At 43.8% G+C, this 487587-nt stretch overlaps 1 protein-coding gene across 1 annotated transcript; it reads left to right on the top strand.

Annotated features, from left to right (window-relative positions):
- Nucleotides 1–174550: 174550 nt before the first annotated feature.
- LOC146796415 (melanin-concentrating hormone receptor 1-like) lies at nucleotides 174551–463627 on the top strand. Its single transcript, XM_085630205.1, has 2 exons — nucleotides 174551–174684; nucleotides 460294–463627. Exons 1-2 carry the CDS (start codon nucleotides 174576–174578, stop codon nucleotides 461331–461333), a joined length of 1149 nt encoding a protein of 382 aa, XP_085486331.1. The 5' UTR covers nucleotides 174551–174575; the 3' UTR covers nucleotides 461334–463627.
- The last annotated feature ends 23960 nt before the right edge of the window (nucleotides 463628–487587 follow it).

Consider the following 487587-nt stretch of genomic DNA (forward strand, 5'->3'; position numbering starts at 1 on the left):
AATAGGGCTGCCTCTGCCAGCACAATGCCGGCTCCACCCCCTGCTGGCCAGGCTGAGGACTCTGCCTCTGCCAGCACAAAGAAGGCTCCACCTCCTGCTGAGCGTCCAACAACCCTGCCCCTCACTCTGAAAGGAACCAGGTGCTCCAGAGCAGAGCACACCCAGGAACCGGTTTGAGCAGGGGAATCCCCCCACTGAAACAAAGAGAGACAAAGACTTGGAGGGGTAGAAGAAGAGGACCCCAGACACCTAAACTTTAGATCACTGTGGAACTAAGAAGGAACCTCTGCCAAGGAGAAAGCTGGAAGGAACTGAAGAGGAGAAGACTGCCTGCTTGCTGTTTTGCTTTGCTGCCAAGGAGAGGGGAAGAACTCTGCGGTGTTCCCTTCTTTAGATTCTGATCTCCAAGGGCCTGAGGAGAGCTGGCTCCCTGTTAAGAAGTCCCAGGAACAAAAGGACTTCACCACCAGCTCCCCTGGAACTCTGCTGAGGGAGTTCTGACCTGCCTTAGAGTGCTTGCCTAGTCTTGGGGCCTCAGGAGATCGTTTTGCTGTGTTTGGGAGCTGGAAAGCAGAAAGCGTGAACAAGAGTAACTGGTACCCATCGCATCATCCGGTTGCGAGTCGCAAGATCGAGAATGCGAGAAGAATTTCATTGTGGCGTCATCGCAGCACCCGGAGTCCCCGCATCGCTGAGTGCGTCAAGCATCGTCCCGATGCGTGAAGACTTTTGACACTGCGAAGGTCGTCACAGAACCAATTTGCGGGCCGCACCACTGCCGGTGCGTGAAAGTATCCAGTCGCTGCGTGCGTCGATGCAAAGTCCCGTCCCGTGGCGCATCAAGGATTGCGGCGCCAGATGTCAACGCTGCGCCGCGTATCGCGCCACATCGAAGAGCGTCGCACCGTACCTGTGCGTGAAGCTTCCCCCTAAGAAACCTACACAACGAAAGCCAAAGTTATCGCATCCTCCCCCTACAGATCGGAGCCAGAGCATCCACCTCCACTGCGTGAAGCAGGGATGCTGCAAAGCCTCCCCAAGGTCTCAGGAGTATCGCATCGCCTTTGCCATCTTCATTGTTATAGCTTTTGGGAACCTTAGCGCAACTACAGGTACTGTTGGGCACGAGAGTGTCGCATTTTTGTGCATTGAGAGTCGCATTGTGCAGGACACTGATTTTTACATCCTGGAGTACTTTCTACAAACTCTTGAACTATCTTTAAAGTAACCTTTTTAATTGTATGTTGGTTTTTCTGTAGTATTTGGTCTTGTGAAGTTTTTAGTAAAGATACCTTATTTTTCTAAAACTGGTGTAGAGTAAATCTGTGGTGTTTTCACTGTATTACTGTGAGTGTTGGTACAAATACTTTACACATTGCCTTTGATAGCCTAGACTGCTCAGGCCAAGCTACCTAGAGGGTGAGCAGGGGTTATCTTAACAGTGTATCCCCTTTCCCTGACTAGAAGCAAGGGTCCCTACTTGGACAGTGGTACCTACCCTGCCAACTAGAGACCCCCAGATCTAACATACTGCCATAGCTGCTTTCGGGGTCTTGCGCAAACTTAATATACAGATGGGCATGGTTATGCTCGACGCGGAAAAGGCGTTCAATAGAGTGGCCTCGGAGGCCTAATGGCTTACCATGACGTCATACGGCTTTGGCTCCAGGTTCATCTCTGCTGTACAGAAGTTGTATAAGAAGCCGGTTGCTACAATCAAATTGAATGACTTGACATCTGCTATCCTTGACGTCCAACGGGGGACACGGCATGGATGCACATTGTCACCTCTGCTATCTGCACTCTACATCTAGCCATATATAAGGCATCTGTTGCTCAATGGAGGGATCTCCCCCGTATGCCTCAATGGTATGGAACTCAAGGTCATGGGGTACGTTGACGATATCTCAGTCTTCTCTGTCAATCCTGGTGAAGCCATTACACATATTATGCAAGACACTGAGTTATTCGGTTCCTTTTCAGGCTATAAGTTGAACTTAGCCAAAACTCAGACAATTGTCAACTTTCAATCGGGACAGACTCTTATTCACTATAAAACCCAACAGGACGATTTCAAACAAGGCACAACCATTCTTGCAACAAGGTTCATTGGGGCCCATTATTCTGAAGATGGTCCTCAGGAGTGATTGAGTGAAGAGTATCTAGTTGGGGGCCACTGGGCAGACCATGACCCCTAGAGATCTCTGCGGCAGGATTCTCCGGCGAGCCCGCAGTGCTACAAACCACACTGTGCACTCCTAGACTGCAACCTATACTAACAGAGTTATATCTAATCCTAGAGAAAATGACTGTTCTAATAATTCGCACAAGGCGTTACAACACCCAGGTGGCCCACCGCTATTTCAAACTCAGCCTAGAATAAATCTCCCTCCTACTGCCTTCTGCCATGTGGTAATCCTCACTAGGGTCCCCCCTTCCCCCTTGCACAGAGGTCAGGGGGAGACCAACGTGGGCTTGTGTAACAAAGTATTGGACTGGCTTACATGCAGTAAGTGGTTTCCCTACTGCCTTGCTAATGATATACTACTGACCGGTATAATTGGATGGATTGGGCCGGGTCAAGCTGCCTCAGGGGAGAAGTGTTTGACAGTCAACTCCAGATGACCTTTCTTGATGCAAGCCTCCCCTTTGGACCCATGAGTCGTGCTGTGGTGGTGGAAAATATAGCTCTGGTCCGCTAGGGCACTTTTATATCTCACCCCAGCAAACAGGTCATCTCCATTCTATGACTCAGCCGGTAGAGGAAGGCCGGAGTATTCCGGTTAGCACCCATAATGCTACTTAAGACAAGGAGTCAGGTGGACCGTGCCTTGGCACCACTCTCAGCATAGCGGATTAGTCTCCTGTACTGCTTTCAAATCAATTCGATGTTCTCTCTACTGTGAATTGACTCCTGAATGGCACACAATTGTTTTCCCAAGCACCCTCCTACCCTGGCATCGTTCTGGATGATGGGGTCGAAAGAAAGCCTACATGAATACTAGTACTTGCCAGTCTTTTACACTCTTGAGTTGGAACATTGCCGTCCTGAGAAATGAGATCACAAATCCGGGCTATCCTGCTTTTATTGCAAATTATGATTTTATTGCCTTGCAGGAAATCTGGGACCCTGCTTTGCTTTCTTGTGCTGGTTTAGCCTGTTATTCTTTCCCAGCTACCACTTCCATACATGGTAGAGCTAAGGGTGGCTTTTCGATATGGATTATCTTGAACTTGACGGTGAAGGTTTAAGTCCTGGATACAGGAAGTTTTGCCTCTTTAGCCTTGTTAATTACGGATGAATTAAGGGCTTTTTATTTCTACTTGATCAATTTTTATAATAATGATTTTTTTAAACCCAGTTTGCGCACATCTCACGCATTTATTTGCATTTTTAACAAATTTAAAGCCTCTAGGTGGCGGGCCAATGTCTCAGCCTAACTACCGCTTATGCAGAGATTTTAATACTAAATTTGTGGTTAGTGACAAGATTCAGGATATGGTCCGCTCAATATGATTTAGATTGAAACCTGATAGCAAAGGAGAGGAGTCAGGGACATTTCATGCAGTACCAGCCGCAGCCGTTGCAGGTAAGAGTGGTGGCCGGCTGTGGGAGGATTTCAAGAGATGATCGTCTGTCAAAATCCCCCCTCCCCAGCCGCACCACCCGCACCCCGCCTCACCGCTCTTACTTGCAGAGACCATAGCTGTGCATTACCTGACTTTGTCTGGCCTTGTTTAGAGTAAGCCTGGGCAAAGCACTACACTATGCTCGCGTAGTTTGCAAAGTTCGCGCTACTTCACACTACGCGAATTGCACGTAGCACAGTGCAAACACGTGTAGCGTAGTGTTGCGTAGTGCTGCGGTCATTTTTTGCTTGCTCGCGGTTCTCAACGTCAAGTTGGCGACCGCGAGCAAGCAAAATGACATCCCGGCGAGACTTTTTCCTTGTTCGCGATCAGCAACATCAAGTTGGTGATCGCGAGCATGGAAAATAAACCTCCTGGCAAGATTCCCAACGCGAGGAGGTCAGGTTTCTCATTGCGAGTGGTCGCGTATGCTCGTGACCGCTCGCGATGAGAAAGCTGCCGCTCGAGTAAAAATCTACTCGAGCAGCAGAAAACTACAGCTCGCACTGTGCAAGATGCCATTTTCAATGATTGCACAGTGCCGGTTGCTTGTCCGCACTGTGCAATCATTGAAAACAACATCTGGCACAGTGCGAGCAAGGTACTACGCAGTTCGCGAAGTGCTACGCGTAGCTCACGTAGTGCGAAGTGCACTTTGCGTAACTTCGCGAAGTGCTACTTCGCGAACTACGCCCAGGGTTAGTTTAGAGGTCATGGATGGGCCTCTATCACTGATTATATTTTCGTGACAAGGAACTTGTCATCATGATTCTCGCATTGGGCGGTGGTAGCGACAATATGGCGGGATCACAAACAATGCTCTTTATGTATTAGGTAATGTTTGACGATTCACAGTACGAGTCACTCAGATTAACTAATTCCTATTACCCAACATTCTAGTCATGGTCTCAGGCTTGTATGACATCTGAAAGAGCCTGGGGAGAACCCTTGCCACCTTGTCGCTGGAGTTAGGGGTTTAGGTAGCCCTCGTGAATTTCTAGTACAATTTACATGAGAAACTAGTTGCGAAGGGTCGCTTTGGCCAGGCAGGTGAAATGTCTGACATGTCCCCATTAGCTCCGAGGAGTGGGCCACGGATGTATCCTGACTCCATTGCTTTTCATCATTTACATTAATAAAGTATGTCACTCTCTGACTAAGGTCGCCAGAGATAGTTCTGCAATCGCTCAAGCTCTAATACCAGCGTTACTCTATGCAGATGATGCAGTACTCATGGTGGAATCCTTTGTGAGCTTTATGAGTGGGTTGGATTTGATAAATAACAATGGGAATTCATATATGATGGCATGTGAGCCCGGTAAGCACAATGTATCTACACTATGTGTGAAAGGGCAATCATTTAACAGTGTGAGCAATTTTAATTATTTAGGGGTTAGATTCCTCAGGTTCCTGGTACAGATCAGTTGTTTGTGATTAAAGCTCAGTAGATCAGCTGGAGCAATATTCAATAGGCCTCAGGCTGCAGGAAGAGGGACAGTTTCCCCTTTTCTGAACCTCTATATTCTCTGGGTGTCTCTGCTGCTTTACATGGTGCGGACCTCTTGGGTCATCATCACAATGTTAATTCCCTACAAACCACAGATAATCGTATTTGCAGGAGGCTCCTCCTATTGCCTCCCAAGAGCTCTCACTCTATCATTCATTCAGAGTTAAATCTCCAGTATATATTCGACAAAGCCAAGCTGGCCGCTCTCTCGCTCTGGGTCAGCGCCTGGTCTAACACTGAGGCGCGTCTACACAGGAAAAGCATCTTAGACAGCTTTGAACTGGATAAGGACTCCTCAATCCCTTGGCTGGCCAGCATCCAAAATATGTTAAAGGTACTGAGCTTGCATGATATTTTTAGGGTATCCTTTACCCTAAAAAAGGCTCACATGTTGAAGGTAAAGTCCCGTTTCCAGAGTACCTTCATTAACAGAGACTGCATAATGAGCTATGTAAAAACTCTATTAAAGATTATCTCATGATCTCTGCACCAGCTGATCTGGCACTGTATTTAATTCTAGCTATGACACGTTGGGAAAGATCTTTACTCATACGATTTAGGGCAGGTATGGTGTGGCTTTTGTATTTTTTCCACACTTGGGGCACTATGGGTAGTTTGGTGTCAATCAACCCTTATGAAGAGCAGACAGAGCGAACCATGATACAATATATGTTCTCTTGCAAATTTACACCTTCTTTTTAATACTTTTTTTTAAACCGCTTTTAAAGTTCATGGGGTTTAGGAAGCGCAGGGATGCCCTGTTTTATCCTCAGCTTCTAAACAGTCCCGAACTTTGTTTTGGTGTTTGCTCTGCTTTTTAGAGCAGCTGTGAGATGTAGAATATAGATGGAAGATTAGGTGTAACATTCAACATTCCTGATTTCCCTGAAGGAGTGGTAATTGATTTATGCTTCTGGATGGGGGATGTAGCCTGTGGTGATTGGGACTCATATGATATTGTGGTTTTAGCAGGTTATTTAATCTTTTATGGCGCAATGTGGACAGTCTTTGTCTGCAGTACTTTTTTGTAATGCATTGTTTACACAGCTTTTTTGTATGATGTATTTATTTCCTTATTTCAATTTTTTGTTAACTATATGTTATGTATCTTTTATGGCAAGATCTATGCTGAATAAAGTTTTCTGAACTGATCTGAACTGGTTCACAGTTTTCAAAGTTCAACCATGTACCCTTGTGCAAAAATGGCTAAGAAGCATGCTGCTCAGGTAACACTTTGCTGAGGACTCCCATCGTTTTCTATGAGGCCAGGTTTTAATAAATAGGTCTTTAAAAATAATAATAGAGTCAACATTTAAAAAAAAAAGTCATAACATTTATGCCTCACTATTTTGAAGCAGTCAAAAGCATAATTTGTTGATTGGTCTGATGCCTAAGCATAACAGGCTGTTACTATAAACCACAATTAATGTTTATTTACTTACTTGATAACAACTGAATTGTAAGCTACATTTACTGGGGCTTTAAAAGCATGTCCTGCAGAGTCCCAGTGTAAGGCCCTGGAACATGCTATTCAGCCCTCTCTGCTAAGAAACATTGATTGCCAGATGTGACAACACTGTCTGCCAGAATGTACTCTAGAACATTTTCTTTAAGGTATGAGCTTTACTTTTTAAGTCTTACATGAGAACGGTAACACAAACTCAGCAAACACATTTTTGTTAACTTGAGGCACAAACCTTTTACCTTTATTTTAATTGTACTTCCCTATCATTCCACCTTTTGCATGGATCGTTTTCAACCTTCTCTGGTGGGTGAGGTCACTGGGCTTAATTTATGAAAATGCAAGAGAAGGTGTACGAACATTATATAAGGGTGCTGTTACTCACTTCCAGGATGAATGTAGCCCACGGTTTTAATGGACACCCGAAACTTGAAGTGTCGGATTCACTTGCCTGTTATTTGTGTAACGTGCTGCACATTTTCAGGCTGGAGTCTAGTCATGTGATATTTTTTCCCCACAAAAATAAACACATAAAAAGGCATGGAAAAATAGAATTGGGTAAATAGGCACCCACTTGACAAGAACTCAACTATTGTTTGCCACAAAACAATTACATTTCGATCTGGAGAATTTTACTTAGCCCTGTTTTTTATAATCCAATAGCCAATAGTTCCAAAACTTTGTCTACTCACGAGTGACACTACAAAAAACTTTAATCAATATCATCAGTTCAATATTAATTAAATAAATATGTCTACTTTGGTGCGCTGGATTATTTTGACAAAAAAACACTGGCCATTTAACAGGGATTATCTGCCTGGAAGGAGTGCAGAACAGCTGTCAGAACCAAAGACAGCCTTAACACAGCTATTGAATTGATGATATGAAATGGGGCTAGCAGGATCTACATCCATTAATTTCCAGGCTGTCAGGGTTCACAGGAGGTTTCCTCCTGGCATCCCTATTGTAGCCTGCATTTCAACTTCGAGTCGTTGTAGGCAGAGACCTAAGGCTCCCTATGTACCCAGCTGGAATACTAGTTGGCGGTGCTGGAAATTCAAGAGGGCCGCCAACTCGCTCACAGATTTGCATTCTAGTTTCTGATGAAATTCTCTTGTTTGGTGAAGCGCGTGCTAACGTTCTACTGCGCACTCCACCGGAGAATTTCCAGAGTAAGGAGCTTACCTGCCACCTTCCTTCGCGTCTAGATTAGAAAGAGTAGAAGCAGCGGGCGTCGTTTAGCTTCGCCGGTTTCCAGCTACTCTGACTCCTTTCGTTATTCAGGTTAGTGACGTTGCGCATGCTCGAATATCCCCACAGTTATTGTTCGGCACATGCTCGGCTTGGAATAGTGGTCCCAGCTTCGAGGCAAAGAAATTGCGGACGTGAAGCTTCCTCACGTCGTGTTTTCTTGACTCTGCAGTTTTAGAGTTTACCTCGAGTCCAGGGATAAATGTTTTCCTGTTATCCCTCTGGAGTAGAGACCTCAGAATAATTAGTCAGGAAACAATGAAACCAAAGTAATTAAATAGGTTTAAATTGCAGTTGTACTAATACGAACTAGCGCTCCTAAAGGTTAAAATATTAATTAAGGTTAGTCTTCCAGGAACCTCCAAAAGTGAAATACCTCATTCACTATAATATATAAAAAAAGGTTGATTTTAGCCCTTACCTAAGTTCTCCTGGGTGAAGAGTTTCTTGCTGAGGGGCATCTGCTTCGTGCTCTTCCTGCAAGAAATAAGAATTTGTTTAATTAGCACACAACTCCTATCAATGCAAGGCTTAACAGAATTATAGTTATTCATCAAGAGAAGACCATAGAAGAGAGGCAAAGTTTTTGAGATCAGCCCGAACCCTCACACCTCACCAACTTCGATGGTTGCTGTACTTCATAGATTATGATTTTGTTATCACCTATAGGCCTGGGTCTAAGAATGGTAAGGTGGATGCGCTATCAAGGCTGGATACGGAAAACCCAAAGAAAAACATTGAAAACCAACAGATAATTCCAAGTGACAAGATTGTAGGAATAATCTCCCAAGAACACTGGAAGAGCAACTTCTACATACATTAAATAAAGAGGAAATGAGAGAATGGGCTGCAGAAAACCCAAAGAGAGAAATTCAAGATCAGCTACCATATCAAGATAAAGCGTTATATTTGCCCACCTAGGAACTTCAAAATCAAGTGATGTATGAGTGTCACGACTGCCCGATGGCTGGTCACAAAAGAGTGCAAAAGACCAAAGACCCGATTAAACGAAAATTTTGATGGCCACAAATGAGTCAAGACATACGCAAATACGTTTTGGGGTGTGAGATATGTGCACGGAGAAAGTCGGAAAGGCAGGCTCCTAAAGGATTGTTACAACCACTACCCACACCTCCATACCCATGGCACACAGTTTCCTTAGACCTAATTGTAGATTTGCCCTCATCCCTTGGTTTCAGTACAATCCTAGTTTGTGTAGACACCTTTAGTAAAATGACACACTGTGTGGCCTTTAAGGGTATACCCACAACAAAACAATTGTCTCAACTCTTTAACCAAAATGTAATTCGGGTTCATGGCATTCCTAAGGTATGAATTGCCGATAGAGATTCCCAGTTTATATCAAGGTTTTGGAAGGCTTACCCCAAATGGTTGCATATAGAACACCGGTACTCCACCAGTTTCCATCCAGAAACTGATGGACAAACAGAAAGAACCAACCAGGAATTGGAGCAGTATCTTAGACTTTACTTACTAGATGAGGAAGGAGATTGGCCTGATTTCTTGTGGATGGCCGAGTTTGCTCATGACAATGCCCAAAATGTGTCCACAGGTTATTCCCCCTTTTTCATGAATTACGGCAGGCATCCTAATTCCTTGATAGAATTTGGAAGTGTAGAGGCACCAGCAGCACAGGAAATAGCTCAACACGTAGCTAAAATTCACCAGTCAGCAACACACAATTTGACACTAGCTAAGAGTCACTATAAACACTTTACTGATCGGAAGAGAAGAAAAGAACCCAATCTTCAAATAGGAACTAAGTCTGGCTCAATACTAAAAATCTAAGACTAAAAGGTGACCGCAAACTTCAACCATGCTTTGTAGGGCCATATCCTATAGAAAAGATTATCAACCCAGTAACTTACCGATTAACACTCCCAGAGGCTACCAGAGTCCATCCTGTTTTTCATATATCTTTACTAAAGAAGGTTCAAACAGTTTTGAGATAAAAGACCCCTCCAATACCTCTAGTCATTGAAGGTGTGGTTGAATATGAAGTTAAAAGAATCTTAGATTCAAAAAAGGTTAAAAATTACCTCTATTACTTAATTGACTGGAAGGGTGATGGACCTGATGAAAGATCATGGGAGAAAAGTACTGATGTCCATGCCCCATGCTTGGGCAGAGCCTATCATAAAAAAATTCCCACTAAACCACGACTGGAGGAAACCTCGTTGAGCGGGGGTACTGTCAGGGTTCACAGGAGGTTTCCTCCTAGCAAGCCCATTGTAGCCTGCATTTCAACTTCGAGATGTTGTAGGCAGAGTCCTGAGGCTCCCTATGTACCCAGCTGGAATACAAGTTTGCGGAGCTGGAATTCCTAGAGGACCGCCAACTCGCTCACTGATTAGCATTCTAGTTTCCAATTTAATTCTCCCGTTTGGCGAAGCACACATTAACCTTCTACTGCGCACTTCACTAGAGAATTTCCAGAGTAAGGAGCTTACCTGCCACCTTCCGTCGCGTCTAGATTAGAAAGGGTAGAAGCAGCGGGCGTCATTTAGTTTCGCCGGTTTCCAGCTACTCTGACTCCTTTCGTTATTCAGGAGAGTGACGTTGCGCATGCTTGAACATCTCCACAGTTATTGTTCTGCGCATGCTTGGCTTGGAATAGTGTTCCCAGCTTCGAGCAAGGCGTTCACAGAGGCGACGAAATTGCGGACGTGAAGCTTCCTTACATCGTGTTTTCTTGACTCTGCAGTTTTTAAGAGATTACCTTGAGTACAGGGATAAATGTTTTCCTGTTATACCTCTGGAGTAGACACCTGAGAATATTTAGTCAGGAAACAATTAAACCAAAGAAGTTAAATAGGTTTAAATTGTAGTTGTACTAATACAAACTAGCGTTCTTATAGGTTAAAATATTGATTAGTCTTCCAGGAACCTCCAAAAGTGAAATACCTCATTCACTATAATATATAAAATGAAGGTTGATTTTGGCACTTACCTGAGCTTTCCTGAGTGAAGAGTTTCTTGCTGAGGGGCATCTGCTTCGTGCTCTTCCTGCAAGAAATGATAATTCATTTACTTAGCACACAACTCCTCTTGTTGCAAGGCTTCACGGAATTATAGTTATTCATCCAGAGAAGACCACAGAAGAGAGGCAAAGGCCAAAGGCAATTCTGGTAAGACCAAGTTAATTTGAATGTTAAATGTTTTAAGAACTTAACCTGAGAATGTATTTGAGAGAATTGTAATCTGTTGCAGCTACCCAAAGAAGAAAGAATAAACCAAAACAAGAAAAGGCAGAATGTTGAGAATTGGCAGTCTCTTGTTAGCCCCATCCCCGGCCCTTTCCCCTCTTGGTACTTACCTGTGAAGGAAAACTAAAAGCCTAGCAGGAACGTTCCAAAAGGGGCATTGGGAATTAGGCGTCTTTCTGCTCCTGTGCTGGTTGGGAACTAAAGAGATCATAGTCCTGACACAGGCCCACCAAACCCTTTGGTTCTAACCCAAGGAGAAATGAGAGCAGGTTCGGACCACTCCAGAATTTAAAAGAGTTCACTGAAATAGAAGTGTGGTAAGGACCTGCCTTTAATTCATCCAAGAGGGTTCTAACATGTTGAAGTCAAGGCTTCTTGAAACTTTAAAAAAAGAAGAAGTAGAAGTGCCTTAAAAAGAGATGAGAAAAGGGTGAGAAGGTAGCCATGATTGGGTAGGGAAAATCCTACAGTCACTGGCTGGTGCACAAAGAAGGCTGTTAGCTCACTGCCACCTCTTCAGATCGTTCTTAAACCTGGGAAGGAGAAGGATACTCCTGACTCGTGGTGCAATAAGAGGACACAAGGGGCAGAACTCCTAGCTCACAATACTATGCTTCTCAGTATGATTTAATTGATTCTTGAGAACAATGTGTTTATGTACAAAGGATGGTGGTATCACCAACTATGTGGGACTGCCATGGGCTCCAGGTTTGCACTCTTGTATGCAAACTTTTTAATGGGTTGGTTCGAGTAGAGGCATCTTTGAGGTCCTATTGGAGCCTAATAGATGGAATATATATATAATACTGGGGAAGATTGATAGATGATGTTTTAATTATCTGCACTGGATCTGTGAATGGACATACTGAATTTGTTGCAATTTCTTTTTGTTAATATAACATGAGCTTCACTTCGGATTACAGCTATGAGAACATTAACCTTCTAACATAAGCTAGTGGAGAGGATGTGCCCTGACGGCTAGACTGCTGACTTTGGAGATGCAAAACTGCGGTTCAAGCCTTGGGTCTACTTCACATCCTGTGATTCTGGGCAAATTACTTAATCTCCCCATGCCTACCAAAAAAATGAATGTGCCCTTGTGTAACGTAACCGGTTCTCATGTAAAGCGCTCAAATGCCTTTGGGTCAAGTTTGCACTATATAAATCTGAAGAAAAAAAGCTTTCTAGACTGTTAAACATTATAGAAAGTGACAAAACAGAGTCTTGACACTTCTTTTTATTTTTTTATGAATTGACTTTAGATAACATTGACAATACACATCCAGAATCTCATTCTATTTTTTAGGCAAATTTGGTCAGCTTTGACGTATTGATGTATTGCTTGATGATATACTCAACCTATGGTTCTTCCTTGGGATCTAAGTTAAGTTGTTTTTGTTTTTTTTATTCACTCACAGATGACTATTTTCAATGCCATTTAATTATGGGGGCATTATTGAATGTAGAATTTGTACAGGTTCTTATCAGATTTGGTGCAATGTGTATGTGTTTGGGTAACCATAACTAGTCTGCCCTCGTTAAAGCCTGAACATGATGGCTCGTATTGACAGATGAAGATTACTATGGTTGGTGGTTTACTTTTAGATCTACTCCCGTGATAGAGCTTCTTTCTGGATTTGGGTGAGACAGTTTTGTGATGTGAATGTGTGAATTGTTTCTTTCTTTGTTTCTCTACAGAGGGGCCAATTCCGATCTCGCTCAACCAGCCCTCTGAGAACTGTCCGTAGCCTTACCTTGCAACCGACTCATTTCGGGAGCGAGTCCGTCCGGGCGCTGAAGTACGATGCGCAAATGTATAAAAATCCCGACCAGCACGTAGGCTCCAATTTCAGCAACATTTCCCATACGAGCCAGATCCGTAAACGCCGATTCGAGTCGCTCGGAAGGAGTTTCACGGCAGTTTCCGGCCGTACAAGTACGATGCGTACTTCATACACGCTGAACGGGTCGCCATTTCAAGCACGTCATAGCATCCGGGAGAACTGTATTGCATGTCCGATTCGTGCCACAACACAATCCACGGCTCTGAGACGAACCAACTCTCAAGATGTACGAGACGGAGCAAAAATCAGCAAGTACGAGACGAACCAATGATGAATCCCATTGCGCAGGTCATCCCAGTACTGTATATCTATGACCGGATCAGGAACAGACGAGTACATCGCAGACGGTAAGTCAGACACCCACCACACAAACAAACGTCATGAACCAGTGAAATGCTACACACACATAGGGGGTGGATATCCCTTCCACCAGCAACAGCCAAACCATTGGGGTTGTATGGTCATCACTACCAGCAGTCCCCACACATGGAGGGGTGCTCATCACTACCAGCAGTCCCTACTCATAGGGGGCTGAAGGCCCATCACTACTACCATCCCCACTCATAGGGGACTGGATGCCCATCACTACCAGTACCCCCTACTCATAGGGGGCTGGATGCCCATCACTACCAGTACCCCCTACTCATAGGGGGCTGGATGCCCATTACTACTACCATCCCAACTCATAGGGGGCTCGATGCCCAGCACTACCAGTACCAGCATGTATGATTCCTGGCCCCAACACCACAAGCAAACATAGATTTGGTGATGCAAAGATTGCTGTGTATCACAAGTACACCCTCTGCCATGTGCAGACAAGCATCGGCCATGATCCCTGACAATGCCTCCAGTGTTCAATTAGACTATGTTAAAAGTGAGCATCATGATGCATACACGCATATCTTTACAAACAGACACACAAAGTAAGGAATCCTGTGCAGACTGCAGATGTTAGGTGACCAAGTCCCATACTATGGCAGCAATAGGACATACCAAACATGATGACTGTGTAGGCTGATGAGCTAGGAGACACAGGGACACTAGGGAAAAACCTCCAAACAACATACAGCCAATGGAACGCAAAAGCTATACCAATGCAGTGGTGCAGATGCACAAACACAGACAGGCAGCCCCACACTGCATATCATACACAACATGTGTGTGTGTCTCAGGGTTCCCAGGCTAGTACACAATACATGACGGTGGGCTGAACTCCAATGACACCCCTTTGTGGGCAAGCAGGCATTGTCAGATGAGTGGGATCCCAACAGATTAATGTGACACAAGCTGGGCGGAACAGCAACCAACACAGCAAGAGACAGACCCACTACAGCACTACCCTCAGTAGCCTGTATGATAATCCCACTGTGATGCCAAAGGTAGATGTTGCCCATACTGTGGAGCACAGTCACCTGTGCGCACTGGGTCATGTGTCCTGACCAACAAACATCCATCACACATACACAAACACAAATCACTGGCCATGGCTTGTAATCAATGGGCAAAATGTAGGCAGTGGTCTAGCCATGAGACAACTCACATTTGGCCACTCTCAAAACGACACACTGTGATCTGCACCAATGTGCATCAGCTAAGCACACATGGACTGGTGACATTGCTCATGCACCCATGACAATCCCATGGTGGTGGAGGGATCTAAGGTACCCAAAATCCTCACACATGGCCAGTCAACAACCCTTGTGAATGTCTGCCACACTGCACAGTATGCGGTACATGGGCATGACGTGAAATCTACCAGAATCATTGGGATCCCTGCCACACTCCCACACCAATGAGGAACCAAAGGAGAGCCACAAAGAACACATGCCGGCACCTTCCAACATTACAGCTCTGACCCTGATGAGTGGGAGTAGTCACACACACATACAAGTGACCCACTCACTGACAGATACCACATAGGGAAAACAACATGATGTTGGTAACACAGAAGTGTCAAGGGGAATCCTGAATGTGTCCCACGTGTGTTTGACAACAACCCCGGACCTTACAACTAAAATACCTAGGGATGACACCCTAATGACCAGTAGTTTGCCATGCACCTACATCCCAGAAAACCCAGGGCAAAGATGTTGGATGAACACAGCACAACTCAGCAAGCGCCCCAAACAGGAACATCTGTAGGGAACACAGGCTGTGTAGAAAAGGGAAGGGAACACACACAGACATGCTCACACAACACACACCATGGGCTCAGGCAATGTCACTGAATGACACACTGCCATGAGGGGACTCCACGCCTGGGGAAGGTCAGCTGTGCAAAACGTTGTCTGTGTAGGGCTCTGTCATGTCAGCATAACACTTGCTCAGTGAGCAAACAATTACAACACAATGAAAGCTCTGGTCACTTCAGCCTGTGTACGGGAGTGTCCCTTAAGTCATCTGCACATACGCAATACACATGTATAGCAAGTTGCATTGATGACACAGAGGCTTGTGTACCATTGATGCACAAACCTGCCTGTCCAGTGGAGATGGGCCCAGCCAGGGAATCTCACAATGTGCACAAATGTAAGCCCAACATATGTGCAACAGTGTATGCCAAAGATGTGAAGTAGCAAACAAAAGGTGAAAATCCTGGTCCCAAAATGTTGCTATCATAACACCCTAAAATTGCAGCAAAGGATGTCATGGATACATACCAGATTAGCACACATATCCCAGGGACCACATGGAGTCCATCACATCAACAAATCAGTTTCTTATTCCTTTAAAACACCATTACAACAGCAAGTTCATGATACTCATCATCCACATCATGTACATTAGATGCAATACCACTGGATAACAACAATTGGCTTTATTCAGCACATAAATCCGTGTAACTGTTAAGTCCACAATGTCAAAAGGCCAATGGCCAGTCCATTTCAAGAGTCCTACCAGGGTGACATGTAACAAGTTGTCACCCATTGCTTGCCTGCACTTCTACGGCCAGGGGACATCTCCCCTTCGAGGGGCATATCTTTGGGCAGGCCAGGCACTTCAGGGACAGGATCAGGGGACAGCAGAATGGGGCAGGGGAGGGGTGGTGGGTGCAGGAGTGTCACTGGCAACTGCAGTGGAGGTGTCTGACACAGTGGGCGCCGTCACCACTGCAGGGCTCAAGTCAGATGCGGTGGGTGCTGTCACCACTGTAGGGCTCAAGTCAGATGGGGTGGTTGCCAGCACCACTGCAGTGAGCGGGTCAGATGGTGTGGACGGGGTCTCCACTGCAGTGCCCAAGTCAGACGCGGTGGATGTGCTCTCTACTGCAGTGCCAATCTCCAAAGGAGTGTAATGGGGTTCAGATGAGATGGGCAGGACAGAGGGGGGACACGGTCTCCACACCAGTGGCAGGAACAGGCTGAGCATGAGAGGTGGGGGTGGAAGTGCATGTGGTAGGGGGAGGGCCTAAGCATTTTGGAGATGCGGTATTGGTGTGTGGGGGAACATGGGGCAGGGTGTGGTGGGGGACCTGTGGAGTGGTGGCCTGGGGGCTGCAGGACGGAGACTGTGTGGTGGAAGTGCAGGATTGTGGTGGGGTCTTGCCCTTCCTGGTCCGGGGGTGGTTTGTGGATGTGATCCTCAGTGTTCCTGCGCCTGAGGGAGGGTGTCCGTGTGGCAGGGGAACTCCCCTCTGTGCGTGGTGACTTCCTCTTCCCCTTGTAAGTTGGAGCAGATGGATCGGTGGAGAAGAGGCCAAGGTCACAAAGGAGGAGCTGCTGGGAAGGGGGGTTGCAGATGAGTCAAGGGAAGGGGTTTTGGAGGGAGAGGGATCTGAGGACTGTGAAGTACTTGTGGATGCCTGTTTGTGTGTCTGTGACCCATCCCCTGTGTGTGTGCCATCAGTCCCCAGAGTGTGCGTGCTTGTGGGTCTGGATTTTGTCTTGCGTGGCTGTGTGCTGCTTGTGTCTGTTGTGGTGCATGCCTGTGCCGGTTTGTGTGTGCATTGGACAGGTGGGGTAGTGGGGATTGTGGATGTGGCAGAGGTAGGAGGGGTGAGGGACTGTTGGAGGAGGGATACTGCTGCCGTCTGTGTGGAGGCTATGGCCTGAATGGTCCACTGTAGGGCAGACATGTTTGATGAGATGCCCTCCATGAAGGACACCAGTTGTGTCAACAGACTGGTTTGAGAATGGAGGACACTCAGCATCGCTGTCTGCCCTACATGGATCTCCTTAAGTAAGTCCACAGACTCCACACTCAGGGCAGCGGGGGAGACAGGGCAGGGGGTGCGGTGCCTGGCACGAAGGAGACATGCTCCCTTACATGGGAGCCTCCACGGACATCTGGGATGGGAGCAGATGGGAGGGTGGAGATGGAGGTGTTGGCAGGTACAAACTTGCTTGGTGTTGTCTGGGGTCTCCTGACACCCACCTCCACAAGGGAGTCACCACTCGAGCTGATGTGTACCTCAGCCGAGGTGGTTGTAGCTGAGGTCTCCTCAGTGTGGCTGCCCTCACCCTTTGTGCCACTGGATCCCTCCGACTCCTCTGCAGCGGACCCAGTCTGGCTCTGCGTCTCCTCTTGGTCCGTGGAGCTATCACCTCCAGTAGCCGTAGGTGTATCTGCAAACAATCAGGATAAACAGATCCACATCAGTCACCTGTATTGACCTGACACATCACAGTCAGTACAGCACATTACAGAGCACGCCTTTGCATCATTTGCAAAATATTGCAAAAAGTGCTGACACATATTTGAACAAGACACTTGTCAGTCTGCTAGTCAACCATGACCCTCATATTCTTCCCGTCCATGGACCCATCTGTCTGGTGCATGTAGTATGCCACTACTCATATGTGCACACATGCGCCACATAGACAGGTGTGGGAACTGCAGGATTTGTGATTGAAATGTGTCAGTACACATATCCCATCTACCGCCAATGACTCAGTACATGTGTGAGGATAAGGGATGGCCAAAGTCATTGTCAGTAATATGTATATGCTTCCTTCACCAGACACCATGATGTGCTCATGTATTGATTGTCGATGCCACAATTGAGTGCATGCAGGACAACTGGCATTACTGCAGGATACACATTTGCAAGTGGTATACCATGCTACAGGCCAGTCTGGCTAATCAGTCATTACTGGCTTCAGTCACAGGGGCAGTGCATCCAAAAGCAAACAGTCTGCACTGTGTCACAATCATGTTTTTGTGGGGAATGTAAGCCCTGCAGCTGTCAAGTGCACATGTTCCCCCACTGCTACTCACATCTTAAGGCATCTGATGATCCCACATTATACAAATGCTACAGTTGAGTGACTGCAAGCACAAATCTGTAAACATGATCACATCACAGTCTGATGAGAACAAAATAAAGATGCCTCCACTTTAATGTAGAATACACCATTAGGCACAGTCATGTGATTACACACCTATGTTTTACCCCATTGTGCTGATCCAACAGCCACATCTCAGCCGGCTGCCCACCCCAAACTGTTTAACACCCCAGGAGTCTAAAAAGCTAGGCCACTCCACAATGACACAGAGGCAGACACCTAATTGCACATTTCACAATGCACCAAATGTAGGCTGACACACAGATGTAGGAGAACAGAGTGTATTTCATGTCCGGAGTAGGCATACCTGTCCTTGTCCATGTGCAACATGGGATTGCCCTGAACACTAGGCATGTGTCTATGCATGTGTGACACACATGATGTACATTCTTCTGAGGCCCCAACATTGTCTCACCTGCTGTATGGGTGTGTGGTAAATACCCCAGACACATATGGTGAGCCAGAGCAGCAATTAGAACACATATTAATGGCCCACACAGAGTACATGTCAGATTTCTGGCAATTTGCAGACACATGTCAATCAATTGCCTCTCTCATGAAGCCCAAAACAAAGCACCAGTAGCAGATGCTGTTTCCAACCTTAACCTTGGACAACAGCAAGGACACACAACCCAAGTGACACAAGTCACAGACTGAAAGGGCACACCTGTGTATCAGATGAGGATGGGCCATAACCTAATTTAGGCACATGACTCTTGTTCAAGCAGACAGGCGAACTGTGGGAGTGTAACCAGGCTGAAGGAGTGCAAAGAGCATGTGTGACATAGTTCACAGAAAAGGCATGCACTTACCCCCTCCTTGCTGCTGTCTGGCCTTAACTGCCCATCCAAGTCAGGGAAGACCACCGTCAGAATCCGGAGCATGTGGGGGTCAGGGTCCCTCGTCTGCCCCTTCTGCGAGGAGGTGACAGCTTCAGCTGGACTCTTGCAGTCCTCCGGGTCCAGCCACGAAGGTCCTGTCACCTCTTCTGGCAGTTGGGGATGCGGGGCCTGTGGATTCCCACTGATCGAAATGCTGGGACAATGGTCAGCCAGATCTCCTGTTTCTGATGGGCATCAACCTGTGAGGATGACAAAGTTAAAAGACCATTACCACACATGCAACATGTTTGTGCATCACACAGTTGGATATACATGTCGTTATCACAAGGGCATATGATGTACACAGGTAGTGCAACTATGGTGATGGACAGTTGTCCTGCATTAACAACATAGAAACATTGCCTGGGTATTATAACTGTGTAAAAATGCACTTTTCCAGCACAGTACCTGCTCACTACAGGGACCTACACACTTTGGGGGTTACAACTATTCAGTGAGCATGCTAGCCACTGGTGTACACAATGCCGTTAGTGCTAGTCAGACAACATGCACAATGAGAAAGGATGTGGACTGCACACTTCACTGCTCCTCTGGTTTCCCATACAGCTTGCTGTACTGTGGAAGGAGGCTGTCCAGCAGGGCCTGGTTCTCCTCCTCTGTGAAGGCTGGGGCCCTCTCCACAGTACGTGCCATTCTTGGAGCCAGAGGATGCAGAGACAGCAGCAGTGGTAGCAGAGATGTCAATCTGGAGCATGTAGTGCAGGCAAGTGAGCTCTCAGGGGAACAGCCTTATATCTGTGCTGCAGAGGCAGATTCTGTCCCATGCGTCCAAAGCGATAGGTCTGACATGTTTGCATCTTATGAATCTGGCCAATCCATCGCATTGCACGCCTCGTACACGCTTTCCGTATCGTTCAAACATTTGAACTTCATGACACCAATGAGTTTGATACTTAGTTGTAGGGAGCCAACGGATTTTTTCAGCACACGAATCATACAAGTATCAAATCCGCGTCCGTCTCCATGATAGTCAATAGCCAATGCATGCACACGGATCGGTCCCTAGGTGTACGACGCGTCTTTTGAAAACTGACACACACCCATCTCCATGATAGTCAATAGCCAATGCATGCGCACGGATCGGTCCCTAGGTGTACGACGCATCTTTTGAAAAAGTCACCCGCGTCTGTCACCATTGCAGTCAATGGGCAAGGCGTGTGCACGGATCGCTCCCTAGGTGTACGATGTGTCTTTTGAAAACTCACACACACCTGTCTCCATGATAGTCAATAGCCAATGAGTGCACACGGATCGGTCCCTAGGTGTACGACGCGTCTTTTGAAAACTCACACACATCTGTCTCCATGATAGTCAATAGCCAATGCATGCGCACGGATCGGTCCCTAGGTGTACGACGCGTCTTTGAAAAAGTCACCCGTGTCTGTCACCATTGCAGTCAATGGGCAAAAGGATGCCACCCACCATAGCTTGCCAGGGACCCATGTGCACACCAACAACAATACAGCCTGTGACACAGTATATCAAAAGGCATGTCAGGCTGCATTACCTGTGTGTGTATGTGGGTCAACATGTGATTTAGTATGTGGCACTTAGTGGCACCCACTCCCAGGCTGTGCAAGGTGTCATGGGGACAGATACCTTTGTGTGTTGTGCACATAACCACTGTGATTGACAACTGTACAGTTCAGAGCACGAGGCATGAACACAGTTACAGGGGTACATTGTGCATGACATGTGACATACACCCTGACTCTTAGGTGGAATGGTATGTGCGTCACAGGGTATCCCAGTGCCACAAATGTGATGTTCATCCACAGTATGTGTGCATTTTGCAACGCAGATGGCTCTGATTTCATGTGCTCAATGTCAAACGGTCACCACATCCATGTGTTTTGTCAATGTGAGTTGATGTTGCACCTGTGTGTCACAGACATCCATGTATGACCTACAAACAAATCAGATGGCACTTCATGTGGGTGTCATGTGTGCGTTGTGATGTGTACATGAGACGCTACATCATGATAGTGTCCTTGTGGCAATACAAGGTCTCTGTGTGTGTGTCTGTTAAAAACCTGTGATGTGGGAAGACATCTGTCCTCACTAGTCACTGTGGTGTGTGTTTGGTATGTAACACTCGTAATCATGTACTGTGACAGAGCCCATAGATTTGTCACAGCACAACATGGACCTTGTTGTGTAGACATGTAGAGCTGAGATGTCAGATGATGGGCATGTATCTGACATACGTGCCCATACCCAACTGCACACACATCAGGTACTTGTGTCCTGTTATGATGTTTCATGTGCTATTTAGCATGGACACTGGCACAGAGATAGGGGAACTGACAACCTTTCTTTGCTCATCTATGTACTGCAGGAGACCAGCTGTCCACAGACCGTTCCCTGACCTTGCAGCTATGGTTGAACATGACTGCATCCAACGGTACCGCTTCACTAGGCCACTGATTAATGATTTGGCAGAGCAGTTGGCCCCACACTTGCAACCTGGCCGGCTATACCCTACAGTGCTGACCCCCAAGGTGATGGTGATGGCAACCCTACACTTCTTTGCCACCGGTACCTTACAATACACTGTGGCTTCTGCTGGTGGGATGTCACAGAGCATATTCAGCCGTGTGCTTCGAAATGTGTTGGAGGGGATGTTGCATGTTCTCAACCACTACATTTATCTCCCAACCCCACAACAACTCACTGACATCAAGAGTGACTTCTATGCACTGGGAAGGATGCCACATGTCATTGGCTCCATTGATGGGACACATGTGGCTTTGGTACCACCACAGGCACATGGGCAGACATACCGAAACAGGAAAAATTTCCACCCAATCAATGCTCTGGTGGTACGTCTGGCGGACATGATCATTTCACGTGTGTGTGCACGTTTCCCAGGTTCAGCGCACGACGCTTACATCATGAGGAGTAGTTGCATCCCGGCGATGATGTCACAGATGCAGTACCAGCGTGCCTGGCTTGTCGGTGTGTACTGATTGTTTACCATTGTGTGTGTTTGATAAAGTTGTTTTCCACCGTCTTTTCAGACTCATCTAATGTGCAATTGTCTGTATGTAGGTGACTCCGGATACCCCAACATGCCGTGGTTACTGACACCCCTCAGGAACCCTGTGACACCGGCGGCAATGCGCTACAATGAGGCGCATGGTCGGACCAGGAGAGTGATCGAGCGGACATTTGGTCTCCTGTAAAAGCAGATTCCGCTGCCTGGACAAGACAGGAGGGGCGCTCCCGTATGCACCTGCTAAGGTGTGAAAATTCTTCATAGTGTGTTGCATGCTACACATCCTGGCAGTGAGGAAGAAGTTGCCTCTCATCCAAGATGACGATAACCAACATCCGCCAGCCGTGGAGGATCCTGACCTGGGGCATGATGCCAGTGATGGTGAGGGTGAGAGTGATGTTCGGACCCAGCTGATCCACAACTTCTTCACATGAATGTCAGTGTACAGTGATTTGTTGTCAAAGTATTGTGTTTGCCTGATATATGTTGGCGGTGCACTGGTGCTGTTTGAGTGTGGCTGTGTGCTACCTCACAGGATGTTTGCAGTGATGTGTCCTTTCAGGTAGTCTGTACTCCTAAAGTGTTTACCTGATTACTAGGTTGTGTTTATGTAGCTTGGGATTTGTTTTGGGCATGTATATTGTAGTTGTATGCTGTAAATCTGTGTTTTTGATTGTGTTTTCTGTCTGTCCTTCACAGGGTACTTTGGCTGCTGTATGGTGAGGTTTGAACCCTGACGATGTTCCAGAGTGCAAGTAGTCGTTGTCCCAACCAATGATGTGCCACACACCCCTGGACTTACATTTTTTGCCACTTGGTTACTTTTTGATCACTGTCATGTGAGGTTACCTTGCCTCAGTTGTGGAACTCTCAGGTTGTGAATCATTAGTAAACTTGTGCTTCACTTTGGGATGTGCTTCATCTGTATCCACACTTCCGACAGTCATTTGCATTCTGTACCTGTGGGCTGATTGCCACTGACTCAGGATGGGTGTGGTAGTTGTGCATTCCACTGTATTTACTGTCAACATCAGTGTAGGCAATGAGTTGGATGGCCATGGTGAGTATGTGTTGTGTTGCCCTAGTGGTGTGTCTCCCTCATATGTGTCACATTACTATGACTCACATAACGGTGTTCACATTGCTGTAGTAGTTTGTATGCACAGTGTTCTTTAGCAAATCATCATCTCCATGACAAAAACCAAGTTTAACCCCTTCGACGCTCATGACGGAGCGGTTCCGCCATGAGCGTCGGTTGCGCTGTGCTCATGACGGAACCGCTCCGTCATGGCCCCGCCCGCGCTCAGAACCTTCAGCACCGCGCGGAAATCCGCGCAGCGCTGAAGGGGTTAAATCACAACAGAGGCAAGTATTGTGTGATTGTGATTTTATTTACAAACATGTGTGAGGATAGTGAACATAATTGGAAGTGCTGTACAGTGTGATGGTAATCCAAAGGTCACAGGTGAGTTGGTAGTGTTGGAAGAAGAAATGTCCAGAGTGAAGTCCACAGTAATTTGATGCATTGTCCAGACTTAGACCCTCCATGTCAAGTGGGTGAGTTGGGTGTCAGTCAACAAGGTTAAATGGTCGTTCGTGGTCGTCGTCCGAAGAGGACAGAGACTCATCCACACTGGGGTGCTCAGGGTCCGCCAGAGTCTGGGACTGGGACTCTTCTTCAGTTCCTGCTGTGTCCCCAACATCCCCTGTGGTTGGAAGAGACACACAATGAATGTTATGGTTCTACCTACATCAATGTTTCACACACATGACAGTGCCACTGGAGATCGTTATGAGAGTCTGTACATTGAATTGTCCTAAGTTGTGATAGACAGAGGTTGATATTGTTGAAGCACTTTGTCATGGCAATCTGAAGCATTTCAATGTGCACGTCTAGCTGTGTGCATGACCAGCTCATGTATTGATCAATTGTCTGTACATGGCCATTGCTTCTCAAATGCCATCACATGCCTGACACAGCTGTATCATCCCTGTCCACATTTGTGCTTTAAGGATGACATACGTATAATTCCACTTAGGGTATGTTGCAAGCTTGGGGCATGTGTGGTGGCAGTTTTTGCTTGTCTTTGTGTGTCAAATTGGTGTGTCTGAACAAAATGGTCACAGTCCAGTATGCCTGAGATCTAATGGGAGATACTATTTGGTTGTCTGTGTTCCTAGTTCACATCTCATTTCATACAAGTCATGGTGTTACCGTAGCTAATGATGTTGGTGCTGAGTTGTGTCCATGCTAACGTCATTTATCTTGTTGATTTCCTCCATGGTGAGGGGGATTGAGCACAGAAGCTCTCTTGCTTTTCCATGCTCATGACAGTGATGGCCAGAGGTGTGTGTGTTGAAGTTCTGATGCTGTCAGTTGCATGCATCCTTCAATGCAGTCCAGGTTAGTCATTGTGTTTGGAGTGTCTATGACAGTGAGTGATGTGTTGTGTGAATGATGCATACAATGCAGAACGATGTGGGATTGAAATGCAGCTCACAACTGCACCTTTTGGGAATAACACCATGCTACAGTGTCAGCTATATGGGTATGTCCATTCTAGTCACTGTCAGATTTCCCCTGTCAATAATGTATAGGTCACATTGTGTGTGCTTGGTGCTATGTACTATGTCTGCATCTCCCCAATTGTCATCTATGAGGTACATCTTCACAGCCAGGACAGGGGACACCCCAGGGACACTGCATCCAAAGACAGTGAAGGGATACCTAGAGTTCCAATGGCTGTGAGTGTAAATGTGTTTGAGTTGGCCAGTGCGTAGGTGTGACTTGCAGCCAATTCATACATGAGGATCATGTGTCAGCCATCTTGGCAAGGCATTTACTTTCGGAGTGACTGGTCCCAAGGGTGCTATTTGTTCTGGCTGAAAAGGTGCGTTTTGAGCCGGCCTTGATATCATTTGGAGTCATTGCAGGACCTCCTTCACCCAAAGAGGCCAGGTAATCCCCCATGTGGCATGCTTTCATTGCAGGGAGTGCAAGTTACCTTTCAGGCTGTCAGGCATTGGTGTCTTGTTGTTTGTTTTAGCACAGGTCCCAGCAGGGCCTTGTGCCCCCCACAGCAGGGCCTAGTGTCAGCCATCTTGTCAGTACTTCTGCACTCTCTGTGAGGTGGGCATGGTTCAGTGTGAGCTTACTGTGACATGTGGGTGAGGGACTGTTGGGTGTTTTCGTAGCATACCCAAACTACTTTCTTTTTGACTCTGCTTCCCTGTGAGAGAGTGAGACAGCAACGGCAAGATGACTGACAGTGGTATCCTCTTCTTTGTTTGAGCACAATTCCCAGCAGGGCCTTATGCTCCCCACAGCAGAGCCCAATGTCAGAGATATTGGAAGTGGCTTTTCACTCACTCTCTTGTGGAGCATGATCCCAGGTGTGTATTTTGGTCTTGGTGGGAGGGGTATGTGTCTGACAGGGGTTGCTGGTAGATGTAGTCAGAGCTGGCGGTCCTCCTTCCCCCCAGGCCAGATATCCCACCATGCAGCATGCTTCCATTCCAGGGAGTGGAAGTTACCACTCAGGATGTAAGGCTGTGGTGTCCTGTTTTTTGTTTGGGCACAAGTCTCACCAGGGCCTTGTGCTCCTCCCTGTGAGATGGGCATTGTTTGGGGTGGAGCTTGTCAGACCATGTGTGAGGGGGGGGCTGTTGGCTGTGACTGCAACTGCCATCGTGCTTCCTGCTACAAGCACATTCCCAGCAGACCCAACAGTCCTTCCTTTTGACTCAGCTTCCCTGTGAGGTAGTGTGACAGTGGTGGTAAACTGGATGACAGTGTATGTTGGTGATGTATGCCAATGCCTTAGAGTATTTGTTGTTAGGTTTGTACATGTTATGACATAGTTCCATATTACTATGAGATGGCAGGTATTGTGTCTGTGTAACTGGCATAGTAGACTTTCTGTTGCTACGGCTTTTCTAACAATACTTGGTTTCACTGTCCCCTTGATAGTGATATATGTGTATTGCCGCACAATATTGAGTATATTGGTTGTGTACTCACCAGGCTCTGGTATTCCTGTTAATCCATGGATGCTCTCCAGTGGTAGGATGGCCTGCACCTTCTCCTCCCTGGACCTGAAGTGTGTTGGTTCGGCAGGAGGGCCACCGCCAGTCTGCTTGCTCAAGACGTGCTCCCTGTCGATGAGCTTCTTGACCCTCCTGCGCACATCATAGTACCTGTTCTGAATATCGTCCTTTGTGCTCAAACAAGGTGCTTGTGCATTGACCTTGTCGACAATTCTCTCCCACATCTTTGTTTTCTGTGACATGAGGGTCTGTTGGACCAATGTGCCAAACATCTGTTGCTCTACCCTGAGGATTTCATCAATCATGACTTCCAACTCACTATCTGTGAATTTTGGATTCTTCTTGGGGGGCATGGTGCTGGCTGGCTGTGGGGATTAATGTGTGTGTGAGGGTGTAAGTGACTGTGGTGGGTGTGAGTTTATCTGTGAATGTGTGATTGATTTTTTGAAAGGTGCAACTGTTGTAGATGTTGTGTGGTGTGTGAGTTGTGGTGTTTCTCTGCAGTGTGGTGTTTTTTTCTGCTGTCCTATGTCTGTAGTTTGCAATGGATCATGGTAGGGATTTATCGCCCTTATGTAGGTGGAGTTGTGGGTATGTCTTTGTTCCGTTTCTTTTTTTTTAATTTATTGGCTTTGTCATTGTTTGTTTGGTCCTTTTTTTGTCTTTTTTCCTTTTGCTTTGTTGGGCATGATGGAGACGTTCATTTGACAGGGACGGACGCTGCCAGTGGCTCTTGCGGGGTAACCCGAGTCTGTCACACTGACATTCTGCTGTGTTTCTACATTGGCGTACGCGTCAGTCGCAAATGAGTCAATTGTTTGCTAGTCACTGTTTTCTGTATGTCTCATCTTCCGGATTGTTCTCTGTGCGAGTCGGTCTTGTTTCTCACGCATTGCATCGTACTACGCGGGTCATACAGTGCAGGTAACTGTCGGTCAGGTCCATTCCTGATGCGTGTCGGTCGGTACGATTCCCGGTCCGTATACGGGCGAATCACTGATTTCCGTACGGTTCGGTCGTGCGGCTTGTGCTCCGTGCACATTGGTCATAATTCACACACATTGCATCTTACTACGCGGGTCGTAAGGCGCCGGTAAGTGTTGGTCAGTCTCCATTCTCAGTCCGTGTCGGTCGGTACGTTTTACAACCGGAATCGGAATCGGCCTCTTAATATGCTATCATACTTGTAAGATGGCTAACAACCTACTTCTGTTCAAACATCTTCTTAATCCTCTTTCAATCTTAGGTATAAAAGTTACTCCACATTGGCGACCATCTATAATGCAGTAAATGGACATGTGGTACAGGGAAACGCAGAGTACTCCCTCGTTGGTGAGTTTTCTTTCAAGATTTCCATTCTAATTTTGTAGTACGTTCTCTTATTTGGCTATAGGTATCTCTACTAAGATTGCCTCTGCACACAAACTATCACATGTCCTTTAGGATGACTTCTAGCATTATACATAATGTGGTTTTGAGCTACTGTTGGCATTATTACACTAAGCCTTACTTGCAATCCCTCTGATGTTATTTTGTCAAGTAATGTACATTTGTTCATTTGAGGAACATTACATAAATACAGTTTATGTACATAGCTTTCAATTCATCCTACTTTGGTGAGTGTTTTGAAAATTGTAACACTGGACGATTTTAGAGTTTGGCACTTTAGCTTTGTTTGGAATATTGGTGTGCAGGATAATTACCTAGACTTTAAGAATTGTTGCTAACTTACTTAGTCAGTGTATTGTCTTTAAGCGTAAGAGGATATTGGTCATATTTATTTTCCAAAACTGGAATTATTTAGAGAAGTGGAGGAATATGGAGCGTCCTGTCTTTTAGCTTGGTTTCCTTCTATCACATTCTACAATTTTTTATAACATTTTATGGATGTTGCTAACTCCATTGTGTCACATAATCTCTGAATTATATCTAAAAATTAGAATATGTTTGATACCAAAATGCACAAAGTCATTTTTCACAAGTGAAATATGTTTTAGTTCCTCATAAAACATGCTTGTACCTTTAGTTTACAGAACTTTGGGTGATGGTTTATGGATTTGATTCTAGTTTGGTATTCTAAATGTGTTGTTCTCTCCTCTAGCCCTGTGGAAGTCAGTTGAAAAAGATGTGCATAGCAATGAAACACGTGTTGGCTAGTGTTTTCATAAAGAACTTGTACATCAAGGATTAGATATTTGATCTTTTGTGAATAACAATAATATTAAGAAGAACTACAAGTTCAAGATGCTTGGCAACTTGTGAACAGAATACTTATAAGGCTTCCCTTCTAACTTTGGAAATAGTTCTTGTTCAGTGCTTGGGGATCAATTTATATTGCTTGTACATTGTCCTCCTTGAGGAACGCTTGGTGCCATTTCCTCCCACCGGAGCACCCAACCATTGTTCCAATTCTTTGCAGTTGATTGTATTAATTGGGATGGTCAATTCTTTTAGAAAATATATTGAGACACTTGGGTGTACCGACAATATCTAGCCACCGATCCTTGTTTACACATAGGTATTTACATTAATACCGGACTCATCAACATGGTGAATGATAACCTAAAGCCATTTCTTGAAAAAATAACAGACTATTAAAAGTAATGCAATTCTCCGTTTATTTATGAGTTCAAGATGCTACCACTATCCGTGTCACACGGACTGCTCATCACATCAGACACTTCTATCAGTTCCTTTGTATGGGAGGGCAGAAACCACAACAAGTGGGCAAAATTGTATGCTCTTAATAAAAATGGGTGAATAAAATTGCCTCATATGGAAACATACTGGCCTGCGCAACAACTGGCACCTGCTGTATATTTCCTCCCCCAACACAGAGAAACACTCACTTGGGTCAATATAGAGAGACAGTTAATAAACATGCACCATCCACTTGGCATGTAATATATGGCACAGGGATGTCGCAGTAGTGACAGGAACCCTATACTTTCTGTGTGTCACTGTACATAGAAGAGATCTCATTCCCTGCTCAAATGCTCTAATATTATACATAAGACATTGCCTATTTGGCACAACTTAGTCCTACAGATAGGCAAAGTGGTACTCTTGGTCTATATAGTTTGACAAGAGGCTTCTTGCTTTGGACTCCCTTATAGATGCGGACTCGCTTAAACCATTCCACACATTACAACAGGAATATGCCCTACCGATTTCCCAGTACTGGTGTTACCTGCAACTGGTTCATTGTCTCTGTCAGATTCTCAGAAGAATATACCTACCCTTCAGAAATGTCCAATAGGGCACTATTTACAGACCCGGAAATAATATAAAGGTACATTATCAGGGTTATTCTCCACTGTCGTTGAAGGTCTTTTCTCGACCATGGCTTCTTTGGTGCTTAAACAGTAGTGGGGGGTGAGGCTTGTGACCAAATTTGCAGATAAGATTGGGCAGAGTTACAGAGAGGCCACGACAAACTGGTGAGACAGGCTTTAATAACATTTTCCTTTTATAAAATCTTCCACAGATGGCTTTGGTCACTGCACAAAAATTACACAAATTGAACATGAGTGCTAGTGAGATGTGCTGGAGTAGTGAAGAAGGTGAGAGGGGATATTGTTCACATATATGAGACTGTTCTAGGATACAATACGATTGTGACGAGATCTGGCTGGAGGTGAAGACTGTTGTTGATGTAGGGATGCTCCAAGATAACGAGTTTACATATTATGATAGTTTTTCCGCCTATGCCGATTTATACCTGCCCATGGGGAGCAATGGCCCTCTCAGTGGCTAAAATGGATATTCCAGGGCTCTAATAGCCGCCCCACATTTAGTGCCTGGCTGGAACAAATGCATAAATTAGAACATTTCATATATATTTACTGAAGGACAAAATGCCACAGTTTAAAGAGGTGTGGGGTAAATTCCTGAAACCACCAGGTGCTGGCCAGCCATCTTAGAGGAGATTTGGGGTGCATCATTAATTGTTTTTCTGATTTCTTTGGATGTTAAGGAAGTACAGTACCTTGATGCTCCACATGGGGGTAAGAGGACTGGAAACTCTACTGTTTGGGCTGTAAACTAGAGGGGTGACATTGAGACAGCAGAGGTTTTGTGCTTGTCTGGAATCGAGATGAGGGGGCAGTGTGACTTCCACTGATGTGCTTACTGCTATGGGAAATTTTAGATACTTTGGGGCAGATTTACAAGCCCCTGCACCACCAGTACTTCAGTTTCTGTGACGTACTGGTGGCGCATTTCTTTGCCCCTTATCTACCCTGGTTGGCTTTTGCTGTCCTTGTAAATATGGCCCCTTTACACACATCACTTTGCGTGAAAGGGGCGTTCCATGGGTGTTGCTGTGGGTGTTCCCACGCAACACCCATGGAACAAGACACATTTCCAGATGTACGAGGAATCATAAATCTGGAAATGTGTCTGAATGCTACGCCACCCTAGGTGTGGCGTAGCGAGGCGCAACGAGTAGAAGGTACCCAGAAACAATCTCCCCCTGACGCAGGAATCCTTGCACCATGGTGCAAGGGTGCCTGCGCCGGCGCATGAGAGTTGTTTGTGTGCCAGCGCAGGAGAGAGCACAAGAATGTGACATATTATTGTAAATATGTCGCATTCCTGTGCTTTGGAAGTGTTGCAGCACGGCGCAGCCAAAGGGCTTGCGTTGCCGCGCTGGATCACTTCCTCATAAATCTGCCCCTTTGTGTTTTCTTTGTTGCAGATTCAATTTCGAATCAAGACTTTGTACTTGTTGTGACTGGTTTCTTTGCCAATGGAAGTAAAATGTGTATTTGTAATTAGTTTAAAAGAGGACATAAGGATTTAAGGATTTATGGCTCCAGATAACACCCAAGTACAAAATAGCTTTCCAGGAGTCAAGTGATAGACTTTCTTTTCACCTGCTCCAGGGATGCAAAAACAGAAGGACTCCTGACACCAAGAGGATCCAGCTAACCTCAGAGGTCTGGGCCTTTGAAGAGACATGGCTGGAGAGTGACCCGCAATCTAGTAGCCTGCCCTGAGGAGCAAGTGATTGTAGGAGTGACCAGAAATAACTTTTCCAGCAGCTTGAGGGCTGGTAAAAGGTGCTGAGGTGTGCCCAGGAAGGTCACACATAGAGTGGGTAAGAAAATAATGTTTATCCCACTTTGCACTGCAAATGGAATCAGCGGGCCTCACTTCATAGATGTACAACCTTGAGGGTTTGCGAACCAAGCAAGTGAGTACGTCTGAAGGTAAAATCCTGGACCACAGCAAGGCAGCACATCAATTAGATGGCCTCTGCAGCTACAAAATCCAGTTTTATTTCACTTAGAGTTTTTGGTGTCAAAGCCAATGATCTCAGCTGGAACTCAATAATGACTTGTCCGATTCTGAGGGGCCCTCATCAGCCACTTGAACTTTGCCCGTCAAAGGATTTTGACTTTCATTTCGGAAACCAAAGCAGAAGATAAAACCTTTGACTGGGATTAAGTGCTTTGTGCATTCAACCTCCATTCCATAGTGAACAGCTGGAGATTTTTCCTACTTCTGTGGCAAACTGGAACTGTTGTTTTTTTTTCATTGTGCTACACTGTTTCTAGCAGCTTTTTTTCCATAGAAATGGAAAAATGCATATCTCTAGTTTCCCTAAATTTAATGACCTTGGCATCTTTCTGCTCATTAATGTTTTCTCTATTTTCTAAAATCAGTCTGGTGTTTTTGTGTTGCGTTCATCACTTTTAAAATCTATGCCACTGATTGAACTTTACATGAATTTCTCTGGGATTGTCTGCTGCTTGTATCATAGCTACCAATGGTTGAGTATATAGATAGATTCTCTAAGAATTGTGCTTTAGCGTAATAATGTTGTGTTTTTAGGTTAGTAGCTGCCACCACCATCCTAATTAATAACCCAGTTTCTGATATTTATTAATTTGGTGGTTTTGTAAAATGCTTCTAATTATCTTATATCCTCAGAGAGCTAATGGGTTGGGTACATGTGGGAGTGTGTGAGAGGTTGCAGTAAAATACATTAAAAGAGCAGGTGATGGAGGGCCAACCGAAAATTTGGCATGGGTGAAGAGGGTTTGTTGAAACCCGCCTTCAGGTTTGACACCAACAGGATGAAAAAACCTTGAAGAGGAGCAAGAGAATTGAGAGCCCGGAGGAGAAGGCAAAACCGGTCTCAGACACCATATGATATGATGGAAAGTAGAGTCATGTAACTAAATTATATCTCACCTAAATTAGTATGACCTATGTTAGTCTTCACATGCATTTGTGAAATTGAGCATTTTAATAGTCCACACCCCCTGATCAGACACACAAGCCCTTCATGACATTCCTTCTCCCATGGGCTTGAGACTTCTATACGGGGGACACCATCGAGGAATTGAGGATGACACTTGTCTGCTGGAGCTCATTTGGGGGCTCTGTATTAAGCAGGACATTGGCACGTTTATTCAAAACCGGCACTACATTTCCCATAATGCCTCGCTTGGTGCACATGTTACAACCGATCAGAAGGTGTGCCGCGTTGAGTATTTAAGTGAGGGGAGTGACTGGAGGTGCTTTTTCCACCACCAGCCCTGGAAGAAGAGGATTGTCTCGAAACGCGTCAGCGGTATGGTGGGAACTGTGAAAGGAGCAGGCCGATGTTATCCTTACCGTCAAATAAAGTGTTAACGCTTGGAACACTGCGGTGATGTTCGAGTGCTTTTCATATGAACGATCCCAAGCTTGAGTCCGATGTATTGGCGGCGGTCGTGCCGTCGAAGAGCACCACCCTGAGAACCTGGGGGCCCCAGGGGTCGACATTGGCCGGCCTCTAAATGGGGGACACCATAGAGGAATTGAGGATGACACTTGTCTGCTGGAGATCATTTGGGGGCTCTGTATTAAGCAGGACATTGGCACGTGTATTCAAAACCGGCACTACATTTCCCATAAAGCCTTGCTTGGTGCACATGTGACAACCGATCAGAACGTGTGCCGCGTTGAGTATTTAAGTGAGGGGAGTGACCGGAGGTGCTTTTTCCACCACCAGCCCCGGAAGAAGAGGATTGTCTCAAAACGTGTCACCGGTATAGTGGGAACTGTGAAAGGAGCAGGCCGATGTTATCCTTACAGTCAAATAAAGTGTTAACGCTTGGAACACTGCGGTGATGTTCGAGTGCTTTTCAAATAAACGATCCCAAGCTTGAGCCCGATGTATTGGTGGCGGTTGTGGGGTCGAAGAGCACTACCCCAAGAACCTGGGGGCCCCATGGGTCGACATTGGCCGGCCTCTATACGGGGGATACCATTGAGGAATTGAGGATGACAGTTGTCTGCCGGAGCTCATTTGGGGGATCTGTATTAAGCAGGACATTGGCACGTTTATTCAAAACTGGCACTACATTTCCCATAATGCCTCGCTTGGTGCACAAGTGACAACCGATCAGAAGGTGTGCCGTGTTGAGTATTTAAGTGAGGGGAGTGACCGGAGGTGTTTTTTCCACCACCAGCCCTGGAAGAAGAGGATTGTCTCGAAACGCGTCGGCGTTATAGTGGGAACTGTGAAAGGAGCAGGCTGATGTTATCCTTACCGTCAAATAAAGTGTTAACGCTTGGAACACTGCGGTGATCTTCGAGTGCTTTTCATATGAACGAGCCCAAGCTTGAGCACGATGTATTGGCGGCGGTCGTGCCGTTGAAGAGCCCCCCCCCCGAGAACCTGGGGGCCCCAGGGGTCGACATTGAATGGCCTCTATACGGGGGACACCATCGAGGAATTGAGGATGACACTTGTCTGCCGGAGCTCATTTGGGGGCTCTGTATTAAGTAGGACATTGGCACGTTTATTCAAAACCGGCACTACATTTCCCATAATGCCTTGCTTGGTGCACATGTGACAACTGATCAGAAGGTGTGCCGCGTTGAGTATTTAAGTGAGAGGAGTGACCGGATGTGCTTTTTCCACCACCAGCCCTGGAAGAAGAGGATTTTCTCGAAACGCGTCGGCGGTATGGTGGGAACTGTGAAAGGAGCAGGCCGATGTTATCCTTACCATCAAATAAAGTGTTAATGCTTGGAACACTGAGGTGATGTTTGAGTGCTTTTCAAATGAACGATCCCAAGCTTGAGCCCGATGTATATATATATAGATATCTTAAATCTCGATCAATAAAGCGAAACATGTTACTGAATAAACCATGTTTTGGTGCAAGTAGACACTCCCAATGATCGCTTTATTGATTGAGATTTAAGAAATTTTGTCCGGTGCACTCCGCCGGCTGCAGCGATCCTCTGCCGTGAGGCGAGGGGAGACGAAAGGAGCAACGTTGGTTATCATATATATATATATGTGTACCAATAACATAAAATTTAATAAAATAATTCTATTATAAATTAAAACATTAAACTATTGAAAAATCTTCAAACTTAAATTTCCCACTTCAGTGACTGCAACAGTAGGGAAAGTTTTGGATAGCAGAGGGGTAAAAATTACTATTCCCACTCCACTGAGTCCACCAGTAGGGAAAGTGTTGGACAGTGGCGGGATAAAATGTACTATTCCCACTCCAATAATTGTAAAAGTAGGGAAAGTGTTGGATAGCAGCGGGGGAAAGATTACTATTCTCACTCCAGTGAGTGCAACAGTAGGGAAAGTGTTGGATAGCAGAGGGGAAACATTACTATTTCCACTCCATTGAGTGCAACAGTAGGGAAAGTGTTGGATTTCAGAGGAGTAACAATTAGTATTCTCGCTCCAGTCAGTTCCAGATTAAAAACAAACTAAGGGGCTCATTACGATGGCGGGCGGACTTGGTCCGCCCACCACCATAGCAGTGATTGGGTCCGACCACCATGCGTGCGGCAGTCCTGCATATACAATTATGATGGGCACCGGTCGGATTCCGCACCTTTAACATTGCGGCGGTGGCTGCTGACAGCAGCACTGCCGCAATGTTAAAAAGAGCATTTTGTGCATTTCAATGCACTAGGTGGCAGGCACTACACTGTACCTCCCACTTGGTGCAGTGAAATGTAGGGGGGTACCATGGGTACCCCCACAGTGCACCCACACCTCCCCCAACACAAGGAGGACACGCAACAGGCCCCTAAAGACATTCTCTGCTAGCCTTTCAATGGTGGTTCAACCGCCACGAAAAGGCTGGCTTCCGCCTGCATCATAAATGTGCCAGCGGAGACTGCTAGGCTCCGCCACCATTGTGAGCATGCTGACCTCTCCGCCAGGCAATTGTGACGATTGCTACCGGCGGAAAAGCGGAGGACGGACTTTCCGTCCGCCGTGATACCCACCGCCATCATAATGTGGCATGGGTAAATCTCATGACGATGGTGGAACAATCACCACTGCCGGCACGACGGTGACTATTTTCCACCATCGTAATGAGCCCCTAAATTTTAACTACAATATTTTTTGTAAAAACAAAATAAATTAAAAACATAAATAAATATGTAATAAATTCAAATACAAATATATTTAATATTAAAAAATATATATATAATGTTACATACATATAACAAATACCTACAAATATTATATTAAATAAAATAATTTCCAACAAATAAATATTTTTAATACAAAATTATTTAGAAACAAAAACATAAATTATTACACTTAAACTTAACTTTTTTTATTTCCTACCCTATAACACCACACAATTCACAACGCACATCTAAATTTATTTTTTTTACTTCCTCAACTAACATAATTAATTACTAATTAAAGAAATATTTCAAAAAAGAACACTCATAAAAATTATTTAACTTCCCACAATCTCCCCCCTGTAATCTCCACAACCAACAGTTAAAATTTAACAATAAAAAAAGTATTACTCAATTAAAACTTATTTTCAATTAAAAAACTAATAGTATTTAACAAATAATTATAAAGAAAGTAAAATTAATTTACGCCCCATACTATACCCCTATAACAATAAAACCCATATACAAACAAATAAACAATGGCCTAAATAAATATAAATTAATTAATGATTATTAATGATCAACTAATTTTTAATTAATTAAACAAAAATTACTTCCCACCCTTTACCTCGATAAACCCACAACCCACACCTAAAAGTAATTGCACAAAATCCAAATTTAAGTTTCAATTAATTAATTAACATTAATTAACAACTAATTATTAATTACTTAAACATAAATTACTTCCCATCCTTTACCCCATAAACCCCACAACCCACACCTAAAATAATCACACAATTTCCATAATTAATTATCCATTATTTAGTTAATTTAAATTAACAACTAATTATTAATTATTGAAACATAAATTACTTCCCACCCTTTACCCCATAAAACTCCACAACCCGTACCTAAAATGAATAACACAATTTCCATAATTAATTTTCAATCAATTAAATAATATGAATTAACAACTAATTATAAATTAATCAAAAATAAATTACTTACCACTCTTTACCCCTATAAACCCCACAACCCGCACTTCACACAATTAAAGCTATAAAATTTAAATGAAATAAATAAAAAAGAATCATTTATTTATTATAATTAAATTACTTCCCAAACTATTCCGCTATAAACCCACAACCCACTACGGAAGTAAAAAATGCTACATTTTATTTAAAAAAAATTCATAACTACTAAAAAGTTAACACATATGTTAAAAACATAACAAATACTTATGCAAAAAACATACATCACATACATTTAAATATAAATTAAAATACATAACACGAATTAAAAAATCGATACTTTAGACATCTATATTTTTGCAAACAATATTATGACTGCTATAATTTTTTTAACAATATTTCTTACCTTAAATTTGATATTCTTCACCACGATATTCTTGCTGTCGATATTTCTGAATCACGATATTTCCAACTCGATATTTGTGTAAGTTGACATTTCCAACTCCAAAGCGATGGAGTACAGGTTTTGAATCGAAAAGCCAAATTTGATTGCAATGCCAACAGGTCTGAGAGGTTACTAGTGAACTATCTTCACATTAAAAAGAACAGAAGTCATATTCATGCTAATCATGGGAATGCTAGTAAAATTGCCTTATCCACTACAGAAATTGTTAATGAATTTCTTGAATTTTATTCCTTGTCATACAGCAAACCAGATCCAATTGATAACCAAACAATAGATTCCTTTTTGAGGTTTAGTAGTCTTTTGCTACGTTCCCAACTGGATAGGTTTAAATTAGATTTACCAATATTCAATGAAGACATTATAACAGCCATTGATTCATTGAAGCCACAAATATTGCGGGAACCAGTTAGCATCCCAGCAGAATTGTATAAAACAATTTTGTGTAACCTTACACCCCACTTATTCCAATTAGTCACTGTCTTAAGTAATACTGGAATGTTATCAGAACCTTTTACTAAACCATTGTTCATAGCGCTGCCTAAACCAGACAGAGATTGTACTAAAGTCTCAAACTATCATCCTAGCTCTCTAATAAATCAAGATTGTAAATTTTTCGCAAAGAAACTAGCCACTCGATTGTCCAAAATCCTATCAGCACTAAAGGATGTGGCTCAAATACATTTTATGAATGCAAGACTTTCGTTTCAAGTGATAGAAGCTATTCCCACCTCTAGATGCTGAAAAAGCTTTTGACAGAGTTTATTGGAAAATATATTTTTATACCTTATACAGTTTTCAATTTTGGAGATGTATTTATTAAAATGACAATTGCATTATACTGCTCTCCTTCAGCACAACGTTTATAAATGGCCACTTCCCCACTCAAATTTCTCAATTTTAAGGAACATGATGAGTTTGTCTATTATCACCCTTACTTTTTTTATTGGCCATCGAGCTTTACTTTCTAGCATCAGCCATTCTAATGAAATTTTACAGGACTTAAAATTACAAACATTGGGGCACATGCATCAAGCTAATTACCTGTCACAAACGGGCAGATACGCAGAATTTGCCCCTTTCGACCAGTAATTAGCCTTTTGGGATGCATCAAGCCCATAGCCATTCCCAAATAGGTAATCGCAAAATTTGCGATTACCTATTCTGCTAATGCAGTTAGGGAATCGCAATTTGCTATTCCCTAAATGCAATGCAAGAAGCATTCTCAGATGCAACTTTGCATTAAGGAATAGCAAATCACCATCAACTTCAAGTTGATGGTAATTTGCAATTCCTTAGAACAATTCACAAAATTGCATTTTTCTGAGTGCCATGTGGCGCTCACAAATGCCCTTGGGGCATGTGTGTGCGCCACATGTGCACACATGCCAATTTTGGGGGTGCATCAGGGTGGCCTTTTGGCCCCCTAGCACCCTTGAAATTTCATGCGCAATTTGCAATTACCTTTTCCTGTTCCCCATTCATTCCTATAGGCCTCTGGGCCCATATGAATGAATGGGAAGGCATTCCCTATTAGTTAATCGCAATTTGCGATTCTCCAATAGGGAATGTGAAGGAATTGCAATTTATTTAGTGATTCCTACATGCATAAGGAATTGCGATTCCTAAATAGCGATTCCTTAATAATCTCTATTAAGGAAGCGCAATTCATTATGTTGATGCATGTTCCTCATTATCCTTAAAACATCTTCTAATGCAGATGCCATTTTTTTATTCAGCTGTAATCCAGACATTTCTGCCCTTAAAGTTCTCACCCTCATATACAAGTACTCTTCTGTAGCAGTTTATACCTTAAACTCTATAAAACTGATTTTTTTCCACTTTAACATCCATTGTACTCCTGATATGTTAGTATATACTGATATAATTTGGCAAAACGAGAAACTAAAATATTTGGGAATTCAATTTTCACATTCCATTAAGCACTTGGTTAGATTATGTAGTGATTATTTAATTTTAAAGGCTACCAATATAATTCATAATTGGTCACAATGACATCCTTTATGGTAGGGGAAAATCGAGATTATTGAAATGGTCATTGCTCCTCATATTTTTTATATTCTATCTATGCTTCTAATTAAATGACCCCTCAGATTTTTTTTAAAACTCGAAAACAATATCTCTAAATGTCTATGGAACCATAAATTCCCATCTGCTAAAATGAATTTTACCAGGTTTTTTTATAAATACCATAAAGCATTTATTTTACAACAAGGCTCTTTATGGTTCACACAGGTAGACCCTACCAACTCATCCACTTGGCTTCAAGTGGATTAGAAAGTAGTTTCACCCTTTCCTTTACCAGCATCGTTATCGATGTCAAACTAATGGAGTTATAAAATCATCTGCAATTATTATGTCTACTAAATTAATCTTGCATGACTTTGACCTTTTATTTTAAGTTTTCTATTTCAACAGTCATCAAATTATCTTATTGGCATAATCCAATGATAAAATGCAATCATACCATCAAATTTTAAACATCATGTAAAGATGCTGGTACACCTTATAGCAGTCCGTAATTATTTTTCCTCTTTAGAGAACCTTGAAGGGGTGGATTGACTCATTCTAATTTCTGATCATGCTCCTCTGATGGAAGATCAAATACACTGTTGAGAGGCCCAGCCCATTTGTAATTCCTCTTCTAGTGACATGCTAATTTGCTGTTCAGATACTCTGGTAGGTGCAGAACCTTTAGGCCATAGAATGTATGGTTTTCTCCTCTGGAACATGGCAGGTCTCTGTGCAAGCGTTGTGAACTCAGAATATAACACTTTTGTATTTTATTTCTATATCTTGCGTGTACATTAGACCTGGGTTGTTGATCCTTTTCATGTAACTGGATATAGAACCTTCAATCAATCTGCAGTGGCATCTAGAGCTGGAAGAGCAAAAGGCGGCTTGTGTATTTTTATTTCCAATTACCTGACGCACTCCAACATAACCATCTGGCCCACCACCAGTTTTAATCAACAAATTGTGTTGGATTTCCCCTGTAGTTACAACTTTCCTCTGATTAATTTCTATAACAATGTCCCTACTATGGAATTCTTGATTGTATTAGGGCAGTTGGATAACGATAATATGTATTTGTGCTTTAGTAGGAAAAAAAGAGTACATAAAGATTTGGGGTGGTGATTTTAACATCCATTTGTGCCTCTTGCCCTCAAAAAAGGTTTGTGGTATTACAGAAATACAAGATCATGATCAAACACTTTAGCCACTCTGAATATGGTGATAAATTAAATGAGATGGTGTATAAGCATGACCTCGCTTTTGTTAATAAACTAAGATCCCCAGTGGTAGGGGCACTACTGTAATAATTGACTATATCTTATCATCCTTTAGGGCACAAGGTTTTCTTACTGAATTTTCCATGAACTTGATTGCCCATAGTGATCATTATCCTCAGAGTGTGTGCCTAAAGTTTTAGCACTCTGCCAAACCAGAGGATTACGGACAATGTTTGTGTAGGTAATATTGAGGGAGCGTCTCGTAACAGTCTTTCCTTACGTTGGTCAAAGTTTATTTCGAACAAACTTTTGAGTAAATTGATTGTAAAACATAGGCAGGAGGTAATTAACCCAAAGGCTGGTCTGAGTGTCTTTATTAACATCTATTGGGGAATTAAATAACTTTTGTTGGTGCATTATACTCTCCCCCTTTCTGAAAGACAAGGGGGCCCCATTCCTGGAGATTGTGGACCAAAGCGGAGTGGGTGGCACACTTTTCCATAGTTTATTCCAACTCCTGCTCACCATCATCTGAGCACGTGGCTTCGCCACCAATGTCTTCAGTGGTATATGTAACTAATCTTAGGTTTTCATTCGAAGAGGTAAATAGGGCTCTCATGCTCAGCAAGGGTGGCAAGGTTCCTGGTCTGGACAGAATTCCAATCGACCTCTATAAAGAGAACATTTTATTATGGGGCCCTATTTTAACTGTGCTGCTAGGAGCATTTCGTAATGAAGGACTCTTGTGTACTTAGTCGGAGTCCTTAATTGTTCCGATTTACAAAAAAGGGGATTGCGAGAATCCACCTTGTTACCACCTGACCTCCTTGCTTGACTCCCTGGTGAAGGTTATGGGTTGGATTATATTGGAAAAATTGGAGGACGGGGCAGAAAGTAAAGAGATACTTTCGGACATTCAATATGGTTTCTTCAAAGGCCGAGGGACAATTGAGCAGTGTTTAAATTTTAATCTATAAATCAGCAAATATACACTGGGCAGGAATGGTCATTTGTTTCTTGCCTTTGCATACCTATCAAATTCATTTGATTGCATTACTCACGCAAATTGTGGTCCATTTTAGAAGATTCAGGAGTAGGTTGCTCTGTTATTTTGTTTTTACAGGACCTGTACTTGGGAAACAGAGCCAGAGTGCGCTATGGCCTTAAGGGTGAATGTACGATATTGTTTGCTTTGGAGAGGGAGTGAGGCAGGGATGTGTCCTTGCCCCCTTCTTGTTCACCCTATACATTATTAACATAGGATCTGTGTTGGTTAAAGAGTGCAAGAACTTCCCTCAAATTGGACATCGTCTGGTGCCGGACTTTCTCTACGCAGACGATGCCGTACGCATGGCCCACACCCGATTGGTTTATAACTTTTATTTATCGCCTTCTCAGAGTTTATGCAGGATTTGAGGCTAACAACCAACTCGACCAAGACCTTCATAATGATGTGCAAGAAGGGTACGTTGAGGTGCCAAGGTTTATTTGTTATCAACACTAAGCTAAGTTTTACTCCCTCATTTTCATATTTGGGGGTTATGCTCTCACATAGCGGGTCTTGGAAGGTGGTAGTTAATACTAGGAAGTTAAACTTTGTAAAATCTGTGAAGAAACATGGATGACAGAAATTATGTCTACTGCGCTTTTGCCCAGCCAGCCCTGCCTTCAAAGCCGGGAAGAGCAAAAGGTGGCATTGCTACTATCTTCTTAGTCCAACTTACTGCATTCCCAGTTTCAGAACTTTGGTCTTCTCCTTATTTTTTGATAACTCTTATCTTTCCCTGCTGATCCCTTTACTATGTTGATTAATTTCTATTATAATATCTGTAGATGTATTAAATGATTTTGATGGGTTTTTGAAGACTTTTACCCCAAAACAAATAGCATTGTCTACATAATATGGGTTAGGGACTTTAATATTACTTTATGTCAACATACTGAAAAGTATGTGCAGTTTTATGATTTCAAAGAATGATAATGTTACTTATTTTAAGCATACAGTTCATGGCAGGGCACTAAATAGTCTTATTTTGAAGCACATTTTTTTTCCAGGGACATGTTTTGTGAGAACAATGTCTGTATGACAACCTTCTTTGGTAACTACTCAGGGAGCAGTATTATTTACATTGTGATATCAGCTGAGCTTTCTTCCCTACTCCTAGACAGTAGTTAGTAAATGTGCAAGCAACCATAATCATTTTATTATCACCCGGCATTACTACACCAAACGTAAAGGCCCTAAACACAAGGACAGGATAGCTTATTTAAAGAATAAAGGATTAAGGATAAAAGCGGATATAGTTTAACCAAGATATTTTGGTTGAGAACATGGACTCTATTTTAACCTGTCTAACACAGGAGAAAGGGCCTGATATTATACAAGTTGGGATTAATAACATTTGTAGGTCTATATTGGATTTAACCTCCATTAGGCCTCCCCAGAGACCCCTCACCGATGGTTTAACATGGCCTTTTTAACAGCCCTTAAACGGCTGATGGTTGCCCTTAAATCCACCCCTCGCTCGATTGGGTTCACCCCTTTCTAACTTTAGATGAAGACCTGGGGAACCCAGGAGGTGGGTCTTGTTAGAACTTGAATTTCTGATTGCTTGCCTCTTGATAAGGTACACCAGACTCCTTGGTTCTCATATTTGAGAAAAACTTTACAGACCCTAGGCATCCTTGAACTATAAACAAATCCACATTAGATTACCCTTAAACATTAAGAAGTAGTCAAACAGCGCTATCTAGATCACTGTATGAACTTGAATCTGGAGAGCGCCCAGTGTAAGGAGTCAATTGTAAGACACTCACCAGTACTAACAATAAGGAGTTTGGAACCTTACTTAGACTGGATTGTGAATCCTACCCATTGTTTTTATCTTACCCTTTTCAGATTGTGCACAGTGCACTTTAAATTTGCTTCCCCCTTGCATCGCCCTTGGTAACACGATTTACCTCTCTGTTGCTGTGATAACAAATCTAAGCAAAGCACAAGTCCCTTTACACTGTTTTGCACGTTTTATTCAGCCCCTTTAGTCCTCCTTTCTGGTGCCTATTTTACGCAACACAAATCTGTGACAGCATGAGGAGGGGCTTGTGTTTTTGCAATGTCTTGGTTCAATGAATATTTGTTATGCAATTTTAGATTTTATAAAGAGTGGATTTTATTACCAGGAAAGTCTAATAGTTTTTATGTTTGTGTATTGATTATGAAGATTTTATCCTCCCTCACTTGTTTTTATTCTGTTAATATTTTGCCCTTTATGTGTCTTTCCATGTACTGTATATTTATGTTTTACTTATATGACTTTTGTCAAATAAGGATTATATTGACTTGACATAAACTGTCTAACTGAAAATCCCACAGAGATAGATAGCACATCGGCTGAGAACCTGTAAATGGTAGCAGATCAGCCACCAACATTCATGGCTATGTTTACTCTGCTATGTAAAAAAAATGAGTAGAAATGCAAGGTAACCCCATCCAGCATGTTAGAAGACCAAACATGTAGGTACTTACTAGGCCTGGGCCGAGTTCGCAGAGTTCTGCTATGTGGAACTCTGTGGAATCACAAAAAATCTCTGCTGTGCTACGTGGAGTTCCTCTAGCGGGTGGAGTTTGCCAGCACACCCGTTCGCTTTGCGATGGGAATGCAGAGTGCGTCCTCGCACTCCAACTCACCCACGAACAGCATGGGTGAAGCCATCTTGTTTTTTTGCTCTCTGGTATAGTGCTGGGCCTAAATCTTAATCTCTCTTTAATCTCTGGAATCCTCCTCCTTTAAAACTTATCTACCCCTCATTTTTATTTTATAAATCAGTGTGTGTTTTTGTGTTTGTGTATTTTGCGTTTCTTGGAAATGTTCATGTTTTTTGTAGATTGTTTATTTTCCCTTACTTCTTTATTTCTTCTTTCCCTTCCGTTTCCTTCTTTTCTACCCCACTCAGTGCCATGGCAGAGGGACGGCTTCCTTGTGGGCGGTGCTGCCACCCAGGTAGGCTGCCCAGGGAGATCTTTGGAGAGGAGGAGGTGGCAGCACTCGTTTATTTTGTACTGCGCCTTCTTCCCTCCATGCTGTCAGCAGGCGGCATGCCCGGTAGTGGATACCCCCTGCAGGAGCATCAACAGCGCTGGGGGATGGTGCGCGCACTGCACCAGCTGGGATCGGTGCACCGACCAGCAGCTGACGCACCGCTGGGCGAACATCCTGAACCGGGAACAGGATCTGCTTGATCTGCTAGGCGTCAATATTCCGAGGCTCAGTGAGTACTAATTATTTGTTGTACTTGTGTTCTACAATGCTAACATTTTGTTTCCGACTAGCATGCTTCTCACACACAGAGGCTAGTTACATTTAGTTTGCACTAGTATATTATTGTGTGTATCAGTTGCTAGTTTCAGCTAGGCAGGTGCTCAGCACTACCTAATCGTACTCATCATTGGGCTCAATATGGCAGATTAATTAAGAAGCAATTGCAGACTGTTCTCCTATCACTATACTGAATCAGTGAGCAGCATGTTCTCTCTGTGACTTTGTGTATGTAGCTCGTACAGTTCCAAGTTATTTATTCCACAGAGATGTGCAGTATGCATCTATGCATTGCAAACAAGGGAGGCTGAGTTGTTCCATCAAGGGGGTTGAGAAATGGGAATAGAATCAAAGATCATTCACTGCAATGCATTTGTTCCAGATGTAGTTTTTTGTTAAGGAAATTTGGAATAGGGATTTCAGGATTACTATGGGCAACTCACCGATAGTCGATAGATTCAAGTTGAACTAGTGGTACTATAGGCGATCTGCTTTAGAGAAGCACAATGTGACTGCGTTTGCTTGTCATAAAAAGGCTTGTGGAGATTAATAACTGAATCACTAATCTATTTTTTTTATCTTCTTATTTTCTTACATCAGCACCCAAGGGCAAGAAGAGGAATGTTCTCAAAGGTCCAGAAGAATATGGTCAGCAGGCGCTGATCACCAGCTCTGCTGCCGAGGGCTTTCCTGACCCAAATAAGTCCTATTATTTATTATTACTGTTTCACTAACGTAAGGTTGTGGAGAATGTCTTAGGGTAGAATCTTGATGTTTTGGAATGTTGGTGTTGTCTATCATGAAGATTTGCAGGCCCTAGTAAGCTAGTTATATAAAGAAAATTCACCATGTATGTTTGTTGAGAAGGCTTTCTTTTTCCTGGTTTTGCTCTAACACAGTTGAGTTCACAAGAGAGTGGCCATGGTCATCATGGACCTCCCCCCAATGTAGTGTGCTGCTGTCTCGTTAATTTATAGTTACAATCTACCAGTGACAGTGCAGCATGGCTGGAAAAAAATATGAGGTCCCACTCCCATTGCATTTGCCAACGAACAACGCAGGTCTTTCATTGATCATTATTCCACCCCTGTTTTGTCTAACCTGGTGAACTAATCAAATGCCAGAGTGATATTTAGAAAATACTGCAGTGTTAACTGAACTGCACTGCTGTGTTGCAGTGGTATTTGGGGTGGTGTATCTGCTGTCTAAAATATGTATAATGTTTTATTCTAGCCACACAGAACACCAGTGATGCCGGCTCCCGTGCCGCTACAGGAGGAGACAGGTCAGTTGGAGGGTGAGAAGCAGTAGCAGGGACGGACACTGGTAAGTCACATATTTTCTTGCAATTACTATACTCACTAACTAGTACCAGCGTGTCGTCATCACCATATGACCGTGAAGTAAAAAATCCCGCCTACCCTTATCAGCTGCAGCCGTGGTTGAAGTATAATGGCCTCTTCTATCTGCAACTCACCAAAAGCTCACATAATGAGAGTTGATGGCTTCAGGAAAACATGAAAGAGCGGAAGGTTAAAAGAAAGGAAATTGTATGTGAGTGAAAGGGTGTGTGGATGGGTAAAGAGATGGATGGGTGAAAGGATAGTTGGAAGAAAAGGTTACTATTGAATGGATGAATAATGGATTGGAAATGTTGGTGAAAGACTGAATGAGATCAAGTAAAGCTTAATCATGGTGGCTATCAGTGAATTAGAATGAAAGGATAAATGAATATTTGGATTGTTTGGATGAATAAGCAAGGCAGCTCTTCTCATGAAGAGCGTGCTTCTCACCTACCTTGCTTACTTGGTTTATGTAGGGTTATCATTCAACACCATGGTTCTAAGTGGGGATATTTTTTTCTTTGTTCTACTTCCTTGACTTGCTGTAGTTGTTAATTGAGCCAGATGTATTCTACCCATCATTCATCATCCCCAACTCCCTGCCCATGGCATTTTTGCCACCTATGACCGAAGTGGAGTATCGGTCAATTTGTGACTGCAGTATTGGCTGTTCTAAGTGCATATGCTTCAGTTAATGCAGCACTTACAATGTTTTTAACCCCTTGCGTGCAGGTTTATTTCTCCCGCTGTGCGGGAGAAATAAACGGCGTTCGGGAACACGACGTCTCCCGGCAGTCGTGCACGCACGCCCACCGTAATGCACGACGGCCGGGAGACGTCGTGCGTACTCAAGGGGTTAAAGCATTGCATACAAGGTGTGTTGTTTCCCTTCACCCACCCAGTCACCTCTTAGTACTTCACTACTTTATTTTTTCCTAAGTTCTTCTGTCCCAGCCTACCATATTGGAAAATCCATTGTTGGCATGTGCTATATTTCATTTTATAACCATGTAGAGTGAAGTGATTCCAGAATATATGTCATGGTTTACCATAACAGATTAATTTTACACCTGCTCAGATTTTTCCCTTTTGAATTGTACAGCGAATAAACTTGTTTGAAATAATATGTGGTGGTGGGTGAGGCCACTAAGTAAAGTGGGAGTAAGTGCATGATTTGATGTCAAGATTGGCGTATGAGATACACAGTGACGAATGTGCCAAATACAATCTATATAGCCCATTCCTTTCTCTGTAGTACAGACCATAAGGTTCATTTTCCCCGGAGTCTACTTACGGCACACTGGATAATCTTAATATCCTCATTTCATTCGTGAGGTGTGTGACGTAGTATCTTATTTATTATTCATCTGACTCTCTGGAGTCAGGGTAGAAAGAGAAATGTATTTGGAGAAGAGCTGGGTCATTGGAATTAAAAATAGATATTTGTCAACTACAGCTGCCCTAGTGGCAAACTACCTCACAAACTGGCTAACAATGAGCATGGCTTAATTATTTTAGCACAACACACAACTTGTACACTATATTGTGCATAATGTTGTGCTCATTAATGATAGGTAATTTCTTTTTCAATTCAAAGTGTCTGTTTATATTTACTTGAAATGCCTTTAGAAGAAACAAATATTTAAATCACAGTTTTTTAATCTGGTGTTATTCTGCCTTTTAATAATTTTCTGCCACACAGACAGTGTTTCATGGTTATGGGCTGCGGCTCTAGGGGCACCAACACTGGCTCCTTTGAACATGGCGTTGGTACTGCGTCTCACGCATGTGTTCCTTATCTAAAGTGTACAAAAACACGACCTATCTGTGGCAAGATGCATGACCCCATCCACACAGCACGTTACTGGTGGCATTGGAATCATCTCTCTCGCACCATTCCTTTGTTTGCCTCCCCCTGTGTACTGTGATGCGCATTTATTGGATATTTTGCATTGCTGCACAAACTAACTGTCCCTTACATTGATGAAGATAGCAGCACATAGCCCCGCCTACTAAAACGCAACCAAACATAGAAGCCATCTTGGGTGGGGCTCTTCTATAAAAGAGAGCCACACCCATTCCTAACTGCTCGTTATTCTCTCCTCCCTGAGTGAATCTCTTGCGGAGGCCTGGCGTCGAGGAGCCCAGCTGATCCCATCTGGCGAAATGTCCTGTAAGCGGAGCCCAGCTGTCCCCGTTCTATCGATGAGCGGAGCAGAAGTCCTGAAGCTGACACGAGAGCCCATAGCAGGTCAGGAGTTGAGATGCTCGTTTTGAAGATTGGGTAAGAGTCTTTCTTTTTCAAGTCCCGCTGACTCTCGTAGTTGATGGCAGGCCCAAGAATCTGAGAGTCTGTGGCAAAGGTTCAATGCTAATCTCTATTGTATAATTGGCGCAAAGAGACTTTGATAAACATTTATGGGATTCTCTTGCGACCTTCGCTGAAAGGACCTTAATTCGAAAAAGGACTATATTACATTGCTGTATATTATCGCTTTTGAAAACTATGCACATCTTGTACATAATTGCGAGGCAGGTCCCGCTCCAGTTGGAAGCAGTTTTGCATTAAGGATTACATAATAAGAATACTTTTCCTATCTCTCATTACGCAGCAGGTCATGGAGCTGTGCATCCACTGAAGAGACAAAGAAAGAGCAATGGTAGGTCTTTTCAGTGATCTCTTGATTCAAGTAAAATGTGGAAAGATTTGAGGATGTAAAATCATGGCGTAAGCAGTCAGCGCTAATAAGGAATTTCCCTGTATTGTGTCTTTTAGCTTTTTCCATTCCCGTAATCACAAGTGTCAGTAAGGAAGCTTACAGGTAAAAACAGAACTCATAATTGAGCCACATAATAACACATTTAGGGAGTAAGTAGTCTAACAAACACATCAGTTTTCTATCGTTACAGATCTCCTTCCCTGCTGTTCCCTTCCCACACCCTTCCCTCACCTGGCCACTCTAATAGTCTGAACCATTACGGTACGCAGACTTGGAGCTGCCTGGAGGTGGAATTTTCTAGCATCGAACCAGCTCTGAGGAAAGGAACTTTCCTGACAGAATAACGAGCCCACGAATAATACATCCTCCTGGCTTGTTTGATCCTAGAAATGGCCACCTTAGACGATATCCTCAAGGCCTTGGGACAGGTGCAACAAGAGTTGGTAGACTCTAAAGCACGTACCTTGGCCCTGGCAGAAAGTGTTTCAATGTTACAACAACAGGTGGACAAAAGAGAGAAGGCAGAAAGAAACCCTTTTGATGTTCCGTTAGGAAAATATCCTAGTGTAGTACACTCCACAGGTCAAGGAGCAATGGGGGGTAGCACTACGCCCACTTCCATTTCTGTCACAGTACCACCTCTAGCAGCACCAGAACGATTATCTGGGGATCCCTCTAAAATCCGGATTTTCCTCACGCAGATTGAACTACACTTTACTTGTAGACCTACCTCTTTCCCAGACGCCCAATCTGGGTAGCGTTCTTAATCTCCTACTAGGGTGCCGATTCGGATCCTGGAAAAAATTTCCCCATACGAATCGTATCCGAGATTTTTACCGTACGAATCGTACAAGTAGCGTACAAACTGCCAAGTACGATTCGTATGGGAAAAAGTCCATACGAATCGCATTGGGAAAATATCCCCACACGTCCTCAGGTCGGAAAATGTGTCCGACACATCCTCGGACGATTTACCCTACGAATCGGAAAAATGAAGTCCGACCGCGCAAGTACGATCCGTCCCGTCCTTCCAATTTTACAACCGTATGGAAAATACACCATATGGACCGAACTGCAATAGCAACCATGGAGACATGTGCCCGCATATGCGCCGAACCCCCCCCCAGACCCCGCAGATGTACGTGCCGTACCCCCACCCGTGTATGTACACCCATGTATGTTCGAGTCAAACCCCCACCCGTGTATGTACGAGTCGAACCCCCACCTGTGTATATACACCCGTGTATGTATGAGTCGAACCCCCACCCATGTATGTACACCCGTGTATGTACGAGTCGAACCCCCACCTGTGTATGTACACCCGTGTATGTACGAGTCGAACCCCCACCCGTGTATGTACGAGTCGAACCCCCACCTGTGTATGTACACCCGTGTATGTACGAGTTGAACCCCCACCCGTGTATGTACACCCGTGTATGTACGAGTCGTACCCCCACCCGTGTATGTACGGTGCGTACCCACTCGTACATACACGGGTGTACATACACGGGTGGGGGTTCGACTCGTACATACACGGGTGTACATACACAGGTGGGGGTTCGACTCGTACATACATGGGTGTACATACACGGGTGGGGGTTCGACTCGTACATACACGGGTGGGGGTTCGACTCGTACATACACGGGTGTACATACACGGATGGGGGTTCGACTCGTACATACACGGGTGTACATACACGGGTGGATGTACGGCACGTACATCCGCGGGGTCTGGGGGGGGTTCGGCGCATACCGGGCCCCCAATTCCGCTCGCATCGCGCCGTTCTTCGCTTTTCCGGCACTTGTTGGGTGCCGTAAAAATATTGCCGTCCGGACTGGTGTCGGTTCGAATCGTACTTCCTTGTTCGTGAAATGGAGCCTGACTGCGTCCCGACGTCACGTCGGCGCTTTCCCGGATCACATTTGTATGTATATTTTCGTCGGTCGGTGTTTTTTACGATTCGTATGGAAATGGTGTTTCCGTGCGAATCGTACTTCCATGTTTGTAATGTTTTTTTACCGGGTACGAGTCGGATGGAGAAAACCCTCCGACCGACGGTTCGTACCCGGGTTTTCCAGGATCGGAATCGGCACCTTAATAAGGGATGCAGCTGCATGGGCTGTACCATTGGTTCGTGGAGACAATCCTATCCTGTACAATTGGAAGGCCTTTGTCCTGGAATTTGAAAAAATATTTAAGCAGGAGAGCAGCTACTCTTTCAGCGTATCGAGAACTCCTAGAGTTACGGCAAGGCAATCGTGATCTCATTACTTACAACCGGCTCGTTTCCGAAACGAGTTGGCCAGAAGAAAAAAGAGCAGCCATTTATTACCAAGGTCTGCACGATGACATGAAAGACATCTTAGCACAAATTGATCCTCAACCACAAGGATGTACAGAACTTGTGAATTTGACATTACGTTTAGATCATCGGTTATCCGAACGAAAAGGGGATCATCGTCGTACAGATCATTCTGGATATAGATTTGAACGGACTAAAACCACAATGAATACACAGACACAAGAGACTCACAGCAAACCCATGGAGATCGGGTCTGTTCGACCAGCCCTTACTAAAGAATAAAAAGACCTACGCCGCCGCGGTGGATTATGTTTATACTGCGGAAAAAAGGGGCATTTCGTTAAGGAATGCCCAATCAAACCAAAAGGTAAACCAGGTAGTACACCTACAAAAACCATTAACACCAAAAGTACTATGGTGGAAAACTAGGAAACTCAAAAGAAGAAAAGGGGGATCTTTTAAGTGCTTGGCAAATCCCCTCTGTAAGTACCACCATTGAAGATCGCGTGGCTCATCTTACTTTAGAAATGACATTAGTGATTCCACCAAAAACCAGACAAACTATTTCTGTTCTCCTTGATTCCGGAGCAACTGGTAACTTTGTTGATGTCACCTTAGCACAAAATTGGTCTTTACCCTGTATACAGAAAAACAGAAAAGAAATAGTGCAAACTGTAGATGGGCGAGTTTTGACTTCAGGCCCTATCACACAACAAACAGTGAGCATGCAACTCGAAGTCACTATTGCAGATATGAAACATGTTGAAAAGATTGCCTTCAACCTCATCAGCGCTCCTCAGTACGGATTCATTTTAGGGATGCCATGGCTCCACTTTCATAATCCGCACATAGATTGGACAAAAAAGGAAATCATTGCCCTCTCAGAGTTTTGCAAACAACATTGTGTTACTCCATCTGTAAAAGACCCAACTCATGAGCATGTATTGGCTACTGCAGAGGAAAAACCAACCCAATTACCTTCTCAATACGAACCATTCCAAGAAGTCTTCAATGAGCAACAAGCCAATACATTACTACCACATCGGGTATACGATTGTCAAATCGATTTACTTCCTGGCGCAGTTATTCCTAATTGCCGCATCTATGCTTTAGCGGAAAAAGAAAATGAACATCTCAGAGAATACCTTGATAAGTATTTGGCCAATGGTTTCATCTGCCCGTCCAAATCCCCAGCAGCCTCCCCCTTATTTTTTGTGCCTAAAGCTAACGGCGATCTGCGCTTGTATTGATTATAGGGTGTTAAACAAAATCACAGTGAAGAACAAATATCCACTTCCGTTCATCCCTGTTTTATTAGACCAGGTAAAATCAGCAGTGGTTTATACTAAATTAGACTTGAAAGGTGCATACCACTTAGTGCGTATGCGAGCAGGAGATGAGTGGAAAACTGCATTCAAACCAGATACGGCCTCTTTGAATACACAGTGATGCCTTTTGGGCTGTGCGACGCCCCAGCGGCATTTCAATTTTTTTTTAATGACATCTTACAAGACTATCTAGACAAATTTGTAATCGTTCCCGCAGTCTCCATGAACAACACGTGATAACCATTTTGGAAACCTTACTACACAACGGTCTCTACTTTAAGTTAAGCAAGTGTAACTTTCATGTCACTCAGGTAGAATTCCTTGGAGTCATATTAACCCCCGGAGGATTCCAAATGGCAGAAAGGAAAATACAAGCCATAGTAAATTGGCCAACCCCTAAAACGGTAAGAGATGTCCAAAGTTTTCTAGGTTTTGCTAATTTTTACAGACGTTTCATTGCTGATTTTTCACAGACAATTGCCCCCATTACTCATCTTCTTCGCAAAAATGTTCCTTACCAATGGGGGCCAGAAGCTCAGTCAGCTTTTAATCATTTAAAAAAAAAAAACTTTACCTCAGCCCCTATTTTGGTTCACCCAAATCCAGAACAACCTTATATTGTAGAGGCGGATGCATCTGAAATCGCACTAGGAGCAATTTTATCACAAAGAAGTACAACCACAGGACAATTACATCCAATAGCCTTTAGGTCCAAGAAACTCTCCACAGCTGAAAAGAACTACACCATAGCTGAAAAAGAGCTGTTGGCCATAAAAGAGGCTTTCAAAGAATGGAGACACTGTCTGTTTGGGGCAAAGCATACAATAACTGTGTTCACTGATCACCGAAACTTACAGTTTATGAAGACAGCTCGCATACTTACATCACGTCAATTGCGTTAGATGTTATTCTTCTCCGAATACGATTTTAAGATCACATTCCGCCTAGGTATTGAGAATAGGAAAGCTGACGCCTTAACAAGACAAGGAATCACCTTAATCCCTCAGTCTGACAAACCTCTCTCAATCATCAATCCTGAAAAAGTTATTGGCATAATTACAACAGAAGAATTTCTAGATTCAGTTTCAGACCATTTTCCTAGTCTTTTATGGAAAACCTGGCTAGAACAATCTGCCAACCGACAAATCATACAAGATTTACCATTTCATGAAACAACGTTGTTTTTACCTACTGAAACTTTACGCAAGACAGTTTTTGAGTGGCATCATTCTCACCCATGTTCTGGCCACCCAGGACAACTAAAGACAACAAAAGCAATTCAAAGAAACTTTTGGTGGCCTCAGTTGATCCCTGATATCAAAAAATGGGTTTCTGAATGTGAGACTTAGGCCCGTAAAAAAAGTGATCATGGTAAGCCAAAAGGCTTGCTGATGCCGTTACCCACTCCACAGAGGCCTTGGGAACATTGTTCAATAGACTTCATCACCGATTTGCCATCTGACTAAGGTTATACTTGTATCTTGGTGATAATAGATAGTTTTTCTAAATTGGGTCATTTTGTTGCTTGCAAAAAATTACCAACATCTAGAGAAGTAACTAACCTACTCCTCATTCATGTTGTGCGTCTACACGGAATTCCAAAAAAGATCATTTCTGACCATGGAACTCAATTTACTGCTACTTTTTGGTCACAATGGTGCAAAGCTTTGCGTATCTCACCAGCCCTGTCCACCAGTCATCATCCTCAAACCGATGGGCAGACCGACCGCTTAAACCACTTTGAAACAATATCTGCGCTGTTATGTTACCTCTTCTAACACCTCATGGGTGCAGTTGCTCTGGTTGGCAGGAATCGCATATAACGCAGCTCACCATGCATCTTTACAAACATCCCCGTTCTATGCCACATATGGTTTTCATCCTGGCTATCTTCCAGTTCCCCTTCCTAATAACCAAGTTTTGGTACCATCTATTGCAGCAAACCTGAAACACATCCATAAAGTACATTCTCGTATCAGTCAACAGCTAACCAAAGCAAAGGCTCAATACAAAACTGTAGCAGACAAACGGAGATGCCCAGGACCTCAATACAACATAGGAGATAAAGTCTGGCTCTCCACGAAAAACATCACCTTTCGTCATAAGAAGGCTTTTCATCCCAAGTTTATCGGCCCATATGAGGTTCTCAAGCAAGTGAATCCTGTAACTTACAAATTAAACCTGCCTCCTCAGTTGAGAATCCACCCAGTGTTTCATACCTCATTGCTCAAACCTGTCACACAGACTTGCACAAATCCTCCTGAACCTTTACAGGTTGATGGACATACGGAATTTGAGGTTCGTCGGATCCTGGATTCCCGCTGGCGGGGTTCCCGCTTATGGTATTTGGTGTCTTGGAAGGGCTATGGTCCGGACCATGATTCTTGGGAACCCACCATCAATGTCCATGCACCCCGTTTGGTGCGTCAATTCCATGATTCCCACCCTTTAAAACCTGCCCCTAGAGACCGCTTGGGAGGGGGGAGTACTGTCATGGTTATGGGCTGCGGCTCTAGGGGCACCAACACTGGCTCCTTTGGACATGGCGTTGGTACTGCGTCTCACGCATGTGTTCCTCATTTAAAGTGTACAAAAACACAACCTATCTATGGCAAGATGCATGGCCCCATCCACACGTTACTGGTGGCATTGTAATCATCTCTCTCGCACCATTCCTTTGTTTGCCTCCCCCTGTGTACAGTGATGCGCATTTATTGGATATTTTGTATGCTGCACGAACTAACTGTCCCTTACATTGATACAGATAGCAGCACTTAGCCCAGCCTACTAAAACGCCACCGAACGTAGAAGCCATCTTGGGTGGGGCTCTTCTATAAAAGAGAGCCACACCCAATCCTAACTGCTCGTTATTATCTCCTCCCCGAGTGAATCTCTTGCGGAGGCCTGGCGTCAAGGAGCCCAGCTGATCCCGTCTGGTGAAACGTCCCTTAAGCAGAGCCCAGCTGTCCCCGTTCTATCGACGAGCGGAGCAGAAGTCCTGAAGCTGACACGAGAGCCCATAGCAGGTCAGGAGTTGAGATGCTCATTTTGAAGATCAGGTAAGCGTCTTTCTTTTTCAAGTCCTGCTGACTCTGTAAACCCTCGTAGTTGATGGCAGGCCCAAGAATCTGAGAGTCTGTGGCAAAGGTTCAACGCTAATCTCTATTGTATAATTGGCACAAAGAGACTTTGATAAACATTTATGGGATTCTCTTGCGACCTTTGCTGAAAGGACCTTAATTCGAAAAAGGACTATATTACATTGGTGTATATTATCGCTTTTGAAAACTATGAACATCTTGTACATAATTGCGAGGCAGGTCCCGCTCCAGTTGGAAGCAGTTTTGCATTAAGGATTACATAATACGGATACTTTTCCTATCTCTCATTACGCAGCAGGTCACGGAGCTGTGTATCCACTGAAAAGACAAAGAAAGAGCAATGGTAGGTCTTTTCAGTGATCTCTCGATTCAAGTAAAATGTGGAAAGATTTGAGGATGTAAAATCATGGCATAAGCAGTCAGCGCTAAAAAGGAATTTCCCTGTATTGTGTCTTTTAGCTTTTTCCATTCCCGCAATCACAAGTGTCAGTAAGGAAGCTTACAGGTAAAAACAGAAGTCATAATTGAGCCACATAATAACACATTTAGGGAGTAAGTAGTCTAACAAACACATCTGTTTTCTATCGTTACAGATCCCTGCTGTTCCCTTCCCACACCCTTCCCTCACCTGGCCACTCTTATATTCTGAACCATTACGGTACGCAGACTTGGAGCTGCCTGGAGGTGGAATTTTCTAGCATCGAACAAGCTCTGAGGAAAGGAACGTTACTGACACAGTGCTTTTTTATGCAAGGAATGTGTGGGTAAAAAATAAAATTGGTCTTGTGACCCTCCTAATCATAATCACTTTAAATTGAAATGGCCCTAGGGGACCAGCAATGTACTGCTACTGTGCCAGCTCGTAATTTAAAACAATTGTTTGAACAGAGCATTATTTACAATTTGATTTTTTTTGATTTTCTCAATATAGCTGCTCTTGCTGGTCTAGCCGTACCACTCAACAGGAAGGACACAGCAGACCGTTTGGGACGGCAGAGGCTGGAGTGTATTCCAGCAAGAGAACTTGCAGCTGGTAGTCCTGGAAAAGGACGAGGAGGAAACAATTGCACCTCAGCCAGGCTCCAGTGCAGCCAGTCGCCCTCAGTCTCCAGCCTCCCGGCCATCCCATCGCCAGTGCGGCTGCCAGCCAACTGCTGCCAACCCCTCCCACACTGATAACAGGCCATGGCTGGCTCACCACGATGGATTAGAGCCTGGACCAGACCGACATCCATAATGCCCTCTTATAGCTTTGTTTTTTTAAAACAAATTGTTTTGGTGGGAGGGACTTATTTGTTGGGGCTGGGTGGAGAAGGTGTGAAGGGAGTTGGGACTGGAGTGACTGTTTCCTTGGACATTTAGAGTTTTGTGACTTTGGGGCTTGGTTCAGTTTTGTTTGAGGAGAGGGGTGGGCATGTTTGGGTGGAAAGGGTTGGTTTCTTTGAAAAAATAAAAAAAGGGGAAACTATTTTATTTAATCTCAATTTATGCCTGAAGTAGTTTGATTTACTTTTACTTTGCACTGCTACCTTCAGCTAGTTTTACGCAGCCTGTTTATGTTTACAGAAATGATTTGATCCGCACACATTGATCACAAGTAATCAGTTCCACCAAGTAAATTGGTTCGCAAATTTCGTTATTCTTTATGCTTTTATTCTTTTTTCTTCACAGGTAGCCAGAAATTTGCGAACCAATTTACTTGGTGGAACTGATTACTTGCGATAAATGTGTGCGGATCAAAACATTTCTGTAAATTATTGATGTGAAGAGTATTTCACATATTAAGAAACTGTGAGGTCTTGTTTCTTTTGATACTTTCACCATATGTTAATAATTTCCCAAGGTATAAATAAGTGCGTTTTTAAATCCAAGACCTCTTTTGTAAATCATTCTGCTGTATTTGGATAACCCAGCAGTATTTTTGGGACTAATGCTAAGACACTCCATTGTGGACTTTGAAGATAACCGAGAGGCCATGCTTGGTGACCTGTTCAGTAAGAACCCCGTGGCAGCCAGTAATACAGAATCACGGGCCCCTAAAAATGAGGGGCTTAAAGAAAAGTTTATTAAACTGGAGCGTCTAAGGAAACAGGAGCTAAGCAAATGGTCGGATGGGAACACCATGCGCAAATATTTAGAGAATAGGAGAATCCCTAGAGGACTTTGTATAATGATATTTCCAAATTTCGAAGATCTTGATACAGATTTGCTTAAAGATTTGGAGGAAGGGTTGTATGATGCATCATACAGGATGATGGAACTTTTAGTCGAAAATGCAGAGAGGAAAGTTGCCAAATTAAGAGAAGAGATTGACAAATTAGAAAGGGAGATCAGAGAAATGAAGTTGGATGATGCAACAAAAAAGAATTATGACATCCTAAAAGATGAAATAGCAAGTTACCAGATATACTTAGGAGATAAGAAACAAAAGAAGATTTTGACGGACAAAGGAGATTACAATAAGGGAAGAATCTTTACCTTCGCAAAAAAGTATGACGTCATACTGACCAGACAAGTGACAAATGGTATGAATAGAACCAGGGGCATAAGTGTCTCGTCGAGTAGTGTTTCCCTCTCTTCAGTTGAGAGTGAGCAAGGGGAGGCGTGAGGCTCAGGTATCTCAGACCAACCAGCTTCCCTTTTTTTAAAGGAAGTTCAGAGATATCGCCTGGGCAGCAAAAAGAAACAAATGGGAAGAGGAGGAGAACAATGAGGGGTGAACGCAAACATAAAATAAGGCATCCAAACCAGACAGCAGACCAAGTTCAATCAGAACAGGAAATAGATCTCCCTACACAACTGGGTATTTCAAATTCAGCAAATGATGCTGACAGCATGAGCCTCAAAATTGTTAACTTGTCAAAATGCACTTTATCAGCCACTGAAGAAAATGTATTAAGTAAAGGTCTGAATTTTTGCTTATCAGAAAAATGTGATTTCACAAATGCACATATTGATTTATTTAAATTTGTGTGGAAAATAAGATTAAAACAATTTTTCATGGAACATCAGACCACTTGTGTTGATATACCAAATGTCTCACAATCTTCATTGTCTATAAAAGATGTAAATGCGATGCATACACTCACTACAATAGAAGATGAAGACACATATGGTGATATAAGAGAGTTAGTGAATGAACTTAATATTGAAGAAGATCTGACATTGGATAGTGGTTTAAGACCTTTGTCTAAATTCTTTCCACCCTTACATAATGATTCGACTATTGAGAGGTTTTATAGAAAAGTAACGGCTGAGTTACATCAATTAGAGGATAAACATCTATATAATAAACTCTATACTCGCTGTCCTAACCTCACTAAAAAAGACAGGGATGCTCTTACCGACTTGAAAAATGACAATAACATCATCATACGTGAGGCAAACAAAAGAGGCAATGTTGTTATTTTAAATACAGAGGACTAGTTGGGAGAGCTCAATAGACAACTAAACAATGAATTATGCTATGAGAAACTGAGAGGAAACCCCATTCCTGAAATTGAGTGTAACATTAATGCACATTTGAAGGAGTGGCATGAAACTTGCCTCTTATCGGATATGGAGTATAAGTCTCTTAAAGCTGAAAACTCTAGATTTCCATGCATCTATTCGCTCCCAACAATTCACAAGACCGTAATGAATCCTCCTGGTAGGCCTATAATATTGGGAACTGGGGGGGCCTACTGAATGCCTAGCAGAATATATAGACAGATATCTACAACCTTATGTGAAAAATCTTCTGTCCTATCTTAAGGACAGCCGGGATGTCCTAGACAAACTGGAAGATTTTAGCTGGGACAGTGAAGACTTGCTTTTCGTAACTTTGGACGTTGGAAGTCTATATACGGGTATACAAATAAAAAATGAACTGGAAGCATTTAGATTCTTCCTGTATAAAAGAAGCTTGAGTCATCTTGACCATACCCAAATGCTGATAGAAATGGCAGAAATGGCTTTGACCAATAATGTCTTCATGCATAATGGGACATGGTTCCTTCAAAGACAGGGAACAGCGATGGGTTCAAGGTTTGCTCAATCTTATGCAAACCTTTTCATGGGTTTGTATGAGGTGGAGCAGACCTATGGAAGAGGAGCCCATAAATGGATTGACAAAATAATCTTTCACAGTCGTTATATTGACCACATTTTGATGATTTGCAATGGCAGTGTTGAGACTCTAATGGAATATCATACCTATCTTAACACAAACAGATTCAATGTCAAGTTAACGATGACCTTTCAACAAAAGGGAAACTGAGTTTCTTGACCTTAGACTGTATGTGAAAACATGGGAGAATTGAGAGTGAGATATTCAAGAAATCAACTGCGTGTAATAGCGTGCTACATGCTTTGAGCTCCCATCCCCAGAGCACCATCAATGCCATACCTTATGGCAAGATGATACGGGCTTGAAGAAATTGCAGTGAGGATGAACAGTTTTTATGGACTATCAACGACATTAAAAATAACTTTAAAGATCGCGGTTATGACAATATCTGTCCTGAAAGAGCCAAAATAAGAGCTAAAGCATTGGACAGAAAACAGTCTCTGAACAATAACATAGGCAAATTCAAGAAAAGCAAGAGAGGCACTGCATCTAAGAATAATGTGCTGTTTATCACACAGTACAACCAACATAGTAATCACATCTTCAACGTATTGAGAAAAAACTGGTCCATTTTGAGTACAGACACTACCCTGTCGGACATTATCCCATGTAAACTGAAGGTGGTGTATCGTAAAGGTAATAAAATCAAGCAAAAGCTCTGCCCAAGCTATGTAAAAAAAAAAAACACACATCTCAGACAGGCAGAACATGGTTACCGACTAAACCTCCATGTCTGTGGTAACTGTTCTGTATGCCGCCTGGGAAAGAATAAAACCACAGAGTTTATTTATAACACTATCAAAATCCACCAAATCATGGCTTTTATTAACTGTAATACCACCTACACAGTCTATGTAATTGGTTGTGCATGTAGAAAAATCTACATAGGAATTAGCATACGGTGTCTCAACGTAAGGATACAGGATCATGTACGTGCGATAAAAAATGTTGAAGAAAATAATCAGGTTGCAATACACATAAAGGAGGAGCATCCAGACAAAAGAGATATTTGGTTTCATGCCATTGAACATCTTGCCAGAGGTGAGAGGGAGGGCAATAGAGAACTCTCTTTACTCCAGAGAGAGGCAAAATGTATATGTAAGTTGCGATCAATGCAACAGGGATTGAACAGCAATTCAGAGATGCACTATTTTCTATAAAGTGTTTCTATGCAACATATATTCAGAGATGCATTAATCTTTACAGAATGTGCTTATGTAGCATCTTACGCAAGAGAGAGGCAAAATGGATATGTACGTTGCGATCAATGGAACAGGGATTGAACAGCAATTTAGAGATGCACTATTTTCCATAAAATGTTTCTATGCAACATATATTCAGAGATACATTAATCTTAACAGAATGTGCTTATGTAACACACTATTAGAATACATGCATCATATGCATAGAAACACTGACTATGTTAACAGTTAAATGTCATTTATAATGTTGATTTCATTGGACTTTATGTTCCACTTTGATTGTATGCTTTAAAGATGATAATAATCAATAATGGAACTTTACTCGTAGGGAGTTATTATGAAAACAGCACGGCAGTGCTTGACACATTACAACTTTACCCCTAAGGTGTAATTGCAACTTTACTCCACACTGTAATTGCATTGTTATTTGTCATTTGTTATTTAAAAAAATTGGATTTTAGTGCTTGTGGCACCGCAATCTTATAATCTTAATGTTAGATTGGATAAAAGACTATGTAGCTCTGCCCAACTGTTTTGTGAATTTACATAGGTTAACAGATAGTGGCAATATAGGGATGTCCAATTTCGGCTCCTGTGTAGTTACTGAGCCCTTATGCTATAATGAGACAACTTAGAGTTCACCAATAACTGGAAGATTATGATCGGATTCCAATTGATTTTAATGTAGATCGCCTCTGTTAAGGTTCGATCTTTTGAGACTAATGATGCATGCATGCAATTGCGCATGCGCACCCATACTGAATGAAATGAATATGTATCTCAAATGTGTCTATTGGCCTTAGTTTTATTTTGTAATGGGCCCTAGATAAATTCGATTTGAATCTTTTTTATATGTTACTTGCCACTATTGGAAAATGCAAATAGTAAGAACGAAAAAAAAGTCCTTTGAAATACTATAGAAGAAGTATCTCTCTAAGATGGCTGCCGTCCTAACTCATGAAAAGAGTCGACTGCTTATGTGCCACAAGAGAGGGAAGATTTAAAAGCCGGGTCTCTGGTGAGGCTTGTCTCACGGTGCAAGATTTGGAAAGAGGGATATATGCCCAGAACATGTTCTGAAAGGTGAGCGTAGCATCAGTGATAATGCGATGTTAGAAAAGTGGGCTTTGGCGTGTTTGTGTGATGTGATTGCTTTTTATATTCTAGCATCGGTCGGGGGATACGGATTGTTTTCACGTTAACATACAGCACTAGGGAAGTATGTTCTGGACGAGTACTGTAATTTCAGGATACTCGTTCAATCTGGTTTGTTTATACCTTAACGCGCAGCAGTGGTGAAGTATGCTTTTGATGAGCACTGTCATTCTAAGGCTAGTCTTTAAGATGGGATGCCAATGCATGCTTCAAGTTACCACAATTTCAGGTTGTATGAGTCCGCATATGAGATGAATTTTGCCTAACATTAAAGTGGTTTAACATGTGGTATGCGCTTGAAAGCAGTTTTTGCCATAATACTTAAGACTTCCGTAGACTGTGCAACAGTATGCTTGCACGCAACTGAATTTCTTATGGAAACAGCATGTTATTCATCACAGGTTTCACTGCGATAACATTTAATGAAGCGGTCGCCTTCGCATAAAGCACTGTGATCAACATGCAGAACGCATTTAATTAGAGTGTTGCCTGCAAGGATTGTGACTCTAAAATAAGCTTAACTTCAACATCTATACTGTGCATGTAACAACTAATATTAGAAAACAGATGTTAATAGTTATGTCTGGTCGCGCGCTGTATGGTTAACACTATCATGCATCAGCTCAAGATGAATAAAATATGTTGCAAATATAGCAACATTATAAATGTGTCTCCTAAGAGAGTCTAATGTCTGTGTGCACGTAATAACGAAAAGTAGGATGTAAAGGTCAGGTAGTAAAAGTAGTGCCTGGGTGTAATATGTTTTTGTTTAAACAATATACTTTAAGAGTTGATCATCCTGCCCGTGATTACTATAAATACATAAGTGCAGCAACCAACGGATTCTCCTATTCTATTTTGTAGCTACGGGTCGACACTGACCTTATACCGTCTAAGAGAACATACCATATAATATCAGCCCTACGCAGGATTCTAATATAAAAGACGCACAGGTATGACTGTTCTGATAAAAACTTTCAAATGTAAACGTGATATATTGCAAAACCGACATTGTTGTAAAACATATACAAATAAGATAAATAAATATTGTGTAATTATAGGAAATGAACTGTCAAAACACTGACGTGCATGATTATATTTAAAGTGCAGCATTTGGGTGCCCATGTAAGCGTAGTAATGATAGGTTGTAAGCAATGACCTGCCATAATCAATGACAAGTTTTGCAGCAAAACGGTCATTCCACTATATACAATGTCAGTATATTCGCTTGTTAAAATAATAACATAGCTAGAGGGCCAACTATCTTGTTCAATATTACTATGAACAAGTATATATAGTAATGAGTAGATTTACGTGCTCTACTCTGTAACTACGGAGATCACCATTTTACTAAAGCAATCTATAAGGGAACTGATCTACAAGTACTATGCAAAAGCCTACTTTATGTACAAATAGATAGGCACATACGGATAGTAAAATACCTGATGTGAAGTTCAATTATTTTTGCATATCTCCTAGAAGGAATACTACAAGGTCTGCCCATTTTGAGAAGAGAACATTCATGAAATGAAACGGTTTATTGATGAGGTAACCATATAATGTTACAGATTTATGTTTACTGTCTTAAATGTCAGGAGTTGGACTTTGCCATGCACCTACTAAAGTTTGCTGATCTCCCAATGATATTGCATAAAACGTTACAACTTTGGTCTACTTGGACCTCTTTACTCAAGCTTTCCCTTCCATTTCATATGAATGTATACAAAGAAACTGTGTAACATGGTTTTAAATAGTAAGACAGTACTTGAATATACGTTTCCCATACTGTCTTACTGACAAGGTTAAAAAAGAATAAGGTTTCATATTTGAAAAATGATTAGACAATCTATCATTTTTAGTAAAAAATAATGATTTGTGGAGTAAAGCTCATAAAGGGTTCATGGCCTCGTATAATGCACGATTAGGTGCACTATATAATAGAACAAGTTGACTGCTCCTAAACATATCAGTGTAACTATGTAAATAGAGTATTAATGTGTGCATATATATATATGTGTCACATAAACACTCTTAATTGTGTATATATGTGTGTACATAGGGGTTTTAAAACTTTGAATGTTGTCTATGTTTTGTAGCCCTGAAGAAGTCCTTAAATAGGACAAAACGTGTTGGCTACCTGTGAAGAAAAATGAAAAAAAGCATAAAGAATAAAGAAATTTGCGAACCAATTTACTTGGTGGAACTTATTACTTGCGATCAATGTGTGCAGATAAAATCATTTCTGTAAATTATTGATGTGAAGAGTATTTCACATATTAAGAAACTATGAGGTCTTGTTTCTTTTGATCCTTGCACCATATGTTAATAATTTCCCAAGGTACAAATAAGTGCGGTTTTAATGTCAAGAACTCTTTTGTAAATCATTCTGCAGCCTGTTTATGTACCTTTAAGAGAGTGTGTTGCACTTAGTTATAGATTTATACTTCTCTAACTATCTTGACTTTTAGGGGGAATGCTTCCATGATGACCTATATTCTTTACAGCAACCTAGATAAACAATAGTAGCAGTTGGGGGGCGTGGCCTAGCTGCCGACCGTGATGGCTGCGTAGGCTGGTAGCTCCGCTGTAGCCCTTCTTTCCAGCTCCATCTGTGGCGGCGCTGATGCTGATATCGCCGCGAAAATGACCCCTGGATGCAAGTGAGGTCGGTGGGATGCGGCGGCTGCAGTTCCGGACCGCTCGTTGCTTGTGGAGCGGAACGGCACCGTGAGTGGAGAGATGCTGCGTGGTTGGACCTAGGACTGAACCTGAAGCCGGGGCCTTGCGTGCTGCGGTGGACCGGTGCCGCATCGGAGGAATTGCTTTGACGCTGGCGGAGAAGGCAGTAGGCGGCGGGGGGGGGGGCAGCAGGCCTTAAAAACTGAGGCTGTGGGTGGGCTTTAGTGGAGGCACCGCAGTGTCAGGGGCCGCGTGTGTGTTGGCTGGAGCCCTGCCTGGGACCCCCCCGCCCCTGAGTTTCATCTATGGCCCATGACTGCGGATGCCACATGAACCCATCCTGTGCGGCCCCCGCTGGGGCCCCCGTTGAGGCCCTCCTCCACTGCTGCCTCTAGTGAAGTTTACTGGTGCCTCGCCCTGTGTTTGGCTTGTGTGGATGCCCTGCACCTTCTCTTCTGGGACTGCGTCATTGCTCGCCTGTGGAGCCTGTGTTTGCTCGGATGTACTGCCTATTGGTGCCACACGGCTCGGCCTCTGTCCTTCCCTGCCGTTGGTTGCTTTGGGTGCTGCAGGGGTGACTGACAGCATGATAGCTGCCCAGGGGACTGCGACCCTGCCTCGTCTTTGTCTTCTACGTATCGGAGACCACAGTGGCCAGTGGCTGACTTGTGGTACTGCTTCTAGCCACCCCTCCTCACGCTGTGCGGCCAGTACAGGGGGTATGGGGTGTAAGGAACCCCAACAGAGTACACTCCCTTTCAAAGCTTAGGGACACAGCGGCGCAACAGTCTATCATGGCGGAGGGCGGCGAGGTTCCCGCGATGGCGACGGCGGGCACGGAGGGTCTCCTGGCTGAGCTGCGGGCAGGGTTCAAGGCCCTTGACTCCAGATTTGATGCCCTCGACCGGCGTCTGAATGCGATGGGGGCCCGGTTGGACAAACATGAGGGGCGTCTGACAGTGGCAGAAAGTAGAATTTCAGACCTGGAGGATGGTGCTGCCCAAACTGCCAAAAAGTATGAGAGGATGGAGAGGCTCCTTAAAACGGTGGTGATGAAGAATGAGGATTTGGAGGCCCGGGGGCGCAGGAATAATATCCGCATTACGGGAGTGGCTGAGTCGACAAGCACTGGCAGGTTGGATCTGTTTGTTGAAAAACTTCTCACAGAACTCTTTGGCAGGGACTCACCGATACTTTTGTTGTAGAAAGTGCACACCGCATCCAGGGGCCTCGACCGAATCCGGGGTGTCCTCCACGCCCGATTCTAGCATGCCTTTTAAATTTTAGGGACAGGGATGCTGCTCTGCGGTTGGCCAGAGAAAAGGGGCAACTGAACTGGCAGGGCTCTACCATCTCCCTCCTCCACGATTTCACAGCGATGGTGCAGGAGGCGCGCCGGAAATATACGGGGGTTAAGGCTGCACTGCGGAAGCTTAGCCTGCGCTACAGAATGCTGCACCCTGCGCGTCTAATGGTGGATGTGGATGGACGGTCTCAGGTTTTTGACACCGCCGATGAGGCTCAGGAGTTTTGCCACCAATATGCTAACGCTGCGAAGAACTCTGGTGCATCTCCATCACACTCTCAGGGCATTCCGAATTCAGGAGCAAGTGCGGACCTGTTTGGTACCGGTTAGCTCCATCTGTTGTGCTCCTCTATTGTAGCTGTAGACATTGCTCACCACGTGACAATCTTTGTTGAAGCTCCTCCTAGTAACGCTTGATGGCGCCACAGGTTGTGCCGCCACAGATGTGTGACTATGTTGTTCTGTTATGATATGGTATGGGGTTATGGCGGGGTGTTGCCACCTCCCACGTGCGGATGCACATTTATTTGTTGTCTTGGGGGTTCATTGCTGGGGTTTTTGGTGTGCAGTTATATTTCGATGTTGTGATGTGGGATGGGGTCCTTCTCCCCACATATGGTGGGGCCGATGGGTGGGGGGCGGGTGGGGTTTGGGACAGTCGGTCAAATTTGTGTGCTATATGTGGTATTATGTAAACATTGCGGCTTAGCACACCTATTGTGCGAATAGGGAGGTTATTTACTCTCTTTGCAGTGGACTATGGCTAGTAATGTTTTGGCAGCGGCTGATGTGTCTCTGATATCTTGGAATGTCTAAGGTCTTAATAACACCCGCAAATGTAAGCTAGTGACAAATTATTTACAGCACCACCAGGTAGATGTCGCCTTCCTGCAGGAGACCCATCTGACTAAAAATTTCACCCCATTAGTTGCTGCTGCCTGGGGATCCCATAGATATTTTGCTGGTTATAGCGCCTATGCCCGAGGAGTGGCTGTGCTCATCCACAAGAGACTGCCCTTTCATGAGGAGGAGGTATACAGGGATGAGGACGGGAGATATGTGTTGGTTAAGGGCTGCATGCTGGAGCACTCTGTACTTTTTGTCAACATTTATGCCCCGAACGTAGAGGACCCTGAGTTTTTTAACAACGTTTATTCACATATTCTTTGCATGGGGGATGATTATATATATTTGGGAGGTGATTTTAATTTGACCCTTAACCCGGAGCTGGATAGTACTTCACGCACCACAGCCAATAAATCATGCGCGCGGCGCGCCCTGTGGGGTGTCCTCGAACAATTGGATCTGGTAGATGCCTGGCGCCACCACTCTGGCAGCGACTTAGGATACACGCACTACTCTGCACCCCATAACACGTGGACGTGCCTTGACTATTGGTGCCTTTCGGCGGGCGCGCTACTTTGGCTCAAGGATGTTAAACATTTGCCGCATACATTGTCCGACCATTCCCCGGTACTGGTACACTTACGGATTCCAAGGGCTGGGGGGGTGGAGCGCACTTGGCGATTTCCAGACATGGCCCTACGAGACTCTGTTTTTGCCACTGAACTAGGAGAAGCTATCGTGGAATACTTCCAATTGAACGTGGGTACCGTTGACTCCGAGGCCACCCTATGAGAGGCGTTTAAGGCATACGCTAGGGGTATCTGCATTTCTAAACATGCTGGTGTGCTCCGGTCGCTTCGCCTCACACTTGCGCAGGTAGAGACCAAACTTCGGGACCTTGACAGTAGCTCATGTGCACTGGACTCTCCTGATACGCTTAGGCGCTAGCTGAGTTCAATGAAGCAGCGGACAGGGAAGCCAATTTTCTGGGTAAATACGCCATAGCTCGTAGGTACGGAGAGGGAGAACGGCCCGGTAGGACACTGGCACGTTTGATGCAATGCACTCGTAAACCCACATACATAGCTGCATTGACTGGGGACTCCGGGGAGTGGATAACAGGGACTCTGGGGGTCTTGCGTGAGGTGCTGAAATATTATATGGAACTATACACCTCTAGGACTGACTCGACCCTGGAAGACTGCCAGGAGTACATTGACGAGGTTTCCCTCTCTTGGTTGGGCAAGGCACATCAGGAGTTCCTGGCTGAACCCTTCACGGAGGGGAGATTTCGGATGCCATTGACGCGCTTGGTGGCACTAAAGCACCTGGGTTGAACGGTTTTACGGGCTGTTTTTATAAAAAGTATAAAGATCTGTTAGTCCCCCATCTTATTGACGTCTTATTGACGTTTTCCAGGAGGCAGTGGATAAGGGGATACTTCCGCCCACTCTAAGGGAAGCGGTCATAGTTTTAATACCTAAACCCGGTAAAGGCCATTTGAACTGCTCCGCATACAGGCCCTTGTCACTATTAAACTTTGACAATAAAATCCTTGCTAAAGTAATTGCCATCAGGCTTGCATTGATTATTGAGCAACACATCTCCCCGGCGCAAATGGGGTTTATTCCGCACAAATCCACGGCCCTGAACACACGCACACTGTTTACCACTCTTAATAGGATTGAACCGACTTTACCAGCTGTAGCGGTGCTGTTGGACGCCGAAAAGGCGTTCGATTCACTGGAATGGCCATTCCTTTATGTCACCATTCGTGCCCTGGGGATCCCTGAACATTTTTTGGCAGTGATCAGACTGTTGTACACCCACCCGACGGCCTGCATCCGCCTCAATGGCACACGGACTAGGGCATTCCCTCTTACCTGTGGGACGCGGCAGGAATGCCCCTGTCCCCTCTCCTTTTTATACTGGTGCTAGACCCGTTGGTGCGCCATTTACAGAGTAAGCACAGCCACTGTGGTTTACAATTTAAGATGAGACCGTTGTTGCTCATACTCTATGCCGACGACATAATATTATATGTGCGGCGCCCTGATGGAAACTTACCACCGCTGCTTGGCGAGGTTACTAGATATGGCACCATGTCAGGTTTACACATCAATTGGGGTAAATCGGAGGTGCTCCCGCTGACAGATGCGGTCTGTGCCAGAACAGGGGACTACCCATTAACTTGGAGTGTTGACTCGGTCAAGTATCTAGGTGTCCATATCCATAGGGACCGGGATCGTGTCTTGCAGTTGAACTATGGCCCGGCGGTCGAGAGGCTCGAAAGCAACGTGGAACGATGGTTGCGACTCCCCCTGTCCATGGTAGGCCGAATAGCCCTAATAAAAATGGTGGTGTTGCCGCAGTTTCTGTATCTTTTTACGAACATCCCAATCCCTCTGTATAACAGTTTTTTATCAGACTGCGCACTTTGCTTGGGAGGTTGGTGTGGGGTGGGAGACAGCCTCGAGTTGGATGGGATACCTTGGTGCTACCATATGAGAGAGGCGGTTTCGGCGTACCGAATTTGCACATTTACTATTTGGTTGCCCAGGCCAGTTTTGCTCGGCACTGGTATAACACGGATATCCGGATCCCATACTATCGGCCTGAGGTGGACTTGGCCCTTCTGGATCCGCTTCACACATTGCTGCCACGCGGCTTCCCTCGGGATCCGCGTGATATTGAAACGCTGTCTACCATGAGTTAGGCTTGGTGCAAGCTGGCGAAGGTGACTGGCATGAGTGCCCTGTACCCTCACGCACTAACCTTGGCCGGCAACGGTTGGATACCTATCCTGCAGGAGGCGCTAGTCAAACGCACACTATCTAAATTTCGGTTACGCACCTTTGGGGACTTGTTCCCTGGGGGGCATATATTCTCGCACACGGAGGACCCTCGACTCCGGGAGGCCACGACTTTAGACCATTTTGTGCTAATGCGTGTAAAGAAGGCGCTCCGTGCCTGCATTGAGAGCTACCCATTGGCGGCCACTGAATTTCCTCTTCTGACTGGGATTATTAGCGGAGATAGGAATCACTTGGTTGCTAGACTGTACAAGGGGGCGATAGCACGACTACCAAGTAAAGACACGGCGGTGAGGCCTGCCTGGGAGGGCGATCTTGAACATCCCTTAACTGACCTTCAATGGCGGCGTTGCTGTGAGCAAACACGAAAAGTCTCGCTGAACCATCGTCATAAATTGCTACATTTTAAGTTTTTGTGGCGTGCATATCTCACCCCCAGTAAGCTACACCGCATTGATCCAGCAGGGTCTGATGCCTGCCCGAAATGTAATGCCCCGCAGGCGGACTTTGCCCATATGACGTGGACGTGTCCCAAGTTGGAGGTTTACTGGACATCGATTTTCAGTGAGATGTCTCAGATGGTTGAAATGGACATAGCACCATCGCCTCTCCTTGCCCTATTAGGGTATGTCCATGACCTCTCCAAGTCTCGGCGTCGCTTTGTAGCGATAGCGCTTCTGCTAGCCAAACGCGAGGTGGCCCTTAGGTGGGCGGGTAAAACTAGCCCCACACTCCACACATGGTTGCACAGCATGACATATTGCAACATTACTAGCGATACACATGCTCAATTGCAGCCGCCGGCCTCTAGACCGGTGGACATTTGGCAACCCCTGTTAACATACCTACAGCGTTCACAGGAGCCTGACACTACGCCTTCACAGACATCATAGGTACTGTAGGGCCAAGGGACATGATTAGCGCTGCCTCCTGATCCTAGCTATGTTGTACAGTACCACTGCACATGATGGTAATCACTGCATGTTTATGACACTTGCCGTAAGGTCGAAAACGGCAACGTAGATGTGGTTGCATACCATGGGTTATTCATTAGACCTGTACTAGCCACTGGAGATATTCCTATTGATCAATATGTGTTCTTTGTACTACCACAGACTATGTAAGTTATGATCATGACTGGCTGTCTCTTTTTTTTTCTGTTTTTTGTATGTCACTCTTTGGAAAATGCCAATAAAAAAAAAAAGGGGGGGACAATAGTAGCAGTTAGTTACTTACCTACTAACTTAACTAGTTCAGTTTCATCCATACTAGTGGTCTTTATAGATAGATGAAGCAATAACAGGTAAGGCATCACAACTTTACAAGCGAGGTCCCACTTCCAGTTCCACCCAGGTGAGCTCCAACTGTAGGATTAATCTGAATGATTGATTATCTACTTTAAGCAACTAAATGGAAATAAAAAGACATTGTTAGTGGGATATATTTTTCAAAGCTTTACAAAGAATTTACTCCGTAGTACTATATGACAACACTTCGAGGATGCCTGATAGTGTTCAAGTACCAATAATGCCAATACTAGTAAGTTTAGGCTAATAGAGAGCTAGTAATATTATTTGTGAAATCCTCGAGTTATAAAAAATTGACTCAAAGTCTGGAGTTGACAAGCTTTCGATGGCGTTTACAGTTACGCAACACAAGGCCTGAATAATGGTGCGGACGACTAATGTTCTTCATTCTTTATCTAAAATATGGATCACTTTTCATGCGGGGTGGGTAATTGGGGCCAGTGTGGGCTATTGCTTGGAAGATCCTGCAGTGAGTTGGTGTAGATTAAGCCACACCTAAATAAATCACACAGCTCAGGGGAAGAGGGTTAGAGGTTTGATGAATGGATGGGAAAGGGGATTTGGGGAAAGGCTGGACAAAGACAAACACCACACAAGGATAAAAATCATCTGGACAATGAGCAGCAGCACATCATTCGCATCAATCAGTTGGGGAAGGAAACAAAGAATGAGTATGACAGAGTACAGATAAATGCATTTTAAACAGCCTTTCTGCCCCGAGACCAAAGCTATCAGATATCTAATGTTCTGTCTTCTAAGTTGGGGAGTGAACCAACCCACTGAGTTCTCCAAATATTATTTCCTCTGGAATGTCCACTCTTTGGTACCTGTCTGGACTGATCCAGTAGGTAAGCCGGAGTGTTGTTGAGCTCAGCTTTTGGCTTTGGTTTGTGTAGAAGACTAGAAAAAGGCTTGTAGATTGTAAAAGAGAAACTGTTTGTTAGAGTCAAGGAGAAGGACAGAAGGAAGGTAAGCTTCATGAGGAATATATCATGAAGACTCAGATGCAGAGCAAAAAAACACGAGGGAAACTCATAGTTTCACATTTGCCACTAGTCCAACACACACACACACACACACAGACACACATAGCAGCATTCCACAAATGCACCTCTCTCTATTTCACATAGCTGAGTACTAGACCTCAGACTCTTGGTTCACCTTTGAACTGATGTTGATAACGTCTTGCTTATAGCTGTTGATGAGGTAGTCCTACAGCTCCCGCTCTGAGTTCTTCCATCCGCCTCCTGAGTCCTGAGTGACCCTGAGTAACTCCGTCCTAAACCAGTCATCATCATGACCCGAGCAAGATAGACGTGTAGTGCACTACTGTGTAACAACAAGTAGAGAAACAGAATTTCAGTATTTTGCATATGTTTTTGTTTGTTAGCTAAAGTGACTGTTCTGGTCTATGAAGAACTAGAAAAAAGTAGTGGACCCCTGCAATTAAATCTGGCTAAGTGAAATATGATCACCCATCACTGAGGCACCAAACTTTGCAAATCAATAATCATCTCAAGAAATTTCTGGTATTACAGTTCAACACACCCTCCCTCACTGTCAGCCTACACATCAATCATCATTCACAGTCACTCAATATTCTAATCACTTATTGGTGCAATGGTTACCTATTCCAATCCATGCACAGTGGTAGGTACATTATTTTCCCTTTAATACAAGCAACAGATTGAAATTTAGCAGTCTTGTAAATCAAATGATTTCCTAAGGCAGCCATCCTAGATGATGATAAAAACAGAAGGATCATAGGAGTGGAGCATACAGGTTCAGTAATTTTTACTAAGTAAGTTTGTGATGGCCTATCACCCCCAGGGAAAAAATGGTTGCCCATCAATTAGACCCCAAACATTGCAAATCAATCATCTCAGGCAAGTTCCCTCATTACAGCTCAACACCCTCCCTCACTGTCTGCCGCCACATGAATCATCAGTCATCATCATCACTCACACAATCAGTCACTCACCATTGCAATAGTTAAAGTTAACTCTCTCAATCCAAGCACTGGTAGTTTAGGTATTAGGTATTCATCTTTGATGAAGGCAACACATTGGAATTTGGTATTGGTATGCAGTTTTGTATATAATAAATGACCTCCTGGGGCAGACCTTCCAGTGCTAAGTGATGCAAAAAGGCATAGGCAGTAGGCATGTGATGGTGGCAGGCATTATCCCCAATGTCATGAAGGAATTGTGAAGGCTTCTTCAATGCACATATGTGACTAAAAAAAGGTGGGGCAGCGTAAAGCTGACACAAAAATAATGATGTTCCACTAGCTATTTTCTTTTTTATGCAAAGATAGAACTAAGTTCAACGAGAAATAATTAAAAAGTTCAATAAGGGCATTGGCATACTTAATCTGGGAAGTAAAGTGTGTCCTCGAATTCTGGTGGTTCACCCAGAAGTTGGTCAGCTAACACCTTTGAATGAATTTCGGAAAAATCACCCTCCTCCTCCACCTCCTGCGCTGCTGTTCCAGAAATGATATAATTGTGTGGTATAAAATGTTGGGTCATTTTGATCATAGTCAATCTCTCCATGTTTTGAGGTGGGAGACTGGTCCTTCTCACTGCAACAACTGCACCAGCTGCACTGAACACATGTTCAGCAAACACACTGGCACCATGATAAGCCAGATACTTTATTGCCAGCCTGCTGAGCTCTGGCCATTAGCACATCTTCTCATACCAATGCATCAATAGATTTTGATCCACATAGACATCTTTTTTATCATGCAGATACTGCTGGAACATCCAGTGTATGGTCATTGGTGCTGCCACTTGCTCAACCTGTTTTACCATTGCCTCTGCACTGGATTTGAGCCCTGTTAATTGAAACCAATTCAATGCAGGGGTTGGGTCCGGTCCTTCTGTTGCTGTTGTTGCCAGTGTTCTGGTTGATGGTGTTGTTGGCTGATGTGAGACAAGACTGCCCTCTCTGTAAGTTGAAGGCAGCACCTCAGAACTGACATGTGGGACTCGAAGTTCCAGCTGTTTTTCTTCCAATTCTCTGGCTTGCTCTACAATCAGGAGTGGTCTGTGCAGGCAAGAGCAGTGGGGTGGGGTGAGGGGGACTCGACAGATGATGGCAAGTGAAAATTAAATAAATAATACATTTCCCTTATTGTTTGTCAAGTCCCCACCACCCGATCCCACGCCCCATCGCTCTTACCTGCACGTGCCGCTCTAGTCTACAATCCACCTCTTGTATTTTAAAACATCCCCTTAAGAAAAAGAAATTAAAGTGGGCAGAATTGTTTTGTACCGTGGATCAAGTAGTGTGGCACAGATGTGCTCTATGGATGCGATAATGTCATGTTGCAGCCTTGTATTACAAGCCAAGCAAAGGATTAATGTCTCAGCCAAAGCATGCACTTCTGTGTTTTCATTCACACCTGCAGGGGCGAACCTTTCAGACAGCTTCTTTACCAGGTACTGTAGGACATGCAACAACAGGATAGCTTGGACCATCACACCGACCTCCTTGCTAACTTCCCATGTGAAAACCTAGCATCTGTGTCAGGCCTTTGACTAGGCCTCATTTGCAGGCATTCACGGTCATAGCTCTCCCAACTCCCCTGTACTGCTCAAACAGACGTTGCAACAAGTAAAAGGTTGAGTTCCAACATGTTGGCACCTCCTGTATCAGGGCTTTAAATGGTGTTCTCTTATCACGGCGAATAATCCACAACTGCTTCCGGGCTTTAGAAGAATGGCTGAAATGAATGCAGATTCTTCTGCAGGTGGTCAGTATGATGCTGACTTGGTCTTCTTTTTGAGGAAGTCTTGCACCACCAGATTGATGCAATAGGACAAAAACAGGACCATGAAATTGACTATGTATAGGCCCTGGTCCTCTGGCGCGTGAACTATAGTAACTCCTTGTACCTTGGTGCACCCAAATCCACCACAAGGAAACTCCAAGTTGTTCGGAATTGCGCTGCTAGGTTGCTACTTGGTACCCCTAGAACTCAATCAGCCAAGCCATGCCTGAGGACCTTACATTGGCTACCCACTCTGGAGAGGATTAAATTAAAATCCCTCTTTATAGCCCATAAGACTCTTATGGGCAAAGGCCCTTTAATTTATAAGTCCCTTATCACCTTTTACCGCCCTAGGAAACTCCTCCGCTCTGTGAGTCATTGCTTGGCTGTTATCCCAGAGGATGCAAAGTGGGGGTGGCTCCTTTTCCTACAGCATAGCCAAGCTTTGGAATACCCTTCCCATGTATTTGCGCTCTGAGACCCAACATCTCACCTTCCAAAAGCATCTGAAAATATGGTTGTTCCAGAAAACTGTTCTGTAAGCCTCTTCCACTTTCTGTTCTGCCGCTAGCGCTGGGATGTCTTAGGGTAGCTATGCACTCACGAAATGTTAAATAATAATGTTACTGCCATTGGACATGGCAAAAATCAGATTCTAAGACCTCTGGGTCGCAGCCATTCATGCACCTTGCTGTAAATTCCTCCAAGATGTTTACAGCTGTATGTGATTTCTCCAGGGCGAACATGCCCACTGTTGCATGCCACTGAACTCTCTAAAACTTACTTCAGGACCAAGACCTGCAGCTATCTTTTGCTTTACCCTGGCAAAAGAGATCTAATGTGCAGTGATGCACATGTAATCAGTCAACTGACAAGTGGTCCAGATGACTGTTGTCAGGTTGATGATGGGAACACTTTGCTGCAAAGCTTGTCCAACCAACCGCAGCATATCATGATGCAACACTGGAACAGCAACTCTGTCAAAATAGGTCCATTTCGGCCAGATGGCTGCCACAAATTCTAAGAGTCCCACTCCTTCCAGAGAAGAAAAAAAGGGAGGAGGTCCCGCGCAAATGTTTTGCCAGCGTCCAATTGTACAAACATGCAGTTGCGTGGTTCTACTCGTAAGGCCCCTCTTGCCTAAACATGCCCATAATAGTAGCCTGGATTTTCTTCTTTTCTGGGACCACTGACACAGGCGTCTTTCGAAAAGTAGATGGTGGTGGTAGACTCAATGTGCAAAGTGAAGTGGCAGTCACTGGATGCCGTGGTGTCTCCATCTCACTCTGAATCTTGTGCCATTGTGAATCGCAGAAGTGGGTAAATCTTCTGACACACTGCTGGAGAGTGGGCTGCTTTTCATGAAGATGTCACGCCCTTCTTCCTCATCATTATCTTCCACTGGAATTGGACATGTAGCTGATGCTCCCCGGATCTCCTCACCACCACGTTCAGCACTTTTTTAAAGGTTTATCCTCCCACTTGGTTGTGTGGTATTTTTACATATGGGTTGTTTGGCCTCCAGTATAATAATGTGTAGCAGTCTTACCTTGACAAACACTCATGCTGCAAATGTAGCATACTGCAATGTGCTCCCCTGCTTTGCTAATCGTAAAAAATTCCCAAACTGGGGAGGAGTACTTTTTTACTGTGCCAATTCCTGAAGAAGAACTGGAGGTAGGTGGGCATGTCATCGATGGCCTCTCTGCTTCTCATGAGGTAGGAGCTAGTGCAGGTCTCAGCTGGGGCTTTGCAAATATGGGAGTTGGTGGTGTTGCTACCTGTGCCACATCCCTCGTAGCAGGTTGAATAGCAATGTCAGACTCCTCAGCGTCATCTGCCTTGTTGTTGTCATCCCCCACATCATCCCCTTCCATAAGCCTAAGTCATTCAGGAAGTTTTCTTTTCCCTTGCCTCTCCTGTTATCTCCTGGACTCTGTTGGGGTACACTCCATATCCCTATCATCAACGTCAGAAGTGGTGCTTGGAGAAGATGGTGGAGTAGTACCCTTCCTTTTCCTTGCTGGAGATCTGGGAGCCAATGATTCTGGAGGTTCAACTTTCTGCTCGGAAAGAAGCTCCACCTCCTGTTCTGCTCCAACATCAGGCAAATGTACTATTGCTGGCTGCGGCTGCTGTCTACTTTGCTCTGTTTCCTGAAATGATTGTGTACTACTTTGCGGAAGGGACAAATCTAATTCAACGTCACTACTCCTCAGCGTCGATATGGATGCAGTGGCTGCCTCACTGACAGACATCGTCCTGGACTTAGGTTGGGGGGTGCTGTTGATGCAGGAGTGCTGCTCTCTGCTTGCTCGTCAGAGGCTGGTGTGGCAGGCACAAGTTTGCCAAAAAAGGTTGTGGTCGGCACGCCAGTGGTGGAAATCTGCTTCTTCTCCTCCCAACTGACCACTTTCTTCGTAGCACCTTTCTTTGGGGCCATCTTGAAGCTGTCAGTTGGCAGTGGCTCTTAGCTTCACAAGCGGAAGATGCCCATGTTGCGTAGTCAGTCACACATAAGGCCTCTTGCATGACACGTCATGTCGTGCACATGCCTTCTGTCTGGTAGTAATGTGGGTGAGGTCTCTTCACTTGTGCCCCTAAAAGAAAACAAGCAAGAAGAACATCAGTGAAACTTGGCATTGTTGCAGTTCAATTAGTAGTTCAAACATACAATACCATTTAGTGTGGTTACTATACAGTGTAACTGTCTATCTGTAAAACCAAAACAACATAAACTTTCATGGTGTACACTCAGAAAAGATAAGAAAGAACAAAAACCACAAACAGATTTAAATGTTTGCTTTATGTGCATCACATTGGGATATGGCACTCAAGGAGGTGCAGGTGACAAATGAACTAATCCTTAGACAGTGAATGCTGTTATGCACCTATAGCAGACATGGGGTTGATGCCTGATGTTAGGAAAATAGGAAAATGTAAGCAAATTGAAGACTTTTTTTAAAATAATAAAAAAAAAAAAAAAGATCTTTTAGAAAATTAAATTGAAAACATTCTTTAAAGAAAACTTAAAATTAAACAAACTAAAATTAAAAAAAATCAAAATAAAAAAATTATAGATGAGTGAAATTATCCTCAAGCATATCATTTATTAAACTGCTATCTCAACCATCCATGTAAGCCCATGGCAAAGGGCCACACTGGCTGGATGCACAAAATGGCTGCCAGCCAGTGCCACATGGTCATCAACAACAACACTGAGCAAGGAGGCATGGCCACAACAAAGAAGACATGCAGGCCTATGGCAAAAGTACAATGGCTGCCTAAATAAAATGGCCACTGAGCACATGGTGAAACAGCAAGCAAGGAGGCATGGCCACAGCAAAGAACAAATGCAGGCCCATGACATAAGCACATGGCTGCCTACACAAATTGTCTGCAAGCCACATGGTCACAACAACAAGCAAGAAGGCACGGGGAACAAAGTGAAGACATGAAGGTCCATGGAAAAATCACACTGGCTCCCTACACGAAATGGTCACCAGCCACACGGTCACAACAAGCAAGAGGCCTGGAAAACAAAAAACACATGGAGGCCAATGGACACTGACAATACAAAATGGCCCCAGCCACCTGGCATGGGGAACAAAGACAAATGGTGGCCTATGGCAAACACACTCACACACTGGCCAGACAAAGGAGGCATGGATTGGTAACACACAAAAAAGAGAATTAATTCAGCAATGGCAAAAATGAAAATTAACGGGACCATGACATTTTACAACAACACAAATCCTCCAAAGGCATCAAATATAATACCCACACCTATACACCATTTGCAGAAAAAAAACTTCAAATACCCCCCAAAAATACATTTTGCTATTTAATACAATGCCATCAATGGCCAAAATGAGGTTTCAATTCAACAGACACCACAGAAACAGTTGCTTCATGCACCGATGACTAGTACTGGGCCTACCGGCTGGAAGGCCCATTGGCAGTCTAGGTCACATTGTGAATTAAATCAATATTGCAAATTTATTAAAAAAAACATGGAGAAAATGTAGTGAACTGTGCAACATTTTTCCTTTATAAAAGAAGAAAAATTACATGCAAAAAAATAACTAGGCTTCTACTGGAACTTCAAGCCACCCACCACAATAAAGTTTAACAATTGAAAAAAGTACAAATAAATCCATGTGCATGCCTCCAATCAAACAAACAATAATAATAATAATAATACAGAATTTTATTGAGCGCGAACAGCTACCTCACACGGAGGTGTCCCGGCGCTAGACACAGGCAGAGAATACATAACCGAAATTCAAGTCATTAGCAAGGTTGAGTAAAGAGCCAAGTCTTCAACAATTCTTTAAAACGGGGTTCAGAAGGAGCCTGCTGAAGCTCAGGGGGTAGTGAATTCCATAGCATCGTTACATTTGCCGAGAACGTTCTGCCTCCCAGACGGGCCTTTTTTATTCGAGGCACTGCTAGCTGGGTCCGGCAGTTGGAACGAAGAGAACGGGACTGTGTGTATCTTGGCAACCGATCTCTCAAATATATTGGACACGAGCCATATAAGGATCTAAAGGCTAACGTAAGAGCCTTAAATTTGATCCTGTTGGCTACTGGTAACCAATGAAGTGATCGAAGATGCGGAGAGACAGAATGCTTGAATGGAATATGCATTAACAGCCTCGCAGCCGCATTTTGGACCTGTTGCAAGCGTTGAATTAGGTATTTAGGCAGACCCAGGAACAAACCATTCGCGTAATCCAATCTAGATGTCACTGTCGCATGGATTACCGTTTTCCTGCAGTTCACCGGGAGAAGTCGCAGGAGGTATTGAGGAGACACCTCAATAGCTTTGTCAGCAAACGTTAAAGGCTGCAGATTTCCCACTACCAGCCTAAACCCACCACAATGAGGCCCCACGCACTTTGAAGAAAAGTATTGCTGTTTGTGAGGGGGTGTTTAAGTACATTTTCAAAGCATACCCTGATAGAAAATGAACCTTTTGAAAACAGGGATTGTGTTTCTGAAAGCAAATCAAAAATATAATAATTTGCGTTTCAGAGAGCTCTCTGAGGAGACAAGCTATATGTTTGAGTCTGCTTCCCCTCAGGAGCTCTCTGATAAGTGATCTTCTGGGTTCTGAACTGGATGCTGTCATGATTGAAAAAGCCAACAGATTAGGAACATTAAGGCAGATGCTGGCAGGCAACGCATATTTATTCTCCAATTCATTTAGTATTCCAAAAGAGATACAATCTTGCAGGATACAATAAAACAGGAACAGTACTAATGAAATACAAGAAGCATTTTCATTTTTCAAGATAGTTTAAAAAGGCAGGGATTGATCAAAGCCAGGAGCATTTTGAATTAGTTTGAAACTCATATCACATTTTTGTGTACTTTGGTGGAGACAGTTACTTTTCTGTGATTCCAAAAGCGAAAAAGTAGTCATTGCTAATTCAAATTACATTATCAGATTTTGATTCATGTGGCACAGTAGTCATGCTAGGATGTTATAGTAGATTGAGTTATATAATGGTAGATGTTTCAATTATATACACCACTTAGTTAATAATTTAAATGAGGTTCCTGAATCATTTCTCCCTAATGGGGGGAAAGTCCTAATAAAGAAATGGATCTTTATAGATGGGGCAGATGCTAGCGTACTAAAAGGTGTTTTGATGATGATGATTTGGTTGAGGACATGTTTGGTTGCTTGATATCTACTGCTTTGACTGATTCTAAGTAGGTCAGAATAAGGGTGTACTTTCTCCACTCTGTAAATTCCCCTTTCATGGAGTGAGGTATTTACTGGGTGCGGTAAATATCTTCTGTTATGAGTTCTGAAGGTAAACTGGTGCATAACACTCATGTTTTTTTCTTATCGTTCAGAAAGGGTGTGCTTTTTCTTTTTGACTGCGCATTTTCCCATTAAATTCCTGCTGGTTTGACATGCTGGTATCTTTATGGGCAATGAAAGAGGGATGCAATAATCATTGCAAAACTCAGAATTGCGATCTTTCCTATTTGCACATGGATCCTTACTTATTTCCACATTTATAATTTGAACCTAAGCGTTATTCAGTTTTTTCATGCATGATGGCACTGCTGTGGAGAGCTCTGTTATTAATCTTATGAGGATGTTTCACAATTTGGTCTGTCGGATCAATGGTTGTGCAGCTCATGACCAGCATGCTAAATGTTCTGACAAGTGTGACCTACCAATGAACACAGGGGAACAGGGAAAATACTTGGGTAGTTCATGGATATTGCTGCAAGCCTGTCAGAATTTCAAACAAGTGATGTCCCAGTGGTGTCAAGCAAGAGATACAAACATCTGCTCAAATATGGGTGAAGTGGATGTAGGAAACTGAATGGTGTAGGTGGCTGGTAAAGGGTGCTATGTATGCTCCTGGAAGAGGGGTGGTGAAGAATGGAGCTCTAATGACTTCTCAAAACTGGTGATGTCCCAGATGGGAACAACGATAGAGATGGGCATTCAGCCTCAGGGTTTAAGATAGGTTTTAGACTTAGAAGATAGAAAATTGCATTATGGTTTTTACCAACAAAGATCTCCAGGCACACAGGAATCAGGATTGAGGTTGTGGTTTAAATAGTCCCTTTAAATTTAATTTGGCTACAAGCGCCCTTTTGCCAACACGTTTCATCTCTGGCTGTTCTTGTTTACAGCAGACTTCATCAGGGCTTGACATCTACAACACAGTCATAGTCTAGCTTTAGGAGGGGTAAAAAATTAGACGGTGATCCAGCACCTGGGTCAGATGACCAGCAGATAAGCCATGTGTCATAAGGAAAAAGCGTAGTGCGTGATAAGATTGGTGTGCAAGTAAGGAAAGGTTTACTGTGAATCACCACATGTAAAGTAAAGGAATTGTCATACATAGTGTATAATCTATCGTGATTGTTCCTTAAGTGTCCAGAGTCATGATCTTCAGGTAAAGACACTATGGGGCCGATTCACAGAACTAATCTGAGATAAAATCCTAAACTTATGACTTTTGGTATTCACATAAGGCATTTAGTAGTAGTAAAGTTAGGACTCCTAACTTTACTACTACTAAACTGAGACAAAATCCTAACTTTACGACTTTCAGTACTCACAAAAGGCATTTAGTGTTAGGAATCCTAACTTTTCTACTACTAAATGCCTTCTGTGAATACCAAAGGTAGCAAATTTAGGATTTTATCTCAGATTAGTTCTGTGAATTGGCCCCAATATGTATTTGAAATGATGTTGAATTACTCACTTAGAGTCAAACGTGTACCTTTGATCTTTGGCATAGGACCTGTTAGTACATGTCTGTGTTATATCAAACCCCGCTTGAACATCATGATGTGAAACCAATAATGCGTTTCTGCTCTGATTACTTGAGATAAACTTTGGAGTGCCCTGTTTGGATTAATTTTGAATCATTCGACACAGTCTGCTTCTACCGCATTAATGTCAATACATGTCATGTAACATGAGGTATCTCTTCCGTTTAACATACGATTATCACTTAATCTATTTTAATTTATTATCGGCACGCTAGCTGTAGTTTTCCTGACCCTCACTTAAGTGCCCTCCTTTTAATCATCCTTTTATGGTTGATTACTTCTTTTACTTGTCACAATTTATGTGGTAATGCAGTTTATCTTTCTTTTGTGCAACTACAAGGTGAAAAGACTTAGCTATAATTTTAGTTACTTGTTATAATTACTCTAACTGCACGTCCAATTGGAATGATTTGCTTTAAGATCTAAAATGTTAGGCCTGAATAAGCTTAACAGTCTTGTACATATTTCACTTATAGATCTAATATCTAACATTGACGATTAAAAGCCCCATATACTGTATTGGGACAGCAAGAGGTAAGACAGCACCTTTTTCCTTGACACCATTTATGGCTTCTGACTCTTACTCATAGTAAGGTAGGGTGATACTTGAGCTTGCGTGTCTTTCAGAATACACACCAATTTGACGGGTCACACCACGCCTACATCTCTTATGAACAATGTTTGACTCTAAGTGAGTAATTCAATGTAATTTCTTATGAATATAGTGTCTTTACCTGACAATCGTAACTCTGGGCGCTTCAGGAACAATCACGATAGATGATGCACAATACATGGCAATTCCTTTACTTTACACGTGGTGACTCACAGTAAACTTCTCCTTACTCACGCACCAATCTTATCCCGTGCTACCCTTTTTTCTTACGACACATGGCTTATCTGTGGGTCATCTGACCCAGGTGTTGGATCACATGTCTAATTTTATACTCTGACTAAAACTAGACTATGACTTTGTTGTAGATGTTAAGCCCTGATGAAGTCAGCTGTAAACAAGAACAGCTAGAGACGAAACACATTTTGGAAAAAGGACGCTAGTAACCCATGAAATTATAGGGATTATTGAAACCACGACTTCAATCCTGATTTCTGTGTGCCTGGAGATCTTTGTTGCTAATCTTTGGACCTTCCCAATCGAGGACGAATGGATGGCTTTTCCTCTTCCTGACCACCAGAGTGACACATTTTTGGACGCTGATAAGAAGAAGACTTTGATATTTGATGTTTGAATTTGTGGTAGAGTGCACCAACTGACCCAGCCATCACACCTATAGTGTTCTATAAAGTAACAGAGTACAGTGTCATTGGTCAAACTGTCAGGTGAAGTAGTCCATTCAGGTGGGTAATTTTAGGTGCTTTTCACATAGATTTCAGTTATCTGCTGCATCATGAGTCAATCTCAAAGGAATTTGATCTTATAAACAGCATGCATTTAGTGACTCAAAAACTCTAGTAGTGTCTGGGACTTTATAGCCACTTGTTCCTCTTGCAGCATGTTATAATTTATTGACCTTTGCAGAAAGAGTACCATTTTCGGGATGTTCACATCTTTTTATGTCATAAGGTAAGTGCCATTCTCTGGGCAACTTGTGAATTAATATATAATGTAGAGATTTGATGAGTGTACATTCAGCTGTACAGCGTGAAATAATTATGGCTACTTGATTAGTGTGACTCTTTATTTGTAGTAAGCTAATTTTTTAATGGTTGATCTAAGGTCATGTAAGATCCTCAGAAATAAATAGATAGATAGAAGGCAGTTTGAGTTAACTCTGAAAGATTCAAGACTGCTATTTATTAGCTGGGCAAAGTGTTTGGCATAGTGTGCTCTAGGTTCAGTTTTAGGTGTGTTTAGGGGGGCAATTAAGGGTTCTGTATGTACTTACCTAGTCACAGAAAAAGACAAACCTTTGGGAACATGCTGAGTCAGGTTAGCAGTATAGAAGCAACCGAGATAGGAGCCTATATTTGGATTGGTGGCATAAGATGACTTTAGTTAAGTCTATATTCTGATAGAATTATTTCTATAAACAGGCAGACTTTACTAATACTTGCTACTATTTATCTAGGTGCTGATAGAGCTGGATTTAATCAAGATTAAGCATCGCTCTGTTTTGTGTTTCAGACAGACTGCATTTAAAATGGCCAGTGCTTAATTTGTAAAATATGAAGTGCAGGTGCTGAAATGCTTGTCGGAGGCCACACCTACTTTTCGCTGTCTCCACCCACTTCCTCCACTGGTTCCACCCACTTACTATATTAACTCCACCCAAATCTTCAACTGGCACTGCTAAAAGTCAAAAACGACTTAGTCCTAAGTGTATTAACATCATGCATTTTCATTGAGCACCACCAGAATTCCTAAAGAAACAACAATGCTCTTCCTATGGAAATTCTGACCGACCTACCTATATATCTACAGTTCTACACAGTATTTACAAATATACATACAGATAAACAGTGCATTATAATAATGTGGAAATTCTGACCGACCTACCTATATATCTACAGTTCTACACAGTATTTACAAATATACATACAGATAAACAGTGCATTGTAATAATGTGAACAGAGATATGGGCCTTGTTTAGCAGAGCATCTCAATATTATGAAGAAAGATCATGTGCCTCCTTAGCGGAGCTCGTTAATAATGTGGGGGGAGCTGCACCCAAAATTCAGCCGGGCACCTAATAAGTCCCAAACTTAAGACATCTTAGTGACACAGGCATGCTTTCTTCAGCACTACCATGGCAGTACTGTAACATGGTGCACAGCACAGAGTGGAGAATCTCTTGCCGCTCCATCAATGGCAATGACGAGGCCATGCCCAATGCACACACAGTAAAATCAGCCTGCCCTTACGTAGAATCAACAGCATTCCATGGGTGCCATGCGCTGTGTATAACGTACGCTACTGCCGTAGTGCTATAGATAGCATGGGATGGGAGTCTTGCAGTCCTTTCAGGATGGACCTGAACCACCTATGACCCTCATATCTTGTACCAACCTTCGCACTTTGCAGGCTATATAGACCCGAGCTATCAGTAACATCAGCAGTCTCTGCGTATTGCAAGCTGGGGTTCCAGCACGTTTTCAGTAAAAAGAAAACCCTGTGTACAATGTGCCTGTGTGTGGCCGGCGGCGGTGTCCGCCGCTCAGTGCATCTCATCATACATGCTACTACTACCACACAGTGACGTGACCTGCTGCGACCGTCACTCCACCACCACACTGCACATTATGCCTTCGTAAAGGGTAATCAAAACACACAATGTTCTCTCTTCAGTTACGAGTTTGAAGTTACTTCTTGTAACCTGTTTCGGCGCGCTACACCGGCCGTGCCGTTCAATGGTTCAAGATTAGAACAGTTGGTTCTAAGTGAAAGTCTGAGTGCCAGCTAGCGCGACCAGGACGATGTTGCGGATGCATTGGAGTAGATGCTGCCAGTGAGTACTGGCATGCAACAGCCGACAGCACCAGGTGAGACAGTGCCTGGCAGGCCTAATCAGTTAATAAAGCTGCGCAGCAGCCTAAGGCAGTGCAGTGCACTGCAGCAGTCAGTGTGTGTCCCGGGCCTGCAGTTGTGAGCATGTTGAGTGAGAGAAAATTTAGTTGTTGTAGGACAGTGATGTGCTGGGTGAAGAGCACTCCAAAGTTGTGATAATATTGGATGCCCGAAAATGCTTTTGCTGTAAAAGCTCTCCTGGTGAGAGAGCATTGGGTGTGAGAACAAAGCAACATGTACTGCTCTACCACCCAAATTGTTTTCACCACCACTGCGAGAGCATGCTGGCTGTGAGATTGCAGGCTTGAATGAATACTAGTGAGTGTGCTGGGAGGTTCGACAGCTTGCCCCGTCCCCCAACACACAGTCACACAATTACAACCAGCCTGCTTAGGCAGGGGGATGAAATTCAGTATTCACTGCGAAGAGCGCCTAAGTTTTCCAGCCAAAATTTGGGTATGTCCAAAAATTGATGTGCGCAGAGGACACTAGGGTCCGAGGGGAACTTTAGCATCGCCAGCGGCTGTGCCTGCTACTACAATCACCTGGGAGCAGGGGTTGGAAAGCATCCTAGGACAGGCAGAAAGCAAACAAAGTCCTGGAAGGTCGCAGACAGAGGGTATATCAAACCAGAGAGAGAAAGAGGGGATGAGAAGATGGGGAGGAGGAAGAGAGTGCGCGACGGATGATTGTGACAAAAGAGAGAATTACATAATATATATATAAATATATTGTCCTCCTAGTTTGGTGTGCTGCCTCTGAGCAGGGGACCCTGAATAAGTCATGCATCCTTTCGAAATATTTGTCCCAAGTTGGGGATCTATATCGAGACAGACTCCTCTACAAGCCTCTGTGCACTGAATGTGTCTAGTTTTCAGAAATGTGCAATAAAATCAAAAAGCTCCGGTTTCTTGTTGCCAGTTCTTTTGAAACCACGCCACTCCAGCCCTGTTTAATTTAATCACGGCCGCTGAAGCACGATGACTCGGTGGTGGGGTGCGGGTGTATGCTAGGGCGTGGCAATCATCATGCAGCAAATGCGCGTGCAATCTCAAAAAATCTGCCCATGCTACCACGCACAGCCCCATCCCCCACAGATTCATAGAACCAAATCCAGGCCGGCAGCAACACAAAAGGGCCACGGATGCCACGCCTTTAACATAAATGCATCCACTTCCGATGACCAGACCACCCAGACCCTCGGTCGCGCCACTCCCAAAAAAAAAGCTTTAGTTTAGCATGGTGATGATGTCATGGCATATTATTGGCATAATCGATCATGACTACTACTTAGTTATACTGTCAGTGTCCGTACTTAATTAATTTATTTTACCTGTACTCTTGAACTGCACTGCCACTGACTGACTGGTTCCGTTAGGCGGGTCCCTGGAGGTGCTGCTGCCTGCTTGTAACTGTCTGTTGAACGGAAGACTGACTCGCGGTGGAGTGGGGTGCGCACATGCGGGTATGCTGGGACGTGACAATTTGAAAAAAAATCTGCGCACGCTGCCTGCTGCCCCTGTGGCCTCCCCATGCAGAACCAAAATCCCGATTCAGAATCCAGCACAAATAAATGAATTAGTGTGTGTCCCATGGCGCCGGCCCGCCCACGCCCACAACACAGAACTAAGGGCGGCAGCCGCCATTAATACATTTAATCCAGTGATTTCATTTCATGAATCTTTTATTGGCATCGTCGAACATGACCACTGGCTACTACTTAAAGTTATACTGTCCGTGCATAATTAATTTACCTGTACTTGGTAGCTTGGCCGCCGGACACAAACTGAAACTGCACTGTGACTGGTTCGTGGTTCCGTTAGGCGGGCCCCTGGAGGTGCTGCTGCCTGCTAGTAACTGTCTGTTGAACGGATGACTGACTCGAGCAAATGAGGGTATGCTGGGGCGTGGCAATTGGAAAGAAATCTGCCCAACAACCAAAATCCAGATTCCAGCGCCCAATTATGAATTAGTGTGTCCCACGGCTCCGGCCCGCCCACCACCTGCAACACCGAACTAAGGGCCCGGGCCGCGGACGCCATCAATAAACATTTAAGTGTGATTCGATTTCAGGTATCTAAGTAACTGGCTCAACCGGCTCTGTCTAACAGCCGCAAGGCCCGGCCGCAACACCACTACTAGTCCGGGACACGGACTCTCGCTCGGGACTGGAGAAATGGAGTGTGACCACCATGTGTAGCATATGGGTGTGTAGAATGTAGACCCGGCCCTGATAAGAAAGTGCCGGTGCTAAGCACCGGCAAGCTCCGGCACAAATTAAGCCCTGAAAATGGCACGCAGATTTTGGTGCAAGTGAAAACACAAGGTACATGAAACATGATATGAGGCCTAGTCAAATGCCTATTAAAAGTGGCACTTTTGGTGCATGCAAAGTAAAAGACATAAAATGAGGCCTGGTCACAATGCTTTCAGTCTGAAAGGCTTTCATTTAAAACCATGCTCAATTAATTAATCATGGATGTTAATGTGTTGAGTTTAGATTTAACCTCACAATAAAATGTACATTTAATTTAGAGAAGGATTTTTTAAAAACTTTTAATGTAGCACATAATTGTGCTGAATTAACGTGTGTTTTTGTAGTGTAGAAACCATTTCAGTTTCCTCTTTAGCTATGAAGATAAGATCTGCACTCCCTATTCCCTTCTCAAGAGAGTACATAACACATCTTTTTATAATGTATTAACCCCTTCAGTGCCCGCCCCTTTCCCCGCCCAGTGCCGGCCGTTGCATTAGCGGGCGGGGTCTATGACGAGCTGGACTCGTCATGGGCACAGCGCCACCGCGGCCCATGACGAGTCCAGCTCGTCATGGGCACTGAAGGGGTTAATTATTCAACCATGCACCAACACTACAAGTGGGGCAAATGCATTTTGCATAAAAAAGCTAGCTAAAACATTAGAGCATGTTGCTATGAGTATGTATTAATTGTTTGCGCATTGAAAATTTGCAATGGTGCAAGTTTATGCTATGTTGTACATTGCACATTTTTGCATGTTGTGCACAAATATTTGAAAAGCTGTTTTAAACTAATAGCTTTTGCTAGGTAATAACTAATACAGGGTACTTGTATGGGGGAGATAAACATAATGGGTTTTATTTAATGAATTAATACTCTTTTGTGTTTGTTTTGTTTTCGGGCCCACCATAAAATGGCTGCCTGGGAATCCAGCTTGGCTGAGAATTGTTAAGCAGTGTGCTGAATGAGAGGCGCATGCGCAGAAGAGTATGACTGCTGCATGAACTGCCAAGTGCCTCAAGTGAAGACACATGGGTCAAGGCCACAGTGAACTGTACATTCTTGTCATCGTGCCTATGTACCAGTGTTTGTGGGAAAGTGTCATTCCTGCGTGCGATGTGAAAGCAAGGAAGAAATGGACTGATATATTTTTTCCTATTAAATGTTGCCATATTTGTATAATTATTCATGGTTAAACATATGACTGCATTAAGCATTAACGCTTCCTTTGTTAAAACCTGTATGGGTTGGATTTGCAATGAGAACAGGAGGGTGAGGCCCTCATATCACCTATGCTAACCAATCACAGTGCGAGTTTCTACTGAAACTGCAACATTATTATTGTAGTCAGCCAAGAATTAGAGTATAAATAATGACCCCTTAGGGGGCGTGTCAGTTTTCCTGGACTAGAAGAGATAGGAGGAGAGAGGAGAGGGAGCAGATGAGACCAGACATCATATGGGTAAGGTACATGAACGTCGCGGGTGCAGCCTGGGAGGAGATTGCGTCCGAGGAAAGACAGAGGGAGGAGGGGGCAGAAAGGCCTAGGCTAGCCTTGCACGTCATATTTTTGGCAAGGCAGATCACATTCCTCTGAGGTCTTGTGAAGGAGGGGCATTTTCAAGGAGCAACCTCTCTGTCAGACAATGGAGAGGGAGAGAGACAGATTGAACAGACCAGGGCAGAGAAAGCAGCTGATGGAACAGGTTTAGATTTAGATGCTAAAACTCTAAGTTTATGCTTTGACTAATTAACTAGTTTTGAAAAGATTTATTTGTCTTATGCATTTATTTCTCTTTATGGGAGATTTTTGCCAATTATTAATTATTGATTAGCCTTGCAAAACTCACTCTTGAATTATATTTTTCCTGAACTCTTAAAAGAATTCTGACTGACATTTGATGCCTCATTCCCTTCCTTTATGGAATGCCTTGTGTTCAGTCTGTAATATGTTCTGTATTAATTCTATTTTTCCTATTTTCAATTCTGTAACCTGATTGATATCTGACTAATGTCAGAGAACCTTACCTTTTAACTAGAAAATAAAACCCTTTAAAAATACTCACAACTCTCTTTATTGGCTTAAATATTAATTGCATTTTGATTTTTCATGTTTATGTAAAGTCTCCTGGAGGTGATAACACGGTGGCAAAGGTCCATCACCTTTACAGCGGTAAACTAGAGGTAAATGAGGTATTGCATTGAGAAATGACCGTGAAATGATCGCTGGATCAGTGCCAAGAGGATAAATTTGCAGAAATGACCTGGAACATAAATGGTCGTAAAAGGAGGGGACAGAAGTTGACTTTTTTTTCAAACAGTGTGCAAAATAAATATTCTCGTGCGATAATTGCTTTTCAACATCACTTAGAAGACAATTCTAGCCTGTGAACATCTGAATAGCAAAGTTGTTAGAAAAGAAGTGGGTATCAAATGTTGATGGCTTATTATGAAACTCTTAAATTTGACAAATCACTATTAATGGTAAGTTCAGGTCTTCTGAATCACTGGGTCTTGTCACACTTTGGCCCAAGAGTTTGTGTTAAATGACTGGGGAGAAAATTGTCATAAAAGGGGATTTTAACCTCATTCCTGAACATCAACTAAACTTGCTCAACTAGAACCAATGATCAAAGCACACTTAGAGACTTGCTCACCCTACACTTAGGTGCCGATTCCGATCCGTTAAAAATATTCCCCGTACGAATTGTATCCGGATTTTTTTACGTACGAATCGTACAAGTCCCGTACAAACTGGCAAGTACGAATCGTATGTAAAAAAATCCATACGAATCGCATTGGGAAAATTCCCCGACACGTCCACGGGTCGGAAAAAGTGTCCGACACGTCCCCGGACAGTTTTACGTACGAATCGGGAAACTGAAGTCCGAGCGCGCAAGTACGATCCGTCCCGTCCGTCCGAATGCACAACCGTATGGAAAAAACACCGTACAGTGCGAACTCCCATAGCAACCATGGAGATGTCCAAACATGTGCCCGCATATGCGCCTTACCCCCAGCCCACCCCCCATGTACGCGCTGTACCCCCAGCCCACCCCCGTAGGTATGCGCCGTACCCCCAGCCCACCCCCACATGTACGCGCCATACCCCCAGCCCACCCCCGTAGGTACGCGCCGTACCCCCAGCCCACCCCCCCATGTACGCGCCGTACCCCCAGCCCACCCCCGTAGGTACGGTGCGGACCCCCACCTCCGTAGGTACGGAGCGTACCCCCACCCCCGTAGGTACGGAGCGTACCCCCACCCCCGTAGGTAAGGTGGGGGTCCGCTCCGTACTTACGGGGGTGGGGGTCCGCACCGTACCTATGGGGGTGGGGGTCCGCTCCGTAACTACGGGGGTGGGGGTCCGCTCCATACCTATGGGGGTGGGGGTCCGCTCCGTACCTACCGGGGTGGGGCTCCACACCGTACCTACAGGGGTGGTGGTCTGCTCCGTACCTACGGGGGTGGGGGTCCGCACCGTACCTATGGGGGTGGGGGTCCGCACCGTACCTACGGGGGTGGGGGTCCGCTCCGTACCTACAGGGGTGGGGGTCCGCACCGTACCTACGGGGTGGGGGTCCACTCCGTACCTACGGGGATGGGGGTCCGCACCATACCTATGGGGGTGGGGGTCCGCTCCGTACCTACGGGGTGGGGGTCCGCTCCGTACCTACAGGGGTGGGGGTCCGCACCGTACCTATGGGGGTGGGGGTCTGCACCGTACCTACGGGGGTGGGGGTCCGCACCGTACCTACGGGGGTGGGGGTCCGCACCATACCCATGGGGGTGGGGGTCCGCTCCGTACCTACGGGGGTGGGCTGGGGGTACGGCACGTACATGGGGGGTGGGGGTACAGCGCGTACCTACGGGGGTGGGCTGGGGATACGGCGCGTACCTACGGGGGTGGGCTGGGGGTACGCTCCAGACGTACGGGGGGCTGGGGGTATGGTGCGGACGTGTAGAGATGGGGGTACGGTGCGTACCGGGCCCCCTTTTCGTCGTGCATCGCGGCGTACTTAGGTTTTCCGGCACTTTTTGGGTCCCGTAAAAATTTTGCCTTGCGAAGTGCTGTGGGTACGAATCGTACTTGCTGATCCGTAAAACGCTGCCCGACTCCGTGCGAATGTCGCGTACGAGATGTCCCGGATACGATTTGTATATATTTGTTGGCCGGTCGGTGTTTTTTACGATTCGTACGGAAATGGTGTTTCCATACGAATCGTACTTGCATGTTTGTATGGTATTTTTCCCGGGTACGAGTCGGACGGAGAAAACGCTCCGTCCGACGATTCGTACCCGGTTTTTCCAGGATCGGAATCGGCCCCCAAGTGTTTATGCATTCCTATTGCTAGTGCATTCGGCTTTCTCTGGAACAGATGTTTTTAATGCCTGAAATTTTACTACAGAGAAATCATTGGACAAGTTTGAAGTGGGATGCTTATAAAATCCTGCTGGTTAGTTTATGTCTGTCTTACCAGGCATATGCTGTCAGGAGATCGCTTTCAAGGTAATTAACTTTTTTATTCAATGAAGAATCCTTTAACTATTTACTAGACAAAGTAATAAAAACATATCTGATGGAATTGCAGAGAGATATGGAACCAAGCTGTATCTATAGGAAACTCTTAAGCCCTAAATAGGAGGGTTCATGCTCTCCTTAGGTTGTATGAAAAAAGTTAGATTTTGGTGAGATTGGCAGGCTAGCAAATCAGCTGAAAATGAGAAAAAGCTGAATTCTACTTCTCCTGTTCCAACGGGATTTGCAAATTTTGACAGGAAATAGAAGCATTCAAATATGACCTGCACTCTTCCTGGAGATGAAGTAGGGGAAGTCAGAGGAGTCTCCTAGTACTACTAGCATGCGTTTCTGTTCCTGTCCTCAGGGATCAAATTGAATGGGGGAATCCTTCTTACTTTCCGTGGTTTCCATTCTTTATCCTTCCAATGGCCCCTCAGTAGCAAATAAGAATGGAGAAAGGGCTAAGAGTGGGAGCATGCTGGCACTCCCAGCTTCTCTAGTATTTTGGTGAATTGACATCCATGGAAATGTCACTCTATTAAGCAGAATTTGAGCAGAATCTGACAAGTTGGTGAGTGACTGCTAAACTTCCAACTAAGAAAATGCATCTAGAAAAGTGATTCATGGAGTACTCTAAAGTGGGGAGTTGCTGATGTCAAATTATACAACAATTAACCCCTTCGCCGCGGCGGGAATTCCGCCGCGGCGCTGCGGGGTGCGGGGGGGCAGCGCGGTGGCGCTGTGCTCATGACGGAGCCGCTCCGTCATGAGCCACAGTTGAGCTGTGCTCATGACGGAACGGTTCCGTCATGACTCCGCCCAGTTGCGTTGTCCCCCCGCACAGGCGGGGAAACAGCGCCGCGTCGGCAGAGCGGCCGCCAACGGTCGTGGCATGACGGAACCGTTCCGTCATGAGCACACGGCAACCGTGGCTCATGACGGAGCGGTTCCGTCATGAGCGGGGAAGGGGTTAATGCACAGTTTGTGTACTTTCCCATACAGATATATATTAAATCTCAATTCAACATGGATTTGTCAATTAACGTTTATTAATGTAACTGAAATTCCCAAGCTGAAGCAAGATTAAATTAATGTATGGAAAGTGGTATACCTAATTGGGAAACTATTCGGGTAATCAAGTTGTGAAGACTGAAGGCCCAGCCAGATGTTCAGATGAGCTGTACAAATAATTTGCTGCTGATATTACTTCTCTGTTGTTAAATATATTCAATGGAAGAGTTAAGACTGAATTTTGCCACAGTTCATGAAACTACCACTGATAGTCACAATTAATAATAAATAGAAAAATAAGAGGCAATGTCCCAGTTTCAGACCTATCTCACATGTTAATTCAGGTATTCAGTTCTTGATAGAGAATTGTGCTAGAAGGAATGTAAGCCTGGTATTCAAGTCCTTAGTGTTAAATAAACAAATTGATTTCATTAGATCAAGGTTTGTTATAACAATTCTTGGCTACTACTTATTGGCATTCAGTCATATTGGCCATGCCTCATCTCTTGAAATTATTTGACTGCTTAAGCTCCTTTGCAGGCCACAACATTAACTGAACAAATTCCAGGACACTGTGGCTTTTTCACGAGAAACAGGAAATTAAGTCTGGCTCTATCAAGCTTCAAAAAGGGTTCTCAAACATAATACCTGAGAATACTATACAGCAGGCATTTCTCAATTTCAATAATAGTTAATTTTGGTTCTCTTTTGGAATGAGTTGAAAATGGGCCATCTCTTAAGAGTTTTAAGCTACCATAAATAGAGCTGGATACCTGGTTTGAACAGTTTTTTTTAAGAGACATTCACTTAAACAAGCTAAATCCTGGCTTGGTGATTTCGATAAAGAAACATCTGAATTGGTAGGGATTGAGCGAGGCTACCTGGTGCAATTTCGAGTGTGGAAGCAGACAGTCACTGTGAACTAAAGAACATAGAATGAATATTGTACCATAGCATTAAAATAACTCAGTGATAATGCATAGGTGTGGACACTCACAACTGCACACCCAATAGTCATATTAACTTCACACCCAAGCATTCCCATAGACGTATCGAAGAAGAGGATACCTTGCAAATCTGACTCATTTCGAACTCATGAGAACTCTGAGACACAGGCAATAGTGAGACCAACTCCTGCTGTGTGTTGTCCCGTAAGGAGGCATGGCAAACATGGAAGGCATGGTAATAATAATCTGTTTAGCTTGTTATGTTATGTTAATGGGTACTTACAGAGCGCACAGCTACTCAGGAAGAGTGTCCCAGCGCTAAGGACCTCAAGACCGGACTGTTCCTGTAGCTGAGAAGAGGAAAGTATTAAGGTTGTTGTCAAAATAATCAGGTTTTCAGCTGTTTCCTAAAGGTGAGTAAGTCAGACACCTGTCTGAGAGATATCGGCAGGTGGATCCACACCAGGATAGTATGGACTTGGAAGGAGCGGCCACCGTTGCGGGTACAAATAAACTTAGGAACAATCGCCTGCTGCCGAGAAGAGGATCTCAGGGTTCTGGTAGGGACATAGTGTAGGACTCCCTTCCTGATATAATGAGCGCCCATATCATGAAAAGATTCGAAAGCCAAGATCAAGGCTTTGAAGTGAATTCTCTTCCAGACGGGAAGCCAATGTAAAGCTTTCAGGTGTGGTGAAATCCGAGCTCTTGGACCCAACATGAGGATCGCCCTGGCGGCCGCATTCTGGACCACCTGAAGCCTGCCTAGTAAATACTCAGGGAGACTCAGGTACAGAACGTTTACGTAATCCAGCCTGGAGACAATAAGGGCTTGGACCACGGTCTTCCTGTGGGTAATGGGCAGTAGAGGGAGATATTTATTTAGCATTCGTAGAAGACCAAAACAGGATTCCGCAACTGCCTGAATTTGAGCTTTCAGGGACCGGGTAACGTCCAACTTAACTCCCAGGTTCTTCACTGTATTAACTGGGGTTAAGGGACATGGCGTGTCAGATGGCCACCAATTTTGCCAGTCGTCATGAGGAAATTATTTAGGATTTCTCAGTGTCACATTTTAATTGATTCTCCCTGAGCCAAGTAAAGACCCTCGTCAGGCATTTGTTGATCTTCTCACCGATGAAGTCCTCGCCCTTGTTGCATGTGAACAACAGCTGTGTGTCGTCAGCATACAAAATTATTGTCATGCAGCTTTCTTCTGCCAAGCGGGCAAGGGTGGCCATGTATAAATTAAACAGTGTCAGGCTCAAGATGGAACCCTGGGGATCACCCACCCGCATGGGGGGAATAGGAGCAGCAAAGGGAGGGGACCAGATCTCTTGGTATTTATCCTCCAAAAAGGAGGTGAACCATTTGAGCACCGTGCCCCCCAGGCCACACTCCTGGAGTCTGTGCCGGAGACGGTCATGGGGCATGGTGTCAAAGGCTGCCGAGTGGTCAAGCAAGATCAGCACCGCCTTGCCCCCTTTATCTAATGTTTCCTTGAGAGACTCCGAAATTTCAAGCCAGCCAGTTTCTGTGCTGAAGTTGCCTCAAACATTTTTATTTATATGGTTATTATTACTCAATTGAAATTGGTACTCATTTTAGTGACTTTCATAGGATGAATGCCTCAAACCTTTAACCTACTAGTCACACAGAGATCCCAAGAGCGAGTGTTCAACTCACTGAGCAAATTTCCCAGCTTACTGGCCTATCAGACATGTTGCCACCTTCTAACTAGACAAAGCATACTTTCCATCTGTTATATTTAGGATGTTTCAGTGCTGTGGGCACTCATACTCTTATCTGGATTGGCTGACTACAGCAATCTCCCATATCCACTTCTGTGTCTTATTCCTTGTTTTTGAAAAAAATAAGGTATTCATCTGAGATGGGATGATCCACTATTTAAGAAGACACTACCCGGATAGGATGTCGAAGAGCTGACCGAGAAAATATTGCTTAGCCCTTGGTGGCTATGGCAAAGCCAGACTTCCTATTTAGAGTGAAGAAGATCATTTCAACAAACTAATAAGTTACTTACTCAGATGCAAAATGTCAGCGACAATCCAATCCATACAATTAGAAAATTGCAGAATTATTTAGTTCAAAGGACATTACCCAATACTTATTGTGACAAGAAAGTGTTCTATTTTTCAGCTGGTCACTTTTGCAACTAGTGATATAACCCATAAAGATCGACTATGGTAAATAACTCCGAATACTTACCTGATTTCCACATTTTCTCCAATTAAATGCAGTGGCTAACAGTCCTTACCAGTCAAACTAACCAAACATTTATGAGCAACTGAATTACGGAGAAATAAGCGGTCCTAGAAATGCAATGCAAGAAAGAACATGCAGGCGAATAAGATGACAAAAAAGACAGCAATTAAAAGTTTCTCTTAAATAATAATTGAACATAAGAATATATCCGTCCAAGTAGTTCTACGGCTACAGGGTCTAGATCCGTAGCACAACTACATTCCTGATGTGGTTGCAAGCTGCAATGTTCTGCTACATAAATACATCAGGTAATGAATAACATCTCTAAGAGAGAGAGACAATGGGTAATATCTAGGTACTATCTTTAGACTCCCATATGCCAAAACGTGTATTTATAAAGCGCACACTCACCCTTTTGGGGCATCTTGTTGCTGAATAACAGGTGTTCATGTATATATTGCATAATAGATTAGACTCTTCCTTCTCAGTAGCTAAACAGGTGTTAAATGACCAAAAGGCGACAAAGAGGTCTGATGCCAATATCCTGAACTAAAAAAAGAGATAGTAATATGTCTACTGAATTCAAAAATTGTATTGTACAGAATTAAATCGTCCAAATATGAAAGGAATATAGTGCACATCTGCTTTACTGTCTCAAAGGAGTCCTGCTCCGCCAAAGCTTAATCAGCCTAGATTGCAGAAATCCTAGAATCTAAAAATAAAGGAGCTTGCAAGGTGTCGAAAATCATATTGAATCGCAAATTGTAACAAAAGCTAAGTAGTAGTTCCAGCCACATTAATACAGTTCCTATTATTGTGAACTTGTTAGAAATAAACTGGTCTCACAGTACATGACGGAATAATGTGGTAGTAGTCACCATAATGTGAGCACAACCCTAGGTGATGTTTCCTAGGTATTGTTTCAACAAAATAGCATGTGTGTGTTTCTTTCCATGAGGGGGTAGATGCAGATGATGAGATCAGCCATAAAAGAAGATACACTTGTTCACCGCACCGTGGTACACCTTGCTGATATCTAGAAAGATAACCCAGTTCTCCATGCTAATATATGATTGCATTGCTGCCTGAATGATGGATAGTTAATGTCATTGTGCTCACTCGATGTCTGTACAATTAAAACGTAATAAAACAGTTATACATAAGAGAGAGACAACCTAGTTAAAAAATCCCGAATTTTAAATGCTGGGTCACCACCTACCAAATGTGATATCAAGTGATTAGGGGTTCAGAGACTCTTCTAGGGCATGCACCACACAATTGTGCCCCCTTAAATGTTGTACTGATGAATCTGCCTTAAATGTACGATGGACAGTGAAACATGTGGACCCACACCTTAATTGGTTTGAACCTGTAACATTTTGGTTTACTTAATATGTGCTAAATTACACAATAATGAAAGTGATGTGTATAAAACAGACATGCTTAACTATGACTTACAGAATGGTTTTTACCAGAGGCACACATACTCATACATTCACTGCTGCACTTGGCCCTCTCTGCAGGTCATGCCCAAACTTTCTGTGTTCTGAACCGGTTTTTGTTGGCTTATAGGACTCTGCACACTTTACCACTGCTATCCAGTATTAACATGCTTGTACTCTCTCCCCTGAACATGATACAATTGACTTGCACTCAATAGACACTTTTAATTTACTTGTAAGACCCTATTAAAGTGGTACTACATGTACCCAGAACATTAAATGCTACTACTGGGGTTGCTGTACTTATTGTGCCTCTCACTTAAGTAGCCTTTTAAACATGTCTCAGGTCTGCCATGGCAGCCTGTGTGTGCAGTTTTAAACTAACATTTCGACTTAGCAAGATACATTTTTGCCAGGAGTTCACCTTCCTTTTTAATACATACAAACAGCTCTAAAAAAGTTCTTAAACAGTCCATACAGCAGGGTGCAGTGTTTTTAAAAGGTTAGACATATACTTTTAAATTGTGCATGTCCTGGGAGTTAAATTCGTTTTTCACTTCAGCAAGGTGTACCTCTCCCAAAGGATAACATTAGGTTACCTTATTACAGTGAATGAGTGATAACGTTCAATTGGGGGCAGGTAGGAATGTCAAGTTTGGTCTCTAAAAGAATTGTAATTTAAAACCGTCTATAGTGGTAAAGTTGGATTTTAAGTCACAGTTCTGGAAATGCCAAATTTGTTATAATTTAGAAAGTGAGCATTTTCTTCTTCCGACCATTTGGTATCTGTAGCCTGGATCCTAGGTCACATGACTAGGTGTAGCCAGCAGTTGGTCTTTGTGTAATGCTTACCACAAAAGAGCTGCTCCTAGTGTGATAACCCAAACGAGTTACAAGAACGTCGTGAGTGTGGGCATCTCACAAAAAGTTACGGACTGGTCTCACACACCACCTGGTGTCATGCTTCATCATTGACCAGTCCTCGCCATCCAAAACCTTCGTTTGATGGAGGGCGGGCATACACTTGACGACAAGGATGCACTTCTAATTGACTAAGTGGGGGCCCGTGAATATGTGAGTGAGGTTAAAAATCATTATAGTAGTCAGAGGCGTTTTTTAATGTGAAATGAAAACTATATGATATTAAAATGTAAATGTGACGGTGATTGGGGTGGTTATTGTCCCCAACCGTCTAGTGGATGGTCGACATGTTTCTGCCCAAGCGGCCCAATTGGGTCCATGGCATTCATCAGGACCTAGAGATAAGAAAAGGGGGCTCCGTTCTTACCAATGTTGGTAAGATGTTACCACTGCGTGAGTGTGGCGTTGGTCACACTTCACCGTTTTGAACTGCTTCCAAAGGTGAAGCCTAAAATAAAAATATGGGAGATAATGATGTAACTCGCTGGGTCATTTGTACCTGTAAGGAAAAAGGAAGAAAGACAATGCATGCATTGATTTCTAAGCGTGACAAATGGTGTGTACGTGACTTCGTGGCACTCTAATTGTGTACACTTGTGTGAAACTTTGACGATGGTGGCAGGCGGTGCTGCTACCAGGCTTACCCTAGTTAAATGGACAACTTGTCCCATGGGGGAAGGGGCGGAGGGAATCCACAGTTTTGTCTCCTCTGTAAAAGAAAACATGAAAAAAAACACAATCTTGATGAAAGCGTTTTTTGTTTGAGAGGAATCTCCCAAAGCGAACTAAGTAGTGATCTTTTCAAATCTCATGGGGTGAATGAGCATATACACATATGTACACATATCCACACACTCCACAGCCTTTCAGTGCAAGCACACTCTTACTATAACATGTGATGGATGCGTCCCGAAACCTGTACGTCCGCTCCCGGTCCTCCCGAATGTAGAAATGGCAGGGAGCGGGCGACGTCTTTATAGGTAGATCACGGGTGCTTAATTGAAGTAATTGAAGTAATTCGCGGTAAGCGTTAACATGTGAGCGTTTCCCGGTGTCCCGGACTCTCACCGCCTGGAGAAAAGATGTCGGTTGTAGGCGTGTGTAATTGTTGAAGAAGCGAGCCTTATTCGTTGAGAGGCGGGTGGGCGTTTTTTAGCGGAGGGGCGGTGCCGAAAGGCCCGAGCAGGCGAGGGTGTGCCAGGAGATGGAGAGAGAAAGGGGAGGTTTCATTGGTTGTGCAGAATTCTTACGCCTCGTCTAATTGGTTGAAATGCGGCAGGGTTTTTTTTTTGGCCCAAATGACAAGATCAAATGGATTTTATCAAAACTTGCTCGAGGCTATGTTGTTGGCATGGAAACACATGCATTGTTAGTGCCCGTGCGGTGGTAGCATTGTAGGGAAAGAGGGGAGAAATGCGTGCCTTGTTTGCCTTCGTTGCAATTCGGCAGGCGCGGTTGCCCAGATGATGATCTCATAAGGTGATGTCAATATGTGCTGGAGTGTGACTGGTTGGCATGGAGACAGAGGTTGTGGTGGTCGCATGCTGGAGTGTGTGTAATGGTGGATGCTCCGAACATTAAGGGTGAGCAGTGCGTACAAGTAGCGGTGAGCCGCTTGATGAAGGCAAATTCCTTCTATCATATGGATGCTTATATAATCAAATAACCACAATTCTCCTCTGTGCGATGAACATTCCCAATCATAAATCGGCCACTGCCATCCTAAGAGAAATACACTGATAGCCAATAAAGCGCCGCAATGAGTATAAGGCCCTTTGTATAGCATTCCAAGTGATCTGTAATACAGAGCCAGTCATTTTCAAGCAAATTTATAGCGTGTATGTCCCACATGTCATTTATGCTCAGTTCAGTCCCACTATCTCATCATCCATAGATTGAAGAAGAGCAATTGAGCATTTTATCATAAGAATGTTTATATAAGCACATGCATACTCAAACTGCCGCAACTTTCCTCTGTGCAACATATGACGTAACGGGCTAAACTTTTACTTATGAGCCAGCTGGAGGTGTGGATGGTAGTGTGGCCACCGTAGTTGGTATAGCAAAACGTATCTGTACTGTATTTTTAAGAGGTGGCACAGGGCTAGTCGTGCGCGCGCCGAGCGTCTATAGTCACCTTGACATTGAGGAGTGGTGGCGCGCGGGGGATCGTATTGTATTAGGTGTAGAAAGAGGCACTTGAGGATTGCTGTGGTATTGGTGGCAATGGTATCTATACTTTTGTGTGTGTGCCCGGACCATGCATTCAACGTGAGTCTGGGCAAAAACATTTTTTAGATCATGGTCAAGGGATGGTATATTTCAAATTCATTGTTCTTTTTATCGTGTAAGCTGTAGCCAGGGGATGTCATCATTAAGGCCCTTCTCATGGGAGCGGAGGCGGTAGACCCATCGTTGCTCTCTGAAATGTAGTTCTCTGGTGAGGTCAGACTTGCCTTTTTTCATGACCTCAAGTATAGTCCAACTAAGGTCTGTTTCTTTGTGGTTTTTTTCAGAGAAATGCCGAGTCAACTTAGTGTTGTTTTTTTTGCACCTGATCGTGCTTCGATGTTCATTGATGCGGGTTCTTATCTTCCTAGTCGTCATTCCCACATACTGAAGCGTGCAGGGACATGTTAGAAGATACACAACGTTCTCCGTGTTGCAGTTACTGAATGTTCTGAGTTGCCAGGGTTTGCCAGTGCCTATGTCTACCTCTTTGGTGTTCTTGGTGAGGTTGCATGAGTTGCACGTACCACAGGCGAAGTGACCTACTACACGTGGTTGGTCCCAGAGCCTAGGTTGTTCAGTGTCCTCCTTTGTAGTCATCTGGGCATGTACCAGCTCGTCCTGTAGGTTTCTGTTGCGTTTGAATACAAAAAGGGGGGTTTCCCATTGTTTCCCGGCGCTGTTTAGTATATGCCATCTCTTTTTGATGATTTTTTGAATTAAATTCGATGCTGGTGTAAATGTGGTAACACATACTGGTCTATTTGTTTTTACTTGCTCAACATCCTCCAACAGTGCTTCTCTAGGGTTGTTACTTGCTCTTTTATTTGCCCTTCTTACCATCTTTCTTGGATAGTGGCGTTCGATGAGTTTGTTCTCGAGGTGTTTCGCCTGTTCTTTGTAGGTATCTTTTTCAGAGCAATTTCTTCTTATTCGGAGGAACTGACCAACCGGTAGGTTCTGTCTGAGGGCTTTCGGGTGGTAACTTTCATATAGAAGTAAGCTGTTCCTGTCTGTGGGTTTATTGTGGACCTTGGTTGTTATCCCCCTATTGGTGAGTGTAATATCCAAGTCCAGAAAGACAGCGTGGTCCTTGTTGATGGTATGTGTGAACTTGAGATGTCTGTCTTGAGAGTTGACCCAGTGTACGAAAGCTGTTGCATCCTCCTCTGTTCCACTCCATACAATAAGTACATCATCTATGTACCGTTTCCAAATCTTGAGGTGACTCAGAAACGGGTTCACCGGATTGTTAATGAAGTCATCCTCAAATTGTTGGACGTACAAACAGGCCATACTGGGTGCAAAAGTGCTCCCCATCGAAGTTCCTGTTATTTGATGGTAGATGGTCTGTTCGTACTGAAAGAAATTTTCTGTAAGGGCCAATTCAGCACATTCCATAACGAAGTGTTGAGGGGTGATGAAATCCCATTCTCTTCGTAGAATGAAGAGAATGGGATTTCATCACCCCTTCGATGGGGAGCACTTTTGCCCCCAGTATGGCCTGTTTGTACGTCCAACAATTTGAGGATGACTTCATTAACAATCCAGTGAACCCGTTTCTGAGTCACCTCAAGATTTGGAAACGGTACATAGACGATGTACTTATTGTAAATAAATGGTGCTGTCCTGGTGTGTGCTCTTGGCACAGCTAACTGTAGAAGTAATATATGTACTGGTGGTGTACCCACTTACCAGCACCCAGATGTACTTTGCTTAGAACCAACCATGGGTTCTTATATTCATATTGATCTCCATTAATCCAAAAATATTCATTCTTCTTTGAACTTTTTTTTGTTAAAGAGCTTTTTTAATAATGATCTCCATGTATATCTTGCATTACAGAAAACGTTTGTGGTCACATCTGTTTTTGCGTCTTTTCATCAATCTTGTTTACATGATCCGGCGTACATCTCTCTCTCTCGCTCTCTCTCTCTCTCTCTCTCTATATATATATTTATATATATATATATATATATATATATATATATTCACTTAAAAAACCATAGGTTTCACACATGTTATAGTTAGCTGGACATTTCACTCATAAAAAAACAATGAAATTCCCCCGTTATAGTTACTGCAGGCAACTATAACTCACGCGACCGCAATCCTCTGCTGATGACGTCAGATATTACATCACTGTATTTAGACACTTATTTACCCATGTCTTCTTCCATTAATCTTTAGCTATACATATATTACAAATATTTATTTTTCAGAAAGACACATATGTCATCAGTGATGTAATATCTGACGTCATCAGCAGAGGATTGCGGTCGCGTGAGTTATAGTTGCCTGCAGTAACTATAACGGTGAAATGTCCAGCTAACTATAACATGTGTGAAACCTATGGTTTTTTAAGTGAATTTGCAAGGTTTTTTAAATGCTAATTCCTAACTATAACGTGTGTGAAACCTATGGTTTCTTCAGTGAATTTGTACGGTTTTTTAAATGCTACTTTATTTATGTATTATTTTTTTTATATATTTATTTTACAATAAACTACGTATTAAAAATTATTATTTTTTTTTTTTTGGTTTTCACCCTGCGAATTTTTTTGGGGGGTTTTTCAGGGTGCGCACACTCTGCGCGCACCCCCGCGATTTAAAAAAATAAATAAATAAAAAATTGTTGCCTTCGTGGTCCTTCAGGGACCCCCTGACAAAGGCTAGGGGGTCAGGAACTCTCTACCCTGCCCCCTTTTCACGTTCGCCATCTTCCTTTTTCACTCTCGCACTGAAAACAAACAAAATGGCGGCCGACACTTCCTGATTTCGACCGATTCGAACGTTGACTAACATGTAACCACCAATCAGAATTACGCTCGCGCACGTTAGGGTGCTCGCACGGTGCTCGCACGGTGCGCGCACCCTGCGCGTGTATAGATATATATATGCTTTTAAATGCTATTTTCTCCGGAAATACTGAACAGATTTACACCAGACCTGCAAAAGGCACTTCCTTGACCTTATGGCTACCTCTCTGCCAAATTTCAAGTAATTCTGTTCAGCCGTTCGGGCTGTAGCTGCGACTAAAGGTCCTATGGAAAAATGCATGGGGAAAACGCGTTTTGGGACCCCCCTTTTTTCTCGGCCCCCGCTTGACGAATCACACCGAGACTTTCAGGGTAGGAGCTGAACGGAGCGCCCCATTAGTTTTGAAAATTTCGCGAGGATTCGTCAACCGGCGCCAAAGTTATTCAAAATAGAATTTTGAGATTTCCTATGGAAACACGGTCCTAACTATAACTATCTACTGGCGACCGCCAGTAGATAATATATATATATATATATATATATATATATATATATATATATATATATATATATATATATATATATATATATATATATATATATATATATATATATATATATATATATATACATTTTCACCAAGTACTCACAGGTACCGTTGCACTCCCGTCAGGCACAAATCACCGCACAGAGTCCATCCGTCATTAGGTGAAATAATCGTTTATTCTTTGCTTATCGGTTTACAGCCATCAAATACCCTACGCGTTTCAGCGATCCACTCGCCTTGGTCACGGGTAAACACAAAAACATTTTTCACCAAGTGGTTTTTAAACACATTTACGTGAAACGTACCAACATAGATAACGGACTGTCATTCTAGAGGTTAAGCTCCACCATAACGGCGGCCATCTTAGAGCAGTGTTCTCCTACCCATAAACGTTCTTATACATAAAGTTAATTGAAAAAGCAATGAGGGTGATGATATAAACAATAAAAATCAATTATATCAGACTTTTACACATTTCTAAAATTCGAAATTTTCACCCTGATGTTGCAATGATATCAGTCACGTTAACGAACATGGAAATTCTTTACAGTTGCCATGGAGAAAAATGGAACCGAATATGCACCATTTCATCCTATTCAAGCACCCGTGAAATATCTCTCCGTGTGCAGATGTCGATAAGAGGGGAATTAATCAATTGTTTTACTTTTTCCTCATTGTGCTGGATAATACTACCACCTTTGCAAAAATACTATGCATATTTAAGCTTGCATTATCATCAAGTGATTACACAACAACGTCTGTCCATGTCCCATAAACGGATATTGTTACTATACCCAAGTGGGTAATCTTAGATGAAAAAATTTTTTTCAATCGAAAAACATATAATTCATTGCAACATCATTTTAACCAAACTTTGCAGTTAATTTATGCATCTTGGTGCTCCCATTGTTATCAAGTGATTACAAAACAGCGTCTGTCTATGACCCCCATACAGAATATTGCTCTTATACCCAAGTGGGTAATATTGGATGAAACTTTTCTTCACTTGTACACATCTAATTCATTGTAGCGTCTCTTTTATTTTGCCCAAATGGACAATTAATGCTTTCATTTTGAAAAATGCAAAATTGCAAACAGATCATCTTCATTTCTTCCGATATTTCAAGAAAACTAAAATAAAGGAAGAAGAAAAAGAAACCAATTGAGAAAAGTGTTGCCATAGTAACATCAATACTGCAAAATGTTATATTGGGGTCCGCCAGGTGGAGCCCTCCGAATGACTACTTAAAAATACATACATGTATACCAAAAATGGATGTTAAGGATATTAAAGAGTACGTGGTAATTTGACTAATTTAAAAATTCAAAAAATTCGAATAATTTAAAGACAAAAAGTCATCTCAGGAAGAAATTAATGGAAAGAAATTCTGGATTTCCACAAGACCTAAAATAAGGAACAACATGTTCCAATAGTATACCTCACAGATAAGGAAGCTTCCACTACACAGGGAAGAACATATAAAAATACATTTTGAATTTTTGGATTTTGAATTTATGATCCCATAAACTCTCAGCATACCAATCAAAGATACCTGGCACATATTATTCCCCCAAATGCCAAGACATCTCTTCTTCTGAATTCAAACCAGCAGGGGCCTTGGTATTTAGATCTAGAATATACCTTGATTCTAACTGACGGAGTTTACGTATCCTGTCACCCCCTCTTTGTTTTGCCTCTACTCTATCAATCACAAAGAACTTCAGCAGATTACGATTACTGTTGTGAAATTCTTCGAAGTGTCTGGCAATAGGTGAGAGTTTGTCCTTGTTTTGGATTGCCCTTTGATGTTCTAGCACACGTTTTTTCGCTGTAAACATTGTGCTACCCACATATTTCTTAGTACAGGGGCAAACCAAAACATACACACAGAAATCAGACAAACAGGTAAGATGTTTACCAATGATTCTTTCAGTTTCACTGATGGGGTAATAAACCTTCCTTACATTAGTGCTAAACTTGCATGCTTTGCAAAGCATGCATGTAAAGAATCCCTGTATGTCACTCTGTGTTCTATTCGTGCTGGTTACCTCATTTTTGCAAAGCTTATCTTTAAGAGAATCAGACTTTCTATAGGTGATACTCGGCACTGGTCCTAATCTCTTAGCCAAAGTTTGTTCGGTGGATAGGATTTTCCAATGTTGGTGTAGGCATTTCCGCACTTCCCAGGAATTAGAGTGATATGTAGCTATATATCTTATAACTTCATCACTACTGTTGTCATCCTCTTTAGCTTTAGGTGTCAACAACTGCTCTTGTGTAAATTCATTAGCCTTTCTTAGTGCTTCTTCAATTACCCTAGGGTTATAGCCTCTTTCTGCAAATCTCTGGGACATACATTCGCTTTCAGCAATAAAGTCCCTATCCAGGCTGCAATTTCTCCGAGCCCGGAGAAACTCCCCATAGGGGATACTGCGGATCAAGGTTTTAGGATGTCCGCTATTAGCAAACAGCAGAGTGTTCCCTGCAGTCGGTTTCCGGAAGAGCTTGGAAATCAATCTCTTGCCCAACACCTGTACTTGTAAATCCAGAAATTCAATGTTCTGGTTGCTCATAGTTCCTTCAAATTGTAAATTCATTTCATTTTGATTTAACATGGAGATGAACTCAGTCGCTAATTGTTCAGACCCACCCCAGATAATAAACAGATCATCAATATACCGCAGCCATAATTTCACATGGCTGCGGTAAAGATGCTGTGTCTGAGACACCTGTCGCTCCCAGCACCCCATAAAGAGGTTGGCAAAGCTGGGAGCAAAACAGGTGCCCATAGCTGTCCCTTGTTTCTGCCTGAACAGTCCTCCATCAAAAATAAAAAAATTATTTTCTAGGCAGAAAGTCATCATTTGCACCAGCATCTCATTGTGTCTGAGAAAAGAGATGGAACGAAGGTTTAAAGACTCTTGGCATGCCTGTATACCCTGGGTGTGTCTGATCGAGGTATACAGGCTACAGACATCTAATGTCATTAGCAAGTAGCCTTCTTTCCATTCAAAGTCCTTGATCAGACTTAGGAAATGTCTGCTATCTTTAATATAGGATGGTAACTTCTCTACATAAGGATGGAGAAAATAATCGATATACCTCGATGTTTTTTCTAATAGGGAGCCCCTAGATGACACAATGGGCCTCCCTGGAGGATTGACAGCATCCTTATGGAGCTTAGGTAGAAAATACAAGATAGCAATTTTAGGATTCCGATTGAGTAGAAAGGCATACTCATCCCATTCTAGAATACCAGTAGTATGCCACGATTTAAGCATCCCAAAATACCTCATGTTAGATTCCTCAATAACACTCATAGAAATCTGTTCGTAACAATCGCCACCTTGTAGCTGTCGAACTCCTTCCTTTATGTAATCGATCATATTCAATATGACTACATTACCGCCTTTATCCGACTGGCGAATTACAATGTTCGAGTCAGATTGTAAAGACGTTACAGCCTGTCGTTGTTCTCTTGTCAAATTATCATTTGTCCAAACCCTCTTACTGGCAAGTTTCTTGCCAGTAAGAGGGTTTGGACAAATGATAATTTGACAAGAGAACAACGACAGGCTGTAACGTCTTTACAATCTGACTCGAACATTGTAATTCGCCAGTCGGATAAAGGCGGTAATGTAGTCATATTGAATATGATCGATTACATAAAGGAAGGAGTTCGACAGCTACAAGGTGGCGATTGTTACGAACAGATTTCTATGAGTGTTATTGAGGAATCTAACATGAGGTATTTTGGGATGCTTAAATCGTGGCATACTACTGGTATTCTAGAATGGGATGAGTATGCCTTTCTACTCAATCGGAATCCTAAAATTGCTATCTTGTATTTTCTACCTAAGCTCCATAAGGATGCTGTCAATCCTCCAGGGAGGCCCATTGTGTCATCTAGGGGCTCCCTATTAGAAAAAACATCGAGGTATATCGATTATTTTCTCCATCCTTATGTAGAGAAGTTACCATCCTATATTAAAGATAGCAGACATTTCCTAAGTCTGATCAAGGACTTTGAATGGAAAGAAGGCTACTTGCTAATGACATTAGATGTCTGTAGCCTGTATACCTCGATCAGACACACCCAGGGTATACAGGCATGCCAAGAGTCTTTAAACCTTCGTTCCATCTCTTTTCTCAGACACAATGAGATGCTGGTGCAAATGATGACTTTCTGCCTAGAAAATAATTTTTTTATTTTTGATGGAGGACTGTTCAGGCAGAAACAAGGGACAGCTATGGGCACCTGTTTTGCTCCCAGCTTTGCCAACCTCTTTATGGGGTGCTGGGAGCGACAGGTGTCTCAGACACAGCATCTTTACCGCAGCCATGTGAAATTATGGCTGCGGTATATTGATGATCTGTTTATTATCTGGGGTGGGTCTGAACAATTAGCGACTGAGTTCATCTCCATGTTAAATCAAAATGAAATGAATTTACAATTTGAAGGAACTATGAGCAACCAGAACATTGAATTTCTGGATTTACAAGTACAGGTGTTGGGCAAGAGATTGATTTCCAAGCTCTTCCGGAAACCGACTGCAGGGAACACTCTGCTGTTTGCTAATAGCGGACATCCTAAAACCTTGATCCGCAGTATCCCCTATGGGGAGTTTCTCCGGGCTCGGAGAAATTGCAGCCTGGATAGGGACTTTATTGCTGAAAGCGAATGTATGTCCCAGAGATTTGCAGAAAGAGGCTATAACCCTAGGGTAATTGAAGAAGCACTAAGAAAGGCTAATGAATTTACACAAGAGCAGTTGTTGACACCTAAAGCTAAAGAGGATGACAACAGTAGTGATGAAGTTATAAGATATATAGCTACATATCACTCTAATTCCTGGGAAGTGCGGAAATGCCTACACCAACATTGGAAAATCCTATCCACCGAACAAACTTTGGCTAAGAGATTAGGACCAGTGCCGAGTATCACCTATAGAAAGTCTGATTCTCTTAAAGATAAGCTTTGCAAAAATGAGGTAACCAGCACGAATAGAACACAGAGTGACATACAGGGATTCTTTACATGCATGCTTTGCAAAGCATGCAAGTTTAGCACTAATGTAAGGAAGGTTTATTACCCCATCAGTGAAACTGAAAGAATCATTGGTAAACATCTTACCTGTTTGTCTGATTTCTGTGTGTATGTTTTGGTTTGCCCCTGTACTAAGAAATATGTGGGTAGCACAATGTTTACAGCGAAAAAACGTGTGCTAGAACATCAAAGGGCAATCCAAAACAAGGACAAACTCTCACCTATTGCCAGACACTTCGAAGAATTTCACAACAGTAATCGTAATCTGCTGAAGTTCTTTGTGATTGATAGAGTAGAGGCAAAACAAAGAGGGGGTGACAGGATACGTAAACTCCGTCAGTTAGAATCAAGGTATATTCTAGATCTAAATACCAAGGCCCCTGCTGGTTTGAATTCAGAAGAAGAGATGTCTTGGCATTTGGGGGAATAATATGTGCCAGGTATCTTTGATTGGTATGCTGAGAGTTTATGGGATCATAAATTCAAAATCCAAAAATTCAAAATGTATTTTTATATGTTCTTCCCTGTGTAGTGGAAGCTTCCTTATCTGTGAGGTATACTATTGGAACATGTTGTTCCTTATTTTAGGTCTTGTGGAAATCCAGAATTTCTTTCCATTAATTTCTTCCTGAGATGACTTTTTGTCTTTAAATTATTCGAATTTTTTGAATTTTTAAATTAGTCAAATTACCACGTACTCTTTAATATCCTTAACATCCATTTTTGGTATACATGTATGTATTTTTAAGTAGTCATTCGGAGGGCTCCACCTGGCGGACCCCAATATAACATTTTGCAGTATTGATGTTACTATGGCAACACTTTTCTCAATTGGTTTCTTTTTCTTCTTCCTTTATTTTAGTTTTCTTGAAATATCGGAAGAAATGAAGATGATCTGTTTGCAATTTTGCATTTTTCAAAATGAAAGCATTAATTGTCCATTTGGGCAAAATAAAAGAGACGCTACAATGAATTAGATGTGTACAAGTGAAGAAAAGTTTCATCCAATATTACCCACTTGGGTATAAGAGCAATATTCTGTATGGGGGTCATAGACAGACGCTGTTTTGTAATCACTTGATAACAATGGGAGCACCAAGATGCATAAATTAACTGCAAAGTTTGGTTAAAATGATGTTGCAATGAATTATATGTTTTTCGATTGAAAAAAATTTTTTCATCTAAGATTACCCACTTGGGTATAGTAACAATATCCGTTTATGGGACATGGACAGACGTTGTTGTGTAATCACTTGATGATAATGCAAGCTTAAATATGCATAGTATTTTTGCAAAGGTGGTAGTATTATCCAGCACAATGAGGAAAAAGTAAAACAATTGATTAATTCCCCTCTTATCGACATCTGCACACGGAGAGATATTTCACGGGTGCTTGAATAGGATGAAATGGTGCATATTCGGTTCCATTTTTCTCCATGGCAACTGTAAAGAATTTCCATGTTCGTTAACGTGACTGATATCATTGCAACATCAGGGTGAAAATTTCGAATTTTAGAAATGTGTAAAAGTCTGATATAATTGATTTTTATTGTTTATATCATCACCCTCATTGCTTTTTCAATTAACTTTATGTATAAGAACGTTTATGGGTAGGAGAACACTGCTCTAAGATGGCCGCCGTTATGGTGGAGCTTAACCTCTAGAATGACAGTCCGTTATCTATGTTGGTACGTTTCACGTAAATGTGTTTAAAAACCACTTGGTGAAAAATGTTTTTGTGTTGACCCGTGACCAAGGCGAGTGGATCGCTGAAACGCGTAGGGTATTTGATGGCTGTAAACCGATAAGCAAAGAATAAACGATTATTTCACCTAATGACGGATGGACTCTGTGCGGTGATTTGTGCCTGACGGGAGTGCAACGGTACCTGTGAGTACTTGGTGAAAATGTATGGATAATAGTGGGCGTCTTCGGACCCACGGTTGCACCGACGCTAAAGTGTCCCGGGATATCTGAAGAAGTGAAGGGTGATATATATATATATATATATATATATATATATATATATATATATATATATATATATATATATATATATATATATATATATTATCTACTGGCGGTCGCATCTAGAGGACCACAACTTGTACAACTTGTACAATAATGAAACAATGAAACTCATCAAATACCATAACATCTTCTGTGTACACATTCTTTAATTTTGCAGATTTCGTGATAAAACAGATGGAAAATTCCCAAAAATGACACAGCCTACGCGTTTCATCCCTTTTCGCATGGGACTTCTTTAGGGCAGCATCTACACTTGTGGGAAGTCTTATCTTCAATCACACATCAGATGACTCTTTGTACACTTTTTAAATTCTTAAGAAACTTTCATATGTCGATCAAATGTTTGTTGAGCACATCTACAGCACTCACAGTATCCCACTCTTTTTCTCACTCTCTTTGTGATCTGCTATTAGACAGTCCAAAGTTTGGGGAAACTGAATTAGGGTTTGCTCCAGATTCCTTCTCTCATCATGCTTCAGTTTTCATCAGCCTCTTTCACATATCCTTTTACCCAACAGGGCATGTAGTGCCCCCTGGTTCTTTTGGCTGTCCCCTTTCACCCGGTATCACAAACGCATTTAGTCTGCGAAAAGTGACGAAACGCGTAGGCTGTTTCATTTTTGGGAATTGTCCATCTGTTTTACTATGAAATCTGCGAAATTAAAGAATCTATAAAAGAAATCTCAAATTTCTATTTTGAATAACTTTGGCGCCAGTTGACGAATCCTCGCAAAATTTTCAAAACAAATGGGGCGCTCCGCTCAGCTCCTACCCTGAAAGTCTCGGGGTGATTCGTCAAGCGGGGGCCGAGAAAAAAGGGGGGTCCCAAAACGCGTTTTCCCCATGCATTTTTCCATAGGACCTTTAGTCGAAGGTACAGCCCGAACGGCTGAACAGAATTACTTGAAATTTGGCAGAGAGGTAGTCCTCAGGTCATGGAAGTGCCTTTTGCAGGTCTGGTGTCAATCTGTTCAGTATTTCTTGAGAAAATAGCATTTAAAAGCTTTTATATATCTATACGCGTGCACCGTGCGTGCACTGTGCGCGCACGTGTGCGCACGGTGCCGTGCGCGAGCGAAATTCTGATTGGTTGTTAGATGTCGGTAAACATTCGAATCAGTAAAAATCAGGAAGTGTCGGCCGCCATTTTGTCTCTCGCACTGAAAAGGAAAGGGGGAAAAAAGGTGGAAAACTTGAAAAGGGGGCAGGGAAGAGAGTTCCTGACCCCCTAGCCTTTGTCAGGGGGTCACAGAAGGACCCCCAAGGGGCATTTTTGGGAATTGTCCATCTGTTTTACTATGAAATCTGCGAAATTAAAGAATAAAGAGGATGAAAAATAATCTGATTGAGAATCTAACTTTTGTATTGTATGACTACTAAAAGTCTTCTCCTATCAATTGATCTAAATATTAGTAATGCACAAACTTTGTCAATTATAAGAAGATCCTTTCAGATTTTGTAGAGAAAGAACCTTACTGTGCTCCTCAAAATTGTTGAATTTTATGTTTAAGCTTGGGTTTTTTCGGTTGACCCAAAGAAGTGAGCACTTTTTGAAACATTAGGGATAGACTGTGTGCAGGCAAAGTTTAGGCCATAACCGGATTCTTGTTGCATTATTGTTTATATTTTAAAGCTGGCTGATTGAAACTTTGATAATGAAGACTATTATTCCTGTCTGTAGATTTTGCATCGATACTGGTTTGAATGCCTTTGGATATTAACCCCTTCGCTGCTAGGCCTTTTCCCCTCCTGTGCTAAGCCCTTTTTGGGCTATTTGAGGTAGTGCGCGCTTAGGCCCCTGTAACTTTTTGACCACATTAGGTATCCACGCCAAATTTGCGTCCTTTTCTTCCAACATCTTGGGGATTCTAAAGGTACCCAGGGTTTGTGGATTCTCCTAGAGGGGTCACAGAAATTAGTCAAAATACAGCAATTTTTTTTTTTTTTTGTGAAAAATGTGAAAAACGGGCTGCAAATGAAAGCTTCTGGGTTTTTCTCTGCAAATGGTATCAAAAAAGGGTTTGTGGGGCTGAAATCACAATTTCTCCAGCTTTTAGGGAATGACAGACTTTTGTTAGAAAACCAACATTTTTTACACAGTTTTGGCATTTTTCTGGGACATACCCTATTTTTGCTATTTTTTGTGCTTTCAACCTCCTTCCAGTTAACGGTAGAAAAGGGTAACAAAACAATACTGGATCCTGGAAAGCTATACATTTTTGAAAAGTAGACAAAATTCTGAATTCAGCAAGGGGTCATTTGCGTAGATCCATCAAGGTTTCTTTATAGAAATTTACAGGCAAATATAGGAGAAATTAAAAATTTGTTGAAAAAAGCAGCCTCTTGAGTCAACGTTTTTACCTGTAACTTCTTCGAATTATGACATCTCTTTGAAAGCAATGTACCGTTACATCCGGTAGACCTTCCTGGTTGTGTGGACATATAGGACTTGTAGGTTCATCAAGAGCCCAACGAACCCAGAGTAGAAAAATGAGCAGCATTTTGTAATGTATTTTTTTTTTGGTCCGGGTATATAGCAATTATTGTGGGAAAATGTATACTTGGAAAAATCGGTATGAAAGTCACCTATGTATTTCTGAAATGGGAACAAATTACAGAGTTCAGAAACAGTGCATATTTGCACATTTTCGAAATTGGGAATACTCATATTTGCATGACAATTATTGGTCATTTTTCAAAATGACTTTTTTTTTACACAATGTCTTTCATTTGGAAGGGAGAAATGCATCAAAAATCAACAGGTAATAACAGTTGCTTTACAAATTCGAACTACCCTAAGTCTCCCGAGAAAAATGGTACCTCACTTGTGTGGGTAGGCATAGTGCCCACGACAGGAAGTGGCTCAAAACCTAAGGTGAACACACCACATTTTCACACTGAAAATTTACACTTTTTTTGCAAAGAGTCTAGCTGTAGTTTTTGAACCCTAGCCCTGCCGGCACCTAGGGAAACCTAGCAAACCTATACATTTTTGAAAACTAGACACCCAGGGGAATCCAGGATGGGGTGACTTGACTGCCTCCCACCATGGTCTGTTACCCAGAATCCCTTGCAAACGTAAAAAATTGAAAAAAAAACCACATTTTCCCCACATTTCTGTGATGGAAAGTTCTGGAATCTGCGTGGATCCACAAATTTCCACCCACCCCGCGTTCCCCAAAGTCCTACGAGAAAAATGGTACCTCACTTGTGCGGGTCGGCCTAGTGCCCGCGACAGGAAACGGCGCAAAACGCAACGTGGTTTTGGAGTGAAAAATGACCCTTTTTTTGGCAAAGTGACTAGCTGTAGATTTTGTACCTTAGCCCTGCCGGCACCTAGGGAAACCTAGCAAACCTATACATTTCTGAAAACTAGACACCCAGGGGAATCCAGGATGGGGTGACTTGACTGCCTCCCACCATGGTCTGTTACCCAGAATCCCTTGCAAACGTAAAAAATTGAAAAAAAAACCACATTTTCCCCACATTTCTGTGATGGAAAGTTCTGGAATCTGCGTGGATCCACAAATTTCCACCCACCCCGCGTTCCCCAAAGTCCTACGAGAAAAATGGTACCTCACTTGTGCGGGTCGGCCTAGTGCCCGCGACAGGAAACGGCGCAAAACGCAACGTGGTTTTGGAGTGAAAAATGACCCTTTTTTTGGCAAAGTGACTAGCTGTAGATTTTGTACCCTAGCCCTGCCGGCACCTAGGGAAACCTAGCAAACCTATACATTTCTGAAAACTAGACACCCAGGGGAATCCAGGATGGGGTGACTTGACTGCCTCCCACCATGGTCTGTTACCCAGAATCCCTTGCAAACGTAAAAAATTGAAAAAAAAAACACATTTTCCCCACATTTCTGTGATGGAAAGTTCTGGAATTTGCGTGGATCCACAAATTTCCACCCACCCCGCGTTCCCCAAAGTCCTACGAGAAAAATGGTACCTCACTTGTGCGGGTCGGCCTAGTGCCCGCGACAGGAAACGGCGCAAAACGCAACGTGGTTTTGGAGTGAAAAATGACCCTTTTTTTGGCAAAGTGACTAGCTGTAGATTTTGTACCCTAGCCCTGCCGGCACCTAGGGAAACCTAGCAAACCTATACATTTTTGAAAACTAGACACCCAGGGGAATCCAGGATGGGGTGACTTGACTGCCTCCCACCATGGTCTGTTACCCAGAATCCCTTGCAAACGTAAAAAATTGAAAAAAAAACCACATTTTCCCCACATTTCTGTGATGGAAAGTTCTGGAATCTGCGTGGATCCACAAATTTCCACCCACCCCGTGTTCCCCAAAGTCCTACGAGAAAAATGGTACCTCACTTGTGCGGGTCGGCCTAGTGCCCGCGACAGGAAACGGCGCAAAACGCAACGTGGTTTTGGAGTGAAAAATGACCCTTTTTTTGGCAAAGTGACTAGCTGTAGATTTTGTACCCTAGCCCTGCCGGCACCTAGGGAAACCTAGCAAACCTATACATTTCTGAAAACTAGACACCCAGGGGAATCCAGGATGGGGTGACTTGACTGCCTCCCACCATGGTCTGTTACCCAGAATCCCTTGCAAACGTAAAAAATTGACAAAAAAAACACATTTTCCCCACATTTCTGTGATGGAAAGTTCTGGAATCTGCGTGGATCCACAAATTTCCACCCACCCCGCGTTCCCCAAAGTCCTACGAGAAAAATGGTACCTCACTTGTGCGGGTTGGCCTAGTGCCCGCGACAGGAAACGGCGCAAAACGCAACGTGGTTTTGGAGTGAAAAATGACCCTTTTTTTGGCAAAGTGACTAGCTGTACATTTTGTACCCTAGCCCTGCCGGCACCTAGGGAAACCTAGCAAACCTATACATTTCTGAAAACTAGACACCCAGGGGAATCCAGGATGGGGTGACTTGACTGCCTCCCACCATGGTCTGTTACCCAGAATCCCTTGCAAACGTAAAAAATTGACAAAAAAAACACATTTTCCCCACATTTCTGTGATGGAAAGTTCTGGAATCTGCGTGGATCCACAAATTTCCACCCACCCCGCGTTCCCCAAAGTCCTACGAGAAAAATGGTACCTCACTTGTGCGGGTTGGCCTAGTGCCCGCGACAGGAAACGGCGCAAAACGCAACGTGGTTTTGGAGTGAAAAATGACCCTTTTTTTGGCAAAGTGACTAGCTGTACATTTTGTACCCTAGCCCTGCCGGCACCTAGGGAAACCTAGCAAACCTATACATTTCTGAAAACTAGACACCCAGGGGAATCCAGGATGGGGTGACTTGACTACCTCCCACCATGGTCTGTTACCCAGAATCCCTTGCAAACGTAAAAAATTGACAAAAAAAACACATTTTCCCCACATTTCTGTGATGGAAAGTTCTGGAATCTGCGTGGATCCACAAATTTCCACCCACCCCGCGTTCCCCAAAGTCCTACGAGAAAAATGGTACCTCACTTGTGCGGGTTGGCCTAGTGGCCGCGACAGGAAACGGCGCAAAACGCAACGTGGTTTTGGAGTGAAAAATGACCCTTTTTTTGGCAAAGTGACTAGCTGTAGATTTTGTACCCTAGCCCTGCCGGCACCTAGGGAAACCTAGCAAACCTATACATTTCTGAAAACTAGACACCCAGGGGAATCCAGGATGGGGTGACTTGACTGCCTCCCACCATGGTCTGTTACCCAGAATCCCTTGCAAACGTAAAAAATTGACAAAAAAAACACATTTTCCCCACATTTCTGTGATGGAAAGTTCTGGAATCTGCGTGGATCCACAAATTTCCACCCACCCCGCGTTCCCCAAAGTCCTACGAGAAAAATGGTACCTCACTTGTGCGGGTCGGCCTAGTGCCCGCGACAGGAAACGGCGCAAAACGCAACGTGGTTTTGGAGTGAAAAATGACCCTTTTTTTGGCAAAGTGACTAGCTGTAGATTTTGTACCCTAGCCCTGCCGGCACCTAGGGAAACCTAGCAAACCTATACATTTCTGAAAACTAGACACCCAGGGGAATCCAGGATGGGGTGACTTGACTGCCTCCCACCATGGTCTGTTACCCAGAATCCCTTGCAAACGTAAAATTGAAAAAAAAAACCACATTTTCCCCACATTTCTGTGATGGAAAGTTCTGGAATCTGCGTGGATCCACAAATTTCCACCCACCGCGCGTTCCCCGAAGTCCTACGAGAAAAATGGTACCTCACTTGTGCGGGTCGGCCTAGTGCCCGCGACAGGAAACGGCGCAAAACGCAACGTGGTTTTGGAGTGAAAAATGACCCTTTTTTTGGCAAAGTGACTAGCTGTAGATTTTGTACCCTAGCCCTGCCGGCACCTAGGGAAACCTAGCAAACCTATACATTTCTGAAAACTAGACACCCAGGGGAATCCAGGATGGGGTGACTTGACTGCCTCCCACCATGGTCTGTTACCCAGAATCCCTTGCAAACGTAAAAAATTGACAAAAAAAACACATTTTCCCCACATTTCTGTGATGGAAAGTTCTGGAATCTGCGTGGATCCACAAATTTCCACCCACCCCGCGTTCCCCAAAGTCCTACGACAAAAATGGTACCTCACTTGTGCGGGTCGGCCTAGTGCCCGCGACAGGAAACGGCGCAAAACGCAACGTGGTTTTGGAGTGAAAAATGACCCTTTTTTTGGCAAAGTGACTAGCTGTACATTTTGTACCCTAGCCCTGCCGGCACCTAGGGAAACCTAGCAAACCTATACATTTCTGAAAACTAGACACCCAGGGGAATCCAGGATGGGGTGACTTGACTGCCTCCCACCATGGTCTGTTACCCAGAATCCCTTGCAAACGTAAAAAATTGACAAAAAAAACACATTTTCCCCACATTTCTGTGATGGAAAGTTCTGGAATCTGCGTGGATCCACAAATTTCCACCCACCCCGCGTTCCCCAAAGTCCTACGACAAAAATGGTACCTCACTTGTGCGGGTTGGCCTAGTGCCCGCGACAGGAAACGGCGCAAAACGCAACGTGGTTTTGGAGTGAAAAATGACCCTTTTTTTGGCAAAGTGACTAGCTGTACATTTTGTACCCTAGCCCTGCCGGCACCTAGGGAAACCTAGCAAACCTATACATTTCTGAAAACTAGACACCCAGGGGAATCCAGGATGGGGTGACTTGACTGCCTCCCACCATGGTCTGTTACCCAGAATCCCTTGCAAACGTAAAAAATTGACAAAAAAAACACATTTTCCCCACATTTCTGTGATGGAAAGTTCTGGAATCTGCGTGGATCCACAAATTTCCACCCACCCCGCGTTCCCCAAAGTCCTACGAGAAAAATGGTACCTCACTTGTGCGGGTTGGCCTAGTGCCCGCGACAGGAAACGGCGCAAAACGCAACGTGGTTTTGGAGTGAAAAATGACCCTTTTTTTGGCAAAGTGACTAGCTGTACATTTTGTACCCTAGCCCTGCCGGCACCTAGGGAAACCTAGCAAACCTATACATTTCTGAAAACTAGACACCCAGGGGAATCCAGGATGGGGTGACTTGACTGCCTCCCACCATGGTCTGTTACCCAGAATCCCTTGCAAACGTAAAAAATTGACAAAAAAAACACATTTTCCCCACATTTCTGTGATGGAAAGTTCTGGAATCTGCGTGGATCCACAAATTTCCACCCACCCCGCGTTCCCCAAAGTCCTACGACAAAAATGGTACCTCACTTGTGCGGGTTGGCCTAGTGCCCGCGACAGGAAACGGCGCAAAACGCAACGTGGTTTTGGAGTGAAAAATGACCCTTTTTTTGGCAAAGTGACTAGCTGTAGATTTTGTACCCTAGCCCTGCCGGCACCTAGGGAAACCTAGCAAACCTATACATTTCTGAAAACTAGACACCCGGCGGCTTCCAGGGAGGTATGGCTTGCGTGGATCCCCCAACGTTTCCTTACCCAGAATCCCCTGCAAACCTCAATTTTTGCTCAAAAAATCATTTTTTTCACACATTTTGGGGTGGGAAAGTAGTGGCATCACTGGGCTCACACAAATTTACCACCACCCAGCGTTCCCCCAGGTCTCCCGGTAAAAATGGTGCCTCACTTGTGTGGGAGGCCCAAGTACCCGCGGCAGGCAAGGGCCCCAAAGGTAGTGAGGCCACCTCAAGATGGCCTATCGCCAAACCACCTGGTTTTGCAAGGGGGGTCACTTTGGTTTTTGGCCCGGTGCGCGGCGGCCATCTAGGGAAACCTACCAAACCCAGGCATTTTTGAAAACTAGACACCCGGCGGCTTCCAGGGAGGTATGGCTTGCGTGGATCCCCCAACGTTTCCTTACCCAGAATCCCCTGCAAACCTCAATTTTTGCTCAAAAAATCACTTTTTTCACACATTTTGGGGTGGGAAAGTAGTGGCATCACCGGGCTCACACAAATTTACCACCACCCAGCGTTCCCCCAGGTCTCCCGGTAAAAATGGTGCCTCACTTGTGTGGGAGGCCCAAGTACCCGCGGCAGGCAAGGGCCCCAAAGGTAGTGAGGCCACCTCAAGATGGCCTATCGCCAAACCACCTGGTTTTGCAAGGGGGGTCACTTTGGTTTTTGGCCCGGTGCGCGGCCGCCATCTAGGGAAACCTACCAAACCCAGGCATTTTTGAAAACTAGACACCCGGCGGCTTCCAGGGAGGTATGGCTTGCGTGGATCCCCCAACGTTTCCTTACCCAGAATCCCCTGCAAACCTCAATTTTTGCTCAAAAAATCACTTTTTTCACACATTTTGGGGTGGGAAAGTAGTGGCATCACCGGGCTCACACAAATTTACCACCACCCAGCGTTCCCCCAGGTCTCCCGGTAAAAATGGTGCCTCACTTGTGTGGGAGGCCCAAGTACCCGCGGCAGGCAAGGGCCCCAAAGGTAGTGAGGCCACCTCAAGATGGCCTATCGCCAAACCACCTGGTTTTGCAAGGGGGGTCACTTTGGTTTTTGGCCCGGTGCGCGGCGGCCATCTAGGGAAACCTACCAAACCCAGGCATTTTTGAAAACTAGACACCCGGCGGCTTCCAGGGAGGTATGGCTTGCGTGGATCCCCCAACGTTTCCTTACCCAGAATCCCCTGCAAACCTCAATTTTTGCTCAAAAAATCACTTTTTTCACACATTTTGGGGTGGGAAAGTAGTGGCATCACCGGGCTCACACAAATTTACCACCACCCAGCGTTCCCCCAGGTCTCCCGGTAAAAATGGTGCCTCACTTGTGTGGGAGGCCCAAGTACCCGCGGCAGGCAAGGGCCCCAAACGTAGTGAGGCCACCTCAAGATGGCCTATCGCCAAACCACCTGGTTTTGCAAGGGGGGTCACTTTGGTTTTTGGCCCGGTGCGCGGCGGCCATCTAGGGAAACCTACCAAACCCAGGCATTTTTGAAAACTAGACACCCGGCGGCTTCCAGGGAGGTATGGCTTGCGTGGATCCCCCAACGTTTCCTTACCCAGAATCCCCTGCAAACCTCAATTTTTGCCCAAAAAATCACTTTTTTCACACATTTTGGGGTGGGAAAGTAGTGGCATCACCGGGCTCACACAAATTTACCACCACCCAGCGTTCCCCCAGGTCTCCCGGTAAAAATGGTGCCTCACTTGTGTGGGAGGCCCAAGTACCCGCGGCAGGCCAGTGCCCCAAAGGTAGTGAGGCGACCTCAAGATGGCCTATCGCCAAACCACCTGGTTTTGCAAGGGGGGTCACTTTGGTTTTTGGCCCGGTGCGCGGCGGCCATCTAGGGAAACCTACCAAACCCAGGCATTTTTGAAAACTAGACACCCGGCGGCTTCCAGGGAGGTATGGCTTGCGTGGATCCCCCAACGTTTCCTTACCCAGAATCCCCTGCAAACCTCAATTTTTGCCCAAAAAATCACTTTTTTCACACATTTTGGGGTGGGAAAGTAGTGGCATCACCGGGCTCACACAAATTTACCACCACCCAGCGTTCCCCCAGGTCTCCCGGTAAAAATGGTGCCTCACTTGTGTGGGAGGCCCAAGTACCCGCGGCAGGCAAGGGCCCCAAAGGTAGTGAGGCGACCTCAAGATGGCCTATCGCCAAACCACCTGGTTTTGCAAGGGGGGTCACTTTGGTTTTTGGCCCGGTGCGCGGCGGCCATCTAGGGAAACCTACCAAACCCAGGCATTTTTGAAAACTAGACACCCGGCGGCTTCCAGGGAGGTATGGCTTGCGTGGATCCCCCAACGTTTCCTTACCCAGAATCCCCTGCAAACCTCAATTTTTGCTCAAAAAATCACTTTTTTCACACATTTTGGGGTGGGAAAGTAGTGGCATCAACGGGCTCACACAAATTTACCACCACCCAGCGTTCCCCCAGGTCTCCCGGTAAAAATGGTGCCTCACTTGTGTGGGAGGCCCAAGTACCCGCGGCAGGCAAGGGCCCCAAACGTAGTGAGGCCACCTCAAGATGGCCTATCGCCAAACCACCTGGTTTTGCAAGGGGGGTCACTTTGGTTTTTGGCCCGGTGCGCGGCGGCCATCTAGGGAAACCTACCAAACCCAGGCATTTTTGAAAACTAGACACCCGGCGGCTTCCAGGGAGGTATGGCTTGCGTGGATCCCCCAACGTTTCCTTACCCAGAATCCCCTGCAAACCTCAATTTTTGCTCAAAAAATCACTTTTTTCACACATTTTGGGGTGGGAAAGTAGTGGCATCACCGGGCTCACACAAATTTACCACCACCCAGCGTTCCCCCAGGTCTCCCGGTAAAAATGGTGCCTCACTTGTGTGGGAGGCCCAAGTACCCGCGGCAGGCAAGGGCCCCAAACGTAGTGAGGCAACATCAACATTGCCTATCCCAAATGTCGCCTCACTACGTTTGTTGTCCTTGCCTGCCGCGGGTACTTAGACCTCCCACACAAGTGAGGCACCATTTTTACCGGGAGACCTGGGGGAACGCTGGGTGGTGGTAAATTTGTGTGAGCCCGGTGATGCCACTACTTTCCCACCCCAAAATGTGTGAAAAAAGTGATTTTTTGAGCAAAAATTGAGGTTTGCAGGGGATTCTGGGTAAGGAAACGTTGGGGGATCCACGCAAGCCATACCTCCCTGGAAGCCGCCGGGTGTCTAGTTTTCAAAAATGCCTGGGTTTGGTAGGTTTCCCTAGATGGCCGCCGCGCACCGGGCCAAAAACCAAAGTGACCCCCCTTGCAAAACCAGGTGGTTTGGCGATAGGCCATCTTGAGGTGGCCTCACTACCTTTGGGGCCCTTGCCTGCCGCGGGTACTTGGGCCTCCCACACAAGTGAGGCACCATTTTTACCGGGAGACCTGGGGGAACGCTGGGTGGTGGTAAATTTGTGTGAGCCCGGTGATGCCACTACTTTCCCACCCCAAAATGTGTGAAAAAAGTGATTTTTTGAGCAAAAATTGAGGTTTGCAGGGGATTCTGGGTAAGGAAACGTTGGGGGATCCACGCAAGCCATACCTCCCTGGAAGCCGCCGGGTGTCTAGTTTTCAAAAATGCCTGGGTTTGGTAGGTTTCCCTAGATGGCCGCCGCGCACCGGGCCAAAAACCAAAGTGACCCCCCTTGCAAAACCAGGTGGTTTGGCGATAGGCCATCTTGAGGTGGCCTCACTACCTTTGGGGCCCTTGCCTGCCGCGGGTACTTGGGCCTCCCACACAAGTGAGGCACCATTTTTACCGGGAGACCTGGGGGAACGCTGGGTGGTGGTAAATTTGTGTGAGCCCGGTGATGCCACTACTTTCCCACCCCAAAATGTGTGAAAAAAGTGATTTTTTGAGCAAAAATTGAGGTTTGCAGGGGATTCTGGGTAAGGAAACGTTGGGGGATCCACGCAAGCCATACCTCCCTGGAAGCCGCCGGGTGTCTAGTTTTCAAAAATGCCTGGGTTTGGTAGGTTTCCCTAGATGGCCGCCGCGCACCGGGCCAAAAACCAAAGTGACCCCCCTTGCAAAACCAGGTGGTTTGGCGATAGGCCATCTTGAGGTGGCCTCACTACGTTTGGGGCCCTTGCCTGCCGCGGGTACTTGGGCCTCCCACACAAGTGAGGCACCATTTTTACCGGGAGACCTGGGGGAACGCTGGGTGGTGGTAAATTTGTGTGAGCCCGGTGATGCCACTACTTTCCCACCCCAAAATGTGTGAAAAAAGTGATTTTTTGAGCAAAAATTGAGGTTTGCAGGGGATTCTGGGTAAGGAAACGTTGGGGGATCGACGCAAGCCATACCTCCCTGGAAGCCGCCGGGTGTCTAGTTTTCAAAAATGCCTGGGTTTGGTAGGTTTCCCTAGATGGCCGCCGCGCACCGGGCCAAAAACCAAAGTGACCCCCCTTGCAAAACCAGGTGGTTTGGCGATAGGCCATCTTGAGGTGGCCTCACTACCTTTGGGGCCCTTGCCTGCCGCGGGTACTTGGGCCTCCCACACAAGTGAGGCACCATTTTTACCGGGAGACCTGGGGGAACGCTGGGTGGTGGTAAATTTGTGTGAGCCCGGTGATGCCACTACTTTCCCACCCCAAAATGTGTGAAAAAAGTGATTTTTTGAGCAAAAATTGAGGTTTGCAGGGGATTCTGGGTAAGGAAACGTTGGGGGATCCACGCAAGCCATACCTCCCTGGAAGCCGCCGGGTGTCTAGTTTTCAAAAATGCCTGGGTTTGGTAGGTTTCCCTAGATGGCCTCCGCGCACCGGGCCAAAAACCAAAGTGACCCCCCTTGCAAAACCAGGTGGTTTGGCGATAGGCCATCTTGAGGTGGCCTCACTACCTTTGGGGCCCTTGCCTGCCGCGGGTACTTGGGCCTCCCACACAAGTGAGGCACCATTTTTACCGGGAGACCTGGGGGAACGCTGGGTGGTGGTAAATTTGTGTGAGCCCGGTGATGCCACTACTTTCCCACCCCAAAATGTGTGAAAAAAGTGATTTTTTGAGCAAAAATTGAGGTTTGCAGGGGATTCTGGGTAAGGAAACGTTGGGGGATCCACGCAAGCCATACCTCCCTGGAAGCCGCCGGGTGTCTAGTTTTCAAAAATGCCTGGGTTTGGTAGGTTTCCCTAGATGGCCGCCGCGCACCGGGCCAAAAACCAAAGTGACCCCCCTTGCAAAACCAGGTGGTTTGGCGATAGGCCATCTTGAGGTGGCCTCACTACCTTTGGGGCCCTTGCCTGCCGCGGGTACTTGGGCCTCCCACACAAGTGAGGCACCATTTTTACCGGGAGACCTGGGGGAACGCTGGGTGGTGGTAAATTTGTGTGAGCCCGGTGATGCCACTACTTTCCCACCCCAAAATGTGTGAAAAAAGTGATTTTTTGAGCAAAAATTGAGGTTTGCAGGGGATTCTGGGTAAGGAAACGTTGGGGGATCCACGCAAGCCATACCTCCCTGGAAGCCGCCGGGTGTCTAGTTTTCAAAAATGCCTGGGTTTGGTAGGTTTCCCTAGATGGCCGCCACGCACCGGGCCAAAAACCAAAGTGACCCCCCTTGCAAAACCAGGTGGTTTGGCGATAGGCCATCTTGAGGTGGCCTCACTACGTTTGGGGCCCTTGCCTGCCGCGGGTACTTGGGCCTCCCACACAAGTGAGGCACCATTTTTACCGGGAGACCTGGGGGAACGCTGGGTGGTGGTAAATTTGTGTGAGCCCGGTGATGCCACTACTTTCCCACCCCAAAATGTGTGAAAAAAGTGATTTTTTGAGCAAAAATTGAGGTTTGCAGGGGATTCTGGGTAAGGAAACGTTGGGGGATCCACGCAAGCCATACCTCCCTGGAAGCCGCCGGGTGTCTAGTTTTCAAAAATGCCTGGGTTTGGTAGGTTTCCCTAGATGGCCGCCGCGCACCGGGCCAAAAACCAAAGTGACCCCCCTTGCAAAACCAGGTGGTTTGGCGATAGGCCATCTTGAGGTGGCCTCACTACCTTTGGGGCCCTTGCCTGCCGCGGGTACTTGGGCCTCCCACACAAGTGAGGCACCATTTTTACCGGGAGACCTGGGGGAACGCTGGGTGGTGGTAAATTTGTGTGAGCCCGGTGATGCCACTACTTTCCCACCCCAAAATGTGTGAAAAAAGTGATTTTTTGAGCAAAAATTGAGGTTTGCAGGGGATTCTGGGTAAGGAAACGTTGGGGGATCCACGCAAGCCATACCTCCCTGGAAGCCGCCGGGTGTCTAGTTTTCAAAAATGCCTGGGTTTGGTAGGTTTCCCTAGATGGCCTCCGCGCACCGGGCCAAAAACCAAAGTGACCCCCCTTGCAAAACCAGGTGGTTTGGCGATAGGCCATCTTGAGGTGGCCTCACTACCTTTGGGGCCCTTGCCTGCCGCGGGTACTTGGGCCTCCCACACAAGTGAGGCACCATTTTTACCGGGAGACCTGGGGGAACGCTGGGTGGTGGTAAATTTGTGTGAGCCCGGTGATGCCACTACTTTCCCACCCCAAAATGTGTGAAAAAAGTGATTTTTTGAGCAAAAATTGAGGTTTGCAGGGGATTCTGGGTAAGGAAACGTTGGGGGATCCACGCAAGCCATACCTCCCTGGAAGCCGCCGGGTGTCTAGTTTTCAAAAATGCCTGGGTTTGGTAGGTTTCCCTAGATGGCCGCCGAGCCCTGGGCAAAAAACAAAAGTAACCCCCCTTGCATAACCAGATTACCTATTGTTACTACAGCATAGAGAATTTAGGAATAATACTGCAAAGAAAATGTGGCAGACAATTTGAGGTTTACAGGACAATGGGGATAAAAAATATTTTTCAAATCACTAGAGAGACATCACCATGAACTCCCAAAGGTTTTCGACAATATCTACAGTTGGTGGGTTATTCTTACATGGAAAGTGTACCTTGGCAGAGAAACAAAAAAAAAAGATTCCTGCACAACCATCTATTCCTCAAACACACACACATACTGGTTGGATTTGGCACGAGGGCAAGTCATGGTTCAGTGTATTAAATTTTATTAACAAGAGATTTCACAAATATGAAATGCACTGTCAATAATTAAATTCACAAAAAACCAAACCAATGACTTGCAGCTCGTGAGCTGTAAAGCCACGTCAAGGCACCAACCGCTTTACAGGCCATTCACACACCTTTCATACGTGATACAAACAAGACCATTCGCACCACCAGGTACAAAAGCAACACAGTACAAAAATCACCAAAAAGGGACAAGGTACACCCTGCTTCAAAAAAACAAATATTACTGCACAGTCATCTAACCCGCAAGCACACGCACATACTGGTTGGATTTGGCACGAGGGTGAGTGATGGTTCAGTAGATAAAATTGTATTACCAAGTGATTTCACAAAAAATGAAATGCACTGGTAATAATTGAAAGGGCAAGAAACTGAACCATTGACTCACAGCTCGTGAGCTGTAAAGCCACGACAAGGCACCAACCTCTTTACAGGCCATTCATACACCTTTCATACGTGTGAGACATACAAAACCATTCACACCGCCAGCCGCGGGCCCATCACATAACAAAACTCACACCGGCACACAGCGCCATTCAAGGGCCCATCACTTTCACACGCCCACAATCCAGACACAGCAACTACACAGGCAGAAGGATTGCGTGGAGTGGCACTCAGCTAGCAGTGTGTGTAGTGACCAGCAGAAAGTCACTACTCACACACAGCCAGCCAAGCACCGGTCGACACACACCGCTAGCCAAACGCCAGTCCACGCACACCGCTAGCCAAGCGCCAGTCCAGGCACACCGCCATCCAATCGCCAGTCCAGGCACACCGGCAGCCAATCGCCAATCCACCTACACCGCCAGCCAAGCTCCAGTCCACGGACACCACCAGACAAGCACCATTCCACGCACACCGCCAGCCAAGCACCAGTCCACACACACCACCAGACAAGCTCCAGTCCACGGACACCACCAGCCAAGCTCCAGTCCACGGACACCACCAGCCAAACACCAGTCCGCACACACCACCAGTCCACACACACTGCCAGCCAAGAACCAGTCCACGCACAGCGCCAGCCAAGCACCATTCCACGCACACCACCAGCCAAGCACCATTCCACGCACACCGCCAGCCAAGCACCATTCCACGCACACCACCAGCCACGCACACCGCCAGCCAAGCACCATTCCACGCACACCACCAGCCACGCACCAGTCCACGCACACCGCCAGTCCATGCACACCGCCAGTCCACGCACACCGTCAGCCAAGCACCATTCCACGCACACCACCAACCAAGTGCCAGTCCACACACACCAACAGCCAAGCGCAAGCCTACACACACCGCCATCACATTTTGGATTTTTTTAGAAAAAAATAAAAACACAAACAAATTGCAAATAGATAAAAATCTTCTAACAGAAAATCAGCAACTAAATACATTGCACTAACACCAACATTGAAACAGAATCAAATTATCCAAAGAATACAGACCAGCCAGTTCACTTTACCACTCAAGAATCCTCCCAAAAATTTTTTCGCGTGTGGTACGCTCTAAAACAAGCAGAGAGACACAGTGCAGGATGAGAGGGACAATCGGGGCAGTACATACGACTCTCCTTCCGCGTACCTCTTCGCCAACAGACTCTACATCTCCTACTGGGAAAATCTTTTGCGGGTGTGGGAGGAATGTGATCTGGAAAGTGGCGTTCTTTCAATCTAGCAACATCCTCCACCAGTCCAACTCTAGGAACACTTGCCTGTTCCACTACAACAAGGCTGCCTATTACAGACTCCTGAAACTTAACAAAAGTCATCTTTGACTCAGGGCAAGAATCCTGGAACACAACAAAAGCATTAAACATTGCCAAGTGGAAAAGATGGATAGCCAACTTCTTGTACCAAATGTAAGCCTTACGAAGAGCAGTGTAAGGTTCCAACCTCTGATCTACTCTGTCAACACCACCCATGTACCTATTATAGTCTAAAACACATACAGGTTTGCGCGCTTCAGCGACCTGACCCCAAACAGTCACAGGTGCAGTGCTTTCATCATGGATGGAAGTCAGCATGTAGACATCTCTCCTGTCTGTAAACTTCACAGCAAGAAGCTCCTGGCAACGCAACGCACTGCACTGTCCCCGCACAAGCTTTTGACAAACAAGTTCTTTCGGAAAACCTTTACGGTTACAGCGGACTGTGCCACAAGCAAAAGTGTCCACTTTGGCCAATTCCCTGAACAACCGTACACCAGTGTAGAAGTTATCTACATATAAATGGTGGCCTTTGTTAAAAAATCCTCTTCCAAGTTCCCAAACAATTTTCTCAGTCACTCCAAAAGTGGACGGACAACCAGGGAGGTTAAACCTAGATTCCTTACCGGTGTACACCCTGAAATTGGAGACATATCCAGTCCTACTGTCACACAGCATATACAGCTTTATTCCATAGCGTGCCCTCTTACTAGGAATGTATTGCCTAAAAACCAAGCGGCCCTTGAACAACACCAAAGACTCATCCACTGCAATTTCTCTACCAGGGGCATAAATCTCAGAAAATCGATCAACAAAGTGATCAAGGACAGGCCTAATCTTAAAAAGACGGTCACAATCAGGGTGATCTCGTGGCAACGCTAAACCATTATCTACAAAGTGCATCATCCGAAGCAGAAGCAAATACCTGTCACGACTCATGACTGCCGGAAAAATAGACGTTGCCATCAAGGGACTGCTAGACCAATATGAAGCCAATGATGGCTTCCTTAGCAAGCCCATCAAAAAAGTTAAACCCAAGAACTTCTTCATCTCTTCAACATTTGTGGGAGTCCACCGGGTAGCTCTAGAGTGTGGCTTAAGACTGGCACTGTTGTCCCTCAAAAACTGTTCGGCATACAAATTAGTCTGCTCAACAATCTCTGCCAAAAACACATCGTCCATAAACAACTGAAAAAAATTTACAGGCAAAAAGTTCTCGGTATTCACTCTAGACCCTGGAACACCAGTAAACTCAGCAAATTCCGGCTGCACCATGCCAGGGGCAACCCAGAGGTCATCACTTTCAACGGGAAGACTTGCAGCCCCAGCCTGCAGCCCAGATGTCTCTTGCCGCACTACACCAACGGAAAGCCTTGCAGCCCCAGCCTGCAGCCCAGATGCCTCTTGCCGCACTACACCAACGGGAAGCCTTGCAGTCCCAGCCTGCAGCCCAGATGTCTCTTGCCGCACTACACCAACGGGAAGCCTTGCAGTCCCAGCCTGCAGCCCAGATGCCTCTTGCCGCACTATCGGCACATCAGTCTCCTCCTCTAACACAGGCACTTCATCCGCGCTAAGAGTATCTTCATCATCCGATGACCCCATACGGAGAGAAAACTCACTGCCAGAATCGTCCCCTGCCCCCTCTCCCTCAGAAGCAGAGTCAGTCTCTGACCCAATATCAGAGGAAGACTCAAACAGCAAACCAACAACCTGCTGAGCAGTCATCCTGCGGCTAGCCATTATACCTACTAAGATGGAAGACTGCACAAACAAGTCAACAACAACCAACAATGTGCACACCAAGTAAGTAAAGAATTGTGTACCTTTATCACAAAGATCAATGTACTCAAAAACTATACAATCCAATTACAAGAGACTGCTGCACTCACCAGAAATAAACTCTGCAGTGACACAGCAAAGACCAACGATATCAAACTAGAAAGAAGAAAAAAAAACAAATTACTCACAAGACAACAAAATACACATCGAGCACCAATGCAAAAAGTTTTTGACACTCAAAAACCAAACATACTGCTATTATTACACCATTTGCAAAAAAAAAACAGGCAGAGAAATCAAACACATTTACATTGTACAAAAATAAGTCTCTTACCAAACTACACAAACAGCAGAACCACCAGCCACAAAACGGCAACGTGAAAAGAAGAAAAGCCTTCACCTAGAACAAAAAAGTAAACAAAAAAAAAACATTACAATTGGAAATCACAAAAAATATAACAATAAACATTCTAACATGCTATGTCACTACCCAAATGGTCAATCGGGTTGTGTGCCAGGTGGGGCAGAAAACAAATTGCACCCTGGAAGCGAGGGGTCACTTCTATTTTTATTTGAACTAATTCCCTGGGGTCTAGTGGGCTTTTCTGCCCCCCGTGGGAGCAGAAACGGCGAAAAAATAAAACCGATCCCCCGGGCAGAAAAGTCTTCAAAAAATTTAGGGGCCCAAGGAAGCGACCCTTGCCCAAGGGGTCGCTTCCTACAATAATATTTATATCCCTGGTGTCTAGTGGGCTTTTCTGCCCCCCCCCCCCCCCCAGGAGCAGAAATGGCAAAAAAATAACACCGATCTGCCCCCAGAGGGGGCAGAAAAGTCTTCCAAATATTTAGGGGCCCTAGGAAGCGACCCTTGCCCAAGGGGTCGCTTCCTTCATAAATACTGATATCCCTAGTGTCTAGTGGGCTTTTCTGCCCCCCCCTGGGAGCAGAAACGGCGAAAAAAAAACACCGATCTGCCCCCAGAGGGGGCAGAAAAGTCTTCAAATAATAAATGGCCCCAAGGAAGCGACCCTTACCCAAGGGGTCGCTTCCTACATAAATACTAATATCCCTGGTGTCTAGTGGGCTTTTCTGCCCCCCCCTGGGAGCAGAAACGGCGAAAAAAAAACACCGATCTGCCCCCAGAGGGGGCAGAAAAGTCTTCAGATATAAATTGGCCCCAAGGAAGCGACCCTTACCCAAGGGGTCGCTTCCAACATAAATACTAATATCCCTGGTGTCTAGTGGGCTTTTCTGCCCCCCCTGGGAGCAGAAACGGCGAAAAAAAAACACCGATCTGCCCCCAGAGGGGGCAGAAAAGTCTACAGATAATAATTGGCCCCAGGAAGCGACCCTTACCCAAGGGGTCGCTTCCAACATAAATACTAATATCCCTGGTGTCTAGTGGGCTTTTCTGCCCCCCCTGGGAGCAGAAACGGTGAAAAAAAAACACCGATCTGCCCCCAGAGGGGGCAGAAAAGTCTACAGATAATAATTGGCCCCAGGAAGCGACCCTTACCCAAGGGGTCGCTTCCAAAATAAAAAAAAACACATCCCTGGTGTCTAGTGGGGCATCCCTGCTCCACGATCGCGACGCTGTGCGCGATCGTGGAGCAGGAATGCCCTGTATTGAGACATCAGGGGAGAGGAAATACTCTTTCCTCTCCCCCGACGCCTCAATACACTCTACAAGGCCCCCGCCACCCCACCGGAGCAAACACCACTCACCTTCCTCTATGGACGCCTGGAAGCAAATGGCTTCCAGGCGTCCGAGCACTTCCTGATGACGCCAGCGCGCGCTGTGCGCGCTGACGTCACCAGGAAGCGTGGGGGGGCTCGGGGGTGGCAGCGGAAACTCTTCCGCTGCCATCCCCGTCTGTGGGGGCACGATCGGTGCCCCAGGGGGGGAGCGCCAGCGCTTCCCCCAGGGGCTGTCCTCATGACGGAGCGGTTCCGTCATGAGCACAGCCCAACTGATGCTCATGACGGAACCGCTCCGTCATGAGCATCCAAGGGGTTAATTTGACAAAAACATCAAAAAATGTGATTTGCTACTTAGGAATTTGATGAGTGAACTTCATGTGGTCATTTCTGGAATTCAGTCTGGTGATGTTATTCTCCAATACTTGTGGGTCTCTTTTCAGCACCAAAAAGATGTCATCAATAAATCATTTGTACACTAAAGGATGTTCCTTCCAGTTATTGTTTTTCAGCACATAGTCAGCTTCAAATTTAGCCATGAAAATATTGACGTAATTGGGTGCTCCTGAATATCCCATTGAGGTATTGTTCTTTTTCAAGAAAAAACTGCCTTGCCACTGGAAATAACTGTGATGTGAAGCAAAGTGTATTAGTTCCAGAAGAAAAACTTTGTTGTCTCCTATTTCGTCTTGTTCTAAAAAGTGCCCAACTGGACTCTGCTTGGCGATATTAAACATCTATGTAAGATACTCTAAGGCAAGCACTGAACCCCCTACCATACCACTTCTGGAGGAGGTTCTGGACTCTCTGGACCCGAATATCAGAATCGTGATAGCAGGTGACTTTAACACCACCTTCGAACCATCGTCGCATATTAAAGAGCTAAGTCAAGCGTAAGATGAGCTGTGGGATTTCCTTTGCTGATAGGTAACTCAAGGAAAAGTTCTTCTGCAACTGCTCTTAAATGAATCTCTTTAACAATAGGAAGAGGACTAAGGGCTTGTAATGGCCGTACTGTTTCAAATTCTGAAATGGCCCTAACATTGAAAAAAGGCCCTCACACTAGGGTTATTGATTATGTTATTTTAAAAATGAGGTTATGGCCATTCTTAGCGGATATAAAAATAGAGCCGCAAACTGACATTGATCATAACTCATTTAATTTATTACTAACTGGGAAACCTTTGAAAAGGACGAATAGCATAAGTTGTACATCAGTGCAAGACCAATTTTAGGTAATAATCGCAGCTATGTGATGTGGCCAAATGGCCTATCGAATAAAAAATTATATTCACAAATGTATACATTGTTTCTATAGCTCCTATCTAAGTATGTAGGGACAAGGGATGTGGATATTCCCATACTTAATATACACTCTCTTTTTGGTGGGATGCATAAAAGTTTCTATAAAGAAGTTGTCCATATAAAATCGACTTTGGCTAAAAAAGATAAGTGGTTTGATCTTACCTGCAAACAGGCTGATACGCCTGAGAACAGCTGTCCTAGGAGGTGACAGATTATCTAATGCCAAAGCCAGGTGCAATTATAAAACAACCATGAGCACCACTAGGAAGAACTGGGAGGATAAAATCTGGCTTGATATGCTAGCAGCTTCCAATATGAACGATTCTCGGTCCTTTGGTGGGCAGTAGCCCAGGTTAATTCGGGTTGCGCAATAACCTATCATTATCACATTCAACGAGCTACAAGGGTCTCCCACTTCACAGATTCGGATGCTGCAAAGGACCTTAATGACCCATCACCAAGAGATGACCAGGCTGCTGTTACTGACCCACAACTTTTAGTTTCCTCAGAACTAGCATACCCAGTCTTCTTTAGTATCAAGGAAACAGTCAGAGCGAATGAGCTTTTAAAAACAACTAAGGCACCTCGCCTGGATAAAATTCCAGGCGATCTATATAAAACAGAGCCACTTGTCTGGATACCATACATTAATTTACTGTCAAATGCAATTGCATCAGGGGGTAAGATACTAGATTCATGGAGAGGAGCCAAAATCATACGCATTTACAAAAAGGGTGATGTTTGTATTCCCTCTGACTACAGGCCGATCAGTTTAATCGATAACCTGCAGAAGGTGTTTGCACGACAAGTGCTGAATAAACTGATAGATTGGGTTGATTCGAACAATATTATAACTCAAGTTTTTAGCAGGACAGTGAGGAGGAGGCGGGAGAGTGGCCATGTCGAGGAGGAGGCAGCCACGGGACAGGCAAGTGCCTTTTAATTACTTTTAATTATTTTGGGAGGGTGGAGAGGCAGTCTAACTACATTCCGCCATGGAGTCATAGTTTTGTCTGAACTCCGCGTTTGCAATGGAACTCCCTCGTCAATACCGAGGTAAAAATATTCGCCACTGCCGTAGCCCAAAGACTCCGCCCCTACTTGCATGATTTGGTCCACCCAGATCAGTGTGGCTTTATGCCGGCCCGGGGCACCAGGCACTGCATACGCCGCCTTCACCTCGCCCTAGCACACCGCCACCACCTTACCCTGTATCTGGTTCGGCTTTTCAGCGATTTTGAAAAAGCTTTCGACACGGTTGACTGGAGCTATCTGGGGGACGTGTTGGAGGTGATGGGTTATGGGCTCCCGTTTCGGCGTCTTATCCGGGTACTGTACTCCAGTCCCAAGGTGAGGGTCCTGATTAATGGTGTGCTTTCGGAGCCGTTTCCTATACACACGGGCACTCACCAGGGCTGCCCGCTCTCGCTCCTCCTATTTGCGTTTGCAATGGAGCCGCTGGCCTTCCTCATCCGTCAGGATCCCCGAATCCGTGGCTGGGCTTGGGACCCGTGCCAGATTGACAAGATCACCTTATATGCCGACGACGTTCTCCTTTTTCTGGCGGACCACCGAGAGCTCGGGCCCACATTGCCTGGACGCCCTCTCGGCCTTCGAACGAGTCTCTGAACTTCGGCTGGACTCTGGCTGAACCCGGCAAAATCCACACTGGTCCCCCTGCACCCATCCTGGGATTGCTTCGACTGGCAATTGTCCATTCCTCTGCTCAGGCAGTCGTTCAAATACTTGGGGGTGTGGGTCGCCCTCCTTCCGGAACTCGAATGGGCCCTGAACATTACACCCCTGGTCTCCAAAGCCAAAGCGAACCTCCGGAAATGGCAATCCCTTTCCCTCAACCCCCCTTGGCAGAAGTGCCCTCTACAAAATGATGGTCCTACCCGTTTTTGTACATTTTACAGAACATTACCCTTTACCTCCCAGTGAGCTGGGTTTGGGAACTAGATAGTACCCTCTCCCGGTTTTTGTTGGGGGGAGGACGGCCGCGATAATCCCTGGCGCACTGTCGCATACCTCCCTTTGATGGGGGCACGGGGGTCACCAATCTCCACCTATACTACCTGGACACGAGGCTCCTTGTGATCCATGACTGGTTTGCGGGCGGCTGGTCCGACCCGGCATACCAGGTGGAACTCCAGTCAATGGATCTCCCGCGGCTCCAAGCCTACCTGTATGGGGCCTCCATACCACAAGCCTTCACCCCCATCACTCGAACGTTGTTCATGGCCTGGCGTGCGGCCCTACGCCACACATGCTGAGACAGGACACTCATCAGGCAGACGCCCTTGTGGAGTGGCGCCTGGCTAAAGGAAACGTCATCCCTCCAAGGCTTCATTCGCTGGGACCACATCGGGATCTCGCTCCGAGGAGACGTTTGGGTAGGGGGCCACATCAGATCGTTTGCGGATCTCCAACAACGCTACTCACTCCACTCCTCCCAATTTTATAAATATTTAAAATTAAGGCATGCCCTAAGAATGCACATTCCATCCTGGGCATAGGGGAATCACGGATTTACCGCTCCCTCGTCAACAATGGCCCCGCAACCCTAGACTTGCTGCACACCCACTGAGAGGGGTGGTTGGGTCCCTTAGAAGATGCAGATTGGAGGGATGCCCTTATGGCTCCCAAGACCCTGACGACCTCCTCCATGCGTCTGGTCCAACTCTATTATCTCCATGCAGCATACCTTACCCCAGCGTGCCTTTACAGGGCCCGGCTGTGGCCTTCTCTGTCCTGCACGCGCTGCAGTCACGCCCCTGCGGATTTCTTCCACATTACCTGGCAGTGCCCTGTCCTGGAGCCATTTTGGGCAGGGGTGGAACTGGAACTCACACAGACCCTGGGATGGGAGGTTCCTCGTGACCCACTGCGCTTGATCCTGGGTGTGTTTGACGGTCTCGATGGCTCCTGGGCCCAGGCGCTTCCTGGGCACAGCGTTGGCGGTAGTGAAACGATATATAGCGGCACTCTGGTCCCAGGCCAAGCCACTGACTAGGCAGAAATGGAGAGGGGGAGTGGACTGGTGCAGTACCCAAGAGGCCCGGGGCTGTCCTGAGCTTTTTGATAAGGTATGGGGCAAGTGGTTCAACCTGCAGCCTTAGGGGGTGTAAGTGCTTTTTATCTAAGATTGATCGTAGGCGAATGTGTTCTTATTTTCTTTACAAGTACCTTACAAGTCTATGTCCTTTTTCTTTCCACTGTGTCTCTTCAATCATTGTGCATGATTTTACTGCCAGGGATGTTTCTTTGTGATTTGTTCTTGAAACCAATAAATGTGATTATCAAAAAAAAACAATTGTTGGATTTTGTTTACAATATCAAATATTCACAGCGCCTAGACACCTTTGGGCATTTGTGCGCTATATACATTTTAAAATCAAATCAAAATCAAATATGTACCTAGGATTCGCAATAGAATCGCAGGTTTTCTGAGCAGATGTTCTTTGCCTGTTGGTGAAGATACAAAAAATTATTGATTAGTGACAAGTATTTTTGGTAATGAGTTGGTAAGCATTACTCATGATGACTAGATTAGCAAAATGTCCTGTGATTAGGATTTATGTGTGATTATTGAGTACATTCACAAGAGATAGCCTAAGAAGTCTAGCTTATGTAAACCATTGATTCCCTTTTGGGAAGTGAAGAATGAATCATCTTTTGAAGAAAAACTATTGCTCAGGGGTGGTAAATTAGTTCCACCTAAAATGTTCCTTGACAAGGTTATTAACCTTTGTCATGAAGGACACTAGGGGATTGGTAAAACCAAGTGTAGCATTAAACAATCATACTGGTGGCCTAGTGTGGACAGGGACATCAAAAGGGTTGTTCGTGATTGTGTTGAGTGCACCAATTTTGACAAGGGCTTAATCACTTTTAACCCGGCCTTACATCCCATTGTAGTCCCCAGTATGCCGTGGGAAAAGATTGGTGTTGACATTTATGGTCCTGTTAGAGTCGTGGATGGAATACAGAAGTATCTTTTTGTGATTATTGATCATTTCTCTAAATGGCCAGAGTTCAAGATTGTAGAGAAGGCAGATCCTGAGAACTTGTGTTTCTTAGCAGAAGTTTTTGGAAGGGAAAGTCTTCCTAAAGATTTAATGTCGGATAATGGAGGACAATTTGTAGGTGAGTTTTTCAAGAAGTTTATAAGAGAAACTGGCATCGTACATAGGATACCTTCCCATTATCATCCAGAAGGTAATGGAAGCATGGAGCACTTCAACAGGGTGATTAAAGGTATTATTGATTTATCATACAGCAATGGTAAGGATTGGGAGGATGAATTGAGGAAAATGGTATACACAGACAGAGTTACCAACTGGACATTCTCCCTTTGAACTCATGAGGGGGAGATCTCCTCAAATCTAAAGATAACATGGGGTGGTTGAAGTGTACTAGGATTGTGTACTAGGATTGTCTCCTGGTCTGTGAAGGATGTTAGGCAGTCTCTTAAAATTGAGCAAAGCAATTTGGCGGAAAAGCATGCTGGAGCTAGTAAAGTGAGAAAAGTTAACTTTCAGGTGGGCAACGTTGTTAAAGTCAAGAAGTGAAGATTAACATGCAAGGGAGAGAGCATATACTCCACCCCCTCAAAGTAATTAAAATCCTTTGCAATTTTGCACTGTTAAGTGATAGAAAGGTATGGAATGCCAATAGAATTGCATTATTCAAAGGACGAGTTGAGGAGGAAAATGCTGTGGATAAACAGGCACAGGTTCGTAATTATTACTGGATTGATGAGGTAGAAGCTACCAAGGATGTGTGTATACCTGATGCCCCAATCAATGCTCGTGTCCAACCTTCGGTTGATTCCAGTGGTGAACCGAGTACCGAGTGTTTCACTCAGTGTGATCAGGGTGCAGCAACAGTGCATCCTAACACAAAAAGTGTTGAAGGGGGAGAGGTTTCTCGGGCAAAACGCTTATGGGTGAAACCGAAAAGATTTGATGATTACATCACACACATTTACATTAATGTTTTTCTTGTTGTGTAGCTTTTCCACATTTAAAGTTGTTACTTTGACATGTATCATTACCTTATTGTGGTATGTAAATTTTAGGATTAACTTAGTATGCTTTTGTTGCTATCTAGTATTTTTTTTTCTTAGTGTATTTTTATTGTTTGTTTCTTTTGTGGGAAGGGGGAAGCGTTGTGTTGGTGCTCGAGCATGTGCTCGAGCCACCCTGGGCTTGTTGGATTCTAGAGCCTGGGAAGAGATCGGGGAAGAGAATGCTTGGGTAGGTCGGAAACGGAACTGCCAGCTGGCGGTTGTGTGGGCTCTTCACTGCTGTCAGGAGTTTAAGTAATTTGGAATTAAACCTCAGACTAGACCATTGTGAGTGCCTCTTTTCATCCCAACAAAGTGAAGCCCCAGCACTGGATTTCTGCTCACACTGGCAGTCAACAGCAAAAAGCTGACATTTCTTAACCATAGATGTTTTCCTCATGCCCTTGCCATGCACTGCTTGTACTCTCTCAAATTACATCACTCATGACATGTTCAATGTCTACATTTATAACATCCGTAATGTCATCCGAAATTACATAATTTATAACACCACTGTGCATGATTATAGTTACTGAAGGGCAAGAGATATAGGGCCATATGTATAAAAGCATGAGAATCAGGACATTTCCTACCACAAAAACACCTTTTAATATTTACAAAGCAGAAATTGTGATTTTGTAACATGTTACTGAATCACAATTTGTGTTTAGCAATTGGGTATTTGGAAGGGGTGTGTTACAAGCATCAAAGCAAATATTTTTTGAGAGCAGGCAGCGGTCCAGTAGACCCCTGCCTGCTCTTAAAAACATTAAACTTAAATATTTCATGTTTTTTTAAATGCATACTGTTTTCCTTTAAGTAAAAAAGGACTGCATTAAAATAAAAGATTGCTTTATTAAAAATCAATCACAGATGAGGTGATCTTCGAACCCCACCAGGCCACCATCCCCGTGATGTCCGTAGTTACTAATGGGTCGCAAACTGTGACCTAACTCATTAATATTTATGAGGTAGGTCGATTTGCGACCCTATCAGGAAACACTAAATGAAACTCATTGTGTTTCATTCATTAGGAATAGCAATTTCCTAACTGCAATTAGCAGATAATTCAGTGGTTTTGTTATTGTAAAGCATTATGTTTTAACTGACATTTTCACCTAACTAAAACGTCCTTTAACATTTGTTTTATAGATAGATAGATAGATAGATAGATAGATAGATAGATAGATAGATAGATAGATAGATAGATAGATAGATAGATAGATAGATAGATAGATAGATAGATAGATAGATAGATAGATAGATAGATGGATAGACCAAGAAACATGTTTGCTTTTAGCCAATGTTTTGTTACAGTTTTGAGGGCCTAGCAACTCCCACAACAATATTATTTATAAAAACTATGTCAAAACAACACATGCCTTGAGCAAACCAAAAGGCTGACAACCATCACCAGACATGTTGTCTTTGTCAATGCTTGTTTATTTTTATGTTTCCCATAATCTTTCTGAAACTGGTTTCACAATTACTTTGAACTACTAAGATTTTTTAGAAAGACTAGCATGGATCAAACACATTTTACTAAAAGATGCCGCGAAGAAATGTTGCCTATAATTGCACAGTTTACCAAAACGCTTTTCTTCCAGTTATTATTCGTGTACATTTTATTTTGAAAGCAACAAATCATCAGTCTTGGTGTCAGGCTTTTGGAAGTATTTCCATCTAATAAGAGTGTATTTATTATAGGTAGCCTCAAATTGTTAAACTTTACAAATGTGTGTTCACATGCTTATACTGGAACACTGTCACTAGTACAAGCTGAGGTCATTGCATTTCCTTATGGCACTCACCCTAATAATAAAAACATTTGCATTAATGAAACATAAATACAAGTGCAAACAGCATTAACATATGGGTTCAGATCTTACCTTAAGTGCAGGACATGCTTTTTCACAGATCCATAATGAGGAACTGTGAACTGGTGGCCAAAGGGTTTGTGCAGCAGGTGGGTGGACTTACTTGTCCATAGGACAAAATAAACATGAAACATTGATGTCCTTAACTCCAAACAATATATCCTGGGTTCCGGGCAATAGAAATTCCACACCCCTATGTGTGGGTACTGTAAATTTTCCCATAAAATATCAGATTTTAATCCCACAAATTATACTGGCTTTTATTACTTTTTAATTACATAGTTTAGTGATGGTGCCCCTGGGTAAATCCCTAGACTCCTTTACTGACAAGGTTATTTGTATGTACAAAATATGTTGTCTTCCACCTTATTCTAGGTACACCTCGGACACTGAGGGATAAAGAAAGCAGGTGTGAACACTGATGTTCCAGAGCCAGCACCACACCATTATGTAGACCATCGATATACTTCACTGAGCTGAAATCCGTGTTTGGATTTATCTGCTGGGATTCATGGGCAGCACTAGTGAAGACTGTCTGATTTGTGATCAAACAGATAGGAAATACCCCCTCAAAGCACACCGAATCAGAACCTGTCAGGATCTCTGTAGCAAGAGAAGAAAGTAGATGTTTCTTAAAATATGTTTTATTTAGTTGGTTGTCAGAATATTGTTAAAAAATACTGTTTGATTCCCTTGGATGCAAATGTTCTATTATTAGCTCCAGTGTGGCAATTTTTTTGTAATAGATACTTGGGATGCAATAATTTTATCAGACAATTTAACATCCACACTATGCTGGTACTTACCATTTTAGCAGTAGAGGCATATAGGGACAAGTAAGCATTAGTTTTCAAAGATAGAAAGGAAAGAGTAGTTGAGGACTTATTCCCAGGCCAGGTATTTCAACTCCAATAGTGTTGTTTTTTTCCTTTTGCTTTTAAAATGAAGGATGAGGTGAAACTACCAGCCACCACCATTTTCTTATGCATTATCCTGTGTTGCTCTCACATGAGCCGACCTAGCATGGCTCGCTGGTTACCAGCAGACCAGAAGGTACCTAGGATGAAAATAACAGCCAGTATCACCAGTTTCTGTAATACAGAGCCTATGTTATATTAATCATAATCTGTAGTCCATGGGGATCATTATGATGGTGGAAGGACTGCCACCGCCGGGCTGGCAGTGGTGGTCCTTCCGCCATCACATAGCGATTTACCCACCACCAAATTAAGATGGTGGTGGGTACCACGGCGGACGCAAAGTATGTCTGCCGCTTCACTGCTAAAGGCAATCACACCGATTGCCTGGTGGTCGGAGCAGGGCCACTAATATGGTGGCGGTGCCTAGCAGGCACTGTCCTCCACATTAGGATGTGGGTCCAAAAAAGCCTTTCCATAGAAAGGCTGGCGGGCGATCCCTGGGGGGGCAGAGTCGCTGCACTGGGAGGTACCCATGGTACCCCCCCTCATTTCCATGCATCAAGTGGCAGGCACCGTGTGGTGCCTGCCACCTAGTCCAGGAAAATGCTGTGCATGCACTTTTGACATTGCGTGAGGTGCTGCAGCCAGCAGCACTGCCCGCAATGTCAAAAGCCCAGGATGCGCCTGTCAGTATGGCGGGCACATCCTAATCGTAGTGGTGGAACCCCCGCATGTCTGGCGGGCGGTCCCAAACACCACTACGATGGCGGGCGGATCATAATCACCACCCATTTTCCTTCATTTCCTTACTGTTGAAGTGGCCCCTGCTTATCTGTTGTCTGAAGTCTCCTCTTGATTAGTATGGGATAGAACACTTAGGTTAGTCGACAATTATACCTCTCACATTGACTATATTGTCTATGCTAGAAAAAGGTATAAGGCTTCCTTTATATTTATATTAATGCAATATTTTAGTTACTTTGGGAAGTCGTATGTCAGAGGTCTTTATCACTCATGGTTAAGGTTTGAAATTACTATGTAATATTATGTTTGATGATTAGAACTGTAAGCTAATTTGTGATGGTTACAATTACACCTCTGTATCTGGGAAAGCCTGCAGCTGGGCAGAGTCTTGCCATCATTACCAAATTCCCACCGATCGATAGCTAACTCGGTTCGTAGTTCTAGGAGACTGTACCTATTCCAGGCAGGCAATATTAGGTAACATCAATGCTACAGACTCTTTTCCGAACGCAACAACAAACTAGGGCCTATGGGCCGGTGCAGAGACAGAATATTGAGTAAAAAATATTGACTTACACAAATATCGTGGCAAAAATATCGTGGGTCAAGAATAACGAAAGACAATTTATCTTGGTCAAGAGTATTGATTTTGCGAGGGGTAATGGATACACTTTTCACTCAAATGTTTTACAATAGTAGATCTAGGATTGACCTCCTAATTGCTCCTGCTGACCAGATCTCGAATTTTAGCGATGCCAGACATCTCCTGCCAAGGATATCGGACCACTCCCCAGTATGGGCGGTATACTCGATAGGGGCTCCAAGACCTAGAAACAATATCACGATTAACGCACGATACCTAAAAATCCTGAATATTAGGGACGACCTCAGTAAAACGGCGGAACGATATTTTGAAGAAAACGTGGCCTCAGTGACGTCCTCTCAGACGTTGTGGGAGGCATTTAAAGCAGTCATAATGGGGAAAGCATTGGCACTAATGATTGGACACTAGAGAGAAAAGAGGAAGGAGGTAGAGGAGGTGGAAAAGAGTATAATAGAACTAGAAAAAAAGGTGATCAGTTCAGGCAACGAGGACAATGAGCATTTGCTGAGTTTAAAGCAGCAAGAATACAAACACCTGACGGTAAATGTGGCGAGGGCCTCTCTTGAGGAAACAAGATATCGAATATATGAGCACAGTGATGAAGCGGGAAAACTCATCGCCTGGCTCGATAAAAAAGAGTGGGCAAACCGGTGGGTGGCCGCTATACAAACGGCAGGCTGGGAGACCCTGACAGATCCCCAGGGTATAGCGGTATTACTACGAGCTCATATATAAGTTGGAGTCTTCATGCTCCACACAGGAAGCTTTAGAACTTCTGAAAGATAGACCCGTGCACCCCTTATGCAGGAGGAAGTACAAAATTTGGACGAGGAGATAACTAGTGAGGAACTCCAACAGGCCCTCAGGGAGGTTAAGTTGGGGAAAGCACTCGGCCCAAACGGGATCCCAGTTGAACTATACAAAATAATGGCCTCTCACACAGTGCCCCACTTGCTAAACATGTTCTGTGAGGGCTTTATTGGCAGCCAACTGCCACCGGAGCAAAGGCTAGCTTCGATAATTGTAATCCATAAAGAAGGGAAAACATGAGACCAGTGTGCGTTGTACCGCCGCATTTCTTTACTGAATGCAGAAGCCAAGATTCTGGCCAAACTTCTGGCATGTCGCTTGTTACCTGTTATTAATGAACTGATTCACCCAGACCAGTCTGGGTTCATGCCGGGCAGGAATACCGCCTCAATCCTGGGGCGATTACATGGGGTACTGGGTTGTGCAAGTGGGATTCAGGAGGAGGCGGTGATATTGTCCCTCAACAAGCGCATGACTTTTGACATGATTGAGTTGCCCTTCCTGTTGGCAGTGTTGGAACATATGCGGGTGGGTCCGAGGTTTCGGGCATGGGTACAACTCCTGTACAGGGCTCCCCTAGAGCACATAAAGGTAAATGGGAGGATATCCCGAGTGTTCCAGCTGCATCGGTGGACCAGGCAGGGTGGCCCCCTGTCTCCCTTGCTATTCACACTCACTCTCGAGCCGCTCACGGCTTGGATCCGAGGGGACCCTGTTGTTAGGGGCCTGCGGTGTTCGGAGGAAAGTAAGGATAGAATATCATTGTATGCCAATGATATCCTCCTTTATGTGGCGTCGCCCAGATCCTCAATTGTTAGAATCCTAAACATTTCCACAAACTACTGTCAATACTCCGGCTATACGATCAATTGGTCGAAGTCGGTGATCCTCATCCTGCATAGGGGGGGGTGCCAGTGTTGCTACGAGATTGCGAGGCGAAGGTGGTGTCAGATGGATTCCGCTATCTCTGGATATTCATGACCACGAAACCTGAATTATTCATGGTGCAAAATTTGACTCCCCCATTGACTTGTCTGAGGGTAGATGTACAGCACTGGAGAGCGCTCCTACTCTCCCTGTTGGGTAGAGCCACCCTATTCAAGATGATGGCATTGCCGCGATTCCTGTACGTCCTCCAGAATACACCTTTCTCTGTCCCGGATAGTTATTTCAAGTCAATTCAGAGAGAGATAAGAAAGTTGTTATGGGATGGGGGCTCCAAGAATAGCGCCCAACAAACTCACTAAGGGGTGGTACGATGGGGGGATAGCCCTCCCGGATATTCAAAGCTATCACCAGACAGCGCACTTGGGGAGAGGAGTTGGCTTAACGGTTAGGGTGCTAGACCTCGGACCTGGGGAAACCGGGTTCGAGTCTTGGTAATGACGCCAAACATCCTGTGATTCTGGGCAAATCACTTAATCTCCCTGTGCCTAACAAAAAATGAATGTGTGTCCTCATGTAACGTTACTGGTGCTATGTAAAGCGCTCTGATACCTGATTGGATTCGGGTCAAGTTTGCGCTATATAAAACTCTGCAAAAAAAAAAACTTAATGGTGGTCAACCAATGGGCACATACTCCCATGTCAGAACTGGCCAACTGTATAGACCGTTTAAACCTGGGTCCGGCAGGATTTTTCAGGGCGCTGTATGCCCCACCTAAAAAGCACCACCTCAGAGCGCACACTGGGCTTACGGTACATATCTGGCATGGGACGCTGGGAAAGTTGGGTTGGACAAAATAAGGTTACAGAAGCAACACCACTGTGGGACTCACAACTCCTGGAGAGGCAGGGGTTTGATAAGTGGGAACTGGTGGGTGTGTCGACAGTCCGAGATGTATGGAGGGGAGGGAAGGTATGGCCTTTTACAGAATTACAGAAAGACTATGAATTGACCCCCTCTGAGGCATTTCGATATCTGCAACTCAGCCATGCACTGCAGGCAGCCATCCCTGGGGGGGGACACGCTTCCAGAATCGCCCCCTCTTGAAAATAGATTACTGGAAGAACATCTAACTAAAAAGGCAATCTCGCTAACATCTAAAAAACGAATCAACCATACGCCTGACAGTCTAACCTATTTAAGAGTGAAAAGGGAATCAGATATCCTGGACTGACAGGATGAGGAATGGGAGGGGGCTATAGCATCTCCATGTGAAGTGGCGATCTGGGCCCGGTTTCACCTATTCCAACTCAAAATACTTCACAGGGCCTACATTGCATGCACCACACTAATAAAGATGGGGAAAATAACGGACACTTCCTGCCGGAGGGGCTGTAATTTGGTGGGCACATTCTTTCACATACTGTGGGCTTGCCCCAAAATTCAGGAATATTGGGCTAAAATAATGGAACATTGCAAGAGGGGAGAACATGGCGGCCGGCGGTTAGCGGGTCGCAGGAGGCTTCTGAGGTCCGGATGTTTTTTTTTTTTTTATTCTGGAGTGAAGTGCTTTACCGCACTACCAGTACCTCATGTGCGATATGGCATATATAAATCTTGGAGCTGTGGTTTAAATTAGGATACAATTCGGGAGGCAACTTTAAAAATTCGAAAAAGAAACTCGGATTATTGTGAAACACCTTACTGGTGGATTGTGGGCGGGGCTCCGTGAGGGCCGCGTCCAGGGTTCGTGTTCTGCCGATTCTCGATCAGAACGCTGCTGCTGCTTTCTTTTGCTATACGCCGACCTCGGACTGTCTGATTGAGAGACCTTGGGGGTGCGCGGACCGGGAGGGAGCTCCGGTCGTGGATGGTCGAGGCTGATGTTTGGATCCCGGCAGCTCCAGGCGACCCCGGTGAGCGAGGCGGTGGAAAAGGGAGATCAGCTCAGGCCGGGACTGTCTGGGGTGTCGGCCTATGCAGCTGGAAGTGGCGCTGCAGGACCCTGTCTGCTGGAGTCTGTCTGTCTGGGAGGTAGGAGGTTGACAATGTGGGGTAAGGCGGTGGTAGAGGGCTGGCGCATGTTGTGGCATTGACTGTTGACTGTATACACCCAGCTCAGCTGCGTATTAAATTTGATTCTATTCTACTCCAAAAGATTTTTGAGGAGGTATAGCTGGCAAAAAATAAGGTGCACTGGGTGTTGACTCTAGTGGCCCGGCTGGAAGGACCTTTCTACCAGGCAGTCTACTGTGGCAGTAATCGCAGGCATCTGACTCCTGTGGTTCTGCCTCTTTAACGTCGTGCAAAGTTTAATACTACTCTTTTGAGATAAAAAGTTGTTTCTGGTTTTGGCAGTTAGAAGGCAGTTAGAAGGAAATACTGGTTAGTAGATCCTTGAGTGGACCTTCCCCGAGCCCTGCTGTTGGGGTGTTGATTGCATAGCACTGTCTTCTCCGGTCTTTTTTTCTTGCGATATATTTCTCCGAGAGTGTGGCAGAGGTGGCGGGGCTTGCTGCAGTCACGCCGGATGTGGCATTTTTGTTGGACGAGCGAGGGAGAGAACGTCGGGAGGAACAGGTTGCCTTCTGGTCTCGGGCGGCCCTGGAGTTGTCTCGGGGACGCAGGGCAGCGGCAAGGCTTCCCGTTCATGGTGGTAGAGGTGGGGAACTGCACGTGGCAAATCTGACAGTTTAAGAAGTAATCTGAAAAGTAGCAGGGCACCAGCGACCCCTCTGGATGATTTAGACTCTGACATTCATCCACAACTACAACAACAAGCAAGTGTTACATCTGTTGAACAGAGTAAGGGGCACCGGTCTAAGAGAAACTCTTTAGGGAAAAAGAGGGGGTTAGCCGGTAAAATACCACCTCGATATACGCTTAGGAGTTCAGGACACGATTTACTCTCTGGGTTACCAGAGGCCGCCAAGACAGACGATTCTGGAGTATTAACTTGTAAAACCTTTCCTGCGAATCTCTCCCCAATTGTAAGACTCAACCAAGCACTGGTAAATTGAATCTCAAACTCAAGGCAAAAAAGAAGCCAAACCAGGATCAGAGGAAAAATATAATAACCCCTACCCCCTCATTAAGGGATTATTTCAAGGTACTGCCAAATACATTGATACTTAAACCGGTATGGAGCATGTCTAAAGTAAACAGTACTGATAATCCAGTTGATTCTACTGAACAGATTCAATATTCCGAGGGCATATTAACTTCTAACAAGTGTCAGCTATTGGCAGACCTCTCAGCAGAGAATAAAGTAGCAGGGTCTGGGTTACAAGTCACAGCTAACAAACTATAATTATCAAACAGCTTGTCAAATAGCATGTTAAATTTGGAAAAAGATCGGACCTCTCTAACAGAGATTCAAGAGGGGGTAAAGGAGAACGATCGATATGAAACAACAGGGGAAAAAGTGAGGGGCTCAAACACTCAGCTGTCAACCTAAGATCTCCTACAGGTTTTAACGGAGGAGATGAGAAATAGATTCCAGGTTTCAGAGAAAAACCAAGCTGAAATCAAACTCTTCTGTGGAAAAATGGAAGAGAAGCTGGATTCTTTAACAGTTAGAGCAGCAGCATTGGAGACGACGGTGGCCGAGATAACAATGAAAGTGGATGAAAATATAAAAGATCTTAAAAAAATAAAAGAACAAGAAGTCAGTCTACAGGATAAGCTGGAATCTATAGAGAATGTCCAACAAAGGAATAATCTTCATTTACTTAAAGTACCTGAGGGGGTCGAAGGTGACAACATAAAAGAATTCGTAGTAAAATTGATCAAACAAACAACTAATATAGAGTGTTCAGAACAAGCTCTCATGGCAGACATTCAAAGGGTGCACAGAGATCCTTTCAGACTGAGCCCGAATAAGACCAGACCTAGAAAAACTTTAATCCACTTTTTGACATACAGTTTAAAAGACGAGATACTAAACAAGGCCTTAAAGTTGAATACATTAACTGCGGAAGGTTTCACTTTCCAAATCCGTTCTGATGTCTCCTCTATAACCGCATCCAAGCAGTGGGAGCTAGGAAAGCTTTTAGAACCTCTCAGACAGTCAGGCGCAACGGTTCAACTTAAATTTCCAGCAACACTAAAACTGATGTTTAAAAATAAAATGCATACTTTCAGACGGGTGGAGGAGGCAGAAACCTTTTTACACCATATCACAGCTCAAGAATAGTGAACCGATAACTGGGGAGGGAGAGAGGGAAAGAGAAAAGATTTGCCTATCAACTTTCTTTTTTTATCTCTCCTTACCTTTTCATGTAACTTTATCAACAATCTTAGTTGTCTATTTTTAATTATGACTCGGTAAGAGATATTAGGGAGCTAAAACCGTCCGGACTACAGGAAGGATAGCCTCAAAGGCCAGGGTAGGGCCATAAGAGAAATAGTGGGGGTTCTCCAGGGGAGCACTAGGGTGAAAGCAGGGGGGGAGATGGGTGGTGCACTAGGTGGGGAGCATAGGGGGAAAAATGAAAAAAAATGTGTCCAACTCGCCATATAAAGTCTCATAAAATTGCACAATCTATCTTAGCTAGTGATGACACAGACCTCAGGTGATCATATATATTTGAGGGTCTTGACATGGAACCTAAATGGGTTGAGGGTTAAACATAGGATGGAAAGGATATTCGAGTATTTAAAAGATGTCCCAGAACAAATTTTAATCCTTCAAGAGACACACTTAGTTGAAAAAGAGATGAGGAGCCTGTGCAAATCCCAAAATTGGGTTAAAGAGGTTATTTGTACCACACAACAAATAACAACTAAAGGGGTAGCTATAATTATAAAGAATCATCCTGCTATATTACTGGAAGGGTTTAAAGTGGATAAGATGGGAAGCTGTGGCAAATATAAGGTTTTATTCCCATAAATTCACGGTAGCAGGATATTATGGCCCTAATTTAGACGACCCAGCCCCGCTAAAGGGTCTATGTGCTGAGCTACTCCCATTCCGAGACCCTTTTATTTTGGCAGGCGACTTTAATCTAGTGCTGGATCCTGTGATGGATAGGTGTCTGAATAGTAAAACATCACAGAATTGTAAAATGAGATCTCTACTAAACAATGTTATGAAACAATTAGCCTGGATAGATATATGGAGAGAAAGACAGGGCGATAGAAGAGGATATACGTTTCACAACAAAAAGCAAGGCCACAGGTCTAGATTAGATTTTTTTTTTGATTAGTGCAGGGTTGAGGGGTTGGGTGACAGAAACAGAACATCTTGCGGGCCATTTATCTGATCATGTGGCTGTAACATTAACGCTGAAACTCCCCAGCAAATCAACAAACAAAAGATGGACGTTAGATCGAGCCATCCTGTCTGAGGAAGAAATAATAGAAAGAATAGCAATAGAAACCAAGATCTATTTTTCAACTAACTCAGACAGTGCGCCTATAGAAATAGTATGGGTTGCTTACAAAGCCTGTTTAAGAGGCTGGATAACGTCTATCCAAATAGCTAGACAGAAGAAACATAAAGCAGAGATAAAGGAAATAGAGGATAAAATCCAGGAGTTAGAGCATGACCTCATTGTTCAAGGAGATGGAACACAAGAGAATATTATTGATAGACTACTATCTCTCAGAACGGATATGTCAGGGATATTAGATGCGAGACTACAAAACAAATAGGACTCCAATAAGATGGCCCACTTCGAATATGGGGAAGGATCCGGTACACTTCTTGCATGGAAAACTAAACAAGAACTTGCAAGAAGCAATATCAAGGAAGTAGTATGTAGTGCTACTGGTAAAGTGTGTCTCCTGGGGATATCGAAGAAGCATTCAGAAAATATTTCGAGAAAGTTTATAAAGAAGAACTTATACCACAAGAAAACATAATTGAAACTTGGCTCCAGTGTTCTCCATCCAAAAAACTTAGTGATGAGGCCTCAAGAAATTTTAACAAACCTACATCTCAGTCTGAGATCAGGAGGGCAATTGAAGCAGGCAAGAATGGTAAAGCGCCTGGGCCAGATGGGCTTTCGGCCGAATTGTATAAATCTCTGGTCGAGGTTCTGATCCCAGTATTGGATAAATTGTTTACTCACATCTTTGAAAGAGGTGGCAATATGCCTCCTTCATGGGATGAGGCCACGGTTGCCTTGATTTTAAAAACATTTAAGCCTGCAAATCAGTGTGACTCATACAGACCAATTTCTCTGCTTAATCTCGACTATAAAATCTTTGTCAAGGTTCTGGCAGAGAGGTTGAATGGCATTATGAATGGTCTACTACTTCAGGACCAAAAGGGTTTTGTTAGAGGGAGAGGAATTCAAGAGCTAACTTATAATTTAATTGGAGCCATTGACCTTGCAACATCATATAAATTACCATTGGCCATTATTACGTTGGATGCTACGAAGGATTTTGATCGGGTCAATTGGGTCTATCTAACTAAGGTATTGGAGAAATATAAACTAGGTGAGAAATTTTCTAGGGTTATTTCTTCAATCTACCAAGCTCCGACAGTTAGGATTCTGATAAACGGTAATCTCTCTCCTTCTATACAAGTGCAAAGAGGGACAAGGCAGGGATGTCCACTTTCCCCAATGATCTTTAATTTATATATAGAGTCTTTTGCAGAAAGCACCAGGAAACATCAGGATATACTCCTGTTTAGTTTTGGTAATTGGGTAAAAAAAGTTTCTTTATATGCAGATGATATTATGGTATACACCTCAGATCTTGACAAAACCATTCCTATCATATACAGCCTAGCTCAACAATTTGGTAACATCTCGGGTATGAGATTAATCAGTCAAAGACGGAGTGTATGGCTTGGAACTCTACAGTTAGCTCTGTTCAATTGAAAAGAGAAATCAGATATCTAGGAATAAAAATTACTCAGGATATCAATGATATACCCAAGACAAATTTAAGTAAAATAGACAAAGAAATCTCCGAATCTTTAAAAGGCTGGGCATATTTACCTTTAACATTAATAGGAAGGGTTAGTCTAATAAAAATGATGCTGTTACCCAAATTGATTTTTCTATTTCAAAATATACCACTAGCCTTTAGAGAAGAAAGTCTGAGGAAAATTCAGTCAAAAAGGAATTCATTTATATGGGCTTCCAAGAGTATTAGAATATCCTGGAAGAAACTTCGGAGAAGGAAAATCAAGGGAGGTTTAAGTGCGCCTGATATAATTATTTACGCATGGGTTTTCTTAATGAAGACAGGCAAAATGCTGATGAACGAGCCTAATCTCTCAGATATAGGCAGGATGTTCAAGGAAATGCTGCAAGACCCAAAAGGAGCTGAATATGCTTTTCTATATGAATTTGGAGACCCTTGTTTTTTAAAGAAAATTCGATTGAAATCTAAAGACTCATTAATAACACCTTTAAAATCTGCCGGAGTAATTTGCTGGGCCCAACTTATTCCAGAAGGTTGTCTGCTACCCTGGGAAGATCTGAGGTCTATAATGAACAGTCAACTATCCAAATTCAAATACATACAAATAAAAAGTTAGTCCCAGGCGGTTGCTGTTCCGGTGGGCCTTACAAATGAGCTAGAGAACGCTTTGAGAATTGGACAACGGAACAAGAAAGAAGTGGCAAATCTGTACTGGCTTCTGATAGATCTGGCAGATGGTGACTTTATTCTTCCATCACAATTGTGGGGCGAATGCTTGCCGGATGTCAGCACGGAAGATATATGGCAAGTATCTTTTGATTTACTATATTCTACAGTCCAACCTGCCAATTTGAGGAGAAATCATCTTTTTTCTCTTTACAGAGTATACTGGTCTCCTTTTAAGTTGTCGAAGTTCGCAAAGGGTGATACTCCATGCTGCCCTAAATGTCGGAAGGATAAAGCTAATGATGAGCACATGTTTATAAGTTGCCCTGAACTACAGCAATTTTGGGGTTCTGTAATAAAAGGTATGGAAGACATATTTGGGTTTGATATTCAGGTGAGCACTTCCTTAATCTTCTTTGGTATTCTCCTGAATAATGAATTGTTACCCTTGGATAATAATAAGCTCTGCTTTTATCTTATCCTGTTAGCACGTAGAGAAATTTGTAAATGTTGGATCAAATGTACCCCTCCGACCTTTTATGACTGGCTAAATTCTATTAAATATGTTATGAAACTGGATATTGCCACAAGAAAAGAAAATAGCAAAAAGAGGACCTTTTGGACACCATGCATAGATTGGTTAGGCAATTCTTAATTTTAGGGGTATGTTTGTCCTATGATTATGCCTCTACATGGAATTACTTTACCACTCAGGTCAGTTCCTGGGTCGTACACATAGAAGAATGGAATGGACCAATCAAGAGCGGTTCTGTGTAAAGTGCAAACCATTAACATCAGAGCTCACTTGCTCGATTTGGCTCTGTAGAGACTTAATGGCGTATGACGACAATAATAAAAAAAAATTAAAAATTAAAAAAATTAAAAGAAGGAACATTGCACGGGCGTGGGGCTCGGAGGTGGCTCCATCTTTGGGAGAATGGAAGAGAGATATTGACTGGTGCATGGTGGCAGAAAAGACGGTGTATACGAACAGAGGATGCCCGAGTAAGTGGGGGAAGATCTGGAGCAAGTGTAATCAGGATACAGGCAACCCGTGTACGCCACCCGAGCCCCGGGGGAGGGTGGGAGAATTGATGGAACGAATTTGACCTTGAGGACTGGGAATGCTGTAAGCTACCAGGGGGGGGATCGTTTTAAATGTGTACATGTATTTTGGTGCGGTTATATAACGTCATTCATTTAAGATTGTAACTGCATGTTATGGTTAGAGAAAAAGAATATAAAAAAATCATACTAAGCATTTGCACTGCACATTATAGCAGTTGTAATCGTAAACCCTGCATGCTTGATCTAATCCTTAGGTACTCGCAAACAGTGCCAAAAAGTTTGGGCTGTGATGTGACAGAGGGCCGCATTGATTCCAGCACGGTGGCGGTCGAGGGGGCAGGGGCAGTAAGGTGGGTGCAAGGGAAGTGAAGCATGAACATCTAGTGGTTGAGCTGCATAATGTGAACACAGAAAAAATGGATCAATCCTGGCTTCCCCACTTGCCCAAATTGAGTGATCTGAGGCGATTGTTTTATTTCACTTTCATTCCTTTTTCTTCATTGTCACATATATGAGGACCTCAAAATACATGACTTCAGTATGTGCGCTGTACAAAACCGTATCCTGTCTTTGATTTAATAAACTATAATGGTATGTAGGAATAAAAGCAACCCAGGCCACCCAAAAGGTGCACAAAACAACAAAACAACTCCCCAAAAAACTATCGATTTTGGATATGTAATATCGATGTAAAAAATATCAAAGTGTTTAATATCGTTTGCAAAAATATAGATGTTAAAAAAATCGATTTTTGATTAATGTTATGTATTTTAGTATATATTTTATATGAGCGTATATGTATTTTTTGTATAAGAATTGTTTGCATTTTTATATGTGTTATAATTTTAGTAGTTATTAAAAAAACATTGTTTGGATTTTGCATTTTTTAGAATCATAGCGGGTTGTGGGTTTCTAGGGGAATAGGGTGGGAAGTTATTTAATTATATAAAATGTATTGATTATTTTTAGTAGTTATTTTTTTTTTATTTGAATTGTACGTTTTTAGTACCGTAGTGGGTTGTGGGTTTATGGGGGGATAGGGTGGGAAGTAATTTATTTATAAGAAAGTTATTGGATAATTTTTAATTATTCATATTTGTTGAATTGAGATGTTAAAGTGTTAACGTGTAAGTTTTTATTGAATATTTAATAATTAGTTGATAATTAATTGTAATTCATGAATTGGCAATTAATTATGTTAATTGTGTAATTATTTTTAGGTGTGTGTTGTGGTGTTTACAGGTGGAAATGGTGGGAAGTCAATTAGTTTTTAATTGATTAATTAATAATTAGTTGTTAATTAATTTTAATTAATTAATTGGCAATTAATCAAGTTAATTGTGTAATTATTTTAGCTGTGTGTAGTGGTGTTTATAGGTTAAAATGGTGAGAAAGGTCAGAAGTAATTTAGTTTTTAATTGATGAATTAATAATTAGTTGTTAATTATTTTGAATTAATTAATTAGTAATTAATGATGGTAATTGTGTAGTTATTTTTAGGTGTGTGTTGTGGTCTTTATAGGTGTAAATAGCAGGAAGGGTGGGAAGTAATAGATTTTTAACTGATGAATTAATAATTAGTTGTTAATTATTTATAATTAATGAATAAGTAATTAATTATGGTAATTGTGTAATTCATTTTAGGTGTGTCTTGTGCATATTATAGTGTTAAAGAATGTGTATCCAATGAATGTTTGTTAATTATTTTTCTTAATAATAATTTTTAAAATCATTATTAATTATGTTAATTATGGATATAAATTTAAATAAAAATGTTGACTTTTTTCAATTGGTGTGGTGTTATAGGGTAGGAAATAAAATAAATACATTTATAATTTCAAAACAAAAATTGTTAATATTTGCTTCTTTTAAATAAATATGGTTTATAAATATATTTATTAATTTATTTTAGATACTAATTGTGCCTTTTTGTTATATGTAATTAATATACTCAATGTTAATTTTTAATATATTGAATCTGATATTTTTTTATTGTTTATGAGGTTATCCCAGTTACAATCATAGTTCCATTAGGCCACCTGGAAAAAATGAATAAAAAAGACTTGTTGTCGAAACCATAACAGTGCACAGACCAAATAGAATTAACACAAAATGTTAAAAACACATCAGAGAACAATACCAGAACAAGCTGTTACTGACTTCACAAGTGTACCGATAGCTCCTCATCAAGGTTTAGACCTTCAGGGGCCGTGGTATTGTATTTTATGATTATTCTCGATTCCAGTCTTCTAAGCTCTCTTGTCCTGTTACCACCCCTGCACCTTGCCGGGATGTGGTCCAAAGGGAATGCTACGTATGAGTTTTTTGGGATGACAGCTACCCGCATGTAATAAGCTGTTGCCACTGGAGTGGGAATAGTAATGTTTACCCCTCCGCTATGCAATACTTTCCTTACTGTTGCACTCACTGGAGTGTGAATATTAATTTTTACCTCTCCACTATCCAGCACTTTCTCTACTGTTGCACTCACTGGAGTGAGAGTAGTAATGTTTTACCCCTCCACTATCCAATACATTCTCTACTGTTCCACTCACTGGAGTTGGAATAGTAAATTCATTGATTTTGCTATCCAACATTTTCCCTACTGCTGTAATTATTGTATTGTGAAATGTATGTTTTAATTTTTTTTTAATAGTTAAATGTTTGAATTAATTAGAAAATGGTTATTTTTTAATTTAAAATTATTGATATACGTATATGTTTAATTTGTATATAATTCAAAAGTTTAACAATTAAATAAAGATAATAGATAATACTAATACATTATTTTTAAGTAAATATATGTATATGTATAAATTGTTGTGTGTTTATATTTTTTTAATTAAGTTTATTTGTTATATTCAGTTACAATTTATATCAAAAATAATATTAGTATTTAATGTATTTTATTTTATGTCATATGTATTTTTACATCAAAATGTTGTACATCTATATTTGTACTTCGATATTTTTGTACTTACCTGTTTAAGTATAGGCAGTCAATATTTTTGCATTCTATACTTTTTCATTGATATTTTTGTCATCGCTATTTTGTCAGTGATCCCTATGGACACCTCTTAGATCTGGGCTGGAGCAACAGTGAAGCAGAAGTTGACTCCACTTGGGGAAACACTGTGCGGCTGCAGTCACAAGGGCAGATGGACCTTCCTGTTTCTTCTCTTCTAGTTCTTAGGGAAATAAATAAGTTATCCTTGTAGCTCATGGAAACAAATGTGGTGTAAAAGTAGTCACAGGGGGCAAGCATGTCCTGATGCTTCTTCTCCAGTGCTGCTCAAAACAGGTGCAATAGCAGCCACGAGATACACAGGCGTTCTTCCCCTTTTTCAGCCTCTTTAAAAGCATGGTTGCAGTTGCTGGCACAAGGTTGCCTTCATGCTCTTTTTAAGGTGTTTGGGAACATAGATGTAGTGACAGGCACAATGTTCACAGGACTTCATGTACATCTTCAGTGACTCTGAGGGGCATATGTACAAGAAAATGGTGCAGTGCAGTGGCAAATTTTGTGGTGCCACTCTGTGTTATTTCCAAAATGCAGGGATGCGCCGTATTTACAAGAATGAGGTGCACCTAGCGTTGGCGCTAAAAATAGTTCTGCCTAGCGCCAACACAGAGACCGTTGCACCATAGTACAAGGGTGCCAGCATTGCAGGGAGGATTGTTTATGTGCAGGTAGGTGTCCCTCCCGGCACATAAACAATCAATAATGGTGATTTGCAACTTCTATGTGTGCTTCATTCTGCAGCATTCATAGAAGTAGCAAATTGCCATTGTTTAATGAATATTTTGGGGCAGGAAGGGGCCCCTCCCTGCACGAAAGCAATCATTAATGGTGTTTTGCTCTTTCTGGGTGTGCTGCAGAATGCAGCGCACATAGAAAAAGCAAAAATGAGGAGAAATCAAAGTAATTCTCCTTGTTGAGCCAATCTAGCACCTGCTTTTGCATGGCGTTACTTTTTGGCACTGTAATGCCCACAGCAAGACCCATTGCACACCCCTTTCATGCAGAATCCTGCATGAAAGGGTAGCAAATTTACAAAGCGCCATTAAGCCATGCAAAGTGGCTTAACCTCTTCAGTGCCCTGCCCTTTCCCCGCCCTGTGCCGGGCGTTGCATTAGCGGGCGGGGTTCATGACGAGATAGTCTCGTCATGGGCACAGCGCAACCGCGCTCCATGACGAGACTATCTCGTCATGGGCACTGAAGGGGTTAACGCTGCTTTGTAAATATTGTGCAGGGCATTGCGCCACAGGAATGTCGAACAAAGTGACGTTCCGGTAGCGCAATCCCCTTGTACATATCGCCCTCAGTGCTTCTCATTTCCAGTGGGGATGTGTGGCTCTAAAGGCCCCTTGTCTCAGTAGTTGCAATTTGACCATACTTCCTCACCACAGAGTACATGTGGGCAGGACTTGGGAATGATGTGGACTGGCAGGTTCTCCACATACCAGGAGGTATACATCCTTCTCTTCCTTCAGGGCGCAGCAGCTAGTAATCTTTACCTAAGTCCTTGTTTATATTCTCTACTCCTACAGGGCAGATAGCTGACTATATTATTCTGCCTCTGATATCAGCCTTCCTTTTCTCAGGTGTAGAGAGCTGCTTCAAGACAAAAGGTAAACACAGGATAAGTCAAAGTGGTTGGACCAACTGATTAAAAGTTTGGCCCAAACTTGTGGGGGAATCAATCATATCAAAGTGCAATTACTTTCAGGTGTACAACAGCTCCACAGCAACCAGCCACAGGGGGGCTGTCACTCTTATGTACATTGGGATGCAAATACCATGTGCTCTATCAAGCATCATTGCAGACGTCTTGCATCACCAGAATACCAGGACACAGGATGCATGGGACGGGCAGGGAGCCCATGTCTTTGTGTATGGAGAGCAATCTTTGAGCATGTCTTGTGTCTTGGCTTGATATTGTATGCATGGGCCGAGTTGGCATGATGTAATGTCGACAGTAGCAGCTGTGAGAATTTGATAGTGATGCATGGCGTGTTGGGTGTGTGTGGTGGGTGAAACCTTGCAGTTAAAGTTAGTTGGAGGGAGAATTGAGCCCCATCAGGACCTATTAGACTGTGACTCTAACAAATACACTTGATATAAATAATTGACCTTCCTTCCTACCTGAATGGCTGCTGACTCATATGAAGACCATGCCCCCCAGCTACAACAGCATGCCTCTTGCCACAGTCATTGTCCAAATATTGCTCCCCTCAAGTTGTAAAAACAGAACAATGGTTCCCTTCGGGAGAGGTTCACAACCTAAACATCCCAAGCTGAGAGTGAAGGTTCAGAAACAAGAGAATTATATAACCATCTCATTCAATGAAATATCTCACGACAGGTGGTCCAACCCTGACTCAGTGAAGGCGAAATGGTGAGGCGTGAAAGACGTGTACGTTATTGTTAAAACATTATATACGACAGATACCTGCAATTGTCTCTAGAGGCTGAAATTTCCATAAACTATTGTCAAGACTCCAAATTGGAGGAGAGAGAGAGAAAGAGAGAGAGAGAGAGTGTGTGTGTGTGTACATATCATAATGATTTATGTATGTGTGTGTGTGTGTGTGTGTGTGTGTGTATATATATATATATATATCATAATGATTTATATGAATTCACTAGTACATTTGTCGCCCTTGTTTTATCAAACAATATATTTGGCTTTCAACGGTGAGTCATACACACAGCCGAGAGAGCCGGGAAGGTCAAGTGCTAATATAGATGCGCAGACACCAGGGAAGCAACGGGTCCCCTGCCCCACCAGGTTAAGATTTGAACTATATTTTCCTGAACGAATCCGTGCGTTATTTTTACCAAAGGGAATTTGCCTCTCCCAACGTCCCACTCTGAGGGGAAAAAAAGAGTTAACACAAACTCACCCAACGCGGTGACTATAACGTGCTAATTAAAATATACAGAAAGACCACTGTTTACCCAAATACGCGTGCTGGCCGCTTGAGTATCTCGGCAGGCAATTAGGTCCCGTACAGATTCGTCAGTCACAATTTGGGTGACTCATAGCGGGATGTTAAGCTCTCCTCAGCAGCTCAAAGCCCAACCCCCGGTGGCACGCGGCGACGGCCGTGAGGAGAAGTTAGCAGGCTGGCTGTATCCCGCCTCAGCATCGCGCGCGCCACTATTAAAGTCTCAAGGCGGGCAGAGCTATGCGCGCGCGTGTCTTCTCTTATCATTAAGCTGGCTGTTTCCCGCGGATCTGTCATTATTGGTTTTCCGAGCTCCACGCTGCCCATGTGTGCACAGCAAATCTCGCACAGCTGCATAGCTCTGCTGGCTGCGCGTCCAGGTGCCGGCTGCAGCCTCAGAGAAGCGACCCGGGGAGACGGAGGCAGGAGTATTCGGGGGTAGGTATCAATTAGTTGCTAGGTTGTGACTGCAAAGTGACTTAAAACGCAGCAGCGCGCACATAGAACTGAAGGTGGAGGTCAGGAGGTGGCTGGGATAATGGGTAGAGCACACGAACCAGCGAGCTTGCTCTTCAATTAGATTTTTCTGTGTGGAATTTGCATTATAGAGGGGAAATGATGGCGCGTGACGAATGAGCTTCACACAGTGCCCTTTCAGTTAGCAGGCAGAATTCAGGACGCAAGCAACAGGTTGATTTTAATGTGCAAAGTTTTAATTAATATATATTGATTTTCTGTGTCGCAGTGGAAATGTGTTGGCAAACATAAAAAGTTATAGATTACATACTTGGGGGAGGGTTTGGGAATAGGGATGGTGTGTTTGCGTGTGTACACATGTCAACCCATGCAACTTAAAATATAATTGAGTCTTGCCACTGCAGGTGTTTAGTAAATTGTGTTAGGGGAAATACTGATGTAGAAAGAGGTGAGAGAAAGGCTGTGAATTCGGGTGTTGACAATTGTGAAAACATGCTGCTGCTATTGGATTTTTGGGACAAAAGCAATAGTGAATGTATTTCTAAGTGCACATGATTTTACTAAACATAAAAGCTCAGTGTTAAGGAGTAGATGTGACGTAGTCACTAAATTGTTGACCTTGAAACTGGAAATATGTGGTTTAATCCTGGCGTTGTCACTTGATCTAGCAATGTGTGATTCTGGGCAAATCATGTTATCTTCCCGCGCATGAACTAGTACATATGCATTGTGCGAATTAAAAACGTGTCATTGTGTGTAATGTAAAGTGTATTTGAGGTATTATTATTCTATGGGTCTGCTCCTAACTAATACATTTCTCTGCGCTGAACTATGTAATTAGTGTGGGGTCCATGGTCTAATGCACTACCTTGTTACCATGAGCAGTTCGTATTATTGAATGTGTTGTCTACATTAGCATAGAAATAACCTTAATAATGAGTATTTCAGTAGCTAATCGACTGCATGAATTCCATCTCTGCCCTGTCATTAGTTACACATCTTTACAATTATATATTTTGGTACATTTGAACATTAACTCCGTCTCACTTTGGAATTAAATGTCAAAATCATTCAATGCATTTGTGAGAGGTGTGACCTCATGTTTAATCTTATATCTAGTCAGTGAAGTGTCTTACTGGCTTCTCTGCATACCTTTTTTGAGCCAAAGTTGTATGCATGCCAAAGAGTATTAACATTTGTGCTAGTTTATTACTCAATAAGAAGTGCACTTGTTGACATGTGCAGACTTAATGGGAAACGGATGTATGAAGCGACAAACTATACCTCTGCAATAATACCAAATGCAGTATATCGACTATCACAATATCATGTGGGTGATTACATATAGCTAAGGATAGATTTACTATTCCAACCTCCACATCTACCAATCTTCAAGATATATATTTGCATGTAGATGTCTTGCTATGAATAGTATATCTATACTTACCAACAAGTAATTACCTTTACTATATTGTGGTAGTCTTCAAGGTAAGTGTAGCTAGGGATAGTCAATCTAATAACTTCTATTTACTTACTTTGACAATACTGTGGTAATAGAAGTTACAGATATTATATTTTGGCACAACAGTATCTAAAATGTAACATTGTGGTAGACTACTACAGGAAACCCTAGAGTCTGTTATTTCTAATATTGTATTCACTAGACCAAGCATCAGTGTCTGTTTGCAATGGTGGTGGTCGGACCACCGAGAGCCCTTTGGTCTAACAGCTGTATTCTGACCGTCGGACCCTAAGCTGTCGGACCCAAGACCGCCGGATCCGCTAGGATCATAGATCCAGATGGGGCTGCGGTTGAGTAGCGTCCCTGAATGGTGGCGGTCTGTCAGGATTACAATACTCCTTTCCGGCAGCCTTTTTCATGGCAGAAATCCCTCCATGAAAAGGTTGTCAGAAAGGGATATGGGGAGCCCCATGGTAGACACTGTAAAGTGGCCCTGGGGACACATGTAGTGCTCCCACTCACCTCTGTGCACGGTGTGCCATGCACAACATGGTACATGGCACACAGTCCACGAACGTGCAGGAGGTCCTGCAAGGCACCAGCATGTACTGTGGCCCTTTACCAGGGCCGCAGAGTTTCCCTAATGGGTTTCCGACCGCCAGCAGTCACATCGTGATAGGGACCTCGGACCGCCAGCATGCTTGGTGGCAGTCTCTTGACCACCGCAATAGCGGCCAGCGGTCTGACCGACCGGCATCATAATAATGCCCTTAGTTTGGATGAACAACCTGTCAAAACTTCTTAAGTTTGATATTGTACGAAGGTCTTTTGGGGAGTCAGACAATTGTGAGCTTGATTGAACCACCAACCTCAAATTTGTCATTCATACTCCCGGAGTTAGGGTTTAACTCTTTCCCTGAAGTATAATTCCCAGAGCTCCTTTGCCTCTCTTGCCTTCATTTAATGCAGTCACGAATGTCCACATTTACTTTAGCTTCTTTTTATAGGATTTAGCTTGCTTATTTGGATAGATGGCTATAGCTACAAATGGAGTAAGGGCCTTTATGTTGCATTAGAGTTTAGTCCCATGAGGATCTATATACTTCTCTAATTACCCCAAGCTGAAATGTTTGCACTCTCTGAGACTGGCGAGCTTTAAGGTTGTGCACGTCTCTCTCTCTCCAGTAAAGTCCCTGTAATTATCCCGAGTCAACGTACTAGGAGGAACGATTTTACCGACATTCACTTGGCTTTGCTACAACCATTTTCACTCAGTAGAGTTACTCCTGCACATGCACACACTCTCACAGTTAAACCTGACAAATTCAGCAACATGACGGTGTATTGCCTGCACTCCAAGTGATTGTTCTACTTAGACTGATAGGTTTAGCCTTTTGTGAACCTCTGGCGACCAGAACTCCGTTCTCATCCAAGCATTCTCTTGATCACTGCTGTTAAGGCACTTCAAACTGCAAATCACCACAAAAAAACATGTTTTTCAAAAGACTGGCATAGTTTGGGAAACAATTTGCAGCAAAATGTAAGGGTGGTTTTACTGTGTAGAATATTCTCTTATGCAGATTGTTTATTACTGTGTATTCACTAGCTGATTTGTGATGTGTATCACAATGCATGTGTTGTGTTTTCTGTTTTTTTCTGTTTGTGCAAATGTAATGCACACCACTCCGCCATCCCGGAACTATAAACCTAAAATAAATTAATAATTCTACAAAGAATAGAATTTTCACTTGGTCGTTCACGAAAACTTTAGCTATGTCTTCAGAAATCAGCAAAGGCAGTCCTCCACTTTACACCCCAAAATGATATAATTATAAAGACGCGCTGCAGCACACTCACTGGTGTGGAGTAAAATACCCCTATCATTTTTACGTCTGAGGGTTGCAACGGTTGTGGCTTATGAAAGGGATTGCATTCGGTGATCCATAAAGTCCATCATTCATCTGTGTGATCAAAGGTCACAACATTTTGCTTGCACATGGGCCTCTGGAAAATGAAATTGTTTTATACCAGTCAGTTGTCAGATTTATTATAATGCTTTCCCAGTATTTGCATCATTAATCTTAAATAATATAATCTCGAAAATAAATTATAGCATGACCAGTGGAAATTTATAGACCTGACATTCAGGTAAGAGAAAATGTTCTTCTGCAAACTAAGAATTCCTTCATCAGTGGCTATTCAAACAAAACTGGACAGTGGACCAACTAAGCAAAAGGCACCAATTACAAAAGTTAAACCAGAGAATTACTTTCACCAAAAACAGAGATCCTTCTGTGTGCAAACTCACAAAGGCGCCTTCTGTCCACAGGAACCACCCTGATAAACAGGGTCAATAAAGCAAATGAACTTGTATTGTGATTGCACCACTATTATTCGGTATACTCAAATGGTCCACATTAAGTCCATCAAATGTTTAGTTGTTCATCTTTATTATTGATTCATAATCTTCTTGTTTTTAGAAAACAAACAGCCAACGCGTTTCCACAGAGAACTTCTTCAGGGCATTCCTGATTGCCACGAAAGAGCCGATATAGTATTTGTTACCATGTCGTCCTAATCCAAAGCGTCCTATCTGCCCGTTAGATTTAAATCAACTTCTAGGTTGAGGGAAATGTTTTTGCCACATTCCAATTCTCATTATTATGGCGTTGTCCAATGTAATTGTGATATGATATTCACCATACAGTTCTTATTTCATAATTATAGTAGAAGTACCGCGGTATTACCTATCATAGAAGTGATGTAATGGCTACCGATTTCCCGCTACGCGGAATCCCGCTGCAATTTCCTTCAGTGGCTGCTGAAGATCTTTGAAAGCGGTGCGATACTTGCCTGAATTTCATTGGCTTCAAAAGTGAGCCTCAAGTCTTTTAGGAGATTTTTTCTTGTGGGGGGGAGGGGTATATCCCACCATATAAGTTTGAAATGAATAAAGTCAAATTGTATTGCATTGTATTGTAATTGCATTTGTATAGCACTTACTACCCCTGATGAGGCGTTGAAGCGCTTTTTCGCTGAGCAGCACACTACTCCGAGACCCATAGTGGATTAGTGTTGAATTAGTATAGTGAAACATGCAAGTACACTTTATGTGGTGGATAGGTCAGTCAGTTATTTGGATTCAAAAGGATAGCAGAAGGATAGAAGAGGAAAAAAGGTTTGTTTTTATATAGAGCTGTTACCCCTGATGCGGTGTTGAAGCACGCTACTCCGGAAACCCATAGTAGCGAATTTTCAAACACATTTTTCACATAAACTTGCTAAAAAGCCAGAGAACACTTATGAAACATTAGATCAGTTTTATTTTGCTCCAATTCATTCCAAAGCGTTTCACAAGTTGAGACTATTTTTTTCAAAATTTGCCCTGGGTACCCCTCCCCCATATGTTAAAAATTACTTCCAGTAGGCCATTGCTTGCATTTTGTAATGGGTGCCTTGCATATCCCATGGGTACCCCCTAATGCCCAAGAAGTATGCACAATATTCCAGTACCAGAATTTTGTCACTGATATTGCCATGTGGCATGGGTAGCAGATATGCCAAAAACTACATCTAGTATGCCAGGGACATCTTTTTTCATGGTTTGCTCCAGTCCACCAATATGCATGGTTACATTCTTCGAGGAGAAACACTACCTCAATATACCAACACCAGCATTTTGCCCTAGGGTCCATATATACCAAGAACTGACTCCAGTATGCCAGGGATTGCCTATTGACATGGGTGCTTCCATATTTCAAGTATTACCTCCAGAATGCCAGGGCCGTGAGTGACCTCCCTTATGTCAGGAATGACCTCAAATATGTCTGTACCACAATGTTGCCATGGGTGCCCCTATAAGCCAAGCATAACTTTAAGTTTACTATGGATTCACACAGCTAACACACACTCCCACTTACATTCACTCACATTCACTTGCTTTCCCTCACTTACTGGTTCTCAATCATCTAACTCAGATTGCTCACTTACATCTGTTCACTCACTTATTCATACCCACTAATGCACACTAACCCTGTTATGTTTCATATAGGTACCCCAACATAGGCTCAGGTAGCAACCTAACCTCTCGCCTATATTTACCCTGCCATTTCACTACATAAGGGTTCTTGAGACTGACCTTTTACCTAGTTACAGGACTGCTAACAGGATGTGGGGTTTTCTCTGAAAACTAGCCTCATACATTATGCTTGAGGATTCTTGGAAACTCAGCAGGACTACCATCTCCTGCATAATAACTATGTATAAGGGTCATTCTTTCCATCATCCTAAGTCCAACATGACACATCAAGATAGATCCCCTGAGGGTACCACTTTGGGTATATAAACACCATATCTTTGCGGACGCATGGAGAGGAGACAAAGGCCTTCCATGCTGACACACTGATGCAAGACGCTGAGGTTTCTGTATGCAGACACTCCAGCTCGCAGTGGTCTGACATCCCTCCCGGGGTGTCCATCTCGAGACCAAGACGGGGTCCCACAGTCACTTCGGGGAACAGGTTTGACTTTATCCTGGAGGGATTCTTGGCTCTACACCTACATACATGCTAGGTACACTTAGGTACATCTAGTTAGGGTTTCATCATAGGAGTACGCATTATTACTGTCATGTATTGTTATACCTGCCTGTATTCATTGTTTTAGCACTATGGTAGAGATCTGCCATCCTTTTACTCTGTTGGTGCTTATACTCATTTACATCTGTTTTTGTCTTATGGTTGTCTCGGCACACCTATTTTACACTAGAATGACACAGGATCAATAAATGCTTTTTGAAAATGTCCCCACTGTTTATTCTGTGTATCTCCCTGAGACAAAGTGAGCAAGAGTGACTGAGCGAAAAATACTGAACTGGTTCCACAATTCCTGATGAGACAGAGTTGTCATGTTCAATAGTTGTCAAGAACTATTCTCTCCTTGTTAAGTGGAGTTTACAGTGGCACTGTGAGCTAGCTGGTATACAGGCAAACATACCCAGTGGGGGGTGTCTGAACACCGATCCTATAGTCTATGTTGTCTTAACGCGCAGATCCTATATAGGTTTATAGGAACTACATGACAATCACTTGTTCATTCTAACTCACACTCTCTCATTCACACTCCCCACTCCCTCTCTATCACTTATTTTCCCTCTCACTCACAGACACTAGCATTCACACTCACTCTTTCACACTCACTGACTCTCACTTACTCCCCCTCTCCCTCACTCACTTGCTCTGCCTCACTCATACTCCCTCACTCCCTCATTCTCACTCATGTTCTGTCCAACTAACTCATTCTCTTATACTCACCCTCACTGATTCTCACTCACTCTCATCCACATAGAGTCACCACACATGCACAAACACACTCAAACTTACTCACTCAGACCCTCTCTAATTCAAACTCAATCCAATTCACTCACAAACACACTAACGCACATACACACACACAAACACACTCACACATACAGAGCAGCATACATGATTTTTACATACTTTGCTTCCTCTTATGGCGAGTCCACCGAGGCAGCAAGAGGACAGAAAACCAGCACTGGACATGAAAGTCAGCAGGACACAATTCCGGTGCTCAAAACAAGGTGCTAAAAAGAGCAGGGATTAGAATTAAGGAGGGGAAGACCCACCTCACGCCCATTACCAGCTTCTTCAGTGTGGTTGCACAACCCTATCAAAAGACATGACAAGGGTTGAATTCCTGCCCATGCTGCTCTTTTTGGACTTTAGTTTAGAACAGAGTTAGACTGTTGTGCTCCAAGACAGCTAAATTTTAGCAAATACGCTGTGCTTCTTGACACATGGTCAGTATGACTGCTAAATCAAACTGATTGTTCCTGTTTCAGGGGATTGTAGTTGACTTATGCTACTCAAACATGTGCAGTCCAACCATCCTCAAACACAGTGCCATATTTTTAAACAGCACTCTGTAGATGGATTGTGCCTCAGCCGCCTCCTCCTCTCATAATGAGCCTGGAGACTCAGAGGGCTGAACTGTGCATTGGCAGTGTTCATGAAAACACAAACGTTATGTGGTGCTTACTACGCGCTTACAAAGTATTGAAGTATTTTGTGGATGGGTAGCTCAGAGAGGGAAATAACTAGTCAACTCCAAACCAATCAGGATTCAGGCACATGGAATGCATTTTATCAGCAACTGTACACATTCCAAAAACATCTAACTACAACCCTTACTCAATGGGATCTGGCAGTTCCTATATTTCTTACCTGTAGTAGCAGTTTATGATGCAGTAGATGTTGCACTGCTGATTAAAGGATAAATAGAGTCTGTCAACTCATCCAATCAAATTGTTCCCTATTGAGCCTCATAGGTTTGTTGTTGTCCAGACTTCTTTTCACCATTTCCATATACCCACTGGTCCACATAATCAACAATACCGATTATATTCAACATGTAAACAGACAGCACAGAAATTCGTTGTTTTGGATAAGGAATGATATAACTAGGTAAACATCAAATGCTTGGATTATATCTTAGAAAGACATCTCTGCCTCATTTGAGACACAGTTGAGATACTCACTTTGGCCTGCCAAATTGAAAGAGCTTCCCTTTTTATTTTGTTCTCAAGAGTTTTATATAGCGCAAACTTGACCCAGAGGTATCAGAGCGCTTTACTTGAGCACAAGTTTGGTTTGCGTTACAGACGGACACATCCATTTATTTTGCTGGGCACGGGGAGATTAAGTGATTTGCCCAGAATCATGGGATGTTGAGCGTCCCTGCCGCTACTTGAACCCGGTTCCCCAGCTTCGAGATTGATGCTCACCATGAATTTGTCGATGGGGAAAAACAATCTGAAGGGACTTGATCACATGAGCCTATCTGGGCAGACCATCGGTAGCAGGAATTTGCAGCCACACAAAAGTGGCAATCTGTTCACATTTGGTGACATCTAGGGGAGTCAAATAAATGATATTCATCACAAAAAAGTCATAATTATATTAAAAGTGGGTCTTTCCCTCTAGCTAATTCCTAATTGTCACTCAACAGGCTTATGTGATGTGATGGACCAGTTCCAATCATAGAACCAAACAGAAAATGGGCTGTGGACAGGAGCCTCACAGAGTTGTGGACATCTTGGGACCCAACTAACGTAGCTTCCCTCTTATCTGAGTACATGATGCACTACAAGTCAGAGTGAAAACTGCTCACACAGGATCGAGCACCTTCATCAGGACCATCGCTGGTGCACTTTTGTTACCTGCTGACAGGTCAGTGTTCCCTGAGTGGCATGGGGTTAGGCACCAAATGTCCTGCGGGTGGCCAACCTTCCCCTTTTAACAACCAAGGGTCATGGGGCTCACACTGAACATACCTCTTGTTTACTGCCACCATCTCACTTGGGCTTTAGGCCCAGCCTGATCCTTCTTTCTTCTGGGGTAAGTTTCTTCTCCTCCAGGGACGCCCTCCTTTCCTGCAGTGCCAGCTGTGCTAACTCAGCCTCGAGCTCCTGATCTACTGAACTCCTTTCACTGCCAGCTGTGGATTGCCCCTTACAGTATTATGTAGGGAAAATGCGTCCTCTTCATAATCCTCCTCCAATTGTGGGATGTGGCCTTCTTCTCCCTCTGTGGCTTCTGCAGTTTCAGAGTTGGTTTTGGTTAACCAGGCTTCTTCAAAAGACCTAAGGTCCTTCAGAAAATCAGCCCGTTGTTCATTTGGGATTTCTCTCATTGCATAGGTGTTAGACCTGGCATCATTGGCATGGGTTTCCCCTGTATTTTTTCCTTTGCCTCCGGTGTTTTTGCTGTGTCTTGGACTTCGTTTTGCTGGTCTAGATGCTTTGGGCACTTTGCCACTGCTGTTCAGTGCCAAAGTGCAAGTGATCCCTTTGTCAATTGTTGGTATGGATTGATGTTTTCATGATTGGATTATTAGGTTTACTGTTAAGTCTCTAGGGCAGTGCACTGTGTATGCCCAGGGCCTGTAAACAAAATGCTGCTAGTAGGCTTGCAGCACTGATTGTGCCACCTACACAAGCAGCCCTGCAGCAAGGTCTCAGGCCTGCCATTGTGGTGCCTGTGTGCAGTCTAGTACTGCCATGTTGACCTGGCAAGTTTACCCACTTGCAAGGCCCTAACCTTCCCTTTTCTTACATGTTAGTCACCCCTAAGGTAGGCCCAAGGTACCCCTGTGGGCATGGTGTAGTGTATTTGAAAGGTAGGACATGCCCTGATGTGTGTGGAATCTCCTGATAGTGAAATACGGCTAAGTGCGTTTTTCACTATTGTAAGGCGATCTGTCCCCATAGGCTAGAATGAGGAGTTTGCCCATAACATCTGATGAGCATTACTGCCCATGGGAACACAATAGGAAAATAAAGTTTGATATGCCTGAACTCAGAATGATTTTTACATTCTGGGTTTGAAAATACCACTTTTAGAGAGTAGGTATTTTCTTGCCTAACCATCCAGTGTGCCTCTGCCTGGTTGTGTATTGACTGCCTGGCTTTGGAGTGACAGGGGCTGGAGATGTGCATTCTGTTCAGACAGCCACTTGTGGGATTGAGGTGTGTCCTGCCTTTCCAGGGTGAGTCAGGGCTGGGCTGAATTGACCTGGGCTGCATTCAGAGTAGGGGGAGGAGATTTCTTTCACACCTGAATGGGCTTGGTCTGCCTTAGACAATGCGGTCTCCACCTCCTGCCAGGAAGCTTCACCAGAGAGGACAGAACTGGTTTTGGCTGGGCAAAGAGCTTCTCTGCCACAGAGAACAAAGAGATTTACTGTATAAAAAGAGGGGCCCAGACATTTAGATCACTTCTGGGAATCAAGAGGAACCTTTGTCAAGGAGAAGAGCTGGAGAAACTGAGGAGGAATACTGCCCCAGTGCCGTTTGCTGTCTTGGGTTGGCCTGCAGTGGGTACTTTCTGCCAAGTAAAGGGAAAAGGACTTTGCTGTTAGCTGTGTCCCGTGCTTGAGGAAGATCTCCAAGGGCTTGAAGAAGAGCTTGCCTCCTGTTCTGAAGTCCCAGGGACCTAAAGACCTAACCCCCAGGTCGCCTGAACTTCCTTTCTGGGAGTTCTGACCTGCCAAGAGGTGTCTGTAGATGTTCTGGGCCTCTGGAGGGTGTTCTGGCTGTTGGTAGCTGGAAAAGCAACGCAACAACGAGAAGCATGACACATCTGTACCTGTTTCCGAAGCATCACAGAAGAAACCGACGCAGCGCCTGCCCACAGCTTGAGAAATCACTGGACGCCGCCTCGAGTGCACCCATCTCCGAAGTCCAAGATCACTGTGATTTTGATGCAAGCCCTGCTATGCGGCTGCAAGAACCCATGCATCGTCTCAGATTGTCTCATCGAGGTGCCAGATCTGTCGCATTGTTGGGGGACGCAGTATGAAACTGACTCATCACCTCCAGACGTCGTAAGAAACCAACGCATCACTTCCTCTCCAGTTAGAAACTAATGCATCACCTCCCCAGCGCAGCAGTAAGGAACCAATGCCTCACCTCCCCCGGAGCAATGAACCGACGCATCAACTTTCCTGAGTGTAAGAAACAGACCCAACACCTTCCCTGCAACCCTTTTTGTTTTTGTGCGTGACTCATCCAAGGTACTTTGTGTGAAAAGTGTCGCTTCTGCAATTTGCTTTGAACAGAACTATTTCTACCATTTGAAAGTCATATTTTATTACTGTATTGTGGATTTTTGTCGCTTTGGTCTTGTTTGGTTTAGATAAAGATGACTTATTTTTCTAAATTGGTGTGGTGTCCGTTTGTAGTGTTCTCAATGTAAACTGTATGTGTTCACAAATGCTTTACACACTGCCTCTGAGATAAGCCTGTCTGCTCATGCCAAGCTACAAAGGGGGTGAGCTGGGGTTATTTTAAAAGTGTATCCCTCTTACCTTGACTCGGAAGAAGGGTCCCTACTTGGACAAAGATACCTACCTCTGCCAACTAGAGACCCCCATTTCTAACAGTAGGGATTTCAGTTTCCACAGGGACAGATTGTGCAGGTTACCCAGGTCGTAGTCCATGGTTTCCTTAACTTTTAAAGAACCAAACATTTGAATAAAAAATCATTTGAAAAAATATAAAATGACCCAACCACAGACTTAGAGCCAATTAAAACAAAAATGATATTTGCCAGGTAACACTTTTTTGTTTTTTTTGTTTTATGTCTTAGCTTACTAGATGAGGGATCTTGCTTACCTCAAATTCTGAATCCTGATTTCTCTAAATCAAACCTTAGCTAAGTTCTGGGTAGCTGTAGCAGAGAGCAGTCAGGCTTAACTCAGATGAAGGGAACTAGAGCTATGATTTCTGTAAGATTTTCATAAATCCCTACTTTTCACTCTAAAAAGATTTAAAACGTTTTGGTAAAGCAGTGCTTTCCACCTTAGCATTAGTCTATGAGCATTGAACACAAGGGTCTGGGCCAAAGTCAAACATTCAGACTGACCTCAATGGACTTTTTGATCAGATGTTAGCATCGGGTTGAACCTGGGCACACTTTTACCTCTAGGCTGAAAATCTTTTCCTGTTTTTTTTCTCTTCAACAGTGAGGCTGGCAGGTCTTTGACAGACAGAAGCTTTGGCAGACAGGAAAAGCCTAGCGGTCTGGTGAAGTCTTGGTTCTTGATGATGTCAGAGGATACCCACATACCAGCAGATAGCTGTAGTCTATGAGCTACAGACTCTGTGCCTAAATATATTCTCCTTTGGCTGGCAAGTTCTGCAGGAGAACGAATGCATTCCAGTACCAGCCAAGGGTCCAGGAACTGGAAGGCACTTCTTAGGGGCTCGAACTCTATCTCACTGGCTACACCAGTGGAGTCCAGGGCATGCCTAGTGGCTACTGGTCATCCGGAACTTTGGAGGTGGAAGTGTCCTCAGCTATTTTTCCCTGAAGCATAGCATGAGGCTAACAACCTTGCCCTTGAAGTCAATTCACTGGTCCTTGGCACAAGTGGAAGCAGGGCTAGCCGTTGGGGTCTCTCGTCACAAAGTCAACAGTAGGAGCAGCCCTTCTCTCTCTGAAGTACTGTCTTAGTTAACCAGGTACTGTCTTCCATGGTGCAGCCTTTCTTTCTGAAGTCCACATGTTTAGCAGGTGTAGTCTTTCTTCTGACTTTCCCGAGACCAGGAATGTTCCGAGGCTAAAAACAGGGGTGCCACTTTTATGCCAATTTGGGGTTTGTGTGTGGGGAGCCCTCCTTGGCCTATGGGGCTATAATTCCCATGGGTCAACCTTTCCCTTCTGACATCGTTTCCTGTAGTTTGGCACTAAACAAGCCCACAATGTATCTCTCTGTCCAAATCCAAAATTTCGGGACTCTTCTTCACTGGGCAGAGCTATGAGCACACCCCAGGGGTGTGTCCAGTATAATTAGCCACTCCTCCTAGAAAAACGGTTCTTCCATGAGTTTTACCTGTCTGGAGAAGATGCTAGACTATCTACACAAAGGGGCATCTGTCTAAGGTGCCACTTGCATTTACTTCCCAGAGGTGGAAGCCCATTTGAAGGTGGGTGTTCTTTGGCCATCACTCTTTGACATTTTCCTGGAGGATTTCACACCTCTTCCCACAAATGGTCCCTTTTGTTCCCCATTCTTGGGAGTGCTTCAGACCGCCCAGCAGGACAGCAGCAGGCAGCCTCAGGTTCCAACTGTTGCAGGGGAGCAGAAAAGGTTACCAGAGCTTTGGGTAACCAAAACAGTGACTTTCTAGAGTCACCTTTAAATCAAAAGTTACTTTAAATCCAACTTCAGCAATAAGTTTGGTTTAATGTCATGATTAATTTGATACCTTTATAGTACTATTCTTGGTGGATCCAAATGGAAGTTAGCACTTAGCGTGTGGGCTAGGGTAACTCAATGTTAGCCAATGGCGCTACCCTTTGCCCAGTGAAAATGACATTGTTCCCTGTAGTTTGGCACTAAACAAGCCCACAATGCATCTCTCTGTCCAAATCCAAAATTTCGGAACTCTTCTTCACTGGGAGAGCTATGGGCACACCCCAGAGGTGAGTCCAGTATAATTAGCCACTCCTACTAGAAAAACGTTTTTTCCACGAGTTTTACCTGACTGAAGAAGATGCTAGACTGTCTACGCAAAGGGGCAGCTGGCTAAGGTGCAACTTGCATTTACTTCCCAGAGGTGGTAGCCCATTTGAAGGTGGGTGTTCTTTGGCCATCACTCTTTGACATTTTCCTGGAGGATTTCACACCTCTTCCCACAAATGGACCCTTTTGTTCCCCATTCTTGGGAGTGCTTCAGACCACCCAGCAGGACAGCAGCAGGCAGCCTCAGGTTCCAACTGTTGCAGGGGAGCAGAAAAGGTTACCAGAGCTTTGGGTAACAAAACAGTGACTTTCTAGAGTCACCTTTAAATTAAAAGCTACTTTAAATCCAACTTCAGCAATAAGTTGGGTTTAATGTCATGATTAATTTGATAACTTTACAGTACTATTCATGGTGGATCCAAATGGAAGTTAGCACTTAGCGTGTGGGCTAGGGTAACTCAATGTTAGCCAATGGCGCTACACTTTGCCAAGTGAAAATGACAATTTTGAGTTTTCACTGTCAGGGCATGTCAAACAAACATGTCCTTCTTCTCAGTATATTATTTAGCACCCTACCTTATGGGCTACTAAGGCCTTCCCTACGGGTGAGTTCTTAATACTAAAAAGGAAGATTTTGACTTGGCACCAGGGTTTGTTTTGCCATTTCGTATGGCAGTTGAAAACGTGCCTGACAATGCTGCAGTGGAAGACCTAGAGCCATGGGCAATGAACTGAGCATATGCCTACCTACAACCACTGTGCCAGCGGTCATAGTAGGCTTAACAAGCTGCAACTCATGGGATTTGTGGGTGAGATGCTGTTGTGTAGTTCCAACAAATGTATATAGGATCTGCGCATTTAGACAACATGAACTAAGGGATTGGTATGCAGACTGATTCACTGCACCCCCAGAGGATATGTTAGTCTGTAGACCAGTTAGCTTATAGTGCCACTACCAAGCCCACAACCTTACCAAGGAGCGAATAGTTTCTGACAACTATCGGACATAACAACCCTGACCCCTCAGAGATCACTGAAACAGTACAGTACTTTTCGCTCAGTCACTTGGGCTCACTTATTATCAGAGAGATATACAGAATTTATGATCGGGACATTTCCAATAAGCATTTATTCAACCAGCGTCATTCTAGTATAAAATATGTGTGCTGCAACAACTATTAGACAGAAGCAGATATAGATGAGTACAAGCACCAATTGAGTAAATTAAAGGTAGAATTCCACCATAGTGCTAAAACAGTAAATATATGCAGGCATATGAATACATGATAGTAATAATGCGTATTCCTACAATGCAAGCCCTAACTAGATGTACCTAAGTGCACCTTACATGTATGTAGGTGTATAGCCAAGTATCCCCCTAGGAAACAGCCCACCCCATTACCTAATGTGAGAGAATGAACGATCCCGTCTTGGTCTCAAGTTGCTCATCCCACTAGGGAAGTCAGACCACTGCGTGCTGGAGTGTCTGCTTGCAGGGACCTCAGTGTCTTGTGTCAGCATGGAAGTCTTTCTCCTCTGGTTTGCCCAACAAAGATGTGGTACTTATATACCCAAAAGATACCCTCAGGAGTTCTACCTAGATGTGTCATGGTACTGTGGCATGACGGCCAAGGATGACTATTGTGGTGACCATCATACAGAGTTAATATGCAGAAGGTGGTTATCCTGTAGTGATACTGAGAATCCTCATGCATGATAAATTAGACTAATTTTCACCAAAAAAACACGACATTTATGCAGCACCTAACCAGGTAAAAGGTCCGCGCCAGACACGTTATGTAGAACAATGGTAGTACAAATGTAGGTAAAAGGTCGTGCAAATACCTAGGCCTATATTGGGGTACATTGGGGTTCATAACAGTGCAAACAGTGAATCATGGAGTTAGAGTTGCTTGAATTTCATAGCAGTGTTGAATTGTGGTTTGGGGAACCCCTGGGTGCCTGTATTTGGGTATAAAAGCATCCTGGCTGAAACTGCAGCTTGATCGGCATGGTAAGACAGTTGTGGTGGTAGCAAGGTGTGCTGGCAATGAGTCGACAGACATAACCAACACATATTTTTGGGTCTGCTTGTGAATGTGTGTCATACATGTGTTTTAGTGTATTGAATTGTTAAAGCAGCATTTTGAACTATAAAATGATGGGACTATATACTTGGTATTTCTCAAAACTCATTGCAGAACGACATTACTCGTGCAAGAAACAAAGGAAACCATTTTAACATATTCAGTAGTTAGAACTGCTTTTCAGGATACAAGGAAATGTATCAATTAATGTTAAAAATGCCTTTCCTTTTGCAGAGCCTTGTGAGATGGTGTCCATCCTGTTTATCGGCCACCAAATACGTTGAAATAAATGAAAGACAATCCGTTGGGCACACTAACGATGGACGAGTTGGTGACTGGATTTTCAAGCAACCCAATGGATTTTCAATACCACAATATGACCGTTTTACCCTCAGCAGGTAAAGACGACCTTTAGCAGTGAAAAATAAACCTTACCACTACAACAAGGCTTCTAAATGTCGGAATTTGCATGTCGGCTAACGCACACCTTTCTTTATTTTATATGTTTAGATTTCTTAGAGAACCATGGTGTAGTATTCAAGTATAAGCATGAAGATGTGGGCATACATGCGTTGTGAGGTCAGATAAGAATGTGTTGTGTTAAATGTAGTGACAGTTGAACGGGTCTACGGGCGCTGAGACAATAAACAAACTTAATTAAGCATACTTCAGTGGGCGATCTGTCTACTTAAAGAGAATTGCTAGACATGGGTTTTACCTATAAAATATATTTGAAATGAATGTCCAGTCACCTGTCGGATTGTCACTAGGCACGTAGAGAAACCTATGGGAGACCCTCTGCAAAGTTCGTGGAGAGGCCCTTCTCACACCAAGACTAGCTTTCTGGGAAGGGGGTAGGTGGTCGGTGGGGCCCTTTGGACCAAGAGCCCCAGGGGTCCCCTGCACCGCGGGTATTCGGGGAGCTGCATCATGCCCTTGATCAGGACTTTAACAGGGATTAAAAAACCAGGGGGTCTCTCAGAGGGGCATGGCCGATGTGATTAAGGCGTGGCTTAAAAATAGGCAAGGTAAAAATCTGCCCTGAACCTTGAGTGCTTACCTACTGGTGTTTTGCTGCTTCTGTCATTGCATCCAGATATATACTACAACCAGTGCTTAATTTGTAAAATATGAAGTCCAGGTGCTCAAATGTTTGTCGGAGGCCACACCTACTTTTCACAGGCCCCACCCACTTCCTCCACTGGCTCCACCCACTTACTCTATTGGCTCCACCAACATCCTCAACTGGCACTGCTAAAAGTCAGATGTAATACCCGATCTGAATATTATGTTTCTTTGGCCTTCATTGATTGATTTTGCTCGCCACAAAGTGTTATTCATACTTTTTGAAATGTCAATCATACACGTTCATGCTACTATAAAGAACCATCAGACAGTCTAAAGCTGATCTAAAACTTATGGGCCCGGCCCTTTTCAGAATCATGGACCGGCCTTTATTGTTGAGTTCCCAGATATTAAAACAAACATTGCCTGCATTAAGCTCAAATCCATGAAGCCTTCCATACCATGCAAAACCCTTATACAGTGTGTCTTTACAAGTTGAAAACAGCCCAAATTTACAAACATGGCCAATTTTTTTAATTAGCTTTCTGATTGTCTAATGGGGGGGGCTATTTTATTTTGGTAACCGGACCTATATTCTTTCCCAGTCCGACGCTGTATAGGTAAAGTTAGGAGAAAATTATTTCCCTACTGTTATTTCAGTTAAATTAACAAATATTCTTACTTCATAATTTTCTACAGAACTGTGTTCAAAGCAGGTAACCGCGCTCCCTCTAGGGCTAATTTTCATGCATTACAATGCAAATATTCCTAGTATGAGTAGTACCATATATAATATGATTCGCAACCACATAATACTTTCACTTAACAGTGCTCAAGCTAATGTCTCACAGTGAGAGAGTCTCAGCCAAACAGAAGAAATGTTATGTGGGACTACTCGTCACGACGGGCCTGAGACTGACTTAGTATGGAAGATGCAGAGGCAAAAAAGCTGCTTGGAAAATGCATCGTAAAATATGTTTGTGACAATTTTGGCTTTGTACGGTGATGCAGGGAAACATGATGAAACAATACTGTAGTTTCACACATGATTGGTGACACTTTGCAGGTCTTGACTGTACAGGATCAACAGGAAGGCAGGTTAGGAGGATTTTATAGGATTGGAATTCATACAGCAATATTGATGATACCTTAAGAAGCTTTATCAATATAGATGATAAAACATTTCCATACAAGTCATGAAACAACAATCATATTTGTAAGTGCCATCAGGCACCAAGAAAGCAAGATCATCAATTACCCTCCTGAGCATAGTATGTTATTTTGCTCAGCCGGCAGCTGTATGTTGAGCACAGGCAGTGACTACACAGCAGCCTCACTGGGAGTTCTCATGCAAATGTGCCATGTCTTGATGAGGAGTGTTCCTATTTTCCATTTGTCCACTCTGAAAGTGGCAGCATACCCACTGAATACACCATAGATAGGACTGATACAACTCAGCAGGGGAGCAGCAAGTTGGAGTGTAGGCAAAATCAGGAAAAACACCCAGCTCCTTCAAGCATCGATCACCTGATACTGATGTGGTGGGACTCTGTCTAGTCAGTTACGCAGTCAGTACAATGCCCTTAATAGCACAGTTGGAGACTAGGCCGCGCAGCCGAGTTAAATTAAAGTTAAAGGCCCTGCACAGCACCTGCCCTTGTTCCAGCCTTCTCCTCCTGGCCCGGTCCTGTCAGTGGCATTGTAGAGGTCAGGTGCCCCGTGCCTGGCGCCGGAGGCATAAGTGCTCAGGGCAGGCCTTGGACTCGTCACTCGGTGGTTCACTTTACAGTTCACTTCATGCATATGAAGTGAACTGTGAAGTGCACCGGCCCAAATTAATACTGGTTCCCTGAATCTCACTCATTGTGGTAATAGAAGCTGTTTTCTAAAGAAAATAATTATCGCCACTGTGACCATCTGTACGTTGCTGCTATAAAATGTCGATGCAGAACTTTTCACTTTTCCTCCTAATCTACAATGCCCTTAATGGCACAGTTGGCGACTAGGCCCCGCAGCCGCGCTGCTAAAATCAGGGTTAAAGTAATGTTAAAGGCCCTGCACGGCCCCTCCCCTTCTTCCAGCCTTCTCCTCCTGGCCCGGTCCTGCCAGTGGCATTGTAGAGGTCAGGTGCCCCGTGCCTGGCGCCGGAGGCATGACTGCTCAGGACAGGCCGTGGACTCGGTGGTTCAGGTTCACATGTCACTGACTTCATGCGTATGAAGTGAACTGTGAAGTGCGTGAACCACCGAGAAGGCTGCAAGAAGGAGGGCAGGGGGGCGGTGCACTGCAGGGCCGCCTGGGCTTTTACTTCCTTAACCCCAGATTTAATTTGGAGCCGAGCGGGAGCCAGAGCTACCACTCCAATGCCGGGAGCCGTCACGTCATGTCGTCCACAACCCACAAAAAAAAAAAGCAGCGTTGGTAATGTTATGTTATGTTATGTTATGTTATTTTTATTTGTACCGCGCACAGCTGCCCCAGCAAAGGGGCGTCCTGGCGCTTTGAGAAGGTGAACACAACACAGCACTAAAAGCGGACAAAAGGAGACGAGACACAACAGATAAGCTAAACAAATAAAAAGGTCTTGATAGCCCGTCTAAACTGAAGGAGCTCATCGATGGCCCGGATTTGTGGAGGAAGAGAATTCCACCAACTCGCTGCCAGGACTCGAAAGGAGCGGCCACCAATTCTGCTCAACTTAAAACGCGGGACCACTGCTAAGTTCTGGCCTAGCGATCTAAGAGTGCGAGAGGGGACATAGGGGATCAGCAATTTCTCCAAGATTTGTGGGGGAGTACCCTTTAGGATTTTAAAGGCAAAGCAGAGAACCTTAAATCTAATCCTCTGCTGCACAGGGAGCCAGTGGAGAGAGCGCAGAGTATTGGACACCGAGCATCGCCTAGGCAGACCTGTCACCAGTCGGGCCGCAGCGTTTTGAACCCGCTGGAGCCGCAGATATTCTGACTGGTTTATCCCCGCCAGTAGGGAGCTGGCATAGTCCAGCCTGGACAGCACTGATGCTTGGACCACCAGCTGTCTTGTGGGTGCATCAAAGAATTTGAGGATGGGTCGAAGTCCTCTGATGATGCCATAGCAAGAAGCCGCCACCTTCTTGGTATGACAGATGAAACTCAGAGAAGGATCAAGCCACACCCCCAAGTTTTTTATCTCTGCCGCTGGGAGGGGAGTCACACCCAACTCCGGAGGCCACCATTTGTCATCCCACAAAGCCACCTGTTTACCAACCACCATAATCTCCGTCTTCTTGGTGTTTAACTGGAGACAGTTGGAATTCATCCAGTTAGCCACTTCCCGCAGACCATCACAGAACCTGGTAGCCTCCAGGTCTGAGTCCCCACTCAGTGTGACCGCCAGCTGCGTGTCATCTGCGTAAGATACCATGGTTAGGCCCCACCGCTTGACGACCGCAGCCAACGGTCTCACATACAGATTGAAAAGGGTGGGACTCAGTGAAGACCCCTGTGGGACTCCCTGGTCTAGCGGGTAGGATGACGACTTACCGGGCGGGATCGCCACCTGGAATGACCTATCCGTAAGGAAGGAACGAAACCAGTGCAAGGCGGAGCCAGAAACGCCCACCTCCTCAAGACGCCGAATCAGAATCCCGTGCGAGACCGTGTCGAAAGCGGCACTAAGATCTAATAACAGTAGAGCCGCCGTCCGACCGGAATCCAGCACGGAACGCAGATGCTCGACCATCGAGAGAAGGGCCGTCTCCGTGCTGTGACCCGCACGGAACCCGTTCTGGGTAGGGTCGAGAATGTTAAGCCTACCAAGATGGTCTGTAAGAGTGGCATTCACATGGGCCTCCGCTATTTTCGTGGCCCAAGGGAGAAGGGAGATAGGGCAGTAGCTTTCAGGTTTAAGGGTCGCCTTCTTCAGAACTGGCGTGACTACTGCCTGCTTCCATCTAACGGGAACCACTCCAGAAGAGAGAGACAGGTTGATCAAGGACAGCACCGGGGTACGGCAAACCGGTGCCAGGGTCTTGAGTTGGGCCGGTTTCAGCGGATCTGCCGGAGATCCAGACTTGATTTTGGCGCTAAGAAAGTCAAACACCTCCAAAGATAAGGGGGGTAAGATGGAAAGACATTCCCCCTCACCTAAGGTGCGACCAACCTGCTCTAGCATCAGGGAACCCGTTAGGAAAGTGCGATAGATGGCTTGCACTTTTTCAAGGAAGAAAGAGGCCAAACCCTCACAATGTGAGTCCGAGCATATTTCCACTGCAGTTGCTCTCTTCGCCATCAAGTCCTTTAATACTTTAAAAATAAGTTTCGATGGATTGGCAGAGTTCTGAAACTGTTGAGCATAAAAGGAAGCGCGAGTTTGACACACTGCCCTGTGATAAATCTTGACCTTGGCCAGATAACATATTTTCAGATCTGGGTCGTACGACTTCCTCCATAATCTTTCGGCCTGTCTACCGTCCCTCTTAAGAGATGCCAAGGAAGTGTCATACCAAGGGCTCGGCTCCTTCCGGTGACACTTGGACCAACACATAGGAATCAGAGAATCGAGGGCACCAGATATCCACTCACAGAAGGAGTCGTATCCACAATCAACCTCGGTGAGCGGACCTAAAGGAACCTTCTCGAGCTGATGGTAAAAATCCTCCAGTCTTAATTTGTTCCAGTGTCGTTTAAGAACAAGTCTATCCTGAGATAGAAAAGGAGAGTCAGACAAAGAGCATGCCGTTTTCACCAGCATGTGGTCTGTCCAGACCAACTGGGAGGAACCAAGAACTCTGAGTCCTTCTAGATTTGTGAAGAACGGGTCAAGAATATGACCACCTTTATGTGTGGGGAAAGTAATCATCTGCGAGAGCTGTAAAGCCTCAAGATCCGCCAGAAAGCTCCTAATAGAGGGTAAAGAAGGGCAGTCCAAATGGAGATTAAGATCTCCCACAACATTAAAATTTGCGCATCCTAGTGCCTTTATGCTAATATACTCAGGAAGAGCAGCCCTAAAAACAGAGTCACAGCCCGGAGGCCGGTAAATTAATAGCACAGAGAAGGTAAACTGGTGACTAAACGCTATTTTAAATAGGGCACCCTCACACCCCAGAAGTTCAGCGGCTTTCCACTCGCAGGGATAACACCGTTTGGTGGCCATCGCAATACCTCCACCTCTAGTCGTCCGATTTAAAGTGAAAATAGCATACTCTGGGGGAAAGGCTAGGTTAATTATCGAGGAGTCAGAGTCCTGAAGCCACGTTTCCGTCAGAAAAAGCACATCCGGCGAACCATCAATAAGAAGGTCGTAAACCTCCTGATGGTGCTTTACCACAGATCTGACGTTTAAGCTCCAGATACTCAAGCTCCGTTGTCCTATCCTCTTTATAACAGGCCCCAAGGAGCGTATAAGAGAGGGGGGTTCCAATGACCAAGCACCACACCTACAATGATATGGGCAACACAGCGGGACTACAGGCGAAAACTCGCAGCGTGTACATCGGTCCCGAAGGGCCAGTAGATCGGCCCTACTATAAGTTCTCAAACGTATAGTCATGATGGCCAGGTCCAGAGTTCTGCCGCGAGCCGCGCTTCCTTAGCGCGGACGGGCGCAGACGGGCGCAGACGGGTGCAGACGGGCGCAGACGGGCGCAGACGGGCGCAGACGGGCACAGACGGGCAGGACTCTGGCACGACTCCGGCACAGCGAAGGCACGCCCCCTGCGCGTAACCGCTGCGCGTTGGAGGGAGCTTTAAATAGGCGTCCCTCCACTCAGCCGGAGCGCTAGACCGCTCGTCAGCAACACCCACCCAGAGTGACCACCACTCCAAGATGGCGCCCAAAGTGACCACCACTCCAAGATGGCGCCCAAAGTGACCACCACTCCAAGATGGCGCCCAAAGCCAATCCCACCCCAGAGACCGGACCCGCCAAACAGCGGTGAAGGAACCGATTAGAGTGCAGGTGAGGAGGTTACAATAAATCCTATTAAAATCAGGGCAAAATACAACTAAGAAAAACACAAATAGTTATAAGGGTAGCTTTAAAAATGATAGCGCGGTATTGAGGCGGATAGCGCGATGCAAAGCGCGAGTACCTTCTCAGGGCAGTCCACAGGGCAGGTCGCCTTAAATAGGCGTCCCTCCACTCAGCCGGAGCGCTAGACCGCTCGTCAGCAACACCCACCCAGAGTGACCACCACTACAAGATGGCGCCCAAAGTGACCACCACTCCAAGATGGCGCCCAAAGTGACCACCACTCCAAGATGGCGCCCAAAGCCAATCCCACCCCAGAGACCGGACCCGCCAAACAGCGGTGAAGGAACCGATTAGAGTGCAGGTGAGGGGGTTACAATAAATCCTATTAAAATCAGGGCAAAATACAACTAAGAAAAACACAAATAGTTATAAGGGTAGCTTTAAAAATGATAGCGCGGTATTGAGGCGCATAGCGCGATGCAAAGCGCGAGTACCTTCTCAGGGCAGTCCACAGGGCAGGTCGCCTTAAATAGGCGTCCCTCCACTCAGCCGGAGCGCTAGACCGCTCGTCAGCAACACCCACCCAGAGTGGCATATAATAGTATGGCTGTTACTTACGGTTACTGCTATGGTGGTGGTGGGAGGATGGACACCGGCCCGCCTTTAAATTCGAAAGGCGGCCTAGACGAGTCTGCTGTTACTGCCTGCACTACGACGTCGTCGGGGACAGGCTACCACCTCAAATGCTGATGACTCGTGGCCGGGTGCGTACGTGTGGGTGTTCCGGGGCGGGGCATTTTGAAAACATTCTACGCACAGTGCCACCGCGGAGCTCTACCAAAGCAGAATCAAATCCAGCCTCCTGCCAAATCTGAGTCCCGCCCACCGGCAACGGCTGCCCCCTAATTAAAGAAAACACATTCAAAATGCGCATCGTGACCATCACGACTAAATCCATAGAATCTGATCAGCATATTGGATTGATTTATGCAGGCAGTAAATAAATTACGAGTCAGATGGTCTGGATCGGTATGTGATGCGCCGAGTCAGTGAGGTAATTTATGTCGTGCACAGTTGCAGATATCTTGTGTTTTGTAGACCCGGCCCTGATAAATATGTGCCGGTGCTAAGCACCGGAAAGCACCGGCACAAATTAAGCACTGACTACAACAACTAACATTACACCTACAACAAGCCAGGGCGATTGACTTTGCCAATGGTTGTTAGTTGTGTAAGTTAAATAAGCAACAACTATGGCTTTGTTGTATAGAATACTGAAAATGCTTCAGTTCTGAAATGATGAGGCTGTGAAAGAACTATAAGGAGTCTCTTTGAAGTCACATCAAAGGCAGTGAAGAGTGGCACTGCTGCAGAGTTAAGATTTTTTGAATGAGGGCAAAAATAGAGAGCCCGATAGAGACCAGTCCGAGCAGCTGCTTTTTAGAACTGCCAGTGCTCAGCACTGGCAGGACCCGGGCCCCTTAAAGCCCTGTCCTTGATTGTAATAATCCATTTGCAATGCCCTCTAATGGATCTGCTTGTCAGGGAGGGCGAGGCATGGAGAATGAACCTGTCAGTGAATAGCTCATCAAATAATAGCATGGAAAATAAACTGACAAACTGGCAAACCTTCACCACAGGTTAACACCTGCACCATTGTATAGAGTGCTGCTGGAATGTGTTTTACTGGGAAGGTATCCAGACCCTCCATTTAGATGAAGTTGTATGAGTGATGCAGTAGATCAGATGTTACTACAACACGGCACAGCAAAACCAGGCACCATTACCACCAACACAATGCAAACATGCAAATATATAGTTATCATATGTTTTTCCTTATTATTTCTGTTAAACTATAAGACCCTGATTATGGGAGCGGTGCCATGGCATTGGGCTCCACCTCTGGTAAATACCAATAGACTGGGATGAGGTATTTACCATGTGAAGAAATACCTATTGTTTTAGTTTTGGCCTTCAAATGATCTTTTTCACACCAAAAGCCGCACTCATTGGTTTTTTCGCTGGGTCTTTTCCCTCAACAAATATTGGCAGGTTTTACCTGATGAACTCTGTCAGGAGGAAATTGAGGGAGTTCAAGGATTATAACACTACTCCGAATTCTGACCCCTGCACAAACCTCTCTTTACGCCGTCAGCACGATTTAACCCCTTAGTCATAATAAGAGCTTCAATCTGGAGGCATTAATATTATTACTGTGACGGAGTAGTGCCCCTTGATTTTCAGAGGAGATCTAAATGAGGGCATTAGAGGGATTCATTCAGTAGAAATATTTAAACATGTCATGTTGTTGGTCAATCCAAATTCTCCAGTTTTTGATAGCTTTCTTTGGACTATCTTTTTTATTTATTTACGAGCAGCGATAAAACATTTCTAACATGTTGCAGGTAGCATGGATGATGGTGCATTGTTAAAGAATATTTGGTGGCTTGCATAGTAAATAATATTTTAGGCTATGCTGAGATGTGCCAATAAATGGATATCCCTAACTAAGGAGAATATGAAAAAATGAAAGGTAAAGACAAATATGACATAATGTATTACGTTTTGAAGTTTCACGTAGGGAGTTAGGCTCTTGTTGCTGATAAATATGTGATATGATGTGCTTGATTTCCAGGAGGGCAAATGCAACTTTTCACTCCCCCGAAGTGGATTAATTAGGTGCCTGTTAGACTTGTCAGCCTTTTGGTGGGTTTCCCCAAAATGTTTTGCCTACGTGCCTCCCAATTATTGATAGATTCTTTTTGCTTCTGGTGGCCATAGTACTCTGTGCACTTTCCCAATGCTAACCAGTGCTAATGTGCTTATGATCACACCCCTAAACATGGTCTGATTGGCCTAAACCTAACTGGCACATTTTGATTACTTGTAAGTCCCTTGTAAAGTCGAATGCCATATACCCAGGGCATGTCAATTAAATGCTACCAGTGGGTCTGCAGCACTTTTTGTGTCACCCACCTAAGTAGCATTCTAAAACGTATCCCAGGATCCAGTCCATCAAGGAGGGGGTCTGTCGAAGAGCCAGGTTTTGCGGTTTCTTGCGAAGATGGGGAGCGATGTTGTCTGTCTGAGGTGGAGCGGAAGGTCGTTCCAGGCTCTGGCCGTGCGGAAGGAGAAGGAGCGGCCTCCCGATCTGGTCTTTCTGGCGCGGGGGACCACGGCGTAGGAGAGCTGGGCTGATCGTAGGGTCCTTTGGGGTGCGTGGAATTTGAGTCGGCTATTCAGGTATGCTGGTCCGGTGTCGTGGAGGGCCTTGTGAGCGTGGGTTAGCATCTTGAAGGTGACCCTAGCTTCGATGGGGAGCCAGTGGAGTGTGCACAGGTGCTGGGAGATGTGGCAGTGTCTTGGCAGGTTGAGGACCAGTCTTGCGGCGGCGTTTTGGATGTTCTGTAGCTTGCGGGTGAGGTTTTTGTTTATTACGGCATAGAGTGCGTTGCCGTAGTCGAGCCTGCTGGTGACCAGGGAGTGAGTGACGGTCTTTCTGTGTTCGAGAGGGATCCATTTGAAGGTCTTCCATAGGAGGCGGGGGGTTTGGAAGCAGGAGGACGAGACGGAGTTGAACTATACAGTAGTTAGAATATGCTTGAATGGAATATGCTTGAATGTTGTGGATGCATGTCATATGCAATATATTGATATCACTTTTTATCTGTAAATTATAGTTATCTGGGTATTTCTCCTTTTTAACCTATATTTGAATCTATTTATTGTAATTATCCCTGTACCTTTTTAAAGCAAATTACTGTATATGTAGAGCACATCATTTATGATCTGTATTATATGCCTGTCATTATTGCACAAAGGTCTATTTAATGAAACTAATAACAATTATTTAAACTAAACCCTCTATAATGGTAAAGTCTGAATTTCCATTACAATTCTGAAAATTCCAGTTTTAGAAAGTTGCCATTCTCCTACCCTTTGTGCCTGCAGCCTGTCTTGGGTCACATGACGGGATGTAGCTGACTGTAGACATTGTTAATTCCTTCCGGTCGCAAAATAGTGGGATTAGCTGAGCCTCAATGGGCCATCAACTGGCAGGATGGGGAGGCCAAGTTGAGCACAGTCCCACTTGCAACTGAGTAGGCTGTGTCCTTTCTCCTCACAGTAGGCCAAACAACCCTGTATTGTCACGGCAGCCAGCTTGGAGCCATGGCAGGAGATTCAGGAAATTTCAAGAACTTCAAAGAACCTTTCTAGAAGCTTCTCCCACCTTCCAGGACAAGGGCACCAGGATTTAAAAATAGGATTTTCTGACTCATTCTTCAGTTCACTACTGGACCTGTGGAAGGACTCTTAGAGTACTGCCTGCTGCTGTGACCTGCTGTGCTCTCTGCCAGACTGTTGTTGTACCTGGAAGGACTGCTTTGCTGCCTGGAGCCTGCCTTGAACCCTCAGAGCCGAGCCCCGCTGCTTAGCCCTGCCTCTACATCTTATGCCAGGACTATCAGAAGTGACTCCAAAACTAGTTTGCTGGGCTCCAGTTCAGAATCACAGGGACATAATATACTCCCACCATTGTAAATGCACATGGACCAAGCCTGAGTGAGTCCTGAACCCCCAAGTGGTCTCCGTCCACTCCTGGACCCATGATCTTGGTGCCACATGTGCCCAGATGGCCAATTTCCAAAACTGAGGACTTAAATAAAATTTGGCCAAAAAGTACTCTGTTAACCAGGAGAAGACCGGGACCAACCTGCTCGCCTATCCGTCTGAGGTACATCTGTGGTCGGATTGACTTTTTCTCCTGCTACGCTCTTCTTCTCAGCTGCACATCTGCTTCAGAGGCACTTTGCTAGAAGGGGATCTGGCCTCTTGGAATTGTCTTCGGCTACAGCCTTCTGCTTAATCCCACTGGATATTTTCGACTTCCATTTCGACGACTTAGTCAGAAGGTAAACATATTCACCGCGGCTTCACGCCATGGCCATCTGACACTGACGCACCCTCCTCGGACACTCTTACAGCCTTGTCCTACTGAACTTCTACCCTCTAAGACATTTTTATTTCAACATATTTTTTAGTCCGAAGGTAAGTGCTGACCGGACCCAAAACACTTCTTGTATCCTAACCGCACCCCATCGCGGTCAGCCTTAACTTTCGAATTTAGGGTTTTTCTTGTGTTGTTTTTTTACATTACTGTTTTGTGCTGCATAACTACTTTACACATTGCCCCTAAGTTGAACCTGACTGCCTTTTGTTTCAACCTACCTAGAATTAAGCGCAGGTTAATTTGGGAACTTTATGTGGTTTACCCTGTAAGTGATTGTGGTTGCTGCTTGACCAGGGCTCATAAGCCAGTCAACCAACAACCCAATTTCTCACAGTTCCTTTAAATTGGGTAGTAATAGTACCTATTAAATGAGGGCTTAGAAGAAGGTAAAGCTTTGGTATTAATCATTATGAAAAAACAACCTAATAATATCATAAAACAAATCTGCATTTGATATTATTTTATTATACACAGAAAACTTCAATCTTACACTTGTACTCGCAGATCAATAAGGAATCTGCAAAGCACAACTGTGAATGGTATTTGGCATGTAATAAGTATAAGGACATAACATTGGTGGTTACTTAGTGACCAATAAAGAAAAAACAGCTTTCAACAGAAAATATGCACCCTCTGAACAAAAATGGCAAAGCAGCTTTTAATGGACTAAATATATCATTTACACAAAATAAGGATGTTTATTTTAAATTACAGTAATTGTGTGGCATTCTCCAAATCCATCAACAAAACACTTGTCCGATAATAGGCGTAGCGAGAGTGCCCTGGGGGCTAATACAAACAAAGAAAATTGACTGCCACATCCCCTAGTTTGCTAGTACAAAATAACTGTAGGTGGAATGTAATGGGCCAAAAGCACCACCATTCTTATGTTCCACTGCACATGCTGCGCTATTAATAGCTATGCCCTGGTGCCGGATAACACAACCTTAATTAGATTTATTCTAGTGATTAAACTGCGTTCTCTATTACAAAATGCCATTCATAGTTCAGGTACTCAGATTAGTTTGTGGATTGCATGCAGGATATGTATATGTTTTGCCCCTGGGTAAGAAAATATTATTCAAGGCAGCTTTGTATTCTGAATATTGTATAACTGCCATGTGTGTCGGTCTGTGCAAGTCTGAAAAATAATGCCATGAGCAATAGTTGCAGTTTATTTTCAGTTAGTCCAACAGAAGGCATCAAAACGAGGAGTGCTTCCATAGTGTGATGGGAACAAAAATAGTGTTTAAACTCTCTTGCATTTTATTGAACAATTCATAGGCATCTATAGTTATAGAGCACAGTTAAGCAAGAATGAGCTATTCGAACAAAGGAGATTACTCAATGCCAGTGCTTGTTACAGTAATGATTGGGAATTTAAATAAGTTATGATAACCCAAAGTACATATAGTGAATTTAAGTATTGTTACATGGGATACATGTATTCTGAGTGCTGTATGCAGACTTGAACTTAAGGCTTGATGTTAGGGGCACAGGACCAAAGGATGAATGGAAATACGCATTGAATTGTCTTGCTTCATGTTATATTAAATTACATTCTGTTATATCCCATTTTGGCTTGTGCCAAGCACACATTAGACATCGGTATAGTTTTATTGGGTTGTTGGTTGTCACACACAGATAAGGTTTGCATGATACAAAAATAAAAATGTACCAGTGTTTAGGTGACCATTGGGAGTAATCGGGCGGGCCTATATTTATTCATGAATTTTGTCCAGGTTGAGATTGTAGAACTGGGTTGTGGAGGTGTGTTGTGGCGTTATTGAAGGAAAGAAAAGTGAGTTGACTCCTAAGAGGTAAGGCGGAGGGTTTAGAGTGAGACGTAGGAAAGTTCAATTTATACAATGAGGTAGAAGGCATTAAATTGAGTAGGTTGGCTGGTTGCAGATAGGTATTAGTTTATGCTTGGAGTTAGCTTTAGAAAGGTAAGATTTTGAATTTTAGAAACACTGGTGTTGTTGAGTTTGTACAGGTTGAAGGGAACGAATTAGGGAGGTATAGTCTGAGCGGAAGTCAAGGTTCAAGTACACATATCATATCATAAATGCTGATTATTGTTTCCCGGTGTGGGTGACAAGTTGATGTTGGTTGGACTTTGGGTGGATGTTGAGTGGGTGTAAGTTGGCAGGCAAGGATGTTGTCATTCAAAGCGTGGATGTGTAGTTCTTGAGAAGAGTAGGGTTGATGTAGGGTGGTTGGAAAATGTTGCTGCTTGAAGTATGAATATGTGTACGTTGGATGGCCACAGGGTGGTTGCTGTGTAGCAGAAACCTGTGCTGTAGGTTATAGGTAGATTGTCATTCTGTCGAAAATAATATGTTGGTTCAAAGTTGGTTGGATTTTGGCTAGCTGCTGGGAGGTAAAAGTGAGCAATGTCACTTTAGTTGAGGGTGTAGGAGCATGTCCTATGTTTTTCCAGGCGTACAGGTTAGAATATACTTTCACAGTCGAGCCACCTGTTGATGGCAGTTTTTGGGAGAGCTCGAAAGAGAACTCCATTGCAAACTCATAGAGACGTCAAAGTTTCTCGGAGGAATGGAATCAAACTAAGGTCGAAGGGTGGCAACAATACAGCCTAGTTTAGAGAGTGGATATTTTAACAAACATGCATCATTTAGCTGACTCGTTAATATACATGCTGCTATCGTTGTTTGTTAGTTCTTACGAGAAATGAAACACTGTAGTACTTAGGGATGTTATTGTCTGTAACGATTAACACTTTTGAAACAAGTGTCTATCACTAAAGATCTATAAATATAAGACTTGAATTATCACTTACATTACTCAAAAAAACTATTCATATGTTAACAAGCCCATTATCAAACTCTCGGCCTCCGGCCCATTGTTCGTGGCCACTTGAGAGAAAACTCAGAGATGTACTGGGATTCAGGGGGGGGGGGGGGGGTGCTATTTCCAGACAGGCCCTTGAACAAGAAATCCCATTCGGGGTAGGCTAGAGAGTGACAGGCCACATTTCCCTGTAGGTCATTCCTCTTTTGGTCACAATTCCACTCCCCTGGCATAAATTCATGTTAATCCTGTTAATTCATATTAATTCTGTGCCGCTGGGCCAGCCGCCTTGGAAATGTCTTTATTTATTTATACCGAGGTGAATTTTGAATAACAATGTTGGAGGCCAGCAGTAGAGCCTCGTTACTTCGCTGTGCGGAATCAGTTTTGAAGCGAGTGGCATCAGAGTTGGTTCTGAGGCAAATCTCATAGCAACAGATTCTGAGTCTCTGATGCTCCCGTCCAATCTCCGAGATTTAAACACTTCGAATTAGAAGCCAACAAATTATAATTAAAAATGTGCATCATTAAATGCTAGATTTAAATATAGTTGTTCTACAGATGTGAAAGCTCTTTGCGTGCTTGTGCCTGGTGAGTGGCATCAAGGAAATGAATGCACACGCATGCCAGCGAGAAAAGAGGGAGGGAGAGCGTGCAAAGCCAGAGAGAGAGAGAGAGAGAGAGCTAGGCAAATTATGAAAGAGGTACACAAAGAGAAGAGATGGATATTCCATCGATTGTATTACAAATGCCGTAGGATATAATGCACTTTTAATACTGTGGACGGTATACCAGTTATTTTTGTGGATAGAGTATCCAAATCGCCAGCGGCAGTTTCTACTCGAGGACGTAGGGGCGCCGCCCCCTTTACCTTGATCCCAAGGGCCGGACCTATTTGTTTACACATAACTGTTTTTTTTATATAAAAAATGTGCATGCTGGCTGAGGGGCTGATGTACCATGCCACTCACTCACAGTGCTTGCTTCCCTGACAGAAGCAAGCATTCCTTAAAATGTTGCCCCTGGGCGTGCCCAAAGTCTGGAGTATTTGCCGCGCTGACGCTCTCACATCCCTGAGGCCTGTGAGGTCATCAGCTCGGCAAAGACATAGCCTTGTAAACCAGTCTCCACCCCCTAATGCCGTGGGGATAAAATCAGCTCCAGGTGTTTTTTTCACTGAAGCCCTGTTTCTCTCGGGCTCCCCGTCAATCAGGGCGTGGAGAGCATGGTCACCCCACTCTTTCCCAGCTCATCACAGGGTGGGGTGGGGTGGAGTGAGCCCCACCCGTGGGCCCCACCCCCACCCTGTGTTAGGAAAGGGTGGAGTTAGGACTACAGGCAGCCGGGAAGCCCAGAAATTGAGTCTGCACAGTTTGTCTTCATGAATTTTGAAGACAAACTTCGCAGACTCGAGGTGTCTGCTTCCCGCGCTCCAGTTATTTTAGGATGCCATTTCTAGCTCCTTCAGACAAGGTGCGCACTGCAGATGTCCTATGCAATTAAAGAGCTTGCCTTGCTTCACTTGAAGCTTCTGCTCGGTCAGTCCAGATGATCCCTCTCAACTCTAAATCCTGTGAGTGGACCAGCAGCTGAATAGAAAAACAAGCATTGGCATAGCCAATAGGTCTCGCTTTTTGGACCTTATAAGTATTTAGTTATGCAGCACAATATCCTTGGTGCAATAACATCAACTGTTGCAAGGCTAAAAACTTATAAGGTCCCAAAGTCAAGACCTATTGGCTATGCCAATGCTTGTTATGTCTTGCCTTCAGCCCCGCCCCTAGCCCCTCCCACTCGCCACATTTAAATAAGTACCTACGCTATTCTTTCCCATTTAAAGCAATGTCTGTAACTCTAAAGATAAAGAGTGTCGCTGTTCCCGCTACACCACACAGACTTAGGTTAACTTAATGAAGAAAAACAAAACATGTACCTAGACCCCCAATATCCCTCATACGACAGTTACACAGCTGCAGCACTCAGAAGTAAATTACAGCGCGCCATGCACGAACACCCTTGCAAACTCTACAGAGAGGGGAGCAGTGCCCCTCATATCAAAGCATCTCGAACCAGTGGAGCAAAGCCAGACCCTTCAATTAAAGCAGAGCGGCGCGGCTGGAAGAACAGTGCACTGGCCTGGGGGGAGCTTTGAAAATCCAAACACAACTATCTTCCCGCTTCCATCACTCCACCCGAGAACGAACATTCATGTTCCGTTCGAGACACCCCGGTGCACGGACAAACACCACGAGTAAAAGGGGAGTCATACTCACAGCCCTGCCGCTGTCCAGACGTGGCGCTCTGCGCTGAGGAGACACGCGCTAACGACGGGGCCGGTCCAGGCTCCCAGGAGGTCCGGCACACAAAGGCGGGGCGCTCGCTCAGGCCCTTTGAAGCTGCGCATCAGAACCTGGGAAACTCGACACCGCCAGATGTCACGGCACCGAGCACATCATTTCACATGCACCACCCACCGCATGGCACTTGAACATCAACCTCCACTCCTGCTGCACACGTTAGGCAAAGGGAGGAAATTCAAAGGCAGTGGAGACTAGATGCAACATCGTGACACAGGCAAACTGATCCTGGCGATTACACGGAGGCCAAAGTGCGAATGCATTCCTCATTTCCAGTAACCAAATTAAAACAGCCATCGTCGGGTGTTAAGCACTGCAAAGGCACAAACAATAAAAACAAAAATCTCCTGTGCTCACGCTGCGAGAGTAAGCAGGGATGAGCACACTCACGCTTTGCTCGCCTGGTCCTTCAAATAAACCAGCGGGTTTTTAAGTGATTGAGAAAGGAATAATACGATTACTGTCTGCGCTGACCAAATGTCTTTAAAAATATCAGTTTTCACGTGTACAAAATAGAAACATAACAGATACTGAAATGGACTAGGCAGCACATACACAACTTAACCAAAGAATTGAGAGCATACAATACAGCACAGATCGCAACACAATCTGCCAACACAACAATGCCAACTCAGACACTTCTGCAAGTAACTCGAGAAGTTAAGGTTACAGATTCACACACCTACCGCCATCAGAACATCACACATGCACTCAGAAGGAAGCTTTAACGCATTTAGCCTTTGTGAAATAAAGCCGAAAGCTCTTGGGAGTGTGAGCACCACAACAAACAAGCGCGCGCGGCAACAGGGAGAGGGGAGAGAGGAGGGGGCCTGTGCAATTCCCTTGCGGGAGCGAGCAGTAAGGCGCGAAAATTGATAACATATGGCACCAGCTGCTCGCTCCCGCAAGTGAATCGCCAGATGTGCACACGTTGCCATTGGAAGCAATGCAACGCGTGCACGTTTTTGATGGGAAAGCTGTGCGGATTACTAAAGGGCTCTTTCCTATATTGCGCATGCGCGCCGCATAGGCGAGACCTAACAATGGGGAAATGAGTAAGTGACTCGATCGGGCCCGGCCTCTTTGATGGAAGTAAGTAAGCAATTCAAGCAACCTTCACTGCTGTATTATGGTCTCAATAAAATGCATACATGGATTGTATTCATATTTTATATGTTTTCATATTTTGTTTCTAAGCTTGGGAGGGAGGGATTTTTATTGCATTTTTTATTGCATGAATGTAATTTGTAAATACAGAGAGGAACGTATTTACAATTGGAGTGTGGTTTTTTATGGGGTGATATTTTAAGTGGTTAGTTGTACTTGTAAACAAAATTATCCAGTAAGGTGTGTTTGTGACAGATGTTATCACTGGCATGTTTTTTTTACGGGAGAGGATATGATTGTCAGAGCAGCTGATGTGTGAGTGGGGAACTAGGATCGAGTCCTGGTGTCGGCTCAACATTCTGTCAATCTGGGCAAATAACGTATTCTCCCCGTGCTTATAGAAAATGAATGTTCCTTGTCCTGTGCAACTGGTGCTCATGTAAAGTGCACCAGTACCTTCGGTCGAGTTTGGCCACTATAAAAGCTGCAAAAAAATACAGGGTGAGAATGTCAGACACCAGGAATCCTTTCCCGCGGCATTACAATTTAAATAACAGCTCCAGTTGCCGTCACGGGAAACATCCTGCTCCTGAGGAGACCGGAGTAGGTGGCAATGCGGGCGAGCACTTTGACGAAGTAAAATCTTGACAATATATTCGTAACTAGCATTAATGTGTCAACCCCTTTCTTCGCAATCCCTGCATTCCTTCACAACAATTTACCAGCAACATGGATCGGTACTAATGATATTTTCTCTACTCCTCTTTAGTGTGTGACAATAGGGGCTCACCACACCCGGGACCAGATCAATATTGAATTTTCGTAAATTACGGAAATATTATTATTACTGTCTTTAATAAGGGCAATACAACCATCAGTCTAAACAAATCCCACGGACCCTGACTATCACCAAATAATAGTGATAACGCTAAATTTGCACGGTGCGTCTCAACCGGCTCCACGAGGTTACTTTGACCGCCGCTAAAGGTGACTATCACACAGTTAATTGACAGTCCGCGTGTTTTTTCTGCTCCTCACCCTTCACGCAGTCTAGCACTTTTTCGATAAAATTATTACTCAGCGCCTTGATTACCCTATCACATGCATGTGACTTCACTTACTATATTTCTGTGCATGATATGTGTACGAATGGCGCTACACGTTTATCTGAAACTGAGTGCTTTAGCAACCACTACAACGATATATGAAATGAGTCAAGGATGTGGCATACAATGTATTCCTGGTTGCATATTTTATGTGTTAAATGTTGTACTGTGTTGCATTCTCTTGCTTTCTTTTACAGGTACATACACAGTTGTGGACCCAAATTACGGTTAGTCCACAAGGCATATATAGCACACCTTGGCGCGTGTACCTGAAAATGCGTATACACGTGGTTTAAACATTTTTTACCACTCACTTTTGTCACTTTTTTCACTTTCACTTTTTATAAATAGTAAATATTGCTATTCTTAAGTCCAGCGTACCCCCTACAGCAAGTTGTTGTAATGACTTGCGATGTAAAGGTATTGTATACAAACAACGCAGTCGTTGTAACGACCGCGTTGTAATAGTACGCGATGTAATAGCATGCGTTGTAACATGCTATATTCTTTGAATAGCCACCTAATTAAATATTGTCTCTTGAAAGGCTTTCATTTCACCTGAGATTTTTCTGCTTATGCTCACCACAAAAATTGTTGTGCTCAATTCCTTGCTAATTTCCTTTATGTATTGCTGCAATACAAAAATCTGCCAAATGAATGATTTCCATTAAGCTGGGAACCATTGAAGTTAAAAACAGCTATTGTTTTTTTCTCCTTTTATTTAAAACAATTGTTCTTGAAAATACGTTATTTAAGTTTTAAAACAAAATTTGCGCAGGGAATCGCGATCGGCCTTGCAAAAAATCCAGAGCTACCCTAATGTGAACTCCTACCTTTCCAACCCCAGCCGCACCACTCTCAAACTTCACCAGCCACCACTGCAAGTCACCAAACTCTAAATCAAGAGCATAGTTTTGATAGGAGAAGAAGAAGGTCCCTCCCAAGTATGTGAAATAAATAAAAAGGTCTAAGCATCCTTCCTGGTTGGTGGGCTACACTTCTTCGAGTACTATTGTACCTCGTTACAAAGATTTCTTCTTGAATGTCACATTGAGTGATTGTGACTGAGAGGAGTGGCTAGGGAATACAGAGGTTAGCAATGTTGTGACTCTGTGGCTTTAAGCGAAGTAGGTGTGACAAAAGTAGTTGGTAGAATCCCTGCTATGAACAGTGTGGAAGAAGATTTGTAAATTTATTTTGTTTTCAGCGTTGTCAGATGTATTTAACTATCTCGTTCCATTGAAAGTCTATTAAGAATACAGCTAATGTATTGCATTGATCTGCAGTGGGGGCAAGCAAGGTACGGGGGTGGCGGGCTGTTTTGAATCCCCCAAAAAATCACGTACCTGATCTTGTCACCATTTCTTCATCGTCACGCCTCTCCCTTGTCTAGGGAGTCTCTTCCGGGACAAGGAAGCACACAGGCTCCTCACAGCAAATCACAACGCTGCAATGCAGCGCTGTGATTGGTAAGCACCCAGGCTCCCCTGAGCCAATCATAACGCTGCAATGCAGCGTGATTGGTCTGAGCGCTATGGTTCAGCGCTCAGCCAGGGAATAGGGGCCTGGGCATGTTCTCCATGCAGGCTTTAATGCAGCCTGCATGGAGAACATGCAAAGTGTGCATGAATGTTTGGCCAACCCAAGAGGGCTGGTCAACTATTCATGCACACTTTACAGAGAGCACAACCACTCCTCCTCCCCGAAGTCAGTGGAGCAAGCTCCGTCCCACCCTAGCCTGACCATTCAAGAAATAAAATAATAACTTCAGTTATTATAATTTTATTTTTTCGTTAACACTGCTCTATGAGTAGTGGGGTGGCACTCCTCCGCCTTAGAGGAGGAGCCGCCACTGTTGATCTGTTAAAGAAAAGCTAAGCACTGGAAACAGAGGGCCCTATTCATAAAGAAAAATGTAAAGGTACACTCGGAATTCTATGACTCTGCGTGAACGTTCTTGAGACTGTTGCCAATTCACTAAACAGATGTGATTGACTTGGCGGTCTGTCCAGGAGTTTTCATCCCTTGTCTTATGGCGGACCATGAAATGGAATACGACATATTATGGATGATGGATTCTGTGAATTTACATGGTGATTAACTTAACTTTTGGTAACTGGTTTTGGAGTGGTTATTGAGAGAATTTGGAATTATACATAGTCATGTGATGGATGTAGAATTATGACAAATAGATGTATTTCATTTTTTTTGTGATGATTTGTCGTTGGTGGCACTGCAGACAGATAGCATAGAGAATTCTTCATTGCTCCAGTCAAGCCAGCTATCAAATCTACTAGTATCAGCAGTTCAGAAATTATTTACAGATAAAAAGGTTCCTTTAGCCCTGAAGAAGTGGTGGAGTTACTGCGCAAAATTTGTTGGCTGTTCATGTGCTGTTTTGCATTAGAATATTTAATCTATTTTCTATTAAAAAATGGACTTCACTATCAATACTGTCTGAAAAGAAAAATGGGATCAGGAACTTTGATAATCAGTAGATATTATTATTCAATGTTGATTTTAATGAGTATCAATCTGATGAATTCTCTTTGTGATAAAGACTTTTACTTGTTAATCATTGATGAATAAATGCATCTTCATGCTACATGAAATGCATTTTTGAATATATAGAATGTAGCATTACTCCCCCCACTCTAGTATTAATTGTTATAAACGTTTTAAGCCAGAGGGGAAACTAGCTTAGTGGGTGAGTGCACAGGGCCTACTGTTTTCTTGTCTCCAAATTAGGTGATATATATTGTCCAGGAGTGCACCATCAGATCACAGTTGAAGTCTCCCAGCCAATTTCAGAATAGGGGGACTGTCACTGTATTATCCTTCCTGGGACAGTCAGACATGGTATGGCAGTCCCTGGAAAATGTTGCTTTGTTGAAACAAACCACACTTCACAAGTTTGTTGCAGCATGGCGGTTGAGTGGGCAATTTACAGTAAGGAAGCTGCGTCCACCTCAGTGGCAAATGCTCTTTCATTACAGAGATCCCCTCCAGGCAGGAGGTGACCTGTATATATGGCGGACGTCTAAATTAACTCCTTAGTCTACATCAATTTAACTACTTTATCCTATAAAGACTCACCCAATAAGAAGTGTTCATACTGTATTGTAAAGTCTTAACAGTAAATACAATGTGGGCAGGTAAGCGGAAGACATTTTTACAAAAAAAGGGGGATACCACGTACGTAGCACAAAGAGCACTCAGTCATGTAGGTAAAATGGTAAATAATATATAAAGAGACCATTACCTGTTAATCATGCACCTTGCGTTGTATTCTCAACCTAGATTTCGGACAGTAATATCATTGCCAGGGTTATAAAGTTCTTCATGTAAATCCAAAATCAAAATTAAGTTCTGCCAGTCTACCCTGTACACAGTGAGAGCTTCAGGCACATTTGGTCAGCTCTTGTTCACAGTGTGAGGGCTGTTCAAGTGACTTATCACCTGGGGCTACACAGGGTATCCCATACACCTCTGATCTGGACTAGAGCAAGAAGAGCCTGGCATTGCTTCCTGTTGCCCCTGCAAAGTATCTGGACATCCTATTTCTATGAAATGGACGGTGCGTACAGATCACATATTTCCATGACCACCCTTTCCTCCGCTGAGGGACCTCACCCAGGTAGTCTCTTTGATACTTGCACTTTGTCAGATTTCTGACAATATTAGTATCAGGTGATCAAATAATCCCCATGCATAATGACGTCAAGATCGAACCAGCATCCCTATAATGCATGCCAGGGGAGTAAGAGATTCAAAGTTGCTACAAGGGGCACAAGTACAATAGGACTCAGAAGACTGCAAGGCCAGACAGGCCTTATATTCCACAGGGCATTTCCCCAGTCAGCGGGAGCAATGGAGGTCAGTATTGAAAGCCAAGGGCAGCTCCTGGTTCCTCGGTCACTTTCCCCAGCTCTCTGGTGTTAATTGCAGCAGGCAGAGGGAGGCTTCAAGAGAAAAGCAAAGAGAGGGAGGAGGAAGATAGAGAAAGTGATCAGAGAGAGAGAAGAGAGTGAAAGGAGAGAAGAGAGAATGGATGGATGGAAGGAATGCAAGCATTTTTGCCAGGGCTGCTTTTAGTTCCCCAGTCCGACCGACCCTGGAAGAGTGACTAAATCAATTAAAGCTTTATAGAAAGTGGGGTGTGTTCTGGAATAGATCAATAGATCCATTGCCACACTTTGAAAATGTGCTTTTCCACATGCGTCCAATGGCAAGGGGCCCATAAAACATGCTTATCCCTAAAAACGGGTGCATCCACGTGACATTGTGCTCTGCAGGGGACCTTTTTACATTTCTGAATAAATTGCATCCATTTGACAACTGAGTCCTGTATTCTGTACTGAGTTGACAATAGTTTACATTTGTTCCACTAGAGAGGCTACTTCTCATTCTATTTTTGATTGTTTTTCACATGTATAAAACATTTTCTTTGATTATTCTCAAGACCTTTTACAGTGCTGGTGTATTTCCCCAATGATGCTCATCATTAAAGATGCTAGACTAGAGATCTGGCTTACAAGATCCTGGTGCCCCGTACATTTTACATCAACACCTCCTGCTGAATGCACCGTTTTTTCTGGATCAGTGCAGCTATGTACTGACAGGAATACCACAATTATTAATCACAGGCACTGTCTATATGTATTCACGTGCAATTTGTACAACACAAGCCTAATCAAATTTCTGTAGAGTGAGATTCATCACATATGGTATATATTCTGTACATTATACCTGATAGGTATCAGATTGCTAAAGACCACATCCAAAACATATTGTTCATAAGTAGAAATATTGTCATGATATTTCATAAAGTGTTTATGTCTTTATAAAACAGTATCGTTTGTTAAGACTTCAATACAGACCAAATTGCTACCCAACTATGTTGTCTGCTGTCAATAGCGTCTCACTAAGTTTGAAACGGGAGATGCCGAGGTATGTATAGGTTTTGAAAACAATGGTAATTTCTGCTGAACTCTCTGGTGTTGCCCAGTGCGCCGTGTGTCCTATGTGTTCATTCGACCTATGGTTTAGGATTTCATTTTGTTCTCAGTCTCTAGTTTACAGATTGAAATGTTTGGATTATAGGTTATAACTCCTCACAACACACCCCTGCCAGCTCACGGGTGTGTGTTGTGTTGGTCTTTTCTGTCCGATTGCAGAGGTACATTGGGTGTCTGGATACCAGTCGCGGCCAGCGGCTGGGGGCAGGTGTTAGGCTCGCGAGCGGGGTCGTGCGAGTTCGTGAAGGGAGGTGGGACAGGTTCAAATTAAAAAAAAAATAAACGTACCTCCGTGCTCAGTTCCTGGCCGTGTCCCGCATTTTGTGCAGCTCTCCTGAACAGGAAGCAGCCACAGGCAGCCTCCCTCCCCTCCCCTAAGCCAATCACAACAGTGCAATGGTAGCGTTGTAATTGGTGGGGACGGTGCCTATGGGGAGGCCATTTTCTCTATGTAGGCTGCATGCAGTCTACATAAGGAAAATGCAGAGTGCGCATGACTGCTTTGTTCAGCCTTAGTCAGGGCTCACAGCATTGGGCAAGCCACTCCTCCCTGATCCGCCTGCCCCCAATCATGCATACCCTTCTGCTTTCTCGCACTGCGAGAAGCAGAAACATAAAATTGAATTTAAAATACCATTTTATGTTTCTGCTTCTCGCATTGCGAGAAAGCAGTGGGGCGACGCTCCTCCACCCTAATGGAGGAGCCACTCCACCCTAATGGGGGAGTCGCCCCTGCTGGATACTGGATCTTCAATGGAAGTTCAGCCTCAGCAACCCTCCTTATCTCACCTTGTAGATGGAGTGAGGAGTGAAGGCAGAACCCGCTCAGGGTAGATTGTGTAGGGTGAGTCTCAGAATACTGTATCACTGGTGTAACAAAGGTGGGAATGTCCTGTGAGAGTTATGAGTATATGTCACATTATGAATTCAAAAGTTGTTATGGGTACTTCACAATGACACAGTCTTGTCAAAATAGGTGACCTGACAATCCACACTGTACAATGTTCACAATCACTGGAAAATCAAGAACCTCAGCACAACTCTGGAGGGAAGGCTGCTATACCACAACTATGGACTATACTAGAACTGCTGAAAACATTAGTCAAAGTTTGCAAACAGTTCACTGAATCCAATCACTAGCTGCACGTGACAAGTGTACTGCAAAATGAAGGATTCAAATACCTCTTGCCAAACTGGAATTACTTCATTACAAGTTGGTAATGAAAACTGTTTGCCACACGTTTGCAGTCAAACAACTACAACTATACAAAACAAAGAAAAAACAGTGTCAAAAGATTGATAGTGTACATGATAACTTGAAAAAGAAGGGAACAATATATTTAAAATGAAGAGTGTGTTGACCAGTTCCAGGAAGGTAAGTCAACATCCTGGGTTTTAGGACAATGGTGTTGGTCAACCAATATATTGATATCTTATTATTATCAGGCTTTCAATGCGCTAGTCTAGTGGCTCCTCAATTCACGGGAGCCAGCCTCAATGATGGAGCTGGTTAATTGCTCTTTGGCCCACAGATATGTTTGTAAGCCAGCAGGAACAAAGGGCTTCTCTCAGAACACAGGGGTGTTCACTAATTTGATTAGCTAACAAGCCATGTGGCATTGACCACTTCAACTACATAATTACAGCATGACCAGCTGAAGAAATAAAATGTAAGAAATTGATGCAGAAAAGGGAGTGTGCTTGCCAAGAAGTGTCATCACTGTGCTCACCTTCACTTGTAGGTTTCTTGTATAGTGCTCCTTTGGTCCTTAATGAAGGGTAGGAAGGAAGGGCTTCATGAAGTAGTCTCTGCATCTCTGGAGTCCTTGGGCTGACTGCCAGCTTTTACGCAGCCAAGATGAGCAGCAGCAGGGAAAGCCAGCAGAGCTTCACAAAAGGACTTTGTCATGGTCCTAGCGTCATGGGACAGGGCGGCACTCAGTCCCATGTTCTGAAAGAATACGCAGCAGCAGGGCTCATGCAGTACTGTGCCCAAAAATGTGCTTAAAAATGGAGGAAACAGCTTCTATGTCCAAGCTCAGGCAATTGTACAATTCTCACTGCCTGTCAGTCTATGCATTCTTTAGATTCAAAGGGTCTATTCTCTCAGGCTGGGTCACAGTATCCTTCAAGTCAATCTGAGTAGATCCTCTTCTCAGAATGGAATGCGGTGGGCATTGCCTTTGTGTAGATGACCATGTATACCTTCAAAGAGGCTTTTTAGGTGGTAAACCTTGTGTATGGCCTCCAATCAAGCCTGATAAACAAAGAACAACACATGAATAAAGAGTGAGGTATTAGTTACCTTCAGTGAGTTGCATCCATTCTTCGTCTTGCAACTATCATTCTCACAATAGTAAATGTTCTCAAAAGCTTTGACTGGAGCACCTAAGTGATTACAAAACATTTACCTGCTGCAACTGATCCGAAGATTGAAATCAGTTACTGCAAAACGTATGCTCACATTGTTGTAGACATCTGATTTATACAAAATATAATAAACATGATGTGACCCCTGCTTGTTCCAAGCTTCTACACTTATTTTACATTGAGAGGCAAGAAGACAATTCACTGGGTGCAAATAAGCACCCAAACTATAGAGTGTACTGAAGCCAGAAAGGCATTGTGCAAGAGGGCTCCAGGCGGCTAAACCAGTACTTAATTTTTTTTAAATGAGGGGGCCTACATTTTGATAACGAGAACACTTTCAACTTCCAAACAGGTGTGGCCCATTTCTACCAACGCAAAAATAACAATTGATGGACAGAATGCAGAACAATGTGATACATTCACCCCAGTACAGAGATCTGGGCCTAAACCCATCGTTTTTTTGCTCACCATGCCATTCCAGTTTGGACCCAGCCATATGCAAATCAGTCTTGACCCTGCACCCAATGGGAACAGTCCAGCCCGAACTGCCAGGCCAGGTCCTCTACCAATGGCACCATATTCCTTTCCATCTTCTACCCCTTTACTGTCTATTTTCATTTCCAGTCTTTCTTTTCTTTTCTTGCTTTCATTTGTCTCCCTTGGTCTGCCACTTCTGTCCCTCTATGCCAGAATGCCCTCTCTCTCACATCATCCTATATATCCCTGCTCTTTTCCCTCTCACCTTCTATCCAAACGTTGCTTTCTCTCCTCAGTGCCCCAACTCTCACTGTCTCTACTCTGGGCTTCATGTACTTTCTTTCCGCTTTGTCCCAGCTTTGTTTTATTTCTCCACCACACCCTTGGTCCTTTTCCTATTTGTCATTTCCTCTCTGTCTATGCTATGTCTGTCCTCTCTCCTATCTCTGTCTCTATTTCACATCTACTTTGTCTTCTCTCTACATATCTGATGTGATCTTCTCTCTCCTTTGTGCCCTGCTCTTTAGTAACTTTCTCTGGTCCATTACTTAAATTTGGCATGACATTGACTGGACCTCTTTTTCAACCCTATGGAGATGCCACGCTTTTCTATGACATTTTGTAGAATTCCCCAACATTTTACACACAATCTAAAAAGAGAAACCATCTTAGGAATATGTTTGGTGTTTGCTCAATGCACCATGTTGTCATAAAAAAACTAGCATAGGGAGGGCCAAAAAGAAAAAGATTACATTTTCAACCCTTATTAAAAAACTGTTGGAAGGTGGATTATTGGTAAGAGTCAGTATCCAATTACCAATAGCAATAAAACCACCAACCCAATGTAAGGTCCAGTCAGGGTCTCAACACATTAGCACCTGGCTCAGCCCTTGGTAGCTGGTTGAGAGCAGGCAAGCTCAACTTAGGATACAGGTGTGTGAAGCATTTAAAAACAGCAATACTTTAAATAAGTAACACACAATACACAATAAAAATCCAAAACCAATTTAGGAAATATTTTTATATTTAAAATATGATTGAAATGACACCAAAATGACAAACATCCAAGGTAGGGAACCGGAGATATGAATTTTTAAAGAATAAACACTTTCTTGTGCTTAAAAACATATAGCGCCAACTAGGGACATCTGGTCGCACTTGACTGGGACAAAGTCGAAGTTTGAGACCAATGACAATGGAGCCCTGGTCGCATACACTAAGCATGAGGCCCCAGTCAAAAGTTTGTTGTGGCTTGGCTCAGCGCGAGGCATCTGTGAAGTCCTGGAAGTTCTGATCTCTGGAGCTTTCAGCAGTATTAACGGGAAATCCAGGCTGGCTCGCAGTTCGATGTCAGCAGCTCGTCTTTTGTCGACGGGCCGGTCACCTTCTTAAGCTTTTTCCAAAAGTTGCTCCACACTTCTCCAAACTTCTGTGACTTCATCTTGAAGTTCCTCTTGAGGGTTCAAAGTGTCCAAAACACAAATCCAAGGGTCTAGAAACTCTGAGATGGCACATGGAAGTTTGGGACTACAGTTCCCACAATGCACTTGGCCAAACCCATAAAACTCCACTGGGCATACTCTAGGCTGAGGACTACTTGGGGGAGAGGGTGCAGGTGAGCTCTATTAGCCTGTTGCTTTCAGGGAGTATAATCTTTAATCCTTTCTGAAGAAAGGAAAGTCCACAGGGCAGCAGTTCCAAGTGTGCAGCAGTAGCAGTCCTTCAGAGTGCAATCCTTTGGGGTGCAGACCAGGGTTCCAGCAGAGCAGTCCATCTTCTCCTTGTAGTTTCAGGCAGCAGATCTGAGTTGCTATGCAGCTCTCACATATTCGTCCAATTTTCCGGGGCGACAAGTAGGGGGTCACCCTGACCAATGGGGTACAGGGTGCCACCCAAAAGCATCCAGCAACAGCTTCCTCCAAAGTTTGGTATTTTGTTGTCCCACACAGCACTGTACTTTATAATTCAAGATGAAGAATGTCTCTCCCTCTGCATATGATCTGACTAAGCCAATCTACTGATGTGGCTCATTTCCCTTAACACTCCCCTACGATACCTCCTGCAAATTCCATTCCTGGGGCTCCCGTCTGGCTGGGGGGTACATGAAAAGGGGATAGGACTGGCTGGCATTCCTTACTGTCCTGCTCTCTTTGAAGCCCACTTTGTTTACCCAGCCCTTTCCTGGCCTGTTTTCTGCATCTACAGAGCTCCCCCACCAGATAACCTCAATTTCTATGCAGGCCATGTATCACCTCATCAAAGCAGTTTAACTAAGTCTGTTAAGGGCTGGCAAATCAGGAAAGCCTGCTAGAAGGCTGGATTTTGGCTCACAGAAAAAAAAAGTTCTGTAACATCCTTTCTGTATAAGTTATAATAAATTCAACATTGACAAGTTGCTGGATTTTTCATTACCAATCTTTTAAGTCACTTGAAATATTATTTTAGCTCCTGTCAACAGTTACACTGTATTACAGTGCTCCCATATTAGCCCATTGAGCTAAAGTGCTACAATGGAGGAGAAACAAAATTGGTAGTTTTTCCCTCACCAGGGCACATAAAACATCTTCTAAAATGTCCCTGCTTATTTTTAGATGGCATCCCACACTGGGGGCACTGAGGGTAGACCTTAGGGGTGTCTTATATGTTAAAATAAGATAGTTTAATACTTTGCAAGTACATTTAAAGCCAAAGTTGGATTTGTATGTAATTTCAATTTCAAAGCATCTTGCAAAGCAGGCCTGACTTTTAAAATGACAGCAGGCAACACAGCAGGGCACACTTAATTGCTTCTAAACCTATGTGCCGTACTATAACTAGGGACTTACAGGTAGGTTGTCAATGCCAATTGTAATTTCACCTAATTACCATATACCTTTATAATCACAGCGCTGGCTCTGGGCCCGGTTAGCAGAGCCCAGGGCGCAGTCACAGTCAATTACCACTAGTTTAAGTCAAAACATGGGGGTGTTCAGGGTAAAAAGGATGGCTTTCTCACAAGAACTCCACTGTTGAATACAAATGTAGCTTTTTCCATCACAAATTAAACATATAATTTACTACACCTGGCACCTAACCAGCTGATTTTATTCATTGGGATTGAATTCTGTCAGCAGAAAACAATGTTAACAAATGTAAAGAACATTTTCGAAGCACTTTCAAGCTATAAACTACAAATTATGGATTTGTGATATGAGCTCCTATGACAAAGCTATTTTTATATGATTATCAGATACATAATGCTTGTACACAAGAATGTTGTTTACTTAACACCACTGCTCTGTCCAAAAGATGCCCAAACAGTCTCCATCTCAGGACCACTGATGTAACGAAACTTGAGGGGGCCGCCCTGCAAGGTACGTGGAGGGGACCCCTCCGGACTCAATCAGGAGCTCTCGAGCCAGAGTATTGTGCTGAGGGGAGCCCTGGAGCTTGGGCCCCTCCCGCAGCGCAGGAGCTGTGGGGGCCTGTGTTACGCCACTGCTCAGGACTTTATCAGTTTGGGACCTTTCCCCCTCAAGGAAATGAGCTCATCCCTGGCAGGCTGGAGGTCAGAAGTGCGATATCCAGTGCACTTCACCAAGACTGCCCAGCACGTGGCACAGCTTTAAATACTCACTGGGACCAACGAGTGACAGTGTGAATAACTAATTCCTGAATAGAAGCTGAGCTTTCCCTCAAGGCACGCACTCCGGTGCTGAGTGGGTCCTGCAACCTCTCCCCCACCTACTACCCAACTCAATGATTCTCATTTTATCGACTTATAGCTGACAAAATGTTGATTGTGACCTGCAGGTGGCCCACTCGACTCTGCAACAGGTGCGTCAAGCCACCAAGCAGTCTAATATGTTTGGTCCATCAGTACCAGTCATCTGAAACATTTGCAAGTCACTGTAATTTCTCTTTTGCTTTTGCTAATCTACAGAAAATCATTTTCATGAGAAAACCAAGCATGATCAATGACATATAGTTCCTATTGGATCCAGTTAGCAAAATGTTTTCTGCATGGAACCACGTGTGCCTGCTGGTCACTGAATAATACAGATTTGACCAGACGCAACAAAAAGTTGCTGCAACTGGAATCAAATGCAATGTCTACTCAGCCTTCCCGTAGTTTCCCTAAATCCGTAATGCCGCAGACTGTGTCCAGTGGGGTCCACATGTAACCAGTCAGCTATAACTTTCATCAGTTCAAAGGGACTGAGACATCAAGTGTGTGAATATCTGTGCATTTCTGGCTTTGGTCCTATTTCCGGAGTGCTGGAAAGATAATATTTGATGCCATTTCTATACTTCAATAGTACTCTTTCTACGTCCGGCCTGTGCCCAGCCAATATCCCTCTCTGACCCCAAAGGTGAATTGCATGTTGGTCTTTGAAGCTCCCATGAGGCTGAGGCAGCACAATAACTTTCAGATAAAAACAATTACATATACTTAAGATTTCAGGTTGATATCTGAGGCATGTCGTTTCATTTCATTGAGCCACCACGAGGCCTCGAAAGTTCAGACAAACTTATTTTTCTTTTTCCTGAATTCATTACACAAGTTGATGGGGGAAAAAGTGCATGCTGTATGTGGCAAAATATCTCGGTTTTGTTTGCCTCAAAATAGGTGGGTTTTCAAAATTATTGTTGACCACTGCTGTGCTCGGCTGCTTAAATTTGACATTTCTAGGGATAGTCAAACTCCTTTAAGTGTGTTGCTGCAGAGGCAATCTGCCGCGGCTGAGCTAACACATTTGATTCGTGTATTCGAGACTAGTGGCTTTAAAAGTCAAGATATTGTAATACGTTTGCCTTTTCTGAAACACCAAGTGCACGCTGTAATTCCTTAAAGCACTCGGTCTGAATCAAGTTACGTATGCACTTGTTTTGTGGCTTCATTATACACCAGGGCAAGATATGTTACGGGGCCCTCTCTTAGGAGCAACTTGGAGTTTTATTATTCATTTTATGGTTATGTAAGCCCACATGATGTACTGGGGTGAATGTATGACATTGTTCTGCATTCTGTCCATCAATTGTTGTTTTTGCATTTGTCACCCCGAGTGGGAAGGGTATGCTCAGACGTGAGTCCCTTGCTCTCCATGCCACTGGAATCAAGCTATCCTGGCTGACGAGGGCTGAAAGCCCGAAACCGGTCCTAGGATGCTTGTTTCCAGTCCAGGGAGGACCTGGCTTGGCAGTTCGGGCTGGACTGTTCCCATGGGGCACAGGGTCAAGACTGATTTGCATATGGCTGGGTTCAAACTGGAATGGCATGGTGAGCAAAAAAACGATGGATTTAGGCCCAGATCTCTGTACTGGGGTGAATGTATGACATTGTTCTGCATTCTGTCCATCAATTGTTGTTTTTGCATTTGTCACCCCGAGTGGGAAGGGTATGCTCAGACGTGAGTCCCTTGCTCTCCATGCCACTGGAATCAAGCTATCCTGGCTGACGAGGGCTGAAAGCCCGAAACCGGTCCTAGGATGCTTGTTTCCAGTCCAGGGAGGACCTGGCTTGGCAGTTCGGGCTGGACTGTTCCCATGGGGCACAGGGTCAAGACTGATTTGCATATGGCTGGGTTCAAACTGGAATGGCATGGTGAGCAAAAAAACGATGGATTTAGGCCCAGATCTCTGTACTGGGGTGAATGTATGACATTGTTCTGCATTCTGTCCATCAATTGTTGTTTTTGCATTTGTCACCCCGAGTGGGAAGGGTATGCTCAGACGTGAGTCCCTTGCTCTCCATGCCACTGGAATCAAGCTATCCTGGCTGACGAGGGCTGAAAGCCCGAAACCGGTCCTAGGATGCTTGTTTCCAGTCCAGGGAGGACCTGGCTTGGCAGTTCGGGCTGGACTGTTCCCATGGGGCACAGGGTCAAGACTGATTTGCATATGGCTGGGTTCAAACTGGAATGGCATGGTGAGCAAAAAAACGATGGATTTAGGCCCAGATCTCTGTACTGGGGTGAATGTATGACATTGTTCTGCATTCTGTCCATCAATTGTTGTTTTTGCATTTGTCACCCCGAGTGGGAAGGGTATGCTCAGACGTGAGTCCCTTGCTCTCCATGCCACTGGAATCAAGCTATCCTGGCTGACGAGGGCTGAAAGCCCGAAACCGGTCCTAGGATGCTTGTTTCCAGTCCAGGGAGGACCTGGCTTGGCAGTTCGGGCTGGACTGTTCCCATGGGGCACAGGGTCAAGACTGATTTGCATATGGCTGGGTTCAAACTGGAATGGCATGGTGAGCAAAAAAACGATGGATTTAGGCCCAGATCTCTGTACTGGGGTGAATGTATGACATTGTTCTGCATTCTGTCCATCAATTGTTGTTTTTGCAAACGATACTAATTATACATACATTTTTCTGACATGAGGTCACAAAAACCAGCTACAATCTGTTACTCAGGGAGCCCTCAAAAATCCTTACACTGACACAGACTAAAGAGCGAGCCAGAGAGGGGTAAAGAGAGGCAAAGAAAGTGAGAGAGGTTAAGTCAAAGAAAGAGAGAGAGGTTAAGACAAAAAAAGAGAGGGGCAAAGAAAGGGAGAGTGGTTAAGATAAAGAAATAGTGGTAATGAGATAGCCACAGAAGGATCACCTTCCCGGGTGATGGATGGGTGTCTTCTTTGAGAGTGGGGGCAATTGCCCACTTTGCCCATGCCTTAAAACGGCTCTAGGAGAGAACTTTCATATTAGCCCCATACTGTTAGGACTGCCATGCGCCGGTGGGTTCGATAGAGCCGGCAGGGAGAGATAAGTGCTATTTGTGCTAACTGGCGGCCACGTCTCATGTTAAATGCTGACCCCCCCTCACCCCCCCCCCCCTTGAAGCAGTAGGGTGGGAAGACCAATTCATGTGCAGGAGCACGATTTGCAGTTTTATAGTCCCTCAGGATCCGGAGTATCACAAACTCTTGTCAAATAACAGAAACAAACGAACATTAGAGACAACGGGAAAAAATGGCAGTGAAAGCACAGCTGCTGTTGAGGACTTTTATTTCTCTTATTTCAGTGCTGAGTACCGGCACTTTTTAGGTCGAGGGACCGTCCGGTCTGCCGAAGGCAGAACCGGAAGTCCGGAGATCTTATGTTTCTTAGAGTGGCTATTTAGCCCGCCTCTCTTTTTGCCTCCCCTCCATTGGCTGGCTTCCTAAACGGAGGCCAGCCATTGGAGGAGAGAGCCGTCCCTCCAAATAGGCTCCGTCTTTTTCAGATTTGTGGGCGTGTTCCGTGCTCTTCTTTCCACTTTTTAGCCACGCCCTTTTTTAGGCGTGTTTTTCTCTCCTCCAGCCAATGGCTAGAGGAGAGAAAAAGAAACACGCCCCCGAATCCGAAAACGCCACTGCGTTTCTCCGAGGCATTTCTGCTTTGCCTCGGAGAAAGGCGGTGGTGTGCTTGTTTGTTGTTGCATTTTTATAAAGCGCGAACTCGACCAGAAGGGCGCTTTACATAAGCTGCAGTTGCACTGCACGAGGACGCATTCATGTGTTTCAGGCACCGGGAGATGGCGACATTTGCCCAGAATCACAGGCTGCGGAGCCGACACCACTTGAATGGGGTCTCACTCGTTTTCACTCACTGTCTCACACACTACTCTGGCGCGTGAGCAGTCTCAGGAGTAAATCTTACAATTAACAAAAAGTGATGTTTAGTCTTGCGCCGTGCGACGCTCCCGTCCCGACCCCCTACCCCCCCTCCCCCTCCCCCATAGCACCCCCTCACCCCAGTGACAACAGTGACGAGTAAAGGAGAAGAAACGAAACTCAAAGCGGAGCGGGAACGGGGCGGGAATCCGCCACGAGAGGAAGAAAACGAAACTCGGGAAAATCGAAAGTGGGTGAAAGCTCAGGAGAAGGGGAACACCAAAAGGGGCGGGGTCCCACCACTGCCCCACAGCCTCCCCCCCCCCTTGTGTGGGTTTTTCCAGCCCTCCCGGTTTCCTTTCAGATTGCGTAAGGCGTTTCAAGGTCGCCGCAAACTGATTGTTGTCTCGCAACGCCACCCCCTCCAGCCCAGCTTCTTGCTTTAAAAGCAAATCATGCGGTGCCTTCGAAAGTGGTAAAATGCAAATAGATTTATTTACCCCTCAAATGCACCGAGCCAGCAAGCAAAGGAGCAAACCGGACTTTCTCCAGCGGTTCGGCGTCTCTCTCTTTGCAACGTTTGTGGAATTTGGGTTCAATGGTGCATCTTACCCTGCGGTTTTAATTACATTTCCTAGTCAGCCATTGGACCCGGCTCATGAAATACTTCAGTTCCTTGATGGATTTCCAAGCAAGGGGCAAAGCCCTCGGGTTTTCAAAGTTCTTAGGTGTGAGAGCTCATTTGCATATCAATGATCTCACAGGAAATGATGGCACTCGACCATTGGCATAGATGACTTTGCAGGAAATTGCATGTGTATGCTAGTAAACAAATGAGGAAAATGGATACAATAACATAACACCAAATTCTGGCTAAAGCAGGTCTGCAAGGAAAACTGCGCCGTATAGATAACACACGCAGGTGTTTCGATTGGAAAATTGATTGTCACAATTTGGGAAGTTTTTGCAGATGGGATGTGTAGGGAACTCATTTTGACTTTTATTTGTTTCCGCCATTTCTTTGTTTGTCGCTTCTTATTCTGAGGATCGTCTTGCTGTTGTGCGTAAGCTATTTTGCCTTTATATTCTTTAAATGTGCCTTTTTTTTTAAATATTTTAGATGCGTATCTGGTTCTTTGACTTGGAGAATACACGTCCGTCTACCGTCTCACAATTTCTCTCTCTCAAAACATCACTACCTCACTCTCTGGCTCACAACTTCACTCTCTCTCACTCACTACCTCAATCACTCTCTATCTCACTACCTCACTATTTCTATCTCACTAACTCACTTTCACTCTCTCTTTCACTACCTCTCTCTCTATCTCACTACATCACAACATCACTCTATGCTTATATTTCACTACCTCACAACATCCCTCTCCCTCACTACCTCACTCTTTCACTACCTCACTCTCTCTATCTCACTACCTCACTCTCTATCTACCTCACTCTCTATCTCACTACCTCACTCTCTATCTACCTCACTCTCTCTCACTACCTCACTCTCTATTTCAATACCTCACTCTCTCTCTCTATCTCACTACCTCACTCTCTCTCTCTGCTAATGCAATAGTTATCACATATGCAAAAAAAAAGCTAATGCCAATAGAAATGACAATGCCATTTATTTAGGGATACAAAAATGATAAAAAAAATAATGAGCAATACCAATAGCTCTACCTATAATATTGCCGAGACCATTGCATTGTAAATGCTTGTTTATTTTGGAGGTGTGAAGCTTAATACTTTTAATTGGAGAGTACCGGCACTTCTCAGACACAAACATGTACTCTGGTACAGAGAACCTGCACTTCTATTTTTCCATTTCAAGCACTGTCTTTTACCATTGTGTAATGCGAGGAGGCGCGTTGTCGTTAGGCGGCCTCTCCTTAATTATGCCTTCCCACCTTTTCAGCTAACCCTTCAATCACAGTAATACACTTTTACTAACATATGCTTTTAAGCTGCACATATCTGCAAGTTGAAAGAATAGTCCTGGAGGTAGCCCCATGGCTTTAATTTGTGCACGGAGTCGTTTTATGGTTTTATCAAATGCTTGGCCACACCAGAGGAAAGTGGAGTGGAGAAAACACTTAAAGGCATGGTGGGTAAATGTGATGTGCTGAATCCTGAGAACTTGCGCTGCTGACTGAGCTGCACTCTGCATTCCGCATTCCCCTTCTCACCTCCCAGGCGAGTGCCAAGTGTTACCCTTCAAGCAAATTACCTCCCAGGTCCCTCCTGTCCTCGTCCAATTCATAAAAAAGTGAGATATTACTATCTCACGTCAGAAAAAAAGAACAAAGGAATGCTGGCCCTACCCACCCCCTCCCTCTGGAAGTACAAAAGAGTACCATTCCCAGCATTCCTCCCATTCGTTTTTTCTGTCTTTGACAGAATGGGACGAGGATGCAGTAGCTGGAGAGCTCCTGTTGGCTTATCTGCTCCGCTGCTGGGCGGTGGAGTATTGCTTGGTGTCCCGCCTTCCTCCCTGCTGGGTTTGGGGGACATCAGGTAGATTCCCTCACGTTGAGACGTAAGGCAGATTGCGGGGAATTCTGTTCTGCGCCTCCTGGTCTGCCGGGCACGCTGGGAGGCCCGGAGTCACGGTCTGCGGCCATAATCTCTTCTGGAGTTTAATTGCCTGACTTCCGGTTGAGGAAGGTCCTGAAGTCAGGCTTGGCTGTGCCGGTCGGCTGTGAGTCGGCTGTATTTGGCACATATATGTGAGTACTGCATAGCAGTTTTTAGTCTATGTTGGAAATTGCTGTTTAATAGATCGCATTTCTGGCATTTTGTTCTCCTGGGGCTGCATCTTGATTGGCTGCTCAGTCATCGAGGGAGTTTACATCCCTTTTTGATCCCTGAACTGCTGGTAGTCACAGGGGCAGGGTTCTTGTGCCTGCGTGATGGGATCTTGTGGAGATGGGGAAGCACTCGAGGAAGCGCCCCTCCTCCCCTTCTTTCAGTTCTTCTTCCTCCCCTTCTCTGGTTCAATCTAAATGCTGCAGGGACGGAGAGGATGATCGATTAAAGAGACTAATTAAGGAGACCCTGCGAGAAATGGGGAGAGGACCACATCCAAAGGGTTCTCTTCCTCCTCAGTCCTCTCAATCGTCGTATTCAGAAGAGGATTGGTTAGGGGGTGCAGAACGCAAAGGCATGTATGTGGACAAGGACATGTTGCCAGACTTACTTTGTCATGTTAAATCCAACATGGAATTTCCTGATGATGTGGCACCCAGCACCTCAGGGGATTCGTTGCTGAGACAATTCCAGTGTTCTGTGGTAGTGGATGTGCCGGTCCACCCTTTCATTCATGAGGTTCTGAAAAGGGAGTGGAAGGATTTGGATCATATTTTACTTCCTAGTTTCATGGCAAAACTTTATCTTCTTTAGGACATGTCCAATGAATTGCCTGATTCTATCTCGATTGATTCCTTTGTTGCAAACCTGGTGGGTGGGACCTCCTTGGCTGAGGATGCGGTGATTAAAGATCCGGTGGATAAAAAGGTGGATTCCTCCCTACAGAATGTGTACTCTGGGTCTCATCTGGCCTTGTGGGCCAGTAGTTATGGTATTTACGTCTCGCAGTCCTTGATCTCTGATATCAAGGCATTGTATCAACCCATGGCTGACTCTTTCCACTGCTCTGGTATATTGGAGTACATTGTGCGGCAGGTCGAGTACCTGTATGATATTTCCTTTGATGTGGTGCGGGCTTTGGTCCTTTCTGGCGGGGAAGCCTATTGTTGAAGGACAGGAAGACAGATTCAGCTCAAAAGGCTTGTGCCTTACGTCTGCCATTCCAGGGGACTATGATGTTTGGGGAGGAATTTGAGGGAAAGTTGCATAAACTGTTTAAGGAGAAAAAGCACTCATCTTCCTAAAGCAGCCCTCCGCTGCGCCTCCTTCCTCCAAATCCAAGACTTTCTTTTACCCTCCTTCTCGGAGGAATTTTACTCGAAGTCACAGGAGGTTTTCTTCAGGGAGGGTTGGGGATAGAAAGACTAAATCCCCGCCCCCCCAAGCCTCGCTCCTGACTATATGGCGGCAGCTCCCAAATTATTGGTAGGCAGGTGACTGCAGTTTTTTCTTCCAGCATGGCTGCACTCATGTTCCGACGTGTGGGTTTTTTACATTGTTGGTCAGGGGTACAAAATCATATTTGCAGAGACTCCTCCGGAGTCACGGATTCGTACGACTCCTTGGCCTTCCTTTTCGATCAAAAGGTTGGAGTTGTCTCTGGGGGTGGAGTCTCTCTTGCTGAAGGGAGCTATTCAAGAGGTTCCTCCACTGGAGGTGGGGAGGGGATTTTACTCTCTGATTTTTCTGGTAGCCAAGGTGACGGGAGGTTTCTGTCTGGTCCTCAATTTGAAGGCTCTCAACAAATTTGTGGTCCATCTACCCTTTGGCCATGGAGAATCTGCAGAGGGTGATTCCATTGGTCTATCAGGTCATTTCTTGTGCACCCTCGATCTCCAGGATGCATATTATCGTGTCCTTCCTTGGTTTCGTCAGTATTTGCGGTTTTGCCTTTGGGGCAGTCATTTTCAGTTTCAGGTCCTACCCTTTGGCTTCCAGTTTTCCCCACGGGTGTGTACCAAGGTGGCTTATTTTCATCTTCAGGGGGTCCTCCTGTACCCTTATGTAGACAATTGGTTGATTCAGGCTCACTCTCGGGTGTGGCTGCTGGTGGATCAGGAGGTGGTGTGTTCAGCATTGCAAGCTTGTGGGTTTTTTCTGAATTTGCCCAAATGTCAGTTGGACTCCTCACAGGACTTGATTTTCAATGGTTCGCACTTTCGCACCAACCTCAACAGGGTGTTCCTTCTGGTTCTTGCGCAGTGACATTGTGTTCACTTGCTCCAAGTTTTTTTTAGGGGGCTTGTTACAAGTCGGTCTGTGGTTATTTAATTATGGGATTTGTAGAGCGCACAGCTACCCCCTATGGGGGTGTCCCGGAGCTGAGGCTGAACTGTAAGTGGCAGAACTGGTAGGAGCAGAAAATTTAAGATAAGACTAGGTGCTCTTGAAAAAACAGGTTTTCAAGGTCCGTCGAAAAGTAAGTTCTGACTCCGATAGTCGGATGGAGACTTGCAGGGCATTCCAAAGTATAAAGGTTCCAGCTGCTAAGGCTCTGCTCCCCGTCCTGGCCTTATGAAAGTGGTCATGATGGTAGTGTTGGAGTCTAGCTCGCAAATACGCAGGGCCCAATTCCCAGAATGATCTATATGCCAGGGTAAGTGCCTTGAATTCAATGCATTTGATAACAGGCAGCCAATGCTGGATCCTTAGGTAGGGGGAAACAGAGTGACGGTAAGAAATTTTACAAATCAGTCTGGCAGCAGCGTTTTGAACTATCTGCAGCCGCCGAGTCAGATAGGCAGGAACCGCCAGATAGAGGTTGTTGGCATAGTCCAGATGGGATGCGATCAGCGCATGGACGACTGTACGGCGGCATTCCAAGGGAAGGAAGTGGAGGAATTTCCACAATGTACCCAGCTTCCCAAAGCAGGAGGAGTCCTGCTTAATCTGTGCTTTACAGGTGAGATCATTGTCAAATCTGAAGCCAAGATTTCTCACAGAATCAACAGGTTCTGTTGGAGAATACATCTCCTGAGGCCACCAGAGCACAGGGGGAGGAGGAGATTTTTGATTAAAAAATAGTACCTCAGTTTTTCCGAGTTAAGCTTGAGACAGTTCAGTGACATCCAGGCCGAGATGTTTCTCAGGCAAGTTCTGAAAGTGGAGAAGGCTGCCTCCGAGTGCTGCTCGGAGGAGAACACCAGTTGGGTGACATCAGCGTAGGAGACAACCCTCACCCCGCATGATTCCACCAATGCCGCAAGGGGTGAAAGGTATGCATTGTAAAGGAGAGGACTCAAAGCGGAACCCTGTGGGACCCCGCAGAGCAAGGGCTTCTCGTCTGAGAGAAAAGAGCGGAGAAAGATTTGTTGAGACCGGTTCCCAAGATAGGACCGGATCCAGAATAGGGCCGTGGTCTCTTAACCTATCAATGAGTATGGGGTGGGCAACCGTGTCAAACGCCGTGGATAGATCGAGCAGCACTAGCATAGCTGCTTTGCCCACATAGATGCTCTCGCGAATACTCTCGGACACGTCAGGGAGGGCCGTCTCTGTGCTGTAGCCATCTCTAAAGCCAGATTGAGAGTCATGAAAAAGGGATCTGGATTCCAGATAATTGGAGAGTTGTTCTTGTACAATTTGTTCAAGAATTTTAGCAGGTGCTGGTAGAAGGGAAATGGGTCTAACATTTTTAAAAGCTGTGGCATCAGCATCAGGGTTTTTGAGGATCGGCAAAAGATAAGCTTGTTTCCACACTGTGGGGAAAATTCCTGAATTTAACGAAGAGTTCCAAATCAGATTCAATGGGGTATTGATGCTAGGTGCCAGGAGTTTGAAAAACTGAACCTGGCAGGGGTCGCACGGTGACCCTGATTTGCAGGTTCAGAGTTTTTGAAGTGATGTGTCAAGAAAGAGAGGGCAGAAAGTGGTCATTGCATCATTGTTGACCGATAAGGTAGAAGGTTCTGAAGTGAACTGAGGGGGGGGGGAGGTGGTATATATGGTTTCAATTTTATCCTGAAAGAAGTCTGACAGTCCTGTGCACAGGGCGGCGGAAGGGAGAACTCTACTGGCGGAAGCGGAAGGCTTAGTGAACTCTTGAACAATTTTTAAAAGAGTTTTTGCTGAGTTCGCTGCTAGATTAATCTTATTGGATAAATAGTCTTGCATCGTGGAGCGCTTGAGTTTATGAAAGTCTTTCAAGTCTTTTTATAGATCACCTTAGCAGCAGGGTCATAAGATATTCTCCAGGAAGGTTCGAGTTTCTTGCAGTGACTTTTCACCGCACGGAGCTCCGGAGAGAACCAGGGTGCTGATGGTGTGAGACAGGTTTGAGGGCGGCAACAGTGTCTAAGGCTGTAGATAGCCAACTGTTAAAGCTTGATGAATCAGAGTCTGGGTTGCCTCACAGTTGGAGGGGAGTAGTAGCAAGTACAGGTGTCATTCTATTTAACATGACTTTATGCCACAGCCTTCTCTTTTCTAAGATTTGGTGAGGTCTGGGAATACAGGAGTTCAGTGGCAGGCTAAAAGGTACTAGGAAGTGATCCGACCAGGTGAGTGGTAGGGGGTGATCAGCTGTCAGATGGGAATTATTGGTAAAAATGAGGTCCAGTATATGGCCAGCAGAATGTGTAGGGCCACTGACCAGCTGTGACAGGTTGAGGCCACTGAAAGTATCGGCTAGATGTCTAGCTATGGTGCAGTTATCATCATCCAAGTGGACATTGAAATCTCCTAGGACCGTAAAATGTGCATACTTGAGCGAGAGGTCAGCTACTGCATCATAAAGTTCTGCAAGGTGCCTGACTGGGGAATTGTTTAAAAGATTAGAATGGTAAAGAACGCTGAGATAAAGTACCAGCAGCTGTGGCAGTCAGTTACGGCTACTGGGGCTCATGGCGGCAACTGTGCTTACGTTGGCCTGGGCTTGTTTTCATCTCAGTCCTCTGTGGTTGTATCTGTTGGCCCATTGGAACCCATTGTCCCGCAGTCTGGTTCTTCATGTTCCAATGGCCCCTTCCCTCATACCTGAGCTGGGTGACTTTGTCAGACCATCTTTCTCGAGGGCTGCCATTACAGTCATCCCCTCCGGCGGTTCCGACAACAGATGCCAGTGTCTTCATGTGGGGGGGGGGGGTTGACTCTGGATTCCAGGTCTCCTTAGGGTCATTGGTCCGTTCCAGAGGGGCGACGTTCCTCGAACTAGAGGGAATTGACTGCAGTGTCATGAGCTGTGATTGGTTTCCGGGTTCTGTTGTCGAGTCGCAATGTAGTGTTCCATTCGCACAACATGGTTTCTGTAGCAAACCTGAACTATGAGGGGGGTTCCAGGTCCAAATCTCTGAATGCAGTGGTGGATCTGTTGTTTTGTTGGGTGGAGGGGCATCTGCTGTCTCTCTCGGCTGTTCACATTCGGGGGTGGACAGTGGTGTGGCGGATGCTCTCAGCCGGCTTTTCCCCACCTCCCAGGACTTATCCCTGACACCCGAGTCTTTTCGGCTTGTGTGTAGGAGGTTTGGTCTTCCTTATCTCGACCTCTTTGCTTCCCGGCACAATGCCCAGCTGCCCCGGTTCTGCTGTTGAGTCCGGCAGGACGGGGCTTGGTGGTGGATACCCTGTCCATTCCTTGGCCTTCTCGCCTCCTTTATGCATTTCCTCCTCTGGTTCTCATCTCCCGTTTTTTGGCTCGCCTCTGTCAGGAATCCCGGGTGGTGGTGGTTCCATTCTGTCCCCGCCGGTCGTTGTTCCCCACTCTGAGGTTGTTGACTGTTCAGGGTCCGTGGTTTCTCCCTTGCTTTCCATCCCCTCTGCAGTCGGCTCCGATGTTGTCTCTTCCGAGGCTTTGACTGTTGGTGTGGAAGTTAAAAGGCAGGGGTGGCGACATAGGGGTTTCCCTGAGCATTTAGCCATGGCTCTGCAACTATCGCGCAGGCCATTCACCTTGGGATCCTATGGACATCATTGGGGGAATTTCCAGCGTTGGTGTGGGGTGCTGGGGCTCTCCCCAGTGGTGTGCGCTCTGCCTGAGGTGCTTCAGTTCCTTTGGGAGGAGTTTGAGAAGCGATTGGCGGTTTCCACGTTAAGGACTCAATCGGCTGCAATTAAAGCCTTCTGTTCCCCTTGGGGGAATTTGTCGGATGTGGATGATCTGGTTTCCCTCTTGCTTAGAAGTTTCTCGCTGGCCCGTCCGGTGGTGCGGCCTTCTTTTCCTTTGTGGGATTTGTCCCTTGTTTTGGAGGCTCTGGTGGCTCCACTGTTTGAGCCTTTGTTGGCGGTGGATGTCAAGTTTCTGACTTGGAAAGTGGTCTTTTTGCTGGCCATTACTTCAGCTAGATGCCTTGGGGAATTGGTGGCTCTGTTGGCCCGGGAGCCGATTTTGTCCTTCTCAGATGATGGGGTGGTCCTTCGGTTGGATTCAGCCTTTGTTCCGTAAGTTGCTTCTCAATTCCATTGTTCCCAGGAGTTGGTTTTGCCTGCTCAGGACGCAACTCCTGTATTGGCTGATGATCTTCCTTGGCCTTTGCTGGATGTATGCCAGGCTTTACAGAGGTATTTTGACCGTACGAATGCCTTTTGGCAGTCGGAGTCTTTGTTTTTCTCCTTTGGGTTGGCCTCTCATGGGGGGAAGGCTTTTTCGTCTTCTATTGGTCATTGGCTGAAAGTCATTATGTTGGCTTATTCCCTTTCTGGTGCCCCTCCTCCGGCTGGAGTTCAGGGGGTTCTACCCAGGGGGTGGCTGCTCCCTGTGAGGAGGTTCGGGGGGAAGGTCTCTGGCCAAAATCTGTAGGGCAGCTACTTGGGCTTCCTCTAACACTTTTGTAATACATGATAGGATTCAGAACTTGCTGGGGGAGGATGCAAATTTTGGTATGGGGATTCTGCAGGCTGTGTGCTCCTGAATTTCTTTCCTGTTTCTTCCATAAATCACTTGGTTTGCAGACCATTTTTTGTATTTGTGTTTTGTTGTTGATAAATGCCGGTGTTTGCTTGGGTATACTCACTTCTTTATGAAAGGGACAAGGACCGGAGGGACCTGGGAGGTAATGTCCTATTACTTACCAGTAATCTTCATTACTCCTGGTCCCGTTGTCCTCGTCCTATTCATTGTTTCCACCCCTCCCTCCCTGTCTTGCCGGCCTTCATCTGGGCTTGGTATTCCAGGAGGAATGCTGAAAATGGTACTCTTTTGTACTCCCAGAGGGAGGGGGTGGGGTAGGGCCAGCATTCCTTTGTTCTTTTTTTCTGTCGTGAGATAGTAATATCTCACTTTTTTATGAATGGGACGAGGACAACTGGTCCAGGAGTAATGAACATTATCGGTAAGTAATAGGGCATTAACTCAGTCCTAAAACCCAATTAATCAGATGGATTGCAATACCAGAACTCACTAAGCTGATAGTTTCAGTGATTAGATAGCAAAAGCATGCCCCAGAATGTAGGAAATAATGCAAAAGAGGTCCAGTTCTGCTTCTCTGATCTTCGTGGTGGGTGTTCACAGTTGTTTTCACCTCTTTTCCTCATCACATACTGCATTCTTGCAAGTGCGGATATCAGTTCACAGTACACAGGAGCTAATAACATGTCATTGTCCGCAACCTAAAGTATTAGTTTCTATAAATAGGTATTAATGCGGGTCAGCTGGAAATTTGCTAAAGGCTAATTGGTGTCACAAACTGAATTGTAAATAGCGACAGCCAGCATTGGCTTTCTAAGTTATAATAAAGCTTATCCAGCCACAGCCAACAATTTCAGATTCTGTAACAACACTGTTAGTGGGATGCTACACGTAGGCTTCATAATAAAATCATAAGTATTGTTTCTCCACGTCATGAACACTTTGTAGTAATTAATCTAAGGTGTGTTAGAGTCAGTTTTCCAAAACAAAGCACAACATTTAAGATACAAAATCAGATGGGGGGACGGCGGTGCCTGCAGTGCCCTAGTTTGACCACCATTTCTTGTGCTCAGGCAAGGCTCAATCTCCAGGCTACATAAGGTAGTCAGTGAGTCAAGCATATCTTACTGTGACAAACCCAGCAGGGAAAATTGTGGCCCATCAAGTGAGTGGTCCATTGTTTGAAGGGACCCAAATTGAACTAAATTTTTCCTGAGGTTTACGCCACCCAGTCAAACACAATCAACAGGGATTCAAGATGGCAGACAGAGCTAATTGTGTAAGAAGTGTTCCAAGCAGGCTTATTCCACCGTCAGGGTTGACTAGTCCTGGAAAGGAGATGACCTCTGATATTAAGTGCACTAGAATAGAGAGGATCTTGGTGGATTCCCTGTCTTCCTTGCAGTGGTGACTCCATGGAGTGTAAGAGAAGCAATGGCTCAGAATGTTGCTTTAGAGCATGCCAGTTGGGAGCTGATGACCCTACCCTCCATCAAATGATGGTGGGCTGATGACCTAATCCTTGATTGGGACAGTAGGCGGCTGTGATTCAGATGACATAACACATGCCCTCCAGGGCATTTTAAATCAGCTAAGGACTTTATAGTAAAGTCACATTTTTACTCCACCTTCAGCGAACCAGCAAACTACATAGGCAAGATTTTGCATGCAATTCAAAGAGCTGATAATCAAGGACTTCAAGCCTATTTGTGGTGTCTGGCCACATTGAGGGTATGTAAAATGGGACGGTTCAAGTCTTTAGGCAACCTGCTACAGCTTGAGCGTTTCTGAGGCACCAGATCAATAATACAGAGATGGCAGCGTCATGTGCCCACCGTAAGCTCACTCACTTCACATCTGAACTTGGTCAAACTTTGCTGACTGGTCCACTTGAAGGCCAAGGGATTCTGCTTGCATTTTGGTCTCTTTGTAGTTGGAATTATCAATCATGCTGATGCCTACAAGTCTACAAAGTCATGCTATGAGACCTTGTAGTTTCCACTTGTTACCACCCCTCACATTTGGCCCCATCCTCCCCATACCCTTTTCAGGGGGTCTGGGTTCCTATTGCAGGTTCTGTTGCATTTACTATGGATTGAGGCACTGTGATGTTTTGTAATATCGATTCCCGTGTGTCACCAGTATGGCTTTTTATGGGGACTTTCTATTGCACTATGTTCTAGGGTTGACTGTGAAATGTGCTAGATGTAATTTCATAGTAATAAGATTTTTTTTTAAATGTGGTAACATAGCATTTACAAAAAGACACAAGTGAGTAGAAAAGTGAGTGTAAAATAGAGGTGTCGGGAAGGAGGGGCAAATAGTTGGGAGCTTTTAGTATGAGGTAGAAAACAACAGGAGAAGAAGGAGAAAATTGTAAAGGGGAGGAATGTAGATTCAGTTGAAAACAACAATACAGACAGAAATTACAGGAGGAGAGAATAAAGATAACTGGTCAAAAAAGATAATGCAGAGTTGAGGGATGAGAAAGACTAGTGATATGCAGTGCTTAATTTGTGCCGGTGCTTTCTGGTGCTAAGCACCGGCACTTATTTCTCACGGGGTGATTTGTTAAGAGAGTACAGTAAACAAAAGAAAACCCCACGAACTGTTTCAGGCAGTACGTAACCTGAAACTCGTGTTTAAGCAAAGTGAATTCACAATGCAGCTGCCCATGTGTAAACCTGGAGGCACAAGGCAGTGTTGCTTGTATCATCAGGATGGTTGGCGCGCATTTTACAATGCCTGTGTATTTGTTTCCGAAGGTCCGTTAAGTCTTTTAGCCTGGGGCGGGGCACACAACACCAGAGACAAGCGAGGCAGGGTTGATTTATAGTAAACAGTGTGAATCCCTCCCCCACCCCATGCTGGCCTGGAACATATTTGCTTCAAAGAGCAGGGGCTGGAGGAGGGGCCCACAGGGTATTTGACAGTTAGCCCACATGAGAGAAGTGACGGGTGCAGATCATTTTGTTAGCAACTCAGCAAACATGGCATGCATTGCTTTTGTCACCACTGTTACCTCGAGCAGCAGGATTGCAGACCTGTCAGTGCTGCCAAATCCCTACACCTTTGGAGCTGCAGTGTCTTTGTAGATTGGAGCCTGCAGCCCCAGACCACACGTCGCCATTGACAGGATTGACGAGAGCAGGACATCTGCATTCGGTATGTGATAATAACAGCAGTAATGCGGTAAAGGGTAAACAGCGTGTTGCCAATTTTTTGAGTTTGGTATGGAGATGCGAAGATGGTCTAACAATGCTCCTGGCCTCCCTGCACATTTAAAGAGAAGTTTGCATTACATTAGTAGATATGCAATTTCCTCTTGGGCTTTTTACATACGTTTCAATATGGAAAGTCACAATTTTGCAGTTAACAAAGATGCCCACTCTTCCATGTCGAATGTACATATTTCAACTGCATTATTACTCTGTACAGACTACAGACGCTTTAAAGGCAGCAACGGCCCCTAGAAGTGTCCAGACCTGCTTCATGTCTTTATTGTCCACTGCAATGAAGCGAGGCCGGGCGGGCAGATTAATCACAGCTGCTGGAAAGAGGACCACGGAGGGTTCATTGTTAGACTCTCAGCGCATTAACAGTTCTAACCTTAAAAGTTCTGTTTTCAGAAAGACAGTGTTCCTCAAAGGTACTAAAGGGATTTAATGTGTGGTCATGCATATCTACGATTCTACAGATTGCTGTGCGTGCTTTAAGTCTTTCCATTTTTATTATTTATGAGTGCAGGGTGACTGGTGTGCCTGTTTGAATGCCCGTGAGCACTGTGCCTGTATGAGTGCATGGTAAGTGCTGCGCATGGTGACCTGTGTGCATCTATGAGTAAAGGTTGAGTGGTGCACCTGTATGAGTGCAGGGTGACTGGTATGCTTGTTTAAGTGCAGGGTGACTGATGTGCCTGTATGAGTGCAGGGCGAGCGGTTTGCCTGTATGAGTGTAGGGTGAGCAGTGTTCCTGTATGAGTGCAGGGTGAGCGGTGTTCCTGTATGAGTGCAGGTTGAGCGGTGTTCCTGTATGACTGCAGGGTGAGCAGTGTGCCTGTATGAGTGCAGGGTGAGAGGTGAGCCTGTATGACTGCAGGTTGAGTGGTCCAAACAGAAAACTGCACAGGTGGACATTTCTGACTTGGGTCTGTGAAGTTTGCAGACCTACATTATATTCCCTGAAAAGCTTAAGCCGTCTGCACATTTGAACAGTGTAATTTTCAGTGCAGGGTGAGCAAGTGTGCCTGCATGAGAGCAGTGTGCCTGTATGAGTGTGGGGTGACTGGTGTGCCTTTATGAGTGCAGGGTGACTGGTGTGCCTTTATGAGTGCAGGGTGAACGGTGTGCCTGTATGAGTGTATTGTGAGCGGTGTTCCTGTATGAGTGCAGGGTGAGCGGTGTTCCTGTATGAGTGCAGGTTGAGCGGTGTTCCTGTATGAGTGCAGGGTGAGCGGTGTTCCTGTATGAGTGCAGGGTGTGCTGTGTGCCTGCAGGGTGAGCACTGTGCCTGTACGAGTGCAGGGTGAGCGGTGTGCCTGTATGAGTGCAGGGTGAGCGGTGTGCCTGTATGAGTGTAGGGTGAGCAGTGTTCCGGTATGAGTGCAGGGTGAGAGGTGAGCCTGTATGACTGCAGGTTGAGTGGTCCAAACAGAAAACTGCACAGGTGGACATTTCTGACTTGGGTCTGTGAAGTTTGCAGACCTACATTATATTCCCTGAAAAGCTTAAGCCGTCTGCACATTTGAACAGTGTGATTTTCAGATACCGCAGTATTACATACCGTGCATATACAAAGGGTCCGCATTGTATACTATAGGCATACCTGTACAAGCCTATGATATATGAACATTTTGGATGCCTTATATATGCATATATTAAGAGGTTTCAGATGTCCATATTGGGAATATTACATGTCTGAATGATGTGCATAAATCACTTACAGGTTGTGCATATGCCAGAGAGGTGCATATTGTGCATCTAGCAGAGTCCAATATATTCTTAATGAGATAGATGCCTTCATAGTGAGCTTGTACCACTGAGCTGTACAGTGTCATATATCCTTTGGCAACAAAATGTACATATACCAGTGGTTGAATTCCCCAAGTTCTGAGAGAAAAATAGTTGAGAAGTGTGTAAGGTGTGGTACTGTCTTTAACAAATAGTTTAGCAGTTTAGAATGTTATTTGAAAATCAAGCCTAGGGAGACACAAAATGCAGCAGAAGTAGAAGTAGTCATTTCAGCGTTACTTTAGAGTCAGGCCTTTCCCGGTCAGAAAAAGTTCATTATCTTCAGTTCCAAATGTCATAATATCCAGTCTCTTTTGCGGTTTTGCCTTGATTTTACTAAAGATGTCCTTCACAAGGAGCTTGGAAAACCCACACGTGTTTCAAGTCAACCATTATATTACTAAGGTAGGAATTCAGACCAGGTATTACATCTGGCTGTCAGCAGTGCCAGTTGAGGATGTGGGTGGAGCCAATAGAGTAAGTGGGTGGAGCCAGTGAGGAAGTGGGTGGAGCTGGGGGAGGTGGGTGCGGCCTCCTGCAAAATGTGAGCACCTGCACGTAATATTTTACAAATTAAGCACTGGTGATATGCATAGATGGGATGAATCAAATCCTCTAAATAAACTTCTGTGTAAAGAGAAAAGTTATATAAGTTATTAAGTATAAGGCTAAAGAGTGAGTTGTGAGAGTGAGTGTTCCCACTGGTCTTCTCGAATCAGACGTGGACTGGACTAAAACGCAGATGCGAAACTAAACTACCCCGCAATTGTTCTGCTTTTTATAGCATCCTGAATATTCACAGCTATATTTACACTATAATTAGTTCTTTTTCTGGCACGGATGTGATACCAGTCTAAATAAGGAAAGCACCGACACTGCGTTCCTAAGAGGTTACAAAAAAGGAAAATAAAGGAACAATGACATATATCCGAGTTAACCAAAAGGCAATGTTTTGAAGCCTTTCGGAGAGAAACACATTGTGACTTTTTAGAAACACACTTTTCTACACCAGATATTGGGGTGTTTCCACACATAGACCTGAAGAAGACCCCACACAAGATACAAGTTTTGCGTAGACCATGTGGGATGAAACGCCAACAAATGACACAGTCTGTACCATATGTATGGACTGGGAGAGCCACAACAGATTTGAGCCTTAACCAGCTCTAAAAACTCCCTTTGTGGTTGGACAGACTATACAAGGGAATCTTAACAAACTTCGAGATTGTATATATTTTCTCATGAGAGCTATTGTCACTTTATGAGCACTTTGCAGATGGTACGCGGAGCACCTTGTTATATAATATCACCCCCTTAGTGAGTTAAACTAATGTGAAACAGTTTATCTTTAACAATTAAATGTAATATCTTGAAAACACTTTTGCAGACTCTACTGTATATCATTAGAATAAGTTCATTCAAGTATCATTCAAGTACCTTTGATATTGGACTCTGGTTTGAATTGATAAAATAATAGATACATTTTCCGATGGAACAATGCTTTGTTTAGTGGAAGGAACAGCTAGCAGTATACATCTAGTTGAAAATATGTCCAGGAGCAAGAAAACAATATTTTCAAACTTGAAGTATACATTGTACTTTACTACTAAAAATAACATTGATGAATCACCACCTCAAAATAATGGGGAGCAGTGAATAATAATAGATCCATCTCTTTCTACCTTCCACACTGTGGTGTTGCTTCATTACAGTATGTGACATTTACGCCTGTGCACTATGGGGAAAAGATGTGATGCTGCCAACTAACATGTAGAGGAGCTTTGTGATAAACAAAATGTGCGTGTTGTCCAATCTGCATAGAAAAAAAACAAGAAAATATAACATGCCTGATGTAAAATGAAGCGATGTTTCCTCATCGAAGTCTACATTTTAATGCTATGCAAAGAGCAATATATTTATACTTGTATATTGTTTCTGAAGCTCTGATGTGCAGAATAGCACACATTTATTTTCAGTTGTAAGACCTGACAGCCTTAGGGTGGCCTTGCCCCCAACTTTTTGCCAACCTCCTCCACTTTTTTTACCTCGTTTTTTGTTGGCTTTAGGACTCTGTGCACTTTACCACTGCTAACTAGTACTAAAGAGCTTGTGCTCTCTTCCCTAAACATGGTAATATTGGCTCATCCCCAATCGACATATTTAATTTCCTTAGAAGAACCTAGTAAAGTTAACTACTTGCGCAGAGGGCCTGTAAATTAAATGCTACTAGTGGACCTGCAGCACTCATCGTGCCACCCGCTTAAGTATCCCTCAAACCATGTCTCAGGCCTGCCATTGCAGAGCCTGTATGTGCAGTTTACACTGCCATTTTGACCTGACAAGATAAACCTCTTGCTAGGCCTAAACCTTTCCTTTTTATACACATAAGTCACCCCTAGGATATGCCCCGGACAATCCAGAGGGCAGGGTGCAACGTATCTAAAATGTAGGACATGTACTTTAAAGTTTTACGTGTCCTGGTAGTGAAAAACTCTCAGATCCATGCTTTTTTACTACTGCAAGGCCTTTCTCTCCCATAGGATAACACTGGGATAACTTTATTATATTGTATACATGTAATTCTCAATTACGAAGAGATAGACTTTTTAAGTTTGGTGTTTTTGACTAACAATTTAAAATCACAACTCAAGGTAAAGTCGTATTTTATATTGCAAGTCTGAAAATGCCACTTTTAGAAAGTTGGCACTTTCTTACTTTAGCCATTTGGTGCCTGCTGCCTATCTCTGATACACGTATGGGTGGGTGACAGCTGGGCTTTGTGTGTTTCTCATAGACAGCCACACACAATGGGAGCTTAGGTGTGACTTGATGCACCATCCTTGGAAGATGGGCGGGAGGAGCTGGGCGCCACATTACATCTACACCTGAAGAGGCAATGTTATGTCCCCACACAAAGGGCTGAATGCCACCCTGAAGTGAGTATGGATCCAGGGGAGGAAAGGAGGACCTCTCTGCACTTTAAAGATCTGTCTTTGAACCCTCCCCCACTTGAAAGGCACAACTGGATATAAGTACTGGACTCCTGACACCACCAATTCAATACTCTTCTGAGCCTATTAAGACTATGCCAGGAAGAAGATCTAACGTGCTGCTGAAGGACTGTCACTCTGCTGGACTGCTGCCTTGCTGGACTCGTGCCTTGCTGTGCTAACCTGCTGCCTGCTGTTCCCTTGCCTGGATGAGAAATACTGGTTCTGCATCACTTGAACCCAAGAGTGACTCCAAGGGCTTGCTGGCTTGCCTCCTGATCTGAAGTTTCAGGGACAAAAAAGACTTCCAACCATCCTGCTCCTACACCTGGACTCTGCAGTCTGTGAGTCTGTCCTGCCAAGTTCGGCCACTCCAGTCCTGGACCCTTGGAAGTGGACCTGAAGTGTTTACCCAAGTGGAAGGGCACATCCTCTGCTGCACGATCAGAATCGATGTATCACCACTATCGCTGGAACAGGACCAGCACATCACCCTCTGAACCAGTGCATTGCCCTGCAACGGCCGCTTCAGAACCAACGAATCACTGCCACTTCATGGAGAAGATCGACACATCTTCTCTACTGTGTGGAGAAACCTGGCATATAGCCTTCAGAATCACTGCATCTCTAAACCGGCGTATCGCCTATGGAACCAGTGCATCGCCGCTGTTACGTGGAGAAAATTGATGCATCACCCCTACTGCATGTGGGAACATCAACTCATCGCTCAGCCGCACCCCGCATCTTCGTAGGCGCAATCAGGATTTGTTCAGGAGTCCTCCCTGGGTCCCTGTATTCGGCCCGCGCTCCATCCCAGGCAGCCTGCACTTTTGACTTTGCACCAGTCTGGCGCAACCAGATAAGCTAAGTAAGCACTTATTGCTTCTTAGCGCTATTTTACAGTTTATTCTCTGAAAATTCATATCTCAAGTTACACATATTGGATTTATGTCATGTTGGTCTTTTTTATGTATTAAATTAAATGTAGTAAATGGTGTGGAATCTTATTGTGTGGTGGTTTCACAGTTTTACCTTTTGAAGTGCTGCACAAATACTTCACACAGCCTCAAAGTCAAGGCGGACTGCTCTGTGCTAAGCTACCAGAGGGCGAGCAGAGGTAAATTTAGGGTTTGCCTCCTTCTTACCCTAACTAGGATAGTGGTTGCTGCCTGATTTGGACTCATAACCTAGTTAACCAACAATCCAATTTCTAACATCAGTTATACTGCTTTAATAAAGCAGAGCATCTACAATTCAGAGGGCCTCTTGACACAGATGATTGTCTTGTGGCAGAAGGAACCCTTTGAGGGTCATAGAGACTTGTATCACTCTCCCACACCTGTGTGTTTATCGATTAGGTTGTGTTAATGTCTTTTGGTCCCTCAGTCTCCCTTTCCAGGTCTCTGACCTAATAGCAAAGTCTGGTCTAATAGCAGCCTTATCTGCCATTTGATGGTGGTCACCTGCTTAGAGCTTTGCAGGTGGGGTCAGGTCTTACAACTTTCCACATAACCATAAGAGAGATTTTCAATAGGGTTTTGTCCTCTAATCTTCATGTGTATGTTTCCTCATTCCATTTGTTGCATGTTCAAGCCGCAGTGTCCATGTCCTCCTGTTCCAGATTCATCGTCTTTGTGTACAAGCGCTAGAGTTTGTGTCGCCCAATCCCAAATTTGGTGCAAGTGTTGCATGTTCTCTTGTCTGTGTTCCCCTTTATTCATGGCTTTATTTCCATAGCTCAATGTCAGCAGCCACCATTTTATAAACTTGAGGGAACACAGTGATCTACGTGAAAGTCTGCAGTGCTGCAGTGTGTTGATGGGCAAAAACAGTTGAAAGCTGGACATAACATGAGCTGCTGGTGATGCCATTGACCATACTCATGCAAATAATGCCATGTTAATGTGATATCAAGCACTGCATAATGGCACAATGGTGAACGTGTAGTGTCCTGTGAGTGTTTTGTAGTTAAAGAACTCCTTTGAGTACAAATTTCTAGGCATCGACAATTGCCCCATTGTCAATAACACTATGTTTAAGTTCAGCGAAATGAAACGTATTATGTGTGGTAAAATCACACAATATTCCTTGTGCACGTTGTTTGGCCTTTTTTTCATTTGGTCCATGGAAATCCAATTCATCTTAATTTATTTGCTTTAACTCTGCATAGGGGTTTGTATGCTCCCCCAGACCTATCATTATCATTTTGCAACAATTGTCTGGCGCTTAGTGGAAAGTATCACAAAGCCATTTAGCAACTTCCCGCCCCCCCCCCCGAAAAGAATGCATTTTAAAGTTCTTAGACAATGCTGCTTGGGCTGCTTCGCGTCGCTTGGCCCTGACTTGCATATTGCAAGCGTTCATTTTAAATTTAGTAAATCGTAACCTGTTTGTTACTGTGCTTGTGGTTTGGCTTGCCTGTCCCAGCACCCATGAGTCCCTGCCACTAGTGGCCACGGGGCCCCTTGGGTACTACAGATCACACCGGCTCACACGTAGAACTAATGCGATGTCAAGGAGGCATGCAAATGAGGAATCACTTATCCTCTACGGCCGCCCTTTTTATAGCTGCAAGTCAAGAGGCAAAGTAATTGCATCTGTTGCATCGTTTATCTCATTAACATTAGCCGGACTTCAGGGGGGCATATCTAGCCTGTGTCAGGCTATTCCAGGTATGTCTAAGAACTGTACTAGACCAGATTGTAGACAATTATTTCTCTCACTGGCTCCAGGCTTCCAGCACAGAAATGTACCACTCCATGTGGGTTGTATATCTGTGATTTTCACACGCACACACACATGTCTGTCTGTCTATATATATATATATATATTTATATTTATTCAGAAATGCTGTTCCGTTTATTTCCCAGGCTGCCTGTTTCGGAGAAAGTACAAACACTCTTTGAAAAGCTATGGAGGTATTATTATGCCTTTAGTTCTTGATCACCGCGGCTTTCTGTTTCCCCCTAGAGCTCTGATACTGGTGGCCCGATGTTCACATGAACATCTGTCTAGCTGGCAGCACTGTGTCCAGAGGGAGACATGACATCACGTAAAATCACAGGAGTGTGAGAGCTTGGCTCGCATTTGTAATCCGGCGGTAGCACGGATTATCACTCCGCCGGCTGTTATCACCCGATGCCTGACACGCTGGACATTGTAATCTTTCGCCCACTCCAAGAAGGTGCCCCGGGTACAGAGCGTTTAACAAGTGGCAAGAGAGCAGGCCGCCTGGAGTGCAATGTAGCGCGCGGCTGCCTGGCACCCGGCCCTGACGTTAAGTGTCTCTGCCAAAGAAAAGACGAGCAATAATCAGAGCGAGAAAAACGCCAGCAATTTGTGAAAAAAAAAATGCTTTTGACGGTTTTCTTCCTGTGGATTAGACAGTGAGCTTCTTCCTGAAGACATGATCGGAAGCTGGATCTTTTAGCTCAGGAGATTGAGTTACAGTGTTTTTGTGACAGGTGTGCAGAGAACAAGAGGAAGAGACGATGTGTTTAATGCTATTGTATTTTTGGCCAGGGCTGGGTGCAATTGTGTGCCAGTGGTGGGGAGACCTCTGCCATGTTTCCCGGTGACGCAAGGTGAGTTATGTTGACTCAACAGATACACTGTAATTTGCAGTGAAAATTGGCCTTACTTTGAGTTTGAAGTTCAATCAGACATGTTCTGTGGACATTTTATGGTACAACTTTTCAGGATGTTGATGTCGGAGCCGAGGAACCGACAAAAAAAAACATTTGCAGTCCTATTTTTGTAAATGTAACTTTCCGATGTCATTGGGGAATGTGTTATTTTATATGTGGCCTACTGTTAGCTATTTTGTTTACTATCAGCCCTTGTGCCACCTAAGATATAGTTTCAACATTCCAGACCAATACAGCTGAAACAGGGCTAGACTCTGGCTGTTCGTGATTGCTGGCGGAGGAACCTCGGGGGACCAAGACTGGTCAGGAATATAATACCGAAATGCAGTCACTCTGATGCGAATACCAACTATGGAGCTGTGGATGCCTCTCTCCAGCACTTGTCTTTGCTAGTTGGTCTTCCTTGTGACTCTCTGTGGCCGGTGACAGGGTTCCCAGCTCAAACCGGACCGGGAAGGTGACAGGGATCCCAACAGCTGGGCCATTTACTACTGCAATAAGTGGCTTGGGGAAATCGATGAAACTACTCACAAATCTCTCCAACAAAACTGCACCATCTCTTGCACTTTTTCTTTATCATCAATAGACGCATTGGCAAAATGATTTAGGTCATTTCTGCTGCAATAGTAATCGCCATTTCCTCTTTGAACGTGTGAATGACAGGAACCGGGTCCCGCTGCCAGGAGAGTTGTAGCCATTATATCAGCTAGCTATCAATAAAGAAAGAAAAAAGTGCAAAGATGGTGTTGTTTTGTTGGAGAGATTTGTGAGTAGTTTAATCGATTTCCCCAAGCCAATTATTGCAGTAGTAAATGGCCCAGCTGTTGGGATCTCTGTCACCTTACTTGGATTGTTCGATATTGTGTATGCTACAGACAGGGCTACCTTTCATGCTCCTTTCAGCCAGCTAGGCCAGAGTCCAGAGGGATGTTCTTCTTACACCTTCCCTAAAATAATGGGGCATTCTAAGATTATATACTGTCACCGTGATTAATACTTCGGACCGTTATTACAGGTGGATTGACTCAGTGGGTCTATTGCTATTGGTTACAGATTGTTATTATGCTTCACAAGGCGGACCTATCAGGATGCTACTAAAGGATATCTTATGAGAACTACAATACTGTTACTGTCACAGCCCTGAAGAAGTCAAGGTGTGAAATACCACATGATGAAACACGTGTTGGCTGTATCAAGCTGCATTGGTGATGAATCCAGTTGCATTGCTGATGAGGCTGTATCAAGCTGCATTGTTGACGAAATCTACACATATCACGTGGATTGAGGCACATGGATTACTGGCTGTATTAAGAACTTGGATTGAACTTTGATCCTCAACTGGTGTCTATGGATTAAAAGTGGACTAAACACCTGCAATTTTTGAGATTTTTATTGACAATCTATTACTCTATGTGTGCTCGGAAAGGATTTTGTACTGTTGCTTTGCTTTCTTCTTTGAAGGGAATATTGGGGTTGAATTGGTAACCGACCCTTCCGCTCCTAGTAGCACCAACATCACTATTGCCTCATATACTTCCCGGTACTGACTGCAGAGTGCCCTTTGTCTGTTTATACGCCTGGTTACCAATTCTGTTTTTTTCCTTATTTACAAGAGGCCTGCCACTCCATAGCGGTACGTTTTTTGACACTCCGGAGGGGCAGGCCTCTCAAACATATCTATGAGGCTATGCAAAGCCACCCTGTGTGGCTTTGCATGGCCTCATAGATATGGAGTAAGGGTAGGCAGCACAAAGCGCCCTTACTCTGCATCAAGGAGGTGATTCAGTGGTTCAACAACAACAGATACTCCACTATCCTATACTCACCTGGGCCCATAAACTCACAGTGCGTAAACCGCTAGGGTCAAGTTTGTAATTTTCACAATGTTTAGGATTAGTTATTTAATACTTATGTTCATCTCTATCTCTATCTCTCCATACTTATGTTAATCTCTAACTAACCCTTTCACATATCAAAAATTATTTCCTCTGGTCAATGGTCAATGGACCATTAGTTGAATTAGTTGATTGTGATAATTATCATAGCTTTATTTTACTCATTTAAAGTAAATAAACACAGAATCAGGAAGTTTTAAATCTTTATCAATAGAAATGTATGTGAACCATTTCAAAATACAGTGCAGTCACCAACATTCATAGGAGAGAAAATTCAGTTCTTAAACACCAAGCATATACTTCGGACTCATACAATATCAATGCTCAAAAAGGGAGAGGACAGAGAGAAAAGAACATCAACAAATAACTAGAAATTATATTTACCAATGATGGTGTGAAAGACCAACCCCCTGGCCAAAGGGCTGGTAAGGGTCCCCTGGGAATAGGTCAGGAGACAAAGACTTCAGGACAGGATTCAGGACAGGATAGATGACCTCTCTAAAATACTGATAATTGAGTCACATCCCTCTCTGACACTCTCATCCTCATCGAGATTCTTCCGCGATCTTCTGATCTAACCCAATTAAATTAGGATAGAAAGTTCTGCTTCAGGTTCTGCATTCGGCTCTTCATCAGCATCGCACAGCATCTCTCCCAACAACAGCATTCACGACCACGATCTCAGCTCAGCAGCATTTCCCCTCTTATTCCGTCAGCATAGCTCTCTTCTCTAACTAGCTAACTAATGCTATCTTAATTATACCTTTCGTTTCTTCATGTTCCACCCACTAAAGTTTCAATATCGTAAAAATAGGAAATATGATTGGTCAGGCAAGGGGGGAAGCTCCATCACACCATACTTACATGTCACACAATTTAGTACAACTATTGTTCGCAAATACATCCCCTTAATTTTTATTCATAAATTGGATTCTCATACGCTTTCTAAATTCACTTTCAAACAATTTAATAACATTATCAATATGAGTCTTCATTGTTGAACTCTGCACCATCTGTTCTCATGCTGTAACACTTGTCCTTTGGCTCGCATTCAATCTCTCAGTCATCGTTCCGGGCTCCCCTTCAGTGGACATGCGCAGACTTCACGTTACTCAGCTTAATCCAGTTATTCGAGAGAGGCCCAAATGTGCACTACTGATAAAGTTAGTGAGACAAATATTAATTTCACAAATAAATTGGTACCACTGTATTCTACACACCTCTACTCTGTTCCCCTTTACTTATTAATACTTTTCCCGCATTAGCATTAGTAAAATAGCTTGTTATTGTTTCAAGTAAGCAGATGCCATGCACGCGAGTCTTCATGACTCCATTTTAGTGTCTTCTGCCTATGCGCCAGAATTTCCCTCCAAGCATTAGCTCGTCATACTACGTAGATGCAGTTGACGCAAGCGCACAGCAGTTCCCCGTTTAAAGGGGTATTAGTCCGTCTTCATTGTTATCCACATTAGTACACACATACGCAAGCTTCACTAACCCACCTTTTCATGTGATGCGTATTAGTTTTCACGAACTTCTGTTAATAACTTTGTTAGTAAGTTTAACGAGTGGATTGCATCCGAGCAAGTCTCTTTTCTACGAAACCTTGCTCCATCAATCCCCTCTCTGATGGCATTTTTAAGCCATCACAAAATTACCCATCCCTTCCCAGATGCCAACTTTAGCATATCTCAGCTTATTTTCCTTCCCTCTGATTGTTGTCAGTTTCTCCATCTTCTTTCAAATTTTCATCTTTTTATATAGCTTTCCTTTCATTTCTTCCACCTGAATTTCTTCGCATTCCCTCTTTCGTTTCTTTCCTTTCCCTTCCTTTTCAAAATGTATTCTCCTTTTTCCTTTACTCCAGTAACACTTACATGTAATCATTATTGTCAATACTATTGTCATTATCACAACTACTGGTAATATTAGTTGACCTAGAAAACTTTTTCCAAAATTAGCAAACCATTTCCCTATTGATGTTATGCTCTTTGTTAATTTTCCCCATACACTGTCAACCTCCAGTTGGGTCACATCTTCATGCATTCTTATAATATTTTCAATATACCCTTTAATTTCCTTACTTTTGTCAGGAATGTAAGTGCAGCAATGTTCAATTTTCTACATAACACAGGCTCCGCCCTCTTTTGCCACTAAGATATCAAGAGCTAAACGATTTTGTAAAACCATAGACCTTATCGCAACCATTTCTGTATGAATCATCAAGAAACCTCCAGCCGTATCTGTAGAAAGACGATCAACTGTTATTGACAATTTGCAAATTTTAGTGAATTTAGAATGACTTCAACTGAGGGTATCAATGCACTAAATATATCACCTACAATTTCAGAAAAACGAGTTCTTCTTATTCGTGTTAGTCCTTTAGATATTTCATTGATTCTGTCCACATGGTAGATCTTCGGAAAAACGATTCCAAAATAACAACTACCATACCACCTTGCAGGTAACCTATATTGGAAATGCAATAGGTCTCGCATTTGTTGGAGCTGGAGCTATTGGTATTGTAAATGGCAATGTTTTGTACTTTGAAAAAGGTCTTGTGTTTGTTTGAGCTATTCACATTGTAAATGGCAATGTTTTTTATTTATCCTTAGGGTTTTATATAGCACGACCTTAACAGCCTCAGTTGTGAATTTCGATACATTAAAGTTATGTGAGCCCTGAAATTTGCACAAGTAAAGTGCTAACAGTATAAATATGGGCACTGTTTAATAAACGAAGCCACTGCAATACAAGAGCAAAGGTGACCGAGTGACTGCTTCTGGGTTGACGGAGTTGCTTACACTCACTGGCCGTTAAAGCTAGCTAGCCCGCTACTATGAGTTTATCAAACTTAATGCTATGTTTTCTTATGTTATGTTATGCTATGCAATGCTATGTTTTGTTATGCTATGCTATGTTTTGTGTATGCTATGCTGTGTTTTGTTATGCTATGTTTTGTTTTGTTATGCTATGCTATGTTTTGTTATGCTATGCTATGTTTTGTTTTGTTATGCTATGCTATGCTATGTTTTGTTGTGTTTTGCTATGCTATGTTTTGTTGTGTTATGCTATGCTATGTTATGCTATGCTATGCTTTGTTTTGTTGTGTTTTGTTATGCTATGCTATGTTTTGTTGTGTGTTGCTATGCTATGTTTTGTTATGTTATGCTATGCTATGCTTTGTTATGCTATGTTTGTTTTGTTATGCTATGCTATATTTTGTTTAGTTATGCTATGCTATGTTTTGTTGTGTTTTGTTATGTTATGCTATGTTTTGTTATGCTATGCTACGTTGTGTTTTGTTATGCTATGCTATGTTTTGTTTTGTTATGCTATGTTTTGTTGTGTTTTGTTATGCTATACTATGTTTTGTTTTGTTATGCTATGCTATGTTTTGTGTTTCGTCATGTTATGCTACGTTTTGTTATGCTATGCTATGTTTTGCTATGCTATGCTTTGTTTTGTTATGCTATGCTATGTTTTGTTATGCTATGCTATGTTTTGTTGTGTTTTGTTATGCTATGCTATGTTTTGTTATGCTCTGCTATGTTTTGTTATGTTTTGCTATGCTATGTTTTGTTATGTTATGCTATGATGTTTTGTTTTGTTGTGTTGTGTTATGCTATGCTTTGTTATGCTATGCTATGTTTTGTTGTGTTTTGTTATGCTATGCTATGTTTTGTTATGCTATGCTATGTTGTGTTTTGTTATGCTATGCTATGTTTTCTTATGCTATGCTGTTTTGTTGTGTTTTGCTATGCTGTGCTTTGTTTTGTTATGCTATGTTTTGTTGTGTTTTGTTATGCTATGCTATGTTTTGTTTTGTTATGCTATGCTATGTTTTGTTGTGTTTTGGTATGCTATGTTTTGTTATGCTATGCTATGTTTTGTTTTACTATGCTATGCTTTGTTATGCTATGGTATGTTTTGTTGTGTTTTGGTATGCTATAATATGTTTTGTTATGCTATGTTTTGTGTTTTCTTATGCTATACTATGTTTTATTTTGTTATGCTATGCTATGTTATGCTTTGTTTTGCTATGCTATGCTTTGTTTTGTTAGGCTATGTTGTGTTATGCTATGTGTTGTTGAGTTTTGTTATGCTATTTTTTGTTATGCTATGCTATGTTTTGTTATGCTATGCTATGTTTTGTTATGCTATGCTTTGTTATGCTATGCTATGTTTTGTTTTGATATTTTTTGTTGCTATGCTATTTTTTATTGTGTTTTGTTATGCTATACTATGTTTTGTTATGCTATGCTATGTTTTGTTGTGTTTTTCTATGCTATGCTTTGTTTTGTTATGCTATGCTATGTTTTGTGATGCTATGCTATGTTTTGTTGTGTTTTGTTATGCTATGCTTTGTTTTGTTATGCTATACTATGTTATGTTATGCTATACTATGTTAAGTTATGCTATACTATGTTATTTTTGTTATGCTATGTTATGTTTTGTTATGCTATGTTATGATTCATTATGTTATGTTAGGCTAGGCTATGTTTTGGTATGTTATGTTATGTTTTGTTAACCTCTTCAGTGCCCCGCCCTTTCCATGCCCTGTGCCGGGCGTTTCATTAGCGGGCGGGGTTCATGACGAAATAGTCTCGTCATGGGCACAGCGCAACCGCGCTCCATGACTAGACTATCTCGTCATAGGCACTGAAGGGGTTAAGTTATGGTACGCTATGCAATGGTATGCAACGCTAGGCTATGTTTTATTATGTTATGTAATGGTATGTTTTGTTATGTTGGGCTATGTTCTGTTATGTTATGCTGTTATTTTATGTTAGGCTAGGCTATGTTTTGTTATGTTATGCTATGTTATGGTGTATTAAACTACTGTGGATTTTAACACATCCAAAAGCTGATGAATGGAGCGGGCTTGCACGTCTTTGGGCTTGTGCGTGCTCCCCTCCCTCCCCCACCACAGTACTTTGCATTTTGCCCTGTGTTTGTAGGTGTGTTTTCATGTGGAATTAAGGTGCCTGGTGACAGGGCACTATCCGGCGCAGCAGTGGGATTAGTGTCTTAATACTGAAAAGTAGCTGTGAATTGTGGAAACCCCAGATTTTTGTGCGTGAAGTAAATAGCTTGCAGGAAGCACTCCAATACATTCGGGGACACAAATGAGGGCGCAGGAGGTGGCTGAAGAAGTGGGGTGGGTTAATCAGCAGAGAGCGGGAGGAGGAGGTGGTGGTTTAAAAGCAGGAGGAGTTGTTAAAAACAATGGCGGGGGCTGGGAGGGTGAGTTAACACAACCAATGCATGTCAAAGGCAAAGCTGGCTGACGGCAAGTTGTGTATCCTCTTGAGTGCTGCGGTGGGTACCTTTGAGAAATTTCGCGCAGCAATAGACCTTCCATGCTTTCGAAAGTCTAATATTGCCAGCACGTTATGACCAATATTTGGTGATGTTTTTTATTTTGGCATGGCATGCAAAACAAGACAGGCCCGGCGGAGCGTGGCGCGCGCGCTTGGCGAGGGGGGAGCGCATTCCAGGCGATTTGTTTATGGTCTGCAACCCCGATAAGAGTACTAACCATGGAGTGGGCTGGTAAAAGATAGCAAGTACTTGGCAAAGCGTTGTCAACCAATCTCAAAGTGGAAGCTTTATTGCAGGCCTGAGTGACAAGTAGACATGATTAATGGGTGGAGTAGTGTTTGCAGGCGTGGTGAGCGTCATGCATGTGGGACGGGAATGGACATTATACACATGGAAAATGTATTAAAAGAAAGCTGACCGACCCTTTCATTTTAGGATGGTTCTCATTCGTGCCTCCTCCTTCGACCTAATGAAGCGGGTTCGAGTCTCTGCGTTGGCGCAACATCCTATGATCCTGGGCAAATCACTTAATGCCTGTGTGTGTAATAGAAAAAAAAACTCAAACTGAAAGTGTCTTTGTAATGTAAATGGTGCTTTTATAAAGCACTCCGATACCTTCGGGGATTCGAGTGATAGTGCGGGAAGTGGCTGGGGGGGGAGGGATTTAAATCAACAGCGATCAGGAAGGAGGACATGGTGGGTTAAAACAAGGGGGGGGAATGATTTGTTAAAAACAGCGTTGTCAGATGCTTGGTTAATACACTGGGAAGGAGAGAAGATGGCATGCAAAACAAGACAAGCCCGGCGGAGCGTGGCGCGCGCGCGCGCGCGTGCGCTTGAGGGCGGGGGAGTGGACCCTTTGAAGTGCTCCCAAAAAGCAGATTGCATGGCGGCACGATGCGCGTGATTGTGCGCGTGCTAGCAATGCAATCCGCTTTTTGGGAGCACTTTTAAAACCCACAATAGTCTTGCTTTGCGATCGCTTACGCGATAGCAAGGCGAGACCTAAAAATGTTATTATAATCTGTCTTTAACCTATTAAGGCAGAATTTTCCCCTTTTCACAAAGTCTAGGGACATTGCAGCATGAGCCTCATCCTTTGCATACATCCCATCTTTATCAGCCCATGAAGGTACATGAGATTTCTGTTCAGCAGCTTTCTTTGTTAAATCCTGTCTTCTTTCTTCTACTAAATTTGAAAACTCTTTTTCTTCTTCACGTAATATGCATGTTAGATCATCCTTGTGTGCTTGTGCTATATCTATTGAAGTCATTGTTAAGAAAAATTTACCCATAAACTGTGCATCTTTACTAGTAAGTACTGGATTCATATTCTTTCTAATAGGTAGTTCAGAAAATACTACATCTAAATTTGAATAAAAATACTGAAGCTTTCCGGTTACATAAAATAAACATGATAGAACACTACATGATATACCATATGTCAAGGGTATATGGTGATAAGTCACCCCATCTGACACGGATGACGGTAATTTCATACATACATAACAGTCACTAATTTCCATTGTATTAATGTACTGAAATAATAATTTAGTAAACACATTTAAAGACAAATCATTATCTGATTTATTATGATGATAGTTTATCTCATCTTCTACCCCTATTTCTATTTTAGTCTATCTACTTTCTCATTAGTAGTTGTATTATTCTTATTACTTGTTACCATTAACAAAGGTACTCCCACTGTTAGAAATAACCACCCTAATACTAATAATAAGATACTACATAAGCAAAAACTAAGACATTTTCATTTTATACTTCGTTTCAGTTGTTCAGCGACTTCAACTTCTGCCATTTTCAATCTGAGAAAATTTATTTTCTCCTTTCTTTATGAACAATTCTCTCTCTTTTATTTCTAAGGTGCTCTTAATCTGTTGTCATCAATCTGTGCAACAAGAACTTTCTCTGATTCTTCTCGTAAATCTAGATTTTCAAATTCTTCTAGAATAACATAGTTCCACTCAGGGGCCCTATATTTTATGTTTAGAATCCTCAGTCTTGGACTTCTTTGAGTGAGTTTTACTATTGGCTGTTTGGATCTAGTTTGAATTGAAACTTAATTTACTTGTTCTGGTTTCTCCCCTGATTTTCTAAGGTAGTATCTTAATCTTTTCACTCCACCTGGCCAATTATCACCTTTTCTAACACTTTTGGCCTGAACTGCACTTTCACCTTCTTTGTCATTTTCTTAAGTTCTTTTATTTTCAATATGTCTGGGCACAATCTGTTCTTCTTCCCTTACTAATTGTCTTTGCTCTGTATTTTCTGTATCTGGATCTTCTTCTACCTACACTCGTTCAGGTCTTATTGTAATTTGTTCTTCTGCCTGAACCTGTTCTTCTGCTTCTATCTGGTCCTGTTCAGGTCTTATTTCGATCTGTTCTTCTTCTGCCTGAACTTGTTCTTCTTCTTCTATCTGTCCCTGCTCAGGTTTCTGAATAGCTTTGTTCTCCTTTACCTGTGTATGTGTTTCTTTCCCTGTCTTTTCCTAACTACCTTCTTGTTTTTCAAATTTGTTTCTTCTTGTTTCGATAACAGCTTCAGGTATGTCAATCACTGGTGTCCACCCTTCTTGACTTGTACTTGGTTGTTCATCATCTATTTGTCTTTCAGAATCTGTCACCTTAGATTCTTTGACTTCACAACCTTCCGCTTCTGGTGTCTCAGCTGGTTCGGTCAGTTGCTGCTCTTGTTCTTCAGATGGGCTTGGAATTCTTCTGGTATGGCTAGCATGAATCCAATTGGGTAAACCTGCACACTTCACTGCTGTGGTAGTGACTGGTATGCCTTGACGTGGTTTATCCCACCTGGGTGCTAGACACGATTTTCTTGCATGTTTCTTCACTAACACCCAATCTCCAGGATTCAAATCATGCGCCTGGTCTGGCTGCCTTGCAACTACGTCTTCTCCAACCTGATGAGAGACAGAACGCACCATTTCAGCCAATTCTTTGCAATAGTCCAATACCAGATCATCGGTTATATTCATCAATTTATTTCCAGGAATAAATGCTTGTCTCATTGCCCTTCCCATGATCACTTCATAAGGACTCAATCCTCTTTTCCTGTCAGGTATGCATCTGAGACCCATCAATACAAGAGGCAATGCATCTGGCCATTTTAGCATTGTGAATGCAAACAACTTCCCTAATCTTGGCTTGATTGTGCCTTTAAGCTGTTCAACTATTCTAGAAGCCTCTGGATGATAAGCACAGTGCAGTTTTTGTTCAATGTCAAATGCAGCACGTATTAATCGAATTATCTCATTATTAAAATGAGGTCCTCTATCTGATTCCAAAGTAACTGGAAAACCGAAACAAGGTATCAACTCTCTTAACAGTAATTTAGCAACTGTGAGACTGTAATTTCTTCTAGTGAGGTATGCCTCTACCCATCTCGAGAACAGGCACACTATGACACTGCTAGACACTGCCATCCATATTAGCATGGGTGCGGAAAGCAGCCTTTCCATGGCGGCAGAAAGGCATGCGGGTTTTGCTGCGGGCCCCGAGGGTATTGGGGGTGCACACATTGTCATGGACAAGGTGGCAGGCACCGCGCGGTGCCTGTCACCTTGTGCATGTCAATGCACACAGTGCATTCCCAGCATTGTGGCGGGCGGTGCTGTGAGCACCACTCGCCACAATGCTGGGAATGGAGGATGCCACCGCCACGGTGGCGGTGGCATCCTAATTGCAGGTGCGGGACTGCCGCACCTCTGGCGGTCAGTCCCAGCACCACTAGGGTGGCGGGCGGACGAAAGTCCACCCGCCATCCTAATCGGCCCCTAACTCTTTTGTTAAACATAAATCAGTAATCCATATTACAATTTATCACAAAACTAGTCAATAATAACCATCCTCTGCTACCAGAAAACTGATCCAGCGGTTCAACAACAACAGATACTCCACTATCATATACTCACCTGGACCCATAAACTCACAGTGTGTAAACTGCTGGGGTCAAGTTTGTAATTTTCACAATGTTTAGGATTAGTTATTTAATACTTATGTTCATTTCTAACTAACCCTTTCACAGATCAAAAGTTCTTTCCTCTTGTCAATGGACCATTAGTTGAACTAGTTTATTGTGATAATTATCATAGCTCTAACTTATTCATTTAAAGTAAATAACTATAGACTCAGTTTTAAATCTTTATGTAAATAAATGTATGTAAACCATTTCAAAATACAGTGCAGTCACCGACATTCACAGGAGAGAAAATTCAGTTCATAAACACCAAGCATATACTTCGGACTCATACAATAATCAATGCTCAAAAAGGAGAGGACAAAGAGAAAAGAACATCAACAAATAACGAGAAATTATATTTACCAAGGATGGTGTGAAAGTCCAACCCCCTGGCCAAAGGGCTGGTAAGGCTCCCCTGGGAATAGGTCAGGAGACAAAGACTTCAGGACAGGATAGATGACCTCTCTAAAATACCGACGATTGCGTCACACCCCTCTCTGACACTCCCTTCCTCCTCGAGATTTTTCCCCGATCTTCTGATAATAACCCATTTAAATTAGGTTAGAAAGTTCTGCTTCAGGTTCTGCATTCGTCTCTTAATCAGCATCTCGCAGCATCTCTCCCAACAACAGCATTCACGACCACGATCTCAGCTCAGCAGCATCTCCCCTCTTCTTCCGTCAGCATAGTTCTCTCTTCTCTAACTAGCTAACTAATGCTATCTTAATTATACCTTTCGTTTCTTCATGTTTCACCCACTAAAGTTTTAATATCGTAAAAATAGGAAATATGATTGGTCAGGCAAGGGGGGAAGCTCCATCACACCATACTTACATGTCACACAATTTAGTTCAACTATTGTTCTCAAACCCATGCCCTTAATTTTTATTCATAATTTGGATTCTCATACACTTTCTTAGTTCACTTTGAAACAATTAAATAACATTATCAATACGAGTCTTCATTGTTGAACTCTGCACCACCCGTTCTCATGCTGTAACACTTGTCCTTTGGCTCTCATTCAATCTCTCAGTTATCGTTCCGGGCTCCCTTTCAGTGGACATGCGCAGACTTCACGTTACTCAGCTTAATCCAGTTATACAAGAGAGGCCCAAATGCGCACTAGTGATAAAGTCATAAAGACAAATATTAATTTCACAAATAAAGTGGTCGCACTGTATACCACCCACCTCAACTCTGTTCCCCATTACTTATTAATACTTTTCCCGCATTGGCATTAGTAAAATAGCTTGTTTTTGTTGCAAGTAAGCAGATACCATGCACGCAAGTGTTCAAGACTCCATTTTAGTGTCTTCTGCTTATGCACCAGAATTTCCCTCCAAGCAATAACTTGTCATACTACGTAGATACAGTTGACACATGCGCACAGTTCCCCATTTAAAGCGGTATTAGTCCTTCTTCATTGTTATCCACATTAGTACACACATACGCAAGCTTCACTAACCCACGTGTTCATGTGATGCGTATTAGTTTTCACAAACTTTTGTTAATAACTTCGTTAGTAAGTTAAACGAGTGGATTGCATCCGAGCAAGTCTCTTTTCTATGAAACCTTGCTCCATCAGAGGAGTTCCATGGGCGTTGCAGTGGGTGTTCCCAAGCAACACCCTTGGATTTTGACATTGCCCAGATTTACAAAATCATGTAAACCTGAGCAGCACCCAAACCTTACACCTCCCAGAGTAGGGGTAACGAGAAGAAATGTTTTAATTTCTCCTTGTTTTTTCCTCTCTCCGTGTTTGCTGCAGAATGCAGCACAAAAAGAACCAGGAACATGCCTCTCAGGATCGCTTAGGTGCACAAAAACAATCCTGCTTGCAACGGAGGCACCCTTGCACCATGGTGCAAGGGTGCCTACATTAGCTCAAGGCAGCAAATTGAGCACAAGAGAAGGGATAAAGAACAGGAATGCACCGTATTTCACAAATACGGTGCATTCCTGCCCTTTCACTTTGGCATAGGGCAGTGCAACAAGAAGACTTGCGGAACTGCCCTACGCCAGTTTCTCATAAATGAGGACCAGATAATCTTCAGGATATCACTGGATACCACTAGAGTTAGTTTATTCAGGTAAGCATAGATTTACATTTTGTTTGAAAAAACCTTTTGTTATTTTCTTTATAACCAAACACAATTTAAGTGTAAGCTTACATTTCTTCCATATGGATGAGAAAAGAAATGAGGCTAAATACATATTTAGTGGTATATCCACTAATATTTTGTGCCAACGCTGCATCACAAAAGGGATGCAAGTTAGCGCAAAATGTTTATTTGATATTTAATTTCCAGCGCAAAACTTGTTTTGCACTGGAAAGCCACCTGAAACAGACACAAATGGGCACTTATATTTCTCCAAAGCAGGCTGCTAAGAACAATCCTGGCGGTGCTCTCATAGCATGAGAGCAGCATCTGGATTGGCTGGGCATGCTGTGCCTTCCCAGAGACTGCTGGGATTAAAGCACCAAGGCGGCCGCCAGTGTCGGGACAGCAAGGGTAAGTTTTTTAAATATTTTATTTTGACCCTAAATCCTCCCACACCCGACCTCCCCCCTTCCCACCCCCTCCACCTTTGTTGTGTGGCCGCCACCAGTAACTGGAAGGCTACCTTCCAGTACAAAACCTATTCTGGATATGACGCAGACACCTTTGCACTATGGTGCAAAGGTGTGTGGTGGCTCTAGCAGCCTGATGTTGCACCAGCACTGGGAAACGAGCACAACAGTGCCATATCTCTGTAGATAAGGTGCTTTCCTGCTCTCTTCCTGTCACACAACACAGCACAGCAAGCTTGGTTTATGAGCTGCGTTGCAAGACATTTTAGTAAATATACTCCCCAGTATACAATCACTTGTCTGATGTTCTGGATCTATGCATACCATACGTCTCTACTGACATCATGTGTGGTCACATTGCATGGGCGAGGTTGCCTCATGATTTCCTCCCTATATATGGTGCATGTAACTAAGGCCCATAGCCAGGCTGTCCAACCTCATCAATGATTCATCTAAAATGGAGTATGCCCATTCACTTACTACTGCTAAGTGCCCTGCTCAATAATAGCCCCTGATTATGGGTAGGACTATGCCTCAATCACAGGTCGATCAATATAGTGTATAGAGGGCTCTATGGGGGGTCTCTGTGCCCCATACTAGTGCCCATAGCAAAGTTTCAAAAAGTTAGAAGAAGCCTTAAGAGATCGTAGATCAATATTTCCAAAATTCACTATCTTTTTTGCCATCGGCTGCAAGTCTACATTGCTGTGAAATGGCCTCCCTTTGCCCTTCTGTCAACTTATAAATATTTATTTATATATTTCCTACTACGTGTGGATCTGTGATTGGGGTCTGATGTCTTACTGCAGACAGGATATTCACATTTTGGCAGACATGAGGCACTGCCCAGTCAATATAGTGAATGCTCATCTTCTCTAAGGGTGTATCACATTGCATTGTTTCTCTAGGAGGCAATGTGGACCAAATACTTTCCCTGTTGTCCAAAAATGTCATCTATTCGGCACTTCTATTAATGTGTTTCTGATTGTTTACTCTGCATGCTTGTGAGATTGCATCATGCTGTGCTCCTGGATGTACATGCAGTTCCGGAGGTCAAGACTTTCTTGTCCCCTCTCATTTCATGCACTCTTGGTACCTTCGTAGGACCCAGCTGTGCAGTGGCGATCCATCCGCCATCAAACGTGGATTGACCACCCGCCAGATTAGGATGGCGGGCAGATCTACACTGCGACCGTGGCGAACGCAAAGACCATCTGCCACGGAACCGCCACAGGCAATCGATTGCCTGGTGGACGGTCAAGATAGGGTAAAATGGTGGCTGTGCCTAGCAGGCACCGTCCACCATATTACGATGCGGGCGTCAGCCAGCACTGCCATGGAAAGGCTGGCAGGGATTGGGTTTGGGGGTCCGTTGCGGGCCCCTCTTGTGTTGTGGGGAGGTGTTGTTGTACTGGGGAAGTACCCATGGTACCCCTCTGCATTTCCCTGCACTGAGTGGCAGGCACCATGTGGTGCCTACCACGCAGTGCAGGGAAATGGAAAACATGCATTTTTACTATTGTAGCGGGTGCTGCAGCCAGCAGCACCCGCCGCAATGGTAAACATCCATGATGCACCCGCCACGGTGGTCCCACCTCACTCCAGTCTACCTCACTCCACCCAATATACCGCAATTTACCCAACTCAAATCCAATATACCCCAATCCACTCCAGTGTACTACTTCTACCCCATTCAAATCCAATCTACCCCCTCCACTCCACTCTCCAATCCACTCTAAACTCCCCACTTCAATCTACCCCACTCCACTCCAATATATCCCACACAATTGTCCCACAATCCGTCTCACTCCAATCTACCCCAATCTGTTCAACTCTACCCCAATCTACACCTTTCCAATCCAGTCTGTCCCACTCCATTCCAATCTGCCTACTCCTCTCCAATCCACCCCACTCCACTCCAATCTTCCCCAATCCCCACTGTCCTCTAATCGACCCTAATCAACCCCAATCTTCCCCTCTCCACTCCACTCCAGCCTATCCCAATTCACCCCAGTCCACTCTAATCACCCCCTCCACTTCAATCTACCACAGTCTATCCTACTCCACCTCATTCTACCCAACTCTAATCTACCTTATTTCACTCCAACCTACCCCACTCCACTCCAGTGTACCCCATTTACTCCTCCCCACTCTTCCACACTCCACCCCAATCTACCCCACTAAAACCCCCTCTCTGTACCAATCTACCCTAATCTACCCACTCCACTCCAATCTACCCACTCCACTCCAGCCCAATCTTGCCCACTCATCACCGCTCCAATCTATCTCAGTCCACTCTACACACCAATCTACCCCACTCCACTCCAAACTATCCAAATATACCCCACTCCAATCTACCCCATTCCAATCCAATCCATCCAAATCTACCCCAGTTCATTCCACTCTACTCCAATCTGCCTCACTCCACCCCAATCTAATCTACCCCGCTCAACTCAACCCCACTCCACTCAAATCTACTCCAGTCTGCCCCATTCTAACCCAATCTACCCTATTCAACTTCAATTTACCCCACTCCACTCCAATCTACTCCAGTCTACCCCACTCCAATCCATCACACACCACTCCGCTACAATCTTCCTCACTTCAATTTACCCCACTCTAACCCACTTGAATCTACCCACTATACCCCACACTAACACAATTAATCCCACTCGACTCTACTTCAATCTACCCCACTCCACTCTACCCTAATCTACCCCACTTCAATCTGCCGCATTCTAATCTACCCCATGCCAATCTAACCCAATCTACCCCACTCTAAAACCCACTCACCCCATAAACGTTTAACCATGCAGAACAGCAACCACGCTGGGGTACAGCCTGGCAAAAACACATTGTGAAAGCCAATAGCTCTGGCAAAGGCGAGAACTATTGGCTTTGCCAATGCTTGTTTTTATGTACTTTAGGAACAACCTTGGGTTTTGACTTCAAGGGCAGCAAGGCCAAGTCAATATATAATTTCCAAAACAAAAGAGTTGCCAATGCTGCACAAAGTATCAACACGATACTTCAAATCATGGACTGAACAAAACAGTACCACCACAAACCACTTTTTCCGTTTGATTTTAATCAACAATTTTAGGGGATCGGTGCTTATTTAACTCATTTTTAAGCACGGTTTTATTTACACAGAAAATAGCAAAAAACAATACAATATTGATATATACATTTACTACAAAAATATACACGACACTACTACTGGCATACAAGTGTCAATCATACCATACATTCATACTACTCAATCATACTGTGAGACATTTAAGACAAATAATCAATGACAATTTTACAACTTTACACAAAAATAGGGGGCTACCGAAAACATGTTTGCAGCCTAATAATAATAGTTTGAAAATAATTAGGTTGAAATTTGTGCGGTTAGCCCACAGCGGAGAGGTCTACGCGTTTCGAATCCCTCAAGTTGTGGGGATTCTCATCAGGACCAGATGCTCACTATAGGAAGAATACAGAAAAGCTAAATTAGACCAATGAACCCTTATGCACTATACTTTCCTCAACGCTAACCTTGTGCCAGTATCTTACCTTGCAGCCAATGCCACCTGAAGGGAGACTAGCGAGTATGGAGTATAGACCTTTTCGAGACAGACCTTTAGAAAGACAGAAGAGGGGAGGATTGAATTAATTAAAATGTCGCATAAAGCGCTGGTATGTGTAATGGCGGTGTTAGTCCCAAAGTCACGTCTTACTTGTAAGCCTGTCGATGTCGTGTATCTTACTGCTGGCGTACCTTCGGACTAAATGCCGACTATTGTAGATGATGATTCAAATATCGGAAAAGCTTCAATTGTCATCTACAAGAGATGAATCAAAAGCGGAATGTAGTGGTTGCGTTATAGTGGCTCAAACAAGCTCGTGAGTCGCTCGTGCAAATATTCTCTTACCTTCCGAGGTAGTTCGAGGAAATTTTTTAACAAGGAACCCGTCGTCCGTGTTTGTACCGCCAATGCAGGTATGGTTCACAGTGCAGCCAGAAGGAAACCGCTTTTAAACTTCCTGTCTTTGGTCGCGAGCGGAGTCTGGGATATGTAGTTTATTCGCAGCAAAGCTAATTCAAGAAGTGGAGGACTGCTTGTTCGAGCGGTGATTGCGCTACGATATAAAGGATCATGGGATTTGTAGTTTGCCAACGCGTTGTGTGCAGCTTTATTGATAAAAACAAAACATAATGCCCATGGATATACAGGTACAATGTTAAATGAAGCAAGGGTGTGGTATGGTAAGGCTGTGAAGCGAGTATCATGATAGACATTATTTTGCTGGACAACCGGAAACCGGCGATGTTCTCACAGGCGTAAATTCAAAGGTTGAAAATCTCAGACATTTCATTTAATCCTTCAACAGATGTGTTGAATTTAATTATCAACATCGCTTCTCCTTTCAACAGTTTGGCATCTAAATCGCCTCCTCTGCTATCTGGTGTAACTTTCGAAATTACAGTCCATTTGACATCAGCTTCTGCATGGTTGTTAAGACGCCAATGGTTAACCAAAGGAGCGTTTTGTACATTTTTTCGTATTCTTGATTTGTGCTGTTGGATTCTGAACCTTATTTCCTGGTTTGTTTTACCAATATAGAGTTTGTCACATGGGCATAGTATCCCATATACTACAAATTTTGTTTTGCAATTTGAGAAGGAATCATGTTTCCAATGAATGTTCTGATGAATGAAGTGATTACCTTCCAAAGTGGACTCGCAGCACACACATGTGCCACATTTGTGGTGGCCTTGAATCGGAGGAAGATTAAAAAAGCTTCTCAAGTCCGGGACCTTTGTTTTAGGAAGAGCAGCTCTCACGATCTGATTAGCAATGCTTCTGTCTTTTCTAAAGGCAAACAATGGGGGTTCTTTGAGGGAAGGGTCCAGATTTTTTACAAGGTGCCAGTTTTGGGAGATGATCTTCTTGAGCCAATTGGACGTGGGTGTAAAGGTGGAGACACAGACAATCCTGTCCATTTTCGATTTGTCTCTTCTTTCAAAGAGAACCTCCCGTGGGGTCCACCATGCACGTTTCATAGATCTCTTCAAAAGTTTTTTGGGGTAACCTCTTTCTAAGAGGTTAGTTTTTAATTTTTCTGCATGAAAGAGAAATTCATCCTTGAAAGTGCAATTCCTACGGATTCTTAAAAATTGTCCGTAGGGCAAATTGTCCCTCAGGCTGCGTGGGTGATTGCTGGAATAGAGTAACGCTTTATTTCTGTCGGTTTTTTTCTTGTACAATGTAGATACGAGGTGTCCCTCACTTGGGTAGACTTCAACGTCCAAAAACGGTATTTTAACTTTGGAAAAGTTAAGGCTGAACTTGATGTCCGGTGTCCTATTGTTCAGCCAATTAACGAAATCTCGCAATTGATCTTCTTCTCCAGTCCAAGTTAAAAACACATCGTCGATGTACCTTACCCAATGTCCGATGTAAGTTGAGAATGGGTTGTTATTGTACACAAAGTGTTCCTCGTATTTTGACATGTAAAGAATGGCCAGCTCTGGGGCGAAGGGACACCCCATCGCGACCCCTTTGATTTGTAAGAAAAACTCATCTTTGAAACAGAAATAGTTATTTTTTAACGCAAAGGTAGCTAGCTCAAGGATGAATTGTGTAGGGACCTTTTCAGGCTTAGGTCTGCTGTTTTAAAAATGTCTCCAAAACTACCAACCCTTCGTCTTGGGGAATTTCCGTATACAACGAAGTGACATCTAGGGTGGCTAAGAGATGTGTGTTTTCCTGAAACTCCATTGTGCTCAATTTGATCAAGAAATCAGTGGTGTCTTTGATAAACGATTTAACCTCTTGCATGAAGGGTTTGAGGAAGAAGTCTACGTATTTTGAGATTGATTCAGTCAGAGACTCACAGCCCGAGACTATAGGACGACCCGGGGGATTGTTTTCATTTTTATGTACTTTGGGAAGTACGTAGAAGATCGGTGTACGAGGGCTTTTGTTTTTAAGAAATTCATATTCTTTCTTGCCTAAAAAACCTTCATCAAACCCTTTCTGGAGAATGTTGAACAGTTTGCCTTGCAATTCAGCCGTTGGATCTTTATTAAGCTTTCTGTAGCAGGTTGCATTAGATAGTTGTCTCATCACTTCTGCCGTATAACGTTCAGTGGCCCAGATGACAATGGACCCGCCCTTGTCCGCTTGTTTAATTACTATGGATGGGTCATTCCTTAGATCAATAAAAAGCATCTTTTTGAGATTTTGTCATGTTGAATTTTACTGATCTCTTTTTGTGTTTTTCGGCTTCCGTGATGGCAGACAACACTACCTTTTCAAATAATATAACCTCCTTTGGTGTTTTCGCTGTTGGTGGGCAAAAGCAGGATTTTTTCCTTAAGCCTGTCGTCTCTGTGTTGTCCTGTAATGGATTGTCCATGAAGAAGGTAATAAGGCGTATCTTGCGGCAGAATTCGATGAATTCAGCCTTGAGTTTGACAAAGTTGGTGATTGTCGATGGTACGAAAGAGAGGCCCATTTCTAATACACTACATTCATCAGATGTCAGAATTTTGTCAGAGAGATTAAAGATAGACGTCATCTTTGGTTCTCGTGATTTTTGCCGATCTGTGGTAGTTGGAATCCTCAGTTTTTGTAATTCTGACGTCTCGTGGACATTTCCCATGGTTGGTTGGAGAATCTGGATCTGCCGCGAGGTTTCCGCTGGCCTCGTCCTAAAAAAGACGGTTGTTGAAAGTTCTGTTGTGAATTTGGTTCAAAATTAACTCGTCTACTAGATTCGCCCCTTGTGCTAGGGTTGTCAGTGTCACTGCTCCCCGAAGAGGATGATGTTTCGGAGAAATTGATGAAATTATACCTAGATCTCCCTTGGTAATCCTGTAGAAATCGTCGTGAGTCAGGTCTTGTGTAAAAATCAATTTGAAGATAAGGATAAATCTTGTCTAGAGAAAAGTTCTTTTTGTCCTTTTCGAATTTGAGGCCCTTTTGATTGATTGAATGGTCCTTAAATTCCAGGATCTCCTTATCGACTTTCTCCAGCAGTTCTTTGGCATCAGTAATCAATTGATTAGTTTTAATTTCGTTCTCAAGCACCAAGATTTCTTCCAATTGTTGTTTCGACAGTCTTTGTGCTGTTTCGACGGTAAGGACCATGAGGTCTCTACTGCATTTTGTTTCAATTTGACTGAAACCCTTTTTATAAGTTGGATCCTCTGTAAATATCACCGGGACGTTACGTATTTGGAGGCCACCCGGGATGGTACCTGCCCTCAGATGTTCAATTAGAAAATGACCGTGTAGATCGGTCCGTATTTGCTTCTTTTTTAGTCTAACTAGTCTGTCGGATTCGTTATTGATTTTAGCAGTTGTGCTCAAGGCAGCGGAAGAAAATAGTGGAGGGTCATTCAAAAGCTTCAGTATATGTTCCTCGCTGTATGCGAAAGTGTCTGTGTCTCCACCTTTACACCCACGTCCAATTGGCTCAAGAAGATCATCTCCCAAAACTGGCACCTTGTAAAAAATCTGGACCCTTCCCTCAAAGAACCCCCATTGTTTGCCTTTAGAAAAGACAGAAGCATTGCTAATCAGATCGTGAGAGCTGCTCTTCCTAAAACAAAGGTCCCGGACTTGAGAAGCTTTTTTAATCTTCCTCCGATTCAAGGCCACCACAAATGTGGCACATGTGTGTGCTGCGAGTCCACTTTGGAAGGTAATCACTTCATTCATCAGAACATTCATTGGAAACATGATTCCTTCTCAAATTGCAAAACAAAATTTGTAGTATATGGGATACTATGCCCATGTGACAAACTCTATATTGGTAAAACAAACCAGGAAATAAGGTTCAGAATCCAACAGCACAAATCAAGAATACGAAAAAATGTACAAAACGCTCCTTTGGTTAACCATTGGCGTCTTAACAACCATGCAGAAGCTGATGTCAAATGGACTGTAATTTCGAAAGTTACACCAGATAGCAGAGGAGGCGATTTAGATGCCAAACTGTTGAAAAGAGAAGCGATGTTGATAATTAAATTCAACACATCTGTTGAAGGATTAAATGAAATGTCTGAGATTTTCAACCTTTGAATTTACGCCTGTGAGAACATCGCCGGTTTCCGGTTGTCCAGCAAAATAATGTCTATCATGATACTCGCTTCACAGCCTTACCATACCACACCCTTGCTTCATTTAACATTGTACCTGTATATCCATGGGCATTATGTTTTGTTTTTATCAATAAAGCTGCACACAACGCGTTGGCAAACTACAAATCCCATGATCCTTTATATCGTAGCGCAATCACCGCTCGAACAAGCAGTCCTCCACTTCTTGAATTAGCTTTGCTGCGAATAAACTACATATCCCAGACTCCGCTCGCGACCAAAGACAGGAAGTTTAAAAGCGGTTTCCTTCCGGCTGCACTGTGAACCATACCTGCATTGGCGGTACAAACACGGACGACGGGTTCCTTGTTAAAAATTTTCCTCGAACTACCTCGGAAGGTAAGAGAATATTTGCACGAGCGACTCACGAGCTTGTTTGAGCCACTATAACGCAACCACTACATTCCGCTTTTGATTCATCTCTTGTAGATGACAATTGAAGCTTTTCCGATATTTGAATCATCATCTACAATAGTCGGCATTTAGTCCGAAGGTACGCCAGCAGTAAGATACACGACATCGACAGGCTTACAAGTAAGACGTGACTTTGGGACTAACACCGCCATTACACATACCAGCGCTTTATGCGACATTTTAATTAATTCAATCCTCCCCTCTTCTGTCTTTCTAAAGGTCTGTCTCTAAAAGGTCTATACTCCATACTCGCTAGTCTCCCTTCGGGTGGCATTGGCTGCAAGGTAAGATACTGGCACAAGGTTAGCGTTGAGGAAAGTATAGTGCATAAGGGTTCATTGGTCTAATTTAGCTTTTCTATATTCTTCCTATAGTGAGCATCTGGTCCTGATGAGAATCCCCACAACTTGAGGGATTCGAAACGCGTAGACCTCTCCGCTGTGGGCTAACCGCACAAATTTCAACCTAATTATTTTCAAACTATTATTATTAGGCTGCAAACATGTTTTCGGTAGCCCCCTATTTTTGTGTAAAGTTGCAAAATTGTCATTGATTATTTGTCTTAAATGTCTCACAGTATGATTGAGTAGTATGAATGTATGGTATGATTGACACTTGTATGCCAGTAGTAGTGTCGTGTATATTTTTGTAGTAAATGTATATATCAATATTGTATTGTTTTTTGCTATTTTCTGTGTAAATAAAACCGTGCTTAAAAATGAGTTAAATAAGCACCGATCCCCTAAAATTGTTGATTAAAATCAAACGGAAAAAGTGGTTTGTGGTGGTACTGTTTTGTTCAGTCCATGATTTGAAGTATCGTGTTGATACTTTGTGCAGCATTGGCAACTCTTTTGTTTTTATGTACAAGCAGAGCGTTCAAACATACAGATCCAGCCCTGTGATCAAATCACCAATCAATGGGGACACAAGAATTTGGTACAATGTTGAAGATTCTTGAACCCATCAAAGCTTTTGTCAGTGACTCCTTTTAGCCTCAGGTAGGTGGTTCTACAGCAGGCAGACACGTGGATGAACTCTGCAGGCGTACTGAAAAAGATAGTCGTCAGACGTGCAAAGTCAATCAGAAGAGATGGGACAGGGCTGCTTTTAGGTCACCATAAAATTAAAAGGGCAGGGGAAGAGGTGCACTGTGCAGACTGCATAAATTAAATGCCACAAAGTGTACCTGTTTATCACAAACTGGTTTACTTACATGCCCAAATGATGTGCACTTTGCATATATTTTTTTAATGTGGTCACCACTGATGTTTCTCAGTTTGAACCTAGGAAGAGAGGGTCATCAAAAGATATTTGAGAGGTCATCTCACCCTTAATGTATCAAGGCATGCTTCATCATTTGATGACTTCTCCAACTGGGGTAGGAACAATGCCACCCCAGCACACTTTGACCGCAGATCCCGCTCAACCAAATTCTAAATAAGACCGCATGATTCTGAAGTTTATTCTCCCATACAGTATTGCCATGGCCCTACAATGTGGCCCTGTAATTTCTGGGCCTGGGCCTTGGGAGCATGTTCCCAACACAATATAACTTAGCAGTTTTTGTAAACATAATATATTTTTCCTGATGACCATTACTTCTCCTTGTACGGTACTCACGATGGGCATTACTTATGCTGTGGTTGGGTATTTTAGTCAGAAAAAATGTCAGCTTTTAAACATTTTCCTGCAGTGTCTTTACCTGGGCAACAACCTCGAAATATTTTTGGTGGGGACTGTGTTATACAGACGTTTTGAGCTTAGATAGTTAACGGAATGAGGGTGCTGTTAAGATTGTGAAGGTCTGTAAACATTCATGACTTCCCCATCATAACTGTCTTTAAAAGAGTCAATTTTTCGATCAGAAAACCTAAGAAATCATAACCATTCCCAAGTGTCTACTGCTGGTTTGTGGGGATTTCATAACATTAAGACATCATTCATTATTCCAATGGACAATGCCTTTACTACTAATATCCATAGGTTTGCACACTTATACCATCACTAGGATTTCCAGAAACTTCCCTCACTTTAGGATGCGGATCCATTCTGCATTGTGGAAATTGATTCAACTCCAGGAGCACATTGTGCACTTGTGTGAAAATTGCTTTCAGATCAGTACCTACTTCATCTCGGTGAGCGTCCAAGAAAAGAGAAAAATCAATCGAAAATATCTCTGTCTCATGCTCAGATTTGCATCCAACTCATAAGAGGCATTGCCAGTGTGCTGTGCAGTGGATTTTTTTCATTTCCGGGAGGGAGCTATCAACAACAATAATAGTACTAGTAGCTACTCGGACAGGTATATCAATAACATGAAAGCGAAAATAAAAGGCATAAAAATAAACATTCATATGTTCCTGACTCGCAGTTATGCCATCTTCATGTGCTCTGTGTAGGCCTGGGCGGCAAATTCCGTTCCGCTCGCGGAATTTGCGGAATTTCGGTAATTTCGCGTTCCGCGGAGAACGCGAAATTGCCCAAAATTCTGCTTTCCGCGACTTTGCGAAATTTTTTGCTTGTTCGCGTTCTCAAAATGCGTGTTCGCGAGATATTTCTCCCCGAGCACGCAAACAGCAACTGTGAACAGGAAAAAAGCATCGCGAGCAAGCATTTCCGCGTGTTCACGGAATTTCTGCATGTTCGCGGAGATTTTTTACCGTTTCGCGGAGATTTGCGTAACGCGATTACGCAAATTCCGCCCACCCCTAGCTCTGTGGCGACAGTCAGACTGTCTAATGAACAGCTGCAGTCGTTCCAGGCAGCCTCTGTCAGCACTTAAAGGGCCAGATGCTCCTGACCCGATGAGTCCTATCACTAGTAGAGTAGCAGTAGTTCCTTTGCATTACACCCCACCCTTTACTCTGAGAGCTAGCTTGCCTACATCTGACTGTATGGCCCAATATCAAGAAACAAAATATCATAATATTGACAACCAGAAAATCTTGAAAGTAAGTATGAATTGTTAACTATTGCCAACGCTGCTCTATATATTCTTACCTGAACTATATTGCAGCCGTCAATATTCTGGACACAATCAGGCACATGCATCAATATTGGCTGTTGCGATTCCTAATTGCGATTTTTAAGGAATCGCAGTTAAGGAATCGCAAAAGCCTATGCATGTAGAAATCGCTGGAAAAATAGCGATTCCTAAACATTCCTTAATTGCGACTCCCAAATTGCGAGTCGCAATTAAGGAATACCTCCCCATTCATTCCTATGGGCCAAGAGGCCCATAGGAATCAATGGGAAGACATTCTCAATTTGCGATTCTCAATTAGAGAATCGCAAATTGAAATGCATTTTCAAGGGTGCAAGGGTGTCAAGACGACACCCCGTTGCACCCCTGAAATCGATCTGTGCACAAATGTTGCGACACACATGTCTAAAGGACATGTGTGTGTGTAACCTACAACTTTGAAAACTGCACTTTAGTGCATTTTTTGAAGTTTTCGCTATTTACCATGTGGTATGATTCCACGGTAAATAGCGGGCCCAAATAGCGAAATCGCTATTTTTAAAGGCATCTTGCATTGCAGTTAAGGAATCGCAATTTGCGATTCCTTAAATGCAATCGCAATTTAAGAAATCACAAAAATGTGCGATTACTTAAATTGCGAGTGGCAAGTTGTTTTATGAATCGCAAAAGCTATTTTTGCGATCTCAAACGGCCGATTTTTGCGATTCGCTCCGTTTGCGATCGCAAAAAGCTTTGATGCATGTGCCTGAATATTGTGGCAGGAAATGTTTAAGACTCGATATTGTGGTGGTATACCCATAAAATGAAACCATGCCAGGAATGCTACACAATACATGGCTGTTAGCTCCCCTCTGGGTGCAAAAAAAACCATGGTTCAGGCACTGGTGATCAGCCGCTTCGACTCTTGTAACGCTCTTTTAGCCGCAGCTAGTGAGACTCTACTTAACAAACTCCAAGTGGTCCAGAACAAAGCGGCCTGCCTAGTCTAGAAAATGCCAGCCAGAACTTCCTCTCTCCCCCTCTTGTGCTCATGCTATTGGCTTCCTATTCGCAAGAGAATTACATATAAGATCTGTAGTGTAGTTCACAAATTACTGAACTGCAGAGGACCCAGGTATCTGACAGAAAAACTCATTTCGTACCTGCCGAGCAGATCTTTGAGATCCAAGGAGCAATCTCTTCTCATTACACCTCATTTTAGGAAAACAATCTGTGGGGATAAAACCTTCTCTTACCTGGCCCCCCTTTATTGGAATCATTTACCTGCTCACCTTCGAAAGTGCACAGATCACCTTCACTTTAGAAAGCCTCTCAAAACTGAGCTTTCAGAGATGAATACTCCCTGCCTGTGATTCACAGTAGCACGGAGATACCCCTTCCGGGGTGATTCATGCACTTTATAAATTATATTAACATAACATAAGAGAGCATAACATATAGGGCTAGAGGGATTTTTAAATTTAGGGATGTGTAGTGTATAAGGATAGTAAAGGATTTTTGGGGGGTTCAAGGACAGGTAGTGCATAGTGGTAGTAAGGGATTTTATGGTTCAAGGATGAATTGCGGATACCGGTAGCAAGGGTTTTTATGGTTCAGGAATGGGTAGTATATAGAGTCAGTTAAGAGTTTTTTGGGTTCCGGGAATGGGTAGTGAAATGGGCTAGGCACGGAGATTCAGCCTGGTCCACAGCACTGAAAAGAGCACAGCTCCATTCTCATTAGATATTGTGCACTATACCTTTGTTTATATCTCTTAGCCACATCTGGCCGTAGGGGTTGCTTGCGTTGCCTTGGGGGTCATGGCTCACCTTGAATGAGCCGGATGGCTCCTTACAGGTAGAATATAATGATTGTAAGGGGCTTTAGTTTATGGAGGGATAGTGTATGAGGATGCACTGGTTTTTTAGGCTTCAGGGATGTGCAGTGGTGGCTCGCCGAGGGTGTGCTGCGGGGTGGCGGGGCGAGGGAGGGGCAGGGTGTGGGTAGTAAACTCTGACATTATGGGGGAACGGAGTGAAGTAAATAAATAAATAAATGAAACAATTTACATTGCACGCGCTGCAACATAAACTCGGCGATGCAGCGCACGCAATGTAAAATGTTTTATTTAAATATTTATTTACTTCACTCCGTTCCCCCGAATGCTGGAGTTTACTACTCCCTACACCAGGGGTACTCACAAACTTTCTCTCGGGGGCCAAATTTACAGTGTGGTTTGTGGCCGAGGGCCGCACCGGTGGGGGCGGGGTCAGTGGTGGAGGGGGCGGTGCTAGAGCAACAAAAAAAACTGACCATGAGGTTGAACACAGACCACTGCAGCGGACGCATTCGTCCACTGAGCCGCCAGACCCAGCATACACACACACATATGTATACAGTTCATTGGGGATTTGTCCATCAGAAGAACCGCACTTGAACACAAGCTGCTTTTCCCCACAAGCTTTTATTAGGTATGGTTCGTCGCGCTTGCCTGTAATTATTCACACCTGACTGAGCCCGATGCGTTTCGATGACTCTCTTCCTCAGAGGCTCACACAGTCAGTAGTATGCGAATGAAAGTTCCCCGAGTCCTTGTTTGGCAGTATATCGTACGCAATGTGCTGTCTCATATAGAGCAGCCCATTTGGTCCTACGACATACTGCCAAACAGGGACTCTCTCTCTCCCGGTCTCACTCTCTCTCTCCCGGTCTCCCTCTCTCTCTCTATCTCCCTCTGTCTGTGTCCCTTTGTCTCCCTCCCTCTCTGTCTCCCTCCCTGTCTCTCCCTCTCTCTGTCTCCCCCTCTCTCTGTCTTCCCCTCTCTCTGTCTCCCCCTCCCTCTTCCTCCCTCTGTCTCCCTCCCTTTGTCTCCCTCTGTCTCCCTCCCTTTGTCTCCCTCTGTCTCCCTCCCTTTGTCTCCCTCTCTCTCCCTGTCTCTCTCCCTGTCTCCCTCTCTCTCTCCCTGTCTCCCTCTCTCTCTCCCTGTCTCCCTGTCTCCCTCTCTCTCCCTGTCTCCCTCTCTCTCTCCCTGTCTCCCCCTCTCTCTCCCTGTCTCCCTCTCTCTCTCCCTGTCTCCCTCTCTCTCTCCCTGTCTCCCTCTCTCTCTCTCCCTCTCTCTCTCCATGTCACACTCTCTCTCTCCCTGTCTCCCTCTCTCTCTCCCTGTCTCCCTCTTTCTGTCTCCCTGTCTCCCTCTGTGTCCCTCTGTCTCCCTCCCCCTCCCTCTCTCCCTCCCTCTCGGTCTCTCTCTCTCCCTCCCTCTCGCTGTCTCCCTCCCGCTCTCTCCCTCTGTTCCCTCTCTCTGTCTCCCCCCCTCTGTCTCGCTCCCTGTCTCCCGCCCTCCCTCTCCCTCCGTCTTCTACATCTCTCTGCCGCTCTCTGTCTGAGAACTCATTGTCCTTGTGACGAAAATTAAACATGCACCCATTCTAAAACCCGCCAAGTTCTACAGGCCATGCTGACCTGTAAGTGGTAACTGGTTGAAGATTAGATTCTGTGTGCTGATTTTTGGCGTCATCGTTGATCTTTGGCAGTTGCCAGCCCACAAATACAAGCCCCCTGAATATGGGCCAAACGTACGTTAAAAATATTTTACTGTCATTTATTTTTGGAAAATGGAAAACAAGCACAGTCCAGCAACATCAGTGGACAATTAAACTATGCGTCATTTCTCATGTTTATTCGCAGTATGTGGCAAGAAGGAATATCTATTTACAATCATTTAACCACCTGTGTGGCAGCTCGGGATGAGACAGCTTCCCGGGCCACAGCCGCACCCGAGCACTTCACAGGTCTTTAAAAGACCATTTGCATGTTAATGAGGCCTCGCTGTTTCACCCCTTCTAAGAGGCCCTGCAGCGCCACTCTGCCTATTGCTTAAAGATTCAGCCCCCCCCTCCCCCGAAATCAGCTCCACTCTGCTTAAAGATTCAAGCCCCCCCCCTGCCGAAATTTGGCTCTAGTTGCGCCTCTGCTTGCGAGGCACTGGTTTTGCGCATGCCTCTTTCATCCCTTACCCAGTGAATGCGGCCCCCGAGGATTAACAACAGGCGGGATTGCAGTTGATTGCCAACTGTCTGTTGTTTTACACGAGGGCCGCATGGAAAGGGCTGGCGGGCCGCAACTGGCCCGCGGGCCGTACTTTGAGTACCGCTGCCCTACACTGTCCCTCCCCTGCCCCGCCTCAGCGCTCCGCAGCACACCCTCGGCGAGCCGCCACTGGGTATGTGTAGTGTAAAGGGGTAGTGAGGGCTTGTTTTAGGTTTCTGGGATGGATACTGTAGTGAAGTGGTAAGGGTTTTTTTGTGATTAAGGGATGATAGTGTATAGGGTTAGTAAGTAGGTTTAGGGTTCAGTGATGGGTACTGTATAGGGTAGTAAGAGTTTGTTAGGATTCAGGAATGGGTCGTGTATGGGGTGGTAAGGGTTTTTTGGGATCGGTATGAGTAATATATAGGGATAGTAAGGGTTTTTAGTGTGCAGGGGATGAGTAGTGCTGAAGGGTAGTAAAGAGGTATTTTTCTTTTTAGAGAAGGTATAGTGTTGAGAGGTAGCAAGGATATATGATGGTTGTTAGTTTGTTTTTTACATAGACTGAAAAGGTATTGTTTTGACTTATGCTGGGTGCTCCCTTGTGTCTGGACAAAGCTAAAACTTTCTGAAGAGCTGTAATCACAGCGAAACATGCTCCAGGGGATTGCTTGTATTCATTCCAGGTTGACTTGAATGGTATTTTGCCACTCCCAAACTGTTAGATAGTTCCTGGAGTGGTAAAAGGCTTTTGTCATTTTATAGCTCGGCAAGGATCACACTAGCTTATCCTATGCTTAAAGACTTTGCTGTAGAAATGGCAAAAGACTTTGCCCCTTTCTAGCTTGGCATGGTTGGCACTGTGCATATCCTATACTTTAAAACTTTGCTAGAAAACAGATATTTTAGGTAAGCAGATTCAGAGTGCTGGTGTCATAGGGTGCTTTATATAGGTGCTGCTCTCCACCTGAATGTAGGAACTACCTAGAGTTATGTGCTTCCGTTTTGCATAATTTATACAGCACTCCAAACCTGAAAGGGTAATATTTTGATATGTTTATATCGGAAACCCTGGGCAGTTCCTAGGTTTTAGGTGGAGAGCAGTTTCTTTATATGCGGCCCTCTACAATATCATCAACACCCTTTTGTGCTTTCCTCAAATGTCTGTTTTTCTAGAAAAAGTTTTAAGCATAGTATCAGCCCGATACCATCTTTGCTGAGCTAAACAATTTCCAAACACATTTACAGCTTTAGTTTGATGAAATACAATCCATTCATACCTGTAATAAATAGAAGAAGCTGCTGACGGACGCATGCGTTATACTCTTATTAGAGCTCTTCCGGAAAGCATAGCTTTGTCCAAACCCAAGGTAGCACCAAGTCTAAGTCAAAACAATGTCCTTTTAGTCTTAGAGTGCTGCATAAATTATGCAAATAAGAAACAGGAAACCCTTGGAAGATGCTACATTTTAGATGGAGAGTAACCTCTTTATATGAAGCACTTTTCCATACAACCAGCACTCTAAATCTGCTCACCTCAAATGTCTTTCTGTGGTTTTCTAGCAAACGTTGTAAGCAACGGTTTCCATGGTGGGTAGTGTATGGGTAGTAATGGGTTTTAAGGGTTCAGGGATCGGTAATGTATAGTAGTAGGGGTTTTTAGGTTTCAGGGCTGTGCAATGTATCAAGATATGGCACACAAGAATGGGGATCAAAGCATCGACACCCGCACCAGTCTTAACGTCCCTGATAGTTATCCCAAATAAGAAGAGGTGCGACGGGCTTGGGACACAATCCCCATAGGTCCTGAATAGAGAAACAAGAAAGACTTTCTAGTCACTCTAATACAGTAGAAACAGAGTAGCCCCGCACACTACTAGATGTTAGACACATATAGAAGTCATTGTTAGACCATGTTCATAATGGAATAAATTTACATTCAATAGTTGTTTTCCCAAGAGAAAGAGTCAGAAAGCTCTTCAGTTGTTAAAGTTCATTCTTAGTAAAGGTAAAGATAGTAAAGGTCTGTAAAGGTGCAGGGATGGTAAGTGTACAGGGATAATAAGGGATTTAGGGTTCAAAGTAGTATATAGTGGTAGTGAGAGGTTTTTAGAGTTGAGGGATGGATACTGTATAAGGGTTAAAGTGGGGTTTTCAGGTTAAGAGATGGCTACTGTATGTGAGTATCAAGAGGATTTTAGGGTTCAAGGGTGGTTTGTGTGCAGGAGCAGTAAGGGTTTTTTAGGGTTCAGGATTGGGTAGAGTATAGAAGTAGTTATGTGTTTTTAAGGTTCAGAGATGGCTAGTGGATAGGAGTAGTAAGGTTTTATTAAGGACCAGGGATGTGGTGTGCAGCAGTAGTAATGGAATTTTAGGGTTCATGGATGGATAGTGAATACATATAGTAAAGAGGTTTTTTCTTTTTATAGAAGGGTGGTGTTGAGGGGTATTAAGGGCATTTTTTGTATTAGGGATTGTAGTTTTGATGGGTAGTTTTGTATATTATACAGTGGTGTGGCACTGAGTATTTATAGTTAGGTCAAAGTTTCCTAGGAAAGGCATTTGTTTTTTGGGTAATAACTTTGGCGTTGTGTGCCAAACCTGCACATGGCATTTAAAAAGAAAAGTCAATACACTTTGGCTCCTTCATGGAACGTATTGCACCAAAACGCTAAGCAGGAGCTAAGTGAAAGAGGGCTTCTAAAAGTGTAATTTTCCATGTTCAATCATGTAGGAAACTTTGCTCTCTGATACAGAACAAAAGTTCAATGGAATGACACCAAATTTAGGAAAAAATTTGAATTTTACTCATGCTTTTTGTAATTTAGTGTAAATCTGTTTAGCCGTTTCCAAGAAATTAGCATTTAAAGTGGGGATTGTGTTGGGAATGAAGGGGTTAATCCTCAGAAAAAGTTAGATATATCTGAACAGTTGGTTATGCTGGAGTCCTGAAGGATTCCTGCAGGTTCAAAAATGAAAAAAATAAGGCCTTCTGATAGCCCAACATATTTTTTCTCCCATCGGTACTTTCAGTACAACAGTATCAAATGATCTGATTGGTTGGTCGCGACACTGAAGAAAATTTTGCAGCCACCATTATAGGACTCTGGAAAAAAAACATAAGCCTCATAAGGCAGCAGGGTGGGCAAATTCTGACCCCCAGGGCTATGTGGAGCGGGGGTGCCAAAGTGACCCTCCATTAAGTTAAATTATTTAAAACCATTATTTCAGGTCACCCATACCATAGTACCAGCACCAAGTATCATGGTAACTAGTGAGGCCATCCCTGAGGTACCGCGGTCCCAATATCACAGAACCAAAAAAGTTCAAAAAAATTACAAGGGTTTGTTCTAGACCAGGCCCTTTGGCAAATCGCCATTTTGCAGGTCATAGGCCATGCACAGTGGGGTTTGGAAACCTTCATTGGGTTGAGCAGATGGCAAACACACCGCTGCACACTGGTGAGGGTTGTATGCAGAGGAGTGTTGGGTGCCTGTGGGTGTTGGATGCCAGCTGGTTTTTGGCAAAAGTCCTGACTCAAGGCCAAGCCTTGCAGCCAACTCCTCGCTGAACAACGCTGTGATGACAGCAGTGATGTCATCAATTATTTAATTTAGCATGTCATGTGTGATGTAATATGTGAGGTCATAACCAGTCCGTGATGGAGGCACACGTTATAATTAGTTCATTAAACTGTAACTGGCGAATTTCAGTTTTTTTTATATGTTTAAACTTTTATTTTTATCTCATTTCAACACTTAACCCTATACTTTTTTCAAGAGTAGCAGTTATTGTGCACATAAGGTAAATGTGATGCCTGGTGTTTGAGTTTGTCATTGTAAACTGACCATTGGGTGCAAATGCCACTTCTTGTTAGGGTACTGCCTGAGTAGAAAATTATCAGACATTGCTGCTAAATTGCCCGGCACTAGTGGAATATATGTATTGTGGTGCTGATTTTTTGTTGATTTTCAAATTAGTTATATGAAGGTTTTATGAATTAACAATACTGACAACATATAAATGTAAGTCTCATCAACATTTTAACATCTCTAGACCTAAAATCTAGAGTATAGACTCCACCACACCCCCAGGCACAACAATTTTATTAAACACATCATTCTCGGGCTGGCACCGGGGAACCCACCAAATAATTACAACTCCATAAAAAATGTCCGGCTCCCGCTCAGTGAGCAGTAGGGGCCATGGTGTACCTGGCCCTCCCTGCAGCTGCCCATAAATCTAGACATGTGGATATTGGACACCCACCAATAATCAAAGTGTCCAGCTCCCACATAAAAGAAGATTTTAAGAACGTAGGTGTTCCCGAGTGGGACGGGGACACCCAGAAAAATATTATAAAAGAAATAGTGGATATAGAATATTAAACGAATGGCCACACCACTAATTTATTATTTACTACTCTGGAAAGGAGAGCCTCAAAATGCCCTTTGTGGGCTAATTTTTTTAAATGATGATACACTAACATTTTTGTAAGAGGTGGGGGGTTGAGGCCATGGCGAATCCAACTCCCTTGCAAACGCCCAACACCCCACAGGCACAAAACCCGTTTTTTTGGGTGGGGGGGAGGTTCTGTGGATCCAAGGATCAATGTGACACCCAAAGAGACACCTCTGGGGATTCACTCCGGATCCCCAGACCCACGGAACCCCAAAACCCCAATTTGTTTTACAAATTTGACCTGAAGGCCCAGGGGGTCAGAATGCCCATACCCTGCCATCTTATGTCTTATTTTCTAATTCTTTTTAGGACTCGAGGACCGAGCCCTAAGATAGGGGCCACAACTTTTCCTTCAGGGTTTGGCCAGCCAATCACAATGTGGGGTTGAGTTTGTGGATCCGTGGATCTGCCACTGATCAGCAGATTATCCTCTACGGTGTGAAACATAAATTTATTTTAGCCTTAATTGCTCAAAAACTACTAAACGGATTTACACCACATCATAAAAAGCACTCTTTCTGGACCAAGATCTAGCTTTCTGCCAAATCTGGGGTAAATCTGTTCAGCCATTTGGGCTGTAGCTGTGCCTTAAGTTCCTATAGAAATATGAATGGGGAAAATGTGTTTTGGGCCCCACTTTTTTTTCTCGGCCCCCGCTTGTACACCCATCAGGCCTAGGGGAGCAGAGTAGCTCTACCATGCCCCCTTACATCTATTTTTTACTTTTCTTCAGGATTCAAGACTGAATCCCGAGACCTAAGATGGTTGCAGCCACATCTTGTTGATGTGGTGGCAGTCAATCTGATCTCATCCTGAACCAACAGATGTCATCCTGAGATCTGATTGGCTGTCACCAGCTCAACCAGAAAATTATGGCAGCCATCTTAGGACTTAAGACTCAGTCCTGAGTCCTAAAAAACACAAAATATATTAGAGGGCCGTTTGCACATACCCTGAACCACTAGGCCTGCTGGTTGGGGTAAGAGTTTTTTTTAATTTTGCCGCAAATTTGCAGAAGTACCAAGGCAAAATTGTAAAAAAATCCCCTGGGTTGAGACAGGGCCAGGTGGGCGATGCAGTTTATTTGTTTCGGAAATGTGCAGTGGGTGGCCCCTTCCCCATGCTTCTGAGAGGACCTGGGGACCCCAGACCCCTGGGCTGAGGCAAAAAATAAGGGAGCGGGTGCACAGCTCCCTCCCAGTGCCTAAGTAGACACCAGGGACTCCGTCCCCTGGGGCCGGCATATGAAAAAGGGAGGGGTGGGTTGAGGAGCCTATGAAGTACCCGGGGACCCCATCGCCTGGGGTGAGTCATTAAATATAGGGAGAGTTGGGGTGGCATGGCTTGGCGTCAGCCAAGATCGCCGCACACTAAAGGAGCTCCGCGCAGCCTTCATGTTTCAGACGGCATTCGGACATCGTCCGCCTGACCTGGACTGGCTGGGACCATCGGGGTGACCGCACAAGCAATGGCCAGCATCTGGAGTTAAAACGCGGACCCGATCGCACTCCTGAGGACCAGACGGCACTGAGACCTGCTGAATTAGGAATCGGCCCGATGAGAGTGCCAAGGGTGGGGACCCCCTCACGATAGAAGAGGACAGCGGGCCTGTGTGGGGGCTGACTCGTGAGGACTCACCGCCCAGGCAAGGAAAGCAGCGAGCGCCGGTGTGCTGGGCTGGTCACCGGATATCGGGCCGGGTCCGCGACTGGTGCGCCGGAAGGCCGGGTGTCGCTGAAGCGCACTGGTGAAGGGAGCGGCTCATGCTGGGCAGTTCACAGAGGGCTGCAGCAAGGACTTGACTAGAACAGCTGAGTTATCCCCCCTGGGCTGCCTGCTCCCCCCACACGTGACAGCACACAGGAGGGGCTGATGGGGTGACCAGGCCTGGACTAATAAACCCGAAGCCATGGGCCGGGTGACACATACAGCAGAGTGGCCTGAGACCAAACATAGCAGGCACCAGGAACGAGGAGCACACAGTGCGCAAGAGTCTGGTGGGCCCTACTGGCAGCACGAATGGGCCCGGCCTTGGCGCCGATGCTCCTCGGATCGACACCTACTGGGGAATTCAGACTCAGTGGGTATCTGGATGAACCAACGGGGGGCCTATGGACACTGCCAGCTGAAGCTGCAACTGCAAGGTGTGCAGTGGGGCAGCTGAACTGAGGTACCCTTGTTTGCTACCTCCCCCCTACTGGAAGAAGCTACATGATGTGGCCCAAGGGCAGCCACCTACCCCAGAACAATAAAGTAGACAAATCTGCAGTACACAGGGCAACAATGGCAGAGGGTGTGATGGTGCAGGGGAGCCAGGAAGCAACAGAACCCTCACTAGGGGCGACCATGGCTGCTATCCAGGTGCTGGGCACCACCCTGGAATCCAATTGGATAAAGTCACAATTGAAGTCAGTCTGCTAAGGGCAGACATAAATAAGAACTCTGAAAAAGTCGCCACAGTGGAAAGTAATATAGGCAAACTACAAGCCGCCACCAAGAGAATAGTATGGCAGAAAAGCTGGAAGACCAGGAGGGGCATGCCTGGAGGAACAACATCAGGGTGATGGGGATGCCTGAGGGGGCAGAAGGCCCCAAAATGTAACTATTCCTGGAATATTTCATACTTAAGCACCTCCAACCCAAGTGTTTGTCAAACTACTTCTCGGTGGAAAGGGCTCACAGAGCACCAGTGCCTCAACAGAAACCTGGGGCCCCACCACGACCCATCATAGAATGGATCCTCAAGTTTTGGGATCGAGACGCCATCCTGCAGGCTGACCAAGCAAAGGGAGATCTACCCAATGAAAATGCATCCATCCGTTTCTTCCCAGACTTCACCCTCATGGTCCAGCGAAGCACCTTTGATGAGGTTAAACGAGCATTACGGACTGGAAAGCTTAAATATGAGATGCTTTTTCCAGCAAAATTGAGAGAGCTGGACAATGGCAAGGTGCGGTATTTTACATCCCCTGACGAAGTGTGGGACTGGTTAGAGCAGAGGTCTTCAAACTTTTGGATACCGAGACCCCCCTGTCAACATTTTGAGGCGTAAGGACCCCCTCCTGATAAAAATGTCTAAACCTGTTGACTAAATTGCGTGGGATGAAAATGTAAATGAGGTTATGTGATGCCGCGTATTTTGGGATAGCATTGCTTCATTATTTTGATATTTGTTACACACAGTAACGCTGAGGAAAGATTTCACCCAATCAGTACCCATTTATAACCAAAATACAGCAATTATCATCAGAAAGATTTCAAGTCAACCTTTGTGAAGGGCCTTCCACTCTGCAGCAATACGTGCTGCCACATTAGAAGCTCACCTGGCCCTGACCGGAAGAAGCAGGGGTCCCTTAAAACCCTGGCGGTTTTGTGTAGAGTTAAGCCGTTTACCCATGCAGCTTTCCTCTCACCCCCTCCCTTCCATCCCTCTCTCCTCTCCTAACCCCGGATCCCTCTCTCACTTTGCAGGTCATTTTCTTTCACCCCTTTTTACAACTTCTGAACTCTCCCCATTCAACCTCTCACTTCACCTTTAATCACCTCTTGCCATTCTGTCCTTTCACTGCCCTCATCTCTAACAGTCTCTCACATTTATCTCATGGCCTCTCTGGCCCTGTCACCTCCCGTGCCCCTCAGCACTTCTCATTCACCTCGTCTCTTCATTCAAATTTTTGTCTATTTGTATCTTACACCTCTCCAGTCCCCCCATTCCTCTTTCACATCTCCCCTTTGTTCTAACAGAAGCCCTCACCTTTGGATCACACTCACTTCTTGCGTGTCCACACTTCTCTTCAGCAATTCACATTTCTCCTCATCCCTGACCTCTTCAATCAAATTCTCTCACTCCCTTGCTGTCCTCTCTCATTTTGGGTGCGGATGCAAGTTCAGAATGGGATGAATGAATGTATGATTACTGATGGGCTTGTTTGAGTGAGTTGCATATTGAGTAGTGAGGGGGACAGGTGAGTGAAGTGTCACGAGTGCAGGATGAGTAGTGTACTCGTGGGACTGCAGGTTGAGGTATAGTGTGAGCAGGACAAGTGCATTTTGAGTGCAGAGTGATCACTGTGAGTGCAGGGTGAGTGGGTGAATGGTGCAAGTGCATGGTGATCACTGTGAGTGCATTGTGATCACTGTGAGTGCAAGGTGAGCGTGACAATAAAGGGCGAGAATGAGGAATGAGTTGTCTGAATGCAGGGTGCATTCCCAGACCCATGAAGTAACTCAGCATGTTATTGACGGGGCGTAGACTTTAAGATCTAAGTTAAACTATTGCGGCATTAATCGGGGATCGAGGGTGAAGGAAATAAATAATGTGCTGATCCTGCAACAAACTTCCAGTCCTATGGTTAGGGTTACCAGCAGATTATTTTGATGGCCCTGTCGGTACAAAAAAAAGCAGTCACCTAAAGCGGTATTTTCAGCGCTTATCTGTGCATACTTCCCAGGGCCGGCTTTAGTGCTGGTGGTGCCCTGTGCGACAATGTTTGTTGGTGCCCCCCCAATGACCACCCCCACCACGGATTCTCTCACTAGCACCCTTTAACAGTGACCAAGTCTCCATAACCCCACACTCTCAGATGCATTGAATTAGTTATATAGTGCCACTCATACCAGTGTAGGGTGTCCGAGCACTTTGCATCACACACACATTACACAGAGACAATCATAAGTGTGTAAATCAGTGTATAGGAAATGTTACATAAGCCAAAGGACTAAAAGTATAGGAGTCACCTGTCATCCATACTGGTAGGCAGTATAGTTTCAGAGTGCTTGGTGTGGAGAAGCACAAACTCAGAGTCGAAAAAGAAACAGCATAGTTGGGAGTTTCCTTTAATAATAAGAATTGATTTCTAGCCAAATTAACCCTTTTTGCAACATTAAACAATGGTCTAATAAGGTATTCTTTGTAGTGTGCATGCTGTTCTAGGATGAAAGTTAATAGCTCACTATTCTATAGTAGGACTTTAAGTTATAAATTGCAAGTAACAAAAGGATGTCTCTTTTGAAAGCAGTAACCTGCTGATCTCTTCACATCATACGCACTCTGTAATCTACTTGGTACACGTTCTTTGCAGCAGGCATATTAACCCTCTGCACTAACTTCACCTAAGTCAAAACCTCAACTATACAAAACACTGATCTCTCTCCAGGAAGATAATTAATCACACGAGTTATCTCGACATTTATGTGAGGCCGGGAAAGAAACGCTGCAGCAGGTGCTTCAAAAGCACAATAAACTTTCACACACGGCGCCCCCAGGAAGCCAACTTTGTATTCCTTTCCATGAAATGCATTCTCACACTACGGCAGTGAATGTAAAATCCAAATGTAAGGAATAGGCACAGTGGGGACCCAGGGGGTACTGGAACCAGCAAAAAAACCTAAGCCTCTGTAACCAGTTTACAAAGGCATGTTAAAATGCAAATGGTCTTTAAAGACCTGTGAAAAAACACGGGGTGCCGGAGATAGGAATCCAGACACTGCCCAGCTGAGCCCCCAGCAGCTCAAGTTTCACTGCAGCAGCCCGGGCTGAGACACAGGACGGGGGAAGTGTGGGGGGGAGGGCTGAAGCCCTTGGGCCTGGGCATAAGTGTGACTGGGAAGGCGCGACCCCCTTTGCATCACTCCACGGCCCCCCTGGGGGTCGCGCCCCACAGTTTGAAGACCCCTGGGTTAGAGGGAGGGTGAAAGGCCACCCGACCGGCACGGCAGGGACACAGCCAATGGAGAGGGGAGCAGAGAGATGCCTCCCTCCCCTCAGAAACGCCACAGTAAACACGAAGATGAGGACCCGACGATGGAGGCCGACCTCTGTGAGTTGGTCACTCAAGACTCTTGGGGAAGGGCAGGGAGTTACCCCCCCCCCCCCCCCAGGCCAGGAAGGGGAGGACTTGAGCACGCACCCGGCAGCGGCATTCTAGGCTGCAGCAAGTAAAAGAGACTCCTTCTGCAGGTATGGAACACACTGGAGGGGGGTGCATGATCGCACCATAGTAAAGGACACACACTTATACAATGCATGGAAAAAGGGAAGGCTGCTGCCTGACTACAAGAGGCAGAGCCGGCCAACCCCCGGTATAAACAAATGGTTCTATTTAGGCGACAGGCGCTCTGCAAATTGGGGATGTGGGTAGTTTCAAACCTACAGTGCAGGGAGGAGGGGTTACATATGGGGTTACAGTTCAAGAAGCTTAATGTCATATACAATGTTTGACCTTTTTTATGATCCACTCATAGATTCACCATTCAGGCAAGGTATAGAGGCAGCTTCTGAGGGAGGGCTAGAGAGGGCCCTGAGGGCAGGAGGGCGGTCATTGAGTGCTCGAACACAGGTATGGCTGCACAACCCTCAAAAACACTGAAAATCCTGTCTTGGAAAGTAAAGGGTCTAGGAGACAAGATCAAGCAGACTATGGTCCTGCAGTACCTATGTAGACACTCCCCAAGTCTTCTCTTCCTGCAGGAGACACACTTGCGAGGCAACCATTATCTGGCACTAAATAGGTTTGGATACACCCTCCAGGCCCATGCGGGCTTCATGTCGGGTTCCAGGGGGGTGGCAATACTGGCAAAGATCTCAGTGCCTCTTATACTGGACTGCACCTGGACCAACTGGGCAGGTTTGTGGCAGTGGCGGGGATGAGGGAAGGCCAAAACCTAAATTTGTGCTCCACATAACTTCCGCCAAAGCTACATGCGGGGACCTTTCCCGAACTAAGCAAAACTCTAATAGACTTGCCTCCAGGTGTAATTATAATGGGTGTGGACATGAATGCAGTGATGTCACATGTGCTGGATAAAACAGCGCTGCCAACCTGGGCAGGGTGTTGGCGCCCCTGAGGGCTTTCACAACGGCAATGGACCTGTCGGATTTGTGGAGACTCCATAACCCGACTAGCAGAAAATACACATATATTTCTGCAGCACACGGCAGCTGGTTTTGGCTGGACTACATTTTCAGACAGTGCACACAAGTAGGACACTTCTGTGGTGCACAGGACCAGGGGCAAATCAGATCACTCACCAGTGGGAATCCTGTTACAGGGTCCAACCAGGGACTGCACCATCCCACCACTTATAGCTCCCTGGTACTTCCACGATAAAGACTTACAGGATAAGTTTAGAGAATGTACACAGCAATACTTTGCCGAGAATGCAGGGTAGGTTGACTCGCATTGTACACTATGGGAGGCCTACAAAGTGGTGGCCAGGGGCTACATTCAGGCAGTGGCAGGGGGCAGAAATGCTCCACATGTGATGAAATGGAAAGCGAGATTGACGCCCTGGAGCGGGAAATAAGACAGGACAAGGTGGACGCTCCCAAATTGAGACAGAGGATATGCCTTAAGTAAAGGGAGCTCAGGGATCTGGAGGAAGACACTGTGAGATATCACACGCTTCCCTCACAAAGGCGACTATATGATCTAGGAAACAAGGATTACAAGCTAATCGCATGGTTAGAGAAACTAGACCGGGAGTGGAACTGGGTCACGGAGATCAAAGCGAGTGATGGGGCGCCATGCAGATCCGGGGCAGACATAACTGAGGCATTTGCGTCCTACTATGAGATGATATATCAGTCAGCGACAGCCATATCGGTGGACGATAGCGCTGAGGTACTCACAGACCTACCCCTACTGACTCTATCGCAGGAAGATACGGAAACTAGTGACCAGGACCTGACGGGGGAGGAGGTAGAAGGGGCTATCTGAGACCTACAACCCAGAAAAGCCGCAGGCCCAAATAGCCTCCCCGCAGAGCTCTTTAAAATCGTGGTAATTGGGGTGGTGCAACTAATGTTGGATATGTTCAGCACTGCACTGGAGGACGGCTGCTTGCCTGACGACCTGAGACTTGCCACAATAGTAGTCATTCCAAAGAAGGGCAAACCCATGAAGCTTTGCAGCTCCCATTGGCCCATCTCCCTACTTAATTTAGAAACTAAAGTGTTGGCAAAGGTGTTAGAAAACCAGCTTGCTCTTGTCATCTCCACTATTGTCTACCCACACCAATCCAGATTTATGCCCCCACGCAGTACCAAACTGAACCTAAGAAACCTCTACGGGTTGATGCATGCTACGGCGGCAAACCCAAGTGAACCCATGGCACTATTATCATTGGATGCTTGTATGTCATTTGATCGTATTGAGTGGCCCTACCTTCAGGCGGTCCTGCCCAGGCTGGGATTTGGCCCGGGCTTCTGCTCATGGGTCAGCCTTCTGTATTGGGAACCACTTTCCCCCATATTATTTGCGCTGGCGCTCGAACCACTCACAGCATGGGTCAAAGGGGACCCTATTGTCAGGGGCATAGATGTTAGGGAGAATGGGGGGAACGCATCTTGTTGTACGCAGATGACATGCTGCTCTATGCAAGCAGACCTCGGCAAACGTTCCACAGGCTCATTAATATACTCCGACTATTCGGTACATACTCAGGGTACCAAATAAACTGGGACAAATCCCTCATTTTTAACCTCTCCGCAGTGCTTCCCCCACTTACAACTGACTGTGCAGCTCTGACACAGATAGACAAATTCAAATACTTTGGCATATGGATTATGAAATCAGCCGAGGAATTCCTTATTTTGAATATACACTCACAACTGACAAGACTACGCGGAGACACTACACACTGGCGCCAACTACCTATCTCTCTTATGGGCAAGGCAGTGCTATTCAAAATGATGGCCCTCCCATGCCTACTCTATTCTCTGCATAATACTCCATATAGGATCCAGGATACCTTTTTTCGGGCCATTGAAGGGGAACAATGTACCCTACTATGGGAGGGAGGCAAACCACGAATAGCACTCTGCAAACTCCAGCGGGAGTGTATCAGGGTATACTAGTCATTCCAGATATTCAGAATTATTACCTAGCGGCTCAACTCAATAATATCAATGGCTAGGTATTTGCACCTTGCTCTGAACCGGTTTACCGGGTAGATCGTCATGCAGTGGGAACGGGTGGGCACTAGGCAGCGCTGTATCGTGGAGGCAGGGGGAAGTCACTCCCTGCCCACACACAAGTGGTGGTACACGCATGGCACGCTGCCACCAAATCACTGGACTGGGAGGACAGATTAACCCAGCAAACCCAACTACCTTATAGCAGTGCGCTGGGTGAGGTGGGTCGCTTATAGGGATTCCGCAAATAAAGCCTTTTTGGCATAGATACTCTTGGAGACGTATAGCAAAACGGCAGAGTGATCACCTTTAAGGAACTCCAAACAGAATATCAATTGACTGACAGAGAGCAGTTCCGATAACTACAGCTGAGACATGCAAGATGTCATATCCCGGAAGGGGAGTCACTACCTCAGTACTCCCCGCTGGAAGACCGACTGCTATTAGACCCCATCCTCAATAAAGAGATCTCCCACACATATTGGAAACTAATGAACATGCTCCCCGACCCTTTGGGTCCATTAAGGTCAGCATGGGAAGCTGATTTGGGATTGCTGGAAGATAATGACTGTCAGGAAGCAATCCAAAGCCCCAGAGAGATTGCCATACGGGCAACATTCCAACTTATCCAACTCAGAATCTTGCATAGATCATACTCTCTCCGAATGATTCAACACAAAATAGGTAGATCTGACACAAACCAATGTGCTAGAGGATGCGGGGAAACAAGTATATTCTTCCACATTATTTGGGACTGCCCCAAAATCCAGCGCTACTGGGTGGGGGTCACAAGGGTGATATCGGAAGTGCAGGGCACCCAAATTCAACTAAATGCACGCAGGCACTTACTAGGGGTCACAGGGAGAACCGGTGGTCCACACACACCAAAACCAGGCTCCTGCTGGCCTTGGGGGTGGCAAAACGAAATGTTGCACAGTTGTTGGGGGGCACAGAACCCACCAAAGCTCTCTAGCTAGAATACGGACATGAACTGGTGCCGAGTGGCAGAAAAAGTTGTATATAGGAGCAGGGGCTTCCCAAAGAAGTGGGAAAGAATCTGGAGCCCGTGAGAGAATACAGGTCCTAACAAGGGGGCGGGAGGGTATGCACGAGAGGGATAGATGGAGAACCATTTCCAGGATGTGTCATGTTTGATGACTGTGATCCCTCTCAATTACATTTAACAAAGTTTTCCCTGTAACGGAAGTTGCACAAAACACATCTGTTTGATTACTCCTACTTGCATGTATGGATCAAATTTTGTTAAATAGAAGAATTCTTTATAAAAAATATAGGAAGGGTTTGCATGGGTTTGCATGGTACCTTTCCCAGAGCTGACTTAGCCCTGTGGACCCATTCCCTGGGGCTGACATGAATAAAAATGGGAGGGGACATGTGGCCTGCCTCCCCGAGCCTTATAAAGGCCCTGGGGTCCCGTCTCCCATGACAGAAAGAATAAATTAAAATGGAAGGGGGCATGCAGCCCCCTCCCTGAGCTTTTAATGTTAATGGCCCCGGGGCCCAGTGTGGGGAGTGAATCTTTTGCTTTCGCCTTTCTGATGGGAGCATTTTTAAATCTCCCACCAAACTAGAGCAAACAAAAAGTCTACTCCTAGCCGACGGGAGATTTAAAAATGCTCCTACCAGCTGGATGTAGACCTGTAATCTGTTTCCCTGTCCACACTGATGATAGCAGGGAAACAGAACAAGATATTGTTCCTAACCGGAGGGAGCTGCATGTATAGCTGCTCCCTCTGGGTGGTAGCAATGACAGCTCCCTCATCATGTGGAGAGCACGCTGTGGCTGCTGGTGGCTCTAGGGCTCCCCCTGTGGCCCCCAACGTGCACTTGGTAGGTGACTCGCATGAGACACCCACCGATTTAAAATGGAGGCCCCGTGGTATGAGGTCCCCAGAGACTGACAAGGCTCAGGGAGGGGTGCCATGTGTCCCACATCCCCTTTTATTTAAATTTGGGCCCTGGGGGATCGGATCCCTGGGACCTAATAAGGCTCAGGGATTCGGGGCCCAGAGAATCACTCCTTTTAATAATTACTTGCCTCGGGGCAATGGGGTCCCAGTGGAGGCTCAGTGAAGTGGAGCATGATTCCTCCTCCCCCTTTGTCAGGTGATGGGGTCCTCTGGCCTGATAAGGCTCAGGGAAGGGGGTCGCATGCCCTCTCCCCTTTTTCGTTGAATTTGGCCCTAGGGAATGGGGTCCCCGGGGCCTACTAAGACTTGGGGAGAGGGCTGCAAGCCCCCTCCCCTTACTATATATGTTTTGGCCTGGGAGATGGGGTTCCCAGGGCCAAAAGGCCAACCCCACACCACATCATGCATGATCACACACAGCGTGGGGTTGGCTACCTGCAGGGTTTGGCCAAGGCCAAGCCCTGTAGCCAACCTCCACTGCTCACGGCCAAAGGCCATGCACAACATGGGGTTGACTGTGTGCTGGGGGTTGGCTGCAAGGCCTGGCGGCAGGCCAGACCTATGACCAACCGCCCTTCAGCACACAGCCAAAGGCCCTGTACAGAATACAGTTGACTGCCTTTGGGGCGGTGTGTGGCCAAAGGGGGGTTGGATTACGTATGGTAATAAAAAAAAATATTACCGTTAAAAAAAGATGCTAGAAAACCAAAGCAATTCACTGGAAAAAACTAAGGTTAAAGTAACTTTATAGTTAGGTGAAATGTTCAGTAACAACGTAACGTTTTAAACTCTAAAAACACTGAAATTCACCAGTTATAAGTTTAAGTTTGTAGATTTATATAGTGTGGCTTATTACCCGTGAGGGTATCCAGGCACTGTCCATGGGCACCAGTAGAATACGTGATTTGCCAGGAATCACAGGATGTTGCGCCGATGTTGAGACTAGATCAGGATTCCCAAGCTCCTGAGTCGGCAGCTCTGCCCACTGTGCCATATCCTCCTCCAGTTATCGTTATCTCAAGTAACTACAACTGGTGTCCCATGGTAACTATAACTCACTCCCTCGCCATGTGCTGCGGATCCCTTTGAAACTTCATACGGTTGCCTCACATACACCAACCACAACATGGGTATGGTAGTCAAATCACAAGTACAGTACTTGATGTCGAAGACAACATAGCACTCAGATAGAAAAGTATGACCTTTCATCGCCACTTATGCCCATATTCAATAACCCAGAATTTACCTCATTACAGGGTTGTCTTTTTACCCACATTGTGGGATAGAAGACTGTCAAATTACTCTCACTCCCTCCCCTGCTGCAGTGCTTGCACTGGCCCACATGCTTCTGCACACAGCGCATGCCAAGCACCTGCTGTGGCCTCTGCTGCTGACTTTGCCTCCATCTTACTAGCCCCCTTTTTTTCTTATTAGTTTTTTCTCACTTGCTTTTTTGGTCTTTCTTCTGAGACTACCTTGGCCCTGTACTTTGGTTTCCAGGCACGTGATTGAGAGTACTAGTTACATCCTATATCGGATTCATATTTCTGCCTTTCCTAATTTTTTCGTTTTTCCTTCCTTTTTCTCTTGCATTTCTCTTCTCTTTGCTTGTATTGTTTTATATGTGCATAATGTTTTTGTTGTTTAATTGTTTGTTTGTCATTTTAATTGATGATTGTTTTATGGGTCCCCACCCAGCATAAACAAATCTGAGTCTAAATACATCACAAATGAATGTATTTATGAAAAGTGATCTATGGAATATTATGTCATACATTGACAGTGTGTGTTCATTACAGATGCATATATTTATGTGGCTTTAGTTCTTATTAACATGAGTCATGTGGGTTGTCCATTTCTAATTACGACAAATTGTACAATAATATGTATGTTGTTGTGCTTTTATGTACAGTTGCAATTGTGTTATGTTTATTCTTTTATGTGTTTTTGTCTTTATGTAATTGGTTTTTATGTAATTTCTACAGCCCTGAAGAAGTTCCTTTGGCAATAAGGAACGAAAGGCGTTGACTGTTTGTCGTTCTCTTTTTTCACATTTTGAGGAATAAAAGAAGATAAATGAAAATAACTTGTTTGCTTTGATTGACTCTTGCGGAGTGCACCTTCCTTATTTGTGAATTTTCCTAAATTTTATACCATGACATGCTGGATAGGAATAGCTTTCAACTCTACTCTAAGATGGAAGTCACACATTCAAACAAAATCCTTACAAGTGGGCAGCCATACGGAAGCTATCTTCCATTTTTCAAGGACTCTAAATCACAAACTCTTGCCTGAGATGACTGACTTGTTTACATCAAAATGTATTTCGGCTGCTGTCTATGGGGCTGGTGTGTTGGGGTTACAAAACGTGGATAAACTGCAGCGTATTGATAGTGGTTTTATCAGTAGATTGCTGGCAGTCTCAAAAACACTACCAATTTTGTTAGTCACAAGGAGTTGTGCATCCCGTTTATAGGGGGGGCAGATAAAAATTGCCCCACTTTTGTTTGTGGATCAAATACTGGCTGAATCCTGCGGCTCAGCTGGTAAGAGAGTGTATCTCTGACGGCTTAGCCTTACAAAATGTTTTTTAAAATCCTGTGGTTGGCATATATTAAATCTGGTTTTCTGAAATTGGACCTTGCTAATATGTTCACACATCCCCCGAACATTATGGCTGATGCAAAGGCCATTGTGAAATCATGCCATGTAGTAACTCTTCTGCGTCAAGAGTGCACTAAATATTAGAGGACGCTATGAGTTGCTAACCTTTTAATTGGCTGTAAACCGTATTCTATGTGATTACTTATTATATTCTCTCTGAGTACTATTGATAGTAAATATAAATGTAAATGTGTTGTACTTGTATAGCGCACTGTTACCCTGGGGTGTCCTGGTGCTGTACTCATACCGCTGTGGAACCCTTCCTGGCTTTTCCCTGTGAAATGTCCACTCCTGGGCACCCCCAAGGTGAAGCCAGGCATCCCAGCACTGTTGGGGCGATTAAGCAAGCTATTGCCCAGAGTTGGACCCATGATTAGAATAGGCACCGAGGCGAGAATTAACAGGTCCAAGGAAAATAAGCTCAAGACCCACCGAGGCAGGAATTGAACCCTGGTCCCAAGCCAGACCTCTGCATCAGGGTCTGCCGCTCTAACCATTGAGCCACACTTCTCCATAGTAATTAACGAATGCTCATGTGTCCTTTTGAGATAAATATTTTAAAATGCTATTTTAAAAATGTTAATATTTTATATTTTTTTTGTATATGTTTTATGCTTTTATGGCAAATATGCCGAAGAAAGTGGAGCTTGACTGACTGACAAATGATCTTGGCTATGTTCCCGATAGAAAGTGTTTCACTATCAACAAGTGGTGTACTGCGTACTTTAACCACCAATGATCGAAGCTGCAACATGGCCACTCACATGGAGGAAAAACAAACTCCTATCAACATACCAGGGTACTAAGGTTTTGGCTCTGTTAAGATTCTTTATTATGCCTATTAGCACATTGTGGTGCTGTTTTTGAACTCAGGCAGGGCCCTAGCAGAAAAGGTTTTGTGTGTGATGATCTCCCAATCCCGCCTCCTCTCCACTAAGCGTTCAATCACAAGAGAGACAGCAAAGTATATGTCCGGTCACGGCTCTGGCCTCAGCCGAGGCCGCTGAGCCCTCACATTGCCAAACATTTCAGCTAGATTAGGCTGTGCGGTTAAAATATACCTGTGGTGTCTAATCTGTCCATAAAAGTAGCTCCTGTGTTTTTCCATTTATTTTCATGAGGTCCCTGAATGCAGCCCTGCTCTTGTTGTGTTCGCTCTGCCCATGCAGGACAGATGAAGTTCACAAAATAGAGCTCAGATAATGATCATCACCCTGGGGAGGCAGGGAGCTTACTGATAAGATTATTTTATTGAGGGTATGGAGAGGTATGGAAAGGCATCTCTGATGCTCTGCGCAGTTTGAACAAATTGGGAAGTAGCTAAGAAGAGATCAGACTATAATAATATAAAATGAAATATATTCATTCTATTTACCAGAAAAAATATACTTGTAGAATTGCTAGCCTGATGGTGTTGTCACTGGCATCTCAAAATATATTAGCCAACTCATAGAAGAGAGTCCAAGACATAACGCAGTGCTCTAAGTAGACCAGAGTCAGTCCAACCTGAGCCATAAAAAACCCCAAAAAACAAAACAGATATGGAACCAGGGCCGCAGGGTCCTTCACTTCTGTCCTTCAATGTCCAAAGAAAAAAAACATCTGCCTGCCTGTTACATGCAGAGGCTGAATTGCAGCAATACCCACTGACAAAAGCAGTGTGTACGATTCGAGTGTGTGCCTGATTGTTGTTCGTGGCAAAGCTTATGCTCAGTATAGTAGACCTGAGTTGGTTATGGTGACAAGCCAATGATATCCCTGACTTATTTTTGTGTAAAGCCTATGTTATTGAAATTAACACTTTCCGAATGAAGCATCATTAAGCTGTGGTAAAGCTTGTAGACTTGTTTATTGTTACAAAGAATATCAACAGATTTCTGTTTTAGACCAGGGTTTGGATGTTTATTACGCCTACTGACAAAACTAGGGTAAACAAGATTTGCAATGTGATAATTCTTGCTTGATCCCTTAGAAGGGGTTATGTATTGTTCTGCCAATTGTAATTTTGTACATATATGTAAGGTGATGTATAACCTTTAGTTATATGTATATTAATGTACGTTTAAGATTTGGCATGACATCTTCAGCTGTCTGTCATGCTCTTCATAATTAAAAATAAATAATTAGGTGATACATATAAGGTCTTTGGGTCAGACCTCTTGAGCCACTGGTCATTTTGAGTACATGTCACATTTTGTTTCTGGCCATGAGAGCATGCATGCAGTATTGGTAAATGGGTCAGCCCACTTCAGAGATTGGCTCTTTTGCACTGTGAGTGACAGAATTTTGCTTGATCACATATGTGCATGCACCTTTAAATGAGAACACTTAAGTGCCAGAATGATGGGCCAGTCCATCAGTATCCCATTGCGTCCTTTTATGGCATTAAATTGCCCCTCACTTGCTGCTTATTTCATCTGCAGCGCAACACATCCTGAGCTGTCACTGGTTTTAAACCTGGTGGCCATCATGGAATGGTATTTTGCATGTTGTATCATTGTTTTCCTGTTCAAAGGTAACCACCTCATTTAGAAGCAACGTGTCGGCCATCTTGGACCACTATTATAATGATACACTATGCACAATACCTTTTAATGATGAGCATCCATCTTCGAATGGTATTGTTTATAGTGTTTCATGTTTTTTACCTTCTACAGTGGCCTAAACGTGGCAGGCATGTTGAAAATGTAACACAATGACGCACTATGCATAATACCATTCCAAGATGCTCCCCTGCTAGGTTTCATTTTTTACTTATTTTTTTCATTACAAACACACATCCACCACATTTAGGCAACTTATTTGTAACTTTTTTCTTCTTTTGTGTTTCTTTTGTTGGGAATGGGTTAGTGATTGTAATTCTGTGTCAATGTTTCAATGGGTGAATGATTAGTGCCTGAGAGCACAGATGAGTGACAGTGTATACAATGAGTTAATCCGTGTCTAAACTAATATAGTGACTTAAGTGGCACTTTCAGTTAGTCAAGACAAATCTTTTGGCATTGCCATTCCCTGTCTTTGCATATGGCCAAGGATAATGGTGCTATTTAAACAGTTTAAAAAAAAAAAAAAGTATCTTGTTGTCTACTGATTTGGTAATGCTTTCTCAAGCAGGACTCCATTGATGAAATTGTCAAAAACAGGATTCTCTTTCATACATATTAAGCCACACTCTTAGTTACATATGCTGTGCCACTGTGGAGGCTTCTTGTATACATTTCTTATTACACACCCCGTGTAAAGCCAAAGCACCCCACATCTCTACCCTTTTCATCCCACTTATAGCCCCGGTACAATGGATTACCGGAACAGGTCTCTCATTTACATATTTACTGCTGCATTCCAGGTAAAGAGCTGACAGCAACGCTTGAATATGCAGATTGCCATCTTTCAAGGCGCCTAGGGGATGTCTGACATTATCAAGCTATGTTCAATTTTGTAAACGATAGAATGCGCCTGAGAGTGAGGCGCTCGTTGCTGACATCGCTGCATGAGTGTCATAATTTGGATAATTGTGAAATCTGCCTACTACTGCACAGAGACATCAAAGCACCAATTGTAAGCTCAATAGAAAACACTAGTTGGTATTATTATTTATAGAACTATGTAAGTTATTTGAGACATTTCTTACATAAATATTGAGTTTGAAGTGAAACTGTTGCAGACTCAGATGGAGGAGGCTGCTTGACTCTGAGTGCAGACCCATACCCAGGGGTACATATTAAGGGGTTCATGGCTCCAAAGAATAGCTACAGAAGGGTTCCGGTTTTCAATATTTGACATTGGGTGGGTTCCCCACAGTATCTTTTTAATTAAAGTCACAATATGGTGAGATTTTAAAGAATGCAGGATATTTTGCACTTTTCTAAAGTTTAACCATTTTCTACATGTACCACTATTAGTGATAATAAACAGGAAATTGTATCTTTTACAGTACAGTGAGCAAGGAACACTAGGAAATGTTCATGAAATCTGTGTTAAATGGTATTTTCCACGCACTTATATCCAGAAAATTGCAGAAAACTAATTAGTGCATAAATGCACTTATGAATGAGCCAATGTAGGCTCCCTCAAGACACCTTTGGGGATAAGTAAGCAAATCAATCGTTTCTAAGTAGATTTTCTTAACAAACATTGACAATAATTGAATGGGTTTTTAAGGCAGTTCTAAACCATCTTCAGCAAGAGAGACCTCAATGGAACAGCCAGTGGGAGAGATAGAGAAGGTAAGCATAGAGTGTTGGGGAGCATGGACGCAGCTAAGGGAGTGTGTGCGGTGAAAGGCCCTTCTAATACTTAAAGCAGAAGGAACTTGCCAGGTAAGTACCCAGTCATCGTTTCAGAGCCTTGTACCCAGTACTTAATTTGTGCCGTTGGTTTCAGGTAGTGGGTACTGGCACTGGCACTTATGTTTTATCATCAGATTTTGACCCAGACCAAAAGTAAGATGGGCAGAAAAGACAGAAAGTAAGAGGAATATAAATATAGGAAAATCATGACAAATACAGTATACAGGGATGAAAAAGATCTTGCAAGAGTAAGAAAAAGAGGCAGGAAGTGTAGGGTCGTGGAAGAAAGAGGCATGAGGTGGAATCAAGACTTCACAGGCTTAGTATTCAGCAACTCCCACATGCAGCAGGTCTGGCCTGATTGAAGGCCCACTGGACTATGACAATAGAAAGCGTGTGCCTTTGCTATTCCTAGAAGCCAAAGTTGTATTATGTCAACTCAAACTTTACTAGGCAGAGAGTGGGTTTATTTTAGGCAGGACTGAGGGGTCATTGCAGACGTGTCATATTGTCTCAAAGAAGGGTAGGAATTATCGCTGATGATCAGCCCCTGCTAACATTATGCCTTCTTGGTGCTGTTAAAGAACGCTGTTTAGATGAGACCACAGACTTGCTTTCTTATGTCTATAGTCCTAGTGTTTGTGGTCTCTTGTGTGTATCCCTATATTTGTATCGATGCATCAGTGCATCTGTGTCAGTTAAGGGTGGACAAAGCTCACGGAGTTCCACTACGTGGAATTCCGCGGAGTTGCATAAGAGCTCAGTGGAATTCCGCAGAGTTCCACTCCACCCTAGGATTGATGCACTTTACGTGAGCACCTGTCACACAATAGAAAGATTCTTAGTAAATATTTTAGGCACGAGGAGATTAAAAGCAATGTGCCCAGAATCGCAGTATAGTAAACTGAACTGACATAAAGACTCGAACCTCATCCCCCGCAGCTGTGACCGTAACGCTACATCCTCTCATGCACTCCAGGGCGTTGCGAGAAAGTCTGGTTACTGGTCATCATTTAACCGAGTTTAACATTAAGATCTGCAAAAATGAAGTTGCTTTCAAATGTACGTGTTTGGAAATTGGAACACGAGAGAGCGATCAGAGCGCGCGCAGCAGAGCCGCACTTTCCTTTCCAATCAGACGACCATGGGAAGGCACAAAGGACTCCCCAACGGGTTTCCTTTGCTGCCAAACAAGCCATTTCATAGGGAAACAACGCATGCAACTGAGAACTGTGACTGTATTCCTTGCAGCCTCACTCACTTACTGTCTCTGTGACTCTCGTCAATTCACTTTGTCTCTGAGGTTGGCGGAACTTGCACAAGGGATAGATGAATTCTTCTTTCTCCTTCTGAACAGCAAACAGCTTTTTTTCGCATGAAAACTGAGGCAAGTGATACACACGCTCGAGGATTCACTACTTTCAACCAATAGAGATGCAGACAAAATAGGTTCCAGGACCAGTGAGAGCACACTGAATGAGTAGAGGGGGGATCCAGAGTTCAGTAGCAGCAACCATGACGAAGTTTAAGGACAAACGTCTCTCCCTTAGATTTCCTTATTTATTTTCTATTACATGTATACAGTGAGCCATATAAGGAAGGCCTGTTTTGGGGTATGTATTTACCTTAGCGACACTGTGACGTCTGAAAGAGCCCTCCTTCTACCTCAATAGTTTGGGCCATGTTTAATCAGGGTTTTGCATCAAAAGAAGGCATCTTCCACTAAACTCAAAAGGGATGCACTATTTCGTTGTTAATTTAAAGTCCAGTTTTAGAGTTTTATGCTTATTGGCAAAGGTTATACGCCCGTATAGTGTTTCAAATATGTGCATATGTTGAAGATATGCATTGAGTTATTTGTTTATTGCCCTTTACCCCACATTTGTCTCCTTTAGTCAGTGGCATGTGGTACGGTCCTCTTGCCCGTGTTGCATGCTGGTGTCACTGTGTGCTGACTCTGAGCCTGGAAACAGCTTACTGGTTCTGTTACTCTTGGTTGCTGCTGCACCAGTGCACCACTGCTATCATGTCGGTGTCCGAGGAGCCCGGGCAGGTGTAGGATGTATCTTAGGCACTCTGCCCCAGGCTAGGGTGTAGTAATTGGCACTGGTAAACTCAGCTATGCGGCAGAGCAGCGTTTTTGGCCGAGTTTCACCTCCAAGCAGAGTGCGGAGTGGGCAAAACACTGCGGAGCAGTTTACCACCCACCCTTAGTGTCAGTGATCTTGTGTAAGTTGTAGTGCCTGTTTCAGTGCCTCTGTGTCCAAGTAGCCCAATTTCCCAACTGTGAGTGCTACAGTGTCAATAATATGATTTTAGTGTAAGTCTGTCTTTCAGCATCTCCATATCAGTGTCCAAATGTCAAAATCCCAATGCCAGTGTTGGTGCCCCCATGTCCTCATGTGTCCCTTTGACTGCCTATGTGTCCCTGCGTCAGTTTCCCAGTGGTAATATCCCATCATTATCTGTGGCTGTGTCTCAGTGCCAGTGATGGACTGCCCTATTGCTGTGCAAGGTTAGTATTGTCAGCATTGATATCCCTTGTTCCTGGGTCAATATATTCCTCTCACTCTGCATGCATTGGTGTTCCAGTGTCTCGGTCGATGCAACAGTTTCCCTGTGTTAGTGCTCAAATGCCAATGACCAAATGTCAGTACGTCCATGCTTGTTGCTCATGCCCCCTTTGTGTATAGCATCTATGACTCTTTATGCCAATGCTAGCACCTTTGTGTAGGTGCCTCAGCATTTCTGTTTTTGGACTAATTAGTGTTACTGGGTTAGTGTCCCCATGTCACTGTTACGCATTCGTGTCCCTTTATTTCTGTCTAATTTTGAGTGTTCCAGTATCAATGTCAGATTCCCTATTTCCCCATCGAGCCATTTGGCGGTGCCCTGCCACCAGTGTCCCAGTCTCTAAAACATGAGAGTCACCCTTCTGTTGAAAAAGGGACAGAGTAGTGTAAAACAAGAACAACATATGGTTCCCTTTTTCCTCCTTATTTTGTGTATATATATATTTCAAATGGATTGGCACTCGAAACTTAAGGACTATACTAAACATTTAAGCAGATACTTGAAAAATTCAAATGGACATGATCCTTCACAGGTTATATAAAACAAGTAGACATTTTACAAAGTCCTTCAATATATATCATAAACATTTCTTAAACCACAAGCTTAGTGTTTAAAAACTCTCTACTAATATTATCAGTTGTTTTCTTTGGGTTTTATGAAAAAAATCACCAATAAATTACATAAAAGAGTTAAAAACAAACACATATGACTATTTTAATACACATTAAATTAACATCTTCCTAAAAGACGATGATCACATGTTATACAGGGGTATCAAATTTCACAGTCTATATCCTCATTTACAATCAAAAATAGAGAAATATACAATTCATATTGAAAATAAAAGTTACAACAGTGTTGACGCTGCGTTTGGGTGAACAATAACATCTTATTTCTTCCCCTTTTTTAGGACAGACAATATACAAGGTCTATTTCTATAAAACAGAGAAGGACAACAATAACATACTAGTTACTTCAATTAATAATGCATCAAAACAATTCAATAAATGCTATAGAATCTCTTCATGTTCTTTTATCTTTCCTAAACATATTAAAACACAGAGATTCACCAACTAGAATATCCAACCAAATATCTAGTTCTATTCATTCCCATTTATCAACTGGAATGTTCTACCAAATACCTAGTTACATAAATGTAATACATTTCTTGAGACTTTGCCTATGTTAAGGTAAAGATAATTTGTATTCACTTTGATTAGGAAAGATAGGGAGTAGTGCTAAGATGTCATCATTCCCACTCTCATATGAGAACACCTGAGGTGTGTGAGAAGTTCGCCTGGTAATTGATGTCAACTAATTAAAGTGGGCACCTTGCACCAGTCCAAACAGCCCTTATGGTGATTTTAGAGGTCAAACATATTCATAGAAAGCTATCCAAGTGGTAGCTGTGGAGAGCAGCCTTCAGGCTTAGTCTCGAAGGAATGTTAAGCAGCTTGTTTTCCAAGAATGCAATCTTATTGTATTGATTAAATGAAAGGAGAACCACACAGTAGTTATATATATTTATTATTATTATAACACACCTTAAATACTTCCCAGTATCTGCTACACAGATAAATACAAAGCACACAATACTGTAGCACAGAAACAAACGTAAGTAGCACTAATACACAGTGGGCTCCCTGGGGAGACCAAACCATATATTAAAATAGTGGAGTAAGAAGCACGACTCAAGTCAGGACAGTGTCTAGATCACGTAGCATCGCTGGGACCCCAAGAAACCACCCAAGGTGAGTAAGTAGAGACACCACAGAGGACGGGTGCTGTGTGGGAATTCGACCGCATGCTACGGACAATTCATTGGGAGAGTTGCGGGTTCCGTTTTACAGTTTAAGGACCCTTCCCAGTGGATTACGAGAAAACCCTTTGAGACATAGAAGGTTGGAGAGCCACCCCACCAGTGGGTACCAAAGTACCAGAGATACCTATCCCAGGAAAGCCGGGGTGCATAGGGCTGGAGTGGCGTCGGAAACCGCTGTCTTTCTTAATGGGAGTCTTCAAAGAAATGCCACTGCTGGAAAGCAGAAAAGTGTCTGGTGGAACCCACAGGTGGATTCTTGAAGGAAGGAACCTGAAAGCAGAGGGGACAGAGTCTGGGTCACTCAGGAGTAACCAGAGGCTTGGTAGATGAATGCCCACAGATGTCGGGTGCTTCACGTGTGAAGAAAGAGACCTTGACTACAGCTGCAGGGACCAGGAGACGTCAAGGACTACCAGGAGCTGCAAAACAGCAAGGGGAGTCAGGGCAGGCCTGGAGCAACAAAGGGGGGGCCCAAGAAATTCAGTGTTGTCCCTCAAATGGACCCACAGGCCGTAGGCACAGGAGTCGCGAGGGGACCTCTAGCAGTTTCACAAAGCAACAGCTTGCAAGGCACAGGGTGCGAGGAGGCCAAAGTCCTTTGTATGAAATTTACACAGAGGTTGGGGCTATCGACAGCCCAATGCATGAAGTTGGGAAACACAAACAAGCATATACAGTTGCAAAAGTATGGGGTGCACAGGGGTTTGAGTTATGCGGTCCCCACAAGAAATACTGGCCTCAAAATTAGTGAGAGGGCAGCTCAACCTCAAGGAATGTAGGAACCTCACCTCCTGTGTTACTGGAGGCTTCGGCGTCCACAGGAGCTCAGGATCAGCAGACCAGTCAGTTGTGTTAAGGTGCCTGCAAACACAGGGGAGTGACTCCTTCACCCCAGGGAGATACTTCAGTTGTCCTTGATGTTCCACAGGTCCTGCACGGAGCCTGTATGATGCACGGGCACAGACGATGCTTTGGACAAAGAGGGAGATGAAGTCGGGCCCAGTCGAGGTCAAGCAAAGTCCAGAGTGTCCAGATGGTCGAAGGTCAGTGGTTTCTTGTTCAGAATCTTGTCCACGTCGAATCTAGGCTCCTACAGCCTTGTAAGCCCTTTTGTACCAACTGGAGAGGGTTGGCCAGACTCAGGAGATGCCCCCAGGGGAGGGTCAGGACAGTGAGGAGGTTACTCCCATGTCCTTTGTCCAGTTTCACGTCAGAGCAGGAGCCAACTGCTCCTAGAACTGGTTTGAGCTGGACTATGCACAGGGACACCAAATGTGCCCCTCCTGCAGACTTTCAGGCACTTTAGAAGTGCATTTACCCAGCTCCAAAACACTAAATCCTGTCTGGGAGGTGGTCACACTTCCCTGTGACAGGATGCCTATTCTACTTCCTTCCTCTGCTCAATCTTGGCTCAGCAGCAGGAGGGCAGAAATGTGTCTATGGTCGGCAGAAACCATTTTGTGCTGTCCGGGTTGAGAAGGCTAGCTCCGAAAAGACCAGGGATCCATGAAGATTGCTTCTGAGGGGTAGAATCATACATCCTACACCGGTTACCGGTGTGGAGGTATGATTCCAAAATGTTTGATACCAAATACGACATGGTTTGTTGCAGCAGTTTTCAAGATAGCATTTTACGTGAACATATAACAACCTCTACCTATATGTCGGGTTGCGTCACCGACAACCCAGGAGAATAGTCTCGGAAGGCTGCAGGGGTGCTCTGCTCATGCAGGGGCACCCTCTCACATAAAACCCAGCACCCTGGCTTCAGGATTGTCAAGGAGTGCTATAGGGGTGCTTTATAGGTTTTAAGTGTAGTGACCTATAGCTGTAGTAAACCTATATCTAAAGTAAGTGGTGCATGCACCATCTTACACAGGCTACAATGGCTGTAGTTCCATTTTGCATGGCCTCTCATGGGTGGCTTAATACATGCTCCAGCCCATGGGAGGCCTCTGGGGTACCTATGCCCTGGGTACATGTGTAACATATACTAGGGACTGACAAGGGTACCCCAGTAGCCAATCTGGAGTGTACCTAAGTACATGATATACCATCTTAAGGAGAAAGCAGATAGACTGGGGACCTGATTAGCAGGATCCCAGTGAGACTATTCAAAAACAGTGTAACATCAAGCAAAAAGTGGGGGTAACCATTAGAAGCAGTTCCGACTTTCCTACAAGGTCTATAAAATCAAATGTATAATTATATAGCAGAATGGAGAACAATCCTCCACAGAGAAAGAAATTACCAGCGGTGCACTAATCAGTAAATCCTGTGTGGGCCTCTTTCTAAACAACCAAGCTATTATTTTCTTCTCTGCGTATGTCACTTTACTACGTGAACCTACCAAATTGATACAAAGATTAGTATTCACGTTATTTTTCTTGTTCTATTTATAATCCCTAAATTTAATTAAATCACAGTACTTACTTAATGTGCGTATACTAGAATATATGCATTGTTTATCAATGAGCAATTAGGTGTGCTCAATATATCAATCTCAAAACAACCGTATGGCACTAAAAAGTCCTCACCCTATAGATAAATGAAAAATTGATAAAAAGATCATTTTATCGTTCTTGCTGATTTTCCCCAAAACAAATTAAAGACTTAATTAATGACCAGCTCGTACCTCTCTTATTTAAAATAACGAGTCATGAGGTGGCAACCGAAGCTAGAAGATGGTCACTTTACAATAACTTCCACATGCTTCAATTTAATGGAACTTTTGTTTGAAAGATCACAACTCTGAAATTTACAGAAACAAATTTAAAAAAAGGTTTTATATAGGCCAGTGGGCGTAGAATCACCAAACTATGTATTAGCCCTAACATTGTCTGATACATTAGACCTTTTTCAATGCATAATGTCCACATTATTGAGTATCAGAAAAACTGTTGCGCTTCCATAAAGTTAGAAAAACGCAGTTATATACTTATTAAATCAAGATAGAGCCCCCATGGTATAGTTGAGCCTATCAAGCATAATCAGGTGTATGAAGTAACTGCAGATACTCTTTTTAATCTCTAACCATAACTATGGTTGCGTTCTAATGGGAACAACCTTGCCCCCAATACTTTTATGAGTCGAAATTAAACCCAGGATACTTTAATTGTTTTCCTTTCCATATAATCCCTTACCTGGATCTATGTAATGCTTTGTGTGCTGTCTGCAGCAAGGAAAGAATTAGCAAACAAACAACGGTGTCTATTTATGGCACACATTGATGATGCGTAATGTTTCAGAACGACGTCACACGCTTGTGTATAATTGACTACGTCCATAGCGGTGGACATGATTAGACCAGGCACAGTTAAAATAAATGACTCTTTATTCATATACTCAATGTTTTTAATTCAGAATATGTAAATCTTCGTTTTATAAACAGACCAAAATCCTATATTTTCAGTTATAGTTCCTCCTGATTTCCTGATGATAGCTACTAATTACGGACATGTCATATCTACATATCCTTCGTTAATTTTTATGGCAGCTGTAAAATTTCAAAAACAGGCATAACACAGTTGTGACATTATTTTATAGCCTTCTCTAGTTGTCATTGTGGTGGAGTCATATTTTAGGCTCAAATATTTGTCTGTCCAATTATATCTAAACTGTAAATGCCATGGGATTTATAAGACCACCAAACTCAGTTAAGAGGGCTTATATTCTAGCGCCTGTACCTCAGCATCTATATACATTTCTGGGGGAAACAATAACATTATTTTCCATAATAAACCAACTCATGTCCTAAGGTTACTCAAATCCACATTCAATTTTAGAAGATTGCATTCATAACATTTTATAAGCTGGCATTAAAATTATTTTGTCATTCTTTCCCATTCTTCTCTGTTGTTAAGACCACTTTTATGAGTACTAAATTTAGACATATACATTCTTTCTCTTTTCTCACGTTTGGTATCCAAATTGCCTCCTCTGCTATCCCCTATTCCACTAGAGGAAAGGTTTTGGGGGTATTCCTAATAGCTGATTTGTGTTGATTTAGTCTCATACAAAGCTGTCTTCCGGTTTCTCCAATATATCCTTTTTGACAAGGACATATTATTAAATAGATGACATTCTTAGTACGGCAATTAACCATCTGGTTAAGTCAAAGGAGTTTACCATTCAGATTTATATTGTCTCCCTTCAGGATACTTTCACAATTATTGCATGAGCCACAAAGGAAATTGCCTATTAGTTCTGTACCATCTATTATGCTCAGCTGGGTGCTTCCTTTATTTTCTTCATACGTGCGTATTAAACAGTTTCTTATTGTTCCGTTTCTTCTGTATGTGAAGAGGGGACGTTCTAATTTATCATGCTTCCCATCATTCAGAAGCAACCAATTTCAATTTATTAGATTTTTGATCTTATGACTAATACCTGTAAAGTTGGTAAGACACAATATTCTTTTTTTCTTCTCATTAATGATTCTTTTTTCTATATAAGCTCTTGTGTCCATATCCCGGTGTCAGTGACCTATTTCAGCAACCACACGTCAATACCTGAGTGTCTCATTCACACAGTAAGTGCCCTTGTGTTACTGTCCTTGTATCACCTGATGTGTTCAAGCATCAAGTGTTTATATTCTATAGCCCCTATGACAATCTCCCCATATCACTGCCCCATGGCATTGGATTAGCATCAATGTTTGTTTCAGTGTCTTAGTCCCCAAATTAATATCCCCAAGTTGGTGTTCCATCATCTGTGTCCCATTGGTGCTGATCCATGGAAATGCTGTTGTGTCAGCATCACTGTGGTGCAGATGTGTTAATGTCCTAATGTGTCCCAGTGTCAATATTTGTGACTCATGTCAATGAACCACTTCCAGTGGCAGATTGTCAACATCCCCATTCCATTGTTGGTACCAGTGGTCAGTGTTCTAGTGTTTCTCCATGTCAGTGTCCTTGCATCAGTAACCTTTGTCAGCATTCACAGGTTCACCGATGATTTGTTCCCCAGTCACTGTCCCTGTGGCAGTATATCATGTCACAGTCTAATATTATATCCCACTGTTTAGTGTAAATATCCTTGTGCCCTGGCATCCCTGTGTCAGTGTCCCAGAATTGGTGTTTGTGTCCCATGTCCGCGACCCAATGTCACTGTTCTAATGTAAGTATTGATGGTCCTGTTTCGGTACTCCTGTTCCAGTGCCCTAGTGTCAGTGTTGATGCCTGTCTCATTATCTTACTAAGAATGCCCGTTTGCTAGTGCCCCTGTGCCTGTGTCCCCCTCTTAGTGTTCGATTGTAAGTGCCTATTTGTCACTGTGGTCACATCAATGCCCCAATGTCATTGTTGGTTTCCTTTGGCAGTGTTCTGGTGACAGAATTGGAGGTCAATTGTAAGAGCCTGTGAGTCATTCTTGGTGCCCCTGTGTCAGTTTCCTAGTTTCAGTGTAGGCCCCACTGGGTCACTGTACTAGCCTTAGTATCTCACATAATGGCACTGTTTGCTTATAAACTACTTATCCCATCCTAGGTTGACTTCCAAGCACCAAGGAGACAGGAGAGCCACAAGGCCTGGGATACAGATTGTTAGAATTGGGAATCTCTGGTTGACACAGGTAGGGACTTGTGCCAAGCAGGGATCCTCTCTTCCAGTTAGGGTAAGGGGTTTCACTCCAACAATAACCCCTGCTCACCCTCTAGGTAGCTTGGCGCGAGCAGACAAGGCTTATCTCAGAGCGCAATGGTTAAGCATTTGTGATCACACACAGTAATTCAATGATACCCCCATAAATGGACTCCACACTGGTTTTATCAAAAATAATTGCTTTATATAGAGGCAGGCTTAGCACAAGACCCAATAACGTTAAACGGGCCCACAATACTCTTAGCAATAAGCAGTTCTTGATTTTAAGCGTATTTCAATAGTTCTGTACACTTCATGTACGTCGTACGGTTCGTACGGGGCTGGAGAGAGGCTTATGAGCGGGGCTCACAAGCGCTGTGGATGGTCCGGGTGATGCGTACTCCTGCGATGCTTACGGAGGGGCTCACAGACGCCCCGGCGCTCCGATGCAAAGCGCACACCTGCGGTGCTCATGAGCAGGGCTCACACACGCTACAGGTGCTCCGGTGCGGAGCATACACCCTACGGTGTGAAGTGGACACAGTACCTTTATCTTTAGAAGTTCATCACGGACGATGCATCGAATCCCAGCGCATTGTACGGTGCGATGTCCTCCTCTTGCGGTGCGAGCTACGGCTCGTAGGGGGGCCTTAGTCACGATGCTCAAGGGAACGGTGCGGAAGTACGGTGCACTGGCTCTTCGTTGCAGCGTACGAGCCCTACCTTGAAAGGGGTGCCTTTTCTCTCAGCGCGGTGCAAAGCAGGCAGTACGCTCTGGTGGGGAGCCACGTACCAACCACTCTACGCACCGCGACCTGCCCACAACAGGGGTAGGGGGGCACGCTAAGCAGTACGATGCGGAGAGGGGGCAACAAAGGGCGTCACAAAGTCCTTCCTTCACGTTGCGAGCTACGGCTCGCAAGGGGCCTTAGTCGCGTTGTTTGGGCCGGACAGCGGGGCACAGGCTTGCCAGTGTACGCGCCGATTTGGGAGGCGCACACTTCTCTCGGTGTCAGCTTCACGGTGAGAACGGCGGCTCTCAAGGGGGGTGGAGTCCATTGGTCCTGGGTCTTCGTTCTGGGGGCAAGCTCAAGCACAAGCCCTTGGAGATCTTAAACAGCACAAGTGGAAATAAAGTTTGTCAGCAATCTTTCTCCTCTCCTTCAGCAGCAAGGCAACCACTGCAGGCCAATCCCCCTGGTCAGGGACAGTACTCCTCCTACAGCTTTCCCGGTTCCTTCCCCTCAGGCAGAGGTTCGTCTTGTACCAGGATCTGATTTCTTTGGAGCAGGGCTCCTATACTTATACTACATTTCTTTTGTTCTTGCAGACCAGGGGGGCCCTTGCCTAGTTCGGTCCGGTTTCTGAGCACTTTGTTGACATGATGCAGGCTTCTTCTTTCAGTGTGCAGGGCAGAGACATCAGACGCTCCACAGGGGGTGGAGCCAGCATTATGGTGGCAGAGCACAGCCCTATTCAAAGTCCAGGTGCACTCCTCCCACCCATCCTGGTGTAATCTTCCTATTCACCACCTGGTTGCCCAGACTGTCTCTTGGAATTCCCCAGCCCTGTCACTCACACAAACGAGACAGCAGATACACATCAGCGCAGAGGCGGGCTGAAATGGTTAGCCAAGCAAAGGCCATCTTTCTAAAAGAGGTGTTTGCAAACACAGAACATTAAAATAAACCTTGCTAACAGATGTATTTTATTATTCTGAGTTCAGGCATACTAAACTCGATTTTCTACCATGTTCTCTGGGTCTGTTAGGATCATAGGATGTAACAATTCTAACAGCCCATTCTGGCCTATGAGAAGAGGCCGCCTTACAATAGTGAAAAACGAAAATGGCTGTAATTCACTATTAGGACATGCCACACACATCAGGGCTTGTCCTACCTTATGCTTACAATGCACCCTGCCCTTGGGCCTACCATAGGGGTGACTAATATGAAGTTAAGGGAAGGTTTAGGGACTGGCAAGTGGGTGCACTTGCCCAGTCAGCATGACAGTACCAGACTGCACGCAGGTTCTGCAATGGCAGACCCTAGACACATTTTACCAGGCCGCTTCTGTGGATGGCACAACCAGTGCTGCAAGCCCACCAGCAGCATTCGTATTTACAAGCCCTGGGCACTCCTGGTGCACTTTACTGGGGTCTGACAGTAAACCAAATAAGCCAATCATGGAATCCAACCAACATATACATTTTATATAGGGAGCACTTGCACTGTGGCACTGGTTGGTAGTGGCACAGTGCCCTCAGCAGCTAACACCAGCAAAACACATGAGGCACAGCGATAAAAAGTGGAAGGGAGACTCCCGCCAAGGTGCCAGGTCTAACACAGATGCACAAGTGATTTGGTGATATAAAAAGTGGATATAGGATTATAAAATGTATTGGGAAGTATAAAAAAAAACAAGCATTGCATTAATAAGTGTCTTAAAGTGATAGAGGAAGCAACGTGATTATCGTCACATCAGGCTAATTTTCCTAAATGCACATGGGGTAGCAGTTTGCTGCATGTATGATTGGGTATGTAAAAGCTGGTTGATGGGATTAGTTGTAAACCTTTCAACAGTAGCTGGTCCCGCAGGTACAATAGTGCTTTTCTTATGAGTTCCCTTTCTCATGAGGTTGATAAGCTGGACGTTAAGCTTGCTGAGCTTATTGTTTTCAAATAAGCCTCCTCCCAAATATTTTCTTACTAAGTCACTCTCAACTTCGCTTACACAATTGTACAATGTACAGTGCCATACTGGTGTCCAAAAAAGTTTGACCCTAAGTACCAACAAATTGCGGACTGCATTTTTTTCCAAATCTGCAGAATTCCTCATTCATGCATTGTTGGTTTAACTTAGAGTTGTTATTTGTTTGTTGTAGTGGCTTTTCTATTCCTGTTTTCCTTTGCATTTTGGTATTTGTAGTCTTGAATATATAATAAACGCCAATCTACTAGTAACAGGATTAAAAGTAAAAACAAAATTGATAGGTTATTTGTAATCCATAGGTTGACCTGAGAGCTCTGATTTGTTTTTGCCAGAGGTTTTAAATCCAAATGTAAATGTAACCTTGGAAATACCAGATCCAGACAGGAAGCTGCTACCATATTACTGATTGTCCTGGACCACCCGTCCTTTGTCAGGCCTAAAAGGGGAGTGGTACTAGTACTAGTGTCACTTCGCCATTTGTGAAATAAAATGCGTACATGTCACTCATAATAGCTGCGGTGGCTTATTTTGATAAGAATATACAACTACTGAGCAGTGGCGTAAGGCAAAATGATGCCCCCCCATTGCAGAATATGATGAGGGACCCTGGCGTCTTCCAGATCACACAGATATTCATTAGTCTTGGGCTCAATGGGGGCCATGTGAACAGTTGCCTGCAGAGTGGCTTTCCAGAGCAATTAAATATTTCTTATTCCATGCCATTGCACGCATTCTGCAATTGCATGGCTTAGAGGGTGAAGGGCCCCCCTCTAAAACAAGAAACTCTGGGGGCCTCCACGACGCACCTGCTACTGAGCCATAGAAGAGTCACTGAAAGCATGATTCAAAAACCCTAATTTTGTCCTGATGCTATAAAATGAATTCCTGGCTCAACTTCAGAGCTGCTAATATTGATCTGATATGCTTTGCCATCAGATCGTCTATTTTTCTCCTGCATACGAATCACGGTGCAAGGCATATTTCTTCTTGGTTTTAGGAAAGGGAATGAGATGGGGGAGGAAGAAAGTCAATTTGGCATGTTCCTGCATGCAGTGCTGTATTAAAGAATCCCCCTTCACCTTGCAAGGCTTCAGTGCCAGGCCGGGCCCTGGGGGATTCTGGGCATCATCAACAGACAAAGGTTTCTTGTGATTTAATTACACCTTCTTCCAATAAACAGGCATACCGGTGAGCTGGGCAGTGATAGCTGTGAAAGTGGACAAATGACCATGCACATCAGCATGTTGAAACAGGAGACGCACCAAAAAAGTCATGGAAATGCATTTTCTCCATTAATTCACATTGAACTGGAGTTTTTTGTCAAAGTGGAGAAAAAAACTGAAGGCATTTTTGCTAAAAAATGATAGACTCAACAAAATGGGTAGCGTTTGTACTGTCTTGGATAGAAAGACAGCCTCCCCTCCCCACATCCATCACACAGAAACACACACGCTCACCCACCCACCAGTATACATATTAGTGGACACACTTGCAGACACAAACATTCACATCGTTTGGCACCTTGTAATGGGTATGAAGCCCTGTACCACTACAATACAATATACAGACTTTTACACTGCCGTTAGTTCTACTTAGTGCTGGTACCAGGCCATCATTTGTATTTTCTGTGTAACTCTCCCTTCCAATGCAAACAGTGGTGTTGCATGTCTCTATCCACAAACTCTCAATGCTGCCTTCTGGAAAATACTGAAAGTTGTCTTTTCATTGAGTTCACTAACACCATACCCAACCCCGTAAACGCTGTTGTTCTGCATACCTATAAAGACTTAAGAGCATGTATTTCTATGCTATGATAAGCTGTTAGAATGAGCAAACATGTTTTTCTAAGACTGTGGGTGGAGTGTTCCTTCTTCAAAAAGAAGAAGTCATGGGTAGTTTTGTCTCTTCAGGAACAAACAAAGAGGAACTCGAATGGCTAGCGTGTAAGAAACATATTCACTGCAGCACAACAAGAAACATACCTCAGCCACCAATTCTCTTATAAGAATGCAAAATAATTGTGTTTCCTTGCTCATCCACTCACTTTCCAAAACCTGCTTTTCTCTTTTAACAGTTTTGAGGCCACGGTTATGAGATCACAGAAGACAGAAGCTCTGTCTCCCTTCTCAGCCGCAGGATTGGACTGTGACAGAAAATAGGTTGTAAAACAAAATAAACATGGCCTCATTAGCTAATTAGATCGAAGACCTCACATTGTAAATTAGATTAGTTTTGAGCTGGCAGAGAGCCAGAGAATGCAAGTCAAAAGACGGTAGTGGTGTATTCAAGGGTTGCACATCAATGATTGAACATATGGAAATGGGCTATCGGGTACAAATAGCAATTAGGCTAATCAAGAGGCAAAGAAATATAAGATGGTGCCACTCAGGATAGAAAACACCCCACTACCTTGGGTGCAGAAAACACAGGTGACCACAGAGGTGACCTGTGAGATAAGTATACAACAAGATATACCCCGGCACTCCTAATGTTTAAATTTCAAATAAATGACATTATTTGGTCAGGACTAATGAGACAAAAGTCTGCTTTAGCACAGGAAAACACCAGAGATGTACTTATCCAAATGTTCATAGATTTATTCTGTAGGACTTGGCCCTTTTTCCCTCAGTTGTTTTCATTTTTCGTGTTGCTACAGATTCAGGGAGCCATTTTAGCTACCCCTGAAACTTCTGTCTGAGGGCCTGAAGCACAAAATGGTGGCCTCCTGTGACATCACCAGCATCCACTGGAACCTACCAGCACCTTCCAGAACCTTCCAGGAGATTCCAGAACTGTGTGACAGTTGGAAACCGTTTAGAATGTTGGGAGGATAAGAGAGGCAGTTGGCAGTTGGAGCTGGCAGTTGGCACCTGACTGGTGAAGAGAGAGGAGCACAACAGTGAAGGAGGAAGGAGTGAAGCAGCAGGGGTGGAAACTTGTGCCTGGAGTGGGGTCCATAAACCCACCCTTGATACTTGTCCCTACTGATGGATCCCAGCCTATAGCCCTGTGTGGGAAGAAGACAGAAGAAACTTATCCTAAGGACCTGGACAGCAGGAACAGGCCTTAGAACCAAGAAAACAGCAAGATTCTGACCTGAGAACTGGTTTCCCTGGAGTCCGGCGTCGAGTAGCCTGAAGACCTGGAGCCCGAGGTGGAGAAGCGGCGCTGACTGAAGTAGCAGACGTCGTACCCGGAGCCGCCTGAGGTCGTGAGAGGGCGCCGACGGAGGTCGTGAGGAATACCAGAGGTCGAGGAGGAAGTGAACCGAGGTCGAGCGAGCGGCGTCATCGGAGGAGTGAAGTCCGCCCTCCGGAGTCGTCGGAGACCGAGGTAGAGGAGCACCGGAGGTCGGGAGTGAGGATCGCACTCCGGAGTCGCCCGGAGCCTGTGAGGAGGAGCACCGGAGGTCGGGGGTGAGGATCGCACCCCGGAGTCGCCGGAAGTCGACATCGAGGCCAGGCCGGCCGACGTCATCGGAGCCGAGAGCGCCATCGGACCGGAGCCGCCCGAAGTCGACATCGTGAAGAGACTGCCCGACGCCGTCGAATCGGAGGTCGAGATCGAACCGAGGCCACCGACGTCGGACCGGAGCCGCCTGCCGGCGTCGTCAAAGAACTGACATTGTGCCGAGGCCGCCGAGACCGAACCGGAACCGCCTCACGGCGTCGACACGACTCCAGCGGCGTCGGAACATCAGAAAAAGGGCAGTAAGTGGAGTAGAGGGCGCCTAAGGCCCTGTGGAGACCTGAGAGACTGCTCTAAGGGGCTAGGGAGGTGCTGAAACCAACCTGACTGTGCAAGGGGTGAACTGGGACTAACCTAGAGAGGTTGTGTGGAGAGAGAAAGCCAGGGCACTGGTATTCCCCCCTTTGATCTACCTCAGCTTAGGCCTCAGCCTTGTCCCAGCCAGGGAGTAGCCCCCCTCAAGCCTTCCACAACCCTACAAGCTGTGCCTGGGCCAAATCAGCCCTTAAGAATTGAAGTGTCATCTGATTACATGAGTGTTGCTGTATACTTTTAATTATTTATTGGGGGTACGGTATTTATTGAATTTTTACCTATTTATTGCTTCACTATATTTATAGGTCCACAGGACTTGATGGTGTACAATATTTATTGGTACAGTATTTATTGCCTCAAAGTATTTAATTGTCTGTATATATTGCACTTGTATTTATGCCCTGTTATTTATGATCACCCCTATTTATTTCATCAACCAGCCAATACTTATTGGACCTGCACTAATTGAAACTTGTATATTGTGATTGACCTATTTATTTTTCCAATCAGCAACTAAGAGAAAAAGATAAAGAAGAATATTTTCATAATTTTTACGGTGTAGAGTCGTTTTTGGAACGGATGCACGCATGGTTATTGTCTGGGTATGTTGTATGCTTAGCACGGAGCCTGATTCCTGACCACTCGAGCCAAGCTACCACAGTGTGTTCGGGGAGTCCATCACCACCCTGCGGAGTGGGAGTGGGCTGTTTCCAACATATTCCATACAAAATTCAAGGTTAGCTAAAAGCGTTTTTTGACAATATTTAACAGGACTGAAAACACTAAAGATTAGGACAAATGGTTACAAAATTAGGTTTCTTAAGTTGTGATAGCGTGATCCAGTCCTTGTAAGAGAACACAAGAACAGCCAGCATGTGTTTCGTCACATCCATGACTTCCTCAAGGCTGTAAAGACAATAATATGGACACATACATACTGTTACTTTTAACCTTACATTACATAACACATCTTGTATTCTCAAGACCGAGGGATACATAAGTAAGGATTTTTAGGAAAAGAACAATAAGGTCCAGCAACTGTGCGACAAGATGGAAAGTGTTTAGCCCAAGTGAAAAAAGACATATCGTGCCATGAGCAAGATTATATTTGGAGGAGAACAAATAAAAACCTTTCTACAAGGAAAGAAAGAAACTACAAAAGGGGATGCAGAACCAACATGCACAGTGATACTTCAAAAAAAGAGAAGGAAAAGTGTCGCTCAGTATAGGAATATAAAAAAGGGACGAAAAATGTATGGAAACAGACTTATTGCAAATTCTGACCTCTGAAGAGATTGTTATGCTTCCCAAGACCTGCTTTTCTCTGAATATGACTCATCACATCGCATACCAATACCACGAGTGCCATTACAATGCGGGTATTACTATGCGATGTCAATGACAACGACATACCATTACATCGCACACCTTTACCACGACTATACCTTTACCACACATGCCATTACAACTCACAGGAATACGTGGTAAAGGTATACTCATTTTAAAAGTTTCAAAGGTAAGTGACTCTACTCTGCCCTACCCTAAACCCTAATTTAGTACCCCTGCATGACCCTCCCCCGACCCACAGTCCTCTCCCTACATTTACACTACCCTGCATGGCCCGACACTACCCTAAACCCTAAAACACTACCCTGCACTACGCAAACACCACAACACTACCCTAAACACTACCCTCAGCACCTCCCTCCCCCACCCCCGTCTGGTACCTACACTCAAACACTACCCTGAAAGACCTCCCGACACTACCTTGAACCCTAAAACACTACCCTACACTACACAAACACCACAACACTACCCTAAAACCTAAAACACTGCCCCCTGCACGTCCCTCCCATACCCCCCAGTCTGGTCCCTAATCTGAAACACTACTCTGCACGACCCCCCAACACTACCCTAAACCCTAAAACACTTCCCTACACTACACAAACACCACAACACAACCCTAAACTTTAAAACACTACCCCCAGCACGACCGTCCCTGCCCCCCAGTCCAGTTCCTAAACTGAAACACTACCCTGCACGACCCCCCGACACTAACCTAAACCCTAAAACACTACCTTACACTACACGAACACCACACCACTAGCCTAAACCCTAAAAGACTACCCCCAGCATGTCCCTTCCCCGACCCCCAGTTCGGTCCCTACACTCAACCACTACCCTACACGACCCCCCAACACTACCCTAAACCCTAAAATACTACCCTACCCTACACAAACACCACAACACTACCCTAAACCCTAAAACCCTACCCCCAGCACGTCCCTCCCCCGCCCCCCAGTACCGGTCCCTACACTGAAACACTACTCCCAGCACGACCCTTCCCCGACTCCCAATCCCCCTTACCTCTCTCTCCTCGTGGTTCCTCTCTTCTGGTTCCAGCGTCGTCTGAGGGGCAGTGCACGTCATTGTGAGAAAACGGAAGAGCCTCAGTTTCCTCACAACGACGTGGATAGCCATTACATTGCATGCGTTGTAAAAGCGCATGCGATGTAATGGTATGCATAGTAATGGTTTGCGGTGTTACATCGCATGCGTTGTAACGCATGCGATGTAATGACGTGGGGTGAAACAGCGGCGTTGTGATGGCTGTTCACCCTTTTAACAGTTTTGAGGCCATGGTTATGCGATCACAGAAGACAAAAGCTCTGTCTCCCTTCTCAGCCGCAGGATTGGACTGTGACAGAAAATAGGCTCGAAAAACAAAATAAACATGGCCTCATTAGCGAATTAGATTGAAAACCTTACATTTGTAAATTAGATTAGTTTTGAGCTGGCAGAGAGCCAGAGTATGGCTGTTTTTCAAGATATGGGAGATGCATCCATTTGTGCTTGCGGCAGTCAATGGGTGTAGTAATGTCACGAAAATCAACTGTAAAAACAGCCCTCCAAACCATAAACAGACCACAAACAGCCAAAAAATAGCCAATCCACTGACCTGTCAGATCAGGCCTCCTGCTACTGGTAGATGCCCCACAGGACAGACCTACCCTGCTCAGCCCCCATATAAAAGCAACAGGCGCTCTGGGCTGAGTGTGACTGTTTATTCACTGACTAAACTAATGCTACTTTGAACACAGAGAATGGGTATGATATCATTTTGATGGGTCAAACTATAAAGCAAAATGAAACCTGACCTGATCTTCAACGTGATTCATTGCCAGTGTGTCTTGTTATGCTTTAGTCTGGAGAGGAGCTGGAGACTGAAGAGAAATGTTCCGGTTTTGCTTGGGGTGTGGTTGATAGAGCCTGGGAGAAGTCTGCTTCCTCCCCTTTACCCTGTGCAAAATTATTACATTGTTCACTGCTTTCTCTATCCATAAGCCTCTGACCTTGGCTCTAGCAGAGCTTTCCCTACAGGCAGTTTCTCTCTCCTAAATCCTCAGCAAAATCAAAAGGCATCTGTGTAAAAAGTGAGGCCCCAATTCCTGATTTTTAGTTATTTAGGACTCCTATCTCTGAGGCCCTCACTAGTTCCAAAAGCATTGCAGAGCAAGCTTTCATTCTGAAAGCAATCTCTGGCATGCTTTTAGTTGCATTTAGGGGGGCCAGGCATTTTTATGAGGGGGCCCTGCCACTTTAGGCTCCCCCCGTGACTACCGCCGTGCTTGAGCAGCAGTGAAGATTCAACTGAGTCAGACTGAGATTGTGCCTGTAACATCTAAAGGCTATATTCTTCTCCCGAGTTTCAGGACTCTGGTTTTCCTCCTCATCAGCAAGAGCGTACTACACTCAATACTGTCCTGTGCTTTTAATCATGTAGGTCCTGAGACTTTGTCCCAGTCAAGTTCAACCAGATGTCCCAAAGTGGTGCCATATGTTGTTGAGCACTAGAAAGTGTTTATTCTTTAAAAATCCATATCTCCTGTTCCATACATTGAATTTTTGTCTTTAAGGTGTTTATTTCTCATAAAAATATAATAAATTTTTATAAATTGGAGTTGAATTTGTATTCATGTGTTGTGTCCTACTTATATAACGTATTGTTTTTTAAGGCTTTACACACTTTTCTCCTAAGTTACGCCTGCCTGATCATTGCCAGCTATTAAGGGGTGGGCAAGAAAATACTTTATTGAGACCTTGACTTGTATTGTGTTGTGGCCTTATTAATAGTGGCAAGTCATTACTTGTCACTACTAATAATCCATTTTCTAACTGTCAGGATACCTCTATCCTGTCCCCTTATATCCTTTTTACACTTTATTTTCCCCTCCTGGTTACTAAAGTGGAGGCCGCTCAGGTTGCAGCTAGCAAATCATCAACACCACGTTACCACCCTTGTCTGATGGTTTACAGACAATCGTCTTATCTTCCTGCAAGTTTTTAATCCTATGTTCATTTCAATGACATGTGTAAAGTATTTATGTTTACCAAACGTGCACACCGATCACAATTGACAAAGGCGGCAGCCGAAACGCGTTTTGTCGTGAGGTTTGTCCTTCAATAAACTGAGGACACTGTTCCCGTGAGTGCTGGTATTTTGTTTTGGTACCACGAGCCTGATTTAAACACGCGGTGTCCGTCACCGCTTTGAGAGCACCCGACCGAGAGTGAAGAGAACAAGACGGAGCCTTGAGCGCGATATATATATATATATATATATATATATATATATATATATATATATATATATATATATATATATATATATATATATAAATTCCTGGTTTCAGCGTGTTGCCCTCAGGCTTCCAGACTGCTGGCAGTGCGCATAAACAGCGCTGCGCCGTGTGCTGTATTTCAATCGAACAATATGGTTTCCTTTTGATTTAAGAATGCCATGCCACTCAGTGGGAGGTTTCAGTTACAAATATTTATTTCTCACACAGAAGAAATGCCATCAGTGTCTCGGTGCGCACAGCACCCTGGGCACGATACTGATCATATCAACTCACCACCATTTTAAACCATATGTGAAGCAAGACATTAATAGTGATAAAGGACAAGCTCATAGCAGTTATCAGCAGCGCCTTATTGTAACAGGAGATAATCTATTAAAAGCTGAGGAAATCAAAATACCCTGCGTCATAGAAACATTGGTGCCTTCATTTAGGAAGACCCTTACTGTTTAAACAAAAATTCTATTCATTTTCTTGTTTCCTTAGACAGTGTATATCACTAGTGTGTTAAACCATCTCATGTACTCTTTTTAGAAAACATTCAGTTTCATTGTGATTTCCCAGTGGGCAATTCAACCATTGTTCTAATCTCTCTAATGAAGTTTGCTTGTACCACCCTTGTGGGCGCTAAGTACCTTACATTGGCCGACCCTTGAAAAATATGTGTGCCATTTTGTTTCCCCCTGCAATTGTGCCCCAGAAAAAAATGTGCACGCTTGGAAGGAGGTCTGCCTATATCCCAAAAGGGCCACCACATAAAAAATACAAGGAATCCCTGGTGTCTAGTGGATTCCTGCTCCCGGATTGTGACACATCCGTCATCCCCAAGAAAGCATTAGTTTGAGGATGGCTTACTGGAAAGTGGAGGCTCGACCCTTCAAATGTGGGGAGACCACATAACGAGTATGATCCCCACCAGACAGGCAAAGGAGCAACTGACCTGGCCATCCCTCACCACTCCAATGGGAGTTTGTGACAGGCACACCAAAGTCATAGCTGGGCAGGTTGAGGGGTCAGGGTTAAAGTAGTATCCCTTCTGCTTTAAGTTTGGGATTCAAAAAAGGAAGCCTCCAGTGCAAACACTGGAAGTTTCTTTGTAACTCTCCCGAGCGCCGGATGTCGGCCAGCGGCCCCACTAGGAAGGCAGTGCAGGAGTAGGCTTCTGGCCAACACCTACACTAATGGGGCAAACTAACCAAGTTTGTGTAATGTTTTTCTCAATGATTAGTGATATAATGGGCCTCGTTCATAAACTGTTTTTGTAGTGTGTAAGTAATACTACAGTAGAACTACTCTCATAATCCAAAATGCTATTCATAACCTACAAATTGAGACCCCTGCACCCACTTTCCTGTCTTTTCTGTGCATCGCCAACGTGGCAGAGATCTCCCCACATGTAATTATACACTTCTATAGTACTAGAGAGAGTGGCAAGGGGAAGTGGCTGTAAAATGGGAAATATACATAGTGTTAAAACGTAAATGTAATTATTAATTAGTTATAGAAAGTCGTTATTTTTAATTTTTTATTATAAACTTTATTTTTACAATATAAATTAAACTTTTAAACTGTTAAAAAATAAAAACAAGTGCAACGCATAACTTTTAATAAACTGTACTACAGATGAAACGAAAACCAAAATGTGGGAAAGTTTAAAATTGTATAAAATGTATTTCGTAATCAAATTAATAGGTTTAAATAACTAATTATCTAATACATATCTAATTGACATATTTAATTTGATGAGTTAAATATATTGTATTAGTTCAACGTTAATTATTAAGTTACAATTAATTTAGTATAATACTATACATTAACATATTTTCTATATTTTTTTAAAGAACAAGAAACTTGAATAACTCTCCCGATGCTTTTCCCATAGAGAGCTCTCCGCCACTGTGGTAGCTCTCCACCTACATGTGCAAAGCTATGAATAGTAATTTACACCCATAAATCATGTTGTTGTAGGTTGTTGTACCCCCTGATTCTAAGGTGTAGAGACTTGTTAGGCCAGACATAGGTGTGAATCTTCACTCAGAAATGCTGACTAGTTACACCTAGGTGTAATAGTACATATATATTCGAGTAATATCTAAATCTAAATTACCTTGTGATGTGCTATGAGTTTTTACATATACACAGGACTGTTTTTCCTCTTTTAAAATTATTATAAAGTGAATAACCAGTGTTGCTGCTACACTATAAATAAATAAAATTACAAAGGATCATTTGTTCATCCTAAAAACATGGCACATAAGTGCATGAATTAGATGTTGCATTTTTCATTCTTGAGTTCTTAGAAATATTTTACAATGGTCCTTTAATGTGAGTGGAAAATGTTTGCATGTTCAAAAACTATTTACAATTTGCTCCTTGTTGTCCACACCCTATGGTTATTATTTTGTTGACTGCAACGTAATGGATTTTTTACTTGTAGCAGTTATTTATTCCTCTTGAGACACGATTTTGATAGGATTTTAAAGCGGTCTCGTACTTGAATGTGTAATGTTGTTTGTGCTTTACAAGGTTTTTTTCTAAATAAAAAGATCAAAATGAAATGAGGACAGAGTCATTATTTTGTATTACATATTTCATAATTAAAATGTCAGTTAAATGTGTGTTCATTCAAAAGAAGATTAGCATTCTGTGGAAATATGGATTTTTCTGGTCAGTTATGTCCCCTATCTTGGACCCCAACGGTTCTATGTGCATGTTACAAGTACATGTATGTTCCCTCCAGTTCCAGTTATGAAGACGCAAACACATGTGCGTCCACCGTCAACATGTCCTCTGTCAGATCCGCCATGAATAGGCCGGATATTCCATTCCTAAGTATGAAAAGCCACCGGCTTTATATGGTTCACTTATGCCATTTTACAGTCCAGGCAAGTAGGCCCTGATTCTGTCATCGAACTCTTCTTGCCTTCTGCCTCTGAAAGCTCCAGTCTGAGCCTGCATCAGTGACCATGAACTTTGTCTCATTCTCTGCGCGGCTCACGAAGCCTGACATCAGCCTATTCTCTGCCAAGAACTATATTTCACCTTCGAGTTATCTGCTTCGCCCCTCAGCCGATGCATTCCTGTCCAGTAGTTTAAGTAAACATTCTTCCAGCTACCGAGCAAAGGCTCGGCTTCTCTGTCTTATGCAAGTAATTCATAGTCCTGTTACCATGGAATATTCCTACCCCCTCGCATCTAGTGTAGACACTTAGACGCTTGTACACGCACGCACAGTCAGTATAGAATAGATTCTGTCCGAGAGTCCTTCTTTTGTGGATAACATAGTTCTTTAAACATAGGATGTTAGATATGATTTGGGATTAGGTTGACTTGACCCCTCAGACTTTTCGTCTCCACATGTAGAGCTAAATGTCAAGTCCCCTTCACCCCCTAGTTGCACGTCAATCACACGTCATGCTGCTGCGCGCGCATCTATGCCAAGTATTATCTTATAGATCCACCTATATATGACATCATAACCAATTATGTTCCTTTTTACTCCTTATTGCACCCATTTTCGGTTACGCATATGAATCGTCATTTTCCTTATCAATTGTTACGCCTACTGTATTCGCTTCATTGTATTGTATGTTCTATAAAAGTCATTTCTTGTCAATAAAGTATGTACTTCACTTCCTGAACCTCCGTGGTGATGGAACTTGGAGCAACCGATTATAATCGTTCATTGGAATAAAGCCCATTCCGAACCTCTAATACCACGGATTCTGCCTCTCATTTTACTGAGCTATTTTATTATGTTTCCGTATCAAATTAAGTCCCGGTAATGTATTTTATTTACCACATGAATGGCGCCCGAATAGGGACACTTTCTCATCTCACGCGCCGGCGGTGAGTTGCAGGCCCGGTCTCCTGCCACAGCTGGACGGACAATAACGCGTACCAGCAGGATTTCCTGTATCTCCCTCCGGTCAAGCGGGGGCGACTGAGGCTGCGATCAACACCCAGACGAGGCGGTGAGAAGTGCGAAGTATCCCGACCAGAGCCTAGCTGAGAGAGCAAGATCCGAGGTATACAGAGGCCCACCAGTTTCCGAAGTCCCAAGTCGAGTCCAGTTTCCGACGAGTCGAGTCGAGTCCAGTCCGGTCCAAGTCCAGTTTCCGAGGCTTTCCGTTTCCGAAGCTACCCGGTGAGTACCATTGCTGGGGAGGCATTTCTGACGTGCACATAGGTTGTGCCGGTCAAGACGGGTTTGGGTACACAAATCCGGTCTGCACTGTTTTAGCAGTGTATATGTACTGTTTAGCAGTATATCAAGTATCCTGAAGTATCTAGTTATTGTCAAAGAATTATGCTTGGTGATTAGTCATACAGACGATCATCATTGTTGGTTATTTTAAAGGTTAAAGAAATGTTTAATGTTTAATGTTTAATGTGTTAAACGTCCTGCATATTGTGGTATGAATGGTTGTTCATTATTGTGCTTTTGTACTAAGTGTGTTCAAGATTAAGTATCAGATCAGTTCTCAACATGCCGCTCTTTTCGAAACTAAGACAGATCACTACAAGAAAAGGGGTACTCGAAGAAGCCGTTCCTATTCCTCCTAGGGACACTCCAGGGTACTTCATGTATCATAAACATGGCTTAGACGCTATATTATTTCTTGATTTATGGGTAGACTACACCAAGGAATTACTAGAAAGTCAGAGGTGGCCCACAGCGGGAACCTGGGATGCAGAGTGCATCATGAAAGTAGAAGAAGAGTTATGGAAAAGGAAAGTCAGACAGTCACAGAAAGACGCCATTGAATTATGGCGTAAAGAATCACATAGACGAACAGAAAAAGCACGTAGACAGGAAGAGAAGAGTAAAGAGAATTCCAATAAAGTTCGAGAAAATCTATTAATTGAGGAAGGTATCCGAGTGAAATCAGAACAAGTAGACAGACAAAGAAATGCCCTTATGAATGGTATGTATCCCCTTCTGGCCGAAGGATTACCTAAGGCTACTCCAGAGATACCGAAAGACTTGCCAACCCCATTATTTCCAATAAAGGTACATCCTAAGGGGCATCCTAGAACCGCAGAAGATGTTTTTCTTTCCTCATATTTAGATGACGCAGCTCCCGAGTATGCTAATTCCGCCCCACATAGACCGCCTGTCAGGGAGGTTCAACGCCAAGATCCGGTACCCGTATCTCTACAGCAACGAGTTCCGACAAGCACATCTGTTTCTACATCTGTTCCTACAGCTGCTTCTATAGCTGTGTCCACACCTATAGTTGCTGTGTCACGTTCAACGAATCCTTTCACACCCGACACCCCAGATGGGGCTACGGGAGGTGCTAGTAACATTTTTTCTACGCCACCCAGAATAAATAAACTTACTTTTCAAGAGTCAGGACATTCACGTACACCCAAACTCATTAATGCCCGTACGCTTAAGGAACTTCTTATAGATTGCAGATATGACCCTGTGCCCGGAAAAGAGGACGAAATGACCCTAGCATCATTGCGTATCAGACGAGCCGCAGTGTACTTAGGGAAGTTACCAGGAATGACTGCGCATCTAGATAAAATATACCATTTTGTCCAAACAGGGCGAGATCCAGAATGTATTAACAGAGCTATGGAATACCAGAAAGTGGAGATACAGGGGGAACTGTTACGTTTCCTCATAAATTGTGTGATCAGAAATGAAGACCGACCGGGGGTAGACCCGGAAGCAATGCAAATTCTTACCCGATGGAGCCAGAATATATCAGAAGGTAGACATGATAAACAAAATTGTATAATAGCCATGTGCCGAAAGATCCGTAAAGAAATAGAACGCCTACACGAAGAAAGATTAGCGGTAGATCAGTTCGAACAAAGCGAGGAAGAAGCATCAGGACTGCCCACAGGACAGTCAGAAACTATAGCCTATGTAGGTAGAAGAAGATCTTGTAATAGTACTAGACGTCCTATTGACCCGATACGTCCGATATGTCCAGATAATAACAGGAATTTCCAAATACCTATAATTAACATCAGGTCTAACGAGCATTCGTTCCAAGCCGCCGACAAACTACTCCGAGAACGAAGGGGTTATCATTTCCTCGATTCTATGGATGAACAAGATTTAGCTAGGGCAGCTGTCCATTGGGTGGACAGTCCCGGAAAATATAGTGATGATACAGTAGCACGCGCATTTTTGAATCTCACCCCAGATGAACAGCGGTTAGCTGGGATTTATATGATTCAACAACTCATTATACTATATCAGAGTCAGCATTCGGACCCTGGTCCCTTACCTGACATATTGACTGAATTACTCATGAATAGATGGAGAGGTTCAGGTACTAAATTAATTAAAGAAATTCTAGAATCAAGAAAGCAATACATTCTTTTTGTATGTTCAGAACATGTTTCACTGCCCATCAAGGAAAGAACCACGTATTACATGGATAGACAGAATCCCTTACGAGAAGTGCACCCAATAAAGGGCGAGGACAACGAGTTTAAGCGCGTATTTGTATATACGCCCATATCAAAAATAGAATTGTTAGAAATGAAGAAAGTGGTACCCAGTCATGACAAAGACCCAGCGGGTTTTCACCGAGAAATTAAAGACATGTTACTCATGGGAGAGTATACCTATCCCGACATTATGACAATATTAAAGGTATTGATGCCTGCTGGCATTTATGAGAAACTCAGGGAAAAAGAGTGGGAGGTAGGAGACCAAAAGATAGAATGGTCAGTATTAGAAGCAGAAGAAAAGGCCCGAACTGCAGGAGCAGGACTCGGGGATAAAACTAAAGCACTACCAGGTTTATTAGTACAGGTACTGCCACGTTTATTAACTACGAAAAAGGAAGATTGGGGTACAATTTCAGCCTGTAAACAGAAGCAAGATGAAGACACTAGTGATTACTATGCCCGATTTGAAAAATGTTTTGGTATAAATAGTGGCATAAAAGCAAGTAGCGAATCATACCCACATCTGTTTGTAACAAAATTAGTGGAAAATGCCCTGCCCCAAGTAAAGAATAGAGTATTAAAATTCGAGAGTACCTGGCAAGGTAACACTCCATCACAAATGTTACAAATGTTACAGTACCATCACAATAGAATTAGAGAGGAACAAGAACATGAACACAGACGCATGAAAGACACGAAAATGAAAATGTTAGTTTCTCAGACAGTCCCAGCTGAAGGACATAAAAAGGGTATGACACATTCCGGTGATTCAGCCGGACCTGTAAAAGGGACATGCAATTATTGTAAAAAGCCAGGTCATTACGTACACGATTGTCCAGTTTTGAAACATAATATCGCCATAGGTAATACAAAAGAAAGACCACGGCCACCTAGACAGGATCAGAATGAACAAGGAGCCTTGCAACATGCACAGTCCATGCCAGCTCCACCCCAGTCTGTACAGTTTGTGCCAGCTGCACCAGCGCTGCCCGTCGCTGCCACACAAACCACGACACGACAACTGTACCAGACCGCACAGTACGACTATCCTGATTACCAACGATACGCATGAACCAGCCTAGAGAGGGAAGTTGACTTACCCCTTATCGAGATCCCTGTAGATCAAGAAGGACCTTATGTACATAGTGAATTGTTAGGCCAAGACAGAAAATTTTTACTCGATACAGGGGCAAGTCGAACAACCATAAAACGTAGTGAAGTTCCAGGGGCACCCCTCTCAGGCTCACAGAATATTTCCCTTGGTTTTTCAGGAAAACCTATTGTTAATGAAGTATCACAGCCTCTTCCACTTACGATAGGACCTTTGACCCGAACTACAGATTTATTACTTACTAAATCATGTCCAGAAAATCTGTTAGGAATAAAAACACTGAAAGCTCTAGGAGCCATAATATGTTGTTCTCCGGAAGGAGTAAGGTTGTTTTTACGTGATTTTAAAGGTCATTATGTGTCTAGAGACATGGATCCCCGACTGCAGACTTTACCTACACATCTATGGGCATAAGGCCCTACTGATGTTGGATGCATGAATATTACACCATATCGAGTCACATTAAAGGCAGGAGTGGTGCTACCACGAATGCGACAATACAAGTTACCACCAGATGCTGTAGTGGCTTTACTACAAATCATTGACGAGCTCATTGCCCAAGGAGTGGTTGTAGAAACCGACTCCAATATATGTAATTCACCAATAATTCCGATTCTTAAACGAACAGATCCAAAGGCCCCGCCAGTATATCGATTGGTTATTGATCTGCGCGAATTAAACAAATGCATTGTGCCACAATTTCCTGTGGTCCCAGATATCTCGTCATTACTGACAGCTATTGATTCCGAAGCGACATTCTTTACTGTAATCGATCTCAAGAATGCCTTTTTCAGCGTCCCAATAGATCCGGAAAGTCAATATTTATTCGGATTTAGTTTAAATGGACGTAGCTTTAAATTCTCACGCGCACCTCAAGGATTTACAGAAAGCCCCAGCATCTATAGCCAAGCACTGAAACGAGAACTTGACAGTATCCACATGCCAGTTAACACTGCCTTGCTTCAATACGTCGATGATCTGTTGATCACCGCGAGAAGTGAACCGGAATGTGAAAAAGCATCACTGACAGTTTTACAATTTCTAGCCGAAAAGGGGCACAAGGTGTCCCCTTCTAAGCTGCAATTCTGTGTCCAGCGAGTTATTTATCTTGGACACTCGCTGTCCAAGGAGGGAAGGCAGCTTACACCAGACCGCATTCAGCTAATAGCTAACATGCCAATACCCAAGACACAAAAGGAGGTGCGGGCTTTTATAGGCCTCACTTCATATTGTAGACAGTGGATCCCCCAATATGCATTTCTAGCAAAATCACTCATTCAGTTGACAACCCAGGAGGCAGCCACATCGACTGTTCTCCCTTGGACTCAGGAACATACACAAGCTTTTGAAAGCCTAAAGAAAGCTTTATGTCAAGCACCTGTTTTAGCAACGCCATGTTACAGAAAACATTTTACACTCTTTGTTACAGAACGCGAAGGTACTGCCCTGTCAGTACTCACACAGGAACAAGCAGGAGCACACAAACCATGTGCTTATTTTTCTAGCACATTAGATCCAGTAGCTCAGGCTCTGCCTGCGTGCCTGAAATCAGTGGCAGCGACAGCATTAGCAATCAGACAAAGCGATGCCATAGTGTTAGGACATCCATTGACAGTTCAAGTACCACATGCAGTAGAGGTTCTTGTAAATAGAACGCAAACACAACACTTGACTATAGCGCGACTTACAGGGTACGAACTTACATTGTTTCAGCCACACATAGAAATCAGACGCTGTAACACATTGAATCCTGCCACACTTTTGCCAGTAATCGGAACAGACCCACTAGCCCATGACTGTATTGAAGTTATTACTATAACGACGAAACCCAGACAAGATTTAACCGATGTCCCATTGTCAGATCCAGACCTGACGTTGTATGTAGATGGTTCATGTATGAGAACAAATACAGGAGAGTTGGTGGCTGCTTACGCAGTCACAACAGATACTGAAGTCATTGAAACTAATCGTATAAATATTTTGTCAGCTCAAGCCGCAGAGCTTATCGCTCTGACACAAGCCTGTATTCAAGCCACAAGTAAAAAAGTCAACATATACACTGATTCACGTTATGCATTCGGAGTTGTACATGACTTCGGCGTGCTGTGGCGAGAGAGAGGTTATTTAACTTCCCACGGTGCCCACATTCAGCACGGACCCCTCATTCATGCCTTATTAGATGCAATACATCTACCTACTGCAATATCAATTATGAAATGTAAGGCTCATACGAAGGTTACTGATATCATTTCTCAAGGCAATGATCTAGCCGACAGAACAGCTAAACAGACTGCTCAAACCCAAACATCCGACATGACAAAGACAATAGTCCCGATGCCGACACATTGTATGACAGTTAAAGATCCTACCCTTGACGTAATTGACATACAGACACATGCTACACCAGACGAAATAAAGAAATGGACTGAATTAGGAGGGATCCAAACGGACCAAGGATGGATGATGAAGGAAAAGTCTGTATGGTTCCTCCCTGATTCAATGGTCCAAGTCATTATTAACACTATCCATAGTCCAGCACATCTAGGAGAAAAAGCTATGCTAGATAGCATTCAACACATTTGGTTCAATAAACATTTACGAGCAGCAGCCAAACAAAAGGTCCGTACCTGTATGATCTGTTGCCAGTTCAACCCAGGAAAAAGTGTTCCCGTAGAACAAGGTGGATTTCATCCTCCTAATCACCCTTTTGAAGTCCTCCAGATGGATTATATCCAGATGGAACGATGTCGAGGATTCAAATATGTTCTCGTAGTTGTCTGCGCTCTGTCCCGCTGGACGGAGGCATACCCGGTTTCAGATTACACTGCCCCGACTACTGCCAAACAGTTAGTTCGAGAATTCTTCCCACGCTACGGTTTACCACGTGTTGTTCACTCAGATAACGGCCAGCCGTTCTCATCCGAATTAATGAAACATGTTTCACTTTTGTTAGGTTATCAGTGGAAATTCCACTGTGTCCGACACCCCGAAGCAGCAGGTCTCGTAGAAAGACATAATCAGACCCTGAAAATTAGATTGTCCAAAATATGCAGGGAGAAAGATGTTGACTGGGTAGTAGCACTACCAGTTGCACTCTTTTTCACAAGAATGGTAGCACACTCTCGAACAGGGCTATCCCCGTATGAGGTGATCTTCGGAAGACCACCAAATATGTGGGGGACGCCCATACCACGCAAAATAACTGATATTGACTGTAATATGCTGACAGATTACTTGGCTTCCTTGATGTCTGCACTACAATCTTGTCGTTCACAGGTAGCTGCAGCCTTTCCCGACAATACTGAGGTGAAACCCCATGACGTAATTCCGGGGGACCTCGTCCTTGTGTGGAATTTCGACCGAAAGACTCAGCTGGAGCCCAGGTGGAAGACACCCAAGTTGGTCTTGCTGACCACAAGGACAGCCGTGAAGATCGAGGGCAAGAAAGGATGGGTGCATTCAAGTCATATCAAGAAATTTCATGGACTTCCTTCAGATGTAAACAGCCCACCTCGTGTGTCCTCACCAATTGACTCAAAACTACCTCTGGCTGAGGCCGACGGTAAAGAACATTATAAACTAAAATTAAGGCCTAGGCCGTCGGACGATTTGATTGTTTAAGTCCTCTCCTAGGTGAAGCGGTTGAATCTGTCTCCGACATGTATCGCCTAGACCTGAATCATGGACAGTCGCGAAAAATGATGAAACGACAGGCGTATTGTAAATCACTGCGTAGCCATTGCATAGTGACATTATTAATTTTGTTTTTCTTAAGTCTTTTAATAATTACTGCAAGTATATTGTTACACATATATTACCCTATTGCCAGAAATGTTTACAATGTTACTGCTGAACATTCTTTTAGTGACTTACCCCCGCATGAATTGTCTTATAGACTTGCGCTGCGCAATAACACTTTCATTAGTATGTTACATCATTCCCATCAGACTAGTAATGCAACTAATTGTTGGGTGTGTGGCCGGCTCCCTCCCTATCAGAATTATGAAGGAGTCCTGCCTTTCTTTCCACATCCGTTTACACATAATGGCTCCTGTGGAGCATGGTTTAGTTTAATCAATTCCATAGACTCAGATACAGCCGTTTACCAAGACCAGTGGGTATGGGGAAATCTGAACCTAGTTTTATTCAAAATCTGTTACCCTGACAAGGAGGGTCGCCCCAAAGGAACAGGAACTGATCTAGAAAATGAAGTATATGGATTAGGTAACTTTACTCCTAATCTCATGGTTCTAAACGTCGAATCCGAAGTTGAACTAGTTTTACCAACCATGTCAGTATTCCCAGCGAAAGGTGAATTGTGTGTAAGAAAAGTTGGTTCCATACATATGGGCCATAGTAAATGCACTACTATAGTAGAATTCAGTGATCAAGGCAAATCCTCATTCAGAGCTTATCGCCACTCCTACTTTATATGCGGTCAGACTGCATATATGCGTCTACCTCTAGATTGGGATGGTACCTGCTACATTGCATTCCTTTTGCCACCTGTTTTCCTAGCTCCTCCTGATTATTATAGAAATATTCATTTAGTACACAATAGAGAGCGGAGAGATCTCCCGATTGTCGATTACACTGAAACAGCATGGGAAAAATACACAGATTTCAATAAAGGCATCTTTCCCTATATAGGTACTGTTACTAATAGTAAGCTGATACGTAGATTAACTAGAACCCTTGAAGCAGTAGTGAATGAAACTATTTCCGCTTTAGGCAATTTAACAGAAGAGCAGTCTGCTATGCGGATTGTTGTGCTTCAAAATCGTCTTGTCCTTGACGTCATCCTGGCTGATAGGGGCGGAGCTTGTAGGGTCATCGGATCAAGCTGTTGCATTTTCATACCAGAAAATTCGCCATCTGTATATAAAGCTATAACTCGCCTTCATAAGATTGTAAGCCAGATACACCAGAACCCAGGCACTTGGACTTGGTCCGGTTGGTTTTGGAGTGTGATATCAGCCTGGGGATGGAGAGTTCTATCATTCCTAGGTATTGGCCTTCTCATACTATTCAGTTGCTGTCTATGTCTACAATGTGGACCAGCGATCTGTGGTCTGTGTGCCACATCGTGTATTCCACCACCAAGATCTCATTCGTCACGGAAGAAGAAAGAAGAACAAATGATGTTATATGAACAGATCAATGGATTGATGAAGATTGATATCTCTTGACGGGCAAGTAGGGGACAAGGAGGGAATGTGGAAATATGGATTTTTCTGGTCAGTTATGTCCCCTATCTTGGACCCCAACGGTTCTATGTGCATGTTACAAGTACATGTATGTTCCCTCCAGTTCCAGTTATGAAGACGCAAACACATGTGCGTCCACCGTCAACATGTCCTCTGTCAGATCCGCCATGAATAGGCCGGATATTCCATTCCTAAGTATGAAAAGCCACCGGCTTTATATGGTTCACTTATGCCATTTTACAGTCCAGGCAAGTAGGCCCTGATTCTGTCATCGAACTCTTCTTGCCTTCTGCCTCTGAAAGCTCCAGTCTGAGCCTGCATCAGTGACCATGAACTTTGTCTCATTCTCTGCGCGGCTCACGAAGCCTGACATCAGCCTATTCTCTGCCAAGAACTATATTTCACCTTCGAGTTATCTGCTTCGCCCCTCAGCCGATGCATTCCTGTCCAGTAGTTTAAGTAAACATTCTTCCAGCTACCGAGCAAAGGCTCGGCTTCTCTGTCTTATGCAAGTAATTCATAGTCCTGTTACCATGGAATATTCCTACCCCCTCGCATCTAGTGTAGACACTTAGACGCTTGTACACGCACGCACAGTCAGTATAGAATAGATTCTGTCCGAGAGTCCTTCTTTTGTGGATAACATAGTTCTTTAAACATAGGATGTTAGATATGATTTGGGATTAGGTTGACTTGACCCCTCAGACTTTTCGTCTCCACATGTAGAGCTAAATGTCAAGTCCCCTTCACCCCCTAGTTGCACGTCAATCACACGTCATGCTGCTGCGCGCGCATCTATGCCAAGTATTATCTTATAGATCCACCTATATATGACATCATAACCAATTATGTTCCTTTTTACTCCTTATTACACCCATTTTCGGTTACGCATATGAATCGTCATTTTCCTTATCAATTGTTACGCCTACTGTATTCGCTTCATTGTATTGTATGTTCTATAAAAGTCATTTCTTGTCAATAAAGTATGTACTTCACTTCCTGAACCTCCGTGGTGATGGAACTTGGAGCAACCGATTATAATCGTTCATTGGAATAAAGCCCATTCCGAACCTCTAATACCACGGATTCTGCCTCTCATTTTACTGAGCTATTTTATTATGTTTCCGTATCAAATTAAGTCCCGGTAATGTATTTTATTTACCACAATTCGGGAAGTACAGGAACCCAGAAGAAATATGATTATTAGAAGGGCAAATTAATATTTTAATGCTGTTAACTCACTCTATGTAAGTAATGAATCTGTTTCTACCTATCTCCCATATATTTTATGACTTTAACCTAACTAAAAATGGCACAAGCAACTGGTCATCAATCGGATTTACTGGTACACATATCTCCATGAAGATCTGCACATATTGAGGTGAATGTCCCGCTTGCCCCCCACTAAAATACAAAACGTCTTTAATCCATTTTTAAACCAGAGTCATTAATAAACTTGGGGAAAGTTTTGATTATAATAGAATTGAATAATAGTCAATTATTGCATCATGCCAGAATATCACCAACATAGTTCAATGCTATAAAGTCATTTATTTAAAGGTTGTGTACATTTCTGATGTTATTGCCAAACACTTCTCCAATAAGAAAATGTATATGAAACATGTGCCCCTCCTGGTATGTGGTAGTTAAAGACATGTCAATAGATGATTCAACAATTCTAGAGCTTGTTGACATATATTTGATACCTCTATTGGAACTTGTATTTGCCTCAGCGAAGTTCCTGGATTTTCTTTCCTCTCTTGTAGAGCAGCCCATTTAAGGTAGAATCAAAAGTTGGTGTACATACCGCAGGTGGTCATAATAGTTAATGTAAGTGTATTAGAGGACTTATAATATTCAGGTGGGTCTATCTAGAAATAAATAGATGCTACCAGTTACTTCTTCTAAATAAATTGTCACATTAACAATAGTTGCCGACCAGCTGTGGCTTGGGCTTAGGAGGAAGGGCTATAGGAGGCAGAATGGTGAAAAATGTTTGTTCCCCATCATTAACTTTGTTAAAAAGTAAGTGGCTTGATTCTCGTGAAGTAGTTTGAAATGCAGGGATGAAGGCTTTCCAATATTATTTGAAAATGTAGACAGAAAAAAGGAAGCATTCTAGACACCACCCTATATAAGTCTGGTGAGTGTGAGATATATCCAAACTCCTTGTCTCCCCTTCTCATTGTTCCCATTATCTTCTGCGTTTTCCCTCACGCCTTCACATTGAAATGAGGGGAATTCATCCACCGCCACTGGGATTTCGGGCTTCAGCCTTGATAAATAAGCATCTTCCACTGAGAGGGGTTGAAAGCCTATTCCCCATGTTTTCACTTAGTAAATGGCCACTTGAAGAATGAATGTGACCATGTAACGTTCATCCCCTTAAATCACAGGGAAAATGAGAACTTGTGAAAAGGCAAGTGAGACAATGTGGGACAGAAGTGGGTTATTCCACAATCAAACAGCACTATTGCTCATTTTTTTATAGGTAGGTTTGTCAGAATGTTTTAAAAAGTGCGATTGAATCTAAACATTAATATATATTTTTTAATTCTTTTTTATTAACTGATAAATACAAACAAATAACATTTGGCAGTAGGCGGGCACAGTGCATGTGTTCATGAATAATACTATATGTACAATAGATCAATATTGATATATCAGTGGGTACAAATCCAATCCTGATGTGAACGTCGAGCGCTCAAGATCCTGCAGGGAAGAGTCGTTAAATGGTGTGCAAATCATACCCCTACTCCTGTTCCACGCTCCCCAAATTTTGGTCCATTTTATGCGACATCCTCTCCCTTCATAAATAGCCCTTTGCGCAAGCAAACACCAGTCCATATCTGCTTCCCACTCTCGCACTTTAGGCCTACAATCACCCCTCCAGGTTCTAGCTATATTGCGCTTTGCCACCATACATCCCAGATTGACCCAGGTTTTCTCACTAGTCGTCAAGTCTGTTGCGTCCCATATATTGAGGAGACACCATCGGGGATAGATCTCCATTGTCTTCCCACAGGTTTACAACATTTGTTGTGTTATTCTCTCCCAGTATACCTGGAGGATAGGGCACTCCTGCCATTGTTGTAGATAAGTCCCCTCCCTGCCGCATCCTCTAGGGCATAGTGAGTTTTTTTGGGCCCCCAGCACCACACTGGTATAACACACTCTGTAAGCGCTTGTGTTGGATCAGTCGAAATCTGAAGTGGATAGCGACCTCCCGCGGGGAAGAAAGTGCCTCCAGCCACTTCTCATCACTCAGCTCACCTAAGTCCTCCTCCCATTTGTCTTGCGTTTTTGCCCATTTGTCCGGTGTGTTATTAAGTATCTTTTTATAGGTCAGAGAGATTGCTTTATCTTTAAGGTAGTCGTCGAGGAGTTTGTCCTTAAGAGGGGATGAGGCAGGGAGATCCGAGTCTCCGGGGATTGCTTTATGTAATGCATTTCGGACTTGCAGGTATCGGAAGGTTTCACTTGCATTCAGTTCATAATCTCTTTGGAGATCCTGGAATGGAACCATCCTCCCCCTGCCTACACGTCTCCGACCCGCGAGAGGCTGATAAGGGCCCATTTGTCAAACCTGAATTTGTAGCTAACAGCCCCAGCCAATCTGTCTCTAAAAGGGGGGTAGCTAGTATGACTTTATCTTTCCACCTCATAGCCGTTGTTGTTGTGTCCCACAGTGCCACAGTGGTCGAGGTTGGCGTATATTTCGGCTTGTGTTTTTTCCCTCCATAGATAGCTCTTAGGTAGGTCCCAGGGTATATACTGTACCTATCCATTCTGTAGGCAGGTTCAGAACCTGGCTAGTGCGTCCAGTGATTAGTGACGACCACTTGAGAGGCCCAATAATAACTTTTAATTGCTGGGAGGGCAATCCCTCCGTCATACCAGCTTTTCGTCTGTTTGGTCAGGGATACACGTGGAATAACATTGTTCCAGAGAAGTGCCCGAACTTCTGACTCTAAATCCTTAAAATACTTATCTGGGACCAGGAATGGCGTATTTTGTAATGCGTAAAACAAAACATGGTAATGCCATTATTTTATTACCTACTGGCGGTCGCCAGTAGGTAGTTATAGTTAGGACCTATTTTCCATAGGAAATCCGCAACATTCTATTTGGAATAACGCTGGCGCCGATTGACGAATCTTCGCAAAATTTTCCAAACTTTTGGCCAGCTCCGGTCCGCTCCTATCCTGAAAACGCGTTTTCCCCATGCATTTTCACATAGGACCTGTTGATGCAGCTACAGCCCGAACTGCTGAACGGAATTACACCAAATTTGGCAAAGAGGTAGTCCTCAGTTCAGACTCGTGCCTTTTGCTTAAATGGTTTAAATTCGTTCAGTAGTTCCTGAGAAAATTAGGGTAAAAAAGAAAGTGATATCTGGGCGGAGCCTAACCACACATCTCATCGTGAGATCTGATTGGCTGTCAGTACTTCATCCAAGAAGTGTTGGCAGCCATCTTGGGACTAATATACATGATAGCACCTCATTAAAAAGTATTGCAGTTAATAGAAGGTTTTAAGACTTTAGTTAGATTATAAATCATTTGTTGATGGTACCATACTCATTTTAGGAATTGTGGTGTGTTCTAAGGTGATTTTACCATGTGAAAAAGCCTTCTGCTGTGATATCATGAATCATGTTTGAGAGAAAACTATTTTCTCATGCTTTTCCCACAGAGGTTTGGAAGGTGATCTATAAGCTAAACTGAGAGTATATTTTCTGTAAATTCACATTATCTTTCTCAGTCATGTGAGAATGAAGTCTGACATTCTCAGTAAAACATGTACATCCAACAAGGGCAGAGACTGTCAGTTGATTCCTTTGTGTTCTACTGCAGCTTCCCAGAGTGTTCTAAAGAACAACTAGAGCGCTAACAGTCCTACTTATGACAAACGTATTGCACACCTGAAGCCATCTTGATTGGAATAAAGTGGTAACTCTTAAAACATTTAATTTAAAAAGGAACAAAATGAGGGGGTTCATTTTGCCATAGAAAGTATGATTAGTGCTGCAGAAAGAAAAATTAGGGCACATTTTGACTTCTCAAATCCTCTTCTATTTTATAAAAAAATTCTGACATGCAGTCTGAAACATGCACTTTGAATACCAGCAGCAGACTTCCCTGGTGAGCAGTAGCTTTACTACAGTGATCTAATGAGCAACTAGAGTGCTAACATTCAGAATTTATGGCAAATGTGTGCCACATCTGAATGCCTTCTTGATTGAGCCAAAGTAAAAAACTGAAAGTATTTCCTACTGAGGAGACTGCAGTAAATGAGGAAATTAGGAAACTTCATTACAAATAAATCTCCCAAGATGGCCACCAGAGACAAAAGAGCCCAAATGTAGCCCAAATATCACCCAGATGTAGCCCAAGTATAGCCCAATGACAGAATGTCCCAGAGTGTTCTTAAGAACAACTAGAGCGCTTACTGTCTTACTTATGACAAAAGTATGGCACACCTGAAGCCATCTTGATTGGAATAAACTGGTAACACTTAAAACATTTAATTTAAAAAGGAACACAATGAGGGGGTTCATTTTGCCATAGAAATTTTGATTTGTGCTGAAGAAAGAAAATTAGGGCACATTTTGAGTGACTTCTCAAATCCTCCTCTATTTCATTAAAAAATTCTGATATGCAGACTGAAACATGCACTTTTAATACCAGCAGCAGACTTCCGTGGTGAGCAGTAGCTTTACTACAGTGATCTAATGAGCAACTAGAGTGCTAACATTCAGAATTTATGGCAAATGTGTGACATATCTAAATACCTTCTTGATGGAATCAAAGTAAAAAACTGAAAGCAGTTCTTACTGAGGAGACTGCAGTAAATGAGGAAATTAGGAAACTTCATAACAAATAAATCTTCCAAGATGGCCACCAGAGACAAAAGAGCCCAAATGCAGCACAAATATCACCCAGATGTAGCCCACATGTAGCCCTATGACAGAAGTGTGTAAAACACTTATTTTTTGTGTATTTGTAGTTTTATATAGTGCAGACTTGTCAGGTATTGGAGTGCTTTACATGAGCATTGGTTACATCACACAAGATCAAATTCATTTTGGTTGTAGACATGGGGAGATTAACTGATTTGATCAGAATCACTGAATGTTGAGCTGAAGCAGAAACTCCAACCTGGTTCCCCAGTTGCAAAGTCTGCAGCTCTGGAAGTAACACCACATTCTCTCCCCTAAGTGCAACATTTAATCAAGTGGTCAACTGGATAAAAAAACATAAAGATTACAAATAATTTAAAAGTTCTTTGTCGCTGTTTCAAAACTCAGAAAATATGTCCTCATTTTAGTTTTTTAGAGCACTAACCATAATTTTGATGCAAATAAGACCCTCTCATATATGTAATTTCTAAAGGAAATGCTCTAGGCATTACAGTTTTGATTACATCAAGATAACGTCAGGCGTTCCACACTTTTGTAATAAATATAGAATGTTAGCAATCTAGTTGTTCATTGGGATACTGTTGAGAGGCAGAGGCCAGGGGCACGGACTCTGAAAATTGAAGGCAGGTAGGAGAGTGCAGAGGCAACAATTTGACCACACTGGGCAGGCAGGAAGGGCAGTGGCAGCACAACAGACTATGGAGGGCAGTGGAAAGGGGGGCAGGGGCAACAAACCAACAATACAGGACTGGCAATATAATAGTCCATTGTGGGCAGAAGGAAGAGGCAGTGGTAGTACAACCATACATGCCAACAGACCCGTTTCAGCCAGGAAATGTCCAATGTTTTTAAGCTCAAATGGGCTTAATTTGATCTGTCTCCTGTCTACAATCTCCTCTTTTTCAATGTAACTCAAAGGGGAAAATCAATGCCCCATTTCTTTTCAAAATCTCCCTCTTACCAAGTTCAAAATGTTCGCAAGTATGGTACATTGGTAGGCAGGAGGAATTGGGGTAGGGACTTGGACTCAGATAACAGAAGACAGGAGGGACATGGAGAGGTGCACAAAACTGACCCTACAGGGCAGGCATCAGGGTTTGCAGCAGCACAATACACCACACAGGGCATGCGGGACGGGAGTGCAGCACAACAATCCATAGAAAGCAATAGGAAGGGGACAGGACCATGCACATGGACAACAGAGAACAGAGGGGAAAGAGGCAATGGTAGCTAGCTGACCATAATGGACAGACAGGAGAGAAAGCTCCAGCATAACAGACCATAAAGGGCAGGGGGGACGGATCAGGGGGATTACAATGGAACAGACAAGCCAGGAGGGAGGGAATAGGGGTCTGCACATGGAAACAGAGGGCTGGGGGCAAGGGAGCAGGGCAGGAGCAGCAAGATGACCATGGAGGTCAGGCAGGATGGGCACTAGAAATAAGACACACCATGGAGAGCAACAGTGAGACTATGATGGCATACACACAGACCATGGAGGGAAGGTGGGAGGGGGTCTGGGTCAGCTAGCTGACCGCACAGGGAAGGTGGGAGGGGCCATGGTAGCACAGAAGACAATGCATGGCAAGCGGGAGGGTTAGTGGCAGCACAATGGCTATGATGGGCAAGAAGGAGGGTGCAGGGGCATGCACAAAGGACCATGGAGGATAGAAGGGAGGGTCAGGACCTGGACACAGACAAGAGAGTTCAGGGGAAGGGGCCTCACAACAGACCACGTGGGGCAGGCAGGGGGAGCAGTTGCAGCACAACAGACCAGGGAGGGCAGAAGGGTGTGGCAGTAAAATGGACCATGGAAGACAGGAGGAAGGGGATAGGGGCATGGCATGTGGACAGGCAGGGTGGAGTTGGCAGGGACAGGTTACAGTCATCTGACAATGCTATGCAGGTGGGAGGGGAGTAGCAGCTCAACAGAACACTCAGAGTAGATAGGAGTGGCAGGTCCATGGAACATGGTGGGCAAAAAGGATGGAGCAGGGGCATGCACAAAGACATTGAAGGGCAGGGGGAAGGAGAATCGGGACAGCAAGCTAAGCACAGAGGCTAAGCTGAAGGTCAATGATGGGCCATAGAATTGGGCAATTGAGGGCAGGAGGAGTGGACTGGTACATCATGCTAAATGGAGGGCAGTGGCAGCACATCAGACCATGCATGGCAGGAGGGAGGAGGCTAGTCCATGGATTCAGACAACAGAGGATAGGGAGGAGGTGGATGGGGCAGCAAGTTAACTGTTCAGAGAAGGTGGGTATTAGGAACTTTATTGTTTTTAGAATGTGTGTCTGTGCGAACTACTTAAAATATGAACAAGTATGCAGCATAATCTCACTTTTATTCAGGAAGAAGAGGACGTTTGTGACTGTGACTCTGGGCTCACTTGGCAGAAACACCTCCTGACCCTCCACCCCCCATCGCAAAATGTAATGCCCATGAAAAGGGTAGGTGGACGCAGTGTTATATAGAACATGGTCCTGAGAGCACGATTGATATGAAAACTAGATATAGCATATGGTTTAAACTATGCACCAAAAAGTGTGATATAAGATGAACCGGGGCGTGAAATATAATATGCAATACATTGTGCGCAATGACAGATTCATTGGAGAGCGCGAGATAGCACAGGCACTAGCAGTCAATCGTTATCGTGCGAGCGGCGTGATATCAAATCATTGCCAGCGTTAAATTGAAGCTTATTCTTGCCTCAACAATTTGTATCTACACGAGTCGTCCTATCAGTCGGGGACTCCGTATCATTGCATATGATATCGTGAAACTGAGTTTATATACAATTTATTGATATGTCATCAGTGATGTCATGAGTGATGTCACTGACCATGTCATGAGTGATGTAATATGTGACGTCATCAGCAGTGCATTGCGGGCACGCGAGTTATAGTTAGCTGAACTAACTATAATGGGGGAATTTCAATGGTTTTGTACGAGTGAAAAGTCCAGCTAACTATAACGCCCCTGAAACCTATGGTTTTTTTCAGTGAATATAGAGATGCTCTCCCTAGCAATGTAAGGGGCAGGGTCTTCCAGTGCTACACATCGGTTTGCAGACGATGAAGTGGGGGAACCAGAAAGCTCTCATAGAATACAGTGGGATTTGTTGTGACATAGATCCCTAAGTACCGGAAGCCTTGTGTCACGATCTTGGCTTCACAGTGGGTAGGTGGTTTGGGGCTCCCTCCATATAAAATGCAGATCAACGACTTATCCCAGTTAATGGTGTAACCAGAGTATTTTTGAAAGAGTGTGAATATATGCAAAGTTCTGTGCAATGAGGAATATGGTTTATCCAAATAAAGCAGGATATCATCGGCGTAGAGGGAGATTCTGTCTTCCCCATTCTGCCGTCCAGTTTAATCCACTTATCATAGGGTCACATCTAATTCATATTGCCAGGGGTTCGAGTACTAGTGCGACTATCAATGGAGACAATGGACACCTCTGACTCATCCCCATTTGTAACTGAAAAGTCTTGGATTTCCCTCCGTTGACCGTCACATGCGCCAGGGGCTCTGCATAGAGTAGCCGCACCCATGACAGGATTTTTATTCCAAATCCATATCTCTCCAGTACCGCAAATAAGAAGGACCACTCAATCATGTCAAATGCCATTTTGGCATTGAGAGACACCATCACCGCCTCCTCCTGTATATTCAATCAACAAAGCTTTATTTCGACACGTGATGTCATAAAAGCACAAAGCACATAAAAAACAATTATAAATTCATTATTTTTAAACATGTCGTAAAAAATCCAGTTTGAAATATACAATAAATATCTAAAAAATGTATTAAATTTCACAGCTTTGGGGATTAAAAACAGTATTATAAAAGATTTAATTAAAACTGCTAGATTTTTGCCTGATTAGCCATGCCCAACCTATGAATTTGGCCACTCCACAAACTAGGGTGGTATTGGTGGTGGTTTTAAGGATTCGCATAGCGACAATGTGATCCCTTGTTCCTAAGAGTAAACAGGCGGGTCTAAGCCATTTCGTCCTAGGTAATAGATAGGCTGGGCATGCAAAGAAGAAATGGGAGACGCTTTCAGTGACACCAGGACAAAATGGACAGTCAGGGAGGGTCTTGTGGGGGGGTTTCCACTTACTAGTATGGTTGCGTAATGGGAGCGTCCGGAACCTAAACTGAATAAAAAGTGACCTGTCCCTGGGCTTAGTAATAAAGTCAAGGTATGGTTCTAAGAGGATAGTTGATTTGTGTTGATAAAAAGCCTCTGTCAGCCTTCCAATGTTGGGATCTCTTTGTTCCGAGGCATCCACCCAAGTCCAATAGGCTCGCTTAACTTCGGTCTTCGATAATGGTTCCCCCGCTGGCCAATCGGTTGTAAGGCCGGTTGCAATCAGGAGTTTTTTTGTGTTTGCGAGCCACTCAATTTTATGGGCACCTTGCAAGTTCATAACCTCCCTGAGCCCTTCAGCATAGTTAGAGAGCTCAGGGGTTCGCCACAGCCGCGCCCAATATAACAGAGGGCGAAGGGTGGCTAGATCCCTAATTGAGCGCCTGCCAAAATCGCTAAAGAGTGGTTTAGTCGGGGTGCCCCTGGGGAGTGATACAAGTTCCCTAAAGAACTTGTTTTCGCTGGTCACCAGAGAGTCCTGTATATTCCCTGCTCTGCCCAAGACACCATTAAGTCGCCTTAAGTTTAGCTCCGTATTTCTGCCAGGTATAAAGCCGGATTGGTCGGGGTGGATCAATTTATTTAGTAGAGGTGTCAAGCGTGCAGCCAGTATTTTGGCTAATATTTTAACCTCTGGATTTAGGAGGGAGATGGGGTGGTACAAGCCATACTGTTCAGGGGGTTTTCCCATTTTGTGGATCACTACAATGGTAGCTAATCTCTGAGTTTCAGGTAGTATCCCATTAACAACGCACTTGTCATACATGTCTGTCAAGAAGGGAGCAATTGTGGATGCACACGCTTTATATAATTCAATTGGCAAACCACTGGGGACCATCGCTTTTCCGGACTGCAGCGCTCCTATCGCCTTGGTCACCTTTTCTTTAGTTAGGGCTGCATCCAATTCCTCGATATCCGCACTATCAAGTGTTGTAAGGTTAAGTGTGGCCAGCAACTCTTGTGCCTCCTTGTAAGTGGAAGCCCCTGTGGATTTATAGACCTGCTTAAAGTTCTCTCCAAATGCTTCTGCTATACTCTGCCTATCTTTAAGAAACGTGCCATGCTTCGTCTCAAGCTCGAATACCCATCTAGAAGCTTTTTCCCGCTTATCTAACCACGCTAGCCGTGTGCTAGGCTTAGCCCCTATCTCGTATATGTGATGCAGAGTAGCCCGATAATGGTCTTTTACCGCATCTTCAGCCAGATCTTTATACTCTTTTTTTAAGGGAAACTCTATGTTGAATATCTGGGGCAGCTGAGGTTACTAAATCCTTTTCTAGTAGGCTAATTTTGTTTTCTACTTCTTGTATTTGTCTTCTCTTTTCCTTCTTATGACCTGCTATTGCTGAGACTCCCTGCCATCTGACCACCGTTTTGTATGCTTCCCAGAGCGTATGGGCCGAGTCTACCGTCCCGTTGTTTTCGATGAAATAGTTTGTTGTAGCCTCTATGAGGTCCTCCCATATGGACGGTATTTTTAAGTACCCATATATCGCCACTACCAATGAGTGGTCGGAAATGCCCCTGGGGAGGTGTGCCACCTCATCAAACATAGGAAGTTGTTCTGCCCTACCAAAGAAATAGTCTATGCGCAATAAGCTCCCATGTGCCTAGCTGAGGGATTATATGCTCTCCAGATGTCCATAAGGCCCATAGCTCTTAGAAAATCTGCCAGCAGTTTTCCTGACATTTCTTCCAGTCTAGACGGCTTCCTGTCCAGATCTCCATGGAGGGCTGCATTACAGTCTCCTCCAATCAGCAGTTCTCCCTCAGGTAAATTAAGTATGTGTGCACACAAGTCAGCCATGGTGAAGGAGTGTAGTCTAGGTCTTTCATTTAGAGTTGGTTATTCGCTAGGTTTAGAACAGTAGAGCTATGGTTGGTCTACTATCAAAAAACGTTTGCCCAGTGGTCGATCAACAACTTGCCGATCACTATTTGTTCTTTCTTCGGACTGCCATCTTAGGCATGACCTGGCCTTGTGTACAGTCTGGTACGTTTCTTTCAAATATCCTTTCCTTGTACATTCACAGGAAAAACAGGATATGCCATAATCCACCATCAACACATCTATTTACATACAAGAAAAACAAATATGGGCAAAGCCAATGGGTCAATGCAGTCATAAGCATGGATAAACGCTGTTTGAGAATGTTGCATGGACAAATGCTGTTTAGTACATTAATCACTTTAAAGCCATGCCTATTAGTTTAGCCAATACTGGGGGAAAAGTAGCAAAAATATTGTTTTCTCTATAGAGTATACATTGGAAATGAAGGACTGAATGTGACTAAGTGTGATAAGTTAACTACTTTTCTGATGTAAAATTGTCCTTCGTGTATTCCAATGGAAACGCTTGTTTGAAACTCCAGTGAGGTACCAAACAACCAACAGCGCACTGCCATATGTATATTTTAAAGAAATAGAAACAATATGTCATGCTGTCCAGCCAGACCTTAAATTGAATACCCAAAAGATGCACTGATTTTTCTTCCTCTTTTTTCATGCACGAAAAAGTTTCTTACAAATAGCACATTCAGTAAATTTAGGATTATCAAAAGGCGTTACCAACTTTTTTTCGTAATCTGTGGTAAAATACCAGGCAATAGAAGAAGACAGCAGCCCTAACATTTGAACAATGTATTTTGTAGAACTCCAAGTGTGTGATTAACTATTTCTCCAACAAACACACCAACAAATTCCCTTAAAACCTAAAAACCTAAGAATGATAATATGAAGTCGGAATCTTAAATTCATTTTTGACATTTCTCAGATACTGGTTTATGTTGCTCTTGTGAATATATATTCGAAGTTGTCAGAATAGTACCTCTGCTCACAGCTTCCCCGGGAGTGTGTGGAAGACATAATTTTGAATTGATGACATTTAAGTTCTGTTTAATTATATTGTCGTCTTTTATGGCCTTTACTCATGCTATTGTTTTGACTTTTTGGACAAGGTAGCTGTTATCGATGTGCACCGGTCGCAATTCTTCATATGAAAGCAAATGACATAAAAATCTATATTTTTTTTAGTTTTTTTCTCGTTATAAGAGCAGCCAGACACAGAGTATATTATTAGTTTGTTTTTGCCCATGGTATCTTGTGAGCAATCTTCCTTTGTCGTGAGCTACAGATTTGAGTACATTAATGAATCAGAACTGATGCGCCGGTGAACATGTCCTTGCCTGAATGAGCTTTCTGAATAAAGGAGAGATGACACGAATGTTAGGACATGCGATTTAGGGCTTCACCTTGAAAGACTGCACTAGTTAGATGCCCTGGGTGCAGGGGCTGTTTGAGAGGCCATATTTACTAAGACTTTCCGCCAGCACAAAGTAATACAAAGTAGTGCATATTTTTTAGTATCCTGTGTGTTTTGCTTTGGAAAGGGGCCTGTTTCTAAGCACAAAAAAGAGGCATTGGTGGGTCTTCTCAGCACAAACACCTGTGGGTGGTGATGCAATCTACTAGGATATTCAGACTTGACTTTGTGACTTCAACTAAAGCTTACTTCAAGCAGGGATGAGCAAGGGGATATGCGTAGGGGTGTAGCTTAGCCCTTAATGTTAAGGGGGTGTCAGACTGAGGTTTCCCAACTAGCTATGTAGTGTACCCAATTAAATAGAACAGGTGTATGGGTGGGGGGAGGGGGGTTATTGACATTGAGTTGGGAATCAGTATGGAGTTTTGAAATGCAAAGAACATTCTTGGTAGTATTAACAAATACATAGAACCAATTTTGTACACCCCTCACCAACAACATGCTACAGAGACCAATTGAGTAATAAATAAATGATAGATAATTATAAGTCAAGCACATGACACAGAGCCACTTTTACAAAGTGGCTAAATGCAATGTTACATTCACACCGTGGATACTGATGGAGCGGAGGGTTACCAGCTTAAAGATTTTCACAATTCCCATAATCTCCTGGGCCCATAAACATTCATACATAAGCTAGTAAGCACCGCTCGGATCAATGTTTTGCACTAATTCCTGCGAGATTTTTTACCTCACCAATTCTTGCCAACCCTTTCGTCCGTATATAATTTCCTCTGATCAATGGACCTAGTTGTTAGCAGTATAGGTGTAATATCATCAAAGTAAATACTTTAAATGACCACTGACTCAAGAGAGTTTTTAAATGTTTATATAATAAATTTCATGTGAACCAAAGAATATAAAGTACAGCTCGAACACCGTTTCTTCAAGGAAGGGAAATCAATTAAGTCAAAATTTTCAGACTAAGTTATAATAATGACTCTACCTGAAAAGGGAGAACACAGAGAGAGCAGTACAATGACATACTACGCAGGATTACAGTTACCTAGAATGGTGTGGAAACCAACCCCTTGGCCTAGGAGCTGGAAAGGGTCCCCTGGGACAAGTCAGGAGACCACAGGATTCAGGACAGGATTCAGGACAGGATAGGTGACCTCTTCTAAATCCGATGCCTGCGTCACACCCCTCTCTGATACTCTCTTCCTCCTCGATTCTTCTGCAATCTTCTTCTAGCACTTTACCAAATTCCCTCCTCGATTCTTCCGCAATGTTCTTCTAATTTAGCTTTGGTTCTAAGTTCTGAAGTTCGGTTCTGCTTAGGATCTGCTCAATTCTCGGACACCATCTCGGTCTCTCAGCATCTCTGCAGCATGAGTGATATCTAACTAACTAAACTACCTCAATTATACTCTTCCAATGGTAAACACCACCCCTAATGTTTCAAGTTCATGAAACGCCTAATTCTGATTGGACAAACAAGGGGAGATGATCATCACACCATGCTAAGTTTTAATATTTTTCGAAAGCTTTTTGTTCAATGTTCCCACCCCTTAATTTACTTTCCCAAGCTTTATTTCCCACCCGTATTCACATTTTAATCAGTACAATGTATGCAATTTGGTTCCGTTCACAGGACATCATGCTTGTTCCCAGGACATGTTGCTGTTTTCTTTTGGATGGCATTCAAGGCTTTGCATCGCAGTTCCTGGCTTGTTATTACTGCACATATGAAGTAATCACATGGTACACGAGCTTCAGTCCCTCTTGGAGGCCCAAATACGAACTAATAGAGAGGTCAAAGAAAAGAATATTAAAAGCAAAAATAAATGATTTCACTGTATACCACCTATTTCTACTCTACTCCCATTTACTTATAATAATCTTTTGCATTAGCATTTAAGTAAACTTGCATGGTTTAGTTTCAGCAAAGCATGTGCATTATCATGTGGGTTTCAAGCGGCCATTTTAAGAGTTTTAAGACCAACTGCGCAGCTGCAAAGATTTCCCTCCAAGCGACAGCACGTCATACTACGTAGCTGCAGAAGACGCATGTGCAATGCAGAGTCCCGCGTTTAGCTGCCATCTTCAGTGACACACGGATTACTTGTTAGCAAAACACATAGGCAAGCTTCCCCTAGATTCAAATGTATGAACTTATAGTGTGAATTAGTATTTACAAACACAATTTTTACGGAGTTACGAGTTATTTGAGGGAATCGCTTCCGAGCAAGTCTCCTTTTATACGAGTCCTTGTTCCATCAATACTAGCATGTATGTACAGAAGGCATGACATTGTTCAATTTCAATACCAATTTAAGTGCTTGGCTAGAGTGATTGTATTTGGTCGGCTTTTTTAAAGCCTGTTACTTTAATATGGATCATAGAATAAAAAATGCTCAGTGCAAAGTCACAGGTCAAACAACTGTGCAGGCTATTAGTGAGATCCCGATGTGTATTCAGACAAACCTAAAGTTTGGACAAATTAAAAGTACACACATTATGCAATCTCAGGCAGGCCTAGAATGCCCTTGCAGGCTCAGCAGTGCCGTTGCTCGGGTTATGAAGCATTTACAAGTTCATACAACAGATGGATCAAACCAATCTTTTAGATCACGGTTTCAGACAGGACTAGTGTAATCATTTTGTCCCCAAACATAAGCTCTTCAGTTTATGAAAATTCACATATTTTGCTATCATACAATCTTTCCATTTTGGCGAAATAAGCTTGATTCTCCTAAACAATACTCGCTTTTAAGGGAAAAAAACGAAAGTTTTGTCCTGAAATACAGGCCTTACCTTTTTAGTAAATACGTGTTTGGTGGCAAAATGTCAACATCAATGTCTTCAGTTCTTGCATGTTCTGGGGGGTCGGCCCCAAAATCACAGGAGGGGAGGGGTGCCCTTGACTTTGTTCTTCTTGTTTAGTGAGGCGCAAAAAGATTGTCTGAACTGTCTGTTTTAAGAGGTTCCCAAAGAGTAGGGCAGCTTGGCTGTCCTCTTAGGGATTATTCAAGAGCAAAGAGCCCTTTACTCTTGACAACATGAGACCATGTTTCCGTAACAATGGTTGAAATAGTACTAGGGTGTTGCATCCTCTGAGGTTCATGGTTGTTACATTGAAGAAGGATAATTTCTGACGGTCACCCAGCTTTAGAAGGAGTTATAAATGGTAGCTAGAACATTGAATATAATCCTCTATTTTATACTAGTTGGAATTCAAGACCACTAGTGTGAGAGCAGTCATCGATATTTTTTTTCCATGTGCTCCTTGGGACTTGGATGCTTTTGTTTTCATATTTTCAGTGTTCAGACCTTGGTCTAAAAATCTTGGCATCATGGGAGTCTTTCAGTCTGTTTTCCAGTTGTTGCTGGTAGACCTGCTTGTGAAATTCCAAACCCTGATATTTCGGAAACAGATGATCATGGAGGAACAGTTATTTTTTATGTGGGTCTGAAAGAATTCCTGGCACACTTCTGGATAGATTCAGTGGAATCCAAGGCAGGAGAACCTGGACTCACCAGAAGGGAATCATACATCTCTTGTTCGGGACTCACAGGTGGTTAGTAAAGGTGTACATTTTACATTTCAAAAGCCTTTAGAAAATCCGAAATTACTTCTGAACCTCAAAATCCGCCATGGGGATAATTCGAATCTCTAGACATCATGGAGGTAGGTAAGACGACAGTGGCATGGGATAGGCATTTTGTTTGAGGTTGGAAGGACCAAAAGGACTTTTTTAAGAGTTTGGTGGATGAAGGAAATATTTTTTAAAAATTATATACAAAAATGTATGCACTCTACTTATACATGTGTATACACCTAAATAGGGCGGATGGGACATGTGCCAATTTCTGGCAAAGGTATCGCTCCACCATACTCGAAAGAAGCCTTAAGTTTTTTTTGTGAATGCATGGAGCAAGCTTGCCAGAGAGAATCATTTCTGTAGAGCTCAGCACCTGAGGTTTTGTAAATCACTGCTGTCATTCTTCCCTGGACCACTGCATCAGCTCCACCGTCATCACTTTCGTTTGCACAGGCAGCTGCAGTCTTCAGGCTAAAATGGGAGATGTACTTGGACGTTTCATTTGACAGCTCATGTTCAGGATCTGTATTTTACTTTAGACACCTTTTCAGAGGTCAAACTAGCAGTTCTCTTGGGTGAAGGTATATTTCACGCTTTAGAGACTTACAAACAGCTTTGCAAACAGTCTCCTGATGTGCATCGCCCCCTATTATTGACATGCACTAAGACACACAGGTGCCATTTCACCTAGCTCAGTACTTAGAGAATTCATTCATACAGCCATTTAGAACTGTCAAATTAATAGTCCCAGCAATTATGATATATTACACATAGGCACTCACACATACACAGGCACACACACATTTGCAAATTCACGTTCAGACAGTTGTGCACACATATTGCACACACACTCAAACATACACACGCAATGTGTATTTGTAAATGTGTGCATTCACCACTTGGGGTATCTTTGGGATGGATAACATATGTTTGTTGTTACCCACCTGCGTTAATCAAACTCAGAAGGATAAAAGACTGAGTGGACTCACCAGAAATCATCTGTACAAATATCTATACACTCAGAAACAATTGCACATGTGCAAAAACACTCATGTGCCTAGACGCATACACACAAACATGTGCAAATACGCACTCATGTGTGCACACTCATGCACACACTCATGCATACAGGCTCGCATACAGACAGTCACATGCATAGACACACACTTCAGTGCACACACTCACAGACTCATTTGCACACTCACATGCGTGCACTCTCATGAACACCCCCACCCAGGTGTGCATATATCCAAATAAACCCATCCTCACACACCCATGTACATGCACTCATGCACACACATTTACACACACACACAGCACTGAGGACTTTATGCTTACTGTGGTAGTTATCCTTTTTCTGTGGGAGCAGAGCAGCAGTTCCTATCATTGTCCAAAGTTCACAAGGCAGTCCCACACCCCACTGCTTGGGAGCAGTAGTATACTTGGGGATGCAGAGACCCAACTAAATGTTGATCCAATGGGCTTCAGTGAGAACAGAGTAGGCTGGATATCTCTGTGAAAGACTTGTTTAATGCAACTCAGACGAGAGACTTACTGGCTGAATTTAACCTCCTTCATCATGGACGTGACAAAGATGAGAACTGATCATGCACTGAAGTCTTGAGTGCAACGCCGAGTATTATTGATGCCTCAGATTTACTGCACAGTGTCACTAAGATCACTGTGACAATGGCCCGTCCATGCACCTCACCAGCTTCAGATCAATCCCGTGCTCAGGGCCCTGTCACAATGCATGCAGCACCCAGAAGGACAGCCACCCTGCACACACCACAGAATTAATGCTTGCTGAGCTAACCTGAACAGTCAGTCGCCTTGGCTCTGATTCCTGACTGACAATAAATATTGGTGGGTGTTCCACCCCACACAATCTTCATAAAGATACACCCCTGGAATTGTGTTCTACAAAATGCAGATGTATTGCAGAGCACACATCTAATGCTTGGGGACCTTCTGAGTTTGTCTAGGCAAAGGACGTTGTACTGATGTGGAATTGTATATCAAAGGCTGTCAAATTCATAGCAAAATGTATCGCAAACCGACGTCATGCAACTCTATTCTGCATGCTAACAGTGCACACCCCTGGCATCAAATTAGGGCAATACCATTTGGGGAAATGACGAGAGCTCGTCGCAATGTAGTGAAGATGCAGAGTTTTTCAAATGTATTGATGACATGGGCAAAAGATTTTCCCAACGAGGTTATTCAAATAATGACATTGGCTCCGCCAGACGTAGAATTTTCAGTACTAAACGTCATTCTACACTTAAACCAAGTGTGGTGACTGGCTCGCAAACTATGCCAATACGTATGGTGACAGATTATACATCATTGAGTACAGGTTTGCATAAAAGTCTAAACAAACATTGGCATGTTTTGAAAGCCGATAAGAATCTACGGGGGCACATATCTGATAGACCATCAATTACTTTTCGCAGGGGTAGAACTCTTGGTTCGATTTTGAGTCCTAGCTACCCCCTAGAGAGAAAACAAGAGACATGGCTAGACACATTGAATAAAGGTTTTTTTAAATGTGGACATTGCGGCATGTGTAGACATGCTCAAGACAAATCCTTGCGTTTTCAGGATAATGATGGTCATGTTTACAGAATTATGTCTAACATAACTTGCAGTACCAAATATGTGGTTTATGTTATGGCCTGTAAATGTGACAGAATTTACATAGGTAGCACCATCAGAACCCTAAAGGAACGTGTGAGTGAACATATGAGAGCTATAAAAAATTGTGATATTAGATATCCCATAGCTCAACATGTATATGATTGTAAGGCACAAGATCTCATTAAATCTTTTCGATTTTATGGCATTGAGCATGTGAAGCTTGACCCACGTGGCGGCAACAGAGAGTTAAAATTGCGCAGATGTGAGGCACGATGGATCATGCGCATGAAGGCTGTAGAGTTTGGTCTTAGTTATGACCAGGAACTACAGTATTTTTGGGGTGATTAATAACATTAATATCCTTTCACACTCTATGACCAGGAACTACAGTATTTTTTGGGTGATTAATAACATTAATATCCTTTCACACTCTGATATTATGGTTTTCTATATACATCTCAATTGACATTATTTGTCCACAACATGGTCTAAGACTGGGTATGCTTTGGAACTTCAGGGTTACTGTAATTGCAATTCTATAGTGATTGTATGGTACGTTTAATGATTGGTTAATTCGGCTCTGGAATCTCTGTACCTAATTTTATATTCATTCAGTCACATATGGGCTAGTTATGCATATTGTGTTATGAGACGACTATCATAAGATGATGCTTGGCTATTAGATTTCATAATTTCATTATTATTCAAATTCCCTCTCTAATAGACTCATAGATATTGTACCGAAGGATAAAGATATTTTGTCCCTTAATTTCGAAGCCTGAGATTTACCGTTATACAATTCTTATGCAAAAAAAATGTTCTGGTCGCGGTGCCGATTAATTTGTAATAATTATTTGCTCGTTTTGCTTGGATGAACCGAATTATAATGGTTCTATTGTTGCATTAATAAATTCTTATTCACTGGCTTGTTAGGCACCTAGAGTAGACTTTAAGGCAAATCACATGTTTAAACATGGCGCTTTTTCTATCTCTCTTTACTTAATCTTATTTCTATTTCACTTATCTTTTTACTTATGCAAATCTTTGAGGTCGTTATGTCGATCGCTTTGCATGTAACTGTTGCCTTTGATCATGTAAACGAAATGATCAATGAGGCTTCATTTTCATTTTAAAGAATCGTATTTCGTTGTTTGTATGACGCCTTTAATGCACTTTCAAGTAAGAATTTGTAGTTTCAATATGGCGCCCCCTTTTAACTTTGGTGTTAGTCACCTTTTCTATGACCAGTGTTAGTTATTAGACCACGGAAGTAGCCGGCGGCGTTGCCTGTCTCCTGTACTCGGGATTGCAGAAGCCGTACTTTTTGGTAAGTTTATACAGCGCAAGCATCCTCCCGCATGCGTATACTGTAATGAGACGAGGAGAATTGCTAATTCGAAATACTCTAATTTTAGGGCACTGACTACGTTAAGTGGACGCCTCTTGATAAGAATCATTGGTGATTGGATATTTGTGATATCTATATTGAGAATACTACTTTGGGTAAGTGAGATAGAATGGTCTTGCAGCCTATGTTTTTGGTTTGTTTTTGGTATATTTACGCTTTTCTAGTGTTATTGAATTCAATTCATTATTGTTTAAGGTACTTTCAACTCAGGCCTGTTTACTCGGATGGCCACCTTATTATTTGGCTGCTTTTTTATATGTGGTATTAGAACGTAGGATCATTTTCCAGTTTCACCAGGTATATTTTTGATTTTATGGGTCTCATGTTTGATCATGATTGATCGTGCCTCATGTGTGACGCAGTGACTAAAAGTGAGTCATGTCTATCGTTTTAGGTTTGCAGTTCTTCAAATAATTGAGGTACAGACTATTCTTTTTTAATTATTCATAATATCAGACTCACACGGGTTGGTGAGTAGTTTCTCGAGAGGTATTTCTCACTGCCATTACTTATTATATTTTTTTGTGCTTCTCTTTAATGATATGCTGTTTTAGATTCATGCTTTATACCGTTATTCTCACACCACTTACAGACTTTGTCTTATAATCTTGCCTGTCTCTTGAACCGTTTGTCTCTTTGCTTTGAGTCACAGTTATTGTGTGTTGTAATTTTCTGTGTTTTTGTTTGCCGCCATCTTTCTATACATATGTTATTTGTGTTACTTCCAGCCCTGAGGAAGTCGTATGGGATAATCCCCTCTAAACGACGAAACGCGTTGGGGAGTGGAAGAATTTCGCTAATAAACTAAGAAGAATGGAAGCTGTGTGCTGCATCTGACTTATTGAATTATGCATTTATTTTAAAGCGTGTGCATCAACTCTATTTTTTTGACAATAAATATTGGTGGGTGTTCCACCCCACACAATCTTCATAAAGATACACCCCTGGAATTGTGTTCTACAAAATGCAGATGTATTGCAGAGCACACATCTAATGCTTGGGGACCTTCTGAGTTTGTCTAGGCGAAGGATGTTGTACTGGAAGGGTGTGCCTTCAGTACTTACCCTATGCTAGACGGCCCAAACTCACTTCTGCTTCCATGGTGCGAGCCTGTGTGCCACACAAGGAGCCTAATTAGAGTATCAGCACAGGCCAGTTTTAGTAGATGTGGCTTTATGCTGTTATGCCCATTGGGTACCACAAATTTGGATGCAGATGAAACGCAAGTTCTCAGATGATAACGAATCTATTATTTGGCTCAGTGCTTAATTTGTAAAATTTGAAGTGCAGGTGCTCAAATCTTTGTCAGAGGCCACACCTACTTTTTATTTGGCTCCACCCACTTCCCCCACTGGCTCCACCCACTTCCGCTATTAGCTCCACCCACATCCTCAACGGGCACAGCGAAAAGTCAGATGAATTTCAGCAAGGGAGCCTGCCTTCCTCATAGTAAGGTTTTGATAGGAGGTTCCCCTGCCCTGTGAACATTTTCAAAAAGATTAAATCAAAAGTGCATTTAAAGCACAATTTTGGAATAAATTAGATAAAATCACTAATGCATTGGACAATTCCAGTGCTCTATGTGCTCTGTAATCTGTAAACAGTGTTTGCCCACATCTTACCCGGCCCATGTTCTACAGCTGTTTTGCACAGCACTGTGAAATGGCTCAGATTATAGCGAATTCCCAAGCCTTACTGACAGGCTGTTGCCAAAGAGCCGCAGCATGGGCATAGGCTATCTCATATCCTACAAAGCCTAAATTGCACGGACTACCTCACCTCAGTCATGTAAAGTCTCACCTGTTGTTAACTATGCAAGAATATTTGGCATACTTATGAATGTGACATATTTTTAGCCTGGCAATTGGGACATGGTGACTGATACTTCTAGCAGCAACTTGCCCCTACAGTCTGTTGTGGGTACCATAAGCAGCTGCCTCGTATTGTCATTGCACAACACCAGCTCAGTATAGGTAGGGTTTTGGCAAATACTGAGGGCTAGAGAGCAGAATGTTTTCTCTGCTGTCAACAACTTAGCATTTCTACAAATACCCACCTAAAAAGGACTATCCAATTAAAGTAATGAAAGATTAGAGTTTTGACATTCTGGAATGCTGTATGGCACTGGGGGTGAAAGATACTCATGCAGCATCGCGCTCAGGGTGTGTTTGATCTCTTAGCTGGCAAAATGTCTTTTTGGGGGGGGGGGGTGCTCTTCCAGAAAGACGCATCTCGTTCAGTGTACTCTTTCACAGAAAGAGTAGCAAATAAAGTGACCCACTACTAGACCAGAAATGTCAGAGACAAGTTTTGCCTTGGTCTCTTTACAGCAAAGCTTGTGAGTGTGGCGAAAGATAACAATTTGCTAGGTCAATGCATTTAAGGCATGCTTAATACTCTCGAATTTGCCGTTACAGTTTTAGGGAGTCACAGTTAATACAATCATTAATCACAAGGCTTTTAATGCGTCCAATGGTGTTCGGTGAGGCCAAGTTATCTGATGCCTGCGCTTAGCATTTGTAAAATTTCTCTCTGCAGCTACTCCTCATATAAGATGGAGTGGATTGCTGGAAATTAGTGGTAATGAAATGCCAATAAGATAATAACTGTATAGTCTGGTTAATTGTTGGAAATTATTAGAAACTGCAACAGGCTACGTGTTGGAGATAAAGAAAAACAAAGAAGATGGAGTAAAACTCGCAGCGAAAACAAGTGGGTCACAGGAAATGGTCATAAATCACTTGGACAAACTTTAAACGGTGCTAACAGCCATAGCATGTTGGCAGTCTGCTTTCGTCTTCAGGTACGGCAAGTCTGAAGTAAGCAAGGTAATAATTTCTGCACTCAATAAAATATATGAATGAATAAAGCATTTATTTTACTCTACAAATAATGACAGCAAGAAAGAATTGCATGTAAGTTTTATTTCAGAGAGCGATCACTCCAAAAATATTTTTCTTAGTTATGCTGCCTTTCAATGGTGTTTGTACAAAGTATTTTTTTTGCTTTAATGGCTCCCTCGAACCGCAACCACCTCCTAAGCATGTATAGGCCTCAGGGGCACTTCACGTTGCAAATCGGATTAAATAAACGATATGTGTCACTCCTGGCCAAGATAATTTGAAGTCATGCAGTGGAAGCAAAAAGGCATGGGCTGGATGGATTATTGAGCAGACCAGCACTCTGCAAAAGAGCCACGAGTGACGAGACAACACGAAGCCAGACTTTGGAAACATGTGAGGGAGGGGTGCACAAATACTATCAATCAGGCTAACAACACGAACAGTTGTGAGAGCACAGGGGATCAAAGAGGAACGGGAGGGGCAACTAGGACAGGCACCCGAGGCCCAGGGTCGACGCACGCACAAGAGGCAAGTGGAGAAACTGAAAGCAGAGCAGAAGCATATTAGGCACGAGCACGAGGGAAAGCCATGCGATTGCGAGGCCTTGGAAAGGGAAACGAAAGAGAAAGTGGGAGAGCGAAAGATTGTCCCTCAATTTGTTTTTGGGAATATATAACACGAACAGTTGTGAGAGCACAGGGGATCAAAGAGGAACGGGAGGGCTGGGGCAACAAGGACAGGCACCCGAGGCCCAGGGTCGACGCACGCACAAGAGGCAAGTGGAGAAACTGAAAGCAGAGCAGAAGCATATTCAGGGCCGGCTTTAGTGCTGGTGGCGCCCTGTGCGACAATGTTTGTTGGCGCCACCCCCCCCCAATGACCACCTCCACCACGGATTCTCTCACTAGCACCCTTTAACAGTGTCGGAGCACTTTGTATCACACACACATTACACAGAGACAATCAATCATACAAGTGTAAATCAGTGTATAGGAAATGTTACTTAAGCCAAAGGACTGAAAGTGTAGGAGTCACATGTCAGCCATACTGGTAGGCAGTATAGTTTAAGAGTGCTTGGTGTGGAGAAGCACAAACGCAGAGTCGAAAAAGAAACAGCATAGATGGGAGTTTTCTTGAATAATAAGAATCGATCTCTAGCCAAATTAACCCTTTTTGCAACATCAATCAATGTTCTAATAATGTATACTTTGCGGTGTGTATGCAGTTCTGGGATGAAAGTTAATAGCTCACTATTCTATATTAGGACTTTAAGTTATAAATTCCAAGTAACAAAAGGATGTCTCTTTTGAAAGCAGTAATCTGCTGACCTGTTCACATCATACGCATTCTGTAATCTACTTGGTACACGTTCTTTGCAGCAGGCATATTAACCCTCTGCACTAACTTCACCTAAGTCCAAACCTCAACTATACAAAATGCTGATCTCTCTGCAGGAATATAATTAATCACACGAGTTTTCTTGACATTTATGTGAGGCCTGGTATTTGCAGGCGGAAAGAAACGCTGCAGCAGGTGCTTCAAAAGCTTAATAAACTTTCAAACACGGCGCCCCCAGGAAGCCAGCACCTGGTGCGGTGGCACCGGTCGCACCGCCCTAAAGTCGGCCCTGAGGATATTAGGCACGGAGCACGAGGGAAAGCCATGATGCGAGGCCTTGGAAAGGGAAACGAAAGAGAAAGTGGGAGAGCGAAAGATTGTCCCTCAATTTGTTTTTTGGAATATATATTGGCAATTTGGCATACACATGAAACACAATTTACCCTGGCTTCAAGGTTCACCTGGCTCAGTCACAATGTCGTCCGGCCAGGTGAGTGTGTCAGCGAGAGTGAGCGGCCGCCGGCCGTTGAACCAACACGAAGACTAGGTGCGCGGCTATGCTGGGGCATGGCACTGAATGCGTGGCGTGCGCAATCAATCCATAATTAGAAAAAATCTGCGCAGTGCGCACGCTGCCGCGTACAGCCCCCGCCCCCAGCCCCCGAGAACCAAAATCGAGCCCTGGCTGGCCTCCTGCATGCCCGCCTGCCCGGCGCCACCAGCGCAGCGGGACAGACTTACTTGCATGCGCCTGCGCCATCAACTTAACTTTCACAATCAATCGAGCCCGCAAAAGTCAAAACGCGAGTGAGCAGCAGTATGTGGGATCAGCAATTTGATTGAAGTGAACACAACACAGAAGTAGTAGTAAGTGTAGTACAGCGAAGCAAGTAAAAAAATTACTTGTTTAAATCAATTACGCAGTGTGTAGACCGGGCGGGTAGACCCGGCCCTGATAATTAGGTGCCGGTGCTAAGCACCGGCAAGCACCGGCACAAATTAAGCACTGATTTGGCTGTCTCCAAAGAACACATTTTTCTTGTTTTTTATCAGAAAATCAAGCACAAAAATATATTGTGCTTTAAAGTGGTAATAGCCAGGATATAAATAGCTAAATATTGTGAATGTAAGTACGTATAGGGAAGAATAGATTTACTATTCGCAACTACTCATCTATATACCTTGAAGACAAAATATAAAAGTAAATATATATGAAGTGAAGAACACTAAATCTACACTTGCCTATATATACCTACATTGACAATATTGTGATAATCAATATATTTCTACCACGATATTTAAAGCTCTTTCCCTTTCTTACATGCACTAACCATGAACCGAACAGTGTTGTCCGAGCACTGAGTGGATGTACCTACTCTCCATGTAAAAAGGAGCAGGCTGATCAACTTGCTGCAATCTAAAAAAAACTATATACCTTCTGGTCTATATTGCTGCTTTCACCCCTTACCTTCATTCTTCGTCCTGGGAATATCATACATAGTGTTTGCTGAGCTAGAATACGTCATGGTTCATGGTCCATTTTAGTAAAGTGTCCTCAGTCCTTGTGACCTAGGATGTTCCAAAATGTGTTTTGAGCCCAGTGAAGATCCTTGGGCCGCAAGTATTGTTTTACCTGGCCTCTGATCTTGTTAGAAAATGTTTCCGGACCTGGATTCATAGGATATTTAAAGACATGTTAATGTTGACTCATCTGTACCAAGGAAACTAAATGGTTTTCTACTATGACGGATTCTGCTACAGCAAGCATAGTTTAAATAAGTTGTTTGCCAATTCCATCTCCTGAAAACATAGCCTGTCACCCAGCTGTCCCAACTGGCATACCAACAACAGGGCTTGTGTATACAATATAAAGAGTTAGGGAATCACTGTTGTGGGGGCATCAAGGATTCCTTTAATTAAATGTTCTGGATTTCTAAAACCAATTGATTAACAGCTATATAGTGTGGTCGGTGAAGGTATTTAATGAGGAGTCACAATACATGTTATTTAAGGTATTCTGATGTAAGGATGCAGCCTATGCAAAAGCTAAGCGTTCTGACTGGCTGTTGTATGAAGTATGTTGAAAAAGCTGCACTTGAGTGTGTGTGTGTGTGTGCGTGTGTGTGCGCGTGTGTGTGTGTTCACATGAATTTGGTCATGTGTAACCTACTCTATGAGGACTGGAGTAATCCTCGTACTGTTGGTAAACCCTGACAGTACAAGGCAAGCACTATTTTTGTGAATAATGGTGCACAAAGAGATCTGGTCCCCATAGTGTTTTAGGTACTTTCAAGCGAGTGCACCAAAAACTTAAAGTGCAGTTCTATTTGCCTTGGACCCAGTTTATAACCTACCCCAATATCAAAGCATGCGTGGAGTGAGAATAGTAAATACGCACCCTATTGTGGCCAATGGCAGGTCCCCCTAAAAATAGGTATAAAATCCTGGGAAAGCTTCTGAATCTAAAGAAGGTTGAAATCGATCCTCTTGTCCAAAATGGACGTGAGGAAACATTTCACACTAAAAAAATAGCACCAATTGCCTGTTTTGCATTTTCTGTAATCATCTGTAATTGTGTGTAATTTTTCTGACATAATTAGGCAAAAGGAAATTACCCAAATTTCGAACACCTTTAGACAGGTCCAATGGGGGCAGAGAAGGGAGAAGGGAAGTTGATAAGGACCTGTGAAGAACAAGAACAGACCAAGGGTTGGGGTCACATGGACACAACTGGTAGGTAAATTGTTCCAGAGGTGGGAGAGCGGGACAGTATTCGGAGGCAAGGCCTCTGTGGAAGGGAGTTTGGAAATGGAGAAGAAAGGAATCAGCACACTAAAGGTAATTACAGGCATAAAGGCCATAATTCCCTTCCTCTAGTGGAAGCTGGGTTTGCCTATTTTCTTCTATTTGCTGGAATTTAGGGAACTTACTCCTCCCCAGCAGTGTCAAAGATCACCAGCTGCCCCTGGCCATGGGGAGAAGCACCTGATGCTTCATACAGCATAAGGAGTTCAGTATCTCACCCTCTACAAACGTATGGGCTCCTGAAGTGAGACAGAAAGGAGCACGGGATGTGAATTTATAGAATTTATGTCCTTCTTAGCGAGCACTATTGTTTGTGGACAACAATATCCAACTCTGGTTTATAGCAGCCTAAACTCATCAGGAGTTAAGAGCTATTGGAAATGCCACAGCCGAAGTGAATCTCAGTTAATCTTGGAAATCCGTCGAACTAAAAGGTCAAAGAGTGTGAGAAGTTGGCCTGGCATATGCTGGTCACTAGTTATAGTGGCTACCTTGCACCAGTCCAATTCGACTCTTATGGTAGATAGGTTTAAGACAACCTTTTAAAGAAAGCTATCCTAGTTGTAGCTGTGGAGAGCAGCCTTCAGGCTAAGTCTCTGAGGAATGTAAAGCAGCTTGTTTTACCTTATAATCTCTTGAATTACCAAATGAAAGGAAACCACACAGGTATATATATCAAATATATATGTATTTATTTCTAGAGACACTCTACTAATCTCTTTATGAGATTAGAAGCCAGGATCACATTCAAATATCAATGTTTCACAATAAGTTAAGCACGAACATGGCTGTGGCCCTAGGGGCGTACCAGACCATACACTAAAAAAGAGGGTTAGGAAAGTCGACTTTCAGAATGACAAGGCCTAGGGCCTGTAGAATCGCTGTGGCTTCACTACTGCAGTTAAAACATGTAAGTAACAGACCCACGGGAGACACATGCAGTGTGAGAACACAGCCGCGGGTTCCCTATTGATTACAATGGAGCAAGTCGCGGTTTGATTTTTAAAGTTTTAGGGTACTTCGAGGAAGTCTACAAACAAGCCACTTACAAGGTAAGTAATTCGATGGCCAACACACACTAGGGCACCGGAGTGCACGAGTTATCTCACCCAGGGAAGCCGGGTGCATAGGTGTCTTTTGGTGTCGGGTTGCGTCGCTGTTTTCTATGGAGACCAAAGAAGATTTGCTGCTTGCGAAGACTGAAAAAGTGTCCGGTGGAATCGAAGGCTGGATTCAAAGTGTAGAAGACCTGAAAATTGAAGGGACAGTGTTCACAGTCACTTGCCAGTGACCTGGGGCCAGGAAGATGGATGCCCACGGATGTCAGGTGATTTCAGGTGATCAAGGGTGTTTTGACTCTTTGCTCACGAGGTCCAGGAGAGATCGACAATAACCAGCAGCTGGATTCGGGGTGTCCCACAATGTCTGCAGCTGACTGCGGTGTTGGCAACCAGATTAGAGCCAACAAGCCTTGGCAACAGCAAGTCTCATGGAAAGGGAATTTAGTCAATGGTGCAGACCAGCAAGATGTGAGGGACTCACCCAGCGAGGGTAAGTGAGGGCAGGCCTGGAGCAACCAGAAGAGCCCTTTGAGTTGATAAGAAAGTCTTCAGGGGCCCCACAAGCCAACAGGCAAGGGATCGCAAAGACTCCTCTTGAGGAAATACTACACAGGAGCCCACGGTCACTCGGGGTGGGGTAGGCCTCTGATTTTCGCTACAACACCTGCTGGAGGCTTGGGCCACAAATGGTCCAAAGCACAAGTTCGTAGAATGGCGGGAAGAGGTTGCACTTGACAATAGTGCACTGTTCCCAGGTATTGCACTTCCTCGTCACTCGTGGGGTCCACTCACCTCAGCTCTGCTGGGGACTCACAATGGCCGTCGAGAAGTCAGGAAATCTACTTCTGGGGCTGCAGGGACTTCGGACTCTGGCGGGAGCGGGAAAGTTTGCGACCGTTGTTTCAAGTTTTGGTGCCTGCCAAGCAGGGGAGTCACTCCTTGACTCCAAGGGAGATTCTTCCGTCTTCCAAAGGTAGTGGAACGTTGAAGGGCCAGGATTCTTCTTGTAAAGCATCATCCAGGGCTATCTACTTTGCAATGGCAAGGTTTCCTATCTTATACTGAAGATAGGGGAGGGACTAGCTCTAGGACCACTCCTCTGGGAGAGTCACGGTAGGGGGTGGTTACACCCACTTCCCTTTGTCCAGTTCGCGCCAGAGCAGGGGCAGGTAGCCCCTGAACCGGTTTGAGCTGGCATATGCACAGAGGAGCCTACTGCTCCCGCAGTGCAGGACTTCAAAGCACTCTAGGAGTGCACCCACCCAGCCCCAATACACTAAATCCTGTCTGGAAGGTGGTCACACCTCCCTGTGACAGGATCCCTATTGTTGAGCCTCCTCCACTGCGAGTTTCAGTCAGCAGCAGGAGGGCAGCCCAGTGTCTGTGCTGGTGGCATCCATTTTGTGATGCCAGGGCTCTTTTAGATTTCTGTCGTTTTACTACAGTGGGTACAGGTCGTCCCCTCTAGAAGGGTGGGATCATACTCCCACATTATGGACTGATGTGGGGGTATGATTCCAAGTTGTTTGACACCAAAACGACATTTTAGCATTATAATGCACTTAAGAGTATATGGTCTAACCACATCCACAAACAGCTACAGAGAATAGACTCTGCCAGATGCAGAGGGGCCCTGCTCAGGCAGAGGCACCGCCTCACATTGTAAACCAAGCACCCTGCCCTCAGGATTGATAGGGCTTGCCTTAGAAGTGACTGATAGGTTTATATGTGTGTGTATGGTGAGATATAGAAACCTATACCTCAGTGAGGAGTGCTAACACTACCTCACCCAAGCTGCAGTAGCAGGCCTGTGGTGTCAGATTGAGTCTGCTTCCCAGTGGTGGCATAATACATGCTTCAGCCCCTGGTAGGCCTGTGAAGTACCTATGCCCTTGGTACCTAAGGTACCATATACTAGGGGCTCATAAGGTACCACAGTATCCAATCACTAGTGCATCTAATATGCACACCAGTCATTTAAAGGAGTAAGCAGATAGGCTGGGGTCCTGGATAGCAGGATCCCAGCCAGACTAGTCAAAAACCATTGAAACACCAGGAAAAAAGTGGGGGCAAACATGTAGTCAGATTCCACCCTCCTACACAGAGCTTCTGATAAACCCTCTGCTGTCTCAGATCACGGACCTGTAAGCAAATGCCAGAGGATGTACATACGTTCCCATCCTCTATTCTTTCTGAATAGATTTTCAAGACACAACTAGTCTTAATCAAGCTTGGGTTCCAAAGTTATTCCCCTTGCCCACTCTGAACGACCTATATAGCATCTTGAAGTTGCATTGGTCTAAGATATAATTTCTATGTTCTATGCTGTCTCCGATGGAGTCCACACTATATCAATATTGGTCGTAAAATAGGAAACTAAGCATCAAAATTCAACCAGAATTAATATACTTTATAATTGCATAGGATAACCTAATACTCTCACGGACTGTATTATATATGTATTTTCTCGGAGAGAAAAAAATGTAAATACAATTATGGAAAATCGATTCTTGTTTACATTTGGGAAAGAATTGTAAAATACAGATTTTTTGCTCTGCAGAACTTTACCCCAGAAGTTGTTTTGGCTCCTGCTCATGCGCACAGCCTTAGCATGTTCATCTGCTGCACTTGTGCAGCTCGAGCCTCATTCTTTAGGTCAGGATTTAGCTAAGACGTTTTGATTCTACTGATTATTTATATAATTTGCTTAGGTACAGTGGTGTTTATTTAGCCAGGCCTCTTTATCAATTGGCCTGTTCTGTCATTCACATTTTGGTCCACTCAAACGACAGCACACAACTGGCAGTGATCAGCCCACTTCAGCCATTGGCTGACTTGACTGTGCGTGATGGGGTTCCGCTTTTCCACGCGGAGCACATCCACACACAAAGTAGATCCTTTCAGTGCAAGTGACTACTAAGGAGATTAGTGCATTTTCAGATAAAAATAATAATTTAGGCAACTTTTGTGATACTGATGTGCTCTCTCTGCAACTCCACCATCCATAAAGTTTTACAAAAAAACATGACAAAACAAAAGAAGCATTGGCAAAGCTGAAAGGCTAGCAGCCAACACCAGACCTATTGGCATTGATAATGTTTATTTTAAGTGGTGGGCTGCGGTTTATGACTGCCTGCTGCCTGCACTCACTTCGTCTGGTAGCTGCTGAGCTTCACCCTTAAGAGTTTTCTTGAACCGTTTTGTGTCATCACTGCCGGTAGTGTAGAGTGGATGACATGGACAATCTTGCATGGAAAATTTACTCCCCAGCCACAGTTTGGTATTCAATAAAATGTAGCCATAATTGGGGTCCCTCACACCCTTGCTGCACTATTTATATGCTACACCTCTGATCAGTGCATTATTTCAGTAACGACAAGGGCTGAGAAGCTGCAGCACGTACTATATTATGGCTGCTACCACTCGAAGAACACCCTTTTCATAGTTATAAGCTTAGAAGGCACTCATATATTCATACATTTGGGAGAATTCAAAAACGTTTTCAGGTCCTCCCCATATCTGAAACCGTGTGCAAAACTACTCTTGCAAAAAAGGCAGGCACTGTGGAAGAGAAGGAAAAATGCTTCTGTGGGTTGGTGGCCCAGGAGAGAATCCGTATAAGTGCTGTTTTCATTGGGTGCTTGTGCTATAGAAGAAGAACAAAAGTTCGAAATATATTAAGTTCATAGGTGTAAGTCTATGACACTTAGATATGTTACTTTAAAAAAAATTGTTAATCAAAATACCCATTGCGAGTTAGTGATATACACTCTTCTTATTGTGAAAATGAAATTATCTCCACGAAATAAACGAAACCAAGAAAAGTGAGTGCTGGTGTTTATCCTGTGTGGCAACTGCGCACAGGCAAATCAGATTCTTAATATTCACAGCAAATGTGTATGCCTTCAAAGAACTGAAATTGATTTTTTCTCCCCAGGACTCGACCCCCTCAGGAAATTCAACCACGTAATAATTCGACAAAAGCATCCCTAACTCACCGGCCTTTCAAGTCATTTTTTCCAGAAGCTGTGGCTGAGGATGTTTCATATGAATGTTTTTTCAAGACTACAGGGGTCCAAAGGAAGCCCTTCGGCTGGATCAGTGGGTTAACCCTCATTGCTGTATTTTCAGTAGCTGTGGTTGTGGTGGTGAAAAGATTGATATAGTCTTTGGACAGCTGCAATTTGTGTGCATTGAACCCATTACTTACCAATAAACTTCATTGCCCGATTAAGGACCCCCTCATCCCAGTCATTGTTTAGTGAGGCGGTCCCCTACCCCAGACAGGAATATCTACACCCTAGGCCTTTTATTATTTTTAATAGTGCAAAAGCTCCTCCCTCCCTACGTCATGCCTGCAATAACGAGTCTAGACTAGGCCTGGGCTAAAATTCCGTTCCGCTCGCAAAAATTGTGATAATTTGACATATTCGCGTTCCGCGGAGAGCGCGAAAATGTCAAAATTTCCGCAATCCGCATTTTACCGGAAATTTTTTGCTTGCTCGCTCTGTAAAATAATACATTCACGCGTGCGCACGATCGCCTTACCTGAATCCCCGCATTCGCCGACAAGTTTTCCCAATCCGGTCGCGTTCTCCACGAGATGTTGGATTGTTGGTAGCCATTTGTGCTGTCTTGCGACAGTTCGCGCCCACAGTAACGTCATTCGTCGCGCGATCACGTCTTTCTTCTCGTGATCATGCACCGCGAGACAAGTGAAAAGAAGATGGCCGCGCCCGCGAGCAACCGCATAGGTAAGTTGGCGAGCCACGACCACACAGAAAATACCGCGAACGGGCGGGAAAAAACTTCCGCATCTTCGCGATATTTCCGCGTGTTTGCGGAGATTTTTAACATTTTAGCGATAATTTGCGAAAGTGAATTTCGCAAATTCCGCCCACCCCTAGTCTAGACAAAGAAGTGTAAAACAAGCAGGGAGGGAGGGAGGGTTGATGACAGGGACCAGGAGGAACTTAATCGAGGTAATGAAGTTTACTGGTAAGTAATGGGTTTATTACCCCCTCATAGGACCTCCTAGTCCCTGTCAATACTTGGTCAGAATTTCAAAGCAACCAAATAAGACAGTTCCACACCGTAGCTGCAACGGTTGGTCTTAATTGAAAACCAAAAATTACTTCATTGCTAAATGTACCGCACTAAATACAAAGTTATTAGAGGAAAAATGCAAAATGTCAAGCCGATAATGCTTGACAAGCGTATGGTGGGATTTCCATGTGCTGCCCTGCATGTTTCCTGGATTGACACTCCTGACACTTCTGCCCAGGGCACCCCTGAATTTGATCGGGTAGAACTTCACCCAGGAAATTTTAGGCTTGACAAATAGGCTGTCGAATCCATCTGCTGAGACTTTCGGTGGCAACCTTTTTCCCCTTATTAAGACTTTCTAAAGAGACAAAAAATGAACTTACCAGTCAAAACTCTTTTGCACATTGTAAATAAATCATCAAATAGCAAAGAACCTGCATATCATCCCCTTCTTGACAAATTGGCAGCACTACCGCCTATTGTAAATAACATTTAGATGACACTTCTGTAATACATTTAGGTTACAATTCATAACACCACTCTATCAGGGAGAATCTGCAAGTAGAGATAAGACACCACCAATCTGCCCAAATCCTGCAACCTCCTAGCCGATGTAATATCTATAAGAAAAACATTTCCGATGACACCTAGATAATATCTGCCTCAACAAGAGGTTCTAATGGGGGTAAATGTAAACCTTGAATAACTGTATGTAAATCCTTGGAAGGGATGATAATTGGTGTTACTGGTTTTCTCAGATGAAAGCTTTTCAGCAACTGGACCACCAATGGCACAATACCCTGCAATTTCTCTTTTGCAATACGAAAGGCTTTGATCGCCCCTGTTGTGTCCAAATAATTATTCCAAGGGCCACACTTACCACTGGCCCGCAATATTATGCAAATAAGGAGCAGTTGGCAACGTGGAAGGTTCAAACGTTTATTAGCCACCACAGAACTCTATATAGAGGAGCCTCGTCGATCCTCACCCATCAGGTGTGCCGAGGAAGACTGCTGGCTCCTTGACAGTAACACACTTTTATACATTATCAGTACAGCATACAAAACCTTATATGTGGAAAAGTACCAGTTAGTCCTGGCGCCCCTAATGAGCTCATGCCTATTTCTAGTTTCCGTTACACATACAAAAGGGTTACTATCTTTACAGAGAAGGTCGAAAGGGTGACTCCCTTCACATCCCAGGTCTAGAGGAATTTGCTTGATACTCCCTTTTAGCAGATGTGACCTTGCTTCTCAGCAACTCAGCCTGTCTCCTAATTAAATGCAAGGAAAGGGGGAAGCAGAGGGTGTGCGGAAAAGACCACGTGATTCCCAAGTGAAAGAGCCGCAATCCAAGATGGAGGCGGTTCGGTTCTCGGCCCTTTTTGTCGTGCTAAACATAATTGGGGATTTCGGACCGTTTAATACACCATAACTAGTCAAACTATCATTAGATATACTGCGCTAATCATATCGTAGTGCCTTGAATACCTCAGAACGGCTCTTTTAGCGCAGCATAGCTAATAACGGGGTCAGTCTTCGAAAATACCCTCATCGATCTGCATTAAGTCATGCGTCTCCTTCTGAGCCCGCTGGGTATCTATTCTGGTTTGGACGGGCTTGGGCCTAGGGATGGATCGGCGAACTTGAGTAGCACAATATGCACAGCAAGCAGGCCTGCACTGTAGACAAAGGCAGCAGGTGAAAATGAACCCCACTATTCCCAAAAGAATCATAAATAACTTCCATCCCCAGGTGGTCACCAAATCCCAAAACCACCCGGACAAAGACCAAGTTCCAGTCTCGGTGTGAATTTCAGAGGCTAGCCGATGCAGTTTCTGAATGGCTAAATGGACAGAAGGGGCGGAGTCAGGTATATATACACAACAGGAACTGCCGATGACTCTACAAGCTCCTCCGCGATCAGCTAGGATAACATCTAAAACAAGACGATTTTGGAGGGTCACAAGCCGGGTCGCCTGGAGCTCCACTGTGATATTAGTTAATATTCCTGCAGTAGTATTAACCACCCCTTCCACCACTCTAGATAGCCTCCTAACTTCTTTACTATTGAGGATGGGTCCCCATATGGGCAACGCCCCTTTTATGATATCAACGAAGTGTTGGGCTGGAGTGTCAGTCTGGTCAGTGGCATCATTACTGGCGGCTTCAGCTTTTAGGCTCCGCCGATTTAAGGAATGAGATTTGTGATAATCAGAAGGAGCTATGTAGACCGGTGGGTAAAGAAAAGATAAGTAACATCGACCTGCCCATCCTCTGGGTAGCCAAGTGTATGCGTTTTCACCGCACACAAAATAAACATTGGGAGGGGTGAGTGTTGGGGGACTACTGAAAGTCTGTAGTTTATAAGTGTAATTACATCTACTATAACCTACGGATAAATGTCCAGTACCCTGCACGCAGAAGGAGGAGGACGTATTCAATACCGGGACCGGAATGATTTTCTCATCTGAGACATTTCGCTCCTGGAAATACTTGAAATACTCAGTAAAGTTAAAAGTCATAAAATCCAATACTTCATCCCTCAACCAGGTATCATTTTCATGATCGGTGTATACGTTCATACAGGCGGTAGGATCAAGGGTACCATCCGTCCCCTCAGCATTGGGAGTGAAACCTTGGTGTTTCTCTATATAGGCTAGAATCAAGGCATAATCCTTCTCTGAGAATCGACGTTCATCTATAGTGTAGTGTTCATATAGCATGGATAACATTTTGAACCAGGCTTCGCAACTACCTAGATAAGACAAGGGCATTGATATGAACAAATCTTGCTTATGCATCACTGACGGGAGAAGACCACAGACCCAACAATCAGTAACATTTGTGGAACTATGAGTCTGATGTAGCATCTCAATGAAGGCATTATGTACATATGTCTGTCGGTGTCTTTCCTTATGAGGGGCAAAAGTCTGGAAATGATGTTCCTTAGGGGCAGGGGTAGACACTATCAAGGTGTGTACAGGATGGCGGAACTCTAGATATATAAACAAACCTAAGCATAGTACAAATGATACAATCAATATAGAAATAAAAACAATTTTAACACGCAAGCTCCATGAGGAGAACATTGGCAAGTGCGGGGGAGTGGTACGGGGTACTATGGGGCGCCCTTCTTCAGGGACAAAACGAGCAAAAGGGTACATTTTCTCACTAAAAGTCCAATATAATCTCGGGAAAAAGGGCTACTAGCAGTCTGACCTGCCGGAGGGTGCTTCTTTCCTGTGTCCGTATAGAGCCTCACAGGCAGACTCCTATTGTTCAGAGAAACCAAAAAGGGTAAAAGATAAAAACTTCTCGCGTTGGGGGTCGCACTTGACGCAACCCTTGTTGAAAAGAAACTCCACCTGGGCCCCCACCAACCGACCAATGTCTCTATCTTCGTTCTGAACAGAGCTTTACTGAAAGTTCCATGTTCTCAACGAGTTCAGTCCAGTGTTCTACCAATCCTCGGGTCTTTTGCCGAGGCCTCCGACTTCACTTCGCCAAGGCTAGACCTGGGATTCCCTATTTCCGGGGCCGCAGGTGATATCGATCCCGACCAGGGGTTTCAGGATTCACAAACAAAACGGGCACAGTGGGGTCAGACAAGGAGCTGGGCTCCCGACCAGATGCCTCGCTGTTAGCAGTTGGGTGGCCACAAAAAGGCGTTTCCAGGCTCACAGCACTCTCCCCTCGCCCGTCAACCTCTCTGCGGGTGTCCAGGGAAAGTGGTTCTCTAGTGCTGGGTTCGCCCTGAGTTGGCAGGCCTTCCTCCTGGTCAAGCTGCTCCCTGGGCAACGGGAGGGGAACTCGCTTAAGATGGGAGATATGGATCCAGTGCTGCTTCCCTTCGACTTTCACCGCCGTTCGCGTAGCCAGGAGCACCTGGTACGGCCGGGACCAGCGCGGATCCAAACTCGATTTTCGTTGGTAGTTTCGAACCAAGACCCGCTGTCCAGGTTCCACGCTGTGTCCAGGACCCTCCGGCAGGGGCTGCAGTACGGCAGATATCTGTTGATGAATGGAATGGAGATCTTTAGTCAAAGCATACAAATAATCAGTCAACATAGGATGGTCGATGTCCCTGAAGGATTTGGGCCGGGGTACTCCCCACACGTTGGCAGGTCTACCACAAATTACTTCATAAGGGGAGATACCGCTCCGGGAATGGGGAGTAGTTCTTACGGACAACAGGGCCAGGGGCAGGAGATCAGGCCATTTTAATCCCGTCGTGTCCTGAAGTTTTGCCAGTTTCAATTTCAGAATCCCATTATATTTCTCAACCAGACCCGCTGACTGAGGATGTCGGGCTGCGTGAATCTTCTGCTGGATGGACAGACCCTTGCATACATACTTAACTAAGTTAGCATTAAAATGTGTCCCGTTGTCACTCCAAATCACCCGTGGCAACCCATATCGAGGGAAAAACTCTTTTACCAGAGCTTTCGCGGTTGCCAGGGCAGTATTTTCCTTTGTGGGATACGCCTCCACCCATTTACTAAAAGTACAAATCACCACCAGCACGTATTTCAGATTGTTAACTCGCTCTAGCTGTATGTAATCCATTTGGAGTACTTCAAAGGGCAGGGTGGGTGGCGCAAAATTACCCGCCAAGACGGGAATGCTAACCCCAGGATTATGCTGGAGACAAATCATGCAATGCTGAACCAAGTTCCTAGCTGTCTTATGGCTATTAACATTATACCAGACAGGATCCAATGTGGCACAGATGCCCTGAACCCCTACATGTGAAGGTCCGTGCGCCATAGTTACTACCGCATTTACAAATGACGTCAAGCCTCCCCACCTGTTCTTGCCAGTATGTCAGTTCTTCCGGGGTCACCTCCTTTTGTAGCTCTTTCACACTGTCTATGGTGTTGTTAAAAACCCCTGCTTCTATCATTCTTGTCACTACAAACATGGATGTGGTGTCAGACTGGCCTGTTTCTTTGGCGATTCTATCCGCAAAGAAATTTCCCCTCCCTACATCATCAACTATAACCTTGTGTGCACTGCATTTGACTATGGCCAATGTTTTAGGCAATGTTAATGCAGCCAGTAATCGGTCAACTAATGGTCCATTCTTTATCTTTTCGCCATGAGATGTCAAGAATCCTCTTTCCGCCCATAACCTCCCGAAGCTATGTGCTACACCGAACGCATACTGGCTATCGGTGTAGACATTTAGCCTCAAGCCTTTCCCCAACTCGCAGGCCCTGAATAATGCAACCAATTCGGCCGCCTGGGCCGACCGGTATGGTATCTTTGCTGCCTCGACTACCGTTTGCAGGGTAGTGATCGCATAAGCCGCAGCTGTCGTACCATCCGGTAATCTAAAACAAGACCCATCAACATACAATTCTCCTTGGGCATCAGATAGTGGGGTGTCAGTTAGATCTATCCGGCCCTTGGTTTCTTCTTCAGTTCGAAAGATACAATCATGTATGTCTTGTCCACCATCTCCCGAAGGGAGGGGTAACAACGTGGCAGGGTTCAAATTAACACATCTTTTGATCGTTATATGAGGTGCAAACAGGGTCAATTCGTACCCTGTAAGACGCGCACTAGTTAAGTGCTGCGTCTGTGTCCTGTTTAATAATACGTCCACAGCATGAGGCACCATCACTGTCAGATCCGTATTCAGGACTAGCCCTTCTGATTGTCTGATTGCTACAGCCACTGCCGCTGCAGCCCTCAGACAACTGGGAAGTGCTCTGGCGACATTGTCCAAAACCGCCGAGAAATATGCACAAGGCCTTTGCTTACCACCAAAGTCTTGTGTCAATACTGAAAGAGAACAACCGTCCACCTCATGCACGTAGAGCACAAAAGGTTTCCGGTAGTCAGGGGTGCCAAGCACAGGAGCAGAGCAAAGAGCAGTTTTCAGAGCGGAAAAGGCAGTCTGGCATTCATCGGTCCAAGGTAAAGGCTCATGCACACCCTTCGTAGTTAGGTACAGGAAAGGTTTAGTCAAGAGAGAATAGTTAGCAATCCATTGGCGACAGTAGGAGGTTATACCAAGCAAAGCGCGGACATCACGTTGCGTGCGAGGAACAGGCATGTTAGTTATGGTTGCGATGCGCTCAGAAGTCAACCGTCTTCCCTCCTTCGACAGAAGATGACCGAGATAGGTGAACTCCGGTCGACAATATTGAAATTTAGAGAGCGACACCTTGTTACCATGAGTGGCCAAATGCCGTAGCAGGGTAACCGTGGCATCGCGGCAACCATGTTCTGTATCAGAGGCCACAAGGAGGTCGTCAACATACTGCAATAGGACATTACCTGGCGGCAATTGTAAAGAATCCAATACTCTTTTTAGGGCTTGGCTGTAGATACTAGGGCTTTCGGTATACCCCTGGGGGGCGCGACAGAATCTAAAGCTGCGGCCCCCCAATGAGAAACCGAGCAAATGTCTGCTATCTGGATGTATGGGAATACTAAAGAAAGCATTCTTCAAATCAATCACCGAGAAAAATGTTGCAGTGGGAGGAATCATGGTCAAAATGGAATTAATGTCTGGTACCACCGGATATTGGGGTACCACAATCTTGTTAATCTCTCGCAAATCAATCACAAATCGGTAGGTATCAGCATAATCAGGGGACTGGGGTACGGGGGCTCGTTTAAGAATCGGAAGAATTGGACTGTTGCAGATATTGGAAGTCGTTTCCTCCACCACCCCTGTTCTAATCAAATCAGAAATAATGGCCAGTAAAGCGCGTTCTCCCGCGGGGGCTATTTTGTACTGTGGGATCCTCGGCAATTTGGCATTCTGTTTCAGGGTGATGGACACCGGGGGAATTTGTAGGAACCCTACGTCAGTGTCCCCCAGGGCCCAAAGATCCCTCGGGAGTTTTGCAAGCTCAGGGGGTAGTGAGTCCGTTTTTGAAAAACATTGGATGGAGGGGATAGAGGTATTCCGAATGGTCAGGTAAACTCCATCGGGGGAGCAATAGATGCGGGCATGCAATCTTTTTAATATATCCATACCCAGGAGATTTTCCCCACACTGGGAGGTGAGGAGGAAAGGCGATTCTATCGTAACCGGTCCCAGAGTAAGGGAAAGTGGCTTAGAAATGGGGCTCACCACCGGAGTTCCAGAGAACCCCACGGACACATTAGTCTGGCCAGACAGAGCGGCCCCCGGGACCAGGGCACGTGAAACAGAACTGTTCATAGCCCCTGTGTCAACCAAAAACTTACCTGATGCATCCAACAATCGTGCATGGACATAAGGTCCAGCTTGATCTATCGGGATTGACACATGCCCCTTACTCTGCCCTTGGCTGTCCTATGCTTGAGTATACCCGGTGTCTTCGTCCGTTACACGTCCGTCATTGTAGTACTGTTTACCTTGGCTTTGGTCGAAATAATTCTGACTGTTCTCACCTCGGGCTGCCTGTTCTTGTCTCGTGTATCCACCTCGATGCCCACTCATCCTTCCCCGTCCACGACCCCTTGAAGCAGTATTCTGCTCATACAACAACGGGCACTGTGCTCTCCAATGCCCCTCCTCTTTACAAAAAGCACATTGATTTATGCCTAGATCTGTTCGCCCAGCCGTTTGCGTCGGTCCCGCCCCTCTTGGAGCGAAATTCTGCAACCCTCTTCCTCTTCCTCTACCCCTCTCCACTTGCTGCAGTAACACTCGTGTTTTCAACTCTTTCGACTTTCTTTCTGTCTTATCCTTGCTCTCATTCTCCCGATGCTCATAATACTGAGCCATGCTCAGTATCGTGGAGGGCGTGGTGGTCGTCCAGGTACTCTCCGCTGCCTGTAACCGGGCCGATACCTCAGGTAGCAAATTGGTTACGAATCTATTAACAAATAAACGTACACCCCCCTCCGTTGCCAAGTCCTGTCCGCTGAAGTCAATGAATACTCACTCAAACCTCGTGAAAAAATCAGATACACTCTCGTCCTTCTTTTGCTTACAGGCCGTCAGCTTGTCCCAATCTACTTTCCTGGGTGGGATCAACGAATGCATATAAGTTATTATTTTCTCAGGCAAGGTCAGTATCTCAGGTCGGGGCTTGTTCCCTGGTTTACGATCTCTATCCCAGTTTCTCAGTTGGTCCCATGTCCCACCAAATTCCGTAACATGGTCCTGGTCATGTACCTGGCGCCAAATGTCCACCGGTACTAATAAGGCAAAGAATAATTCAATATCTGCCAACGTCATTACTGCTGACGAGGGGGCCTCGGTTAGTTCCTTGTAATATGCGGTGGTTTTTTTTCTAGGATCTGGCAACTGGCTTTTTAGGGATAGTACCTCACTCCGCTTCCAGGGGGTATAGACCCACTGTTCCTGGAACCGGGTGTCTATTCCCGGGCGGGTAACGACACCGTGGGCATCCACCACTGCAGCAACTTCCGGATGGAAGATAGGGTGCACTTCTCGCATAGGGAACTGGGAGAATCCGGCGGGAGTGGCAGACTGCAAACGAGTTCTATAAGAAACCAAAGTCTGCACCTTCCCATACACCTCTTCCGGTGTTAACTGAGATTTGTGGACTTGATCAAGAATATCATATAATATAGCCGGAGCTTTCCCTTCCTGGTGTACCTGTTCCCACACAGAAATAAGACGGTTGGCCATATGCTCCAGGGCATGCTGTTGCATCACCGGTTCATAGTCTCTCATGGTACTCCAAATATCAGCAAGAGTATAAATGGGATGTCGCATCCACTGGGATGCTTGTGTGGCAATAGTTTCCCTTTCTTCCGTTCCCAAGGCAGAACGAGTGAACAACTTCCTATCCTCCGTTAGACCGGCCGGATGTATTGGAGTAGTCACAGCTGTTACCGGCGTGGTACTGGCGGAGGAGGAGGGCAGAACAGAAGGGGAAGACATTGACCCCGGCAACAGCTGAGGGGTCCCGGCTGCAGCTGCCGTCAATAAATTAGGCAGCAGGGCCATAACTTCAGACACAGATGTCGGTAACCGGGAGAGGTTCGGCAGGGAGGGAGGGGTAGTAGTGGCCGGGGGAGCCGAAGCCGAGGCCCCCAGGGACATATTTGGGGCCGGGGCCGAGGCCCCTGACACCTCCGGATATATCCTCTGCGGTACATAAGGGGGTGGTGGCCTGGTGTCCAATAAATCCTCTATTTCATCTTCCGCATTCGGGCGGGTCACATAGCTTTTATCAACCTTTAATCTAAATTCGCGATTCATGCAATCCAATCCCTTTTCTACTCTTTCTCGGTCATAGGCCATAGCTTTCTGAGTAACATTCTGTCCTGCCTTGGCTCTAGCTACTTTCTCTTCCCTTATTCGCCGTTGTTTGGCCTCCTTCTGCCATGCAATTAGAGCATCGAACATGGCCTGCCTACTTCGCCTAGAAAACAGCTGTTCCTGTAGGAACGCAATTTTCTTCTCATCAAACGAACCCGTCTTGGGCCATCGTAACTCCTCATTTCCCTTGGTATACTTATGCCACAGAGTGCAGAACAACAACGGAGAGATCCCATGTTTGACATACATAAAATGGCTAGGACTGCCCTCCGGCGGGGCGGGTTGGCTCTCAGCTAGTCTGGAGTCACTTGTTCGACAGCAGCAGCCAAAACAATTCAATTTACTAAAACAGGACATTTTGGTTAGTTTTCAGACATGTATACACAAAACAACAATCAACACGAATCATACACAACATACAATCGGTATCAGAGAACCAAGCCCGTCGACTCTGGTTCACAGTCCAAACACCAAACTGCACGCGGGATTCCGGCCACCCTCCTGGCTCACCACTAAGACCAGCCCCCAACGAGGACTTGCCCCGTCAGGAGTATGCCCTGTGGCTACCCAGTCTAGGTCGCGGGTCCTTCCACGTGCAATCCGTTTATAATCCTCCGGCGCGCCGTTTTTACTCAAATCAAATACAACCTGTACGTACTTCGAGTCAAACCACGGTAATGCTAACCCGATCAAGCAAGACACCACTCTCCGGTGCGTGCCTTCAAATCAATGCACCGCTGTCCAGCGCGAGCTTCAAACAAATGCAATCCGTGTTCAAAATCAAAAATGCATCGTTCTCAACGAATGCTCTTAAATCAATCAAATAAAACACCGTCTTGAACGCGTGTTTTAACCAATAATGCACCGTTTATAACGCGTGCGTCAAATCAAATCAATACTCACCGGGTGCACCCAGATACGAATGTTCATTCTCCGCTGCCAACTCCTCCCGACCAAATCAGTCCATTTTCTGGGTTAAGCCCGTAGGACCCCGGTGAAGGGTAACTAGCAGCAGGGGACGTACCGAAAAGTCGCGCAGGGTGGGAGAAATCCTCAGGCTCCTCTCCCGCCAACCGGTCAGGACGCCCCCAATCCCACCACCCGAATACGGGGGGGGAAAGACCCTTTCACGGGGTCCCTTTGTGGTCGCCAACTGTTGTGTCCAAATAATTATTCCAAGGGCCACACTTACCACTGGCCCGCAATATTATGCAAATAAGGAGCAGTTGGCAACGTGGAAGGTTCAAACGTTTATTAGCCACCACAGAACTCTATATAGAGGAGCCTCGTCGATCCTCACCCATCAGGTGCGCCGAGGAAGACTGCTGGCTCCTTGACAGTAACACACTTTTATACATTATCAGTACAGCATACAAAACCTTATATGTGGAAAAGTACCAGTTAGTCCTGGCGCCCCTAATGAGCTCATGCCTATTTCTAGTTTCGGTTACACATACAAAAGGGTTACTATCTTTACAGAGAAGGTCGAAAGGGTGACTCCCTTCTCGTCCCAGGTCTAGAGGAATTTGCTTGATACTCCCTTTTAGCAGATGTGACCTTGCTTCTCAGCAACTCAGCCTGTCTCCTAATTAAATGCAAGGAAAGGGGGAAGCAGAGGGTGTGCGGAAAAGACCACGTGATTCCCAAGTGAAAGAGCCGCAATCCAAGATGGAGGCGGTTCGGTTCTCGGCCCTTTTTGTCGTGCTAAACATAATTGGGGATTTCGGACCGTTTAATACACCATAACTAGTCAAACTATCATTAGATATACTTCGCTAATCATATCGTAGTGCCTTGAATACCTCACCCCCCTCTGAGGTTTGGCTGGTGCCAGATTCTTCAAAAAACCTTCTCTTCAGAATTTCAGATTTGAAAAGGGAGCTCCTAAAACAAGATCTAAACCCTTAGCAGCACTCCATTTAACAAGTGAAATCCAGTTTTTCTTCTAGAAATAAAGAGTGGATGTTTTACGGGATAACTGAATCTCAGCTGCCAACTTGCTAGAACAACCCATTTCATCCAATGTTAACCTTAAAAAAATCATCCCATGAACTTCAGCTGTTGGAGCTGACTCAATGGCAACACTGGAAACTGGAGAAGGGATGGAATGAACGGAAGTCTGACAAACCTGCCCTTGGACGGATTGACATCCCACTCTCATATGCACCCTGGAGTCTTCAATGGGACTCACCGGCAATGACCTTTAATTGTTCTCATTCTACGTTTCCAACTGACACCAGTTTGTTCACATACACTTCTCCATGTCACAAAGGTTCCTATCACCTGTGGAGTCCAACTGTGCTTGCAAATTACCTATTGTAATCTTCAATTTATACATGGTGCTACTAGGTGCACTTCTCAAAAATACCAGCATAAAAATTCACCAATATGCTAATGATACACAACTCTACTTGAAATTCTCCTCTGCTAAGACATCCAGCAGCTCAAACACTGCTTGCACATCACCAAGACTTGGATGCCCAGTGCCTACCTGAATCTCAATCCATCCAATATTGAATTACTGTCATTTGCAAGAACTAAACAAGAAACAGTACTAACCTGGCTCAGTGACATAAACCCTGAAGGCTTCAACCCCTAACATTCACTGAATGCAAAGTCACTTGGATTCATCCGGGACATCAACCTCTCTGTCAAAGAACAGATTAACAACAAAAAAATAAAGACGGCCTGGCACTAGCCCCCTCTTCCAAAGAAAATCAAACCTTTCGCTCCAGAAAGCGACTGCAGAACTGCTGTTCATGCCCTTAGACTCTTACATCTGGATGGTAGTGATGCCATGCTCCATTGCCTCCTAGACTCCATACTTGCATTTTATAAGGGTATCCAACATGCTTCAGCATGTCTCGTCCAGGGTTTGAAGAAATATTACTGCATCACTCCCATTCCTGATAGAACGTAATTGGCTCCTCTTTCAGACCAGCATCATCATGAAAATCAGTGGCAAAGTCATCATGACCAGCCCTTCCTATTGTCTTGCAGGCAATCTCACTATCTCTGGTAGTTCTCAGCTCATCCGCAGCCAGGGCACCATTACACAGCAGACTAAGAAGTATAAAAAATAAAAGAAAGGCAGCAGATATTTTCTAACTATGCACCTAGAACTGCCCTAATGCTGCACCAATTTAGGAAAGAGTTGAAGACTCACCTCTTTAAAGGACATTATATCACACTGCATTAAATGTTCCCAACCCAGCTTCCTCTCCTATTACTCACTGACATCATGCTTTTCTTTGACCATGTACAATACTCTGCTGCCTTTTGGCTAGCTTCACACTATAGTAATATATCCGACACCTGCAAAGACCTTTATTTCAGAAGTCCAAAGGAGATGGTAAATTTCGAAGGTACGCCTCATTATTATATTGAAACAATAAATTGCACTGAAACTGAACTAGTTCTAATTAAGCTTAAATTATACTACTCCTAGAGGAACGGAGGAGAGTGAGTTTTTAACATTCTCACATCTAGATGAGGAGGCATATAGTGTACATCGGAAGAGGCCAAAACTTAAAAGTAAAAACTGTAGATGTAACCTAACCAGGGAATGTCTGCGGCCTTATCTAGCCACAAACAATATTGTAGAATGATTTGATTTAAACAGGAAGTGGGGCTAGACCATATTTTTTAGCCACCATGGTATAGGGGCCACTGCTATGCAATCAGAAATATATCCCTGCCCGAATTCTTCGTGCACCATAAAAGAGGGGGTACTGGGGGGTACAGCTAAAAATTTCCGCAGGTATTTATTTTCAGCCCCTTGCAGATCGCCGGCCTCCTTATAGCCCCAAACCTCACTATCATACGTTGCCATTGGGACACATTTCTCATTGTAGACCTTCAATAATGGTTTGCTCCTGGCAAAATTAATTTTTGCTCCTGCTGCGATAGACACAGTATGTTTCTGAAGGGTTCGCTTTGCCACCCATGACCCCTTTTCATCTAATAGAATACCCAGATAAGGAAATTCAGCAACAATGGTCAATTCCCCTCCTTTGCATATAAGCGTACGCTTGTCACGCTTATTATTACCAGTAGACATTATATGGGACTTTGAAAAATTATTGGAATGGTCGAGTGAAACCATAAAATCAATAAAAGTATTTACAAGTCGTTGCAGCCCTATTGGTGTACTAGCAAGTAGAACTGCATCATCAGCATATAAAAGAGCAGGGATGACTTTAGAGCCTATTCTAGTGGTGTCCTTGCTAGCAATGGCTAGAGTAACCCCCACATTATTGTATGTGAATAAGACCGGGACCAAAATACATCCCTGCCTCACCCCCGCTTAACCTCCCACGATGTTGTAAGGAAGCCATTTTCATTGCATCTGGCAGAGGCTGTCAGATTGAGGTGGTAACAGTGCAGGAAGGCCACCAGGTTGGCATCCATATCTATTTCTAATAATAAAGGCCAAAGTTTTGACTTATTCACTCTATCAAAGGTGGACGTTAAGTCTATGAATGCCATGTACATACGTCCCTTTTTGCCAAATGTGTATATGCTAATCATCATGAGTAGATTTATACATTGGCTTCTCAGGAGCTTATTGCCCAAGGCCAGGTTCTCAGACTATTTCATCATGGAGCGGGCCCACAGGATGCCTGGTAAGCGGCCACCACCATGGGCCCCCCCGAGACCCGTGATTGTGCGATTTGTTAACTTTTATGACCGCAACTTAATACTACAAGAGTGGAGGAAGATTGGGGAACTCAAACAAGCAAACTCCAAGATAATGGCGCTCCCAGACTACTCCTGGGAAGTGCAACGGTTTAGACGTACATTTGACACTGTCAAGGCTAAACTTACAGCCCTTCGACTCCAATACATGCTGTTCTTCCCCGCAAAACTGAAAATTCTCTTTCAGGACAAACCCTACTGCTTTCAGACACCCAAAGAAGCTTGGGCATGGATTGAAGAATGCCCAATACTGAGATGAAGCCAAGCTGCAGGGGATCCCGCACAAAGAAGCGCCCCCCAAAAAAGAATGGGCTTCAGACCGGGGGGAGAAAAAAAGAGATGCATGACCACTGAGACTCAGGGGACACGGGCAGGAACCCCATTTCATACGCCATGTCGGGGTAGGAGTGGGGGTCAATTTTCAAATTCGGAAGAGGACTTGCCAATTGATAAACCTAGGAATAAAGAGCCGGACGAAAAGAAATGCATAACGTTGGACCGGTCGGACGGAGGTGGCTCGGCTGACGAAGACCGTGACCACCCAATCCTCCGCAACATCAATCTGATGGACCTCGCGAACAGGAATACCACCGGATCAGCATTAATGCACCAACAGCCCCTAACAGAGGCTGATGAAAGATGTAATCCGGGGCCGCCTGGTGGTTAAACCAGTCCAAAATGACCAGGGACCACCGTAGGTGACAGCAGCCTTAAGCCGCAAGAGACTGGCGGACTAATCTATAAGTTTATATATTTTTGTCTGTTTAATTTTGCACTTTTTGCAATAGATTGATTTGAGTGAAGGGGAGGAAGGGGATACAGACCTCTCAGACTATACTTGTGTCAAGATTGTCATGTTGACCATTTGGGGATATTGAATTCCCCAAACTTAAGGAATGATATGCGTTCACAACAGGAGGATACAAGCTCATCACAAATACAGTCAAGAAAACCTCCTGATGGTCTTCAATTAAATTACAAATGACATGTCCACATTTGAGTTCTGGCAACATTGACTGCACAGTTCTAGGGATCCTAGACTGCTTGTTTCTTCAAGAGAACCTCCATGTGGGCTTGGTACTTGTTCTCGTCGTCAGGGAGCAGTTTCTCTCAATGTACTGTGCAGTACAAAATTCTCTGCTTTGACAATGATATACATAGGAGCAGGCAGATCTGCAGTTGCACTTGGCAATAAGGAAAAAGGTTTTCTGAGTTCAGTGACGCTTAACATATACACCACAAGTAACCCAAAGCACCCAACACACAGTCACGATAAAGAGAAGGACTTTAGTAGTAGAACATATTTTATAAGGACAATGCTGGAATACAACTCTGTAGGGGCTTGAGTTATTAAGACATTTGTCACTCGCTATAAACTCAGAACTCCCAAACAATCAGTTGCCTCACAGCCTGATTAGGGACCAGTAGCATCAATATAATATGGGCAGCAACCCAGTCTTGTTGATTCTCCAGTGCATTGTGCTCAGCCAACAAGCAACGTCTAAATACATGGCATTCTTTAATGGAGTCACAAATATTGACTCCCCGGGGAAAAGCACAGGTTAAGACATAAATCTATGTGAAAGGCAGGATTGCAACTCGGTCTCCAAAAAGCTAGTACATTTACCACTATGCAAGCACTGGAAATATTTTTTACATTGTTTTCCCCTTCACTATCTTACTGAGTCACTGCTTGAACTTCATGTTCTAAGATTGATATTTATTCATCTCCCATTGTCTGTTCTACTTTCCATTAAAACATGGAATGATGAAGATATCAGTCTGGAATCAAACTCATCTATTGGCTTCCACTTTAGTCATGGAAGTAATTTCATATGTATATTTTAAGCATTGGTGTATTTTCACTTAATGGATGCCACAAATTTATGGACAAAATGGTGGGACTTCTCCTGGAAACGTTAACTGGATCTTTAGGCTTCTTTCACTGGTGGTGTGTGAGAACATCGTTTACAGAAATATTACCTGTCAAAAATGTCATGTCATAAATATTGGTTACGATAATATTGGACCCATTTGATGTGCATTTACTAGTATTAACTCCAATGGTCAATATTCTGTAGGCAGTATTTAAAACATTATGGGTCATATGTAGGTAGCATCACATTTACCGACTCATAAATACAGAATTTTACCGATTCGGTATTTATGAATCGGTAAATGTGATGTAGGTAATAATTCGGTAAATTTAACCGAATCGGAAAAATTCGGTAATTTTGAATCGGGATTTACCGATTCGGTAATGAGGCATACCTTCCCATTGATTCCTATGGGCCTGGAGGCCCATAGGAATCAATGGGAAGCCATTCACCATTACCGATTCGGTAAATACCGATTCGGTAATGGGGGGAGCATACTCAAGGGTGGCAGGGTGTCACATTGACACCCTGTTGCACCCCTGAATCTTGCATGTGTGCACATGTGGCGCACACACATGGCACTCTTAAATCTGCAAAATATTACTTTTTGCAAGGTATTCGTTATTTATCACCAACCTGTATTTGGTGGTAAATAACGAATTCTTAATACTAATTTTCACTCTTTAGAGTGCTCCCTACATATGATTTCAGGATTCGGTATTTACCGAATCGGTATTTTACCGATTTCTTAATTTCCGATTCGGTAAATACCGAATCCAGAAAATCTGCCACCTACATCGCAAATGCCTAAATACCGGTCGGTAACGGGATATTTACCGAATTTCGGCCGTTACCAACCGGTATTTGGCTTCCTACATGAGGCCCTATACGTTTGTCAGATCATATTTTGATATTGATACTCTAGTACCATATGTTACATGCTGTAACATATGGTGCTAGAATATCAATATCAAAATATGATCTGACAAACGTATAATGTTTTAACTGAATGAATGACATTACATGTAAAACTTTTTTAAAAGGTTAGGATCAAATCTGCTTTGTTTTTCTAATGTTCTGTAAAAACAGATCATCTTATTTTCCATCAATCAAAATGACTGATTTGGAGCCATTATATACTTGTCTTCAAGATGCTTTGTTAGGTTTGCAATACCTTGTATGTCTGAGGCCGATGTAATTTCCTACCTAGAGTATTTACCATCAGTCTAATTAAGAAGTGGCCATAAGTAATTTTTCTTTATTTGATTGCTTGTTTTCGTAACTAGGTAATAGTTACTGGTATCAATTACTGCTTATTAATATGCTGCAACCTAGAGTTTAAAAAAAATATGGAATACAATTATCAGGGTCAGAGGCCATATCATGACACCGCCAAAACCTGGAACACGCTCCCCACCGTCCTACGGCAAACCCAAGACCTGCTGGCCTTCAGAAGACTCCTCAAGACCTGGCTCTTCGATCAGTAGCAGCCCCCCAGCCCCCCAGCACCTTGAGACCCTCACGGGTATGTAGTGCGCTTTACAAATGTAATGATTGATTGATTGATTCTTTTGTTTCCACTTGCAACCCTCCTGAGTAGTCTTCATGTCTGTGAATCATAGGTAATCCAATTTGTTGGTGACTGATGTGGTATCCTTGACATGCTCCTTGGCATGCGCCTTTAGAGACAGCTGTTCAGCATGTTCTGATCATTTGAATGCTGAGGAGCGTTAGTCATAAGGATCTGTGACTACTCCTGGGTTGCTAATGGATGGAACCTTTTTTGTATTCCACCTAATAAACCTTTTGGATCTCAGCTTTCATGTGGAGACGCATCTTTACATTGGCGATGAGAGGGTCTACTACCCAACAACAACAAGCCTCAGCATCAAAGAGTTATAATGAACTCTTTTGGTCTGCGCTTCAGCAGACAAGGAAGCGGAAATCAACCAAACTGAAACGGATGTTGGAGAACGCAACAAGACCAAGGAGCAGCCCGGTGCAGAATGCACGACACACTTCAGCAGATAGAAACAGCCCCGTGCAGCGTGTTCAAAGTGAGAGGAACAGCAGGTAATACGCCATGCTTTTGAACACAACAAAAAAGGGATATAACTCAACACTATAGTCAGTTGAGCAAGCGTGTGACATCTACACATTAGCATAATGCTTTTGCTGCGTGAAATTATGGCATTTTCCAGCAGCTCGTGGTGACAGTGTTTCTCAGTAAAAGTAGATATATACATGTGCAATGAATATAGGTGTGAAGTGACTGTGATTTAATGTGCTCCTTGCAATGTTATCTAGTAGATGCTGTACAGCCGCAATTCACAGTGAAAGATGGGGAAAACTGTGAGCCACCTGCATTGCTATATATTCTTATCATCTTGGCAACCACGCTTGTACCTGTACACTACCTGATTCTTTTGTTTCTCAGTGTTTGGACAACCGCGCTAACTTTAGTGTGCACAACCGGCATTGTTAGCTTGCGATGCATCCCCGTACGAGCGTCGACATCAGCACGTTAGCATTGTATCACCAAGCAATCTATGTCACAAAATCCCATCCAATCTTTTGCTGTAACACGTCAGGTCACGCTGCGTGACCCAGCATAGGAGCAATATATTTTGTGCATTTGTAGTTGTTTCTCAGAGCATTCTGTATTCAGATGGAGATCAGCTGACTGAAGCATGGAAACATTGTGGTTCAAGTGAGGAGAAGGCTTCCGAGTCACAGAAACGTCATGCTTTGAATGGGTTAACTGATATTTTGGGTGACATGATAAAAACTTTGTACAGGAAACATATTAGTGATTTTTTCCAATTAACCTCCAGGTCCATGGAGTAATTCTTGTGCAAAAGAGGCATAAAGGGCAAGCAAAACATCTCTATATCACCCAGAATCAAATGGTTTGAGCGCTTCAACAAAGTGGTTAAAGAAAGCATTGAACATTCCATGCTAAAAAAGCTGAATTGGGTGAAAGAACTCAAAACTAAGGTATATGTGTACAGGATGACACCATACCCCTCATCCAGTGTTACCTTATTCTTCTTGTCCAAGCTGAGATCTCCAAACAATCAAGTAGATCCCTCATGGGTGAACAATTTGAAATCATTGGGGTAGGGTGGTAATGAACCTAAAACTAGAGAATGTTAGATCAAGGAAGATGAAGTGATAAAGAAAAGAAAAGAAACTTTTGATAGGAGGATGGCTGTGATAAAAAAAAACACTAATTGAGCATTGGAGATTGGGTCAAAATACCGAATTGAAGTATAGGTGGGTTAGTCAGCCTTTTAGAGTCATAAAATTGTTGAAGAATACAGTCAAGATCAGTGACCATCCCATGTGGAATTTGGGAAGGATAGAAGTACTGGGAGAATGCAAGGAGTGTGATGGGATCACACATGCTGCAGAGAATGTACCTCATTTCCAGAGGAAGAAGAATTCAAGGGTTGTTAAGAGACCAATTAGTTGTAAAGACTGCATAGTACAGTTGTGAATGTGTTTTGAAACCTGTAAAATATAACTCATAACATGAATTATGTATATACAAAGCTGTTTATTATTGTTGTGCAGTTAGTATATTGAGAGGGAGGTGTGCTGTATCTTTGCCATTTGCATGTGCTTGTAGAGACAGCTGATGAGTATGTTCTAGAACAGCTGCAGGGTTGCTAGGTAAAGGGAATGTATTGGTTTGAATGCTGAGGAGGGTTGGCTAGTCATAAGGATCCGTGACAACTTGTGAGTTGCTGATGGATAAGGCTTTTGTTGTATTGCACTTGATAAACCTTTTGGATCTCAGCTTTCGTGTGGAGACTCATCTTCACAACTAATAATTGTTTTCTTTTCCATTACATGACACAGATGTTTGTTTATCAGTCAAGGAACAGCACAGGGTTAATTGCATAAAACACAGATTCATGGTCTGTCCCATTGTGTACTGATAGGTGCAACTGAGGCATCCTTGCATATTTGAATCATTCAGGTGTAAAATTGTCTCATTTCAATGAACAGGGCGTACTCCTGGGATATCATTTTCATATAATTTATTTCATTTATGATTTCAATGTATCAGTCTATGTAAACACAACAATTTGAGCTTCTGTTCATACATATGAATTTAAGTCACACATATGTGTTTACAGATAAAGAGCATTCACAGTGTACATGGACACGCTTACACGCTTTGTCAGGAGGTAATAGTTCTTCTTTAAGGAGTGATCATTTCTTCAATGAAATAACACAAACAAAGCTACGAAACTTTACAACTGACAACGCATAAACGTATATCTCATTTGCCCTCTTATATGTGCCAACTCTTGGAGCGGGAGTGTTGTAGTTCCTATTGGACTTTTGTGGTTCCCACAGGATCCGTCTCTCCATTTGTTAAATCCTACCATGGATACTAAGATTGGAAGCATTTCTGCTTAAAGAAGACAGACGAGGGATAAAGTTTAAAGATTTACTTAAAGAATATCAGTTACAGAATTGTATAAGCTAGGCCATCGATCAATTAGTTCAATCGGCATAAAAACGATAAGGAATATTATAAAGAATTTAGTAAAGTTCCACTGAAAATCCAGCATAGATTCACTTTCTAAGAAGGGGTTGCCTCAGTTGCATGGAGAAATCATATTCTTCCTTAAGATTTTAAACAAAGGATATCATACATTCACCATAAAAGTACATGGTTCACAGGCTTTTCACCATTAAGAAGCCAGCATAAAAAAACATTTACTACTGAATACATTCAGAGATTCTCTCACCATTCTACTACATTAGACTCTGGTGTACCCAGAGTCTGCACATGCAACATACGTTGTTACATATTATGTTGTCCAGTTGGAGACAGTTAGGTTGTCTTTGGAAAAGTACTTTTCATTCAGTGTAGCTGGGAAAGTCTTAGGGCCTCATCAAGATGTCGGTTGGACTTGTGTCTGACTGACATTGTAATGGAGTGGAACCGCCCAACCATAGGTCGGTGGTTCAGACTGCAAATTTTGGATGCGACTGCTCTATGGGTGGTCGGAAACATTTAGTCAGCTTGTGCGGCGGGCCAAAAAGATCCGCAGCACAAGCTGCCATTGACAAATGGATGTTTGTCAATATCCCTGCACCGTGTGGCAGGCACCATGCAGTGCCTGCCACGCGGTGCAGGGATGTTTAGGGGGGCACCATAGGTGCCCCCGCGGTCCCATGACAAAGGTCTGGGAGGAAGGGGGCCCTGCTAGTGGCCCCCCCAGCCACTTTCCAACAGCCTTACCATGTTGGAATGGCGGCATGGAGAGGCTGTGGGAAAGTGACAACATTATCCCGACAGCAGTGCAGAGGCTGGCTCTGTCGTCATTATAGGATTATTAGTCTTTCTGACACTCCAACAGGCTCCTTGAGCCCGTCGGCAGTGCAGCAGAATCCCTCCACAGGTTTCCTACTGACGCCATCTTTGTAATACGACGATGGGAGCGAAACCATAGATGTCGGGTGGAAAGCCTCCAACAAGCTCATGCTGTCGGATGGCCTTCTGCCTGACATCGTAATCGTGCCCGTAGTCTTTTCACAGCAAAGCATAAGAGCGTTATTACAGCAAAATAATAGCAACAATAATAATTATGTGGTATACTGCGGTGTCATGTCCAAGATGGATAACAGTGTTGCAGGGATTCTGCTTCAGCAGAACTGTGCCTTGGGACAACAGAACGTCAGAATGCATGTCCATAATAAGCAAAATAAAGACACGAGGAACGTTTCTAATATTTATTAAAACTATTGTGCCTAATTATGAAGCAAATTTCTTGCAATTAGAAAACATATACAACTAAGCAAACTAATCAACATTACTAGAAAACTGTATACAAACAAAACCCCCAACATGGTAAATGACATATCTGTCTAAGCCTACGGTCACTACGTGGGCACAGGGATATATCAGTGATCTCTGGGATTATCATCAGAAGCCATACCTGGTATTTTGTTGTTAGGTGGTCCACATAGTAAGGGTAAACTCAGATTACGCAAGGCTGGGGCACCCGTTCCATTACATGGCCCTCTGCAAGAATCCTCTTCTCTGTTTTCAGAAAGGCAAGTCTCGGTTTATAAGATAAGAAGTGCCGTGTTGGAAAACAGTAGCTGTGCTTTTTCTAAAAAGTCAGATCTGAAAACAGTACACCATGTTGTTCGACCTTGTATGACATTTTCACACTGAGTCCCCAAAAGAAGAAGACAGAAAAACAAATGTATTATGTGTGGCTGTAGAAAGCAAACGGCAGCCTAAAATGTGTAATATGCAGAACTGAGGGAGAACCAGTGTAGGTCCAGAAAGGAACTTACTCCATCAGAATAAAGTTGTACTAAGTTAGTGAAAGCTCAATTTTGCATGCACTATGCATTACAATTTAAAAACAGATCACACACAGTCAATAATGCATCTTGCCATCCTTATAAAAATTACACTCATGAAGCCTCTCACCTGCAGATCTCATACTTCTGTGTCAGTCATTAACTTGTAAAAGAATGAGTACCAGTGACCAGGACTCTGTTCAGAAGCCAAGGGCTGGTGCAACTGAATGTCAATGCACTGAACTCCAAGGGTGCATAGCCTTAAATCCACCCCATGCCTCTTGAATCCACTACCATGCCCTCTTGCCTCACCCTTGTAGGCTCCTGCTATCTCCCATTTGTCACATTTTCCTTCTTTTTGTTTTGTGTGTTTTTCTCTCTCTTGCTCTTGTAAATGTCTGAGGCAGAAAAATAAATGCCAGTGCCCATAGCACCTATTATTCTCTGTGGAGGTGTTGAAGGGACAGTTCTGTAAAAAAGTGCATTACATATGGTCTGGGAATTACTAAAATCGATGGTCTTCTATCACAATCAATTGGCGTAGGGCAGTGCTGCAAGTATTTTTGCTGTGCTGCCTTAAGCCAATTTGAAAGGGCAGGAATGCACCGTATTCCCACGATACGGAGTAAAAAATTTATTTTTTATGCATTGTATGAGATTTTTAGGTGGACTTGTTATTTATGTGATTCTTGTACAAATACATTGTATTAGTTTACATTTTGTACTATGAATGGTTTTAGAATACTTTGATGGTTTTATGCAGAAACCTAATAAAGTGTGTTTGATTCATTGATTGATATTTAAAGTGCTTTTTATCATAGGCTGTGACGTTGTAGCACTAAAAATACACAAGTCACTATTATCCACAAAACCAACTATAATGTACTATAGTGCATTTCCCTCTAACAACTTTTTTATGTATCCTTAATTGAAGCTGCCCGATATTAGCTACCTGAACACCAGTATGAAAGAAGATTAAGGAACTGTGGGAATTTGGCCTGGGATATGCTGTCCACTAATTAAAGTAGGCACCTTGTACCAGTCCAAACGACCTTTATGGTGATTAGGGTAAAGATAACCTTTATGAAAGCTATCCTAGAGGTAGCTATTCAGAGCCTTCGGAGTTAATCTTAAAGGAATGTAAAGGTGCTTGTTTTACCAGATCAGAAACTCCTGAGTAACCAAATGAAAGGAGAACCACCCAAGTGTTATATAAAATATATGTATTTATTACTAAAAACCCTCTACTAATCTCTATATGAGATTAGAGCACAAAGCACACAATACGTAATCAATAGAATGACAGTAAATAGCACAATACACAGCGGGCTCCGGGGGAGACCAAACCATAAACTAAAAAAATTGTATAACAACAGTGACTTCACTAGACACAGTGCCTAAAGCACGTAGAATCGCTGGGACCCCAAGGAACCACCCAAAGGAGTGATGGAGGGAGCCCACGGAGGACGGGTGCAGTGTGGGAACACAGACGCGAGCTCCGTAAAAACTCTATGGGAAAGTCGCGGTTGGAAAATTATAGTTTAAGGATACTTCGGAGAGGAATTCAAGCAAACCCTTTGGAACATAGAAGGTTCTAAGGCCAGCACCCTTGTGAGTACTGAGGTGCCCGTGTTACCTATCCCAGAGGAGCCGGGTGCATAGGGGTCAAGTGGTGTCGGAAACCCTCATCGTTTTCAATGGCGTGATGCGAAGAAGTGCTGCTGCCGGGAAGATAAAATTTGTCCAGTGGAATCCAAGCCTGGATCTGAGGTGAGAAGAACCTGAAAGCAGAGGGGACAGAGTCTGGGCCACTTCAGGGTGACCAGGGGCTCGATAGACAAATGTCCACAGATATCGGGTGCTTCAGGTGTGAAGATAGGATGCTTGACTCTGCAGCCACGGGGAACAGGAGACGTCAAAGATGACCAAAGTCTTGAGATGAGCTGTCCCACAAAGGATGTTGAGTGCTGAGGGGTCAGTGTCCGAATTGAACACCAACAAGCCTTGGCAAAGGCAACCCACGAGGGCAGAGGAAACAAGTTACGGTGAGGACCAGCAAGGTCCTGGGGACACTCCAGGCTATGGGGAGTCAGGGCATGTCTGGAGCAACCCGGGACGCCCAAGGAAATTCAAAGTGACCCTTGCTAGGACTCACAGGCCAACAGACCAGGGATCGCGAAGGGACCTGGAGCTAAATCACAAAGCAAAAGCCCTCAGAGCACTTGTGGAGTGGAGGCCGTATATATTCGGTGGAAATACTGCTCGGGGTCGGGACTACACGGAGTACAGTGCACAGCCTCAGGGATTGCCAAAAAGCATATGCTGCTGCAAAAGTACACGGTGCACAGGATTTCGGGTTTCATGGTCCCCACGAGGGATACTGATCTCAGGATTGCTGAGAGAGCAAATTGACCTCAGAGATGCTCGGGAACACACCTCCTGTGTTGCAGAAATCTTCGGACTCCTCAGGAGCTCGGTAGGTACAAACCGGTCAGATGCATTTAGGTGCTTGCTGCTGCAGGGGAGTAACTCCCTTACTCCAAGGGAGATTCTTCTGTCATCCAGCGAAGTGTAGACCATCGAAGTACTTGGTTTCTGCTTGTAGCGTTTAGTCCAGGTAAAATCCAAAGTCCTGTAGTCAGGTTTCCTACTTTATACTCAAGGAAGGGGTTGGACTAACTCTGGAGACCCACCTAGGGAAGGGTCAGGAAAGGGGGTGGCTACACCCATGTCCTTTGTCCAGTTTCACGCCAGAGCAGTAGCAAATGGCTTCTGCAACCGGTTTGAGCTGGACTATGCACAGGAACACCAAATGTGCCTCCAGTGCAGACTTTCTGGAACTCTAAGAGTGCACCCACCCAGCCCCAATACACTAAAGCTTGTCTGGGAGGTGGTCACTCCTCCTTGTGACAGGAAAGCTATTGTCAGGCCTTCCTCAGCTTGAGCTTGGCTCAGCAGCAAGCGGGCAGACTCATGTCTGTGGCTGGCAGCATCCATTTTGTGATGCCCAGGTCGAGAAAGCTGGTACTGGGTGTACCGGTGTTTCACATAAGTCCCTCTAGAAGGGTGGAATCATACCTCCCCCACCAGTTACTGGCGGGGGGATATGAATCCAAGGCGTTTGACACCAAACACGACATGTTTCTAAGCAGCCATTTTAAAGTTAGCATTTACCGCGAGGCTATAATGCACTTAAATATATATGGTTGGCTGCATCATAGACAACCCCGGAAAATAGGTTCCGAAGGCTGCAGAGGGGCTCTGCTCATGCAGGGGCACCCTCTCACATAAACCCAGCACCCTGCCTTCAGAATTGATAAGGCCTGCCATAGGGGTGACTGATAGGTTTATATGTGCAGTGATTTAGAATGGATATAGGTAACCTATATCTAAGTAAGGGGTGCATGCACCACCTTACATAGGCGGCAGTAGCAAGCCTGTGGTGTCATTCTGAATGTCCTCTAAGGGGTGGCACAATACACGCTTCAGTCCCTGGGAGGCCTCTGGGGTACCTATGCCCTGGGTACATGGTGTAGCACATACTAGGGCCTGATAAGGGTACCCCAGTATCCAATCTGGAGTGTACCTAAAGTACATGCAATCAATTTAGAGGAGAAAGCAGATAGGCTGGGGTCCTGAATAGCAGGATCCCAGTCAGTCTAATTCAAAAACAGTGATACATCAGTAAAAAGTGGGGGTATCCATAAGAAGCAGTCCTACTCTCCTACACAACCCCCCGAAACTTAGGGACATTAAACTAACCTTGACCAGTTGAGTCTTCATGTTCTAAGTGGAAATATCTTGAGAGTCCATCTGCATTTGCATGGTTACGCCCAGGTCTATGTTCTACTGTATAGTCCATCCCCTGTAGCGAAATGGACCACCTCAAAAGTTTGGGGTTTTCACCCTTCATCTGTTTTAGCCATAAGAGGGGCTTATGGTCTGTCTGAACAATGAAGTGAGTGCCAAACAAGCATGGCCTCCGCTTCTTCAAGGCCCAAACCACAGCAAAGGCTGCCCTCTCAATAGCTGACCAACGTTTCTCTCTGGGGGTCAGCTTTCTGCTAATAAAAGCTACTGGCTGATCCTGACCCTCTTCATTCAGTTGTGATAACACAGCCCCTACTCCCAACTCAGATGCATTGTTTGGAATAGTCAGGACTTTGCAGAATGAGAGCAGTGCACATGGCCTGCTTCAGGTCATCAAATGCCTTTTGACAGTTAACTGTCCACTGAAATTTCTTAGGCATTCTTTTGGAAGTTAAGTCATTCAAAGGGCTCACTATGGATCCATATCCTTTGCCAAACCTCCTGTAATACCCAGTCAGGCCCAAGAAAGCTCTGACCTGAGTTTGGGTAGTTGGAGCAACCCAGTCCATGATCGTCTGGATTTTGCTCTGCAATGGTTGAACCTGACCTCCACCCACAAGGTGGCCTAGGTATACAACCTTACTCTGCCCTATCTGGCACTTGGTGGCCATGATAGTGAGGCCTGCTTTTTGCAGAGCCTCCAAAACATTTCTCATGTGGCCCAGGTGATCCTCCCAGGTGGAGCTAAAGACAGCAATATCATCTAGATCAGCTGCACTATTGGCTTCCAGACCTGTAAGGACTTTGTTCACCAACCTTTGAAAAGTGGCAGGTGCATTCTTCAAGCCAAAGGGCATCACCACAAACTGGTAGTGCCCGCTAGGTGTTGAGAATGCTGTTTTTGGCTTTGCATCCTCAGCTAATCTGATTTCCCAGTAGCCAGCTGTCAGGTCAAATGTACTCAGAAACTTGGTTGAGGCCAAAGTATCTATGAGTTCATCTGCCCTGGGTATTGGATGGGCATCAGTCCTAGTGACGGCATTGAGACCCCTGTAGTCAACACAGAACTTCATCTCTCTCTTACCACCCTGGGTGTGAGGTTTTGGTACCAAGACTACTGGACTAGCACAAGGGCTATCTGAGGGCTCAATTACTCCCAGTTCCAACATTTTCTGGACTTCAGTCCTGATACAGTCCCTGCCGTGAAAAGGTTGCCTGTAAATCTTATTTTTAACAGGCAGTCCGTCACCTGTGTCCACTTCCTGAGTGTGCCAGGTAGTCTGACTTGTAGTCAGTGAAAACATATGTCTGTACTGATTGAGGACTTTCCTACAATCAGTTTCCTGCTGGTCAGTGAGGCTGCCTGCCAAGGCTACAGTATTAACAGAACCATCATCAGGGTTCTGTGAGAGCAGGTCAGGGAGGGGATCATTCTCTTCCTCCTGTCCCTCATCAGTAGCCATGAGCAAGCCCATGTCTGCCCTGTCAACATAGGGTTTGAGCCTGTTCACATGGAGCCTGGGATTTCCCAGGTCCACCAGGTAGGTAACCTCTCCCTTTTGCTCAATGATTGTATGAGGGCCACTCCACTTGTCTTGGAGGGCTGCTGGGGCCACAGGCTCCATCACCCATACTTTCTGTCCTGGCTGATAAACAGTCAACACAGCCTTTTGGTCATGCCAGGCCTTTTGCAATTCCTGGCTAGCCTCAAGGTTTTTGGATGCCTTCTTCATGTATTCAGCCATCCTGGAGTGGAGACCAAGTACATAGTCCACTATATCCTGTTTAGGGGGTTTGAAAGGTAACTCCCATCCCTCCTTCACTAGACATAAAGGACCCCTAACTGGATGTCCAAACAGTAGTTCAAAAGGGCTGTAACCATCCCCCTTCTGAGAAACCTCTCTGTAGGCAAAGAGAAGGCAGGGCAAAAGGATGTCCCATCTATGCCTGAGCTTTTCAGGGAGACTTTTAATCATGCCTTTGAGGGTTTTGTTGAATCTCTCAAGTAACCCATTGCATTGTGGGTGATAAGGGGTGGTACATTTGTAATTCACTCCCCACTCCTTCCACATAGCAGTCAAGTAACAGGACATAAAGTTTGCATCTCTGTCTAATACTACCTCCTTAGGAAAACCCACTCTGGTAACTATTCCCAGGAGGGCTTTAGCCACAACAGGAGCTGTGGTAGTCCTAAGTGGAATTGCTTCTGGATACCTAGTGGCATGGTCTACCACCACTAGTATGAATCTGTGCACAGATGCATTTTGAGGATACATGGGACCAACAATGTCAATCCCAACCCTCTCAAAGGGAACCCCCACCACAGGTAGTGGTATCAGGGGGGCCTTTGTAGTACCACCTGCCTTACCACTGGCTTGACAAGTGATACAGGAGTGACAAAACTCCTTTGTGTCCTCTGACATGTGAGGCCAATGAAAGTGAAGAACAAGTCTGTCCCAGGTCTTGTAGGTCTTGTTTTCGCCGAAGTGTCCTGCTAATGGGATATCATGTGCCAGTGTCAATAGGAAGCCTCTTAACTTCAGAGATATAACCAACCTACTGTTGGCACCAGGTTTGGGGTCTCTACCCTCTGAGTATAAGAGTCCATCATCCCAGTAGATTCTGTGGGACCCACTGCCACTGTTCCCTCCAACCTGCGCGTGTGAGCGGGCGCGCACTTATATCTCCTGGAGCGCGCACTGTAAATTACAAAGCGCGCACAGGCAACTGAGGAACTTCGGCGCCGCCGCTTTTAAAATGCGTGCGGCCCCGAAAACGGTCAGATTGTGTCCCTTTTGTAAGTAATCATGTTAATCGCAGCGCCCGTCAAGCGCTGCTATTAACATGATTACTTTAACAAAGGCACACAATCTGCTCGGCTGTTCAGTGTTGTGCCCTATTAACAAATGAAAGGCAGCAAGTCTACAAGCACATCATGCTTGTAGACTTGCTGCCTTTCATTTGTGAAAGGCAGACCGAGCAAGCAGGGGACAGAGAGCCGAAATGGGTGTCTCGATGCAAAATTTGGGTTAATTACGAGTGACATTTCAACAACTTTGAGTGGCATATTCTCGCGAGCTAAACACGCAATGAAGCTGAGAGAAATATAGAAATAACACACATTTGAGCAATGATAAACCCAAAGAAGATTTTAACTGCTGTAAAGCACCAGTAATAGAAAGGCACGAACACGCACTTGTGTGTCGTGGTCAGGAGGTCGAAGACAGGCATCGGTCTTCCTGTAATTTAACTTAGCCAGCGCTGAGCTGCAGCAGCAATTACTGGGGGCCTGGTTTGCGAGAGCAGCATTATTTCAGCAATGTGATGTCAACCTAATTCATTTTAACCGATAAGCTTAAAAACGTGACTGTGTGTATCTTTACGAGCGATATCATCCTATGTGAACTTCGAATTTTCGAGGTATGCACAGCGTACGTCATCTTCGTGTGAATTGTTTTCAGCCCAGTTAAGGCTGACGGCACTAAAATCTCACGCTGCCCAGTGAGGATGTACATTGGCATTCCCACGGTGTCTGCCGTAAGCAGATGTCTGGGCTGTATTCCTTTCTGACATTTGACTTCTATTGGGTAAGTGGGGAAGCAAATTACAGCTTTCCGAACTCTGCCTGTATGTGACAGTCACTCCGTTTTCTCCCCTCCTTTTGTGTTGCGTACAGCTGGACAGGGCCCTGCAACCGGCTCTTTATAAAGTGATTGACGGGTGCATATGGATTTACGCTGGGTGAGGGGCAACTAAGGCAGCGCTGGAGTGAAGCAAAGTGGCGTTAAGTATCCACACCCTGTGTGTAAACGTCCCCATCAACTAAAAAAATGTCATTTGTAGTCTAGATCGAATTACACAGACAGCTGCTCACTGTCGTTATGAAAAATAATTATTTCAATTATTACCCATTTGCAGCGAGCAGCAATCATTTCAGTATGCCGGTGCCCTTCTCCTTATTCCAGGCTGGTCAGCTGTCCTGGCGGCCCGGGGTCGCTGCACAACCGAGTGAAAGTCAGTCACTGCCTCCGTGACTGCACAAGACTTGGGGGCATATCAACAACAACCGGCGATAATTATCGCTAAGTGCACTTAGCGCTAGGATAATTATCGCCGGCTAGCGTTGATTTTTATCGCTGAGATAGCGTGCTATTAGCAACGCTTATCTCAATAGCGATAAAAATCCTCACGCTAAGTGGCTAACGTGAGATTATCGCTGGAAACCCAGCGATAATCTCACGTTAGCTTGTTGATAGGGACAGACAAACTTAGCCATGATATCCTCCTTCCATAGGATATCATGGCTAAGTCAGAAAAATACCAGACGTAAAAAAGCAGCGTTAACCGCGGTTAGCGCTGCTTTTTTTGTCTCTAACAGGGTTAGCGATATTCTTGATAATAGGAGAATTGTCGCTTAGCGACATTTCTCCTATTATTTTACTCTGGAACGCCCCCTTTGCATCTCATTAGAGATGCAAGGGGAAGCATAGAGTAAAAGGGTGCTAACATGCGAATTTGCATGTTAGCACCCTGTTGTTGATAGGGTGCTAGTTTTACCTCTGCTTTTTTGGCTTTTAAAGCCAAAAAAGCAGAGATAAAGCCCTTGTTGATATGCCCCTTGGACCCCAGGCTCAGCAATATAATTGAATTTGCCGTGGGTGGCGGCCGCCTCAGCATGGGCAGCCCGAGCATTAAGAGCAGCAACTTTACCACGAGCTGAGCGCCATGATTGTGCCAGCGCCGCCCGCAAACAGTACCTTTTTTACTAACGTTGTGCCGATGTAGCCAGAAAAGTGCAGAATCCCACTATCATTTCTGCCCCTAATGATTGACAAGCCCAGACTTTGCATTTCAGGGCAGTGATACGGACCAACACACTGAAATGTGTTAGTCTAAGGCCTGATGCGTGGCACTTGACATAGCTGAGACTTCAGAGGCGAGTTAAGGCATGGCCAAAGTGGGCTCTGGCCCAGGGCCCCAGCCTTTTAGGGGAGGCTCCCGATAGTCTTGCCATGATGACCTTGAATAATTACTAAACCGATTGTTTTGAATACCATTTTCCCTTAATTTATTTATAAGGTGGGTGATGTGCGAGAGTCTATTCTTGCCATTCTGCAGAGAAATGTTTATTTTTCATTCAACACCCATAAAAAGGTTTCTTTTAGATCGCAATAGGACCAAACATGAGACATGGGAGCGTCACAGATATTATTTGCAGTAATATTAGTGTACTGCTGATGTGTTACAAAATTGATAACACACATCACTATCCCTGAACATTTAGATGTAAACACATGTAGAATCCAGACAATTGCGCCTGTATACTCTCAGTGACCTGGCCTAAGAGGGCAAGAAAGAGCTGAAATTAAATCATAAATTCATACCTGTTCTGAACAGGGGCCCCCAAAATAGGTTTGGCCCAGGGACCCCAAAATCCTTAAGATGTGCCCGGTAGACTTGCTGCATTTCTTTGGTTAATAGGGCGCAGCCGCGGGGCCAGTGCCAGCCTTAGGAAGGTGTGACCGGTGCCACTGTACCGGGTGCAGACTTCAGGTGGGTGGGGGGGGACACCGTGTTTGCAAGTATATTATTGTATTAATAGCACCTGCTGCTATGTTCCTTGACTCCAGCAATTTTCATGCAATTATAAATATGTCAAGATAACTCTCTGAGTTTTCTCTAGTGCAAGTTCTAAGGTACAGCAGAGGGTTAATATGCCTGATGCAAAGAATGTGCAACATACAGATCTCAAAGTGCCCGGCTGTCCCACTGCGGTACCTATAAAAAAGGCACCGAAATGGGAACGCCAAAGCAAATTCCTGCAGGGCATGGACTGCCAAGGTCATGCCCTGCAGGATCTTGGGGTGCATGCACACAGGGGGGCATAACATGTGCCCCCCTGCATGTTTCCCCAGCTATACAAGCTTGTATAGGCTCCAGACATTTCCACACCCTGTGAACAGAGCTCTAGTTGAGAATAATTACTGAAATCTTATATTGGTACCACTGTTGTGAGTCCTGTGCTTTTCTAAAGCTGAAGTGTGCTTGCCTGTGTAACCAATTCATGTCATGGTATGTGTATGTAAATTGAAAACCTGCCATAAGAGCCATCATGTGGCACTGTATGTGTGGAATGCACCGTATTTTCATTTTTCAAGCAAAAGTTTGGAGTGATGTTTGAGCTGATATTTGTCACTGCCCTATATGTGCGGTCCGGTTCTTGGCGCACATAGCATTGGCTGCAGCGCACAGAGACCCAACACTGCCGCACACAGAGGAAAAAAATTAGAGGGAACATTGCCCACTGCTGTCTGAGGGGGTCAAGAGAGGGGCAGCTCAGTTGCTCCTGGCTCAGATCTTTCCCGGAAGGGCACCCTGTCCCCAAGAACTCAACCTGAGCAGGTTCAAGTTCCTCTGAGACAGTTCCTTCTGCAGGACTAAGATCATCTCCCTCAAGAGACTGATCTGTATTCTGAGGCAGGGGGGAAGACACTGTCTTACCCCTACTGCTCCTTCTCTTGGAAGGCACCTGGTCCATTATTCCAGGATCCAGGGCCTGTTCAGTGGGAGACATTTTTGCCTGTGACCTAGTCATGGCAAACACATCTGCAGGGAAGCCCAGCATTTCTGCATATGTCCTGAGTTCCACTTCAGCCCATGCTGAAGTTTCCAAATCATTGCCCAATAAGCATTCAACAGCGAGGTCTGCACTTACCACAACCTTCTTAGGGCAAGTTACCCCTCCCTAGATGAAATTCACAACTGCCAAGGAATGGACTGTCCTGACATTGCTTGCATTGGTCACTTGGTACATCTCACCAAGTATGATCTGTTCAGGGTTCACAAGATCTTTTGTCACCATTGTGACACTTGCACCTGTGTCCCTGTATGCCATGGCCTCCTTACCATTGATCAAAGGCTGTTATCTATATTTGCCCAGATAACAGGGACTGACAAATAAGGAGGCAATATCCATGCCTCCATCACAGACTAACACAGCCTGAGTTGGAATTCTGACTAGGCCATAATCCATCTCAGATCCCAGGGTTAACCCTACTACACCCTTATTCTGTGTACCACTACTTTGAACTGAACTAGGGGGAACAGTTGCCTTAGGGGCAGTGGTGGCTGGAGTAGATTCCTTGGCCCTTGGACAATCAGCATATTTTGTCCAATGAGTTTTCTCTTTACAGATATAACACCAAGGTTTCGTTTTGCCTTTACCCTTGTTGGATTGTGACTCCCTCCAGATGAAGACTTTTGGGGCCCGTGTGAAGACTTCTGGTCTTTATCCTTCTCCCCACCCTTATCTGAGGTTTTAGAATCCTGCTTCTTAGAGTCACCACCTTGGTTCTGGGCTTTCTGCTTCACCCTGGTTCTGACCCATTTGTCTGCCTTCTTTCCCAATTCTTGGAGAGATGTCAGATCAGACTCCACCAGGTACTGATGCAACAACTGATTTTAACAATTATTACGGATCTGCTCCCTCATAATTAAATTATACAATCCTTTAAAAATCACACACTTTACTGCCAAGTAACCAGCATTCCAGAGCCTTAGTAGCACAATCTACAAAGTCAACCCAGTGCTGAATCTGTGCCTTCTGGGTGTCTCTCAACTTAATCCTGTATTGCTCAGTAGTTAAGCCAAACCCATCAATGAGAGCATTCTTCAAGACTGTGTAATTGTCAGCATCCTCTTCTCTTACAGTGAAGAGCTTATCTCTACCTTTGTCAGCAAAGGAGAGCCACAAGGTAGCTGCCCACTGCTCCCGAGGGGCCCTCTGTACTTTACAGGCCCTCTCTATTGCAGTTATCCATTTGTGGATGTCATCCCCACTCTGATAGGGAGGGGCTATCTTGTTCAGGTTCCTATGATCATGAGAAAACTCTCTAGTTATAGGGACACTGTTGCTGCCACCATGGGACTCTAGTCTCAATCTTCTGGAAGCTCTCTGGAGCTCTAGGGATTACCTGTCTAATGCCAATTGCTCTTTCTTGAGCCTGAACTTGAATCTCTCAATCTCTAGTAATTGGCACTTCTTATCATAAGAGGATTCTCTCCTATTAGATACAGAGGTCCCTACAGAAGTACCTGAATGATTAGACTCCACAGAGGGAGTTCTTGATCTTCTAGGCAAACTCTGTACTCTTCTTGGTGGAGTAAAGAGAGGGCCACTGGGTCCTCCTCCTCCACCTAAAGAAAGAGTTGGATTTTATGGGTTGGAATCATTTTGATCCTCCTGGCCAGGGTTTGATTCCACATCAAAGAAGTGTTCACTTCCTGCTCTGTCCTCACCTCCTGTTCCACCCACTCTTTCTACTTCATCAGACCCTGGGGTCTTTCTGAGGACATCTAAGAGAAACATTTCTATGAGGAGTCGGGTGCTTGCACTTCTCCCTGTCCTCAGCTTCCTAGATGTACACATATATCTCAATTCCTGGAATGAGAGATGGTCATACCTAGTTGGCAGAGAGCCACTGGCTTCTCCTCTAGAGGACATACTAGTGTTATGTGATGTAGGCACCTACCTCACCTAGTGGGAACTAAACTCTCTTGGGTTGGAAAAAGGGTGTGCTAGACCCTTGACTTACCCAACTCCAAGTTCAGAACTTACTTATTCTAATTTTGATGCATTATATGTGCCTAATACTTTTAGTGGCTTTCAGTTAATCACTCACTGAGATTTATCTGGTTAAAAAATAGCAAGCTTGAATCCCACCGCTGCCACCAATATGAGAGGTTGGCCTGGTATATGCTGTTCACTAATTAAAGTGGGCACCTTGTACCAGTCCAAATGACCCTTATGGTGATTAGATTAAAGATAACCTTTATGAAAGCTATCCTAATGGTAGCTATGGAGAGCAGCCTTCAGGCTTAATCTTGAAGGAATGTAAAGCAGCTTGTTTTACCAGATCAGAACCTCCTGAGTAACCAAATGAAAGGAGAACCAGACAAGTGTTATATAAAATATATGTATTTATTACTAAACACTCTCTACTAATCTCTATACGAGATTAGAGCACAAAGCACACAATACTTAATCAATAGAACAACAGTAAATAGCACAATACACAGCGGGCTCCAGGGGGAGATATACTTTTAACCATATACTATAAAAATGGTATAACAACAACAACTTCACTAGACACAGTGCCTAGAGCACGTAGAATCTCTGGGACCCCAAGGAATCACCCAAAGGAGTGACAAACAGAGCCCATGGAGGACGGGTGCAGTGTGGTAACACATACGCGAGCTCCGTACAACTCTATGGGAAAGTCGCGGTTGGAAAATTATAGTTTAAGGACACTTCGCAGAGGACTTCAAGCAAACCCTTTGGAACATTGAAGGTTCTAAGGCCAGCACCCTTGTGAGTACCGAGGTACCCGTGTAACCTATCCCAGAGGAGCCGGGTGCATAGGGGTCAAGAGGTGTCGGAAACCCTCGTCGTTTTCAATGGCATGATGCGAAGAAGTGCTGCTGCCGGGAAGATAAAAAGTGTCCAGTGGAATCCAAGCCTAGATCCGAGGTGAGAAGAACCTGAAAGCAGAGGGGACAGAGTCTGGGTCACTTCAGGGTGACCAGGGGCTCGATAGACAAATGCCCACCGATGTCAGGTGCTTCAGCTGTGAAGATAGGATGCTTGACTCTGCAGCCTTGGGGACCAGGAGACATCGACGATGATCAAAGTCCGGAGGTGAGCTGCCCAACAAAGGATGTGGAGTGTTGAGGAGTCAGTGTCCGGATTGAACACCAACAAGCCTTGGCAAAGGCAACCCACGAAGGTAGAGGAAACAAGTTACGGTGAGGACCAGCAAGGTCCTGGGGACTCTCCAAGCTATGGGGAGTCAGGGCACATCTGGAGACGCCCAAGGAAATTCAAAGTGACCCACGCTAGGACCCACAGGCCAACGGGCCAGGGATCGTGAAGGGACATCGAGCTGAATCACAAAACACCAGCCCACAGAGCACTCGTGGAGTGGAGGTCAGAGATATTCAGTGGAAATACTGCTCGGGGTCGAGACTACACATAGTCCAATACACAGCCTCAGGGATCGCCAAAAAGCATATGCTGCTGCAAAGGTACACAGTGCACAGGGATTCGGGTTGCACAGTCCCCACGAGGGATACTGGTCTCTGGATTGCTGGGAGAGCAGATCAACTTCAGAGATGCTCGGGAACCCACCTCCTGTGTTGCAGAAATCTTTGGCTCAATGACAGAATGTAATGTCATTGACAGAGAGTAATAGAGAGTGCGTAGTAGAGAGTAGTAGAGAGAGAGTAGTAGAGAGTAGTAGAGAGGGAGTAGTAGAGTGAGTAGTAGACTGGGAGTAGTAGAGATTAGTAGAGAGTAGTAGAAGAGAGAGTAGTAGAGAGTGAGTGGTAGAGAGTGAGTAGTAGAGAGTAGTAGAGAGTGAGTAGTAGAGAGTGTGTAATAGAGAGAGAGTAGTAGAGAGAGAGTAGTAGAGAGTAGTAGAGAGTGAGTAGTAGAGAGTAGTAGAGAGTGTGTAGTAGAGAGTGAGTAGTAGATAGTGAGTAGTAGAGAGTAGTAGAGAGTGAGTAGTAGAGTGAGTAGTTGAGAGTAGTAGAGAGTAGTGGAGTGGTAGAGAGTGTGTAGTAGAGAGTAGTAGAGACTGAGTAGTAGAGTGAGTATTAGAGAGTAGTAGAGTGAGTAGTAGAGAGTAGTAGAGAGCAAGAAGTAGAGAGTGTGTAGTAGATAGTGAGTAGTAGAGAGAGTAGTAGAGAGTGAGAAGTAGAGAGAGTAGCAGAGAGTAGTAGCGTAGTAGAGAGTGAGTAATAGAGTGAGTAGTAGAGAGTAGTTGAGAGCGAGTAGTAGAGAGTGATAGGTGGAGATTGAGAAGAAGAGTAGTAGAGAGCGAGTAGTAGAGAGTGAGTAGTAGAGAGTGAGTAGCAGAGAGTAGTAGAGAGAGAGTAGTAGCGAGTGAGTAGTAGAGAGTGAGAAGTAGAGAGTAGTAGCGAGTGAGTAATAGAGAGAGAGTAGTAGAGAGTGAGTAGTAGGGAGTGAGTGGTAAAGAGCAATATAGAGTAGTAGAGTGAGTAGTAGAGAGTAGTAGAGAGTGAATAGTAGACAGAGTTGTAGAGTAGTAGAGAGTGAGTAGTAGAGAGTGAGTAGTAGAGAGTAGCAGAGAGCGAGTAGTAAAGAGCAAGTAGTAGAGAGTAGTAGAGAGCAAGTAGTAGAGAATGACTAGTAGAGAGTGAATAGTAGAGAGTGAGTAGTAGAGAGAGTGTAGTAGAGTGAGTAGTAGAGAGTGAGTAGTAGAGAGAGAGTAGTAGAGAGTGAGTAGTAGAGTGAGTAGTAGAAAGTGAGTAGTAGAGAGAGAGTAGTAGAGAGTGAGTAGTAGAGTAGTAGAGAGTGAGTGGTAGAGAGTAGTAGAGTGAGTAGTAGAGAGTAGTAGAGAGAGAGTAGTAGAGAGTAGTAGAGAGTGAATAGTAGAGAGTAGTAGAGAGTGAGTAGTAGACAGTAGTAGAGAGTGAGTAGTAGAGAGTAGTAGAGAGTAGTAGAGAGTGAGTAGTCGAGAGAAGTAGAGTAGTAGAGAGTAGTAGAGTAGTAGAGAGTAGTAGAGAGTGAGTAGTGGAGAGTGAGTAGTAGAGAGTGAGTAGTAGAGAGAGTAGTAGAGAGTAGTAGAGAAGTAGAGAGTGAGTAATAGAGTGAGTAGTAGAGAGTAGTAGAGAGTGAGTAGTAGAGAGTAGTAGAGTAGTAGAGAGTAGTAGAGTAGTAGAGAGTAGTAGAGAGTGAGTAGTAGAGAGTGAGTAGTAGAGTAGTAGAGAGTAGTCAGTCAGTGTCAGACAGTATCTGTCAGTCAGTCAGTCAGTGTCAGTCAGTCAGTCAGTCAGTGTCAGTCAGTCAGTGTCAGTCAATCAATCAGAGTCAGTCAATCAGTGTCAGTTAGTCAGTGTCAGTTAATCAGTGTCAGTCAGTGTCAATCTGTCAATGTCAGTCAGTTAGTGTCAGTCAGTCAGTGTCAGTCAGTCAGTGTCAGTCAGTCAGTCTCAATCAGTCAGTGTCAGCTACAGCAGCTCTGCTGACCTGGTTTCTCTGGCTCTACAGCAGGTCTGCTGACCTGGTTCTCTGGCTCTAGAGCAGCTCTGCTGACCTAGTTCTTAGGCTACAGAGCAGCTCTGCTGATCTGGTGCTCTAGCTCTACAACAGCTCTGCTGACCTGGTTCTCTGGCTCAACAACAGCTCTGCTGACCTGGTTCTCTGGCTCTAAAGCAGCTCTGCTGATCCGGTTCTATGGCTCTAAAGCAGTTCTGCTGACATGGTTCTCTGGCTCTAAAGCAGCTCTGCTGAGCTGGTTCTCTCCCTCTGGAACAGCTATGCTGACCTGATTCTCTCCCTCTAAAGCATCTCTACTGACTTGGTTTCTCTGTCTCTACAGCAGCTCTGCTGACCTGGTTCTCTGGCTCTAAAGCAGCTCTGCTGACCTGGTTCTATGGCTCTAAAGCAGCTCTGCTAACTTGGTTCTCTGGCTCTAGAGCAGCTCTGCTGACCTGGTTCACTGGCTCTAAAGCAGCTCTGCTGGCCTGGTACTCTGGCTCTAAAGCAGCTCTGCTGGCCTAGTTCTCTGGCTCTAAAGCAGCTCTGTAGTGGAGTAGTAGGAGTGTGTAGTAGAGAGTAGTAGAGACTGAGTAGTAGAGTGAGTATTAGAGAGTAGTAGAGTGAGTAGCAGAAAGTAGTAGAGAGCAAGAAGGAGAGAGTGTGTGGTAGATAGTGAGTAGTAGAGAGTAGTAGAGAGTGAGTATTAGACAGAGTAGTAGAGAGTGAGTAGTAGAGTAGTAGAGAGTGAGTTTTAAAGAGTAATAGAGAGTAGTAGAGTGAGTAGTAGAGAGTGAGTAGTAGAGAGAGTAGTAGAGAGTAGTAGAGTAGTAGAGAGTGAGTAGTAGAAAGTGAATAGTAAAGAGTGAGTAGTAGAGAGTAGTAGAGTGAGTAGTAGAGAGTGAGTAGTAGAGAGTGAGTAGTAGAGAGTGACTAGTAGAGAGTGAGTAGTAGAGAGTAGTAGAGTGAGTAGTAGAAAGTGAGTAGTAGAGAGAGTAGTAGAGAGTAGTAGAGAGTGAGTAGTAGAGTAGTAGAGTGTGAGTAGTAGAGAGTATTAGAGAGTGAGTAGTAGAGAGTAATAGTAGAGAGTATTAATGAGTAGTAGAGAGTGAGTAATAGAGAGTAGTAGTGAGTGAGTAGTAGAGAGAGAGTAGTAGAGAGTAGTAGAGAGTGAGTAGTAGAGAGTAGTAGAGAGTAGTAGAGTAGTAGAGAGTGAGTAGTAGAGTGTGAGTAGTAGAGAGTGAGTAGTAGAGAGTGAGTAGTAGAGTAGTAGAGAGTAGTCAGTCAGTGTCAGCCAGTGTCTGTCAGTCAGTCAGTGTCAGTCAGTGTCAGTCAGTGTCAGTCAGTCAGTGTCAGTCAATCAGTGTCAGTGTCAGTCAGTGTCAGTCAGTGTCAGTCAATCAGTGTTGTTCAGTGTCAGTCAGTCAGTCAGTCAGTGTCACTCAGTCAGTCAGTCAGTGTCAGTCAGTCAGTGTCAGTCAATCAGTGTCAGTCAGTGTCAATCTGTCAGTGTCAGTCGGTCAGTGTCAGTCAGTCAGTGTCAGCTAGAGCAGCTCTGCTGACCTGGTTCTCTGGCTCTAAAGCAGCTCTGCTGACCTTGTTCTCTCCCTCTAAAGCAGCTCTGCTGACCTGGTTTCTCTAGCTCTACAGAAGGTCTGCTGACCTGGTTCTCTGGCTCTAGAGCAGCTCTGCTGACCTAGTTCTTAGGCTTCAGAGCAGCTCTGCTGATCTGGTTTCTCTAGCTCTACAGCAGGTCTGCTGACCTGGTTCTCTGGCTCTAGAGCAGCTCTGCTGACCTAGTTCTTAGGCTTCAGAGCAGCTCTGCTGATCTGGTGCTCTGGCTCTACAACAGCTCTGCTGACCTGGTTCTCTGGCTCTAAAGCAGCTCTGCTGATCCGGTTCTATGGCTCTAAAGTAGTTCTGCTGACATGGTTCTCTGGCTCTAAAGCGGCTCTGCTGACCTGGTTCTCTCCCTCTGGAGCAGCTCTGCTGACCTGGTTCTCTCCCTCTAAAGCAGCTCTACTGACTTGGTTTCTCTGTCTCTACAGCAGCTCTGCTGACCTAGTTCTCTGGCTCTAAAGCAGCTCTGCTGACCTTGTTCTCTCCCTCTAAAGCAGCTCTGCTGACCTGGTTTCTCTAGCTCTACAGCAGGTCTGCTGACCTGGTTCTCTGGCTCTAGAGCAGCTCTGCTGACCTAGTTCTTAGGCTTCAGAGCAGCTCTGCTGATCTGGTGCTCTGGCTCTACAACAGCTCTGCTGACCTGGTTCTCTGGCTCTAAAGCAGCTCTGCTGATCCGGTTCTATGGCTCTAAAGTAGTTGTGCTGACATGGTTCTCTGGCTCTAAAGCAGCTCTGCTGACCTGGTTCTCTCCCTCTGGAGCAGCTCTGCTGACCTGGTTCTCTCCCTCTAAAGCAGCTCTACTGACTTGGTTTCTCTGTCTCTACAGCGGCTCTGCTGACCTTGCTCTAGAGCAGCTCTGCTGACCTGGTTCGTAAGCTCTAGAGCAGCTCTGCTGACCTCGTTCTCTGGCTCTAAAGCAGCTCTGCTGATCTGGTTCTGTGGCTCTAAAGCAGCTCTGCTGACTTGGTTCTGTGGCTCTAGAGCAGCTCTGCTGACCTGGTTCTCTGGCTCTAAAGCAGCTCTGCTGTCCTGGTTCTCTGGCTCTAAAGCAGCTCTGCTGACCTTGTTCACTGGCTCTAAAGCAGCTCTGCTGACCTGGTTCTCTGGCTCTAAAGCAGCTCTGCTGGCCTAGGTCTCTGTCTCTAAAGCAGCTCTGTAGTGGAGTAGTAGAGAGTGTGTAGTAGAGAGTAGTAGAGACTGAGTAGTAGAGTGAGTATTAGAGAGTAGTAGAGTGAGTAGCAGAGAGTAGTAGAGAGAAAGAAGTAGAGAGTGTGTAGTAGATAGTGAGTAGTAGAGAGTAATAGAGAGTGAGTAGTAGAGAGAGTAGTAGAGAGTGAGTAGTAGAGAGTGAGTGGTAAAGAGTAATAGAGAGTAGTAGAGTGATTAGTAGAGAGTGAGTAGTAGAGAGAAGTAGAGTAGTAGAGAGTGAGTAGTAGAGAGTGTGTACTAGAGAGTGAGTAGTAGAGAGTAGTAGAGTGAGTAGTAGAGAGAGAGAGTAGTAGAGAGTGAGTAGTAGAGAGTGAGTAGAAGAGAGTGAGTAGTAGAGAGTAGTAGAGAGTGAGTAGTAGAGTAGTAGAGAGTGAGTGGTAGAGAGTAGTAGAATGAGTAGTAGAGCGTATTAGAGAGTGAGTAGTAGAGAGTGAGTAGTAGAGAGTAATAGTAGAGAGTAGTAGTGAGTAGTAGAGAGTATTAGAGAGTGAGTAATAGAGAGTAGTAGTGAGTGAGTAGTAGAGAGAGAGTAGTAGAGAGTGAGTAGTATAGAGTGAGTAGTAGAGAGTAAGAGAGAGTGAGTATTAGAGAGTAGTAGAGTAGTAGAGAGTAGTAGATTAGTAGAGTTGTAGAGATTAGTCAGTCAGTGTCAGCCAGTGTCTGTCAGTCAGTCAGTGTCAGTCAGTCAGTGTCAGTCAGTCAGTCAGTGTCAGTCAATCAGTGTCAGTGTCAGTCAGTGTCAGTCAATCAGTGTTGGTCAGTGTCAGTCAGTCAGTGTCAGTCAGTCAGTCAGTGTCTGTCAGTCAGTCAGTGTCAGTCAGTCAGTGTCATCTAGAGCATCTCTGCTGACCTGATTCTCTGGCTCTAAAGCAGCTCTGCTGATCTTGTTCTCTCCCTCTAAAGCAGCCCTGCTGACCTGGTTTCTCTGGCTCTACAGCAGGTCTGCTGACCTGGTTCTCTGGCTCTAGAGCAGCTCTGCTGACCTAGTTCTTCAAAACAGAGCAGCTCTGCTGATCTGGTGCTCTGGCTCTACAACAGCTCTGCTGACCTGGTTCTCTGGCTCTAAAGCAGCTCTGCTGATCCGGTTCTATGGCTCTAAAGCAGTTCTGCTGACATGGTTCTCTGGCTCTAAAGCAGCTCTGCTGACCCGGTTCTCTCCCTCTGGAGCAGCTCTGCTGACCCGGTTCTCTCCCTCTAAAGCAGCTCTGCTGACCTGGTTTCTCTGGCTCTACAGCAGCTCTGCTGACCTGGTTCTCTGGCTCTAGAGCAGCTCTGCTGACCTAGTTCTTAGGCTCTAGAGCAGCTCTGCTGACCTGGTTCTCTGGCTTTACAACAGCTCTGCTGACCTGGTTCTCTGGCTCTAAAGCAGCTCTGCTGACCCGGTTCTATGGCTCTAAAGCGGTTCTGCTGACCTGGTTCTCTGGCTCTAGAGCAGTTCAGCTGACCTGGTCCCTTGGCTCTAAAGCAGACCTGCTGACCTGGTTCTCTTCCTCTAAAGCAGCTCTGCTGACCTGGTTCTCTCGCTCTAAAGCAGCTCTCCTGACCTGGTTTCTCTGGCTCTACAGCAGCTCTGCTGACCTGGTTCTCGGCCTCTAGAGCAACTCTGCTGACCTGGGTCTCTGGCTCTAAAGCAGCTCTGCTGACCTGGTTCTCTGGCTCTAGAGCAGCTCTGCTGACCTGGTTCTCTGGCTCTATAGCAGCTCTGCTGACCTGGTTCTCTACCTCTAGAGCAGCTCTGCTGACCTGGTTCTCTGGCTCTAAAGCAGCTCTGCTGACCTGGTTCTATGGCTCTGAAGCAGCTCTGCTTCCTGGTTCTCTGGCTCTGGAGCAGCTCTGCTGACCTGGTTCTCTGACTCTAAAGCAGCTCTGCTGACCTGGTTCTCTCCCTCTAATGAGCTCGGCTGACCTGGTTCTCTGGCTCTAAAGCAGTTCTCCTGACCTGGTTCTCTGCCTCTAGAGCAGCTCTGCTGACCTGGTTGTATGGCTCTAGAGCAGTTCTGCTGACCTGGTTCTCTGGCGATAAAGCAGTTCTGCTGTCCCGGTTTTCTCCCTCTAAAGCAGTTCTGCTGACCTGGTTTCTCTGGCTCTACAGCAGCTCTGCTGACCTGGTTCTCGGCCTTTAGAGCAGCTCTGCTGACCTGCTTCTTAGGCTCTAGATCAGCTCTGCTGACCTGGTTCTCTGCACTCACGAAGTTTATTATAAGTACAATTATGTTATTTTTATGACTATCTTAGATAATCTCTTGCCCTAATATGTATAATAAAGACACATAAATATCATTTTGCAACATAACATTTTTTTGCGGGAGTTGCGCACCCAGCGCATCCCAGCATGTATATGAAATCACGCGGGACCCACCACCGCGCAAGCATCTCGTACCGTAATGCGCATGTGTCGCGAATGCGCGGGAGCAGGAGTCGCGGACTGGTCGCATGCCAATTACGCGCATCACGTAATATTAAATGTATATGCTGTAACTGAAAAACACGTAGCCGTCGCACACCGTATGCAGATCCTTCACGACTTATCTAAAATAGCAGCTAGAATCCGCACACCCACCGTGATGTGTACACTTTGAGTGCGTGACTCCGATTTTTTGGGGGAAAAAACATTTTTTTAAAGAAAATAATATAAATATATTAAAATAAAAAATGGAGAAAAAAAATATTAATCAATATTTCAGTTTGAATTTTTTTTTAATGTTTTTTTTGCAATTTTCAGAAAAATATATAATTTTATTTAATGAGTAAAATATTTATAAATGAACAGTTAAAAAACTGTAGAAAATCAGTACAAAAAAATAGGTATAGCCACTATCACACTTAAAAATTAGCATTTAAAACAGCTTTGAAATTCACTGAAAAAACCATAGGTTTCTGAGACGTTATAGTTAGAAATTAGCATTTAAAAAACCTTAGAAATTCACAGAAAAAACATAGGTTTCAGGGGTGTTATAGTTAGCTGGCCATTTCACTCGTACAAAACCATAGAAATTCCTCCGTTATAGTTAGTTCTGCACAAGATAACTTAACTTGTAATTTTCAGACTACCCAGATGACATGGCGGATCTGTTTTAAGCCCAATTTAAAGGTCTTTTAATGAGGTTTTTTGTCCATGGCATTTAGTCTTAGTAGAGTGATATCACAGTTCTAGGGGATGCATCTAGCTCCTAAGCTAAGCACATATTAATTGCTCTCTCTTGACTTTTAATTCAAAGGTTTGATTATGCTTTCATATGTTTTACAAATTTGTATTGTGTACTTTTATGTTTCTAGTGAACTGAAATAAAGTTGAAATGAATATATATATATATATATATATATATTTATATATATATATATATATATATATATATATATATATATATATATATATATATATATATTCCGAGAGTTTATCCAAGAGGCCAAGGACGCACTCAACAGCAGCAAATTCGACTGAATTCTTTAATGGAAGGAAAACCGGCAATGTGTTCTTGATTTGCTTTCTGCCTGACCGGTTTCGGAGCCTCCCTGCTCCTTCATCAAAGGCGTCACAGGATTTCTGCAGACATTTCAAAAGCACACTCGAGGCTGCATGCTAATTAAGTACCTGCCCTTCAGTAGGCCTCACAGGTGAGTAATTTTCACATAGCATGCTGGTTGTTGTAGTGTGTTTGAAAAACATTATTTCCCTCTAGTGGGTTCCGCATAGTCCAGTGTTTCAATCTATGGGGCATATTATCAAGAACAGCGTTAAAATTATCGCCGCTTTAGCGGCAGGAAATTACCGCTAAAGTGGCGATAATGGGCTTGATAATATGCCCTTGAGAATTCCAATAGAAGCCCATGTTCTGGTGTGAATCTGGGCTTCTATTGGAACTCTCAAGGGCATGTTATCAAGCCCATTATCACCGCTTTAGCGGCAGTTTCCTGCCGCTAAAGCAGCGATAATTTTAACGCCGTTTCTGATAATATGCCCCTATATTTCCAGCCCTCCAGTGGGCCTCAGACACACAATTGATCGGTTTACAATTTGCAAAGCTGCTGTGCCACAGTGGAGCTTGCGCTGGTTCAAGCCCCTGCAGCCCAATCCTTACTTTTGAAAGTGGTGCAGTCCCACACGGCTTCAACGCCGTGTAATTTATTTCCAAGAGTTAACCAAGAGGCCAAGGATGCACTCAACAGCAGCAAATTCGACTGAATTTTTTAATGGAAGGAAAAGCAGCAATGTGTTTTTGATTTGCTTTCTGCCTGACCGGTTTCGGAGCCTCCCTGCTCCTTCATCAAAGGCATCACAGGATTTCTGCAGACATTTCAAAAGCACACTCGAGGCTGCATGCTAATTAAGTACCTGCCCTTCAGTAGGCCTCACAGGTGAGTAATTTTCACATAGCATGCTGATTGTTGTAGTGTGTTTGAAAAACATTATTTCCCTCTAATGGGTCCCGCATAGTCCAGTGTTTCAATCTATGGGGCATATTATCAAGAACAGCTTTAAAATTATCGCCGCTTTAGCGGCAGGAAATTGCCGCTAAAGTGGCGATAATGGGCTTGATAATATGCCCTTGAGAATTCCAATAGAAGCCCATGTTCTGGTGTGAATCTTTATATATATATATATATTTATATATATTATACATACATATATTTATATATATAGTTTTATATATATATATAATGACATTTTTACTGAAAAGAGAAAAGGTTAAAGTAATGTTGTAGTTTGTGAGATGTTCACTAACAACGTAATGTTTTAAACTAAAAAAAACACAGAAATCCACCAGTTATAGTTATGATTATCTCAAGTAACTAGAACTCGTGCCCTTAGGTACTATAAGTCATGACTGAGCCATGCACAGTTTTCTCATCTATAATGTCATTGCAAATTTTGCTGAGAAATGGTCAATTATGTCATAAGTGATGTAATATGTGGTTAGTCATGTTAGGGAACAAGTTATAGTTACTTCAAATAACTATAACTGGTGAATTTCAGTGGATTTGTACATTTAAAGTCTTTACATTGTCACAGAAAGATTCACCAAACTATAATGTTACTTTAGCCTTTGTTTTTTTCTGTAAATTTCAAGGGTTTGTTTTTAATGTAAAGTAAAGTTATTATCATGCATTAAGCCAGCCTCTGCAGCACACAGCCAGATCCTGTTAGCCAACCCTCCACAGATAACCAACTCGAAGGCAATGCGCGGCACCGTTTGGCCACATGATCTGGCATGTGGCCAGGAACAACATCCAATACCCCACTGACATCCAACCCCATGCCACGCACAACCCATTGCCACAGTCCCCTTCCCCAAGCTACATTCGTCCCCAGAAACAACAACCCCAGGTCCCAGGTTCTTTTTGTTTATTAAGGGGACAGAGTCGCAAAACCCCCTTCCCCCCGTCTTATTAGGCCTGGGGGCCTTACCTCCTGGGGCAAATTTCATTCAAAAGAGGACAGCACCAAGCAGCCTCCCTCCCAAAGCTTTAATAGTCCTTGGAGACCCCATGGAGACCCCATTCCTAAGGTGTGTGCTTAATTTGAAGGGGAGGGGGTACATTGCCTCCCTTTCTAAGTCTATACTGGTCCCGTGACACCATCCCCTGTGACCTGTATTGCTGTGGGTGGGTGCTCTAGCGTCCACCAAGGGCACTCACCAAACTGCAAGTTGGGGGCTAATAGGGGAGCCAAAAGGCCCCCCACGGCCCCAGTCCGCTCCATGCATGCACCCTTCCTGGGTGCTGTGGGAGCCAGTATTGAAGGAGCAGCTGTATAACAATGTTAGACACATCTTCACAAAACATTCCAAAAATAAAGGTTTCCCCGCCAGCTTCTTCCTGGAAAGTCTTGGAGTGATCGGTGAAATGAGGCCTAGGAAAAAAAATGGGTCCAAAAACAAGATTTCCCGTGCATTTTTTAGGCAGTGATAGCGCAAAAAACACTGAATAGAATTACAGCAAAATTGGCAGGAAGCTAGATTCTGGACCAGGAAGTGTGCTTTTTGTGATTTGTTTAAATACATCCAAGTTGGTTTTTTTCATAAATTAGGAATCAAAAATATTTGCATTTGTGGACGGTTGAGTTGATTCCCTTGAACCCAATTAAAAAAGAAATCATGTGATCACCACCAACTAATAGCCAGTTAAAATCCAAAGAATACGATGAGTCACAAAGAAATAAACTATTCAAGGAAGAAGTACCCCAAACAGATGATGTGACAAAAGTATATTTCTACTACAACATCCAGAGGGAAATCTGATAGAAAAGGGTCCACAAGGTTGAAATGATTGGCCACAGGCTGGTTAAGTTTCTTATTTATTGCTGGTTTATGATGCCTGCAATGTGTACGGAGGTCATTCACAGTTTGGCCTACATATTACTATTTATAGCTTTGGAGTTGGGCCTGAATCTTGCAAATAATGCATGTTGATTGACATGCAAGATGTTGTCTTATTCCATTGTTGACCTAATTTTTTTTTTAAATCAGATTTCTTGGCATTTTACTTATACACATTTTCATTATCACAGTGTCAAGATACAAATGCACATTCCTTGATTACAGTTCTATCTTCTCTTCTCTGTTGTAATACCAAATCAACTCCCTCTCCCCCCTTCCCCTGACGAGTCACTTAGTTGCAGTTTAGTGTCTCTAGCAGTGTATGTTTGCACCTTCTCTTTGTTTTTTTGTTCTCCTTTGGGGTCTATGTGTGGCCGGGGAGTTTGTGTGCTATTCTCCCAATCTTATTCTTTTGGGCCCATCATCCCATTCTCCACGTCTGGTGATGATGGGTTTGATTAGGCGTCTGCTGTGTCATTTAGGTCTGGTGCCCACATACCATCTAACTGCCTCCCCCAAGCCCTTGAAGTTTCCAGGTTCCCTATACCTTGCCTGGCTTCCCTCAGTAGGATTCTAATTTCTGCACTCGCCCATTTGTCTAATTCTCTTTTCCAGGTCTCTATTCTCGGTCCCCCTGCGGACTTCCAGTTCTTCGCAATTTCCCGCTTAGCTAACACATATGCAAGGTCCTGAAACCTCCCAGTGACTTTTGACTTGGCCGAATGCAGGAACCAGCTCAGTATGCAGTGGCCCGGTGTATGTGTCACGTCTTTATTGATAACACTTTCGACTATGTGCATCACCAACTCCCAAAAGACCCGCAGGCCAGGACAGACCCAGAACATGTGCAGTACATGCGCTTCTTTTTACCCGCATCGGGGCAGGCCGCCTCCTCTGCCTAGAAATATCATCTCATTCGCACTGGTGTAAGATACGCTCTATGTAAAACGTAGTAAGTTATCAGCTTAAGCCATGCATTCTGGATATCTTGAGGGTTTTTTCCACAATGGTTCACCAATTCTCCTCTGTAATCGGTACCCCTAGATCCTCCTCCCAATAAAGCCTTAAGAGCTCCATGGGCTTCTGGATGTCACTCCTGATTGCTCTGTAAATGCAGGAGACCATCTTAATTCTACCTGCTGATAGGACCACATATCTGCAGCAGTCCAATGCCCTGGGTTCTACTGATCCAGTGCCCCAATGTTTCTTGAACGCTGTGGTGAGGGCTCTATGCATCAAGAAATTGCCTTTTGGGAGGTCAAACTCCTCTTGGAAGTCCCCAAAAGGCAGCAGCTGGGAGTCTCTAAATAGGTCTCCAACTACTGGTTCCACTGCTTTCCTCCAGTCTTCTAGCCCTTCCCAGTTCCCTCCATGCGGCAAGTACCTGAACATTTCATGGGTAGTTCTGGGGAATAGAGAATTCTGCATCTGGCCCCCTGAAGTTACATGGCCCAGCACCGCGTTACTGTTTTTGTCTCTTCAGTGTCCCTGTGCGGCCGTCGCTTCAGTCTCAATAGGATTCTCACCTGGTCTGGGGTCTGTGGAGCAAATGGGCATTGCGTCCCTCCCAGGTTTCTACTGGCCGCCAACCACCTCACGAGCCATTGGAGCTGCGCAATGAGGTAATACACCTAAAGGTTTGGGACTGCTGATCCCCCCATCGCTGTGGAGCACGGCATCATGGTTAGGGCTACTTAATTGTGAGTTTAGGTCTCGAAATGTTGCGCTCGGGATCCATATCGGGAGAGTCCCAAAGATATATAGCAAATGCGGGAGCGCCATCATTTTCAATAGGGCTACTCTGCCTGCCACAGACAGCGGCAGGGAGCCCCAGTACTCCATAGAGGAGTGGAGGGATCTTATTTCCATGCCTACATTGCCCTCTACTAAGTCTGTAGCTCTTTGGTATATTTTCACCCCCAGATACTCTAGGCATGCGGGCTCCCATTGTAAATATCCCAAGACCTCCAGGGGAAGCCTATCTGGTGTTATGGGGAACAATATACATTGTATAAACCATATCATTAAAACACTTATCATGAAATTTCTAAATGAGCAAACAATGTGCATACCATTTCCAGCAATAAAAAATAAATCTGTATCAATGAATCAATTAAATCTTGCTAACAATTAATTTAACTTATACTATAAATCAAATACCTTCCACACTATTCCCCTCCAAAACCATTAACACTCTACTAAAATATACATTACCAACAAAATGTAAATGTTCTGTAAACTATTTAAAAGAATAAACTAACCGAAAATTACAAGATAAAAAGTGCATAAATAAACACCAATTACATAATTCAAGAACAAGGCAGCAGACCAAAGGTTACTGTCCCTAAGTGATTACCAATACAAAAATTAAATTCTGTGTGTTTACACACAATATCAGCACCTGCCGCCAAGATTCAGCCCTGAGACCAGGACATTTCAAGTTTAAACAGAATATAGGTGCACCACAAATAATGGCAGTATAAAGAAATTCAAGGATAGATTCCAGAGTATAAGCAATTATTCTCTTTAATCTTCTTTTTCTTCTAAAACCCGTCGCCAAATTTACAGCTGAAACAGGCAACATGTTTTGTCTATAGCAATGGACTTCTTCAGGGCTGTAGAGGCAATATATATATATATATATTCACTTAAAAAACCATAGGTTTCACACATGTTAGAGTTAGCTGGACATTTCACTCGTAAAAAACCATTGAAATTCCCCCGTTATAGTTAGTTCAGATAACTAAATCGAATTTGACACTTGGGCGCAGAACATCTTTCATGTTAATTCTGCTAATCTTTGATAGAGCACATCACAAGAGCCTCTCTACTGGAAAGCATGCTTAAAATGGAAGCCTTCCTAATGAGCAGCTCTTAAATTGGAAGACACAGCATTCTGTGTTAGAATAATTACTCCTCCAGAGCTCTGTGTAAGGACATAAAACTCCTTTGGCTAATGACCAGGTATCTTGTTCTTGGACCGTGGACTCTGTGTAGAGAAGAAGGAAATGGCACTGCACTTCATGTCCTAATAATGCTGAATAACAGGAAATCATTGCACCCTTTGCTCCTGCCATGCAAGAATCAGCCAGTAACTCAGCAAGGGCTCTCGCTAGCAGTGAATAATGGATGTTCTATGTAAGAAGTATGGGGGAACTGCATGAGCCAATACTTGTGTTGCTTAGCTTCTTTAACACTCGCAATGATGACTGTGGTTCAAGCTTGAATATTTTAAGTAACACTAATTAATCCCTGGTATGGAGCCGTATTCATTGTCAGTTTCAGAAGCAGATTTAGCTTTAGAATATTTTATGAGCCCAGGTCACATTAATTATCAGGTCTAATTTGATTCTTTTTTCTAGTAAAATAAATCCATACAACATTTGGGTGCAGACATTTTTCATTTTAATTCTGCTGATCTTTGATTGAGCACATCACAAGAGTCTCTCTACTGGAAAGCAAGCTTAAAATAGAAGCCTTCCTAATGAGCAGCTCCTAATTTGGAAGACACAGCATTCTGTGTTACAATAATTACTTCTCCAGATCTCTGTGTAAGGACATAAAACTCCTCTGGCTAATGACCCGGTATCTTGTCCTTGGACCGTGGTCTCCGCTCCGTGTGGAGAAGAAAGAAATGGCACTGCACCTCATGTCCTAATAATGCTGAATAACAGGAAATCAGGGCAACCTTTGCTCCCGCCAAGCAAGAAACAGTCAGTGTCCCAGCAAGGGCTCTCGCTGGCAGTGAATAGTGGATGTTCTTTGTAAGAAGTGTGGGGTACCTGCATGAGCCAATACTTTTGTTGCTTAGCTTTTCTAACACTTGCAATGATGACTGTGGTTCAAGCTTGCATATTTTAAGTAATGCTAATTAATCCTTGGCATGGCGCCATATTCATTGTCAATTTAAGAAGTAGATTTAGATGAAGAATATTTTAATGTTTCTCTTCTGTGGAAGGGGAAGACTCCAAAGCAGAAAAATTTATAACCATGTCTTCCGTCTCGGCACAATGCTCTGACAGCAGGAGTAATGGTAGAGGCAGAAATGGGTAATGGTTTGCAGTGATGTATTTTCCAATAGCCACATGCACAGAGTGCACCCATTGGTGCAACCTGTTTTGGATTCACAGAATCTGTCACCTAACATCACCTGGGGCCACCTGACACCAAGGTTTCTTAGAGTATTCTAACTGGGCTGAGACTGAATTATTTTTCCCAATCCAAAGCCCCTGTTAAGACTAGCCTCTGTATACAGATAAGTCACATCAGGCCTATGAGATGTGCTGGAATATCACTAATCTGTTTAGCTTCACCTGGAGAGTTTGGGTGAAAATCTGGGCCAAAATGAGGATTTACTCGGGAAATGGATCCAGAATGATTGACGTCCCTGATAATTTGTCAGTTCTTAGTGGACCCTTAGTTTCCATCCCATATTGGGTAGAATTTTTGCAAACCCGGCCCCTACCTGCTGTTACCAGTATCTACAGGAACAGTTAACTCAGGTGATAGGGAAATACTGCCCATTTGCAAGTGCGCTGTTAATGAGGGCCTCACTGTTTCGACTGTCATTTTGAAAATTAATTGGGCATTGGTAGAATGGTGTCAATTTGTAAATTACTCTCCTTTTGCTAGAGTAACTCTGTGATGTTCCTGAGTATTTTCAGCAAAGCTTTTAGATTAGATAAACCACAAGCCCACACACAGCCTTGCCAGATGCTAACAATTTGTAAAAATATGTAATGTTAGTTTTGACAATGGTATATTTTAATAGAGCATTGGATGGTTGTGCCATAGTGTTCACTAACATCCATCATGGGCCACACACTATTGAAGCACAGATACAATGACCACCTCAGAGACTTATTTGTAAAATTAGGTATTGTCATAGGGCGGTGAAGGGGTACTAGAACTGATAGTTGTTGCTGCCCAGAAGCATTTCTAAGCACACTCAGCCCAACAGTCTGAAGATGAGAAGATGTAGTAGCATGAAGCAGCAGTCAGTCTTTTCCAACTTGCCACCCATGATGTCCCCACATTCCACCTGGAGTCAAGTCACTGTGACAATTGGCAAAGCATTGAGAGGCTTTTATAAAGTGTCAACTAAATCTGTCCTCGTGTAGTGCTGTCCCTGCGTCACTCTGACTGGGCCCTTACTCAAAAATCCTGGTAGGAGCCTTGCCCCTCTCCTCCATTTACCTGCCATGTCAGGATTGGGACTTTCAGCCTAGATTTACAGTCAATATTACTAAGTATGTTGGGACCTAAAGACCCTTATATATTATGGTGAAAAGTAAAATTACAAGTCACAGTATAGCTTTTGATGGAGGCTAAAAAAACAGGACTCAGATAGAATGGCCACTAGGCCCTACTGAGCGCTTTATGAATACATATATTTTATAAGGGCATCCATGTGCTTGATTAAAAAAAGAGTGTCCTATAACACATCACTGTATAAAGCTAAATAAAAAGCAACTGCTACACAAAATATAATTTTAGATAAAACAAAACAAGCAATGGTATTAGATAGTAACACAAGGAATGCAGAAATTAATGTTGTTAGTGAGAAAATTAACTATATGTAGAAACTAGAATAGTAAACAGTATATTTTGTAAGTATCTAGATTTCTGAAATATAAACGCATATCTTCACAAATAAATGTATTTTACAAATGTTGAATATATATAACCATTTCTACTCAGTCTATGGAAATGGAAAGCATTTCTATTTTAAAAAAACATAACATCTATTAAGGGTTTAGATTTACCATTCTAACAACCATCAAACTAACATTTGAGAAAATACATATATGTACTGGAGTACATTTACTGGTCAATCTTCAATCCAACTAAAACATTGAAAATGCATATGTTTAGAGGGTCAGATGACTATTGTCACAACAAATTGAACAACAGTGTGGAAAATGTTGTTTTCTCGCGGTAGCCAGATTTGCTATTTCCACTCCAAACTATGAAGGGGCATAACTAAGCCCAACCTTTGGGGTGGGTCAGGGGGTGGGATTACACGTGGAAGGGGGTCTAACATTTCAAATAAAAGGCAGAGTTAGCATTAGAGCTAATACAAGAAAATAAAGTGATACGTTGTGCATTTAAAACTCATTGGACAAACCTGAAAGCATACAACAGACATATTTCACTGGATTTGACAATGTTTACAGGCTACTAACAGGGATCTTTAAAATAGGGCAATGAGTGACTTGACTACTAAAAAGCAACTTCTTCAGATATCAATATGAAGCACATTGGAGCCAGTTTATCAAGGTTATCAAAAGACTATGGCAAGTTTTGCCAATTCTCAGAACATTACTTCTGTGAAATGACAGTGAGCTCATTAAATATTTTAAATTCTACTTTCAGAAATACATTTGTCTGATTGCTGACCAAAGGAACGTTTTCAGTCTGCTTATTGAAACAATGTAATGTATGCATATTTGAGGTCACACAACTGTATTGTATCAGAAAATTGAGCTTAGTGTGTTAAGGTACCTGATTTCAGCATTTGTGACTAGTAAGACTCAAGGTTGATTCCAAATGTATCTTCCATCCTCCAGAGATTGAATAAGTGAGGTGCAATCTGATGGCAATATTACCACCTGTTAATACTGTGTCAGAAATCTGCATTGTTCTATATCTAAATTATATACATGTTGTCAGCACCCTACTTAAGCAGTTTTCATAGGAGATGATGGAGCTTCATTCAACAGTTGTAATAAAAAAGCAAAAAAAGAAAGTTGCCTTGAAACTAGCACACAAAGGATGCAAGTGTTTCTTCAAGCTCTAGAACACATAGAATGTGTGGCTGAAGTGCAATGACTGGCAAAGAGGTCCCACCAACAGAAACAGAAATAGTACATTCTAATTGTGTAAGTTATAACAACAACATTTATGCTTTCAAATCGCTTCTCAATGCTATAGCATAGAAAGTTTCAATTCCACTGAAGGACCAATGTTGTTTGTCAGTCCTGAAAGAGCAATGTGCATTATCATATGCAACATTTGTTACAGATTTCTCCAAAATTCCTTTGAGAAGCATGACCAAAGTAACCTAAATGTTTTTACTAATTATAGCAGTTAGCCTGGCCTGGGTACAGAAAAGGACAACCTTGAATGGGGCATAAGAGAGACACCAGGCAGACAACAAGGAACCATTTTGTCATTGTAGTGCTGGAACAAGTAGTGCACAAAGTAGTGTTGTCATTGTGTAATGCTTTTGCATTGGTAACCTATCAATTCAATATCAGAGTTTTTCTACTTTTGAGAGACCGAGACTTAGTTTGGCAGCAGAATAAGCCCTCACAAGGATGTTGTTGTCAGCCTATACCTCTTTCAAGAGGCAGGACATAGCAATGCAATGTCTACACAAGTGGAGTGCTGGTGTACTTCCATCCCAGGGAAAATCCACACAAGGCATATGTTAAAGCAAATTCTACATCTGTCTTAGAACACACTCTGAATAACAGATCATAGAGGTGTTTGCTTTAGGCAGCTGAGTTATGCCTCTGGTCAGACATAAATTATATGTTGAGGCTTCCCATACATGAGCTATCTCTCAGTCTACCCATAGGTCAGGCATCAGACAATTAAGTCACTCCTCAGGTAACAATGCTCTATCACCATCATTTTTGTTTGATTTCTTCTAATATTGCCCTGCGTATAGTGCTTGAGGACCCCCACTAATGTATTGAAACCCTAGACATAAAAGAAATGAGCTGAGCTGAGTTTTTACTTATGAAGTGCAATGAACAACCTGAGGCTTAAATGACTAACAACATCAAAAGCAATATCACAATTATCAATAAAATAGTTGCATTTGAACAGCCTTCCTGAAAATAGAATGACTCTCTAGCCTCTAGCAGACAAAGACGGATTGAGTTCTAAACAGAGCAGCCAACAAAAGAGAAGCAACATCCCCCTTTACACGTCCACCTGTCAAGCCATTCTAAATCAGGGGATGGATAGCAAGAGAGAAGATTCAAAATGAAGGGATCGCTTATACTTGAAAGTAAACACATGAGACGCATGTGGGCTGTTTAAAAATAGGCTCTGTGGGCAAAACAGAGCACCTTATAATGCATATGTCTTCAAACTAGCAACTAGTGCAGCTTATTGCGAGCCTCTAAAAGCCTATTGAAATTAGCTGACCGGAGAAGACCAACATAGCAAGCATTGTATAGGTTAATCTAGGATCGCTGGTAGCATTAAGAATACAAGCATTTAAGTGGCATGGGATAAAAAGGTTTTTCTTCAAGATCCTTATTTGGTGGTAAGAGCATGACACAACTGCATGCAACAGAAGGTTGAGGCAGGTGGAAAAGCCATCATTGTAATCTTCTCTGACATAATTTAATACAGCCAAAGAAGCAGTTGCTGTGCCTAAAACAGGCTTTAAACTCATCTGGCTGGCATCTACTAATCTGTGCTCTTCAAGATGTTTAGAAAGTCAGTGAGCCTGCAGTTCTCACCAATTTTAATGACTACTGGTGAAAGAAAGATGAAGCTATAGTTAGCTATTGCCTTCAGATCCAAGCTTGACACTTTAAAAGAGGTTTAACAACCTCTTTCTTCCATTCACTAGGAACAGATGTTAAGGATGAAGGTAAAAGCAGGAGTAACAACTTCAGATAAATATTTTAGAGTTATGACTGGGCATTCATTACCTAGGTAGCCCAATATTTGGGAAGTAAGCAAGGAGGAAGCCTTTATTGCCTACTTAATCAGATCAGTGGGAGGGCTGAAAGAGGAGTGTCAAAAAAGGGAGAAGGCTTGCAATCAATATTGTATGAGTCAGAATGAAGCTGGAAGTTGGGCAACAAAATCATGACTCGCCTTGTCCTTCTCACAGAAATAAGAGACCAAATTGACACAAGCAACTTGTGTGAGGGAATAGTCATTTTGACACAGGGCAGATAGGTTGCATTAGAGACTGCTTGAAAAAGAGCACTTGAAGAATTTGAGTCCGAGAAATAGAATTTAAATAAAAAGAGGTCTAAGTAACAATAAGAGATAACTGTGATTGCATGAGTTAGTGACATTTTTTGTTGTGCTTTAAAAGTTGATGTGTGTGTGTGTGTGTGTACATACAGGTTTGTGTTTTGCTAAATGCAAAATTGTATATTTTTTTCATGCAAAGATGAAGGGGTTGCAGTCCTTTTTTTCTTCCTCCTGAACTCAACCAGATATGCATAAACTACTTCCAACCTGTCCTACTCCTTAAAGAATTATTCTTTGCTGTTTATCAGAACATTCATGATGTTTTATATATAAAACATGCTGCCAAGTCCATGGCAGCAGGAGCAAAGACACAGGTGAAACTGAGGGCCTAATTTCAAGTTTGATGGACTGGAAACTGCACCATAACTCTACTGTCCTTCTGTCCTGCCAAGCTCACTGCTCCCCTTCTCTAGCTCGAGTTGGTGGAAAGGGCACTTTATACAGGTGAACAGTGGTGTAGCTAGCCCTTTGGCTGCCCATGGTGGTCCCTGCACTTGCTGCCCTGCAGCAGCCGCATTGAAGAGCGGGTGGGTGCTGGCAATTGCCACCCTGAGATGGCAGGTAAGAGCGGGGTGGCCACAGCCCCCAAAACTCATGCCACCCGGGGAAGACTACCCCACTTGCTACCCCACTGCTCGTGGAGCCTCTGCTGGCATATACCACTGAATTGGTGGGCCATCTGCCAAAGTGCACTCCAAATCACAAGGTCATTGAGGGCGGGCAACAATAGCTTATTTTTCATGCCCAAGGCATGGTGGATATAGGCAGGGGATATGTAGATATGTAGAATGGCTCGGTTAGCAAGAAGAAAGCTTCTTGCACATCAAGCCATCTGTGTTTTGTATTGAGAAAACAAGCCCTGCTATGAGAGTTTATTTTCTCAATGCAAAGAAATTAGCAGAGTGACTGCTTTATAAATGGTGCCTGCTGAGCAAGAGTGCAGTGCTCTGAAGGTGGTGCTGCAGCTGCTCTCACAGCACAGAAACCCCAGCCAGGCATGTAGGCATCTTTAAATAGGGTGGACAGTAGTCTGCCTGAGTGGCAGACGCCATGGGCTTATCCATTCTGCCAGATCTGCTGGCTGTCCACCAGGTTCTAAATGTCTCCCTAAGCATGATCTACAAGGTAATAGTATGCAGGTGTTTTAATATATCAGGCAGGTATGATGGTCTTCATGTATCATCAATATCTATGCATGATCTTGGTTATCTGTTTACATATTTTCTATAATGTTATCATAGTGCAAGAGAAAAGGCAGTGCTGGTGATAAAGGAAAATGGACTGTCTAGATGGATCCCATCAGTCTCTCCACACACACACAAATACACACATACAATCACACCTCATATCTTACTCTCTGTAATGGTATTGTCAGGGTAAAGAGAGAGATTTATTAGAGGCTATGAGGTTAAAGCAGGTAGATAAATGGGAAAACTAGTTGTACTTTAAAACATAAACCTTTTAAAATATCTAAATATTGCTTCCTAAACAAGAGACATTCTTCTTTTTAAACACGTAAACATCGAGGAGCAAGCGGAACAAAGGTGCAATGACAGGACCGATACACAAAACACAAACAGTAGCCTAACCTGTCCTCAGACCAAAGTGCCAAGTGCAGATGAAGCACAAAGGAATGGAGCCGTAATGAACACCTGCCGTTTAGGGATTAAACCTAGAAACTCAGGTTACTGACAAGAGTAATCCTGAAGGGTCGCGGAAATGGGACCCCAGGACCAAATGGTATCCCCCCAATAATCTTCAAATTAGCTCCAGACTTTTGAAGCGGGAGACTAAAAAATCTATTTGAAGAAGTGGAGAATGAAAGGCAAATTCTGCCAAGCTAGCAAGGATCAGTAATTACACTGATCTTTAAAGGAGGCGACTGAACATCCCCATTCAATTACAGGTTGATAGCAATTTTGGATGTAGACGCAAAATACTACGCTTCATTGATATTGGAAGAACTGATTGCCTGATCTGACAAGTCAAATTTGCTAACACTCAATCAAACAGGATTCAGAAAAGGGACCGTGACAATTACAAACATTCTATTGCTCTTGTTGATTGCCGACAAATACATACGGAGGAAACAACAACTGCACTTCTGCTTTGTAGGCTTAAAGGCGGCTTTCGGTAGCATGGATCTCCACATTCAATGGGAAAAACCGCATGCGTGGAACATGCCAGAAAATACACTTAGAGAAATATTGCTTCTTTAGTCCAATACATGGATGAGAGTAAAGCTGGTAGACGGCTCAAGAATATCAAGGAAGGTCATAACCACCACAGGGCTGAAACAAGGGTGCGTTCTGGTCCCACATCTTTTTAACCTCTTCTGTGCCCATGACGAGATAGTCTCGTCATGGAGCACGGTTGCGCTGTGCCCATGACGAGACTATCTCGTCATGAACCCCACCCACTAATGCAACGCCCGGCACAGGAGGGGGAAAGGGCGTGGCACTGAAGGGGTAAATCTCTTTATGGCAGACTTAGCACAAAAGCTCAACCAGATCAACTCCCATCCACTCAATCTGGGTACTCTGTCACTATCCCACCTATCATACGCGGACGATATGGTACTGATGAGCTTAACTAAGATTGGCCTATGTAGGTCGCTCGCAGGAATGATGGAATATATAGCCGATAACAAGTTAGAGATAAACGCAGACAAAAGTAAAACAATGCTGATCAGTAGACACCGAATAGCTAAACAGCATTTCCAATTAGAGGGCAAAAAGCTAGAGGCAGTCTCTAATTACAAGTACCTGGGTTTTTACATCGACAGCAGGCACAATCATCAGGAACAAAAAGCACATATGGTTCAGAGGACAAATGCTCTATAATTTGCCTTCAGGTCCTTAGCAAAAAAACTGAAGGAGCCATCATTCAAACCCCTATTAGCAGTAATATCAGCTAAAATGTTACAAACGTTGTCATACGGCAGTATGGCATTGCATGGGAAAGACCCTGATCTGTTAAATAAATTACAAGTCTCAACATACAAAAGGGTCCTTCAAATCCATCAGTCTGCATCCCCAGCGCAGGTAAGATTAGAATTTGAGGTAACCAAAGAAATGCTGGGGAGAATGTACGCAACCATCAAGCAATGGGACAGATTGAAGCAAAATGCAGCAGAATCGGTACTGAACAAGGCTTTGTGGGAGGAACTAGAGAAGGATGAAAAGTTTCCCTACAACCAATACCTAAAAAAGCTCTATCAGCAACCTGCACAGGTGAGCGTTGGAAAACTAGCCCGTCCTACTCATCCTTCAAACATGCTATAACTAAATCAGCAAAATGTCATTCCTTGCTAGTAGACAAAAACCTATTCAGTAAGAGAAAACACGCCTGGATGGTAATCACCAACTATAAAACACGCACCCCAGCACCATATTTAGATATCCCATTCTCGGCCTATCGAAAATGTTACAACTAATGGCCCGGCATTTAGGCAAATTGCCATCCACTGCAGACCAGCCATCATGGGTCCACAAAGGGCCCAAAGAATGTAGATTATGTAGAAGCAGTAAAGAGGATTTTATTAATCTAGTCTGCACATGTCCTACATTGTTAAATGCACAAGTCACTTTATTAAAAAACGCTATGAACATCAGAAGAATAAGGACATGCAGATCTGCAATCATAGCTGGCTTGGATCCAACTGACAACTTACTGAACTGTCAACTAATAAAGTTCCTTACCGTACACGAGCAACCTCTAAAAACTGAATCTCGAGCTATAGCCTGGAAACATTGAACAAGACTGATTGGCCTTGGAGAGTAATACTGTATATTGAAAACACTGGAAAGCATGTCAAGAACACTTGAAAAGTATTCTCTTTAGCATAGCGAGCTATGAGCCAACTAACGCTGCCGATCTATTAACTGTTAATCATGTATTTTGTAAACATTTAAATATTACTAAGTGATCAATTAATTGTTTAATTGACATTTTATATATATTTGAGTATTGATAACTGCTTACAAAAGATTTTTAAATCATAAGGAATTTACAACAAAAACTTCTTTTACTATCCTTTTCGGTTTTTAGAATTTATATTGTTATGGTTTTAATTAACAGAAACAATAAAACATTGAACTTTGAACTTTGACTGCTTTACAAATGGTGCCTGCTTAGCAAGAGTGCAGTGCTCTGAAGGTGGTGCTGCAGCTGCTCTCACAGCACAGAAACCCCACCCATGCATGTGAGCATCTCTAAATAGGGTGGACAGTTGTCTGCCTGAGTGGCAGTCGCCATGGGCTTATCCCTTCTGCCAGATCTGCTGGCTGTCCACCAGGTTCTAAATATCTCCCTAAGCATGATCTACAAGGTATTAGTATGCAGGTGTTTTAATATATCAGGCAGGTCTGGTGGTCTTTGTGTATCACTAATATCTATGCATGATCTTGGTGATCTGTTTAGATATTTTCTATAATGTTATCATAGTGCAAGAGAAAAGGCAGTGCTGGTGATGAAGGAAAATTGACTGTCTAGATGTATCCCATCAGTCTCTCCACACACAAATACACACATACAATCACACCTCATATCCCACTCTCTGTTTATAATATGTAATGGTATTGTCAGGGAAAAAAGAGAGATTTATTAGAGGTTATGAGGTTAAAGCAGGTAGATACATGGTGTACTTTAAAACATAAACCTTTTAAAATATCTAACTATTGCTTCCTAAACAAAAGCCATTCTTCTTTTAAAAAAAAAAAAGAAAAAGCTAATATTTTTTAATCGAAAAAAAACGCAACTATTAAAGAAAAAAAAATATATAAAATATAAAATATTAGCCACCCAAAATCCCTGATTAGTAATTAAAAAATGTAACACCAATATATCAAATGTAAGGAATTTTAAACCAATTTAGAAACATTACTTCAAAATACTCCCTACCCAATACCACTAAAAAAATCAACTTCTTGAAACATAATTACATTAAACTTGAAACAAAAATGCAATTAAAAATATGAAACTACTACAATACTTTTATTAAATAGAAACCTGAAAGCATACCACTAAAAATATACGAAGAATGACACATTTGTAATAAAATGTCACAATTAATAAGTACATTTAAAATGTTACCTACAAAATACCCTTGTAAATCCCAAAAGCGCAAAAAAATTACACTTACACATTTTTTTTTTAAAGTTTACAAAAAAATGAAACAAAAAAAATTAAAGAATACCCTTCTAGTTAAGGGACTTCAGACATATTTAGTCGGGCTGCCCAACCATTTGGCCCTACCTTACCAAAGTCTTGGTAACAATGAAACTGATGTTTAGCTACCTTCTACTATTAAAACCTTCATTTGTTCCCCTTAGAATATTAGTCTGGGTTGCCTTGGGGCAGTGAAGGCTACCCTGGTAGAATAGTGATAAATAAAGGATCCCTCCTCTACCTTTATGGTACTTTAGACTCTGGAACATTCTAGAGGTTGAGAAGCTTGCAAGCAGTTCTGCAGCAAGTCTTACAACATTTGAATCAGTGTGTAGACCTTTAACCCAACTGCTCTCTGATGAGCTTTTAAATCACAACCTGCTTACAAGCCCTGAATTTGTTTAATTACTGAAGACCAGAGTATGCAGTGTAAAGGAAGGTTCTATAACCTTATCACAGGCCTTAGAATTTGGGGCAGGACTGTATTTCCTATTGGTATAAAAGTGATCAGTGGGCAAAATAACCCAGTGTTGTGTAACATTTTATTGTAATAATTTGTCAATTCTTCTCTTTTCTTTCTTTCTCCTAATTAGGATTGGGTAGGAAGGGGCGGATAATCATTACTACTTGAAATATTGTTTTGATAACTTTAATGCTGTATGCAAAATAATGACTGACACTTTAGCAATGTTATTTCTTAAATAGTGAAACAGGTGTATATATGTCAACTATGAAGCAAACATTCAATTAAAACAGCATGGAATAATATCTCACAACAGGAAAAAAAAACGAATTAAAGAGCATTCCGAGAAAAAAAAAACATAATTAGAACATTATTAGCGTAACCAAAAAGGATTTTTTTAAACATCATAATAAAATAGTAGATATTTAAAACTTTGATATCATTGTTACAAAAAGAAAATTAATATACTTACCATTGATATTAAGGATACCCACAATTTATGACTTTGATGATTGTTAAGTATAATTGGTATTCTACCATCAATATTAAGGATCCACTCCACATATCACTAGAAACATATCCATCACCATCAACAAACTTTATTACGATCACACAGATCCTAAAAAGTATACAGCACAGGTAGATTCTCCTTTAAAAGACATACACCAACAATGCAATTAAAAAGGTAAAGGTTAAGAAGAATCAATAAAAACGTTTATATAAATTCAAATTGAGAGGGCCCGAGAACAATTGAAAAATGCAAAGTGCAGAAGCAGCCAAATTTATAATAGAAGTTAAAGTGTTTAGTGCTTATGCGTACACAGCTATTGATTGACAATTTAATAAAATTCAAGTCAAGCAGCACTTTTTAAAATGAGGTATCTCCCATACATATTTTCCTACGTCTAGTCCAAAGGGCATGCCAAAATCTAGCAAGATCAAATACAGTGGATTGACGAATGTCAGTGCACCAAAATCTTAGGACTTCTAAGTAAGGCCCCCGTCCCACTGGAAAACATAGCGGGACAATCAATTTTTTCCTCAGGGACTGGTAGCTAGGGCAAAAAAAGAGTAGATGGACTATGGATTCTGGACATCCTTGACATGCAGGGCAAGGATCAACCAAATCATTACAGCTAGACCATTTTGAGCAAAACAGTTTAGTGGGAAGAGATTTGTAACGAAACTGCAGAAAACGTTTCCGTGCCATCGGTGGAACAATTTTGTCGATGGTTGGCTCAAAAAGCGGAGAACGTTTAAATTTGAGAAAGTCTTTGGTTAGAGAAGATTCTGAGACTGTAAGATCTTCTGTTAGAATAGATTCCCAAAGCTGCTCTTTTATTCTTACTCTTGGGGTTTGCCTCATGCTTTCCGGGTTTGACCAAAAGGCATCCAAACCCAATTTTACTAGAGCTTTCAGTAGGGTGGTAAACCAATTTATTGTTAATGCCTTTGGGAATCTTAGGAGGTCTAACAAGGTCTCACGGTAAGACTACAGTCCACAGCCTGAACCAGAACATTATCAATCGGTAAGTTACCTTATGTTACAGTTGGCTGTGTGCCAGATCCATGTACAAAGGTTTAAGGAGGGTGCTAGGGGGGAGGTCAAGCAAGGATCTTAAACGATTTTCCACAGCCATTAGAGGTGATATATTTCCTGTCCCCACAGCTCTACACCATACAATATGCTCCCCAGTACCTTAGAGTTGTAAATTTCAAATGCAGAAGCAATCTGCCGTGACACTGTTTTGTTTGTGTATCTTACTAATATTGTTACATTGAAAGATTTGATGTAGCTTAGCCTTCTCCTTATGAGCATCCCAGTTTACTGATGGGGTTACACGGATTCCTAAATAATCGAAAACGTCTACTTGTTCATGTAAAGTGCTACCTGCCCAGATTGATCTACTAGAGTGTTTTTTCACTCTCTTATTAAAAATCATGTACTTAGCTTTTCCCTCATTTAAAAGCAAACCCCTGTCATTACAAAACTGTTTAAAATCATTTAAAAGTTGTTGGAGGCCCCGGGGAGATTTAGAAATAAAAGGGTATCTTCCGCAAATAACAGGGCGGGAACTCTTCTATTGTTTATTTTCGGGGCATCACAACCATTCCTGTCCAAAAAATCAATAACCCCATTGATAAAAAGAGTAAAAAGAGTGGGCATCAACACACAGCCCTGCCTCACTCCACAATTTACAGGGAAGGTGTCTGTTACTTCATTATTGGGGTCCCACCTAACCTGGGCTGTATTGGAGACGTGTAGTCTAATTAGAATGTCTAAAAGATTTGGGGGCATGCCCATTTCTTTCAATACTCTTCACAGCTTGGCCCGGGGCACTGAGTTAAAAGCTGTGTGCAAGTCAACAAAGACCACATATAGTTTTCCCCCTTTGACATCCACTTCCTTCCAATAGATGCAGATAAAACAAAAAACCTGGTCTAAGGTCCTAACTTTAGAACGAAAGCCCTCTTGAAGATCACTTAAAATATGGACCTCCATCATCCAATCTTGGAACCTCCCCAAGACTTGTTTATAAAAGATCTTTTAGAGAAAGTCAATTAGAATTATCGGCCTGTAGCTCGATGGTCTTAATTTTGTCACCTTTCTTGTAGATGGGTACAGTTTCCGCAACCTGCCACGATAACGGTACAGGTGCTCCAGACAGGATCAAGTTTGATTACATGTTTATGTACGAGCCCCATAAAAATGTATCCTCTTTATACAAGTCTTTGGGATTTTGTCTGGACCTGGGGCACGCGCTAGGAAACAAGATGAAATCGCCAAATCAGTTTCTGCCATAGAAAAGCTCAGGGGCTCAAAGTCCCCGCTCACCCCCCCCCCCCCCAGCTGGAAACACACCAATCTCACCATTAATGTGCCTATCTTTTGCATAGAGAGACCCAAAATAAGCCTATCCATTCATCAGGCTGTATGTTAAATTCCAGCTCCTCCACGTTCCTCTCACTTAAGCCAGTAAGTTGCCTCTCTCCAAAAAGACCTTTGGTCTTTGTCAATTAATGCTGTGTGTAAAGTTAGCCATAGCGAACTCTCCCACTCCTTTTTGGCACTGATAATAGCCCGCCTATACTTGTCTCGGCAAGTCACAATCTCAGGGTGCACCTTGCGCTTTACAGCACTAATAAGCTCTCCCTTGGACCTTCTACAGTCCTGATTGAACCAGGAACTTCAAGAATTTTGCTTTGTATCAGTACAGTGGCTACCACTTCCCGGTGCTTTAGCAGGCCGACTAAGCAATTACCTAACCTCGTCAAAAAGATGCTTGTAACATATACATAAATTGTTTACAGCATCTTTACTAGGGATTTTAGCTAAGTACTCTGTTATTTCCAATGTTTTTTTCTTGACTAAATCTAGCACTTCCGGATGCTTTTCTACCCAGCCCCACTTAACCGATCGCTGGTTATTTGGGATTGATAACGCTCCCAGGTCACGATGGCCATTTGAGGTGGTCTGTGCATTACCTAGCACAGATAAAGAAAGTGCAAGTGCATTATGGTCACTTTCAAGTCTATTTTCCACTATCATATCATCAAGTACAGACCATAGGTTAGGAGTTATTAAACAATAATCTAATCTACTAGTATGATTTGGTCTGTTATATGTATGGGCCCCATTCCGATCTGATCTGTTTCTCCCATTTGTTGCTCGTAGGTCATGCTGGAGCGTTAGTGAAAACAGCTGACCACCTCTCTTCGTCCATTGAACCCTGGGTAGATTTAGTGGCAGGATTGACCATTCCCTATCCCACTCTTCTGTCAAATCTGGGGCAGTTAGAGCGAGGGGCTCAAAGGTACAATTAAAATCATCAGCCACTATAGTGGGGATGTTATCCAGATACTTGACTAGAACATTGTCCAATATGCAGAGAGTCTCAGTTTCCTCCCCAGCTGAATCCACCCTATTATATACGTTAAAGAGACACCACAGTCATCAGCCTCTAAAACATCAAACCTGTTGTGACAATCTACCTGGACAATGTAGGGAATAGAGGAGGGCCCACAAGGAGCATATTGAGGTTTGTCTACAATAAAATCAGGCTCCTTCCCCTTATCCTTTACTTCTCCCTTTCTTTTTCCTTTCAAATTAGAATTAAACATACGTGGGATCGTCTTGACTGAGTTGAGTTTATGTGTTGTGATTTGGGAAGTAGGGGACGAGGATAAGTCAGGTATCCTTACACCATGATCAGCAGCGGGCTCTCTGCATGTAGTGCGACTAGCCAAGTTTTCTACCATAATAGAAGAATTTGATTGAGAATCGGCTATCTCCTGACATTCTGATAGAATCGATTCAATACGATCCATGGTCTCATGACAAACTGTGCAAGGCGATTGTTCTTTCCTTTTGGCATTAACAGGGCCGTTGGCCCTCTCCTGGTCTTTCCTTTTACCCATCAGTCCGAATTTAAAATCCAACCAAACGCTTCAATAACAGGCACAGTACCTTAGGGCCACAAAAAGATCGAGAGATCCAGAATCAGCTCCATAGGAGAAGGATGGAGAAGAGCCAAAGGGGGTGGACTTGCCCTGTCACTTCCTGGCAGTGACTGCCAAGGATGGGCCCGCACTTGGCCCGGGCTTCACCCGGGCATAGCCTGCGCACGTCACGCGCAGCAGGTGTCTCGAGTGCCTTTTAGCACGGGCCAGCAGCGTGACTCCTCCCTCCTGGGAGAGCTTCGGATTCTGGGCGATGCAGTCCCGAACAGCGGCAGCGGTGATGTGGCGTCCCGTGCAGCGGATGTCTCGAGCGCCTTTTAGCACGGGCCAGCAGCGTGACTCCTCCCTCCTGGGAGAGCTCCAGATTCTGGGCGATGCAGTCCCCAACGGCGGCAGCAGTGATGTGGCATCCCACGCAGCGGGTGTCTCGAGCGCCTTTTAGTGCGGGCCAGCAGCGTGACTCCTCCCTCCTGGGAGAGCTCCAGATTCTGGGCGATGCAGTCCCCAACGGCGGCAGAGGTGATGTGGAATCATACATGTTTTGTTGAATATATTTGTAAAGCGCACGGTTACCCGAAGGTGTCCTGGCGCTAGTGGCTCAACTCTACTGAGAACAGGGTAGCTTGGTGACAAAATGTAGCTGGAGGGAAATTATATGTTAAAAAGCCAGGTCTTGAGTTGTTTCCTGAAAGCGAGGAGGTCAGTGGAATTCCTCAAACTCCAAGGGAGGGCATTCCACGCTTTGGCCGCAACCTGTGGTGAAACTTCTCCCCCCCATGAGGCTTTCTTCGTGGGTGGTACGCTCACATATTTGGCTCCTAGTGAGCGGAGGGCTCTTTTGGGAGTATACCATCGAAACTGGTGAGTCAGAAAATCAGGACCCTGACCATGAAGTGCCTTAAAGACAATACAAAGTGATTTAAATTGCACACTTTTCCTAATGGGCAGCCAATTAAGTCTTTTAAATTCTTTGGCTACCGATACGAATTTGGGGGTGCCTGTCACCAGCCTTGCTGCTGCATTTTGCTGGATCTGCAATCTGTTCAGATGTCGCTCTAGGATGTTTAAATAGAGCCCATTGCAGTAGTCCAGTTGAGATAAGATAATGGATGAGACGACTGTACGTAAACTGTCTTCTGGCATGAAAGGTGTGACCTTTTTTAACAGTTTAAGGGAATAAAAGGTGGCCGAAGTTGTAGCATTTATCTGGTCCTCAAAGTTCAGTCTGTCATCCACCATTATGCCTAGATTTGTTGCCTTCTTCATGGGTTTGGAGAGGATACCCAGATCTACTGGCCACCAGTCCGGGGTCCAGAAATTAGCCTTGTTTCCAAATGTGAGGAACTCGGTTTTGCCTGAGTTTAATTTTAGGCAATTTTTCGACATCCAAGATTTGACTGCTCCCATACAGTCATGGAATTGCTTGCTAATGCCTACTTCTTGCCCTGGTAGTAGTGACACAACATTTGTGTGTCAACTGCATATGACGTAAGACTAAAGCCATATGAACTGATCAAAGGGGCCAAGGGTGCCACGTACACATTAAAAAGGGTCGGGCTAAGGGACGATCCTTGTGGAACTCCACATGGTAGCGAAAAAGGGTTGGAGTCGAAGTTCCCTAAGGACACTGTTTGTTTCCTGTCCGTTAGAAACACTTTTAGCAAACCCCACGCCTTTCCTTTGACTCACAACTCTGACAGACGGTCTATCAAAAGGTTATGATGGACCGTGTCGAAGGCCGCAGATGAATCCAGCATAATGAGGGCCGCCTCACCTCCTTGGTCCAGGGCTTTCCTAATTTCTTCTGTTGACTTTATCAAGGCGGACTCCGTTCTGTGCCCTACTCTAAAACTGTCCTGCGTGGGATCCAGTAAATTGTTATCATAGAGAAATGCACTCAGCTGAGCGTTTATTTCTTTTTCCACCACTTTTGCTGGTAGTGGGAGGAGAGTGATGGGCCTAAAGTTGTTCGGATCCTTTGGGTCCAGATTATTCTTTTTCAAAAGTGGAAGTATGGAGGCCCTCTTCCAAAATCTAGGGAAATCACCTGATTTAAACATGGGATTAAATATTAATGTTTGTGTGGTGACAATCGGTTCCAGGGCTAATTTGGCCACTATCTGTGGGCAGGGCTCATAGGGAGAACTGGACTTAACGGAGCCCAGTAGCATATTTGTGTCATTGCTACAGAGTGGGGCGAATTTCTCAAGTGTGGGACATACTCCTATGACTTTGCTTAGAACCCGTCCTCCAATTTCCTGTAGCTCCTTGTGGGAGTTGGTTAAAGGCTGAAAAAATTGCTTCTACCTTATTTTGGAGGAACTGAGCAATCTCCTCACTCATTTCTTGACTTGCCTCGACCCTAGGTGGACTTGGGGACGCTAGTCTAGATACGGTTTTATAAAGTTCTTTGGAGGAATTATATGCTATGTTAATTTGATTTCTAAATATTAGCTTTTTTGCATTGAAAACGGCTTGGTATAAACGATGAGACTTTGTTTGTAGACTTCTTTCTTTGCTATAGTATATTTTTTACGCCAGTTGCGTTCAAGCCGTTTACAAATTAGTTTCTGACTTCTGAGCTATTCTGAGTACCATGGAGAGGTTGGTGAAGCTCATTTGGGATGTACAAATTTATTCAGGCTATTTTTTTACAGGCTGAGTCAACCCATTGAGTGTATGATCTGGCAGCATCTTCCACATTTGTTGGCTGTGGCCGCAAGGTGGTATTAACCAGTAATTAGAAAGGCAATTAAAGTGAATGCATAAATCATTAAAGAAGGGAAACAGGAGACCAAGATAAGAAAAAAGGCATTATTATTATGCAAATAGTTAGGACAGCACTATATTACAACTGAATTAAAGTAGCCAAAAAACACCGATTGTGTACTGACCATGCTCAGTGCAAGTGATAAGTGCAGTTACACAAGTGATATATAAACAGCGTGAAGCGGCGCAAAATAGAGACAGACAATAATAACAATCAACATAAATACAATAAATAATTTGTGTTAAGGATTTAATCCTGCAGGTGGCCGTAAATTACACTGGAATGTCGACGGCGTTTCGACCTTGTTCAATAAAGGTCATCATCAGGACAGTGGCTACAGTTTTTAGGAAGTGCTGTTTGGAATTGAAAGAAAAATAGAATGAAGGCTATGAAAGCGCATGGACCATATTTAGAAAATACGAAATATCAAGGGAGAAGGAGGGGGGGGTTGTGTGTTTGGGTTGGGGGGTTGAGGAGGGAGGGGAAAGGTAAGGGAAGGGAAAGAGTGTGAAAGTTAGTTTTTCACCTGAAATCATGTAGTTAACAAATCCCAGGACAATCGCAAGGGTCGCTGAAAAGCGATCGCAATCAATGGATGATGTAAACAAATAAATTGAGAATAAGCATCAACGCTGCAAGGTAAACGTATATATTTATAATCAAAGCAAAAGCGCAGAAAAAAATACCAACAAGGAAGGTGTAAGTTCACAGTAATAAGTAATCATACCGGGAGATGCACAGGAACGTTCTCCATAAGTTAACCAATGCAGCGTTATGGCCGTGAGTTCAAGGCTCAGTTTAGCAGGAGGGTATCAGCTGTGCCAATTCGTAATAGGAAGACGACTAATCAAAAAATCTAATGAACGAAAAACAGGGTGGCGGGGAGGGGGGGTGGGAAGGGGGAGAAACGGGGAAGGGAAGAATGGGTAAAAACCGGATATGGATCAAGGGAATGAATGAGAAAGAGGCGGGGAAAGGGAAAAAAACGAATCAGAACTCAAATTTGTTAAAGAAAAAAGGAATATGCAGCATAAATTGTGGGTAAAACGAAATAGGTCTTACCGGTAAAAGGAATTCTTTTAAATTAGTCCCCAGTAACAACAGCAATCAATGCACGCGTAAGACTTAATCACCCAAACAAATAAGCCATTTGGAAACAACACGGTGACCCTTAATAAAGCCGGATATCCGCCGTGTGCAAATCGGGTTGTCAAAAGGAAAACTAGAGCGTATAGGGTGTCAAAACTAAATGCCCCGGGGGGACTAAGGATAGACGAAAAAGCCTCAGTAACAGATGGCGAGGCAGAGAAAGCCGACAAATATTTATGAAACTCCATCACTATTAGCAGATTTAATGCAAAAAAAGTTACTCAAATATAAATTTCGCCAAAAACGACTTTTGTTGAAAAATCACGGTTACATCATGTATCAATTTAAGCATTTGTCATTAAATTAGACAAAATTGCGCGAGATGAAGAGGGGGGCAAAGGAATAGAAAGGTATGGACAATAGGGAAGGGGGAGGGTGGGGGGAAGGGGGAAAAATGGGGGGGGAAAAGGGGGGTGCGAAAGGAAGAGAAAAGGGAGGGAAAGGGTAGGGAGTATGGGAATGAATAGAATAGGACACCTCGAGGTAGAGGTGTTATTGTGTCTTCAAATTCAGGAAAAAAGGGAGAAAAGGAGAAAGAAAGGGGGAAGGGGAAGAAAAACAGAAAACTTCTCTGTAACATGCATAATACATCAATATCACATAAGTGAATAAGTATGCGTTTACATAGTGTAATGTCAAAATCAACAAATTTTAACAAATTTAAATATACATAAACACATATTCATAAGTAGGGAGGAAGTCAGATCGAATAAACTATACATGCCACCTAAACAATCATCGTTGGAATAGGAAAGGAAATATTTTGTGCAAGGGACGTCATTAAAAAGGTATATGACTATGGCCAGATAGGATGAACTAGCTTCAGCCTGCATTATATCCAAAAGGTTCTTATACCATAAGTTCTTTAGGATTAAGCATTCAACTTAAAAAGACAGTATATACAAAATGGTACAGACCCATATGGAATTCTAAGATGCCATAATGACCGAATTCCATTCATCAAGTGAATTGAGGCCAAAGTTTACAGAGTTGCAATGTGCGATCCAACGACACTCACATCTATTGAGTAGAAGTTGTAAATCACCACCTCGAGTTGGTAATTGTGGCCGATCAATCACTTGCCACGTGAAATCAGTTTCTGTGTGGTTAAATTGTTTGAAATGTGTTACCAATGGGGCCGTATCAACGTTACATCTGATACGGCTCTTGTGTTGGCTGATACGTTGTTTTATCATTTGTGTGGTCTGGCCAATATCCAACAAATTGCATGGACAACGTATTGCATAAATAGCGTTAGTTGTACGACAGTTTGAGAATTGCTTCAACTGATATGTGCGGTCAGTTGTGACAAAGACCTTGGTGTTAAAGGTAAGGTCACATGCAATACATGTCTGGCATTTAAAGTGGCCTATAACGGGAGACAAACCCCACATTGATGTAACTGATGGGGTAGTCGTGTCTTTCTCAAGCCATGTGATCGCGTGGACCAATTTGTCAGAAAGGTTATCGCCTCTTTTATAGGAAAACAAAGGAGGGTCCTTATACAAGCCAGAGGTCCGAAGTATCGTCCAATTCTTCTTGATTATTTTACTGACCTTATTACTAGAGGGACAGTATGTAGACACAAAGGGAATACGTTGATTGAGGGTTCTTTTCGAGGGAGACAAAAGTATTTCCCTGTGGCAATACCAAGCTCTCTTGGAAGCCCTTCTTACTAGATGTTTAGGATAACCTCTATTTGTAAGTTTTTCAGTCAAAATGGCTGCTTCGCGGAAATAATCCCTTCGCCATTTACGGAGGAACTGTCCATATGGTAGGCCATCGCATAATCCACGAGGTTGGTAGCTGTTATACATCAACAAGGTGTTAGCAGCTCAAATTCGGCAAATACATGGAAAAGAGCGGAGGTTTTTTTTCAATGACAGAACTAAGAATCCCTAAAAATCTACCAAAGTACTATTAAAAATGTTTAAAATGGCTAACACAATTCCAACACTTGTTTATAGTAATGAAACATTAAATGTTTTCAAAATATGCAAGAAAACATAAAGCTATAAAATCAATAAACTGAGAAAATTATTAAATTATGCCAGGTCACATATAATAGTTAAATACGGTGCAAATGTTGAAACGGGATGTAAGGGAAAAGTAATCTAGAGGAATCTTAACATTTGATCTGTTGGTTAAAGAAATCATTATCCTAATTGAGAAAGTGCATTCTACAACATGTGCTGGGCGTGTACACTGGTCCACATTAACAAAAGATTGTTTAACAGAGCAAGTAGCTTTTGTAATACATTCAAAATTCTTTCCCTTCAACAGGAGATATTCCTGGATTCAAATTAGCATTGATATGCCTGTATTTAAAGGCCTAATTTAGATGGCATGGTACTAAACAGCTACAGTGAGAATTTACATGTTGAATTTGGTTATTAAAATTTATGTTAAAAAGGCTGTCATTCAATTGCAACATCGTCTTGAAAGTATGGACGCATTTGGGGATTTTGCAAAGTGGTTTAATCCTATAAGCAGTAAGAAAATAACATAGTTAGATATCCAGTCCTTTCTTCTCGAAATACCTGGCAAAGGAGAACCAGAACTTCTTATGCTGCTAGATATTTCCGCAGTTTATCGCATTCTTGACAACACTATTTAGTTGCACAAACTACAGGAGTGGATCAGAGTGTCTGTCACAATACTGAAATGGTTTGAGTCCTTTCTTAGATGTCAGAATGTGACAATTTATGCCAGATCCATTTAAAAAAGTGTTTAGTTTGAAGAACCAGAATGGTCTAGTTGTTCTCCAATATAATAAAGTATATACATACAACCTCTGCATGATCTGATATTAAACCTGATTTCCAGGTTTCATAATTATGCTGAAGATACCCAAGCGGTATTTCACCTGACAGAAAGTGCTGAAGTAGACCAAGATCAGTGCAAAGTTAAAGCACAAGGAATTTATTTTGATTCAACTTTACCAGTGGATAGCATACAGTATAGAGAGTACCCAACCACCTATGGGGAGACTTAAAAAAAGGACTAGCAGTCTGTATCAAAATAGATCTTCACTGTAAGAGAGAAATGTTGCAGTCAGATTATCCAGATGTACAAAACCTTGTTGTCATGCATCCTACAGGATTTGTAATAATTATATTTAATATTTATAATTGCAGGCCGCACCCAGACATGAGACTTTTACATTACATATTTTTTATGTCTTCTTAAGCGCTGTGACGGTTTTACAACATTCACCTACTTTTAATACAATGAGATCACTACAACATATTTACAACACCACATGTACCACTAAAGCAAGGTAAGTAACTAGGAGGTAAGTTATAATGCATTGCAACAACATCACATTTAAGGATTTAAGGATGGGTGGGTAGTGTATCGGAGTAATAATGTTTCTTTAGATTTCAGTGATGGGTTAGTTATCTTGGTAGTAAGGGTTTTTTAGGTTTCAGGGATGGGTGGGGTAAAAGGGTAGTAGGGGTTTTTACAGATTTAAGGATTCAGGAATGCCTAAAGCAAAATGGTTAGAAAAGTTTTTTTTTTAGGTTTCAGAGATGGGTTGATTTCAGGAGTAGAAAGGAGCTTTTAAACTCAGGGTTGAGTCATGTGTAGGGCTAGTAAGGGCTTTTTAGGGTTCAGGGATGTGTAGTGTACGGGTACTAATGGGCTTTTAGGATTTAGAGTTGGGTCACCGAGGTTAAACTTAGATTAAAAACGGTATTGTTTATGAATTAAATATATATAAAAGAAAGATGAGGTTTGGGTAGATTTACCAACCATTGGAAAACATTATATTTGGGTTTTTATTACAGTATTTTAGGTTATGTTTGGTCTAAAAAAATGTAATTATAAATAAAATATATGTTAAATATAATTAATGTATTTTTTATTTCAATTTAATTAATATATCATTTAAAGGCGGACTAGCAGTGTAAGCGTAATTAAAACAGTTTTAAAATGTATTAAAATATGTAACATGAATATATGTTATCTATAGTAAATAAAAAGTATTTATATTTTTAGGTCATTCAAATACTTTGTTTAACTTATTATCAATTCCTTTGGAGTGTTTTTTTAGCCTATACTTTCATTATTTTTATGGGAGGGTATTACAGCACAAGTTATTGGCCATGTGTTGAGTTGGACGTACTCCAGCTCTGAGCTGGGTTATATTTACTACAGTTCTGGGTCCTTTTGGCAGTAGTAACTTTAACTTTAGAAGTACCATTTGTTACTAGCAATGGGCTTACTATTTTAAGGAAGTGTGCCTGTCTCTCCCAAAACCTCTACCTTAGCCACTGTAAACCCCTCCTTAGTCTACCTTAAACCCCTCCCATCTAGTAGAAAGTGTGCCCCTTTTTAAAACCTGTTAGAAATGGGGATCTCTAGTTGGCAATGGTTTGCACCATTGTCCAAGTAGGGGCCCTTCTTCCTATTCAGGGTAAGGGGGATACACTTCTAAAGCAACCCCTATTCACCCCCTTGGTAGCTTGGCACGAGCAGGCAGGCTTATATCAGAGGCAGTGTGTAAAGCATTTGTGAACACATACAGTAATACAGTGAAAACACTACAAATGGACACCACACCAGTTTAGAAAAAAATAAGTAATCTTTTATCTAAACCAAACAAGAGCAAAACGACAAAAATCCACAAAACAGTAATAAAGATTTGACTTTCAAATGAAAAAAATAGTTCTGTTCAAAGCAAATTGCAGATGCAACACTTTCTACACAAAGTACCTTTGATGTATCGCGCACACAAACAAAAACTGTCGCAGGGAAGGTCATTTGTTGGTTCTTTATGCCCAGGGAAGGTGATGCGTCGGTTCCTTAATTCAGGGGAGGTGATGCGTCGATGCCTTACTGCTATGCAGGGGCAGTTATGCATTGGTTCCTTACTGAAGGGGAGGTGATGCATCAGTTTCTTACTATGTGGAGAGGAGATGCCTTGGTTTCTTGCTGCGACCCCAATGTTCATGCTGGTGTGGTGCACTGATGCGATGCATTAGGAACGGGGATACATCAGTTCTCAATGCGGTGGTAATGACACTGCGTGGCTCTCTCCAACCATGGTCCCACGATGCGTTGGTTCTTGCAGCCGCACAGCAGGGCCTGCGTCGGGGTCGGTGCTGCGATCTTGGGGTGCGGCGACTTTCTCGAGCCACGGCATGCGCTGCAAACGTTTCTCCGGCGATGCGTGGGAAACAGGTGTGGATGTCTCGCGCTTCTCAAAGTTGCATTACTTTTCTAGCTCCCAGCGGCAAACCGCCTCAGAGGTCCAAGCAGAAGCAGGCTCCTCTTAGCAGGTCAGAACTCCCTGCAGGGGACACAGCACACAGCAAAGTCCATTCTCCTTTCTTTGGCAGAAACATCACTACAGGCCAACCCCAGACAGCACACAGCAAAGGGGCAGTACTTCTCCCAGTTTCTCCAGCTCTTCTGCTGGCAAACGTTCCTCTTGATTTCCAGAATGACCGAAAAGTCTGGGGTCTGGGCCCTACTTTTTATACAGTAAATCTCTTTGTTCTCAGGTGCAGAGAAGCTCTTTACCCAGCCAAAACCAGTTCTGTCCTCTTTGGTGCAGCTTCCTGGCAGGAGGTGGAGACAGCATTGCCCTTGGCAGACCAGGCCCATTCAGGTGTGAAAGGAATCTCCTCCACCTACTCTGAATGCAGCCCAGGTCTATTCAGCCTAGCTCTGACTCACCCTGGAAAGGCAGGACACACCTCAGCCCCCCCCAAGTGGCTGTCTGACCAGGATGCACATCCCCAGCCCCTGTCACTCCCAAGCCAAACAGTCAATACACAACCTAGCAGAGGCACACTGGATGGTTAGGCATGAAAATACCTACTTTCTAATAGTGGTATTTTCAAACCCAGAATGTAAAAATGACCCTCACTAAAAGATGCATCTTAAAAATCTGAGTTCAGGCATATCAAAGTTTATTTTCCTGTCTAGTTCCCATGGGCAGTAATGCTCACACAATGTTATGAGCAAACTTCCCATTCTATCCTATGGGGACAGCTAGCCTTACAATAGTGAAAAATGAAATTGGCAGCATTTCACTATCAGGACATGCCACACACATCAGGGCATGTCCCACCTTTTACACATACTGCACCATAACCACAGGGGTACCTTGGACCTACCTTAGGGGTGACTAACATGTAGGAAAAGGGAAGGTTTAGGGCCTGGCAAGTGGGTGCACTGGGGCTCAAGGTTTGGGATGCCCCAAACCTACGTGATACACAGCTACAGACACTAAGGTCTCATTGACTTGCCAATGTTTTTTTAAACAATATAAGAATTATTTGAAAACAAACTTAACCACGATTTCAATGAAAATTAAAGGCAATTAACTTGTATTATTCATTGATTCTGAAAATATATATAACATTACACAAACGTAATTCAATTCTTCTTAGGTTTGTGATGCAATGTCATACAAAACTCATTATTTCAATGATACAAAAATATGAAATACACATTTCAAAATAAGTCCCAATGCATTTCGGGTTATGATAAACCCTTCTACAGGGGTTATTTAACATAGTAGAAAGGAAGCCATATCTGAGGAAATCCTCCGTTCGGAACTACAACAAAAATGAGAATATCCTATTAGTATTTATATATTGTACAGTTCGAAATGTCTAAGGTAGGATTTGCACTCATAATGAAGGAAATACTCCCACTTAGCCCCGTGCACCAACAGAAACATGTTAAACGTGCTCAGTGCAAATAAGATTCCGCCATGCATCTAATATACATCAAACGGAGGGAAATCCTGCTCATGAAGACAAAACAGTGAGAGGATAATCATGCAGGAACTAAAAAATTAAAAAATCATTATCTGTCTATCATGCTTACCCGACTGAAACAAAATACTGGTAGCCGGGTTTCTCTGAAAGAACAGAGTAATAAGTGCGTGTGAGATCTGAGATGGATTACCTAACGATCTAGGCACAAAGCGCCAAGATAGAGACAAGTTAGGAAGAAATCGAACTCGCATATTTAAGATGTCTCGGCTTACCATTAACTATGGGTGTAAAGCGTCTGTGCCGAAAAATGGAAGAACTGAAAAGTAAAAGTAAAATGAGCCGTCACTACTTCTACCCTGAATCCATGACAGTAAACAGCAGCTAGTAGAAAATCTTATTAAAGAGCTCACCTCCAATGCTACCACGGTATGCCTCCTCTGGTACTATCAGTCGTAAGAGCGTATATGCGTATTCTACGTTTTAAAGGGTCGGAAGTGAGCAAAGTGAAAAAAATGAAAAAAACAAAAGGAAACTTTATTGTAAATATAACTATAGGACAACGTGATGCGGTAACAACACCGATGTAAAAAACACCAATATAAAAAAACACCTGTCTATTGGAAAAATCACCATGTGATAGTGATGTTGCCCTGTGTGCTCACTTGATCTTAACCAGTGAGATTCAATCTATAACGACATGAACAATAATCGTGATGTAACATTATGAACAGCCTGATATACCCTGAACATGTCCTCAATAAAATTCCACACTGCGAACCCCGTTGAGAAATAAATAATAATAAAGTGCCTGTGCCTATCGTTGTGGTGAGCAATAGCTTAGCAAAAGAAAACTAAAAGAGAAAGGAAGGTGAGTGCAAATCCTGTACAGATGAGTATGCTCTAAAAAAACCTTGCACAATGCTGATGTAGATATACAATGAGGTTAACAGGCATATTCATTTCATGAGTTAAAGGATTTTATAGAAAACATAAGAGTTCATAATGGTCATTAAGCCCTCTAGGGATCACCGTACCTAAATATTTGATCCAAAAGGTCTCTCTGCGTGCTAGGGCTGTATGTCGGTCTATGCCTGGAGTTACATCAACTTTTTTCTAAAATAGTAAACCTCAACTGAGGGATTGTGTGTGATGAGTTCACCCAATGTGCTGCCAGACATGAATTTAAATTCCTGTTCCGAATCATACTTTTGTGTTCCACAATTCGTGTTTTTATTTTCCTTGATGTTCTGCCTACATAAACAAGCCCGCAAGGGCACTGAATGGCATAAACTAGACTCTCAGTGTTGCAATCTGATGTGTGTCTGAGTGTGATCTTTTTGTGGGTGCACATGACAGTACCAGACTGCACACAGGCACTGCAATTGCAGGCCTGAGTTACATTTACAGGCTGCTTATGTGGGTGGCACAATCAGTGCTGCTGGCTAACTAGCAGCATTTGATTTACAGGCCCTGGGCACACATGGTTCACTGACTAGTAAATCAAATATGCCAATCATGGAATCACTAACCCAAAGCAACAATTTATAGGGAGCACTTGCACTTTGGTACTGAACAGCAGTGGCAAAGTGCCTAAAGCATCTAGACCAGCAAAAACGAAGTCCAACACACAGCAACATAGCAGGAGGTAAAGGCAAAAATACTGGGGAAAACCACGCCAATGATGCAAGGTCTAACACTACCCATCCCTTGGTCCCTCCCACATTCACTATTATGGGCCGATTATGATGTCATTAGGAAACTGTCCCAAACGAATCGGTTCCGGAATAGTTTCCAAACGATCCAGATCCTGTGAGTCCCGAAGACCGATTGCGATGCTTCCCAACAACGTTCGGTCGGATTCGCATTGACTTCATTGGGAGCCTGTATTCCGAATGAGAAAACAGGATCCCATTGAAAAAATGGGTGGTTGGGGAAACCATTGCACCCTGTGGCGAGGCACCCCATGGTGCCTGCCACACTGTGCATGGTTGGGAAGAGGGGTCCTTGGGTACCCCCACAGGCTACATTTGTAAGTCTCAGTATGAAGAGGGCTTGTAACGTGCCCCCAAAGACAGATTGCGGCAGCCGTTTCGTCTCGGGTAAGCCGAATCAGAACGGGTGTCCGAATGCGTCATAATAATCGCACATCCAGAAACCGTGTCCATAGAGCTGTATGAACTGGATCCGAAAGACGCTGGCTGTACGGATGCCGTTCGGAACCAAATTGGTCCGCTCGAACAGTTTCCGAGCATCGTAAACGGTTGTCGAGAAATCTGTACGATTCTATAGGAAACAAGGGTTCCAAATCAGATTCTGCAATACCGAATCCCATCCAGAGCCTTTCCTAAGACATTGTAATCAGCCCCTTACTAGTAAACTTGCATGTGTGAGGATATCCACATAGAAAAGATAGGAGAGTTGGGTCTGGAGATTTACACTCGTAGGTTTATGAATTGAATTTAGCAGTAAGTAAGTAGTCATACTCTAGTACTACTTTACGTACTACAAAATGTAGATTATGAATCTGGCCCAATATTTATATTAGATGATATTGTGACAATGATTTTCTGCTACCACACTGTTAAAAAAAAACATTTGTGATGTGCTATTGATATTTGTGATCATGCTGTGTTTTTAGTAGCCCTCTGAGCAAATACAATAGTATCACATAAATACAGAAAAACATTCAGATATCAATTCAGTTTATTGTGACTTACATAGATCTTTTTCCACACCTAGGGCATTATTCGTGGTCAGACCATGCAGTATTCCCCGGCACCATACTACCCCACCTGATCACAAGAGCATGCTAAATTAGAAATTTGGGTCCTGCATGCTTTCCCCAATTCAGAGTCCAGAAAGTCAGAAAGGCTAGTATTTGGAATGGAGACACCATCCGGAATCGGTATCTCCACCTTAACCTACCACCCATAAAAGCATATCAAAGCTAAAAAAAGTGATTAAAAACAAATGAGTAGTTACCAAGATTAGCACATTTAGGGCCAGATGTATCACTATTGAGAACAGTGATTACCCAATTGCAATTAATCGCTATTCCTAATGTATGAACCTTAAAGAGTTTCATTTAGCGATTTATAGTGGCCCACAAATCGGCCTACCTCATGAATAATAATGAGGTAGATCGCAATTTGCGACCCATTAGGCATCGCTAAAATCACAGGTATGGTGGCCTGCTGGGATCAGCATACCACCATGTCTGTGATTGCTTTTAAAGAAAGCAATACAAATGTTTTAATGCAGCCCATTTTTCTTGAAGTAATACGGGATGTGTTTAAAAAAATGAAACTTTTTCTTTTAATTTTTTAGGAGTAGCACCTTTTTACAAACATTCACAAATGGGAAGGGGACCCATGGGGACCCCTTCCCGTTTGCGAATGGGCTACCACCTCCTTTAAGTAGGTGCTAAAATGCAAATGTTTAGCAACAGCATTTCAGTAGTTAAATATTCTTACAAAGCACTGCTATTCGGTATTAGGAAGGGACGCCCTAAACACACCCCTTCCCAATACAAAATCGGTATGTATTCGCAATTCCTAACTGCGATTCTGTCGCAATTTGGAAATGATAGGTACAATAGTGCATTTTTCCAGTTGCAAACGGCTCGATTCAGTGAATCATGCCGTTTGCGACCCAAAATTGTTTGCCACATCTAGCCCTTAGTATTTGAACATTTCAATGACAGTAAGTAATTATGGAATGCTTAAGTAATCTTTATGAAATGCTTAAGTAATCTTTAAAGTGATAACGGTTTGGTGTTCCATGCTAGGCAGGGATGAAAGTGTGCCTGAAGTTTACAGGGTTTGCCCGCCGTTTATCTCCTCCAAGCCCAGTCAAATGTCTGAGTGTACTGGGGTAAAGAGGGGGACATGTGTGCCACCATCAGCCAGCACTGACTTGATAGCCACGCATGTAGAACATTTTAGATCCAAATTTATTACTTGATAAGCAGAAATACAAGAGCTATAACTTAAATTTCTATTGACTACAATTCCTGGGCAGATACAATGATTTACACTTGTCATAAGGCTAATTGGCATCGTCTAATAGGAGTTTTTAATGCCATACATGTCAGGTATGTGGCTTTGAATTTGCAATTGTGGGAAAATCTTAAATACTAAAATTGTTGCTTTGGAAAAAATTGTTTTAAAGATCTTGTATAAGATGATGGATTTGAAAAGAATTGTGGAAAGTCTTTAAATGTTAAATGGATAGCATATTTTGAGAAATAAACGTACATTTTGGGAGGCAGCTCTCAAAAGAATATAAAATGCCTTGCTGTGAAAGGTTAGTAGGATATCTTTGTACAGGCAGGAGGCGCTAAAAGGTAGATGGGCAGTGTTAGACCTTCAGGCAGGATTAAGTCAGGTCAGTGCTGTTGGAAGACATGGAGTGCTGGGAGTGAGTCACAGTCAGGCAGTGAGTCACTATGAAATGACTGCACTGCTAGGTCTAAGTGAGTCACAGTTCAAGACAGTCACTCTAAAATCACTCGATTAAAAACGTAGGTCAATGTTTCAGGGGGATTAGGACAGGGGCAGGTGAGCCACTTTTCAGGTCGCTCTCTGATTGAATCCTAGGGCCAGTAGCGGCTGCTACCGGATGGGGTGGTGAGACAGGGGGTTAATTAATAAATAAATAAAACATTTACCTTAGAACATCCAACCGGCCGCCACCTCCCCTGTGTCCTCTTCCTTTTCCTCTGCAGTTCGGCCGGCAGCAGGAAGCACCAACCACACAGGCTCCCCTGAGCCAATCACAACGCTGCAATGCAGTGTTGTGATTGGTCTGAGCGCCATGGATTGAACAGGGCACCTGTGCATGTTCCTGACCAGGCTGTAATTACGCCTGGTATGAACATGCAAAGTGCTCATGAACTGTTTGGTCGGCCAAACAGTTCATGCGTACTTTGGGAGTGCAAACCACTCCTCCCCTGGCCAGCCCCGCCTGCCCTGCCCCACATTGCACACAGGCTGCGTGCAATAGGAACAGTAAAATGTCAATAATGATACGTTATTGTCATTTTATTTTTCCTTTTTGTGCAGTGGGGCAACGCTACTCCTCCTTAGCAGAGGAGCCGAAGGTCGGTGCCTATGGCCGGCAGGGTTGGGGCAGAGTGAGTCAACTTGGGGTTAGGTCATTTGCTGTTCTTGCCACTGAATAGGGGTGCAGTATAAGCATGGGTTTGCACCACTTTAAAAACGTTTCTTAGGGCAAAACCCCTCTGCTCATTGAAGCCACGCTTTCAGAGCGATTCAGGGGTTTGTCTGAAAAAATTTAGCCATCATTTGCATTCAAAAGAGTGTGTGATGCCGGCTTTTACAGGAACTTCCAGTTGAGGAAAGGCCTCCAGTCGACTTATCGTTATTCATTACTACTGAGCAGTGGGTTCTTTCTTCACCCTACAGTGGTTGACACTAATTGGTGAACGAGACTGCAATTAGGATTTTTTATGAAATTGAGGGACACATGTCAGGCCAGGCCCCTGTGCTGGCATTATCTTCCCAGAACTGGGCTTTGCCTCTGCGTGATGCAATTGTCCGTATCCTCCAAATTTCATATACAAATGGTTTTTTTTCTTGGGAGGTAGGTGGTGCGACTCAAAATGTGTCCTCTCAGGTTTATTCTTTGTCTATGGCAAAAAGTATATTGGTATGCACACATCTCGACTGCGTACAGAATCAAGAGTAGCAGTGAATCACAAGAGACGTGATTGTGGGGAGCAATCTGCCTTATATAAGGGGTGCTCTCGGCAGAGATAGGTGGATTACTGTCAGACTAAGGAGGCTGAAGAGGCCTAGTCAAGAAGATTAACAACAAGCTGCCAGAGAAAGGGAAGCAAGTTTTCTGCTTCTTTTAACATCAATACAATCCATATTCAGTGGGTACTTGAGAGCTACAGCAGCCTGAAGAGGGCATACACATGACTGCTATCATTCTCTCTTCAGCACCCTATGAGACGAAAGGATTCACGTAATTGACGATCAATAACTCCTCTTGTCAGAGTTATTCCTGGGGTAACATCTGGACTAGGAGATGAAACATGTGAAATGGAGCAGAGCTGCAACCTTGCACTTCCTGCCCAGGTCCAAAACAAGGAGACCATCAGGGCCACGAAGACACAGCTTGTCGCTTCAAAAGATGTCAAGTGAAACACACACAGAGATTGTTTGAAGCTCTCTACTTCGGTAAGGCGCCTGCGCCTATGTGTGTTCTGTAGAAATACATGAAGAAATGGGGTGAAGTTACACCCCAGTACCGGACGCATTAAGCATGACAAAATTCCCACAAATTGATCCAATTTCACCAAGTTGTATTACATTTTCATCAAAAGCTTCTCTTTATTCATTACTTATGTTGTTGTCACAAGAGAGGTATTCACGTGTACACTGTGTCCTTAATGCAGCAGAAATGCCAACGGGCCTTATCCTGAAGCCAGGAGCGTGCGTAAATAATCCGCAAAAGTTCATCAATTTGTGGCAATTTTGTCATGCTTAATGCCACGCTGTGCGTCCGGTACTGGGGTGTAACTTCACCCCATTTCTTCATGTGTTTCACAAGTACGTGGATCAGGGCCGACCACGATTCTGGGCTTGCACGCGAACGGAAGAAATACAGAACAAACTATTTGACGAAAAGGAATAAATTGGTGTGCACTCTATTACTCCCTTTTTGCTTGATGTTCTGTAGAAATGTCAGGTACGTCTTCCAGGAGTGTTATTACACTAATAAGTATATAGAACAAAACAATTCCACATGTGTCTTTAAACTGAACATAGGACAGTTGTAAACGCTTGTAAATAACCGTTTTTCCAATCACCCAATTTAATGATTCTCACCTTGCCTACCTTCAATGATGGATGACTAAGTCAGCCTTGCCAAGATGCCAACTCCTAGGTGGTGTGCCAGATTAGATATGGAACTCCTTTTTGGTACTTAATAGGAAGTGTTTAATTCTATTACCAAAACACATTTTAACAAAGTTAGAATGACAACAGATTCAGGTGCCTGGCAATTGTTTGCAGCAAGCACACAACTCACAGGACTACTTTTTCCTCGAATGTGACCTGCAGTTTACATAAAGATGTTTGAAGCAGATGCATAAAACTCCCTCGAAAGTACCTAAACACACTACTGGGACCGGTCCTCATAACGCACCGGTCCTCACAAAGATAGTGTTTGTCTGGTTCTGTCAACCCACGCTATGAGGACCGAGCAGGTCCCCACAGTGTTGACTATACATGCACACACACACACAACCACATACACACACATACACACACACACACACTAAGTTCCAGAAAGTGCATTAAACACATGAACTGTCTTACCAATATTACACTTTGAGATGTGCTAGTTGTACATGGATGTCTGCATCAGATGATTATACTTCGTAACCTGACTTAAAATCGAGTCTGTTGTGCCAAATTTGGAAGGCAGGCATGACCCAACGGATCCATTGGGCAGTGGTGGGGGAAGAGACTGTTTTGAAAGATTTCTTCATTGCTCTCCGGAATTGCGAATTTCCTCTGAATATTTTCGAGTGCCTTCAAACATCCTAGAACACACAATTTAGAGGACTTATTGAAAGTTGGATAGGATTTCACTCTGGAATTAGATTTTGTTCTCTGTGAAATGTGAAAGGTAACATCTTGTGGGGTGTAAGTCCGCCCGGTAATGTCGAGCGCCCTGACGTCGGAAACCCTGCGGCAGGAGATTAAGCATAACAACATTGTCAATTTTGTGAAAAGTACTGCACACTTCTCTAAACAGCAAGTAGTTTGTTAGATGAAAAATCATGCTACTAAGGTTTTATCTAAAAAAAAAACTGTGTTTACCACTGGGCAGCCAAGATTTCGTTTTCCTTCCTTTCAGCTTCTTAACATAAATATATTATGAAAATGCTGCTATAAATAGGACTTGGTTAGCTTAATATGTCAGTTGTGACGCAGTACTTTTCCCAGAAGGCACATGAACACAGTCCCCAGTTTCTCCACAGCGTGCTTAATTGAGAAAAATGGTGATTTGTTCTCACAGGCATTCTTTCTAAACTGAGCTTGAAAAGGGAGCTATTAAAGTTCTGACAGGCTGTGAGGGAATTAGCTGAGACAGGTAAGCATATATGGACCTTTATAGAGTAGTCATTGTCTGGGCCGTCACTTCATGCAAGCTGCCTACTCAACTGTCTGTCCATCATGTGTTGGCACCCACACGTCTCTGTGGTAGTATTTTGGTAGATACATCTGCCTGCAAATTTCTTAACTTAAAAATCTCTTCAGAGGTACCAGACCCGACTGGTGAACGTTTTCCAAGCTGTAGTTTTTCAAAAATCACTAGGTGGCACTATGAGGCTTCAGTCACAACTCCACACGCATGAGATGACTACACCTGCATATAATAGCCTGCATGCCTGTTTTTCTGTGCCTCATAGATGCCCTGTGCTCGCTCGCTCTCTTTCTCTCCATGCTTCACCTATGAAAATTTCTCAGCTTCAAGTGTACTAAGTCAGATGTATCCCAGAAGGTTTCAAGGTTCAAGCCCTGTCTCAACTGTTAATGTGTCTAACCGATCCGTTCAACAACTGCATGTAATATCTTGGATCCTAGCATGCCACGTTTTCCGATTTACCTGAAAGCCATCAGATAGCAAGAGGCCAAGTTATTTTTGGGCAAGGATTTCAATTACACGCCAAAGTGTACTCCTTCCCCTAGAGGTAGATCTCTAGATAAGGGACGGTCTTCTCACAAAAAACACATAGAGCACCATAGGAGGTAGAAATCCCTAACTTCCTTGAAAAACTGTCCTCTTTCAGGGACCATTCGGAGTCATGGCAAAGCTCCCCGATGTTGAGCTCTTTCTTGTCCTCTAATCCAATTCTGAAGCTGCAGAATCATTCAACCGGAATTTGTGACTCCAGTTTCTTACCTCTTGCGAATTGAGATCTTCTGGCAGGCCATGATTGAGTTCTATAGAATGGCTCTGGTACCTTCTGGGTCGCTCTTCATAGGCAGAACTGCTCCTTTGTTCTTGATGACTGGCGGCTCTGACTCCGATGACGCCCAATTCCTCGCCTCTACAGGCTCTGGCTTTGGTGACTAAACAGAAGTTGTGGACCCCAGAACCATCCACAAGATTGCCCCCGAGCCTGTCACAGTATTCTTAAACACTGGTTCTTTTAAATGTCATTCATATAATTCCCAACAATTTGTGAAATCACTGAATGCATTTAATGCTAGAATAGCCTCCTCTGTTCCTTTTCAATCCAAAGAAAAGACTAACATGTCCACCACTCAAATTAATTTCATATTTCCCTAAACTAACTCCCCTCCCCCTCCTCTTTATTCATCCCAAATCCCCTCATACAGCTTTAAACTCCCCAAAACATCAAACAATTTGAGACCCTTCCCTCTTCTATTCCTAGTTTATTCCTCCACTATTCCTTTTCAATCCAAATAACAGACTAACATGTCCGCTACTCAAATTAATTGCATATTTACCTATACTAATTCCTACTAATCCTGTTTGGGTTCCGGAGTAGCGTGCTACTCACCAGAAAGCAGTTCAACACCTCATCGGGGGTAGCAAGCGCTCTATAAATACAAACCTTTTCCCTCTTCTATCCCTCCGCTATCCTTCTCAATCCAAATAACTAAAATATCCACCACTCAAATTACTTTCATATTTCACTATTCTAATTCACCACTAATCCTTTTTGGGTTCCTGAGTAGCGTGCTACTCAACGAAAAAGCACTTCAACACATCAGCAGGGGTAGGAAGCGCCATATAAATGCAAATAAAATACAATACAATAGTGGTAGGCAAGAACTATTCAAGTCATTAAGGACCACAATGCAGTTGAAATGCTCCTGTACTGATCCCCCAAATTTGAGGAGGAGTTTGCAAAGGGCTAAGGTCCTCAACTTTCCACTGTCACTCGGCAGGAACACGTGGCACGGTTTTGCAGCAAGTGGCAGTGTGCTGCAGTTTTGAGTCTACTATTTTGGCAAACTATTTGAACCAGGGCCAATCAGTGCTTAAAATGGAAAAAGAGAAGTGCCGGTACTCACCAAATTGATTGGGGTGGGTCTGGAAGGTGCATATCTTTAGGGCACGGATATACAATATCAGCATTTTCTTCTTCAAATGTAAAGTGCCCCTGGCCAAGTTGAGCTCATAGGTGCAGGGCGTAATTGTTTTTTGTTGTAGTTTTATAAAGCAGAACTTGGTCCGAGGGCATTACAATGTTTTACATGACAAACAGTAGATTTATGTGAAAGCATACTTTTTTATTTTCATGGCACGGGAGATTTTAGTGATTCGCTCAGAATCACAGAATTTTTAGCCGACGCTGGGATTTCACTTCCCTCTGCCATAAAAACTAAAAAGTATGCTTTCATGTAGAACTTGTGCTTCTCATGTAAACCAGTTTAATACCCTCCTGCCAGGTTTTCGCTATATATAACTGTAAAAAATCTAATGCCAATTGTGCCTTGCACACATGAACCAAACTTGGCTATAGGGCGCTAGCCACTCTGACAGACAATGGTGAGTGTATTCCGTGCTGCAACCTTACACTATAACTGAGAATGTCACCGTTCCAGTGTCGGGATCTCTAGCTGTCAAGCCCCATCTCCTTATTCATGTTGCACTGTCAATAAGAGTATGAGGCTGCAGGAGTAACCTAGCTCTGGAATACACTGCCCATTAACTGGCATGCGCCCATACCCCAGAACCTGACCCCAGCATGCCACTAGGAGTACCAGTACTCTCTTGACAGAAGGAGAAGTCCTGGTACTCAATGGGAGAACACAGAGAAGTGCCGGTACTCAGTACCGGTGATTACCAGCCCATTTAAAGCACTGGGGCCAATCATACTCTCCCACTGTTGTATAGTAGGTGTTTTATTCTTTGCTCAGGCAGTTATATTCTCTGTTAGTGACGTTGTCTTCAGTACAAACAAGCAGCCGACACCATCCATTTCTTGATTACACTTTGGTGTGGCTTTGCAATTCCTTTTGGGGATAGCCACCACAATGATATTGTACTATTCCCTATGTCATCCATTCACATGTGTAAGTCATTATAAATGTCATTTTGCAACCTTAGGAAAGTCTTTGGGCGAAACACACGTTGGCTGCTGTACTGAAGACAGCATCACTAACAGAGAATATAACTGAGCAAAGAATAAAAACACCTACTATACAAATTTCGAGTCTGGAATAAGAACATTGGATTGTATATTATCTCAGTGGACTTCTTCGTGTGCTTCAGTATTTTGTTTGTCTATTGCCAACCAGGGGCTCCTGGGTTGTGGCTACTACACCCTAGGTGGCAGGCTTTCTATACCATGAAAGCACCATTTCAAGATTGTGTTTGCTACTAGGATTTACCTACCCTTATTTATCTGTGCAGTTTTTAATATATAGGGTTCTTTTGGCATAGCCATCACTGTTTTGTTAATTATACTCTTGCACTGTCTCTGTCCACTGATCTGACATTAACAGCATGTCTCCAGTACAGGACCCCAGGATAGATTTCCTTCACGTATTGAGGCCTGTGTATAGACAGGTAAGTAGATTTGTTTTTCAAGTAGCTGAACCTGCTCCTGAAACTACATTTTGTTGGTGCCCTTCTGTGCTGCAGGAAGCTACATCTTTTACAGCTCATTAAGGACTGAAAGAGTGAGAAGTGCTTTACCTTTGAAAGGGTTAAAAGTTGTGGAGAACCTTCATGCGAGACAATGTATGTCTTAAGTGACCCTGTGTTTTGAGTAATAGTAATACTAGCATTTATTGTATAGTTAATTGATACCATAACAAATAGACAAAAAATCATTAGAATCAGACAACATAAAACACTTCATCTTCAGAGACTTGTTAACAATATCATAGTCCATTCTTCAAGTAACCTATACAATACACTTATTAATATACCAAGTGCCTCGTTCTAACCTGATCCGAATGGGTCAACTCCATCATAAAAGTAGCACATCATCTCATTATCACCAACATTCATATGCAATATTGAATATTCCTAAAACAAAGCCAGGAGTATATACCAAATAAAAATAATGCCTTAGTCCTTTACTTGGGGACCGGTGGGGCAATTCAATCTGGAAGGACAAAATGTTTATTGCATTCTAGTTCTGCCTAACTTAGAGCTACCAGTTCTTCTTTTGGGAGCATAAATCACAAGAGTTCCGTCTAAGAAGGATTAAACCTCACCACTGCGCCCAATCCGTCCTAGGTGTCCACTGTCCCCCAGATCGGCTCCTACTTACACGCCTACAAAACGGATAAATTAATAGCAGGCATTATTTCGGAGTGAAAGCTATCGCCTGGGTGTTCAACAGTAATTCATTTAAGATGTTTACAAATTTAGCACATCAACCCCCATGTGAGCTGCTGCTAAAGCAAAAGGCTGATGCCTGTGCACAAGAGCGAACTCCCTCTGCCAAAAAAATAGGTTTTAGCAGTAGTCTGCTTTGTTGATCTAGGGCAGGGCAACAGCATATCAGATGAAACCATGATTCCTGATAATTGTTGCATAGCCTACACTTAAAGTCATCCCCGACGCCAGCACAACCCGGGTTGAAATCTCTTATTGGTAATGCAAGCACTCTCACATAAAGGATTTGGTCCTGAGTATTTGCATTAATGAGATCCGAAAAATATTTTGCGGCTTCCCAACATGGTCGGAATCCGTTAGGGGCTGAGCCCATCCTCGACTCTTCACAGACCGTAAATCCTGTTCTCAGGAAGACTCTTTCATTTGCTTGTTAATAGATGTCTTCCAAGCATGGTAAGGGATGGCACTGTCCCCGGGAGCGGACTCCTCGATCTTGAATAACAGAATCCCCACATTAAGTTGACTAGACCATGGGTTGCCCAGTTTTTCATAAATCAATTTCAAATAATTTTATAAGGAATGCTTGGGGCCCCCCCTACACCTGATAAAATATTTTAACAAGGAAGCTTTACAGTCAATTGATTGAATTATTAACCCTAGCTCAAGTCTTAACCTGGAGCGTCGGACGTGTCGCGGTTGATGGAATATTTTTTTATGTGCTCTAATGTGTCATAGCACTAACGCATAGTCCATCACACCAGGATAGGCAAGATGCCCATACTGCAATGCTGGGAGTAAGGTTGCCTTTATAACTCTTAAAATGGGTGAAGTAGAAGCGCTACTTAAACAATTATTCAGTTGGCCAATTCCATAAGTAATAGCTACCGCTTTCTTATTAAGATCTTTAACTTGGGCTACTGCAGAACCGGTTTCACTAAACCACACCCCAGATATTTATAGTGCCTTGCTGTGGTAATGGTCTGACCTCCCAACTGCCAGGATGCCAACTTCTTCCTATGGTAAGTCCCGAATATCAGGACTTTTGTTTCGGATTGATTTACCAATAAATGGTTCGCCTTATTATATCTACCCAACGCGTTCAAAACCCTTTGCAAACCTGACTTGGTGTGATCCATGACCACAATATCATCGGCATACTGGATTATTTGTGATCATACTGATCTTAGATTAGGGGGAACCAAACTATAGCCGTCCAGTGCATTCCCTAAATCCGCTGTGTACAGATTAAATAACATGGGTGCCAAAATAGAACCCTGTTTTAGCCCTTGATTAGTTTTTACTTTCTGTGTTACTATTGTTGCGCTAGTTTTCACTCTGACCCATGTCTCTGTATATAGTGATATGATGGCTCTTAGTAAGTTCGGTGGTATGCCCCATCCTGCAAGCATCCTCCAGAGAATGGCCCTAGCTACTCTGTCAAAAGCTGCACTGCAATCTATAAAACAACACAGGAGAGGTGGTTTGTTCTTCTGAATGACATAAGGGCTAAGGACAGAGAGAGCTTGAATATTGTCTACCGTAGAGGCTCCAGCCCTGAACCTTGTTTGAAAAAATTGCAATATTCCCTCCTCTGCCACCCAGGATTCTAAATGTTCCAGTAAAATTCGAGCATAGACTTTTACTTCAATAGCCAGTAAGACCACCAATCTATAGTGTTTTGGGTATGCACATTTTATCAAGAAGAACATGCGTGCACTCTCAGTCCTTTGCATGTTGCTCTCATACTGGTGGGAAAGAGGAGCTTTCTCTATACAATTAAAATGGAAAAACACATTTGTTTTTATGAATGGTTTCCCTTTCTGCTTACTGCAGATAAATGCTAGTGGGTGACAATAGACGAAAGGCCCAAGCACAGCTCTGCCGCTCTGTGATTATAATGAGGAGTGTGGAGGTGCTAGCGGGTGGAAAGCATCCTGTCAAAACAGCTGGGAACGGGCTGCGGAAAGGAAGGTGTCATGCCTTATACTTAGGAGTATTATTTACCTTTAGTGATGGAGGAATGTGACCACAGATTCCTCTGCAGTACAAAATGAGGTAGTCACAGTGGAAATATATTTAACATTAAACCCAACATCACCTTAAGTCATTGATTTTGTCCAATTTATTTATATTACAACATGTTTACATTCATATTCAGTTTTTGCACAAATATCTACATAGTTATGATAAGGTTCTCCAAAGGGAAAGAAAGGAGTGCTCAAAGATGTGCGCTAGTGAGGGTTGTCAGAAAAGCCACTTTAAAGGCTAAATATTCTTGAAAGAACATAGTATTCTGATGACACAGTAAATAAATTGCTGTTGTCTGTACGTGATAACAGATGAGACCGTCGACGTTTCAATCTCAATAATGTATGCTGGGAATTTTGATCCTTAGAGTATGGTCTTCATCAGGACATGTGGAGACACCTAGGGATGGATTAAAAATATATTGGCCTTAACATTTTATGTGATGGAAACCATAATTACAATTGATTGGTCAAAGAAAGGCAATGTATGTTACCCTTAGTGCCACCTAGAAAAATCTGGTGGGAACACTCGAGAATGTGGGCCTGTGGGATCCTATGTCGTAGAGGCGACCACTTGCATTGGAGTGGTGGCTTGATACGTGTTGGTATATATTTTTGATCATGGACGAAGATAAAGAGGCAGAATTACTCAAAAGCTGCAGAACGGAATAAATCCTGAAACAATCTCCACGCTCGGTCGAAGTCACCGGATCTGAGATCTCCGTGCTCGGTCAAAGTCACTGGATCTGAGAATTACTCCCCTAACCTCACTTCTCCTTGAGCTTCGTATTTTAACTCGGTTACCGACGAAAATGTATTGTGCCCTATTGTCTACTGGCTTAGTCTGCATAAGAACCCGCATACTGAAGTTTTTAGTAAGAGCAAGTTTGAGATCGCCTGCTCTGAAGCACTAATCAAAAACTTTAGTTTGGCGCGTGGAATCCAGCCTAAGGGAAATGAGCTTGAAGGATCTCTGGTGTGACACTGTTGTACGTGAAGTAACGTACTAGTCTACCAGGTCAGCCATAGTCCTATTTCCATCTTGTATGCCGCCTGACGTCACTGGCCAATCCGGTGTCGAGGATGGCTGTGACGTCAGGGGGGCGGGTTGGGGAAGAGAAAGAGCGCGAGGACGCGAGCCGGCGGTTGTTGCTCCCGCTGCTCGCTCGTGGGCCGTAACAGTAGATGTATATAATAAACGGCTGAGAATTATCCAAACACTGTCTCGCCTCCCTCCTTATTATCACTACAAATGGCGACGAGGGTTAAAACCATCGTTGCGGCCCGCGAGTGAATGCATTGAAGCCTGACGTCCCAATGTGCTGAGAAGGCACGCTGATCTCTCCTCGCTGATTCCTATGCTCCAGATTCCTTGCTGGTGATTACTGCTGCCTGCCTTTGCCTCCTGCCTCGTGGCCCTGCTGGTGGAAGCTGGTGTGCTGCTGGGTGCTGCCTGCTGTACTGAGGTGCTGTTTTGCCCCGACGACCCCGTGAGCTGCACTGGTGAGCTTCTGTGGAGGGAGCGCTTTCTCCGCTGGTACTAGATGCTTACAATCTCCTGAGGCTGCGTTGCTTGCTGCTGCGTCTGACCCCTGCCTCCCTGCGACCGGGGTGTCCTTCCGAGCTTGGTGGGGACTGTCCAGGATCTGCGCCGCTGTCCCACGTGTGCCTGCTCTCCTGCTATGGCGCAACCCATCAACATATGTGTGCCGCCCCTCTTTCTGGACTCCCCTGGTAAGCCATGTATGAAGTGGAAGGGGTGGCTGCGCGCATTTGAGAATTACATCGTCTCCATTGACGGCGAGGGGTATAGCGCTGCACGCAAGAAGTCGCTTCTATTCGGACTGTTAGGGAAAGCAGGCCAGGAGGTTTTTGACAGCTTGCCCGTCTATACGGACCCTCCGGGGGCCCTTGCCCCTCTGGACGTGTACCAGGAGGCGGTTAAGCGGCTCGAACTGCAATACTCTGAGGAGGGTAATATCATGGTGGGGCGCCATAAATTCTCATTGCGGAAGCAGGAGGAAGGTGAGACTATCGAGGAGTATATTGCCTGTCTACGTGTTTTGGCACAAGACTGTGAATTCGCGGAGATGACTGATACTTACCTCAGGGACCAGGTGGTGTTCTACTGCCATTCCAAAAAGGTGCAGGAACGGTTGCTTTCTTGCAGGAATCCGTCGCTGAAGGATGTGGTGGCCATTGCGAAGGCCGTTGAACGTTCCATGGTGTCCACGAAAGAACTTGCGAGCACGAGCCAGGCTTCTAATGTGTTCTTTGTGCAGGACAAACATAGAGGTGCATCTAAAACCCCAGACAGGGTGGCGAGCGAGAAAGGGGGGGGCAGAAAGCCACTCGCTTGTTTTAGATGTGGGTCAAGGGACCACCTGGCGGATAGCAGGACATGCCCGGCGCTGTCCAAAAGTTGTTCTAACTGCAGGAAAGTGGGCCACTTTGCGGCAGTATGCAAAGCCAGGAGACCTGGTGGGGGCATGAAAGTGAGCTCGGTGAGCGACTGCGATGCTGATACAGATGCGGACATTGTATTGTCCATTGATGCTGAAGATGGTAGAGTGAAGGGGCCTATTGGCTCTGTCCTGATTGGTGCAGTTGAGCTGCCATTTACGGCCGATTCTGGTTCCCCCATTACCCTGATTTCTGACACCACGTATGAGTTGAAGTGGCAAGGTGTGAAATTGCATGAGATGGATGTGAATCCGAAGGCTTTTGGGGAGCAAGACATAGAGATGATGGGGTACTTCTGGGACTCCCTCACCTTCAGGGGGCGAACAGTGAGAACGAAGATCTATGTGGCTGAGAAAGGGAGGATCCTGGTGGGGTGGAAGGATCTGGCCAAGCTAAGGGTGATGCTAGTCCCGGGGGCGGACGATCCCATAGTCCTGAGGGATGATTGGGTCAGCTACGTGCAGCCGGATGACTTGCCTGAGGGTTTGGCTGAGGTCATCGGCAAATTTGAGTCTGTTTTTGAAAACAAAGTAGGGAGTGTGAGAGGATTCGTGCACGCCATAAGATTGAAGGAGGATGCCGTGCCAATAAAACACAAGGTCAGGTCAGTTCCCCTCTCTGTCAGGGGGGAGCTAAAGGCTGTTCTAGATAGGCTGAAGTCGGAGGGAGTGATAGAGGAAGCAGGCGCATCAGAGTGGGTGTCCGCAATCGTAGTGTCCAAGAAGAAGAGGACAGGGGACATTCGGCTGTGTGTGGACCTGCGATCTTTGAACAGAAACATTCTGGTGAACTGCCACCCTCTACCCAACATCCAAGAGATCCTGTCTTCTACATCTGGGTCGCGGTTTTTCACCTTGATAGATCTGAAGTCCGCATACCACCAGGTATGCCTCACGGAGGAGTCCAAGGCACTTACCACCTTTGTTACCCCGTTCGGAGCCTACAGGTACGTCCGCCTTCCGTTCGGCCTCGCCTCAGCTTCCGGTGTCTTCCAAAGGTTGATGGATCTGCTCTTCGTCGACATGAAGGGTGTTGAAGCCTTCCAGGACGACATTCTAGTCCACACGGCGGGTGAAGAGGAGCACCTGGAGCTGCTGGGAGAAGTGCTGGGGGTACTGCGCGACAAAGGGATGACAGTCTCCAAGGACAAGTGCAAGTTCATGGAGGGCAGGATCGACTACTTGGGGCACGTGCTGACCGCGGAGGGCATTGCGCCTAAAGATGATTTGGTGAAGGCCATACGTGATGCCCCGTGTCCCGGAGACAAAGACGCCCTACGATCGTTCCTGGGGCTCAGCGAATACTACTCCAAATTCATGCAGGGATATGCGACCATCGTGGAGCTCCTAAGGAAGCTACTGAGGAAGAACGAAAAATTCACGTGGGCGCATGCCCAACAAGCTGCTTTTGATGCCGTCAAGCAGGCCATCGTGGCTGCTCCCGTGCTACAGCCATACAACAGGGCATTCCGGAATGTGATCACAGTCGACGCAAGCGCCAAGGGTATCGGTGCGGTGTTTTGCCAGTTCCATGGGAAGACGGAGAACACGGTCGCTTTCATTTCCCGGTCACTGAGTGACGCCGAGAAGCATTACAGCACCATCGAGAGGGAGACGCTCGCATGCGTATGGGCCGTGGAGAAACTGAGGAACTATCTGTGGGGCATGGAGTTCGAACTGGTCACGGACCAAAAGCCCTTAATCTACATGATGGACGGCGAAGGCCGCGGCAACGGGAAGGCCAGCTCGAGGCTTCTGCGGCTGATGTCCAGGCTGCAGGAATATCATTTCATCATCAGACACATCAAGGGCGGCCTCAATTGCAGGGCGGATTGCTTGTCGCGATTGCCGGTCAACAGCGAAGGGGACGGATCCATGGATGACACGGAGTGCGTAGTGGCGCTGGTGGACGCTACGGCCATTTGCGAAGGATCCATTTCGGAGGAAGAGTGGATGGCGGCCCAAGAGAACGACATGACTATGCGTAGGGTGATGGATCACATAATGGCTCGCTGGCCCCCGATCCGGAACTTGAACGGTGCGCTCAGGAGTTTCCAGCAGGTTAGCCCCGAACTCTCCATCGAGGGCGGCTTCGTGAAAAGACATGAGCTGTTTGTGCCGCCGGAAGGGTTGAGAGATAAACTAATCCGGTTAGCTCACAAGGGTCACCCGGGCGCCACCGCCACAAGGAACCTACTCAAACAATACTACTGGTGGCCAGGGATGTGCAGCGACGTCGGCAGTTTTATCGACCGATGCGGACCATGTTTGAGGGCCGACAAGCACTGGAAGACGGCGAAAAGTACGCTGCAGCTGGTGGACATTCCTGCCGGCCCATGGATCAAGGTCGCTATTGACTTCGCGGGCCCGTTTACCTTGCTGCCTGACGACTGCAGACATCTCATTGTCCTCACGGATTACTTTTCCAAATGGATCCACTACAAGTTCGTCAGGGAGGTTACCACTGAACGAGTGATCAAGGAGCTGAAGAGGGTCTTTGCTAGTGAAGGACAGCCGAAGATTTTGATGTCCGACAACGGCACACAGCTGGTCTCCAGGCAGATGAAGGACTTCTTGTCCAGATTGGGAATCAAGCAGGAGAAGACCCCGCTCTACAGCCCTAAGAGCAATGGGCAGGTCGAGCGAATGAATAGGTTCCTGAAGGAGGGTGTGCAACAGGCAATTGCCTCCAACTTGGATGTAAAGGCCTTTCTGGCGGACAAGGTGCATACATTTCACAACACGCCCAATGCAGTCACGGGGCACACTCCGTTCTACCTGATGAGAGGGAGAAGGTGTATGAATGAGCTTACCCCCAAACTTGATAGGTGGTATGACATGAGGGAGGAACCTGAAGATGTATCCGATGAGAGGTTGAGGGTCAAAGAACGAATTGTGGCTAAACAGGAAAGCAACAAGCGGTATGCTGATATGGTGAACAGAGCCAAAGTTAAAGAGGTAGCGCAGGGGGATTGGGTCTTGGTGAAGAAACCAACCAAAGTGTTGAAGGGAGAGTCTGTTTTCCAGACCCCTGCACGTGTGCAAGGAGTGACTAAGGGAGCTGTCTGTTTGGAAGGAGGGGGATGGCGGAGCAAGGACGACATCGTCAGGCTCAAGGCAGGTCAAGAGGAAATCATCATGAGAGGCAGCCAGGTGCATGAGACCGAGAGCGATGATAGTATGTACGAGTGGCAGGTTCAAGAAGACAATGACAGGACCACTGAGGATGGTGTGAGTGCATGCCACGGCCTAGGGGATGCCGAAGGCCATAGTGACAGCAGCCCCATGTCAGTGAGGAATGACAGTCATAATGTGATGAGTGCAAGCCAAGGTGGTACGGGCAACCGCGGGGGGGGCCAACCTGCATGTCACTCCCCGCAGACCTACAAGACATATCAGGGCGCTAAAAAGGTTTGAAGATTTTGTTATGAGATGATTGTTATGTATAGTTCTCTATTTTGTTAAGAAAGGGAGATGTTGTACGTGAAGTAACGTACTAGTCTACCAGGTCAGCCATAGTCCTATTTCCATCTTGTATGCCGCCTGACGTCACTGGCCAATCCGGTGTCGAGGATGGCTGTGACGTCAGGGGGCGGGTTGGGGAAGAGAAAGAGCGCGAGGACGCGTGCCGGCGGTTGTTGCTCCCGCTGCTCGCTCGTGGGCCGTAACAGTAGATGTATATAATAAACGGCTGAGAATTATCCAAACACTGTCTCGCCTCCCTCCTTATTATCACTACAGACACTCCTAGTGGCATAGCATGGGTGCACAATTTTAAAAGAAAAAATATTCTACTAGTAGCTTTCTCCGATCATTGGGGAAGTGCTAATTGTCTACAGGTTAGGGGGCGCAATACATGCCTTGCCCAGGACGATGACAACCCATGCTATGCCACTGGACATCCATACAGCAAATCATACTCTATCAAGCTGCTGAAAGAGAAACATTGGCATATTAAGTATAAAAAGCTTCTTAACGAAGTACAGCATGGGCCTATGATGGCTTGCTAACTTACTTTAAAAAGAAATTGGGCTGCGAGCAATATTTTAACAAAATTTACCCAAAACATTTTCTGTCCTCTCTCCCTAAAAAGTCGGTTTGGTATCTTACCTACTCTAGATTAATTTTTAAATATTACCAAGCAGTTTACTTGAATGGGCTATGTGATTGTACTTTTGAGAGCAAGAATAGCATAGTAGAGCATTTTATGATTTTCTACTTGAAAACAATATGCATTCGCAAAAATCGGCGAGTACCCCTTTTTAAGAAACATCATACTGCTGCCTTAGCCCTTTTTCCCAGTATTATAGGTTTAATATAGAATAATTTAGAGGGCCTTGGTTTAAGGTCCCAGTGTCAAAAAATTTAATTATTTTAGCCCTATCGCAGCAAAAAGTTATTTTTAAAATGGCTGGCCCCTTCCCTTTTTAAATAAAATCCCCGCAGGGTGGGACACGGGCCCCTATTTCTTAGTAAATATGGTGCACTTCTGCAATCTTTCTCTTTCATGCAACTTAGCGCAGCAATTCTTTGTGCTGCGCTTCATTACATGAACTCTTTATAAATCAGACCTCTTGTGTCATCTTGCTTCCTTGTGTACATTATCTCCTACTCCAGCCTACTATCAGATATCATCCAGCCCCTTAATCTAACCTGGTAGAAATTTGTCTAAAACACTCAGACCATACAAAAGCTGGAAACTCCTATAGACCTAGGTGCCTCATGAGTAGACCACAACCATGAGCTGTTAGACAATAGATGCTGAAGATCGACCTTAAATTTAACTCCCCCAAAATAGGGATCCTAACTAGTGGAGAATGGAAAAACACCCAGATACAACTATGTGAATCCAGAGATTTGTCAAACACAAGGAGTTGATGGACGGAGTGCTGAAACTTTTCAAACACTCACCACCAGTCACAGATCTGGGTTGAATCCATGATCATTCTCTAGCTCACTTTGCCACCCCAGTTCAGACACAGCTATATGCAAATCAGTCTTGACCCTGTGCCTCATGGGAACAGTCCAGCCCGAACTGCCAAGCCATGTCTTCCCAGGACCGGAAACAAGCATCCTGGGACCGGTTTCGGGCTAACAGCCCTCTTCAGCCAGGCTAGCTTGAATCCAGTGGCAAAGTGAGCAAGGGATCCCCATCTGGGCAGACCCTGCCAACTAAGGGCGAACAAAGCAAACAAAAGAGAAGATTGACGGAGTACTGAAACTTTTCAAACACTCACCCCCAGTCACAGATCTGGGTTGAATCCATCATCATTCTTTAGCTCACTTTGCCACCCCAGTTCAGACACAGCTATATGCAAATCAGTCTTGACCCTGTGCCTCATGGGAACAGTCCAGCCCGAACTGCCAAGCCATGTCTTCCCAGGACCGGAAACAAGCATCCTGGGACCGGTTTCGGGCTAACAGCCCTCTTCAGCCAGGCTAGCTTAAATCCAGTGGCAAAGTGAGCAAGGGACCCATGTCTGGGCATACCCTGCCAACTTAGGGGGTTCAAAGCAAACACAAGGAGATGATGGACGGAGTGCTGAAACTTTTCAAACACTCACCCCCAGTCACAGATCTGGGTTGAATCCATCATCATTCTTTAGCTCACTTTGCCACCCCAGTTCAGACACAGCTATATGCACATCAGTCTTGACCCTGTACCTCATGGGAACAGTCCAGCCTGAACTGCCAAGCCATGTCTTCCCTGGCCCTGAAACAAGCTTTTGTCCCAACACAAGCCACAGTAACTCAGTAAAATATTTATTTGCGTATGACCATAGACTCCAGTGTGTATGTGTGAGAGTGTGTGTGCGCATGTGTGTGTGTGTATTTAGCCCACTGTGTGGGGACCGGGTCGGTCCTCATAGCATGGGTTAACCTTGCAAGAACCAGACAAACACAATCTTTGTGAGGACATGTGTTTTGTGAGAACCCGTAGTGTGTTTAGGTACTTTCGCATGAGTGTATCACAAAGGTAAAAGCGCAGTGAGATTTGCGTTGGTCCGCTTTATAATCTACCCTACTATCAAAGCGCACGTGGAGTTAGAATAGAAATTACACACTTCATTAGGGTCAATGGACTGTCCTCATAATTATAGGTATGTTATGGGCGGAGCGGTGTGTGTGTGTTTGCTTATGTGTGTGTGTGTGTGTTGTTGTTGCTGCATGGCTCAAGTGTACTCTCCATTTTTGCATTCAGCTCCTTAGGCTGACATCTCCTTCTTGTGGTGCCTTTTGACACACTTTCTGCTAACGTCTGGATGTGCTGTATGTACATCTGTGATAAGCACTGATGCCCTGTTGTCTGTACAGTTAGTTCTAGAGTCGAACATGAAGAACACAATGACATTGTTTTCCTTTCTTTCTGTTCTCATTAGGAGACACTTCATTTTAGCTAGACGAAACCAGATGAGCTGCTCTGCACCTCTGCCAAAGTTGATATGAACAGTACTTTATTTAATCTCTTGGAGAGTAGGATTTCCGTGCTGGGATTATCATGGAACCACTGTTACTGAGATGCAGTACTGCTTACTCCGACCTCCATCCTGCTATAACAATACAATATAAAAATATTTGTAATATATGTATAGCTAAAATTAATGCTAATACTGTATTTAGACACTTATTTGCCCATGTCTTCTTCCATACATTTTTAGCTATACATATATTACAAATATTTTTTTTTCATAAAGACACATATGTCATCAGCAGAAGATTGCGGTCGCGTGAGTTATAGTTGCCTGCACTAACTATAACGGGGGAATTTCATTGGTTTTTTATCAGTAAAATTTCCGCTAACTATAACATGTGTGAAACCTATGGTTTTTTCAGTGAATTTGCAAGGTTTTTTAAATGCTAATTCCTAACTATAACGTGTGTGAAACCTATGGTTTTTTCAGTGAATTTGTATGGTTTTTTAAATGCTAAGTTACTTTACGCCATTCGTGGCGTGCGCGCCCACTTAACGCAGTTCGTTCCGTGCGCGCACCGCGTGCTTACTGTGCGCGCACGGTGCGCGAAGCGCACCGTGCACGCACGGAACGAACTGCGTTAAGTGGGCGCGCACGCCACAAATGGCGTAAAGTAACTTAGCATTTAAAAAAACCGTACAAATTCACTGAAAAAACCATAGGTTTCACACACGTTATAGTTAGGAATTAGCATTTAAAAAACCTTGCAAATTCACTGAAAAACCATAGGTTTCACACATGTTATAGTTAGCTGGACATTTTACTGATAAAAAACCAATGAAATTCCCCCGTTATAGTTACTGTAGGCAACTATAACTCACGCGACCGTAATCCTCTGCTGATGACATATGTGTCTTTATGAAAAAAAAATATTTGTAATATATGTATAGCTAAAATTTAATGGAAGAAGACATGGGCAAATAAGTGTCTAAATACAGTATTAGCATCAGCAGAGGATTACGGTCGCGTGAGTTATAGTTGCCTACAGTAACTATAACGGGGGAATTTCATTGGTTTTTTATCAGTAAAATGTCCAGCTAACTATAACATGTGTGAAACCTATGGTTTTTCAGTGAATATATATATATATATATATATATATATATATATATATATATATATATATATATATATAAACTCCACTCGTGCCTCGGTGAACCCACCACCTCCAGACCGAAGGGCGCGTCAGCGTTCCGGACCTCCGAGACTCGGTCCCAATATGCCTCAAAATCCCACAAAAGGAGAGCCGACGCCGTGTCGTCCAGTTAATCCACTTTATTGTCAGCTGGTAATGTCAGACGCGTTTCGCCTGTCCTGCAGGCTTGCTCATTAACATTGCAGTAAAGGTTTTCATTCAATTTAACTGAAAATTATGCCGTGTCACGTGTAAACTACAAAAACAATGAGGGCGAAGACAGACTCGTAGTTTTAAAATGTAACATGGGGTATTTTGCCCACAGAACTTCGAACCTTGTACAATTACCTTGCAAAATAAAACAATGCAATTACAAGTGTCATCAATGCAGTTAGTTGCAAATTAAACCATTTGGTAGCATTCAATTTATACGTTTACACAATATCGAACTTAGTATTCATTCAGATTAAGACCTCTGACCATGAGCACGTACCTCGGATTTTTCTAATCATGTTTTTAGTGTTTTATATTTACTTCACAGCCCTAGTGGGCCGAGATATCTATACTAACAATTAATTCATAGTATACCACGCAGATATACAGAAATAAACAGAAATAAAATATGGTGTGAAGCGGTCAAGTGACTGACACACCAATATTCCAGAATTATTCAATCCACAGTCCTTCATTGACATGCTCAACATATGGTCTTAATGCAAACGAGAATGGCTCAAGCCCCAGTGGGCCATTACCTGATTACCTCATGGATAAAATTTAGAATTGTTGACAAGGCATGGTTCAGTATACTGCCTCTATGTTGTTGATTTTTACCCTCCTGTTAATGGTATAAGTGAAGTGAAACAGTTAAAAAAGAAAATGTCAGGATCGTAAGGATAATTACAGGTATGTGTATAGATCTTCTTCCATATTAAGCCCCATTGGGGTTTTTGTATTCAATTTGATAATGTAGCTAGATTCTAGCTTACGCAACATTTTTTGGCGATCACCTCCCCTGATGTTCACTGGTACAGCATCGATTACAAAGTACGACAACCCTTTTATGTCACTTTTGTGACAACTTGCAAAGTGTCGAGCAACGGGATACGCTTTATCTACATTTTTAATTGCTCGTATATGTTGTAACACTCGTTTGTGGACCTGAAGAATAGTGCTGCCTACGTACTTCAGGCCACAGGGGCACTGAAGCACATAGACAGCAAATTCGGTTTTACACGAAAATTGACCTTTTATTTTCTGTTCTTTCTTGGAAAAACACAACATATAACCAACTGTATTCTTGCCGAAGGTACATGCCTTGCATTTAGTGCATTTGAGGAACCCGTTTTTCCCCCTAACCATGACTCATTAGTACTTGTCTGAGTTTTAGTAGTTAGCATATTGCTTACTAAAGCCTGTTTGAGAGACCGAGCCCTTCTGAAGGTGATAAGGGGCCTTTTTGGCACAAATTTTTTCAAGATAGGATCATTACGTATAATGTGCCAATGTTTCTGCAGGATATGTCTTAAATCTTTTTGCTGATTATTGAATCTCGTAATCATCCTGCATTGAGAATCTTCATTCTTTTTACTTTTATTCTTGTTTTTGTTCTTACTAGGGTTGAAGAGTACTTCTTCCCTGGATTTTTGAGTAGCCTTCCTCATCGCTTCATGAATGCACTCCTGAGAGTATCCTCTTGTAGAGAATCTTCTTTTGAGGCATTCCAATTCTATGTCCAAATCTTGCTTCGTGCTACAGTTTCTCATTGCTCTAAGGCATTCCCCGTAGGGGATACTCCTGACAAGGTTGGCTGGATGGAAACTGGATGCATGAAGCAACGTGTTGCCATCTGTAGGTTTTCGAAACAACTTCGTATGTAGCTTGCCTTGATGGGTGTACACTGTTAAATCTAAGAAGTTGACCTCTGCTCTACTGATGGAACTGGTAAACTTCAGATTTAGTTGATTAATCTGTATCCTATTAACAAAATCTTGGGCACTGTTTTCATCACCTTTCCATATAATAAAAAGGTCATCGATAAACCGACTCCACATTATTATATTTTCCTGTTCTTCTTGATGGAAAAGGGATTGGATTACCTGCTCCTCCCACCAGCCCATATGCAAATTAGCATAGCTGGGGGCGAAGCAGGTACCCATGGCTGTCCCGCAGAGTTGATGGTAAAGCTCACCATTGAAAAGAAAAAAAATTGCTTTCTAAACACATGGTGACCATAGTTAATAACATCTGTGTGTGGTTCCAAAATTTTGCTGGTCTGCCTCCCAGGAAATGTTTAACAGCATTCAACCCATCCTTATGCCGTATGCTAGTATACAAGGTTGTAACATCAATAGTCATTAAAAGGAAATCTGATTCCCATGGCATGTCGTATATTCTTCGTAAAAAGTCACCTGTATCCTGGATAAAAGAAGGAAGCTTACTAACTAGGGGACAAAGAAATGAATCAACAAACTTTGATGTGTGTTCAAATGCACTGTTAATTGCCGAAATAATAGGGCGACCTGGAGGGTTTGTGATGTCCTTGTGGACTTTGGGGATATATATATATATATATATATATATATATATATATATATATATATATATATATATATATATATATATATATATATATATATATATATATATATATATATATATATACACACACACACATATATTCACTGAAAATACCAAAGGTTACAGGAACTTTATAGTTAGGAAATAGATTTTTTTTAAACCTTGGAAATTCACTGCAAAACAAAAGGGTACAGAGACATTATAGTTAGACACAGATTTCACTCATACAAAACTAGTTAAATTCAGCAGTTAAACTTACGTCCTCGCAATGCACTGCTTGTGACCTCACATATTACATCACTCATGACATGGTAAGTGACATCACTGATGACATTAAAGATGACAGCTCAAATTGCATCACTGATGACCTCATCATGTGAGTGTGTTTTCTAAGAGTTTCTAAGTGTTAAACATATGTACCAACCTACTAATATGTGAGGTCATAAGCAGTGCATTGCGGGGCGTAAGCTATAGTTAGCTCAGGTAACTGTAACTGCTGAATTTCTATGATATAGTATGAGTGAAATCTGAGACCCTCTCTTCCATACAGCTACTCATACAACCGCTCAGATAGATCCCCTCCTTCCTCACCAGTAGAGCCCAGAGTATCCACCTCCCACCTTTCACCTCTGAACGCAAGGTGATCACCTGCCGTGTCACCCAAGGTTCATCCCTCAGCCCCATTCTCTTCAAACCATATGTGACCCAGCTGGCCAACATCGTCGAGTCCCACGGTCTCAACATAATTTCCTAGGCAGAAGACACCCAGCTCATCCTCTCACTCACCGATGGCCCCACCACCACCAGAACCAGCTTCCACAGATGCATGACAAACGACACCGACTGGATGAAGAACAACTGTCTGCAGCTGAACACAGGCAAGATGGAAGTACTTATCTTTGGCAACAGCAGCAATACATGGAACGACTACTGGTGGCCATCAGATCTAGGACCTGCACACACTCCCTCCAACCACGCCAGAAACCTCAGAATCATCATTGGCAACAAGCGCACTATGAAATCACAGATCAACACTGTCTCCTCCACTTTGTTCCTCACTCTGCGCATGCTACGTGAGATCTTCAAGTGACTACCCTACACACAAGATGCACTGTGACACAAGCCCTCGTCACAAGCCGACTGGACTACGGCAATGTCCTCTACGTAGGTATGTTATATTATGTTATAGGTATTTCTAAAGCACAACAATTACCCAAGGGTGTTCTGGCGCTAGCTACTTTCCTCTGAGCACTGAAATGGTAGACAACATTACAGGTTAAAGAGCCAGGTTTTTAATTCCTTCCTAAAAGTAAGGAGGTCAGTGGTGTTTCTCAGATGGAAGGGAAGGTCCTTCCAGGCCTTTGCTGCGCAAACAACAAAGCGTCTCCCACCCCATGAGGCTTTTTTAATGAGTGGTACTATCACCAACTTGGCTCCAAGGGAGCGAAGAGTTCTTTTGGACAGGTACCACTGCATTTGCCGTTTCAGGTAATCTGGGCCTGTGCCTTTGAGTGCCTTGTAGATGCTGCATAAGGCTTTGAAACGCACCCGTTTCCCAACAGGAAACCAGTGACGTTTTTTGATTTCCTTAGTAATGGGAGCAAATTTAGCCACACACCTTCTACAGAGACTTCTGACCATACAGAACGCTGCAGCCAGACTCATCTTCGGCCTTCCTCAACGAACCCACATCACACCCTACCTCAGGAAACTCCACTGGGTCCTTCTACAGAAGAGCTGTCAATTCAAGCTGCTAACCCATGCACACAAGGCTCTACACAACCAAGGACCTGCCTACATTAACAACCTCCTGGACTTCCATCAACCATTGAGAAGACTAAGCTCCGCCTCCCTTTCACATGACCATACTCCCCGCATCTACTGAAGCAGAAGTGGAGGACACTCCTTCCACATTGCAGCAAAGACCTGAAACAGCCTCCCCTCGAACCTCCAGACCATCACCTCACTTCTGGAATTCTGAATGGCCCTCAAGACCTAGCTGTTTGAATAAGCCTCTGGGGCCTGCAAGCGCCTGTATACCCTATTGGATGGTTTGCCGTACTTTACAAATCCTGATTGATTGATTGTGATGTGGCTTTCACCCTCGATAGCAGTGTTAGGTAGAAGCACATAGAGGTGGCCCTCATCTGGTGCTATCAGTTTCCTAGCCGAAGAGATTCGTAAGATTCACGGAGCTAGACACTCAACCTTTACGAACATACCAACCTATTCAGTTCTATTAAAGGCTAGCTCTACTTTTGGTAGCAAATCGAATGGTATGTTGCATGTCTCATGGCTAGAGACTGCACCATGATATCACCATGGAAGCAAATCATCTTGTCTTCAAAGCATCCTATGCCTTTGAATAGTGCTGAAACGCCTTTGGGAATGTTAATTAGTTTGCAAGTATGACAGTCAGTGCACGTTTGAAGAGGCAACATTTCTCTGAAATACAACAACCGACAAAAGTCACAGAGAGATCTTGGGGCACATAATTTGGTGCATGCAACACTATCCTTATTTGCTATGTGCATTATAAATAACCCTCAGAAAAGTAGGATTAGTGCATTTTCATATGACAAAATGTATATATATATATCGATAGGAGCAGTCAAAGGGTGGTTATAGATGAGCTCTTGGCACTTTGGTTGATTTTTGTCGTCTGCTAGCCTTGCCCCTGCCTCTTTTATGAATGACATATATGGCATCCTCAGTTAGTATTTCGCCTTCATCTAGATCAAGCCACTTTCTCTGCCAAGGCATAATACAATGATTGATGGGCATTGATTTTTCTTAGGGGCATGCTTTATCTCAGATTGGGGTTGTGGTGCAACAAAGCCTGCCTTTCCTCACTATATCAAGGAGAAGTGTACCACCACACACAAAGATGTGCATGCACTGCCCCTCCCCTCTCAAAGTCAAGAGGGGACTCATGCCAGTTTTAGGGCAACCAGTAATAGACCTTGCTCAATGCATGAATGCAGAAAGCAGGCAATCACTCGGTGGGCATTACACTGCTGAGGAAGATGATCAAAATGCCTGATTGTAGGTAAGTTCAGGGATTGCCTATATATTGTTGGAATGCAGTTGCAAGCCTGTGCCAGTGCATTGTTAAAAACTCTAGACGATGTGGTTTCAGTTTGGGCCTCGCGTGTCAAGTGCCTGGCATGTGTTGATAAAACTTTAATTTATCATGATTATGTCATGGCCAACCACACTAGTAAGCTACTCAGGGTTATCACCATAGTTAAAGCACTTGGGCAATAAAATATCTATGTTTTCTAATGACGTTTACACCATTTTCCATTGATTTGAAATGGGCCCTAGAATAAGTGGCAGACGTTTAGTGCAAACATCTTGATACTATTAGTAGTTTCAATCTTCATAAGAACTGTGTGCTTTTATAATAATATTTTCAATCTGGTTATACAATGGCAGGTACACTACCCAGGAATGTCTCTGGTGTTGGGTAAACGTCCTTGTATCTATTGGAATGTTACCCTACTTGATATATTTCTAGATGGGGCTAGGTTTAGAAACCAAAACATGCAGATCAGGCAACATAACATTGTTGACTCCTTACTTTAATCCAGGGCCATTATGTAGAGGGTGGCAGGTTGCCCGCCCCTTCAGCGAAGGCTATTGTCTATATGTTTTTCTTGCACCCGCCATTGGGGCATTTGCTCTGTCTGCTAAAGAGTTTTCAATATATTTAGCCCGCTTTGCAAACACTTTTGTATTTCAATAATAATCTTCCAAATCAGGGGTTAGTACTTAAAAACCTTTGCCTGTGACGACCATACCTCCTGTGCAATTCACAGGTAAAGACATCTAGTGGAGGTGGTGCCCCATCCTCCCTACAGTAGTGAGACCATCACTGTGCCCTAGCAGACCAACGGCAGACAGTCCACCAGATGAGAGATTTCTACCAGTTGAAGCAGTTCAGGCTCCACCAGCACAAAATGTGCTTCAGTCACCTCAGATTGGGCAGGTAACTATGAGTTTGGTGGGGCAAATGAGCAGCTGATTTATGGTGGCTCTGCAGCTCTGACAAGTTCTAAATAACCCCTCTAGTTTTGGTCAACTGAATTTTCCAGCTCTAGATTCCAAAGCTTGTGCTAACTTTACAGTTTTCAGATTTTTCAAATGTTTGATTCTTATTTCTTCGAGGTAGTAGCCGGAAGATGGTGCTTTGATTCCAAACACTTTATCATCTACAGTTATCTCCAAACATCGGTATAGTGAACAGGTCTTCAGGATAATTAAAATACCCGCACAAAAGTTCAATATGGGATATACCATTCAACTTGAAGAACAATCTCACTGTGTGAGGATGGAGGGTCAGTGCCTTGAAGGGTCCGGGTCTCATGCTGGGAAGTACCTACAAGACACTTTTGACCGCCACCCATGGCCACAAGCACCCTCCTCCCAAACAAAAAGCTTGCTGAGGCTGGTGCTCATGTCCTGGGGTGTTTTCACACCCCTTAATGGACGTTGGCAGGTCAAAGCCTCTGAAAATGAGCTGGAAAACCACTATTCACAGTGGTTTTCAGCTTGTTTTCCCTGCCACAGTGCAATATCGCCTCCTCACCAGGAGACCATGTGAGGGCAGCTAATATAGTGTGTCACGCGGTAGCACCATGTGAGTTGGCAGCTATGGGATATGCAAAACAGAGAACGATCGACGCAGGGACTACCTTCTACATATAACTGGCCCAAACTAGTCACATGCTACCAGAAGCCTGAATTTGCATCCTTGTAGAAGGAAGGTACATTAAATTAAATACCTCCTATCCTTTCCTCCACATGCCTTATGTTCATAGGAAATGTGCATATATCACTTATTTTCTACCCATCCTGAGGGGTCTCACTGTCAGTGGGCCAGTCCCAGTGTTGAATCAAGACATTTTTCCAAAGTAGGTACAGTCTGAATTTATATTTCTTTTGTAGATATCATTTTTGGGGTCAATGACAAACACTGTCTTGTTCAAGTTGGAACCCTAGCTGGAATCGCTCAAGCTGATTGGCCATTTTCCTAATTAATTAATTGTGTCCTACATCATGTAGGTCACTGGAGCACTGTTGCACCATATGGGAGAACCTCGCCTAGGAGCAGTAACAATATAACAAATGGACAAGTAGTTATCAGTTGTCTCTAAGGGCACATTTACTAAAATGTAGCTCAATACAACAGAGAAACCATAGTAGGAGAGAGAGAGCAGTTTAGCCATTTTTATAAGTAAGTATAGCCTGCTGGTGCTCTCTTCCCCTGCGCTGGTCCACAAACAGGCTGCTTGTCACCAGTCACACACTTTTGCAGCATGGTGCAGAGCAGTGTGCATGATGTCAACAGTTGGTTTTGTACTGAAAGCACCCTTCCTGTACAAAATACTATGCCTAAGCTGGTTTTAAAACTTTTCACATGTTGGATGTATGCGGTTGGAGTAGACATGCAATGTGAACTCGTGGACTAAATATATTTCTCCAATTTTGCACCTGCCTCAAGGAGACATTATATTTTGATGCAAAGCCCAGTCTAACAATTTCCATCGATAGGGTTTTGTTTAAAACAAATGGGTGCTTGGGCTGGAATATTCAAGTGCAACCCATATAATACCACCTTGACGCAAAGTAACATTAAGCAGCAAAAAGTAATATTTGCACCTAAAAAACAGACAATTTTCTAGTGGAAAAATAGCTTTGCACTGAAAAGTAAATACTCTTCTCAGACCGCTTTACAGACTTTGTAGTGGCAAAAGACTAGATAAATCTGCCACTAAGCGATCAAGGACTGCACTATATCTTTCTGTGGTCATTACCAGCGAGTCAGCTATGTTCTCTAGTACTAGTAACCCTATATCTGATGTTGAGTATACTTGAAAGACATTTGGTAGAAATCCCATGAGGAAATGTTATGCAAGTTTCAAATTATGATGTAAGAAATCCTGATTCTATTAATGCAATTTAATACAAATTGTGTGTTATTTTTTTTTAATCTAAAATGTTATACTTAAACTGAGCTAATTCCCAGTTTCCCAAAGTTAGATGTACTTTTTTAAGTTTTAATAGTTTGCCTTAGAATGAAAATCTTTTATGTCATTACTTACACCTCACACCAGCATTGGCGACTTTTGTGGGGTTTCTTACATATAATTTTGGATACAGAGAGTTGGCAGAGGCAGTACATTGTAAAGGATAATCTTTTGTTTGATCTAATATCTAAAACTATATTCATGTTTGTTACACTTGCAACAGATAAGTACAGATAAGAGGATATACTTTGACAATTCTGAGCCTGAACTGAGCAGCATAGTATTATTCAAACATAAACAAAAAAAACTAAAATATCCCAAAGTGTATCAGTGTACACCAGTGTCTAAAAACCAATTCAAATTTAGCTCATGTTAGATTGTGACAGAGGTGGTCGTAGTATGCAAAGGATGTGTGTTTTTATTACAATTCTTCAAATAATCCTGCCTGCTTTTTTTTCTTACTTCCAGATGTGCCCAAGCGGAAAGACCAGAGCAGCATTGTCCTTCCTGTTATTTTTGGGATCATTTGTCTAATGGGTACCATTGGGAACTGCATTGTCATCTACACCATCAACAAGAAACCCAAGGGCAGCCATAACATCGCCGACATCTTCATTGTGAGCCTCTCAGTGACTGACCTCCTATTCCTGCTTGGAATGCCCTTTCTTATTCACCAGCTCCTAGGTCATGGGGTCTGGCACTTTGGAGCGGCCATGTGCACTATCATCACAGCCCTCGACGCCAACAGTCAGTTTGCTAGCACATATATCCTCACAGCCATGTCTGTTGACCGGTACTTGGCCACAGTCCATCCTATCCGCTCATCATATGTGAGAACTCCATTTGCAGCTGCGGCAGTGATTGTGGTGTTGTGCCTTCTCTCTCTCATCACCATCATCCCAGTGTTCATGTACACTCAGCTTATTGAGCTGTCGGATGGCAATGCTGGATGTGGCATCATTTTGCCCAACCTTTCAATTGACATCTACTGGTACACACTCTACCAGTTCTTTCTTGCGTTTGTTATCCCTCTGCTTGTCATCTGTATTGTTTACCTGAAGATACAGAAGCACATATCCTGTGTGGTGGTACCCTTGCCCCAGAGGAACTTCAGGGTCAGAACAAAGAAGATAACCAGGACAGCCGTGACAATCTGCTCTGCTTTCTTTATTTGTTGGGCCCCATATCATATCTTACAGCTGGTCCACCTTAAAATTGCTGAGCCTTCTCTTATATTCCTCTACGCATACAATGTAGCGATCAGCTTGGGCTATGCGAACAGTTGCATCAATCCATTCATCTACATTGTGTTAAGTGACACCTTTAAACGACATCTGGTGAAGGCAGTCTGCCCTGGCCAGCAGGTGAGACGGGGCGAGAGGCATGTCACCAGCGAAATAAGCCCCTCTGTCAGGATATGTTCGGGGCCCACACAAGAAACATCCCTCAGCATGATGTATGCTCACAACATAGACAACTACATATCATTATCTGTCTCGGTCCCTTGATGAAAGCACCATCCATCCAGAGAACCTTGCTTGACATAAAAGATAACTGGAATTTGAAATGGATCCTTAGAAACTGGCTATAATCTATTTGCAAAGGCTTTTCACTGAAGTGGATTACAATCTTGGTGGAATAAGATGGCTTTTATTCAGACTTGCAATGACTGAAGAACAGAAGCAGGTCGAGAAGACATGAAAAGTGACAGAGTAAAGTCTGCTGAAAGGGCTGCAAAACCAATGGCATGCAGAGGTAGACCCTGACAGGACATAGCAATGTCCTAAAGCAAAAGTGATGAAGGGGCCATCCGGTAAATGATGCCACAATAGATCTCAAATCCGCAGCTGACATCATCAAACCAACGAACATTCTAGAATGCCTGTGGTTGGTAATTGTTATTGATGCAGGTCTGAGTAAAGAGAAATGCTTTTTCTTCAGTGGCTGGTCCATATAACAGATTAAATTGAAACGTGCAAAGTAATTTCCTACATTTCCGACTGAATGAATGTTACAGACATATAGTTATCAGGTGTTTTATTTTGGATTCACGAGTTTTGTATTTCAAATCAAATAAAAAGCTCACTCCAGGGGTTTAACTTCACAGTCACCTTTCAAAACAGATGGCGAGCATCACTATAGGAACTATCCTGAGACATAAAATATTTGTATTCTGTGCGGTGTGCATTTTAAATGAGATAAACATATGATAGCTTCTGAGAAAACCAAACAAGAACCTTTGCAAGTGTGGAATGACTGAAAATAAATTCATGTTGAGAAAAAAAGCTAAGTCTAATAGGCAGCTGTGAGATCCGTGGGGTAGATAAAGGCAGCATGGATTTTTAAGCCTATTTAGCTGGATGCCTTACTAAAAAGCGAAGAATGACAAAGCAACCAAATATCTAGGATTAGCGGGATTGGAGTTTTTTATATTACTTGCACAATACAAACACAGATTTATTTATCTTGATGTGAAAGTGACACAAACAGAAACTTGACGCGTCCATGTTCGTACATTTATACTTTCTTTCTGTCCATCATTATGAGTCCTATCAGAGTAGGTCTTCTCACTGTTCTCAATTCAGGTCCTCTGTATCATGGGGCACACTATTTCTCTTGAGAGAACTGGTGTCCGTACCAACATGTCCATACTTCTATATCCTAAACACTGGAAAAAAATCTTTAGAAAGGAGGCGTTTTTAGCCTGGATTTATGAGAGCTGTAAAAGAGGCATACTTTATACATGCATAGTACGGAAATGAAATCAACACTGAGCAAAATTTGCAACAGGAGGAGAGAAGGAGAGGGGGGTTCCAGTCCAGTCAAGTCTCTGCACCTCGGTTCTGCCTTTGAATAGCACTAAATATGAGGTAGAAACCAAGGGCATCGTGGTTTGGCCCATTGAGATTAGCCTCACATTTAGACAAAAAGCTGAGAATGTAATTAACTAAACTCCTACTTAGACTGGTGTTTACAGCTAGAAGGAAATTCACTAATTAACTTGTTTCATAAAGTGCCTGTTTGCGAATATTCAGATTGCCACAACGGAAACGCTGACGACGCAGGTTTCTCTGAGAAAGAATATTCTAGAACTGTGTGCCATACCCCGTTAATCCTCACCTGCCCTTTGGAGGGTCACTCGAACCTTTTGTTATCCACTTAAAATGAGAGGAGCGTCTAGTCTGCAAGAGAACACACTAATTTATTAGGCAAACTTGTTTTTGTATGATGGCTCGACATAGATTCGACACTTCAGGGCATCTGGGACTTTGAATGACATCACAAAAGTTGATTGGATCCACCCCATTAGCTCCGACCATTCAATTGTCTGTCAGGCGATTCTGTACAACTCTTTGTTACAAGAGCCAGGTTAGAAAGTGCACAAATACTGTTGTGTTAATGAATGCATGTGAGTACAATAGATGTACAGCACAACTGTATGCTGTTTAACAAAATGTCACTAGTGCTTTACAAAGAGTTCTTTTTGGGGGGCGTTTTATTGTCCTTTGGATGTTTATTTTTATAATGTAAATGTGATGTTGATATGTGAAAATTGTAAAAAGTTTATAATTGATTTGTTCATGACTTTTTGAAATGTTTTTGTTTTCTGGAGTCTACTGCCTTTGTGATAACCGTGTCTGCATGCTGAGATTGGTGGTAACCTGTGTCTAAAATGAAGACGTGCAAGGGTTGCCCAGGCTATTTCTCGAGTAAAAACCCAAGGCTCTTCAGCAGTAAACCAGTGCAGTACAGATATTGTATCTCTGATTCAGTTAACAAATTGGAGATTATTCATCAATGGAGCAGCATACTTGATGATGTCATGAAATAAAGCATAATGATGCAAACTTGTTCATGAGTATTAACTGTCTCTAAATACGTTTACCTTTCTCGATACATTCTGTAAAGGACTTTTCAAACTTTCCAAACCAACTGGATGTAGCATTGACTGGACAGTCTAGTTAGCACTGAGATTTATGTGGTTATGGTTAAACCGCAAAGAGGACACATAAGCGATCCTTCACATTTGGTTTAATGTAGTCAATTGAAAGCAGAATTGAAGCAGTTTATGGCGCCAATGGTTTACTAGAGGTCATTAGTTGTGTTTTTTTTAATGCTTGTGTTACAAGGACCACTGAACTACTTCCAAGTGCCCTCCCTCATTGCATGCCCTAACCACCTCGAATTTCAATGACATTTGTGACCTTTTGCAGGGTTAAGATGCTAACAGGACTTTGACCCTCCTTGCAAGGGGACTCGGACTAGTTGTTTCGTGAGCTATGGTTACGTTTCCAGGTGGAATAACACTAAGCATTCCAAGGACTATAGTACTTGGGCAGAAAACGTGATTTGAATCCAGGACACAGTGCATTCACCACCAGCAAATGCAGGCTATCCTCCAGGTAAGGTAATATATTCTACAATATTTTAACTGCCAGTAGCATATTTTGGCCACAATGTTTTGTTTCTTTATAAGTGAACAGCTTGAAACAATGACAATACCTACATTACGCACTGGTTTTGTAGGAGCTGGTTATGGACCCTTTACTGTCGGACACTCAAGAAGCCTTTGTGGCCATTAGCTGTCGGTATATATCAGTTTTGTAAGGATTTATTTTAAGTATTTTTTGGGCCATACCCCATCTGGGAAAATGCAGACAGTTATTTACTTCCAAGTATGGAGGACAATCTACATCCCCCAGTTTCTATAAACTGAAAAGGAACTGCATATTGTCGGCATACATGCAGAAGGACACTCCCACTAAGGTTACAGCTGCGGCCAGACGGCGCATGTAGCTAATAAATAAAAGGGGTGATAAAATCAATTTCCAGAGAGCACCATATATAAGCTCTCTGGCATTTTAGCCCTCTGCTATCGTAGCCAAAAATACAGTTGTTCTTTCTGGGGAATACAAGTGAATATGAAAACCAGCACATTATGATTTACATTGATTTAAAAAAAAAAAAAAAGTCTTACAATATGTGCTGGATAGAACATAATTTGCAGTCTCTTTTAGAACTTTATTTGCCATGGCAGCAACACCCCCACCTGGTTTATTTGGGTAATCTGTCCTAAAGATATCATAATCAAGGTACAGCAGAAGCATTATACCTTCATGAAGCGCACAGATAAGAGAGAAGTAAGCATGGGAGACAACTGGAAAATCAGTACGGAGTGCTTCAGCAAATCGAAATAAGAAGTTTTCTAAAAGCGAGCAGTGAAGGGACACAAGTAAAAAGGCTATGCGTCAAGGGAGGGACATGGCAAGCCCTCAATAATAAGCAAGTAAATTAAAGTGAAAAAAAGCCAACTAATCGTAAACAAGAATAGGCTTTAAGTCCAATGTAAGGGCCTGATCATCAGTGTGGCAGTATTTCGACCTGCACACTTGTGGTAGCGCAGCAATGGTGGTCCACCATCACCGGATTACGACTCTCACCATCTTACCAGTGGTGGACCACCAGCTGCACCAGGGAACAGTTCTTCCCTGGCAGTGGCGTAGCTGTGCCACAATGTAAAATGCTCAGCGGGACTGAGCATATTATGAGTTTCGGCAATGCCAGCCATTTCACGGCAGGGACCCCTGCATGAAAAGACTGGTGGTGCAGGAAAAAAGGGGGCCTACAGGGCCCCCATCCACCCTGCCATGAGGATACATTTGGGGGGCGCACAACATGTGCTCCCCTGTCTGTACTCTCCCAAAAATCCAGTACGGAAAGGATATCACCGTCCATGCCGTGTTGTAACTTTTTCTGCTGTTCCCATTGCTTTGCCTGTTTTCCAGACACCTCCATGGGAAAGGCAAAGGACCGTCCGCCTTACACGAGTTGAAGTCATAATAAGGTGGGCGGTCCTTGTGCGGCTCTGGTAGTGCTGTTTCTGCGGAGAGCCAGCGCAGCACTGCCCTAAGTCATAATCGGCCCCTAAGTTCTTGCTAAGCACTCAGTAGGTATTTATCAACCAGACAGCTGCACTATCTGGTAGCCTTGACCTAAAAATAATTAGCTGTTTGATTGTTTGACTGTTTAAGTTTTCACAGCAGGCTTCCTGGCCATGACTGTAAAGAAGGTATTCTATGCCAAGGTTGCTCTGTCAAGGATGCCAGAAAGCATTCTTTGATTGAAGACACCCTTTATAAACAACCCACACCCAAGTCAGTGCTGGCAACTAAAATTCCACTCCCAACTAACACCAGAACATGTTACAAGTAAATATTACAGATTTTTTTTTTCTAAATTCCAAGCCCAAAACATAATAAAGAGACATAACTACATCATATACCTCTTCATACATATAGTACACACACTCCAATAGCACTTAACACAGATAATTCAGAAAATTACACCCACCTGAGCTCTTCACGGATACCACATATTCCATATGCCACTTTCAAACTGAATCGATTTTCACAACTTTGACTGATTCACACAGTTCAAACCATTTTGACTCACCTTAATGTAAACAATGAGGCTTCTTCTAGCACCATACACCACATTACCAAACCTAATCGTCAGACACTGCCTCATTCCCTTTTTGCCTCATTACAATTCCATTCCATCTTGCTCACCTTCCTTTGCACTTCCCTTAAATTTACTATGCTGTCATGACAACCCAACAACAATCAACATAACCTCGAGCCGCCTCTCTTCATCTCATTATCAATAGAGGTGCACTACATGTGACACAACATAGTGTTGATTCACTATGAAAACAACCACTTTACCAGCTCTTTTTCCCAGTTCCACATTATTATTTCTGAGCCATTAATTACTTTGTCATTAATCTTGGGGTATTTATGGCGTAATAATTAATATTGAGTTTCAGGAATTCCTTTTATTTTGAAACAATGGCCCTCCATACGATGGTGGTCGGTCGAACCATCGACCGCTATCACAGCAGGCAGGACACCACTCGACAATCACTCGGTGGTCTACCCAACCAATTAGGATGAGACCGCGGTGGTGGCAGTCAGAAAAGTGCTTTTTTCCACTGTGGTTTGTGCTACAGGCCGTAAAAAGGGCCACAGCACAAGCTGCAGTGGAAAAAAGCACCATGTGGAACCTGACACACAGTGCATGGATGTGTGTGGGGCAGTACATGTGCCCCCAAGGCCACTCTGTGGTGGCCATGGGGGGACAGGGGTCCTGTCTGGGGCCCCAAAAGTCGGTTTCAAGCTGCCTTTTCTAAGGCGGTTGGACCGCCATGAAAAGGCAGTTGGAAAGGGACTTCATAATTTTAAATGGACATCGTGATACCCACGACGGTTCCTGTGCAGGCACCGCCCCCATGGTAGGGATCCAATTCTGATCTCGGGTCTTGTCGGAGGAGGCAGTCTTTCCCCTAACATCTGCAATCTGACTACCTTCATCATAATGCAGCGGTCAGACAGATGGCCTGGATGTCAGAAGGACCGCCACTGACAATATGTCGATGGCGGTCCACCGGACGTCCTAATCGGGCCCAATAGCTCTTTAAAATTATTGTTTTATTGTTTTTGTATTGTCCACAGTGGATAAGAGTGTTTCTTCAACATTTCTTTGCTTAGTTTTATGTTCCCTTATTCTTTTATAGGCGCAAACCTGGTCCCCATGCTCCCCTCCATACTGTTTCATAAATCTATTTGTCTGTCTGTCTGTCTGTCTGTCTGTCTGTCTGTCTGTCTGTCTGTCTGTCTGTCTGTCTATCTATCTATCTATCTATCTATCTATCTATCTATCTTTCTACCTACTTCCCTATCTTTATATTTAGATGTAGTCTGGGTAAAGCAAAGGGATGACCTACATGGCCTCAACACATCACTCTGGTGTAGACAATTGCATGCAGTCAATTACAACTACTTACAACTCTGACATGAAAATAAATGGTGGGAAAAAAAACTCTGCGATTAACTCACAAGCATCAACATCGTTTTTATAACATGTGCATGTCTTTTGCACACAGAGAGATCTAATAAATTGTAGCAATGCAGAGTAAAATTTAAAGAAAATCTAATAACGAACCAACAAGTGCTAATTGCCAGGCTAACATCAATAGCATCAAGATACACACTCACTTGCACCTATAAATTTGTATGAGCCAAGTCCTTAATTAATTTTAAAAGAAACAACTCACAGAGCCATGACTCCAAATTGAGACATGTTATTTTAAAACATCCATTTCCCAGAATACCACCTAGGAGTTAGGACAAGAAAAGCATGTGTGTATATGGTCCAGTAGAAGGGTGGGAGACAAAATGCATAGACCATCCATCATTTTATTTGCACTATGGTGTGAATTCTTTCGCCGTGTGGAGGAGCAAAGATCGTGGGACATATATGTATATGTGAACAAGATCTCTGGTAGGCTGAAACGCGTCATGGCAGGCATGCTGAGCTTTGAATAAAAATACTCACTTGCACTTACAGCTGGGTCCGTTATCGTCTGTTCCGGTTTCCAAGAGATTTGGGATTCCTGGGATCTTTGTGGCGAAACTTTCGGCATATATATATATATACGAACGGAGCCGAATTGGGTTGATATCAGGAAGTCTGACCCGGCGCACGCCAGCTACCTGCCTTGCAGTGGATTTACGGAACAGCCTGGGACGCCGAAGCGGAGGGGATTGCAAACCGACATCGGAGGGTGAAGGTAAGCTTTTTTCCACCGCATTAGGCAATCGGCTGAGTAAACCACGTTAATCCAAGGATATGTTCTTGGACGTCTAGCTGGTTATTTCCCGTTTGAGAGCTATGATTGACACTGGTAGTAAAATCGCAATATCGACATCCAAAGGGAAGTAGCGAATAAAACAATCAGTAGCTAATCAGAATTGCTCTCGCAAGGGACAGTCTATATATTCCTGTAAAGATACCTTTATATCAATTGAGATCATCTTCAGCCATCTAACAAAGAATTATGGAAAAACGAGATGCTAAACGGAATGAAAGCCTGGCTTCCTTCTTTGAACAGGAAACAATATCACATGGTCGGATGTCTAAAGAAACAAATGGTGATCCAAAGAAAATGGACACACGGAGCAAATTGAAGATGTGGGAAAGGCTGAGTAAAAAGGAAATCAACAAATGGTGGGAACTGACCACTTTAAAAAAATATCTGGAAGTTCAGAGGGTCCCAAGAGGACTCAGGATATCACTAATGCCCAGCCAACAAGACGCGAGCAATGAGTTACTACAGGAGTGGGGAGAGTTCGTGTTGAATTCGTCACTAGGCCTGATCGCCATCTTGATTAAACACATTGAAGTCGCGCTACTAAAAATTAAAGAGGAATTATCTCAACTAGAAAAAGACCTAGCGTCTGAAGAAATGAACACTGAAATGAACAAACTAAAAGAAGACCTGGAAAAATATGTAGAAAAGCACGAGGAGTTGGTTAAAATGAGGAAACAATCGAAATTCCAAAGGGACAAGGAAGACTATGCGCAAGGGCGCATTTTCACGTATGCGAAAAAATTCGACATATTCAAAAATCAGGGCGGAACATCGATGGAGGCACCAAGCTCCTCAAGTCTAACGTCACTAACATCAACAGGCGCGAGTGACAATGATGGGGAACCAACTGAGGAACAAACGACGAGCAGTTTTTTAGGAGACATGAGACTAGTTCTCCAACAGAGATCGTGGGAACAAAATCAAAATCAGTTCCGAACCACACGCGGAAGAGGAAGAGGGCGCAGATGGACCCCACGAACACCGGCATCAACACCAAGAAACCAACAAGAAGAGGAAAAAGGAAAAGCTGGATCAGAAGAAATGGGGACAAAGACCAGGAGCATGCGTCAGAAGACATCAAAATAAACTGGACAGACGAATTAGATGATAAGGAGGAGCTAGTCATCATGAATTTATCTAAACGCTCCCTATCTAACAACGAAATATCCTTATTGAAACATGGGATCAATTTCTGCCCAACTCAGTCGATGGACTTAGCGCAAACACGTATTGATATATACAAATACGTAAGGAAAATCAAACTAGCCAAACTCTTCAAAGAAAATCAAGAACTAATGAAAAACACTACAATACGGAAAACTAAAACACTTTCTAAAATGGAAGAACCAATTCTAAAAACGACGGACATGACAGCCCTTCTAACGTTGGTCAATCTAGATATAATGGAGAAAGCTGACATCATTGAAGAATCTACGGTATGCCCACAGATTGGAGCAGGCCTAAGTGGAAAAAAACCCACATCACGTTTCTACCCCCAGCTACCTCCCGGCAATAAAATTGACATCTTTCAGGAGGCAGTGGTACAGGATATGTACAAAATAAGAGGGACCAATTTTCGAGACAACCTGAAAAAAGCTGAAAGACTGGCCCTCACAACACTAATGGAAGACAAGTCAATAACTATCAAAATGGCGGATAAGGGTGGAAACATCGTCATAATGGACACCCAAGATTATGTGGCAGAGGCTCTTTCACAACTAAAGAATCGGGAATACTATAAAAAACTAGACAAGAATCCAACACGAGTCTTCAAGGAACATCTAGACAAAGAAATACAAAGATGGCAACAACTGAACTTACTGGATGACGACGAAAGAAAATTCTTGAGCACGGAACACCCTACAATGGCGACGATTTATTTCCTGCCAAAAGTACATAAGAACCCATCGAAACCACCAGGCAGACCAATAGTGTCTGCCAAAGGCTCTCTTATGGAACCAGTAGCAAATTATGTCGACCATTTTTTGATGCCTTTTGTATTTAACCTAAGCTCATATCTAAAGGACACCACTGACCTACTGAGACATCTACAAGGACTACCATGGCAACCATCCTACATGTTAATCACAATGGACGTCACGTCACTCTATACAAACATCGAGCATGACATTGGATTACGAGCCTGCAGTTATTTTCTCAGAGAGCGTGACATCAAACTAAAACAACACAACCAGATGTTAATGGACATGATCAATATGTGCCTCACTCAAAATACCTTCCTTTTTGGAGAAGATATTTTCCTACAAACTAAAGGATGCGCTATGGGGTTCTCTTTCAGTCCCGGATATGCCTGCCTCACCATGGGGTGGTGGGAACAAGAAATAGCATGGCACCCCCAAAACGACAAATATGTCAACAAAGTAATGAAATGGTTGAGATATATTGACGACCTTTTAATTATTTGGGATGGAACAACGACTGATTTTGAGGAATATTTCAAAATTCTTAACTCCACAGAAGCAAACATAAGATTCCCATATAACATCAGCAAGGAAAAAGTGATCTTCCTAGACACGGAAATCTACGTCGTAGATAACAAACTAGAGACGACGCTGCATAGGAAAGAAACTTCAACGAATGCAACATTGCATGCAACTAGCTTTCACCAATCTTCGGTCAAGAATAATATCCCATATGGGGAATTCTTACGTTTACGGAGAATTTGCTCAGAAGAAAAAGAGTGGGAAAAACACAGCAACAAGACAGCCAACAGATTCACGCACCGAGGATATCAAAAAGGAAACATCCAAAGATGTTGGAAGCGAGCCTATGAAAAAAGAAGGGAGGACATCCTTGATGAGAACCAGCAAAAGATCAAGAAATCATCCAACAGAAATGTGAATCACTCAGAAAACACAACAATACGATTAATTTTGGACTACTCCAAAGAATCAAAAGAAATATCAAACATTCTTCGGAGAAACTGGAAAATCCTACAACTGGACTCGACAGTGGGAGAAATTGTGGGCCAACATGCCCAAATCACCTATCGCAGAGCGAAAAACCTGAGAGACAAACTGATACATAGTCACCATCAAGATCAAACTAAAAAGAAAGGCACGCAATGGTTAACAACAAAAGGCTTTAAGAAATGCCACATGTGTAAAGTTTGTCAGATTGCTAAAAATACAACAGAAGTAAAACTATCAAACGGAAAATTGTGGCAGATAAAGGAATTAATCACGTGCAAAAGCCAGTTTGTTGTATATGTAATCGAGTGTCCATGCTCGCTGAAGTATATAGGAAGTACGAAATGCGAACTCAAAAAGAGAATCTTGGAACACGTCAGAGCCACAGTCAATAAAGACAGGAGCAATGCTGTGGCGAAACATATGGAGATCAACCATGGAGGAGATTGGAAATCCCTTTGTTTTTATGCCCTGGAGACTATACCCCTACATGAAAGAGGGGGTGACCGGGAAAAGACTCTAAGACGGAGAGAATCATACCAGATTCTCAATTTCAGGACCTTTACGCCATGGGGCCTCAATCAAAGTGAGGAACTGTATGTCCATTTGTAGAAACATTGACTCACTATGCCATCTCAATGAGTGAGATACCTGTGAACAGGAGAGAAAGCCGCTTTCAAGCACAAATGTATTTTCTGTAAAGTTTTTTAAAAAAAATCTTTTGTTAGTCACATTCATATAGTCACACATAACCCACATACCTGATAGCTAAAAAATACACAAGTAAATAAGACACATTAGAATCACCCTTGTCCGACACGATATAGATATCATTCCAGTGAGTAAGGAACCACCATGTATGAAACCGACGAGAGTCGTGCCCCACTAGAGGGGAGACAAATAAATGTATCTTTAGTTTGACATCGGGAGAATAAACCCACTGAAAGACATCAGACTAACTCAACTGGTGACTATGCACATAACTAATGAAACGTCATAACTATACAGACACATTTTCACAGTTGGTAAGAATGATCATACATGAGACCAATGAGAGTCAATCCCCACTAGAGGGGAGAGAAACAAATATACCTCACAGTGACAATGGGAGAATCAACCAACATCAAATGGTGAATGTTTACATAAACTAGTGAAATGCCAATCACCCAAAAAAATGGGTTCCTGGTGAACCCTATTGAGAACCGGTTCTCTGTCACAAACCAAATTCATTAATGGTAAGGGAGCCAATTATTGATAATTGGTGGAAGTTATCAACACTGTGTAAATGATGGTTGGTTAAAAAACAAAAAAACAAAAAAACTTAAAAACTGCATATACCAGAATTCCATGCTTCCAAGGAAGGTGTGACATCAACACCCACATGACTAACAACAAATGTTTTTATTGGGCAAATGTAATGTACTGTGCTAACCGTGACCAAGCCATCAGTGGATGGCGAAACGCGTTGGTTAATTTGGAGACTGGAGAACTACTAAAAATGAAAATAAAGTAATTGGGAAACTCAACTGACTGTGAGTGCGTGCTACTTGTTTCACTGCGAAGTGAATCTCTGGGGACAATATATATATATATATATATATATATATATATATATATATATATTCACTGAAAAAACCATAGGTTTCACACATGTTATAGTTAGTGGAAATTTTACTGATAAAAAACCAATGAAATTGCCCCGTTATAGTTAGCGCAGGCAACTATAACTCACGCGACCACAATCCTCTGCTGATGCTAATACTGTATTTAGACACTTATTTGCCCATGTCTTCTTCCATACATTTTTAGCTATACATATATTACAAATATTTTTTTTTCATAAAGACACATATGTCATCAGCAGAGGATTGCGGTCGCGTGAGTTATAGTTGCCTGCGCTAACTATAACGGGGCAATTTCATTGGTTTTTTATCAGTAAAATTTCCACTAACTATAACATGTGTGAAACCTATGGTTTTTTCAGTGAATTTGCAAGGTTTTTTAAATGCTAATTCCTAACTATAACGTGTGTGAAACCTATGGTTTTTTCAGTGAATTAGTACGGTTTTTTAAATGCTAAGTTTTTTTCCCTTATAATAAGCCCTGTACATTTGGTGGCCTACGGCCACCAAAAGCACAGGGGGTGGGGTAAGTGTGGATAGTGTTTTTTTCCATTGTAATAAGCCCAGCACATTTGGTGGCCTTCGGCCACCAAAAGCACAGGGGGTGGGGTAAGTGTGGATAGTGTTTTTTTTATTTTTATTTTTTTACCGTACGCTTACCGTAAGCGTACGGTAAGCGTACCCCGCGAAATTGCCGAAAAAAAAATAAAACCGTTTTTGCACTTGGGGGATGTTTGGGGACTCCCTCAACATGACTATGTGGGAGGGAGTTGTCAAAACAGCCCCTTTACATGTTTTTGGGCTTCCGATTTTAAAAATCTCTCTCAGTGCGAGAGACAAAATGGCGGCCGCCGCTTCCTGGTTTCGGCCGATTCGAATGTTTACTAAGATCTAAGAGCCAATCAGAATCGCGCTCGCGCACGCCACCGTACGCTTACCGTAAGCGTACGGTAAGCGTACCGTAAGCTGGCTCAGATATATATATTGATTTAAAGGCTATTTTCTCAGAATCTACTGAACAGATTTACACCAAACCTACAAAAGGCACTTCCTTGACCTAGGGACTACCTCTCTGCCAAATTTTGAGTAATTCTGTTCAGCCATTCGGGCTGTAGCTCGTTCTAAAGGTCCTATGGAAAAATGCATGGGAAAAACGCGTTTTGGGACCCCCCTTTTATCTCAGCCCCCGCTTGACGAATCCCCCCGAGACTTTCAGGGTAGGAGCGGAGCGTAGCGCCCCACCTATTTTGAGAAATTCGCGAGGATTCGTCGACCGGCGCCAAAGTTATTCAAAATAGAATGTTGAGGTTTTCCTATGGAAACGTGGTCCTAACTATAACTACCTACTGGCTATCGCCAGTAGGTAATATATATATATATATATTCACTGAAAAAACCATAGGTTTCACACAAGTTATAGTTAGCTGTACATTTCACTCGTAAAAAACCAATGAAATTCCACGTTATAGTTAGTGCAGGCAACTATAACTCACGCGACCGCAATCCTCTGCTGATGACATATGTGTCTTTATGAAAAAAAAATATTTGTAATATATGTATAGCTAAAATTTAATGGAAGAAGACATGGGCAAATAAGTGTCTAAATACAGTATTAGCATCAGCAGAGGATTGCGGTCGCGTGAGTTATAGTTGCCTGCACTAACTATAACGTGGAATTTCATTGGTTTTTTACGAGTGAAATGTACAGCTAACTATAACTTGTGTGAAACCTATGGTTTTTTCAGTGAATTTGCAATGTTTTTTAAATGCTAATTCCTAACTATAACGTGTGTGAAACCTATGGTTTTTTCAGTGAATTTGTACGGTTTTTTAAATGCTAAGTTACTTTACGCCGTTCGTGCGCGCCCACTTCACGCAGTTCGTTCCGTGCGCGCACGGTGCGCTTCGCGCACCGTGCGCACACAGTGAGCACGCGGTGCGCTTCGCGCACCGCGCGCCCACTTAACGCAGTTAGTGCCGTGCACGCACGGTGGGCACGCGGTGCGCTACGCGCACCGCGTGCCCACGTTACGCTGGATGGGCCATGTACGCACGATGCCCTTCGCGCACCGTCCGCACACGGAGGACATTTTATGCGCTTCGTTGTGAAAGGTTATCTTTTAAATGTTCACATTAATTATATGCCATACACAAAAGGTGCCCTGCGGACACCTTATGCACACGGGGGGGGGGGGAAATATGGATTTTTTTTTTTTTTTATAGATTTTTTAACGGTAAGCGCATTCGGCGTTTTTAAAAAAAAAAAAAAATTAATTTTTGGCCTTGGATGGCCTTCTGGGACACCCTAACCAAGGCTAGGTGGTTAGGAGCTGTCTAGCCTGCCCCTTTTCATGATATCCAACTTTGTTTTTCCTCCCCCCTCAGAGTGCGAGAGAGAAAATGGCAGCCGACACTTCCTGGTTTCGACCGATTCGAATGTTTACTAAGATCTAACAGCGGTAAGCTTACGGTGCGCGCTCGGAGCGCGCTTACAGATATATATATTGATTTAAATGCTATTTTCTTAGGAAATACTGAACAGATTTACACCAAACCTACAAAAGGCACATCCTTGACCTGTAGACTACCTCTCTGCCAAATTTCAAGTAACTCTGTTCAGCCGTTCGGGCTGTAGCTGTGTCTAAAGGTCCTATGGAAAAATGCATGGGGAAAACGCGTTTCGGGACCCCCCTTTTTTCTCAGCCCCCGCTTGACGAATCACCCCGAGACTTTCAGGGTAGGAGTGGAGCGTAGCGCCCCATTAGTTTTGAAAATTTTGCGAGGATTCGTCTACCGGTGCCAAAGTTATTCAAAATAGAATTTTGAGATTTCCTATGGAAACACGGTCCTAACTATAACTACCTACTGGCGACTGCCAGTAGGTAATATATATATATATATATATATATATATATATATATATATATATATATATATATATATATATATATATTCATTCGCTGAAAAAACCCTAGGTTTCAGGGACGTTATAGTTAATTGGACATTTCATTTGTACAAAACCAGAGGAATTCGGCTGTTATAGTTAGTTGAGCTAACTATAACTTGCGCCCCCCGCAATGCACTGCTGATGACGTCACATATTACATATCACATATTACATAATTCATGACATGGTCAGTGACATCACTGATGACATCACTGATGACTAATGACATCTCAAGAACCAACAGAGATGCAAAAAGAGGCAAGAGAGGTACAGAAAGAGGCAGGAGCGGTGCAGAAAGAAGGAAGAAAAGTGGAGAAAGAGGCAAGAGAATTTCTGAAAGAAGCAACAGAGGTGTAGAAAGAAGCAAGAAAAGTGGATAAAGAGGCAAGTGAGGTGCAGAAAGAAGCAAGAGCAGTGCAGAAAGAACCAACAGAGCTGCTGAAAGAGTCAAGTGAGGTACAGAAATAGGCAAGAGATCTGAAGAAAAAAACAACAGAGGTGTTGAAAGAGGGAAGTGAGGTGGAGAAAGAAAGAGAAGAGGTGCAGAAAAAAGGAAGAGAAGTGCAGAAAGAAGTAACAGAGGTGCAGAAAGAGGCAAAAAGGGTGCAGAAAGATGTAAGAGGGATACAGAAAAAGGCAAGAGAGGTGCAGAAAGAGGGAAGAAGGGTGCAGAAAAAGGGCAAGAGGGGTACAGAAAGAAGCAAATGAGGTGCAGAAAGAGGCAACAGACATGCAGAAAGAGGGAAGAGAGCTGCAGAAAGTTGAAGAAATTTGCAGAAAGAGGCAAGAGAAGTGCAGAAAAAGAAAGAAATGTGCAGAAAGAAGCAACATAAATGCAGAAAGAGGCAAGAGAAGCGCAGAAGGAAGCAAGAGTGGCTTGCACACCATTAGTACCAATTTAACACCCCCATTAAGCAATAAGTAACAGGTGACCATTCTAAGTTTGCAAAGGGCCTTCCACCACGCTGTAACACTAGTCTCTGCATTTTTCGAAACGTTTGAGCCGTATGAGCTAGAAACAAGGCTTTTTTACGTCAAATCTGATGATTAGGGAGCAGATGATGAATTATGTGACTAATGCAGAGAATGTATAATTGTGCAAAAGTAAGTGCAGCCAAACAGTTGCATAATTCCCGTGGCCTTGCTCATACCTCTGACTATGTCCACGAGTGCTCCTCAATGATTCCTTCTTTTTTTGTCTTACTGAGTTCATAGTTGAGCTTCTATGGAAACGAGGAAGACTAAACCTGAGGTTACCAATCCACAATACAGATTACCATACCACATAATCCCAATCTACATCCCAATCTACATAATTCCTATACACTAAATACCACATACTTTCTATCCACATAATTTCACTGCACAACATACCACATAATTCCACTACACACAACGTACATCCACTCCAAAAAACACTAATAAAAAACGTTTACATTTACAATGCCAATAGCTCAAACTCTCACACATTTGAAACCTATTACATTGCAAACACTTCTTTAACTAGTAGTCGTGTTTGCAGAGGGGTGGAGAAAGGGGGTGCTGGACCTCCGACCAGCGCTCAGGAATTCCGCTGCATAGGATTTACAGGAGGTACCAGAAGGGCTTCTTAGCCCCCAAAGTCCCTCAGGAGTAAAGTGGACTTCATCCCCATCCCGTAGTCTGCTAGTAGACACATTTGCGGAGTGGTGGAGAAGGGGGGGCGTGGCCTCCAAGGACGTTTTAGCAATCCCACTGTGTGGGAATTACTGGAGGTAACAGGAGGGGTAGTTGGCCCTCAAGAACAACTTGGGGGCCTACTACCCCTCCTTTTAATCCCAGTAATTCCCACACAGCACGATTGCTAAGTTCTCATAACAGGCCACGCCCCTTTTTCCCCCCACTCTGCAAACGCACTCCTTGGCACACTCTTGGATGGGGTTTGGCTGCTGGGAGTCCTTAGGGGCCAACTAGCCTACCTCTTACCTCCAGTAAGCCCCACACAGTGGGATTGCTGAGAGGTGGACACAGGCCATGCCCCCTTTCTCCACCACTCTGCAAACACACCTCATGGCATGTTCTAAGTTCGGTTATTTAGCCCACTTCATTCCTGAGTGTCCCTGAGGGTCAACTAGCCCACCAGGTACCTCCAGTAAGCCCCACACAGCTGGATAGCTGAGAGTGGTCCGAGGCCATGCCCCCTTTTTACACCACTCTGCAAACGCGGCTCCTGGCACACTGCTGTTCCGGGGATGAAGTCCACTTGTGTCCTGAGGTCCTCAGGACACAAGAGGACCTCATTGCCCCACCCCAGTTATGGCCAGCCTTGTTTTTTTAAATAGATTTTTGGAGGGGGGGGTTTGGCCCCCCTCCCGGGCCCCAATGCCCCCACGGTCTTACCCGGCTCCCTGAGGGAGCCAGCATTGCTTTTGAGAAAGGTGAGCTGCTAAAATGCAACTCCCGTTGCTAAAATGCAATCCTGCTTTGCTTTGTTGAAGTGAGAGCAGGTTTCCTGCTCCCGCTTCAATGAAGCAAAGCAGGGTTTGTTATGGCAGGGCAGGAACCGTGCTCCCACCCTGCCATAGCAAACAGCAATGTCCTGAGGATGGGCACCCTGGGGGGTGGCAGTCCCCAGGGCCATCAAGGGCACCAAGAGGGGGGCCCAACGGCCGCCCTCCCTCCATTTGCATAGCCCCGGGGAGGTGGTGGTCCCCATGGCCGGGGATCCGTAATTGACAAAAAATTAACACAATTTGTGTCCCCGGAGGTGGTGGTCCCCGGACCAGTGTGGGTAGGGGCAGGAGCCCCCCACACACAAATTTTAAATAGCAAAGCCCCGGGGAGGTAGTGGTTCCCAGGGCTTTGGGGGGCCCCTGAGGCCCTGGCACAAAAATAAAGATTGCCCCAAGGAGGTGGCGGTCTCTGGGGCCGTGGGGGCCCCCGCAGGCCCTCGCTACATGAAACAGCATTGCCCCCGGGACCTGGCCCACCCAGGGGCTTTAAAAAACAAAGCGCTGGAGCCCGCACTTCGTTTCTTTTTTTTTTCATCCGGATTCGTGCACCCAATGTGAATTCAGACGTTTTTAAAAAAACAATGCTTTTTTGGGGCCTGGTGGTCCTTGTGGGGCCCCCTGAGCAGGCCTAGGAGGTCAGGGTGTTTCTACCCTGCCCCCTTTTCTTGTTTTTTTACTGTTTTCTTACTGAGTCACAAGATGCCTCCCAATACTTCCTGGTTTGGAGTGTTGGCAGCCAATGAGAAGTCAGCTCGTGCTCGGGAGGAGTCGCGACTCCTCCTCGGTGCTTGGATATAAACATTTTTATTTTTTGAAATTCTCAGGAACTACTGAACGGATTTACACCATTTAAAGAAAAGGACGCTTTCTGGACCAAGAGCCACCTTTTTGCCAAATGTGGTGTAATTTTGTTAAGCAGTTCAGGCTCTAGCCGTGTCTAAAGTTCCTATGGAAATTAACATGAGGAAAACCTGTTTTGGGGGCACCCTTTTTTTCTCGGCCCCCGCTTGACAAATCACCCCGAAACTTTCAATGCAGGAGCTAACCGGAGCGCCCCATTAGTTTTGAAAATTTTGCGAAGATTCGTCAAACAGTGCCAAAGATATTGGCAAATCAAAAAACTATTATTGCACAGACAGAAGTGGGAATAGTAAATGTAATCCCTCCGAAGTTCAGCGTTTTCCCTACTGTTGCATAGACTGGAGTGGGAATAGTAAATCTTGCCCCTCCGAAGTCCTGTGCTTTTCCTGCTGTTGCACCAAATGGAGTGGGAATAATAAATCTTACCCCTCCAAAGTCCAACGCTTTCCCTATTGTTGCACCGATTGAAGGTAGAATAGTGAATTTTACCCTTCCTAAGTCCAATACTTTCCCTACATTTGACCTGTTTGGAGTGCAAATTTTAAATGTAACACCTCTGAAAGCCGACGCTTTCACTACTGTTGTGCAAACTGGAGTTGGAATAGTATATCTATTATTCCCAGGGTCAAAATATGTTCCTATTGTTGTTAAAATAATATCTATTATCATGATTTTTGTATTATATATATATGTGTGTGTGTATGTATATATATATATAACAACTGACCACAGCCCTCAATTATGCTGGAAGTGCAACTGCTTTACCAATAATAAAGCGATGGGGAAAGCTTCTCTGTGTGCGAGTGCGATTCAACTGTTGGACATTCCCCACGAGCTGGATGTTAAAGCGGCCGTCCTGCCGCCAAATCTGCACCACTTCGTAACGAGGGCCACGAAGCTCAGAAAATACGAGCTTCAACAGTGGGACACAGAGCACGGATTAATGCAGCAGCGCTTTCCGGGGCTCAACCAGAGCCAATAATCAGCAATTGAATTTAAAGCGCATCCATTTGGGGACGAATATCGGACTTCACCAACCAGCATGCAACGTGATTACTCATCCAGAGTTGTCCAATCAGGACTCACGATATGGCATTATAAGGAAGGTGTTGCCGCACATGCTCTTTTGACTGCACTAACCCTTTGAAAAAGATTATTCGAAACGCGTCAGGGCTGCGGTCAGTTGCTCAATTATGCTGGAAGTGCAACTGCTTTACCAATAATAAAGCGATGGGGAAAGCTTCTCTGTGTGCGAGTGCGATTCAACTGTTGGACATTCCCCACGAGCTGGATGTTAAAGCGGCCGTCCTGCCGCCGAATCTGCACCACTTCGTAACGAGGGCCACGAAGCTCAGAAAATACGAGCTTCAACAGTGGGACACAGAACACGGATTAATGCAGCAGCGCTTTCCGGGGCTCAACCAGAGCCAATAATCAGCAATTGAATTTAAAGCGCATCCATTTAGGGACGAATATCGGACTTCACCAACCAGCATGCAACGTGATTACTCATCCAGAGTTGTCCAATCAGGACTCACGATATGGCATTATTAGGAAGGTGTTGCCGCACATGCTCTTTTGACTACACTAACCCTTTGAAAAAGATTATTCGAAACGCGTCAGGGCTGCGGTCAGTTGCTCAATTATGCTGGAAGTGCAACTGCTTTACCAATAATAAAGCGATGGGGAAAGCTTCTCTGTGTGCGAGTGCGATTCAACTGTTGGACATTCCCCACGAGCTGGATGTTAAAGCGGCCGTCCTGCCACCGAATCTGCACCACTTCGTAACGAGGGCCACGAAGCTCAGAAAATACGAGCTTTAACAGTGGGACACAGAGCACGGATTAATGCAGCAGCGCTTTCCGAGGCTCAACCAGAGCCAATAATCAGCAATTGAATTTAAAGCGCATCCATTTGGGGACGAATATCGGACTTCACCAACCAGCATGCAACGTGATTACTCATCCAGAGTTGTCCAATCAGGACTCACGATATGGCATTATAAGGAAGGCGTTGCCGCACATGCTCTTTTGACTGCACTAACCCTTTGAAAAAGATTATTCGAAACGCGTCAGGGCTGCGGTCAGTTGCTCAATTATGCTGGAAGTGCAACTGCTTTACCAATAATAAAGCGATGGGGAAAGCTTCTCTGTGTGCGAGTGCGATTCAACTGTTGGACATTCCCCACGAGCTGGATATATATATATATATATGTATGTATATCCACCTTCAAGTTTGGCTGCACCCAAGCCTCTTCCACGGCGGGCACACGGCAGGGGGAGCCACCCCCATATATCCACAGAGAAACCAATGCGCAACTCCTCGGTAGAGGTGAAAAACGACACTGAAGCCGCTGCCTCTATTCTGAAGTGTGTTTATTGACATCACTAGGTCCCATGCATTTCGGAGTTTCCTCACTCCTTCGTCACGGGCAAGAGTAAGTGAATCGTCAGTTTCATTTAAAGCAATAGTGCCGGCAACGTGCAGTGAACATAGAAAAAATAATCACAGTGTTCATCATCTAAACTGATAACGTTTCCGCGCTAATATTCAAACATTGTTTGTGAAAACTAGAAGCAAGATAGTGTAAACAATCAACAACGTTTTAGACCTTATATTCAATTTCATCGGTCTGTAAGCTCAAATGATCGTAGATGCTCACATCCTTAGCAAATACAATTTGTTATCGCAGCCATTGTGTAAACAAATATTTTTGTACGTTTATCAACCACAATCGATCTTGAGTTGAAAAACTGCCTGGATAACTAACACACATACGTTCTGTGATATGCTGACATTATGAGCACATTTGCTCGAAAATAAAGACCACGTTATATACAATGCATCACGTTCTGCGTCAATCAAGCCCCAGTGGGCATGTCACTATGCCATTCTTGGCAACTCGATAATTGTCTCATCAACATAATGATTGTTGGCAGGACATCATAATAGACTATATGGAACATTGACTTACACAATAACGCCCTAGTGGGCAAACACAGGCATAACCTATGTATTAAACTAGAACACTATAAAACGTGGAAAACATTAATGACATTATCGTATGTTCATGTTCAGAATAAAAGGCCCAAGCCTGTACTGTTAAATTGTCAGCTATAAATCAAGAAAAAATTCCTGCTCAAGTGAGCATGCAATTACTTTCAATGAACCAAACTGTGTATGAATTATCAAATTCATGCTTCTCATTATTCCCACTTGTCATCTGTAAAAAACAGATAGAGATGATGATGTTAAAAGCAATACAACGTGCACAAACCATAAATATTAACTGAACACAAAATCTTAAAAGACAAAGCAGGAGATCATGTAAACTTTTGTTCATAAAAACTGGAACATCATAGGTGTACGGACATCTCTTCATCATTCCCTAGAGGGAAACCCTCAGGGTTTTGGAGGATATCCTTTTTGCGGAAGACTGGAGGTACCAGACACCTCAAGTTTTCATGTTGAGTCTAGCGGAACTAGTCTTAACCAGGAATTTCTTTGAATATGAGGGGACACTCTACCTGCAGACCCACGGGACCTCGATGGGCGGTACCTTTGCCCCGAGCCTGGCGGGCCTGTACTTAGGAGTGCTGGAAAAGAAGGAGATCCATGACCCAGGATGTATCTTGTCTGGAAACATAAGACTGTAGAGGTGCTACATCGATGATGTGTTGGTGATTTGGAAGGGCAATGAGGAATCAGTGGAACAATTTCTGGGATGGCTGAACCAAAGGAATCCTTTGCTCCATTTCACGTCCATTGTGACCAGAACAGGACTTCCGTTTCTGGATCTAGTCATCGAACCCAAGGAGGGAATACTTCACACACGGGTCTTTCACAAACCTACAGATAAGAATGCCCTGCTTGCCTTCGACAGCTTCCACCCAAAGTCCTTGAGGGAGAAATTACCCACAGGCCAATTCTTTCGGTTGCGTCGCAACTGCACAGAGAGAACCCCCTTTAAAGAGGAAGCAATTCTTCTCTCAAAGAAGCTGGGCCAGCGTGGACACCCGGAACGTAGCATCACAAGATGACTTAAACGAGCGATGAATGCCAACAGGGACAACCTCCTGGAAAAAAGATTAAAACCAGAGATGAACAACCCAGTGTGTTTTACCACTTTTAATACAGCCTCCCATCAAATGTGACAGGTGATTCTAAAACACTGGTGTATACTCAACTTCCGGGGATTGAATAAGGAGCACCAACCTGAAGGACCTACTTGTACATATGAGACCATGAGAAACACAACATAGAAGAACGGGAGGTGAAGGTCTGCTACCGCCAGTACAAGGACATTCCTGCTTCGGATCATGTAATGTGTGTCACTTAACGAACAACACAAAAACTATCTACATAGGATTGAGTTACCCTTGGGAACAAAGAACACAGACAAACTGTAATACAGAAAATGTGATCTACCTAATCACCTGTCCGTGCAGAAAACAGTATGTGGGGATGACTACCAGGAAAGTGAAAACACACATTATGGAACACCGAAGCACGATAAGATGTGGGAGATCCAATACGAAACTAACAACACACTACCTGGAGAGACACCATACTCCAGAAGACATGACCTGGACTGTTATAGAGAAAGCATCCTTGGCATCCTGGATTGTGGATAAATCAAAGGTACTTTTCCAGAGAGAGCAGAGATGGGTGTACAGACTCAAAAGTCACATAACTGGCCTCAACGAAGAAATACCATGGCACTCTCTGAATAGATAAGAGCCTTAGGAAATTACACTGTAGCCTGCTCACAGAAACATCTTTTGTTGTCTGTTCTCAGAGACTGCTTATCCATTAAGTACGGATTGGATACAGGAGAGGGGATATTATATACTCCGGGTTACCTTAGGAGGAGAGGTATCCTGGATGTAAGGGGGTAGTAGAGAAATAAAGCTTGAAATTGCGCCCCCATTGTTAGTAGAAATAAATATATGCTCTACAAACAATATAGTCTACAAACGTTTATCCCCTTTAAACAGATAAACATTTAATAAATTCGGGAAGCACAGACTCTTTCCGTTAAATTTGGATTCGGTTTTGTGCAAGATCTGCACCTAATAGTAGTCCACAAGCTTAATATCGGGGTGCTTGCACTCCATGTTTGCAAAGTAACTGTTACACTGGATAGTTTTACAGTCTCCATGGCAACGGAGACACAGACGCACAGAGAAGGCGCAAGCGTGTCCTCAAGGGCCGACCCATGTGATTACGGGCCGCCCCATGTGACCATGCGTGGAACGTGGACACGCCCTACTACGTACCCGGAAGCACTCCATGATGCAGCACAAACGGGCACAGTTATAAGGAGCGCCTCGCTCGGCCTCTCTGCACTTCTACACGATGGAGGAGGCGAGCAGTGACGAGAAGGAGAAGCACCACCTTTGATGTAGTAAGGAGGAAGGAAGGGGGGCTAAGATACAAAAACTTGAGCCACCGGAAGCAACCAGAGATGGGACATGATTTTTTAACTTAAGGGGCACCGAGGCACTCTAGCCTTTCCTGTATATTTTCTAAATGGGCAACGAACACCTGTCCCTTACAGGATTACAATGGGGCATAATGTATAGGCGAGATAGTGTTACCATTGCGATTGTGTCTTAACTTATAATACCACCCGGTTGCAGTACTTATGTATAGAGGGGATTAATTGGGAGGATATAAGACATAAGGCACCCATCTTGCCTCTTTCTGTACCCCTCTACCCTCTTACTGCACAACATTTGCCTCTTCTGCACCCTTCTTTCCTCTTTCTGCACCTCTCTTGCCTGTTTATGTACCTCTCTTGCCTCTTACTGCACTTTTCTTGCCTCTTTCTGCACCTCTGTTGCTCCTTTCCTGCACCCCTCTTGCCTCTTTCTGCACCCCTCTTGCCTCTTTCTGTACCCCTCTACCCTCTTACTGCACCTCACTTGCTTCTTCTGCATCCCTCTTCCCTCTTTCTGCACCTCTCTTGCCTGTTTTTGTACCTCTCTTGCCTCTTACTGTACTTTTCTTGCCTCTTTCTGCACCTCTGTTGCTTCTTTCTGTACTTCTCTTGCCTCTTTCTGCACCCCTCTTGCCTCTTTCTGTACCTCTGTTGCTTTTTTCTGCACTTCCTGTGCTTCTTTCTGCACCTCTCTTGCTTCTGTCTGCACCTCTGTTGGTTCTTTCTGCACTGCGCTTGCTTCTTTATGCACCTCTTGCAAATTTCTGTCTCCCTCTTGCCTCTTTCTGTACCCATCTTCCCTCTTTATGCACCTCTCTTGCCTCTGTCTGTACCCCTGTTCCACCTTTCTTCACCTCTTTTGCCTGTTTCCACCTTTCTTCACCTCCACAACTCTTTTGCTTCTTTCTGTGCTTCTCTTGCCTCTTTATGCACTACTCTTGCCTCTTTCTACACCAGCTTCTTTCTGCACTTCTATTTCTTCTTTCTGTACCTCTATTGCTTCTTTCTGTACCCCTCTTGCCTTTTTCTGCATGCCTCTTCCCTCTTTCTGTACCTCTCTGGCCTCTTTCTGTACCTCTCTTGCCTCTTTCTGCAGTTCTCTTGCCTCTTTCTGCACTTCTGTTGCTTCTTTCTGCATTTCTCTAGCGTCTTTCTGCACCTCTCTTGCTTCTTTCTACACCCTGTTGCCTCTTTCTGGACTCATCTTCCCTCTTTCTGCACCTCTCTTGTCTCTTTGTGCACCTATCTTTCCTCTTTCTACACTTCTGTTGCTTCTTTCTGCACTTCTTTTACCTCTTTCTGCATTTCTGTTGATTCTTTCTGCACTTCTCCTGCCTCTTTCTGCATTTTTGTTCCTTCTTTCTGCACTTTTTGTACCTCCTTCTGCACCTCTGTTGCTTCTTTCAGCACTTCTCTGGCCTCTTTCTGCACCCCTTTGACTTATTTCTGCACCCCTGTTGCTTCTTTCTGTACTTCTCTTGCTTCTTTCTGCACCTCTCTTGCTTCTTTCTGCACCCCTCCTGCCTCTTTCTTGACCCCTCTTTCTGCACCGCTCTTGCCTCTTTACACACCCATGTTCCCTCTTTCTACATCTCTCTTGACTGTTTCTGCAACTCTTTTGTCTCTTTATGCAGTTCTCTTGCCTCATTCTGTACCTCTTTTGCTTCTTTCTGCACGTCCATTGCCTCCTTCTGCACCCCTCTTGCCTGTTTCTGCACATCACTTGCCTCTTTCTGCACCTCTTGCTTTTTTCTGCACCCCTCTTCCCTCGTTCTGCACCTCTTTTTCCTCTTTCTGCACCCCTGTTCCCTCTTTCTGCACATCTCTTGCCTGTGTCTGCAGTTCTCTTGTCTCCTTCTGTTGCTTCTTTCTGTAATTCCCTGGCCTCTTTCTGTACCCCTCTTGCCTCTTTCTGCACCTCATCTGCCTGTTTCTGCTCCTCTCTGGACTCTTTCTGCACTTCTCGTGCCTCTTTCTGCACATTTCTTACTCTTTCTGCACCTCTTGATTTTTTTCTGCACTTCTCTTGCTTCTTTCTGTGCTTCTCTTGCCTCTTTCTGTACTCAAATGGGCAGTGCAAGCTGTCAAGTTTAAAGGTCTGCGTGCTCTCGTGACTGAGGTATATGTATATTTGTACATGTGTTCTCACATGTGTTATCCATCTGAAGATGGTAGCTTAAAAAGTGGGTAGCTTCTCTTCTAGGTGGTCAAATCTTCTCACTTCTGCTCTGTCATTCGGTTGCACAGGGAGACATGTCTTATGTATATAGGGTTTATAGAGCCCCTCAAATATACTATTAAATACCCATGTGCCTTGTATTATGAGCAGAAAAAAATATGTACACCTTTTTGTACACAAGTTAACAGAGTATGCTGTTTGAAACACAGGCATTCAAGTATTTGTATGTAACATGTCACTAGGTGAAAGCAGGGACACAGGCATGCATACCTTCACAAACTTGTTCAGACTTACAACTGTTATATGGTAAGGATTGCTGTTTTATATTTGGTAGGCCTAACATTCTAAACAGTTGATGAATAGTGAACCTTCAAGAAAAAAGTAAGGTTTAAGACATCTTGGCAGAAGGATTAGTGATTAGGCTACTTTGTATGGGTCTGTGGAAAGGTACAGTTGAAGTAAGCCTCTTTCTGTACCTCTGTTGCTTCTTTCTGCACTTTTCTTGCTTCTTTCTGTACCTTTGTTCCTCTTTATGGACTTCTGTTGCTTCTTTCTGCATTTTTCTTGCTTCTTTCTGC

Source organism: Triturus cristatus, chromosome 10 (genome assembly GCF_964204655.1).
Source record: "Triturus cristatus chromosome 10, aTriCri1.1, whole genome shotgun sequence".
NCBI classification, from domain to species: Eukaryota; Metazoa; Chordata; class Amphibia; order Caudata; family Salamandridae; genus Triturus; species Triturus cristatus.

Bases quoted from the DNA above. Each gene is read 5' to 3' on its own strand.
- LOC146796415 (XM_085630205.1), top strand. From the start codon at position 174,576: ATGAAAGACAATCCGTTGGGCACACTAACGATGGACGAGTTGGTGACT. The intron at 174,685-460,293 runs GTAAAGACGACC...TCTTACTTCCAG, and splicing joins GACCGTTTTACCCTCAGCAG to ATGTGCCCAAGCGGAAAGAC.